Below are 507,500 nucleotides of genomic sequence, written 5' to 3' on the forward strand. Positions count from 1 at the left end.
CTTCAAGACTCTTTCAGTTCACAAAACAGCCACAGCCCTCCAGACCCGAAGCTCTCGCTGTAAGTCTCTCATGATAAAACTTGCATAACTTTGTCATATCTACTGTGAGAACTGTGTTGATGGCAAGTTCCCTATATGAATCTCTCTCTCTCTCTCGCTTAAACACTTGTGCCCTTAGTAGATTTGCCTCACAAACAAGGCTTTACATTGGCAAAATGATCCAAAAGAGATCCACAATATTATGAGTTGATTAAGATATTTAATTAAATACATGTTTTTTACTATATATGGGTTAATAGTACATACAACATCAGTTTGCACTTATAACAACAATTGTGTTGTATAACAACATATTGCCAGGAACATGCACTGACCACCATTACGAACTGTTTTGGATCAAATTTAGCAAAACAATATATAAAATTGCATAAATATAAGAATGTTGCAAATGTTCCATAAAATGCAACTGCATGCAGTAGTGGTCAAGAATTTTTGATGTAATTTGCTCAGAGGAGTCTTCAATAAATCAGATAAATTTTCCAAATTATATTTGTACAAGCATGTTTTCTTATATACTGAAACTTTATCTTTTTTTCCTCTAAATGTTTCTTTTTTTTCTACTTTTATAACCAGTGGTTTCTTAGTATAATATATTCTCAACAATATATATGTTTTTATTATCAATAATTGGATCTCTGAGGGTTAAACATACATTTATACAAATATTAAAGGGTATTTATGCATTCATTCGACTTATTGGCTATGTCTAGTTTGCTGGGTTAAAACCAGCTACTTTAAACACAGATCACAAAGGTCACAAATCACTGTATTGTATATTTCTACATGCCATTTCATTCCAGATCCATCCTGTGCTGCTGACAGGAGAGTAAATCCTGAAGTCCGCATTACACAGTGAAACAGGATTTGTGGGGAATTTGAATTACTTCCAGATCAATATACATTCTCAGCAGTCCCGTCTGCCTTCAGGAATAAATATACCCGGTACACATCATGCCCTCAGAGACCCAACTATAACGTGCAAGTACTGCAAGTAGAAAATCACCTTTGCCAACTGCAAGGCAAGGCATGGCAAGGCATTTTGTGTGTCACCAGCTGCATTAAGCACTACAGTGCATCTCATCTTTGTGAACTGCAGCAGATTAGCCAGTTCTTGCTTGGACTTATTCTCTGAAGTTAATATCAGAAAATGGACAGATTTCCACCTCCTTATCTGTAAAAGACTAGGGCTGCATTTCCCGAAAGCATCATAAGCCTAAGAAGATCGTAGAACCATTGCCACCAGTGGTCTCTATGATCAAACGCAGCACCAGAGATTTTTCTCTTAGACGTAGTTGCTAGTTCTTTGACGTTAATGTGTTAGCTATTTATATTATTTTGCTCACAAAAGTCTCATAAAGTAACATGCTCCTCTCTCAAAGCCAAATAAAAGCCATTTTTAGTTAACCCTCTGATGTATTCTCAGGCCTTACAACAAGCAGTGTTTCATTTAATCAGTCTCTGTGCCTCTACCGTTCTGTCGTTAAATTTATTAGATACAGCTAAAACCGCAACAGAGCCAGATGCATTAAAATTATCTATTACAATGTCTGATTGTTTTCAGAGAAAATCCTCCAGGTGGTTCAGCAGCTTAGAAATGCTTTCGAATCATTACTCCATCAATTTTTGATTGAATGAACGGTGTGTTTGAGAGGTGCTCCCCCTGAGATAAACTGCATCTGATAATGCCAGATGACACATCTGGGGTTTATGTGCAGAGCTGGTATCATTTGCAGTCATTCACAGGCTGAAAACAAATCAAACTTCAAATGAAAGAAATACATGTAAAATAAAATTAGAACATATAAGCTTAAAATATAAAGGACGTTTAGTGCTGGTAAAATGTTTGTTGAAGGCATGGCTTAATATCTCAGCCCTGAGCCCCACAGCCATAATTGACAGCTTTTTATGAGAAATGGCATGGACACATCTGGCTTATAGACACTCACATTAATGATCCATTTCCTCTCTAAGAGAAAAGCCTGTACACATTCCTACAGAGAGGCTTGGCTAGTGAGTGAAGGCATTCATCACTCATATTTCAATATTCCACCAAACAGTAATAACAAGAACACCTGCAAGTTACAAAGTACTTATTATGGAAGTATTTGTACACTGTGTTTGTACATGTAATCCTAATTCAGCATTTGGAAGCTTCTGATCAAATCCGTGGAACATTTTGCCTTTATGGTAATTGCAAAGGTCTTGCAAAGTAGCAAATCTGTAATTATCTGACTCCCACATTTTGTGCATTAACAGAGCCTGTAGGTTGCACTCACTGGTTTCATTAATACAAATTATGCTGTGTTATGATTCTCTTTTTTGCATTTAATAATTATTTTGTATAAAAACTCGAAACCACTCTCGTCCTCCCAGAGATCACTTTTCTCTGATTAAATTATTCATTATTGAAAGAGCCCAGAAAAGTTTAGGTTATATTGGCCTCCATACATCGGTGTTATTTTAGTCATATTTATATACTATTATTGTTTTTATTAATATTTTGAATTGGCTTTCATTTGTATTATATTTTTATTTGTTTCATTTTAGTTGTGCTTTTCTCCTTCATATTACTTTATTTTATTACATGTTTCTAAATAGTTTTATTTCAGTTAGTAATTCACCTTTCAGTTAATTGCCAAGGGAATATTTGTTGTTTTTCATCTAATACAATTTTTTCCACCTTTTTTTTAAACTTTAAAACTACTAAAATTAGTTTTTAATAGTTGTAATGGTTACGATAAAGATAACAATACTGTCTTACACTACTTGATCATCAGTGCAACAAAGCTGCAATCTACTAATTTGCAGTCAGCACTTTCTCCCTCAATAAAGACTTGCTGAGCTGCTTATCACAAAGATTTTTTCCATATGATTTATTCATGTTGTTCTCCAAAGTCTCCAAATAGAAACAAGTCTTTCGTAGACAGACCTTCAGACTGATGGCAGAAGGTCCGGACTCTATCGCATCTTTCGTTGGCCAAGGACCGCCCCAGAGGACGTCTGAATGACATATAAAGGACAGTTCGTTTTCTTCCGCATCATGTTTAGGGGCTTGAAAATGTAATGTCGACATGCCTACGATAACATAACGGCATGCATCTAATAAATTATTCATTCAAGAAGGTTGTGCAAGTTTACTGCCACAACGAAGACGCAAACTTCACATACTTTTGAAAATCCAGCATTTAGTTGATCCTGATAAGTGCTCATTTACACTGTTGTTAACACAATGGCTTTCTTTTTCCATAAGGGGGTTTGGCATCATGACGGATTTGTTTCCAGGGCAGGAGGACTGTTAAAGAAAGCGACACACGTCTCCCGGAAATCCTGGAGAATTCAACCAATCAGATGACAACTTTGAAACTCTCTAAGTGTTTCACATTTTGTGTGCCTTGTTCAACAGCCAGCGGTCCGTGGGCGTGACGTCTGAGACTAAATAGAAACAAACCAACTTCATTGATCTTCTATGTTGAATAACCACATTAAATAATTACTGGGCCTCATTATATCTGCAAATGAATGACACAGAGAAGCATCTGCGTGGAGAACGGCTCATCATTTTTTAAGAACTTCAAAAGGATGAGGATACCTTCTGGCTCGACGGGAAACTTTGATGTCTCCACGTCCCATCAGTGATGTGTTTCTTTCATGTTACAGAGGCAGTTTATTGATTTTAGATAAACTAAATGAGACCATTAATGAAATCAGGGCCGCATACTCTCTGTCATCTACCAGGGGTTGCATCATTGAATATCACCAGCACCCTGGCACTGTTATTCCTCTAATAATGAATAGGCTTTCTAAGTGAATATGACATGCTATGATGCACCAGACTGCATATTTTTGAGGTGAATTATGCATAAAACCTTGATCGAAAACCCAACAATAAAGCACATACACATACTTGTCATTTGCAGTGGTCCTATTTGTTCGAATGCGAAGCAGCTATTAACATTAGTAAGAGGGTTTGGATTATTTTTCCATAAGAACCGGCCAGAAGAGGCAATGTAGCACTCTAAACCAGATGCAAATGATCTCAATTTGTTGAATGACATTGTGCATGCAGTTAACTTTCAGAAAAAGTGAAGCAATCAAGTGACAAACTTTCAGTGATGTTAGACCACTGTGGTCTGTCTTGCAGTTGGCACAAAACGAATAGGTCCTTACTTAAATAGCACTGAAGTTTCATGTTCTTGCTCCTGTCTAAGGAATGTTCTGCCAAATGCATTTCTTAGTGGCTTCTCTCCAATGACACACAGCAGCAAATGTATTTTCTATAGTGGGTGTAATCTATAAGCTCTTAAAACCAAAGTGAAGACCTGATTTGGACAGCTTTAATGCTCATCATAAGGCTAGAAACTAATTTCTTCTAATAACTTCTATAGAAGTATATTTAACAGAATTAAATTTATATCATTCAGAATTGTCAGTTTCACTTGACTACAATTTCCCCCACATCCTCAGCATGGATAAACTCTTTGTTGATATCTGAAATGGGTTTTAATCTTGATGGGTTTAGAATTATTTTTTGAATTATTATTTTTAGCCAATTACCTGTGCTGTAAATGCCATGTGACTAATTACTCTGGACTGCAATGCAATATTTGACTGGCTAATAACTGAGCGAAGCTTTATGGTGAAGTTATGGCGTTTACCAGCTTGACTCATTGGCTCCACCAACAGATGCATTTCATGAGTTCACACTTAAATAGAATCAGATATAGCATAAAATTTGGCATGCTGTCTGAGCAGAGGGCTCCGAGCTCGGAATTTGGCCTGAACATACTTGGCTGGGACAGGAATAATCGAGAGTGAGGATTTGAGGTAGAGGAAGGATGCTGGAAACCTATTGTGGAACAGAGGTAAATCGGCTATATATATAAGCCTCCACTCATGCTGATTTTGAATATAATCTGAATGTACTCCTTCCGAACTTTTTAAAAAAAATAAAATATCATTTATAAATAAACAATTAAAGGTAAAATATTTATTTTATCTTTTAGCACTTCTTACTGGACATTTCACTTTGAAAGTATAGTACAAGAAGCAATGGGCACTTTTTTTTCCTAATGGGACTAAGATAGATAAAGAATGGAAAAAATGAATGAAATGAGAAATAAATGCTAAATGTTATATATTATGTACCAGAAGCATTTTACCCAAGAAACTAGTGGTAAGATAATTATGCTGACAGTCCCTCTGGAGCAACCTGAGAGAAATTGGGTCTCAATAACCCTAAAGTTTATGGGTTGCCCTTCCTGTCAAAACTTTAACCTTTGACTTTAACCATTAGACTAATAATACTCACAATGGCTGGTGGTTTTTGCATTCAATAGATTTGTCCATTACTAATATTAAAAGCAATGCTGTTGGACATCTTTGGTTTGCATTTAATGAGGATGTTTTCAATTTGTTCACTGTATTATAGCAATCTGTGAAAAGTAAATGAACTGTAAAAGTCTCTAATTTTCCTTGTATTAATTCAAATGCATTTCAGTTTTTGTATTAATGTAGACCTGAGCCACATGGGTCGTTGTCCTCCGCCTCCACACCTGCTGGGTCTGTTTTAGTCTGTGCCTCTCCACAAACGTCAAAACTCTCCACAGGCCTTAGGAGAATTCCATATGATGGATCGCCTCCGCTCTGCTTGAGTCAGCGGCCACCCTTGTGCCACCATGTTTTTCTAGTAATAACAGAGCGTCATAATCATCTACATGTTGAATTTTACTAAGGTACCCTGTAGTCTTAATTCATGATTTCATGTGGTCTGTATGAATCCCATTTTGGAGCAAAATCCAAATTTTGGATTTTTTAACTGTCAAATCTCAACCCCAGATGCCATGTCTTCTATTCTCCTCTTACCTCTCCATTCTATCAAGTCTTTATTGTATCAGTATTCTCTCTGTGACATCTTCACATTCACTAATCTTGCAACAGCTGTCTTTGGAGACTGTAACCCACTTGAGTGGCTGAATACCAGGCGTCAGATTTTATCAAAGCTGATATATCGTCATTTTGATCTGATTTCTCTATAATTCCCTCAACAGGATTCAAAGTGTATGCATCAAATTGCTGTAAGGTCGTGTCTGTTGCCAATATGATAGTGTTAGTTTGCCATTGTTATATGAGCAAGAGTGCTCTTGCACTGAATATCATTGGATTTGGCTGTAGCAATTACAAACAGTGGAGTGACACAAACACTGAAAAGCTGAATGCTGTTATAAGAAATCTATCATAATAAAAAATCATAAAAATACCAAACCATAACTAACTGCTGTATAAAACACTGCAATTCATGAACCTTTCTTTTTGTGTGATACTAACATTAATTTTAGCCCCTTTACATCACAGATGACATACAACCATTATGAGATCCTTTTGCCGCCAAAAGCATCATAAGCCAAAGAAGATTGTAGCTTGACATTAATTTTTTTGCTTACCAGTCACTGTGGCTAGTGGTTTTCCAAAGTTACTAGCCACTCAGCATTTTCACTGGCCACAATTTCGACATCGATACCAAGGGGAAAAACTGCCATATAGATAATATTATCTGATTATTTGTCAGCAGGTATATTAGGCTGCTGTCACTTTAAGACCTAACGCACAGACCCATTATACTGTTACACATGCGTTTTCTTTTTCAATTGTTTACTTTCACTTAAAACATAACTGACTGTGTTTACGCAAATAGTAAAGCATTTTGACATTATTTTTTGTGTATTTGAGAATAAAGTCATTAAATTACGAGAAAAAAGTCGTTAAATTACGAGAACAAATTTGTTAAATTATGAGAAAAATGTCGTTAAATTTTGAGAAAAAGTCGAGATAAAATCCACACGTAATTTAACGAATTTGTTCTCGTAATTTAACAACTTTTTTCTCATAATTTAATGACTTTATTCTCAACATTTTATCTTGACTTTTTTCTCGAAATTTAACAAAATTTTTCTCATAATTTAACAAATTTGTTAACGACTTTTTTCTCGTAATTTAATGACTTTATTCTCAACATTTTATCTCGACTTTTTTCTCAAAATTTAACGAGTTTTTTCTCGAAATTTAACAACTTTAATCTCGAGATGGTTTTATTTTTTTTTATTATTGCTTGGCCCTAATCCTCTTCCGTAGTATGGTATCCTGAAACTGTTCTGTGGAAAATGAGTATTGGAAGTGTTTCAGATATTTCAGTATCGGTATTGAAAAATCACTATTTTTGACCACTACATTGCACTTAGTTTATTATTTCAGATGCCTTTTTAAAAGCCTGCAATTGAAAAATGTATATATTATATATAAAATTTAACCCGCCAAAGTGGCTAGTAGGAGTGACTGGGTTACACGCCACTGCTAAAATCCACCCGCATTTGCTGTGTTGGCGGGTGTTAATGCCCTTGTTTTTATCTAACAAAACAAACTTTGAATGTTGGCTTGACAAAGTCTAGATTTGTCTGTAAGTTTATTCGGTTGTTAAGTCTGACGTCACGCGGCAGCGCTTCCGGTTCCAAACACTCTATCTCATACCACAAGAAAACAACAAATGGTGCTAATATACACACGTAATACTACAAAAAATATATAATTATAACCATTATCTCCATACCAGTATTCCAGATGGCCAGACAATGATTCATCTTTTATAAATCGTTAACATATTAATAACGGTGACACTGTGAGCACGGAGACTGTTGTGTAGACTGTAAGTATTTACAATGTTTAACTTTTTAAAATGATTGATGTTTAATATGAATAAATAGCACTCATAAACGGCCGTCGATGGCATTTGCCAGTGAAACGAGTCGAGGCTAGGACCCGGAAACGGCGTTAGGCGTTAGGATAGGATCCGCTTGTGTGGTATCCTTAGATACCACACGTTTGCATTTAATTAATATATTTCATTGTATTTAGTAAAATAACTTATTCCCATTATTCCTGTGAGTTTTGGCCAATTAACTTGTGAATTGAAACAGAGCCAATTCTGAATTTTGCATAACCCTGCTTGCTGCAATTTCCATATTACTCTTCAGTCCTTATTAACGTCTTTGTTTCTCAATCCAAGGCTTTAGCATTTCTTTTCAAAACGACTGTCAAATTTGGCAGCACTGTCCTTTTTCTCCCTGCCTGGGTGTGTATTCTGCTTCATTGTGCTATAAAAAAGACGTCAATTTGTGGCTGGCTGATCAGTGAGGTCTGGATAACCCCTTGATTCATTCCCACAGCTCTGATTCTGATTATAATAGACTAAATCCCCTCTTCATTCCTGCCATGACAAACCTTTGCACTTGCCAGGCTCCTCACTTGCACTGTAAGCTCTCAGCAGGAATTTTTCACAAGTGGAATCAGTCATAAAAGCTTTGTGATTTGCAGTGACCCAGCGGCGTTTGATGCGATTGCATGAGGATGCTTTGGATGTTTACATGTACTGATGTTCAAATGATGCGCAAGAACTTTTTGTCTAGCTACTAGCAGAATGGAAGCGATTTACAGAGTGATTCTTTGGTATACAGGCGCTGTTCTTTATTTTCTGCCATGTGATACTGAATTTATTAGCATGGTGTTAGTAGTTTGCATTTTGCTTTAACACCCAGTAACATCCACTTGTATTTTATGAATTTTAAAGACAAGTAGGACGATGAAATAACAGCAGCACATTTTGACAGGATGCAATGCATCAAAGAAAGTGATTTCAGTGTCTCTCTTTAATGCAATGTAAAACTGCAGGAGGTGTAATAGAGTTATATGAGCATTTTGATTTCACACAAAACAAATCCATAAATTATTCATGAAATTTTGAAAACACCTCCATGAAAGTTAATACATGAATTTAAATATAGTTTTGGTGCATAAAACGAAACATTTTTAGAAGAAAGATGGTCTCAAAACTACCATTTTATTTCTGTCAGGCTTTCCATCAAATAATAGCACACCACAGAGCTAATTTTTCACTTTTCTGTTCTCGTCTGTTTCATTTGACACTTTTATTCTCAGTAGGTGGGTCACGAAATGCTTTAGAATTGGGTGGTTTCACAACAAGTTTTCACTTTGTATTTTAACAGGTTGGTGACCGTCCCTCATGCCTATAGCTATTCTTATTGATGCCTGCAGTGGGAGAAAATCTTTAACCATGGCGCTGACTTCAACAAATGTGCAAATGAAAAACAACACCCCGATGCAGCTGAAAGAGTGGAAAATCTGCTAACTGCCTTGTAACATTCTGACTTCTTCACATCGTCTATCACTCTGCTGTTGGGCAGGAGGAAGAGGTAGGCAAACAACTTTAAGGGACAAACTGTCATGGGACACTATATTAGACCACAATAGTGTTAGTGCTTTAAGAACCATATGCCACATTTAATTTTGAAGAAACTGAGAGAGCCCACATCCTAGAGAAAAAGATTCATTGCTTCTGTTTGTCCCCAGATACAGTACCTGTCCTGTATGATGAAAAAAGATCATCGCCAAAATCAGATGTGAAATTACTGTGGCAGGGTCAATATTATTGTAGGCTACTGGGGTTGGTTGTGTAGGGGGATTACAGTTAGACCACATAAAGAGACTGATAAGCTCAATGAAGACACCTGCTGGGGCCAGTTGCATAAACTTAGTCACTATATTAAGACTGTGTCTTAAGAACTAGTTTGACCACCTTGCAGTTAACCAAGGGGTAATCAATGTTATTTTTCCATTTCAAATTACACCAATCTACCTTTTTATGTAGCAGACTTTAAAAAATTAGGACCACTCTTCAAGAAAAACATTAGTGTCTTAACTTTTAAGACTAGTCTAAGTGGTTTATGCAACCGGCCCCAGGAGTCAAAATTAAACTTAAGTCAGTTGACAGAGTTTACTGAAGACAAATTTCTCCACACTGTCCTAGGCCGTAGAAAATGAGTAAGAGGATCCAGCCGCGAACTAACTTAGGATACAGGAACACTAGTACTTATAGTCACATGGATAATCATTTGATATCATTTCTACAAGATCTGATAGGTTAACAGTACAGATAATTCTAGCAGCATCCGAACATGGTATTCTGTTCTTTGTGCAAGTGAGACATTATCTTTGACACACTTTGTTCTATATTTGTAAGGATCACAGGTGTGTCATAAATTCAGGAAGGACTCTTCTCATCTGGGACACTGCTGAATTCTACTGGAGACTATTCCTTTGGCATGGTCACATGGGTCAGACTCTCAGTCACTTCTCAGATACCAAAGCATTGCCTGTATCATAAATTGGCCTATCAGAATAGATACACTTGTTTTAAGAAAACTATGATTTCCAATTCATTATAATACAAGATGAGGGATTGTAAATCCACCCCCATCAGTTGGCACAATTTTCTTTCTTTGTTATATCTCTGTCTGTTTTATAGCCTACCCAATGACCTAAACGGTCGTTTGCACCAAATTGAGTTTTGGGTAAAAAACTGACACTTTAAATGTCTCATAGTATTGTCTAAATTGCGTTATGTCTAAAGTTTTGATACATCTATGGTAAAAGTAGTCTATGCACAGTGAAACATTAAAGGGTTAGTTCACCCAAAAATGAAATTTCTGTCATTAATTACTCACCCTCATGTCGTTCCACACTCGTAAGACCTTCGTTCATCTTCGGAACACAAATTAAAATATTTTTTATAAAATCTACTGGCTCAGTGAGGCCTGCATAGACAGCAAGATCATTAACACTTTCAAATGCCCAGAAAGCTACTAAAGACATATTTAAAACAGTTCATGTGACTACAGTGGTTCAACCTTAATGTTATGAAGCGCTGAAAATACTTTTTGTGCACCAAAAAAACTAAATAATTACTTTATTCAACAATATCTAGTGATGGGCGATTTCAAAACACTGCTTCATGAAGCTCCGAAGCTTTACGAATCTTTTGTTTCGAATCAGTGGTTCGGAGCGTGTATCAACTGCCAAAGTTAAGTAATTTCAGTAAACGAAGCTTCGTTACATCATAAACGTTTCGAAATTTCAATGGTTCACGTGACTTTGACAGTCGCTTCATAACATTAAGGTGAACCATTGTAGTCACATGAACTGTTTTAAATAACATTTATTTAAAAATAAATCAATATGTCTTTAGTAACTTTCTGGGCGTTTGAAAGTGTTAATTATCTTGCTGTTAATGCAGGCATCACCGAGACATCGGATTTTATCAAAAATATCTTAATTTGTGTTCCGAAGATGAACGAAGGTCTTACGGGTGTGGAACGAATTTTCATTTTTTGGGTGAACTAACCCTTTAATCATTTTCAAAAACCTATCTGATATAGGCCCTACTTATTTTATGATTAATTTATGATATATGATTAATTTTAAGATATTTTATAATGTTTTAACACTTTTTAAATCTTTTAAATTAAGTTGACAAAAACAGATAAGGTTAGAGGATCTTTGTTTCACAGATTTCGCAAACGCAAATTCGACCCTTTGACCAATAGAAAGCTGCTTTGTTTGAAATCGACCTGTCTGTGACATCGCTATTGACAGACAAAGCTTCTTCTTGTTCTTTCTTTCTTTCTTTTTTTTTTGCCCGCAAAATTTCGCTAATGTGACCGGACCTTTTATATTTACTACATTTCACGGGCCTAATACGAATTAGTCTTGTTGACGTGTGTGTATTCTTGTGATCATCATTTTTTAAAACGGACCCCCCTGAAAGCCATTGTATGTCACACTTGGGCTATTTAAAAAATAATAAATGATAGAAATAACAAAAGGTGGAATGCGTGAATCTCGAAGACTTTCATATCTACTTGCTGACTTGCTGATGTCATTTTCTATCATTGCTCTATCTGAGTTCGGTCAGAGCGAGAAGGCACAATTTGCGCACACTCAAAAGAGCACACACCACAGCAAAGCTCGCGGAGCAGTGGGGAAAACACGAGATAGGTTGGTGGTGATGAACACAGACCGACGCTGGCTGAGCTCTATTGTATCTCAATAGCGTCACATCACCTCGAGCGCTGCGCGTGGACTGTCCTCGCTGCAGTAATCGCTGCGCCTCTCCTTTCACCCCAAAGAAACCTCACCGCAGCTGTCAGCAGATTAGTGAGCACTTCCATCGCGTTTACCTTTTACAGTCGCCCGAAGCAGGAAACGTCAGACCTCCTTTTGGCTCTCCTATTCGGTAAGCCCATCTATTACTCTGTGTTTTGGCTGGAATAAGAAACCTTTAGAAAGTCGTTATGGATTAACGTGACGATGGTTGAGCTGGCTCATCTAGGCTACCTGCAAGCATTGCAATGCATTGATTCCTCACAGAGGATGTAATGTGCATGGTTATGATATTTCAGAATACTTTCTCATAACTCCTCACCCTGTAAACCACTTTCTTATATGTTATATATTATAAGATTATTATATTATAACATTTATATGCATCATTGTCTGTTGATTTTACAAATGCCATGAGGTACAACAACCAAAGGAGGACCAGAGGACACAGTAGTAAAGTTGAGGTCAAAAATGTGAGCTTGCTATGTCAAATAAATGGTCATTGGTTGACATTGGCCCCAGGTGTACACGTCTGAAACAGCTGTGTGTCATAGCTTTCTAGGGCTTGGTGTGAAATGTATTTGTCCGCACAGGGTGGTGCATATAATTTGTTTTGCATGCATTTTGACAGATTAGGTAGTCAAAAATCTCAAAAGAATGTGAACTGGATTCATTTCGGAATTATTTTCTAAGTTTGAACCAACCTCAAAGGATTCTAAAAGGATGAAATAAGAACAAAATGCAATCCATTTCTTATTCTTATGTTAGTTGTGTCATCTTTATCAGAACTCTGCTTGTATTGTATAGCGTTTTTCTTCTGGACTGTTAGAGAAAACCCAAAGCCAATTCTGAAAATTCATTTTAAATTAATTTTTTTATGTCCTGCAGGGCAGTTTATCCTTTTGGTAATCATAATTGTCCTATAGGCTACTATTTGTTCTAAAATATCAAGTTTTTGTTTTGTGTTGTGATGGATTCCCATTGACGTGACTTAGGCTAGATTTGATTCCAAATTCCAACAAGATTACTTTAGGATTTTTGGACTGGGGGGATGTCATATTGTTGTGTTGTTGTTGCTATTTTTATAGTTCAGTTTTAAAAAACGACTTTCCTCATTACTAATACAGCTACTTATACACTGCAGGATCAATGCAGCTATAATGTACAAGAGCAGAAATAAGAGCATAGTGAAATTCTAAGCATGTATTTTCTATAATCAACCACCCATAATTTTACAGTCTCAAGGTCATGCTGTAAAATAATGAATTAATCTAAATGTTTGTTATATAATGTGACTTTCCGAAAAAGCTGGATGTGCTAAATCACTTGGCTAGCTAAATTCACATGTGACATAATCTGTCAGGCTTGTGTGGATGTGAACACATTTGTGATGAGTCGACTCAGGGTTTAAAAACGCCTTTTGATCTCTGGACAGGGCTCAGTTTGCATAGTCATCATAACGCCTGCTAGTCAGTTCTTAGGTGACACGAGTGCTTGTACAACATAACAGCATCGTTGTGTTGATCATTCATAACACAGCGTTTTCTGTGGTACAAACATAAGATGAGCTCAACATATACACAGCACTATTTTAAATCAGATCAGAATATGGCTTGTGTTCTACCTCGTTGCTACTACTTTGAATGCACCGCTGCTATAGCCTTTGTGTTTAATCTATCTGCATTACAGCAGTGTCGCGTGAAAAGGCAAAATCATTTTAAAAGATCGATTCAACCTGCGCGTTATAGTCACAGAGGACAGAGTATTCTCTCTGGTCTCCTGTTGCAGCAGAAATAGCACTGATGCAGCCTAAATTGAAAATGGACTGGACTATTGCTTTTTAGGTAGACAGGCTCTTCGGTTCCTTTTATAGCCTGCAGTGACCAATTCTTTTGAACAGCATCAGTAGATCAGAGCTTCATGTACAGATGGACCTTACTGTTCAGAATTCACCTATAATGATGCAACAAGTAGCAATATCTCATTTTTGCATCTTCTTATTTACACTGGGCAAATTAAATGCTAAAAGTTGAAATTGGTCTTTAAAGCTTTTGAAACTGACGTGAGTCTAGTTTTGACAATTTTTACAACCCTGAGACAAAAGATTCTCATGCCTGCTCATAAAAGTAGTCGCTAGAGTGCTCTTAAAAAGATTTAACAGTAGGATTTGGAAATTATGACTGTATTTGCAGTTTCTGTAGATATTTGTACAGAATCGTTGTGCCACATGGAAACAACCCTCTGGAGAGTTTATGGAAAGTAACTGCAAATTTAAACTGCTTAGACTGGTGGGTGTCTAAATTTAAAGGGATAGTTCACCCATGAATGAATATTCTTTCATCATTTACTCACCTTCATGTTGTTCTATCACTTTCTTTATTCGGAGAAACATAAAAAGAAGATATTTTAAAAAATGTTAGTAATCAAACAATGTATGACCCCCCCCCCTCCCCACACACACAAAATATCTTTTTTTTTGTTGCTCAGAAAAAAGACAAAATTATACAGGTTTGGAATAACAAGAGAGTGAGTAAAAGATCGAATTTGCAATTTTGGGTGAACCATCTCTTTAGACAAACCATCCAACCAATAATGAACGTTCTGTCATCATTTGCCCATGTCATTTCAAAACCATATGACTTTTTCTTTCATGAAGCTGCTCTTTTCTATACAGCGAAAATGGATGGTGACCAGGGGCTGTAAAACTTCAAAAAGGACAAACCCATATGATAGATTTGTGTGCGACTGAAATTTCAGAAGAAAGTCATATGATGTTCACAATCACATGACATCAGGGTGAGTAAATGATGATTGAATTTTCATTTGCAAGTAAACTATTCCATACTTAAATGGCAGAAATATTGTAAATCTTTGAAATTAGGAGAACAAAAGATTTTCACCATTCCTACCGACCAATTATTGTATCATTGGCTTGACAGAAATCATATAAATCTTTAACAATGAAGGGATCAGCTGGAGGAGGATTCAATTAGGAATGATGCTGATCATCTAATTAGTTTGAAATCATAAATCACTCTCACAAAGAGGGAACGAGCTATACGACGATGCATTATCGCTGATTCATAGTCAGTTTCGGGGGCAGCTGTTTTTAGCACTCTGAATTTGCTGTGCTGTGGTTTTACTCATGGGTGGATCCCTCATAAAGAATGGTATTCCCCAAGGAAACAGGGTCTCCAGTGCACTCTGCAGATCAGGGAGGGTTACGCTCCTGCCATTAAAAGCTCACGGCTCTCAATCTGATGCAAGGGTTAGTGGCCTCATTTTCACCATGTATAAAATGTAGTTTTCTACATCCATGTCTTTAGAGAACAGTCAAGATGTATGTCCTTAACTCAGCCACTTGCTTGACAAAAAAATGCTGTTGTGTGGGAAACTAAATTAGCGCTCATTATCGTCAGCATCGTTGCTCGTTTGTCAGTCCCAGACTGAAAATTAATTGTAATGAACTTTGAAGTGCAATGTTCTCATCTAGTATTTACGTGAGCCTCGATGAGAGTGATGAAAGCTCATCTCTGTGATTTAGTATTGGTGTACAAATTAAAAAGCAGCAGAATTACTCAGCATTTCATCCGCAGCACTGCTACCCTGCTTTCTGTCTCTCTCTGTATGTCCCTCTGTGCTTTCATCGTATCCAATATTAATGTAACAGAAGGATCGGCTTTTTCGATTTGCAGAAAAAAACCCTGTAAATGTCACATTGAAGCTTATAGGATGTGATGACCTTTTGGTAATTATGTGAATGATGCTTTGTTTAATTATCCCATTTCCCTGACAGTAACGCACACACTGTGTGTGACAGTCATCTAGGGGAAAAGGCTGCGGGATAAATCATACGGCCTGGTTTCACAGATTGGGTTTAGGTTAAGCCAGGATTAGGCCTTAGTTCAGTTAGGACATTTAAGTAACTTTTTAAAATGTGCCTTAGAAAAAACATTACTGGTGTGCATTTTGAGAAAAAAACAATGGCACCGAGATATGTCAGTACAGGTTGAAAAAGCTCAAACATGCATTTTAGTCGGGGACTAGATTTAGGCCTTGTCTGTGAAACCGGACATACACGTCCTCCAAAGGCACAGGCAAATTTGTAATAATAATTATAAGCTGAAATAAGGGATTTCTTATGAAGATGCTCTCATCCTTAGTGAGATATTATGTACACAGACAATACTGTTCTGGAACTTTCTTTTTCTTATTTTCTCTGTGCTAAGAGTATGAACACCTTCAAATTATAGAACATCACATTTTACAGGATATTTCAAGGAAAAAAATCTGCATATAAGCAAAGGTGCAGCACTAACTCTTACAGAGCTCAAACTTTATTAATTAAAAAAAAAACCAAACAAACAAAAAAAAAAACCAAGCAACAGAAGCATTTTCACTGATGGTCTCAGACGTTTGGTCAGAGTGTGTTTGTCCCAATGATTTAAGCCTTCTTTAAATGTATTCAGCCAGCATGAAATGATATAATCCACAATGACTCACTCAAGCCATCATATTTATTCAACTGCACGGCTTGCATAGTCTTATTTTAGCCATGATAATAATTATGAAATGAGTATTTCCACCCTTGTACACTTTGGTATATTAGTGTGTGCGCTTAGCAAAATGACTTAAAATCCCATTTTCTCAAATTCAATTTGTATAGTACTATATATATATATATATATATATATATATATATATATATATATATATATATATATATACAGTACAGTCCAAAAGTTTGGAACCACTAAGATTTTTAATGTTTTTAAAAGAAGTTTCGTCTGCTCACCAAGGCTACATTTATTTAATTAAAAATACAGTAAAAAACAGTAATATTGTGAAATATTATTACAATTTAAAATAACTGTTTTCTATTTGAATATATTTCACATAGTAATTTATTCCTGTGATGGCAAAGCTGAATTTTCAGCATCATTACTCCAGTCTTCAGTGTCACATGATCCTTCAGAAATCATTCTAATATGCTGATCTGCTGCTCAAGAAACATTTAATGTGTACAATTGTACAAAATATTTGTGTACAATATTTTTTTTCAGGATTATTTGATGAATAGAAAGTTCAAAAGAACAGTGTTTATCTGAAATCTAATCTTTTGTAACATTATAAATGTTTTTACTGCCACTTTTGATTGATTTAATGCATCCTTGCTGAATAAAAGTATTAATTTCTTTAATTTCTTTTAAAAAAAATAAAAATAAAAATTCTTACTGACCCCAAACTTTTGAACGGTAGTGTATAATGATACAGAAGCTTTGTATTTCAGATAAATGCTGTTCTTTCTGAACTTTCTATTCATCAAGGAATCCTGAAAAAAAAGTACACAACTGTTTTCAACATTGAAAATAATCATAAATGTTTATTGAGCAGCAAATCAGCATATTAGAATGATTTCTGAAGGATCATGTGACACTGAAGACTGGAGTAACGATGCTGAAAATTCAGCTTTGCATCACAGGAATAAATTACTTTGTCAAATATATTTAAATAGTACACAGTTATTTTAAATTGTAATAATATTTCACAATATTACTGTTTTTTTAATTAAATAAATGTAGCCTTGGTGAGCAGACGAAACTTCTTTTAAAAACATTAAAAATCTTAGTGGTTCCAAACTTTTGGACTGTACTGTATATATATATATATATATATATATATTCTAAAGCAGTTATACAAAGAATTGTGCCCCAGTGAGCAAGCCAAAGGCAACAATGGCAAGGAAAGTCTTCATAGGATGTTTAAAATGAAGAAAAGCTTGAAAAGGCCACCTCCTTGATCTAGCACTTATTTAAACAAATTTATGGTCCATTCTATGAAACGTGCCTTTTAAGTTTGATTTTAAAGGTTATTATGAAGATGATTTTCTCTGAATTTTGTATGGTTTTAAACATTCGCAAGTAATGTGAAGCGTTTATAGTTACAAAATCTGTGTTTCAAATAAATGCTTTTCTTTTGCAATTTCTATTCATCAAGAAAACCTGAAAAAAGTATCACACAAAAATATTAAGCAGCACAACTGTTTTCAACATTGATAATATGACATGTTTATTGAGCACCAAATCAGCATATTAGAATGAGTTCTGAAGGATCATGTGACACTAAAGACTAGAAAATTCATCTTACATTACATACTATCTCAGAGTAATACTGTATTTGAACAAATAAATGCAGCCTTGGTGAGCATAAGAGACTTCTTTCATCTTACCAAATCTTACTAACCCCTAAAAGTTTGAATTCTGGACATAAATGGCCTTTTTGTAGAACAAAGTTTATACAGTTTCTGCAGTTAAACTGGATTACAGCTCCAGGCAAAGTGAGATCATTGCCATTTTATATTTGTGTTCCTTGCAGACACCATGGGGAAACAGAACAGCAAGCTGACCCCTGAGGTAATGGAGGACCTGGTGAAGAACACAGAATTTAACGAACACGAACTCAAACAGTGGTACAAAGGCTTCCTGAAGGATTGCCCAAGTGGCCGACTCAACCTGGATGAGTTCCAGCAGCTGTATGTTAAGGTAGAGACCCTAGTCGCTCTGTGATACATTTCTCTACATGTGCTGGCTTTTTGTTGGTCTTGCTCCAGACTGAAGAGGTCATTGAGGAGTGCATCAGAGGCACCATGTGATTTACAAGCGACTGGAAGAGCCCTCTGAGTCATTTAGTTGGATAGTCTGATGTATAACTGGCACCAAACTCAATTCAGATCTCCAGGGCTACGCTATTCATATGACTGGATTCTTTATGGAATGTCAAGCACAAATAGTTGTTGATGTGGCATGTTTTACTCTCTTTAGTAGTTTAGTCATTTAGATTTATGAGGTATTTCAGTTTTGACTTCTTGGCAAGGAAACATTTTGCTGCACATAACACAGGAGTGTATCTATTGTACAACCTTGCAGCTCCAATTATAACATGTCACAACCTGCTGCTTAATATGAATATGAATTATGTAAAGACATTATGCAAGATCGTTTACATCATCTACTATCAGCCAGAGTAAATAACCTCACTTCTTCTCAGAAACCACAATGCTTTGAATTGGCTCGAAATGAAAAGAAAGAATGGAAACCTGCTGTAGGCCAAGCCATTTAGTGATCAGGGTTAGCGGTTTTCAGCAAAATGATATCAGTGAGAGAGTTTTATTAAAATCCAAGTGAGAGGAAATGGATGACCTCGCATTAGCAGGGTGCTGAGTTCCTGTGGACTGAATGATTGTTTGCATGTGAGTGTGTGTGGTTCAGCACAGGTATACCCTATGTTTTGGGGTCAAAATGTCCCTACAAAGATGGCAATATCCAAAATCCTTTCTTTGTGGGGACATTTTTTGGTCCCCATAAGGAAAACAGCTTATAAATCATACAAATTGCTGTTTTTTTGAAAATCTAAAAATGCTGAAAGTTTTCTGTGATGGGTATCATCATCAGCTTGCTTAAAGGATTAGTCCACTTTTAAATACACTTTTCCTGATAAATTTACTCACCCCCATGTCTTCCAAGATGTTGATGTCTTTCTTTCGTCAGTCGAAAAGAAATGAAGGTTTTTGAGGATTATTCTCCTTACAGTGGATTTCAATGGCTACCAACAGGTTGAAGGTCAAAATTACAGTTTCAATGCAGCTTCAAGGGCTTTAAACGATACCAGAGGAGTAATAAGGGTCTTATCTAGCGAATCGATCGGTCATTTTCGAAAAAAATACTACCGTTTATGCTTTATAAACAAAATATCGCCTTGAACGTACTTTCCACTTCCGCATTCTTCATAACGCTTACGCTGAATGTTCTACGCCTTCCCTATTCAAGTTATGGAAAAAAACGAAACTGGCGCCGCGTTCGTTCCGTAAGTAGAATAGGGAAGGCGTAGGACATTTAGCGTAAGCGTTATGAAGAATGCGGAAGTGGAAAGTATGATATTTTGTTTATAAAGCATAAACGGTTGTATTTTTTTCGAAAATGACCGATCGATTCGCTAGATAAGACCCTTATTACTCATCTGGTATCGTTTAAAGCCCTTGAATCTGCACTGAAACTGTAATTTTGACCTTCAATCTGTTGGTAGCCATTGAAATCCACTGTAAGGAGAAAAATCCTGGAATGTTTTCCTCAAAAACCTTCATTTCTTTTCGACTGACGAAAGAAAGACATGAACATCTTGGATGACATGGGGGTGAGTAAATTTATCAGGAAAAGTGTATTTAAAAGTGGACTAATCCTTTAATTCAGTGGTGAATCATCTTAATTACTTTTTGAACCACGGTACAAAACAAATGCTTCTCGGATTAATTGTAAAGTTTGACAATCATACAATGAAAGTTTATAATTTGAACGTGCTTTAGGTACTGTTAGTTTAAACATGCAAGCGATTTTAAACCATTTGAGCGCACAAAGACGCAAAAGAGAACTCAATTCTGAACGCGCACACACACAAGATTATCAAAATGCACATAAAACATTGACTAAACAAAATTGTTTATGGCTTAGGTTAACTAAACAATTGAGAAAGAAAACCGGATGTGTAACAATATTTTGGATCTGCTCATTCAGCTTTAAAGTGACAGCAGCATAATATTCCTGCTGCTTTCTGTGTCATGAATGATAATCAAACTAAAAAGACAAAGAGAAGAATCACTTTTGCATTTAACACAGATGCAGAAATAAGATTATGCAGTGTTATTTTACATTTGATTATTCAATTTCTGTACCTGAATACTGTTAGACTTACCTGAAAAATATAAAACACTATATTTCATTTGTATCTTTGTTCTATTATATTATCTATGCTTGTAATTTGTTCATTATTTTCTATGCGTATTCACTCACCTACAAAATCACCCCAATCATCATAGAATGATTTTTTTTTTCAAATAGAATTATTCAAGTCATCCTGTGACTTGATATCACAGAAAAACAAAATATCACAATGTCAGTTTTTTCCAATAACGTTCAGCCCTTATTTAAAGTATCTCGGTACCAATATAATTTTTCTATAGATGTAGAGGCAATAATTTAAGCTCCTCTATATGGTACAGAGGCAATAATATGTGCCCAGAAATTAGCATGCTGTGTATGGACCAAGCTTCCAGGTTTTTGTGGAAGCCATATGGTTGCTAAATTTAGCATCTTTTTTTTTTTTTTCAATGATTCATTCTTCTTCAATAATAGGTTGCCAGACTAGACTGGGGATGAGATCAGTCCTATGGACAAATGAATCATTCTCTGAACTCTGTTATCTACAGACATTTGATACAGTTTGTAATCGTCTTTGGGGTTAGATGGTGTGGATTGCATAAATCCGTCGATTGCTAAGTAGTGCAGCCTAAACAATAGACATACAGGAGAAGTTATGAACTGGAATAAAATTATGTGGTCATATCTGTTGCTACGGGTTAAAGTATAGAAAACCACCAGCCAGTTTGCAGGTAAAACAAGCATCAAAGGGTGTCCCGATATGGGAGTGACCTGATATATGAACATTTAATAATTGTGCCTTTTGTGTTTATAAAACTCTTTTGAATACTTAATTCTGATTGGACAATAGTTGTATTGAGTGGTCAGAAGGAAAAGGATCCAGTATGAGACACAAAGAGCTGGATGAGAGGAAGCTGAATTGCAAATAATAATAATAAAAAAAAAAAATAAAAAAAAATTTGGACTGTACTATATATATATAGTACAGTCCAAAAGTTTGGAACCACTAAGATTTTTAATGTTTTTAAAAGAAGTTTCGTCTGCTCACAAGGCTACATTTATTTAATTAAAAATACAGTAAAAAACAGTAATATTGTGAAATATTATTACAATTTAAAATAACTGTGTACTATTTAAATATATTTGACAAAGTAATTTATTCCTGTGATGCAAAGCTGAATTTTCAGCATCGTTACTCCAGTCTTCAGTGTCACATGATCCTTCAGAAATCATTCTAATATGCTGATTTGCTGCTCAATAAACATTTATGATTATTTTCAATGTTGAAAACAGTTGTGTACTTTTTTTTTTTTCAGGATTCCTTGATGAATAGAAAGTTCAGAAAGAACAGCATTTATCTGAAATACAAAGCTTCTGTAGCATTATACACTACCGTTCAAAAGTTTGGGGTCAGTAAGAATTTTTATTTTTATTTTTTTGAAAAGAAATTAAAGAAATTAATACTTTTATTCAGCAAGGATGCATTAAATCAATCAAAAGTGGCAGTAAAGACATTTATAATGTTACAAAAGATTAGATTTCAGATAAACACTGTTCTTTTGAACTTTCTATTCATCAAATAATCCTGAAAAAAAATATTGTACACAAATATTTTGTACAATTGTACACATTAAATGTTTCTTGAGCAGCAGATCAGCATATTAGAATGATTTCTGAAGGATCATGTGACAATGAAGACTGGTGTAATGATGCTGAAAATTCAGCTTTGCCATCACAGGAATAAATTACTTTGTGATATATATATTATATATATAATATATTCAAATAGAAAACAGTTATTTTAAATTGTAATAATATTTCACAATATTACTGTTGTTTACTGTATTTTTAATTAAATAAATGTAGCCTTGGTGAGCAGACGAAACTTCTTTTAAAAACATTAAAAATCTTAGTGGTTCCAATATATATATATATATATATATATATATATATATATATATATATATATATATATATATTCTTATATATAGTCTTCATTGTCACATGATCCTTCAGAAATCAATCTAATAGACTGATTTGCTGCTCAAGAAACATTTCTTATTGTTATTATCAATGCTGAAAACAGATGTTCTGGACAGGTTTGCTGGGTTTGAACAGCTGACTGTACTTCATTCCTTATGTTTAACAATCTAAACAATGGAATAGAACATGGTGTCATGAAAATGGCTGGCTATTTAAAGAGACAATATGTGGCAAAGTTCCCATTTCTATTTATAGCATTTACTCAATACCTCAGTGCATATCGTTTCATACTCTAACAGTGCCACACTAACTGTACATGGGAAATTATTAACCCTGCAGCTGAACGCTGTGAAACGCCTCTTTGATTAATCTGCCAATAGTATCCAAAGGTGATGGCTGTACATGGTGTCAGTAAAGTGATCCCTGTGTCTCCTGGGGTTTGATTGTTTGCTGCGGTTTCAGATGTTAATACTATGAATACAGTGATGAGGTGCTGTGTAATGGACTTTAGGTTGGTGCTGAATGAAGCACTTGAATGGCGCATGTTCAGATCTAATTTGCAGTTGAAAAGATGACATACACAGTGATGTGGTGGTTGGTTGGACACAAAAATTTGACAGTAAATGTTTTGAGTAGAAGTGGGATGGGGGTATGCAAGGGACATTAGCTTTACCAGAGGATTCCAACGTGCTCCTGTTTGACAGCAGTTTGTTACATCACCCTCAGCTCAGACCTTGATCGTGTGGCCAAACGGAGGGCTGTGGTGGATCGAACATCAGCCCAGATCTGATCTCACAGCACATGAATGTGGATTGACAGGGTGATGTGTGGTTTGCGGCCCTGGTGTGGCATAGACAGTGATGTGGCTGGACATCTTAACGTTAAATACTGGGCAAATATGAAGATTTCTTTCTTTCATTTGATGGATGAAAATGTGAAGGTTTCTTTATCACTTGAATGTGTTAATCTTTTTTATAAACTTTTAATCCCAGTCTACTATCTTATATGCTATAATATCTTACCTATATGCTAGTGTAAAGATAAGGTTCCATTTGTTAACATGAACTAACAATGAAAAATGCTTCTAAAGCATTTATTAATCTTAGTTAATGTACATTTCAACATTTACTAATAAATTTTTTTTAAATCAAAATTTTGTCTTTTAGTATTATTTAAAGGGATAGTTCACCCAAAAATGAAAATTTGATGTTTATCTGCTTACCCCAGAGCATCCAAGATGTAGGTGTCTTTGTTTCTTCAGTAGAACACAAATGATGATTTTTAACTGCAACCGCTGCCGTCTGTCAGTGGTATAATGCAAGTCAGCGGGAACTTGGACTATAAGAGTAAATAAAACACGACAGACAATTCCAAATTAAACCCTGCGGCTCGTGACGACACATTGATGTCTTAAGACACGAAACGATCGGTTTGTGTGAGAAACAGAACAGTATTTATATCATTTTTTACCTCTAATACACCACTATGTCCAACGGCATTCATCACTCGATTCGTGAGGTCTGATCGCGCTCTGACAGCAGCAGTGATGTCTCGCTCTCATTGAAGTATATGCGCGAGACATCACTGCCGTTGTCAGAGCGCGCAGGGTTTAATTTGGATTTGTCTGTCGTGTTTTATTTACTCTTATAGTCCAAGTTCCCGCTGACTTGCATTATACCACTGACAGACGGCAGCGGTTGCAGTTAAAAATCATCATTTGTGTTCTACTGAAGAAACAAAGACACCTACATCTTGGATGCGCTGGGGGTAAGCAGATAAACATCAAATTTTCATTTTTGGGTGAACTATCCCTTTAATAGACCATGAACTAACAATGAACGTTTGTATTTCTCTTAACTAACATTAGCAAAGATTATTGTTAGTTAATGGTAATTAAAGGGTTAGTTCACCCAAGACATTTAATGGAGATTTTAAGTTATTTTATGGTTGTCTTTGCCCCTTTCCATCGATCAAACACAGTCAAACACACACACATGAAAACACACACTGCCTTATGCAAACTGGCGCAATATTGAAGTTGACTCCAATTGTAGTCACTACCAGCAGATTTTCTAAAATTAGCAAATGATCTTATGCACTTTCATTTCCCATGCTGAGCATGAAAAACATGGATAGGCTTTTTGAACCTGTTTTCCTTTGCACTTGTTTTATATGTACAGAGAGATCAGAAAAATCAAAGCAGGCTTCTGGAGTTTCTATTGCTTAATTTATAACACAATGAAGACATCACTTTAAATAGGATGTTACTTTAACTGTGTCATGGGAATTTTTCATTCCTCCTTGTGATTAATTAGATTATCTGTCCAATGTAGACTCGGATACTGAGTTCAGAAAATTCATTCATGAGGTCATGGCTACATACCAGAACAAGAGGAAATTTGGCTTTTTATTATGGCATCACCAGTGCTTTTCTGTGATAGATGTTTGAAGAATGTGGGCTGACTCATGGTTTTTGCTGCAAAATCAGATTACATGCAGTAACAAAGTGAAATCATCCAAAAGGATCCTATGTCAATTGAGATGTAGCAGGTGAGGCTGAACAACAGTTCATGTGTGTTTAAGTACAGTAGCAGACGGGTGGAATCGTCCCTTGTGTCGGGATGCAGTAATGAATGACCTACGTACTCTGGATTTATTGAAGTATCCATTTTGCTTAATGATAGCTTTGTGGAGAAGATGGAGGATCTTAGTGTCACACAAGGTTGTCTTTTTGAAGGAGACAAATTGCCTCCCTGCGATCAATAGGACGCCATCTTATTCCCCATCCACAGATCTTGTAAGACGACCTATCAGGGGTAACAAGCCTTATAATATAAAGTTCCATTTTTAATATTTCTTGAATCATTCTCACAAAGCCTTGTTTTTGATAAGACATTTCATTTAGTCTATCAGTTCATTTGCATTTATACACACTGATGTATTTAATAATGACAATAATCATAATAAAAAAAATAAAAAAAAACTTTTTTAAAGAATATTTGTTAGAGCAATCATAAGCTTTAATAATAGTGGATTAGTTTAGCTTCATTTTAGATAATGACAGTGTACTTAATTTTGCAGAATGAACATAATAGTGATGCTCTTGAGTCATTGGATTGTCCGAAAACTTAGGCAGTTGACTTGTGCCTCGCTACCTTATCAGGCAGTGACTTTGTAGGCAGTGTTTGCTCATGAAGGTACTTCACAAAAGCTTTGGCAAATATTTCATTCTTACAATAATATTTTCTCATTAGAAATGCCATCAGAAGTCGAAAACTTCTGAAACCTTTACACACAAACTGACCACCAGCCACAACTTTCAGACACTATCTTTGTTTTTTAGCTCAACTGTCACAGAATGGAACGCACAAGATTGTGGGATATCAAAGGCAGCGAAGGATACAATATGCTGCCTGCAGAAATTGATCAGATGAAGGTATCTCAGGAGACAGGAAGTGAAGCTAACACTGGTTTCGGATGTGCCTACCTTGGAATGCATCCTTCGAAGGCAGCATTTTTAAGCTTTCAGATGCAGCCATTGGGCATACTGCAGTTAATTAGTGCAAATCTGACTAATTATATTTACTTTTACAGTATTTTTAGGGTAAAATATGTATTTTTGTTGCTAGCATCACCAAATTGAATTGCAAAAATAATGCATCAAACAGGTTTTCTGAACCTTGTCTTCCCCCTGTATTCCATTTATCAGTCAAACAGATATTACCACCTCAAATTCACGCCATTGGTTGAGCCAGTGTTGCTATATCAGGCCAGTCAGGATGCTAAAACCAACAGAACAATATTTTGATGGCGCCACAGTATAAACAGCTTCATTTGGGAGTGCTGTAGTTTGGTTGTGTTGTTGTCCCTCGAGTTCAGTGTGCAGATTGAGGTGTACTATGCAAAAAATCTAATTTTACATTTATGACCTATAATGGGTTTTATTATTTTGTTTTATTTACTACTCATTTTGCTGATCAGATTGGCATGTTCTGATTTGTGGAATGAAGAATGCTGGGGCTTAGGGAATGGGGGCTGGGACAAACAAACACACTGCATTGCATCTATTGGAGGAGCTCTTCTTTGCCATCACTGGAAGGCTAACATATATGCCTTGCCTCATGTGACTTCCTGTGACGTGCGAGGGCTGGGTGGAAAATGATGATGGTTCTCTTGATTAGCCATGGGTCACTACAGCATCCCGGTGTTTCTCCTCCCAATGTCACCTCAAGGTCTCCCGCCAACAGAGTACTGTGCTTGCCTGTGATCTATGGTCAGTCGGGACGGGCATCATGCATCATTCAGAGGAGGGCTTTTGATTAGCCAGACACATGAAAGAGTGCTTGTACCATCCTATTACTCTGGATAATTCCTATTTTATTTTATCTGACATATTCACCTGGGGTTAGATGCCTTGTTCAGGGGCACAATGGCTCTCTGTCAAAGGTCACTCCCATTGGGCTCAGAAAGCAGCCCGTAACCTTAACCACTCCACTGTAACCATTCTGTTACAGGGCAGATGAAATAGTAGAGTTTAATAAATATAGGAGTGCAACAGTATATTGTGTCACAATATATCACAATACGAAAATGCAACAAAATGTATCGTGGATGTATCATGTATAGTTCACTCAAAATGAAAGTTTAAAGTTTAAATTGTAGTGGCATGTCAAATATGGTAAACTCTGAAGGTAAATAGTCAACACAATGTAAGGAGGCAACAACTCATATAGTATTAGCACGAATTTGCTTGATTGTTTTCCTGATTTTATGTATCAATGTTCACTGAAGCAGAACTGTTATGTGGGCCATTGATTGAATTCTCATTACAAATGCCGAACTTATCGAGTCCTCAGTTGTAAATTAAGCTTGATTGCACTGAAAAGAAAAGCAGTTCTAAGAAATGTCAGCAAATCTGTCATTTCCAGAAAATTAAGGAAATTGCATTGCAGCGGCACTGCATCTGTATTAGCCTTTAAATCAACCCTGACCGCTCATGACAATAAATAAGCGGTTTGTTTTTTCATCCCATTCAGAATCGGATCCGAAGTGAACGGTTTGGAATAAAAAATGTTTACATAATGCTATTGGGGGCTGTTGTAGTAATGGAAGGGCTGTGCCAGCCAAGTTCAATTATCCCTTGGGCACATTGCCCATATAATTCAATCAGTAGTGCAGAGGGGAGGGTGATTATCCATGACCTGTGTTAGTGAAGTCAGCTCTGTTTGTGGCGCTAAACCCGCCTTCTTAGGACATTACGTTAACTTAGTCCTGCTCCTTTGAGACCTTATTATCTGCTTGTTGAAATGCATTGCACTTAGAAGCCTAAGGGCTATCTGTAGCCGCTTTGATACACCGTATCATACAAATGGAAAGAATGTATTAGACTGAAAGGCTAGTTTGGACTGGCTACAGCATGCAGCAATATATAATCAAATATTTAGATGTATGTTGTAGCTTGCAAAACTCAATGATAATGATGGAGTTTGTAGTGCTTTTTGAATCTTTTGCATCTGAAAGTCAAGCAAAACCGCTGAGATGAAAGGCAAGCTAAGAATGCAATTTTTTTTCTACAACCATTAATCATTTGGTGCATTTTCTTTCTGTATTCTTAATTCTATTAAAAAAAGTGAGGGGAAAAGCAGTGCAATTATTCAGCAAGGACAACATAAATTGATCAAGAGTGACAGTAAAGACATTTAAAATGTTACAGAATTTTTATTTCAAATAAAAATGTTGTTCTTTTGACCTTTTATTTATCAAAGAATCCTAAAAAAAAGGTATCAAAAGCAGCACAGCTGTTTTAAAGGTGATTATAATAAGAGTTTCTTGAGCAGCAAATCAACACATTGGAATGAATCATTGCACTCTGTCTAACTGACAGCCTAATTATTCAGCGCTTCCTTAAAGGGGTTAGTTCACCCAAAAATGAAAATTCTGTCATTAATTACTCACCCTCATGTCGTTCCAAACCCGTAAGACATTTGTTCATCTTCAGAACACAAATGAAGATCTTTTTTTTGTGAAATCCAAGAGCTTTCTGTCCCTCCATTGACAGCCTACACAACTACCACTTTCAAGCCCCAGAAAGGCAGTAAAGGCATCATAAAAGTATTACATGTGACTACAGTGGATTAACCTCAATTTTATGAAGTGACACAAAATATTCATCTCCAACGCACGTTCATGTGAGCAGATGTTGTTGTGTGAATGCATGTCAGAGATTAATATTTTGTAAATGAAGTGGTAAATTGTTTTTTTGTGCAAACAAAGCACTTGTGTCGCTTCATAAAATTAAGGTTTATCCATTACATTTATTATGTTTTACTACCTTTCTGGGGCTTAAAGGTGCCATCGAACGTTTTTTTACAAGATGTAATATAAGTCTAAGGTATCCCCTGAATGTGTCTGTGAAGTTTCAGCTCAAAATACCCCGTAGATTTTTTTTTATTAATTTTTTTAACTGCCTATTTTGGGGCATCATAAACTATGCACTGATTCAGGGGCTGCTGGCCCTTTAAATCTCGTGCTCCCTGCCCATCGAGCTCGCGACTCTATAATACAGTGCATTTACAAAGTTCACACAGCTAATATAACCCTCAAATGGATCTTTACAAGATGTTCGTCATGTATGCTGCATGCATGCTTCGGGTCATGCGAGTATAGTATTTATTTGGGTGTTTATATTTGATTCTGAACGAGTTTGATAGTGCTCCGCGGCTAAAGCTAACATTACACACTGTTGGAGAGATTTTTAAAGAATGAAGTTGTGTTTATGAATTATACAGACTGCAAGTGTTTAAAAATGAAAATAGCGACGGCTCTCTTGTCTCCGTGAATACAGTAATAAATGATGGTAACTTTAACCAACAGTAGCCTACATTAGCAACATGCTAACGAAACATTTAGAAAGACAATTTACAAATATCACTAAAAATATCATGATATCATGGATCATGTCAGATATTATCGCTCCATCTGCCATTTTTCGCTGTTGTTATTGCTTGCTAACCTAGTCTGATGATTCAGCTGTGCACAGATCTAGACGTTACTGGCTGCCCTTGTCTAATGCCTTTCATAATGTTGGAAACGTGGGCTGGCATATGCAAATATTGGGGGCGTACACCCCGACTGTAACGTAACAGTCAGTATTATGTTGAGATTCGCCTGTTCTACTGAGGTCTTTTAAACAAACGAGATTTATATAAGAAGGAGGAAACAATGGAGTGTGAGACTCACTGTATGTCATTTCCATGTACTGAACTCTTGTTATTTAACTATGCCAAGATAGATTCAATTTTTAATTCTAGGGCACCTTTAATGACAGAATTTTTTTTTTTTGGGTGAACTAACCCTTCAAGGCTAAATAGTCCACTAGTCATTCAGGCAACCCAATGACTATTATGTCACTTTGGAGTTGACCGTGGATCTTTTGGCCGTTGACAATGCAGTTCTCATAGTTGCACCACTTGCACACATCAAGCACACTAATCACATCAAGCATTACAGTGCAGCTACAACAAACTGAGGAAATCCAGATCAAACCACTGGGTTAATCTGTATCATGACTCGCATGACATGACATTGCAATTGCCATGCCAATACGAACCACCCGAGGCAATTCAAACGTGGCTTTGAGAGCCAAGCCGAAAAACTTTATAGACCGCAAAGAAAAAAAGTTAAGTCATCTTAGGAGAAATGCAAACTGTTTATTTGATCATTTGCATGAAATATCCCTATGTGAATTATGCGCATTATGTCCTGGAAATGGCTAATTAGGCATTTATTGCCAAAGCATGTCATTACTACTCAATCTTTCCTAAGCTAATTAGACAGTGATTAGCAATTCAATAGGAATACAGCTGATTTGAAGAGCTTGAATTTGATTTTTTAGCTCCAAATCGAGTGTAAAAGCAGCGCAAACCCAGAACAGCATGCCACCATCAGTTTACATAATCCATATCTGAGCTTAGTGATGCTCGTTATCATGCTAATTTAAACGTAGTACAGATGGCGCACTGTCTTTTGCTGAATCGGAGAGTTTTTTAACTTCACTCATTTTCTCTGCAGGAGGATGACATCATATCGTTGTGGCATTCACCTTCTGAACGCTTTCCTTGGCCTGTCGTGAAGTAACTTGTGTATGTTGGGAGGAAAGGCAAGGTTGCATAAATTATAGGACATTGTTTATTCATGATTCATGCGCTTGAAGAGAAGCACTTTGCTGTAAAGGAAGAAAAAGGCTTTTAAAATGTTCTTGTATGGAGGAGTGGATGAGATCCAGTGATGTGTAATTCATTTTCTTGTGTTGTGAAGTATAATGTTCTGTGACAAAGTGGATAATTTTTAATCTTTAAAAGAGAAGTGTTTATTTTTCTGTTAAAAAGGTTTGTTTTTAAGTCTTAGCTTTAATATTTTCAATGAAGATACTTGAAAAAGGATAAATTCTCAGTGCTGACAGCAGCTGTAAAGGCTAGGTCATACTAACAACACAAAACCAGCAAACCTGTGTTAATATTGTTCACTAAAACTATTAATAAATGTTTTAATTGATTGAAATAAAGCTGAAAATTAGCGAAAATATGAATATTAGATGAAAAACCTAAACATGAAAAGCTTAAAATGAAAACTAACTGTAATAAAATAAAATTAAAATGAAAACTGAAAATAAAAAATGAAAGCTAATTCTAAATATTAATAATAAAATATAAATAATACTAAAATGAGACTAAAACAAACATTGCATTTTAATTGTTGTTGTCTTTTTTAATATGGTCATATTAACCCTTTTAGTGTTTGTTGCGTTTAAAGGGTTAATGTTTGGCTGGTTAGCATGGCACCGTTACCCCCTGCTGGTTGATGCCATAATTACACCACTTGGAATAATTGCGTTTCAAAATTAGAATCCCATTCTGATTAAATACATTTTTTTAAGAAACATATCATCGCTATTTCATTATAATATAGTAAATGTTTTATCAGTTATACCTGACTTATAGTGACCAACTCAGGATAGTCGCTAGTAAAGGGCTTCCTCACATTGCAGGTATCTATAAAAGCTATTCTGATGAACAATTAATCAGCTCAAATAAATAGACAGAACTCATTGATTATGATACACAAAAGGAGTGCTGCCACAATCTCGTAGCTGTTTCTTATAGTAGGTGTCTGATTATGTTTGCCAGTATGCAGTGTTTAGGTACTGTATGTACTGTATGTGTGTTCTGTTGAGAGATATGGCAGTTTTCCAGCACAGGCATTACCATCCACCCAGTTAGTATTATCACCAGTGAGGTCAGACCTGCTGTAGAAGCCGGTTCATCTGAACTGCACACAACAGCTGTCTCTCCATTGCTCACTGTGGAGGTTTATATGTGTGATGACAGTGATGACAGCTGGCATGGTGACTTAGATGTTGTAGGAATGTGCTTTTGGTACATGTCTTGATGGCAAGCAGAGGAATCTGAATCTGTTTTTCTAGCCGAGCACATGCACTTCTACCCTGTAGTGCTGTTCCTGTAACTCAGATAGTAGAGTGTAGCGCTAGCAATGCCACATTCATAGGAAACACACATGCTGATAAATTCAAGATAATAGTTGTCAATTAGTGAGGTTGATTAGTCAAAGATATTAAAATTCTGGCCAATTCCGATAAGTCGCTAATTGTTTCCTTGTCATGACCGATAATTAATAAATGGATAATAAGATAGATACAAATTTGTATAAAAATAAAAAATCTAAAGAAGAAATATATATAACGTTAGAAAATAAAAATTAGAAATAAAATTATATATATAATTAAAAAGTATATATATAATAGTGTTTTTAAAAATAAAAAAACCCAATATACAGTACAGTCAGTTTCGTCTGCTCACCAAGGCTACATTTATTTAATAAAAAATACAGTAAAAAACAGTAATATTGTGAAATATTATTACAATTTAAAATAACTGTTTTCTATTTGAATATATTTCACAAAGTAATTTATTCCTGTGATGGCAAAGCTGAATTTTCAGCATCATTACTCCAGTCTTCAGTGTCACATGATCCTTCAGAAATCATTCTAATATGCTGATCTGCTGCTCAAGAAACATTTAATGTGTACAATTGTACAAAATTTTTGTGTACAATATTTTTTTTCAGGATTATTTGATGAATAGAAAGTTCAAAAGAACAGTGTTTATCTGAAATCTAATCTTTTGTAACATTATAAATGTCTTTAAAGTATTCATTTCTTTAATTTCTTTTCAAAAAAATAAAAATAAAAATTCTTACTGACCCCAAACTTTTGAACGGTAGTGTATAATGCTACAGAAGCTTTGTATTTCAGATAAATGCTGTTCTTTTGAACTTTCTATTCATCAAGGAATCCTGAAAAAAAAAAAGTACACAACTGTTTTCAACATTGAAAATAATCATAAATGTTTATTGAGCAGCAAATCAGCATATTAGAATGATTTCTGAAGGATCATGTGACACTGAAGACTGGAGTAACGATGCTGAAAATTCAGCTTTGCATCACAGGAATAAATTACTTTGCCAAATATATTTAAATAGTACACAGTTATTTTAAATTGTAATAATATTTCACAATATTACTGTTTTTTACTGTATTTTTAATTGAATAAATGTAGCCTTGGTGAGCAGACGAAACTTCTTTTAAAAACATTAAAAATCTTAGTGGTTCCAAACTTTTGGACTGTACTGTATATAATTTCATATGCTGTAAAAAAATCACTAATAATTCAGTTGTTAAATATAATCTTTATCGGATTTCTTCAGATTAGTCAATTAGTTTCAAACAGATTTTGATTGTATTTAACAATATTGAATCTCCTGAATGTTTTATAAAAGCATATGTCAAATTTCAGTTTTATTAGACAAAAGAAACATGGTGAATGATGCTTCATTCATTCATGTCACGCATTATATTTCACTGTGCACATTTAATAGGTTCAGGTACTCTGATATCCTAGCCTGCACCTGGAGGAAAAATCCATGACTTTTGCACTATTAAATGGCCTGCATTAAGAGCAGTGTGACAGGGATGGTGTAGACTGTCTCAGATATGGCTAAGGCTGGCATCAGGATTACACAGGCTTTTAGCAGCTGGACTCTGCAGGGTGTTTCTGTGGTCGTGCAGTTTGCCTCACACCCTACATCAGTTTAATTCAACAGCTGTGTAAGGGTCTCTCACCCTTGTATTCTCACCGGGAGTCTTTCTCACCTTCTATCTCCCTCTTCTCACTCATTTACATTTATTTAGTTAGCAGATCCATTTATCCAAAGTGACTTACACGATTTCTTTTCTATAGAGACAGTCAACCTGGAGCAGTTTGGGGCTAATTGTCTTACTCATAGGCACGTTGGTGTTAGCTAATGAATCAGAGTTCAAACCCACAATGTATCAGTTAGCAGCCCAGATCTTTAACCACTAAGGCACACCCTTCTCCTCTAGAGCAGTTTATTCTCCTGGAAGAAATGGTCTCGCAGTTACTGTCCTTCAGAGTTTTAAATTATGTATATGTATCTATACATTAAAGGGATAGTTCTCCCAAATATCAAGATTTTTTCATCAATTACTCCTTATGTCATTCTAACCCTATAATTATTATTTTTCATCTGTGAAACAGGAGATGCTGGGAATTTTCTGAGCTGCTCTGTTCTGTAGAATTCGTACACCAAAAGTAGATGAAGATTTATACTGTCAAGCTCAAGCTACTCTCTGCTCTCTCAGATGACGACATGTCGGCCATACGGCCACCGTAGCTTCTCCGAAAGGGAGGGGTGTGCGCCATTAGTTGCAGTTCGTAACCTCACCACTAGATGCTGCTAAAATTTACACACTGCACCTTTAATATTACCGAAATTTATATTGTATATTGTATATTGTAATATTGTCGAAATTTTTTGTGGAAACTGTGGTACATTTTTTTTAGGATTCTTTGATGAATAGAAAGTTCAAAATAACAGCATTTATTTGAAATAAACTTTTGTAACATTATAAGCTTCTTTACTGTCACTTTTTATCTATTTAACGTGCCCTTGCTGAATAAAAGTATTCTTTTATTCAAAAAAAGTCATGCTGTCCTCAAACTTTTTAACCGTAGTGTATAATACACACAAATTGTATGATTCTATACTTTTATGGTGCTTTTTGGAACTTGGCAACTAGTATAAATGACCATCCACTTTCTTTATATGGAAAAAAGCAGATCGGAAAGCCTATCGAACATCTCCTTTTGTGTTTTACAGAAGAAAGAAAATAATACAGGGATGGAAGGACATGATTGAGTGAGTAAATGATGGCAGAATTGAAATTTTAGTTTTGTTTAACACAACCAATCTACTGTAAAATGAGATTTTGCATTGTCTTGAATATGGAAAATTACATTTTTTTCTCCTTTATGAACTCATCAGAGAATAACAGACACTTGGATCTTGATCAGGTGGCATTCCCATGTGATAACACATCCCCTGACAGATCTTATATACATGTGAAGAGATCTATTTCTGCATTCGAATCGTGCTTGGATCCAAAACAAAGTGAAAAGTAGAATATTAATGTAATGTGAAATTCTCAAATTTCACATAGTCTTGCCCTAGATAGTTATAAAAAAAAATCCCTCTCTTTTACATAACAAAACATTTCATAACCTGCCAGATTCGCACGGAAGAACTTACGGAGGGGGTCGAGCAGCCCAGCGGCAGTTCTCCAGTTCTTCATGACTTGCACTTTGTTTGTTTTCTTTTGCTCTCCTCTACTTTGGTGAAGGGCAAGGCCATATGGAGCAGAAGGGCCAACCCCATGAGAGAATCATTTTGCATGTGTGCAGGGTACATCACAGTGTGCATTACTTCCTGTCTCAGCTCTCTCTTCTCCACCCAGTGCCAGTCTGGCAGGGGCTTATGACCAGACCTGAGCTTTCCCAGAGGGCTTCTGCTTTTTGGAGGAGTTTGACAGTGTGTCAGCTCTTTGATATATGTGAGCGCGCTGTATCTTCACAGGGTGGCGCTGTGTTCGATCATATGATTTTTGTTTTATTTTGGGCTGCCTGGGTTCTGATGAAATCAGAGACCACTGCGGTTTGTGGGTTGGTGTCTTTTGTTCAAGTATATGTGCAGTGCAAAGTGTATCGGATACATTGTATCTCATGCTAGAATGTTAGTCAGGTTTGCACTTCAAAAAATTGTTTACTTAACTATTTTTGTCAGGACTTAAATATTTTAATATTTAGGTCAGTATTTTTGACTTGCTTTCCAGTACAAATGTAAAAAAAATCCTTAAAACCAGATAAATTTACTAGAGAAGAAAAACTAGGTTTATATATATATATATATATATATATATATATATATATATATATATATAGTACAGTCCAAAAGTTTGGAACCACTAAGATTTTTAATGTTTTTAAAAGAAGTTTCGTCTGCTCACCAAGGCTACATTTATTTAATTAAAAATACAGTAAAAAACAGTAATATTGTGAAATATTATTACAATTTAAAATAATTGTGTACTATTTAAATATATTTGACAAAGTAATTTATTCCTGTGATGCAAAGCTGAATTTTCAGCATCGTTACTCCAGTCTTCAGTGTCACATGATCCTTCAGAAATCATTCTAATATGCTGATTTGCTGCTCAATAAACATTTATGATTATTTTCAATGTTGAAAACAGTTGTGTACTTTTTTTTTCAGGATTCCTTGATGAATAGAAAGTTCAAAAGAACAGCATTTATCTGAAATACAAAGCTTCTGTAGCATTATACACTACCGTTCAAAAGTTTGGGGTCAGTAAGAATTTTAATTTTTATTTTTTTGAAAAGAAATTAAAGAAATGAATACTTTTATTCAGCAAGGATGCATTAAATCAATCAAAGTGGCAGTAAAGACATTTATAATGTTACAAAAGATTAGATTTCAGATAAACACTGTTCTTTTGAACTTTCTATTCATCAAATAATCCTGAAAAAAAATATTGTACACAAATATTTTGTACAATTGTACACATTAAATGTTTCTTGAGCAGCAGATCAGCATATTAGAATGATTTCTGAAGGATCATGTGACACTGAAGACTGGAGTAAAGATGCTGAAAATTCAGCTTTGCCATCACAGGAATAAATTACTTTGAAATATATTCAAATAGAAAACAGTTATTTTAAATTGTAATAATATTTCACAATATTACTGATTTTTACTGTATTTTTAATTAAATAAATGTAGCCTTGGTGAGCAGACGAAACTTCTTTTAAAAACATTAAAAATCTTAGTGGTTCCAAACTTTTGGACTGTATATATATATATATATATATATATATATATATATATATATATATATATATATATATATAACATGAATAAATATAAAAAATAAATTAAATCATGGTATATTATATGAAAACAAGTCTTATTATTTTATGCAATTTGCTTCTCAAGTACATTTATTTTGTTTTAAAAATATGTACATATTATGGAAAGAAAGTAAAAAATGATTTTTTTTTTTTTGCTGTGCTGTGTGTGAGGGGTTTTTATTAGTTTTCAATCAGCTTTTTAAATCAGCTAAGTTTTTTAGCATTCAGTGCTCAATAATACATTGTTTTAAATGATCTTTTGGCATTTGTATATTTTATTTCTTTTTTCCCACATAACCAAATAAACATAAATGTATCTTACAAGAACATGTTTACCATAAACATGATATGTGATGATATTTGGATCCTCTTGTCCTCTAAGAGATGAAGAAGAGTGTAAAGTCAGAAGAAGAACATATTTTCTCAATGGTGCATTCTGGGAAAGCTGCCTCCTCCTGCACAACATCTCAGCTGCTTCTATAGAATAATATAAGATATTCAACTCCATCATAATCCATCTTGAACCTGCCTGACATGCATTTCTTTACTATCATGATGGGGAATTTCCATTGACTTCCATTTTTTATCCCGAACTAATGACATTTTCTATAACATATCCTAATCCCCAAACACGAACAATTTCTGCATATTTATATTGATATAAAGACATTATTAAGCCATTTTCTCATGAGGGCCATTGGCGGCTCCCCTCAATGTTGGTAATTTCAAGATTTGCTGTTGCGGGCACATTTGGTACACAATCACACACTCTTTTCTCTCATTTGGTGCAAACTATGAGAATCTAATTTCCCAGTCTTTGAGCATGGCATCTGTTCCTAAGTGCTCAGAATTTATTATTAGCTTAGTTCAGCCCTGCTGTCACACTCCAGTGATTCCATCGTTTAATATTTAGCAGGCAGATAACTCAAATGTGAGGTTAGGTAACGTTTAAAAACATTTACACTGGCTTCTCAAATATCTAGTGATAAAATTGCAATTCTCAGCTATTGCTTTTGCAAAGACCTTCATGTATACTTGCATTTCCCTTTTTGGGTTAGAAAACATCATATATTATATCTGTTGTCAGTGGTGCCTATAAATCTTCATTTGAGTCTCTGGATCTTGGCACCAGCTTGAAAACCCTTTATCTCCCCCTGTTGCTCATTAGATTGGAAATCAGTGGTGTTTTGGGCACAATACAGTAGGTGACAAATCATGCTTTGGCTGGGACTGTATTGGGAACTGGTGAATGTAATTTTTGCCCTCAGTCACTGAGAGGGTAACAATATTAGAAGGGGAATGATGCCCCGCTTCAAAGAGAAGCTGTGTGCTGCTCTTGTAGTGGCACAGACCGTCTACACAGCTCACGTCCGCATTGCAGCCCTCTTCTGCAAAGAGGCAGGCACTGCGCTGGGTGTTGATGGCCTTAGTTAACACGCACACACACACATACACTCACTCACTCACCCACCAACCACTAAGATCTCCTGCATTCATAGTGGTATCTGTAAAGTTCTTGTTGTTTCAGCTTGATGCAACAAAATTACAGTTGAAAAGCCCTGCAGCACTAAAATGAAGCAGTTTTTTTTTTTTTTTTTTTTATGTGAGAAAATATAAAGATGAGCATTTCTCACCAACAGAAATAACAGTATTGAGGTCACTGCTGTGATTCAGAACCTTTTTTTTTTTTTTTTTTTAAACATGGTTTTAAAAATTTACTTGTGTAATTAAAGGACATATGCTAACTTTCAATAATTTGGGGTTGGCAACCTTTTTTATGTTTTTTGAAATAAATCTCTTATGCTCACTAAGGCTGCATTTATTTGGTCGAAAATACAGAAAAAATATTGTGAAATATTATTACAATTTAAAATAACTGTGATCTATTTGCATATATTTTAAAATGTGATTTATTTCAGATATCATTCTAATATGCTTATTTGGTGCTCAAGAAACATTTCTTATTATTAACAATGTTGAAAACAGTTGTGCTGCTTAATATGTTTGTGGAAACCATGATACATGTTTTTTTTTTTTCAGGATTCTTTGATTAATAAAAAAAAAAAAACATTTATTTTTGGAGCATTATAAATGTCTTTACTGTCACTTTTGATCAATCAAATCAAATCAAATCAAATGAGACTTTCAGGAATATGCTTTGGTCAAGCTCAGGGACTTTAGAATTGAGAGTTAGCTTGAAATTAATTTTGATTTTAATCTTTTGTCATTAACGACGATGCTTTCGTTTTTTTAAAGGCATTGTTCAAAAGACTATCAAGATTGAAAGTGAATGTTAGGACAGAAAAAAACATATACTTAGATTAACAATTAAAACAATATTGATTATACTTTGATTCATTGCATTGTTTTTCCTCTTTTTCAGTTTTTCCCTTATGGAGATGCCTCAAAGTTTGCTCAGCACGCTTTCAGAACCTTCGACAAGAATGGAGACGGCACCATCGACTTCAGAGAGTTCATCTGTGCCCTGTCCATCACATCACGAGGCAGCTTCGAACAGAAACTCAACTGGGCCTTTAACATGTACGACCTGGATGGAGACGGCAAAATCACACGAGTTGAGATGCTTGAGATCATTGAGGTACTCAATTCAGTCTGTTCTTGCATAAAGCAATGAAGGATGATCAAACTAAGTTAAGATTTATTTTATATCAGTAGTTGTCAACCCCAAGGCCACCACTCATTATAATATTCATTATAAAAATGTGTTAAAACATTTTATTAATTTACATCATTTTTACATCATCAACCATGAGAATGGATTACACTTTTAAAATTAGGCTACCTCATATATCAAGGTTTTTCAAGACTTTGGGAATCTTGGTTATTCAAAGAATAAAAAAAAAAATGTTGAGGAGATGATTCTGATTTTTAATTGTTTTGGTATATTTTCATGCTCGTTCTGTCTTATTTTAAGTCATTTTAAAGGGTTAGTTCACCCAAAAATGAAAATTCTGTCATTAATTACTCACCATACACTTCCAAACCTGTAAGACTTTCTTTTATCTTTGGAACACAAATGAAGATCTTTTTGATGAAATCTGAGAGTTTTCTGTCCCTCAGTAGACAGCTATACAGCTACCACTTTGACGCTTCAAAAAGTTCATAAAGAAATTGTAACACCAATCCATATGAATCGAGTGGTTTGTCCAGACTTTCTGAAGAGACTTGATCGCTTTATATGATGAACAGTTTGAATTTAGGCTTTTATTCACATATAAACATTCATCAGTGAACATAAACCAAAGCTCAACCCCAATATTTGCATATGCCAGCCCATGTTCCCAACATTATGAAAGGCATTAGACAAGGGCAGCCAGTATTAACGTCTGGATGTGCAGAGCCGAATCATCAGACTAGGTAAGCAAGCAAGGACAACAGCGAAAAATGGCAGATGGAGCAATAATAACTGACATGATCCATGATATCATGATATTTTTAGTGATATTTGTAAATTGTCTTTCTAAATGTTTCGTTAGCATGTTGCTGTATATCTGTATAATTCATAAACACATCTTCATTCTTTATAAATCTCTCCAACAGTGTAGCATTAGCCGTTAGCCACGGAGCACAGCCTCAAACTCATTCAGAATCAAATGTAAACAATATAACAGTATACAATACTCACATAATCTGACGCATGCATGCCGCATGCATGACGAACACTTTGTAAAGATCCATTTGAGGGTTATATTAGCCGTGTAAACTTTGTTTAGGCACTGTTTAAGGCAAGCGCAAGTTCCGTGGGCGGAGAGCACGAGATTTAAAGGGGCCGCACAGCATAAATCGGCTCATATTTAATGATGCCCCAAAATAGGCAGTTAAAAAAATTAATTAAAAAAAATCTATGGGGTATTTTGAGCTGAAACTTCACAGACACATTCAGGGGACACCTTAGACTTATATTACATCTTGTAAAAAAAAAAAACGTTCGATGGCACCTTTAATGCGTGAGAACAAACCTCTTCTGGAAGCTCAAACGTACTGAGTAACACACAAGAATGAACCTCATTGGTTCTCCCATATATGCTTGAGCTTCTGTTTACCACAACTGATGTGTGAGTTGATGAATATTTATATGTGAATAAAAGCCCAAATTCAAATAGTTCATCATATAAAGCGATCGTGTCTGTTCATTCATATGGATTCATTTTATGATAATCTTTATGAACTTTTTGAAGCGTCAAAGTGGTAGTCACGTAGCTGTCTATGGAGGGACAGAAAGCTCTCAGAGAATCATAAACAACTGGAAAAGACACGAGTCCTTCAAATATTGTTGTGGACAATGGGGAGCCTAGGAATCTGTGAGAAGTTTGCGAGCCACTGTTCTATGTGGAGTGAGTCACCCCCTCATGGCCAGAGAGAGAGAGCGGACAGGAAGTGCAGTGGGATTGACTCATGTTGCCACAGTTCAACGTGTCTCTGACTCTTAGATTATAATCTAAATTGTTTTGTCTTCCTCATTCCAAGGCAATCTACAAGATGGTGGGGACTGTTATCATGATGAAGATGAACGAGGACGGCCTGACGCCCGAGCAGCGGGTCGACAAAATCTTCAGTAAGATGGATAAGAATAACGACGACCAGATCTCATTGGAAGAGTTCAAAGAAGCAGCAAAGAGTGACCCGTCCATTGTATTACTGCTGCAGTGTGACCTGCAAAAATGAGCGAGGGGGAAAAAAGAGCCAGGGACTGCATAAATGATTAATGTTCCATTCAGTTTGCAGCTATTTCCACTGATAAAAAAAGTTGCTTGGACTACCTTTCAATGAATCCGCTTCCTGTGTTTGAAACACTTGTGTGCATGAGAATGTTCTTTGCTAATGAATTTCACATACGCACCCACACAAACACATACATTGCAAATGCATACACACATACAGACCATGCCACGCACAAATAGAATTATATGAATATTAATATACATACATATTGAGTTGTCGAAATTAACTGCCAAAATGTGAAGAGTGTGCAAAGTACCTTCTGAATCCACTGGAGCTTGCGCATCATTGATGTGCTGTATTAAATCGAGCTAATATTTATTGTACTGATGCTAGCTATGTGTTCCATATACTGCGTAATGTCAACCGAACCGATTCTTATGGTAATCGTAACTGTTCCGGATTTACCCACTCGTCTGGATGGACAAAAAGATAAACTCGTGTTCATCGAACTTTTCCCTTCAAATGTGCTTGTACTGTCGGTGAATATAAATGTAGTTTATTTGCATGCCATTAGGTTTGCCTTAAGAGTACTTCCCTCATTTGCATCCTGCATAAAGAATGATAATAAGCCTTATTTAAAAGAAAAACAGCTACTGAAATGTAAGGTGGGCAATAGAATCAGATGGATAATTCATTGGTTTTGCGAAGATCTTCAAACGTGGCACACTAGATGTGCATTTGTGATGCATTGATGGGAAAAGGCTAGTTTACTACACCTTCTATGTCTAGCATGTACATCACATGTGAGGGGGGGGGTTTGAATGTGGCCGAATGTAATCGCTGAGAATAATTCCACCCCTGAAACCATACATTCATTCTCTTGGTCAAAATATTATGCCATTAAAAATATCCCTATATTAAACCTACAAGCTGTGCATTTTCACAATGCACCTTAGAATGAGATAAATTGCATATCAGTGTGCAGATTTATGTGGGGCCTGAGCATGGAATGAATTTATGAAGATCATTTTTGAGTTGTGTCATTAGGTTTAAAGAAGATTTCGCCTCAAACATATATCTGTTTGAACTCCCAACTTGTTCTTGACAGCTGAATTGTCCGAGACTGTATTTATTCATACTTTTTACACGCTGCTCTTAAAGGAGAAATCCAACTGATGGTTTTAAAGGTTAACCCTAAAGTTATTACTTTTTAAATCAAGACAACTGCATATTTTGAGCACTGACTCGATTTCTAAATAAGCACATTTCTGTGCTCCATTTGAAAGTACATTCTGCCAGCGTCAAGAGCTTTACACAAGCATAACCTTTGTCATTGTAATGTTTACCTATGTAGGCACCGCACCAAATTCATGCAATGGCAAACTTTTCCAATTTAAAAGTTATTTTGTACATGTAGCATGTATTGTGCCCCTGATGCCATGGCTGCACTACTCCTTGTGTTGTGGTTTAAACTAATAAAAGAGTATATGGGATGTTTTCTCAATGTCAGCGTTTAATTTGAAAGGAGTTTGGTCATTAATATCTGGATACTGAAATGTATTACCTGCACTGATGATATAATTTGTTAATCAGCACAGATCTGGACTGATTCGAGAAACTTTTATGCAGTTTGGAGACTTTTAAAATAAATATACTTGTGAAAAATGTTTATGAAACTATAATTTTAATAAGAAAAAGTGAAAAATCAAGAAACACCTGGGATGCTTCTTAACAAATTGTCAGTGTTTGATAGAAGTGCCTGTGGATAGCACCACTCGAAGTAGTAAAATTATTATTTTGATATTATGATATAAGAAACAATACATATTTTTAAAAGTTTTTTATTTCACCCAATACATGAGGGGGGCATGGCTGCATAACAGAAATGACACGTATCATTCTGGACTGCAAATCCAATAAACTGTGATAACAGAAGACGTCCGTCAGATGGCAGCAGAGTGTTGAATTCGAAGGACACTAAAGGAGCTAAATATTCAGGCGGATCTTTTGTGGTTTATTACATAGTTTATTGGCTGCTCAACTGGATGCATTGTTCCGTGCTGTTTATTAAAATGAAAAATTGCTCAGTATTACATATATATTTTATATTAAGATATATTATTATATAAGATAAAAAAAATATATCTTACCTCTCGACAAAATATAGGCTACTCATTCTTTAACAAAATAAACTGGTTTACTGTCTTTAGAACTCTTTTTTTGTGAAAATTATAGCTTGAATATATTGCTCGATATCTTTTTTTTTAAATCTTTTTCAAAGACAATAAAGAGTATTTTTATGACTGAGTTTACTGCGATGAATGTGATTTAGCAAGGAGCAATAAGATAATGGAGTAATAGTAAAGTTATAAAAACCAAACAACACAACTGAAATAGACCAAAATATGTGTAATAGACCAATAATCAATCTAGAATAACCGCGTATTCGATGTTTTTATTTTATTTTATTAAAAAATAAATTTGCATACAAAATAGACATTAAACAAACAATATTACAATTTACAATTCTCAAAGGGCAGACATGGTTGCAAATTACAATATGTAACAGCGATGAAGTCTTAAATCAAATATAAAATCATGAAAGGCAAGGGAGGGAAAAAAGGTACTCCTACTGAAATAATATTTAAGTAGGCCTTAATAATAGAAAGAACAACAATAATAGAAAAATAAGTTCTTGCAAGAGGTATTAAGGAGCTAAATGACACTTAGCTCGTTGAAGAATGTGGCTACTCTAATAGCTTTTTCATTTGAAAGGATTCAAAGAGAACAGAATATGATCATAAAGTTCCATGAGCAGAATCGAAGCTTGACGTCACCTCAAAGGAACCTGGCCGCAGCCTTCCCGGAAGAACGTCATCACACTGCGCGATCAAACACTGCAAAGTGCGCAGCTACGTAGCTTGTGCTAGCTGCTCCAGATTATAGATTAATAGTGTTCTCAAAGTTTAAGTTTTGGTTTCCTTCAAAAAGATTCAACCATGGCGATGCAAGCAGCTAAACGAGCGAATGTAAGTCCAGCTTTGATTCAAACGTTCAAATAATCGTCATATTTATAGTTTGGACCTCAAGTGGCTAATCGGCACATTCAAGGTGGATGTTTATTGTTTTTTTCCCTGGTATAAACGTGATCATTTATTTCTAAGATAAACAAGTAAGCGCTATTGATAGTGGTATCATTTATATATATATATTCCCTGGTTTTGTTTTTATACGATTGAACATTTGATTGAACATGAACAAGCTTGAACGCTTTCTTTTAATACAGAAAAGTGGCTAAGATATTTACCATGTTAATAACGTCCATGTGGAAATTCATAAATTCTGTTTGATACGTACTTAAAGCACTTGTGGATGTACAAATTTTTAAAATATTGCCGTGATTTCTGTTAATGATATGAAACGTATATGTCTATCTGAATGTTCCTATTTGCTGTCATGTTTCAGATTCGTTTACCTCCAGAGGTGAACAGGATATTGTATATACGTAACCTTCCATATAAGATCACTGCAGAGGAGATGTATGACATCTTTGGAAAGTATGGCCCAATTCGTCAAATCAGAGTGTGAGTATCAATTTATTTCTTACATTAACATTCCAATATCCTTAAAGGGATAGTTCACCAAAAAATGAAAATTCTGTCATTAATTATTCATCCTCGTGTCATTCCAAACCCCTAAGACTTTTGTTTATCTTCGAAACACAAATGAAGATCTTTTTAATAAAATCTGAGAGCTTTCTGTCCCTCCATAGACAGCTACGCAACTCACACTTTGACACTTTAAAACGTTCGTGAAGAGATCATAAAACTAATCCATATGAATTGAGTGGTTAATCCAAATTTTCTGAAGAGACACTTTAAGAGGCACATCGCTTTATACGATGAACAGATTGAATGTAGGCTTTTATTCACATATAAACGTTCAACTGACTCACACGTTAGTTGTGGTAAACAGAAGCTCAATCATGTTTGCTTGATGCGTGCGAGAACCAATGAGGTTCATTCTCGTGTATTAAGCAGCACGTTTGAGCTTCTACAAGAGGTTTGTTCTCATGTGAAGCCAGAGCAGTTGAGCTTTTGTTCATGTTCGCTTATCAATGTTTATATGTGAATAAAGCCTAAATTAAATCTGTTCATCATATAAAGAGATAGAGTCTCTTCAGAAAATTTGAACTAAAGCACTGGATTAATTTTACGATTCTCTTTTTAAAGCTTCAAAGTAGTAGATGCGTAGCCGTCTATAGAGGGACAGAAAGCTCACAGATTTCATCAAAAAGATCCTCATTTGTGAACGAAAGTCTTACTGGGATGGAATGACATGAGGGTGAGTAAATAATAACAGAATATTTTCATTTTTGTGTGAACTATCCCTTTAACAGACACTTTCACATAAAATAAGTACTTATTGTGTGTCATTAATCATATTTATATTTGTAAGTGGAGAAACTGATTGTTCTGTGGTTCTTTTAGTGGGAACACACCAGAGACGAGAGGAACAGCCTATGTTGTATATGAAGATATCTTTGATGCCAAAAATGCCTGTGATCACCTTTCTGGATTCAACGTCTGCAACAGATACTTGGTTGTATTGTACTATAATGCAAACAGGGTGAGTTTAACTGTTTTTGCCTTTGATTCAATCACAGTGCTGGGTAGATTACTTACAAATTGTAGTCTATTACAGAACACAACTTAAATGAGAAAATTTGTAGTTACATTTCACATTTAGGTAATATAGTCTGAGTGGTTTTTGATTACTTTTAGATTACTTTTGACCTATACATGTTTATACTGATTTGAATAGTATAATCTTGTAGCCTATTGATAAAAATTTCAAAGACACTGCATTACACATTGCATTACGACAGGGTTTCTCTAACTAGGGTTTGGGAAGGAACTGCAGGGATTTCATACATTTATAAAAAATAATAAAAAATAAGAATTATTAGAAACAAAGTCAATAAAAAAATACACTAAAAAAAACATCCAAAAAAATCATTTATTTGTTTATGCTGTGCGGCTTCTCAATTTTCCAATTGTCTGTGTGTGCAATTCCACAAAACTTTTTTAATTACTAACTTGATGTGTGAATTTCAAAATGTTTTCATGTTTCAATGATTGTTAAATTCATAGTTTACCCATGAGGATACATAAATGAATTAGGTCATTTATATATGCTCATTTCTGTTTCAAACACTGTTTTTCACTGATATTTTTCTTTTGGGAACACAAAGATGGATATTGTGCAGAATGTCCAAACTGTTCCTTTCCATAAAATTGACTATTGTCTAACTATTAATTTTTGGATGAACTATTCTATTATTAACATGCTAATAGCAATGAGAATGTGATACAAGTGTAAAAAACCTGTTTTTCTTTTCCCAAGGCTTTCCAAAAAATGGACACAAAGAAAAAGGAGGAGCAGCTGAAGCTTCTCAAAGAGAAGTACGGGATAAACACAGACCCACCGAAATAATCATCATACTTTTTTTTTTTTTTTTTTTTAAATTCTCTTGTGGTTTTTCCCACCTTGCACCCATCTTTTCACTTTACCCTTTAAGTGTAAGGATTTTTTTTTTAAATTTCTGTTCAACAGTGTTCAATAGTTTTCCTTGTTATATATTGACTTAATTTCTTTTTCTGTGAGTTCTGTTAATATTGAATAAAATGGCATTTGTTCCTCAGCATTTGTTTTATTAAATCAGTGATTTCCTTTTTAATATAACTGCCTGGTGTCTTATTTGCACATTTTTATTAAACTAGTTTCACAGTTCCAGAGTTTAAAATCTAATCAGCTAGTGTTTACAAATTAAAACGAATATAATGATGTTATGCCAAACACTTCTATTCACATTTCAATGGTTATCAATAAAATATTGCATGTAACAACATAATGTATATTACTTTATTTGAAGATAATGCTAGTCATTGATTATTTTGTCTCTAATTGCAAAAAATAATGCAATTATGCAATAACATTAAAGTTGCTTCATGAGATTGAGTGAAAATAAAATTGTCTTAATGCAGCCCCCTATTTTTCATCTGAAAAAAAAAAATTTTTTTTAATATAATATCGTAATGTATTTGAAGTAAACCAATCTATATCTTTTTAGTAATCCAGTATTATTTAATATATTGCGTTGGGTTATTCGGAATTAAACCTCATTAAATATGGTTGCCTCCGTTTTTAATGCACTTCCGTCTGACCATAAATGAGCCAATCAGCTGAACGCGCGAGAACGAGGCGCGAAAGCCATACTGGTATCTGTATCTCTTAATTTCTCCGTTTGAACATCGTTTGTAGAAATAGAATGCTTCCCCTGATTTTTGTATAACTTAATCTTAGTTGTTCGCTATAACTAATTTAAGTATCACGGGGTGAAAATCCATTTTTCGGTTCGCGTGCGTTTAATCCAACTCGACAGTTGACAAGAAGACAAGATGTCGTCGGTCAACAGTGAAATAAAAGCGGAATCTACTCTGAAGTGGTGAGTGTTTTTGTTGGTTATATCTTTTAAATGTGTGCTAATCAAAACGACAGACATTTGTCGAGATTATTTTGTCGTGTTTTAGTCATTCGCACAACGTTAAAGGAAAGTCACGACTATGGATGGTTTATTATTCTAATTTAACGTAACGTTACTTGTTGAGGGAGAATTTTTAAGTCATACATTTGATTGTAAAAGTCGCTTATCCAGTTAACTTGTTTGCCAGTTTTTTTAATCCACGCTGTCTTTTGCTAACGTTACACCCTGTCAGACGCTTTGTTGACGCAACCGTATCAATAGCGATGTAAAATGCTGATTATCAATTAATTAATGATCCTATATGGAATGCCACTTCATTTTACTTTACTTGTTTATTTCTTGTGTTGGTAATCAGAGGCTGCACCTGTTACCTGTAATCTCACAGATCTCACCTGTGAGAAGTCAACTGAAAGACTCCTTCCAAAAGCACATTTTCTCATTTCATTTTATGTCATTTTTAACGTTATACTGTTCATGTGAAATTGCTGTAGCTGGTGCCTTGAGGTAAACTGAGGGGTTAAAGTTATGTATTGTGTCATGTGAAGGTTTGTGGTCCATAAAAATATAGTATGAAGTGTTCCTAGATAAAACGTAAGCTAAATGCTTCTTCCAACTTGTAATTCAATCGTGCACTGTCCTGTCCCCCCACACAACTGTCTTTAACATAACCTTGAGAATCAGCTACCAGAATCCTTTAAAGAAGATCTTGTAATGTTGAATGAATAGTGTGATAAGAAGCTGGCAAACACTTTACTCAATTTAACCTAGTTAACTGCTTGGCCTATTCTGTGAACAGCATGAAAATAAACATCCAATTTGAATTACTGTGGTGCTGCCAAATACATGGGTAAATGTATTTTGTTTATTGAAATTGTTGAATATGACTGCCCAAAGAACAAGTAGTTTTATGAGACATAACATGCATAATCATATATAAAATTGTAACAGCCAATTGTCAGTAACACCAATGTGACTTTATTTACTATATTTACTAAATCATTGTAAAAAGTAATTCTTTTTTATTATTAGTTAATTTTGTAATTATATTATATTAAATCCTTAAAGGTGCTAAAGAGGATGTTTTGTTTTATACATTTTGCAATATTACTTGAAACTGTCTTTACTAACTGATAAAAGACTATTTATTAGGTGCATTGAAAGGAATAATATTAATATACATCATCTGTGCACGAGGTAGGGCCTTAAAAACATCAGCCAATTGCGTAAACGATTGGCCCTCTGGCTTGTCAATCACTGCCATGACGTTCCTTGTGCGAGACGAGCGCGGCTGCGCGCTCCAGTAACTTTCCACACTCTACAGGCGCCGCATACGATGTTTTTGTCCGGAGACAGGAGTAACAACTGCAGATTATGAGTTACCTGCGGTGAGTCCGACATAATGAATCCACTAACACGATACAGCGAATGCCGATGGTAAACACCCGTGTTCCAATACTCGTGCACGAATTTTGGGAGGCGTTCCCTCGAAAAGAAGGGGGGTTGTTCTTACACATGCGCTCATTTCAAAAACTCAGTAACAGTCTTTGGTTTCTCAGTCGACGAAAAGATCCTCTTTATCACCTTTAAATGAAGTTTGTACGTCCTCATATCAATTAAATGTAATTTGTTTTTCTTAATTCAGTAGTCACAGTGTAAGACTATTGGGCTGTAAAGTAACTTTAAAAGGTGATTTTTAAAAATGGTGAAATGGCCAGACATTCTTAATTCAGTAGTCACAGTGTAAGACTATTGGGCTGTAAAATAACTTTAAAAGGTGATTTTTTTTTTTTTTTTTTTTTTTTTTTTTTTTTTTAAATGGTGAAATGGCCAGACAATTTCCTTTTTGTATTTTACTCAAATTTTAATCTAAAATCTTGGCATTTGTTTGGAAAATTTGTCCATTTAGTCCAACTATATACAAAAGTACAGAGTGATGTTAGACTATCATTTCTTCTGGACTTCACCTCTGATTGGAATTTTTTTCTTATAAATATAAGCCTTGAATATGGACTAGTATTAACACGTATTTCACTTTACCCCTTTCTTTCTAGATACACCTAAACACGAGAGTGAGTGAGTCACGGAGGGAATCACAATGTGTTCTATACCGGGGCTCCCATCAACAGGTTCAGATGTACCTGTACTTATTACCAGAGTTAATCTGAACCCATCATGTGTTCTGGTAGAGTTTTGGGGAAATTTTGACCAAGACCGGAAGTTTGCTTATCAGCAGCTGAAAAAGGAGATTCAATACCCCAGAGAAGGTTTCTGTGAATCAGATGGAAACCCCGGTGACTTGTGCCTCGTACGAGTGTATGAAACATGGTACAGAGCCCGTATAGTTTCAAGAGACACTGAAGATTACAGCGTGTTTTTAATTGATGAAGGCAGAACACTGCGTGCCACCGTTAACACGCTTGCATGGGGGAAAAGTGACTTTTTCTATCTTCCCCCTGAAGTTGAATTCTGTGTTCTTGCCAATGTGTTACCACTGTCTCCTGAAAACAAATGGTCAGCAATGGCCTTAGAGTTCATGAAGACTTTCTGTGGTCGAAGAGTCAATGCTTCAGTTCAAGATGTTCTTGTGCCTCATCGAACATTCCTTCTTGACATTCCTTGTCTGTCCAGACAGATGTTTGAAATGGGCTTCGCAAAAAAATTGTACAGTGATCGTTTCAAGGAGTTTGTTGCAAGATCTTTGCAGGCCAACAATGGAACTGGAGAACCTCAGAGAATTTCTTCCATTAGGCACAAACCAGTTGAGATCATTGAGCAAATGGAGAAGCAGCAGGCCTACATGTACCCAGAGCTGCAAACTGATACTGTTGAGACTGTCATGGTCACAGAAGTAACAAGTCCATTTAGGATATTCTGCCAGCTTAAGGTTTTCTCTCAGGAGCTGAAGAAGTTAACCGAACAGATAACTCAGCATTACGAGGGAAGAGTTGGAGGTAAATTTGCAAGAAATGAGAATTTGGGCAGCCCGTGTGCATCCAGAGGAAGTGACGGCAAGTGGTATCGTTCAGTGCTGCAGCAGGTCATGTCTGCCAACAATGTGGTTGAGGTTTTGCAGGTGGATTATGGGAAGAAACAATTTGTACAAGTTGAGAATGTCAGGCCTCTTGCCTCTGAATTTTTCAGGATGCCCGTCGTAACGTATGTGTGCTCCCTTCATGGAATAGTCGACAGAGGTGTTGGTTGGACAGCTTCACAGATTGATTACCTGAAATCTCTCCTGCTCAACCGCACAGTGATTGCCAAGTTTCAGTATCAAAGCCTTTCTGAAGGTGTTCACTATGTCACGCTTTATGGAGAGGAGAACACAAACATCAACAAATTGTTTGAACTGAAACAGAAATGTTCACTGGACTCTGATATGACCCTTGCAGATTTCACTCTTCAGAAGAGCCCATCATCTCAAAAGAGCAAGATTTTGGAGACCACTGAGACCACACACATTGACAAAACCTACTCTGACCTTAAAGGGAACAAACCAGTCTTTTTCACAGAAAATCTCTCGCCTAACACTTCACATGTGGCTGTTGTGCAGCACGTTGACAGCCCTGGAAAATTTTGGATTCAAACTCAGCGTTACGCCGATGAATTCAGTCAGCTAATGAATGACCTTGGAGATCTGTACATTGATCCATCAAACACTGAAGGATTGATAAGAAAGCCTGTTGTTGGTCTTCTCTGTGCAGCTAAAGCCCAAGATGATGTGTTCTATAGAGCGGCTGTCTATAAGGTCATTGACAAGAAAGCAGAAGTTTACTTCCTTGACTACGGCAACACAGAACTTGTTGATTGTTTAAATCTCCGACAGTTGCCTCTGAGATTCCAGCAGCTGCCAGCTGTGGCGATAAAGTGCTCTCTCCATGGCATTAAATCCAGACTGAAACACTGGGATGAGAGGGCTACTTTGTTCTTTTCGAAACTTGTTGAAGACAAAGTACTTGATTTGCACGTACAAGACAAGCATCAAGACACTCACATGGTTCAGTTGGTGGACCCGAGTTTAGATGGAGAGAATGATGTGAGCAAGTTATTGTGCAATGCAAATTTTGCAGAAAGTGAAAATAGTGTTGTGGATAATTCTGCGGTAAGATCTTGTGATTTAAAAACCATACACACCTCTGGCATGTTCTTGACAAGCACTCGACCTGAGACACCTTCCAGTTCTTCTGCTGTGGCAGAAAGTGCATCTGTTTTCAAGGAATACTTGTTTCCAATTGGAAGTTCACTGGAGGTAACCGTATCCTACATTGAGAGTCCAAATGACTTCTGGTGTCAAAAAGCCAGAAATGCTGCATGCTTAGAAGTGCTAATGCAAGATATTCAGCGTTTCTATGCTCACAGTGAATTTCAGACACCTTTGGAAGCAGCTTGTGTTGCTCGTCATCCTGAAACTGGGATATGGTACAGAGCCTTGGTCATTCAAAAGCACCAAACGCCTCATGTTAATGTCTTGTTTGTTGACTATGGGCAGACAAAGAAGGTTGCCATTGAAGATCTTCGAAAGATCAGTCCAGCATTTTTGAAGATGAAAGGACAAGCCTTTCGATGCAGTTTATATAACCTGATCCACCCGGTTTCCCACTCAGCTTTAGACTGGAGCCCTGAAGCCACATTGCAGTTTCAAGAGTTTGTTGATACAGCTGCGTCCAAGAACGTGCCTTTGAAATGCACCATTTTTGCTGTAATGTATGATTCCCAGAAAGTTGTGTTCAATGTGGTGGATTTGGAGACCCCATTCCAAAGCATTTGCAATCTCCTTGTTCAGAGACGCCTAGCTGATCGTGCACCCTCTAAGAGAGCTCCTCTTCCACCCTTTCGCCTGGACACCTACTATTATTCCACACATGGAGTCAAGACTGGATGTGAAGAGGAAGTGAGTGTCACCTGTGTGAAAAGTGTCAATCAGTTCTTTTGCCATCTTGCCAGGAAATCAGATGAGATTGAGAACCTTGTAGACAAGGTCAACTCCCTGTGCCGTCAGCTAGAGGTAATCAAGTGTCCTCAGACCTTTGGAACTGTTTGCTTTGCAAAATACACAGATGGACTTTGGTACAGAGGCCAGATAAAGTCTTCAAAACCGTCAATGGTTATCAATTTTGTGGATTATGGCGACACATTGGAAGTTGATAAATCGGACTTGTTGCCAGTTCCAATTGAAGCAGGAGAGATTATGTCTGTTCCAGTGCAGGCAATTGAATGTGGGCTGTCAGATATGCCCGAAAATGTGCCATGTGAAGTGGAAAATTGGTTTCAGAATTTTGCAGACAGTCATTGTTTCACTGCTTTGATCGTGGCAAAAGAACCTAGAGGAAAGCTCATGGTAGAACTTTATGAGGGAAAAACTCAAGTGAATGCACTGATCAGACAGAAGTTTCACAATGAAATCCATAGAAATGAACCAAGCCCATTCAAAGGATATGGTTCAAAAAACCGAAGTGCACAAGCTCCGGCAGCACTTGCAAAGGAAAGTTTCAGTGGTCTAAAGAGAGATCCCACAGATCAAGTTCCACAATCCTGGGAAAGTCATGCTGCACAACGAGGAAATGTTGTTGAATCAAAACAGCCAGGAAGCAAGTGGGGATTCCATAAAGATGGTAGACCAGAGCCAACAAGAGACTTTGGGACATTCAGTAATTCCCAGAAGCAACATGAACCACAAAGAAAGTCCAATGATAGAGCTGTTGTACGTCGCCCTTGTCCATCTGACAAAACTGATGGTGTTAAACCAAAGTTCCAGGCTCTTCTCAGAGAATCTTCACTCCCAGTGAAATTAATAGAACCAGGTCTAGAAGCTGAGGTATTCATCTCTCATTGTAATAGCCCTTGTAGCTTCTTTGTTCAGTTAGCAGCAGATGAGGATGACATTTACTCACTTGTAGAGAAGTTGAATGCTGACCAGTCAAGGTGTGCAAACATTGATTCTAGTGACATTCGTGAGGGAGACTTGGTCTGCGCAATGTTTCCTGATGATAACTCTTGGTATCGTGCAGCAGTACGAAAAAACATTGATGACAAAATTGACGTTGAATTTGTCGACTTTGGAAACACGGCTGTGATTTCTGCCTCAAAAATATGTCGTCTTGATCAATCATTTTCTTCGTTTCCTAGGTACAGCATCCACTGCTCTGTACATAAACTAAATGTTGACAGTGCAGACCAAGAACTTGCACCCAACTTCAAACAAGTAATTGATCAAAACATTGAAAAGGTCATGTGCACATTCGTTAAAATGTCAGGGACAGTGTGGGAAGTGAAACTTGATGTTAATGGTGTAGTGCTGGGATCTACCAGCAGGCATGAAGTTACACCAGCAGCTGAGCTTTCGACTACAGGTGTCAAGCATCAGACGTCTGATGTCAAGGTCTGTACCCGTTACAAGAACCCTGATGTATCAGCTGGTCAAATGATCACTGGATACACCTCATTTATCAAGGGCCCTCAGCTATTCTGGTGCCAATATGCGGCAATGAACAAACTTCAAGGAATTTCAGATGCTTTACAGAATGCTGGAAATGCATCAGAAAAAACTTTGAGTGAGGACTCTGTGCCAGTTGGAAGTGCTTGCATTGCTCTCTTTACTGAAGACAATTTGTGGTATCGAGCTAAAGTAACATCTAGGGACCTTGATACACTCTCCATTACCTTTGTAGACTATGGAAATGAATCAAAAGTCAATATGGGTGACGTCAAAGCACTTCCGCCCGAGTTATCAGATGTGCCCCCTCAGGCATTTAACTGTCAGCTTGAAGGTTTTGATCTTTCCAAGGGTTTCTGGGATGAAAAGGCAGATGATGCTTTCTTTGACCTTGTTAATGACAATCTTTTAAATATCACTGTTGAGAAAATGGGGAACTCTGAAACGCCACACTTCGTCAAGCTGAGTTGTAATGATGTTGTCATCAATGATGCCATGAGAAGCTATTGGAGAAGTCAAAGTCCTGAAAATCCATCAGTTGAACTCTTAAGTGGAGCAGGACAGTTGTCTGCCAATGACTCTGTGGCTGCTGAAGTTGATATTGACTCTGAAGTTACCCTTGATGCAGACACTGACCATGTTGACAATGAAACGTGCACCTCGGTTCTCGAAATGCAACTTTCTGAACAAGAGCAGCTTGATTTAATGACAAATACAGAAGCTGGAAATAAAGCACAGGATGGCCCACTTGAGATGACTACTGAAAATGTTTCCTCACCCATTACTTTGAGTATAGTGCCTTCTGAACCCCAAGATGACCTGGATACCACATGCATCACAGATGATCAACCTGTTTCAGGTTCTGCAAGTTCGTCCGACACAACAAACCAGCATGCCTTCGCTGAAGAGACAGATGTTGACCCAACACCTTTTCCTGTAGTTTTGCCACAGCACTCTGAGGGAGCAACATCTAGTATTTCCGCAGAGAATATAGATAGCTTCTTGATGAATAACACTGATTCTCAATTATGCATTGTTGAGGAACCAGATTCACCATCATATGAGATCATTCAGTCAGGTAAGTCTGCATGTGACACATTTTGTGGCACCTTTTTTTTTTTTTTTTTTTTTTTTTTTTAATGTGTGTATATAATGTGTATTTTTATTTTTTATTTATTTTTTTTAAAAAGACTTGGGATATTTGAGGCGATCGACGGAGAAGAAGCCTGTTGGGTCAGAATGTGTGATCTGGTCTCATGTAAGAAGGAATTGGTGCACAGCACGAATTTTAAAAGTTTCTGAAGATGCTGCATTGGTGAGTATATCTTTCTCTTCGAATTCACAAATGTTTGTTTTAAAGGGTTAGTTTACCCAAAAATGAAAATCCACCCAAAAATGCAAAAAAACCCTAAATTAAATCTGTTCATCATATAAAGCGATCGAGTCTCTTTAGAAAGTTTGGACTAAACCATGGAATTCATATGGAGTAGTTTTACAATCTCTTTATGAAATTTTTGAAGAGTCAAAGTTTCAGTTGTTTAGGCTGTCTATGGAAGGACAGAAATCTCTCAGATTTCATCAAAAAGATCTTCATTTGAGGGTGAGTAATTAATGACAATTTTAATTTTTGGGTGAGCTATCCCTTTAAGAGCTTCCCTTGTTGCTTTTCTGGTAAATGAATCTGTCTTTTTGTATTGTCTAACTTCAAATTCATCTTCAGACTAGTTTTATTTTTGTCTGTATTTTTCAGGTTTTGCTTGTGGAACATGATTCTGAGGTGGTAGTAGATCCACTCAACATCTTTGAAATTCTGCCAGAGAAGCCATTGCAGGTGTGAAACGCTGGAATCTACTTCTTTTATGTTTGTTAGTAGAATTATTTACTCATCCAGTGTTTTAATTGCAGACTTCAAGCATTGAAGCTGCAGTTCCAAGTGGTATGTATTATATTTTATCTATTTTATATATCTTAAGGCGAGACACCCCAGGTGAATGGGGTAAAAAAATAACTAATAGATATCGCCATACTAGCCAAGGTGACTGATTACATTGAAATTTGCAAATATTTTTTGTATTACAAGTTTTCTAAAATGTAATGTTTAAATATGCAAATGAGATGTTATCTAATTAAATATGTGCTAATTTGCATAAATTTCTAGAACAAAAATCTGAATGTTGGATGACGTCAGGTTCAAAGTTCTCGTTTAATTTTTTGGACATATTAAATTCAAAGGTTTTTACAAATGGAATTTTCGATATCTCTTTTTATCACTCCATAAATCAGAAAATACTATCAACAGCCAGAAAAAAAAATATTTTCACCATTTTTTTGGGGGGGGGAATAAAATGTTGTATAAAATCAGGCAAATTGTATATCAACAAATCTCTCTGTAAAAACCTTCAGAATATAGATAGGAATAAAACTGTAAAGTCTGGTGTATATAAGTTCTGCTGAAGTGGAGATTTCTGACTCAGAGCAGGAGAAAAAACTCATTTTGAGAAAACGGCCTGTAAAGATATTTACTGTAATTGAAATCTATTGACGCAAATTGACAAAGTGCTATAAAATATACACTTAAGTGTATTTTGGATGTTTTCTTTCCACCAGTCTGAAAAAACACTATGAAAAGCCAAAAAGTGCAAAATCTCAAAATTGACAGGTGTCTGAAAAAAGTGTTTTTGCCTGTAGTGTCTCCCCTTAAGGGGAAAAAAAATAGAGGGCACAATACTTTGTCATTGTACTATACCTGTTCCCATTTTTTTTTTTTTTTTTTTTTTTTTTTTCTGAACATTTTCCACTGAAATTGTAACTTTTCAAGATCTAACCAAGGGAACATGTCCCTCATTGAAGAACAGTGCTTCAAAGGTAAATTTATGTTTAATTGTGATTAGTAGAATGTTTACAGCAGTTGGGAACAGAACATGTAGAAATCAATATCTCTGTTTACATCAGGTGGAAGATGCAGAATATGGAACTACAGTCGCTTTGGAGTCTGAGGAAACAAATGGTAATGGTTTAATATATATATATATATATATATATATAATACATACATACAGAATTATTGCATTAAATACCACTATGTAAGAGAAGAAAAAGCTATTTACTTGCATTACTATTTATACTATGGTGTAAATGATTTAATTCCAAATTTATTGCAAAATTTTGTTCAAAATAGCATTTTTAATATGTCAAGGTGAAGAGGAAACTCTCATTGACCAGATGGATCCAGGTGATGAACTTTCAGACCAGGTACAGTGTGATGCTGTTTTACCTATCAAAAACAACTGACTGACAGTAATCAGTTAGCTTTCAGTGTCTCAAGTGTTTATGTAAATATGCAGCCTCAAGACAAGGGGTGCGAGTCCTGCTCAGTTGTTTTGGTGGAAGATTCTGAGGGTAAGTAAGCTTGTTTGATATACCCATTTATTAAAAAGTATTGGAACCTTAGTTATTATGAAGTGCATAGTACACTTATTCTATGAATGTTTTATGGTTTGTATAATGTCTTTTTGCATAAAATAATTCTTAAATCTATTAAATCTGCACTTTATTAAAAATTATTATCTTTATTTGGTAAGACGGAATGAAATATTAAGTCCATGTGAAAAGTTTTGATTTGTTTCTTAGATCTGAATGCATTTCAAGACTTTCTTTTTTTTTTGTTTAGTTGAAGATGTGTTGGGAGAATGTGCACTTGTTCAGGTACTGAATGTAAGTACACATATTAAGATATAAGGCTGATGAGATGAGATTGACAACTACTTAATCTTATTAACACCCATTCATCTTAAAGGGATAGTTCACACAGAAATGAAAATTTGCTGTTAATTTATTCACCCTTAGGCCATCCAAGACATAGGTGACTTTTTTTTTTTTTTTTTTTTTTTCTTCAGTAGAACAGTTAACTGAAAAACGTGGTCCTTGGTGATTCATATAATGCAAGTCAAAGGTTACTGTCACAAGTCAATGGTTAATGACACAAAAACAAAACATACTGGCAAAACAAAATTAATACCCGTGGCTCCTGATGATACATTGAGGTCTTATGAAGCAAAACAATCGGTCTGTGCAAGAAACAGAACATTATTACCTGTAATCTACAGCCACGGCAAACAGTCCTGAGCGTGTTCACAAAAGTTGCAAGCTTCCTGACGCATAATGACGTATGCACGGGAGCTCAAATGTTGCAAATCTGTGAAAAGTCAATCTTCCTGACTTGAGATTACGCAAACTTTTTTCCCTTCAAAAAGGTTGCTGCATCAAGGATAAGCACAAGCACCATTTTGATGAACAATACAACATATGCGTCCTCTCTGTTATAAACACAGCATCCGCTTATGTGTGAGTTTGCTCCTGCACATACACAATTATGTGACCGGAAGCTGGCGACTGTTGTTAACATGCTTAGTACTGTTTGCCAAGGCTGTGTATTGCAGGTAATGTTGTAAATAATGTTCAGTTTCTTGCACAGACCAATTGTTCCAATTCATAAGACTACTGTGTATCAGGAGCCACAGACATTAATTTTCTTTTGCTTGTATTGGTTTTTTTGACTATCAAAGTGACCCTAGAATCACCCAGGACCATGGTTTTAGATAAAAATCTTCTTTACTGTTCTACTGAAGGAAAAAAAAAGTCACCTACATCTTTATGGCCTGAGGGTGAAACTGACAGCAACTTTTCAATTTGGGGTGAACTATTCCTTTTAAATATATTTGTACTCCTGTCTGAACAGGATGACTCCCAAGATGACTTGAATACTTCAGCTGGAGAGCAGGAGAGAGGTTACCATTCATATTTGTTAATATTTTTTTTGTGTGTGCGTGTTTTTATCTGTATGGAAGAGTAGTTGACTGTTCTGTTTTTATTGTAATTTTTAAAATGTGTCTGTTTAGAAGATGGTGCCAAGATGAGTACCGGAGTGGATTTACTGATGGATTTCCTTGATGTTGCTCCCCATAATAAGGTGTTTTGTCTTTTCTCTTTTATATTTTTAAAGACCTACTTCAGCCACTGGGTGGAGTAGGTCTTTAAAAATATAAACGAAAGTATATTCCTCTCACATCATGTTTTTGCAGGTACAGGATGAATGTGAGACTGAGCCTGAAACGGATGCCTTACTGGAGGAGTTTAATAGTATGTTATGTTTGAATTCCATATTCAATTAAAAAGTTTAATGTAAAGTGTTTCTATTTTAACAAATAGAATGATTGTTTAGCATTCTAACAGAAACAATGGACTTTATTTTAAGTAGGTGTTACTGAAGATCTTATTGTTCTGACCAGTGATGATGGAGCAGAGTCTGACACAGCATCTGATGGCACGGTATTATAAGTTTACTGTTAATTCTTGAACCAACTTTTTTTTTTTTTTTTTTCTTTTATATAAATATTTCCTCCTTTTGAATACTTCAGCTTCAGGGAGATGTGATGGTCACAGAAATCCATCCTGATGCTGAAGCATCTTCATGTAAGTAATTTAAGTATGCATTTAAATGGAAGTGTCATGAAGAGTCCTAATGTTTTTCTTTGAAGTAATAAGACAATTTCTGGTTGAACTGTGAACTGATGGCAGTTTGCTTCACAGGCTTACAAGAAAAGTCAAACGCATCTGATTGCACCCACTTGGAGGATTCACAAGTCACTCATCTGACCTTGAAAGTTGAGGATACATCTGACGACGATGTCATTTTTGTTGGTGTTTTGCGAGAATCCCAGGCAGAAGTATGTGAGCCAGAGAGTGAAAAACAGAAGCATGACTAATGTAAACTTTGTACCTTAAAAGAGTTGCTTTTGTATGTGTATGTGTTTTTGTTAATCGCATTTAAATTTGTTTTTTTTGTTTTTTTTTTCCTCTACTTGATACCATAAACAGTATAGTAGCTGCAGTAAGCACTGATGCTTGTTCATAGAGTAGAGCTGTAGTTTTCACCTTCCATTACTGTTCACTGATTTCTCGTTGCAGATATGAAGGCTGTTTTTTTTGTTTTGTTTTTCCTTCCCATTTATTACACAGCCTTTCATTGGGTTCCTTATTGGATTTCTAAAACTGTTTCCAAATTGTACTTTGTCCAAGGATTTTGTTATTTGTTCAGATGCTCTTAAAAGTTTACATTTGTGGTGAAAAAGCAGTTTGCTGCATTGTGGTAACTGGTTTAATTTTTCTTTAATAAATATGCACCCTTTTTGTGCAGCACTTACATGAACATTTCTTAATGTTATTATTCAGACTTTTTGTATAAGTGAAAATAAAAACAAATACCAAAGGTAAAATATTCTGTTTAATAAACAAATACATAAGAAAAAAACTTGTGCATTTTTGTGGCTATACTGGAATCAAGAGATAATGAAATCCTACAGAATAGCATTTTTTTAAAAAACCCCAGAGATTAGTAGTGTAAAAATTGATTTCAATGACATACAAATCAGGAAATCACAGGTTTTAGTTACAGATCCAGAGATGATCTTGTTAAAATTGTTCTCAATATAGGGCAACACAAATGGGCAATGAGGAATACATTTCACAGTATGGTACTTATATTTATATATACCATATATAAATATTGGTTGTCTGCTAACTGCCTCCTTGTAACGTCGGTCACAGAATTCATTGAAAGCATTGCATTGATATAAAAACCTCTGCTTTACATAACTAAAAATTAAGGCACATAACAGGACGGTGAAGTGTTAATTTTTTTGTATGTAGCTGGTACCTTCCATAAGTCATCCTGTAGAGTTTGTAGTTTTGCCCCGTTTGAAAAAATTTAATTTACATAAGAAAACCATCTAATCAATAGTGCAAAGTCAATCGTACTCTTACACAGCAGTCAATATTTAGTTTCCTTTATGAAATTTCAAAAATAGATTGGCGTTTCCTCATGTAATCTTCTGACTCTATTTGTTACATGTGCATTTGCAACATTACAAAATCACTGAACTGATACACATTTCATGTTATTCGATTAAATAGATGATTGTGGTATAACAATATTGGTTCCTTGAATCAAGTTGTCATCTTTTCCATCAATTAAAGGATCCCACTTATTGAAGTCTCTGTCCAGAGCTGGAAAATAAAGTTAAATATTAAATTTTACAAACAAGTTTACAGTATTACGCACACTACCTTATAGAAGTATAGGGTCAGTTTGATTTTTTTTTTTTTTAAATGCTTAAAAAGGCTGCATTGATTTTATCAAAATACAGTATTATGAAATACTATTAATTTTTAAAATACTGTTTTCTGTTTTCATATAATTTACATTTTATTCATTCCTATGTAATGTCTTTTTTAATGACAATTTAATGCATCCTTGCATGTTTTCTTTTTTTCTAAAATCCTACTGACCCTCAAGGGAATAGAAAGAGCTGAAACACACTGAACCATTCATACTGAAAAATGTAAATAACTCACACAAGTGGCGTTGAAGAAAAGCCAAAGTTGCTTTGTTGGAAAGATCCAAGGCTATATGTGGATCAATCTCTCCTTTGAGCTTCATGAGCCTTCCAATCCAGTTCCCGGTAAGAAATGTGAAATCTGGGAAGCTCTGATGGACTGTCCCCCTGCCAAAACATTGTAAATCACAATTAAATGAAGCATATTTTTCCAACTGAATTACAAGTAAACATGAAAAAAAAAAAAAACGAATTACTGACTTGATTGTTATCATTTTTCTGGGAATGATGGCAGAGTCCAGCTTCTTCATTCGGATGATATTCCCAATCCACTGGAATTTTTCAGAGTTAATAAAAAAGATTGGCTGCTTCACTCCTGGGAAGATCTCTTCGTCCAGGGGAAACATCCAGGTGTCCAGTGCCACGCCACACCTAAGAAGAAACATTGATGCGAGGATGATTATTTTGCTTTTCAATCTCTCTTTACAAGCTACATGGCACTAATAACGTTACTATAATTAGTTGTTCAGCAAGTAATTGTGTCTTCATGACTAATGAGAGGAAGTAATTTGAATTTAATGCTAATGTTTTTATTAACTTCTTTTATTTCTTTAAATTATTCTCTCTATAAGGCTATTTAAAGTGCATCACAAGATTTAAAGTTGTGTAGAAGTATGTCTGAAAAGGCTTCTAAAAAACAGGAAACTTGCAGAGGTTTTCACAGACACCAGTGTGAAGGATAAAATAAAGGCCAACCGCATTGACTGAAAGCAACGTTTCTCAAACAGCCTGCTAAATATGCTATTTATCTACCCACAAGATCTTGTAACATGTCGTGACAAGTATTGGACATGCTAGTCAGCACAAAACGTACTTGAATTTGACATCCTTGCACAAACATTCGATCACCGTCGCGCCTCCGAAAGAATGTCCCATAACCGCTATTCTACACAGGTCCATGGAATTCTAAAATGCAGAAAGGCCCATTATCACCAGCTCTCCATCACTTATTTACAATACTATACTAAAAAAGTACTGTGGTATAAGATCGAGCAGTTTATTTTTTCTTTGTTCTCAGGAGTAACTCATTGTAATATTCACCTCCATTGTTGACAGATCAAAGTTGGACTGCAAGACGTTCTCCACAGACTTTCCTGAATTAATGTCAAAGAGAATATCCAAGGCTCTGATGCATTCATCTGCTCTTTGCTTTACCTGGAACATAAAGGACATTTGATTCACCTACATGATGGAACACAGACAGTTTCATCAATTGTGCACTAGCCAGGACCACAATGTATTTCAGTAATTATGAATAAACGAGCACAGTTGTTACTAATACTAATTACATAAATGCATAATAATTATTGGTGGGTTTTCAATGCAAAAATAATCAAACATCACTGCAATTTAAAAAAAAAAAGCTGCTGCAAATTCGGTAATTTTGATCTGTTAATATCCTACTAGGGGCCTCATTTATAAAATGTTGCAGAAACCGTCCTAAATTTGATCTTAAGATCATTTCTCTGATGAACGTACACACAGAAAACAAGCGTACGCCTCTCTTTCAGATGTGAAATCTATATATCACAAATGATCTTGAATTTGCATGAAGCTAAATGGTTTCAGTTCTCTGCGTTTTAAACAACACCTAATAAATGTCATTTACATATAAAAGATCACCATTCATTGTCCAAATCCTTGGCAAGCTGCAAGAATAGCTTATATTTCCAAAATCCTGCAGTAATCTGACCAGGAAAAGTGTGTACGTCTGCTCAGACCCTGACGTGGTTCTAAGCACTTTTCAACATCAAAGACCGTTTTTATAAATAAGAGCGTTGGCGTGGATTTAAGCGTACACACACTCTAAGATCAAATCTGTGCGTACGCACGCTTTATAAATGAGGCCCTCGGACTGACTAACATAGAAAGACATAGAAAGGGATTTTCTCACTTGCTTGTTTCTTAGAGGAAACTCATTCTCGCCTGTTTTCAGCAACCTGTAGTACATCCAAACCTCCTCCAGATTATCAGACACAGGCTTGGCGATGTCACATGATGGATGCCTTTTTGTTCCTGGCTCATTGTGTTCTCTGAAGTAAAATGTTGCTGAGGCAGATTCATCCCTGTAATTAAAAAGATATTTTAGTGAAAGAACAGCAGGCCAAAGACAACATGGTAAAAGGCCCGTCACTAGCTGATTTTCAGTCTTCCTTTAATAAAATATTAATTTCAAAGCCGTAAGTGATCTTGAGATTTTTTACACAAGAGTGAGTGTTTTAAAGAAGCAAAATAAAATTTCAAGTTAAATAATAAGACTCAATACACATCATCAATCTAACGTACTGTTAGTTTCCTAAAATTGCAATCCTACACAGTATTGTGTAGTAACCAGAAAGGCAGTGTGTCACCGTCCCTGCTGTTAGTCCTGTGTTGTGTGTCAGTTCACCGGTAAACACTGTTAAGAATGTGATGACCTAGTTCATACTATTGTTTGCACACTCCTCACACACTTTGACTATTACAACATACAAAACCTTTCAGTGACACAGCGCAAGGAGAGTTTCCGAATTGTCATTATAATCATGCCAGTTTGTGGTTAGTGGATATCTCTTATCTCATCATACTGGTCCGTTGGAAAGCAAAAAAGCTTTTACAGTTAATAATAATAGCAACTGAAAGCAAGCACCTGTGCTCCACGGCAGCAACAATGAAGCCCTGCGACGCCAGTTCAACACATATGGCTGAATACAATGACCTGAACATACAACACACAAAAACACAGTGGGAATGTAAAATACTGAATCAGGGATTGAGATCATGTTTGAACCTAAATATTCAAATCAACCACACCTGAAAGCTCCCAGTCCATGAGAGAAGATAATTACAGGATATTTCTCGTCCGGTTTAAATGATGCATTCCATGCGGCTGGGATTTTACAAGACCCTAATGTGAACAAACATACATAAATGGCCATAGCATGACAATAGTGGCAACCGATGTGTTAACCACATCTCAAAGTGTCAGGAAGTGGTATGGTGAGCTGCCTATGTGACACAACAAAATTGACATTTTCAAAAGGCTCAGTACTGAAAAACCTATACAAAAAAACATTTACCAAAGAGGTAGTTGAAAATTCTTTCACTCAGTGCTCTGTTTATCTTCATAAAGTCTGCAAGGCCGTTGAAATACTCTCTGCACGGGACCCAGTCTGGCAGCTGAGGATTCTCGGATGCTTGGCAGGGATAGTAGAGTCTCAAGAATGTACCCTTAAAGAAATATATATTTTTAAATGCGACAATGACACACATACAATTCATGTACACACAATTTAAGTGCACACTTACATGTACTGTGTGGCCCACCATCAGGTCTGAGCATCCCACTTTGTGGGGTCCTTTTCCTGGCGGGATAGTCATAGTATTGTGCCCACTTGAATTACCCATTGCGAAAACACCCAACCAGTTCCACTTTGGCGTAAATTTTAAACCTGAAAAACAAGAACCACACTATCACAAGTTTTCATGTCAGAGCATGAAATGTCATGACATTTTCAAAACAAGCCTGCTGACTCGCTCAGTTGACGCTATTCTTGGTCTTTTAAGTTAACTCAATTCTTGTGAAAAAACACGTTTTGGTTTATTAGTCATCTGGATACTGTCTCTTAGAGAAGTACTCTTGGCTCATGTGAGTTCATTGTGCTTGTCAGTGTAATAGCTACTTCCCACACTGTTGCGGTTTACTTAACTAAAATGAAAAGCTGTTAAAGCGCTGGTCTTACACAGAAAAATATGAAAAGATTTTATTAAAGTCAGTGACGTAATAGGAAGTATCTGTCAAAACAGCGAAACCAGTGACACAACAAGCTTGTTTACAGTTAGCATACTAGCCATTGCTATTTCAAAGTACCGAACCACATATAAATCTAATTTGTAATGACTTACCCGACGTTGATTTTGACCACTCATATATCTTCTTAACCAGAGTCAGCTGAACGAGTCTGCCGACAGAATACATCGACGTTAGAAGGGCTACATTGAGCGTCAGCTGAAGTGCCCGCTGAGCAGGCGGAGCCTCATCCTGACCGCGACTCGACACATGTGTGAAATGAGTCACAGATCATGCTGATTTTGAATCAGTTTGCGAGAGTTTTTGAGCAAATCTGTCAAGAGAATGATTCGTCGAAAGAACGATTCGCATTGAAAATTAAATGCCTACTTTCCTGCCTTCGAAGACGGACTATAGCGTAAGCCAATAGCATTCGACTACGGGTAGTGAGGCAGCATTTCATTGGTTGGACTTATTAAACGAACACGCCCCCTTCACTGAACAAATCTGTTCAGTTCATCTTTTTTTTCAGAGTCTGAACAAGATTCGGACCATCGAAACAGCTAGTTTGTGAAAAAACGCGATAAACTAAGGATTCTAGCCAATGAACAAATGAGTCACTATTTTGTGAATATTCCTAAGGAGCTTCTCAGTCAGCTCCCTAGGTCGTGAATCAGTATATCATGTAAATGAATGTGGCCGATTCCCTGATCTGTGCCCTACTGAACTAGAGAGCTGATGGAGACACACGCTCAGTTTCATTTTAATAAAAGACGGTGTTTTAGAATGCGGATCTGACGAACTTGACAGTCTTAAAGGGATAGTTCGCCCAAAAATGAAAATTTTGTCATCACTTTCTCACCCTCAAGTTTTCCCTGTTGAGAAAACCAGCATATGCTGGTTAGGTATGTCTTGAATCATGCAGCTGGTTTGAAGTGGTTTAAAGGAGCTACAGAGGATGTTTTGTTTTATACATTTTTGCAATATTACTTGAAACTGTCTTTACTAACTGATAAAAGACTATTTATTAGGTGCACTGAAAGGAATAATATTAATATACATCATCTGTGCACGAGGTAGGGCCTTAAAAACATCAGCTAATCGTTTACGCGATCATCGCGTAAACGATTGGCCCTCTGGCTTGTCAATCACTGCCATGACGTTCTTTGTGAGAGACGAGCGCGGATTGGCCCTCTGGCTTGTCAATCACTGCCATGACGTTCCTTGTGAGAGACAAGCGCGGCTGCGCGCTCCAGTAACTTTCCACACTCCACAGGAGCCGCATGCAATGTTTTTGTCAGGAGACAGGAGTAACAACTGCAGATTATGAGTTACCTGCAGTAAGTCTGACATAATGAATCCACTAACACGACACAGCGAATGCCGGTGGTAAACAAACACTCATGTTCCAATACTCGTGCACGAGTTTTGGGAGGCGTTCCCTCGAAATGAGCTGTGAAGGAGGTGGGTTGTTCTTACGCATGCGCCTATTTCAAAAACTCACTAACAGTCTTTGGTTTCTCAGTCGACGAAAAGATCCTATTTAGCACCTTTAAGCTGGTGAAGTGCTAGTCCTAAACTGGCCCTAAGCAACTACTACACTAGAAATTTTACGTTCCCAGAACATTCTCAGAACATCCCCACTGGTGTTAAGGACGTTGTCTAGTAACGTCCCCAGTACGTTCAGAGACGGTCACGATGTGGAGTTCTTTTAAGGTTTGGGGGACGTTATTTGCCTGACCTTCACAGAACATTCAAGACGTTCTCTGAACGTTTAGGGAACCATATTTTATTTGGAAATGTTCTCAGAACGTCCCTGCTGCCCTTGAAAATTAGAGCTAAATTCTCTACAAAAGTGGCAGTTCAAACAAAAACCATTTTTTCTTATATGTCTAACCAAACAAAAAGCTCTTTACAGGTAATTATTCCTGGATTAATATTATGAAACCTTTTCTTTAAAATGCAAATCTCTTTCATTAAGTCATTAGCTGACAACAGCACATGCATGAGCTAACATAACTGTATCACTGCATCAGCAACTACACAGTTACAGGGCTCTCAAGTGTCACGCATTGAGCGTGACAGTCACTCATTTCGGTCTTTTGTCACGCACTCCCGCCACACATTGTATTTCTCACGCAGAAAAACTAATTATCATATATTTAATATGCCGCAGCGCCCAAAATGTATCTGGCCGCGCCGCTCTCTCTATGGAACCGGGCAGGAATCAAGCGCGTTTCGAACCTGCCACTTATCAGCCAATCAAAAAAAAAAAGAAAGAGGCTACACAATAGCCAATCAGAAAATAGCATTATTGTATCTGGGTAAGATTTAACGCAACAACCAATGAAAAAAAAGCATATCCTGGAATTGTTCACCATCATCCTCGTTCACCCACAGAGGAAACCACTGGAGCTCTGAGCATCACTTTGAGCACAGAATAAGTCATGATCTCCTGTTTTAATGTTACAACAAATTCACAACTTGTTTGACACAAACAATGACAATTTGACTGCTGTTAGATAATCAGCTTCAGTTTTTCATGAGTGTGAACTTAGACAACAGTTTTACAGCCTGTTCATTGACACCTGCTCAGAACGAGTTACTGTGTAATAACATGCAGCAGAACATCAGTTTTTTGGATCATCACTGACTAAAGCACAGGTGCTACTCTCCAGCACAATGGTAACCTCACAAATCTCAGATAACAGAAACAGATCATTAAACACTAACATATCTCTGCATCTTCACTTATTACAAACCACTCTGACATTATTTCTTTCATACAAATCTTCTTAATGAGGTGGTTTTATCAAAATTTATAAATGTCACCGTTATACAGAGGTAAGCGCTTGCTTTAGTTGGGCTCCTGACCCTTGACGTTTTGACTTTACTTTTTCTCCAATTGTTGTAGGCTGTGTTTCTTTTTTGCAAAAAAAAAAAAAAAAAAAAAAAAAAAAAAGTTGTGAGAAAAAAATATGATCAAATGGATTTGGTTGCTCATTGTTGATGATTTTATCATCATACAGTGGCATTATTCACTGATCTCTGAATATTGTATTTTTTTTCATGTTGTTCTATGATAACGCATAAAATCCTGCCCTGCTTTGGTATGTTTAAAGTTTTTGTCATTGTGCAGAAATTATTCAGACCGGATCATGTAGACTCACACAGACATCAAGATTCAGCGTATGATCCTCAACAATGCTGACAAAATTTTCAGATAAACATATTAACATTACAAAACAAGCTACTAAAGTCACAAAAAGATTTTTGTTTATTGTCACTGTAAGTTCCACCCACTAGCCCAACGACGGCATCTAGTGGTCTGGTTAAAGGTATTTCGCCTGTTCGTCCTCTGGCACTTCTGTAAAAATCAACTTAATATAATTTAAACAGAGGTGGGGTCAAAATGTAAAAGTCCTGCCATATTTTTATTCCACCCACTGAAGCATTAATGAGATAAATAAGTGATTAATTGAGTGATGATTGACCATTATTGAAGACACCTGATGATAACAAGCAGAATCACCAAATGAGAAAATCACAATTTTTAAGTTACCATCATCGAGGTCAGGGTTTGTTTTAGTTGAGCTCTTTACCCTTGACTTTTTAATATTAGATTTTATTTGGGCAGTTTTAACTGCATTAAAACCAACCAGACAAGCAAAGTTAAAAGATGATCAGGTGGTGTTGGCTATGTTTTCACATAATTATTATTTGATGTGAACTCCTTTAGAGCCCAAACTCTGAGTTAGATTGACATTATTGATTACAGCAGCACAAGATCAACTTTATCAATACAAAAATTTTTCTTAAAAGTTGTCCTTATAACAAAAATAAGTTATTTTAGGCACACACAGACATCAAGAATCAGCGTATGAATCTCAACAACGGTGACAAGCAACATATTCTGATAAACAGATCAACTCTGAACATTAGAAAGCAAGCTACTAAAAAGTCACAGAAAAACAGCAAAATTTAAATAGTGAGAATAAAGAAAATTACTAAGACAATTCAGCTCATAATTTATTCATGCGCAATGCATGATGGGAGGCATGGATGAATTTTGATTGGTGGCACCCAGAATGCACTGCAACATGTTTTATTATTCACACCATTGTTGACTGATTCTTGACGTCTGTGTTTAAATATATATGTTTTTTTTTTTTTTTTTTTAAATCAGAACAACTTTTTTTAAAAAAAGTTTGTATTGATAAAGTGCTGTAGAATCACAGTGCTGCTGTAATCACTAATGTCAGTATAACTCAGAGTTTGGGCTCTAAATGAGTTCAGTGATTCAGATCAAATAATGATTATGTGAAAACATAACCAACACCACCTGATCATATTTTAACTTTGCTTGTCTGGATGATTTTAATGCCGTTAAAACTGCCCAAACAAAATCTAATATTAAAAAGTCAAGGGTCAAAAGCTCAACTAAAACAAACCCTGACCTCGATGATGGAAACTTAAAAATTGTGATTTTCTCCTTTGGTGATTCTGCTTGTTATCATCAGGTGTCTTCAATAATGGTCAATCATCACTCAATTAATCACTTATTTATCTCATTAATGCTTCAGTGGGTGGAATAAAAATATGGCAGGACTTTTACTTTCTGACCCCTGGACTAGCCACCTGTGAATTTAAACACTGGATGCAGGGCAAATATCTACCTTTAAGTCGTTCGCGCTCTGCTTACTCGTAACAAAAAGCATAGTTTTGATATATTTACGAAAACTGCAACTTATTTAAAGCAGCGATAGTCAGAAATTTAAATGGACTTAATTGATGTGCTCTATGCTCCAACTATAACCTTCCGTATCAATCCTGAACACAGATTTGCGGTAAACATCAATTAAAAGAATTAAAGAGACCACATCAGACAACTGATCAGCATAAAATACAAAGTACAATTCAAAACATGATATTAAAAAGAGTGTCAAAGAGTCAGCATACCTGGCAAATAGAGAGATACACACAGCAATTGTGTGGGAAGTGGTTTGCCAAATCCCTATAAATACCCCAAGTCTAAGAAAAGGACTGTAAACACTTAGCACCCAAATATTTATGCAGCTTTTGTTGGACCTTTTCTCATGCCCCAAAGGGTCACACGCCTGGTTTTGGGGATCAAAACAAATGGTTAATAAGGATCTTTATTGGGGCATCTCCCACACCGGGAGAACAGGTTTTGTTTTCTTTATATCTTATCCGTCCTATTGATGTGGGAGCGAAACCATCTTACCTGTCGCACCAGAAGTATTTACATTGATGTCACTTAAAACAGCTAGATTTGCGAGACTTGCATGGCCTGAGGGGAAGGACAGGATGTGAGGAGTCAGGAACTCAGCAATGGGGGGAGCCAGGTGTTGGAATCTTGAATTCAGTCTTGGTAAAATCCTTCCTTACATCACCATTGTTGAGGTTCATGATTCATGATGTCTGTGTGAGTCTAAAAGACACTGATCAAAACTCTGTCTGTATAATTAATAATAATAAAAAAAAAACGTCAAAAAAGAAAAAAAACAAAACTAACCATTACGTAACACAAAACTAACAGTTAAAATGGCCCTTTAAACCAGATTAACAGAAATCTGCTTTCTCTGTCATGGTTTAAAATAGTCCTAGATTTAGTATAGTCAAGAGTTTAATAAGCTGATTTCCTGGAGGAAGACTAGAGCTACTCCAGGACTAAACTGAGGCTTAAATTAAACCTACCAGGAGGCAGGTTTAACTTCAGATTAACATTATGTTTCAAAGAAGACACATGTATTACTTGGATATACAGTATATCGATATATATATATATATATATATATATATATATATATATATATATATATATAGGTGCTGTTCACTTTTGTTTTAACATCGTTTCTGGTTCAAATGTGATTTCTTCATGTTAAATTGACTTGAAATGGTTACTAGAACTCACTTAATGTTTTCATTTTGAATTAATATGTTTCAGTCAAGTAACCCAATCAAACAGGACTTTCACTTTCCATCATGCTTTGCACCGGGCTGAATTGTGAGAGTAAATGTTGAAATAGTGTTATTTTATGCGTTTTTTAGAAAGATAGAAGAATATGGAGAGACTTTTTACTGTTTAATGTTCTATTATGTCTATTATGTAAAAGTTTTTGTTATGTGTTTTTTTTTGGAGATTACCGTGTGGTGAAGTGTATAGCTTGTGCTTGGGTTGAGGACCTGCTAACAAGAACAATAACTTTTTTTTTTTTTAAATATGTATATAATAAAGTAACCATTATGATAGTGCTTTGGATCAAACCAGTATCAATTCTGCCAACACCAATTATCACATGTGAAAGTTATGTTCAGTTTGTTGCTATGTAAAGGACAATACAAAAGCATTAATAATCATATGATTATTATATAGAATTAATCTATTTAAAAATAATTCATTATAAACTGTTTTCCTGGCATTTCTTTTTTCTTCTTCTTCTTCTTTTTTTTTTTTTTACAGCTGATATATTTTGCTTGCTTTAAAATAAATGTCTCTTGTCTAGTTAAGTGTTTATATTGGAGTCTTTTTTGCTGCCATTGAATTTGCAAAATTTGTCTCAGACGACCAAATCGTGGCCAAAATCGCACATGTGTGTGAACCAGCCTTTATATATTTGAATTAAGAAACTGCCTATTTTACAACATGAGATAAACGCTGGACATTACAAAAAGCTACTAAACGACAGAACAAAAAACAAAGCAAAAATGAAAGCAAATAATTAGAATTAAAGAAAATAATAGGACAATTCATTATTTATTCATGCTGAGAGTTTTGTCCTATTGTTCCCAGCATGCATTGTGGGTCCGTGTATCTTTTGGTCATTCGTTTTTTGATTTAATAATGAAATCGGAAAAATTAAAAACGGCACCTTTCTTGAATATTTGATCTCAACCTGATCTCAACATGTGTTTCAAATCTATTTCATGTATCCCCTGTATGCTGTTTAATAAAAAAAATAAAATAAAAAAAAAGATCTCAACATCTGGGCGGGAATGAAACGCCCCTTTCCCCCTTTTGACTTTTATTCAGTCAACACATGTATAATGCCATTATCTAATGTTTCAGTGATTGACTTTAATTAGTGAAATATGAATTTTACATAACTATTTTACGGTGAACTTGGTTGAATTATATGAATAAAACCCTGAAATAAGACACAGAGTTGAAAGGTTTTCATATTTAATGCCATCTACCAGTGTCAGAAATTAACTTAAATGGGACAAATGATTTTCAGGGATATTTTTTTTACCTTTATATATAATTTCTTTCCTAATCTTATTAAATATTTATGCTATCTATAATGTTAAATTCTTAAATGTAGTCAAATAAATTAGAATAAAATGACACTAGGCTGTTACCAATTAAATCAGTATCAGTCAACTGCATGATGCTTTCAGATGTACTGAAGTAGCTACTTACAGTAAATACATTTACACATTAATTACAACTGTATAATATAATGAGATTAATATTTTAAACAACATTTTTATTCAGAAATATGAAATGACAAGATGAAATAATACTTGAATTATGAAAGTAATATCGCCACTAGGTGGCGGTAAGTCATTGTGTTAAAGAAGGAGTCATTTATTATTTGTCGATTCGTTCAAAGCGCTGGTTCATTCAGGAATAAAATCAAGTGGCTGTCTATATTAATTGGTTACTGAATCATCGTCTATTAATGGGTTGTTCAAAGACTCTTATTCATTCAGGAACGAAACAACTCTGTGTGCCTACTGGGAGTCAGTCGCACAGCGGTTCTGTTACTTTATTTGCTATGGAGGTTTAGTTGGCAGAGAAAATAACCGTTCTGTATGCCATCCGTTAGCCGGCCAATACTTAATATTAATTAAATAATCTCAGCGTATTGCCTGTTTTTTTTTTTTTTTTTTTTTTTTTTTAAATTGTTAAAAACCACAGTAGAGCTATACTATTTTTGGCGGCTGTTACAGAAACATTTTTACAAAAAAATTCTGATTAAACCTTGAGATTTTAAGCATTAGATAGCTTAGATAGATATTTGCACCACTACAATGACAATAATTCTTAATTTCTGATAGAAATGCAAAATCAATCGGTAGTTATTAATAGAATAACGAGACACAAACCTTTACATTCAATCGCGTTTGGTCCCATTTATTTTTGATCACAGTGCATACTGCATACACATACAAACTTGCAATTCTTGAGTGCGCGCCGCTATCTCTGTGCTGTCGCGTGAGTCGCGCAGCGTTGCCACACAGATTTTGATAGGTGGTCAGCAATAATAAAACAGACAGTGTGTCAAAGGTATTGGCTATTAGGTAGTTGTGAGTGCAGGTGCGAAGTAAATTGTTATTTCTGAGGTATAATGATTATAATAGCCTATTTCTGAGCTAAACACGCGTTTTTATGGACACACAGAAGAAAGCCTTGTCTATAGGCTCTGCCTCGATTTGTGTCTCAAATCATTCGTTAGTCTGGCTGTTTGAGAGATAGAGATTAAGATTAAGATTAAATGTAAATTTAAAAGTGATTATAGTTGCAATAAACGCGTTAAATCCATCGCAGCGAAGGACTATTATTCTGCTGCTCTGAACTGCGGAAGAACTGATGACGGCACAGTTTAATGTTTGGTTGACCAATCAGCGGAAAGGGGCGTTTCATTCCCGCCCACATGTTGAGATCAAATATTCAAGTTGTTATTTTCTACCCCTGAACGAAAAACGAAAAATCAAGCCGAATTCTTGTTTTTCGTTTTTGTTTGAAAAAAATGAAAAACGAAAAAGGTGCCGTTTTTCATTTTTCCGATTTCATTATTAAATCAAAAATGACCAAAAGATACACGGACCACTGTGGCATGACACTTTTTATTGTCACCTTTGTTGAGATTCATGTGCTGCTGATTTATGTTTTTGTGTGTCATCTTAAAAAAAAAAAAAGTGCGTTTTTTCTTCTAATCTTCTGATCAGTTTTGTTTTACTATAAGATTTCAGCGATGGTCAGTTTTGTCCCTTTACAAGATTTCAATGATGCTTGTTTTCTTTTTTCGTTTACAAGATTTCAGAGACGGTCAGTTTTATTCGGTTACAAGATCTCAATGACAGACTTGTTTTGTTCCTTTACAAGATTTCAATGACTGTCAGTTTTCATTGTCAGTCAGTTTTGATCAGTACGAGATCTCAATATGGTTTATTTGGTTAATTAAGGTTTATTTGGTTATGAGATTTCAATAACGTTTGGTTTTGTTTTGTTATGAGACTTCAAAGACGGTCGGTTTTGTTCCTTTGTTCTTTTACAAGATTTCAAAGACAGTCACTAGACTGTTACTAGACTTTTCTTGGGTTTCACTAAACCTCCTTTCTGAAACGGGCCCCTGGTGATTATTATTATTATTATAATTTTTTTTGGTAAAAGGTGTTTTCATGCATGTTTGGCCTGAGTTTTTGTTGCATTTACACTGTTCTGACCAGCAGGGGTCACCAGCGTGTGGTGTTTCAAATGCTTTGAAATAGTGAATAATTTTGCAAAGCAATTGGTCCTGCCATGCCAACGACCAGGGTTTTAGTCCCACTTGGAGCGGTTCAGACTGCACAGGTTACAGACATAAATTGAAAATTTGAAATTTGAAAATTGATAATAATGATTATGTGAAAACATAACCAACACCACCTGATAATCTTTTAACTTTGCTTGTCTGGTTGGTTTTGATGCAGTTAAAACTGCCCAAACAAAATCTAATATTAAAAAGTCAAGGGTCAAGAGCTCAACTAAAACAAACCCTGACCTCGATGATGGTAACTTAAAAATAGTGATTTTCTCCTTTGGTGATTCTGCTTGTTATCATCAGGTGTCTTCAATAATGGTCAATCATCACTCAATTAATCACTTATTTATCTCATTAATGCCTCAGTGGGTGGAATAAAAATATGGCAGGACTTTTACTTTCTGACCCCTGGACTACCCACCTCTGCTGCTCAGTTTTGTTCCAACCCTAATCAAACACACCTGATACAGCTAATCAAGGTCTTCAGGATTACTAGAAACGTCCAAGCAGGTGTGAGTTGTAGCTGGTTGGAGCTAAACTCTGGAGGGCTATGGGCCTCCAGCAACTGAGTTTGGGACCACTGGCTTATATGTTCAATAAATTTATAAATATGCAGTACCAAGTCTTATTACATGTATTAAATCTTTAAAGGTCTCAAAAGAGGAGGATTAAACAACTCCACAAACATCATTACCAGCTTCACTTTTGAGTAAACAGATTGACTTAATTTCAGTTACCATTATGGTGGTCAGTATTGGCTTTAATGCAGTTTGACACTTGACTTGTTAATGTTAGCTGCACTTTGATGTTCTTCTGTTATTTCTATATAGTGGCTAATAAATCGGAAGTCTTGCACATTCACGGAAAACACTTTATTTCTGCGTTGAAAAATAAGGTGGATAGACTAAACGCGTAATACGCATGTGTATGCTTTCACAGATTCATGTTTTTGCAGTTTACAATTACCAGCTTGACTTATTAACTACTGACTTTATTTCTGTTAGAAAACTACAGAAGGTCTTATTGAGAATGAACAGGGGTTTAAGTAAAACATTTTTTAGTTGAAGTCGCCATAATGGCAATCAGTGTTTCCTTTAGTTGGGCTCTTAACTCTTATAATGTTTGTCAGTAGCACATTTGCAGTAGCAAAGAAAGACAAAATGTGATCAGATGATGATAGTTAGCTATTGATTGTTTTATAATCAACATGAAATAGCCTGAGTAACTGACATCATTTGTATCTAATAACTGTTGTGAAATGAATACATTTACATTACAAACCTTGTGTTACTGCAACATGAAAACATGTTATATTGCACAAATCAGTTAGAAGATTTAAAAAACAACAATTATTATAAGATGACACACAAAAAAGACATAAAGAATCAGCACATGAATCTCAACAAAGGTGACAATCAAAAGTGTCATGCCGCAGTGCATGCGGGGAACAATAGGGCAAAACTCCCAGCATGAATAAATTATGCAGCTGAATTGTCCTATTATTTTCTTTATTTCTAACTATTTTCTTTTATTTTTTGCTGTGGTTTTTGTTCTGTCTTTTAGTATCGTTTTGTGATGTCCAGAGTTGATCTGATTGTCTCAATATTTTCTTGTCACCATTGTTCAGATTCATACGTTAATGTTAATATCTGTTTGTAATGTTAATATCTGTTTGTTATTGTAGTTTATTGACTTCTGCTCTTGGTTTTTATCTTCAATCTTCTAACTGATGTGTGCAATACAGCGCTATCTCATGATGCAGTAAAACAGGGTTTGTAATTTGAATGTATTTATGGCCTAACACAATTATTACTTTCAAACAGCATCATTGATTGAGATTATTTCACAATGATCGTAAAACCATCAAAGCTAAAAATCTTCATCTGACCTCATTTCAGCATTCTTTGCTACTGCATATGTGTTTGACAAACACACCGTCACAGCAGCCAGAGAAAACAAACATATTATAAGAGTTAAGAGCCCAACTAACGGAAACATCAATCACCATCATGGTGACTTCAAATGAAACAAACATGATCGTTAAACTTCTGTTAATTCTCAATAAGAACTTCTGTAGATGAATGACAGAAGTAAAGTCAATCTGTTTAATAACATGCAAAGCTTTAGTGCTGTTTTTTTGGATATGTTTAATCCTCCTCTGCTGAGTCCTGGAGAGATGTAATGTCTTCTTTTATCTTCAGTTGATTTCATCTAAGGCTGTGGCTGAAGTCAGATGTAGCTCTCGTGTTTCTGTTTTTCTCTTCCTTCCTTCAGTGATTCTGCTTGTTAACAGGGTTTTTAATACTAAGATGATTCTATAAATAATATATAAAGATTTTGTGGCTCCGATAAGGTCCAGTTCTGGTTTATTTCTTTGCTCTTGGCTGACATGTGGCATTGCTATGGCCTGCTTGTGGCTCAAAAACTGGAGTGCCATCATTCCACGCCACATGTGGCCCAGATCATCATACCATGCGTGGCAGATGTGGGCCCGATCTGGGCTGGCACAAAGTTGCTATCTGGGATAATAGGCCTGTAGGACCTTGGATTTCTGCACTTTTTAAATAGCCTAGTTGTTTTTGGTTTTCATTTAGTACATATTAATTAGAAACATTTACCAGATTAAAGATTGTTGATTGAGCTGTTATTAAACATGTTGGGCTGCATTAGGTTGCATAAGGTCTGTAAACTTCATTATGTTTATTATTACAAGTGTACTTTGGATTATCAAAAATACTGTCGGTAATGAAAAAACTTCAAATTCATTGTTCCAATAAACATGGTCAAAGGTTAAAGTTCTCTTTATATAGTGATGGTAATATCTTGTACCTCACATGCTGTCAGTATGCTTTTACCGAAGCTGATCATCTTTACAGTGCTGGCTGTAGCACTTCATGCTGTGAGTGATTTTCATTATTTATAATTTAACCTTTATAATATTATAGGCTACATTAACAGGCTTTGGTATCTATATGCACTTATCTGGAAGTCTGCAGTGATTTCTATCTCTAAATGCATTGGGATTAACCCTATTCCTGCCATGACTTTCAGATTCCAGTTTCAACTCGTATTCATGGTAAGAAGAATGATTTTAATGAATTACTGTAAGTTATACATTTTTATTTGATTCATCTAAACAAATGTATAACTCTATATGTATTCTACAGAGGTTGAAGATGATCCAAATTTCAACCCTTTCATCAATCTTGGTAACCTGAAGCAACTTTTATACATTATATTACAATACAATGAGGCAACAAAGTTAATTTTAATGCTACTGTATATTCAAAGTACTAATCTGAGTTTGATTAATTTGCAAAATATTGAACAAATTCATTATTTTTTTACTAAACAATTTCTTTTAACTTGTTTGTCAGGAGCAAAAACCCGGCTGATTGAGGGAGACATAGCTCTACCTGTAAGTGCACAATCAATGTTATAACTCAGTTTTGTTGCACATGCTGAAATCTTCTTAATAATATCTATCAGTATCTATTGTTGATTAAAAAAAAACGTCTATTAAAACCTACATCCCTTTACAGCCTGGTCGAGTTGGTCTTATTGACAAAGCATACAGATGGAAGTTCCCTATTCCATACATTCTATCTGACAGCCTGGGTAGGTGATATTTAGTTGTTTTCAAAATCGTACAAAAACAAAAACTGACTAATTTGTGTTTGTACAATACTGATTTTATAAATTATAAATTTGTATAAATTATCCCCCTTTTACACAGACCTTAATGCAAAAGGTGCTATCCATCAGGCATTTGAAATGTACCGTCTAAAATCATGTGTTGATTTCAAACCCTATGAGGGAGAGAAGACATACATCAAATTTGAGAAAAGAGATGGGTATGTGTGCAGCCAAACATTGCAAATGAATATTTCTGTTATAACATCAACATATTTATGAGCATGAGCAGGTCCGCACAAAATTTTGCCAGAAAATTAGTTAATCTGGACCTGGTAAGGTGTGTATATGATAATGGTAACACTTTACAATAAGGTTCATTAGTTAAACATTAGTTAATGTATTAACTAACATGAACTAACCATGAGCAATACATTTGTTACTGTATTTACTAATCTTCCTTAACTTTAGTTAATACGGTTCATTGTTTGTTCATGTTAGTTCACAGTGCGTTAACTAATGTTAACAAGATTTTAATAATGTATTAGTAAATGTTGAAATTAACATTAACAAAGATTAATGAATGCTGTATAAGTGCAGTTCATTATTAGTTCATGTTAACTAATGAACCTTATTGTAAAATGTTACCATGATAATAATAAGCTTTTTAGCGTTTAGCCTATAAATGAGAGTCAGCCATCAGACAACACTTATGGTATATTATAAAACAAAGGAAATCACACTAACAGGACTTGTAATTGCGCTAGGTGCTGGTCTTATGTTGGAGATCTACAGAACGGGCAGGTGCTTTCTCTGGGGTCAGGCTGTGACCACAAGGCTGTGATTGAGCATGAACTGCTGCACGCCCTGGGCTTTTACCATACGCAGTCTCGCCAGGATCGAGATGACTATGTGAAGATCTGGCTAGATCAGGTCACTGAAGGTTAGTTCATTTGTTTTGCATTCTTTTCTGTGTATTTTAATGTTCATCACTCACTCTTATGTGACTTTTATTTATAACATAATGTTTTCGTTTCTAGGCATGGAGCATAACTTCAACAAATATGATGACAGTTTTGTCACAGATCTAAATACGCCATATGACTACGAGTCTGTCATGCATTATCGTCCATTTGCTTTCAACAAAGACCCCAGTATTCCTACCATCACGACCAACATCCCAGAGTTCTTCAACATCATAGGGCAGTACCTGGACTTTAGTGAGATGGATGTTGTCAGACTGAATCGAATGTACAACTGCTGTAGGTTAATAATATTAATATTAACTCATATGATATATATATACAGTATATTGTTATTTATTATTTATTTTCTTCAGCCTCTTCTCTTACCCTGCTGGACCAGTGTGCTTTTGAAAACATAAACATTTGTGGGATGGTGCAGAGTTTGACTGACGATGTTGATTGGGTCCATCTTAAGAGCTCTCCTGGCTCCGAGGATCATACTCTCGGTGGACAATGCAGAGGTTACAAATCTCCATTGCCTGAAATAGATATTTTTCCATTGTGGCTGCAGTTTGGCCAATTAAAATAACTTTTTTTTTTTTTTTGCCTTGTGATTTTTAGATTCAGGATATACTATGCACATTGACACCTCCACTGGAAATGCAGAACAATCCGCTCTCCTTGAATCCCGCATCCTATATCCTAAGAGGAAGCTGCAATGCCTCCAGTTTTTCTACAAAATGACAGGGAGTGTAAAGGACAGGCTAGTGATTTGGGCCAAGATGGATGATGGAACAGGAACCGTGCGAAAATTAAAGAAACTGCATACAATCTGGGGTAAATGTTTTCCTTTTTGAATGACTAGTATCTCTTAAAACCTTTCCATTCCACAAAAAGGTGGATTTTGAAATGTTCTTCACACTAAGAAAAAATGGTTCTTTTAAGAACTGTTCACTGAAAGAATGGTTCTTCTATGGCATTGCTGCAAAAGTAAGTGTAAACTGCAGGAAAGCTTTAAGATATTGTACATGTAAGATTGTAAAATAATTTTAAATCAACATTTTAGGTACACATATTCATATATTCATTTAATGAGTAACTGTATATTAATCATAATAAAGTATGTAATCATTTATTATCCCTTAAATGATCCTTTACGTAATCCTTTATCATAAAATGAATGTGGTGATAACAAAAGGCTTTTCTTACCCAGCTGATGAAGACAAAACATGGAAGATTGCGCATGTGTCAATGCAAATGGGGGCAAAATTCCGCTATGCCTTCCAGGCGGTGAAAGGAGACCCCGCCAACTCTAAAGGAGGCATATTCATCGATGACATCAGCCTGACAGAGACGCACTGCCCAGCCGCTGTCTGGCGCATTCAGAACTTCTCGAGCATCCTGGAAACAGCCGACTACAACACCGTGTTGACCAGCCCTCGTTTCTACAGTCCTGAGGGTTACGGTTATGGTATTCAAGTACGGCCACTGTCTGGCTACTCTGATTACACTGGCAACTACACTGGTCTGTATTTCCATCTGGCCAGTGGTGACAATGACATTGTGATGCAGTGGCCTGCTGTGAACCGCCAGGCCACCATAGTGGTGATGGACCAGGATCCAGACATTAAGCTGAGGATGTCCTCTGCTCGTAGCCTCACCACTGACCTGACCGCAGGTATGCCCTGACTGTTAGAATGGCTTCTATAGTGGTTTTGTATATATATATATATATATATATATATATATATATATATATATATATATATATATGCATATATGCGCGCGTGCGTGGGTGCGTGTGTGGGTGTGTGGGTGTGTGGGTGTGTGTGTGTGTGTGTGTGTGTGTGTGGGTAAAACATGTTTTTTGTTTTCCTGTTCTTTAGTCAATGGAGACCAACTAATATGGGACAATCCAAGAAAGTATGGGACCTTTGACCCAAGCTGCCAGTGTTATCGAGGACAGTCATTGGGATGGAGGACTTTCATAAAACACTATGACTTACGCAGACGGAATTACCTGAAAAATGATGACCTCATCATCTTTGTTGACTTTGAGGGTACGTTCACACTGAGTAGCACATTCTGTCTTAAACATTAATAATGTTATTGTCTAACAGTTTTGTTTTATGTGTGTCTTTACAGACTTAACAAGCCTGATAAACAGCGAAGTTCCGGTTGCACCAAAGGTTTCAGGCCATTAAGTCTGTAAGTGAGCTCAGTTACCATAAATACAGCAGAATAAGTTGACATGTACTTGCAAAGTTACTTATAGTCAGTAGAATGTCTGCTGGGGCAGCAACAAAAAAAGTGTTAGCAGATATTAAGCAGACGATCTACTAATACTCTAATAATGACTAGTTTACATGCAGTTGCAATGCTACTTATAGTTAGTAAAATATCTAAAGTGGACTATATCGAAATAAAGTGTTACCAAGCTTTTTGGTTTAACTACATCTCCTTTTGATCCACCAATAACTAATTAAGAAATAATCAGTTGTTTAAATGACATACAGTATGATACATTTATGAAATTGTATGAGAGAATTGACTTTTTTTTATCTCTCGAAACAGGTGTCTTTAAAGTCTGAAGAGTGAAAGCTGTGTGCATTGTGGAGAATGCCATCTAAAAAAAATTAAAAATGGAATTATGATATTAATTCTGTGCTACAAAAGTGTGTTTGATATACTCACTCTGTACTCTTACTTTTTAAACATTCCCAATAAAGTCTCAAGTTAAACTCTTTTGCCAAACGTCATTTTAATACGGTGAATAATGGTGGATATCTTGTTGCACATTGCACTAGCATCTGAAGTGATACGCCTGCATGCAGTTGAAACCGTGTTGGTTTTCTGCGTGCCCTTTAATGTTAAAATGTGATAATCTTAATCTTATCTTAAATCTCCCTGATATGACTGTATTCACTTATGTTGCAGTGCTATGGTTAAACTCATTGCCATATCTTGACCTGCAGTAAACTTGTAACTCTGTTCCTCTTATCTTTTATTTTGAGTTTGCAAATCAGATATCAAAAAGTCCATTTACACATAAGCATTTGTCTTTTAAAGTCACTATGAAATCAAAATAATCAATTCTTGTTTCTTTGTTTTGGAATATTGCAGTATTTTTTTTTTTTTTATAAATGATTTAGTTGTGCATCATTATTATTCTTTTTTTTTTTTTTTTTTTTTAAATTAATGTGCAATTGTTATCTTTAATCAAAATAACTTCCCCTCCTACTTGCAAAGACATCTCATCTCTGATGACTTTTACTGGCATGAGGGCGGAACAACCTGTCAATCACATGAGATCAACAGCAATAACATGAAATCAAGCCACACCCTACATTTTTTTTTCAAGAAGCTGCTTCACTCAGATATATATGTCACAGAAGAGAAGAAAAGACTATTGCAACTATTGCAGACTTTAAACAAAAAATGGGTCACCAAATAAATTCTACTATAATAATTTCAGTACAGGAACATATGGCTTTTTTTTTCAACATTTCAAGCTTAATCAGTGTGTGTTTTTCTAAGATTTCAGTTTTTAATCTTGCCCAGTAAATACCAATAAAAATAGTCTAATAATAGTTTAAATAAGTCTGAATCACATCAGATGTTATGAGCGACTCTCTTTAGTCACAATATAAATATATCCATTCTGATGAATTTAACTCCTGATACTGTTGTCATAAAGAATGATAAAGATAAATAAGATAAAGAAGCAAGAGATAAAGATAGAAGGCAGATACAGTATAGAAGTGCTGATGCATGCATACACTTCACAATACACATGACAGGCCACTAACTAACTGGTCCATCCCCGTGTGTTACTTCACCTGGTAATTGTCTGTGCTTCTCAGATCAAAGTTCTACTCCAACTCTAACTTTATTGGTATGTTTGTATAAGTGCGCTAAACCCTGTTGTCATCTCCTGGAGTTAACATGGACTCTGTGTGGAGAATCATTCTCTTCATAGTACTTCTTACGCTAAAGGTATTTCAAACTTCATTATTTTTAAAAAATTTTTAAATGTAAAAACTTTTCGACATTTTGAGCTATGGTTAAATGTATGAAAATGTATTAATCTTATCTATAATCAGTCTACCTTGCAGGTGCATGCCCTACCAACACAATATGGTACAACATTTTAGACATTTTAATGATCATGTTCAATTTTAATTTTATCTTATAGTATCCATAGAGCTTCTTACAGGTTTTTATGCTTTATTTAAATATTAGGCAAGGATGCAGATGCAGGCGAATTACGGGAGGACATTCTTGAAATCAATTTAGGTCAGTAAAAATAAATGTGTAGAAAAGCAAACAGTTTGTCATGTAAGCATATATGCAATACAATTGTATTATAATATTTGTCAGTTCAATAAGAAAAAATAATTTATCTGTTTAACTTAAACATTTCAGATTCCCAGAGAGATTTGTTTGAAGGCGATATTGCTGGAGATGTAAGTCTTTCTTTTCAAAACAAAAGTCCATTGTACAAATCTATACTGCCTTTTGTTTTTATTTCATTGTATTTCTTGTTCAGTATGTTAATTACTAAAATGAACTCTTATCTTAGCCACGAAGAAATGCAATATTGGATGAAAAAGCAAGATGGGAGTTTCCCATTCCATACATACTCACAGATAGTTTGGGTGAGATCATTTATTATTTTCTAATGCAAAATCAACAACATGATTCCAGGATGAGAATATTCATATAGCTTCACTTGTTTAGATCTTAATGCAAAAGGAGTGATCCTTCAAGCATTTGAAATGTATCGTCTCAAGTCTTGTGTGGACTTTAAGCCCTATGAAGGAGAGAGCACCTATATTTCTTTCACAAAGCTGGATGGGTAAGTAAAATTCAACATGGGCTGCTTTTCCCAAAAGCATCGTAAGCCTAAGATCGTATCACCAATCGCTATGCTTTTGGGAAACGCAGCCCTGTTTAATATGTCGGGAAAATCAGAATATTTATAAAGTCACATTTTCAATATTACATATCTCTTTGTTTTGCCATTGGTACAGATGTTGGTCATTTGTGGGAGATTTAAAGACGGGCCAGAATGTCTCCATAGGAGACAGATGTGACACCAAGGCCATTGTAGAACATGAACTTCTCCATGCGCTGGGTTTCTACCATGAGCAGTCTCGCTCAGATAGAGATGACTACGTTCAAATCTGGTGGGATCAAATCATTCCAGGTTATTTGCATTTAAAAATGCAACATAAATATCCCTTTTCATAGTTTGGTTGCTCGTAGCTCATGCAAATTTGCACATTGCATTGCAAAAATGGCAAAGGCCTGGGAAAATGTAATGCCTTTTTCCTTTTGTCATCCACATTTGTGCAGGAAAGGAGCATAATTTCAATAAGTATGAGGATGATTTTATAACTGATTTGAACACGCCCTATGATTATGAGTCCATCATGCACTACAGGCCTCTGTCTTTCAACAAGGACCCTGATATTCCCACCATAACCACCACCATCCCTGCCTTCAATAACGTAATAGGACAGCGCTTAGACTTCAGTGCTCTTGATCTGGAAAGACTGAATCGCATGTATGAATGCAGTAAGTTATGATGTTCAACTCCCTTTTACAAACATTACAAATAATACTTGACATATTTTGTGCATGAAAAACAAATAAAAAAGTAAACATTCCATACTTGCAGTATTGCCATATCAACTTGGTTTCTTTCAGCTGCAACCCACACTCTCCTGGATCAATGTGCCTTTGAGCAGATCAACATTTGTGGAATGATTCAGAACGATGAAGATGATGCTGACTGGGTCCACACTTTGAGCTCTACAGATGTAAAGGATCACACACTTGGAGGACATTGCAGAGGTAAGTTGAACACATTTTGTTTATAGAATAAAGTATTGTCAGGATTCAAGTTACTCTTGCAATTTCAATAGATTCTCGTCTGTATTAGTAAACTAGTTCTCATTTCCTCATTTGACAACAATATTCAATATATTAAAAATCCAAATGTATTTTGTAAAAGCCATTAAATGCCATTTTCATAAACAATGTTTTAATGTTAATAGATGCAGGCTATTTTATGAAGTTTGACGCCACTAACAAGTCTGTGGGACACAGTGCTTTGTTGGAGTCACGGATTCTTTACCCCAAGAGAAAGCAACAGTGCCTTGAGTTCTTCTACAGAATGAGTCGAGGCCCTGGTGACCAGCTCGTTATTTGGGTCAGAAGGGATGATGGATCTGGCACTGTTCGCAAAGTCGGGAAAGTTCACACAATCACAGGTCAGTTATGGCCGTACCTTCCTGTATGTACACTCACATATAGCGATATATTATATAGCATATCTCGACTGTATTGTTTTTTTTTTTTCCATTTAGATGCAATATATTACTATATTAATGCCCAGCTCTAATCTAAGCTGTTTTTCTATAAAGCCGCTTTTAAAACAATGTGTAAACTATTGATTTGACTTGACAAAAAGACAATTGGCTCAAAATATCTCTTCTGATATCACAGACACGTTATAGATACTATGATTATGTATTAGATATTGAATACTGTGCACCTCTTTGATTTCTTCAGGGGATGGGGATGAGTCATGGAAGATTGCACACGTCACTCTAAATGTTGAGGAAAAGTTCCGGTACTTCTTCCAGGGTATTGTGGGCTCCAGCAATACATCAGGAGGGATCTTTATAGATGACATTTCTCTGACCGAGACAGCATGCCCAAATGCTGTCTGGAGGATTCAGAACTTCACTAACCTTCTCAATACTACCCCACATGGCCATAGAGTTCAGAGTCTTCGTTTTTACAACTCTGATGGTTACGCTTATGGAATTAATGTTTATCCAAATGGCAGGATAAACTCCTCTGAAGAGTTTGTTGGGATCACCTTTCACCTTTTCTCTGGTGAAAATGATGCAGTATTAGAATGGCCTGCAGTGAATCGGCAAGTCACAGTTACAGCTATGGATCAAAATCCAGACAAAACTCTTCAAATGTCTAACAGCAGAAGCTTCACCACTGGTGCGTGTGTCAATGAATCAATCAATCAATCTTATCTATCTATCTATCTTTCATTTTATTCATTGTTTCATCCATCCATCCATCCATCCATCTCACTTTGATTTTACTTTCCAGTATCAAGGAATTGTGAATGATTTAATGAAACCCATTAAATCGCTTACTTAGATGCTGACATGCGGTGGAGTAAACCATCTACGGTTGGAGAATGGGACGAAAGCTGCTTTTGCTACCGAGGTCCAGAGTTTGGCTGGGGCACTTTCATCTCACACGATCAGCTCCATAGGCGGGACTTCCTCAAGAACGATGACCTGATCGTCACTGTCAATTTCGATGGTAATTTTGATCATGCAGAACTGTTCCACCCATCAGTATAATTATGTACAGCTATTGGGATAAATATATTTATGTTAATTGTTAAAAGTGTGTTTTTCTTTAACAACCAGATTTGGCAAATCTTGTAAAATCTGAAGTTCCAACCAAGCTCGAACTCTCAAGTAACCCCCAGCCTGCAGAAGAACACTCTGAGAGCCCAAAAGTCCGGGTGCCACGAGCGATCAGCGACCCATGTCAGCCAAACCCCTGCCGTAATGGAGGAGCATGTGTCATACATCAGGGGAGAGCAGCATGCAGGTTAGAGCACATAGATCTAACCATTATCTCAGCTTGTTTATATATAAATCGAGTTTGTTGTTTAAGAATAATAAAAAATTTTTGCTTGTGTTTGTTTGGCTTATATGGTGACAGTTCTATATCATTTGCAGGTGTGTCTCTGGACAGGCCATTGTCTACACAGGAGACACTTGTGAGAAACAGCACATTGATGGAGGAATTCTGGGAGTTTTGGTCGGTGGTGCTGCAGGAACCATAGCTCTTACTGTTGCCATTATAGCTGTGATCTACAGGCAGAACTAAACCTATTTCATCATATTTGACATCTGAATAACCACTCTATGATAAGCAAAGTATTTTATTGATGAATCATCTTACAATAGTATGCTCAAGATTTTTTATTAATAATAAAATGTTTTATTAACAGTCTCATCTCTCTTTTTTCCATATCCCTTTACAAGAAAAAAGGAAATAGGTCTAACAATTTTTCTTGTCAAGCTCAAGAAGAGTGCTTAGATGTGTAAAATTATCTTTCCTTCATCAGACATTTTGTCAGAATTACTAAATAGCACATAGAAATTGATGTCATAGTTCCATATGTTTTGCAAATTAGAAGCAGAGCTAAAACTAATCAGATTACAGCCAAGGTAAGTGACCACATTTTACAGTGCATTTAGAGAGATAGACATCTTCATTAAATTAAAGACAACAACAATCAGGGTAGAAAACAATAGATAATCGCTACATATATACAGCAGCACTTATATTGTTCTTTTAAAAACACAAACATCTATTATATTTTTTGTTTCTCTTGGTTTGTTCCTATATTTATGCAGTAAGTAAAAAGGGACGACCACAGCCTATACTTTGTTTCAAAGATGATAAGTCTTTACAAAAAGTACTTTTAGGTCTTCACCAAAAAGTTGTGCTCCCTCTCCTCTTTGGTTTCTGCTGTGGGTTCAGAGATGGATCAATGTTCAATAATGTTTTACATGCTCCTTCTGCAATACAAATCGAAAACAAGACATTTTATTAAGAATTTTTGTCTTCAAGTCATTGAGCTGCCTTTGAAGTCGTTTCATAATTGATGAACTTTGCAACATTGACACTGTTATTGAACTGAACTGAATCAAAATTTGATCTAAACTCAGCTGAAGTTAAAATTGAAGTTGTTTCACAACTGATGAATTTTGCAACATTAACATTGTTATTTTCCTATTTATTACTATGAAGCTGCTTTAAAGGATTAGTCCACTTTTAAATACACTTTTCCTGATAAATTTTCATCCATGTCATCCAAGATGTTCATGTCTTTCTTTCGTCAGTCGAAAAGAAATGAAGGTTTTTGAGGAAAACATTCCAGGATTATTCTCCTTACAGTGGATTTCAATGGCTACCAACAGATTGAAGGTCAAAATTACAGTTTCAGTGCAGCTTCAAGGGCTTTAAACGATACCAGATGAGTAATAAGGGTCTTATCTAGCGAATCGATCGGTCATTTTCGAAAAAAAATACAACCGTTTATGCTTTATAAACAAAATATCGCCTTGAACGTACTTTCCGCTTCCGCATTCTTCATAACGCTTAATGTTCTACGCCTTCCCTATTCTACTTATGGAAAGAACGCGGCGCCAGTTTCGTTTTTTTCCGTAAGTAGAATAGGGAAGGCGTAGGACATTCAGCGTAAGCGTTATGAAGAATGCGGAAGCGGAAAGTACGTTCAAGGCAATATTTTGTTTATAAAGCATAAACGGTTGTATTTTTTTCGAAAATGACAGATCGATTCGCTAGATAAGACCCTTATTACTCATCTGGTATCATTTAAAGCCCTTGAAGCTGCATTGAAACTGTAATTTTGACCTTCAACCTGTTGGTAGCCATTGAAATCCATTGTAAGGAGAATAATCCTGGAATGTTTTCCTCAAAAACCTTCATTTCTTTTCGACTGACGAAAGAAAGACATGAACATCTTGGATGACATGGGGGTGAGTAAATTCATCAGGAAAAGTGTATTTAAAAGTGGACTAATCCTTTAAAACAATCTTGCATTGCATAAAAAGCTATATAAATAAAAGCGCATTTGACTTGTGAATCAAATTAAGCTGTATCCAAAACATACCTTGTGTGCATTTACTTGTATGGATGTTTTATTTTGCAACGGATGTTGTTGTTCCTTGATCTTTTCCTGATTTCTGGAATCATAATGTTATATGTCAGAGTTATTTTAAATATATTTATTTTAACATTGAAAATTATTTGAATTGTATTAATTGTATTATAATTTTTCAGTCAAAATGATTTCCCCCTAATTTTGCTGTGACATGGCATTAAAAAAAAAAAAAAACTGTTCCCCAGAACTTACCCCCAGAACTATTTTCAATATTTCATCTCGGACCTGAAGAAAAAAAAAAAAGAAACATGTCAGTGTCCGTGGTCCCAACTATACTAAACATCTTTAATGCCAATAACAATGCATACCCTTTTTTCTGCAAAACATCCTGTCAACAAGATGAAGAAGCCCTAGAAAGTATAAATGATACAGAGGCATAAGATGTAAATGATTCAATATATTTGTTGTACTATTCAAAGTGTTATAATTTTCATGGAGAGATGAGAATACCTGTAGGGAGTTGACTATGGTGAACGCGTAATGCACTACGTATGTAATAAACTGTGTAAAGTCGTCTATCAGAAACACAAAAAGCCCCAGAACCCAAGTCCCACCAAAAACAGGTGTGAGGAACATGATCACTTTGATTATGCTTTTTGCTGCATCTTTGTCCCCCTTTTTGTTGGTCTCTGCTCCAGACGGCTTCAAAACTGTTGCAATGACCACTATCATGGAAGCCAAGTTCACCAGCACGATGGTCCCAACTGGAAAGAGAAATGCGTGGATGGATCCTTGCATGGCTGACTGATAGGTAAGCCAGCATGTTTTCGAGCTGTAATACTGGTTGTTAGATGTTTGGTTGTAGTACACGTATGTAACCGCCACAGTCACTGTTGGACAAACATAGCCAATGGTGAATCCGAGGATCATGTACATCTTTTTCCCAATGTGGCTGAAGACGAAAATGAGCTGGTGGACCAACATGATGCTCAGACACAGCATCCAAAAGAACATCGCCAGGTAGAAGTAATGCTTTGCCACCACCAAAACAAGGCACAAGGTTTCGTTTAGGATTGATGGGAAAGAGGAAGCCAAGAAGCTGCAGTCAGCCAAAAGCAGACACAGAGAGATGTTGAGGAGAGCAGTGTGTCGGAAGTGGGAAAGGCTGGATTTAACTACGGCGCTCCAGACCAAACACTCGATGATGATGTAGACGATGAGAGAGCATATGGAGACTCCCAGTCCGACGTACGTGAGCTGATCTAGAAAAGGCATGCTTACTGCATGCTTGGACATGAGCATGGAGAAGGAGGTGAGATGGTTGCATTCACAGTAGGCGATGTTCCCGGGACCTTGAACATATTCGCAACCCTCTTCTGACCATCTCTTCTCTGAGACGTTCCAAAACACGCATTGCATCTTGGCACTGCTGCCCACCTCATTTTGAAAAGCCAGTCTGATGTTCACCGAAGGCTGAGTGTTGTTCTCGACTGTGCTGGATACGACTAAGCTACGAAACTCTGAACTCTCATAACCCAATTTTGGCATGCGTTCAGCCAAGCCTTGTAATCCAACTGTTTTCACCATATCTGCTGTTGCGTTCAGCTCAACTTCCACGTTGAAAACGGTTTTGTTGCAAATGGTGCCGGATCGGCAGATCTGAAGCTGAATGTTTGAGGAGTTGTAGCCCTCACTGGCGTTTATTCTGATGCTTTTTACAAGGCCTTCTACGGATGACAGATACTGTGAGGCCAGTGTACCGCTCTCTTCCTCATCTCCACCTTTCCAGGTTACGTTCAACATGCTGCTGGCTGATTCGATGAAATCCTTCAAAGAGAACAGATTTTGTACTGTAACGACAAATATCTCAAAGTATACCATTTTGATTATGTAAGAGTCTGAGTTGCATTTCAGACTTTAACATTTTAGAACCTGAAGATGTTGGTATCAAAATGGGTACCTCAAATTTTCAAAATGATCTCATTTCCCATTTTCTTCATTATATAATATACTTATTTAATAAGTGAGATGTCAAAAGTGAGTGAAATGGTTGAAATACTTACTGCAAGAAGGTTCTCGCCTAGAGGCATGTTTACTGATGCATTTTTCATAGTTTCAAAAACATTAACTGCCGTTTTGACATCACCAAAACTGTTTTCGCCCCCCTCATCGGATGTGTTATTTTTCAAACTCTGGAAGATTAACTGAGCGCCCTCTTGTGTAGCTCCAAGTCCCTTTTCAAAATCCTGGAGTGAGATAAAAATGAGACATTTTCACATGCCATGTCTTTAAGTTTTCAGGTCACTCAGCATCAGTCAGGTCTTCTAGATTTGCATACCTTTGCTTGCAAAGCGACATTATTCAGGATCGCTTTAACACACAGAGAGACTTCTTCACCCCACGTTTTTCCATTGCATTTGCGTTTCATTGTGCCCTGTCTCCCTGATGCAGTACAATCTATAACGGCTGTTTCATTATTCTTTGTTTTTGGCCATGTTCTCTCTTCAATTACTTCCTCTGCACAAAACAGGTCACTGGCTAAAAAAAACAAAACATCCAAACATTAGTTGTTTTTTTTTACATTACCAGTCTCCAAGGGGTTTTGTAGAATGGCATACATTGGCATTAGTGGAATATGACTTTACGGTAAAGTACTTACGGTAAATGATTGGTACTTTTAATGAGTGATTTCGCAGCTGATTCAAAGTGTTCTCTAAAGTGCAACTGGCCTCAAGTGAACTTGGTTTGCCTTCTGCCTTACAATCAACAGTGAAGTCTGCTGTATACTTGATTATACCAATGCGCACTGTAAAACATGGATAACATTTTTATCGGTGCTGGCAGGTTAAAGATAAATGCAATATAAACAAATGTATGTGGACACACTCGAAAATTGGAGTGTAGATAGATTTCATTAAATAAGATGAATGTAAATGTAGTTTATCAAATTTGAATGTTCAACTTTGACAACCATAGTGTCCAAATAATACCTTTTTGAACAGTATAGCGGCATAGCCCTATATTTTTATATTATATCATTGAAATCCTATGTCTTTTTGTTGTTTTGCTAAAAAATGTGTTTGTGCTGTCATTTTTTAAATAATAAATGTAAATATCCCTTAGTTTAATATTTTATAAAGACATTCATTTATTTAAAAGCATTACATATGCCTAAATACATTTTAACTATTCTTGACTTGGAACATGATTACAATTGTGCTACTTGGTAAACTGCTTGATTATTGTATATTTTTATAGTATAAGTATAGACTTTTTGTCATTTGAAGGTTCAGTTGATTGTTTTCCTCTATGAAAGATAAAAGTCAGCTTTGTGTGCTATCAAATGAGAGATTTATATATAATTATAGATAATATAATATAATTACAGCCTTACCTTCTTTAATCGGTGCAGTATTTTCCATACTTCCTAGTTTTAGCCGGACTATGTAGGTTTCAGTACTGTTCTCGATGGAACATGAGATGGTAACTTTGGCGGTTGATGCTTCAGAGCAATCTGTAGTTTGTGGATTGCTTGTCACATTAATGACTTCTGGCAGCAATGCAATTTCAACAGGTGCCATGGCCATGTGAGCTAAGTTGCCGCTGACAAAAAGGCAGCTGTATGTTCCTAGAATATCAAAAAATGAAAAAAGTCACAATAATGTAACCCTGGAACCCTGTTTCACTCATGATTGCATTGAACAACACACCTGACCAGTATCCATTTGTCTTCCGTAGTGTGACATTTGATAATTCTGTACAAGTATCTGACAGCGCTACTTCACTCCCTGGTCCCAGAACCAACGGCACTTCTTCGTCTCTGGACATCTGCCACACGCACTTGCTCATCGCCTCTCTACTGATACAATACAGCTGTTGTACTGAATTATAACACACTTTTCCTGTAGGTGCCTCCATGTATACCATTCCTGTAAATGATAATAAAATACTGTGATGGTGAAAAGATTGGTAGGAATGGATAGATAGAACAAGTGATGAACATATTGGTGTGGTTGCAGTTTTACCTAGAGACTTAACATTGAGAGTGTAAATGGTTGGATCCGCCAACAACGTAGAAATTATGCTTTGAACTTTGGGGGTGGAAAACACAGCACTGAGAGACACTGTGAAATTGTGAGCGTATGTAAATGCCCCTGTTAATCTGTGTGACAAAAGAGGGGAAACATGAGCTTCTTGGTTACAAAAATGATTGTAGATGTTCAAAAGTTATCAAATGAAGAAATTAAAATAATAGAGTATTTCGAGCGTTTATTATTACTTGATTTACTTTCAAATAATAAAATAAAGATGTAAAATTATTTGAAAATGATAAGAAAAATATATCTCACTGGGTGCCTTGCATAGTGAATGAGTTGAAGGCATTTAGCACATTAAAAGCTTTCAGCAGCTGAAAAGAAAATGGGTTAGAATGATGAGTAAGAGATTTGTCATAATTGAATAAACAGCTGCTTTGAATTTCTAGGGTTACATAATCTTGCTTTATTATAAGGCTCTCTGAAATACTTGATTCTGTCAAGTTCATAGCGCCATCCAGCGGTAGATTTAAGTGTACGAATCACTCGAAACAACAAAGGCTGGCGGCACCTGCTGGTCAAAACTGTGTAGGCCTAAATGTAACGAAAACGAAAACCCAAATATGTAATGGCACCTTTTACAAATGAACTGCAAATATTTTCATGAACGAGTATCTAGCTATGAAATGTAATCTACAAATAGTTATGTTGCATTCACGCCATGCCGTAATTACTGTAAATTAAGCTTCGTAGGCGTTCGAATCACTCTCACAACTTTGATATCAACTGATCGGTTGGCACAAGTCTGTCTGTCCTGAAAAGAAACCTAAAATCATATTTAATGGCTCTGCTGAAAAGTAAAGCCAAAGCGTCTCGATTGCCCCCAGGTGGCCGGGTGCAGTATAGGTCATAAACCCCGCCCTCTCCATGTATTCCAGTGGGACGTGAGACAAACTAAACAATTAAATTATGACTTATAAATTATTACAACTGTCATATTAGATAGTTTTTTATCACGCTGGTGTTCGTTCAAGTGTTCGTTCTTTAAATAAGTTTGATTAATTATTTTATTCATTTATTTATTTATTTTTAATGAAAATAGAACTTACAAACAGAGCATAGCATAAGGCAGTGCAATCCAAAGTGTGACATTAATTAATAACAGGGGATCTGAAAATAATGTAATATTTTAAACATGTTAATGACTTTTTGTTTTTTAACAATTTCAGATAAGAAGTTTTATCATAAGGCAGGAACACACCAAGCCGACGGTCGGCCGACTAAGTTTTCTCAGTGTGGTTGGTCCTCGTCGGCTTTTTTTCAGCTGATTCGAAATGTTGAATCGGCGTCAGAGCTCGTCTGTCCGTCGGGCGATCTGATCATTCTGATTGGCTGTTCAGCTACTGCCACCTGCTGGTTCGGAAAGGCATTTCATCTCACGCAGGCACAGAACGGACGTGCTACTTGGCCGTTGGCTGTTTAGCGTCGGTTTGGTGTCTCAGGCCAACTTTGGACACAGACGCTGCCGACGTGAGCCAACCTCACAGTCTGCTTTCATCGCCACTAGTTCATCGGCGTCGGCTTGGTGTGTTCTGGCCTTTAGACATATACAGAGATTGTGCCATATAGACACAATGGTGGCTTTAGTTACTACAATGGAAGAGAGTGTAGGTGCGTCACACGTCTTTTTTTTACTATGTAGGCTACTATAATTCCAATAGCACGTGAAAGGCAGCATAAAACCATAACTAATGGCGAACCATCCAAATTTTTGAAACCATCGTTCGAACAGTAGCTATGACATAATGAAGAATCATAACTAAAATCATGTGACTTCGACACAAGCTCCGAACCAAAGAAAAGAGTTAGTGTTTCGAAAGCGCCTATCACTAATAATACTGACGTAATGGTTATTTTGTTGCGAGGCCGATTTTTTTGTATGTTGTAGTGGACTATTTTATTCATAGAGGAAGCTTTAAGATGGCATACAGGTAGAATTATAGCCTGAAAACTAATTAAACAAAATTTAATCTCAAAACAACATTTAGGAGAATTCATGTTCATGTGAACATTCATGTATTCATTAATTTCTGCAGCTGCTTACATACCCAGACAGCAACATAATGTCGGCCCAGATCCGGCCCATATCTGGTACATTACTAGCGGATCAGATGTGGGCCGGACCTGGGCCGACATTATGTTGCTGTCAGGGTATACATTTCAGAAAGAGTAATCATTTCTCAAATGTGGAAATGCACACGTACCATTGCATCGACTGTTGGAGAGCTACCAGTGAGCGTGCCAATGAGTGAAACTATAAGGATCACAGCAGTGAAACAATCATGAATAGTGTCTGGAGGTGCACTCGTGAAAATATTAAACTGACTTTAACTTAAATTTGTGCTATTTTTGAGAACTTACCGTTCACTTTGGGCAGACACAGAGGCGTGAAGTATGATACATTTGCCACACATTTATCCACGTTGCAGCATATATTTACAGAGTCACACACAAAGTTGCTCCAGACATAGTCTTGTCCACACCAGCATGTTGTATTTTGGCCAATTATCTCACACTCTATAAAAACACAATATCATAATGACTTTACAGCATATTTATTCTGTTTTGAAATGATACTGAACATTTCACATACAAAATAGACTATTAAAACTGAATAAAATCTACATCAGAAAGATCTCTTACCTGCTGCAATTTCAGCATTTGTGATATTTACCCCTGCTGTATCTAGAACGGTTCCTATAAGTCCAGGCAGATGGACTGCAACATTTAAGGTTTTATTCCCCTCAATCATGATCTCTGCCCAATGGGTCACATCTGTGGACCCTGAAAACATAAAATGTAAACTTATAAGCTTTATATGCTGCATGCTTTATTTATGTGTTGTGTAACTCTGTTTCTGGATTTTAATTATTTTTGTGTGTGTGTGTGTGTGTGTGTGTGTGTGTGTGTGTGTGTGGAAAGGACTCTGGTGAAATGACAACTTACCCACATGTGAAGTCTGTTGGGTAACAAAAAAAGATAGTCAGTACTTTTGTTCTGCTTCTGCTTTTTTAGTAAACAAATAATCATGATGCATAACAACAAGAATGGGATTCTTATGTGTTAAAAATATACAGCATAGACAATATATTAATTGAATTAGCAGCTTGTAGATGATGACTATGGTTTTTAAAACTTAATTCAATGCCATGATCATCTGTCAGATCAGTGGAAATATTCATTTTGAGGGTGGTTATACAATATGTGGCAGTCAGGTGATTACTATTTGTTTTACTTAGGATAAAATCTATTATCTTGTATATTGCCTTTATGAATTTACCTGGCTAAAAATGAATAGTGCAGCAAAAAGGAGCATTCCTGCACCAGACAGTGTCTTGATCCTATTAGGGAGATTACATTGAATTTTTTAAAAGACAGTCAAAACGTATGCTCTAAAATAAACTTAAAAGTGAAACCTTTCTCTGAAATTGTTTAGACAAATATCTATTATTCAAATTCTAACTATATAGTATATTACTATAAACTGTCCCCTGGGGTCACATCATCTCTCACTTAATAAACTGCACCAAACCATAAAAAACAACTTCATCAAAAGCTACTGCCCTTCAAAACACCAGCTACATACATTCACAAGCGACTTTCTTTCAATTATTGTCACTGAAACTGAAAAAAGATCTATAGTGCCAACAAAAATTATACATTTGTTTAAAGATTAAAAAAGAACACAATGCACTGTATAATCACAACATTTTGTCAAATTAATGTGTTCAGATAACAAAATATATTGAGTTTCTGTTGATTAAACCAATCACCTTCATTGAATTAACTAACATTTTTAATTTCAGTGAGTTCATAATTTTAAGGCAACCAGGTAACTTTTTCAAGTTAAACCAACAATTCTTTTTTACAGTGTAACGATTAAAATGATTTGGTAAATAGACTATTCTATGAACACCGAAATTATATATATTGCAAGATGAGAGTAATATGAGACTTTTTTTAAACAGCATACCCTTAATAATCTTTTTTAATAATAAAATAGTTTAATAATAGACAAAAGAATATATGGACATATGAACAAAAAAAAAATTAATAAATAAATAAAATAAAATACTGACCTTACAATCTGCATTTTAAAAGAGAGGATCAGCAAGTTTTAAGCAATGCTATCTGTCATAACAACATGTTCCCTGTGAAGAACCAGTTTCTTGAGTGAGAGGGGGTGTTGAATGAAAATTTGGGAAAGTTGACGAATGCAGTGGGAGTGGCAAAGGCAAATTTACAAAGCTCTCTTTAACATTTGCATTTTACATTCTCCAAGTCCATAGACCACCTGGATAAGTTAGCACACAATAGTCATAGCTTCAGACTTTCCATTGAGATTTGGCTAGCAAATGTAGCTCAGAGCTGCATGCCTGCCTTGTCCAACTATGTTTGGTTAGATTGTTATTTGTGGCTGATTTAGATAAATCATTTTCATGTTTAAACCTGCAGTACTTTCAGAAATAAGACTTTTGGAAAGAAGTTATGCTGTTTCTGAATGTCAAATACCAGGTGGCAGATATTTGTGCAATTGTTCCAATTCAAGCTTTCAACTTTTTGGTTACTGAAAATATACTAAAAAAGTGGCCATTTCTGCACACTGGAGAAGTAAAACACTGATTATATATGCACTCAGTTCAAGGTGAAATAGTATATTCTCATATGTTAACAGTAATATAAAATACACAGTATATTGTCTTTCATTTGTTGTTTGAAACCCCTGGTGATGTGGTTATGTTTCCCCGTTATTCTGACCACTACCCCATCTGGCTCATCTAACCCACACATGACTATGGTAATATGTGGTAACACACACTGACCATGTTTATTCAGCATGAGGTGGGATCACTGAGCCTCATCATTTGGCTTTTGTGAAAAACATGAATCTTGACAGTTGCATAATGTTATTAAAAGACAGATTAAAAGTGTATAATGATTATAAGTTAATTAAAAGCATAATATTAAAAGTACCTCTATTAATTTGTATATATGTTTTCATCAGAATTTCAACATAATTATATAAATTTAGTTTAATAAATGTCAAGGTTTTAAAAAGATTAATTGTTAGGGAACACACTTGCAAATTAGTGTCTTGTTTTCTTTATAAGTATTTGTTTGTTAAATAAGCATCCATGGAAATGGATCTGTTTTGCATGCTCATTCAAAATGAGGAAACATGCCCATGAAGGTTAATAATTCCATTGACGAAAGCAGGCAAAATCATTCATATATTTTCTATTGTTATTTTATTTCTATTCTGTTCTATTCCTGCTCTATTTATAATATTGAAAGACAAAGTAGCATTCTATTAAAAGCTGCAACACTCTGAGGTGAGAAAGATAAATGACAATATCTGCTTTCCTATGAACACTTCATTTACTCATTTTAATATGAGTCTCTTTTCTGTTTTTACTCTCAGCTTTTACTATAGCAATAGCTTGTACATTAAAGAATAAGAAGAGAGCTTGTACAGAAGTCAACTTTAGCACTCAGATTATGAGGGGGAGTGTTTTGAAAAGAAGTTCCTTTGGAAATGGTTTCATTAGGTGCATCACAGACACAATAAATGAACCTGAAGCACCACATTTTACATCCTTACCAGTGTATTTTGACCACATGCTGAAACCCACATTGACGTCAAACCAGCAATGATTATCTTCTAAACGTGTAAACACATACATGAACGGCACACAGCAAACATATGCAAAATTCACATTTTGTGGTCATATTCAAATTAAAATCTGCTGTGGAGTGGTGTTTGTTACAACAGAGACTGTCAAGGAAGTAATTAACCAATAGTAAATTCAAATTCTTTAATTAAAATAATTATATAAGCACTTAAAGGGTTAGTTCACCCAAAAATGAAAATTCTGTCATTTATTACTCACCCTCATGCCGTTCCACACCCGTAAAACCTTCATTAATCTTCGGAACACAAATTAAGATATTTTAGTTGAAATCCGATGGCTCCGTGAGGCCTGCATAGGGAGCAATGACATTTCCTCTCTCAAGATGCATTAATGTACTAAAAACATATTTAAATCATTTCATGTGAGTACAGTGGTTCAATATTAAAGCGACGAGAATATTTTTGGTGCTCCAAAAAAAACAACAACAAAATAACGGCTTATTTAGTGATGGCAGATTTCAAAACACTGCTTCAGGAAGATTCGGAGCATAATGAATCAGCGTGTCGAATCTGCTGTTCGGAGCACCAAAGTCACGTGATTTCAGCAGTTTGGCGGTTTGACACGCGATCTGAATCATGATTCGATACACTGATTCATTATGCTCCGATGCTTCATGAAGCAGTGTTTTGAAATCGGCCATCACTATATAAGTCGTTATTTTTTTGGCGCTCCAAAAATATTCTCATCGCTTTATAATATTAATATTGAACCACTGTACTTACATGAACTGATTTAAATATATTTTTAGCACATTAATGCATCTTGAGAGAGGAAATGTCATTGTTCTCTATGAAGGCCTCACGGAGCCATCGGATTTCAACTAAAATATCTTAATTTGTGTTCCGAAGATTAACGAAAGTCTTACGGGTGTGGAACGGCATGAGGGTGAGTAATAAATGACAGAATTTTCATTTTTGAGTGAACTAACCCTTTAACAGAAATATTCACAATTCTGTATTCTAAATTTTGACAATTTCATGGAATTCTTTACTCTAAGAAAAGTCTGTATTGAATTTTCACAGGTGCTTTACCAGAGTCTTTTTTTACATTTTATTTTTCTCACAGCGTTTGACCTTCTGGGCTATGATCCACAGGTACAGTTTAAAAAATGATATAATTTTGCATTGATGCAGAAGAGTATAATCTATTATTATAGTCTGAGCTACTATAATTCTTACACCCTGTCTACACTGAGTCTGTCTACAACTGCTTGAGGCTGTCTAGTTTACTTTAAGAGAGTTTCACATTTTGTTCTACAACATAAATTGAGCACAGATGATGCATTGTAGTCCTAATATATTTGTCTGTACTTCCATGCATTGTGTAACTGTTCTTAAACTAATGAGGTTGATCTTTAGCAGTGGAAAGAGGTTGTGCAGGCCCAAATGTTAAGCTCAAATAATTTTTGAAAAAAAAAAAAAAGCATCCATCCATAAAGTAATCCATACAGCTTCAGTGGGTTAATAAATCATTAAAGTTGCCCAAGTCGTCATGCACAGTATGCGTACGGTCGTCCACCGGAAGCTAGTTATTTGAATTTATAAAGTTTTAAATATGGATATTTTTCTTTCAAAAACCCATCACTTTGCTTCTAAAGGCCTTTGTTAACCCAATGGAGACGTATGCATTACTTTGATTACTTTGATTTCTAAATGCAGCCCCCCCATTCACAACCATTATAAACCTTGAAGGACTAAGGATATTTTTAAAAATATCACTGATTGTGTTAATCTGAAAGAAGGTAGTCATATACACCTAGGATGGCTTGAGGGTGAGTAAATCATGGGATAATTTTAATTTTTGGGTGAACTAACCCTTTAAAGACAGTTTTATTGATATCCATTGATTGACATCTTTCCTCCATTCTTCTCATATATAGTACCTGCCTGCTTTTGAAAGACACCTCAGCCCATGATAGGAAAAGGACAATGGCTTGGCCAACATAGCCAACTCTGCGTTAAATAAAGAGACATTTCATTATTGGTGAAGCAGTAAAATATAATATTTTATTTTTTAAAAATAAATAAATAAATAAGACCACCATAATAAATGTAATGACACCAACTGGACAGCAAATCTCTAGAGGCTAGAACCATCCAATTACACCATTAGTATAATATAATTGTTTCCTTAATTAAATATAAAATCTGTACATTTCATCAATGCAGTTTACATATACTTGCAGTCTAGGAAATGCTTTTGGAAAAGCTGTTTCATTGTTAATAAAGACTATAGTTAATAGTTGATTATGCATTCATGAATGTATCTGAGCCACTGGAGCAGTCTGAAGATGCAGTTGAGAAAAAGCTGGCTCTAGATAAGTTGTTCACATCTGCAAATAATTATTTGTATGTTACATAAAATATATATGCACACATTTAAAGGGTTATATTAGAGGGTTAGTTCACCCAAAAATGAAATTTCTGTCATTAAGTACTCACCCTCATGTCGTTCCACACCTGTAAGACCTTTGTTTATCTTCGGAACACAAATTAAGATATTTTGATGAAATCTGAGAGGGTTTTTTTTTCCTCCATTGAAAGCAACAAAATTACCAAATTCAATGTCCAGAAAAGTAAAAACATTGTTAAAATAGTCAACGTGACTACAGTGGTTCAACCTTAACGTTATGAAGTGACAAGAATACTCTTTGTATCCAAAAGCATCTTCATGTGAGCAGCACGAGGCATGAGTGATGCTGACGCAGGAAATTAAAAATTGTTGAACAAGTCGTTATTTTTGTTTTGTTTTTGCACACAAAAAGTATTTATGTCGCTTCATAACATTAAGTTTGAACAACGATGTCTTTAAAATTTTTCTGTACAATGTGGTAATTTCATTGCTTTCAATGAAGGATAAAAAAACCTCTTGGATTTCAACAAAATATCTTAACTTGTGTTCTGAAGATGATCAAAGGTCTTACGGTGTGGAACGATATAAGGGTGAGTAATTAATGACAGAAATTTCATTTTTGGGTGAACTAACCCTTTAAGACTTGCTTAATAGTAACAGTTCATAATTTATCAATCTATCAACTTACTTCTCCTATGCATCCTTTGATGAAAGAAACCCAGTCCGCTTGAAGATGATGGTCCTGCACTAGTACTCTGTAATTCAGAGATTTAACATATCAGGTGTTAACTGAGTACAGCTATCATTAGGAAAAACTCATGGATCAGATGCATTTTGTTGGCATTTACCCTGGTATGGATAGAGCTGGTAAGGTTCCTTAGTGACAGCCTTCCTCCCAGTGCCTCACGGATCTGCAACCATATGTGAGAAAATGGGTTAACGCACTACAGTAGAACTGAATGACTCTAAGATCATTTTAAGAATGATTGACACAATTTTACACATCAAATTGCACAATGATGAAAATCAGTTCATACCTTGCTGTCTAAAAGCGTTCCAAACACCAAAATAAAAAATCCCTGTAGAAGTGTTACAAATATATGATGAAAATGTTACTAATGTTTAAATAATACTTGCAATGCAATTTCATATTCATAACAACATTAGAAATAACAAATATCTTTGTGAGGCTTTAAAATTGATTGTTGAAATTGCAGATTATAATTGTTGCATTATTTGTGTTATAATTAATGCTTTATAGTTTGCATTTTTAAAAAAAGCTAAATATAACCTATAAAGTTAAAACAGAAAGACAGAAAGTGATACCTGCAGTGAATTGAGGATCGTAAACACCATATGAACACCCAAGTCACGTGAAAACATGGCTCCAATTCCAAATCCCCATGTTAGACCAAAGATAGGAGTCAATATGGCCACACATCGGGCAGTGACCACCAGGGCATGTTTCTTATCTGGTTGAGTTGCGGCACCAACTCCTCTCCTCAACATCTTACACAGAACCACAATCAAAACCACAAGGTTTATGGCTACAATAGTGAGAGCTGGAATCACAAATGCCAGCAGGGCCTTAGATTCCAACCAGTTCAGCCAGCATGCATCTTGTTTCGTGACATAATTCTGAGATCCAGCTGTCGATGCAACTGTAATGACCGCTATGAGCAAAGGTGCACCATAACCGACTATGAAAGCAATGGCCATCATTTTGGCCCTTGACATTTGGGACAAGACCATGACTGTATGGTAAAAGAGAAACAGCGCTGAAATTAACATCCAGAAGAAAAGTGCCAGGTAAAAGAAGTGCATGAAGAAAACCACTGGACTGCAGCGACCCACTGAGGTTGGCTGCTCTTGTTCTGTGATTGCGGCTCCAATGATGAAACAGATGTTTGCAATCAGCAGGGACACGGCAATGTTGACTATGGACACGTGTCGCATGTAGGATGTGTCATTTCTTGTCATGGACTTCCACACGATAATCTCAATAATGAGGCACAAAATCAAGCTGGCCATTGAAATAGCTACACCAATGTAAGTTATATAGGCCAAGGCTTTGTGATAAAGGGAAAACGGTGACATTAGGATTGAAAAAGAGGTTGTGTGGTCGCATTCACATGTAATCTTGCCAGTTTCGTTCCCTTTTCTGATATAGGGTTTTACTTCACATCCAGTGGAATCCCATGCATCAAGTTTGAAGTTCCAAAAGACACACTGAGGATTTCCCAAAGACTGATTAGTAATGTCAAATGCAAAAGAAATGCTGTTAATTTTTTGGTTCACCTTAACAACAACCACATCTCCATTGATCCGCACATCTGTATTATTGTCATTTTTATTACTAGTATCACGAGTAGGTAGAACATTGTCAAGAGTTGTGAAGACTATGATGGTTATGGGTGTGGGTTTAGAAATCTGTGGTATCAGGATCTCAGTGGATGAGTTTGGCAGGTTTGATATTCCACTATATCTGTCTGCTACAGTTCTATTCAACTCAATAGATTTTTCATTAATCGTAAAATTGCCATCTGTGAGACGGTCACTTATACTCTCAATAGCGGTCAGAAGTGCAGTGCTGGTGTCATCTGTCCTGCTGTTATTGTTCAAATTGTTCCATGAGTTAATAGCTAAGTCCGAAACAAGGATATCCACAGTTTGAAGGAAAGACTGGAAATGAAACAGAAAATCATGTTTAGTACAAACAATTTTTAATTAAAAGGATAATAAAGGGGATAATGAAGATTACTGTATGTACAAAATTAATATTTTAGCATGATAAAAAGTTTTGATAAGCCACAATTGACTGATGTCAATTTCACGCATACATAATGTACAAACCTTCATCACAGACTCATCGATGATAATGGTTTGTGCTGTACCAGCGATTTTTACAAGTATCTCAACAATTGTTTGGACAGTCACGGAAGACTGTGTTATCTCCTGATTATTCTGCACTGTAGCAGTACTGAGCTGAGCCACAACCTTTGGGATGTCCTGTGGAGCCAAGACCTAAATAACACAGAAAAGAAGAAACGTAAATATCAGAAATATTTTAAATGCACATTACTTTTTTTTTTCACCAATACATAGAAAATGAATATTACCTCAACTTGCTTTTCAATGTCTTTGATAACTTGAAGTATACAGTCCCTGTTAATTTCCCTCCATGAACCTAATGTACACTGATAGGTAATGGTGCCTTCCTTGCCTTTTTCACAGGGTCCTGTCAAAACTTCACCTTCTTTCCCATCTCCAAGCGTGTCATTTTTACAGGTCATTACTAGAATAAATATTTTGAGTTTCAAAAACAAAAAACAGAAAAACATTTATTTCTTTCAGACAGCTGAAACAGAAGAACATTCTGCTGCATCAAAGGATGAAAAACTGAAGGTTTACCTTGATTGACTTTATTAATAATGACTGTCCTCTGGGCATAAGACAAGCGCTGCAGTTCTGAGATCTTGAGTTGGCATGTAAAGGTTTTACTACTACAATCTGCACTCCTGATGTTATGCTTTAGTGTGATGCATCCCTTGACTGATTCCATAAAAAGGTAAATAGAATTATTGAAAAAAACAAAACAAAACTAAAACATGGTGAATTCAACAAAACTTGTCACTAAGAATATATTGTCTGTCTGTAAGTACAACCTGGAAGTGTCGGTTCATCACCAGGAGGACTCCACTCAACATCATATTTTGTTTCACAGCATGTCAGTTCCACCGTCTGATCCATACACTGAAACTGTCTTTCGTTTTTACCCACTATGATATTGGGAAGTGGTTCAATATCTATATCTTGCCATTGAATGTAAGGTATGGCCCTTGCTTTTTTACATGCATATCTACCTGCAAGTAAAAAAAAAACTTTTTTTTTTTTAAATTATATATATATATATATATATATATATATATATATATATATATATATATTGTGATGGAATTTTTTAATTAATCATAACTAACATTTCATTTTCCTTGCAGGAATAACATTTACAGTGGTGTGAATAAGTGTTTGCCCCCTTCCTGATTTTTTACTTTTTGATAAACCAGAGTTAAGTTATTTTAACACAGGGCCATGTGGGTTTGGATTTTATTTTCCCTTCATAATAAAAACCTTCATTTAAAAACTGCATGTTGTGTTTACTTGTGTTATCTGTTGTTAGCTTGACCTAGGAACAGTTAACATGTAAGATATTATTAATAGAGCAAAGATACATGTGACTCACCTTTGTCTTTCTCAGTGACGCTTTTCACAGTGAGAATTGTACCACCTTCTGAAAAGGAGTATTTTCTGTTCTGTACTATAACTTGGTCATTCACTGTCCAACTCATTTCACCAACAACAGAATCTGGGATTTTACATTTGAGTGTCATATCTTGCAGAGGATACCATTTTGTTGCAGTGGAAAGAGTTGCTTGTTCTGAAAGTAAAATCCATAAACCGTTTTTTTATTTTTCCCATTTTCATTGAAGGTTTATGGGCCTTTTCAACATTTCTACAAGGAATAATCATGCTTATACAAAATATAAAAATGATAGAAAAAAAAGTTAAGATTAGATGCAGACCCTTACCACTTTCAGCAAAAGCATTCCCAGCTACAGGAAATCCCATGGACGTGAGAGTGTTGGCAACCTTATTGTTTGCCTCTACAAATTCAGAGTTGCTGGGGCTGTTGGTTGTTGTCTTAATTTCATAGTCTGCTATAATGCTACCAGGCCTTTGGAGCAACACACAATCCACAACAATAAGAAGACACTGTATATTACAGTATATTACAACAAGCAGTAAAAACCAAAATAGACCTTTTGAGTGAAAGTATAGATTTTGGACCTTACCTGAAGCCAGTTACTTTTACTGAACCTTTTTTGAAGGTTGACACAGTTTGGTATTTGTCTTCAACCTGTAAAGTAAGAGTAACCACTGTACATTAGGAAGTGCACCTGGTACTGTACCTCTAATAAAAAAATTAATTAAATAAGAGTATGTGTCTTTAAGATGAAATTTCTCTGTGGCAAGGACCAGAGATATATAGACTAAACCTGAGCATACAGAAAATGATCATTTTTTGGGCTGCTCTCCTGTCATTAAACAGATATCTTTATGTCATATGGACAGTTGATTAAGTACCTAATGTGATTAAGCATGACAATTATTGAAGTATAATCAGAAAAAAATCTCTGTTTCAATACTCTCACTAATTAAACCATGATTTACATTTGTAGTAACATGAAATGGAAGAAATGTTAAATGAATTAACATATTTGCCTAAAAAGTACTCAAAAGTACTCTATATTACTCTATTATAAACCTTGCATTAATCATCATGCCCTCTAGAGGCCAAAAGTTCAAACTGAACTGGAATTCTTCACAGTATTTTTGGAATGATTTTATATTAAATTTTATTCAACTGTAATTAAGCATGAACAATCAATATATTTTATACACAATATATGAAACACTCACCGCTGACTGAATTTCTTTAGCATAGCGTTGGTACTTCTCATTAGTGGGGTCGTTCAGACTGGTATCAAAATCTTCTTCTATTCTCATTGACATTTTAACTGTGAACAAAACTAAACAAGACAAAAAAAGTTCATTTATTCATATGTTTAAGTCACTTTTACCATTTACTCACCATAATTATGCAGCAGGACAAACTAATGGTGGTGGATTCAAAAACACATGAGCAGAGAACCAAGAATCTCTGTAAACCTGCAGCCTAGTAATTAAAAAATTCAGATGAGACACTTTGGATTATAAGAATGAGACTGTTTATCCTCGGCTAAAATCAGATTGCCAAACACACTAGAAACAATTTCACTTTCAACATAGCAGAAAGACCTTGGGCTTAACGGTATCTGATTTTCCATCTGATTCAGATTTTTTATGTCAAGGAACATCTATGGATTCAGGAAGCCAACATCCAATTAATTTATGACACAGAGAAGGAAAAAACGGGGCAAGTGTGGTGGAGGTTTGAGATCAATATTATACCCGCAAGAGAAGTCAGATGAGGACTTGATCTTTAAGTTGATTGATAAAGTTTTGAAAAAAGAAGAAGAACCTATTTTGAAAAAGGGACCCTCGTTTGTTCCTAGTTGTGTATCGTTAGTCCAAGGTATTCGTCAGGCAAAAAAACAAAAAAAACAAAACAAAACATGGCCATTCGCCCTGAAGAAGTTGATGAGGCCCAATCAAGCCCTGGAAGTGACAGTGGAAACGTGACTGGTATGCACTAGCATGCTCGCTTTTTTGGCCCGACAGTGGAAACACAGTTAATATAGCCACACATCAGACCATTGACCACCACAGCATGTTTCTCATCTGACTGAGTTGTGGCACCAACTCTTCTCCTCAACATCTTATACAGAACCACAATCAAAACCACAAGGTTTGCTACAATACAGAGAGCTGGAATCACAAATGCCAGTGGGACCTTAAAATCAGACAGCTCAGTCAGCATGCATAATGTTTCATGATTGTTACAGCAGCTCCTATTTGCATGCTTTACGCACACCAATGTCCAGTCACCAATGAACATAATGGTGACTTCACACCAATGAACATAATGCAAAACACTTCTTTATTTACTTTGTTGGTGATGATGGACATCCAACTTGTGGCTTTGAGTGTGTATGTGGCTAAAAACATGCATTCCCTCCATCAAGCCTTCTAACTCTACATGTAAGAAACACCTGTTTAAAATCCCTCTGTGCACATACTGCCCCCACCTGGTGACAGTCCGAAATACATTTACATTAACACTGGCTCCTACACACCAGCCCCATACTTGTTGGTGTGTAACTACAATTATCTCAAATGATTAATTATTCAAAAAAGCCAAAAGCAAGTAGAAGCCAGTCCTTTGTATCTTCAAACAACAGGCAGATTTTGGAAACATGTCTATCCAGTAATCCTCTTTTTGTCTTCAACCGCACAGACTGAACAAATCCCCTTTTGTCCGGATATGTTAGTGATCACGAGTGATTTTGCTAATGACCAGGAACCACGTGGATCAGCTGGATCCATGATGACCACTATATCAACAACAGCAAATTTTCTATGTGACAATCCTGAAGCAATGAAAGATACTCCCTTATCCAGCTTTTCCAAAAGAGATCAGACAGATATTGGACTTCTATGTCTGACATACAAATCGCTTTTTTGAAAAAGTCCTGGTTGAAAAAGTGATTTTTTGATTTTAACTGCTAAATATGAAAGGGTGTGAGAGCTTCCAAGTCGTTTGAATCATCATAAAGCTTTGTTATAGGGTGGTCATTAAGAATAGCTTCAGCTTCACAAAGAATAGTCTGAAAACTCTCATCATCCAAGCATTGTTGTCAAAGAGTGGAGTACATCACTTTCTTTACAAGATGAATGAGCCTTTCCCACCCACCTTTATTTGATCCAGAAGGGGGATTAAAGGACCAATTTAATTCCATCTGGTAGGTGTCACGGATCCCTTGTTCCCCTGGACTCCATTTCCCAAGATCCTCCTGTTCTCCACACCTGCACTCACTTCCCTCGTCAGCTCCTCATCATCACTCATCACCTGCACCTGGACTCTATTGTCAGCACTCCCCTTATATTGCACTCACTCCCTTCACTCCTCGTCCGTTCTCTGTTGTGTTAAGTGTTAGTTTGGTGTTCTTTGCTCATGTTTATTAAAAGTACTTCTTATATTGTGGAAATCCGTATCTGCCTCGTCTCTGCACCATCTACACGTAACAGTAGGAAGGTATGCTGGATTTTATCATGATCCAATGTCTTCAAAGCATTCTTAAGCTCCTTTCTGCTCCAATAAAATTTGTGCCTTTATCATATCTTAAATGCAATACTTGCCCACAACAACACATGAAATGGTGAATGCAATTTATGCAGGAATTTGTATCCAAAGAGTAGGCTACTTTAAGGTGTATTGCACAACTGATCATGCAGGTAAACATAACTCCATATATTTTCACATCACTCTGACATTTCATATCAATAGGTCCAAAGTAGTCCACACTGGTATTGGTAAAAGGAGGCAAATCTGGCATGATTCTTTGCTTTGGTAAGCCATTTTTTGTTCTCCAATATTGCCTTAAAACATTGACAACACATTCAGAGATTACCTTTCTACAAGCAGTATTTGCATTAATAATCCAATTATGTTTTTTGTAATGTTGACAACATGTGGTTTCGTTTCTTCCACCCATTCTAAGGCTGGCCACACACTTGAAGATTTTAAGGCAGCTTTTGAGCCTGATTTGCACCACCCAACGATCTGGGATGTGGGGCTCTACTCCTTTTTACGCCACTTTGCAAGGAAGAAATTTCCTGTTTGAATGCTTCATGTTGAGATATTCCAATAATTGTATCCATCTGTTGGGAAGTTTGTAATGGGCATGCCTCTAAAGGCATCATCAACAGGATTTAATTCTGTTCCAATATGTCTCCATTGTACAATGTCTGTTGCATCCCTGATGACTGACACTTTGTTTGCCACAAATGTATGAAACCTCTTGGTATCATTGGCAGTGTATTTCAATAAAGTTTGGCTGTCTGTCCAAAACAATGACTTGTCCAAACCCAGTTTCTTCTTGAGCATCTTGTCAATTCTGACTGCTAAAACAGCAGCTTCAAGTTCACGTATTGGTTTGGTTTTTTGTTTTAAAGGAGCAACTCTAACATTTTCAAGCATGAAGGAAAGTCTCACCTTTTTGTTTTCATTTTCCAGACATAAGAAAAGTCCACTTCAATTTCACACCGCACAGACATACGCAAACAAACAGGTTTGTTGGCTTTTGTTAGATCAGTGTGTTGCCCCTGTCAGCATCTTGCATTAGTCTTCAAAAATTCAGTCTTTTGTCTGTGAGTCATTTTCTGAATCAGAGGACATTATTCCAAAACAGGATTTTCTTTGAGATGAAGATGAAAAACTGTGCTGTGCTGTGATGGATGGACTTTGAAGGCTGAAAACCTTCAACAGTATTGACTATAGCCACTGTAGCTGAACTTTTCCCTCTACTACTGTAAGGTACAGAATTGACTTTGATTCAATGGGATATGGGTGGTTGTGTATCTTTAATATCTCCAAAGAGAGGATCCATGAAAATCTTAACCTGAAGCTCGATCAAGTCCATCATGTCTGTAAACTTGACGCTACAACTATTCCATCTTGTATCTCACAAGCTGTGGTTTTTCATTTTTCCCTGAGTTGGTAAGAGTTTCACCGTGATGTTCTTAAGGTTCGATGAAACATTAATCTCATCCATAAAGTTTACCATCACATTGCAGTTACCTCTCAGAAACAAAGCATATGCTTACAAACCACTGATGTCATCAGGTTTTATTGCAGGCCAATTCAAAGCCTTTTTCATGTAGGCTGCTGTAATTTTCAACTGATGACCAAAGTGTTCCTTCAACAAATTCTTGGCTTTTCTGAATCCTTGTTCTGGCAGCTTTTAACCAGTTCTCTTGGTTGTCCTCTAGTGTACTTTTCTATAAGCAATCCTGTGCAATTGTGTTCTTTCTTTAAAGGTTTGAATAGAAGCTGCAAACTGTAATAGATCCCCATCCAAGTTGGAAATACTTGAGGAGGTAAAAAAAAGCATTGCCCCACCGATAAACAAGCTGAGCCGTTATATTTGTCTGTTGCTAGATGATTTTGTAGAAAATAACTTGTCCAGTATCAGTTGAATGAACTTGTGATTGAGAGAATGAGAGACTGGTTTATTTTGAACAGCAGTATGCCGTCCTGCATGACTGCAGTTTGTTGCAGCGCATTGCAATTTGAGTAGATTCAGTGGGTGTGATTTTTTTTTTTTTTTACATTTTGAATCATCGGACAGTGTTTTTTTTTTTACTAACACCACTAGTTTGTCTCCTCTCCATAGCAGCAGCATATTGTAATATAGGAAATTAATGTGATTTTAATAATCATGCCAGCAGAAGGTCTGTACTCTTCAATTAAAAAAAAAAAAACAAGGCAAAATCATAGACAGACAAAATCACAAATATTAAGTTAATGTACCTTGATTTTTCTATAAATAACATTAAACAATTATTATGGCAGTGTGTATAAGCAGAAGACAAAACCGTGAATCAGACCTGCACTTCTTCGTATTCTATGATGCAGTTGCCCATCTATGTAGCTAAGCTGGAAAAATAAAATAACAGAAATACATTCATTTATTTTTTATCATGTTAGTTGGTTATGTGATCAGGGTGCCATACTATACTTTATTATACTATAATACTATACTATACTTGTCTGGTTATCACCACACCAAGCTCAATTTAAAATTGAACATTGGTCTGGGGAGTTTGCTATACTTTTCTACTGCACAAGAGGCGTGATCAACGAGCATTATTCACGCAATCAACGATCCTGGTGATGTACTTTGCAGAGCGACGTGACAGCTCCAGACAGGTTTAGTTTATATTTAGTTTGTATTGGTTTGTAGCATTGATCAGCGGTTTGCAGAAGCAGCAATGGCATCGAGCGATTTTTGCAGGTTGTGCAAAAAAAAAAAAAAAAAAAAAACATGAAAATGAGTGGTATTTACACCCACTCGAGCGATTTGTTTGCTAAACTAAAGAAGTCATTCAGCATCGTCGAGATGTTAAAAGGAATTGCCATCGGGTTATACCAGCCAATAGCGAGCAAGGTGGATGAGCCAGTCTGTGATTGGTTCCCGCAAAAAGTGTAACAGACACAGTAGAAATGAATGTACGGGTTTCCAGACTGAGTTGCCGGGCGAAATCAAATCGCCGGCAGATCAGGCTGGGTTTACCCAGTCTAATACTATACTTTACTATAGACCTATTCTATACCATGTTAAACATTTTAAATGTGCTATTTAATTCTAAATGAAAATGAATATTTCTTCTTTTATCTAGGAATAAAAGAAATCTGTTGTTTTTCATATTTTATAATTTGTGTTTATGTTCCTGCAGTATAAATAAACATTCCCCTACCTCTGTATCTATACTTGTTTCTGGAAAATCAAATGTTTCCACAGCACATTCATGGGTCAGCAGGAAAGCCATAATGATTCCTGTGGAGAACTTTAATATATGTCCAGTATCTGAGAAATTGAGAAATTATACATATAAACACATGAACATTCATGGACAAATAAATTGAGACACCTGGGGCCTGATGTATAAACATTGCGTTAAAAAAAGGTATTTAAATGTGTGTAATTTTTCACGCACATATCAGGATATGCAAATGCAAATGGTTTATTGAATTGCCCTTTTTAATGGATGATTAGAACCTATATTTGTAATTAAATTTCCGAATCCAATTAATTATCATTGGGCTTCTGTCTGTCTGCACACGAGGTCTGCGTGCAGCAGAGGTTTTATAGTACTGTGTCTTTGATCTAATTCAAACCGGCCAATGCACTGTTTGATCACTTTCAGGTGTTGTTTCGAGCCACTTTTGAGCCACATGGCTCAAAACCAATGTTTGAAAACAATGTTTGGCACTGGCTCAACCATGAATATTGACCTTGTGGAGCTCCCGACAAACACAGTGATCCAAAATTAATTTGTGGTCAATTGTACCTTGTCCAGCCATGTTTTTCACTGATGTATGTCAGTCAAATCACATCAACGTATTTCTTCAGAACAATTATTCAGGTACGGCTCATCCAGGCACCTTCCATCTGTAAATCAGAAAACTGTCAGGGAACTTCCTCTCGTGCTGATTGGATAGATCAGATCAACACTTTGTTAATAAAACATCATATAATCAATAGAAAATGACCAATTCACAAAAAGAGCTTTCACTCTTTTTGCATAAAGGCTATCAAGAACAGGCAAAAAGTGTATTTCCAGAGGCATTTTTGAGGATGGAGGAAGTCATAATCTTATTTGTATATTGGAATGTTTTTGATCACTCAAACGTCACTTCAAAGCATCATCATCTGGGTTCAAGGGATTTGGAGAATTTATACATGCATCAGGTTTTTTGACAATAAACAATTCTGTATAGGATACACCTGCACATCATTGCTCATAGTTCCTCTGGAAGCTTCCTCACTCCTCACGGTGCAATTAGAGAATCGAGATGTCCTGAGTTTGATTGGTTTTCAGGTCATGGGCTGGAGGAGGGTGGAACGAGGGAACGAAAAAAGTTTTGAGAAGCATGCACTGTCTGCATTAATGGGTCACTGAATCACTGACTGAAACAATTAGTTCAAAAACACGGATTCATTCAGTAATAAAACACTGTTGTGTAATTTTCGAAAACACAACTATTCTGTTTGGAACAGTCTAAAACAAGTCAAAATGGACAATAGTGTGTCTAAAAAATTGTCACTGATATTCTTGTTTACTGAACTGCTGTGTAACATAATTATCATATTTGCAGTCATGCTGATAATCAGAAAAAAACTACTCTTGCTTATGTGATATTGCTTAGCTATATTATGTTATAAAATATAAAAAGAGAACTCATGCAGGGAAAATTCATCTATTTTTTTTATAATTAATTTTAGTGGAATTTCTGACTGTGCTTGATGATATGCCAACACCAAACAAGCTTGCTTGTTGTTAAGCATTATGGAGGCCAAAGGCTAGTTTTACTTTAATTTAATAGCAGTCAAAAACAACATCTGATGCTTAAGGCAAACACTATCATTACTTGGTTGTCACCAATGAAGGGCACTCGATTTGCATGTGATACTGTGGCCCTGTCCTAAATGGAGCCCTAAGCCCTTGTGATCTTTCTCTGAGTCCACACTTTTATGACGTAATGCTGCTTTGACTGTTGGGAAGAGCTCACTTCAGGGCCTGTCTAAATACCCACACTTGCAGTCTTGGCCACTTGAGAGCATGTGCATGCAACAGAAAGCAAGTGTACAAGACTGTCCCAGGTCTGAAAAATGCAAAAGTGCAGTACACTTAATGTCTAACCGGTCCTATGCAAGACTGCAAAGGTCAGGCCGAGCATTGTTAAAGGTGCCATAGAATTGAAAATTGAATTTATCTTGGCATAGTTGAATAACAAGAGTTCAGTACATGGAAATGACATACAGTGAGTCTCAAACACCATTGTTTCCTCCTTCTTGTGTAAATCTCATTTGTTTAAAAGACCTCTGAAGAACAGGCGAATCTCAACATAACACCGACTGTGACGCAACAGTCGGGATCATTAGTATGTACGCCCCTAATATTTGCATATGCCAGCTCATGTTCAAGGCAGTGAACAAGGGCAGGCGGTATTAACGTCTGGATCTGTGCACAGCTGAATCATCAGACGTTATGCAGGTAAGCAAGCAAGAACAATAGCGAAAAATGGCAAATGGAGCAATAATAACTGACATGATCCATGATATCATGATATTTTTAGTGATATTTGTAAATTGTCTTTCTAAATGTTTCGTTAGCATGTTGCTAATGTACTGTTAAATGTGGTTAAAGTTACCATTGTTTCTTACTGTATTCACGGAGACCAAAGAAATGTCGTTATTTTCATTATTAAACACTTGCAGTCTGTATAATTCGTAAACACAACTTCATTCTTTATAAATCTCTCCAACAGTGTGTAATGTTCGCTTTAGCCCATTAGCCATGGAGCATAGCCTCAAACTCATTCAGAATCAAATGTAAACATCCAAATAAATACTATACTTACATGATCTGCTGCATGCATACAGCATGCATGACGAACATTTTGTTAAGATCCATTTTGAGGGTTATATTAGCTGTGTGAACTTTGTTTTTGCAATGTATTATGGAGTCGCGAGCTCGGGGGCAGGGAGCGTGAGGATTTAAAGGGGACACGCGCTGAATCGGCTCATTTATAATGATGCCCCAAAATAGGCAGTTAAAAAAATTAATAAAAAAAAATCTATGGGGTATTTTGAGCTGAAACTTCACAGACACATTCAGGGGACACCTTAGACTTATATTACATCTTGTAAAAAAGCATTCTATGGCACCTTTAAATGGGACGGTTTAGCCTAGACTGTTCTTGTCTCCTAGGAACTGTAACAGCTGCTGTTGATGAGTGTTATTATTAACATGTCTTTTTGCATGTCACCACAACAATGTGACTGCATGTGGGTCACCTGCTAGACAAGTTTAATTTTCTCTATTATTTCCTTGTTTTGTTAACAGAGGCGAGAGCAGCACTTTAACAAAAACATTGTAAGGCCTTGTGGGCTTCATTATGAGGAGTAAATCACATATTTCACATATCTCTCTCTCACACACCCACAATTTTTTTTCCTTAATATAGAACAGGATTATGTCGTAATAAATTACAGTGACACAAACTGCAAGCACAAATAAGCACTGGTTGCAGAACAGTCAACTACAAACTGCAATTTTACTTAACTGAATTTAGGTAAAATTTCAAATTGCAAATGCTTTTACATTAATAACAAACTCACAGCAAACCTTCAGAAGTACAACATAGAATAGTACAATTCAAAGTCAAGGTCAGCATTTCTTTCTATGAATGTATTTTAAAAAGGCAGTTTAATTCTTAGGAGAATAAACACGCTGATTTTTTAGTCCTACCTGAAAACGACCATAAGGAGTTGGTGAACTTGTTTCTCAGGGTCTGAGATTTAGTTTCCTTGTCAAATGATCCGCCTACAAAATCTGGCTGGTGCAGGTCACGACAGTATTGTACTTTTTTTTTCTTCTAACCAGCAGATGGCAGAATTCAGAAGTTTTTTTTTTCTTTTTTTCATAAATATGTCATATTTTCACCAAAAAAATAAAATAAATAAATAAATAAATATTACATGTGACAAAAAACAAATAATGTGTGACTTTTAACAATATTTTTATTTATTGAAATTCATTTTGATACAGATTACACTGTGTTTTGGGGATATGAAGTATTTTTTATCTATTTACCACAAAATTTCAACTACACCATTAGCATGCATATGAAATATTATTATTATTATTTTTTTGTACATTTTTAATCACTGTTATAATATCAAAGGTGAAAACTGGCAGAACGGTAAGTTATTAAACCTAATATTCATTTTTATGTAGGTGCAATCCCAGGGGCATAAAATAATGTGTCAGTAGATAAAATTAAGTGAAAACATAATTCAATCAGGTAAAGCTTTAACGGTAAAAGGCTCGAAGCTACATGACTTTACAAATATTTGATATATTAAAATAACTAAATATCATTCAGTGTCTATTTCAGTGTTCAGCAGCTTTTTCCACATAGGTCTAATGCTGTTTTCACACAATTAAATGTTCTCTAGTCCAACCTCTTACATTTCTTAATTAGGGTAATGAAATGAACATTTGCCCTCAGCCAACAGAAAGAAGGCAGAAGCTCGCAAAATTAGGGGGAGGACCTGCACCACCACCTCTGACATAACAAGTGCCGATTTATGTTTCTGCCGGTGGGTGTCGACCCCTGCAGGGTGGATCGGGGCTTTCTCTGGGTCTTGTATTTGTAGGCCAGGGTGTTGCTCCCTTCAAGTTATGGCAATATTATGGAGAACAACACATGCCACAATAATGGCAGGCCCTCTCAGGGGTTACCCGGCAGGTTATGTAGGCACTGGAAACATCCTTTCAACAGGTATATGGTTATCTACACCCACAGTGTGTGACATTGAAGACTGGTTCAATACTGTGGATGGACCTCCTACTGACATGCAGTAATCAGCTTCATTTTCGGAAGGTGGAATATGCAGTCCATCAATGGATCCAACCACATTGGGAAATCCTAAAGGAAATTATTAGGTTGGGGTCGCAGCTGGGGTTCAGTTATTAATTTAATGTCTTTTATCAGATTTGCCTCATTTAAACCGATTTCTATAATACTGACCTGCATTCCAGAGAAACACCTCTTTGATGGCACTCATGATGGTTTGTGCCCAGGAAACAACACAAAAATTTCTCAGAAAGCATGTGAGAGCGAGGCACACTTGCACACGGTCTCTGCATTGTGAAAATATGCGCAATGAGTAAATGTACTGCACTGCAAGAAATGCTTTTCTTACCAGTGTATTTAGACCACATGCTGAAACCTACATTGACGTCAAACCAGAGGCTAATCAAGCAACGATCATCTTCTAAACGTGTAAACACATACATGAAGCAGACATATGTAAAATTCACACTGTGTGGTCATACTCAAATTAAAATCTGCTGTGGAATGGTGTTTATTACAACAGAGACTGTTAATGAAGCAATATCTGCAATAGCAATTAAAAAAATTATTCTCAATTCTGTATTCTAAATTTTGATAATTTCATGGAATTCTTCAATCTAAGAAAAATCTGTATTGAATTTTCACAGGTGCTTTACCACTACATTTTCAGTTTTTTATGCATGTTTTTCTTATAATGTTTGAACTTCTGGACTATGATCCACAGCTTCATACTTTTGCATTGATGCAGAAGAGTATGATCTATTATTATAGTGTGAGCTGCTATAAATCTTACACCCAGTCTACAATGTTCTTGTCCACCACCGCTTGAGGCTGTCTAGTTTACATTACTTTAAGAGAGTTTCACATTTTGTTCTACAACATAAATTGTACAGTTTAATTGCAGTCCATTGTAATCCTAATATATTTGTCTGTACTTCCATGATTGTGAAACTGTTTTATTACGCTAATGAGGTTGATATTTAGCGTGGAAAGACCAAACGTTAAGTTCAAATGAATAGTGACTTATACCATGAGGATGCAAAATAAAATACATTTAAAAATAGAATTCTGCAGCTATAAAAATGAATAAATGTGAAAAGTCATTTCATTATTGGTGAAACAGTAACATTTTATTTTGTTTATTTGTTTTTTAAATGCAAACTTCAAGTTTTCAGAGTTTCTACATCATAGACTGAAATGTATATGATGGAGAACTTGTGTGTTGGATCACTAGCTGCATGTGCATGGATGTGAAGCGAACAAGAAATAGAAGCCCTGGAGTGGATCTGGAGTGATTAAAGAAATTTTTATTAATATCCATTGACTGACACTCTTACAAATGCTGGGTTGTTTATATGGACTAACCGAACAGTTGGTTTAAATTTTTTATTTACATATTTAAACCCAACAGTTGGGTTTGTCCATATTTGATCCAAACATTTATTATCCTTCCTACATTCTGCTCATATATAGTACCCTGTCTGCTTTTGAGGGGCACCTCAGTCCATGAGGGGGCAGTGGCTTGGCCAATGTTCTTGCTGCCATGCAGAAAACAACTACAAAGTAAATGTTAAATAAAGAAGATGCATTTCATTATTTGTGAAGCAGTAAAATTGTATTGTTATTTTAAAACAAAGAGGCTAGAGCCATCCAATCACACCATTATTATAATAAAAATTGTCCTCAACTAAATATAAAATCTGTGGAATAACAATTCTATTACATATGTATCTTTACTCTTCTTCAATTAAAATGCTCAAAAAAAAAAACAAACAAAAAAAAAAAACTAAGCATAATCCTTTTCTTAGGAATACCATCTCTGTATGGTATGAAGGTCACAATTTTTTAGATGAAGCAATTACATTGTCAGGTTTGTCAAAATCTGGGGTAATACAAATTTTGTGCCTGGGAGAAGTGATAAAAAAGTGATTTAAAAATTGGATTTATATGGGAATAAGCCAAGTAAAAGATTTATACGAGGAAGGTATAATGTTGTTGTCATTCCAAGAACTGATGAGAAAATATGATATTCCTTAATTTTTACAAATAAGGAGTTTTATTCATTCTGAAATGAAAACATTTTCAGAACCCCCTTTGTCAATTATAGAAAAACACACTTTAAAATGTTTAAGGGATAAAGGCAATCTGTCATTCTTTTATAATATACTCTTAGAGGGATCAAAAGAGAGTTCATTATCTTATTTAACAGCTTGGAAGAATGATCTTCAGGAAGCTATTTCTTTCTTTCTTTTAAAAAAAAATATTTTTATTGCTTTTTTAGATTACAAAACAAAGACATGTTATAACAACACAAACTTTTGACATAAATCCACATATTCACATACAATTAATCAACATAAAGGAAAACAACATATACACATATTTACACTCACAAATACATACACAAATACATATTCTCTTCTCCTCAAATTAAGATTACTATTTAATATAAATATTTTTGGTTCAAGAGAAAGTGTGCCATTGGTTAATTTTTCTATCATAATCTGCACTCCCTTCCAGAATTTTAAGATCTCTTCACACTCCCATACACAATGAAAGAAATTGCCTTTACATGAATTGCATTTAGGATAGATGTCTGTAATATTTTCATTGAATTTATTTAATAATACTGGAGTTACAAGTACTTGCATTAGCCAATTATACTGTAACAATTATAATCTTATATTAACAGTTTGCATCTGAGCATCTCTACAGACCTCTTTCCAGTCAGTCATTAATATTTCCTCATTGAGGTCCTTCCTCCATGCTTCTAATCGAGAGTTTGCAGACTCATGCGACCCTTCAACAAACATATTATATAAAAGTGTAATCTGACCCAAACTATAACAATTTTTGGTGACTTCCTTTTCCAAGATGGATAAAGGTGGTACAGTATATTTATAAAACACTTCTGAAATGACAAAATAAAACTTTGAAGCCTACATCTGTCCAGAATGAATTTTGCATTTCCCCATATAGGGCAGTGACGAGATACTGAATTTGTACACAAGATATTCAAATATCTCTGTGTTTCATGCCACACCCTTACCATGTTTAGAACTATTGGATTTGTAACATTTTCCTTCATTTTCTTTAACACTTTACAGTCTGGGTCATATAAATACGTTTTCAGAAACAAATCTGAGGAAGATATTTCTAAAGAAGAATAGATGGAATCTTGTTTACAGTGTCAATACTAGGTGTAAATTGCTGCAATATAAATGGCTTCTTCGCACCTACATTACATCAGTCAAATTACATCAATTTAATCCCAATATTCCAGACAGTTGTTTAAAATGCAAACAAGAAATTGGTACCCTTTATTACCGTATATGGGAGTGTAATGAGATTCAAGGATTCTGGAAGGAGGTTGTTCTTATGATTGGTAAATTGACTGAAGAAAATGTCCCTCTTGCTCCCAAATTTTGTCTATTTCATATATCCAGTAAATTTGGAGGTGAATGCAAGGAAGCGCAAATTAGTTGATTTTAGTTTGCTTCAGGCCAAGCGTGTTCTTGCTTTAAAATGGAAGGAGACCCAAGGACCCTCCCCTAATCAATGGTTTAAAGAAATGACTAACAACCTTGCCTTGGAAAAAGTGACATATAGTTAAAGGGAAACTAAAAGACTTATAAAATTTGGACTCCTTTTCTACACTACTGCAACCAAGTGGATCAGATAACCTGTGGTAATTCAACTACCCACCTATTTTCTCTTTTGTAATGGACATGTCCAATATATAATGCAGTTCTTGTATTCCAGCAAAACAACCAATAACTGGTAAAATAGCAAAGTTAAACTACATAATGAAAGGCAGTGGAATGTGATGTATATAAATGTATTTACTTTTTTATTTTATGTTTTAATTTTGTTCTAGGTTTCCTGTGTGTGTGTTTTTATTTTTATTTTATTTATTTATTTTTTATTGTTTTAATGTTCAAACAAATGCCAATAAATATTTTTTTTTTTAGAAAAAAAATGACATTTCTTTTCATTTACATTTCTTCAGTGCAGTTTACATATACTTGCAGTTTAGGAAGCTCTTTTGGAAAAGCTGTTTCATGGTTAATAAAGTAGGCTAGATAATAGCCGATTATGCATTCATAAAAGTATCTGAGCCACTGGAGCTGTTTGAAGATGTAGTTGAGAAAACACTGGCTCTAGATAAGTTGTAAACATCTGCAAATAATTATTTATATATGTTACTTAAAATATATACACATTTATTAAGACCTGTTTAATAGTAATAGTTTATATATTATATATGTATATATTATATATATACAATAATTTACCAATTTATCAACTTACTTCTCCTATGCATCCTTTGAAAGAAACCTGGTCCACTTGAAGATGATGGTCCTGCACTTGTACTCTGTAATGTAGAGATTTAAGATATCAGCTGTAAACTGAGTACATCTATCATCAGGAAAAACTCGTGGATCAGATGCATTGTTTTGTTGGCATTTACCCTGGTATGGATAGAGCTGGTTAGGTTCCTTAGTGACAGCCTTCCTCCCAGTGCCTCACGGATCTGCAACCATATGTGAGAAAATGGGTTAAAGCACTATAGAACTGAATGACTGTAAAATGGTTTGTCAAATTGTAAAATCAATAAAATTCAATATATACCTTGCTGTCTAAAAGCGTTCCAAACACCAAAATAAAAAATCCCTGCAGAAGTGTTAAAATATATGAAGAAAATATTTGGGGTAAATAATACTTGTTTTAATGCTGTTTAATTTAATGTTCATAACAACACTGGAAATAACTTATTTTGCATCTTTGTGAGACTTTAAAATGGATTCTTGTAATTACAGAATATTATTATTATATCATTATTTGCACTACAATTATTGCTTTGTTTGCATTTAAAAAAGCTAAATATCACATTAAAGTCAAAATACAAAGCCAGAAAGTGATACCTGCAGTGAATTGAGGAGTGCAAACACCACATGAATGCCTAAGTCCCTGGACACCATGGTTCCAATTCCAAATCCCCATGTTAGACCAAAGATAGGAGTCAATATGGCCACACATCGGGCAATGACCACCAGGGCATGTTTCTCATCTGGTTGAGTTGCAGCACCAACTCCTCTCGTCAACATCTTATACAGAACCACAATCAAAACCACAAGGTTTATGGCTACAATAGTGAGAGCTGGAATCACAAATGCCAGCAGGGCCTTAGATTCATCCCAGTTCAGCCAGCACGCTTGTTTGGAAACATAATTTTGAGGTCCAGCTGTCGACGCAACAGTAATGACCGCTATGAGCAAAGGTGCACCATAACCAACTATGAAGGCAATGGCCATCATTCTGAACCTTGACATTTGGGACAAGACCATGACTGTCCGGTAAAAGAGCAACAGTGCTGAAATTAAGATCCAGAAGAAAAGAGCCAGGTAAAAAAAGTGCATGAAGAAAACCACTGGACTGCAGCGACCCACTGAGGTTGGCTGCTCTTGATCTGTGATTGTGGCTCCAATGATAAAACAGATGTTTGCGATCAGCAGGGACACGGCAATGTTGACCATGGAGACATGTCCCATGTGGGATGTGTAATTTCTTGTCACTGACTTCCACACAATAGTCTCAATAATGAGGCACAAAATCAAGCTGGCCATTGAAATAGCTACACCAATGTAAGTTATATAGGCTAAAGCTATGTGATCAATGGAAAACGGTGACATTAGGATTGAAAAAGAGGTTGTGTGGTTGCATTCACATGTAATCTTGCCTGTTTCATTCACTGAGGGCTTTACTTCACATCCAGTGGAATCCCATGCATCAAGACTGAAGTTCCAAAAGACACACTGAGGATTTCCCAAAGACTGATTAGTAATGTCAAACACAAAAGAAATGTTGTGAAGCGTTTCATTAACCTTAACAATAACCACATCTCCATTGATGCGCACATCTGATTTTCTACTATTATTAATAGTATCACGACTAGGTAAGACTTTGTCAAGATTTGTGAAGACAATAATGGTTAAGGAGGTTGTTTTAAGAACCTGTGGTATCAGAATCTCAGTAGCTGAGTTTGGCAGGGTTGATTTCCTGATATATGAGTTTTTTATTACAGCTCTATTCAACTCAATGGATGTTTTAGTAATTGTAAAATTGCCATTTGAGAGATGGGCTGTTATATTATCAATAGCGCTTAGAAGTGAAATGCTTGTGTTTTCTTTCGCCAAACTTTGCCATGATGCAGCGGCAATATATGTAACAAGGATATCCACTGTTTTAAGGAAACTCTGGAAATGAAATAGAAATAGAACCATGTTTAGTAAAAACATTTCATAGGATGGGAGAATGAAGATAATGTACATATGCACAAAGACTTTCTTGAATGTAAAACTGAAAAGAATGGCACTATGTGAAGAAATAAAAACTGCTCATGTTATAGGCTACAGTATAAGTATTAAATTCAGTCACTATAACAAACATAAGCTTTGTAGAACACACATTCAATATGTACAGTACCTTAAATATACATACCTCTATTACAGGCTTATTGATAATAATGTTCTGTGAGATACTAGCAATGTTTACAAGTATCCCAACAATTGTTTGGACAGTCAGAGGAGAATGTGTTATCTCCTGATTATTCTGCACTGTAGCATCACTGAGCTGAGCCAAAAACTCTGGTATCTGCTCCACAATCAATACCTAAATTACAAATAAATATATATATCTATAAACAAACCCGATTCCAAAAAAGTTGGGATACTGTACAAATTGTGAATAAAAAACAGAATGCAATGATGTGGAAGTTTCAAATTTCAATATTTTATTCAGAATACAACATAGATGACATATCAAATGTTTAAACTGAGAAAATGTATAATTTTAAGGGAAAAATAAGTTGATTTTAAATTTCATGGCATCAACACAACTCAAAAAAGTTGGGACATAGCCACTGACTGGCATCCCCTCTTCTTTTTATAACAGTCTGCAAATGTCTGGGGACTGAGGAGACAAGTTGCTCAAGTTTAGGAATAGGAATGTTGTCCCATTCTTTTCTAATACAGGCTTCTAGTTGCTCAACTGTCTTAGGTCTTCTTTGTCGCATCTTCCTCTTTGTTATGCACCACATGTTTTCTATGGGTGAAAGATCTGGACTGCAGGCTGGCCATTTCAGTACCCAGATCCTTCTTTTACGCAGCCATGATGTTGTAATTGATGCAGTATGTGGTCTGGCATTGTCATGTTGGAAAATGCAAGGTCTTCCCTGAAAGAGACGACGTCTGGATGGGAGCATATGTTGTTCTAGAACTTGGATATACCTTTCAGCATTGATGGTGCCTTTCCAGATGTGTAAGCTGCCCATGCCACACGCACTCATGCAACCCCATCCCATCAGAGATGCAGGCTTCTGAACTGAGCGCTGATAACAACTTGGGTTGTCCTTGTCCTCTTTAGTCCGGATGACATGGCGTCCCAGTTTTCCAAAAAGAACTACAAATTTTGATTCGTCTGACCACAGAACAGTTTTCCACTTTGCCATAGTCCATTTTAAATGAGCCTTGGCCTCGAGAAAATGCCTGCGCTTCTGGATCATGTTTACATATGGCTTCTTTTTTGACCTATAGAGTTTTAGCCAGCAAATGGCACGGTGGATTGTGTTCACCGACAATGTTTTCTGGAAATATTCCTGAGCCCATGTTGTGATTTCCATTACAGTAGCATTCCTGTATATGATGCAGTGCCGTCTAAGGGCCCGAAGATCACGAGCATCCAGTATCACGGGCATCCAGTAATCTCTGTCCTTACGCACAGAGATTGTTCCAGATTCTCTGAATCTTTGGATGATATTATACACTGTAGATGATGATAACTTCAAACTCTTTCCAATTTTTCTCTGAAAAACTCCTTTCTGATATTGCTCCACTATCGCCGCAGCATTGGGGGGAATTGGTGATCCTCTGCCCATCTTGACTTCTGAGAGACACTGCCACTCTGAGAGGCTCTTTTTATACCCAATCATGTTGCCAATTGACCTAATAAGTTACAAATTGGTCCTCCAGCTGTTCCTATGTACATTTAACTTTTCCGGCCTCTTATTGCTACCTGTCCCAGCTTTTTTGGAATGTGTAGCTCTCATGAAATCCAAAATGAGCCAATATTTGGCATGACATTTCAAAATGTCTCACTTTCAACATTTGATATATTATCTATATTCTATTGTGAATAAAATGTAAAAAGTTCATGAGATTTGTAAATTATTGCATTCCTTTTTTATTCACAATTTGTACAGTGTCCCAACTTTTTTGGAATAGGGCTTGTATATATATATATATATATATATATATATATAAAGAAATATTTTTTGAGCAGCTTATTATTTTGTAGGTATTCACTGCATAGATGATTAATAGCTTACCTCAACCTTCCTTTTAAGGTTGCTAATAACTTGAAGTATACAGTTCCTCCTGAACTCTGTCCATTTACCTGAAGTACATTGATAAATTATACTGCCATCCCAGTTTTTCTCACAGGGTCCCGTCACAAACTGATTTTCATTTTCATCTCCGAGTGTGTCATTTTTACAGCTAAATTCTGCAGTTAGAAAATATTTGAATTTCAGAAAAAGAGAAAATCAGTTGTTATTTCCACAACTGAAATGGATAAAGGATGTTGCTGCACCATTAAAAAGATGAAAAACTAAAGGTTCACCTCCTTTCACTGTGACTCTGTTCCAGCCATAACCAAAATCTTTAAGTACCGGATCCTTGAGTTGGCATGTAAAGGTTTCATTCTCACAATTTCCTTTCATGATTTTATGTTTTAGTGTGATGCATCCATCCCCTTATTGCATAAAACAAGTAAATAAAACCATTTAAAAACAAAATTCTACTGCAACTGATAACTGCACTCAGTAAATTTCTATAAACATATATTATATGTATGTACAACCTTGAGATGTCACTTCATCACCAGATAGAATTGGGATCCATTCAACATCATATTTTGCACAGCATGTCAATGGTACAGGCTTGTCCTCACACTGAAACTTTATTTCATTTTTACCCAATATAATATTGGGACGTTCTTCAAGAATTACATTTTGCCACTGAATGTAATCAATTGTGGACCTTTCTATTATACACAAGTATCTACCTATAAGAGAAAGAGAGAGAAAAAAAAAAAAAAAAAAAAAAATATATATATATATATATATATATATAGAGAGAGAGAGAGAGAGAGAGTAAAAAGTTGTTTTCTTTACCAAGAAAGTGGCAAGATGAAAACTACTATTTTCTGTTTCAAACTTTCACATAGCATCTTTAGGTTATAGCTTTAAAAATTCAAATCCAGATTTTGATTTTCAAAGATTTATAGGAACTTTCATTAATAAGCCTTTATCTGACCAAGTTCTACTGTGCTCTAAATCACTCACAATCTACATTCAGTTTCACACAATATTAGTTGTTTTCATGCCTTTTGCACAACATTGCACTATTTCATGATTTTCATCTTCAGAAAGATCTTTCTTCCTCCCCATATTGCATGAGAACTGTGACTTGCTTAATAATGAGGAACAATCTAGGGTTTCCATAGACCTGGCAAATTATTTTGTCTGAGATTGATAGCATTTATCTAAAAAGACATGGATAAATAAACAAACAAACAAACATTTTCTTAGAAAAACTAAAATCTTAATATTTATTGTACTGAAATCTTACTGATTTGTCACTGGTATAATAATTTGTAATGCAGTGTACAGGCACTGGACTAAAAATACAATTCAGCCATCGCTCCCAAAAATAATTTAAGGGGTCATCTTGTTAATGCTATAAATGAATTATGTCTCAGTTTGTCATTACAGATTAAAGAGTATCTGGCACCACTGCACGGTTAAACAACACATTTGCAGATTACATTGGAATTGACTGAAATTACCCAGGGGTGTCGCTATATGATAATATCAAGCGCTTCCCTATGAGTCTAGTGGCATTTTCTTGAACATTAGTAGCCACTAGACAATATGATTTTGTGCACTTCTGAATTCATTCTGCTGCCACCATCATATTGTCACGAAACAAAAGGCAGCAGACAGTTGGATATACAACAGGATCTACGCAGCAATGAGAGAAAAGCACTTGCATGATTTGGATGAATATGTGAGATTTGTAGCCATTAGACCATGTGTCCACCAAAGGGTTTTTAGCCAGCTGAAAACGCTAGACGCTCTGCTGAAAATGCCTATCTGTGAGCGCTTGAGTGCGCTTCAGACATCTGAATGCACTAAGAACATACAACAGGTGCCATGAAATTTACTGATGACTTAATTTTAAAAATGTTCTATTCCGCTTCTGATTTGGTTGTGAAATTCGCTGATTTTGGGTGTGTAAGATGTGAAGGATTCTATGGTCCAGTTTGCATTTTCACCCCATAATGGCAGCCACGCTACCGGAGCGCAATCTGGTGGCTGTTGCCCAAAAACGATAAGAGTTTCACATCTTGGGTTCTATACTCTTTGGTCAAGGTGACAGGAAGTCTTTCATTTTCCAAGTGAGCGCGCGTCTTGGACGGTTCTCCTTCAGGGAACGAGGGTTACCTTTGTAACCGAGACGTTCCCATTCAGTCGGTCATATTCGACGTACGTCGGACAGACCGACGAATAGGAATCCCTACCAAAGCACCACAGGAGCTGCCCTCCTCCAGCGCTCTGTTGTAAGCCACCTGAACCCCCTTGCCTGCGGACGGTGGGACAGGGCTAACACACAGAGAGGGTCAATCACTGCTGTTCCCAAACCCATTCAGTGAGATTGTTGGATAACGCTGGGAAAGCGTAACCTTCGTTAGAAGGAACGCTGCGGAAGCCACATCCTTCCCCGAAGGAGTTATGTGGAGAAGAACATATGGACTAACCCTGCAGGGCTGTGCAACATATGGAAGAACTGGGGTGACTCCAACTCGGTTAGAGATGGGTTCTCCCAGAGGGAAAGACACGGGCTTCGTTTAGGAGCAACCGTGGAGAAAACCATATGGGATCTCCGTAGGGTCACACATATGGAACCCAGCCTAAATCCGGTTCTCAGGGATGCAACGGAGTATAGGCCTGGCGCCGGATGCTCCGCCACGTCGGCTGCCGAAGGGTAACCGGAGGACTCAACAGGGTCTGCCCATAGGGACTCTCTGGAGCAAAGAAGCGCATGCAGCGCAGCAAGCCGACACTAAGCTGGGGCCTCTCCGTGCCTCTGACCTGAGGCGAGAACACGGGAGGAGACCGGCTCGACACGAAGGCTATAGTATCTAGCGAACGTGTTAGGTGTCACCCAGCCCGCAGCTCTACAAATGTCTGTCAGCGAGGCGCCACGAGCCAGCGCCCAGGAGGATGCTACATCTCTCGTGGAGTGAGCATGCAACCTGAGCGGGCAGGGCACGCGCTGAGCTTGGTAAGCCAGGGCGATGGCACCCACTATCCAGTGGGCCATCCTCTGCTTGGAGACAGCCTTTCCCTTCTGCTGGCCTCCGTAACAGACAAAGAGCTGGTCTGAGGTCCTGAAGCTTCGAGTTCTGTCTATGTACAGTCGCAAGGCGTGGACTGGACAGAGCAAAGCCAGGGCTGGGTCTGCCTCCTCCGAGGGCAGCGCTTGCAGGCTGACCACCTGGTCCCTGAAGGGAGTGGTAGGAACCTTGGGGGCCGGGGTCTCAGTACCACGTGGCTGTCACCCGGCCCGAACTCCAGGCACGATTCGTCGACCGAAAATGACTGCAGGTCCCCTACCCTCTTGATGGAGGCCAATGCAACCAGCAGCAAAGTCTTCATAGACAGAATCTTAAAGTCTGCCGATTGCAAAGGCTCAAAGGGAGCAATCTGAAGTGCTCTTAGCACCAGAGCGAGGTCCCAAGAGGGTATGGAGGGGGGACGAGGAGGATTTAATCGCCTCGCCCCCCTAAGGAACCTGACGACCAGGTCGTGCTGACCAACAGATTTGCCATCTATGTGGTCGTGGTAAGCGGAGATAGCAGCAGTATGGACTTTAAGGGTGGAGGGGGACAGCCTACGCTCCAACCCTTGCTGCAAGAAGGAAAGCACGACTCTGATCGAGCATCTTCGGGGGTCTTCTCGGCGAGAAGAGCACCACTCGACGAACAGGTTCCACTTTGAGGCGTAAGCACGTCTTGTAGACGGTGCATGAGCCGAAGTGATGGTGTTAAGTACCTCAGGGGGTAAGTCACCTAGAACCTCCGCGTCCCGTCCAGGGACCAGACATGGAGTTTCCAGAGGTCTGGACGCGGGTGCCAAAGAGTGCCCCGTCTCTGAGAAAGAAGGTCCTTCCTCAGAGGAATGGGCCAGGGAGGGGCTGTCACGAGGAGTGAGAGTTCTGGGAACCAGGTCCGGTTGGGCCAGTAAGGCGCAACTAGCAGGACCTGCTCCTCGTCCTCCCTGACTTTGCACAGAGTCTGTGCAAGTAGGCTCACTGGGGGAAACGCATATTTGCGCAGGCCCCGGGGCCAGCTGTGTGCCAGTGCGTCTGTCCCGAGTGTACCCTCGGTCAGAGAGTAAAACAACTGGCAGTGGGAGGTTTCTGGTGAGGCAAACAGGCCTACCTGAGCCTCTCCGCACTCTCTCCAGATCAGCTGGACCACCTGGGGGTGGAGTTGCCACTCTCCTGGCAGCGCAGCTCATGAAAGCTCGTCGGCCACACGGTTGAGCACACCGGGAATATGAATGGCGCGAAGCGACCTCAGATGCTTCCGACTCCACAGGAGGAGATGGCGGGCGAGTTGCGACATGCGACGGGAGCGTAGACCACCTTGACGGTTGATGTACGCAACGGTCGCAGTGTTGTCCGTACGGACTAGTACATGCTTGCCCCGTAGCGGCCCTTTGAGGCGGCTCAGAGCAAGACGTACTGCCAGCAACTCGAGGCAATTGATGTGCCAATGCAGATGGGGTCTCGTCCAAACCCCTGACACTGCATGCCCGTTGTACGTGGCACCCCAGCCGGTGGCAGAAGCATCTGTGAAAACCACAGCATGCCGGGACACTTGTTCTAGGGGCACTCCTGCCTGGAGAAACAAAGGGTCCGACCACGGACTGAAGGCTTGGCAGCACTCCTGAGTGATTGGCACCCGGAACGTGCCGCGTTGCCACGCCCATCTCGGGACTCGGCCGTGAAGCCAGTGTTAAAGCGGTCTCATATGAAGCAGACCGAGCGGGGTTACTGCCACCGTGGCCGCCATATGCCCCAGGAGCCTCTGAAAATATTTCAGTGGGACCGCTGTCCTGCCATTGAACGTATTCAGGCAGTTCAACACCGACTGAGCACGTTCCTCTGTGAGGCATGCTATCTGCTCGACCGAATCCAACTCCATACCGAGAAAAGAGATCCTCTGCACTGGGGCGAGTTTGCTCTTTTCCCAGTTGACCTGAAGCCCCAACTGGCTGAGGTGTCTGAGCACCAAATCCCTGTGTTCGCACAACTGATCCCGAGACTGTGCTAGAATGAGCCAGTCGACGAGATAGTTGAGAATGCGAACACCCTGTTCTCTCATGGGAACAAGGGCTCCCTCCACGACCTTCGTAAAGACGTGGGGAGACAGGGCCAGCCCGAAGGGTAGGACTCTGTACTGATATGCTCGTCCTTCGAACGCGAACCGCAGGAATGGCCTGTGTCGCGGAAGGATCGAGACATGAAAGTACGCGTCCTTCAGGTCGATCGCTGCAAACCAATCCTGGGGACGGATGCATTCGAAAATGCGTTTCTGCGTGAGCATCTTGAACGGTAGCTTGTGAAGGCTCCGATTCAAGACTCGCAGGTCCAGGATAGGTCGTAACCCGCCGCTTTTCTTGGGTACAATGAAGTAGGGACTGTAGAACCCCGACCTCATATCGGCTGGAGGGACCGGCTCTATCGCGTCCTTCGCCAGTAGGACTGCGATCTCCGCACGCAAAACAGGGGCATTGACAACTTTCACTACAGTGAAGAGGACGCCCCTGAACCTGGGGGGACGCCGGGCAAACTGAATCGCGTAGCCGAGCCTGATGGTCCGAATGAGCCAGCGGGACGGACTGGTGAGCGCTAACCAGGCTCCCAGAGACCGCACCAGCGGGACCACAGGCGTACCCACAGCGGGGCAGCGAGGTGGAACGCAGGGACGCGGCCCGGGAGGCTCTCTCTGCGAGGCGGCCTGAAGCGGCGTCACAGTGCACTGTGCAACACTTACCTGCTTCCACGGGTGGACAGAGGGAGCAGTCGAGGCTTTGACTGCCTGCTGCTCGCTGCTGTCCGCTGGCGACAGAAGAGGGGGATGAGAGTGGTGAGGTTCTTGCCCTCCCACTGCTCTCCGAGCCCTCTTCGGACCCGGAGATAGAGGAAACTGCTCTTTTATTGAAAATTTGGGTACCGCTGGCTGTTGAGCCAGTGGCGGAACAAAAACAGAAGGAAACAGAAGATTCTCCACCCGGCCCTCCTCCGGGGGAAGGAGCGGTGCGGTCACCACCTCCTGTAGAGCAGTCCCATCCATCTCCGGGTCGCCCGTCCTAGGGCCGCTTGGACTTGGCCTTGCCACCCTTCTTCTTGGGGGGTGGCTGGACGGGCTGGGCACCCCGACAGAGCGACGGGCAGTCTGAGGTGCTGCGGGCGGTGGTGGAGCAGCAGCTGACCACCTCGGCAGGATGTGGCTGATGGCCTCAGACTGCTTCTGTACAGCCGAGAACTGTTTGGCAAAGTTCTCGACCGCGTTGCCGAAGAGGCCGGTCTGGGACACGGGGGAATTAAGAAACCTGACCTTGTCGGTATCCCTCATGTCCGCAAGACACAGCCAGAGATGGCGCTCTTGGACCACAAGCGTGGACATCGCACAACCCACTGACCGTGCCGTGACCTTCGTCGCACGAAGCGCGAGGTCCGTCACGGCACGAAGTTCCTGGAGAACTTGTGGGTCATGGCCACCCTCGTGCAGGTCCTTCAGTGCCTTGGCCTGATGGACCTGCAACAACGCCATAGCGTGTAGGGCAGAAGCGGCTTCCCCACAGGCCTGATAAGCCTTGCCGGCAAGATCCGACGAGTACTTACAGGCCCGGGAAGGGAGAGACGGCTCCCCCCGCCAGGTGGAGTTAGGGCACAGTTGCATAGCAACGGCCCGTTCCACAGGGGGTATGCGCATATAACCCTTAGCCGATCCGCCATCAAGGGTAGTGAGGGAGGAGGACCCACCGACACGGTTTCGGGCAGTAAAAGGTGCCGTCCATGTGCCAGTGAACTCTTCATGCACCTCCGGGAAGAATGGCACTGGGGTGGGGGGCTGAGAACCAGCCCTTGCCACCCCGAGATACCAATCATCCAACCTCGAGGGTTCGGGACACGGTGGAGGATTCCACACGAGCCCGACCCTGTTGGCGGCCCGGGAAAGCATAGCTATCATTTCCGGGTCCGAATCGGGCACAGTTGTCACTCCCGAAGGAGGCAGCTGCGCCGAATCGTCATCCCCAGAAGCGTCAGGCTCACCCTCCGGGAGGGATGAGGGTTCCTAGGGGGTTGGTTCCCCGAAGGAAACGCACTCACCGTAATCCTCAGGTCACCAGTGCCGCCGCCCGACGCAACCCTCTGGGGAGGATTGGACCGAGGCAGCGGCACCGGGACTCCGCCCCTTTGCAGGAACTGGAGTCTAGACCGCAACTCCGCGACGGTCATCTTCCCACAATGAGTACATGACTCGTCCACAAACGCTGTCTCAGCGTGCCTTAAGCCCAAGCACGCGATACAGCGTTGGTGACCATCCCGAGGCGCCAGGCAACGATCGCATCCAGCAGCACACAAGTAGAACGACATCTTTAAAAAGACGCGAACTACTCATGTAAGCTCTTTCAGGGACTAACCCTCTCAGGTGCCGAAGCACGCAGGGGAAAGCCGCTGCAACACAGACAGGGAATGTGCAGCCTGTCGTGTGCACTCTCTTTGCAGACGCTGCCTCTTACCAGCTGTCACAACAGCTTTTTTAGCGCTCCAAAGCACACCGTCACCAGCCGTCAAAACGGCCTTCACAGCTGAGAAACAGCTTTTGCTCAAAATAAAAGGCAAAAAAGAAAAGCAAAGAAGAGGAGAAACGAAATCGGCCCCGCTGCTGTGCTGTCCTCCTGCACCGGACGAGAAGAGCAGTCAGAGAGAGAGCTGGTTCGTTGAAGTCCGTCTTCAAACACTCGCTTTGTAGAAACCACCGTGTTTGCAGTAGTTCGGCTCCGAAGCGAAAAGCTGAAGATGCAACGCACCTGCTGCTCATTATATACCCGCGCTGCGAGGCGAGCAGCTGATGCATATGATTGCATGCCAATGTGCATTGGCTCGTTTTAGTTACACTCGAAGTAGATTGGCCCCTCTGGCGAGATTCCTATTCGTCGGTCTGTCCGACGTACGTCGAACGTGACCGACTGAATGGGAACAAACTTTATTGAGTATTTCCATTTTATGCAACTTTACACATTTATTAATAGTAAATTAATAATTAATAAATTTAAGATCATCATATTTGCAGCAAACAATATATTTCAGACCTAGTGGAGTAATAGCAATAATAGTATTACTCCACTAGGTCTGAATTGAAATAGGCTACATTATAATACATCTTATAATACATGATATATTGCTGTGTTCGTTATCGCATAGTTCCCTCTTTTGGATACTTTTGCTTTAACATACAACACTGCAAAATCAAGCTGTTATTTTATATTTATTGTCCAACATTCCCAATTTTTCTGATGCATGTCCTTAATTCAATTTCATATGTTGGTATTAATTCAGTGTTTATAATGCTAATATTAGATCTTTTTAAAAATTTTAACCCAAACTGACTGGGTTTCTAGAGAGCAAAAAGGTTTTGTGAAAAAAGTGGAAGACTTAAACACAAAGTCTGTAAAATAAACTGTTAAAAGGATTTGGTGATCACTAGTGATTGTATTTTATTCTGTGTTGTCTTCATTCAGGTTGGATTTTTAGCTTTAATGTACGTTTTATTTTTTAACAAAGCAGCTGATATTGCCATAGAAACCAGTGGACTGCCGAGTTGCTTTCACCACAAAATGGAGGAAACGCGCAGGGCTGCTTCTGGTTGCCGGTGTTGCAATGGAATGTTCTACTGAGTGTTGCTTCTTGTTAGTGAATATTCTTTAGGTGAGACCCAATTTGCATATACACCATTCTATGACGTTTTTAAGTACAAATAGTGCGAGTAGTGTGTTCACACAAAAAATTCTAAAACGAAAAAGTGCACTTTAAATACCCAGATGATGCACTAAATTAACGGAAAAAAACGAAGTGTGGAATGTTGGACACTTCATGCACTCAACTGTCACAGCTTTAATTACGTAGTGGAGGGGGAGAGGGTATCAGACTCCGATGTTAAATGACAAAATAACCTTATACAATTCACGCACTACATGGATGAGTACATAGTGCACAAGTACATAGTGTATAAGTGCATAGTGTATAGTGCGTCATTTGGGACACAACTTTTGGCTATATGCATGAAGGGTTCTTTAGGACTTCCGCAATAATATAAGCTCGAAACCTTCCGGTGAGATGTCATTTGCTGGTGTATTGATCATCAGTAGTGTAATACTTAGTTTATAATCAGAATATAGTCACTTAAATAGTCAGACATAGCATTAATTTAGTTAATCAAACGTAAGACAGGATTAAATAAATAAATAAAGACGTACCTCATTGTTCCTCCTCGGCTAAATACAATTTGACCATCAATTTTCACACTTTTATGTGAAAAAAAGCTTCAATTTAAATAGGCTATTTATTGTGCACTTTAGTTAGATTAATTGAATAAAATGCAGGGCTCTCAAGTTCTGGAGACAGGCAAGAGTGAAATCTCCCCCCCACCCCCCATAAAAAAAAAAAAAAAAAAAAAAAAACTTTCGCCACCTTCTCTGGGCTAGCATCCTGTAACCTGGCCTCAGGGTGAATGAGATGCTTATTAGTTGCCTTTTACCTGACACCTTTGAAAGATAGATGCAATGATTAATGCATCCACAGTGTTTCCCACAGGATTTTGTGAGACTGTAGTGGGTGGACATCGGTCCCTGTAGGGGGGTCCGGGGGCATGCCCCCCTGGAGGAAAATTTTGTACATTTTAAATTTAAATGCATGAATCTAGTGCATTCTAAGAGCAAAATTAAGTGACTAGATCAATAAAGAAATTTGTTCTCTTGTAAACAATTTTGTGCTCTAAAAGTAATTTATTTATTGCTGATGGTTGGGCACATTAGTCATGTACACAACATATAGTAGGCTAAATGAGAGTTCATAAGTGGTCAAACATGTAGAGTACACATTTAAACCATTAAAAATATATAGCAAAAGAGGTTACCTTTGTTGAATTAATTTATTAGTGGGAGCCTGTGACTGTATTTGTGGAACTAATGGTCACTCTTTGATTTGTTAACCAATCCAGAATGCACTAAACACACCACTTCATTATAGATAAAAATAAAAAAATGAATAAAAATATATAATCATAAGCTGACCAATAAATAAATAAGTAAACTAGGTGAGTATATAATTCAGCAGCAAAAAGTATTCTAGCCTAATTCTTGGAAGAAAAAAAAAAAGCTATGGAATGGCTTCAGATGACTTTGAATATAGTGCACGAAAACTTAATTGGTGCTAGTCTACTTATTTTGCTCTATGACTCCCACTTTTGCCATATAAAGGAGCGCAATTATCAGACGGTAATTTAAATATCGCGTCATATCCTTATTCATATTTTGAGACTGTGGCAGGACCAATTAGAATGTGGCGGGCCGCCACAGTCTAGTCAATGTATGGGAAACACTGATCCATGGCCAGGATATAAAATGTGACATGATTTTAAAAGTGACCTATAACATCGACGATGCGATACACTTTAATTTATTTAGTGCTAATAAAATTATTAAAACTATTTGGAGAGAGAGATGTTTAATGTAACAAAATGTCAGTCATCTTGTGATAGCAAAATATAACTAGGGCTAGACTACTTGTTCTGAGCAAGTTTCAATGAACAGGCTGTAAAACTGTTGTCTAAGTTCACACTCATGAAAAACTGAAGCTGATTATCTGATTATCTAACAGCAGTCAAGTTGTCATTGTTTGTGTCAAACAAGTTGTGAATTTGTTGTAACAATAAAACAGGAGATCATGACTTACTCTGTGCTCAAAGTCATGCTCCAGTGGTTTCCTCTGTGGGTGAACGAGGATGATGGTGAACAATTCCAGGATATGCTTTTTTTTCATTGGTTGTTGCGTTAAATCTTACCCAGATACAATAGTGCTATTTTCTGATTGGCTATTGTGTAGCCTCTGTCTTTTTTTTGATTGGCTGATAAGTGGCAGGTTCGAGACTCCCGATTCCTGCCCGGTTCCATAGAGAGAGCGGCGCGGCCAGATACATTTTGGGCGCTGCGGCATATTAAATATATGATAAATAGTTTTTCTGCATGAGAAATACAATGTGTGGCGGGAGTGCGTGACAAAAGAGCGAAATGAGTGACTGTCACGCTCAATGCGTGACACTTGAGAGCCCTGTAAAATGTGTGTTTTTACAAGTGTGCCGAAATCATTGATCTTGCACTGCACTGGCAGACAGCTGTGATTAGAAAAGGGAAAGTGCGGTACTTGATTTCTGTGTCATTTATTCACAAGAAAAGTTATTGTTTTTCTTAAAATATATTAAACTCAATGTATTTTTAAACCTAGTTATTTTATAATGTTTAATCTTTAGTCAAAAATGAAGTGAAAATCGATTAAAGGTGCCCTCGAATCAAAAATTGAATTTTCCTTAGCATAGTTGAATAACAAGAGTTCAGTACATGGAAAAGACATGCACTGAGTTTCAAACCCCATTGTTTCCTCCTTCTTATATAAACCTCATTTGTTTAAAATACATCCGGAGAACAGGCGAATCTCAACATAACACCGACTGTTACGTAACAGTCGGGGACTCCGCCCCCAATATTTGCATATGCTCATGATCCAGGCCAGGCGGAACCGCCCAGCGGAATCATCGGAAGTTCTGCAAGCAGAGTGAAGAAACAAGCCAAGCGAGGATAACAGCGAAAATGGCAGATCATGGAAATAAATGTTATGTTCCAGGCTGTGAAGGGGATGTGAAAACTTTTCATAGTCTTCCTCCAGAAAAAAACTGTCAAAAGGCATGGCTGATGTTTATCTATAACCGGATACCGGAACAATTTAACTCAAAGTTGTTAGTTTGCTCTGCCCATTTCACCACGGACAGCTTTTCTAACCTGGGACAATATCAAGCAGGCTTCGCTCAGCGTTTGACACTGAAGAAAGGGGTAATTCCAACTATATTCCCGCAAGCAGTAAGTAGTGCTTTTATCCACATCTTGGCTGTAGAAACTATTTCTGATTAAATGTAAAGTTTCTTAGTGAGCTAACAACATTAACGACCATGTACCCAGTGTTGTCTAGATCTAATGCAAGATGCTAGTACAGTAACAAATAGCAAAGTTTACGTAACTACTATTAACGGTGAGGTTAAAATTTATTACTGTCTTTGTTATATAAATCTATAACATAACCGTAGATACATATGCCAATTCTCTTTTGTCGGATATAATTATAATTTGACCTATATTTAACCAACAACACATTACACCGAAGCTAACTATGTTAGTTTATTTGCTTACAGATAGCTACAGATACTCGATCCTTCTAGCTAACTTTCTACACCGTTCAAACTGAAACGATAGTCATTTGACAAGACATTTAGTCACTTTTTTTCAAATATTTTTATTTTTGAGAACTTGTATGACTTGTATGCGTACACCTGTGGAAAAAGATATTTATAGACGATGTAAGTTTTTGTTACTAATAGCTAAATCGTAATCACACTACGGCAGCTGAGTAGTAAACATGACACTGCTTTTTTGGAATGTCTTCTATGCTTTACTTTGGTTGGCTAAATAAATCAAATTTAAAATCATATCGGTAATGTCAATATATTAGAAACAAATTTTCGTTCGTTGTTTAGAGTTGTTATTGCAAAGTGAAGAAGCTATCATTGTAAAACCATACAGCGACACATTATTACAATTATTTTTTTTTACAATGCTAAAAACAAAGTTGCAAATACTGACGTTATGAGTTATAGTGTAAAGTTAACGCTATATGCTAGTTCCATTGACGTAACAGTTACGTTTTGCAGGTGCATACTGAAAATAAAGACTAACTTACCACTCAGAAACGTCTATGGCCAATCGCAACAAAATTGGTTGTTCCTCTACATCTGCATCTTCGTCAGAAACAGGCTCAAACATATAAGGTTGAATACCAAAACTCTCCATCGTTCACGCCGTAAAGTACAGATTTGTTTGCTATCAGTGTGAACTACTGGAAGGAGCCGAACAGTGAAACAGCCAATCAGAGCGGAGCACCATATTACTATTCATGAGCCTTCCAAATAAGGCAAAAACAGACCTTTTCATTCTAGGGGCTATTTGTGGGGTTATAAATGGAGCTGTAAAACCATATCTGGACAATTTTCGGCCATAAAAAAGCCACATACCCTCTATGTAGATATCAGGGAACAATTTAAAATGTTTTTTCAAATCACTCAAGGGCACCTTTAAGGGAAATGGCTGATATATGCGCAAATATCCCACTATGAGCTTTCCTTAGGACGTGCCATTTCTGGGTCTGTAGCTTTAAATGCTAATGAGGAGGAGAGAGGCGGGGCAAGGTGGAGGGTGGGTGTGGTCTTAACCAGCTCGCGGCCACTGTACCACCATGCGCTAATGTTGACAGTGGATGTATTGCAATGGCTTGTAGACACGCAGTCGTTCAAGATTTTCAGTTTGACCCAGAATCTGATCCGGATGGAGAAGCACCGGATGCAGAAGTTGCAACTCAGCAGCTACAACAGGACATCTCCGAATGGTTAGTTTAAAATATTTTGTCTGGATACAGTACTTTAGTCGGTTTATGTATGCTGTTATAGTTATTATCATGTAGCTAACGCTAGCCTATGTTGTTGGCTTTTCATGTTGCTCTGATTTGCTATCATGTATGTATATATAATTATCAGCTATAGACACTAATCGGCGCCTCTATTAGTCAGACCTCTGCCATTATTACAAATACCTTTTTGGATAGGTGCCTGTTGTTGAAAATGTGCTACCATGCCAACATCATTTATTTGTTTACATATTTTATATTTCAGAATATCTTTAACATTTCATATTGTGACGAGCACTCCCAGAGGAATCAGCGCCGCCCTGGCAACCAACGGAAAACACCTGCACGTCCTCGTCACCGGCTGATTGGTCACAGCTGCTCCCCATCAGCCAGCACACTCTTAAGGAGCACACGCTGCACTCAAACGACGGTCTCGAACCGAATGCAACGCTGGTCTAATCCCTGTCTCATCTCTTTACAGAAAGCAGTGAGTGACTGACAGCCCAGCCACTTTGGAGCACGTCTGGACACCCACTTTCACCTCAACTGGCTCAGAAGAGCACGAAGAGCACATGGGAAGCACCGGCCACCAGAAAGCGGAGCAACACATTTCACCAGGCACCCCACAGTTCTCAATAAATCCACCCTCCGGGGTTTTTGATTTCACGTACCCCTTGTCGAGTGATTCTTCACCCCGTGACAATATATTTCAATATATTATATTTCATCTTAAAAGTTTTTACAATCAAGCTAAATGTGTATATCGTGTGCGCCACAACACCAACAGCAGAACGGTTATCCAAACAACAAAGAAATGTACAACACTCGCGTTACAGTGTGTGTATTCACACACATACTTGATGCTATCTACCTTTACATTAGCGACAGTAACTGGGCTGTATTGGCCCACGTTGAGGGAACAGTTGTTGGTGAAATGTTTGGCGCAGATATACAAAATTTTGGGAAGTTGTATCGGTGCATTACCAGAGAAAATAAAATTAACTCACTGTTTCTTCATTGGCTCTAAAACTAAAAATACTTTGGTCTTCATTTGTACATCCAGACACTGAGCAACTGCCATGCTTCACTCGTTTACAAGCCATGATTGTCTATTGAGGAAAAAAAAATATTGCGCTCGCCTCGCACTGTAGTAGCTCATTTTCTCATGGGTGGGCAAAGCAGAGAAAGGGAAGGTAACCTTATGACGACATATGGGGAAGATTCCAGATTGGGCCTTCTGAGCTTTCATTTTCTCAAAGGCGAAGCAAAACACCCAGTGCTCGGTTTACACCCATCGCCTTTTCTAGCCACTGGGGGACCAAATGCAAGCTAGGCGAACTCATATTAATGTTAAAAAAATTCATAAAGTGACATTTTCATGCCATGGGACCTTTAAAGTGTTTCCTATCAAATGTTAAATTTCCTAAATTTTTAAACGTTTAAAACGGGGACAATCTCAGAAGGAACAAATAATGTTTGCGGTCATCACATTAAAAATAACATTTGAAATGCTGTAGAAAAAATGTGTGTGCGTGTCTAATTACAGACACAGCATTTTTAAATGGTCCCAATAGCTTCGTCTTTATTGCATTCAATAAAACTGGTTTATTGGCAAATTAGGTAAATGTGACAACTGCATTAAAATATGAATTCAACATTAAAAAGTCATAGATGGTTTTGTGTTGATGTACAGCAAGTACAGAATTAACAGTTACAGTTCACTGGAAATGCCCGAGCTGGCTTAACGACAACCAGGAAGTAACCGTGCATATAGCCTATTTGTGTTTACATCGCTCAAATAGAGTGCTTAGCCAGCTACAGAGAAACTGGTATCCAGGCAACAGACAACTAACCAATCCTGTGTGCTAGCATCAGTTCACGCATTCTGCACGTCAGCGCAACAGCACGATTCGGCATGATTTTATAAGAATTATACGTTTGTTTATAAGTTTGTAATTGTGCTGTGCCGTGCCGTACCAGGCTCCAGTGGAAACACAACTGGAACCGTTCCTTAACATTCTAAGAACCGATCGGCACGACGATGGAAAATCGGCTAATGTTCAATTGTAACTTTTTTCAATAAAAGAATTTTTAAAATCATTTTCATTACTTTCTGGACACACCTCGTACACTTGTGAATGCTGATGTAAAGGAATTACAGGAATAACTAGTTCTTCTAATGTTTCATCATCGTGCTTGGATTGATATGGTAAAATCGATGCCAACGTTACCGTGTTTACAGTGTGTACAATCGCTGAGCTTTAGGAAGCCTCCGGAGCTGAAGTTCGGCTATGGCAGAGATTGTATATTATAGGGCGATGAGAGGGTCTGTATCTCTTACCATTGGAGAAAGCGTAATGACTAACTTAATCACATGCTCACCTCTCAGCCTTTCGTGTAATGGCAGTGACACCAGTCGCAACATTCCCTAGTCTGCCTTCTCTTAAAAAAATACATTTTTTCAAGCTTAAATCTACATATAGTTCCCAACAAAAGTATTGTTTAGTGTAAAGCATGCTGAAGATTAGCAATGTCAATGCTGTCGATTAATTAAATGACTTACCATTGTCTCTCTCTGTAGCATTGTGCACAATGAGAGTGCTAAGGTCATTGCCAGTGTATATAATGGTGTATCTTTTGGTGTCTTGTGTAGGATCTTGTTCATTGACTGTCCATTTTATTTTACCCTTTACAGATGCTGGGCGTGTACATCTCAGCATCATCTTTTGAAAGGGATACCATTTTTCTGTGGTGGACAAGTTCTTTTCTTCTGAAAGTAAAATTAATATAGCTCAATATAACTTTCTTTATTTACTGTGTATGTTTGTATATCAACAACAACAAAAAATGTTTTAGAATGTTTTAAAAGTAGATACTGTCTACCCTTACCACTTTCAGAAAAAAGCATTCAGAGCTACAGGGATTCCTGCCTTCCAGAGAGTTCTTAAAACCTGTGTGTTTGCTAATCCAAAATCATCGCTGTTTGCGCTGTTGAGGCTGCTGAGGCTGTTTGTTGTTAGACTAATTTCATAGTCTGCTATAATGCTACCAGGCCTATGGAGCAGCACACACAAACCACAACAATGAGAAGACACTGTTTTAACACAAGAGATATTCATTTTATACCTTTTAGTTATATGTTTATGTTTAAGTTATAAGTTCAGACTGTAGACTTTACCTGAATTTTCTGACTTTTACAGAATTTTTAATGTAGATAGACAGAGATATGTAACTGTCTTCAATCTGCAAAAAAAGTTAAAGTAACCAATGAACATAAGCAAATAATAAGCATTTTAGGCTGCTTTACTGTCATTAAACAGAATATATGTGTATGACATTTAGAAAGTTAAAATTCCGGTCCCACTTTATATTAAGTGGCCTTAACTACTATGTACTTACATTTAAATTAATCATTCGATACAATGCACTTATTGTGTACATACATATTTTTACATTGTACTTATATTTTAAAAACACCTGCACGTAATTACATCTGTAATTAATTTCTGTAATTACATTTATAATTACACTGTTGACCCATCCCATACACCTTACCCCTACCCTTAAACCTACCCATACCACCAAAGCTTTCCCTAACCTTACCCTTATCCCACCTCAATAGCAGCAAAAGTGTTTTGCAATTGAGTATGAACCCAATAAGTACATTGTACTTATTTTTTGATGTAAGTACATAGTAGTTAAGGCCACTTAATATAAAGTGGGACCAAAATTCCTTCAGGGAATGGGGGTTACATAAGTAACCGAGACATTCCCATTCAGTCAGTCACGTTCAGCGTTACGTCGATACGAGTGCCGGAGATCCAGATGCTGGCAAGCTGTTGCGTGCCATTTTGCAACTGTGTGCTAGTCGTAACCTACCCAGTGCCCCATGTAAGCCCAAAGAAAACAGTCCTCCATACCAGTGGGATGGAAGGGACAGGGCTAACTCTGGGGATGGTCATAGCTGCTGTTCCTCTATTGTGACATTTCACAGTAAAGAGTACTTCGGATCTCAATTCCCATATTTTTCAGCCATGACCAGTGATGTTAATGCTGGGGAAGCATGCCTAGTCCAATGGAGAGGAACGCTATGGAGATCACATCCTGCTGAGAGGGAGGTAACGTGGTAGAAACAGATATGTACTGACTCGTTGGGCAGTACTACATATGGAAGATCTCTGCGATAGGTCCTACCTAGCCAGGGAGGAGTTACTACTGAGACCGGGCAGAGCAGAACTGACCAGGAAAAGACACGGGTTTACCGTCAGGGAAACCGTATTGTGGACAATACACATATGGGATTACCGAGGGGGAATCACAGCATATGGACATGAAGCCCAGTACAAGAGCTGGAAGTGAAGAAATACGGGAAGAATCTGGCTCCACTTGGAGATTGTAGAATCTTGTGGATGTATTAGGTGTCGCCCAGCCTACAGATGTCTGCCAGAGAAGCTCCATGTGATAAACCACATAATGCAAAGAGCCATGATAAACCATGAAAGGGCCATGATGATCCATTAAATGTGATGTGTAATGTGACAAAGCCACATGTAACCACACCAGCCCAGGACCTCCACATCCAGCATCTTCACCTCCAAGATTGTCTGAGACCAGCTACCTGGACAGCTGCTGCAACAATCGGTTTGCATAACCAAAGAATTTCTGCACAAACTGTCAGAAGAGCAGCCGGTGATTGCCTAGATCTCACAACTCTGAAAACATCAGATCAAATTTTCAAATAGGCGCTATCTTTATCAATAAACGACATATTTTAGATTTAAACCAGTAGATTTTCACCTGAAAAACTCTTAATACTGCATTTCATTACAAAATAACGTAAGTATTTTTAAATTGCATGGGTTTTCTCTTCCGCTAATGACACATGCTGGTTAGTGCAAGATGCATTCTGGGATACCTGGCAATCTCAAGTCGCACAAGTCACCTCTCAATGCATCCTTGATAAAAGGGGCGGATCAAAAACACATCCAGGGATTTGAACTGTACTTGGCAAGATGTGAACTTTGATTACAGTACTTGGGCAGTGACTGATGACGTTTCACAAATTCACGTGCACAGCAGGTTGGATGTGAATAACCGCTGGATGCCCCCTCACTCCAGCAGACAGATTTCCAATGAAAAGCTGCTTCAAAGCAATTAAAATAGCTGTTTTCAGAAATAATCTCTTTTTTATTAGCAATTAAAATTGCTGTTTGCTCTTTTCAAGAAATTTACTCTCAAGATGGATGATTGGAATGAGCGATCTCTGTACAACCGCTCAGCTCTTAAAGCATTAGTTCACTTCCAAATTAAAATTTCCTGATAATTTACTCACCCCCATGTCATCCAAGATGTTTATGTCTTTCTTTCTTCAGTCGAAAAGAAATTAAGGTTTTTGATGAAAACATTCCAGGATTATTCAACTTATAGGCTAGTGGACTTTAACGGACCCCAAGCGGTCAGGTCAAAATTACAGTTTCAGTGCAGCTTCAAAGGGCTTTAAATGATACCAAACGAGGAATAAGGGAGCAAAACGATCTGGCATTTTCTAAAAAAAAAAAAAAAAAAAAAAAATTTATATGCTTTATAAACACAAACGCTTACCTTTCAAGTGCTTACGCCTTCCGTATTCTTCAAAAAGCTTATGCTGTATGTCCTACATCTTCCCTATTCAACTTACGGAACTAACGCGCAACCTGTTCCAGTTTTCTGTAATTTGAATACGGAATGCGGTCTGGCGGAAGCTAGATATTTGACTTCATTACTTGTTTAAATATGGATATTTTTTATACAAACGCATCGCTTCACTTCAGAAGCTTTTATTAACCCCCTTGGAGCCATGTGGAGTACATGTTTATGATGGATGGATGTGGATGGAAGCTTTTTCTTCGGCTCATACTCGTGGGTGCCATTCACTGCCATTAAAAAGCTCAGATGCGTCAGGATATTTATTAAAATTTCTTCACTTATGTTCATCAGAAAGGAGAAAGTCATATACACCGAGGATGGCTTGAGGGTGAGTAAAGCTTAGGCTTATTTTCATTTGAAAGTGAACTAATCCTTTAAGCATAGTATGAATGAAGTGAGTAATACCTGTCATATTTATACCTCTGTGTCCGGGCAGGTGTGACTTGGCATGAAAATCTCACAGGCCAATATCCATTGGCTCATTTAGTTACCACGAAGAGATGATTGGGCTCCCAGGCGAGACCCCATTATGGCAGTATCGACAATGTTGAACGTGAATGGGAACAATATATTTCATGGATGAAATATGAAATACTTACTGCTGACTTAATAGTGTTTACATATGTTTGGAACATCTCTTCTTCAGGGTTGTTGAGACTGGTATCAAAATTCTGATTTACTCTCATTGACATTTTAAGAACTGAAAAAACAAACAAACAAACAAACATGCACTGTAACAAAAGCTTTATGAAAAAAACATCAATCATATTACAATATTTGTTTTTGGGCTATGTCTCATGTTCCCTTTCATGGGAACTCGAGCTGCGTCGAAACACTGTGAGAACGCCTCTGCATGATTGCGTTGTGAAGCACATATGAAATCAGTCCAATGGAGTGATGTCATAGGCGGGTGATGTCACTGACCAGGAAACTATAAAGCCTACCCGTGAACAAACACATTCACCTTCTGTGCCTTCAGCAAGCACTATGTGTGAAATTGTCTTTGTCTATTTATTGTTGTTTGTCACAAGCATATATATTTCAGAGAGTATTATAATGGTGAGCAAATAGCCTTTTGAATTGTGTGTCCCTCCCTGCCCTCGCTACATTATGAGCGGTGATTCATGCGATTAAAGTGCTGTTTGTTTGGGAGCGGGACATGCTCTTGTGTTGTTTGACATTAAATGTCTGGATGTGTAAGAATGCACTATCGGGCGTTTCATAGCCTCGCTCCTGTTAATTTCCTCTCGAGGGAAGAAAGTCTTAGATCAAATCTTACATTTGCCGAGGCAGCACGTAGATTATGGGTCTGCAATAAAGAATAGTGGCTCAGATCTTGCGTTTGCCAAGGCAGCGCATAGATTATGGGTCTGCAATAAGGCTCAGATCTCGCATTTGCCGAGGCAGCGCATAGATTATGGGTCTGCAATAAAGAATCTATGGCTCGGATCTCGGATCCCGGATGCGGGGCATTCACATTCTAAAATACGTCAACCACTAGTTGATTTTAGCTCATTTAGAGCAGATGGCGGTTCAACATTAAGATGTTGTTCTCGCACATATGAGGAAGTTAGGGTTGAGGCTGAACGCAAAGAAAAGTGTTCTTTCTCCAGCACAGAGAACCATTTATCTGGGCGTAGTATGGGATTCGATAGCGATGCAGGCTCGTCTGTCATCTGCCTGTGTAACATCGATTCTTTCAGCCGTGACAAAGATAAAGCTAGGCAAGTCACTCACTGTCAAACAATTTCAGAGGCTTTTGGGTCTGAGTGTGGAGTGTCCAACGTGATACCTTTTGGCCTGCTGAACATGAGATCATTACAGTGGTGGCTCAAAACCGAGGGGTTATCTCCGAGGGGAAATCCGCTTCGTATGATCAAGGTCACGAGGCGATGCCTTCGTGCCGTAGTCATATGGAAAAAACTTGGTTTCTTTCCCACGGACCTGTGTTTGGAGCTCTTGGTCGTTGTGTCACACTAACAACGGATGCATCCCTCATGGGCTGGGGAGCGATCCTGTGGGCCCAAGGGAAACTGCGTTCCATCAGGGTGGTTTACATCCCAGGGTACCTAAACCAGGAAGCAGACATCCTGTCGAGACAGTGGCCGAGGCCCGGGAGACTTCACTCCTCTATAGTGGTGGAGCTCCTATGGGAGTACTTCGGTCAAGTCAAAGTGGACCTGTTTGCGTCTCGAGAGATGGCTCAGTGTCCACTATGGTTCTCAATGTCAAACCCAGCGCTGCTTGGGCTGGACGCCATGGCGCAGGCGTGGCTGAGGCTGTATGCATTTACCCTGATTGCTGTGCTCCCAGGAGATCTGGAGAGAGTTCACCAGGATGGGGTCCATCTTTTTAGTAGCCCTGTTTTGGCCGGTCCGAGTATGGTTCTCGGACCTAATATCCCTTCTTGATGGCTCTCTCCGATGGAGATTCCGATCAGGAGGGACCTTCTCTCTCAGGCAAAGGGGTCGAACTGTGGGCCTGGCCTCTGAGGAGGCCCAGCTCATAAGTTTAGGTCTCTCAACTGAGGTTGTTGAGACCATCCTCCACTCCAGAGCTCCTTAAACAAGGAAACTTTATGCCCTGAAGTGGAGATTATTCAATTCATGGTGCAGAGATCACTGGTGGGACCCAGTTAACTGTCTGGTGGGTACAGTGCTGGACTTCCTGCAAGAAAGATTTTCTGCAGGGTTATCCCCCTCCACAAAAAAAGGTGTACGTAGCGGCCTTACCTGCTTACCACGCTCCTTTGGGTTGTGTATCTTTGGGGAGACACCCTCTTATTACTTATTTCCTTAGTGGCACTTTGAGACTTAGACCTGCAGTTCGCACGAGGGTGCCAGCCTGGGATTTGGTCATTGTCTTGCAAGGCCTTTCTATGGCTCCCTTCATGCCTATTGAAGAAGTTTCTAAGAAGTTTCTCATTTTTAAGACCATCTTTCTGCTTGATATTTCGTCTCTCAAGAGAATTGGAGACATTCAAGCCCTCTCAGTATCCCCCTCCTGCCTGGAATTTGCGCCTGGTATGGTAAAGGCCTTTCGTTCACCCTAGGCCAGGTTAGGTTCCAAAGGTTCCTACTAATACTTTAAGACCCATCATACTGCAGGCCTTCTATCCTCCTCCCTTCCGGACATCAGACCAGGAGAAACTGAATCTGCTCTGCCCTGTGAGGGCGATAGATGCGTATGTTCACAAAGCTGCCCTGTGGAGAAAGTCAGAACAGCTGTTTATTTGTTCCGGGTCACCTAGGAAAGGTTACCCTGCATCTAAGCAGAGGATGAGCAAGTGGGTGGTCGAGGCCATTTCACTTTCTTATGACTCGGCTGGTCAGGCTTCACCTTTAGTTTGTACGAGTTCACTCGAATAGGAGTATGGCCGCTTCTAAAGCATTATTGTCGGGAGTTTCTCTCCAAGGTGTATGTGATATGGCAGGCTGGTCCTCGCCGCATACATTTGTGAGGTTCTATTAACTTGACCTTGCTTCACGACACAACCACGCAGAGGAGTTCCCACAGCATTTCGACACAGCGTCTCGATCCCTACTCAGGGAACTAAGGTTACATATGTAACTGAGATGATTTTCTGCATCCAAAGAAAAAAGGTTCCTTTTGGAATAGTAGTGTGTTAATACAGCAGAAAAAGCAGCATCTTAGATGTGTCTATACAGTATTTTTTGGCATTCTAATAACTGTAAAAAGGATTTATTATGTGTGTGTTGTCATCAAATAGTTTTCGTGGTATCAGTTTTGTATTTTATTATACAAACCTTTTGTTGCAGCAGTTGTAGTTGCTACGGTAGTAGCAGTAGTAGTAGAAGTAGTAGTAGTAGGAGGAAGAATAGTAGCAGCAGTAGTAGTAGCAGCAGCAGTGGTAGTAGTAGCAGTAGTATTAGCAGTGGCAGTAGTAGCAGTAGTAGTAGAAGTAGTAGAAGGAGGAGGAAGAGTAGAAGCAGTATTAGTAGTAGCAGTGGTAGTAGTAGCAGCAGTAGTAGCATCAGTGATAGTAGTTACAGTAGAAGCAGTAGCAGTAGTTGGTGATGGTACTGGTGGCACTGAAAAAAAAAATAGAAATAATATTAAAAAAACCCATCTAATAAACATTTTAAAAATGTATTTAGAAATGTAAATGTAAGATAAAACACATTTCTTCAAAAGTTTATTTTATAAGATGTAAAAATGGGCAATTTACTGCCCTTGTAAGCAACAGCAGACTTTATTTAAATAAACAAACAAACAAAAGAAGGTAAGGTAAGAAGTGGCAAGGTGTGGCAAGCCAATTAATCAATGAGTTGCTATGACAACAAATGAAACTTAACATAACACTGGTCGAGGCGAAGCCAGGGTGCCGTAGGACTGAGGCAGAGCTAGTGGGACTGAGGACCAAGGCGGAGTGGTGGAGGGAAGAGGCACAGCTGAAGGCCTGTAAGTCTGTGGCATATAGAAAGAGTGACAACTGACCCGGTGGTCCCAAGTGGAGCTGAGGGGGCAAGGAGCAAAAGAGGAGCCGACCAGTTGACCGGCAGGCTTCCTTCTCCACAGTTAGGGGTGAACCAGTCACCCACAGTGCATATTTGATGTAGTGGAGTAACAAGCAACTGCTGTTCCCCACTGGCATTATCTGAAGGTGAGATAATGCCAAGCCTGCTCAAAAGCACGTTTTCAATGTGCTCTCATTCCAACTCACTGGGTGACAGATCTAAAAAGTCCTCAACCAAATCATCCAGTGGCCATCCTCCCTGGTACAGAGAGGGGGGCTAGTCCTTGAGGTGGATGGCATCTGCTGCATAATCCATGTATTTTGGGTCTGGTATTCTGTCATTTTTCAGCCAAGAAGAGAGTTGATGGATCTTTAAAGAGCAGACTTTATTTAAATAAACAAAAGAAAGAAGGTAATCCATCCAGAAGCAAACATAACAGCTTTGTAAAACAAAAACAATACCAGACAAAGGACCAAGGAAACTCACGGCAATATATATACAAACTAATGAGCAAAAAGGAAAGAGGTGTGGCAAGTCAATTAATCAATGGTTTGCTCTAACAAAAGAGAAGCCTTGCCAGTTCAGGTATTTTGTGTATTCTTGCTCAAGCTAGTGCTTGACACAACACTTGAAATTAAGCTGTTTCTTTCTTTCATTTAGTTGATCATTTTAAAAGTAGATCATCAGGCAAAAAAGTGTGGGCACCCCTGATTTAAAGGTTATCTGAGAAAAGAGAGACTAGTTGGCAGATCGGAAATTACACCCGTAAATATTACAAATAGTAAAGATTGAATTGTCTTGCTGAAGCGATAAAATAATCAATCTGCCTTCATTGGAAGACTTAACTTCTTGTATGTACCATTTAAACTTGTGCAAGAACATCGAAACTCCAGCAGAATGACTAGAGTCATGGCTACAGTAAATTGTATTTCCCCATTGATTTTTCCAAAATTTTACATCCATTTCACATGAGTGTGTTTCCTGAAGAAGAATTATATCCGACTCACTGCTTTTACAAAATAACTTTCCTTACTGCGTCACATAAACCCCTTACATTTAAGGATACAACAGAAAAAGAATTAAACTTAAAATCCGTCAAACACAGAAAACAAATCTAGTACCTCTGAACAAACACTATGGATGGAGTTGATGGATCTTTAAAAAGCAGAGTTTATTTAAATAAACAAAAGAAAGAAGGTAATCCATCCAGAAGCAAACATAACAGCTTTGTAAAACAAAAACAATACCAGACAAAGGACCAAGGAAACTCACGGCAATATATATACACAAACTAATGAGCAAAAAGGAAAGAGGTGTGGCAAGTCAATTAATCAATGGTTTGCTCTGACAACAAAAGAGATGCCTTGCCAGTTCAGGTATTTTGTGTATTCTTGCTCAAGCTAGTGCTTGACACAACACTTGTTTTGCAGATTTGTGCTGTTGTGAGAGATTCTATTCAAGTGGTTAAAGTCCCCCTGTAGTCAATTATTTTATACCTTAAAACTCATCTTTGATCACCAAAATTACATATTTAAACATTTTTTTCAAGTGAACTCTACTCTACTCCCTTGCCTCATTTAATATACACGGATGAATGAATATACAAATTAGCCCCACCTTTATTTGCTCACACCAGCTCAGAAAGTCTACTGTTGCATAGTGATGAGCAATTTTTTGTGTGTGTTGTGGATATTTAAGAAAAAAACTTGCTTTGCTTCATATACTCAGTTTAACAGCTGTGTAACTGAATAGCTCACATATTTTTGAATGCTTCCTTAAATTGTGTTCTAAATTATAAACTGGTAAAACGTCTTTGCAAAACGGTCTGAATCCACTCACATTCGTTTGGACTGCTCTCAATGGATGTCTGACAAATTCATTGCTGTTTGAGTTTTCAGATTTAAAAATGATTTAAACATCCAGAAATAGAGCTACACTCATTCTGTGGTACAGCTGATCAGTACAGAAAATATATCCTAAAACAAGTTCTTAATACCATCAATGAAGGAAGCATCTTTTAGGAGAGAATTATAAAATTTCCAATAACCGCGTAACTTTGGAGTTTTATCAGTGTTGCTACACAATTTTAGACTTATTTGTTTATGATCTGAGAGGGGTGCAAAATAATGAAAAAAATGCCATGTATCTGTAAGAGAAAATTCTGTGCATAATGATAAAATGTTAATATTTAAATGCAGACTATTGTTGCTTCTGGGAGGAAATCTGTAAAAGGTATCATCCACACATTCATTAAAATCCCCACCCAAAATCACAAAAGAGTCTGGGTACTTAGTAAGTACTTCTTTCAATTTAGAGCAGGGGTGCCTAATAGGTTGATCGTGATCTACCAGTCGATCGCAAAGACAATGCTGGTAGATCGCACACAATTATAATAAATGCTTTTGTTAAATTTTAATAAAAAGAAATATAACGATGCCCTTTCTTATCCTTTTAGTTTCTGTCATTTGACTAATACATTTTTACCAGGCAAGATTTTTGTTTATTTAGTTGCCATGACAACTAGCCGGAGAACAGAGCACGAAGTTGGCTTCCTCCAAATACGCACGAAACAAACAGCCGTCTCTGAAGTGAGCGTGCATGTATTGAGAAGACAATTTTCATGAACACATCCACAATCTCTTTCATGTTCTGCATTTTCGCACTTAGAGCTTGTTAGTGTATAATACAGTGATAATTAAGGAAGTTGGGAAAAGCATCCTCCTACTTGTAGCTACTTAATAATGAATCCGTTTGAACAGCCGACCATCGCATGTGCTCCGTCAGTGTTGATTGACACCAGTTTAGACCTTGGTAGCTGTGTTTTGTCGACAAAGATTATGTAAAACTGTCTGATTCTATTCAGTGCAAGTCATCGGAATAAGGTAAATGCCCTGGCTAATATAATCTGTTGTGCTGTAAGTATTTTGAGTTTAGTGTTAAAATTGAATATTGTTAAAACTGAATATCAACAATGAACATTTATTTTTATTTTCCTGAATTCCATGTAGAGATTCATGCAGTAGTAGCAACAAGCATTTGAAATTAAGCTATTTCTTTTTTTCATTTAGTTGATCATTTTAAAAGTAGATCATCAGGCAAAAAAGTGTGGGCACCCCTGATTTAAAGGTTATCTGAGAAAAGAGAGACTAGTTGGCAGATCAGAAATTACACCCGTACATATTACAAATAGTAAAGATTGAATTGTCTTGCTGAAGCGATAAAATAATCCATCTGCCTTCATTGGAAGACTTCACTTCTTGTATGTACCCTTTAAACTTGTGCAAGAAAATCGAAACTCCAGCAGAATGACAAGAGCCATGGCTACAGTAAATTGTATTTCCCCATTTTTTTCCAAAATTTTACATCCATTTCACATGAGTGTGTTTCCTGAAGAAGAATTATATCCGACTCACGGCTTTTACAAAATAAAAAAAACAACTTTCCTCTTTACTGCGTCACATAAACCCCTTACATTTAAGGATACAACAGAAAAAGAATTAAACTTAAAATCCGTTAAACACAGAAAACAAATCTAGTACCTCTGAACAAACACTAACAAATTCTATTTTTGAAATAGGAACAATATATAACCAAACTTGCTTGTCATTAAGCATTTTTAGGTAACCAAAAAGGAAGAAGTGTGATTATATAGCAAACTGTAGTTTTATTACAAAATCATCATTACATTACAAAATTAGTGGTTCAATGAGAGGAGGAACAAAAAGAATTAGATAACTTCGAGCGTAGGTGAGTCACATAAACGTAAAACAAAGAAGAAAAAACAGCATAGTACCTTGTATATTCCCTTAAAGGAGCATGGGCCTACCGCAAACTGTTAATGCCAGATCTCATGCTATATATTTACAAACTGACTATTTTACATCAGAGTAGTTGAATCTTTTCCCGTCGATTAAGGCAAACGAACCGCGAAAGGAGGCTTTCTTTCCCTCATTTCTGGCTTTCTTAACAAGGGGCCAAATTCTTTCTCTGGCAGCCCTATCTTCTGGTGAAAGGGCTTTCGAGAGTCGCAACTTGTTCTCGAGGAGAAATTTGAAGCCTCTGGCAGCTTGCCAAACGATTTAACGAAAGCGACGCAGAGCAAAAAGTATGATGATGGATCTGTGGGAACCATCCTTTCTTCTCTGGCCAAGGCGATGTGCAATGTCAACTGCATCCTCAAGGTTGTCGCTGATACCGGGAACTACATTGCTAAGGACCTTGACTGCATCTTTCCGGACATCCTCGCCATCCTTCTCTCTAACACCACGTAGCTTTAATGTCCATCTCTAAGTGTAGCGCTTTCATTCATCCATCTCTTCCTTCAGGGTTTTAGTCACCTTTTCTAGCACCTGAATCTCTGTCACCACAACTCTCAGAGACTCCTTGTGCGATGCTACCTCGGTAACAAGTTGAGTAACAGTTGACGACAAAGTCTCTATCTGCTTAGCTGTAGATCCAGTTGTTACATCAATTGCAGAAATTTTCTGAAACATCTTGTCATATTTGCCAGAAAGCTCATGAATGGCCTCCAGAATTTCCGCTGAAGAGTCGTTACTTTCCATATGTTCCCGTTTTGTTTTCTTTGATAAGGGTTTTAAGGGAGTTACAGGCAGGGGAGTAGCAAAGAGATCACTCAAATCTGGGCGTGAATCGAACCAGAATGTTCCTCAGTATTTTCCGAAATCAATTCCATGGAGGAAAATGTGTTATCGTTTCCATAAGCATTTTGAACAGGCTCCAATGTTGACATAGGCGCATGTGTTGTCATGTTGGAAGTTTGTCTATTTTTCCTTCTACCCATAGATAAATTGGCACAAGGAGGGTAATGTGAAGAGCACAATCACTTACACATTCATAAATAGCAATAACTATATTATAATGGCTATGTAATCGTTCAATTTCAAAATTTCCTGACGAGACGTTAAGAACGCGTCCACCTATCACAGTGCCATCTTGGCCCCCACGCCCTCCTTAGAAATAACATTTCACGAGTTTACATGTACATGAAATCAAAATAAAGAAATTTGCATAGTAATTATGCGTATTTGGTGTGCTGTCCAGGGGAGGGCTCCGAGCTCGGAATTTAGCCCGAACCCAGAGTACTCCTTAACTGGGATTGAAGCCAGCCAAGAGTGAGGTGATGGGGTGGTGGAGGGATGCTGTGAAACTTGTCACAGGATAGAGGTGAGAGATGGCTTTATATACCGGCTTCCTCTTGCACTGATTGGTTGATTTACCTGAACGTGCACCTCCCGAATTTAGTTAAATAAAACTTCATATATAATTCGGGAGTTGTGACGTCACTCTCCACCCCATGCCGTCCAAATGGCTCCAAACCGGCATCGTTCATTTGTGCTCGATTTGTGCCGTTAAAAGAATCCCTGTAAGTGATTACCTTTTTTAAAAAATTATGAAAAAAAACAGTCTCCACCCCATGTAATCTAAATCGCTTCAAAACTGGCATATTCATTTGTGCTCAATTTGTGCAGGTTTGTGCCGTTAAAAGAATCCCTAAATTATGAATTTTAGACTTAAAGAGTATAAAAAAATAAAAACCAAACCATTTCCACCCCGTCTTCTTCGTTCCTAAATGGTGCTGTTTGTTTGTGCTCAATTTGTGCCGTTTAAAAAAAAAATCAACAAAGACATAATCTTAAATATGTAGAGTAGGCCTAACGAAAAATGTTTTTACATTCACACTGCTTAAAACCGGTGCCCTTTTGTGCCTGATTTAGAAACAGTTACATCAGTCCTCTATGGTCTAAATAAATCGTTACCGGCGCTGTTCGATTTGTGACAGGTTTGTGGCCTTGAAATTGCAGTAATCTGGTTCCTAGCTTATGGAACCTAGATTGGGTAATTGATTCCCTTAGAAGATTTATTCATTCAGATCTATTCATTCTTATGATTTAGGTGCCAAAATAAAATTAAATGCATGTATGTATGATGTTGTTTAATTGTTGCTTAGCGTACAGATGTTAAATGTGATTTAATGGCAAATTAATAAATAAAATTTAAAAGGAAAAAACATGCTAGAATATTAACATAAATTCTAGAATTTACCTCTACATGGGTTGTTGATGCTGATGGGGAGACTTGAGTTTGTTGCAGTGAATCCATCCAAACATGAGCAACTGTAACTTCCTATTTCATTTGCACAGTTGGCATTTGGACCACATACAGATGGACTGACCAAACATTCATCTATAGCTATGGAAAAAAATATATATATATCAATATATATGTATTTTTAACAGACAAATTTAATTTAGACAAACAACTAAAATCATTAAAGTGGTCTGGTATCTAAAGAAATTCATCCACATTGTACTTTCAAAATGTACTGATTGTAATTGCTCTGGTATCTAAAGAAATTCATCCACATTGTACTTTCAAAAATGTAGTATTCACACAAACAGAGAAGACATAACAGCTTTATAATATCAAATTTTTGAGATAAAAACAGAAAACAGAATCAGTCTTTCTCCCAAATTCAGGTGCACAGGGATGTACATTGCTCTCAGAGAGAAACAGCAGTTTCCCCTGGGACCATAGGAGAATCTGATGCGCCAGTCTACACAGAGGGTGCGACCTCAGACCTCCCTGATGATTAATGTACAAGACTACTGATGTATTGTCCGTTCGAACCAGAACACAGTGGCCTCTGATGTCTGGGAGAAAATGCCTCAGGGCCAGCAATACCGCTAACATCTCTAGGCAATTTATGTGCCAAGAGATATGATGTTCTCTCCACAGTCCTTTGGTTGAGTGGCCTTCCATGACCGCATGAGATGCATCTGTCGATATTATCTTGTTATGGCAAGATGCTCCAAACACAGGGCCTTGGGACAGGAAGCAAGGTTTCTTCCACATGACCAAGGAATGAAGGCACCTGCATGTAACCTTGATCATGTGGAACTGGTTGCCCCTCTGGGAAAACCCCCTGGTCCTGAACCACCACTGCAAGGGTCTCATGTACAGTAGGCCAAAAGGTATCATGTTGGATGCAGCTGCAATGAGGCCCAAAAGTTTCTGAAACTGTTTGACAGTGATGAGCTGGCCTAGCTTGATTCTGGTCACCATAGCCAGTTGTGCCTGCATTGCAACCGAGTCCCATACAACTCACAAATATATCATCTTCTGGATGGGAGTGAGCATGCTCTTCTTTGCGTTGAGCCTCAACCCCAAGCACTTCATGTGTTCAGTTCTTTTATTTATAAAGAACTCATATGACCTGAAATCTGAATTTTTCTTGGCCAAACGGAAGAACACGATATTGGTATGCTTTACCCCCGAAAGCGAACCCCAGGAACTTCCTGTGTTCCAGGAGGATAGAGATATGAAAGTAGGTGGATCGAACTTGACAAACTTGATTTGACTCACAATAAGGAGTAACATTAGCATTCTGAACCTGAATCTCCTCAGAGAACAGTTGAGTTGATGAAGGTCTATGATGGGACATAACCCACCATCCTTTTTCGGAAGTATAAAATAACGGCTGTAGAACCCGGTGTTTCTCTCTGGGGGAGGAATAATGTCTATGTCCTCCTTTGCCAGAAGGGACTGAACTTCCTGCTACATGACCAGTGCCTGCTCAGGACCCACCACTGCATTTAGAATTCTATTAAACTTGGGTAGACGAGAACCGAACTGGAGTCTGTACCCTTTGCGAATTATACCACCCACTAAGATATGTTGTGTAATGCTTCCCAGGCATGCAGGTAATTTGTTAGAGGGACCAGCCTCCCAAGGCTGACCACTGACACATTTAAAGGAGCAGACTCGGTGCCCTGAAGCGAATTCACGGCAGGGTTTAACCAAAACAATGTTTCTGTGTTCTACAGGACAGCGAACCCCACATGGCCGTGTTGTTTATTGACGAATGATGAGGTTTGGGTTCATTGGAAACTGTTGTGCCCCAAAGTGTGATGGCGGCGGGGTTAAGAAATCGATTTCCTGAGCGCTCTGTGAGGGAGGAGGTCTGGTTTGCCCCTTGGCAGCAACCTAGATTGACGAGGGATAAACCTCTTGTTTCTTTGCCTCTTGGAATCTCTCGGCGACCGTCACAACACCATCACTGAAGACATCAGGAGGCTACAGCGTGGGCATCAAGGAGGTCTGCCTGATAGACCTGTAAGATGGCCATCTTATGAAGACAGGCGCTGGCCTGATCTGCTGCCATATACGCCTTGCACACCAGCTATGATAACGCGGCACAGCTTGGCCAAATATACATACCATTTATTCTGACTTATTTGTAAGTGTGAACTTGTGAAAGATATAATGGCCTACAGGACAAGCAAACAAAAAATAGGATGCAAACTCATAAAGCGCTTGCAGAAAATCACAAAGCTGAAACAGCTGTGTTGCCAGCTCCCTTTTTAGATTCCCTTTATAGCACATGTGACGGGATGATGTTGCACCAATCAGAATTGGACTAATTTGCACACATGCTTCAGCTTATGCTGAGAGGATTCCCTAAAGTGTCATAATCGAAAGGGAACTGCTATGGAGTCTAGACCTTCTGTCATCAGTAGTTCTGGCTATGTTAGAATAAAAAGGTTACATTATGAAAATGTGTGTTGTCATCAAACACTTTTTGTGGTAAATAATTTTTTTTGTTGTTTTATAATTTTTATTGAAACAGTAGCAAGTGTTATTAGCAGCGCTGAAAGAACTAAAAACAATTAAACCATCTTATTACCATCCAGCTTATTTAGAAAATATATTATTTTTTTATACATTTTAATGCAAAATCTGTCCTTGGGAATCATAAACTGCTAGTGGTTAGTGCCTGCACTCCCCCTTACTTTACTGAAGCTACAGCAAGTAAGCAAGAGAGAGAGCATCATAAATCAGCTGATTGCAAAGGCTCAAACAGGGGTCCCGTGAGACCTTTTTGCCCTAATGCCAGATCTCAAGTTGGCAGAGTGAAGAACATGGGGGATTCAATATCTTTTTGCCTATCAGATATTTTATGACAAGGTAATTTCTGGTCAGTTTATTTCTGGTGTTTGTGTATGCTTCCACTGCTATGTTGTCTGTGCGAATGAGAACATGTTTGTGTTGTACTTCCAAACAAAATCACTTGAGCAATACATGAACTGCTTGTAGTTCATTTATATGCAACACTTTCTCTGCCTCCGATCCGATGCTGAAATTGACTGTATTCTTCAGAAGCCTGTCCATCACCTCCTGAACCCATCCTCTCTCCAGCCATCATCGCCAGCCCCATCCAATGGTCCCTGAAGAATTAGATAGCCAAGGCCAGTCGCATGGAACCAGCTCCACCGGGAGGTCCTGAGGGAAGACTATATGTTCTTCACTGGGCTCTGGACACCCAGGCAGCCAACAGACCCTCTCACTCCACCGTAACCATTATTGGTGGCTCAGTATGACTCAGGATGTCGCTCAGTTTGTGAGAGGCAACGCTAACTGTTCCATCACAAAGACCCCCCACCTACCTCAAGGTAAATTGTTCACTCTACCATTTCCCAAACGACCATGGTCCCACATCGGTATCGACTTTATGACGGACCTCCCCTCATCGGATGGTTATACTTGCATACTCATCGTCTAATTCCTCTCAAGGGTCTTCCATCCACCATGGAAATAGCAGAAGCCCTGTTTCACCATTCCTGAAAAAGTTGTATTTGATCGGGACCACAATTCATTTCTCAGGTTTGCAGTTCTTTCTTCCATCTCCTGGGGGTATCAGTCAGCCTCTCTTTTGGATACCACCCACAAACTAATGGCTAACTTAATGCAAAATCCAAGAAATCAGCCGTTACCTGAGGTCATACTGTCATAACCATCAACGCAGCTGGAAATGATTTCTGCCATGGGCCGAGTATGCACATAACTCCCTTCACCAGTCCACCACAGGTTTAACACCATTTCAATGCGTACTTGGCTTCCAACTGCCCCTGTTTCCTTGGTTAGGAGAGCCATCAGATGTTCCAGCTGTGACCACAGCTGGAACATCCCCGTCATCTGCCTTGGTCGTTGGGAGCTGCCCATGGAGGAGGGGGTACTGTCACAAAGCCAATAACATCATCAGCACCAGATCTCATCACTCCACACAGTCGATCTCAGTCACTAGAATTATGACTCATCTCACCTGTTGCATCTAATCAAGACTGTCCATAAACACCAACACAAACCATTCACCCACTGTCTGGTCTCATCAATGACTAACATGCTTTGCCAACCCAACTACTGCCCCATGGATCTTCTGTTTTCTGCCAAATTGCTACTACTTCATGGACCACTCTTCTTTACATCTGCTGTACAAGAACTGCTACTGAACGAAGTCTATTTAACTGCTTGCTTGTTGAGTATAATTTTTATGACAAAACTCCATTTAATAGGCCATGTGTCTGACACAGAGTTATTTGCAAACAAAAATCAAGCACATAACCATTTTGTCTCAGTAGCAAAATGCAGTAAATGAGAACAGGAAATACAGAACAAATTCATTAAAGGGAGAAAACTGATGCTGTTGTAGAATGATGTCAGTGTCTCACCTTGACAGAACTGTCCATCGACTGGAAAGCCATTGATACATGTACATGAACCATCAGTGATGACATCACAGGCCTCGTATGAGTGACACGTGTCATTCGGCCAAACAAACAGACCCTCACATTTACACTGATACTGCGTTTGAACACTCAATGAACACACTGAAATGCAGAAGAACAGTTCAAATATCAAATAATTTATAGCAACATTGATGATGTATAAAGTTTAATCTTAGCTATTTAACATTACAAAGCAGAGGCAGAGCTCATACCAGTAGTTATGTTGATTTCTGTAATGTTAGTGCTGTCACTGATTATGTAGGGCAAATTAAAAGACATCAGAAGGGTCCTCAGCTGATCAGTGATGCTACTATCCACACTATTGATCTGAATTTCAATCAGATATTCAGTCAAAGGTAGAGTCACTGTAGAAAAAGAGAGGGGAAAAAATACAGAAATTATGACTGATGCCCTGCAAAACCTTTTGACGAAATTCAGTTATGACTGGAATCAGTTCTCTAAGACCAAGATTCATCATGTGACAGACAGGTTTGGGTCAACTGTCCTTGGATTACCATTGCATGGGTTACTGATGCTGACTGGTTGATTCATATTTGTTACAGTAAACCCACTCAAGCAGGAACAGTTGTAACTCCCAATTAAGTTGGTGCAACAAGAGTTTGGACCACAGAACTCTGATGTGTTTAGACATTCATGCACATCTATATTACAGGAAGAGAGGAAAAAATGTATTGTTGCAATTAGGAACTTTCATGCTAATATAAAGATCAACCAAATTAAATCTTTTTTTTTTTTTTCTGTATGGGTACCAAACTTTAAAATTAGAGGGTGAGTAAAATTATGCATGCCACAGTTAGAAATATTAATTGTCAATTAGGTGTGCCTATAAAAGTTACTTTTCAAATATATTAAACAATAAACTGTGTTAAATATGATTTGAAAAGAATGACATGGCCGAAAAAAAAACACACTGCTAGTTTCAAAAACGATATGCACACCAAGATCCATGATTTACCTCCACATGTATTATTGATGCTGATGGGGAGACTTGGGTTTGTTGCAGTGAATCCATCCAAACATGAGCAGTTGTAACTTCCTATTTCATTTGTGCAGTTGGAATTTGGACCACATACAGATGGACTGAACAGACATTCATCTATATCTATGACAAAAACAAATGAAAAATAATATAGGCATAGCTCACGCTAGTATTCACACAAATTGTAAAAACATAGCAGCTCTGTGCACTCAATTATATGAGAATAAAACAAAAAACAGAATCAGTTTATAATTCTTACCCTGACATGAGTTGTTGCGGCTCACAGGACTGTCTTTATTGGAGGTATTAAATCCACTCCAGCATGAACACATGTGACTCCCAATGATGTTAATACAATCTGAGTATTGCCCACAAACTGACACTGCATCTTCACATTCATTGATGTCTGGGAAATAAAAGTTTCCAAAAAACTACAATTACTACTCCAATTACAATCAGTACATTTGTGATCTAATGTGATTTTTTTTTTTACCTCTCTGGCAAAGCGGACCCTCTGAAGGGAGAGCTTGAATACATCCACAAGTGCCTCCCACAATGCCATCACACACCTGATAGGCCCTGCAGGTGTCATTGGGCCAAACATGATGCTCCTCGCATTTGCACTCATATACCATTTCATTTAATCCACACACTGTAACAATGATCCAGTCTTTTTACAATCATGCATTGTTAACATAAACAAGAATTACATGAGTAACTTTTATTTTGTTAAAACAAGTTGTGTAAAAAAAAAAAAAAAAAAAAATGTGTCTACACAAGCATATTTTGTAAATACATTTGTGTATTTGTGCATATTTATATCCAAAGACAGTGGTACACTTCTTTGGTACAATAGGAAATGTATAGTGTCTCATCACCAAGATCCCAAATGTGATAATTTTATGGAATCAACCTTAGAACTTAAAACATGAGCAATATATATTGAAACATGTTGATATTACTTCTTTTGTGCAGTATCTGATATAAAAAATATTCTGCTCTCCTCTCACCAGTAGTCATGTCGATATCTGTGACATTCATGCTGTTGCTCAGAGTCAAAGGCAGGCTGATATTTCTGATGATATTCCGTAAGTAGTTCACCACGAACAAGTCAAAGAATCTCACGTCAATGTCAATCACGTAGTTAGAAGGTAGTACTGCAAGAACAAACAGAAGCAGGTTGAGCAGAACAAAAGTAAAACTATGTACCCTCACTGTCAACAACAGGTTTTTCTTAAAGCTTTCTTTTCTTCTTCTGGAATGTTGCTTTTATTCTGCAATAGAGGTCAACCGACAACAATTCACATTATTTATATACTCAAGTGTTCAATTACTGATGTGCAAAACCAATTTGTAATTGACCCTTTTCACATTTCTGGGTTTCTCAAAAGCAGAAGTCATCATAGTTGGGTAAACTTCTGTAGCAGTAAATAAGACACTACATTAAATAAATAAGAGACTACATTTTTTGTGTTCCCATTTGCTCCCAATAGCAAAAGAAAACAGTGTTTTCACAATTTTTAAAAAGAGGGGGAAAAATTGAGAGAGATTGATAACAGCAGTCAGAAGAGAGAAAGATGTCAACTTTACCATCGCTCCCATAGCCTCTGTATAAGAAACACCTCCACAGCAGCGTTAACTAGTTTTTTGTAATTTAATGCAAAGGTAATATAATACACAGTATAGTATTATACATATACATACATTTTTTTAAATGAAAATATAAAAAACTTAACAGGATTTACAATGCTAATGACCAATAAAATGCATCATCACAGTCTGTGAAAAGGGTCTGTTATGCTACTTCTTTTTGACATAGTAACTGACAATCATTAGCTCATTAGACTACAATAAACATCCATTATGACAGTTTATTAATAATAATTATAGTTATTTATGACATTATATATATGCAATCTAAATGGTCTGAAATGTATTTTCATCTTTGTTCCTAATTGTTCAGTACACATTTCTCACTTGAGAATTAATGGTTGTTATGTAAAAAGTTTGAGCAATTATCCAAACAAATCTTTAAATAAGTTAGTCTACCTGGGAATACTGTGGAAACCTTTCTTTACAAGCAAAAATGAAACCATGAAAGCTAAAAACCTGAATGTGCATGATATTTAGTTTCATGATAAATTAAGATTTTAAAAAAAAATGGGTGAATTTTTTGTTGTTTTTGGGGGTTTTTTGTTAGATTTGTGAATGTAACTGCTCACCTTCTTTTAACTGGCAGAACTGTCTATCGACTGGAAGGCCATTGATACATGTACATGAACCATCAGTGATGACATCACAGGCCTTGTATGAGTGACACGTGTCATTCGGCCAAACGAACAGACCCTCACATTTACACTGATACTGCGTTTCATTCAAAGAACACACTGGAAAGCAGAATCCACAAATTCATCAGGCATTTATGACAGTATTTATAATGTATAAAGAACAACATTACAAAGCAGAGGCAGAGCTCATACCAGTAGTTATGTTGATTTCTGTGATGTTAGAGCTGTCACTGATTATGTAGGGAAAATTGAAAGCCATCAAATAGATCATCAGCTGATAAATGATGGGAGTATTCTCTGCATCTATCTGAATTTCAGTTAGATATTCAGCCGGAACTGGAGTCACTGTAGAAAAGATAAAAAGAGTCACTCATCTTTTAATACAGATGAAAATGCTGCAGTTATCTGGACTTCAGGATTTAAGTTAAATGTTTTTATGTACCTGTTGGTGGTTGCGCACATGATGTGTTATCTTCTGGTAAGAGGATGAAAATAGATTAGAACAGCCAACGTCGGTCGGTACTGGAGTGCCGCTGTCCTGCAGAGTTTAGCTCCAACCCAAATCTAACACACCTGAACAAGCTAATCAATGTCTTCAGGATACTACAGGCAGGTGGGCTTTTTTTTTTTCAGTGTTGGAGCTAAACTCTGCAGGACAGTGACACTTCAGGACCGACATTGACTATCCCTGGATTAGAAATAATTTATATAAAGTTCATGTAACAATAACTGACCCACAGGTCTTTTCTGTGATCACAAACAGAAATGTATAAAACTATTTTACTTGTTATCTCGTTGACTGGTTGACAGAACTGTCTATCACTTGGAATATCATTGATGCAGCTGCATGTGTTGTTAGTGATGTTGTCAAAAACAGGCTTTGATCACCTGTTGTAATGTCCGCAGCAGTAATTTCAGTACTGTTGTCCACTTGTAGAGGAAACGTAATGGAGGCCAATGATGCTCTGATCTGTTCATTCATTACACCTTGGGAGACTTTCACTTCCACAACCACAGTAAACTCCAATAGCTCTACACATATTGGAAAAAGAATGTGACTTTAACAGTCATGCAGGCAGAAGGACGCCTAAACTCTTTAAGGTAAAGCCAAAATCATAGACAGAAAAAACAACGACAAAGCTAATGTATCTTCATTTCTATATAAATAACATCAAGCTGTTATTAGGACAGTGTGAGTAGACGACAAAATGTGAAAAAGTGTATCAGACCTGCACTTCTTGGTATTCTATGATGCAGTTGTCCATCTATGTAGCTAAACTGGAATAATAAAATAACACAATCATGTGATCATGTGATCATGGCTCTATACTATTTGTGTTTGCTTTGTTAAATATTTTAAATGTGCTTTTAATTAGTACAAAACTCTTCGATGCATAATGAAAATTAATATATTATTGGAAGTTAATCTAAAAATGATAGAAATCGTCTTGGGTTACGAGTGTAACCCTTGTTCCCTGAGTAAGGGAACGAGACGCTACGTCAGTGACGTGATGGGAATCCTCTGCATTTTTGTGTTCGTGAAGCACTATTGTATCCAACCAATGAGAGAACGTGACGTCAGAGGCGGGCGACGTCGCGGACCGGAACCTATAAAGCATGCCCAGAAACAAAGAACGCTAGCTTCTGTGATATGTCTGAAGTAAGCGCTCCAGGCATGCTGGAGGTACGGCAACGTGACGTAGCGTCTCGTTCCCTTACTCAGGGAACAAGGGTTACACTCGTAACCCAAGACGTTCCCTTTCGTGGGAACTATCGACGCTACGTCAGTGACGTGATGGGAACGCTGTCCCCACTACGCCGTGCCTCCGAGTGCCTGGCTGCTATCTTGTAACACCAAAGCACCCGGAGTACTACTCACATTAAGATTATAAAATCTGATGAAGGTGTGCTGGGATGACCATCCAGCAGCGCCACAAATATCCGCCAAGGAAACTCCTGACATGTGAGCTCTTGAAGCAGCCATACCTCTTGTTGAGTGTGCCCTAACATCCAAGGGGCACGGACGCCCCAGGGCTTTATACGTCAATGAGATGGCCTCAACCACCCATTTACTCATCCTCTGCTTAGACGCTGGGCCCCTCGACTCGGGGACCCATAACATACAAATAGTTGGTCTGATTTTCTCCACAGGGCAGCTCTGTGAACATAAGCGTCCAATGCCCTCACAGGACACAGCAGATTAAGTTTTTCCTGATCCGGATTAGTGAACGGAGGGGGATAAAAAGCCTCCAAAACGATAGGACCTGGGACCCTAGTGAGGACCTTAGGAATGTAACCAGGCCTTGTATGTAGAAAGGCCTTAACCATGCCTGGTGCAAACTCTAAACATGATGGTGAAACCGAAAGAGCTTGAAGGTCACCTATCCTTTTCAAGGATGAGATGGCCAGTAAAAACACAGTCTTCAATGTGAGCATTTTATCTGACACATCTTCCAAAGGTTCAAAGGGCGCCTCAGCCAACCCTTGTAACACAATGGCTAAGTCCCAGGTCAGAGATTTTGGGCGTACTGAAGGCCTCAGCCTCAGTGCGCCACGAAGGAAGCGAACAACTAAGGGGTCTCGACCTACCGAGACACCACCCATAGGAACATGATAGGCTGAAATAGCAGCCACATACACTTTTAATGTGGAGTGAGTTAAGCCTCCTAAAAGCTTTTCTTGAAGGAATTGAAGCACATAGCTGACAGATGAGTGGACCGGGTCCACCCTATGATGACTACACCATGTAGCGAAAACCTTCCACTTATACATATAAAGCTTCCTTGTAGATGGAGCTCTGGACTGAAGGATGGTCTCCACAACCTCGGTTGGAAGACCAGATTCTATGAGCCTTGCCCCCTCAGAGGCCAGGCCCACAGTTTCCACATTTCTGGACGGGGATGTAAAATCATGCCGCCCGCTTGGGACAGGAGATCCTGTCTGACTGGAAGCTCCAGAGGAGAGCCGTGAAGAAGTGATACTAGGTCCGCAAACCATATTCTTGTTGGCCAGAAAGGAGCCACCAATATCAGGTCTACCCCTTCCTGACGGACTTTGTCCAGAACTCCCGGGAGCAGAGAGACTGGGGGAAAAGCATACAGACGTCGCCTCGGCCACGTCTGTATCATGGCATCCAACCCCAGAGGAGCTGGGTGCCTCAGAGAGTACCACAGAGGGCATTGAGTTGACTCCTCTGTGGCAAAGAGATCGACTTCCGCTCGACCGAATGTTTTCCATATGAGCTCCACTACCTCTGAGTGAAGCTTCCATTCCCCCGGACTCGCGCTCTGCCTCAACAGAGCGTCCGCCCCCATATTCAAATACCCCGGAATATACGCCGCCTTTAGCGAGAGTAATTTCCCTTGGGTCCACAGGAGGATGTGACTGACCAGTTTGCATAGTGGACGAGATCGCAGTCCCCCTTGGTGATTTATGTAGGAGACCACCGTAGTGTTGTCTGTCTGAACCAACACATGGTGGCCCCTCAGGTCGGGGAGGAAGTGCTTCAGAGCCTGAAACACTGCCAGCATCTCCAGCCGATTTATGTGCCAGGAGAGCTGGTGTACCTCCCAGTGACCTTGAGCTGAGCGACCACTCATGATCGCTCCCCAGCCCGTGAGGGACGCATCTGTCGTAAGCATTACGCGACGACATGAAGTTCCCAACACGGGTCCCTGGGACAGGAACCAAGGCTTTTTCCACATGACCAGAGCACGAAGGCACCGCCGCGTGACTTTGATCATGCGAAAAGGATTTCCCCTCGGAGAAAACCCCTTGGTCCTGAGCCACCACTGTAAGGGTCTCATGTGCAGAAGGCCAAAAGTAACAACGTTGGACGCAGCTGCCATCAGACCCAACAGTCTCTGAAACTGTTTTACAGTGAGTGACCGGCCTAACTTCACCCCATTCATGGCCCCGAGAATGGAAGTCACACGAGCGGGAGTCAATTGCGCCCGCATTGTGATGGAATCCCAGATTACCCCAAGATAGTTGGCAACCTGACTCGGAACCAGCACACTTTTCTTGGCGTTGAGCCTCAGCCCAAGCTTCTTCATGTGCGACAACACAACATCTCGATGTTGAGCTGCCAGACGTTCTGTTTGAGCTAAAATCAACCAATCGTCGATATAGTTCAGCACGCGGATGCCCTGGAGTCTCAGCGGAGCCAAGGCTGCATCCACGCACTTCGTGAACGTGCGGGGTGATACTGATAGGCCGAAGGGAAGAACCTTGTATTGGTATGCTTCGCCCCCGAAAGCAAACCTGAGGAACTTCCTGTGAGAAGGATGGATGGAAATGTGAAAATATGCATCCTTCAGATCTATCGCCACAAACCAGTCCTCGGATCTGATCTGTGGAATAATCTGTTTGAGTGTAAGCATCTTGAACTTCAACTTCTTTACAGATCGATTTAGTATACGAAGATCTATGATCGGACGCAACCCCCCCATCCTTCTTTGGAACAATGAAGTAGCGGCTGTAAAAGCCCGACATTTTGCTGGGAGAGGGAACCCGTTCTATAGCCCCTTTTTGCAAAAGCGTCGTAACCTCTTGTTCCATTACCAGAGACTGCTCTGGAGCTACCACTGTGTGAATCACTCCACTGAACCTGGGCGGACGAGAACCAAACTGAATTCTGTAGCCCTGTTCTACCATGAGCAGCACCCATTTCGAAATATTTGGAAGACATTTCCATTCCTCCAAAAATTCTACTAAGGGAACCATCCTCTCGAGACTGGTCTCTGGTGTTTTTTGAGCACTTGGCTCGTTTATCTGACGCGGCGCACCGGCAGATAAGCGAATCACGTGCTGGCCGACCCTCCTCGGAGGATCGACAGGGACTGCTGCGCCCTGTCGCACACTGGGTGGCAGGGTTGGCAGAACAGTCCCTTGAGGGCACCGATGGGGAACGATAGAAATTAATCGTCGAACCCCTTCGGAGGGGGCTGCCCTCAGAAACCCTGGCCCATGAGCGTCAGGATTTCTTCTGGGAAGGCTTTGGCTGTGCAGCACGCTCCGGTCCCCAAGCTTTCCGCGGGGGAGCACGGGCGGCCACACTAGCCTTTTGCTGGGACCTGTGTCCCGAGGAGCCAGCTGTCGGCTGAGGATGCCCCCGCCCAGCAGCCTCAGGGGGATAAGATTTTCGGGGGAGGAACCTCTGGAACGCCGCTTTCTGCTTTTTCGCCTCCTCGAACCTGTCGACGACAGTATTAACTGCGTCGCCGAACAGGCCCTCGGAGGAAAGCGGCGCATCCATAAGGATGTGTTTATCCTTCTCCTTAATATCAGCTAGGTTGAGCCACAGATGTCTCTCCGTGGCCACCAGGGCTGCCATAGAGCGGCCTACTGACTTGGCCGTCTCCTTGGTGGCACGGAGAGCTAAATCTGTGGCCTTCCTCAACTCCTGAATGGTTTCGAAGGTTACCTCCCCACTTTCGTCAATCTCCCCCAGCAGATCAGCTTGGTATGCCTGCAGTATTGACATAGTGTGCAGACATGCCGCAGCCTGACCCGCTGCCGAATAAGCCTTGCCCACCAGATTCGATGTTTGCTTTAAAGGTCTGGTGGGCAACGTCGGGGATTTCAGGGACGATGCAGACTCGGGCGAGAGATAGCTCGCAAGCGTCTCTTCAACCCGAGGCATCGCCCCATAACCGTGTTGCTTCAGCCCAGTAATATTGCTGTACATAGATGTCTGTGGGCTGAAGACACGGTACTGCACAGGTCTATTCCACGACCTCGACACCTCGGTGTGGAGGTCGGGAAAGAACGGCAGTCCCCGACGCTGGGGTAGTGACCTACCTGGGAGGAAGCGTTCATCCAACTTGCTTTTAACTTTAGGAACGCTTTCCTCCGCGGGCCAGCTTATATTTAGTTTCTCTACTGCCCGGGTCACTACCTCCATAAGCTCCTCATGGGCTGGAGATGAGGATGACGGTCCCTCATCACCACCCTCGACACCTTCAACATCAACCTCCTCGGAGGAAGATATATTCAGTGCCGGTGCCTCCCTTTGAGGGAAAGAAACCGCAGCGCGTGCTTCCACCACCAAAGGAGAGACACTAGATCTAGCAGGTAAGGGGAGCGATAAGGCAAAGCCCGTCTCTCCCCCCTCTGCTAGATCCATTTGTGAACCCCACGAGTGCAGCCTTTGCTGTGCCTAGGCAGCAGCGGGACCAGACCCGCGGGGAACACTCGCCGCGGCGCCCTCCTCAAAGAGCGCCCGGCGTGAGCGCAGCGCCCTGAGAGCGAGCCGCTCACAGTGCACACAGACAGCCCCCTCAAGAGCTGCCTGTGCGTGCTCAACTCCCAGGCATTTCACACACATCTCGTGTGTATCTCCCTCCACGATGAATCGCGGGCAAGGAGGTGCACAATTAGTGAAACGCTGGCTTTTCTCCGTCATTTTCTTTATATATATATGTCTTTTATGTGTCTTATTTCACTTGTTAGAAACTCTTGTCCTCAGACGAAGAGATCACTTTCTGGCGAGATGGTAGACAGACAACAGTAAATAAGACAGACAAGATACAAATAGCGCTTACTGAAGACAACAGAAGCTAGCGTTCTTTGTTTCTGGGCATGCTTTATAGGTTCCGGTCAGCGACGTCGCCCGCCTCTGACGTCACGTTCTCTCATTGGTTGGATACAATAGTGCTTCACGAACACAAAAATGCAGAGGATTCCCATCACGTCACTGACGTAGCGTCGATAGTTCCCACGAAAGGGAACTGTTGTTTTCACTCTATGATTTGTTTTTGTTCCTACAGTATAAATGAACTTTCCCCTACCTGTACATCAAGTGTTTCCACAAAACATTCATAGGTCAGCAGGAGCACCATAATGATTTCTGTGAAGTACTTTAATATTTGTCCTGTATCTGAGAAATTGAGAAATTAAACATATAAACATGTATCATAAATAGATAGAAGGGAATTCAAAGTAAATATCTAAACGGACAGTTTTGACAGCGAGGGCAAGAGTACCACACGCAATCCATTTCAGTGAGAAATCGCAAACTTTGCCAGAAATTATTTGTGATTACAGCAGAATTAAAACCTTTTCAATGCTTAAATGGTTTAAGATAAATAAGTGCAAATTTTTGCATTATAGCATTTTTGTGACAAAAGTTGTTACAGTGAACAAAAAAGTATTTGTTTTACCTTGACCAGCCATGTTTCTTACTGATGGATGTCAGTCAAAATCACTTTGACATATTTCTTTAGAACAAATGGCAATTATATGGCTCTTCCTGGTACGTTAAATCTGTAAAATAGTAAATTCTGTCATATATGTCAGAACAATGATAAAACTGAACAATGGCTGAATCAATCACATTCCCTTATCAAAGATATGAAGGATACAACTATTAATTTTTAACCCTGTAAAACTTGACATACTAAGATGGCAACCCATATTAATAAACATGTGGCCTCTCTAATTCACCCAGATAAAACTGACTTTGTCCTTGGGAGATTTCCATTCTTTAATCTGAAAATATTTTGTATAGTAATCATAGTAACGGCTCAAAGGCTGCTGTTCTTTAGAGTTACATGTTTTATGTGTTGGATTAATTTGGCTTTATGAGAAGTTTAAACTACTGATAAAAATGGTTTCTTCATCTCATAAGTTTGCAACACTTATTAATTCATATAGGTCTGCCTTTTCCCCTCTTCAGCAGGGTACACAGCAGGGCTGTTGTTTAAGACCATTTGATTTAGCTTTAGAAAACCTTAGATTAGATTTGGCTTTAGAACGCCAATGTAAAAATTTTGTAGCGCTCTATTGGAATTTTAAACTCTATTTAAAATTCAAATGAAAATTTGGAAAAATGGAATTTTAAACTCTATTTGAATTAAAATTCCAACTCTATTGGAATTTTAATTCAAATGAGGACTGCTTTGTGTATTATGCATCTTTCAGCTTGTTTGTGACAAGCATAACTTTCTTCCTTGTCAGTCGGATAAAGAATTTTTACGGTGAAGTTGCAAAGGACTGGCTACAGTTAAGGATTTGTATGTAGATATCAAATATGCCACTTTTGACCACTTGTATAAGACCCTTGATCTTTTGCAATCTCAATTTTTCAGATATTTGCATGTGTGCCATTACATAAAACATTATTTTTCTAAGTTTTAGGATTTACCACTGTATATATAACCTGCTATTGTTGAATGTTCACCAGTTCCTGCCTTCTTCTTCCCTGTGACTTTAACTTTGCTACATTGGTGCCGAAACCCAGGAGGAAGGAGGGACACGCTGTCGGAGAGCCCTCGCTGCTAAGGGGGATTGCGGTGCTGAGGAGGTCAGGCAGCATGAAGGAGCGGTGACTGCCAGTAGCTGCCTGAGGCGGTGGTACTGCACCGATTGATCAACAGGTAGGGCGGAGACCAGGAAGAATGAGGGAACAGGGAGCTTGTTGCCGGGCATCGGTAAGCGGAGGAGCCAAAAAGACCTTTTATTATTTTCAGGTTTTTTGTTTATCCAGATTTAAACACCTTTTATTCTCAACCTCATAACTGTCAGGGTTATACCTGTTTTGAGATTGTTTTTGATCTGTTTCTCTGTTCTGTTCATGTATGAATTTGTTTTTCTTAAGTCACATGTTCTCCTTTGCTCTCAGTTTCCCGCCACTTGTTTGTATCCTTGGTTACTCATTTGATTAGTGTCTTCAGTTCAGCTGTGTCTTATTAATTAGTCTCGTTAGTTCTTCTGTTCACTGTGTATTTTTAAGCCCTGTGTTTGTTCTGTTCAGTTGTTTTCCCTGCCTGGTTGGATTTTGTAATTAAACTTTGAGTATTTCGTTTTAATCGTCTGTCTTCATCATCCTGCCTGAACACAACTGTGACAATAATGGACAAAATGGAATTGGTTTAAAAAGGATTTCACGGGATTTTACAGAGCGAGATTTCTGAGATCGAGTTTTTGGCTCTGCTCTAATATTCATTTATTTTGCATTTTTCCCTCTAAATCTTTTGTTTTAATTAACTCTACAGACTTTCAATTATGTCTGATTCAACTTTGGACAAAGAATTTCCGATTTTTGGACCAACACACTCGCAGAAATCCAAAGAAAAAGACAAAAAGAAGACCACTCATCCTAGAAGCTAATGCCAATGCAAAAGAGGCCCAATCAGACATGGCGCTGATCATTTCTGAGAAAAAAGCCAACGGTTCTCGTCTTGAAGGAATAACTAATCAGCTGGAGGGAATAGCTGGATCCGTCTCCTCTCTACAAAATTCGTTCGTGGCTCTCACTGAAAGGATTGAGGGCATTGAGACCCGTCTAACGGAGGCTGAAGGGAGAATCTCATCCGCAGAAGACTCGGCAGCAGTGTCCGAAGGCCAGCTTGATAATTTACTGACTAAAGTGGAAGAACTTCAGAAAACAAAAGTGGACGACTTGGAGAACAGAGGTCGATGGAAAAATTTGAGAATAGTTGGCCTAGTTGGCAATAGTTGGCATCGTTTTTCCATTCCGAAATGGCTAGACCTCCCCGCAGACTCTCTCACCCTGGATATCGAACTGGCCCACAGATCTCCTTATTTTGCACCTAGCAATACGAATTCACCCCCGAGGAGTGTTCTGGTTCGCTTTTTGCGGTTTACAGAAAAAGTAACTGTTCTGAGGGCAGCGTTGAAGAAGACAATTACCCACAAAGGCGCGGAGCTTCGGTTTTACTCAAACTTATCCTCCAGTGTCCTGCAGAAATGTCGCGAGTTCACCTCAATTGTCAAGATTATGGTCTCTTGTGGCTTGTATTGCGGATTCGCCTACCCTGCCAGGCTCAGATGCTTACACCTGGGGAAGATTCGCTTGTTCGATAATCCGAACTCGGCTAAAGCTTTTTTGGATTCACTGGACGGATAACTTTTTTTTTTCCTCATCTTTATCTACTTTTTTAAAAAAAAAATTTTTTATTTATCATCATCTTTATTTACTCTCTATTTCTCTGAGGATTACTTTCTTTTTTGAGCCCAACAGACTTGTAATTTATTAAGTGTAGCCTTTTTTTCTCCTTTTTCTTTTCTATTTTTTTTTATTATTTTTTTTAAATGTATTTTATTTAGACCATTACTGTAAATTGTTGCTTTTGATATTCGTTATCCAGGATAATTCTTCTTTTTTGGAAGGGGATTTGGGACCCGGTTTAAAAAAATAGCGGATCCGTGTGGACGAAACGCCTATCCGATAAAAAATTTGTGCGGTTTCACAGAATCGCGTCTCCGTGTGGACGGGGCCTCAGATTCTATGTAATCCAGACTGAAAGGGATGTTCTTGTGAATTAAAGTTGCTACCCCTCTACTATTTGACGTAAAAGAAGAGTAATGTATCTGGCCCACCCAGTCTCTTACAATGTTCATTATCCGAAAAGTGGGTTTGCTGCAACAGAGCAATAGATACACATTTTTTTCTGACAAATGTCAAAGTTTATAACATGGCCAATGCCCTTCACATTCCAAGTTACTAACTATAACAGCATGCAAACAAAAACAAAATGTTAAGATGCTGATGAGCTGACAAACGTAAATCTTGCACAAAGAAGACACTGAATTTGAACAGAACCACATATTGAACACTGAATTACCCCAGAAAAGTCTGCCCTCCAGGCCCCATCCCCAAACGATAGGGCACAAAGAACATCAAAAAGTCACAGAATGAAATGAATGAAAATAAACATGTCATCATACTAATGCCACTGAGAAAAATAGCCCCCTCAAGAGTCTCTCCTATATAAACTATAAAACAGAATACGTAATTAAAATGACTGAGCCCAATGAGGGAAAAAAAAAAAAAAAGTGAAAGTATAGCAACCATATGACCCTACATAATCTCTGGCTATATTTTTGGTGTGCATCTCACTATTGGAAATGTATATGCCCCAAATATTGACTGTCCCAGTTTTATATCTCAGACAGTTTTGCAGTTTAACTGGTTTTGCGGAAACCTGGGGTTCTTGGGTGGTGATTTTAATTGTATAATTGATGATAATTTGGATAAAACCACGACAGGCCACAAATCCTCCCGTACTTTACGTAACGTCTGTAAAGATTTGGGCCTAGCAGATATTTGGAGGGAGCTACACCCGATAGTGAATTACTCTCAGGACAACCAGAGCTCTCCTGTCTCTTTGGCGACAAAGTGGGATGCTGCTAAAGCGCTCTTACGGGGCCACATTATCTCCTATGCCTCTTTAGTAAGTAAACTCAAGACCAAAAAAAGGAGAGAATTAGAGACTGAAGTGATTCACCTAGAAAACCAACACAAACAAATACCAAATCAGATCAACTGGACAGAAGTCATTGGGCAACACATGCTCAGCCAGAGTCCGCTCCAGCCCGTGAATCCGCTCCAGAGCCCACTCCAGCCTGTGAGTTCGCTCCAGAGTCCACCGAGGAGGTGGGCACAGGTTCACCGCCTAACTCACGTAAAAGGAGGAAGAGGAGGAGAAAGGCTTCAGTCATTTCTCAAGGCCTGGAGGCCTTCCCGGAGTCCGCTCCAGCCAGTGAGTCCGCTCCAGCCAGTGAGTCCGCTCCAGCCAGTGAGTCCGCTCCAGCCAGTGAGTCCACTACAGAGCCCGCTTCAGCCAGTGAGTCCACTCCAGAGCCCGCTCCAGTCAGTGAGTCCGCTCCAGCCAGTGAGTCCACTCCAGAGCCCGCTCCAGCCAGTGAGTCCACTCCAGAGCCCGCTCCAGCCAGTGAGTCCACTCCAGAGCCCGCTCCAGTCAGTGAGTCCACTCCAGCCAGTGAGTCCACTCCAGAGCCCGCTCCAGCCAGTGAGTCCACTCCAGAGCCCGCTCCAGGCGCCCTGCCGGCGCCAACTAAGCGTCTTGCCCTGCCGGCGCCGACAGAGCAGCCCGAGCCCGCTGCCGTCCCAGAGCAGCCCGAGCCCGCTGCCATCACCAAGCTGCCCGCTCTCCCTGATACGGCCACGGAGGCCGTCACCGAGCTGCACGCTCTCCCTGATACGGCCACGGAGGCCGTCACCGAGCTGCCCGCTCTCCCTGATACGGCCACGGAGGCCGTCACCGAGCTGCCCGCTCTCCCTGATACAGTGTGATCGGCCGATACATATTTTTTGCTGATTCCGATTTTCTTTCTAAGAACTATAAATGACAACATATACAAACAAAAATCTACTTTTCTTCAATGCAGAGTTTTATTTTCATTAAAAAAGTAAAAGTCAGCAATAAAATATAAACAGCTCAAATAAATGCAATAGAATAAAGAGAGCTATGAAACTAAGTTTTTTGGGTTAACTGGGTTTTCATTCAGGTAAGAAATACTACAGAAATTAAAGTAATCAAATGTAAAATAACACATTGTGTTATTTTGCATTGGTTACCTTCATTTCTGTAGTCTTTATTGCAAATGATTCTTACCATTAAAGTTATAAAACGTATTCAGTAAAGAGCAGAAAGTGATTTTCTTTGTCTTTTGTTCTTTGATTAACATAACAGACAGCAGCAGGAATATCGGACTGCTGTCCCTTTAAGAGTTTATGAACGGTGTTCAACGGACCCAATAATGTTACATACACGACATGGGTTCTTAGCTATTTAACTATTCAAAACTGACTGTGTTTATCTGTATACTCGCCAAGATTGCCTGTGCCGTTGGTTTTGACATACTTTTGTATGTATTTGACAGTTTAAGCGCAGGAAGGCGCTTATTTTGGTACTTGTGACTGTTTGATTTCTGTCTCTGTTTGAGACTGAGTGTGGCTTGTTCGCTCCACTAATATAGATCAGTAGTGCGCACGCTTTCGGTGTGAGCGCGAGACCTACGGGAATGACTAAAATGTATGCGCAATACAAGCACTACTTAACCGGAGTGAATGAGACGAGTGAGAGAGAGGAGGCGCCCGCGCGGGTGTGTGTCACTTCACCGTGACAGAGAAGAGAGCAGGAACGCGCAGCTGACGTTATTGCCTGATTCTCTGACCCAGTTTGTTTGCTGGTTTCCATGGCTGCAATACGCGGTGTTTTCCGCGAACTGGCAACCTGTGATGTCGAAATACTATTGGATAAACTGGCAGCACGAGGTTTCGCACAAAAACAGACATTCCAACACGGAACGCACATTTTTAAAGTAGAATATCTGGCTGTAACATTGTTTTTCTGATAAACAAGTATGTGAGCTTAGCATGTTTCCTAAATATATGCAAACATATTAGGGTATTATTATGCTTTATTAAAGTAAAAATCTTACATAGAGCCCCTTTAATTCTAATTTAGTAAATATGTAAATTAAATATTTTCTATTGCAGCAATTATGATTATTTCAGTGTCACATGATCCTTCAGAAATCAGTCCAATTTTGTTTATTTGATACTTATTTGTTATTATCATTGTTGGAAACAGTTGTGTTATCATGTTAGAATGATTTATGAAGTATCATGTGACACTGAAGACTGGAGAAATGATGCTGAAAATTCAGCTTTGCATCACAGAAATAAATTATATTTTTATGTATATCAAAATAGAAAACCATTATTTTAAATTGTAGTTATGTTTCACAACATTACTGTTTTTTTCTGTATTTTTGATCAAATGTGCATGTTATGGACTGGGGGAATGCACAGTGCATGCAGGGGTGTGGCCTCAATAAATTTAAGCATTAAATATGGTTGTTTTAACCAAAATTATCCTGCAAGATGTTTTTTTCAACTACATTTAAGTACCTTGTTATAGGCTAACCTGTAATTCCCGTTAATTTCCATGTATTCCTGTTAATTCATATTCCCATTAATTCCCATGGAAAGTTTCCAGCTTTGAAAATTCCCGGAATTTTGCAACCCTATCCACTCCTCAGGTTCCTTCTGTCAATATGTGGTTGAATCAAATTGCTACTTCCCTACCTTTAGAAAAATTAACCTGTGACTTACACCGGAGGTCTAATGATTTTTGGCGTGTTTGGTCCCCTCTTTGGAATTTCCTTGAGAATGTAGGTTGATTGTCTATATTTCTTGATTCTTGTTTAGTTTGGTGCTATTACCCTCCACTCGACTATTGAACTACCATTGTATGATGAATGACTGTATATACTGCCATAAGACACCTGTACCACAGTTTTGTTATTGTAAAACTGTAAAAAATAATAATAATAAAAAAGGATTTTACACAAAATGTACTATAAAACATACAAACATACTTCTCATGTGTCCCCCATAACAATTTATTAACTATAAATGTAACATTTATTATAATTTTCACATTTTTATGGGACTGAAGTTAAAAATAAATTGTGTGTTTCCGGTCTCTTTATTTTTGTAAAAAATGTTTTCAATTTAGATGTTTAACTAAAACCACAATTTTATCATGTCAGTCCTTGGCTACTTGAGCCCTCAGGATCGGCGCTTATGGTTTTATAAACAAGGCCCAGTTCGACGCTGGATTTACAGATCATTTGAAACTGAAAGATGGAACGGTCACAGCGGTAAAAGATCCTGGTCATGAGTCAGAAATGCAGGTGGTAAGTAAAAATGCATCAAATGTCTGTTTTGTTGTGCATATAATGTAAACAACACAAACAATGAATCAAAAGTTATCCAGGGATAATGCGATGGGATATTGTGTGTGTGTTTAAATACATTTGTTTAGCTGACCATTGATAGCTTCACCACGCAAAAGCTGCACATGCTCGTCACTCTTTAGCTTCATCCACAGCACGCCTCCAGGAGCTCGGCTGTTTTCGGAATGACTCGGTACAGCATATCTTTCTTTTATAAATCTGATAAAACTAAAGACTTTTTGGAGATATGAAGGATGCTATACTACTCTATAGGTACTCAAGATTAACATGGGATTGGCCAAAACTGTGTGTGTTATGTACCCTTTAAAGGGAGACATTGCCTTATTTTTTGCTAAAATTTTTTAATTTTGTTCCTCTTTCATATTGTGCCCTTCTTTCTGGGTCAACAGATCTGAATGCAAAACATACTTCTGCTGCTGATATAGCTGGCATTTCTGACATAGGATGCTTGTCAATGTTTAAGAGCATACATTGTCAAATATGCTATTTTTAACAAAATTATGATTTTAGTAAGTATATCTTTACTGAAATCATGACAATTTTTTATTATTCATAAATGAAGTGGAAAAACTCAACCCTGCCACAAATTTTCATCACCGAAACAATGAGAACTTGGCCGGCATTACTGAGAACGCCCACAAAACCATCATATCTGTTTATAACCATTCAAATTAATGAGGGAAGACCTTATTGTTAGGAACTTGATTTTCACTCTTCGTAATAATAACAATTGATTGTTGCTTGGTACAATGCCTAAAAGTTGCTGTGTGGCGTTCTGCACCTCTAAGAAGTTAAAAAACAGGATCTTAATTTTATATGCTGCCAAATAAACCGAAGCCGGTGTTCTGAACATCGCTCTCAGCACGTTCTTTGTGCTCTCAGGTGTGCTTTCCGTCTCAGTAACAAAATAAAAACAACAAAAAATTATATTTGACAGGGTTGAGTGTTGAGTGTGATGGGGTTGAGGTTTTTAGCTCAAAATGGTCACTCTACTCTTGCAGTGTAGGAGAGTAACCATATATGGCAGCAATTAAATAAGTACATTGTACATACAGTACTTATGGATTAAAATTGGAGGACTTATTTTAAAATGATTTCCATCTTAATTTTATGTGATGGGGTTTAGTTGTTAAGCATGACAGTACCCTCCCAGATTATAATATGCCTCAAAAATATGAATAAAAAGTAGAGATGCACCGATCGATGGACCAGCAATCGGAATCTGCCGACTTTCCTCATGATCAGCATGGGTCGGTGACCGGTGGGTCAGTCTCACGTCTTACCGATTCCAAGCCATACACGAGCCGAACATACGAGTCTCCATAAACTCCTGCCACTAAGGACGCAGAGGTGTAATTTTATTTATGAAGCAGGGAATGTGTCCAGATAAATTCATTTACCAGTATTTTTGCAAAGTCATTTTACACCAGACTACATTGCACACAAGGGTCAAAACACAGGATTTGCACAAAAGTTGATTCTTAAAGATGGATACCATGTTCTTTATCCAATTTCATATTTCATGATGTTTGCAAATTGTCTTTCTGAATGTGTTTCATTAGCACGTTGCTAATATACTGTTGCTAATGTAAATGTGGCTAAAGTTATTGTTTTTTATTGTATTCACAGAGACCAGAGCTATGTCATTATTTTTTTATTTTTAACCCGAAAACGCCTGCAGTCTTGCAGCTCATTTGCATTTAAAGGTCTCCCACCCAAAAATAGGCAGTTAAAACATGGTATAATAAAAAATCCATGGGGTATTTTGAGCTGAAACTTCACAGACACATTCAGGGGACATCTAAGACATACTACATCTTGTAAAAAGGGGCATCATAGGTCACCTTTAAATCAAGATGCATTTACTAGATAAATTAAATGATATAAGATGTTACATGACATAAGATAGTCTGAAAAAAAAAATGGGTTTGTTTTTAATAAAATAAGGCACCAATTGATTGATCAAACGTATCTCAGGACAGAATAACTTAAATAGTAATCAATAAAAGTGCAAAAAAGACCAAACCATGACCAACAGGGGTCCATGTGCATGTCACATGGTTCCATATGTTCTCCAATGAAAAGTGCTTTTTTCACTTGTTTGTATCCATTTAATCACCCACAAAAAATATGAGTCACCTTCACTGGTGACTAAGTATTTTTAAGAACTTTACATTATATATCATCAAATGTTTTAGAGAAAATAACAAAAATCTGTGTTTCCTCAAGACAACATTGTACCATAATGGAATCGCATAAGGCCATACAGGAATAATAGGTTTCAATGCAAATGTATTATATTTGTAAGGAAAAGAGTTAGAATTATCTAAATATATTTGCATTTTCACATGATTTTGTATTGCACTTATAAGAATACTAGTTCACATACTATATCTGCATATATTATGATCTGCACATTTTCTATAACACTTCAAAAAGCTATAAAACACAGGTTTCACTGGCAGCTGATGAGGTTGATGATGAAGAGGTCATACTGTGATGAGGAAGATAAAATCATAGTGACAATCCATCAGGGAGAGAGTGAGGGTGAGAGAGAAGATGGAGATGAGGATGAATATGGATATGATAACTTAATATAATAACAAAATAATATGATGGTTTGGTAATACTTGTGTTCCACTATGGTACAATGTTGCCTGAGGACAACAGCACTTCGGTAAAGTTGGTTTTATATTCGCACATTCGGACGTCCGTATTCAATAGCCTTGTTAATCACACTACATTGGCCATTCACAAGTAAATATGCCATTAAAACAATACTTGCCTATTTTGATCGACTGTGAAAAATGTTGTAAGTTGACAATCGTTGGTTTTCAATATCATGTCGCTGCTTAAAATTCGCAAACATTAATTTATTGCACATTTATTGGAAAGTCTGAATTTATCAGAATCCGAATGTGCGAATATAAAACCAACTTTACCGAAGTGGCAACAGCTGGATATAAAATGTTACTTTTTATTAAATATAAAACTTTTAATACATTAAAAACTGGATCAATTTGTTTGTTCAAGTGTCTAGTTAAAGAAATTGATGTTTTCAATAAATATATGTATTTTTTCTAGCCTACATGAAAATGCCAAATATTTCAATTTTTCAATTGTGGTACAATGTTGCCTTGAGGCAAAAAAAACTTTATGAAAATGTTTATTGATATAGTTAAAGTGTCCAATTTTAAGCAGAAAAAACAACACAAATATTTTTTTCCTCATTGATATCATATTGCGTATGTAACCCTTTTCACCATATGCTCGTGATGAGGCATGTACGTTATACAGCAACGTATAAAGTATGGAACCCTCTTAACCCTAATGCTTGGTAAAATGGTGAAAGAGACATTCCATTGTATAATAACCCTGTCTAAGAATACTATAATTTTCACTATATCTTTGCTCATCAATGGGTACCTGAAAGAATATTACTGGTTTTAAAATATAGAATATTACCACAGAAAACACTGAGCTACACAAATACAATGGCTGGTGAAAGAATAAACAACAAGATCGCCATAGCTCAATTTCCTCCTTTTGTATTATACAAAACTCACATAACAGTTGAACAGCAAAAAGCAAATATGAAAATAAAATCCAAATTAGAAAAAAACCCCAAAGTCATAAGTCTGTGATAACCTGAGTGCACTCTTATTTTTCAGTTCTTTTAGCAGGCCTGCATTAAGTTAGTTTGTTGGCGCGCTTAATGTTGGAGCTCATAAAATGAAGAAAGCAACAATACCTCCTGGTGTAGAGTGAAGAAAAAAAACACGGATCCTACCGCGATTGTAACTCTCTCTCTCTCCTCAGGCGAACTCCGTTTGCAAGCGGCACAGCAAGGGTTAATCAGCGTCGTCCGTCCAGCATCGACAGCCAACCGGTCCCCAATGAAGAAAACATCTGCGTCAGCCAGCGAATCTCGTCCCGATATTGTCTTCCCTCGTCCAGCATGCAAACGATGTGTATGCGGTCACTCCCGCGACCGTCTGAAAAAAATGTTACTGCAAAACCACGAGCTAATTTAGTCAGAGAGGCTAACAGGCATAAGCTCGCATCACAGTCCAAAACCACACAACTCCGGTGGCATTTCACTTTCCCTCAGTCACAAACTCCCACGCAGAAAGCGCGGTTTCTGACAAAACAATTATAGTCCAACTTAAAGCGTTAAACCCACATTAATAGCAGACTAGCCCTCGTGCTCACTCTCGTGCGTTCTCGTCGTTCTTTTTTTTTTCCTTTTTTTTTTTCCCGTTTTCGTTCTCGCCTCTCGCAGGATTTCACATAGTTCAACAAGATACTTCATTAAATCCCTAAATCTCTAACATTAACAGACTGATTAATGAGCTTCTCTTATGTAATGAACCATCCTTAAACATTTTTAAAGAGAACACAAAACGTAACTGTTAAATTACCAGGCACATCTGAACAGCACAAAAATAATTAAATGATAAATCTTCTTGCATATGCATTAAACACTTTATCAAACAAAATACAATAACCCATATATTTCAGAAATAAACAAAATAACAAAAAGACTGATATTGATCAGGTCATTACACTCTCCCCCCACCAATATAAGACATGCCCTCATGACTTAGTGCTTCAGCAATGTAGACACAACCTATTAGTGAGTGTAATCTTAAGTGACTTACACCTAAAAGATCACTGGGCACTTATCCACTTATAAAGGCAAGAGACATATGTAGTAATAGGAGCTTTTATGACACTTGGATTTCCTAGTGTGTCATATGTTAATATGGATGGAGCTCTTCTGACTCTCTGAGTTCTGCTAGTCAGAGTCTCAGGCTTTGTACCATCTGGTAACATTTGAGTTTCCTCATTAACAACTTCATTTCTTGGAGACTTTTCCCTCATTTCACCTGTTTCATGTGTCCCTGTTTCTCGACTTATCATCTCAGCAGACTCTGGTTGAGACCCTCCTTTGTCTGTTACTGTTTCCTCTGTAACCTCTTGGATTGCTTCTGGCTGTGTCACCTCTTGACGTTCAGTCACCTCATCCCACGCCATATCCAGGTCCAAGCTAAATGGTTCTGACTTTCCTTCTACTCCAGTCCTGTTAGCTTGGGCAGATAAGTCATAGCACATCTCACTTCCTTCATCCTCAGAATCTGTGTACTCTTTCCCATGACAATTATCTGGTTTTTCTTCTTTGTCTTTGTTCTCTGATGTCTCAGATGAAACCTTGCTTCTCTCTGACACACAGTTTCGAAGTTTATGAAGTCTCTTTCGTTTCTTTCGAAAGACTCTCACACCAGGTACAGGGTCAACCGCAGGTGTTGGATCCAAGCATGCATTTTGTCCAAGAGGCAGGATATGATTCCGGTGGAGAATTTTGATAGGTCCATTCCCATCTTCTGGTTTCAACCGAAACACTGGTAAGTCTGACATCTGACTGTCCACCACATAAGGATTTGAAGCCCAGCGGTCTGCTAATTTATGCTTCCCCTGCAACCCTAGGTTCCTTATCAAGACTCTGTCTCCAGGCAACAGCAGTGAACACCGAATCTTCTGGTCATACCTCCGTTTATTTCCTTCGTTCTGCTTGGCAGCAATGGACTCAGCAAGTTCATAGGCAGCTTTTAACTCCTTTCTCATCTCCGTTACGTACTTTAGGTAAGTTTCCTGCTGTGTGTCATCGCTGGATGTCCCAAAACACAGATCCACTGGGAGCCTTGCCTCACGCCCGAACATAAGGTAATAGGGCGAAAACCCAGTAGCCTCATTTGAAGTGCAGTTGTAGGCATGGACAAGGTGTCCAATGTGCTGACTCCATTTCCTCTTACTGCTTGGCTCCAGAGTCCCGAGCATGTTTAACAAAGTCCTATTAAACCTCTCAGGCTGGGGGTCTCCTTGAGGATGGTAGGGCGTAGTTCTTGATTTTTCAATTCCAAGTGTGCTAAGTACCTCATGTACAAGCCGACTCTCAAAATCTCTCCCTTGATCACTGTGCATCCTCTTTGGCAATCCATAATGGACAAAGTACTTCTCTATCAACACCTTCGCCACCGTGGAGGCTTTCTGGTCTCTCGTCGGAAAAGCTTGGGCATAGCGGGTGTAATGATCAGTAATAACCAGTACATTTTCTGTATTGCTTGAATCAGGTTCAATGGACAAAAAGTCCATACAGACAAGGTCCAGTGGTCCATTGCTTTGCAAATGAGACAGCGGAGCAGCTTTCTTGGGTAGCGTCTTTCTCTTTATACAACGGATACAGGACTTGCAGTAGTCTTCCACATCTGACTTCATCCGTGGCCAGTAGAATCTATTTTTTAATTAGGCCGTAGGTTTTGTCAAGGCCTAAATGACCACAGTCATCATGCAGAGATGTTGTTACCATCTTCCTATACTTTTCTGGCAAAACTAGCTGAGAGCGAGGGGGTTTTCCAGGAGGACTTGTGACTCGATACATGACTCCTTTCCGTATCTTTAAACGATCCCATTCTCTCAACAACAGAGAGCAGGTTGGATGCTTTGTCTTGTCAACTCGTGTCAAGTCTCCTTTGTTGAGAGCTGACCATATCTCGCCAATGCCAGGACATTCTTGCTGAGCATTTGACAGCTCAGTTGAACTCAGAATAGGCATCTCCTTTACACTCAAGGTAGACATATTACAGTAGGCCTGCGGGATAGCATGTGAAGAGGGTCCCAATTGGTCAATTGCTCTACTAGGACATGGATTTCTACATTTATTCACCTCAGCCATCTGACACATGGCTCTCACACTGGCTGCAGATATGTCTTTCCGTTCCGATACTTGAGTGAGCGTAGGATGTGGCCGACGAGACAGTGCGTCTGCATCAATGTTTTGAACTCCTGACCTGTACTTGAGACTGAAGTCAAACGTGGACAATGCCGCAAGCCAACGGTGACCTGTGGCATCCAGCTTGGCCGACGTCAGCACATAGGTCAACGGGTTGTTGTCTGTTCTCACCTCAAACTTCGTCCCATACAGGTAATCATGCAGTTTGTCCACTACCGCCCACTTCAAAGCCAGAAACTCTAATTTATGAGCAGGGTAATGTCGCTCAGATGGGGTTAGGCTTCTACTGACGAAAGCAACGGGTCTTAACCCTTCACCTTGATCCTGGTATAACACGCCACCTAGCCCTTCTTGGCTGGCGTCCACATGTAACACATAGGGAAGCTGAGGGTTTGCAAAAGCTAACACCGGGGCTTGAGTAAGTCTCTGCTTCAACTCTACAAAGGCTGCCTCACACTTGTCATCCCACCTACTACCAAAAGGCTCTGATGGGTTCAGGTAGAGGTTATCCTTTTTTCCCTTGGATTTCTTGGCAACTGGTGGGTAACCGGACAACAGTTGGTTCAACGGATAGGCAACTTTGGAGTAATCTTTCACAAAGCGCCTATAGTATCCACAGAAGCCAAGAAATGATCGCAAAGCAGTCACAGTGTTTGGTCGGGGCCATGTGGTTACTGCTTCAGTTTTTTCTGGATCGGTAGACACTCCGTCTTGAGATATAATATGCCCCACGTAAGTCACTGATGGTTGACAAAACTGGCACTTATCCAGCGACAACTTAAGACCCTCATCCTTCAAGCGGTCCAGCACCTTTAACAACCTGTCCTCATGCTCTTGGAGTGTTGCTCCAAACACGATGAGATCATCCAGATATACCAAGACTTCAAGCAAGTTCATATCTCCAACAGTTTGTTCCATGATCCGTTGAAAGGTTGCTGGAGCCCCTGACACTCCTTGTGGCATCCTTTCAAATTGGTAGAAACCCGCTGGGCAGATGAAGGCTGTCTTCTCTTTATCGGAGTCACTCATTGGCACCTGATAATACCCACTCCTCAGGTCTAACACACTAAACCACTTGCTTCCGTTGAGACAGACCAGTGCATCTTCGATCCTCGGTACTGTGTATTGATCTGGAACAGTGCGTCGATTTAGGGTCCTGAAGTCCACACACATCCTTATTTTACCTGTCTTTTTCCTCACCACCACTATAGGTGAGGCATACGGACTTCTTGATTCCGTGATGATCCCAGCATCTTTAAGCTGTGACAGATGTTGCCTCAATGCCTCTAGATCAGCAGGCGCCAGTCGGCGAGATCTCTCTCGAAAAGGTTTGTCCTCTGTGGTTTTGATAGCGTGATGTGCACTTTTACAGCAACCAACATCAAACTCGTGGGTAGAGAAAACCTCATGTCGTTCCATCATTTTGCCCACCAATCTCTCCTTCCACTCCTCAGGGACTGGTGAATCTCCGAAATTAAAGGAAGATGGGGTCAATTTTCCTGCTGACTCAGTGTTAGGCTTTTGGCTTACAGAAGACGAGGACACCACATCTACAGGAAACAGGTGAGCAATAGGCATTCCTCTGGTCAATGTAACTTCTTTTTTCGATACATTCCTGACCAGCACAGTGATTTTCTTTGCCATTACAACAGTGGGTACCTGCAACTCTGGTCTGACCAAAAGCTCTCCTAAAAACCTTGCATCGTCGCCGGGTTCTTCAGGTGAGTCCACCAGAATGGCTTGAGCACGTGGAATCCATTGAAACTTTGGCACACCTGTCACTCGAGCTACCCCTCCAGGGCGCACAGTAATAGGTTTACTTTGTGTGAACCACACAGTTCCTCTCTTGTGGTTGTCATCATCATCAGGTAGGCATTCTAACAGCTGTTCAAAAGCCCTTTTGAAAGCAGGATGAATGTGCATGCTACTGACGAAATTCTCTCCTATTCTCTCTTTACAGCTCTTTAGTAGTCGTCTCACTGTCGGTGTGTTTGTGCCAACGAGTATGAACGCTTCACCTCTAACAACTGGGTCAGGACACACCAACACAAGGGCATCAATAATCTCAGTCACTCCAACGTCAGCTTCCAAAAACTCCAGCTTAAGTGACAAATAGCCATCATATGGGTAATCAGCAGGACTGAGGCCCCAAATCTGCAAGGCACTGATAGGTGTCAATGGCAGGTGTGTCAAGTATCTGTTGTAGAAGGATCTGTACAGCAAAGTCACTTGAGAACCAGTATCGAGTATGGCTTTAGCATAGATGCCTTCAATCTGTACTGGTACAGCAGAACTTGGCCCCACTAAGCCCTCAGGTATAGTCTCCTCCACTTTCTCGTCTGGTTTAATGCACTTGGTGGAACGTGTTTTCACCACAGGGAAGCCAGGCCGTTCCTTCACTGGTTCCCGCGGTAGTTTCCCAACTTCTTTGTCAGTTTGATGAGGCGCTTGTTAACCCTCTTGAGATTTTCTTCACCATCACATTCCCTTTTGAAATGTCCATCCTCCCCACATCTATAGCAAAATATCCCTGGTCTATCTTCCTCAGTGCCAGCTCTTTGCAGGGTTTCACTCCTCCTGTGTCTAACCTTGGCAGGGATTTCAAATTGTGGACCTTGGGTATTTGGCGGGGATGTTACTGTAGCAGCTTTAAGGCTAATCATTTCTGCTTTCATGACAGTAATGTCTCTTCTGAGTTTTTCCACTTCAGGATCAACTTTAGTTTCAGGAGTGGTCCTGGGGACAGGAGTAACAGTCAGTGACGCCACTGGGCTTTTGACATCATTCCTGCTCTGAAGCATGTCCTCTTCCTCTCGGACCTCTTTCAATAAGTCACTGAAGGTAGGTGGTTCACGCAGCTTATGTGTCATGCGAATGCGAAGGGCAATCATGTCTTGTGGCAAGGCACCTCTCACAATCTGCTCAATGCGAAGTCGATTCATTTCCAACAGCTGCACCCCTCCTTTCCTGAACACACAGTGTAACAGTTTATCTAGCCTCATCAAATAGGCGGACAGCTTCTCACCTTCACATTGAAGTGTGTGTCGGAATCTAATAAGAAGATCAGATGGACTTTCAGTTGTTCCAAATGCTGTCTCGAGAGCTTGCATGTAGTCATATGAAGTAGCAGAAGGGTTCTGTGCTCGTAGAAACCTCACTATGTCAGCAGCTGGACCTTTAAGACTTTCCACTACCCTCTGTTTTTTCACATTGTCACTGCATTGCCATTCCTCCAATAAATGCATAGTTTGCTCTGCCCAAGCGTCATACTCTTCTTCCCCACTGGGGGTGGGCCTCACTCCAGAAAACATGCGGAGCTTCCTGTAGCTTTGAGTATCAGCAGGTGCAGTATTGCATTTGTCCACCAGGGAACTTATGGCATTTATCAGAGCAGTGTTCATGTCAAGAGGAGAAGGGTTAAGCAAGTCTTTAACATCAGTAATAGTCTTTCCTTCATGCTTCAAAAAGGACAACAGCTTGGCTTCAAAACCTTCACCTTCCGCGAGAACAGGGAGCACATGAACAGGCCAAGGACCAGCTTTTCCAGGGAGCCCAACACAATCAGGTATAGTCTGCTTAGTAAGATCAGTGGATGTCTGAATCAGCACAAACTGGGTTTTGGAAGCTACATCTAGACAGCGATCCACTATTTTAGCAATTCCAAAAGCTTTAACAAGACTCAAAGCTTGAAGCAGAATATCATCTGTGACATTGGCATCAAAACCACTTAACACTACTGCATTCTCACGAGCTATTTGCTTCCTTTTACACCAAGCTTCAATTTCATCAACATCCATTTTGTGTGCTTAGACTAGATAAGTGAGAACTGAGGGATATTACAAATCTATTAGTATCCCGGACGAGCCCCCAAAAATGTAACCCTTTTCACCATATGCTCGTGATGAGGCATGTACGTTATACAGCAACGTATAAAGTATGGAACCCTCTTAACCCTAATGCTTGGTAAAATGGTGAAAGAGACATTCCATTGTATAATAACCCTGTCTAAGAATACTATAATTTTCACTATATCTTTGCTCATCAATGGGTACCTGAAAGAATATTACTTGGTTTTAAAATATAGAATATTACCACAGAAAACACTGAGCTACACAAATACAATGGCTGGTGAAAGAATAAACAACAAGATCGCCATAGCTCAATTTCCTCCTTTTGTATTATACAAAACTCACATAACAGTTGAACAGCAAAAAGCAAATATGAAAATAAAATCCAAATTAGAAAAAAACCCCAAAGTCATAAGTCTGTGATAACCTGAGTGCACTCTTATTTTTCAGTTCTTTTAGCAGGCCTGCATTAAGTTAGTTTGTTGGCGCGCTTAATGTTGGAGCTCATAAAATGAAGAAAGCAACAATACCTCCTGGTGTAGAGTGAAGAAAAAAAACACGGATCCTACCGCGATTGTAACTCTCTCTCTCTCCTCAGGCGAACTCCGTTTGCAAGCGGCACAGCAAGGGTTAATCAGCGTCGTCCGTCCAGCATCGACAGCCAACCGGTCCCCAATGAAGAAAACATCTGCGTCAGCCAGCGAATCTCGTCCCGATATTGTCTTCCCTCGTCCAGCATGCAAACGATGTGTATGCGGTCACTCCCGCGACCGTCTGAAAAAAATGTTACTGCAAAACCACGAGCTAATTTAGTCAGAGAGGCTAACAGGCATAAGCTCGCATCACAGTCCAAAACCACACAACTCCGGTGGCATTTCACTTTCCCTCAGTCACAAACTCCCACGCAGAAAGCGCGGTTTCTGACAAAACAATTATAGTCCAACTTAAAGCGTTAAACCCACATTAATAGCAGACTAGCCCTCGTGCTCACTCTCGTGCGTTCTCGTCGTTCTTTTTTTTTTCCTTTTTTTTTTTCCCGTTTTCGTTCTCGCCTCTCGCAGGATTTCACATAGTTCAACAAGATACTTCATTAAATCCCTAAATCTCTAACATTAACAGACTGATTAATGAGCTTCTCTTATGTAATGAACCATCCTTAAACATTTTTAAAGAGAACACAAAACGTAACTGTTAAATTACCAGGCACATCTGAACAGCACAAAAATAATTAAATGATAAATCTTCTTGCATATGCATTAAACACTTTATCAAACAAAATACAATAACCCATATATTTCAGAAATAAACAAAATAACAAAAAGACTGATATTGATCAGGTCATTACACGTACCACAGAGTTATTCTGTAATTCTAGTAATAGTAATTCTGTTTGAATTAAGTAGGCTAAATGATCTTAATAATCATCTTGATTTAAGAATTTTTAGATATTTGGACTGGAAAAAAGACAAAAATACTAAGAAAGAAAGTATTTTTTGCAGTGTAACAATGTACTTCAGAAAGACAGTTTACAATATAAAAGAAACAAACTGATTTGTCATTTTTTACCTTATCTCTGGAAAGAACCATGAAGAGATCGTGAACTCGTTTTTCAGGGTCTGAGATTGTTTCCTTGTTAAATGATCCACCAACAAAATCTTAATATAGGTCACATGCAAAACAAGTTTTATTGTCTCTAAATATTTCCTTGTTCCCTTTCAGTCGGTCACGTTCGACGTACGTCAGTAGTGACCGACGAATTCGGATCTCTAGCGATATCCCCAATTCGTCGGTATACTGACGTACGTCTCCGTTCCCTCCTTCAGGGAACGAGGATTACATACGTAACCGAGACGTGTTCTAGTGTGAAGTGAACAGAAGAGGGCAGCATTTCAACAGAAACAGGGTAAAGTCTTGTATCCCTTAGGGAAAAAAAAAAATCATATTTTATATAAATAAAAAATCTTGTATTATGGATGCAGAGTATTTTCAGGTCTTGTGTCTGAAATTCAATGAGAGCAAACAGCAAAACAGTGCCATATTTGAACTGCTAAGAAATAATATATTTAATATAAATCAACTTTCTTTTATAAATTTGTATACAACATAGAATGGACCATTTTTATGGATAGAGTATAAAATCTATTATCATCACTGCATAATTGTATACATTTAACAATATGTCTTATGTCCCACTAGGGACAAAAAGGAGTCTGCTAAACAATATCTGTAAAAAGGAGCATTTTGAGAGTGGTGTCAGATTCATAAAATTCCCTTTCGCTCAGTGAACAACATAATATCTTTATATGCTGGAACTGGCAATGAGACACACATAAACATAGACCTATAATCATAAAATTTTAAAGGCACAATATGTAATTTTCTGCTGCTAGAGGTCGCTTATTCAAAACAAAGGCACACAAAAAGTATTCTTGTCGCTTTATAATATTAAGGTAGAACCACCAAACTCACATGAACTGTTTTGCTTAGTACCTTTATGGATCTTGAGAGAGGAAGTACCATTGCTGTGAATGCAGGCCTCACTGAGCCATCAGATTTAATCAAAATATCTTAATTTGTGTTCCGAAGATGAACGAAGGTCTTATGGGGGTAGAACGACATGAGGGTGAGTAATAAATTACATTATTTTCATTTTTGGGTGAACTAACCCTTTAATGTCAGGACAATGTTGTGAAACGTTAATTTTACTTTGCTTGGTAAAAAGCAATTTTTACGCTGATCATGCAATGCAACTAAGGTTAGCCTACTCAGTAAACTCTATTAAATTATTTTACCATCACTTTCTTCTTCCTTCTAACTCTGTCTGCACCTCTTGTAGAAGTAGAAGAGTTAGCATGACAAGGTGTTGACTGCTTTAATTATCAGACTCCAAAAGTCATGCAATAGAATTGTGGTTCCCCAGTAGAATGCTCTTTGACTGAAGAACTTGTAGCCCAGCTTCAAACCGTTAGTCAGCCAATCTCACAACTATGGAAGTGACATAGTTTTGATTGTCATGATCTTCATATGTAACAGGAACATTACAATTAATCATGGCCATGTCATTTTATGTAGATTTTATTCCCAAAGGATTCAGAAAAAAACAACTTTAAATTAAAGCTGCAAGCAGCGTTGAGAGGGCCCTCGCACCCGGGCTCACCGCCACCCGTTGGCCTCAGGAAAACAGTGAACAGTGGGCGTCATGCATTTAAGTGAGTGAATACAGGAGAATTATGCCAAAGTCATTTCGAAATGCCACACTTCCTGCGGCCAACAGGTGGCGCTTTTACCTTGTTTACCTGAATTTTGCCATGTTGATGTCTTCAGGCCAGGACTATCATTGAACACGTGAAGTTTGAAGCAGATCGGACATTGTATGCCTGAGTTACAATAACTTCCTGTTTCGTGGCGTTAATTGCATACATTAGCACTCAGCCATGTGTTGCATGATTTAACGTGTCTCTAGCATGTTTGGTACTTCGTGGCATAATAATATGTGAATCTGGTAGTGAATTAAATCGTGAAGCATGCCATTTCCTGTTGTCAGCAGGTGGCGCTATGACTAACTGAATATTGTGATATAGACGTCTTTAGGCTAGGACTCTTATCACACATGTGAAGTTTGGAGCAGATCGGACATAGTATGCCTGAGTTACAACAGTTTCCTCTTTCATGGCGAAACATCAGACTTTGTCAGGCCGCCACAGACACGCCCTTCAGCGAAAACTCAAGATCTTTGATATTTATTATCGCTAAGGTCTTAAGATTAGACTGACAACATATGATGTTGATCTGGTTAAATCTCCATGAGGAGTTAATCACAGTGTAAAACATGTAATTTCCTGTTGCCCCCAGGTGGCGCTATGACTGTAACTGAATATTGTTATGAAGATGTCTTCAGGTCAGGACTCTAATAAAGCATGTGAAGTTTGGGGCAGATCCGACATTGTTTGTCTGAGTTACAACAACTTCCTTTTTCATGGCGAAAACATCAAACTTTGTCAGGCTGCCACGGACACGCCCTTCAGCGAAAACTCTAGATCTTCGCAATTTAACGTCACAAAGGCCTTTAGATTAGACTGACCAAAATGATATTGATCTGATTAAATCTCTAGGAGGAGTTCGTTAAAGTACAACGTCTGGAAAATGCAAAAAACGGTGAATTAATTCAAAATATCTGACTTCCTGTTTGGTTTCGGATTTCGCTCCAAGAGAATTTTTTGTAGGTACTGGGCTGATAAATGTGTGTACCGAATTTCAAACCCCTAGTGTTATGTAGCGAGCGGGGCTGTACGTTAGATGGCGCTATAGAGCCATTTTGCCACGCCCAATTCCGAAACCCATAACAGACGTAAATTTTCACCACTTCTGACGCGTGTGCAAAGTTTCGTGAGTTTTCGAGCACGTTTAGGCCCTCTAAAATGCGATTCACTTTGGAGAAGAATAATAATAATAATAATAATAATAATAATAATAAACGGAGCAATTCCAATAGGGTCCTCACACCATCGGTGCTCGGGCCCTAATTAATAAAACTTATACAGCAACTGTAACAGATGTCTTTGAATCTTTTAATTCTGACAAAAAAAACAACAAGAAGATTTAATAATACAGGGCTTAATTGTGCATGGACAACAGGATACAAATGAATACCATGCTGGATGATTGTTTTGAAAGAATTACAGTTCTAAATGAAATTTCACGAGTCATATCGCCTCGACATTGTAGGGATGGTAAGATTGGTACAGGTTGTCTCTGCAACTTCATCGTATTGGCCTCAAAAATCCGAAACAAATCTACATTTATATGCAGCTTAAAAACAAAACATAAATGAAACATAAGGTCTCTAATGTATGCATGTCATACATACATTATTAATATTGTCGAGATTAAATTTGTTCCATACATAGATGCGCTCTTTTGCTCCAGTTTCAGAAAAGATTATTTTTTCACAAGACAGAGTCATAAATAAATGCCAAAGCTATGCTTTCTCACTTAGCTTTAAAACTAAACAAAAAAAACAAAAAACAAAAAACAAACATGAAACTCTGATACTCTCATCACTACTACTAACGCACTGCAGCCTCTTCATGTGGTTTCGCTTCTCTGCATTGGTCATTGAGTAAGTTCTTCTTCGCAGAGTTTAAAAGGTTATGGCACAATAAATCACTCTTTTCATCACTACCGCCACAGGAAAAACTGCACATTGCACCCAGTTTCAGAAAATTGTTTGGTGCAGTATGATTTCAAATTTAGCTTGTTGACACAGGGATTTTATTTCATACTGACTGATGTCTGAAGTCCACTGTAGAAAACTCTTTGCAGCATTTTTGTGACCATGTTCATGAAGAAATTAGGAGATATTTTTGTTTAATAGCATTATGATTTTTTTTAAAGTAATGTGCATGTGCATACAAAAACAGACTGTTTGCATATCATCATCAGAGATGTTGTGCAGTGGACTATGCACATGCTTGGGACATTTATGAACTGTTAGCTTGATAACACCAAAGACTAAAGGCAAAGTCTTCACATCCAGAAAACTTGTTAATTCTTGGATCATTTTGCTTTAATCAAAATATATTCAAATATTCTATGCTTATTGTTATTGTATAAAGATCTAATCCCAAAGTAGGTCATGCAAATATACATGCATTTTTTAAAGGTTCATAAACTTTCTAGCACAACTGTAAAAAAATTCTGTTCTATAAAAATGTAACCTTATAGCTTTTAGCCTAACAAAGCTTTTAGGCTAACTTGTTTTAGTGGTTAAACATTAAGGTTTATGTATGCAACAGACTAGAGAGAGTTTTGGTTTAGGGAAACACATACATTACAGAAAATGAAAGAGATGCAAAGTCCTCACTAATACTTATAATATGTAATATGTGTTCAGGTGCGGTTGACCAAGCTCAAAGAACTGTGAAAATTAATAAGAAACTGTAGCTTAACCTTCATACTGAGATGGCTTAAAATAAATCAGGTATTTGGAAACTTTATTTATTTCATCATTACTGTCAAATGCAATGAAAATTTATAAAATACAAGACAACAATGCCATGATTAGCAACTACAAAATAAATGTAAAATAAAGAGGCATTTCATTTCTGGTGTAGCTGTAACAATATAAATTGTATTATTATTATTATTTTTAATAATCCAGACAGTGTAGAACAGCATGATATATGTATTGACAGTATGACACCAACTGGACAACAAAGTTGATGATTTAAAATGGCAAATTATACATTGATACATCAAAAATACACCAGAAAACGCAAATAAAGCTATTAGATCTATATTATTGATATACATTTTCTGTTATAAATGAAAGTGCATCCAATCATGCAAATCACAGCATTATAATAAAATGTATCCTTAATTAGACATTAGATCTGTAGATTGTAAGCCATTTTTATTAATACTTCAGAACATAGAAACACCAGAAATCAGTAGCAAATAGTGCAGTTTACATCATTTTTAAAAAGGCTGTTTAATATTTAGTAAAGTAGACTAATACTTAATGAAGTAGCTGATTATGGATTCACATAAGTATCAGAGCCACTGGACATATTTGAAGATGTTGCTGCTGACATAGCACTGGCTTCAGATACGTTGTACACATCTGCAAATAATTATTTGTATGTTACTTAAAGTATTCTTGTCATGTCATATATATATTAAAATGTATCAATTTTAATAGCAAGACTTACTTCTCCTACGCATCCTTTGAAAGAAACCCAGTCCACTTGAAGATGATGGTCCTGCACTTGTACTCTGTAATGTAGAGATTTAAGATATCAGTTGTAAACTGAGTACATCTATCCTCAGGAAAAACTCATGGATCAGATGCATTGTTTTGTTGGCATTTACCCTGGTACGGTTAGAGCTGGTAAGGTTCCTTAGTGACAGCCTTCCTCCCAGTGCCTCACGGATCTGCAACCATATGTGAGAAAATGGGTTAAAGCACTATAGAACTGAATGACTCTAAGATCATTTTAACAATGGCTGACACAATGTCAAATTGCACAATGATGAAAATCAGTTCATACCTTGCTGTCTAAAAGCGTTCCAAACACCAAAATAAAGAATCCCTGCAGAAGTGTTACAAATATATGATAAAAATGTTATGAGTAAATAATACTTGTAATGCTGTTCAAATTCATATTCATAACAACATTGGAAATAAATTATTTTGCATCTTTGTGAAGCTTTAAAATAGATTGCTGTAATTACAGAATATTATAATTGTTGCATTACAATTAATGCTTTAAAGTTAGCATTTAAAAAAAGCTAAATATAACCTAGAAAGTAAAAACAAAAAAGTGATACCTGCAGTGAATTAAGGAGTGCAAACACCACATGAATGCCTAAGTCACGTGACACCATGGTTCCAATTCCAAATCCCCATGTTAGACCAAAGATAGGAGTCAATATGGCCACACATCGGGCAATGACCACCAGGGCATGTTTCTCGTCTGGTTGAGTTGCGGCACCAACTCCTCTCCTCAACATCTTATACAGAACCACAATCAAAACCACAAGGTTTATGGCTACAATAGTGAGAGCTGGAATCACAAATGCCAGCAGGGCCTTAGATTCCAACCAGTTCAGCCAGCATGCATCTTGTTTCGTGACATAATTTTTTGGTCCAGCTGTCGACGCAACAGTAATGACCGCTATGAGCAAAGGTGCACCATAACCGACTATGAAGGCAATGGCCATCATTTTGGCCCTTGACATTTGGGACAAGACCATGACTGTACGGTAAAAGAGCAACAGCGCTGAAATTAACATCCAGAAGAAAAGAGCCAGGTAAAAAAAGTGCATGAAGAAAACCACTGGACTGCAGCGACCCACTGAGGTTGGCTGCTCTGGTTCTGCAATTGCGGCTCCAATGATGAAACAGATGTTTGCGATCAGCAGGGACACGGCAATGTTGACTATGGACACGTGTCGCATGTAGGATGTGTCATTTCTTGTCATGGACTTCCACACGATAATCTCAATAATGAGGCACAAAATCAAGCTGGCCATTGAAATAGCTACACCAATGTAAGTTATATAGGCCAAGGCTTTGTGATCAAGGGAAAATGGTGACATTAGGATTGAAAAAGAGGTTGTGTGGTTGCATTCACATGTAATCTTGCCAGTTTCGTTCCCTTTACTGATATAGGGTTTTACTTCACATCCAGTGGAATCCCATGCGTCAAGTTTGAAGTTCCAAAAGACACACTGAGGATTTCCCAAAGACTGATCAGAAATGTCAAACGCAAAAGAAATGTTGTTAATTGTTTGGTTCACCTTAACAACAACCACATCTCCATTGATGCGTACAACTGAATTATTAGTGTCATTTTTATTACTAGTATTACGAGTAGGTAGAACATTGTCAAGAGTTGTGAAGACTATGATGGTTATGGGTGTGGGTTGAGAAATCTGTGGTATCAGGATCTCAGTGGATGAGTTTGTCAGGTTTGATATTCCACTATATCTGTCTGCTACAGTTCTATTCAACTCAATAGATTTTTCATTAATTGTAAAATTGCCATCTGTGAGACGGTCACTTATACTCTCAATAGCGGTCAGAAGTGCAGTGCTGGTGTTATCTGTCCTGCTGTTATTGTTCAAGTTGTCCCATGAGTTAATAGCTAAGTCCGAAACAAGGATATCCACAGTTTGAAGAAAAGACTGGAAATGAAACAGAAAATCATGTTTAGTACAAACAATTTTTCATCAGAGGGGATAATGAAGATTACCATATGTACAAATATTTTAGCATGATAAAGTTTTGATTAGCCACAATTGACTGATGTCTTTCGCGCATACATAATGTACATACCTTCATCACAGGCTTATCGATGATAATTTTTTGTGCTGTACCAGCGATTTTTACAAGTATGTCAACAATTGTTTGGACAGTCACGGAAGACTGTGTTATCTCCTGATTATTCTGCACTGTAGCAGTACTGAGCTGAGCCACAACCTTTGGGATGTCCTGTGGAGCCAAGACCTAAATAACACAGAAAAGAAGAAACGTAAATATCAGAAATATTTGAAATGGACATTATTTTTTTTTTTTTCACCAATACATAGAAAATGAATATTACCTCAACTTGCTTTTCAATGTCTTTGATAACTTGAAGTATACAGTCCCTGTTAATTTCCCTCCATGAACCTAATGTACACTGATAGGTAATGGTGCCTTCCTTGCCTTTTTCACAGGGTCCTGTCAAAACTTCACCTTCTTTCCCATCTCCAAGCGTGTCATTTTTACAGGGCAATGCTAGAATAAATATTTTGAGTTTCAAAAACAAAAAACAGAAAAACATTTATTTCTTTCAGACAGCTGAAACAGATAGAAGAACATTCTGCTGCATCAAAGGATGAAAAACTGAAGGTTTACCTTGATTGACTTTATTAATAATGACTGTCCTCTGGGCATAAGACAAGCGCTGCAGTTCTGAGATCTTGAGTTGGCATGTAAAGGTTTTACTACTACAATCTGCACTCCTGATGTTATGCTTTAGTGTGATGCATCCCTTGACTGATTCCATAAAAAGGTAAATAGAATTATTGAAAAAAACAAAACAAAACTGAAACATGGTGAATTCAACAAAACTTGTCACTAAGAATATATTGTCTGTCTGTAAGTACAACCTGGAAGTGTCGGTTCATCACCAGGAGGACTCCACTCAATATCATATTTTGTTTCACAGCATGTCAGTTCCACCGTCTGATCCATACACTGAAACTGTCTTACATTTGTACCCACTATGATATTAGGAAGTGGTTCAATATCTATATCTTGCCATTGAATGTAAGGTATGGCCCTTGCTTTTTTACATGCGTATCTACCTGCAAGTAAAAATAAATAAATATAGTATATATTGTTAGGTTAATTAAAGTTGATTTATGTATTAAGAATCTATTGGTTTACACAATTATGTTAATTCAATAATTTTTCATAAATATTCTAAAGCTAAAAAAAAAATGTATACTGCAAAACTTTTAAAATACGAACAGATTTTAAAACACTAGACATCACCTACTGGACATGGATAAACAACTGAGAATCACACACACTACTAGATTTTTTTTTGAGTCAGGAACACAACAAATTAACTCAGAAACATGCGCCTCGTTGCTAGAAGACGCACAACCAATGAAAATAATGTGTTCTTAAATCAGCTCAAAATATCAAACAGGTTCGATATCTTCTGATTGGATGGAATCAAAGTCTGAAGCCAAAAAAGAGACAGTCTGTCCCCATCATACACTACATGATTTTCTGTGAATTCGGTCAACTCTGTCCAAAATCTGCAGACTAGCTCTGAATTTTGGCAACTCATCAACCCCTCCAGACCTTGAATCAGGCAGAATATCATGTAAAATATGCTAAATAATGTACTGATCACTTTTTTTCATACAATGAAAGTAAAAGAGTTTCCAAAATGACAAAAAAAGCACCATGAGTTTCATAAAAGTAGTTCATAAGACTTGTTTGTTATATTCTAATAATCTTCTTCTCCACTGATTTCATTCAGCCCATTCATTTTAGTATCAATTCAGTGTTTATAATGCTAATACTTGAACTTCAAAGAATTATTATTATTTTTTTTTAAACAAAGCAGCTGATATTGCCATAGAAACCACTACTGGCTTTCAACTCAAAATGGCAGGAACGCAGGGCTGCTGCTGGGCGCCGGTGTTGCAATGGAAGTGTCGCTTCTTGTTAGTGTATATTCTTTGCTGCAGTGCAATCTCCGGGAGGGCTAGCTCTAACGCGCTTTCATCATCATACGTAACATTAACTTGTGCAGCGATTGGTAGGAACACACATAGGCCTACCTCTATTAATAATCTTTAGGCTGAAGTGACATCCAATAATTTCCTCAGTGCATAACTTACATTTCACAGACATATTCTCCATCTGTAAATGTTAGGACGTCAAGAAAATATTTCCATTTTGCTGTCAGGAGCGGAGCGTGCGCATGTGGGCCAAAACAGACGGAGCGCAATAATTCTAACTAAAATATACATATATATATTTCCGAACATAAATGTGCCATATGTAGAATTTCTAACCTACAACTAATTGTATTTTTATGATGGCAGTAACTGTAAAGTGACTGTTGTAGGGTAATCAAAATAGCCTAATAATTAGTCTGTGCTTTTGTTTTTATTTATTATTCATTTTTAGTAGATTACATGGTTACATTCATGTTTGTTTTCATAGCCTTCAATATGAACATTATAGGAAACTATTGGGCAGGATGTGAAATAACTTTTTTAATTAAATACAGATTTTTTTTTTTTTTTTTTTTATAGTTCAAATAGAAAAATGTACAAAATACTGAGATTATACATCGCCATTCAGCCCAAAAATAGAGATATAATTTTTTTGTCCATATGCTTTAAATACATAATTTTTCATGTTTTAGATAAGCAGTAATGATACATTATTATATAACTTGTTAAATGGTTATGGTTATAGCTTTGACTAGCATTCAAGTAGAGTGGAAGAAGATCTAATAAACAAAGGAAGACATAGTTTTGGGCCAGATAACATGTACGCACAATTGACACATAGCTTTAATCTAGACCAAGGAACAGTTAACATGTAATTATTATTATTAATAGAGCAAAGATACATGTGACTCACCTTTGTCTATCTCAGTAACGCTTTTCACAGTGAGAATTGTAACACCTTCTGAAAAGGAGTATTTTCCGTTCTGTACTATAACTTGGTCATTCACTGTCCAACTCATTTCACCAACAACAGAATCTGGGATTTTACATTTGAGTGTCATATCTTGTAGAGGATACCATTTTGTTGCAGTGGAAAGAGTCACGTTTTCTGAAAGTAAAATCCATAAATCTTTTTTTTTAACTTTCTCATTTTTATTAAAGGTCTATGGGCCTTTTTTAAACACTTTTACAAGCAATAATAATGCTTATAAAAATAATAGAATTTAAAACGATTAGATTTAGATTTAAGATTAGATGCAGACCCTTACCACTTTCAGCAAAAGCATTCCCAGATACAGTAAATCCTATGGACGTGAGAGTGTTGGCAACCTTATTGTTTGCCGCTACAAATTCAGGGTTGTTGGGGCTGTCACTTGTTGTCTTAATTTCATAGTCTGCTATAATGCTACCAGGCCTTTGGAGCAACACACAATCCACAACAATGAGATGACACTGTATATTACAGTATATTACAACAAGCAGTAAAAACCAAAATAGACCTTTTGAGTGCAAGTTTAGATTTTGGACCTTACCTGAAGCCAGTGATTTTTACTGAACCTTTTTTGAAGTTAGGCACAGTTTTGTAACTGTCTTCAATCTGTACAAAGTAAGAGTAACCACTGTACATTAGGAAGGGTACCTATGTACCTCTGATAAAACTGAAATAAAAGTATGAAGTCTTTAAGATGAAATTACTCTGCGGCAAGAGCCAGAGATAAATAGACTAAACCTGAGCATACAGAAAATGATCATTCTTTGGGCTGCTCTCCTGTCATTAAACAGATATCTTTATGTCATATGGACAGTTAATTATGTATTTAATGTGATTTAGTATGACAATTAGTCATACGTCATCAGAAAATAAAGGCTCTATTCCAATACTCTGACTAGTTAAACCATAATGTACATTTTTATTAAGATGAGAAGGAAGAAATGTTAAATGAATAAACATATTTGCCCAAAAAGTACTCTATATTACTGTTTTATAAACCTTGCATTAATCATTTGCATGCCCTCTAGAGGTCAAACGGAACTGGAATATTTTGTTCTTCAAAGTTTTTTTTTTAATGTTTTTATATTAAATTTTATTCAACTTTAAATAAGCATAAACAATCAATACAAATTATAAACAAAATATGAAATACTCACCGCTGACTGAAATTGTTGAGCATAGCGTTGGTACTTCTCATTAGTGGGGTCGTTCAGACTGGTATCAAAATCTTCTTCTATTTTCATCGACATTTTAACTGTGAACAAGACTAAACAAGACAAAAAAGTGCATTTACTCATCTGTTTCAGTCATTTTTTTTTGGTCACCCACCATATTTATGACCATCAGCAGGACAAATGGTGGTGGATTCAAAAATGCTTGTTTTTAAATCTCTTAATGGTTCAGCGCCAAGTTATTTATCGGATTTGATTAATCTGTATGCTCCGTCAAGAGCATCAAGGTCTGCTGACCATTTGCTTTTAGCTGTTCCAAGGGTAAAACTGAAGAGCAGGGGTGACTGAGCATTTGCAGGGGCGGCCCCGAAGCTCTGGAACAGTCTGCCTCTCTACACCAGACAGACTCAAACACTTGAGGTCTTTTAAATTCTGGCCTAAAAACTTATTTTTACAGTCTGGCGTTCGATGCTATGTGAGAGCTGCTTTCTTTTACTGTTTTATTGTGTCTTAAGTGCTTTTCCTTTATGGTGCTGACTGTTTGTATTATTGATTATGTTTTCTTTTTGTATGTACAGCACTTTGATAAACACTTGTTGTTTTAAAAAAGTGCTTTATAAATTAATTTTGACTTTGATATTGACTTCATAAAGTGAGAAACACACACTGGTTCACTATCCGTAATTACTAACGTAATGGTTTTTATACTGAACAAACTGTATATTCTACCCCCTACACTAACCCTACCCTTAAATCTACACATCACAGAAAGCTTTCTGCATTTTTACATTTTCAAAAAAAACAACAACAAAAAAAAAACAACAAAAAAATAATTTAGTATGTTTATTAATCTATTTCCCCCATGGGGACTGCTGGCTGGTCCCCACAATGTAGGTGATTTCAGGTTTTACTATCCATGTGGAGACCATTTGGACCCAACAATGTAATATAAACCTGTACACACACAGTCTTGGTTGTGTCTATAATTTGTTTTCCTAAACAGGTACAATATATAATATTTATATATATATATATATATATATATATATATTTTTTTTTTTTTGTACATACCTTCTGGTGCTGTCGTCACTTTAGAATATTTCAGCAAACAAACAAACAAAAAGAAAGAAAAATTATAAACCTCATTACATATTTTCTATGATTTTCTGCATTCACAATCAAAGCAAAAAAGAAATTATCCAATAAACCATTTATGAATGTTGTTTTGATTTAAAAATGCAAATGTAAAATGAATGAATTTCTTAAAAATGTGAGACTAAGAATCAAATTTAATATTATGATTTGCAACATAAGTAAATGATCTTTGGATTATATCAGAGTTTAAGGGAATGAGATTTGGTTTTGTTGCAGTGAATGCACTCAAATATGAGCAAAGTTAATTTCCCATTTCCTGAACATGATAAATCAATTTCAGAAATGTTTGCATTTGTGTAATTTCTTGAAATGCACGGAGCCAACTATCAAATTTACATTTAAAAACAAAAACAACATATTGTTTTACCTTGATGGGACTCGTATCAAAATGTGAGGCTACTGTTAATAACTTCAAACTTTTAATAACTTTAAAAGATTGAACAATTATTTCAATAGAGATAATAATAAACAGCAAATACAGGATTAAAGCCTGCATGCTGCCCCTACTAGCTGTCGAGTAGTGTTTACGTAATATGGTAATATGCAACATAAATTAATAACGCATTATTCATTTCTCTGGCTGACATATCACCACCTTGGAATTATAAGGTTTTATCTGCATTATGATTAGTTTTGAGATATTGAGCTTCAACATTTTTGCATTCAATACTCTTTTTTGGATAGACCCTTTGTTTTCCAAAAAAAACCCAAAATGTACACAACTTAAAAACAAACAAACAAAACAGAATAAGAATATGTGAATAACTCAATATTGACAAAAATGTCAGATAGAACCTTAACATTCCAAGTTGTCGATATGTGGTTTGAAAATCTTGCACAGCTCTTCTGTGATAAAAACATGCTCTGGTATGGAAAACAATTAATATTAATAAATAATTCAATTGGCATTCTAATAACTGTAAAAAGGTGATATTATTGTATACGCCTGTTGTCATCAAAATTATTTTGTGGTATATCAGTTTTTTTTCTACAGTACATACCTAGGTATTTATAAAAGTGATATCAAAGATAAATCACATGGATAAACTCTAGCTAATAGGTTGTAATTCAAGGTTAGCGTAAACACAAATCTAAATATAAAATGTACCTCTACATGGGTTACTGATGCTGATGATGAGATCTGAGTTTGTTGCAGTGAATCCATTCAAACATGAGCAACTGTAACTTCCTATTTCATTTGTGCAGTTGGAATTTGGACCACATACAGATGGACTGATCAGACATTCATCTATATCTATGGAGGGAAAACAATTTAAATTTTCCTTTAATACATACAAGTATGACATAGATAAAACATAAAAAAGACAAATGGTATCTCACAAAATAATACACAAACCTAAGATTGAGAAAGTGTATTAACTTTTTTTTTTTTTAAACAAACGATCACAAAATTAATATTTTGTAAAGCACCACATGCAACAGAAACAAACTAACAAAAATTAATTATACACCTCTCAATACTTATTTTAAGCTTTAAGCTTTTGCTGTCAATCATACCTTTGCATGGGTTACTGCTGTTTATAGGGAGGTTTGGATCTGTTACAACATATCCACTCTTGCAAGAGCAATTGTGACTCCCAACAGTGTTGTTGCAGATTGAGTTTGGACCACAGATGTCTGATATCTCAACACATTCATCCACATCTTTATTAAAAGGAAGTTCAGAGGAAAATAACAGTTTATGTCACTCATTCATATGTGAAGGTTAACACATTCTTTGGCATCTTTACAACAGAATGCTTCATTTACAAAAATGATATCAAAGTTAAAATCACATGGATAAACTCTAGCTAATAGTTTGTAATTCAAAGTTAGCGGAAACACAAATCTAAATATAAAATGTACCTCTACATATGTTATTGAGATTTGAGTTTGTTGCAGTGAATCCATCCAAACATGAGCAACTGTAACTTCCTATTTGATTTTTGCAGTTGGAATTTGGACCACATACAGATGGACTGAACTGACATTCATTTATATCTAGAGGGGAAAAATAATGTAAATTTGCTTTAATACACACAAGTGTAAACAGGTAAAACATGTAAGACAAAAGGTATCTCACAACATAATACAGAAACAAACTAATAAAAATTAATTATAGACCTCTCAATAATTATTTTTTTTTGTCATGAATTTGTAACAATCTTTTGCTGTCAATCATACCTTTGCATGGGTTACTGCTGTTTATAGGGAGGTTTGAGTCTGTTACATCATATCCACTCATGCAAGAGCAATTGTGACTCCCAACAGTGTTGTTGCAGATTGAGTTTGGACCACAGACGTCTGATATCTCAACACATTCATCCACATCTTTATTAAAAGGAAGTTCAGAGGAAAATAACAGTTTATGTCACTCATTCATATGTGAAAGCCAACACATTCTTTGGCATCTTTACAACACAATGCTTCATTTACAAAAATGATATCAAAGTTAAAATCACATGGATAAACTCTAGCCAATAGGTTGTAATTCAAGGTTAGCGTAAACACAAATCTAAATATAAAATGTACCTCTACATGGGTTACTGATGCTGATGATGAGATCTGAGTTTGTTGCAGTGAATCCATTCAAACATGAGCAACTGTAACTTCCTATTTCATTTGTGCAGTTGGAATTTGGACCACATACAGATGGACTGATCAGACATTCATCTATATCTATGGAGGGAAAACAATTTAAATTTTCCTTTAATACATACAAGTATGACATAGATAAAACATAAAAAAGACAAATGGTATCTCACAAAATAATACACAAACCTAAGATTGAGAAAGTGTATTAACTTTTTTTTTTTTTAAACAAACGATCACAAAATTAATATTTTGTAAAGCACCACATGCAACAGAAACAAACTAACAAAAATTAATTATACACCTCTCAATACTTATTTTAAGCTTTAAGCTTTTGCTGTCAATCATACCTTTGCATGGGTTACTGCTGTTTATAGGGAGGTTTGGATCTGTTACAACATATCCACTCTTGCAAGAGCAATTGTGACTCCCAACAGTGTTGTCGCAGATTGAGTTTGGACCACAGACGTCTGATATCTCAACACATTCATCCACATCTTTATTAAAAGGAAGTTCAGAGGAAAATAACAGTTTATGTCACTCATTCATATGTGAAGGTTAACACATTCTTTGGCATCTTTACAACAGAATGCTTCATTTACAAAAATGATATCAAAGTTAAAATCACATGGATAAACTCTAGCTAATAGTTTGTAATTCAAAGTTAGCGGAAACACAAATCTAAATATAAAATGTACCTCTACATATGTTATTGAGATTTGAGTTTGTTGCAGTGAATCCATCCAAACATGAGCAACTGTAACTTCCTATTTGATTTTTGCAGTTGGAATTTGGACCACATACAGATGGACTGAACTGACATTCATTTATATCTAGAGGGGAAAAATAATGTAAATTTGCTTTAATACACACAAGTGTAAACAGGTAAAACATGTAAGACAAAAGGTATCTCACAACATAATACAGAAACAAACTAATAAAAATTAATTATAGACCTCTCAATAATTATTTTTTTTTGTCATGAATTTGTAACAATCTTTTGCTGTCAATCATACCTTTGCATGGGTTACTGCTGTTTATAGGGAGGTTTGAGTCTGTTACATCATATCCACTCATGCAAGAGCAATTGTGACTCCCAACAGTGTTGTTGCAGATTGAGTTTGGACCACAGACGTCTGATATCTCAACACATTCATCCACATCTTTATTAAAAGGAAGTTCAGAGGAAAATAACAGTTTATGTCACTCATTCATATGTGAAAGCCAACACATTCTTTGGCATCTTTACAACACAATGCTTCATTTACAAAAATGATATCAAAGTTAAAATCACATGGATAAACTCTAGCCAATAGGTTGTAATTCAAGGTTAGCGTAAACACAAATCTAAATATAAAATGTACCTCTACATGTGTTACTGATGCTGATGGTGAGATATGAGTTTGTTACAGTGAATCCATTCAAACATGAGCAACTGTAACTTCCTATTTCATTTGTGCAGTTGGAATTTGGACCACATACAGATGGACTGACCAGACATTCATCTATATCTATGGAGGGAAAACAATTTAAATTTTCCTTTAATACATACAAGTATGAACAGATAAAACATAAAAAAGACAAATGGTATCTCACAAAATAATACACAAACGTAAGATTGAGAAAGTGTATTAACTTTTTTTTTTAAAACAAACGATCACAAAATTAATATTTTGTAAAGCACCACATGCAACAGAAACAAACTAACAAAAATTAATTATACACCTCTCAATACTTATTTTCTTTGTCATGAATTTGAAACAAGCTTTTGCTGTCAATCATACCTCTGCATGTGTTACTGCTGTTTATAGGGAGGTTTGGATCTGTTACAACATATCCACTCTTGCAAAAGCAATTGTAACTCCCAACAGTGTTGTTGCAGATTGAGTTTGTACCACAGACGTCTGATATCTCAACACATTCATCCACATCTTTATTAAAAGGAAGTTCAGAGGAAAATAACAGTTTATCTCACTCATTCATATGTGAAGGTCAACACATTCTTTGGCATCTTTACAACAGAATGCTTCATTTACAAAAATGATATCAAAGTTAAAATCACATGGATAAACTCTAGCTAATAGTTTGTAATTCAAAGTTAGCGTAAACACAAATCTAAATATAAAATGTACCTCTACATATGTTATTGAGATTTGAGTTTGTTGCAGTGAATCCATCCGAACATGAGCAACTGTAACTTCCTATTTGATTTTTGCAGTTGGAATTTGGACCACATGGACTGAACTGACATTCATTTATATCTAGAGGGGAAAAATAATGTAAATTTGCTTTAATACACACAAGTGTAAACAGGTAAAACATGTAAGACAAAAGGTATCTCACAACATAATACAGAAACAAACTAATAAAAATTAATTATACACCTCTCAATAATTATTTTTTTTGTCATGAATTTGTAACAATCTTTTGCTGTCAATCATACCTTTGCATGGGTTATTGCTGTTTATAGGGAGGTTTGGATCTGTTACATTATATCCACTCATGCAAGAGCAATTGTGACTCCCAACAGTGTTGTTGCAGATTGAGTTTGGACCACAGACGTCTGATATCTCAACACATTCATCCACATCTTTATTAAAAGGAAGTTCAGAGGAAAATAACAGTTTATGTCAAAAATGATATCAAAGTTAAAATCACATGGATAAACTCTAGCCAATAGGTTGTAATTCAAGGTTAGCGTAAACACAAATCTAAATATAAAATGTACCTCTACATGTGTTATTGATGCTGATGGTGAGATTTGAGTTTGTTGCAGTGAATCCATCCAAACATGAGCAATTATAACTTCCTATTTCATTTGTGCAGTTGGAATTTGGACCACATACAGATGGACTGATCAGACATTCATCTATATCTATGAAAAAAGGAAATTTAAAAAGTGATTTAAAACAGTTAGATGTATAAAAAGACATCTATACAAGCAGTATACAAATTAAGTAGCAATGTTAACATTTTCCAAAAATAAATAAATAAATAAATGAATAAATTGTAAATAAAAAAGTATGGATCCTGAACCTATTCTAAAACTATCTTTAAAAAAAAAACATTTTTAAAATATGCAATGACCTAATGTTTAAAAATGTAAAAAATACTTGTGAATTGCAATTCAGAATATCAAATAAACAAAAAACTTACCGATGCATGGGTTGTTTTTATTAATAGCTTGATTACCATGTGTGACATTATATCCATTCCAACAAAAGCATGAGAAGCTTCCATTGTAATTGTAACAGTAAGAGTTCGGCCCACATACTGATGGAGGGTCAAGACATTCATAAATATCTGAAACAAAGTAATTGATAAAGTAAACAGTTGGCAGAAGATTAAGGCAGTAAAAACTGTAACAATATGTTCAGAGCTTCAGCTGTCAATCATACCTCTGCATGGGTTATTGCTGTTTATAGGGAGGTTTGGATCTGTTACATTATATCCACTCATGCAAGAGCAATTGTAACTCCCAACAGCGTTGTGGCAGATTGAGTTTGGACCACAGACGTCTGATATCTCAAAGCATTCATCCACATCTTTGGTAAAAGAAAATTACAGATATAAAAATGGCCCTTTCCTCTTTAGGTGACTCAAACAGAATGTGGAGGTCAGCTCGCCTAACATTACAATCTAATATTACATTTAGAAAATTTTATCCAAAGTAGAAAACACTGAAACATCAATGTTATCATTAAAACATTTGTATTTATTTTAATAAAATGTATTGGACTAATAGTGTACAAAAGCATCTAGTTCATTATTCAATGTTAGAGAACACAGAGATCTGAATATAGAATGTACCTCTACATGTGTTATTGATGCTGATGGTGAGACTGGAGTTTGTTACAGTGAATCCATCCAAACATGAGCAATTGTAACTTCCTATTTCATTTGTGCAGTTGGAATCAGGGCCACATATAGATGGACTGAGCAGACATTCATTTATATCTATGGAAAAATGTAATTAAAAATTAAAGTAATCACTTTAATTAATTAAAAACTGATTTAATTATCACAAACACCTGAAGACATGAAATACATTTATCTCATGGCATTCATATGTCTATATAAAGGAGAATATAAATCAAGAAGGTAGAAGCTGAGCACAACAGGCCAGAACAAATGTAAACTTATCTCCTAAAGAAAAAGAGCTGGATAAAAATAGTATTTCAGCCCTAAACTTACAAATCCAAACTGCATGTGCTAGCTAAATAAATAAATATAAACAATAAATTAAAAAAAATGAAATAAACAAACAATGATTGCATATTTGATAAAGACATATCTGAAATTATTCAACAATCATAACAGAGAATATTACAAAGTGCAAACTTACCGATGCATGGGTTACTTTTGGCAATCTTCTTATTTCCATCTGAGACGTTATATCCTTCCCAACAAGAGCACGAGAAGCTTCCATTGTAATTGTAACAGTGAGAGTTTGGCCCACATACTGATACTGAGTCAAGACATTCATAAATATCTGAAATGAAATTTTTGATAAAGAGAAAGGTTACGTTTGATTTGACAAAAGATTTTAGACAGTACAAATACAAACTGCTCAGTGCTTCAGCTGTCAATCATACCTTTGCATGGGTTACTGCTGTTTATAGGGAGATTTGAGTCTGTTACATTATATCCACTCATGCAAGAGCAATTGTAACTCCCAACAGTGTTGTTGCAGATTGAGTTTGGACCACAGACGTCTGATCTCTCAACACATTCATCCACATCTTAATTAAAAGAAAATTACAGACACAAAAAGAACAGTTTCCTCTTTAGGTCACTCATTCAGAATGTGAATGAAAACTTATAAACTGCCTAACATTACAATCTAATATTACATTTAGAATATTTTATCCATAGTATGAAATGCTGAAACTTCATAATTTTAGCATTAAAAAAAATTTGCTATTTATTTTAATAAAATCGTTTGGACTCTTGGTGTACAAAAAATGTCTCAGTTACAAAGGTAACCCTCATTCCCTGAAGGAGGGAACGGAGACTTACGTCGGATAGACCGATGAATAGGAATCTCGCTAGAGAGGCCAATCTACTTTGAGTGTGACTAAAATGAGCCAATGCACATTGGCATGCAATCATATGCAGCAGCTGCTTGCCTCGCAGCGCGGGTATATAATGAGCAGCAGGTGTGTTGCATCTTCAGGTTTTCTCTGAGGAGCCGAACCGGATAGGCGGCAGCATCAGCGGGGTACAGCGACTGTGGCAACGGGACGTACGTCTCCGTTCCCTCCTTCAGGGAATGAAGGTTACCTTTGTAACCGAGACATTCCCATTCAGTCGGTCACGTTTGACGTACGTCAGACAGACCGACGAATAGGAATCCCTACCAAAGCGCCACAGGAGCTGCCCCCTTCCAGCGCTCTGTTGTAAGCCACCTGAACCCCCTTGCCTAAGGACGGTGGGACAGGGCTAACACAGAGAGTGTCGATCACTGCTGTTCCCCAAAAACCCACTCAGTGAGACTATTGGATAACACTGGGAAAGCGTAGCCTTTCGCTGGGAAAGGAACGCTGCGGAAGCCACATCCTTCCCTGAAGGAGTTATGTGGAGAAGACATATGGGATCCCTGTAGGGTCACACATATGATACCCAGCCTAAACCCAGTTCTCGAGGATACAACGGAAAATAGGCCTGGCGCAGACGCTCCGCCACGTCAGCTGCCGAAGGGAGATCAGAGGACTCAACAGGGTCTGCCTTGTAGGGACTCTCTGGAGTAAAAAGTGCATGTAAGCGCAGCAAGCCGACACTAAGCCGGGGCCTCTCGGTGCCTCTGACCTGAGGTGAGAACATGGGAGGTGACCGGCTCAACACGAAGGCTATAGAATCTAGCCAACGTGTAGGTGTCGCCCAGCCCGTAGCTCTACAAATGTCTGTCAGCGAGGCGCCACGAGCCAGCGCCCAGGAGGATGCGACACCTCTCGTGGAGTGAGCATGCAACCTGAGCGGGCAGGGCACGCCTTGAGCTTGGTAAGCCAAGGTGATGGCGTCCACTATCCAGTGGGCCATCCGTAACAGACAAAGAGCTGGTCTGAGGTCCTGAAGCTTTGGGTTCTGTCTATGTACAGTCGCAAAGTGAGGACTGGACAGAGCAAAGCCAGGGCTGGGTCTGCCTCCTCCGGGGGCAGCACTTGCGGGCTCACTACCTGGTCCCTGAAGGGAGTGGTAGGAACCTTGGGCACATAGCCAGGCCGGGGTCTCAGTACCACATGGCTGTCACCCGGCCCGAATTCTAGGCACGATTCGTTGACCGAAAATGCCTGCAGGTCCCCTACCCTCTTGACGGAGGCCAATGCAACCAGCAGAAAAGTCTTCATAGACAGAATCTTAAAGTCTGCTGACTGCAAGGGCTCAAAGGGAGCATTCTGGAGTGCTTTCAGCACCAGAGCAAGGTCCCAAGAGGGTATTGAGGGGGGTCGAGGAGGATTTAACCGTCTCGCCCCCCTAAGGAACCTGACGACCAGGGGTGAATTTCCGAAAGCATCGTTAACCAACTATGGTCGTAAGTCCCATTGAACTCTATTGGTAACCACAGAACTTGCGACCATAGTTCACTTTGGGAAACGCACCCCTGGTTGTGCTTACCAACAGACTTGCCATCGATGTGGTCGTGGTATGCGGAAATAGCAGCAGCATGAACTTTGAGGGTGGAGGGTGACAGCCTACGCTCCAACCCTTGCTGCAAGAATGAAAGCATGACTCTGATCGAACATCTTCGGGGGTCTTCTCGGCGAGAAGAGCACCACTCGACGAACAGGTTCCACTTCAGGGCGTAAGCACGTCTCATAGATGGTGCACGTGCCGAAGTGATGGTGTTAAGTACCTAGGGGGGTAAGTCACCTAGAACCTCTGCGTCCCGTTCAGGGACCAGACATGGAGTTTCCAGAGGTCTGGACGCGGGTGCCAAAGTTGACCTGAAGGCCCAACTGGCTGAGTTGACTGAGCACCAGGTCCCTGTGTTCGCACAACTGATCCTGTGACTGAGCTAGAATGAGCCAGTCGTTGAGATAGTTAACCCTCAGGGGTCTGAGGATTTTTGGGGCCCTGGAGAAGTTTTGACATGCCATGACATTTGTGCTTTGTTCAGTTGTTCATAAACATATTAATGACAAAAGTGTCATTACACTGTATTCAGCACAAACTAGGCTACAATAATATGTGAGGAACATGTATGTACATGTTTGTGTTTTTGAAGGAATAACGTTTATGCGTGGTTATTGAAAAAACAAAAAACTTAAGTCACTGAAATAAGGCCAAATAAAATATATTAAAACTGTGTTCACAAGGATTCTGGGTATTGGAGGTTGTAGACTAGAGTTTTTGCTTCAGAATGAAGTAAAAATTATCCTTCCTACTCCTTCATATAAAACAATAGAGAGATTTAAATTTTCTAAGACACTTTTGGTCAAGAAACACAGTATGCATGGAGGCGTGAATCCTCATGTATAATGGGTGATTCTCACCTGAGAATACAAAAGAATTGAATAATAATGACCTGAAATTACTTGCATATTAATGAGGCCTTTCAGTCAGGTAGGCTGTGAAAAAACCCTCTGTGATCATGCTGATAACAGGATTAAAGTCCACTCAGGACAACAAAAAAACAAGATTTTTGTGATCTCATGCATGCACGTATTATTGCACATGATATGAAGAAAATTTTGTATAGGCCTATGTTAAATTACACTACCAGTCAAAAGATTGAACACATTGCCATTATAATGTTTTTAAAAGAAGTCTCAAGTCTCTAACCAAATAATGGTTTTCTATTTTAATATACTTTAAAATATAATGTATTTCTGTGATGCAAAGCGTCTGAACATTCCTACCTCTAGGGCATTTCATATAGGCTACTATATTTGTTATATTATAGAGCCTAAATGTTGATGAGCAGTTGACAAACTATACATCATTAAAAAGATCTAAGACTCAAGCTTCACATTTTGACTCTTAAAATCTTATATTGACCATAATTTCTTAATATGCTTAAAAGCATACACATTTGGAGAAATATTGATGGATTCTCATATGTTTATATCAATTTTCTATACAGAGGAGTAATATTTATTATTCTATATTTATTGTCATCATTATGAGCGCTGGATGCTGTGTTTCTAATTCATACTTGCAGCCGGAGGGCGCTCTGCCCATTTTGTCCACAAATGCCTCAGTAAAAGAAGAGGCATATCATGTGACAATCAAGGAACTAACAGAGGCAAGAGATCGCTAAATATGGCTATTCAAAACACTTTTGAAGACAATAAATACACGATTGAGATGATGTATGCATGTATTGACTGAATTTGCGTCTGAATAGCGCTGGCTCCGTGGGCGTGGCCGCATTAGCGGATAATGAGCTGAATCACAGACTTCTGACATGGCTCTCTTTTCATACAGATTACATAAACACAGAAGGTTTGTTTTCGATTTGACTTATATGTTTTAAAACCTGACATCTTAACGTTTTTTTAGACATAAGTGTATTTTTTTTGTCTTTAGTATTCACTAAGTTACAGTTCATTTTCTAAGAACTATCAGATTGGACTTCGTTCAGAGGGAGACGAGAGATCATGCATCATGTTAGTTTTCTTTATTTTACAAAAAGCACAACATTTTGTTTTTACTCTGAGTGTATACAAATGAAAGAAGATATTCCACAGATTAAAATGGTGTATAACTCTTAATTGTATGTGCAACATTGACGGAGTATTTTGAGTCTCTTTCACACTGATAAGAAAAAAACCACGGTGGTATCGCCAGCGATACCCTCAGACCTCAGAGTGTTAAGGATGCGAACACTCTGTTCTCTCATGGGAACAAGGGCTCCCTCCATGACTTTCGTGAAGACACGGGGAGACAGGGCCAGCCCGAAGGGTAGGACCTTGTACTGATATTCTCGACCCTCGAACGCAAAGCGCAGGAACGGCCTGTGTCGAGGTAGAATCGAAACATGAAAGTACGTGTCCTTCAGGTCAATCGCGGCAAATCAATCTTGGGGACGGATGCACTAGAAAATGCATTTCTGCGTGAGCATTTTGAATGGTAGCTTGTGGAGGCTCCCATTCAAAACTCGCAGGTCCAAGATCGGTCATAACCCACCGCTTTTCTTGGGTACAATGAAGTAGGGACTGTAGAACCCTGACCTCATATCAGCTGGAGGGACCGGCTCTATCGCGTCCTTCACCAGTAGGACCGCGATCTCCGCACGCAAGACATGGGCATTGACAGCTTTCACTGCAGTGAGGTGGACGCCCCTGAACTTGGGGGGACGCCGGGCGAACTGAATCGCATAGCCGAGCCTGATGGTCCGAATAAGCCAGCGAGACAGACTGGGGAGTGTTAACCAGGCTCGCAGAGACCGTACAAGCGGGACCAAAGGGACTACAGGCGTACCCGCAGCAGGGCAGCGAGGTGGAACACAGGGACATGGCTCGGGAGGCTCTCTCTGCGAGGCGGCCCGAAGCGGGGTCAGAGTGTGCTGTGCAACACTTACCTGGTTCCACGGTCGGGCAGGGGGCGCAGGAGAGCCTTTGTTGCCTTCTCGACTGCACGCTGCTGCCCTCTGGTGAAAGAAAAGGGGGATAAGAGTGGTGAGGTTTTTCTCCTCCCACTGCTCTCCGAGCCCTCTTCAGACCCAGAGATGGAGGACTGCTCTTTTTTTTTGGAAATTTGGGTGCTGCCGGCTGTTGGGCCAGCGGCGGAACAGAAACAAACCCAACAAACAGGATTTACCACCCGGCCCTCCTCCGGGGGAGGAAGAGCAGCCCCACCCATCTCTGGGTCACCCGTCTTAGGGGTGATTTTTCACTAACCACTTAAACAGCAGCAGAGACGGGAGGCGTCATCTTCCTGCAGCAGACACAGTAGAGCAGGCTGGGCCGGAGTTTTCTGCAGGGGACGACACCCTTGGCAACGAGCAGACTGAGGGCCCACGAGGAACTCAATGGTTTGTTGGGGGAAGTTCCCTGGTCTGCTACTAACTGAGGAGAACTGCTGGGTTCAGTCCCCGACAGTGTCACCGAAAAGGCCACCTTGTGAAAGCGTTTTAGCTTGACGACCTCTCGCACCTCAGCAAGGTAAGCCAGGGGGCACTTCTGGACAACTGAGGTGGACATTGTCTGGCCGAGGGCCTGCGCCGTGACTTTGATCATGGTTAGTCAACTAGCGCAGCTCAACCCCGGCTCAGAACTACCCTCATGCATAAAGAGTGCCTTGGCCTCACATGCAGGGTGGGTGTGGTCTGTAAACGGCCACCCAACCCAAGAGGGTAGTGAGAGAGTAAAAACTTTATGCAGATTTTGGCACTTTTGGCATTCCATATTTATGGCACCAATATAACTCCATACTGCCAAGTTTTCCATGCACATCCGGAACACCCGGGAAAGCATGGCTGTAAACTCTGAATCTGAGTCAGCATAAGCACACACCATTACAGTGGGCAGCGTCACCCTCATTTCCAGAGCATAACAGCCCTCTCTCCGATGCTGCAATCAACATCTGACCCTCAGCTGGACCTTGAATGAAATGCTAGGTTCCCCTATGAGAAGGACCAGCAATCCAATCCAGAAGCTGCACAGCATGCAATGCGCTAGAGAGGGAGGGGCCCTAGGGGGTTGGTTCCCCGAAGGAACCCCTCAACCTCAAGTCACCCAAGCCATTTCACCAAAGTAGACCTCTTCTGGTGCACCAGAGAGGGCGCTACAATGGAGATTAGGCAAGGAGACCACGCATCTAGAGCGCCGAGCGAGTGACAACCCGCGCTGCAGCCCGACAGCTCGACGGCACACGACATGCAGAGGAGCGAGAGGTTTGCTCTCGCTGATCTCCATGGTCTCCCAGAGTGTTGGGCAGACCCACGGCTGTGCTTTTATACACAAGCGGCAGCTGGCCAACAACAGAAGGGACTCAAGCTTACCGGAGAAAGAAGAGTCATGACCGGCGTGTCGACGTAATCATGTTCTCATACGAAAACATGAACCACCCACGAACATCGTTTCAGCACGCGCCCAGACATGTGAAACAGTGATCGTGGCCGTCAGTGAGGACAGGAAACAACCGTATCCAGAAACACACAAATAGAATGTCATCTTTAAAAAGACGCAAGCTCTACTTGTGTAAGCTATTTTAGGGACTTTACTCTTTTAAAGTGCTGAAGCACGCAGGGGAACGGCCGTCGCAACACAGACAGGAATGGTGTGCAGCCTGTCGTGTACTCTCTCTCTTTGAAGGCGCTCACTCTTACCAGCCGTAAAAACGGCTTTCAGCACTCGAAGCCCACCGTACCAACCGTGAGAACAGCCTTCTGATGCAAAAAAAAAACTAAACAAAAAAAAAAACAGAAAATAAAGAGAGGATTTCGACCCCTCTGCTGTGCTGTTTGCCTGCACTCGAAAAAAAGAGAAGTTCAACCAAAAAGCTTGACTCGTCTTCTAGCAGACACTTGCTTGCAGAGAACAGGAACAAATACCGATCGGCTCCGAGGCGAAAAGCTGAAGAGGCAACGCACCTGCTGCTCATTATATACCCGTGCTGCGAGGTGAGCAGCTGCTGCATATGATTGCATGCCAATGTGCATTGGCTCGTTTTAGTTACACTCGAAGTAGATTGGCCTCTCTAGCGAGATTCCTATTCGTCGGTCTGTCCGACGTACGTCGAACGTGACCGACTGAATGGGAACATCTAGGTCATTATTCAATGTTAGAGAACACAGAGATCTGAATATAGAATGTACCTCTGCATGTGTTATTGATGCTGATGGTGAGACTGGAGTTTGTTACAATGAATCCATCCAAACATGAGCAATTGTAACTTCCTATTTCATTTGTGCAGTTGGAATTTGGACCACATACAGATGGACTGAACAGACATTCATCTATATCTATGGGGGGAAATAATTAAAATTTGCCTTAATTCATACAAGTATAGACAGATAAAACATGAAAGACAAATGGTATCTCACAACATAATAGACAAACTTAAGAAAAATACGGATTGAGAAAGTGTATTAACATTTTTTTATAAACAAACGAACACATAATTAATATTTTGTAAAGCAGCACCTGCAACAGAAACAAACTAACAAAAATTAATTATACACCTCTCAATACTTATTTTCTTTGTCATGAATTTGTAACAAGCTCTTGCTGTCAATCATACCTCTGCATGGGTTATTGCTGTTTATAGGGAGGTTTGGATCTGTTACATTATATCCACTCATGCAAGAGCAATTGTGACTCCCAACAGTGTTGTTGCAGATTGAGTTTGGACCACAGACATCTGATATCTCAACACATTCATTCACATCTTTATTAAAAGGAAGTTCAGAGGAAAAGAACAGTTTATGTCACTCATTCATATGTGAAACAACAGAATGCTTAATTTACAAAAATTATATCAAAGTTAAAATCACATGGATAAACTCTAGCTAATAGGTTGTAATTCAAGGTTAGCGTAAACACAAATCTAAATATAAAATGTACCTCTACATGTGTTATTGATGCTGATGGTGAGATTTGAGTTTGTTGCAGTGAATCCATCCAAACATGAGCAATTGTAACTTCCTATTTCATTTGTGCAGTTGGAATCAGGACCACATACAGATGGACTGAACTGACATTCATTTATATCTAGAGGGGAAAAATAATGTAAATATGCTTGAATACATACAAGTATAAACAGGTAAAACATGTAAGACAAATGGTATCTCACAACATAATACAGAAACAAACTAACAAAAATTTATTACACGCCTCCCAATACTCATTTTCTTTGTCATGAATTTGAAACAAGATTTTGCTGTCAATCATACCTTTGCATGTGTTACTGCTGTTTATAGGGAGGTTTGAGTCTGTTACATTATATCCACTCATGCAAGAGCAATTGTGTCTCCCAACAGTGTTGTTGCAGATTGAGTTTGGACCACAGACATCTGATATCTCAACACATTCATTCACATCTTCATTAAAAGGAAGTTTAGAGGAAAATAACAGTTTGGGTCACTTAAACAGTATATGAAGGTCAACTCAATCTTTACAACAGAATGCTTAATTTATGCAAATGATATCCAGGGTTAAAATCACATGGATAAACTCTAGCCAACAGGTTGTAATTCAAGATTAGAGTAAACATAAATCTAAATATAAAATGTACCTCTACATGTGTTATTGATGCTGATGGTGAGATTTGAGTTTGTTGCAGTGAATCCATCCAAACATGAGCAATTGTAACTTCCTATTTGATTTGTGCAGTTGGAATTTGGACCACATACAGATGGACTGAACTGACATTCATTTATATCTAGAGGGGGAAATAATTTAAATTTGCTTTATACAAGTGTAAACAGTTAAAACATGAAAGACAAATAGTTTCTCACAACATAATACACAAAATATACAAGAAAATATGGATTGAGAAAGCATATCAAAATTTTTTAAACAACCACAAAATTTAAGATTTTGTAAAGCAGCATGTGCAACAGAAACAAACTAACAAAAGTTAATTATATGCCTCCCAGTACTCATTTTCTTTGTCATGAATTTGTACAATGAGCTTTTGCTGTCAATCATACCTTTGCATGTGTTACTGCTGTTTATAGGGAGGTTTGAGTCTGTTACATTATATCCACTCATGCAAGAGCAATTGTGACTCCCAAAAGTGTTGTTGCAGATTGAGTTTGGACCACAGACGTCTGATATCTCAACACATTCATCCACATCTTTATTAAAAGGAAGATCAGAGGAAAAGAACAGTTTATGTCACTCATTCATATGTGAAGGTCAACACATTCTTTGGCATCTTTACAACATAATGCTTCATTTACAAAGACATGGAAAGTAAAAATCATAAGGATTATTCATGAATATAGCATCAATAGAAATCTGAATATAGAATGTACCTCTACATGTGTTATTGATGCTGACGCTGAGATTTGAGTTTGTTGCAGTGAATCCATCCAAACATGAGCAATTGTAACTTCCGATTTCATTTGAGCAGTTGGAATTTGGACCACATACAGATGGACTGATCAGACATTCATTTATATCTAGAGGGGAAAAATAATGTAAATATGCTTTAATACATACAAGTATAAACAGGTAAAACATGTAAGACAAATGGTATCTCACAACATAATACAGAAACAAACAAAAATTAATTATACACCTCCCAATACTCATTTTCTTTGTCAGGAATTTGAAACAAGCTTTTGCTGTCAATCATACCTTTGCATGGGTTACTGCTGTTTATAGGGAGGTTTGAGTCTGTTACATTATATCCACTCATGCAAGAGCAATTGTGACTCCCAACAGTGTTGTTGCAGATTGAGTTTGGACCACAGACGTCTGATATCTCAACACATTCATCCACATCTTCATTAAAAGGAAGTTGAGAGGAAAATATCAGTTTATGTCACTCATTCATATGTGAAGGTCAACACATTCTTTGGCATCTTTACAACACAATGCTTCATTTACAAAAAAAGACATGGAAAGTAAAAATCATATGGGTTATTCATGAATATAGCATCAATACAAATCTTAACATAAAATGTACCTCTACATGTGTTATTGATGCTGACGGTGAGATTTGAGTTTGTTGCAGTGAATCCATCCAAACATGAGCAATTGTAACTTCCTATTTCATTTGTGCAGTTGGAATTTGGACCACATGGACTGAACTGACATTCATTTATATCTAGAGGGGAAAAATAATGTAAATATGCTTTAATACATACAAGTATAAACAAATTAAACATGAAAGACAAATGGTATCTCACAACATAATAGACAAACTTAAGAAAAATTAGGATTGAGAAAGTGAATTAACATTTTTTTTTTAAACAAACAATCACAAAATTAATATTTTGTAAAGCACCACATGCAACAGAAACAAACTAACAAAAATTAATTTTACACCTCTAAATACTTATTTTCTTTGTCATGAATTTGTAACAAGCTTTTGCTGTCAATCATACCTTTGCATGTGTTACTGCTGTTTATAGGGAGGTTTGGATCTGTTACATTATATCCACTCATGCAAGAGCAATTGTGACTCCCAACAGTGTTGTTGCAGATTGAGTTTGGACCACAGACGTCTGATCTCTCAACACATTCATCCACATCTTTATTAAAAGGAAGTTTAGAGGAAAATAACAGTTTGGGTCACTTAAACAGTATATGAAGGTCAACTCAATCTTTACAACAGAATGCTTCATTTACGCAAATGATATCCAGGGTTAAAATCACATGGATAAACTCTAGCCAACAGGTTGTAATTCAAGATTAGAGTAAACATAAATCTAAATATAAAATGTACCTCTACATGTGTTATTGATGCTGATGGTGAGATTTGAGTTTGTTGCAGTGAATCCATCCAAACATGAGCAATTGTAACTTCCTATTTGATTTGTGCAGTTGGAATTTGGACCACATACAGATGGACTGATCAGACATTCATCTATATCTATGGGGGGGGGGAATAATGTAAATATGCTTTAATACATACAAGTATAAACAGGTAAAACATGTGAGACGAATGGTATTATTGGGTACAAATATTGTACCCAAGTACTTGTACTCCTCGACAATCTCTATAGGATTTTCGTGAATAACAGTAGTAACTGCCATCTGCTTATGGCAGTTACTACTGTTATTCACAAAAATCCTATAGAGATTGTTGAGGAGTACAAGTACTTGGGTACAATATTTGATAACCTGTTGAAATTTACTTCCAACACAGAGGTGATACTTCGGAAATGTCAGCAGCGGCAGTATCTTTTAAGGAAGCTCAATTCTTTTGGGGTCAATAAGAATATTCTCTCTTTGTTCTATTACTCTTACATTGAAAGTGTCATTTCATTCTCTATTGTTTGCTGGTTTCATTCTATCAGCCTTCAGAACAGAAATCATCTGGAGCATACAGTTAAAGTTTGTTCGAAAATTATTGGACTTCCTATTAGGACTCTTTCCACTATAAGTGAACAGCAAATGCTGAAGTTGGCTGGTAGGATTTTACATGACCCATCACACGTCTTGTTTTCTGAATTTGAGTGGCTCCCTTCAGGGCGACGACTTCGCTGTCCAGGTTGTAGGACACAAAGGAGGAATTCAACCTTCATTCCTAAAGTGTTTCAGCTTCTAAATTCTCAATCATTTCTGACCCCCAGGCTTACCATGTTGTGATTACATATTTTTAAAAAGCTTTAATGTTTTAAACGTTGATGTTTATTTGTCATATCTTAGAATACATACATGTTGTGTATATTGTGTTATTTATTTACTGTGTTGTGTTTTTGACGTATATTGTTTGTTACTCTGCGTGACCTTGTGAATTGCCCTTCGGGGATAAATAAATCTCACAACATAATACAGAAACAAACTAACAAAAATTAATTATACGCCTCCCAGTACTCATTTTCTTTGTCATGAATTTGAAACAAGCTTTTGCTGTCAATCATACCTTTGCATGTGTTATTGCTGTTTATAGGGAGGTTTGAGTCTGTTACATTATATCCACTCATGCAAGAGCAATTGTGACTCCCAACAGTGTTGTTGCAGATTGAGTTTGGGCCACAGACGTCTGATATCTCAACACATTCATTCACATCTTTATTAAAAGGAAGTTCAGAGGAAAAGAACAGTTTATGTCACTCATTCATATGTGAAGGTCAACACATTCTTTGGCATCTTTACAACACAATGCTTCATTTACAAAAAAAGACATGGAAAGTAAAAATCATATGGATTATTCATGAATATAGCATCAATAGAAATCTTAATATAAAATGTACCTCTACATGTGTTATTGATGCTGACGGTGAGATTTGAGTTTGTTGCAGTGAATCCATCCAAACATGAGCAATTGTAACTTCCTATTTCATTTGAGCAGTTGGAATTTGGACCACATACAGATGGACTGATCAGACATTCATCTATATCTATGGGGGGGAAATAATTAAAATTTGCCTTAATTCATACAAGTATAAACAGAAAAAACATGAAAGACAAATGGTATCTCACAACATAATAGACAAACTTAAGAAAAATTAGTATTGAGAAAGTGTATTAACATTTTTTTTAAACAAACAACCACAAAATTGATATTTAGTAAAGCACCACATGCAACAGAAACAAACTAACAAAAATTAATTATACGCCTCCCAGTACTCATTTTCTTTGTCATGAATTTGAAACAAGCTTTTGCTGTCAATCATACCTCTGCATGGGTTACTGCTGTTTATAGGGAGGTTTGAGTCTGTTACATTATATCCACTCATGCAAGAGCAATTGTGACTCCCAACAGTGTTGTTGCAGATTGAGTTTGGACCACAGACGTCTGATATCTCAACACATTCATCCACATCTTTATTAAAAGGAAGTTCAGAGGAAAATAACAGTTTATGTCACTCATTCATATGTGAAGGTCAACACATTCTTTGGCATCTTTACAACACAATGCTTCATTTACAAAAAAAGACATGGAAAGTAAAAATCATATGGATTATTCATGAATATAGCATCAATAGAAATCTTAATATAAAATGTACCTCTACATGTGTTATTGATGCTGATGCTGAGATTTGAGTTTGTTGCAGTGAATCCATTCAAACATGAGCAATTGTAACTTCCTATTTCATTTGTGCAGTTGGAATTTGGACCACATACAGATGGACTGATCAGACATTCATCTATGTCTATGAAAAAAGGAAATTTAAAAAGTGATTTAAAAAAAGTTAGATGTATAAAAAGACATCTATACAAGCAGTATACAAATTAAGTAGCAATGTTAACATTTTCCAAAAATAAATAAATAGTAAATAAAAATAGTTAATACAAAAAAAGTCTAGATCCTGAACCTATTCTAAAACTATCTCTTTTTTTTAAATACATTTTTAAATTATGCAATGACCAAAAGTTTAAAAATAATGTTTTTTACATAATTTTTTAAACTTTTGGTCATTGCATAATTTAAAAATGTATTTACTTGTAAATTGCAATTCAGAATATCAAATAAACAAAAACTTACCGATGCATGGGTTGTTTTTATTAATAGCTTGATTACCATCTGTGACATTATATCCATTCCAACAAAAGCATGAGAAGCTTCCATTGTAATTGTAACAGTAAGAGTTCGGCCCACATACTGATGGAGGGTCAAGACATTCATAAATATCTGAAACAAAGTAATTGATAAAGTAAACAGTTGGCAGAAGATTAAGGCAGTAAAAACTGTAACAATATGTTCAGAGCTTCAGCTGTCAATCATACCTTTGCATGGGTTAATGTTGTTTATAGGGAGGTTTGGATCTGTTACATTATATCCACTCATGCAAGAGCAATTGTAACTCCCAACAGTGTTGTTGCAGATTGAGTTTGGACCACAGACGTCTGATATCTCAACACATTCATCCACATCTTTGGTAAAAGAAAATTACAGACATAAAAATGACCCTTTCCTCTTTAGGTCACTCAAACAGAGTGTGGAGGTCAGCTCGCCTAACATTACAATCTAATATTACATTTAGAAAATTTTATCCAAAGTAGAAAACACTGAAACGTCAATGTTATCATTAAAACATTTGTATTTATTTAAATAAAATGTATTGGACTAATAGTTTACAAAAACATCTAGTTCATTATCCAATGTTAGAGAACACAGAGATCTGAATATAGAATGTACCTCTACATGTGTTATTGATGCTGATGGTGAGACTGGAGTTTGTTACAGTGAATCCATCCAAACATGAGCAATTGTAACTTCCTATTTCATTTGTGCAGTTGGAATCAGGGCCACATATAAATGGACTGAGCAGACATTCATTTATATCTATGGGAAAATTAAATTAAAAATTAAAGTAATCATTTTAATTAATTATAAACTGATTTAATTATCACAAACACCTAAAGACATGAAATACATTTATCTCATGGCATTCATATGTCTATATAAAGGAGAATATAAATCAAGAAGATAGAAGCTGAGCACAACAGGCCAGAACAAATGTAAACTTATCTCCTAAAGAAAAAGAGCTGGATAAAAATAGTATTTCGGCCCTAAACTTACAAATCCAAAACTGCATGTGCTAGCTAAATAAATAAATATAAACAATAAAAAAATAAATAAAATAAACAAACAATGATTATCTGCATATTTGATAAAGACATATCTGAAATTATTCAACAATCATAACAGAGAATATTACAAAGTGCAAACTTACCGATGCATGGGTTACTTTTGGCAATCTCCTTATTTCCATCTGAGACGTTATATCCTTCCCAACAAGAGCAGGAGAAGCTTCCATTGTAATTGTAACAGTGAGAGTTTGGCCCACATACTGATACCGAGTCAAAACATTCATAAATATCTGAAATGAAATTTTTGATAAAGAGAAAGGTTACATTTGATTTGACAAAAGATTTTAGACAGTACAAATACAAACTGCTCAGTGCTTCAGCTGTCAATCATACCTTTGCATGGGTTACTGCTGTTTATAGGGAGATTTGAGTCTGTTACATTATATCCACTCATGCAAGAGCAATTGTAACTCCCAACAGTGTTGTTGCAGATTGAGTTTGGACCACAGACGTCTGATCTCTCAACACATTCATCCACATCTTTATTAAAAGAAAATTACAGACATAAAAAGAACAGTTTCCTCTTTAGGTCACTCATTCAGAATGTGAATGAAAACTTATAAACTGCCTAACATTACAATCTAATATTACATTTAGAATATTTTATCCAAAATAGGAAACGCTGAAACATCATAATGTTAGCATAAAAAAAAAATATTTGCCATTTATTTTAATAAAATCATTTGGACTAATGGTGTACAAAAAAACATCTAGTTCATTATTCAATGTTAGAGAACACAGAGATCTGAATATAAAATGTACCTCTACATGTGTTATTGATGCTGATGGTGAGACTGGAGTTTGTTACAATGAATCCATCCAAACATGAGCAATTGTAACTTCCTATTTCATTTGTGCAGTTGGAATTTGGACCACATACAGATGGACTGATCAGACATTCATCTATATCTATGGGGGGGAAATAATTAAAATTTGCCTTAATTCATACAAGTATAAACAGATAAAACATGAAAGGCAAATGGTATCTCACAACATAATAGACAAACTTAAGAAAAATACGGATTGAGAAAGTGTATTAACATTTTTTTTAAACAAACGACCACAAAATTCATATTTTTTAAAGCAGCAGAAACAAACTAACAAAAATAACAAAAATTAATTATACACCTCTCAATACTTATTTTCTTTGTCATGAATTTGTAACAAGCTCTTGCTGTCAATCATACCTTTGCATGTGTTACTGCTGTTTATAGGGAGGTTTGGATCTGTTATATTATATCCACTCATGCAAGAGCAATGGTAACTCCCAACAGTGTTTTTGCAGATTGACTTTGGACCACAGACGTCTGATATCTCAACACATTCATTCACATCTTTATTAAAAGGAAGTTCAGAGGAAAAAACAGTTTATGTCACTCATTCATATGTGAAACAAAAGAATGCTTAATTTACAAAAATTATATAAACTCTAGCCAATAGGTCTAATAGGTTGTAATTCAAGGTTAGAGTAAACATAAATCTAAATATAAAATGTACCTCTACATGTGTTATTGATGCTGATGGTGAGATTTGAGTTTGTTGCAGTGAATCCATCCAAACATGAGCAATTGTAACTTCCTATTTGATTTGTGCAGTTGGAATTTGACCCACATACAGATGGACTGATCAGACATTCATCTATATCTAGAAGGGGAAATAAGTTAAATTTGCTTTAATACATACAAGTGTAAACAGTTAAAACATGAAAGACAAATAGTTTCTCACAACATAATACAGAAAATATACAAGAAAATACAGATTGAGAAAGCATATCAACATTTTTTAAACAACCACAAAATTTAAGATTTTGTAAAGCAGCATGTGCAACAGAAACAAACTAACAAAAGTTAATTATATGCCTCCCAGTACTCATTTTCTTTGTCATGAGTTTGTACAATGAGCTTTTGCTGTCAATCATACCTTTGCATGGGTTATTGCTGTTTATAGGGAGGTTTGGATCTGTTACATTATATCCACTCATGCAAGAGCAATTGTGACTCCCAACAGTGTTGTTGCAGATTGAGTTTGGACCACAGATGTCTGATCTCTTAACACATTCATTCACATCTTTATTAAAAGGAAGTTCAGAGGAAAATAACAGTTTATGTCACTCATTCATATGTGAAGGTCAACACATTCTTTGGCATCTTTACAACACAATGCTTCATTTACAAAAAAAAGACATGGAAAGTAAAAATCATATGGATTATTCATGAATATAGCATCAATAGAAATCTTAATATAAAATGTACCTCTACATGTGTTATTGATGCTGACGGTGAGATTTGAGGTTGTTGCAGTGAATCCATCCAAACATGAGCAATTGTAACTTCCTATTTCATTTGTGCAGTTGGAATTTGGACCACATACAGATGGACTGATCAGACATTCATCTATATCTATGGGGGGGGAAATAATTAAAATTTGCCTTAATTCATACAAGTATAAACAGATAAAAAATGAAAGACAAATGGTATCTCACAACATAATAGACAAACTTAAGAAAAATTAGGATTGAGAAAGTGTATTAACATTTTTTTTTAAACAAACAACCACAAAATTAATATTTTGTAAAGCAGCACCTGCAACAGAAACAAACTAACAAAAATTAATTATACACCCCTAAATACTTATTTTCTTTATCATGAATATTTAACAAGCTTTTGCTGTCAATAATACCTTTGCATGGGTTACTGCTGTTTATAGGGAGGTTTGGATCTGTTACATTATATCCACTCATGCAAGAGCAATTGTAACTCCCAACAGTGTTGTTGCAGATTGAGTTTGGACCACAGACGTCTGATCTCTCAAAGCATTCATTCACATCTTTATTAAAAGGAAGTTCAGAGGAAAAGAACAGTTTATGTCACTCATTCATATGTGAAAGTCAACTCAATCTTTGGCATCTTTATAACAGAATGCTTAATTTACAAAAATGATATCAAAGTTAAAATCACATGGATAATATCTAGCTAATAGGTTGTAATTCAAGGTTAGCGTAAACACAAATCTAAATATAGAATGTACCTCTACATGTGTTACTGATGCTGATGCTGAGATTTGAGTTTGTTGCAGTGAATCCATCCAAACATGAGCAATTATAACTTCCTATTTCATTTGTGCAGTTGGAATCAGGACCACATACAGATGGACTGAACACACATTCATTTATATCTAGAGGGGTAAAATAATGTAAATATGCTTTAATACATACAAGTATAAACAGGTAAAACATGTAAGACAAATGGTATCTCACAACATAATACAGAAACAAACTAACAAAAATTAATTATACGCCTGCCAATACTCATTTTCTTTGTCATGAATTTGAAACAAGCTTTTGCTGTCAATCATACCTCTGCATGTGTTATTGCTGTTTATAGGGAGGTTTGGATCTGTTACATTATATCCACTCATGCAAGAGCAATTGTAACTCCCAAAAGTGTTGTTGCAGATTGAGTTTGGACCACAGACGTCTGATATCTCAACACATTCATCCACATCTTTATTAAAAGAAAATTACAGACATAAAAAGAACAGCTTCCTCTTTAGGTCACTCATTCAGAATGTGGATGTAAACTTATAAATTGCCTAACATTACAATCTAATATTACATTTAGAATATTTTATCCAAAATAGGAAATGCTGAAACTTCATAATGTTAGCATTAAAACATATTTGATATTTATTTTAATAAAATTGATTGAATTAATGGTGTACAAAAAACATCTAGTTCATTATTCAATGTTAGAGAACACAGAGATCTGAATATAGAATGTACCTCTACATGTGTTATTGATGCTGATGGTGAGATTTGAGTTTGTTACAGTGAATCCATCCAAACATGAGCAATTGTAACTTCCTATTTCATTTGTGCAGTTGGAATTTGGACCACATACAGATGGACTGATCAGACATTCATCTATATCTATGGGGGGGAAATAATTAAAATTTGCCTTAATTCATACAAGTATAAACAGATAAAACATGAAAGACATGTGGTATCTCACAACATAATAGACAAACTTAAGAAAAATACGGATTGAGAAAGTGTATTAACATTTTTTTAAACAAACAACCACATAATTAATATTTTGTAAAGCAGCACCTGCAACAGAAACAAACTAACAAAAATTAATTATACACCTCTCAATACTTATTTTCTTTGTCATGAATTTGAAACAAGCTTTTGCTGTCAATCATACCTCTGCATGTGTTACTGCTGTTTATAGGGAGGTTTGGATCTGTTACATTATATCCACTCATGCAAGAGCAATTGTAACTCCCAACAGTGTTGTTGCAGATTGAGTTTGGACCACAGACGTCTGATCTCTCAACACATTCATCCACATCTTTATTAAAAGGAAGTTCAGAGGAAAAGAACAGTTTATGTCACTCATTCATATGTGAAACAACAGAATGCTTAATTTACAAAAATTATATCAAAGTTAAAATCACATGGATAAACTCTAGCCAATAGGTCTAATAGGTTGTAATTCAAGGTTAGCGTAAACACAAATCTAAATATAAAATGTACCTCTACATGTGTTATTGATGCTGATGGTGAGATTTGAGTTTGTTACAATGAATCCATCCAAACATGAGCAATTGTAACTTCCTATTTCATTTGTGCAGTTGGAATCAGGACCACATACAGATGGACTGAACAGACATTCATCTATATCTATTGGGGGGGATTCAATATTATAAAAATAAGCAATTATTTAAATGATTTTCCTGCAATTTCAGTCAAATACAGGCTATTTTCACTGTGTATAAATTTAAAATATATACGCTTGAAATGATTATTCATATATGCAAATATGCACTACTTTAACAACAAAACAAAGTAAAGTAGCTGTTGGGGAAAAAACTAATAAAGAATACCAGTCATAGCAGCAATAGTTCTCCCCTCCACCATGTTTAAAGTTTATGGCATGCTCAACTTGAGAACTTGGATATCAAAATTATCCCAGAGCTTCCCACTGGTAAATATGACCTGAGAGGGAGCTCATGTCTAATTTTTAATTAGGAAACTCGTATTTATGATAATTCCGATAGCATGTGAAGGCAGCATTACAGTTCTACCCACACAATGATGGTGAGTCAAAACATTCATGTATATTGACTTAAAATAATTGATAAGTAAACGGTTAACAGAAGGTTCAGGCAGTACAAGAGGTAACAAAATGTTCAGAGCTTCAGCTGTCAATCATACCTTTGCATGTGTTATTGCTGTTTATAGGGAGGTTTGGATCTGTTACATTATATCCACTCATGCAAAAGCAATTGTAACTCCCAACAGTGTTGTTGCAGATTGAGTTTGGACCACAGACGTCTGATATCTCAACACATTCATCCACATCTTTATTAAAAGAAAATTACAGACACAAAAAGAGCAGTTTCCTCTTTAGGTCACTCATTCAGAATATGGAAGTCAATTCATTAATTGCCTATTATAACAATCTAATATTACATTTAGAATATTTTATCCAAAGTAGGAAACGCTGAAACTTCATAATGTTAGCATTAAAAAAATATTTGCCATTTATTTTAATAAAATCGTTTGAACTAATGGTGTACAAAAAACTTCTAGTTCATTATTCAATGTTAGAGAACACAGAGATCTGAATATAGAATGTACCTCTGCATGTGTTATTGATGCTGATGGTGAGATTTGAGTTTGTTGCAGTGAATCCATCCAAACATGAGCAATTGTAACTTCCTATTTCATTTGTGCAGTTGGAATTTGGACCACATACAGATGGACTGATCAGACATTCATTTATATCTATGGGGGAAAAACACAATACTATAAAACAAACAATTATTTAACCCTTGTGCATACCTTATGGAATTTTTTTTTTTTTCTTGGTCATTTTGAATATTTTTACTATTTTTTTGCAAAATGGTGCCATTTTTCTTATGCTTGGCTATAAAGCAAATACTTCCTTTATTCTTGTTTTCTGCTTCTGTGTATTATAGAGCCAACTGAATAAAATATGCAGCTATAATCGTGTGGGTATGTTGGTATGGATGTCAGTGTGTGGTTTGTATGTGTGTGTGTGTGTGTGTGTGTAATATTTGAGAGAGAAAAACTTTACTGTAAATCACAAATGCAACCACTGTATGTACCAGTGGTGTTTTGCTGGCATCTAATGGAGAAAACTTGGTACTGCGGCCAAACAAAATCTTAGTGAAAGCTCATTTTGTGAAATATCAACCCTTAAATTTGTAACGCAGCTCATTTAGATTTATGGCTTTGATTTTCTAGCAGATGTAGAGTTCAACAAGTTTCATAAAATATATATTTTATATAAAATTATTCGTAAATCATTTTCATAAATTTACACCTCTATACCCCCCCCACAGGTTCTATGCATGTTTATGACAACTGTCATTAAATGTCATTCGCTCAATTATGTCATTTTTAATGCAAAGATGACATTGTTTGAGATGTTTTTGTTATGACAACTTGACATAAACCAATTCATCATAACCTGTCAGTGTCTTTGTCATGACAACTTGACATTACCAAGACAACATAACCTGTCATAAACATGACATAGCAGATTAATCAACAAACTTAAGAAACTTTGCTTTTTAACATTAACATTAACATTACAATACATTATTTTGGTAACACTTCAGTATAGGGAACAGATATATAAACAATTAACTATGACTTTTCCCTCAATAAAGTACTAATTTACTGCTTATAAATATAGTTAATTGTTAAGTTTAGGTATTGGGTAGGATTAAGAATGTAGAATAAGGTCATGCAGAATAAGGCATTAATATGTGCTTAATAATTACTAATAAATAGTCAATATTCCAGTCATATGCATGCTAATAGTAATAAGCAATATTAATATTGTAAATTTATACATAATATTGTCACTTAATGACATTTTAATGACAGTTCAATTTGTACCACTGAAAAAAAGTGGTCAGAAAAATATTCATGACTCTATTATATTGGCCTCATGACAGCCAGGTGTCATGTCAGTCTTATGCACACCCCTTCAAGTAAAGTGTTACCCAAAAAATTAATAATGAATATCTGACATAAAATAATTGATCAGCTGTCAATCATACCTCTGCATGTGTTATTGCTGTTTATAGGGAGGTTTGGATCTGTTACATCATATCCACTCATGCAAGAGCAATTGTGACTCCCAACAGTGTTGTTGCAGATTGAGTTTGGACCACAGACGTCTGATATCTCAACACATTCATCCACATCTTTATTAAAAGGAAGTTAGGAAGGAGAAGAACAGTTTGGGTCACTCATACATATGTAAATAAATAATTCAGAATAAAAAAACAAAACAAAAAAACAAAAAACAAAAACAAAGACATGGACAAGCTCTAGTTAATTATTCATGGTTAGAGTAAATGCAAATCTAAATATCGAATGTACCTCTACATGTGTTATTGATGCTGATGGTGAGATTTGAGTTTGTTGCAGTGAATCCATCCAAACATGAGCAATTGTAACTTCCTATTTCATTTGTGCAGTTGGAATTTGGACCACATACAGATGGACTGATCAGACATTCATCTATATCTATGAAAAAAGGAAATTTTAAAAGTGATTTAAAACAGTTAGATGTATAAAAAGACTTCTATACAAGCAGTATACAAATTAAGTAGCAATGTTAACATTTTCCAAAAATAAATATATAGTAAATAAAAACAGTTAATAAAAAAAAGTCTGGATCCTGAACCTATTCTAAAACTATCTTTTTTTTTTTTTTAAATACATTTTTAAATTATGCAATGACCAAAAGTTTAAAAATAATGTAAAAATTACTTGTAAATTGCAATTCAGAATATCAAATAAACAAAAACTTACCGATGCATGGGTTGTTTTTATTAATAGCGTGATTACCATCTGTGACATTATATCCATTCCAACAAAAGCATGAGAAGCTTCCATTGTAATTGTAACAGTAAGAGTTCGGCCCACATACTGATGGAGGGTCAAGACATTCATAAATATCTGAAACAAAGTAATTGATAAAGTAAACAGTTGGCAGAAGATTAAGGCAGTAAAAACTGTAACAATATGTTCAGAGCTTCAGCTGTCAATCATACCTCTGCATGGGTTATTGCTGTTTATAGGGAGGTTTGGATCTGTTACATTATATCCACTCATGCAAGAGCAATTGTAACTCCCAACAGTGTTGTTGCAGATTGAGTTTGGACCACAGACGTCTGATATCTCAAAGCATTCATCCACATCTTTGGTAAAAGAAAATTACAGACATAAAAATGGCCCTTTCCTCTTTAGGTCACTCAAACAGAGTGTGGAGGTCAGCTCGCCTAACATTACAATCTAATATTTCATTTAGAAAATTTGATCCAAAGTAGAAAACACTGAAACGTCAATGTTATCATTAAAACATTTGTATTTATTTTAATAAAATGTATTGGACTAATAGTGTACAAAAACATCTAGTTCATTATTCAATGTTAGAGAACACAGAGATCTGAATATAGAATGTACCTCTACATGTGTTATTGATGCTGATGGTGAGACTGGAGTTTGTTGCAGTGAATCCATCCAAACATGAGCAATTGTAACTTCCTATTTCATTTGTGCAGTTGGAATCAGGGCCACATATAAATGGACTGAGCAGACATTCATTTATATCTATGGAAAAATTAAATTAAAAATTCAAGTAATCACTTTAATTAAGTAAAAACTGATTTAATTATCACAAACACCTAAAGACATGAAATACATTTATCTCATGGCATTCATATGTCTATATAAAGGAGAATATAAATCAAGAAGGTAGAAGCTGAGCACAACAGGCCAGAACAAATGTAAACTTATCTCCTAAAGAAAAAGAGCTGGATAAAAATAGTATTTCAGCCCTAAACTTACAAATCCAAACTGCATGTGCTAGCTAAATAAATAAATATAAACAAACAAAAAAACAAACAAACAAAAAAACAAAACAATGATTGCATATTTGATAAAGACATATCTGAAATTATTCAACAATCATAACAGAGAATATTACAAAGTGCAAACTTACCGATGCATGGGTTACTTTTGGCAATCTCCTTATTTCCATCTGAGACGTTATATCCTTCCCAACAAGAGCAGGAGAAGCTTCCATTGTAATTGTAACAGTTAGAGTTTGGCCCACATACTGATACTGCGTCAAGACATTCATAAATATCTGAAATAAATTTTTTGATAAAGAGAAAGGTTACATTTGATTTGACAAAAGATTTAGACAGTACAAATACAAACTGCTCAGTGCTTCAGCTGTCAATCATACCTTTGCATGGGTTACTGCTGTTTATAGGGAGATTTGGGTCGGTTACATTATATCCACTTATGCAAGAGCAATTGTGACTCCCAACAGTGTTGTTGCAGATTGAGTTTGGACCACAGACGTCTGATATCTCAACACATTCATCCACATCTTTATTAAAGTTATGGGGAAAAAACAGTTTTGGTCACTCATACTGTACATATGTAAATAAATAATGAGAAGAATAAGAAGGCTTAGCTTACAAAAATTGCATAAAAAACATGCATAAACTCTTATTCAAAGTTAGAGTAAACAAAATTTGAATATAGAATGTACCTCTACATGTGTTATTGATGCTGATGGTGAGACTTGAATTTGTTACAATGAATCCATCCAAACATGAGCAATTGAAACTTCCTATTTCATTTGTGCAGTTGGAATTTGACCCACATTGAGGTGGATTGACCAGACATTCATCTATATCTATGGAGGAAAAACACAGTGTTATTAAAACAAGCAGATATTTAAAAAGTCTCATTTCCTGCAATTATAACTACAACAGTAAGAGCTCAGCTCAAACACTGATGGCGAGTCAGAACATTCTTGAATGTCTGGCATAAAATAATTGATAAATTGTAAGATTACAGTTAACAGAAGATTCAGGCAGTTCAAACAGTAATGCTTCAGCTGTCAATCATACCTTTGCATGTGTTACTGCTGTTTATAGGGAGGTTTGGATCTGTTACATCATATCCACTCATGCAAGAGCAATTGTAACTCCCAACAGTGTTGTTGCAGATTGAGTTTGGACCACAGATGTCTGATCTCTTAACACATTCATCCACATCTTTATTAAAAGAAAATTACAGACATAAAAAGAACAGTTTCCTCTTTAGGTCACTCATTCAGAATGTGGATGTGAACTTATAAATTGCCTAACATTACAATCTAATATTCCATTTAGAATATTTTATCCAAAGTAGGAAACGCTGAAACTTCATAATGTTAGCATTAAAAAAATATTTGCCATTTATTTTAATAAAATCGTTTGGACTAATGGTGTACAAAAACATCTAGTTTATTATCCAATGTTAGAGAACACAGAGATCTGAATATAGAATGTACCTCTGCATGTGTTATTGATGCTGATGGTGAGATTTGAGTTTGTTACAGTGAATCCATCCAAACATGAGCAATTGTAACTTCCTATTTCATTTGTGCAGTTGGAATCAGGACCACATATAGATGGACTGAACAGACATTCATTTATATCTATGGGAGGAAAACACAATACTATAAAACAAGCAGTTATTTAACCCTTGTGCATCCTTATGGACATTTTTTTTTTGGTCATTTTGACTGTTAATGCCAAATGCACAAATTTTGAAACAAAAATGTCCCTATTTAAACCCATTAAAACAGCTATTTTTAATTCTAGGGTTATTTAACTGTAAAATGATGCAGTCTTTGTTAATAGGCTTTCATTGTGTTGGAAAGGCTTCAAAATAAATATTTTTACTATTTTTTGCAAAATGGTGCCATTTTCTCAGGCTTGGCTATAAAGCAAATACTTGCTTTATTCCTGTTTTCTGCTTCTGTGTTTTATAGAGCCAGTTGGATAAGATATGCAGCTATAATTGTGTGGGTGTGTTGGTATGGATGTCAGTGTGTGGTTTGTATGTGTGTGTATGTAATATTTGAGAGAGAAAAACTTTACTGTAAATCACAAATCCAATCACTGTGTGTACCAGTGGTATTTTGCTGGCATCTAATGGGGAAAATTTGGTACTGCGCCCAAACAAAATCTTACTGAAAGCTCATTTTGTGAAACATCAACCCTTAAATTTGTAACGCAGCTCATTTAGATTTATAGCTTTGATTTTCTAGCAGATTTAGAGTTCAACAAGTTTCATAAAATATATGTTATATAAAATCATTAAAAAAAATTAAAATCGTAAATCATTTTCATAAATTTACACCTCTATAACCTTTTTGTTTTGTTTAACTTTTTAAACTGATTTTACTTCACCAATAATCTGTGAGGAGTCTTCTTTAACATGAGACTTAACTTAAGTCGGTGCTCCCAAATTTTTATGACAGTTTTTGGACATGGACATTTTGTCCTCTATGGACCTATGTGTAACTTTATTTAGTTGACACACAAGGGTTAAAAACTGTTTTATTTCATTCAATTAAAATTTCAATAGTAAGAGTTTAGTCCAAACACTGATGGTGACTCAAATGAATAATGAATATCTGACATAAAATAGTTGATCATCTGTCAATCATACCTCTGCATGTGTTACTGCTGTTTATAGGGAGGTTTGAGTCTGTTACATTATATCCACTCATGCAAGAGCAATTGTGACTCCCAACAGTGTTGTTGCAGATTGAGTTTGGACCACAGATGTCTGATATCTCAACACATTCATCCACATCTTTATTAAAAGGAAGATCAGAGGAAAAGAACAGTTTGGGTCACTCATACATATGTAAATAAATAATGAGAATAAATAAATCAATAAAATAGATAAAAAAACATAATAAAATAAAAAACAGATAAACTCTAATTACTGAAGATTAGAGTAAATGCAAATCTGAATATAGAATGTACCTCTACATGCGTTATTGATGCTGATGGTGAGATTTGAGTTTGTTGCAGTGAATCCATCCAAACATGAGCAATTGTAACTTCCTATTTCATTTGTGCAGTTGGAATCAGGGCCACACACAGATGGATTGAATAGACATTCATCTATATCTATGGGGATGGAGACACAATATTATTAAAACAAGCAATTATTTAAAAAAAGGTTTAATTTCATGCAATTACAATTACAACGGTAATGCTGCCTTTACATGCTATTGTAAATCTGAAACTTTCAACTTCTGAAGGTTGTGTTTACGAGCTTGTCGCATTCAAGTGCTTTGATATCAGAAAGAACAGGAATCATGGAGGACACAAGGTTTATTCTTGCCTATTTATTAAGAAAATCGTATTAATGCCAAAATGATATTTAGCGTCGTATTTTTTGTCAAAAATATAAACATTCACCCCGCTATCTAAATAGCCAACTTGCTGACAATTCTGGGATTTTGGTCAAACACAGGCTATTTTCTCTGTGTATAAAACATTCAATATGCTTTAAATTATTATTCATAAACGTAAATATGCACTACTTCAATCATACCTCTGCATGTGTTATTGCTGTTTATAGGGAGGTTTGGATCTGTTACATTATATCCACTCAAGCATGAACAATTGTAACTCCCAACAGTGTTGTTGCAGATTGAGTTTGGACCACAGACGTCTGATATCTCAACACATTCATCCACATCTTTATTAAAAGGAAGTTAGGAAAGAAAAGAACAGTTTGGGTCACTCATACATATGTAAATAAATAATGAAAAACAACAACAGACAAACAAACAAAAAAACATTGATAAACTCGATAATTATTCAAGGTTAGAGTAAATGCAAATCTAAATATAAAATGTACCTCTACATGTGTTATTGATGCTGATGGTGAGATTTGAGTTTGTTACAATGAATCCATCCAAACATGAGCAATTGTAACTTCCTATTTCATTTGTGCAGTTGGAATTTGGACCACATACAGATGGACTGATCAGACATTCATCTATATCTATTGGGGGGAATACAATATTATTAAAATAAGCAATTATTTAAAAAAGTTTAATTTCCTGCAATTTCAGTCAAATACAGGCTATTTTCACAGTGTATAAAACATTCAATATGCTTCAAATGATTATTCATACAGTATATGTAAATATGCACTACTTTAACAACAAAACAAATTAATGTAGCTGTTGGGGAAAAAAACTAATAAAGAATACCAGTCATAGCAGCAATAGTTCAATAGCAATAGTGTTTAAAGTTTATGGCATGCTCAACTTGGGAACTTGGATATCAAAATTATCCCAGAGCTTCCCAGTGGTAAATATGACCTGAGAGGGAGCTCATGTCTAATTTTTAATTAGGAAACTTGTATTTATGATAATTCCGATAGCATGTGAAGGCAGCATTACAGTTCTACCCACACAATGATGGTGAGTCAAAACATTCATGTACATTCATGACTTAAAATAATTGATAAGTAAACGGTTAACAGAAGGTTCAGGCAGTACAAGAGGTAACAAAATGTTCAGAGCTTCAGCTGTCAATCATACCTTTGCATGTGTTATTGCTGTTTATAGGGAGGTTTGGGTCTGTTACATTATATCCACTCATGCAAGAGCAATTGTAACTCCCAACAGTGTTGTTGCAGATTGAGTTTGGACCACAGACGTCTGATATCTCAACACATTCATCCACATCTTTATTAAAAGAAAATTACGGACACAAAAAGAACAGTTTCCTCTTTAGGTCACTCATTCAGAATATGGAGGTCAATTCATTAATTGCCTATTATAAAAATCTATTACATTTAGAATATTTTATCCAAAGAAGGAAATGCTGAAACTTCATAATGTTAGCATTAAAAAAATATTTGCCATTTATTTTAATAAAATCGTTTGGACTAATGGTGTACAAAAAACTATCTAAATCTAGTTCATTATTCAATGTTAGAGAACACAGAGATCTGAATATAGAATGTACCTCTACATGTGTTATTGATGCTGATGGTGAGATTTGAGTTTGTTACAGTGAATCCATCCAAACATGAGCAATTGTAACTTCCTATTTCATTTGTGCAGTTGGAATCAGGACCACATACAGATGGACTGAACAGACATTCATCTATATCTATGGGGGAAAAACACAATACTATAAAACAAGCAATTATTTAACCCTTGTGCATCCTTATGGACATTTTTTTTTTTTTTTGGTCATTTTGACTGTTAATGCCAAATGCACAAATTTGGCACAAATGTGTATTTTTATCTTAATTTTACTATTTCACCCCCATTTCCTTTAATAAATCTATTTTACACTAGTAACACAAAATAGTTACACTCAGGGCCTCAAGGTCAAAAATGTCCACATTTAAACCCATTAAAACGGCAGTTATTAATTCTAGGATTATTTAACTGTAAAATGACGCAGTCTTTGTAAATAGGCTTTCATTGTGTTGGAAAGGCTTCAAAATGAATATTTGTACAATTTTTTTTGCAAAATGGTGCCATTTTCTCAGGCTTGGCTATAAAGCAAATACTTGCTTTATTCTTGTTTTCTGCTTCTGTGTTTTATAGAGGCAATTGGATAAGATATGCAGCTATAATTGTCTGGGTGTGTTGGTATGGATGTCAGTGTGTGGTTTGTATGTGTGTGTGTAATATTTGAGAGAGAAAAACTTTACTGTAACTCACAAATGCAACCACTGTATGTACCAGTGGTGTTTTGCTGGCATCTAATGGGGACAATTCGGTACTGCGCCCAAACAAAATCTTACTGAAAGCTCATTTTGTGAAATAAGCAACCCTTAAAGGGAACCCCTGGTGTTAAAGGAATACTCCACTTTTTTTGAAAATAGGCTCATTTTCCAACTCTCCTAGAGTTAAACAGTTGAGTTTTACCATTTTTGAATCCATTCAGCCAATCTCCGGGTCTGGCGGTACCACTTTTAGCATAGCTTAGCATAGTTCATTGAATCTGATTGGTCATTTTTGAGCGAGATGCTATTGGTCTAAAGAGTTTTAATATTTTTGCCTATTTAAAACTTGACTCTTCTGTAGCTACATCGTGTACTAAGACTGACGGAAAATGAAAAGTTGCAATTTTCTAGGCCGATATGGCTAGGAACTATACACTCATTCTGGCGTAATAATCAAGGTACTTTGCTGCCATACCATGGGTGCAGCAGGCGCAATGATATTAAGCAGTGGCTGTGACCCCCTGTTTGCACAGGGAGCATGCCTTGCAACCATAGAGACATTTGTGAGAGACGCTGCGTAATATCATTGCGCCTGTTGCACCCAAGGTATGGCAGCAAAGTACCTTGATTATTACGCCAGAATGAGAGTACAGTTCCTAATGGTCTACTCAGATTCAATGAACTATGCTAAAAGTGGTACCGCCAGACCCGGAGGTCGGCTGAATGGATTCGAAAACGGTAAAACTCAACTGTTTAACTATAGGAGAGTTGGAAAATGAGCCAATTTTCAAAAAAAGTGGAGTGTTCCTTTAAGACTTGTATGGCTTAAAATAACATAAATGATGTCTCTTACTGAAATATGTAGTAGAAAACCCATGAAAGATTTATGTTATATAAAAAAAAATTCATGACATATTTGGACAAAGGTGCGGCGCCATTTTGTTTGCGTTCTATGTCGGTGACGTCAAATAGTTGCAATCACTGAGTTACTAAAACTGTCCTTTTGCTATTTTTAACGCAACACAAATCGGAATATAATATATGATGCCACACTGTGCAGCTTTTGGGTGTAATTTTCAGTCGATAAGCCACAAGAAAAGCGATGTAAGTCTTTACTGCTTTCCTAGCGATAGGAGAAAAGAATGGGAATCCACGTTTTTGTTCTCTTCACAAGCCCTGGTGCCTTTGAGGCTTTTAGAAGACCACAGCTGAAAAGGCTTACAGTTGCCGATGGATATAAGTGTATGCTTTAACCAAATGCCATGCCTGTCGTGGAGACTGAGGAAGGTAAGACTATAACACATCTCGACTGAGACAGACTGCCTCAAAACTTGCGTGCGCTGTGATGCACGAGATATCTGTGATCGCATAAAACAGTAGCATCTTCTCAGCACATTTAACTGTGTGTAATGCATTCAGGTGATCAGACGATTTTAACACATCAAACATACAACAGTAGTTCGAATAGCCACAGAGACATTGCACGTCTTCAATGTTTTCATCCTCACTAATTTTAAAAGGAACCCCGTGGATATTAAGACCTGTATGCGTTACTAGATTACCATTGCACCAAAACATACAGATAAAAAAAACACCTCAGTCATCACGGCTAAAGTGAAGAGAACAAAGACACAGTTAAGAAGTTTTATTCGTCCATATTCTTCACAACTTCCTATTCTTTTCTTCTCTTATCACTAGTAAAGCAGTAAAGACTTACATCGCTTCTCTTGTGACTCATCGAACAAAAAAAAAGTTTCTACTACATATTTCAGTAAGAGACATAAATTACATTATATTAAGCCATATAAGTCTTAACACCAGTGGTTCCCTTTAATTTGGAACACAGCTCAATTAGATTTATGGCTTTGATTTTCTAGCAGTTTCAGAGTTCAACATGATCAATAAAAAATATATTTTATCATAGGCGTAATTTGCGGGTGGGACGGGTGGGACATGTCCCCACCACTTTTTGAAAGGGTCGATATTGTCCCCACCACTTTTTTAAACATCTCGCGGATATCTAATACAAAAGAAACACCTCTAGTTGATTATCAATTTGAGTTAATAATAGGCGATCTGGCGCTGGGATTTGTTGTTTTTGAAATCATGTTGAGTGCTCGTTGTCGTTGTTATCAGAGGCGCAACAGTGTTCTCTTGGCGCTCGTGCACACTGCGCAGTGTTCACACGGACGAGCGCTTCAATCCATCGCTTAACTGTTGCAGAGACTCTCTATTCGTTACGTCGAATCACAAAACAAAATACACATAAACGTGTCCCTGCTCTTGATATACAATCACTGACGAACATCTTTGGTTTTAATGAGAGAAAAAAAAAAAATCATACATGGTTGGATTCGAACCCAGAATCTCTTGCATGCTAAACGAAAATATTGCCTCCAGTCCATCAGGACAATCAATTTTCAACAGCGGATCCACGTATTTATTGACTAATATACATACTCTCGAGACATATTACATTATAGCAGATGCAAGGAAGAAACTATCATATTAATTTTAATATCATATAAAATACAATAAATAAAATAAAAACAATAAAATAAAATAAAATAAAAAAACAGATAAACTCTTATTATTGAAGGTTAGAGTAAATGCAAATCTAAATATAAAATGTACCTCTACATGTGTTATTGATGCTGATGGTGAGACTGGAGTTTGTTACAATGAATCCATCCAAACATGAGCAATTGTAACTTCCTATTTCATTTGTGCAGTTGGAATCAGGACCACATACAGATGGACTGAGCAGACATTCATCTATATCTATGGGGGGGAAACAAAATATTATCAAAACAAGCAATTATTTCCTTTCATTTCCTGCAACTATAACTACATCCTGAAGCTTGTGATTACGAGCTTGTCACATTCAAGTGCTTTGATGTCAGAAAGAACAGGAATCATGGAGGACACAAGGTTAATTCTTGCCTATTTATTAGGAAAATCATATTAAAGCCAAAATGATATTTAGCGTCTTATTTTTTGACAAACATATCAACATTCACGTTTCATCAAACATTCACAGAGCTTCCCAGTGGCTATTTACAATAATTCCGATAGCATGTGAGGGCAGCATTGGAGTTCGACCCACAAATTGATGGTGTCAAAACATTGAATACTGACAAAATAATTGATAACTGAACGGTTAACAGAAGGTTCAGGCAGTACAAACAGCAAAAAAAAATTCAAAGCTTCAGCTGTCAATCATACCTCTGCATGTGTTACTGCTGTTTATAGGGAGGTTTGAGTCTGTTACATCATATCCACTCATGCAAGAGCAATTGTAACTCCCAACAGTGTTGTTGCAGATTGAGTTTGGACCACAGACGTCTGATATCTCAACACATTCATCCACATCTTTATTAAAAGGAAGTTCAGAGGAGAAGAACAGTTTGGGTCACTCATACGTATGTAAATAAATAATTCAGAATAAAAAAACAAAACAAAAAACAAAGACATGGACAAGCTCTAGTTAATTATTCATGGTTAGAGTAAATGCAAATCTAAATATAAAATGTACCTCTACATGTGTTATTGATGTTGATGGTGAGATTTGAGTTTGTTACAGTGAATCCATCCAAACATGAGCAATTGTAACTTCCTATTTCATTTGTACAGTTGGAATCAGGACCACATACAGATGGACTGATCACACATTCATCTATATCTGGGGGAGGGACAAACGTAATGTGTAACATACAAATATAAACACTTAAAAACATGAAAGAGATCTGGGGCCGTATTCACAAAACATTTTATTTTACTACTAAGAGTTCTCCTAAAAATTCTCTTAGCTAAAAGTTTTTAGCTAAGAGTTTTCTCTTAAAAACTTTTCACAAAGCTGCTGAGACAAACTTTTAATAAGGAATAGAGAGAAGTCTTAAGCTAAGAGTAAGGGCGGTGTTGACCTTGTTGCTATGGAGTATACACACAGTGATTGGCTGATGGGGGAGCAGTCTCTGTCAGCGATATTATCATAGAAATACAATTGTTGCAATATTCAAATAAAGATGTTAAAATAAAAATGTTGCCATATTCAAATAAAGGTTTCAAAATGTAGGCTAAGTGTCATTAATGAATTAAACTAGTATATGTTCAGCTAATTAATTAAACTAGTATATGTTCAGCTAATTTTCAGCCTCTTACATGTCTGCATCTCGAGAGAATGCAGAATTCAAGCGACGAATGATGTTTTATAAACAAAGTTTGGGAGGAGTGCATTCAAACGGTCTATCTAATCAGCTCGAGTGGAGGTATACTGTATATACAGAGATGAGAGCCGACTCACCTATAGTTTCCTCGACAGTTTTCTGCATCCCTCCACTACCCCGTTACTCACTCTCGGCTGGGGATATGTGAAGAACTCTGGATTTGGGCTAAATTCCAAGCTCTTGAGCCCTCGATCCTCTTGGACAGCAAGCCAAATACGCTTATTATATATTTTTTATTCTATTCGATCGTTTGTTGTAAGTGTGATCTAGAGAAAACAACTGCCACAGGTAATCGGACATTCTTTATTTATTTATTAAATATTTATTTTTGCCATTTTATGATAGATTCAAATCTATAAATCAAAATATGTATTGCATTTATGAAGAAGGTTCAGCACCAAAGGCTCTATCGCTATTGCCTCAATAGTGTAGAGTGTCTTTGGGTGGATTTCTGAGGCGGATTGGCAGCAACGGCCATTAGGATTGTTTGTGATTTGGTCTTAGTGTCTTAGGAGTCCTCTTGACTACTCCTAATGCTTCACAGATTTAGGAGCTAGTTTTAGCACTAAAATGCTTTGTGAAATACTCTTAGAGCAAAAATGTAGGAGTCCTAAAATTAGAACTGACATGCCCATTATTTTTAATTGTTTCTCCTAAATTGGCAAGTTAGGAGCTACTTTTAGCCTTAAGATGTTTTGTGAAAACGGCCCCTGGTGTCTAACAACATAATCTACATCTATACTATAAGAATAAAAACTGATAAAGGACAATATCAACATTTTTAAACACACAAGACCGGAAAACTAAGATTTTGGAATGTGTGTGTATATATATATATATATATATATATATATATATATGCTTTTGCTGTCAATCATACCTTTGCATGTGTTATTGCTGTTAATAGGGAAGTTTGGATCTGTTACATTATATCCACTCATGCAAGAGCAATTGTGACTCCCAACAGTGTTGTTGCAGATTGAGTTTGGACCACAGATGTCTGATATCTCAACACATTCATCCACATCTTTATTAAAAGGAAGTTTAGAGGAAAATAACAGTTTATGTCACTCATTCATATGTGAAGGTCAACACATTCTTTGGCATGTTTACAACAGAATGCTTCATTTACAAAAAGAGACATGCAAAGTAAAAATCATATGGATTATTCAAGAATATAGCGTCAATAGAAATCTTAAAATAAAATGTACCTCTACATGTGTTATTGATGCTGATGCTGAGATTTGAGTTTGTTGCAGTGAATCCATCCAAACATGAGCAATTGTAACTTCCTATTTCATTTGTGCAGTTGGAATTTGGACCACATACAGATGGACTGATCAGACATTCATCTACATCTAAAAAAAAAAAAAAAAAAAGGAAATTAAAAAGTGATTTAAAACAGTTAGTTGTATAAAAAGACATATATACAAGGAGAATAAAAATTAATTAGCAATGTTAACATTTTCCAAAAATAAATAAATTAATTGTAAATAAAGTATGGATCCTGAACCTTTTTTAAAAAAGTTTAAAAATGTAAAAATTACTTGTAAATTGCAATTCAGAATATCAAATAAACAAAAACTTACCGATGCATGGGTTGTTTTTATTAATAGCGTGATTACCATCTGTGACATTATATCCATTCCAACAAAAGCATGAGAAGCTTCCATTGTAATTGTAACAGTAAGAGTTCGGCCCACATACTGATGGAGGGTCAAGACATTCATAAATATCTGAAACAAAGTAATTGATAAAGTAAACAGTTGGCAGAAGATTAAGGCAGTAAAAACTGTAACAATATGTTCAGAGCTTCAGCTGTCAATCATACCTTTGCATGGGTTAATGTTGTTTATAGGGAGGTTTGGATCTGTTACATTATATCCACTCATGCAAGAGCAATTGTAACTCCCAACAGTGTTGTTGCAGATTGAGTTTGGACCACAGACGTCTGATATCTCAACACATTCATCCACATCTTTGGTAAAAGAAAATTACAGACATAAAAATGACCCTTTCCTCTTTAGGTCACTCAAACAGAGTGTGGAGGTCAGCTCGCCTAACATTACAATCTAATATTACATTCAGAAAATTTTATCCAAAGTAGAAAGCACTGAAACGTCAATGTTATCATTAAAACATTTGTATTTATTTTAATAAAATGTATTGGACTAATAGTGTACAAAAAACATCTAGTTCATTATTCAATGTTAGAGAACACAGAGATCTGAATATAGAATGTACCTCTACATGTGTTATTGATGCTGACGGTGAGATTTGAGTTTGTTGCAGTGAATCCATCCAAACATGAGCAATTGTAACTTCCTATTTCATTTGTGCAGTTGGAATCAGGGCCACATATAGATGGACTGAGCAGACATTCATTTATATCTATGGAAAAATTAAATTAAAAATTAAATTAATTACTTTAATTAAGTAAAAACTGATTTAATTATCACAAACACCTAAAGACATGAAATACATTTATCTCATGGCATTCATATGTCTATATAAAGGAGAATATAAATCAAGAAGGTAGAAGCTGAGCACAACAGGCCAGAACAAATGTAAACTTATCTCCTAAAGAAAAAGAGCTGGATAAAAATAGTATTTCAGCCCTAAACTTACAAATCCAAACTGCATGTGCTAGCTAAATAAATAAATATAAACAATAAATAAAAAAAGATATAAACAAACAATGATTATCTGCATATTTGATAAAGACATATCTGAAATTATTCAACAATCATAACAGAGAATATTACAAAGTGCAAACTTACCGATGCATGGGTTACTTTTGGCAATCTCCTTATTTCCATCTGAGACGTTATATCCTTCCCAACAAGAGCACGAGAAGCTTCCATTGTAATTGTAACAGTGAGAGTTTGGCCCACATACTGATACTGCGTCAAGACATTCATAAATATCTGAAATAAAATTTTTGATAAAGAGAAAGGTTACATTTGATTTGACAAAAGATTTAGACAGTACAAATACAAACTGCTCAGTGCTTCAGCTGTCAATCATACCTTTGCATGGGTTACTGCTGTTTATAGGGAGATTTGGGTCGGTTACATTATATCCACTCATGCAAGAGCAATTGTAACTCCCAACAGTGTTGTTGCAGATTGAGTTTGGACCACAGACGTCTGATATCTCAACACATTCATCCACATCTTTAGTAAATGGGAGTTATGGGGGAAAAAAAACAGTTTTGGTCACTCATACTGTGCGTATGTAAATAAATAATAAGAATGAGAAGGCTTAGCTTACAAAAATTGTAATATGCATAAACTCATTCAAGGTTAGAGTAAACAAAATCTGAATATAGAATGTACCTCTACATGTGTTATTGATACTGATGGTGAGACTTGAATTTGTTACAATGAATCCATCCAAACATGAGCAATTGTAACTTCCTATTTCATTTGTGCAGTTGGAATTTGACCCACATTGAGGTGGATTGACCAGACATTCATCTATATCTATGGAGGAAAAACACAGTGTTATTAAAACAAGCAGATATTTAAAAAGTCTCATTTCCTGCAATTATAACTACAACAGTAAGAGTTCAGCCCAAACACTGATGGCGAGTCAGAACATTATTGAATGTCTGGCATAAAATAATTAATAAATTGTAAGGTTACAGTTAACAGAAGATTCAGGTAGTTCAAACAGTAACGCTTCAGCTGTCAATCATACCTTTGCATGTGTTATTGCTGCTTATAGGGAGGTTTGGATCTGTTACATTATATCCACTCATGCAAGAGCAATTGTAACTCCCAACAGTGTTGTTGCAGATTGAGTTTGGACCACAGACGTCTGATCTCTCAACACATTCATCCACATCTTCATTAAAAGAAAATTACAGACATAAAAATAACAGCTTCATGTTTAGGTCACTCATTCAGAATGTGGATGTAAACTTATTAATTGCCTAACACAGGGGTCTTCAACGTTTTTCAGGGCGTGGACCCCTTGGGCAAAAGAGACATGGAGCGAGGACCCCCGATATAAAATGTGTCAAAGAGAGCTACATATTAAGAATATAGCATCTGATGTTAGTAGAAACTAACAATATTATGATTAGAATAAGTTAGATCAGAACTATGCGCATTATTGTTGCTGCACAGGCATCACTGCATGTATACTTAAACATGCATTTAAATTGCGCGCATCAATTTTGACATGCCATATTTTTGTCCTGTGCTAGTTTGAACTAGGCCTGTGCAATTGACTACATGCACGGTTACTTCCTGGTTGTCGTTAAGCCAGCCTGGGCATTTTCGATGAACTGTTAGCTGTTAATTCTGTACTCACTGTACATGGAATTAGACACGCACATGCATTTTTTCACCAGCACTTAAAATGTTATTTTTAATGTGATGACCACAAACATTATATGTTCTTCCCTCTGAGATTGTCTCCATTGTAAAACCAAACATTTAAAAATGTAGGCAATTCAACATTTGATGAACACTTATAAAAATAAAAAAGACAATAATTACCACTTTAACCAGCAGGTGGCGGCAAAGTAGCATTTATTTGCGCATATATCAACCATTTCCTCTAACCGTTTTTCACTTCGTTTTTGACTAAATATTAAACATTCTAAAATAACTAGGTTTAAAAATACATTTTGTCAATGTGAAGTATGAAGTACTCACAAAATCTTAAGAAAAACAATAACTTTTATTGTGAATGAATTACACAGAAAGCGAGCAGCTGTCAGTCAGTGCAGTGCAAGATCAATGATTTCAGCACACTTGTGAAAACACACATTTTATTCAATTAATCTAACTAAAGTGCACAATAAATATTTAATTTTTGAAGCTTTTTTCACATAAAAGTGTGAAAACTGATGGTCGAATTTAATTAAGCCGAGGAGAAACAGTGAGGTACGTCTTTATTGATTTTTTGTCTTACGTTTGAATAACTAAATTAATGCTATGCCTGACTATTTAAGTGATTATATTCTGATTCTAAACTAAGTATTACACTACTGATGCTCAACACACCAGCAAATGACATTTCATCGGAAGTTTTTGAGCTGGCTTATATTATTGCGTTTTTATTATACATTTTGATAGTGAATCACGCATTTATATGTACTTTGCAGTGTCTGCCATCACAGAAAGCGCCAAAGACCGCCCCTCTCTTACAATTACTAGAAAACTGTCACTCATCATCATTTGTGATCTCACAACGTTACCTTTATATCAATAAAGTTATCTACACTGCATAATGAATATCTTACTAACTTTGTGTCTTTGTTAATGAGAGGATTCAGTGAGCAGAACTAAGCAAACTCCAGCGTTTTGAGCATTGCGTTCAAAGCATCAAAAAACTTGTCTGTGATTGGCTACATTTCTGTGCTGCAAAAATATGCTGTAAATCGGACCAGTTCACGTTCTCGAGAGCGCAAACTCAAAATGCAATGGAGGGTTTGCCAAATCTGTTTCGCCAATCATATTATATAATTACAGTATCAGCTGAGGGTGTTCTTGCTTATTTCAGGGTGCTTATATCGAAATTAGACTTTGTGATTTTTTTTAACCCATGTTTTATTTATTTATTTAGTTTTTTTTTTTACAAAAAAATTATTTTTGATCAAACATTAATTGACGGACCCCCTGCAGTACCGCTACGGTTTGCTGGCATCTAATGGAGAAAATTTGGTACTGCGCCCAAACAAAATCTTACTGAAAGCTCATTTTGTGAAATATCAACCCTTAAATTTGTAACGCAGCTCATTTAGATTTATGGCTTTGATTTTCTAGCAGATTTAGAGTTCAACAAGTTTCATAAAATATATATTTTATATAAAATAAAGCTCATAAATCATTTTCATAAATTCAGACCTCTATAACCTTTTTGTTCTGTTTAACTTTTTTAACTGCTTTTACTTCACCAATAATCTGCCAAGGGTCTTCTTTAACATGAGACTTAACTTAAGTCGGTCCTCCCAAGTTTAAATTTTTTATGACAGTTTTTGGACATGGACATTTTGTCCTCTATGGACCTATGTGTAACTTTATTTAGTTGACACACAAGGGTTAAAACAGTTTTATTTCATTCAATTAAAATGACAACAGTAAGAGTTTAGGCCAAACACTGATGGTGAGTCAAAAAAGGAATAATGAATAATAATAATTAGGGCTGCACGATTTGGGGAAAATGTCATATTGCGATTATTGAGGTCAATATTGCGATTGCGATTTGCGATAGCGATATCATAAACAAATAGTATCATGAGTCATCTTGCTTGGTTCTCAATGAAAATACACTCACAGATTACTGATAATGCTGAAATGTGTATTTCTCAACTCAAACTAGCAACAACAACAAACAAATGCACAGCGTTTTCAAATTAAAATGAAATGAAATAACATCTTTGTATTACTGCAAACTTGTTATAATCCCATTTAAGATATTTGTTTCTTTACTAATCTGTAGTGGTTCAACGGATCACAAAACACACGGTTCGGATCACATCACGGTTATGACGTCACGGATCAGATCATTTTTCAGATCAGCACAAAAAAAAAAAATAATTGGATAGGGGTAACTTAACTTTGCATTTATTACTTAGCCCACTTAAACTATTCTGATACCACAGCATAAACTACTAGCCTAAATAATACATTATTAAAGGCAAGTGAACAGACTGTAAAAAGAACAAATACTGTACACCAATTACAACAAGCATAGATAAATACAACATAAAGTTACAAATAAAGTATAAGGTCTAACTGTAGTATTAATTTTCATGCACAGAAATGTAATAATTAAATGTAAAATGACACTGTTCATTGTATAAATTCAATATATATTAATCTTTGTTAAAGCTGTGTTTTGTTGTTTGATTTACATGACAGACAACAGCAGGTATTTATAGGTTGCTGTCACTTTAAGAGTAAGACCCCATGCACGCACACATCAGATAGACACACGTCCGAATTCTCACCTCGTTCAATTAAGACATAATTGAATGTGTTCACATGAATACTTGCTGAGAGGGGTATTTTGACTGACATAATGCGTGTATGTGATGTGACCATCCAAGTGCATTGAGGACGCGAAAGAGAAATCAATTTGGAGTTCGCGAGCTATAACGCGCCTCTCTCTCTCTCTCTGTGCGCGCGAGCCTTGTAAGTATGTGCGCACCGATAACAGCGCTGCGTGCGATACCGAATTAAATCCTCTTTTGCCTCTTCTAGCGCTGGAATGGTTTTATATCTATTTAATGTGTAAACTATCAAGACAAAACATGTTCAAATGATATCCTTTCACTCTATTGCGGTTAAACTTTCAATTGATCCGCGAATCACATGCGTCCCGAAACGTGGGCCCTGGTCCGTACGGATCAACCATTACTAATCTGGGTTTATAATCTTATAGCCAAAATATCGCCATATAACAGAGGTAGCGTTTTTTCTTGCCACCAGTTCAGTGACAGTTTGCTCCGCATCCATCTTTACCCGTTCTCTGCGCTGCACACTGGAAAAAGTCATGACATGACCGTGCGCGCCACACATGCCACTGCCTAAACTGAAACTGACTGGTCTTCTTTTTATTAGCGGTGTATAAAATGGACAAACAGCTCTCAGATAATGGGTTGTTGTGTCCACACATGTATTTATTTAATTTATTTATTAACTTATTATTATTTTATTTCATAAAATCGCATCATTTTGCGTCATATAATCGCACAAGCTTGACATCGCGATTGCGATATGATTAATCGTGCAGCTCTAATAATAATAAAAATAAATTAAAAAAACAGATAAACTCTAATTACTGAAGATTAGAGTAAATGCAAATCTAAATATAAAATGTACCTCTACATGTGTTATTGATGCTGATGGTGAGATTTGAGTTTGTTGCAGTGAATCCATCCAAACATGAGCAATTGTAACTTCCTATTTCATTTGTGCAGTTGGAATTTGGACCACATACAGATGGACTGATCAGACATTCATCTATATCTATGGGGGGGAAAACAAAATATTTTCAAAACAATCAATTATTTAAAAACAGTTTCATTTCCTGCAATTATAACTACAACAGTAAGAAATCAGCCCAAACACTGATGGTGAATCAAAAGCTTGTGATTATGAGTTTGTAGCATTCAAGTGCTTTGATGTCAGAAAGAACAGGAATCATGGAGGACACAAGGTTTATTCTTGCCTATTTATTAGGAAAATCGTATTAAATTCAAAATGATATTTAGCGTCTTATTTACTGACAAACATCTAAACATTCACCCCGCTATCTAGATAGCCAGCTTGCTGACGATTCTGGAATTTCTGTCAAATACAAGCTGATTTCTCTGTGTATAAAACATTCAATATGCTTTAAATGATTATTCATAAACGTAAATATGCACTACTTCAATCATACCTGTGCATGTGTTACTGCTGTTTATAGGGAGGTTTGGATCTGTTACATTATATCCACTCAAGCATGAACAATTGTAACTCCCAACAGTGTTGTTGCAGATTGAGTTTGGACCACAGATGTCTGATATCTCAACACATTCATCCACATCTTTATTAAAAGGAAGTTAGGAAGGAAAAGAACAGTTTGGGTCACTCATACATATGTAAATAAATAATTCAGAATAAAAAAAAATAAAAAAATAAAAAAACCAAACACATGGACAAGCTCTAGTTAATAATTCATGGTTAGAGTAAATGCAAATCTAAATATAGAATGTACCTCTACATGTGTTATTGATGTTGATGGTGAGATTTGAGTTTGTTACAGTGAATCCATCCAAACATGAGCAACTGTAACTTCCTATTTCATTTGTGCAGTTGGAATTTGGACCACATACAGATGGACTGACCAGACATTCATCTATATCTATGGGGAGGAAAGCACAATATTATTAAAACAAGCAATTTTTAAAAAACGGTTTCATTTCCTGCAATTATAACTACAACAGGAAGAGTTCAGGCCAAACACTGATGGTGAGTCAAAACATTCTTGAATATCTGATATAAAATAATTGATAAAGTAAAAGCTTAACAGAAGGGTCAGGCAGTACAAACAGTAACAAAATGTTCAGAGCTTCAGCTGTCAATCATACCTCTGCATGTGTTATTGCTGTTTATAGGGAGGTTTGGATCTGTTACATTATATCCACTCATGCAAGAGCAATTGTGACTCCCAACAGTGTTGTTGCAGATTGAGTTTGGACCACAGACGTCTGATATCTCAACACATTCATCCACATCTTTATTAAAAGAAAATTACAGACATAAAAAGAACAGTTTCCTCTTTAGGTCACTCATTCAGAATGTGGATGTAAACTCATCAACTGCCTAACATTACAATCTAATATTAAATTTAGAATATTTTATCCAAAGTAAGAATTACTGAATCTTCATAATGTTAGCATTAAACATATTTGATATTTATTTTAATAAAATTTATTGAATTAATGGTGTACAAAACAACATCTAGTTCATTATTCAATGTTAGAGAACACAGAGATCTGAATATAGAATGTACCTCTACATGTGTTATTGATGCTGATGGTGAGATTTGAGTTTGTTGCAGTGAATCCATCCAAACATGAGCAATTGTAACTTCCTATTTCATTTGTGCAGTTGGAATTTGGACCACATACAGATGGACTGATCAGACATTCATCTATATCTATGGGGAGGAAAGCACAATAAAACAAGCAATTTTTTAAAAACAGTTTCATTTCCTGCAATTATAACTACAACAGTAAGAGTTCAGGCCAAACACTGATGGTGAGACAAAACATTCTTGAATATCTGATATAAAATAATTGATAAAGTAAAAGCTTAACAGAAGGGTCAGGCAGTACAAACAGTAACAAAATGTTAAGAGCTTCAGCTGTCAATCATACCTTTGCATGTGTTATTGCTGTTTATAGGGAGGTTTGGATCTGTTACATCATATCCACTCATGCAAGAGCAATTGTAACTCCCAACAGTGTTGTTGCAGATTGAGTTTGGACCACAGACGTCTGATATCTCAACACATTCATCCACATCTTTGGTAAAAGAAAATTACAGACATGAAAAGAACAGTTTCCTCTTTAGGTCACCCATTCAGAATGTGGATGTAAACTCATCAACTGCCTAACATTACAATCTAATATTAAATTTAGAATATTTTATCCAAACTAAGAATTACTGAATCTTCATTATGTTAGCATTAAACATATTTGATATTTACTTTAATAAAATTGATTGAATTAATGGTGTACAAAACAACATCTAGTTCATTATTCAATGTTAGAGAACACAGAGATCTGAATATAAAATGTACCTCTACATGTGTTATTGATGCTGATGGTGAGATTTGAGTTTGTTGCAGTGAATCCATCCAAACATGAGCAATTGTAACTTCCTATTTCATTTGTGCAGTTGGAATTTGGACCACATACAGATGGACTGATCAGACATTCATCTATATCTATGGGGAGGAAAGCACAATATTATTAAAACAAGCGATTTTTTAAAAACAGTTTCATTTCCTGCAATTATAACTACAACAGTAAGAGTTCAGGCCAAACATTGATGGTGAGACAAAACATTCTTGAATATCTGATATAAAATAATTGATAAAGTAAAAGCTTAACAGAAGGAACAGGCAGTACAAACAGTAACAAAATGTTCAGAGCTTCAGCTGTCAATCATACCTTTGCATGTGTTATTGCTGTTTATAGGGAGGTTTGAGTCTGTTACATTATATCCACTCATGCAAGAGCAATTGTGACTCCCAACAGTGTTGTTGCAGATTGAGTTTGGACCACAGACGTCTGATATCTCAACACATTCATCCACATCTTTATTAAAGAAAATAACAGACAAAAAATAAGAACAGTTTCCTCTTTAGGTCACTCATTCAGAATGTGGATGTAAACTCATCAATTGCCTAACATTACAATCTAATATACATTTAGAAAATTTTATCCAAATTAAGAATTACTGAAATGTCATAATGTTAGCATTAAACATATTTGCTATTTATTTTAATAAAATAACTAATGGTGTACAAAAAAAAAAAAACATCTAGCTCATTATTCAATGTTAGAGAACACAGAGATCTGAATATAGAATGTACCTCTACATGTGTTATTGATGCTGATAGTGAGACTGGAGTTTGTTACAGTGAATCCATCCAAACATGAGCAATTGTAACTTCCTATTTCATTTGTGCAGTTGGAATCAGGACCACATATAGATGGACTGAACAGACATTCATTTATATCTATGGGGGAAAAACAAAATATTATCAAAACAAGCAATTGTTAAAAAACAGTTTAATTTCCTGCAATAATAAATACAAAAGTAAGAGATCAGGCCAAACACTGATGGTGAGTCAAAACATTCTTGAATGTCTGACTTAAAATATATGAACGGCTAACAGGCAGGAAGGTTCAGGCAGTACAAATTGTAACAAAAAGTTCAGAGCTTCAGCTGTCAATCATACCTTTGCATGTGTTATTGCCGTTTATAGGGAGGTTTGGATCTGTTACATCATATCCACTCATGCAAGAGCAATTGTGACTCCCAACAGTGTTGTTGCAGATTGAGTTTGGACCACAGACGTCTGATATCTCAACACATTCATCCACATCTTTATTAAAAGGAAGTTCAGTTGAAAAGAACAGTTTGGGTTATTCATACATGTGTAAAAAAAAAAAAAAAAAATACAAATACAAATACAAAAAACATGGATAAATTCTAGCTAGTTATTCAAGGTTAGAGTAAATGCAAATCTAAATATAAAATGTACCTCTACATGTGTTATTGATGCTGATGGTGAGATTTGAGTTTGTTACAATGAATCCATCCAAACATGAGCAATTGTAACTTCCCATTTTATTTGTGCAGTTGGAATCAGGACCGCATACAGTTGGACTGATCAGACATTCATCTATATCTATGTTGGGGGACACAATATTATTAAAATAAGCAATTCTAAAAAAAAAATATTTCCTGCAATTACAATTACAACAGTAATGCTGCCTTTACGTACTATTGGAAATGTCCTACTTCCAGCTTCTGAAGTTGTGATTATGAGCCTGTCGTATTCAAGTGCTTTGTTGTCAAAAAGAACTGAAATCATGGAGGACATCAGCTGATATATTAGGGATCTCACCTGCTTTCAGATGCTACCGTGTGTATCTGTGTAAGCGTTCGGTGAACAACATGTTTCTGAAGCGTTGATCATTGTAGCCAATCACAGACAGATTTTGTTGAGCATGTGAACACAATGGCCAATCAAAGATGTTTAAGTATCTCCTCAACAGCACTCAAAATGCTGGGGGTAAATGCTGGTATTGTCACATTTTTAAAATTTCAGTACCGACTTGGTATCGGAGTCGGTACTTTTGACAACCCTATTTATTAGGAAAATCTTATTAAAGCCAAAAATATATTTAGTGTCCTATTCATTGCCAATCATATGAACTTCACCTCGCTATCTAGATAGCCAGCTTGCTGACGATTCTGGAATTTCAGTCAAATACAGGCTATTTTGTAAATATGCAATACTTTAACAACAAAACAAAGTAATGTAGCTGTTGGGGAAAAAACTAATAAAGAATACCAGTCAGAGCAGCAATAGTTCTCCCCTCCGCCATTTTTAAAGTTCATGGCATGCTCAACTTGGGAACTTGGATATCAAAATTATCCCAGAGCTTCCCATTGGTAAATATGACCTGAGAGGGAGCTCATGTCCAATTTTTAACAAGGAAACTTGTATTTATGATAATTCCAATAGCATGTGAAGGCAGCATTACAGTTCTACCCACACAATGATGGTGAGTCAAAACATTCATGTATATTGACAAAATAATTGATAAAGAGAAATGGTTAACAGAAGGCAGTTCAAACAGTAACAAAATGTTCAGAGCTTCAGCTGTCAATCATACCTTTGCATGTGTTATTGCTGTTTATAGGGAGGTTTGGATCTGTTACATTATATCCACTCATGCAAGAGCAATTGTGACTCCCAACAGTGTTGTTGCAGATTGAGTTTGGACCACAGACGTCTGATCTCTCAACGCATTCATCCACATCTTTATTACAAGAAGACAAATGACAAAACAGACAAAAAAAAGAACCTCTGAGTTTCTGAGAACCTCTGAGAACCTGAGTTTCCTCTTTAGGTCACTCATACAGAATTTGGAGGTCAATTCATTAATTGCCTAACATTACAATCTAATATTACATTTAGAATATTTTATCCAAAATAGGAAAGACTGAAAATTCATAATGCTAACATTAAAAAATGTATTGTAATAAAACTGATTGGACTAATGGTGTATAAAAAACATCTAGTTCATTATTCAATGTTAGAGAACACAGAGATCTGAAAATAGAATGTACCTCTACATGTGTTATTGATGCTGATGGTGAGACTGGAGTTTGTTGCAGTGAATCCATCCAAACATGAGCAATTGTAACTTCCTATTTCATTTGTGCAGTTGGAATCAGGACCACATATAGATGGACTGAACAGACATTCATCTATATCTATGGGGGGAAAACACAATGTTATTAAAACAAGCAATTATTTTATTCAAGTTTTATTTCATATTAAAAAGTTTTATATTAAATATTAAAAAACATGAAATTATTAAAAAAGTTTTATTTCATGCAATTAAAATTACAACAGTAAGAGTTCAGCCCAAACACTGATGGGAGTCAAAACATTATGAATATCTGACTTCTGACATAAATTGATCAGCTGTCAATCATACCTTTGCATGTGTTACTGCTGTTTATAGGGAGGTTTGGATCTGTTACATTATATCCACTCATGCAAGAGCAATTGTGACTCCCAACAGTGTTGTTGCAGATTGAGTTTGGACCACAGATGTCTGATCTCTCAACACATTCATCCACATCTTTATTAAAAACATGAAAAATGATATGATTAATTGTGAGCAGTGTGTATTAGAGAAAAACATTTCTCTCATAATGAGATTTTCCCCCCATTTAAAATTATTATTCTCCAATGAAAGGTTTTTGTAAATTTTTTAAATAAAAGATCAAAAGTCTTAACGATGCAATTTATTTTCACAGCCTTCTTTGGTCATATTTACCAAGGGTATGAATCATTTTGAGCACAACTGTGTATATATATATATATATATATATATATATATATATATATATATATATATAGTTTTGTCACTCATTCTTATGTAAAGGTCAAAAGTTATTTGCCTGGAAAATCCAGCCTCACCACTGTACCAGCGGATGAGTCTGGTCGGCCATTGAATCAATTCGATTTCTAGGGCGGAGCAAATCCGAGCGAACAGGAAGCGGAGTAAACCAATCAGAGAAGGGCGGATATGACGTTAGCAAAGCGACAAGAGAGTCAACAGCGAAAAGTAAATAATTAATGTGTTTTTGGTCATTTAAAACTGAATTCACAGCAGAATAGAACAAACTCTTGGGTCTCCCGTGCACAATCTTTGTTGATATTGAAGGGACTTTCGCCGCACTAGAGTGACGCTGTTTGCGTCACTGAAATAAACTAATCTGATTGCACGGTACGGTTTGAAGTTGACTCGAATCGCGACGGAGGGCGGACTGACCAGACTGATATATCTTGTAGAAGATTGTTCCTAGATTCCAACTAGGAATTACGATGCTGTGTAAGTTTACAATTCAAGACAAAATATACAAATTAAAAAGTACACGCATATAATGCAAAACTGTTTCCAAGGTAATGACTAACTTTCTGTACATTGTAAAAAATTTTTTAAGGTTTACAGAAAAAAAAAAACTCTAAATATACTACATTAAAAGTTACCTTACTATATATGGTGCAAACTGTAAATGGTTTAACATCACATTATATGTATTTTTATTGTAAAAAAATGTCAAATTGATTGTTTTTGCAAGTAAGTATCTTATATAATATCTTATAATCTTATATTTGTTATCAGTAATGTACAATAGTGTGTTTTGTGTTTCATTTTATATTATTTAGTTAACGTTTATTGCATTATTTTTTGTGTCATATGTGTTACCCTGATGGTGTTTTGTCTTTGTGTGTATGACCCTGCGCACTGTCTATATACTGTTTGAGTATTGACCATGTTTAATGAATAGGCTGCTTATGATGAACTCTGATTCATCATGTGGCTTTCTATTGTGCCAGATTTTGGTAGTTAATGAAGGTATATTAACATTATATCACTTTATAAAAATTTGATTATAAGTTGTAAAATATACAGTTTTGTAAAACTGGAAACATTGTCACAGTATGTTTTACAGCAAATTTCTGTCAGCTGTAAATTAATGGGATTATTTATTTATTTATTTATTTTTTTTTTCAGTGTATGGTGTCTTTACAAGCAAATTTGCTTTACAAGCAATTTTTTTCAGTGTATGGTGTCTTTACAAGCAAAAAAATAACAAAAATATTAGATTTTACAGTTTTAAATTAGGCAAAAAAGCCAAAGACATGAAATACCTTTGGTATCTAAAGACATTCATACACATAATTCCAAGAAGATGGAAAAGAGAAAAATAAATGATTTGTTTAATGATGTTACACCTCAAACAGGAACAGCTAAAACTCGCATTAGATTTCACACAAACTGTAAAGATACAGCAGCTCTGTACTCTCAATTTTAAGAGATAAAAACAGAAAACAAAATCAGTTTGTTTGATCAAAATCAAACAAAATTCTTACCCTGACATGAGTTGTTGTGGCTCACAGGACTGTCTTTATTGGAGGTATTAAATCCACTCCAGCATGAACACATGTGACTCCCAATGATATTAATACAATCTGAGTATTGACCACAAACTGACACTGCACCTTCACATTCATTGATGTCTGGGAAAAAAGAGCGGCATTACATAAATGTTAAAATCCAAAGTTTCCAAACAACCAAAGGTGTCAAGTGTCACTGAGTAAACTCATACTGGTCATGTTGCAAACAATTACAATCAGTACATTTATGATGTAATGTGATTTCTCACCTCTCTGGCAAAGTGGACCCTCTGAAGGGAGAGCTTGAATACATCCACAAGTGCCTCCCACAATGCCATCACACACCTGATAGGCCCTGCAGGTGTCATTGGGCCAAACATGATGCTCCTCGCACTTGCACTCATATTCTGTCCCATTTAACCCACACACTGTAATAGAATAGGATTTATTCATCTGTGTTCAAACTGTCAATTTGTCCAAATACTGAACTCATCTTAGTGCGTGACATGATGAAACATTCTGCTCTCACCAGTAGTCATGTCGATATCTGTGACATTTATGCTGTTGCTCAGAGTCAAAGGCAGGCTGATATTTCTGATGATATTTCGTAAGTAGTTCACCACGAACAAGTCAAAGAATCTCACGTCAATGTCAATTATGTACTTAGAAGGTAGTACTGCAAGAACAAACAGAAGCAGGTTAAGCACAACAATTAGTACAAATAAATATTTAAAATAAAAATAAAAAACCTGAGTTTTTTTTAAATTAGCTTTGTTGTAGCCTAAGCTGTATAATTAAAAAAAAAATACTGTGTTGTTAATTTTTTTTTTTTTTTTTTTACAAAACTCCATGCAATAGACCATGTGTCTTACACAGTTAATTACAAACAAAAACAAGCACATGATCAGTCTGTCAATTCCAGTAGCAAAATGCAGTAAAATCAAAGCAGAAAAACAGAACAATTTAATTAAAGGGAGAAAACTGATGTTGTCGTAGAATGATGTCAGTGTCTCACCTTGACAGAACTGTCCATCGTCTGGAAGGCCATTGATACATGTACATGAACCATTAGTGATGACATCACAGGCCTCGTATGAGTGACACGTGTCATTCGGCCAAACAAACAGACCCTCACATTTACACTGATACTGCGTTTGGTTCAATGAACACACTGAAATGCAGAAGAACAGTTCAAATATCAAATAATTTATAGCAACATTCATGATGTATAAAGTTTAATCTTAGCTATTTAACATTACAAAGCAGAGGCAGAGCTCATACCAGTAGTTATGTTGATTTCTGTAATGTTAGTGCTGTCACTGATTATGTAGGGCAAATTAAAAGACATCAGAAGGGTCCTCAGCTGATCAGTGATGCTACTATCCACACTATTGATCTGAATTTCAATCAGATATTCAGTCAAAGGTAGAGTCACTGTAGAAAAAGAGAGGAAAAAAAAAACATCCAGAAATTATGACTGATGCCCTGCAAAACCTTTTGACGAAATTCAGTTATGACTGGAATCAGTTCTCTAAGACCAAGATTCATCACGTGACAGACAGGTTTGGTTCAACTGTCCTCGGATTTGGAGAAAACAGAAGTATGAAAACTGATATCAAATCAATCAAACTTAAAAAAAAAAATCCTTACCATTGCATGGGTTACTGATGCTGACTGGTTGATTCATATTTGTTACAGTAAACCCACTCAAGCAGGAACAGTTGTAACTCCCAAATAAGTTGGTGCAACGAGAGTTTGGACCACAGAACTCTGATGTGTTTAGACATTCATGCACATCTATATTACAGGAAGAGAGGAAAAAAGGGTATTGTTGCTATTAGGAACACTCAAATATAAATGTCACTTTAATTCAAATCTATTTTTTCTTATGTTTTGGTAACTTCATAAATACAGGATGAAAAATTTTTTATATGCAACAGTTGAAAAAATAAACTGCTGTTCTACTGTTAAACAAAATTTTCCAAAATTAGACTCTATAAATGTGATTATACGATTTACCTGTACATGTGTTATTGATGCTGATGGTGAGACTTGAGTTTGTTGGAGTGAATCCATTCAAACATGAGCAATTGTAACTTCCTATTTCATTTGTGCAGTTGGAATTCGGACCACATACAGATGGACTGAACAGACATTCATTTATATCTATGGGAATAAAAAAATTAAATAATAATAATAAAAAAAACTCTCATTTTCACAGTATTAAATTAGGCAAAAAAAGGCTAAAGACATGAAAGACCTCTGGTATATAAACAAAAGTATTCACATAATAATTCCAAGATGGGAAAACGAAAAAAATAATTATTTGTTTGGTGATGGTACACCTCAAACAGGAACAGCTAAAGCTCACAGCAGTTTTCACACAAACTGTAAAGATACAGAAGCTCTGTACTCTCAATTTCATAAAATAAAAACAGAAAACAAAATCAGTTGATAATTCTTACCCTGACATGAGTTGTTGCGGCTCACAGGACTGTCTTTATTGGAGGTATTAAATCCACTCCAGCATGAACACATGTGACTCCCAATGATGTTAATACAATCTGAGTATTGACCACAAACTGACACTGCATCTTCACATTCATTGATGTCTGGGGAAAAAAGAGTGGCATTACATAAACGTTAAAATCAAAAGTTCCCTTTTGTGGGAACTATCGACACTACGTCAATGACGTGATGGGAACCCTCTGTATGATGTGTTCGTGAAGCACCTCTGTATCCAACCAATGAGGAAACGAGACGTCAGTGGCGGGTGACGTCACGGACCAGGAAACTATAAAACATACCCAGAACAAAGAACGCTAGCTTCTGTTGTCTTCAGCAAGCGCTCTCTGTATCTTGTTTGTCTTATTTGGTGTTGTTTGTCCTGCTATATATTGCCCAGCCTTATCGCTCCCCTTACCTGCAAGACCCAGTGTCTCTCCTTTGGTGGTGGAAGCTCGCACTGTGGTTTCTTCCCCCCGGAGGGAGACACCGACGCTCAACATATCTTCCTCTGAGGAGGATGATGTGGTGGGTGTCGAAGGTGGAGATGAGGACCCGCCATCCTCGTCTCCAGCCTATGAGAAGCTGCTGGAGGTAGTGACCAGGGCAGTCGATAAACTAAAAATAGACTGGCCCGCAGAGAAAAGTGAAACGAAACCTAAAAGTAAGCTCGACGAGCGCTTTCTCCCCGCACGGTCACTACCCCAGCGTCGGGGTCTGCCGTTCTTTCCCGACTTCCACACCGAGGTGTCGAGGTCGTGGAACAGACCAGTTCAATATCGTGTTTTCAGCCCCCAAACATCTCTATATAGTCTCAATATTACTCTATAAACATCTCAATATTATGGGGCTGAAACACCACGGCTATGGGGCAATGCCTCGGGTAGAAGAGACGCTTGCGAGCTATCTCTCACCTGAGTCTGCATCGTCCCCTTAAGACCCCAACACTGCCCACTAAGCCATTAAAGACAACATCAGGCTTGGTGGACAAGGCTTATTCGGCGGCAGGTCAGGCTGCAGCATGCCTACACACAATGTCCATACTACAGGCATATCAGGCTGATCTGCTGGGGGAAATTGATGAGAGCGGGGAAGCAACATTTGAGTCCATTCAAGAACTAAGGAACGCCACAGATCTAGCTCTCCAGGCCACCAAGGAGATGGCCAAGTCAATCGGCTGCTCGATGGCAGCCTTGGTGGCTACGGAGAGGCATCTGTGGCTCAACCTATCAGATATAAAAGAAAGGGACAAGAATGTTTTAATGGATGCGCCGCTGTCTCCTGCGGGCCTGTTCGGCGACGCAGTCTCCACTGTCGTCGGCAGGTTCCAGGAGACACGCAAACAATCTGCGGCCTTCCAAAAGTTTCTTCCCTGCCGTATTCATCCCCCCGATAGCCGGCTCCTCAGCGCACAGAGCGCAACAGAAAGCCAGTGTGGCCACCCGTGCTCCCCCGCAGAAAGTTTGGGGACCGGGGCGGCCGACACAGGCGAAGCCTTCCGGGGGTAGGGCGGATCTGAGGACCGTCATTATCTCCTGGAAGCCTACAAAGAAGAAGTCCTGACGCCAGTTGTCCGGGTATTAAAAAATACTTCGGTGCCCTCAGGAGGCCGTTCTGCCAACCCTGCCACCCAGTGTGCGTCAGGGCGCAGCGGTCTCCACCGATCCTCCGAGGAGGGTCAGTTGGCGCTTGATTCGTCTGTCTGCCAGTGCGCCGCGTCAGATAGACGAGCCAAGTGCTCAAAAAACACCAGAGACCAGTCTTGAGAGACTGGTTCCCTTAGTAGAATATGTGGAAGAATGGAAACGTCTCCCGAACATTTCGAAATGGGTGCTGCTCATGGTAGAACAGGGTTACAGAATACAGTTCAGTTCTCGACCGCCCAGGTTCAATGGGGTTCTTCCCACAGTGGTGACCCCAGAGCAGTCTCTGGATATGGAACAAGAAGTTACGACGCTTTTGCAAAAAGGAGCTATAGAAAGGGTTCCTCCTCCCAGCAAAATGTTGGGCTTTTACAGCCGCTACTTCATTGTTCCAAAGAAGGATGGAGGGTTGCGTCCGATCATAGATTTACGTGTGTTAATTCGATCTGTAAGAAAGTTGAAGTTCAAAATGCTTACACTCAAACAGATTATCCCACAGATCAGGTCCGACGACTGTTTGATACTAGCTCAAACAGAACAATTGGCAGTTCAACATCGAGATGTTGTTCTGTCGCACATGAAAAAGCTTGGGCTGAGGCTCAATGCCAAAAAAAGTGTGCTGGTTCCGAGTCAGATTGCCAACTATCTAGGAGTAGTCTGGGATTCTACTACGATGCAGGCACGTCTGTCTCCTGCTCATGTGGATTCCATTCTCTTCCAATGGAGTGAAGTTAGGCCAGTCACTCACTGTAAAACAATTTCAGAGACTGTTGGGTCTGATGGCAGCTGCGTCCAACGTGATTACTATTGGCCTTCTGCACATGAGACCCTTACAGTGGTAGCTCAGGACCAAGGGGTTTTCTCCAAGGGGAAATCCTTTTTGCATGATCAAAGTCACGCGGCGATGCCTTCGTGCTCTGGTCATGTGGAAAAAGCCTTGTTTCCTGTCCCAGGGACCCGTGTTGGGGACTCCTTGTCGTCGTGTAATGCTTACGACAGATGCTTACCTCACGGGCTGGGGGGCGATCATGAGTGGTCGCTCGGCTCAGGGTCTATGGGAGGACCATAAGCTCTCCTGGCACATAAATTGGCTGGAGATGATGGCGGTGTTTCTTGCACTGAAACACTTTCTCCCAGACCTGAGGGGCCATCACGTGTTGGTCCGTACAGACAACACGACTGTGGTCTCTTACATCAACCATCAGGGGGGCTTGCGGTCTCACCAACTCTGCAAACTGGCCAGTCGCATCCTCCTGTGGGCCCAGGGAAAGCTCCTTTCAATAAAAGCAGCATTTATTCTGGGGTATCTGAATGTGGGGGCAGACGCTCTGTCGAGGCAGGGCGCGAGGCCTGGGGAATGGAAACTCCACACCGAGGTGGTGGAGCTTGTTTGGAAAACCTTCGGTTGAGCTCAAGTCGACTTATTTGCCACAGAGGAGTCAACCCAGTGCCCTCTGTGGTACTCTCTGAAGCACCCAGCACCTCTAGAGCTGGATGCTATGCTACAGACGTGGCCGAGGCTGCGTCTGTATGCATTTCCCCCGGTCTCACTGCTCCCCCGGTCTCACTGCTCCCGGGAGTTCTGGAAAAAGTCCGCCAGGAAGGGGTCAATCTGACACTGGTGGCCCTGTACTGGCCGACCAGAATATGGTTTGCGGACCTAGTGTCTCTACTTCACGGCTCTCCCATGGAGCTTCCTCTCAGACAGGATCTCCTGTCACAAGCAAGCGGCACGACTCTGCATCCCCACCCAGAACTGTGGAAACTGTGGGCCTGGCCTCTGAGGGGGCAAGGCTCATAGATTCCGGTCTCCCAACTGAGGTTGTGGAGACCATTCTTCAATCCAGAGCTCCCTCCACGAGGAAGTTGTATATGTACAAATGGAAACTGTTTTCTACATGGTGTAGTCAACAGAATATGGACCCTGTCCAGTCACCTATCAGCTTTGAAAACTTCAACACTGAAGGTTTATATTGCAGCCATTTCGGCTTATCATGTTCCTGTGGGTGGTTCCTTGGTGGGTCGAGACCCCCTAGTCATACGCTTCCTCCGTGGTACACTGAGGCTGAGGCCTGCTGTACGCACAAAAATTCCAACCTGGGACTTGGCTATAGTGTTGCAAGGGTTAGCTAAGGCTCCCTTTGAACGACTAGAAGAAGTGTCAGAGAAGTTTCTTACTTTGAAAACAATATTTCTTCTGGCGATATCATCTTTGAAAAGAATAGGAGATCTACAAGCACTTTCGGTTGCTCCCTCATGTTTGGAATTTGCGCCTGGTATGGTCAAGGCTTTCCTGCATACTAGACCTGGCTATGTGCCAAAGGTCCCCACAAGTGTCCCGGGTCCTATCGTACTCCAGGCTTTTTGTCCTCCTCCTTTTGAAAATGCGGATCAGGAGAAATGTAATCTGCTTTGCCCTGTGAGGGCTTTGGATGCTTATGTCCACAGAGCTGCCCTGTGGCGAAAAACAGACCAGCTGTTTGTATGTTATGGGTCCCCTAAGAAGGCCCAGCATCTAAGCAGAGGATGAGCAAGTGGGTGGTCGAGGCCATCTCACTTGCCTATCAAGCATCTGGACAGCCATGTCCCCTAGCTGTCCGTGCTCATTCTACTAGAGGTATGGCTGCTTCTAAAGCATTGCTGTCAGGAGTTTCATTAAACGATATATGTGATGCAGCTGGATGGTCATCCCAGCACACATTCATTAGGGTTTACAACCTAGATATAAGTTCTACTCCAGGTTCCTCGGTTCTACAAGATAGCAGGTACTTGGAGTACAAGATAGCAGGTACTTGGAGATATGGCGTAGTTGGGATAGCGTTCCCATCACGTCATTGACGTAGCGTCGATAGTTCGCATGAAAGGGAACGTCTCGGGTTACAGATGTAACCTCTGTTCCCTGAGTAAGGGAACGAGACGCTACGTCGCGTTGCCGTACCTCCAGCATAACTGTGAGCACCTTGCTTCAGACATATTCCAGAAGCTAGCGTTCTTTGTTCTGGGTATGCTTTATAGTTTCCTGGTCCGTGACGTCACCCACCTCTGACGTCTCGTGTCGCGGGGGGGGGGGTTCAGCAAAGTCTGCAGCAGGAGAGAGCGTCAGGAGATGCGTGGTGAGTGAGTGGGTTAAATGCAAATCACGAACACCTGTTTCTTATTCCAGTAATTGGCGTGGAGACAGGATAAAACGTCAGGAGAAACAGGAGTGTGGGAGAGAGAGAGGGACTGCTGACTGAGAGACACTGGGACTGAGCTGGAGAGCACTACTGGAGTGAAGCCCGTCTGTGGATGTGGATTGTTTATTGTGCGTTTCACAGACTTTTGTTTGGACATCTTGTTATTGAAATAAAAACTCAGTCAGCAGTCAAAGCCGACCCTGTCCTCTTTCTTCACTATGAACTTGAACTTATTACATCTCGTTTCCTCATTGGTTGGATACAGAGGTGCTTCAAGAACACATCATACAGAGGGTTCCCATCACGTCATTGAAGTAGCGTCTCGTTCCCTTACTCAGGGAACAGGGATTACATCTGTAACCCGAGACGTTTTCAAACAACCAAAGGTGTCAAGTGTCACTGAGTAAACTAATACTGGTCATGTTACAACAATTACAATCAGTACATTTGTGATGTAATGTGATTTCTCACCTCTCTGGCAAAGCGGACCCTCTGAAGGGAGAGCTTGAATACATCCACAAGTGCCTCCCACAATGCCATCACACACCTGATAGGCCCTGCAGGTGTCACTGGGCCAAACATGATGCTCCTCGCATTTGCACTCATATTCTGTTCCATTTAACCCACACACTGTAATAGAATAGGATTTATTCATCTGTGTTCAAACTGTCAATTTGTCCAAATACTGAACTCATCTTAGTGCGTGACATGATGAAACATTCTGCTCTCACCAGTAGTCATGTCGATATCTGTGACATTTATGCTGTTGCTCAGAGTCAAAGGCAGGCTGATATTTCTGATGATATTTCGTAAATAGTTCACCACGAACAAGTCAAAGAATCTCACGTCAATGTCAATTATGTACTTAGAAGGTAGTACTGCAAAAAAAAAGGTTTTTTTTTTTATTAGCTTCTTTGTAGCCTAAGCTGTATAATATAATAAAACATTACTGTGTTGTTAATATTTTCATTTCAAAACTCCATGCAATATACCATGTGTCTCACACAGAGTTATTTGCAAATAAAATACAAGCACATAAATAGTCTGTCAATTCAAGTAGCAAAATGCAGTAAAATCAAAGCAGAAGAACAGAACAATTTAATTAAAGGGAGAAAACTGATGTTGTTGTAGAATGATGTCAGTGTCTCACCTTGACAGAACTGTCCATCGTCTGGAAGGCCATTGATACATGTACATGAACCATTAGTGATGACATCACAGGCCTCGTATGAGTGACACGTGTCATTCGGCCAAACAAACAGACCCTCACATTTACACTGATACTGCGTTTGGTTCAATGAACACACTGAAATGCAGAAGAACAGTTCAAATATCAAATAATTTATAGCAACATTGATGATGTATAAAGTTTAATCTTAGCTATTTAACATTACAAAGCAGAGGCAGAGCTCATACCAGTAGTTATGTTTATTTCTGTAATGTTAGTGCTGTCACTGATTATGTAGGGCAAATTAAAAGACATCAGAAGGGTCCTCAGCTGATCAGTGATGCTACTATCCACACTATTGATCTGAATTTCAATCAGATATTCAGTCAAAGGTAGAGTCACTGTAGAAAGAGAGAGGAAAAAAAACATCCAGAAATGATGACTATGCCTTTTACCTACAAATACGTTCACAAAAGGAAACTATTAACAGATACTGATTTTTCAAGCAAAAAGGATTAGGATTTCATGCAAGTTTTTTTTTTCTTCTATTTTTTATAATTAATTCCAGTATGTATTTGAGCAGCTTTCATCATGGCTGAAAATATAAGTAGCAGAATCACACACCAAACCATATAATAGACTGAATTGATATTTCTGTCAAATTTACTTACAAAATCAAACAAATACATCATAAACTATATTTTCTACATGCTCACCATTGCATGGGTTACTGGTGCTGACAGGTTGATTCATATTTGTTACAGTAAACCCACTCAAGCAGGAACAGTTGTAACTCCCAAATAAGTTGGTGCAACGAGAGTTTGGACCACAGAACTCTGATGTGTTTAGACATTCATGCACATCTATATTACAGGAAGAGAGGAAAAAAGGGTATTGTTGCTATTAGGAACACTCAAATATGAATGTCACTTTAATTCAAAAATATTTTTTCTTATGTTTTGGTATCTTCATAAATACAGGATGAATAAAATGTTATATGCAAAAGTTGAGAAAATAAACTGCTGTTCTACTGTTAAACAACATTTCTAAAATTAGACTCTATATAAAGGTGATTATACGATTTACCTGTACATGTGTTATTGATGCTGATGGTGAGACTTGAGTTTGTTGGAGTGAATCCATCCAAACATGAGCAATTGTAACTTCCTATTTTATTTGTGCAGTTGGAATTTGGACCACATACAGATGGACTGAACAGACATTCATTTATATCTATGGGAAAAAAGAAATTAAATAAGTGAAAAAAAAAAAAAAACTAAACTCTTATTTTCACAGTATTAAATTAGGCAAAAAAAGGCTAAAGACATGAAAGACCTCTGGTATATAAACAAAAGTATTCACATAATAATTCCAAGATGGGAAAAAGAAAAAATGAATTATTTGTTTGGTGATGGTACACCTCAAACAGGAACAGCTAAAGCTCACAGCAGTTTTCACACAAACTGTAAAGATACAGCAGCTCTGTACTCTCAATTTCATAAAATAAAAACAGAAAACAAAATCAGTTGATAATTCTTACCCTGACATGAGTTGTTGCGGCTCACAGGACTGTCTTTATTGGAGGTATTAAATCCACTCCAGCATGAACACATGTGACTCCCAATGATGTTAATACAATCTGAGTATTGCCCACAAACTGACACTGCATCTTCACATTCATTGATGTCTGAAAAAAAAGAGCGGCATTACATAAATGTTAAAATCCAAAGTTTCCAAACAACCACACATGTCAAGTGTCACTGAGTAAACTCATACTGGTCATGTTACAACAATTACAATCAGTATGTTTGTGATGTAATGTGATTTCTCACCTCTCTGGCAAAGCGGACCCTCTGAAGGGAGAGCTTGAATACATCCACAAGTGCCTCCCACAATGCCATCACACACCTGATAGGCCCTGCAGGTGTCATTGGGCCAAACATGATGCTCCTCGCATTTGCACTCATATTCTGTCCCATTTAACCCACACACTGTAATAGAATAGGATTTATTCATCTGTGTTCAAACTGTCAATTTGTCCAAATACTGAACTCATCTTAGTATGTGACATGATGAAACATTCTGCTCTCACCAGTAGTCATGTCAATATCTGTGACATTTATGCTGTTGCTCAGAGTCAAAGGCAGGCTGATATTTCTGATGACATTCCGTAAGTAGTTCACCAGGAACAAGTCAAAGAATCTCACATCAATGTCAATCATGTACTTAGAAGGTAGTACTGCAAGAACAAACAGAAGCAGGTTGAGCACAACAATTAATACAGTTAATTAAATATTTAAAATAAAAATAAAAAACATGAGTTTTTTTTTTTAAATTAGCTTTGTTGTAGCCTAAGCTGTATATATATAAAAAAAAAAACTGTGTTGTTAATTTTTTTTTTTTTTTACAAAAATCCATGCAATAGACCATGTGTCTTACACAGTTAATTACAAACAAAAACAAGCACATGATCAGTCTGTCAATCCCAGTAGCAAAATGCAGTAAAATCAAAGCAGAAAAACAGAACAATTTAATTAAAGTGAGAAAACTGATGTTGTCGTAGAATGATGTCAGTGTCTCACCTTGACAGAACTGTCCATCATCTGGAAGGCCATTGATACATGTACATGAACCATTAGTGATGACATCACAGGCCTCGTACAAGTGACACGTCTCATTCGGCCAAACAAACAGACCCTCACATTTACACTGATACTGCGTTTGGTTCAATGAACACACTGAAAGGCAGAAGAACAGTTCAAAAATCAAATAATTTATAGCAACATTCATGATGTATAAAGTTTAATCTTAGCTATTTAACATTACAAAGCAGAGGCAGAGCTCATACCAGTAGTTATGTTGATTTCTGTAATGTTAGTGCTGTCACTGATTATGTAGGGCAAATTAAAAGACATCAGAAGGGTCCTCAGCTGATCAGTGATGCTACTATCCACACTATTGATCTGAATTTCAATCAGATATTCAGTCAAAGGTAGAGTCACTGTAGAAAAAGAGAGGAAAAAAAACATCCAGAAATTATGACTGATGCCCTGCAAAACCTTTTGACGAAATTCAGTTATGACTGGAATCAGTTCTCTAAGACCAAGATTCATCACGTCACAGACAGGTTTGGTTCAACTGTCCTCGGATTTGGAGAAAACAGAAGTGTGAAAACTGATATCAAATCAATCAAACTTAAAAAGAAAAATTCTTACCATTGCATGGGTTACTGATGCTGACTGGTTGATTCATATTTGTTACAGTAAACCCACTCAAGCAGGAACAGTTGTAACTCCCAAATAAGTTGGTGCAACGAGAGTTTGGACCACAGAACTCTGATGTGTTTAGACATTCATGCACATCTATATTACAGGAAGAGAGGAAAAAAGGGTAATTGTTGCTATTAGGAACACTCAAATATGAATGTCACTTTAATTCAAATCTATTTTTTCTTATGTTTTGGTATCTTCATAAATACAGGATGAATAAAATTTTATATGCAACAGTTGAAAAAATAAAACTGCTGTTCTACTGTTAAACAACATTTCTAAAATTACACTCTATATAAATGTGATTATACGATTTACCTGTACATGTGTTATTGATGCTGATGGTGAGACTTGAGTTTGTTGGAGTGAATCCATTCAAACATGAGCAATTGTAACTTCCTATTTCATTTGTGCAGTTGGAATTTGGACCACATACAGATGGACTGAACAGACATTCATTTATATCTATGGGAAAAAAGAAATTAAATAAATGAAAAAAAATAACTAAACTCTTATTTTCACAGTATTAAATTAGGCAAAAAAAGGCTAAAGACATGAAAGACCTCTGGTATATAAACAAAAGTATTCACATAATAATTCCAAGATGGGAAAAAGAAAAAATGAATTATTTGTTTGGTGATGGTACACCTCAAACAGGAACAGCTAAAGCTCACAGCAGTTTTCACACAAACTGTAAAGATACAGCAGCTCTGTACTCTCAATATCATAAAATAAAAACAGAAAACAAAATCAGTTGATAATTCTTACCCTGACATGAGTTGTTGCGGCTCACAGGACTGTCTTTATTGGAGGTATTAAATCCACTCCAGCATGAACACATGTGACTCCCAATGATGTTAATACAATCTGAGTATTGCCCACAAACTGACACTGCATCTTCACATTCATTGATGTCTGGAAAAAAAGAGTGGCATTACATAAATGTTGAAATCCAAAGTTTCCAAACAACCACACATGTCAAGTGTCACTGAGTAAACTAATACTGGTCATGTTACAACAATTACAATCAGTACATTTGTGATGTAATGTGATTTCTCACCTCTCTGGCAAAGCGGACCCTCTGAAGGGAGAGCTTGAATACATCCACAAGTGCCTCCCACAATGCCATCACACACCTGATAGGCCCTGCAGGTGTCATTGGGCCAAACATGATGCTCCTCACACTTGCACTCATATTCTGTCCCATTTAACCCACACACTGTAATAGAATAGGATTTATTCATCTGTGTTCAAACTGTCAATTTGTGCCAAATACTGAACTCATCTTAGTGCGTGACATGATGAAACATTCTGCTCTCACCAGTAGTCATGTCGATATCTGTGACATTTATGCTGTTGCTCAGAGTCAAAGGCAGGCTGATATTTCTGATGATATTCCGTAAGTAGTTCACCATGAACAAGTCAAAGAATCTCACGTCAATGTCAATCACGTACTTAGAAGGTAGTACTGCAAGAACAAACAGAAGCAGGTTGAGTTGTACTGTGTAAATATTTTATTACAAATCTCATGTTTTTTTTTAATAGATCATGTTAATATAGGTATTTATAAAAAAAAAAACTGATAAAAAATAATAGACCATGATAATTAGACCAATTAATTAATTATAAAAAGAAGCACATGATCAGTCTTGTCAATTCCAGTAGCAAAATGCAGTAAAATCAAAGCAGAAAAACAGAACAATTTAATTAAAGGGAGAAAACTGATGTTGTTGTAGAATGATGTCAGTGTCTCACCTTGACAGAACTGTCCATCGTCTGGAAGGCCATTGATACATGTACATGAACCATCAGTGATGACATCACAGGCCTCGTATGAGTGACACGTGTCATTCGGCCAAACAAACAGACCCTCACATTTACACTGATACTGCGTTTGGTTCAATGAACACACTGAAATGCAGAAGAACAGTTCAAATATCAAATAATTTATAGCAACATTGATGATGTATAAAGTTTAATCTTAGCTATTTAACATTACAAAGCAGAGGCAGAGCTCATACCAGTAGTTATGTTGATTTCTGTAATGTTAGTGCTGTCACTGATTATGTAGGGCAAATTAAAAGACATCAGAAGGGTCCTCAGCTGATCAGTGATGCTACTATCCACACTATTGATCTGAATTTCAATCAGATATTCAGTCAAAGGTAGAGTCACTGTAGAAAAAGAGAGGGAAAAAAACATCCAGAAATGATGAATGTGCCTTTTACCTACAAATACGATAATCAACGTTCACAAAAGGAAACTATTAACAGATACTGATTTTTCAAGCAAAAAGGGTTAGGATTTCATGCAAGTTTTTTTATTTCTATTTTTTATAGATTAATTCCAGTATGTCATTTAAGCAGCTTTCATCAACTGGCCTGAAAATATAAGTAACAGAATCACACACCAAACCATATGAATAGACTGAACTGACATTTTTGTCAAATTTACTTACAAAATCAAACAAATACATCATGAACTATATTTTCTACATGCTCACCATTGCATGGGTTACTGATGCTGACTGGTTGATTCATATTTGTTACAGTAAACCCACTCAAGCAGGAACAGTTGTAACTCCCAAATAAGTTGGTGCAATGAGAGTTTGGACCACAGAACTCTGAAGTGTTTAGACATTCATGCACATCTATATTACAGGAAGAGATGAAAAAAGGGTATTGTTGTAATTAGGAACTTTCTCATGCTAATATAAAGATCAACCAAATTTAATTAAATTTTATTTTTTCTTACTATGGGTACCAAACTTTAAAATCTAGAGGGTGAGTAGAATTATGCATGGATTTAGAAATATTAAATTGTCAATTATATGTGCTTATAAAAGTTGACTTTTCAAAAATAAACCATAAACTGCTGTTCTACTGATTTGAAAAGAATAACATGGCATAAAAAAACATTAGACTCTATTTTCATAAATGATAAGCATCCAAGATCCATGATTTACCTCCACACGTGTTACTGACGCTGATGGGGAGACTTGGGTTTGTTGCAGTGAATCCTTCCAAACATGAGCAGTTGTAACTTCCAAATTGATTTTCACAGATGGAATTTGGACCACATACAGATGGACTGAATACACATTCATTTATATCTATGGGAAAAAAGAAATTAAATAAATGAAAAAAAAAATACCTAAACTCTTCTTTTCACAGTATTAAATTAGGCAAGAAAAGGGTAAAGACATGAAAGACCTCTGGTATATAAACAAAAGTATTCACATAATAATTCCAAGATGGGAAATAGAGAAAATGAATTATTTGTTTGGTGATGTTACACCTCAAACAGGAACAGCTAAAGCTCACAGCAGTTTTCACACAAACTTGTAAAGATACATAGCAGCTCTGTACTCTCAATTATCATAAGATTAAAACAGAAAACAAAATCAGTTGATAATTCTTACCCTGACATGAGTTGTTGCGGCTCACAGGACTGTCTTTATTGGAGGTATTATATCCACTCCAGCATGAACACATGTGACTCCCAATGATGTTAATACAATCTGAGTATTGACCACAAACTGACACTGCATCTTCACATTCATTGATGTCTGGAAAAAAAGAGCGACATTACATAAATGTTAAAATCCAAAGTTTTCAAACAACCAATGGTGTCAAGTGTCACTGAGTAAACTAATACTGGTCATGTTACTACAATTACAATCAGTACATTTGTGATGTAATGTGATTTCTCACCTCTCTGGCAAAGCAGACCCTCTGAAGGGAGAGCTTGAATACATCCACAAGTGCCTCCCACAATGCCATCACACACCTGATAGGCCCTGCAGGTGTCATTGGGCCAAACATGATGCTCCTCACACTTGCACTCATATTCTGTCCCATTTAATCCACACACTGTAATAGAATAGGATTTATTCATCTGTGTTCAAACTGTCAATTTGTGCAAATACTGAACTCATCTTAGTGCGTGACATGATGAAACATTCTGCTCTCACCAGTAGTCATGTCGATATCTGTGACATTTATGCTGTTGCTCAGAGTCAAAGGCAGGCTGATATTTCTGATGATATTCCGTAAGTAGTTCACCAGGATCAAGTCAAAGAATCTCACGTCAATGTCAATCACGTAGTTAGAAGGTAGTACTGCAAGAACAAACACAAGCAGGTTGAGTTAATACAGTTGTAAATATTTAAAATAAAAATAAAAAACATGTTTTTTTTTTTAATGTGATGTTAAAAAAAAAATATTTTTATGACAAATATTTTTTTTACAAAAATCCATGTAATAGACCATGTGTCTCATATGGGTATAAAAAAAAAAAAAAAAAAAAAAAAAAAACAAAAAAAAAAAAAAAAAAAAAAAAAAAAAGAATTATAAAAAGAAGCACATGATCAGTCTGTCAATTCCAGTAGCAAAATGCAGTAAAATCAAAGAAGAAAAATAGAACAATTTAATTAAAGGGAGAAAACTGATGTTGTCATAGAATGATGTCAGTGTCTCACCTTGACAGAACTGTCCATCGTCTGGAAGGCCATTGATACATGTACATGAACCATTAGTGATGACATCACAGGCCTCGTATGAGTGACACGTGTCATTCGGCCAAACAAACAGACCCTCGCATTTACACTGATACTGCGTTTGGTTCAATGAACACACTGAAATGCAGAAGAACAGTTCAAATATCAAATAATTTATAGCAGCATTCATGATGTATAAAGTTTAATCTTAGCTATTTAACATTACAAAGCAGAGGCAGAGCTCATACCAGTAGTTATGTTGATTTCTGTAATGTTAGTGCTGTCACTGATTATGTAGGGCAAATTAAAAGACATCAGAAGGGTCCTCAGCTGATCAGTGATGCTACTATCCACACTATTGATCTGAATTTCAATCAGATATTCAGTTAAAGGTAGAGTCACTGTAGAAAAAAAAAAACATCCAGAAATTATGACTATGCCTTTTTTATCTATAAATATGATAATCAAAGTTCATGAAAGGAAATTATTAATAGATATTTTCTGGGCAAGCAGAATTTAATACAATTGTTTTGTTAATAACTCCAGCATGAATTTAACAAGTTTTTATCATAGCTGAAAAATAGTATCTCTGAAACACACACCAATTCATATAACAGATGATTATAGTAACTTTATCTTTGTTAAATTTGTTGACAACATAAATAAAATATATCATGATGAACTATATTTTCTAAATGCTCACCATTGCATGGGTTACTGATTCTGACAGGTTGATTCATATTTGTTACAGTAAACCCACTCAAGCAGGAACAGTTGTAACTCCCAAATAAGTTGGTGCAACGAGAGTTTGGGCCACAGAACTCTGATGTGTTTAGACATTCATGCACATCTTTATTAAAAGAACAGTAGAAAAAATGTTTTGCAATTAGGAATTTTCATGCTAATTTGAAAAAGTTAACATAAATTTAAAAGGGTCATGAACTGCATTTTTTAACATTATTATTTTATGTTTCCTGAGGTGCACTTATAATGTGAATAAGATTTTTACATCAAAAATGTGTCATAATTTAGAAATAAATGGCCATTGTCTACCCTGATTTTAGCCCTCTGATTTGAACACTCAGTTTGAAGGGGCGTGTCTGCTGTGAGACTACAATGTACGGGCCCACAGTTATGATTGGCTAACAATTTACATATGAAATAAGTATTACATGTGGAACACTCTAGAATACTTTTACTATGTATTTACTATTACAGCTGTCAAGATTAACAAATCATGAAAAGTGTTGATTATTGCATTATATGTAGATCTATTCCCATCCCATCACATTAAAGGTTGCAACAATGAACATTGTAGCCGATGCGTGAACGCAGTGATATCGTCATTGCAATGCAATTTCTGCCATCTCATGAATGCTTTCACCATAACTAACAATGAATGTAAATACAGCAAGTGGTTCATTGTGCAGTGTAACAATGCCACTGATTATAATGCATTAGCATTAGGCAGTGATGTTTAGAGATGTTTCTTCTGCGGAGGCAGTACATAGCCACACTATTACGTAAAGTGGCACATTACACAACCTGTTGTTTTGGCAGATTGGCTTCAATATAAGCTGTTTTAGGCTAATAAGAAAGTTTTGAGTTCTGAAACTTACAGGATGTTTTTATAGTACAATGACCACTTATATGTCAAAACATACCCCCTAAATCTTTTTTTTTTTTTTCTTCGTATGGGTGCCAAATTTTTAAATTAGAGAATGTGTAAAATTATGCATGCCACAGTTAGAAATATTAATTGTCAATTATGTATGGCTATAAAAGTTACTTTTCAAATATATTAAACAATAAACTGTGTTAAAAAAAAAGAAATGACAGAAAAAATATGCTTTTATGCTTTTAAAAAAAATTATATGCACACTAACACTAAATTCCATGATTTACCGCTACACGTATTATTGATGCTGATGGGGAGACTTGAGTTTGTTGCAGTGAATCCAATCAAACATGAGCAATTGTAACTTCCATATTGATTTGCACAGATGGAATTTGGACCACATACAGATGGACTGAACACTGAACATTCATTTATATCTATGACAAAAACAAAAATAACATAGTTATAGCTCAGACTAGAATTCATTACAATTCATACAAACTGTAAAAACATTGCAGCTCTATACACTCAATTTTATAATATAAAAACAAAATCAGTTGATAATTCTTACCCTGACATGAGTTGTTGCGGCTCACAGGACTGTCTTTATTGGAGGTATTATATCCACTCCAGCATGAACACATGTGACTCCCAATGATGTTAATACAATCTGAGTATTGACCACAAACTGACACTGCATCTTCACATTCATTGATGTCTGAAAAAAAGAGCGACATTACATAAATGTTAAAATCCAAAGTTTCCAAACAACCAATGGTGTCAAGTGTCACTGTGTAAACTCATACTGGTCATGTTACTACAATTACAATCAGTACATTTGTGATGTAATGTGATTTCTCACCTCTCTGGCAAAGCGGACCCTCTGAAGGGAGAGCTTGAATACATCCACAAGTGCCTCCCACAATGCCATCACACACCTGATAGGCCCTGCAGGTGTCATTGGGCCAAACATGATGCTCCTCACACTTGCACTCATATTCTGTCCCATTTAATCCACACACTGTAATAGAATAGGATTTATTCATCTGTGTTCAAACTGTCAATTTGTCCAAATACTGAACTCATCTTAGTGCGTGACATGATGAAACATTCTGCTCTCACCAGTAGTCATGTCGATATCTGTGACATTTATGCTGTTGCTCAGAGTCAAAGGCAGGCTGATATTTCTGATGATATTTCGTAAGTAGTTCACCAGGATCAAGTCAAAGAATCTCACGTCAATGTCAATCACGTACTTAGAAGGTAGTACTGCAAGAACAAACACAAGCAGGTTGAGTTGTTGTGTAATGTGATGTTAATATTTTTATGATATAATAGACCATGATAATTAGACCAATAATAATTATAAAAAGAAGCACATGATCAGTCTGTCAATTCCAGTAGCAAAATGCAGTAAAATCAAAGCAGAAAAACAGAACAATTTAATTAAAGGGAGAAAACTGATGTTGTTGTAGAATGATGTCAGTGTCTCACCTTGACAGAACTGTCCATCATCTGGAAGGCCATTGATACATGTACATGAACCATCAGTGATGACATCACAGGCCTCGTATGAGTGACACGTGTCATTCGGCCAAACAAACAGACCCTCACATTTACACTGATACTGCGTTTGGTTCAATGAACACACTGAAATGCAGAAGAACAGTTCAAATATCAAATAATTTATAGCAACATTGATGATGTATAAAGTTTAATCTTAGCTATTTAACATTACAAAGCAGAGGCAGAGCTCATACCAGTAGTTATGTTGATTTCTGTGATGTTAGTGCTGTCACTGATTATGTAGGGCAAATTAAAAGACATCAGAAGGGTCCTCAGCTGATCAGTGATGCTACTATCCACACTATTGATCTGAATTTCAATCAGATATTCAGTCAAAGGTAGAGTCACTGTAGAAAAAGAGAGGGGAAAAATCCAGAAATTATGACTGATGCCCTGCAAAACCTTTTGACGAAATTCAGTTATGGCTGGAATCAGTTCTCTAAGACCGAGATTCGTCATGTCACAGACAGGTTTGGGTCAACTGTCCTTAGATTTGGAGAAAACAGAAGTGTGAAAACTGATATCAAATCAATCAAACTTAAAAAAAAAAAATCCTTACCATTGCATGGGTTACTGGTGCTGACTGGTTGATTCATATTTGTTACAGTAAACCCACTCAAGCAGGAACAGTTGTAACTCCCAAATAAGTTGGTGCAACGAGAGTTTGGACCACAGAACTCTGAAGTGTTTAGACATTCATGCACATCTATATTACAGGAAGAGATGAAAAAATTTATTGTTGTAATTAGGAACTTTCATGCTAATATAAAGATCAACCAAATTATTATTATTTTTATTTTTTTTACTATGGGTACCAAACTTTAAAATTAGAGGGTGAGTAGAATTATGCATGCCACAGTTAGAAATATTAATTGTCAATTATATGTGCTTATAAAAGTTACTTTTCAAAATATTAAACCATAAACTGTGTTAAATATGATTTGAAAAGAATGACATGGCATAAAAAGACATGCTGCTATTTTCAAAAATGATAAGCACTCCAAGATCCATGATTTACCTCCACACGTGTTACTGATGCTGATGGGGAGACTTGGGTTTGTTGCAGTGAATCCTTCCAAACATGAGCAGTTGTAACTTCCAAATTGATTTTCACAGATGGAATTTGGACCACATACAGATGGACTGAATACACATTCATTTATATCTATGACAAAAACAAATGAAAAATAATATAGGCATAGCTCATGCTAGTATTCACACAAATTGTAAAAACATAGCAGCTCTGTACACTCAATTATATGAGATTAAAACAGAAAACAAAATCAGTTGATAATTCTTACCCTGACATGAGTTGTTGCGGCTCACAGGACTGTCTTTATTGGAGGTATTATATCCACTCCAGCATGAACACATGTGACTCCCAATGATGTTAATACAATCTGAGTATTGACCACAAACTGACACTGCATCTTCACATTCATTGATGTCTGAAAAAAAAGAGCGACATTACATAAATGTTAAAATCCAAAGTTTTCAAACAACCAATGGTGTCAAGTGTCACTGAGTAAACTAATACTGGTCATGTTACTACAATTACAATCAGTACATTTGTGATGTAATGTGATTTCTCACCTCTCTGGCAAAGCAGACCCTCTGAAGGGAGAGCTTGAATACATCCACAAGTGCCTCCCACAATGCCATCACACACCAGATAGGCCCTGCAGGTGTCATTGGGCCAAACATGATGCTCCTCGCATTTGCACTCATATTCTGTCCCATTTAATCCACACACTGTAATAGAATAGGATTTATTCATCTGTGTTCAAACTGTCAATTTGTCCAAATACTGAACTCATCTTAGTGCGTGACATGATGAAACATTCTGCTCTCACCAGTAGTCATGTCGATATCTGTGACATTTATGCTGTTGCTCAGAGTCAAAGGCAGGCTGATATTTCTGATGATATTTCGTAAGTAGTTCACCAGGATCAAGTCAAAGAATCTCACGTCAATGTCAATCACGTAGTTAGAAGGTAGTACTGCAAGAACAAACACAAGCAGGTTGAGTTGTTGTGTAATGTGATGTTAATATTTTTTATGATATAATAGACCATGATAATTAGACCAATAATAATTATAAAAAGAAGCACATGATCAGTCTGTCAATTCCAGTAGCAAAATGCAGTAAAATCAAAGCAGAAAAACAGAACAATTTAATTAAAGGGAGAAAACTGATGTTGTCATAGAATGATGTCAGTGTCTCACCTTGACAGAACTGTCCATCGTCTGGAAGGCCATTGATACATGTACATGAACCATCAGTGATGACATCACAGGCCTCGTATGAGTGACACGTGTCATTCGGCCAAACAAACAGACCCTCACATTTACACTGATACTGCGTTTGGTTCAATGAACACACTGAAATGCAGAAGAACAGTTCAAATATCAAATAATTTATAGCAACATTGATGATGTATAAAGTTTAATCTTAGCTATTTAACATTACAAAGCAGAGGCAGAGCTCATACCAGTAGTTATGTTGATTTCTGTGATGTTAGTGCTGTCACTGATTATGTAGGGCAAATTAAAAGACATCAGAAGGGTCCTCAGCTGATCAGTGATGCTACTATCCACACTATTGATCTGAATTTCAATCAGATATTCAGTCAAAGGTAGAGTCACTGTAGAAAAAGAGAGGGGAAAAATCCAGAAATTATGACTGATGCCCTGCAAAACCTTTTGACGAAATTCAGTTATGGCTTGAATCAGTTCTCTAAGACCGAGATTCGTCATGTCACAGACAGGTTTGGGTCAACTGTCCTTAGATTTGGAGAAAACAGAAGTGTGAAAACTGATATCAAATCAATCAAACTTAAAAAAAAAAAATCCTTACCAATGCATGGGTTACTGGTGCTGACTGGTTGATTCATATTTGTTACAGCAAACCCACTCAAGCAGGAACAGTTGTAACTCCCAAATAAGTTGGTGCAACGAGAGTTTGGACCACAGAACTCTGATGTGTTTAGACATTCATGCACATCTATATTACAGGAAGAGATGAAAAAATGTATTGTTGTAATTAGGAACTTTCATGCTAATATAAAGATCAACCAAATTATTATTATTTTTATTTTTTTTTACTATGGGTACCAAACTTTAAAATTAGAGGGTGAGTAGAATTATGCATGCCACAGTTAGAAATATTAATCAGGGTTCCCACTCTTTCATGAACACCAGATTCAAGGACTTTCAAGGACTTTTTCAAGCACCGTTTATTTTATATCAAGCACCTATCAAATTCACATTACATATGGAGCGTCATGAAAGACCTCTACAGTAGCCTACTTAACATTTTAATCATCCTATTGCATTTGCATCCATTTTAACCCGGAAGAGGAACAGAATCATTTGTACATTAATTTTGGAAATATATTAAAACTGTTTGCAGCTTTCTTATCCCTAATCTTAACAATTATTCCATACTAGTTTTGGTTTTCATTTTTTAATTATCATTACTTCAGTAAAAACATTATAACATAGAGAGAATATTATAAAAATAAATTTTGCAATTGAGTGAAAAAAAAAAAAGGATTATATGGATCGTAATTGTGGCTTAAAGTCAGAATATATACAATATATTATAGTTGACATATCCATATAATTAAATACAGTAAAGTTATGCGTATTTGGCGTGCTGTCCGGGGAGAGGGCTCCAAGCTCGAAATTTTGGCCCAAACCCAGAGTACTCCCCCCCGGTGTGGTAAAAGTAGATAGAACTATAAGTGAGGAGATGGAGTGGAGGAGGGATGCCGATAAACTCTCAGATGAACAGAAGTCAGTCTGCTGAATTTATACCTCTTGACAATGGTTGAGTTGATTAACTGAATGCTCTCCACCTGTGCTAATTATGTTAATTATATGAACTTGCTCCTCCCGAACTTTGTTAATAAAACATCATATATAAGCTTGCAATTCTGAGAAAAAAAAAATCAGAATTGTAATTTATATATCACAATTCTTATGTGTTTCTTGTTAAACCTACTGTAATTGAAATAGAAAAAAAAATTGAAATTGAAAAAAAAAAAAAAAAAAAAAAAAAAAAAGGAAATTCTGTCATTATTTACTCACCGTAAGAGTTGTTTAAAACCCAAATACATTTCTTCTGTTGAACATACAAGTTTTTTTTTTTGAAGAAAGTGGGTAACCAAACAGCTGTTCCCCACTGAGTTCCGTAGTAGGAAAGAAAATACTATGGATGTCAGTGGGTACTAGCAAATGTTTGGTTACCCATGTTCTTCAAAATATGCTCTTTTGTGTTCAGCACAAGACAAATTAATACAGTATTGGATCAACTTTAGAGTGACAGAATTTCATTTTTGATTGGACTATCCCTTTAAGGACAAGTCGCAGCATTTGTTGTCTGTCCCTTTAAGGCTCTTGCGCGCATTTAATATATTGACACAGATTCGATTTTCTCTCAACTGTTCAACTTTACACTTAACCGATGGTGTAAACCTTGTGTGTACTGACAGTATTAGCAGAATAAGATGCGAATGATAACTCTGTCCAGCAAATGCAGTGTCTGACAAGGTTTTAGAGTGTGCGCGCTTCGGCTCAGAAAAACCTGTTAGACGAGCACGCAGATAAAGTGTTTAACCGGCAAGGCTTTAAAACGCATGAAAATAATAAACTTTTGTGATTGTGAATAACTGCAGTGTTCCGTGAGTATAACTCTACTGCTGTGTTAACATGTGATGTGAATGTATGTCGCTTTGTACTACACAGTATGTTGAGACAGAGGCGCCAGGACTGCAACTGACAGAAAGCGATATAGCACGATACAACAATATTTCTTCAAAAGCAGATCGTGGAGACCTTTTAATCGTCCACGATCAAAATCGCACATCCCTATAAGAATGTTCATTTCAGACACAGCAAGTGTCACAGCTCAAATGTCAAAACCCCGCCGAATAACAAGCAAGGGGAAATACCGCAATGGAAAACACTCGGAAACTGATTGTAAAATAATATTCCAAAACAAATATACTAGGACTAAGAGGGGCATCTTATAATAAATTTTCACAAAATTTATTTCAAATTTAATTCAAGCACTTTCAAGGACCAATATTGTTGTTCAAGTACTTTCCAGGCCTTGAATTCATGTGTACTGAAATCCAAGGCCTTGAATTCATGTGTCTGAAATCCAAGTACTTTCAAGAAGCGTTTCAAGAAGCGTGGGAACCCTGATTAATTGTCAATTATATGTGCTTATAAAAGTTACTTTTCAAAATATTAAACCATAAACTGTGTTAAATATGATTTGAAAAGAATGACATGGCATAAAAAAACATGCTGCTATTTTCAAAAATGATAAGCACACCAAGATCCATGATTTACCTCCACACGTGTTACTGACGCTGATGGGGAGACTTGGGTTTGTTGCAGTGAATCCTTCCAAACATGAGCAGTTGTAACTTCCAAATTGATTTTCACAGATGGAATTTGGACCACATACAGATGGACTGAATACACATTCATTTATATCTATGACAAAAACAAATGAAAAATAATATAGGCATAGCTCATGCTAGTATTCACACAAATTGTAAAAACATAGCAGCTCTGTACACTCAATTATATGAGATTAAAACAGAAAACAAAATCAGTTGATAATTCTTACCCTGACATGAGTTGTTGCGGCTCACAGGACTGTCTTTATTGGAGGTATTATATCCACTCCAGCATGAACACATGTGACTCCCAATGATGTTAATACAATCTGAGTATTGACCACAAACTGACACTGCATCTTCACATTCATTGATGTCTGGAAAAAAAGAGCGACATTACATAAATGTTAAAATCCAAAGTTTTCAAACAACCAATGGTGTCAAGTGTCACTGAGTAAACTAATACTGGTCATGTTACTACAATTACAATCAGTACATTTGTGATGTAATGTGATTTCTCACCTCTCTGGCAAAGCAGACCCTCTGAAGGGAGAGCTTGAATACATCCACAAGTGCCTCCCACAATGCCATCACACACCTGATAGGCCCTGCAGGTGTCATTGGGCCAAACATGATGCTCCTCACACTTGCACTCATATTCTGTCCCATTTAATCCACACACTGTAATAGAATAGGATTTATTCACCTGTGTTCAAACTGTCAATTTGTCCAAATACTGAACTCATCTTAGTGCGTGACATGATGAAACATTCTGCTCTCACCAGTAGTCATGTCGATATCTGTGACATTTATGCTGTTGCTCAGAGTCAAAGGCAGGCTGATATTTCTGATGATATTCCGTAAGTAGTTCACCAGGATCAAGTCAAAGAATCTCACGTCAATGTCAATCACGTAGTTAGAAGGTAGTACTGCAAGAACAAACACAAGCAGGTTGAGTTGTTGTGTAATGTGATGTTAATATTTTTATGACAAACCTCCATGTAATAGACCATGTGTCTCATATGGGTATTTGCAAAAAAAAAAAAAAAAAAAAAAAAAAAAAAAAAAAAGAATTATAAAAAGAAGCACATGATCAGTCTGTCAATTCCAGTAGCAAAATGCAGTAAAATCAAAGAAGAAAAATAGAACAATTTAATTAAAGGGAGAAAACTGATGTTGTCATAGAATGATGTCAGTGTCTCACCTTGACAGAACTGTCCATCGTCTGGAAGGCCATTGATACATGTACATGAACCATTAGTGATGACATCACAGGCCTCGTATGAGTGACACGTGTCATTCGGCCAAACAAACAGACCCTTGCATTTACACTGATACTGCGTTTGGTTCAATGAACACACTGAAATGCAGAAGAACAGTTCAAATATCAAATAATTTATAGCAGCATTCATGATGTATAAAGTTTAATCTTAGCTATTTAACATTACAAAGCAGAGGCAGAGCTCATACCAGTAGTTATGTTGATTTCTGTAATGTTAGTGCTGTCACTGATTATGTAGGGCAAATTAAAAGACATCAGAAGGGTCCTCAGCTGATCAGTGATGCTACTATCCACACTATTGATCTGAATTTCAATCAGATATTCAGTTAAAGGTAGAGTCACTGTAGAAAAAAAAAAACATCCAGAAATTATGACTATGCCTTTTATCTATAAATATGATAATCAAAGTTCATGAAAGGAAATTATTAATAGATATTTTCTGGGCAAGCAGAATTTAATACAATTGTTTTGTTAATAACTCCAGCATGAATTTAACAAGTTTTTATCATAGCTGAAAAATAGTATCTGAAACACACACCAATTCATATAACAGATGATTATAGTAACTTTATCTTTGTTAAATTTGTTGACAACATAAATAAAATATATCATGATGAACTATATTTTCTAAATGCTCACCATTGCATGGGTTACTGATTCTGACAGGTTGATTCATATTTGTTACAGTAAACCCACTCAAGCAGGAACAGTTGTAACTCCCAAATAAGTTGGTGCAACGAGAGTTTGGGCCACAGAACTCTGATGTGTTTAGACATTCATGCACATCTTTATTAAAAGAACAGTAGAAAAAATGTTTTGCAATTAGGAATTTTCATGCTAATTTGAAAAAGTTAACATAAATTTAAAAGGGTCATGAACTGCATTTTTTAACATTATTATTTTATGTTTCCTGAGGTGCACTTATAATGTGAATAAGATTTTTACATCAAAAATGTGTCATAATTTAGAAATAAATGGCCATTGTCTACCCTGATTTTAGCCCTCTGATTTGAACACTCAGTTTGAAGGGGCGTGTCTGCTGTGAGACTACAATGTACGGCCCACAGTTATGATTGGCTAACAATTTACATATGAAATAAGTATTACATGTGGAACACTCTAGAATACTTTTACTATGTATTTACTATTACAGCTGTCAAGATTAACAAATCATGAAAAGTGTTGATTATTGCATTATATGTAGATCTATTCCCATCCCATCACATTAAAGGTTGCAACAATGAACATTGTAGCCGATGCGTGAACGCAGTGATATCGTCATTGCAATGCAATTTCTGCCATCTCATGAATGCTTTCACCATAACTAACAATGAATGTAAATACAGCAAGTGGTTCATTGTGCAGTGTAACAATGCCACTGATTATAATGCATTAGCATTAGGCAGTGATGTTTAGAGATGTTTCTTCTGCGGAGGCAGTACATAGCCACACTATTACGTAAAGTGGCACATTACACAACCTGTTGTTTTGGCAGATTGGCTTCAATATAAGCTGTTTTAGGCTAATAAGAAAGTTTTGAGTTCTGAAACTTACAGGATGTTTTTATAGTACAATGACCACTTATATGTCAAAACATACCCCCTAAATCTTTTTTTTTTTTTTCTTCGTATGGGTGCCAAATTTTTAAATTAGAGAATGTGTAAAATTATGCATGCCACAGTTAGAAATATTAATTGTCAATTATGTATGGCTATAAAAGTTACTTTTCAAATATATTAAACAATAAACTGTGTTAAAAAAAAAGAAATGACAGAAAAAACATGCTTTTAGTTTAAAAAATTATATGCACACTAAATTCCATGATTTACCGCTACACGTATTATTGATGCTGATGGGGAGACTTGAGTTTGTTGCAGTGAATCCAATCAAACATGAGCAATTGTAACTTCCATATTGATTTGCACAGATGGAATTTGGACCACATACAGATGGACTGAACACTGAACATTCATTTATATCTATGACAAAAACAAAAATAACATAGTTATAGCTCAGACTAGAATTCATTACAATTCATACAAACTGTAAAAACATTGCAGCTCTATACACTCAATTTTATAATATAAAAACAAAATCAGTTGATAATTCTTACCCTGACATGAGTTGTTGCTGCTCACAGGACTGTCTTTATTGGAGGTATTATATCCACTCCAGCATGAACACATGTGACTCCCAATGATGTTAATACAATCTGAGTATTGACCACAAACTGACACTGCATCTTCACATTCATTGATGTCTGAAAAAAAGAGCGACATTACATAAATGTTAAAATCCAAAGTTTCCAAACAACCAATGGTGTCAAGTGTCACTGTGTAAACTCATACTGGTCATGTTACTACAATTACAATCAGTACATTTGTGATGTAATGTGATTTCTCACCTCTCTGGCAAAGCGGACCCTCTGAAGGGAGAGCTTGAATACATCCACAAGTGCCTCCCACAATGCCATCACACACCTGATAGGCCCTGCAGGTGTCATTGGGCCAAACATGATGCTCCTCACACTTGCACTCATATTCTGTCCCATTTAATCCACACACTGTAATAGAATAGGATTTATTCATCTGTGTTCAAACTGTCAATTTGTCCAAATACTGAACTCATCTTAGTGCGTGACATGATGAAACATTCTGCTCTCACCAGTAGTCATGTCGATATCTGTGACATTTATGCTGTTGCTCAGAGTCAAAGGCAGGCTGATATTTCTGATGATATTTCGTAAGTAGTTCACCAGGATCAAGTCAAAGAATCTCACGTCAATGTCAATCACGTAGTTAGAAGGTAGTACTGCAAGAACAAACACAAGCAGGTTGAGTTGTTGTGTAATGTGATGTTAATATTTTTTATGATATAATAGACCATGATAATTAGACCAATAATAATTATAAAAAGAAGCACATGATCAGTCTGTCAATTCCAGTAGCAAAATGCAGTAAAATCAAAGCAGAAAAACAGAACAATTTAATTAAAGGGAGAAAACTGATGTTGTTGTAGAATGATGTCAGTGTCTCACCTTGACAGAACTGTCCATCATCTGGAAGGCCATTGATACATGTACATGAACCATCAGTGATGACATCACAGGCCTCGTACGAGTGACACGTGTCATTCGGCCAAACAAACAGACCCTCACATTTACACTGATACTGCGTTTGGTTCAATGAACACACTGAAATGCAGAAGAACAGTTCAAATATCAAATAATTTATAGCAACACTGATGATGTATAAAGTTTAATCTTAGCTATTTAACATTACAAAGCAGAGGCAGAGCTCATACCAGTAGTTATGTTGATTTCTGTAATGTTAGTGCTGTCACTGATTATGTAGGGCAAATTAAAAGACATCAGAAGGGTCCTCAGCTGATCAGTGATGCTACTATCCACACTATTGATCTGAATTTCAATCAGATATTCAGTCAAAGGTAGAGTCACTGTAGAAAAAGAGAGGGGAAAAATCCAGAAATTATGACTGATGCCCTGCAAAACCTTTTGACGAAATTCAGTTATGGCTGGAATCAGTTCTCTAAGACCGAGATTCGTCATGTCACAGACAGGTTTGGGTCAACTGTCCTTAGATTTGGAGAAAACAGAAGTGTGAAAACTGATATCAAATCAATCAAACTTAAAAAAAAAAAATCCTTACCATTGCATGGGTTACTGGTGCTGACTGGTTGATTCATATTTGTTACAGTAAACCCACTCAAGCAGGAACAGTTGTAACTCCCAAATAAGTTGGTGCAACGAGAGTTTGGACCACAGAACTCTGAAGTGTTTAGACATTCATGCACATCTATATTACAGGAAGAGATGAAAAAATGTATTGTTGTAATTAGGAACTTTCATGCTAATATAAAGATCAACCAAATTATTATTATTTTTATTTTTTTTTACTATGGGTACCAAACTTTAAAATTAGAGGGTGAGTAGAATTATGCATGCCACAGTTAGAAATATTAATTGTCAATTATATGTGCTTATAAAAGTTACTTTTCAAAATATTAAACCATAAACTGTGTTAAATATGATTTGAAAAGAATGACATGGCATAAAAAAACATGCTGCTATTTTCAAAAATGATAAGCACTCCAAGATCCATGATTTACCTCCACACGTGTTACTGACGCTGATGGGGAGACTTGGGTTTGTTGCAGTGAATCCTTCCAAACATGAGCAGTTGTAACTTCCAAATTGATTTTCACAGATGGAATTTGGACCACATACAGATGGACTGAATACACATTCATTTATATCTATGACAAAAACAAATGAAAAATAATATAGGCATAGCTCATGCTAGTATTCACACAAATTGTAAAAACATAGCAGCTCTGTACACTCAATTATATGAGATTAAAACAGAAAACAAAATCAGTTGATAATTCTTACCCTGACATGAGTTGTTGCGGCTCACAGGACTGTCTTTATTGGAGGTATTATATCCACTCCAGCATGAACACATGTGACTCCCAATGATGTTAATACAATCTGAGTATTGACCACAAACTGACACTGCATCTTCACATTCATTGATGTCTGGAAAAAAAGAGCGACATTACATAAATGTTAAAATCCAAAGTTTTCAAACAACCAATGGTGTCAAGTGTCACTGAGTAAACTAATACTGGTCATGTTACTACAATTACAATCAGTACATTTGTGATGTAATGTGATTTCTCACCTCTCTGGCAAAGCAGACCCTCTGAAGGGAGAGCTTGAATACATCCACAAGTGCCTCCCACAATGCCATCACACACCTGATAGGCCCTGCAGGTGTCATTGGGCCAAACATGATGCTCCTCACACTTGCACTCATATTCTGTCCCATTTAATCCACACACTGTAATAGAATAGGATTTATTCATCTGTGTTCAAACTGTCAATTTGTCCAAATACTGAACTCATCTTAGTGCGTGACATGATGAAACATTCTGCTCTCACCAGTAGTCATGTCGATATCTGTGACATTTATGCTGTTGCTCAGAGTCAAAGGCAGGCTGATATTTCTGATGATATTCCGTAAGTAGTTCACCAGGATCAAGTCAAAGAATCTCACGTCAATGTCAATCACGTAGTTAGAAGGTAGTACTGCAAGAACAAACACAAGCAGGTTGAGTTGTTGTGTAATGTGATGTTAATATTTTTATGACAAACCTCCATGTAATAGACCATGTGTCTCATATGGGTATTTGCAAAAAAAAAAAAAAAAAAAAAAAAAAAAAGAATTATAAAAAGAAGCACATGATCAGTCTGTCAATTCCAGTAGCAAAATGCAGTAAAATCAAAGAAGAAAAATAGAACAATTTAATTAAAGGGAGAAAACTGATGTTGTCATAGAATGATGTCAGTGTCTCACCTTGACAGAACTGTCCATCGTCTGGAAGGCCATTGATACATGTACATGAACCATTAGTGATGACATCACAGGCCTCGTATGAGTGACACGTGTCATTCGGCCAAACAAACAGACCCTCGCATTTACACTGATACTGCGTTTGGTTCAATGAACACACTGAAATGCAGAAGAACAGTTCAAATATCAAATAATTTATAGCAGCATTCATGATGTATAAAGTTTAATCTTAGCTATTTAACATTACAAAGCAGAGGCAGAGCTCATACCAGTAGTTATGTTGATTTCTGTAATGTTAGTGCTGTCACTGATTATGTAGGGCAAATTAAAAGACATCAGAAGGGTCCTCAGCTGATCAGTGATGCTACTATCCACACTATTGATCTGAATTTCAATCAGATATTCAGTTAAAGGTAGAGTCACTGTAGAAAAAAAAAAACATCCAGAAATTATGACTATGCCTTTTATCTATAAATATGATAATCAAAGTTCATGAAAGGAAATTATTAATAGATATTTTCTGGGCAAGCAGAATTTAATACAATTGTTTTGTTAATAACTCCAGCATGAATTTAACAAGTTTTTATCATAGCTGAAAAATAGTATCTGAAACACACACCAATTCATATAACAGATGATTATAGTAACTTTATCTTTGTTAAATTTGTTGACAACATAAATAAAATATATCATGATGAACTATATTTTCTAAATGCTCACCATTGCATGGGTTACTGATTCTGACAGGTTGATTCATATTTGTTACAGTAAACCCACTCAAGCAGGAACAGTTGTAACTCCCAAATAAGTTGGTGCAACGAGAGTTTGGGCCACAGAACTCTGATGTGTTTAGACATTCATGCACATCTTTATTAAAAGAACAGTAGAAAAAATGTTTTGCAATTAGGAATTTTCATGCTAATTTGAAAAAGTTAACATAAATTTAAAAGGGTCATGAACTGCATTTTTTAACATTATTATTTTATGTTTCCTGAGGTGCACTTATAATGTGAATAAGATTTTTACATCAAAAATGTGTCATAATTTAGAAATAAATGGCCATTGTCTACCCTGATTTTAGCCCTCTGATTTGAACACTCAGTTTGAAGGGGCGTGTCTGCTGTGAGACTACAATGTACGGGCCCACAGTTATGATTGGCTAACAATTTACATATGAAATAAGTATTACATGTGGAACACTCTAGAATACTTTTACTATGTATTTACTATTACAGCTGTCAAGATTAACAAATCATGAAAAGTGTTGATTATTGCATTATATGTAGATCTATTCCCATCCCATCACATTAAAGGTTGCAACAATGAACATTGTAGCCGATGCGTGAACGCAGTGATATCGTCATTGCAATGCAATTTCTGCCATCTCATGAATGCTTTCACCATAACTAACAATGAATGTAAATACAGCAAGTGGTTCATTGTGCAGTGTAACAATGCCACTGATTATAATGCATTAGCATTAGGCAGTGATGTTTAGAGATGTTTCTTCTGCGGAGGCAGTACATAGCCACACTATTACGTAAAGTGGCACATTACACAACCTGTTGTTTTGGCAGATTGGCTTCAATATAAGCTGTTTTAGGCTAATAAGAAAGTTTTGAGTTCTGAAACTTACAGGATGTTTTTATAGTACAATGACCACTTATATGTCAAAACATACCCCCTAAATCTTTTTTTTTTTTTTCTTCGTATGGGTGCCAAATTTTTAAATTAGAGAATGTGTAAAATTATGCATGCCACAGTTAGAAATATTAATTGTCAATTATGTATGGCTATAAAAGTTACTTTTCAAATATATTAAACAATAAACTGTGTTAAAAAAAAAGAAATGACAGAAAAAATATGCTTTTAGTTTAAAAAATTATATGCACACTAAATTCCATGATTTACCGCTACACGTATTATTGATGCTGATGGGGAGACTTGAGTTTGTTGCAGTGAATCCAATCAAACATGAGCAATTGTAACTTCCATATTGATTTGCACAGATGGAATTTGGACCACATACAGATGGACTGAACACTGAACATTCATTTATATCTATGACAAAAACAAAAATAACATAGTTATAGCTCAGACTAGAATTCATTACAATTCATACAAACTGTAAAAACATTGCAGCTCTATACACTCAATTTTATAATATAAAAACAAAATCAGTTGATAATTCTTACCCTGACATGAGTTGTTGCGGCTCACAGGACTGTCTTTATTGGAGGTATTATATCCACTCCAGCATGAACACATGTGACTCCCAATGATGTTAATACAATCTGAGTATTGACCACAAACTGACACTGCATCTTCACATTCATTGATGTCTGAAAAAAAGAGCGACATTACATAAATGTTAAAATCCAAAGTTTCCAAACAACCAATGGTGTCAAGTGTCACTGTGTAAACTCATACTGGTCATGTTACTACAATTACAATCAGTACATTTGTGATGTAATGTGATTTCTCACCTCTCTGGCAAAGCGGACCCTCTGAAGGGAGAGCTTGAATACATCCACAAGTGCCTCCCACAATGCCATCACACACCTGATAGGCCCTGCAGGTGTCATTGGGCCAAACATGATGCTCCTCACACTTGCACTCATATTCTGTCCCATTTAATCCACACACTGTAATAGAATAGGATTTATTCATCTGTGTTCAAACTGTCAATTTGTCCAAATACTGAACTCATCTTAGTGCGTGACATGATGAAACATTCTGCTCTCACCAGTAGTCATGTCGATATCTGTGACATTTATGCTGTTGCTCAGAGTCAAAGGCAGGCTGATATTTCTGATGATATTTCGTAAGTAGTTCACCAGGATCAAGTCAAAGAATCTCACGTCAATGTCAATCACGTACTTAGAAGGTAGTACTGCAAGAACAAACACAAGCAGGTTGAGTTGTTGTGTAATGTGATGTTAATATTTTTATGATATAATAGACCATGATAATTAGACCAATAATAATTATAAAAAGAAGCACATGATCAGTCTGTCAATTCCAGTAGCAAAATGCAGTAAAATCAAAGCAGAAAAACAGAACAATTTAATTAAAGGGAGAAAACTGATGTTGTTGTAGAATGATGTCAGTGTCTCACCTTGACAGAACTGTCCATCATCTGGAAGGCCATTGATACATGTACATGAACCATCAGTGATGACATCACAGGCCTCGTATGAGTGACACGTGTCATTCGGCCAAACAAACAGACCCTCACATTTACACTGATACTGCGTTTGGTTCAATGAACACACTGAAATGCAGAAGAACAGTTCAAATATCAAATAATTTATAGCAACATTGATGATGTATAAAGTTTAATCTTAGCTATTTAACATTACAAAGCAGAGGCAGAGCTCATACCAGTAGTTATGTTGATTTCTGTGATGTTAGTGCTGTCACTGATTATGTAGGGCAAATTAAAAGACATCAGAAGGGTCCTCAGCTGATCAGTGATGCTACTATCCACACTATTGATCTGAATTTCAATCAGATATTCAGTCAAAGGTAGAGTCACTGTAGAAAAAGAGAGGGGAAAAATCCAGAAATTATGACTGATGCCCTGCAAAACCTTTTGACGAAATTCAGTTATGGCTGGAATCAGTTCTCTAAGACCGAGATTCGTCATGTCACAGACAGGTTTGGGTCAACTGTCCTTAGATTTGGAGAAAACAGAAGTGTGAAAACTGATATCAAATCAATCAAACTTAAAAAAAAAAAATCCTTACCATTGCATGGGTTACTGGTGCTGACTGGTTGATTCATATTTGTTACAGTAAACCCACTCAAGCAGGAACAGTTGTAACTCCCAAATAAGTTGGTGCAACGAGAGTTTGGACCACAGAACTCTGAAGTGTTTAGACATTCATGCACATCTATATTACAGGAAGAGATGAAAAAATTTATTGTTGTAATTAGGAACTTTCATGCTAATATAAAGATCAACCAAATTATTATTATTTTTATTTTTTTTTACTATGGGTACCAAACTTTAAAATTAGAGGGTGAGTAGAATTATGCATGCCACAGTTAGAAATATTAATTGTCAATTATATGTGCTTATAAAAGTTACTTTTCAAAATATTAAACCATAAACTGTGTTAAATATGATTTGAAAAGAATGACATGGCATAAAAAGACATGCTGCTATTTTCAAAAATGATAAGCACTCCAAGATCCATGATTTACCTCCACACGTGTTACTGATGCTGATGGGGAGACTTGGGTTTGTTGCAGTGAATCCTTCCAAACATGAGCAGTTGTAACTTCCAAATTGATTTTCACAGATGGAATTTGGACCACATACAGATGGACTGAATACACATTCATTTATATCTATGACAAAAACAAATGAAAAATAATATAGGCATAGCTCATGCTAGTATTCACACAAATTGTAAAAACATAGCAGCTCTGTACACTCAATTATATGAGATTAAAACAGAAAACAAAATCAGTTGATAATTCTTACCCTGACATGAGTTGTTGCGGCTCACAGGACTGTCTTTATTGGAGGTATTATATCCACTCCAGCATGAACACATGTGACTCCCAATGATGTTAATACAATCTGAGTATTGACCACAAACTGACACTGCATCTTCACATTCATTGATGTCTGGAAAAAAAGAGCGACATTACATAAATGTTAAAATCCAAAGTTTTCAAACAACCAATGGTGTCAAGTGTCACTGAGTAAACTAATACTGGTCATGTTACTACAATTACAATCAGTACATTTGTGATGTAATGTGATTTCTCACCTCTCTGGCAAAGCAGACCCTCTGAAGGGAGAGCTTGAATACATCCACAAGTGCCTCCCACAATGCCATCACACACCAGATAGGCCCTGCAGGTGTCATTGGGCCAAACATGATGCTCCTCGCATTTGCACTCATATTCTGTCCCATTTAATCCACACACTGTAATAGAATAGGATTTATTCATCTGTGTTCAAACTGTCAATTTGTCCAAATACTGAACTCATCTTAGTGCGTGACATGATGAAACATTCTGCTCTCACCAGTAGTCATGTCGATATCTGTGACATTTATGCTGTTGCTCAGAGTCAAAGGCAGGCTGATATTTCTGATGATATTTCGTAAGTAGTTCACCAGGATCAAGTCAAAGAATCTCACATCAATGTCAATCACGTAGTTAGAAGGTAGTACTGCAAGAACAAACACAAGCAGGTTGAGTTGTTGTGTAATGTGATGTTAATATTTTTTATGATATAATAGACCATGATAATTAGACCAATAATAATTATAAAAAGAAGCACATGATCAGTCTGTCAATTCCAGTAGCAAAATGCAGTAAAATCAAAGCAGAAAAACAGAACAATTTAATTAAAGGGAGAAAACTGATGTTGTCATAGAATGATGTCAGTGTCTCACCTTGACAGAACTGTCCATCGTCTGGAAGGCCATTGATACATGTACATGAACCATCAGTGATGACATCACAGGCCTCGTATGAGTGACACGTGTCATTCGGCCAAACAAACAGACCCTCACATTTACACTGATACTGCGTTTGGTTCAAAGAACACACTGAAATCAGAAGAACAGTTCAAATATCAAATAATTTATAGCAACATTGATGATGTATAAAGTTTAATCTTAGCTATTTAACATTACAAAGCAGAGGCAGAGCTCATACCAGTAGTTATGTTGATTTCTGTGATGTTAGTGCTGTCACTGATTATGTAGGGCAAATTAAAAGACATCAGAAGGGTCCTCAGCTGATCAGTGATGCTACTATCCACACTATTGATCTGAATTTCAATCAGATATTCAGTCAAAGGTAGAGTCACTGTAGAAAAAGAGAGGGGAAAAATCCAGAAATTATGACTGATGCCCTGCAAAACCTTTTGACGAAATTCAGTTATGGCTTGAATCAGTTCTCTAAGACCGAGATTCGTCATGTCACAGACAGGTTTGGGTCAACTGTCCTTAGATTTGGAGAAAACAGAAGTGTGAAAACTGATATCAAATCAATCAAACTTAAAAAAAAAAAATCCTTACCAATGCATGGGTTACTGGTGCTGACTGGTTGATTCATATTTGTTACAGCAAACCCACTCAAGCAGGAACAGTTGTAACTCCCAAATAAGTTGGTGCAACGAGAGTTTGGACCACAGAACTCTGATGTGTTTAGACATTCATGCACATCTATATTACAGGAAGAGATGAAAAAATGTATTGTTGTAATTAGGAACTTTCATGCTAATATAAAGATCAACCAAATTATTATTATTTTTATTTTTTTTTACTATGGGTACCAAACTTTAAAATTAGAGGGTGAGTAGAATTATGCATGCCACAGTTAGAAATATTAATCAGGGTTCCCACTCTTTCATGAACACCAGATTCAAGGACTTTCAAGGACTTTTTCAAGCACCGTTTATTTTATATCAAGCACCTATCAAATTCACATTACATATGGAGCGTCATGAAAGACCTCTACAGTAGCCTACTTAACATTTTAATCATCCTATTGCATTTGCATCCATTTTAACCCGGAAGAGGAACAGAATCATTTGTACATTAATTTTGGAAATATATTAAAACTGTTTGCAGCTTTCTTATCCCTAATCTTAACAATTATTCCATACTAGTTTTGGTTTTCATTTTTTAATTATCATTACTTCAGTAAAAACATTATAACATAGAGAGAATATTATAAAAATAAATTTTGCAATTGAGTGAAAAAAAAAAAAGGATTATATGGATCGTAATTGTGGCTTAAAGTCAGAATATATACAATATATTATAGTTGACATATCCATATAATTAAATACAGTAAAGTTATGCGTATTTGGCGTGCTGTCCGGGGAGAGGGCTCCAAGCTCGAAATTTTGGCCCAAACCCAGAGTACTCCCCCCCGGTGTGGTAAAAGTAGATAGAACTATAAGTGAGGAGATGGAGTGGAGGAGGGATGCCGATAAACTCTCAGATGAACAGAAGTCAGTCTGCTGAATTTATACCTCTTGACAATGGTTGAGTTGATTAACTGAATGCTCTCCACCTGTGCTAATTATGTTAATTATATGAACTTGCTCCTCCCGAACTTTGTTAATAAAACATCATATATAAGCTTGCAATTCTGAGAAAAAAAAAATCAGAATTGTAATTTATATATCACAATTCTTATGTGTTTCTTGTTAAACCTACTGTAATTGAAATAGAAAAAAAAATTGAAATTGAAAAAAAAAAAAAAAAAAAAAAAAAAAAAGGAAATTCTGTCATTATTTACTCACCGTAAGAGTTGTTTAAAACCCAAATACATTTCTTCTGTTGAACATACAAGTTTTTTTTTTTGAAGAAAGTGGGTAACCAAACAGCTGTTCCCCACTGAGTTCCGTAGTAGGAAAGAAAATACTATGGATGTCAGTGGGTACTAGCAAATGTTTGGTTACCCATGTTCTTCAAAATATGCTCTTTTGTGTTCAGCACAAGACAAATTAATACAGTATTGGATCAACTTTAGAGTGACAGAATTTCATTTTTGATTGGACTATCCCTTTAAGGACAAGTCGCAGCATTTGTTGTCTGTCCCTTTAAGGCTCTTGCGCGCATTTAATATATTGACACAGATTCGATTTTCTCTCAACTGTTCAACTTTACACTTAACCGATGGTGTAAACCTTGTGTGTACTGACAGTATTAGCAGAATAAGATGCGAATGATAACTCTGTCCAGCAAATGCAGTGTCTGACAAGGTTTTAGAGTGTGCGCGCTTCGGCTCAGAAAAACCTGTTAGACGAGCACGCAGATAAAGTGTTTAACCGGCAAGGCTTTAAAACGCATGAAAATAATAAACTTTTGTGATTGTGAATAACTGCAGTGTTCCGTGAGTATAACTCTACTGCTGTGTTAACATGTGATGTGAATGTATGTCGCTTTGTACTACACAGTATGTTGAGACAGAGGCGCCAGGACTGCAACTGACAGAAAGCGATATAGCACGATACAACAATATTTCTTCAAAAGCAGATCGTGGAGACCTTTTAATCGTCCACGATCAAAATCGCACATCCCTATAAGAATGTTCATTTCAGACACAGCAAGTGTCACAGCTCAAATGTCAAAACCCCGCCGAATAACAAGCAAGGGGAAATACCGCAATGGAAAACACTCGGAAACTGATTGTAAAATAATATTCCAAAACAAATATACTAGGACTAAGAGGGGCATCTTATAATAAATTTTCACAAAATTTATTTCAAATTTAATTCAAGCACTTTCAAGGACCAATATTGTTTTCAAGTACTTTCCAGGCCTTGAATTCATGTGTCTGAAATCCAAGTACTTTCAAGTACTTTCAAGAAGCGTGGGAACCCTGATTAATTGTCAATTATATGTGCTTATAAAAGTTACTTTTCAAAATATTAAACCATAAACTGTGTTAAATATGATTTGAAAAGAATGACATGGCATAAAAAAACATGCTGCTATTTTCAAAAATGATAAGCACACCAAGATCCATGATTTACCTCCACACGTGTTACTGACGCTGATGGGGAGACTTGGGTTTGTTGCAGTGAATCCTTCCAAACATGAGCAGTTGTAACTTCCAAATTGATTTTCACAGATGGAATTTGGACCACATACAGATGGACTGAATACACATTCATTTATATCTATGACAAAAACAAATGAAAAATAATATAGGCATAGCTCATGCTAGTATTCACACAAATTGTAAAAACATAGCAGCTCTGTACACTCAATTATATGAGATTAAAACAGAAAACAAAATCAGTTGATAATTCTTACCCTGACATGAGTTGTTGCGGCTCACAGGACTGTCTTTATTGGAGGTATTATATCCACTCCAGCATGAACACATGTGACTCCCAATGATGTTAATACAATCTGAGTATTGACCACAAACTGACACTGCATCTTCACATTCATTGATGTCTGGAAAAAAAGAGCGACATTACATAAATGTTAAAATCCAAAGTTTTCAAACAACCAATGGTGTCAAGTGTCACTGAGTAAACTAATACTGGTCATGTTACTACAATTACAATCAGTACATTTGTGATGTAATGTGATTTCTCACCTCTCTGGCAAAGCAGACCCTCTGAAGGGAGAGCTTGAATACATCCACAAGTGCCTCCCACAATGCCATCACACACCTGATAGGCCCTGCAGGTGTCATTGGGCCAAACATGATGCTCCTCACACTTGCACTCATATTCTGTCCCATTTAATCCACACACTGTAATAGAATAGGATTTATTCACCTGTGTTCAAACTGTCAATTTGTCCAAATACTGAACTCATCTTAGTGCGTGACATGATGAAACATTCTGCTCTCACCAGTAGTCATGTCGATATCTGTGACATTTATGCTGTTGCTCAGAGTCAAAGGCAGGCTGATATTTCTGATGATATTCCGTAAGTAGTTCACCAGGATCAAGTCAAAGAATCTCACGTCAATGTCAATCACGTAGTTAGAAGGTAGTACTGCAAGAACAAACACAAGCAGGTTGAGTTGTTGTGTAATGTGATGTTAATATTTTTATGACAAACCTCCATGTAATAGACCATGTGTCTCATATGGGTATTTGCAAAAAAAAAAAAAAAAAAAAAAAAAAAAAAAAAAAGAATTATAAAAAGAAGCACATGATCAGTCTGTCAATTCCAGTAGCAAAATGCAGTAAAATCAAAGAAGAAAAATAGAACAATTTAATTAAAGGGAGAAAACTGATGTTGTCATAGAATGATGTCAGTGTCTCACCTTGACAGAACTGTCCATCGTCTGGAAGGCCATTGATACATGTACATGAACCATTAGTGATGACATCACAGGCCTCGTATGAGTGACACGTGTCATTCGGCCAAACAAACAGACCCTTGCATTTACACTGATACTGCGTTTGGTTCAATGAACACACTGAAATGCAGAAGAACAGTTCAAATATCAAATAATTTATAGCAGCATTCATGATGTATAAAGTTTAATCTTAGCTATTTAACATTACAAAGCAGAGGCAGAGCTCATACCAGTAGTTATGTTGATTTCTGTAATGTTAGTGCTGTCACTGATTATGTAGGGCAAATTAAAAGACATCAGAAGGGTCCTCAGCTGATCAGTGATGCTACTATCCACACTATTGATCTGAATTTCAATCAGATATTCAGTTAAAGGTAGAGTCACTGTAGAAAAAAAAAAACATCCAGAAATTATGACTATGCCTTTTATCTATAAATATGATAATCAAAGTTCATGAAAGGAAATTATTAATAGATATTTTCTGGGCAAGCAGAATTTAATACAATTGTTTTGTTAATAACTCCAGCATGAATTTAACAAGTTTTTATCATAGCTGAAAAATAGTATCTGAAACACACACCAATTCATATAACAGATGATTATAGTAACTTTATCTTTGTTAAATTTGTTGACAACATAAATAAAATATATCATGATGAACTATATTTTCTAAATGCTCACCATTGCATGGGTTACTGATTCTGACAGGTTGATTCATATTTGTTACAGTAAACCCACTCAAGCAGGAACAGTTGTAACTCCCAAATAAGTTGGTGCAACGAGAGTTTGGGCCACAGAACTCTGATGTGTTTAGACATTCATGCACATCTTTATTAAAAGAACAGTAGAAAAAATGTTTTGCAATTAGGAATTTTCATGCTAATTTGAAAAAGTTAACATAAATTTAAAAGGGTCATGAACTGCATTTTTTAACATTATTATTTTATGTTTCCTGAGGTGCACTTATAATGTGAATAAGATTTTTACATCAAAAATGTGTCATAATTTAGAAATAAATGGCCATTGTCTACCCTGATTTTAGCCCTCTGATTTGAACACTCAGTTTGAAGGGGCGTGTCTGCTGTGAGACTACAATGTACGGGCCCACAGTTATGATTGGCTAACAATTTACATATGAAATAAGTATTACATGTGGAACACTCTAGAATACTTTTACTATGTATTTACTATTACAGCTGTCAAGATTAACAAATCATGAAAAGTGTTGATTATTGCATTATATGTAGATCTATTCCCATCCCATCACATTAAAGGTTGCAACAATGAACATTGTAGCCGATGCGTGAACGCAGTGATATCGTCATTGCAATGCAATTTCTGCCATCTCATGAATGCTTTCACCATAACTAACAATGAATGTAAATACAGCAAGTGGTTCATTGTGCAGTGTAACAATGCCACTGATTATAATGCATTAGCATTAGGCAGTGATGTTTAGAGATGTTTCTTCTGCGGAGGCAGTACATAGCCACACTATTACGTAAAGTGGCACATTACACAACCTGTTGTTTTGGCAGATTGGCTTCAATATAAGCTGTTTTAGGCTAATAAGAAAGTTTTGAGTTCTGAAACTTACAGGATGTTTTTATAGTACAATGACCACTTATATGTCAAAACATACCCCCTAAATCTTTTTTTTTTTTTTCTTCGTATGGGTGCCAAATTTTTAAATTAGAGAATGTGTAAAATTATGCATGCCACAGTTAGAAATATTAATTGTCAATTATGTATGGCTATAAAAGTTACTTTTCAAATATATTAAACAATAAACTGTGTTAAAAAAAAAGAAATGACAGAAAAAACATGCTTTTAGTTTAAAAAATTATATGCACACTAAATTCCATGATTTACCGCTACACGTATTATTGATGCTGATGGGGAGACTTGAGTTTGTTGCAGTGAATCCAATCAAACATGAGCAATTGTAACTTCCATATTGATTTGCACAGATGGAATTTGGACCACATACAGATGGACTGAACACTGAACATTCATTTATATCTATGACAAAAACAAAAATAACATAGTTATAGCTCAGACTAGAATTCATTACAATTCATACAAACTGTAAAAACATTGCAGCTCTATACACTCAATTTTATAATATAAAAACAAAATCAGTTGATAATTCTTACCCTGACATGAGTTGTTGCTGGCTCACAGGACTGTCTTTATTGGAGGTATTATATCCACTCCAGCATGAACACATGTGACTCCCAATGATGTTAATACAATCTGAGTATTGACCACAAACTGACACTGCATCTTCACATTCATTGATGTCTGAAAAAAAGAGCGACATTACATAAATGTTAAAATCCAAAGTTTCCAAACAACCAATGGTGTCAAGTGTCACTGTGTAAACTCATACTGGTCATGTTACTACAATTACAATCAGTACATTTGTGATGTAATGTGATTTCTCACCTCTCTGGCAAAGCGGACCCTCTGAAGGGAGAGCTTGAATACATCCACAAGTGCCTCCCACAATGCCATCACACACCTGATAGGCCCTGCAGGTGTCATTGGGCCAAACATGATGCTCCTCACACTTGCACTCATATTCTGTCCCATTTAATCCACACACTGTAATAGAATAGGATTTATTCATCTGTGTTCAAACTGTCAATTTGTCCAAATACTGAACTCATCTTAGTGCGTGACATGATGAAACATTCTGCTCTCACCAGTAGTCATGTCGATATCTGTGACATTTATGCTGTTGCTCAGAGTCAAAGGCAGGCTGATATTTCTGATGATATTTCGTAAGTAGTTCACCAGGATCAAGTCAAAGAATCTCACGTCAATGTCAATCACGTAGTTAGAAGGTAGTACTGCAAGAACAAACACAAGCAGGTTGAGTTGTTGTGTAATGTGATGTTAATATTTTTTATGATATAATAGACCATGATAATTAGACCAATAATAATTATAAAAAGAAGCACATGATCAGTCTGTCAATTCCAGTAGCAAAATGCAGTAAAATCAAAGCAGAAAAACAGAACAATTTAATTAAAGGGAGAAAACTGATGTTGTTGTAGAATGATGTCAGTGTCTCACCTTGACAGAACTGTCCATCATCTGGAAGGCCATTGATACATGTACATGAACCATCAGTGATGACATCACAGGCCTCGTACGAGTGACACGTGTCATTCGGCCAAACAAACAGACCCTCACATTTACACTGATACTGCGTTTGGTTCAATGAACACACTGAAATGCAGAAGAACAGTTCAAATATCAAATAATTTATAGCAACACTGATGATGTATAAAGTTTAATCTTAGCTATTTAACATTACAAAGCAGAGGCAGAGCTCATACCAGTAGTTATGTTGATTTCTGTAATGTTAGTGCTGTCACTGATTATGTAGGGCAAATTAAAAGACATCAGAAGGGTCCTCAGCTGATCAGTGATGCTACTATCCACACTATTGATCTGAATTTCAATCAGATATTCAGTCAAAGGTAGAGTCACTGTAGAAAAAGAGAGGGGAAAAATCCAGAAATTATGACTGATGCCCTGCAAAACCTTTTGACGAAATTCAGTTATGGCTGGAATCAGTTCTCTAAGACCGAGATTCGTCATGTCACAGACAGGTTTGGGTCAACTGTCCTTAGATTTGGAGAAAACAGAAGTGTGAAAACTGATATCAAATCAATCAAACTTAAAAAAAAAAAATCCTTACCATTGCATGGGTTACTGGTGCTGACTGGTTGATTCATATTTGTTACAGTAAACCCACTCAAGCAGGAACAGTTGTAACTCCCAAATAAGTTGGTGCAACGAGAGTTTGGACCACAGAACTCTGAAGTGTTTAGACATTCATGCACATCTATATTACAGGAAGAGATGAAAAAATTTATTGTTGTAATTAGGAACTTTCATGCTAATATAAAGATCAACCAAATTATTATTATTTTATTTTTTTTTACTATGGGTACCAAACTTTAAAATTAGAGGGTGAGTAGAATTATGCATGCCACAGTTAGAAATATTAATTGTCAATTATATGTGCTTATAAAAGTTACTTTTCAAAATATTAAACCATAAACTGTGTTAAATATGATTTGAAAAGAATGACATGGCATAAAAAGACATGCTGCTATTTTCAAAAATGATAAGCACTCCAAGATCCATGATTTACCTCCACACGTGTTACTGATGCTGATGGGGAGACTTGGGTTTGTTGCAGTGAATCCTTCCAAACATGAGCAGTTGTAACTTCCAAATTGATTTTCACAGATGGAATTTGGACCACATACAGATGGACTGAATACACATTCATTTATATCTATGACAAAAACAAATGAAAAATAATATAGGCATAGCTCATGCTAGTATTCACACAAATTGTAAAAACATAGCAGCTCTGTACACTCAATTATATGAGATTAAAACAGAAAACAAAATCAGTTGATAATTCTTACCCTGACATGAGTTGTTGCGGCTCACAGGACTGTCTTTATTGGAGGTATTATATCCACTCCAGCATGAACACATGTGACTCCCAATGATGTTAATACAATCTGAGTATTGACCACAAACTGACACTGCATCTTCACATTCATTGATGTCTGAAAAAAAAGAGCGACATTACATAAATGTTAAAATCCAAAGTTTTCAAACAACCAATGGTGTCAAGTGTCACTGAGTAAACTAATACTGGTCATGTTACTACAATTACAATCAGTACATTTGTGATGTAATGTGATTTCTCACCTCTCTGGCAAAGCAGACCCTCTGAAGGGAGAGCTTGAATACATCCACAAGTGCCTCCCACAATGCCATCACACACCTGATAGGCCCTGCAGGTGTCATTGGGCCAAACATGATGCTCCTCGCATTTGCACTCATATTCTGTCCCATTTAATCCACACACTGTAATAGAATAGGATTTATTCATCTGTGTTCAAACTGTCAATTTGTCCAAATACTGAACTCATCTTAGTGCGTGACATGATGAAACATTCTGCTCTCACCAGTAGTCATGTCGATATCTGTGACATTTATGCTGTTGCTCAGAGTCAAAGGCAGGCTGATATTTCTGATGATATTTCGTAAGTAGTTCACCAGGATCAAGTCAAAGAATCTCACGTCAATGTCAATCACGTAGTTAGAAGGTAGTACTGCAAGAACAAACACAAGCAGGTTGAGTTGTTGTGTAATGTGATGTTAATATTTTTTATGATATAATAGACCATGATAATTAGACCAATAATAATTATAAAAAGAAGCACATGATCAGTCTGTCAATTCCAGTAGCAAAATGCAGTAAAATCAAAGCAGAAAAACAGAACAATTTAATTAAAGGGAGAAAACTGATGTTGTCATAGAATGATGTCAGCGTCTCACCTTGACAGAACTGTCCATCGTCTGGAAGGCCATTGATACATGTACATGAACCATCAGTGATGACATCACAGGCCTCGTATGAGTGACACGTGTCATTCGGCCAAACAAACAGACCCTCACATTTACACTGATACTGCGTTTGGTTCAATGAACACACTGAAATGCAGAAGAACAGTTCAAATATCAAATAATTTATAGCAACATTGATGATGTATAAAGTTTAATCTTAGCTATTTAACATTACAAAGCAGAGGCAGAGCTCATACCAGTAGTTATGTTGATTTCTGTGATGTTAGTGCTGTCACTGATTATGTAGGGCAAATTAAAAGACATCAGAAGGGTCCTCAGCTGATCAGTGATGCTACTATCCACACTATTGATCTGAATTTCAATCAGATATTCAGTCAAAGGTAGAGTCACTGTAGAAAAAGAGAGGGGAAAAATCCAGAAATTATGACTGATGCCCTGCAAAACCTTTTGACGAAATTCAGTTATGGCTGGAATCAGTTCTCTAAGACCGAGATTCGTCATGTCACAGACAGGTTTGGGTCAACTGTCCTTAGATTTGGAGAAAACAGAAGTGTGAAAACTGATATCAAATCAATCAAACTTAAAAAAAAAAAATCCTTACCAATGCATGGGTTACTGGTGCTGACTGGTTGATTCATATTTGTTACAGCAAACCCACTCAAGCAGGAACAGTTGTAACTCCCAAATAAGTTGGTGCAACGAGAGTTTGGACCACAGAACTCTGATGTGTTTAGACATTCATGCACATCTATATTACAGGAAGAGATGAAAAAATGTATTGTTGTAATTAGGAACTTTCATGCTAATATAAAGATCAACCAAATTATTATTATTTTTATTTTTTTTTACTATGGGTACCAAACTTTAAAATTAGAGGGTGAGTAGAATTATGCATGCCACAGTTAGAAATATTAATTGTCAATTATATGTGCTTATAAAAGTTACTTTTCAAAATATTAAACCATAAACTGTGTTAAATATGATTTGAAAAGAATGACATGGCATAAAAAAACATGCTGCTATTTTCAAAAATGATAAGCACACCAAGATCCATGATTTACCTCCACACGTGTTACTGACGCTGATGGGGAGACTTGGGTTTGTTGCAGTGAATCCAATCAAACATGAGCAATTGTAACTTCCATATTGATTTGCACAGATGGAATTTGGACCACATACAGATGGACTGAACACTGAACATTCATTTATATCTATGACAAAAACAAAAATAACATAGTTATAGCTCAGACTAGAATTCACACAAACTGTAAAAACATTGCAGCTCTATACACTCAATTTTATAATATAAAAACAAAATCAGTTGATAATTCTTACCCTGACATGAGTTGTTGCTGCTCACAGGACTGTCTTTATTGGAGGTATTATATCCACTCCAGCATGAACACATGTGACTCCCAATGATGTTAATACAATCTGAGTATTGACCACAAACTGACACTGCATCTTCGCATTCATTGATGTCTGAAAAGGAGGGAGATGGTTTTGCATAAATGCTAAAATCAAAGGTTTTCAAGCAACCAATAGTAGGTTTATTCACATTATTAGGCCTTAGCGGATTTGGTTACTTAATTGCTCGTAGCCTATATTGATTAAAATCCAAATCTTAGATACTGTACAACTTCCAGTTGAAACAATATTTGGTCAAAGTGATTCTGTTAGACTTCCAGACAGTTGCAATTTTGGGGGAGTTTTTCTGACTTTTCTAACCACTGTTGCTTTTTTTGTTGTCTTTTTGTTTGTTCTTTGGCTTTTTGCCCTCTCCTTTTTGTAACTTTGTTACGCTGCTTGAGTTTTTGTAGTAACATCTGACTAACCTGTTTGATTCTGTTCAATGGACACATCATTCTGTAAATGATTTTTTATGGAACGAAAATATCCACTTTACCTGACATTTATCAGAGAATTGTAGAAATATCACACACACATACATGAATGTTGAAAAGAGCTCTGCCAAATCAGAAATGAGTCCAAAACTACATTGTAATATTTAAAACTACATGTTATAAAAAAAAATATTTAGGCTTGTTTAATCAGAAGAATATGTAGTTCTGTTTTGCAGGCAATCAGTCCAGCACTTTTACAATGATTAGCCAATGGTGTCATAAATCCTGACTACTTTTTGACAGCCTTTCATTAGCATGTTGCGCAAATAAAACAAAACAGGGGTGTTTCCTCCGAGAAGTCAAGGGAGGCAGTGCCTCCTCAAAAAATTGGATAAAATAATCCATATTACTAAAATTAAATATGTGATTTGTTATGACTATGATTGGTTTGAGTGAAAAATCCTGCCTCGTGTTGTGCGTGTTAGCGAATTGGTCTAATGGGAGAACTAATTAAAAAGTAAGTAAACAACTCAGCCACTTAGTTATCATCACTTTATGTCACGTCAAAATCAAACTTGAAATGGCCTGAAAACATGATGACTGTGGAGGTTTTTAGTGAGCAATCAGCTTGGTGAAATTAAAGGTACATCTTAGTGCTTAGTGTGTGTCCAGTGTTTACCGAGGTTGACAACTGATGAAAATAAGTTGACTATTAAAAAGAACTACTGCCTTTAGTTATTATTTTGAAATAAATGTAACAATGCGTAACTTGATGAGATGTATACTTGGCTTTAATAAACAGAACACTAATTACCTAGTTAATGTTTAAATACAAAACAGAATTGTTTCTGGTTTCTTTTTTATTTAATGTTTATTTAACCAGGAAAATGTGACAACATTCCCAAGTTAACTGGGACATTAATTTACATTTGATTTAAATAAAAAAATAAAAAATAATAAAAAATAAAAAAACAACTGCGAGGACTTTGTCATCTCATTTCAGAACACCACTGTACGGCACTTATACGGAACTACATATATAGAAATAGATGATAAACTAAAAAAATGGTAATGTAGAATTAAAAAACCCCGTTCAACTCTAATTTCTCCAACCATGTTTTTACAATTGTATTATTTAGTGTATTGTTGACCGAATTTATTTAGTTAAATCACTTTTGTATCTAATCTCAAAATTGAATAAAAATGACAGAAATTATCAGAAATTAAATGACAGTTTATATGGATGGAAATAAATTTGTTGTTATAACATAATAATGATAGCAAACACAGTGAATCAGATACATAAACATGACTTAATTCAATAATGATTTTATTTATTTATTTGCTTGCTAGCTTTGTTTTAACAATTACTCACCTCTCTGGCAAAGCGGACCCTCTGAAGGGAGAGCTTGAATACATCCACAAGTGCCTCCCACAATGCCATCACACACCTGAAAGGCCCTGCAGGTGTCACTGGGCCAAACATGATGCTCCTCACACTTGCACTCATATTCTGTCCCATTTAACCCACACACTGTAAAAAAAGATGATGTAGACTTTTAGGCTATATTCATACAATCAAAAGAACTTTTGAAAATTATTCATGTTCAGTTTAAAACCAAGAAAGCTTTTCTGGATCTTTGCATCTGTAAGTAAAATATATATTATGGGAGTAACTTTGTGTTTATGCGCATGTTAATATCCAAATACAGTCTACACTTGTGTGGTATATAGTCTCACCTCAAAATACCCCAAATTTGATGATTTTATGGAGTCTAACTAACATGATAAGCAATATATAATTAATCATATTAAAATTACTTCTTTTTGTGCAAACACAGATGTAACAAAGCTTTATGCTCTCACCGGTGGTCACATCAACATCTGTGATATTTATGTTGTTGCTGAGGGTGAAAGGCAGGCTGATGTTCATGATTAGATTTCGTAAGTAGTTCACCAGGACCAAGTCAAAGGAACTCACATCAATGTCAATCTCATAGTTAGTAGGTGGTGCTGCGGAAAAAAACAAATCATGAGCAGAGCAAAAGTGAAACTATGTACTCTCACTGCGAAAAACAGGTTTTTCTTGATGCCACTGCCTTCTTCTGGAATGTTGTTGTGTTGCTGTATTTTTATGAAAGTTCTTACTCTGCAATAGAGATCAGCCGATACTGATTCAGATTATTTTTATACACCAGTGTCGAATTACTGATATGCTGAATCAATTTTTATGCAATTTCTACTTTTTTACACAATATCTGGATGATCAATTGACTACCAATATAAAAAAAATGATATCCATTACAAATGTTTTATTAATAATTTTATTATGATTCTACAAAAAAGCAAGAAATTACTCAAGGTGAAATGGAGATGAAATGTGAAGTCCATGGTACTTAATAATAAGTAGTTATTTATGCTATTATATTTATACAAAATTCTGCAATCTAAATGGTCTGAAATTCATTTTCAGCTTTGTTTTGGGTTATATCTAATTTCTCCTAAACAAAAAAAACATGGTTGTCTTATCCAAACAATTCATTAAATAAGTTACTGTGAATACCGTTGCTGGAAATGTTTCTTTAGAGACTCAATAAATGGTTTCAATTATCAGTAGACCAGATATTAAGACAAAATTAACCAAGTTTAAGATTTGGTGCTATAAAATCAAATGTCAAATATAAAGAGTTTATTAGAGAATGCTGTTGTTTTCAGATTTATGAATGTAATGTCTCACCTTCTTTTAACTGACAGAACTGTCCGTTGGTTGGAAGGGCATTGATACATGTACATGAACCATCAATGATGTCATCACAGGCCTCGTATGAGTGACACGTTTCATTTGGCCAAACAAACAGACCCTCACATTTACACTGATACTGTGTTTCATTCAAAGAACACACTGGAAAGCAGAATACACAAGTTCATCATTCATTTATAGCAGTATATAATGTATAAAGTACAAGTCAAAACAGAGACAAAGCTCATACCAGTAGTTATGTTGATTTCTGTGATGTTAGTGCTGTCACTGATTTTCGAGGGCAAACTGAAAGCCATCAAATAGTTCATCAGCTGATCAATGACGGAAGTATCCTCGGCATCTATCTGAATTTCTGTTAGATATTCAGCTGGAACTAGAGTGAGTGTGGGGGGAAAAAAAGAGTTAGGAATATTCACTCTTCTCTTCTAATATGCATGAGAATGCTGCAGTTAAATGGACTTTGGGGTTTAAGTCAGATGTTTATGTACCTGTTGATGGTTGCGCACATGCTGTGTTATTTTACGGGAAAAGGATGAGAATGGATTAGAAATAATTTGTAACAGTAACTGAGGTCTTCTGTGTGATTAAAAACAGAAATGTATAAAACTATTTTACTTGTTATCTCGTTGACTGGTTGACAGAACTGTCTATCACTTGGAATATCATTGATGCAGTTGCATGTGTTGTTAGTGATGTTGTCACAGCTCCCATATTCTGTGCACTTTTCACACGACCACAAATACTGATCCTCACATACACACTTGTATCCACTGTCATTGACATTGCACACTAAGAAAGGATAAACATAAATGTAAGCTCATTTTTAACAGATCATGACTGCTGCATTTGTGTTTGGAAGGTCATGAAGGTCAATGATATACTTCACCTGTCGTGATGTCCACATCTAATACTTCAACCAGCTCATCTAAATGAAGTGGAAAGGTGAAGTTCTGCAGAAATCTCCTCATCTCATCGATCACGGAGATGCTTGATGATTCCATCTCAATTTCAAACAATAAGTCTGTGAAGGGTAGTTCTGTGACAGAGACAACAAGCTTATCATTGTGCTTTGTATTTGTTGTAACAATATACATATTTATGTAATTAATTATATTATCAATAGCAATGTTTACATAAAAAAATAAGCAGTAAAAATTCAAAAGTATTTGTCAGTTTCGACAGATGTTAATACACTGTAGCAAAAATGTGAAATTTACAGCACAAAACTGGCAGCTGTGCAATTTCACTGTAAAGATTTCAAGGCATCACAAGAGGCATTTTGGTGTCCATATGTTTACAGTACATATTTGTACATTTTGTTAAATACCTAGTTCTGTCATGAAACTCTAGATGGCACAGGCTGATAGGTCCTTAACTCAATTTGGTAGCAATCACATCGTTATCTACATAGCGCAGTTGACTGGTTGTTATTGCATTAGCGGCTCAACATTCAAATACTCGTAGTGTTTGCTGTTTGCTGTTAGGAGTCTACAGTGGGCTTTCAGAAAGCATCTGAATTCAACATCTAAGAAAAGTGAAGACTCTTTTACTCCATATTTCTGTGCATATTGCATGGTTTGCTTATTAATTTCTAAATGAGCAATCATACAGTTTAAACTAAGCATCCTGTTTAATGGCTAATGGAGTGATTTACTAAGTATATATAAGCTGCAGCATTCGAGAAAAGGTTAAAGCAAAGACTATAGAACAACACAAGACACATCACTTGTATTGTTTTGAATGAGAGAAAGTGAAAGTGAATGTGCAATATGGTGTAATAAGTCCCGCCTTCTAAATAAGAACCAGTCGGCGATTGGTAAAGTCATCGCGTAACTGCAAAGCTATTAGAAGCTCCGGTTCCTATAGGAACAGTCAGACGTGTGCCTAAACAGTAAAATACCCAGAGTTAAATCAACTCTGCTCAGAGAACATTTGGTCCCTCTCTGAATAGTGTTAAAATAACACTTAAGCAGAGTTAAAGTTAATGAGATAATTAAGCTATTAATTAAGTGATGATTGAACATTAATGATGAACACCTGCTGTTAACAAGCAGAATCACTGAAGAAAAGAGAAACACAAGAACTGCAACTGACTTCAACCAAAACTTACAGTATACCTATTATTATTTATTTATTTATTTATTTTACTGTAGCATTTTTAACATAAACATTAATACAGCTTTTTGAGTGCATTTGCAGTTGGCTTGTTTGATCATGATTCTTACCGCTCTCCAGCACACACATCTCTCCATCACTCGGAATGCCACTGATACATCCACATGAGCCCAAACTGATGACATCACAGGCATCATATGTCCTGCAGTTGTTGTATGTCCATGCATAACCATCTTCACATACGCACTGGTATTCGGTCACATTTGGCTGGCACACTAATGTTAATATAATAAAACTGGTTAACAACAGAATGTTTACACAACATTAAAGAAAATGAAGCAGTGTGAATGACGTAAATTGCTTTTGATCACCGGTTTAACAGGCTCACCTGTTGTGATGTTCGCAGCAGTAAGTTCAGTATTGTTGTCCAGTTGAAGAGGAAACGTAATGGAGGCCAATGATGCTCTGATCTGTTCAATCACCACAGCTTGGGATGCATTCACTTCCACAACCACAATGAACTCCAATAGCTCTATACATAAGAGAAAATGAATGCGATTTTAATAATAATGCGGTCATAAGGAGGCCTGTACTCTTGAAATAAAGGACGAGACAAAACCATTGACAGTCAAAAAATAAAGCATATTAAGTTAATGTGTCTGGATTTTTATATCAATAATATCAAACAATTATTATAACAGTGTGTGAGTAGGGGACAAAACTGTGAATCAGACCTGCGCTTCTTGGTAATCTATGATGCAGTTGCCCATCTATGTAGCTAAACTGGAAAAATAAAATAACACAAAAATACATATTTATTTTTTTTATTTATAATCATTTATCATGTGAGTTAATCATGTGACCATGGCAGGGTTATTATCATTAACTAAAACGATTAAATACATTTCTGTTAATAGAAATAAAGCTGAAATAAAATATAATATAAATTAGTTTAAAAACTTAAAATATTAAATTTAGAAAATTAGAAATGTTGCATTTGCAATAAACTGGTTGAAATTATTAAAATTAATTAATATATATATATCTAATATAATACTAAAATTATTAACTGGAAATAAATAAAAACTAAATCTGAACTAAAAATAAATTAAACCTAAATAGCACAATAATAAATAATAATAATAATAATAATAATAATAACAACATGACAAAAGTGCATAACAAAATTACTAAAATTCTAAAAATAAAAGCAAATTCAAAATATGAATATACCTATAATAAAACTAAAATAACACTGGACCATAGATCCATACAATAAATTAGCGTTTTTTTGCTATAAATTTCATCTTAAACATTTTAAAAATGTAATGGTTACAAAATATTTAATTCTTAATGAAAATTATATTATTGTAAGTTAATCTAAGTAAAGACAGGAATCTGTTGTTTTCCAAGCATGATTTGTGTTTATATACAAATGAACCTTCCCCTACCTCTAAATCTATACTTGTTTCTGGGAAATCAAGTGTTTCCACAACACATTCATGGGTCAGCAGAACCGTCATTATGATTCCTATGAAGTACTTTAATATTTGTCCTGTATCTGAGAAATTGAGAAATGAAATATACACACGCACATTTTATATATATATATATATATATATATATATATATATATATATATATATATATATATATTTAGCATATAAACAGATATCAGAAAAACATGTACACAGTCTTGAAAAAGATAATGAAATACTGCGTGAATTCTGAACTTATAGTTTCGACAGTGAGGCCATGAGCACCAAATGCGATCCATTTCAGTGAGATATTGTAAACAAAGCCAGAGAATATTTGGCATTATATCAGATCTAAAACCTAAAGGCTCAACTGGTTTAGGATAATTGAGTACAATGTTTTGCATTACAACATTTTTGTGACAACAGCAGTTACAGTGTACCAAAGATAATTTAGTTGATTTTACCTTGACCGGCCATGTTCCTCACTGATGTATGTTAGTCAGAATCACAACATATTTCTTCAGTACAAAAGGCAATTATATGGCTCATCCAGATACCTTAAATCTGTAAAATAGGAAATTCTGTCACAGATAATCATTGATTACAATGATAAGACTACATTTTGATTAAAGATGTTTAAGGTCTTTTGTAATGTCTCAAACCAATCATATTTTTGTGCTATTTGTCACAAGTCAGCAGAAATTGTCATGATAAAATGACTTTCAGGGATTTAGAAAATGTAATTCCTTAAAAATCAGAGGAACTATTTGATTGTTCTATCTATTAATTGTTACAACAAATATTTACATTATAGGCTACATTAGGATCAAATATTTCATAGAAGCACCCTGCAATTAATAGATTAAAATAAAATAAACAAAAGGATTATTTCTTTATAAATTACAATGACACAACCTGCAAGCACAAATACGTATTGGTTGCGTACCAGTCAACTGCAATCACTCATCTGAATTTAGGTCAAATTTCTGCTCTTTTATATTAATAACAGACTCCAGAAATGACAACTTTCAAAAGTACAGCACTAAACAATACATTTTAAAGTCAAGGTAAGCTTTTCTTTCAATTAATGTACATCAAAAAGTAAATTACATTCAAAAGATTAAACAAGCTGATTTGTCACTCCTAGCTTACCTCTGGAAACAACCATGAAGAGATGCCAAACCTGTTTCTCAGGGTCTGAGATTTTGTTTCCTCGTCAAATGATCCACCTACAAAATCTTCCTGGAATTAACATGTCTTTGTTCAGGTCACCACTACAATGTGACTGCGTGTGGGTCACCTGCTAGACGAGTTTGATTCTCTCTATTATTTCCTTGTTCTCTTGTGTAACAGAACAGAAGTGGGCTGAGATTTAAAAGAAACAGTGTAAGGTCTTATGGGCTACATTATCAGGAGTAAATCACATATTATATATACTCAGACATCCTTAGACAAAAAATCCATTATTGGCATATTATGAAAATTTAAGAGAGTAGGCTATTATAAATATAGTTACATACTTTATCAGGCCTAGCCTCTGACATTCGATCAACAAAGCAAAACGATATCATATTTGAACTGCTGATAATAAATTGATTTTAATATCTCTTTAATCAACTCAATGTTTTACATTTGTATAAATATAAGAAAATGCATTTTCATGGGAGGAGTATAAGATATAGTATCGTCATTGCATAATTATATGTACACTCCTATCATTATCTGTGAAACAGAGCATTTGAGAGTTGTTATGCAAGATTCATCAGATTCCTTTACGCTCAATGAACATTAGTTATACTGTTCCACTAAAGGATGGGGCCAACACATTAGTAATCCTGAAGACATTTATAACTTTATTAACTTGTTCAGGTGTGATTAATCAGGGCTGGAGCTAAACTTTGGGCCTGATTGATGTGTGTGTGTGTGTGTGTGTGTGTGTGTGTGTGTGTGTGTGTGTGTGTGTGTGTGTATATATATATATATATATATATATATATATATATATATATATATATATATATATATATATATATATATATATATATAGCCATAAAATAAGTAAATTAGCCAATTTTGGAATTAAGGATTGCAGAACTGAATACACCCTAGATTTAATTCAACAAATGTATAATATTCTAGCACTTAGTATGCCCTCCATAATTTTGAATATACTGCTCTGACCCTTCTTGGCACGGAGTGTACAAGTTCATGACAAATTGTCACATCTGTCCTGTTTAACTCCTGGATGATGAGCTCCTTAAATGCCCTGATCTGTAATGGGGAGTGTTGCTCAACTCGTCTCTACAGAATCCCCCACAGGCGCTCAAGAGTGTTAAGACTGCGTGCAATACGTGTCCACAGAAGGTTTTTCACCTTGAGATAATGCATCCTCACTGTCATGTTGAAAAAAATGCCCAACCATGCAGGGAATGAGGAAAGGGTAACAACTTCTGTTTCAAGTTTGTGTATTAAATTACACAGTGGTGTGGGAATTCATGGCAGCATTGATAAAGCACAACTCCCTCACACCTTCAGCACTCATACATCCCTATATAAGAGCTTTACTACAACTGAACTTTTCTGTGGGAACCAGGCACTTCTCACTGTATCCTCCTCTAGCAACACCATAACATTTTGGATGCTGTTAGATCCAAAATGATTGATTAGGTCTCATGAGACCAGAGTATTGATTCCCAAAATCTATATTTTACATATATGGACTTTGGAAATGGCTAACTGACTTTATTGTGCTTTGGCTACAGTAGGTAGTTCCAGTGAGAACAACAACCACAGTTTTATTTAGTAACTTTTAGGAGGGTGTACTCATTTTTGCTACACAATATTTTACCACCTTGATAACAAAATCTTATTTTCCAGAATAATTTTGATATGCTTATTTGGTAATTGATTAAGCAGACTTGCTGGAACATTGTATCTCTAAAGAACCCTAACATGTCTTCTAACTCGTAATCTGTAAACATGATTTTGCTCAAAATGAAAGTATGAAAAGGACAGCATAACAACATAAAGCCCTTTGCTTTTATTTATCTTGCGCAGCAAGCCAAAAATCTTGACTGACAGCATTCTTATTTCCAAACCGTAATCATTTTTCATATGTAACAGGGCCATCTGGGTTATAATGTTGCTCTGAAAACAAACAAATCTGACAAAGCTGCCAAAGAAAAACAGCAGCTTTTTATGTTTATTATTTTTGTTCTAAACTGGCCACTCCCTGCGCATACATGCAGCCTAGCATGGATAAGAGCAGGGAGAGCAGCAATAACCCCCCTAGGGTAAACAGAACCAACATATGCAGATATAATTAATATCAATAATTTAACATGTACTCATATTTCAAGAATAAGTCTGATTCAGGGGAATCATAAGGCAAATCCTGACTGAAGAGAGGAGGAGCTGGGGATGGAGGAGGGTAATTAGCTCCTGAGAAATGCAATAGCTGCTGATAATACTGAGGAGCTTATATACGAATGCCGTGATAGGTGTCGTAGGTAGACGTAAGTCACCTGGGAGTCAGCTGATGCGAGCTTGACTGACGTGATCTTCCAACGTGACCTTCCCCTGGCAAAAGGCGCCTTTGATTTTATTTTCCTCTACACCACTAGATGGCACAAAAACTTGCCGCAGCACTTTCCTAAATATCCGCTTTTCAAGATGCACATGCAAATTTGAAGCGATCGCGGGCAGCAACGCAGTTGATTCTGAGGTAGTTTGATCTAATATTTGATGTTTTTGATGCATTTGAAGCAAATGAGAATCTATTAAATTAATATTTGTATTTTCAGACAAAGGACTTCTTAATGATTTTGAGTTTTGTTCATGGTAATTCAAGCAACAGTTTTTCAATAACAGAAGAATATGTAAAAGTATGGTATTTGGGGTAAAAGGTACAGTAATTAACATGATAATGAATAGCTGACTGACTTTTCCATTTGTTGACATGACATGGTTAGATTCAGATGGCAAATATCATATATCAAATTGGCTATCTATCTTAGAGATAATACCCATATTTAATGAAACAAACATATTTATATATCATATAATATCATATCATAATAAAATATAATTTATTGTTACTACTGTAAATCTATATGAAATATTATGGGATCTCCTTCAATGCTTTCAGAATCTTTACTTTTTTAGAGTAATTTTGTTTCTGTATTTTTAAAATATATTTTTATATTAACATACGCCTATTTTAATGACAGTATATTTATTGAACAAAAATTAATTATTTTATTTATCAAAATAAACAGAAAATAGTACTAACTTTGCTAAAGTGATTCTTTTGAACAAGTATTAACTTACACATTATTAAAAACATTATTTTAGCTAAAGTATTTGTATGAATACTGTGTGCCTTTTACCCCATGCTGAGGAGCCTTTTACCCCATGTGTGGGGTAAAAGGCCCCCCTTACCACCTCATACATTTATAATATTTTATAAAAAATTAACCACTTGTATGATTTATTTTCACACAAAATATGTTGCTCCATCAATGTTCAATACAAATATATATTTTTTCCTGCAATCATACACTTTGAGAGTAGTGAAAAGTACATTTTTTCCTAAGGTGTGCCTTTAGCCCCCTTGTACCCTATTCTCATCGCTTCATAATATTAAGGTTGAACCACTGTTGTCGCGTCAACGGTTTTAACGATGTATTTAGTACCTCTCTGGACCTCAAAAGGTGCAATGTCGTTGCTGCCTATGTGTGGATCAGATACCACTGGATTTCATGAAAAATATCTTAATTTGTGTTCCTTACGTGTATGGGACGACATAGTGTTATTACTTAATGACAGAAATTTCATTTTTGGGTGAACTAACCCTTTAGGAATCATGCAGTAGAAACCTGGGAGACACCTGCTACAATCGACCAACAATAGCCTACAGCAAATGTGTGTTAACTTAAAAACCATCTCTGTGAAAACTTGCAACATAATAGACATTCAAATAACACTGAAAAGGAACATGATCTGTCTTATCTCTAGCGTCACCTCTGAAAATGCCTCCTGTGAACTTGAGCCGAACCCGTTTTTGTTCAGCAGTTTAACTGCTTTTTCACCGCAGGCAAAACTAAGAATGGTTGCTTTGTAAATGAACAACAGCAAAAATATTTGAAGAGTATAAGCTACATGCCAGTTATCAGCATTAGCTTTACAAAGCTCCGTTGCTGATGTATTGCATTGAGCCCACATTCATAGAAATTACTTCTGTAATTTGTATAACAAAATTTAAATCCTTTAAGGAGAGTGTCGCTGCCCCCTGCTGTCTGCCCAGAGTTACAGAAACTGTAATTGCCTGTTATTTAAAGGGTTAGTTCACCCAAAAATGAAAATAATGTCATTTATTACTCACCCTCATGTCGTTCCACACCAATAAGACCTTCGTTCATCTTCGGAACACAAATTAAGATATTTTAGTTGAAATCCAATGACTCAGTGAGGCCTGCAAAGGGAGCAATGACATTTCCTCTCTCAAGATCCATAAAGGTACTAAAAACATATTTAAATCGGTTCATGTGAATACAGTGGTTCAATATTAATATTATAAAGCGATGAGAATATTTTTGGAGCGCCAAAAAAAACAAATAGGCTAACGACTTATTTAGTGATGGCCGATTTCAAAACAATTGGCCATCACTAAATAAGTCGTTATTTTGTTTGTTTTTTTGGCGCTCCAAAAATATTCTCATCGCTTTATAATATTAATATTGAACCACTGTACTCACATGAACCGATTTAAACATGAAATGTCATTGCTCCCTATGAAGGCCTCACTGAGCCATTGGATTTCAACTGAAATATCTTAATTTGTGTTCTGAAGATGAACGAAGGTCTTACGAGTGTGGAACGACATGAGGGTGAGTAATAAATAGGGGTGTGACGAGATCTCGTGTCACGAGATCTCGCGAGACTAAACTGTGACGAGATTTCTCGTCGAGGCGAAAAGTAGTCTCGTGATATTGCCATGACAGAGTGTTAGGATGATTAGAAAGAATATGCCACTGCTACGTTTACATTACGCCTCCACTGTCGTTTTGCTTTGTATTTAAATAAAAAAACATTTAATTCAGTTGGAAAATGGTCGCCGCCGCTCCATATTCACAGAGTTACGCGCGATCGCTGAAAGTGAAAGTAAACACAAGCGTGCATTCAAACGCGATTTCAATACCCCGCATTTTGAAAGCGGCTCCCTGATGAATGCAAATATGAAGCTATATTAGGCTGGGCATTGTAGTTGTAACCATCTCTCAGCTCTGTATCAAAGAAAAATTTGGTCTTATTTGCACTTTGAATATTAATGTTAATAAATGAGACCTTATTGTAAAGTGTTACCATTTTTATTTATACTGTTTTTATTTCTATGGTCAGTTTGTGGAGAGGAGTTCAGTTAGGAGGTCAAAAGTTGTAGAAGCTCATAAATCATGTACAGTAAGGTCTGAAGAGACTGAAATCATACAGAAGAGAAGTCAGTCAGTTGAGTTTGTGGCAAAACCTTTTACAGTACTTGAGTATTGTTGTCTTTTACTGCATATGATAATTCATACACAGAAAGTAGAACTGAAATTACATTCATTACAAGATGATTAGTTAAAACATTTCAAATACACCTGCAGAATATTTTTTCTAGTCATGTATTTCACCATTGAGGATTTCTTAAAAAGTGTGTAAAAATCTTGTCTCGTCTCGTCTCGTGAACTCAATCTTGAGTCTCGTCTCGTCTCGTGAGATACCTGTCTCGTCACACCCCTAGTAATAAATGACAGAATTTTTGGTTGAACTAACCCTTTAAATGATATTCCCCAGCCTGACCCAGATTAAAACAATATGCTAATTCACAATACTGCAATTGTACATTCTTTACAACATTTTTTTTTTTTTTTCTGTTACTCGGTTGAACATTTGGTAAATATTCTAAAACTGTATAGTTCTTCACTTCTGAATGAGGTATTAGGGCCTACAATTCTATTTAACTCGGTTTACTACAGTACATTCAGTAAATGTTTGACCTATAGGCTATTTTGTTAGTTAATATGCATATTTTATATAAAAATTCCATATTCATAAATTGCATATACTAATAATTGCATACTACTAATAAAAATATATAAAATTTGATAATTTATATAGATTTTTGTAAAATTAATTTAAAAAGTTGGTCTGAAAATCAATTGTTGGAGTAAGAGTTAATGACCAAATGCATCTCATAAGTGTTGGTGCTCAGTGGTGTAGTCTAGTTTTTTGTAGTGAGTATACTGTGATTTTTCCTTCCCAACCTCATACTCACTTGTCCTAGAGCGAAACCCCATAAGCACTGCCACACTCATTAATGCATATAGTATGCATCTGATCTAGGCTACATGTAATTGAGAGCATTCTGAAAGACTTAAATCTGGGCAAAACAAGACTTTAACAGCCAATGACATTCACAGCTGAAGAGACTGGATGATTTTCTACTGTTTAGTGTCAATCACCATCTAACTCAGCCAGTTAATATAACCTTAGAAATTATATGAATATGGTCCCTGGATCATAAGTTTTATCAGCTGGCAAGTTTCAATGCACATTTAAGAGTGCAAGTTGCAACTATTATTACAAAATGCTGGGTTAAAAACAACCCAAGTTGGGTTGAAAATGGACAAACCCCGCAATTGTGTTGTTTTAACCCAACTATTGTGTAAAAACTGCTGTATTGCTTGCTTAAAATAAACGCCAAATAGGTTGGAAATGAACATTTATTAATATTAAATATAATAATTAAACAATAACCATTAAAATTGTTTATTAATAAATTATCACCTTTTGATTATTATTGTTGCCTCTAGTAATTATGTATCAGATTTTTAATTTCCAATCTATTTGGGGTTCATTTTAAGCCAGCCATATAGTAATTTTTAAACAATAGTTGAGTTAAATAAAACTACCCAGCAGGTAGGGCAATTTAATCCAACCATTGGGTTAAAACAACCCAATCCATTTTCAACCCAACTTGGGTTGTTTTTAACCCAGAATTTTTAGAGTGTAACAATAATGGAAAGATGAAGCTTATCAGTATGTCACTATTTCACCCCGTTTGGATTTTATTTTCTGGTTTTCTGTAGTTTTCCTGCCAATTGTTCATCATAGTTATGCATTTCAATTCACTAACTTGAAATTCGATTCAATATCAGTTATTTTGGATATACTGTATATCAATACATGGCAAATTTTCTCAAGAAAAAAACCCCCAACTAATGCAAATGGAAATCATTCTGTACGACATTAATATTGAAGGTTAAAATGAACTGATTTGTATACAAATTTAAACTACAATTAAGGATTTTTTTTGTAAAAAATAAATTAGGCCTACTAACTTTGAAATTATCCAATACGTTTTTTGAAATATAAATGGTGGCTGTCAACTTGATGGATTTATTCAAACATTCATTAGGCTATTGAAGAATATTAAAAATTATAATTAGGCCTAATATGCAATGTGCATATATTTAGCTAAATTCTCCTCTCTAGAGTACACTTTTCTAGCTGACTAATGAGTTTATGGTCACTGAATATGTTTTTCTGAGGTAAATGTGACATTACATGACATTGTTTACAAGCTGTTATAACGTCTTTCCGCGATTAAAACACTGATTACGCAAATACACGAGACATGATACGGATTTAGTTAAGTTGTACTGTATATTTTAACGTACCTTCGAAAGTTCATTCATGTTTATTTCGCGCTGTAACTGGTATTAAAGCAGAGGAGTTCACGTGCGCTTCACGTTGCCGCCGCTTCTCTTGAACTGATGAGGCGTTACAGCGGTCACGAACCATTAAAGAGCGCCAAATCGGTATTTGTGGGGGTTTTTTGTAGTAAAATGGCCAGAATTTGAAATATGAGACTACGTTTCATGTCAAAAACAACAAACGACAAATCTTATTGTGATTTACTGGATGGTAATGTATCCTCGCGCTTTTTTAAGTGGAATGACGCATTTTTGTAGGCAAAACCCGGAAGCGAGTTAGCATTTTAGGACTTCCGGTTCCAACGAAACCGCTCCCTATCGACTATGGCCCTGTCCCAAATGGCACACTCCGGCCTTGTGGACTTCCTCAGAGTCCACACCTACAGTCTATGGTCCACACTTTGGTGACGTCATGTAGTGCAGACCTATAGGGCCCTTGGCGCGAGTCCACGAGGGCGCATTGAGAGGTATTTTTGGGACAGACTCGATCGTCACGCCGGAAATAACGGTATGGTTGTTTTTTGACAGGAGCTGCAGGTTCGGGAATGCTGCCTATTGTTGTTGTTGTATAGGCTATCACAAATATCTTATACAAATAATTAGGCTATTATAATATTTAGCATCGAGAACAGGTTTCTTTTCTTTTGCAAAATATTATCTCCATGTCAGCTACACAGCCTGCTTTTGCTTATGCCACCTGGGCATTAGACAATATATACATGCAAATAATGTATACAGTTGTAATAATACATAATGTTCCATTTGAACTAAGATTACAATTTTAACACATAATAAACATGTGCGTGAGTTTCAGATGAATTTACAGGTTTAAATATAAATACTAGGTTTACATATGACTCAGTAAAGCCCTGACATTCGGTTCTATTTATTTAATGAATAACATAATGCGAACATAATGCGATATTATTCAACGAGCTATTATTATGTTTGAGATATCAACCACTGGTCGATGACAATAATGTTTGTATAAACTGTAGGTAACAACTGGTAAAATGTACACCTAGGTCATAAAAACCGTAATGATACCTACACTTTAATATTTTCTTCTCAGCCATGCCATCAATTGCTCTTGAGCGAAATCTCCTCCCATCCGTTGTCTGATTGGCATTTCGCAAGGATTCCTGGGTAGTTAAAGTGTGCGGAGCCTGCATCTATGCGGGCTTCGCGGAAGACCGCTTCAAGGGTACAAAGGAGGCGCTGCTGAGCACACTTCATCAGAGCGTTAAAATCAAAATGCTGAATGGGACGGCCTACGGACTCGTAGACTCGGCGAGCACGCACAATTTAAGTCCACGAGACCGAAAGTCCACATGAAGTGCGCCATTTGGGACAGGGCCTCTATAGTCCACTATATCGGGTGTCAGCCATTTTGTTGTGGTGTCCGAATTCTGAGTGAACGACTTCATTCCCTACATTCGTTCACTACTTTATACCCACAATTCTCTCTGATTTCGAGTGTACATTCGATGTACACTTGCTGAAGCACTATTTCCCAAAATCCAATTTTTTTTTTTTTTTTTTTTTTAAATCACTACTTGAATAAAACCTTCTAAAATGTAGGGGGACATTATTATATAGATTTTGTAGGAATTGTAAAAAGTCACTAAAGAGAGTACCTATTAAAAGCCATTTGAACCAATGGGATCGCGTGGGTTCCTAATGGAGACCTGGGGCACGTTCAAGCCTATGGTTCAAGCTCAAACCGGTGTGCAACGTTTTGCTACGGTTTCCAGGTTGAACGACATGTTTCCTGGAAACGGTGTGCAACAGGTTTGAGATAAGTTTTCTCTTGTTTGGTGGGTGTGTCAAAAATGTCAACCCAATCAGCATCAACATATATATAAACCACGCGGTATTAAAGAGACAGCTCGTAAATGTCATTAACAACAAAATAAATTCATAAGAGCATATTATTAGAGCAAATTTATATTGTTTGCACATGTGTATTTACATTAATGGCAAAATAACTTAAACAATAAGAGCACAAGTATAGATCTGGAACTGTCTAAATATAGATCTGTCTAAATATCATTTATTTGCAATGTCTTCTGGTCCATATCCGAATGTGTGCTATAATGTAACATAAAAATACTATACTATTTTGCTATTGTATTGTGGAGTGATACTTTCATAAACAAAGGCAAATGTTGTATCACAATAAGTAGAAGTTTCCACAAATCTTCACTCGATTGGGATGTCCTCTTTTATTTTGGACGGCAAGGGCAATTACTGTCACATCGAGTGTATTTTGCAGTATTAAACACATATTTATACCGATTTCATCAGGCTCTGAAAATTCTTCAGAAAGAACACAAAGTATGGCCTTCTCAGCTGCCATAGTTGCATCTCTTGCGTCATCACAACGGGGTGTTCAATGCACCACCGTTTCCGTTTAAAAAACGTTTTGCAACGTTTTGTCGGGGCTGAACGCAGCCCTGATTTCGGGGGGACCCAATTTGTCACCACACCAGGAAGCATGCAAGCTACTACAGCAAAAGGAAGGCCTAGATAGACAAGAGATTGTGCGAAGAGGTGTATAACTCTCATTTGTATAACTCCAGCATGAAATAATGCAAAGATGTTTACATGGTTTGTAACTTGTGACAAGATTACTCAAAATTGTGCATGCGTCAAATGCCTGTGTATGCATATGAGTCAAAATTAAGTATACTTTGCAAGGCTCTTCTTTCAACTGCACGTGTAAAAAAATCTAAGTATACTTACTGCGTAAGTAAGTAAGTATACAACAGCTTTCTTACCTGTGCACAAAGGCATTTTACTTCGGAGTTGGGTGGAACTGACAGAGCAGCCGTTTCTTTAAGTTTTTTTCCCCTTTGTTTGGCCTGTGTTCATCCAGTTTGAAATGTCTACAAACATGGAGGTTTTTCAGATTTTTTTAATCGCCGTTCTCTCCGTATTTACAATTCTTTACAGTCTTTAGCCACTGCCTATAACGAGCTGGATCCTTCTCTAGAACCAAAAGTAACTCACTCCCGCTGAACGTTATTCTTTGAGTTCTAGGACCCGGGAACAGTACAAGTCGACACAATTATGACTAAAAGTTTGCCGAGAAGTATTTCCTACTAAAGCAAGCCAAGGCAGTCAAGCGTATGGCAGACTGGGAGTGGCCTTGTACAGCAGCATGCCCAGTGCATTATGGGTGTTGAAGTTTTCCTATTTGGCAAAGGGGAAGACAACAGCCTTTTTTCTCAAGTAATCTTCAAGCAATTCTGCATGAAGATGCATTTTTATTGGTGATGCAGTAACATTTAGACATCTTGGGAACATTTGGAATTTATTAAAATCTGAACAATGTTTTAATTTAAAATTTTTGATGTAAAAAAAAAGTTATCTCAAAACAAAGGAAACTCTAGAGACCCCATTTTTCAAGTAGAGATAAAAGTACCCTTAACCACTGTACAATATACAATACAGTATGAAGGCATCTTGTAAATTTTTATCATATCAGAACATAGAAACATTTCTTCTACCAAACACTATCAGACATTGCAGTGAAAGAAACACTTTTAGAGTGTCTTTTAATTGCTTATAATGGCATATGAGCCGTTGGAGCTGTCTGAAGTTGTAACTGCCGGGGAAAGGTTGGCTTCAGACACGTTGTACACATCTGCAAATAGTTAAATGTTTGTTACTCACATCTATTGTTTTTGCATTAATTCATTAAGCAGACTTTTATCTAGATGATGAATATAACTCATGAATAATAACTACATTCTCATTATTAAAATATATATTAATCTTTTTTTTTTTTTCAGATGTATGTCATCTACTTACTCCTTCGCCGGATCCATGGCAGGAAATTGAGTCCAGGTATGGATGATGGTCCTGCACTGGTGTTCTGTAACATGATATCAATCAATATATGAGTCAATGTAAAAATTAATATTTAAGCATTGGTTATAAGTTTAACATTAGTTAAAGTCCTATAGAGCTCATATAAGGATGTGCTTTTATAGAATGGCATTTACATTGGTACGGCCTGAACTGAGATTCTGTAGTGACAGCTTTCCTCGTAGTGACTCACGAACCTGCAAACAAAGATCTCTGGTTAACATCCAGAAATTAGTTGAAAGTTTCTTAAATGTCTGCTTATTACACAGAATGCTTGTTTTTATCACACCAGATATTTTCCGATATTGGTCATCGATTGCAACTCTCAATTTTTAGTATTCATATACTATTATCCACTTCTGCTCTTCAGACCAAACAGTGAAGGCAACAGTACATCTGAGCATAACAAAGCTGTCTCTGAACATGTCACCATGAAATCAAAATTGACTAATATGCTTATTTTTTTAATTAATGATTTATCCATGCGCATCTTTTTAAAAAATAAATAAATAAATACATTCACATGTTCTCGTAACCTTTAATCAAAATAGCTCCCTCTTACAGCGACATTTCTTCTCTGAAGACGTGTTTTTCAGCGTGAGTGCATGACAACCTTTCACTCACATTCCTTTTGGACAAACTCAATGTCCGCCCTACATTTTTTGTTTGTTTGTTTGTTTTGTTTTTGAGAAGCTGTTTCACTCAGATGTCACAATAGGGAAGACAAGGGCCTATTTACACTTGTCACTTAAAGGTAGGATAGGCAATGTTTTTCACAAACACCTTTTGTTATACTGGTTGAAACTCTCTTAAAGGGTTAGTTCACCCAAAAATGAAAATTCTGTCATTAATTACTCACCCTCATGTCGTTCCACACCCGCAAGACCTTCGTTCATCTTTGGAATACAAACTAAGATATTTTTGATGAAATCCGAGAGGTATATGACTCGTCAGAAGACAGCAATATAACATTTTCAAGGTCCAGAAAGGTACTAAAGACACTGTTAAAACAGTCAATGTGACTACAATTCAACCTTAATTTTATGAAGTGACAAGAATACTTTTTGTGTGCAAAAACAAAACGAAAATAATGACTTTATTAAACAGTATCTTCTCTTCCCTGTCATTATCCATGTCCATACAAGCACATTGAAGGCTTCCATGTTTACGTCCGAATGCCGGCTTAGTACTGGCCAAAGCTGAGCAGCACGATGCATGCATATGATGTTGACGCAGGAGCCGGCCAATAATGAGTCGGCATTCTGATGTAGAATCTGGGAGCAGGTAAACAATGCAAACAATGTATGAGAGTGACACAGAAGGGAAGATATTGTTGAATAAAGTCGTTATTTTTGTTTTGCGCACAAAAAGTATTCTCGTCGCTTCATAAAATTAAGGTTGAACCACTCCAGTCACGTCGACTGTTTTAACGGTGTCTTTAGTAGCTGTCTGGACCTTGAAAGTGTTGATTATATTGATGTCTATGGACGAGTCATATACCTCTCGGATTTCATCAAAAATATCTTAATTTGTGTTCTGAAGATGAACGAAGGTCTTATGGGTGACATGAGGGTGAGTAATTAATGACAGAAATTTCACTTTTGAGTGAACTAACCCTTTAATATTAGCCTACTTTTTATATCGTTGCAGTGTTAAGATTACTGCACAGTCAATTGCTTTGTATGTCATAGTGAACTTATATAGATAAAATATATATAGATCAAATTTTGAATCAATATTTAATGTTCAAATATTTGGTGGGCAGCTCTGTAATAAAGCAGGATAAAAACAGTAAATAAATCTAGACAACATGATTAATGATGCTGTCAAATGTGTAATATGGTTTAAGGAATAAATTATGTCTGTAATAGATCTTTAGATTAAATCCAATGTTACATAATTAAGTGGCTTTACTTAATCTCTTTACAAAGCAACAGAAGTAAACTCATACTGTACCTTGCTGTCTAGAAGCGTTCCAAACACCAAAATAAAGAATCCCTATTAAAGGAAGTGTTACAAATGAAAATACAAATTAAATTCATAAAAACATGGACATTTAGAATAAACAAATGTACAGCATTACAGCAAAATGATAATGTTATATTATATATATATATATATATATATATATATATATATATATTAAATTGAAAAAATTTCAATAAAATTTAAGAGACAAAAAGTGATACCTGCAGTGAATTGAGGAGTGCAAACACCACATGAACACCCAAGTCACGTGACACCATGGTTCCAATTCCAAATCCCCATGTTAGACCAAAGATAGGAGTCAATATGGCCACACATCGGCCAATGACCACCAGGGCATGTTTATCTTCTGGTTGAGTTGCAGCACCAACTCCTCTCCTCAACATCTTACACAGAACCACAATCAAAACCACAAGGTTTATGGCTACAATAGTGAGAGCTGGAATCACAAATGCCAGCAGGGCCTTAGATTCATCCCAGTTCAGCCAGCACGCTCTTTGGGAAATATATTTTTGAGATCCAGCTGTCGACGCAACAGTAATGACCGCTATGAGAAAAGGTGAACCATAACCGACTATGAAGGCTATGGCCATCATTCTGAACCTTGACATTTGGGACAAGACCATGACTGTACGGTAAAAGAGCAACAGCGCTGAAATCAACATCCAGAAGAAAAGAGCCAGGTAAAAAAAGTGCATGAAGAAAACCGCTGGACTGCAGCGACCCACTGAGGGTGGCTGCTCTTGATCTGTGATTGCGGCTCCAATGAAAAAACAGATGTTTGCGATCAGCAGGGACACGGCAATGTTGACTATGGAAACATGTCGCATATAGGATGTGTCATTTCTTATTACCGACTTCCATACAATAGTCTCAATAACGAGGCACAAAATCAAGCTGGCCATTGAAATAGCTGCACCAATGTAAGTTATATAGGCCAAGGCTTTGTTTTTATTGTCATATGGTGACATTAGGATTGAAAAAGAAGTTGTGTGGTCGCATTCACATGTAATCTTGTCCTTTTCATTCACTGAGGGCTTTACTTTACATCCAGTGGAATCCCATGCGTCAAGACTGAAGTTCCAAAAGACACACTGAGGATTTCCCAAAGACTGATCAGTTTTGTCAAACGCAAAAGAAATGCTGTTAACTGTTGGTTTAACCTTAACGACAACCACATCTCCATTGATGCGCACATTTGACTTATTAGTGTCATTTTTACTACTAGTATTACGAGTAGGTAGGACATTGTCGAGTGTTGTGAAGATTATGATGGTTATGTTAGTCTCATTAGGAACCTGTGGTATTACAATCTCTGTAGTTGAGTTAAACAGTGTTGATGTTATACTGAATGAGTTATTAGTTGTAGTTCTGTTCAGCTGAATGGATTTTCCACTAATCGTAAAATCATCCGTGAGACGGTCACTTATATTCTCAATAGCTTCCAGAAGTTTAACGCTGGTGTTGTTGTCATTGTTCAATATGGTCCATTGAGAACTGACATTACCTGATACAATAATGTCCACTGTATGTAGGAAATCCTGGAAATTGAATATAAAATTTTTTTAATATGATAAAATGTATCCCATAAAATGTGGATTATAATGTAATGAACAGGTTTAATTCATGATAATAGAGAAAATGGCTGTTGCATAACACAATTGACCCTTCGCTAAGCCACGCCCGAAAACCGCCACAGGCCAATCGTGGTTTAGCAACCGTTACTAGGCGCGGGAGGTCTGTCAAGCTTTCGAGCGAGGGAACATGCTGAAGCGTTGTTCTTATGGATTGTGTTAATCTGATACCCGGTATCCTAAAAGTTTGGACGAGGTGGTTGAATTTTTTTTCCCTTCCCGAAACCTAAAACCCAAGGGGAGAAATGCCAGTGTTCTGACAATTTGTGCTACCCTGTCAGATTTTGCTACCTCCCATTGAAACAGTGGGTAACGTTAGCAAAATCTGACAAAATCCGAAAAATGCTAACGTTACCTATCAGATTGTGCTTCCAGCGTGATGGTTTATGGCTTTATTAACATATACACCTACCCCAACATTAAACCTACCCTTACAATAATGCAAATACAGTAATTTTGTGTTATTTATCATGACAACAATGATGTAATATTGATGTATGCATATGCAGTAAGTCCGGGTAGGTTAGCTAGCTAGCTAACTCAGCACATCATTGCTTGGAAAGAATGACGGTTCTTTGTTCATAATTCATATATTTGGACGTGAAATAAAATGATTAAAGGCAAGACTGAGTTACGTTAGCCTGGCCTGCTAAAAATATAAGCGGGAGAATGTTATCATTGCAAAGTGGCCAGGCTAATGTCTTGTGTTTATTCCACAAGACTTATGGTTATTATTAGGTTATTTTCACAAATTTCACTTAACCTGCTGTAGATGAACAAAGCTTTTCCTAAATAAATTGTGTGTTTCCCATTTGAAATGTCAGCGTATGAGGCAGCTGCTGCTCACGCTGGGAGCTTTAGCTTCAGTTTTGATCAAATAATTTTTTTGATCAATATTATGTCGTGGATATATCCCTCGAATGCATACTGCAGTCCCTTTTGTCTTGCTCTCTCAGATATTTCACCTGTTCGCCAAAAATGACTAATTATCTCCTTGAAAATGTCTGACACCGGTGCATACATACTGTAAATGACTTGCCAAGCTCGAAAGCTTGACAGGCGTAGCAACAGTAACTAAGGAGGGTGGGGCTTAGCGAAGGGTCCATTACACTGCATGAACACTCTAGGCGTAGCTTCACTTTTGGGGGGGGGGCAGTGCATGTTTGTCTCTCATGGTGTAATGATGTATGAAGCACAGGTCACACAGAAGTCCCTTTCAAACTGAATAGCTTTGGTCAACACTTGAAACTGTAGCCCAGTTTGCATGGGGAAATGTTTCACCATCATGCAGATTTCCTATTGAAATTACTAGATTTAACTTCAATTCACTGAACAGAATGTCACCACACGGCATTATCATTCTGCGCTGTATAGCTTAAGTAGTTTTGTACCAGATTCTTACTCTGTGTGAAATTCTGACTCAGTGGGGAGGCTGCTACCTGAGTGGTCCATATCTCTAAAGCACACCCCCACACCTAATCCTAATCCTTATAGGAAGATCCAAGGGAGTCATCCTCTCACAGGGAGATTTTGACACCACAGCTGTGTTACATCGAATTCTGTGACTATCAAATTATGTGACCGTAGTAGGCATTGCTAACCCTGCTCTGGAGCTATCAGAGTTTAAAAAAAACAATAACATGATGTGTGAAAATACAAAGAAACATACCACAACATTTTGTTTTTGAGAATGAAAATGCAGTGTCCTACCTAGTTAAGAGTTATGAGCCTTATCTTTGGACTTGTGAAGACTTGTGGACTTATTATTATTTTATCTGTAGTCATTTCTTTCAGTCGCTACGGGGGTCAGGCCTCCCTGGAAGCTACGCCTATCAGCCCATGTCAACACTAATTTATCTTAATCATTAGATATTATCTTATTAAATTCAATTCAATACAAGCATACAATGTCTACAGATCAAAATTTACACAAAAGTTTGAATGTGAATATACATACCGTCATCACTGGCTCACTGATGGCAATTGATTGTGACAAATCAGCAACTATAACGAGTATATCCACAATGGCTTGGACAGTAGCAGCAGACTCTGTTATAGTAACATTATTCTGTGCTGTGACACTGCTGAGGTTATCCATAAAGTCTGTTATGTTTTCCTTAACCAAGGTCTAAAGTGCAAAGTACAAAAATACAAATATTAGAATCATTTAAGAATGGACAGATAATTGTTCAATAGTCATAACCAATAGATTACCTTAGCTTTGCTTTTAATGTCGTCGATCAAATCAAGTACACAGTTCCTCTGTACTGGTGTCCAATCAAGTGATTTACTGTCACATCTGTAAGTTATGGTGCCTTTAAAGCCACTTTGACAGATTCCGTTCTTCTCTTCATTTGCTTCTCCAAGTCCAAGTTCTTTATTTTGACAGTTGTTAACTGGAGTGGACAAGTATTTGATTGAAAGGCAGACAAAAAATAAGATTCAATTCAACCCTTTATCTCAGAATATAATACAATATAATACAACAATTAAAAATTTATATCACTTTTTCAAAATGCATTGTTCCAAAAAGTTTTTTTTTTTTTTTTTTTACTGTTTATTGAACACACACTAATTAGATTGCTAAAATAAGCATTCTGATGCTGAATAAATTGAGAAAATGAAGGCTTACATTTTTCCTTTATCCTAACTGTTACACTTCTCCTGCTATAATCGTAATCCTGTAGTTGTGGCAGACCCTTGAGACGGCAAGTAAAGGTTTCCTCCTTACAATTTTCTTTTTGAGTTTTATGATCTAATGTGATATTGTCAGATCCTGATTGGATTAAAAAACAAACCTTAATAAGATGGTGGATTTAACTGACTGAAAGTTTAAATGATGTCAATTAATTTTGTATATATTAAAAATATACCAACAATTTGTATGTACAACCTGAAGTTTGTACTGCACCATTCAGGACCCACTCAAGATTGTAGCCAATCTCAACAGAACATCTTAGTTGGACAGTGCTGCCATCACATGGGAAAACACGGTTTTCATCACCCACAATGATAGTTGGGCGTTGTTTAATAATAATATTTTGCCACTGAATGTACGGTACTGTACTGCTTTGGATGAGGCATGAGTATCGACCTGCATGTGGGGGGAAAAAAAACAGTGAAAAGAATACATGTTTATTAAAGTAAACCCAATACTTTAATTTTTATGGAAGATTTTTAGAAAAAAAAAAAAATTCTTGTATATTTATTTGCTACCAAAACAATACTTTGTAAATGTTCATGACATTGACATACTGTAAATGTAGCTTCATTTTCATTGGCTGATTGATTTCATAATTAAACTTAAAGCATAATCTATGCCAAATATGGTATCATGTAAAATAATCATATTAATAACCTTATATGCTGTAGAATATGTGCTAATATACTTCAGTGGTAAAGTTTCACAGCAGTCTGCGTTTTTAAAAAATAAATCAACCACTTTGCCATAAGATAGAGAGGACAAAGATAAATCCCACTCACCAGTGTCACTTTCACGAGTGTTTTCCACAGTGAGAGTGCTATTGTTGTTTGAGAGGGTGTATCTTGCATTTTCTGGTGCAGGATCTTTGTTAATCACCATCCATTTTATTGGTCCCTTTGCAAAGTCTGGCTGTATGCAGTTCAACTCCAGCTTTTGCAGAGGATATAATTCTTTTTTAACTTTTTCTTCTGATAATAAAAACCATACAGCTCATATCACCCAACAATGAACAAGAACAAACAACAACGTAATAAATATGATGGATATAAGAAATGTGAAGGGTTTTAGATTAGGCGCTGACTACCCTTACCACTTTGAGCAAAAGCATCTGCAGCTAAATATATTTGTTTGTTCTTTAGAGACTCAGAGAGTGCTGTGTTTGCTGAGGTAAAATCAAGGTTGTTGGATGTTGCACTTATTGTGTAGTCTGCTAAAACACTACCAGCCCTGTGGAGCGAAACACAAACCACACCAATGTGAAAACACTGGATTTTTTTGAAAAAGTAGTGAATAAATTGGTATGTTGAGTAAAAAAAAGTCACAAATTTAAATGGAAGATCATACCTGAAGCCAGTAACTTTTGCAGAACGAGAAATGTAGCCATTTAGCTTACTAGAATAACTTTCTTCAATCTGTAAAAGGCAAAAATACCCAATGCATGCTTGAAAATTTTATAATAATAAAAATTAAATAAATTCGTACATAAATAATAATTATATATATATATATATAAAATTACAATAATAAAAAAATAGTAACATGTATGTTATGACTTTTTCAAAGGTAAATGTATATTCAAGCTGTAATTAAAGTTGTGCTTATAGTATTTAAACAAAAATCAACATATTACACAAACAATATATTCAAAATATGAAACATGTAGTACTCACTGCTGCCGTGATTTGTCCAGATAAATCCAGGTAATTCTTGTCAGTAGAATCAGAAAGACTGTCTTCAAAAATCCGAGTTAATGTCATCGACATTCCAATAACTGTAAAACAAGTGTACTTTTATGTGCATTTATCAACAGGGTTAACTAACAATCCTCGATACTAATGCTATGCTACCTAGTTGCTGAGTGAATGCAAGATTGGGGCCCCCTCAGACAAATAAATGAACAAAATCATTTTCTGCTATTATTGTTTGACATGCTTTGTATACCCATTATTTCCCCATTTTAAAAAAAGAGAGAGAGAGAAAATAAAACACATTTGAGACACCAATTATTTATGTGCAATATTTCAAATTCAGTTTCACAGTAGTTCTGTGGGAAACAATGGGTTTATGGATTTATAATTTGTTCTATACATGCAAAGCAATAAATTCATGTATTTATTTAAATGTATGTATTTATTCTTGAATCTATTTATTTCTAGATGTCAAAAATCTCAAATAAACATATAACTTATCAAAATACCAATGTATTGTATTTGACATAGCACCTTTAAAAAATGTTTAAGTCTGCACTGAATGAACAGGTTTCAGCAACAGTTCTCAATACTGATATAAATCTTCACTATCATAACATACAGTTGTGCTATATTTATTTTTTACTGGACATACCTCTTGTCAGTGGTGGTGGTGTTAATGGAATTGATGCTGTTGATGTTGGTGGTGTTGATGTTGTTGATGTTGTTGATGGTGTTGGTGATGTTGTTGATGTTGGTGATGGTGATGTTGTTGATGTTGTTGATGTTGGTGGTGTTGATGCTATTGATGGTGTTGATGTTGTTGATTCTGTTGATGCTGTTGATGGTGTTGATGTTGGTGATGTTGTTGATGGTGTTGGTGATGCTGTTGATGCTGTTGATGTTGGTGATGTTGTTGATGGTGTTGGTGATGCTGTTGATGATGGTATTGATGGTGATGACGGTGTTGATGGTGATGCTAAAGTTGATGATGGTGACTGTGTTGATGATGGTGTCGGTGATGGTGTTGTTACTGTTGGAACTGAAAAAAAAAATCGATATGACTTGGTTTAAAAATTCATCATAACTTCCTATGCCTATAAACTTTTTAATCCTGATGACCACAGATCGTCATTACCTGTACTGCATTAGTGAATATAAAGGGTTTTAATATAAAATATTTTGCAAATTATAATTTTAGAAGTATTTTGTGTTGAAACGTTTATGACATGGCCATGCACGCTTACTAGACTGCCTGATTCTAGTGGTTTAATGCTGAGGAGGACTCTAGCTTACAAGCCTCTGAAAGACTGGACTAGGAAGGACACAGCTTCACTAGGTTGCAGCCTTACATTTGAGGTTCAGTTTATGGGCTTACCTTCTTTTAACTGACAGAACTGTCCATCGTCTGGAAGGCCATTGATACATGTACATGCACCATCAATGATGTCATCACAGACCTCGTATGAGTGACACGTGTCATTCGGCCAAACAAACAGACCCTCACATTTACACTGATACTGCGTTTCATTCAAAGAACACACTGGAAAGCAGAATCCAAAAAATCATTATGCATTTAGGGCAACATTCATAATGTTTTAAGTACAACTTGTCTAAATAGAGACAAAGATCATACCAGTAGTTATGTTGATTTCTGTGATGTTAGTGCTGTCACTGATTATGTAGGGAAAATCAAAAGACATCCAATAGTTCATCTGCTGATCAATGATGGAAGTATTATCAGCATCTATCTGAATTTCAGTTAGATATTCAATCAGAACTGGAGTCATGGAAGGAAAGATAAAAAAAAGAGTTAGAATATTCACTCATCTTTTTATATGCATGAAATTGCTGAAGTGATCTGGATTTAAAGGGATAATTCACAAAAATTCACATTTTGAGAAATGTTTTTGGTCCATACAATGATGGTAACCAAGTTTGGTTTCCAACATTAATCAAAATATCTTTCTTTATGTCCCACAGAAGAAAGAAAGTCATACAAGTTTGGAGCTGATGACAGATTTTTCATATTTGGGTGAATTATACTTTATAGTCAGATTTTTATGTACCTGTTGATGGTTGCGCACATGCTGTGTTATCTTATGGGAAAAGGATGAGAATGGATTAGCAATAATTTTTGAACAGTAACTAAGATCACAAACAGATTTCAAACAGAAATGTATAAAACTATTTTACTTGTTATCTCATAGACTGGTTGACAGAACTGTCTATCACTTGGAATATCATTGATGCAGCTGCATGTGTTGTTAGTGATGTTGTCACAGCTCCCATATTCTGTGCACTTTTCACACGACCACAAATACTGATCCTCACATACACACTTGTATCCACTGTCATTGAAACTGCATACTAAGAAAGGATAAATATAAATAAAAAGCACATTTTTAAAAGATTAGGACTGCTGTGTTAGTGTTTAGAAGGTCATGAAGGTCACATGATATACTTCACCTGTCGTGATGTCCACATCTAATACTTCAACCAGCTCATCTAAATGAAGTGGAAAGGTGAAGTTCTGCAGAAATCTCCTCATCTCATCGATCACGGAGATGCTTGATGATTCCATTTCAACTTCAGACAAGAAGTCTGTGAAGGGTAGTTCTGTGACAGAGACAACAAGCTTATCATTGTAAAATGTAAAATGAGCTGTTAAATCTAATATATTTTTACTGCATATGTTAAGCAATTGATCCTTCGTCGGGAGTTTGATTGACAAGCGATCTAACCAATCATAACGCAGAATCCACCATTTTGTCCGACAAAGCAGTCAGGAGTTAGAAGATTAACCTCGGTGGACTTGAACTTGAAAAATGGTGTGTCTTTCAGCGTTTTAAACTACATTCCTTCTCATGTTCATTCATGTTTATTTGATGCTATGAATTAACTAGTAGGAAGAGATGATCGGCTCACGAGCCGCTTGAGCTGAGGCACTACAGCGATCTGTCACGACACATGAAAGAGCCACAAAACGGTTTTTATTGTTCGAATTTCTTTTAAAAAATTACACAGTTTTAAAACTGGGACCTTGTTTAATATCATATGTAACCTGCTCTGTCTTGTTTGTCGACGTGTTGTCAGTGTCCTCTTTGTTCCATTATGTATTTTTCACTCTGTGTGGCGTGACAGGGGCATGGCTTGTCGGATAAAGCAACAGTAACTAAAGGGGGGCGGATCTTTGCGAAGGGTCAGTTAAGAGTTTTTTTGTTTTTTTTTTATTGTATCATTTTAGCATTATTGTTCTTTTAACAGTAATAACTTTTTTTATAGCTTTTTTAGGTGCATTTGCAGTTGGCTTGTTTGATCATGATTCTTACCGCTCTCCAGCACACACATCTCTCCATCACTCGGAACGCCACTGATACATCCACATGAGCCCAAACTGATGGCATCACAGGCCTCATATGTCCTGCAGTTGTTGTATGTCCATGCATAACCATCTTCACATACGCACTGGTATTCGGTCACATTTGGCTGGCACACTAATGTAAATATAACAGAACTGGTTAACAACATTAAAGATGAAAATTAAGTAGTAAGAATTACGTAAATGGCTTTTGATCACCTGTTGTAATGTTCGCAGTAGTAATTTCAGTACTGTTGTCCAATTGAAGAGGAAACATGTTAAAGGCCATCGCTGCTCTGATCTGTTCAATCACCAAAGCGTGGGATGCATTCACTTCCACAACCACAATGTATTCCAGTTGCTCTGTACATATGAGAAAATGAATGAGATTTTAATAATCATGCGGTCATAAGGAGGCCTGTTGAAGTAAAGGTAAAGACAAAACCATTGAAAGACAAAATGACAAAGCATATTAAGTTAATGTATCTTCATTTTTATCTGAATAACATGTATGAGTAGAGGTCAAAACCATGAGTCAGACCTGTGTGTATATAATGGACTTGCCCTTCTGTGACATTGGAATAAATCTGGAATAAAAAACACAAAAATACATGTATTTTACATATAAAATTGTATCATTTAATCATGTGATCATGGCTCCACTACACAGTTTATAGCAATAAAACAAAAAAATTATGTTAAATATTTTAAATTTGGATTAAATGTGTACAAAACATTTTATTAATTATGCAAATGATTTAAAGTTCTGAAAGTGTTGGTTTTCATATATATGTTTCTGCGGTAAATAAACTTTCAACTACCTTGAAATTTATACTTGTATTTGAGAAATCAAGTGTTTCCACAACACATTCATGGGTCAGCAGGAAAGCTATGATTCCTGCAAAGTACTTTAGTATTTGTCCTGTATCTGAAGAAATGGGACATAAAGAGACACCATTAGTAGGAAAACAAAACACTTATGAGCCTTTAGTCCAGAAGCTAAATGTCTCGGAAAATAAATTAAACAGAATTGTACTTCTATCTTAGACTATGCAAATATTTAAACTTCCTTGTTTCTACAACCAACAACTTTCAATGATCTGGCCAGAGTGAGTCATGTCTGACTCATAATGAATCAAGAACTGGAAGATCCGCAGAACTTGTTTGTGTGTGACTGATGTTGCAAAAAGTTAGTGTGAGCTGTCTACGCCCAAAAACTTGAATATGGACATTTTTCACTGTAAACTCTAACGCTCAAAATACTTAATTGGTTTGAGTAGGACAAACTTAAATTAAACAAATTAGTTCAGTTAACTAGTTAAATTAACTGTATGGAAGCTCGTTTCCACCACTAAATAAAAAATTAAAAACAGTAATTGTGACTTTTTATCTCACAATTCTGACTTTTTTCTCACAATTCTGACTTTTTTCTCACAGTTGTGAGATATAAACTTGCAATTCTGTGAAACTTTTTTAGTTCATATCTCACAATTCTGACTTTATATCATGCAATTGCGAGTTTATATCTCAGAATTGTGAGGAAAAATTGTGAGGAAAAAAACTTTGAGAAAAAAAGTCAGAATTGCGAGATAAAAACTCAGAATTCTGAGACAAAAAGTTGCAATTACTGTTTTTATTTTTTTATTTAGTGTAGAAAATGGGCTTCCATTTATGAGTATTTAGAACTTTCTTTTTATTTTGAATTCACAGCATTTAAAGTAAACTGAACTGTTTCATTGTTTTGAGTTGTATGAACTTTTTTTTTTAATTTGTGCAAGATTAATGGTAAGGGAGATTTAGTAGTGATTAATGTTTTGTTATGTGGGTTCACCATCATGGTGATATATATATATATATATATATATATATATATATATATATATATATATATATATATATATATATATAACACTATTGTTAACATGTTAGCAAGTTAGCATTTTCTGAATTAGTTTGCTATAGCTAACAAAATATTTACGTTGAAATAACTTAGTAATATTAATTTAAATGTATGAAGTAGTGAACTCAAATATTTCAAGTTAGGAACAATAAAAATGTATGAGTATAAAATAAAAATCTTGCTTAAACTTTGAGTTTCTTAACTTTTTTGAGTTCTGACAACTTAGGGTTTACATTGAAGTAAATAACTCATTTGATTTCCAAGAACTCAAAAAAAAAAAAAAAAAAAAAAAAGTTAATTAACTACATCTTTTATGTTAATTAACATGCATGAGCTCTACAGAATCAAAACCTGATAGTTCTGCTTACTTAAAATAGAGAACATCATAACTAAAAAAAAGTTTATATATTTTTTGAGATAGCCCAACTTATTCATGTTTACCATGCACTGCCATTTTCAATTATATAAAACTATATGTTTGCATAGCATTCTTCTTAACACATTCTGCCCCATGTGATGTCTGTATATTGTATGCTTACTGTGTATTATGTAAGCACTCCGTTACACATTTTCTTAATTTTTAAAATAATACATAGACTTTGTTATTTCAACTTGTTTGCATATTTGAATGACCAGTAACTTAAATTAATATTTAAGTATATTGAAGTTTAATGTTTTTAAATAGTGTATGAAGTGTATATAAGTTTTGGTAATAAAATAAAATGTTTCGGTATAGTGCATGTACATTTTGGTAATAAAATTAAATGTTTAATTGTTTAAAGATTAATACATTTAAATGTCTGCTCAAATCTTTTTTTTTGTTTTTGTTTTTTTTTTTGCTTAGTGTGGTTTAGAATAATAAACATGGTTCACTGATCAGTACTTTTAATTTTACTACTTAAAATTAAAAATCAAGTAATGTTGTACATCTTACTCAATTAAAATTGAAAATGAGTACTTGTTTTTGTTTTTTTTTACCACCACTGGCATTCTGACAAATTGCAAATACTATACTTCTTTATAGTATTTAAGTAGGTATTATTTTGACAGTGAGCTATTTTTGACAGCAAGTGTATGACAGGTGATAAAAGGTGTAAACAAAGCCAGAAAATATTTGTCATTATACACTCTCAGGGACAAAAAAAAAAAAAAAAAAAAAAAAAAAAAAATTCGTATAGCTGTCACTGGGGCAGTACCCTTTCAAAATGTAGACCTTTTGAAAGAGTATTGCCTCTGGGAGAGCTGTTGTTCCATTTTTTTCATAGAATGTAGCAAAACTAAAACTTGTTATAGGCTCAAGCGGTTTAAGAGGCAAGATGTCTTGCAGTATAACATTTTTGTGACAAAAGTAGTTACAGTAATCAAAAATGAGTTATTTGTTGTTTATTCTACCTTGACCAGCCATGTTTCTCACTGATGTATGTCTGTCAAAATCACTTCAACATATTTCTTCAGAAAAAAAGGCAATTGTCTGTAAAATAGGAAATACTGGGATATATAATCAGATAATAATGATAAAACTGAACAATCAATGATACTTTCATGCTGTTTTTTGTCACAAATCACCAACAAAAACTACTACTGTCTTTGACTACTGAATGGTGTGGAATTTTTTCAATAAATTTAAATATAAATTTTAAAAATAAAAATTATAAAACATCTGAAGCACTATATGTTGTATCCATTAATGTTTACAACAGATATTTACAGCAAAGGTCAAATCTTGCGTGGAAGAACCTTGGCATCAGTCAGAAAATAAAATAAGATTATTGAATTATAAATTACAATGACACAAAGTCTACAGCATTTACACATTTAAAAGAATAAAAATGCCTATTTGTCACTCCTACCTTACCTCTGGAAACGACGGTGAAGGGATGCCGAGCTTGTTTCTAAGTGTCTGAGATTTTGTTTCCTTGTCAAATGATCCACCTAAAAAAATGATCCTGGAATTAATATGTCTTTGTGCAAGTCACCACAAGAATGTGACTGCGTGTGGATCACCTGCTAGACAAGTTTGATTCCCTCTATTATTTCCATGTTCTTTTTGGTGAACAGAGAGGAGTGACATCGTAACAGAAACATTGTGGGCTACATTATCAGGTGTAAATCACATATTATACCTTAACAAAATTCCCTTGATGAACTAGGGATAGAGAGTATTATAAATACTGTGACACACTTCACATAAAGTCTTCTTTCTGAAATTAAATCAACAAATCAAACAGTTACTGTCATTGCATAATTGTATGAACACACCTAACAGCTTTTGTCTAAAAGCGTGTATCTGTGAAAGGGAACGTTTAAGATTTATTATCTATGATTCATCAGATTCCTGTAAGCTCAGTGAACACTATTTATATCCTATATAATATATGGGTTTAGTCTAGGTTACAATGGAATGGCATTAATCTACTAAACCTTCAACCACTGAACATCAAAAGGAAAAAAGTGTGAAAGTATCTCACCGTTTTAATCATACACTAGATTTAATTATATCACATGGAATCAATCCAACCGAAATAGAAATTCTACCGCAAAGTGATGACGTCTCTGATCACTACCTTGTAACTGGCGTACTGCATACTGATGATATTTGTCAAATTGCGCCGCGATATCGACTAGGCAGAACAATTCTCCCGACAACTATAGATAAATTCACAAATAAACTGCCTGATCTGTCTCAGCTGCTCATCGTACCTAAACACACAAATGATCTAGAGAAAATGACTAGCAGCATGTGCACCATTTTCACTAGTACATTAGATACTGTTGCACCGATGAGATTAAAAAAGGTTAGAGAGAAAAATACTGTACCTTGGTACAACAGTATTACTCGCGCTATCAAAAGTGAAACTCGTAATCTAGAACGCAAATGGAGACAAACTCGTTTAGAGGTCTTCAGAATCGCGTGGAAAGACAGCTCGTCCCGTTATAGAAAGACTCTAAAAAGACTCCAGGGCTGAGCATCTCCGCAAACTCATAGAAAATAAACCAAAACAACCCACGGTTCTTGTTTAGTACAGTGGCTAGATTAACAAATAAACAGACATCACCAGAACAAAACATTTCATTACAGTTTAGTAGTGATGACTTTATGAATTTCTTTACTGAGAAAATCGAAAGTATCAGAAATACAATTGTAAATGTACAACCTTTAATAGAGTTTTATGATTCAACCTTAATTATCGCCCCTCAAGAACAGTTGCAGTGCTTTACAACTATAGGACAATTATAGTAAAAACTATATAAAAAATTATGTTTTATGTGTGTTGGATAATTCAAAGCGTTATTGGATAATTTATTTCTTCTTTATCTATCTATCTATCTATCTATCTATCTATCTATCTATCTAAACTTTATGGAATTTATCTATAACCATTCATCAAATTCTAACATAACGGAGTGATTCTAAAAAGAAAGAAATTATGTTAAATATTGAAACCGCCAGTAGGTGGCAGCGATTCGACGTTTTAATGAGTGAGCTACTTAAATCGTTCATTCAAGCCAATCCGTTCAAAAGTCAGATTAAGATTAAGTTTTGGAAGAAAACAAACCGATGTGAATACTTTTGTCATTGATAAGACACTATTGAAAAATGAAGTAACAAAACAGACGGCTGTTTTGGTAACTGGTTACAGTTACACTGATAGTTATGGCTAAATTGCAATGGATCAGCTAGCTAAAATATATGTGGAGTGTACCTATTACAATGTTTTCATACCTCCTTCTCAGTACATGCTTTATTCTTTTTAACATCCGTCTTTGAACAGAAGTTTAATATAGTAGGCTGGGCAACGGTTCTCTTCATTTTTTGGTGCTACCTGTGCTCTCCATTCAAACATTAGATCTCCACTCACGTTGTTTTGGTGAAAGTGCGACGCTCATTGGTTGGGCGTTACCAATCTGTTCAATGGAAGGGGGTACTTTTTTGACTAATTTATTATGATTACAAAATTATTGTTACAAAATAAATGAATTATACATATGTTAGTATAGATCTACTGTGATTTTCATGTTGAAATATTGGGGGGGTTGTAACTGATGGATTTGAATATTGGGGGGGTTACCTCCCCCCCATCCCCCCGCAAACTACGCCCCTGGATCCAATACCAACTAAACTCCTGAAAGAATTGTTACCTGTAGCAGAAGAGCCTCTTCTCAATATTATCAACTCGTCTTTATCTCTAGGTCACGTCCCAAGACCGTTCAAGCTAGCAGTTATTAAGCCTCTCATTAAAAAACCACAATTAGATCCAAACGTATTAGCAAATTACAGACCCATCTCAAATCTTCCATTTATGTCTAAAATACTAGAAAAAGTGGTGTCGGTCCAATTATGCTCCTTCTTGCAAAGAAACGCTATCTATGAAAAATTTCAGTCAGGATTCAGATCTCATCATAGCACAGAAACTGCGCTCGTTAAAATTACAAACGACTTACTTCTAGCTTCTGACCAAGGCTGTATCTCAATACTAGTGTTACTTGATCTCAGTGCTGCGTTCGACACTATAGATCATAGCTACTCCTAGATCGACTACAAAATTACAGTGGTATTCAGGGCCAGGCATTACGGTGGTTTAGGTCGTACCTATCAGACCGTCACAATTTTGTTTATATAAACGGGGAAAAATCTAAGATCACGATAGTAAACTATGGAGTGCCACAAGGATCAGTGTTAGGCCCCCGGCTATTTTCAATATACATGCTGCCACTCGGCAATATTATAAGAAAACATGGAGTTAGTTTTCACTGCTATGCTGTGTTATATATTTCAACACAACCAGACGAAATCTCTAAATTATCCAATCTGACAGAATGTATTAAAGAAGTAAAACATTGGATGACTAGTAATTTTCTTCTATTAAATTCAGATAAGACTTAAGTATTACTTATTGGGCCAAAAACCTGTACACAGAATCTCTCAGACTACAATTTGCATTTAGAAGGATGTACTGTTACTCCATCCTCGACAGTTAAAGACCTGGGTGTTATATTAGACAGCAACTTGTCCTTTGAATATCATATTTCATATGTTACAAAAACAGCCTTCTTCCACCTCAGAAACATTGCTAAGATATGGAATATGTTATCTATTTCTGATGCAGAAAAGTTAGTTCATGCTTTCATGACGTCTCGACTAGATTACTGTAATGCATTATTAGCTGGTTGTCCTGCTTCCTCAATAAACAAGCTACAATTAGTACAAAATGCAGCTGCTAGAGTTCTTACCAGGTCAAGAAAATATGATCATATAACACCAATTTTATCATCTCTACACTGGTTACCCATTAAGTTCCGTATCGATTATAAAGTATAATGACCTATAAGGCTCTAAATGGTTTAGCTCCTGTGTACTTAACCGATCTTCTGTCGCCCTACAATCCTTCACGCTCTTTAAGATCACGAAACTCTGGATTTCTGGTTGTACCTAGGATATCTAAGTCCACTAAAGGAGGGAGAGCGTTTTCACATTTGGCTCCGAAACTCTGGAATAGCCTTCCTGATAATGTTCGGGGCTCAGACTCGCTCACCCAGTTTAAATCTAGATTAAAGACGCATCTCTTTAGCCAAGCATTCACATAATGCATCTCATATCAGATCAATTGCACATGACTATCTTTGCTTAATGTTATGAACAGCAGCTACGCTAATTATTCTCCATTTGCTTTTCTGTTTTGCCTCGGGACACCCGTCCCGAGGTGACTAGAGAGGACATCAGCTTCAGTTTGGATCCAGCCTCTTAAGAAGACCTCAGATGACCAACACCTATGAAGAGACGGCGCCAACTCCTGCGAGGATTTCAGAAGACGCAATCGTCTGGATCAACATGCACATTGCACAATTTCTACATCCTAATTATTGTTAATATGTAATTCATGTAATTCATTTTTCCAGGAACTCATTGCTTCTACGTTCAGTTAAACTGCTAACAGTGATTGTAAATTAATTGCCTAAATTATTACATTATTTGCTAACTGCATTCTTTAAATTGTAACGTTGACATGCATTCTCTGTAAAGCTGCTTTGAAATGATATGTATCGTGAAATGCACTATACAAATAAATGTGAATTGAATATTAACAAATTACTATCAGCAAACTATGTAGAACCCTGAAAGCTTGAATGAGTCTTTCTCTATTAATAATTACTGTAGTAATATATGTAAGTCTATATTAAGTAATATAGTTATGTTCCCTCATTAAGTGGAACACTGATGGATTCAAAGTGCTTTCTGTCATTTTAACAGATGAAGAGCAGATCATAAGAACATAATTTCTGTTGTCTTTTTCATATTGTTATGGTGAAATACTAAAAAAAAAAAAAAAAGAAAAGAAAGAAAATAACCTGCAGGAACAGAACACAGAAGACTGAATAGAGCTCTCATCACAGAAATTCTTCTGACATCAATCTCACATTAAAATTCCAAGCGTTACATTATTTCCTGATGGATAAAAATAGAGCATGATGATAAATGTACAGCTCATTTAGTCAAACTGACAGATCAGGATTATTTGAAATGAATTGTTCTTTTGTGTGCCAGCTTTCTAAACCAGAAGTGCCACCCTTATTTTAATATACATAAGGCTTGTTTGGAAAAAGGTGGATATATTGTCAAATATAAGCTATAAGCTTAAATTGTATAATTGCATATGTAACAGGGCCACCAAGGTTATATAACAATGCTCATAAAATGTATAAAGCTGACAAATCTGACAAACAGCAGGCATTTATGATGTTTTTTGTTTGTCTTTGTTTTTTTAAATTGGCATAAATTTTGTGCGTTTGTGCCTAAAATTCATTGTCATGACCATGACCATCACCAGCCCAGTCCCCTTAGCACACTACATTTCCCAGCATCCCTCCTGTTCCTCACCTGCACTCACTCAGCCATCACCTGCACCTGTTATTTTTGTTAAAGTACAATGTCGTTTTGACCATAATAATGTACTAAATCTAACTCGTATAAATATTGCAGTAGTATAGAGAAATATTATACATACATTTATAGGTAAAATCAAACTCTGAGCCTCCTGTGCCCATTCTGTGATGACAAACAACTTCACTGTGCAAAGGATCATAGGGGCCCGAAGTGTCCATCAGTTGTACCCTTCGAAATCCTTCATTCTGACGGGCTCTATGAAGTGGCCAGTTTTGAGCACTTCGGAACTTTGGAACGACCCTTCAATATGGCGGCCATGATTGTTTTCACTTCGCAATGCCCTTCGGAGGGTATCTCTCGTTTGGAACACACGTAGATGTATCCTTTGCTGCCTTTGATATCCCACAATCCTGTGCTTTCCATTCTGTGACAGTTGAGCTAGAAAAATAGAGATGGCGTCCGAAAGTTGCGTTTGCTGGTCAGTTTGTGTGTAAATGTATGTTTTTGACCAACATTTTGCAATTTTGATGTAATTTCTAGCAAGAAAGTACTACTGTAGTAATTAAATATTTGTTTAGTTCTCACCAAAGCTCGAGCTATTTTACGGTAGATCATTAAACTGTTACACTGCCTCAGATGTGTGTCTGAAATCAGTTTTGTGAGGTACCTTCATGCACAAACGCTGCCTTACAAGTCATTGCTTTATAAGGCAGCGAGGCAGCGAGGCAGGGAGGCAGTAAGTCAGCCAGATGCAGCCAGTGTCTGGTCTATGACTTGAACTATGGATAACTTGCCTGTATTCCCTACCTGTGACTTAAATTGCATTTCTTTGACTGGCTGTTAGTGACTCCAAAAGGGAGTCAATCCCATAGACCCCCCCCCCCATGTTAAAATGCCCAACTTTACAGCAGAAAAAAAAAATATGTTTATAGCCTGGTACAAAAAGTGGTTTTGGTCTATATAGCTAATTTTGCCCTTCATGACAACTCTGAGGGGGGTGAATTGTTTTTATAATTCATCTGTTGAAATTATATTAAGCCTTGAAGTTCTGCATAACTAAGGGCGTGGTCACTTGAGTGACAGGTGGATTGCCACCTCACCTCAGCTAATTCCAGCTGCTGAACTTGGCATCTCTGCCGTGTTTGTGCTATTTTCAGGAATTTGGGAAATGTTTGACATTTTTTGTTAATTTCTATGCACATTTTATATGAAACTGCATTTTCAAAAATTGCATATAGATAAAATAAATTAATTCACATCACTGCATATTTAGAATAGAATTTTCTCTCTCATCCACTTTCTAGCTTTCTGCTTTTAAAGTGTACTCTCCAATTAAGACAAGGAACATTTTTATTAGTTTTGATTTTGACCCAACAATTTAAATTAGCAGTTTACAAGAAGTATAAAATTAAGAAAGCTACTCAGGTAAATACAATATGCAGAGGTGTAAAATTATTGGTTATTATCGGTCCAAAGTAACATTTGGAAATTTTGGAAACATTTGGAATTTATCATAACAAAGCATATATATATATATATATATACTTGTGAACTTCACAAACCACAGAAAACTAATTTGATTTGTAAAAAAAAACAAAAACAAAAAAACCCCCCAATTTTCCAAATCCATACCCCTAAACACTGCATTTACAGTACATTACCCAAAGAAGTCATAAAAAAAGTCATTGTAACATCATCATTAGACTAATGATCTCAGAACATGGCAGACATTCTACATTTAACAGACATTGCAGTAGAGGAAACACTTTTAGAGCATCTTTTAAGTGTTCATAATGGCATATGAGTCATTTGAAGATGTAACTGGTGAGGAAAGGTTGGCTGCAGACACGTTGTACACATCTGCAAAAAGTTAGATGTATCTTATTTGCATAACTATTGTCTTTACATTGATTAATTTATCAGCCACATTTATTCAAATTACAATAATAACAATACTAATGATTCATCTTAATGAAAATATATTTAAAAATATTTATTTTTAGATTTATGTCATCTACTCACTCCTCTGTCGTATCCTTTGAAATAAAGTCCCGAGTCCAGATGTGGATGATGGTCCTGCACTGGTGCTCTGTGAAGAGATATCAGTCAAATGATGTAAAAATATTTAAGCAATGGTTAGAAGTTGAACGTTACTTAAAGTCCTATAGAACTCATATAAGTGTGTACTGCTATAGAATGGCATTTACCTTGGTATTGCTGGAACTGAGTTTCTGTAGTGACAGCTTTCCTGGAAGTGACTCACGAACCTGCAACAAAAAGATCTCTACTTTACTCCCAGTCTCCTAAATGTCTGCTTATTACACGGCTCTGAAATGGCTGTTTCTGATTTGTCATTCGCGCCATCCAGCGATCACATATTTCCTAATATTCACTGTCCTAGAGCAACACTGTATATTATACCTCCTACCTGGAAACCGGTGCTATTTTCATGTCTTTCATATTCATACAAATGGATACAAATGCAGCTATCTCTGTTAGGGTCTCAGTTATCGATTATAATGAAAATCCCTATTAATATTACTGTAATGTTGTTCCAGTTTCAGTATTGCTGCTAAGTCGATTGTTTGTTGTAGTGGACTTTTTTTCTTAGATAAAATACAGGTGAATTTGTTAAATAATGTAAACTTAAATTTTTCATGTTCACGTATTTGGTGGACAGCCGTGTAATAAGCAGGATAATGTGCTTTCATTCAAATAACAATTTAAATAAACCCTTCCAGGGGGACATGCTGTTGTCAAAATTGTAATGTATGGTTTAATATAATGCATATAATGGCAGACCTTTAGATTAACTCCAGCATTAGAAATTTAAGTGGCTTTACTTAAGCTCTTATAAAGCAACAGAAGTAAGCTCATACCTTGTTGTCCAAAAGAGTTCCAAACACCAAAATAAAGAATCCCTAATAAAGAAAGTGTTACAAATACAGGTAGCAGTTACAATATGGTTCAATTTTAAATTAATTGAAGACAAAAAACAAACATGGAAATACACAATAAATCAAAGTGCAGCATTAGTGGGTTGCACAAACTGGAATACACAAAATGCAACATTAATATAAAATTGATAGAGACAGAAAATGATACCTGCAGTGAATTGAGGATTGTAAACACCACATGAACACCCAAGTCACGTGAAACCATGGTTCCAATTCCAAATCCCCATGTTAGACCAAAGATAGGAGTCAAAATGGCCACACATCGGAAAATGACCACAAGGGCATGTTTCTCATCTGGTTGAGTTGTGGCTCCAACTCCTCTCCTCAACATCTTATACAGAACCACAATCAAAACCACAAGGTTTATGGCTACAATAGTGAGAGCTGGAATCACAAATGCCAGCAGGGCCTTAGATTCATCCCAGTTCAGCCAGCACGCTCTTTGGGAAATATATTTTTGAGGTCCAGCTGTCGACGCAACAGTAATGACCGCTATGAGCAAAGGTGCACCATAACTGATTATGAAGGCTATGGCCATCATTCTGACCCTTGACATTTGGGACAAGACCATGACTGTACGGTAAAAGAGAAACAGCGCTGAAATTAACATCCAGAAGAAAAGAGCCAGGTAAAAAAAGTGCATGAAGAAAACCGCTGGACTGCAGCGACCCACTGAGGGTGGCTGCTCTTGATCTGTGATTGCGGCTCCAATGATGAAACAGATGTTTGCGATCAGCAGGGACACGGCAATGTTGACTATCGTCACATGTCGCATATAGGATGTGTCATTTCTTCTTACCGACTTCCATACAATAGTCTCAATAATGAGGCATATAACCAAGCTGGCCATTGAAATAGCTACACCAATGTAAGTTATATAGGCTAAGGCTTTGTTATCGATGGAAAACGGTGACATTAGGATTGAAAAAGAAGTTGTGTGGTCGCATTCACATGTAATCTTGCCAGTTTCGTTCACTGAGGGCTTTACTTCACATCCAGTGGAATCCCATCCGTCAAGACTGAAGTTCCAAAAGACACACTGAGGATTTCCCAAAGACTGATTAGTAATGTCAAACGCAAAAGAAATGTTGTTAATTGTTTGGTTCACCTTAACAACAACCACATCTCCATTTATAAGCGCATCTGATTTCCTACTGTCATTATTAGTATCACGAGTAGGTAGGACATTGTCAAGAGTTGTGAAGATTATGATGGTTACAGTAGTCACATTAGGAACCTGTGGTATTACAACCTCTGTAGTTGAGTTTGGCAGTGTTGATGTTATACTGAATGAGTTTTTAATTGTAGTTCTGTTCAGCTGAATTGATGTTTCATTAATCGAAAACTCATCTTTAAGACGGTCACTTATCTTCTCAATAGCATCCAGAAGTCGAATGCTGGTGTTTTCTGTGGTGTTTCCTTTGCTCAGTTGTTTCCACGTATCACTGACATTACCTGATACAATGATGTTCACTGTTTTTAGGAAACTCTGAAAATTGGATATAAAAACATTGTTTAATATGATAAAGTTTAGGACAAAAAGGTCAAGGTACGCACATCCAAAATGTCTTGGCTAGGTGCAAGATCAAAAAATACATCAAATAATACAAAAAAGGTCTGCACACTGTTGTTCTCCCTTTACTTAGAAAAAGTTAAAAGTGGCAACGTTTCAGTCAAAGACCTTCGACAGGCTCACACATACATACAAAGGCAACAGCTCAATAAGTAGGCTATTCAGAATCAACTGTTAGCAATCAAGGTCAATCATGTGAACAGCATACCATAATTAACACAAGACAACCACATTGAAGAAACATTTAAATACAAACACAATATCTAAACACTTTCAAAAATCCCCAAACAACCTTAACTCAACACCCAATCCGCCCCCCCCATCTTTTTTTATAATTTACAATTATTAGTCCTAGAAGCAATCAATACATACAAGTTTAGGTACAAAAAGGGCTGCATTAACGACATTCACATTTCAATACAAAACGACCCACTCACTTTCTATGTATTCCTTCAGGTAATTATAGTTTTGGTCGCTGTGCCCAGTGTAATTTTACTACAAAAACTAGTGTTTTTTTCCTCATCCTTCCTTTTAAAATCACGGGTGTCATCACTTGTACTACTAAAAATGTTATATGATAAAATGTCCATGTTGGTTAGCATATATAGGAAAAAACACAACGTGCTTTAAAAACTAGGGTTGCAGAACATCGAAGCAGTATATGCACAAATTATCAAAAAATAATAATAATAATAAAAAAATAATTGGTAGCAGTACTTTTCAACTTAAAAAGGTATAACCTTTCCACACTTGGGTATATTGGAATTGAACATGTTAAATTACCTGGTGATGGTAGGTGGTGATGTTAAAATTTTTATTAAAAAGAAAATCATATTATATTTACATGGACATAATACTCTTTTCCCCAAGGGTTAAATTTAGAACTTGAACTTAACTCATTTTTATAATTGGTATTTTTTGCAGCCCTATTTATACCTAAATGTGTGTGTTGTATAGCTTCTAGAACTAATAATTGTAAATTTATATAAAGATTGGGGACAGGTTGGGTGTTGTCTTAAGGTTGTTTGGAGATTTTTTGAAAGTTTTTGGATATTGTGTTTGTTTTTAAATGCAAAGTAAAACTACTAAAAACTAGTAAACTACTACTAAACTAGAAATTTACTGAGACTTGAGTAAAATTAGGTAAGTATACTTAAATACACTTCAAAGTGTACTTTCATTAACTAAAAAATGTGTTACAAGTATTTAACAAGAAAATGATCAGTATACAAGTAAACTAGTTGTGTACTCAGTTTACTACTGTTACATTGAAAAGTATATACACTAAAAAGTGGACCAATTTGGTCCTAAGTAGTACACTTACAAGTATTATTGATATTAGTATACTTTCTACATACAATGTCTACACATTAAATTCTACATAAAAGCTAGAATGTGAATATACAAACCTCCATCACTGGCTTATTGATGACGGTATCTTGTGACAAATTAGCAATTTTGAAGAGTATATCCACAATAGCTTGGACAGTAGCAGGAGACTGCGTAATATTAACATTATTCTGTGAGGTGGCACTACTGAGGTTAGCCATAAACTCTGGAATGTCATCCACGAGCAAGGTCTAAATTGCAAAAATACAAATATTAGAAATGCTTAAAATGGCTAGATGATTGTAGATGGAGATACATGATCAATAGATTACCTCAGCTGTGTTTTTAAGCTTAAAGATAACATCCACTATACAGTTGTCCTGTACTTTTGTCCAAACAGGTGGTTCACATCTGTAAGTTATGGTGCCTTTAAAGCCACTTCCACAGATTCCCTTCTTTTCATCATTTGTTTTTCCAAGTCCAAGTTCTTCATTTGAACATTCATAATCTGGAGAAGAATTTGATTGAAAGTCAGAAGGAAACAGATTGTATTCAAGAATTTCTTTCAGAATATAAAATCACATTTTGAGACTTGAAAGTATACCCTTGCAAGGTGCCCCACACTATTCAGAAACATCAAAAATAAGTGTCAAATACAGTAACTAAATAACAGGACCAAAAAAAGTCAACACCACAAGATCAGGTGTGATGTGATCCATAGAAAAGTCTGCTAGTTTGTTAAAATCATCCAATGTAATTGAATCACAGTAAAAATGTATATAATTTGATGCTGAAAAGAATGAGAAACTGAAGGCTCACTTTCTGTGCTTGTCTTTACTGTGACTCTGCTCCAGCTGTAACTGTACGCAAGTAATTGTGGCAGATCCTTGAGACGGCATGTAAAGGTTTCCTCCTTACAATCCCCACTTTTAGTAGGATGGTTTAATATGATGTCAGAGCCTGATGCAGGTACTAGAAAAAATATGAATAACATGGAGGATTTTATAGAATGTTTAAATGACAACTATTCAGTAACTTTTATAAAAAATATAAAAATACAACCAATTTTGTGTGTACAACCTGATGTTTGTACTGCACCATTCAGGACCCACTCAACGTTGTAGCCAGCATCAACAGAACATCTCAGTTGGACAGTGCTGTCTTTACATGGAGAAACATGGTATTCATCACCCACAAAGATAGTGGGGCGTTGATTAATAATAATGTTTTGCCATTTAATGTATGGTACTGTATCCGTTTGTATGATGCATGAGTATCGACCTGCATGGGGAATAATGAACCAAATAATTATTAATACAATTATAAACATAATACTTTGTAAATGAGAGGACATTCGTGACCATGTCCCAAAGTGTAGCTTAATTTTGATTGATCTATGTCATAATATGTTATCACATAGTATAATGTATGCTATAGGACAGTGTTTCTCAACCAGGGGTCCATGGACCCCTAGTGGTCCTTGACATAATGCCAGGGGGTCCTTATAAAATATCTGAATATTAATTTTTGTATATTTTGACATTGACATGTTCCCATAAAAGAGGAAGATAATATAGGTATAATGTACCTGACAATATGACTAAATATAGGTCAAGGGCCAAGGTCAAGTAAATATAAGTCAACAAACGTAGTAGTAGTAAATTATACCTGATTGCATTTGGTTGTCACAAAGACATTAATGATACCAATGCGCCATTTTTATTCTGGGGTCCTTGAGGATGATTCCAAATATGATGGGGGTCCATGACTCAAAAAAGGTTGAGATTCACTGCTATAGGATATCAGTTCTAATATAATTTAATATAACTATAGTAAAGTTTTACAGTAGTCGTTTTAAAACAGGACTAACAGCAGTCAGGCACTTAACTTTGCCATGTAAGATAAAGAGGACAAAGATAAATCCCACGTCACTCACCACTGTCACTTTCACTAGTGTTTTTCACAGTGAGAATGCTATTGTTGTTTGAAAGGGTGTATCTTGTGTTGTCCAGTGCAGGATCTTTGTTATTCACTATCCATTTTATTGGTCCCTTTGCAAAGTCTGTCTGTATACAGTTCAGGTCCAGCTTTTGCAGAGGATATAAATTACCTGTTGTGAAATCTGTTTGTTCTGAAAATAAAACCATACAGCTCATATAATTCAACAGTGAACAAAGACAAGCAATAACATACTAAATATGATGGATATAAGAAATGTGAAGGGTTTTATATTACGCATTGACTACCCTTACCACTTTGAGCAAAAGCATCTGCAGCTAAAATGATTCCTTGTGCTTTTAGAGACTCAGAGAGTGCTGTGTTTGCTGCTGTAAAATCAAGGTTGTTGGATGTTGCACTTATTGCGTAGTCTGCTATAACACTACCAGGCCTGTGGAACGAAACACAAACCACACCAATGTGAAAACACTGTATTAACACTGGATTTTTATTTTTTTTTGAAAAAGCAGTGAATAAACAGGAATACGGAAGAGGATTAGGGCCAAGCAATAATAAAAAAATAAAACCATCTCGAGATTAAAGTTGTTATATTTCGAGAAAAAGTCTAAATAAAATGTTGAGAATAAACTCGTTAAATTACGAGAAAAAAACTCATTAAACTTTGAGAAAAAAGTCGAGATAAAATGTTGAGAATAAACTCATTAAATTACGAGAAAAAACTCGTTAAATTTCAAGAAAAAAGTCGAGATAAAATGTTGAGAACAAACTCATTAAATTACGAGAAAAAAAGTCGTTAAATTACGAGAACAAATTCGTTAAATTATGAGAAAAAAAGTTGTTAAATTTCGAGAAAAAAGTCGAGATAAAATGTTGAGAATAAAGTCATTAAATTATGAGAAAAAAGTCGTTAAATTACGAGAACAAATTCGTTAAATTACGAATTTGTTCTCAGAATTTAATGACTTTTTTCTCGAAATTTAACAACTTTAATCTCGAGATGGCTTTATTTTTTTATTATTGCTTGGCCCTAATCCTCTTCCGTACAGGAATGTTGAGTCAAAAAATGTTAAAATTTAAAGATCACACCTGAAGCCACTGACTTCTGTAGATCCAGGAATGTAGCCATTTAGCTGCTTAGAATAACTTGTGTCAATCTGTAAAAAGCAAAAGTACCCAATGTATGCTTGTAAATATGTTACAATTATACAAATTAAATTAAGTTATTTTGTGTATTAATATGACATTACTATGTTATATGTATACAGTATGCGGATCAACCTCTCCTTTAAGACCTTGCAAAGGGGTTGTTATTGAAGGATACAATATATGTAGACTGTTTCTGACTGTTAAAGGGTTAGTTCTCCCAAAAATGAAAATTCTGTCATTAATTACTCACCCTTATGTCGTTCCACAACCATAAGACCTTTGTTCATCTTCGTAGCACAAATTAAAGGGCACCTATTATGCCCCTTTTTACAAGATTTAATATAAGTCTAAGATGTCCCAGAGTGTGTCTGTGAAGTTTCAGCTCAAAACACCCTACAGACCATTTATTATGTTAAAACTGCCAATTTTTGAGTGAGAGAAAAACAAGCTGTTTTTGTGTGTCTTTAAATGCACATGAACTGCTGCTCCCCACCCCAGAGGGCAGAGCCAATAGCTTGCGCATTCTTTACTAAAAACTAAAACATGATATCTGTTTGGTTTTAATGATCATGTCTATCGTGGACATGCTCATGTGACATTACATTTCTTCATCATCATGAAAGTTTATCATCTGCATGCGTTTTAAAGCCATATCAGTCTAAACTTCTGATATATGGTTTTCTGAGTGCACGCGACCAACGCCTGCGTTAATAGAGCTGGATGTCAGACGGGGCATTCCGTGAGTATTAAAGGACTAGTTCCCTTTCGATACTTCACTCATACTGTGTATGGGGAAAAAACTCCTTTGTCCTCGATACTGAAGCCTTTTTCAATAACACAGTGTAACTGCACAGCCATTGGTTCAAACTGGGAAAGTTTTTGAACCAATGACGGCACGGCGGAGCTGCGTGAGCCTATGGTGATGCAGCGTGCCAAAGCCCGCCAAAGCCCGCCAGAATGAGCGGGGTGTCTGGCTATATAAGCGAGCTTTTCGCCATGTGAGACATTTTGAAATGTCATGTCAAATATTGGCTCATTTTGGATTTCATGAGAGCTACACATTCCAAAAAAGTTGGGACAGGTAGCAATAAGAGGCCGGAAAAGTTAAATGTACATATAAGGAACAGCTGGAGGACCAATTTGCAACTCATTAGGTCAATTGGCAACATGATTGGGTATAAAAAGAGCCTCTCAGAGTGGCAGTGTCTCTCAGAAGTCAAGATGAGCAGAGGATCACCAATTCCCCCAATGCTGCGGCGAAAAATAGTGGAGCAATATCAGAAAGGAGTTTCTCAGAGAAAAATTGCAAAGAGTTTGAAGTTATCATCATCTACAGTGCATAATATCATCCAAAGATTCAGAGAATCTGGAACAATCTCTGTGCATAAGGGTCAAAGCCGGAAAACCATGCTGGATGCCCGTGATCTTCGGGCCCTTAAGATCACTGCATCACATACAGGAATGCTATTGTAATGGAAATCACAACATGGGCTCAGGAATACTTCCAGAAAACATTGTTGGTGAACACAATCCACCGTGCCATTCGCCGTTGTTCAGCTGATCTGGAGAGAGTTCGGAGAGGCTCAGGTAGACCTGTTTGCCTCACCAGAAACCTCCCACTGCCAGTTGTTTTACTCTCTGACCGGGGGAACACTCGGGACAGATGCACTGGCACACAGCTGGCCCCGGGGCCTGCGCAAATATGCGTTTCCCCCAGTGAGCCTACTTGCACAGACCCTGTGCAAAGTCAGGGAGGACGAGGAGCGGGTCTTGTTAGTTGCGCCCTACTGGCCCAACCGGACCTGGTTCCCAGAACTCTCACTCCTCGCGACAGCCCCTCCCTGGCCCATTCCTCTGAGGAAGGACCTTCTTTCTCAGAGACGGGGCACTCTTTGGCACCCGCGTCCAGACCTCTGGAAACTCCATGTCTGGTCCCTGGACGGGACGCGGAGGTTCTAGGTGACTTACCCCCCGAGGTACTTAACACCATCACTTCGGCTCGTGCATTGTCTACGAGACGTGCCTATGCCTCGAAGTGGAACCTGTTCGTCGAGTGGTGCTCTTCTCGCCGAGAAGACCCCCGAAGATGCTCGATCGGTGTCGTGCTTTCCTTCTTGCAGCAAGGGTTGGAGCGTAGGCTGTCCCCCTCCACCCTCAAAGTCCATTCTGCTGCTATCTCCGCTTACCACGACCACATAGATGGCAAATCTGTTGGTCAGCACGACCTGGTCGTCAGGTTCCTTAGGGGGGCGAGACGGTTAAATCCTCCTCGTCCCCCCTCCATACCCTCTTGGGACCTCGCTCTGGTGCTAAGAGCACTCCAGATTGCTCCCTTTGAGCCTTTGCAGTCGGCAGATTTAAAGATTCTGTCTATGAAGACTTTGCTGCTGGTTGCATTGGCCTCTATCAAGAGGGTAGGGGACCTGCAGTCATTTTCGGTCGACGAATCGTGCCTAGAGTTCGGGCCGGGTGACAGCCACGTGGTACTGAGACCCCGGCCTGGCTATGTGCCCAAGGTTCCTACCACTCCCTTCAGGGACCAGGTGGTGAGCCTGCAAGCGCTGCCCTCGGAGGAGGCAGACCCAGCCCTGGCTTTGCTCTGTCCAGTCCGCGCCTTGCGACTGTACATAGACAGAACTCGAAGCTTCAGGACCTCAGACCAGCTCTTTGTCTGTTACGGAGGCCAGCAGAAGGGAAAGGCTGTCTCCAAGCAGAGGATGGCCCACTGGATAGTGGATGCCATCGCCCTGGCTTACCAAGCTCAGGGCGTGCCCTGCCCGCTCAGGTTGCATGCTCACTCCACGAGAGGTGTAGCATCTTCCTGGGCGCTGGCTCGTGGCGCCTCGCTAACAGACATTTGTAGAGCTGCGGGCTGGGCGACACCTAACACGTTCGCTAGATACTATAGCCTTTGTGTCGAGCCGGTCTCCTCCCGTGTTCTCGCCTCAGGTCAGAGGCACGGAGAGGCCCCGGCTTAGTGTCGGCTTGCTGCGCTGCGTGCGCTTTTTTGCTCCAGAGAGTCCCTACGGGCAGACCCTGTTGAGTCCTCCGGTTACCCTTCGGCAGCCGACGTGGCGGAGCGTCCGGCGCCAGGCCTATACTCCGTTGAATCCTTGAGAACCGGATTTAGGCTGGGTTCCATATGTGTGACCCTACGGGGATCCCATATGGCTTCTCCACGGTTGCTCCTAAACGAAGCCCGTGTCTTTCCCTCTGGGAGAACCCATCTCTACCGAGTTGGAGTCACCCCAGTTCTTCCATATGTAGCACAGCCCTACAGGGTTAGTCCATATGTACTTCTCCACATAACTCCTTCGGGGAAGGATGTGGCTTCCGCAGCGTTCCTTTCAACGAAAGGTTACGCTTTCCCAGCGTTATCCAATAGTCTCACTGAATGGGTTTGGGAACAACAGTGATCGACCCTCTCTGTGTGTTAGCCCTGTCCCACCGTCCGCAGGCAAGGGGGTTCAGGTGGCTTACAACAGAGCGCTGGAGGAGGGCAGCTCCTGTGGCGCTTTGGTAGGGATTCCTATTCGTCGGTCTGTCCGACGTACGTCGAACGTGACCGACTGAATGGGAACGTCTCGGTTACAAAGGTAACCCTCGTTCCCTGAAGGAGGGAACGGAGACGTACGTCCCGTCGCCACAGTTGTTGTCCTGCTGTGCTGCCGCCTGCTTAGTTCGGCTCCTCAGCGAAAACCTGAAGATGCAACGCACCTGCTGCTCATTATATACCCGCGCTGCGAGGCGAGCAGCTGATGCAGATGATTGCATGCCAATGTGCATTGGCTCGTTTAGTTACACTCGAAGTAGATTGGCCTCTCTGGCGAGATTCCCATTCGTCGGTCTGTCCGACGTACGTCTCCGTTCCCTCCTTCAGGGAACGAGGGTTACCTTTGTAACCGAGACGTTACAAAAGACACTGTAACAGGACATTTTTTTTCATCAATTAATTTCTTAAATTATCCTTTGACTATGTTCTGGTGCGTCATCTAGTGGCAAATTTTTTTTTTGGCCTGATGCCAAACTTATTTGCTGCCCCCTGTCCTATGCCTTCCCTATTCAACTTACGGAAAAAATTTAATTGACGCGATGACAGTTTACACTTTCTTTGGAACTTGAATATGGAAGGCAGTCTGGCGGAAGTTACATATTTTACTTCATAACTTGTTGAATATGGATTTTTTTTTTTTTACACAAACGCATCGCTTCGCTTCAGAAGGCCTTTATTAACCCCCTGAAGCTGTGTAGAGTACAAGTTTATGATGGATGTGGATGGAAGCTATTTCAGCAGCTCATACTCGTAGGTCCCATTCACTGCCATTATAAAGCTTGGATGTGTCAGGATATTTATTAAAATATCTCAGAGAGTGTTTATCAGAAATAAGAAAGTCATATACAGCTTGGCTTGAGGGTGAGTAAAACTTGGGCTAATTTTCATTTGAAACTGAACTAATCCTTTAAACTAAGTTGTCTTTCATGTGTTATTGTGAATAAACTGTCAAATAAACACAAGATTATTTAAAAAACTCAATGAACAAAGTTTACATAAACACAGTTGGTTATATCTGTGAACATATATAGCAAGTAAAGAAATCTCATTTAAATCTGTGTATTAAACTGAAAGCAGCATAATATACAGTACCTACGGGTGCCGTTTATGTGAATCAAACAACAAAAGAAAAACAAATTCGCTCACTGTGCTTGATTTAATTATTTTTAGTAGCTTTAATAAGAACACATTTCTTATACTTGAATGCTGCTTGAATACTACAACTGCTCGAGCACAAAGAAAATGGTGGATTCATGGGTACCGAAGACATCACTTACGCTATACTCGCCGCCCTCTTTGTGTCTGACATGGCAATGAACACAGCAGCGCATTATTGTACATATGATCATCTTTAGCTTCAGCGCGAGTTCTCAAACAGCAACGTAAAACATTAATAACTATGATTGGGGCTGTCATATCCATCACATTATAATTTTATACACTATTGTAATTAAACGTTGTGAATTCTTTGGTCTTAGTTGCTGTGTACATATATATGTATATGTAATATGTATTGCATTTATGAAGAAAAGGCTCAGCACCCAAGGCTCTATCGCCTCAGTGGTGTACACTGTCTTTGAGTGGATTGCTAAGATGGATTGGCACCAACAATCATTTTAGGACTGTTTTTGATTTTGTCTTAGTGACTTAGGAGTCCTCTTGGCTACTCCTAGCGTTTCACATATTTAGGAGCTAGTTTTATTGCGAAAATGCTTTGTGAAATACTCTTAGAGAGTTATTTTTTAAGAGTTTCTCCTAAATCAGCAAGTTAGGAGCTACTTTCAGCCTTAAGATGTTTTGTGAATACGGCCCCTCAACAAAACACATCCTATATGAGATATTTCCTATAATCATATATTTATACTACATAAATTTAATATTACAACAAAATGATGCGAATGCATGCACAAGTGAAGCGTGAATTATGTGCTAATAAGAATGTTTAACTCGCTCTTCCCACAACAACGCGCTGAAACAACAACTAAACACATTGAATTCACAATATTTCATTACAATAGTGTTCTTATTATAATGTTATGTAAATGACAGTCCCAGTAGTTATTAATGTTTTGTGTTGCTGTTTGGCTGTCAGTGGTGTGGTCCCTTCTGATTGAAGCCAACCATTTATTCCGCCAATCTAACTCCTTTGGGATCGAATACAATTGTAGTTCGGGGGTTTTCTGACAAATGTTGTTACAACTAACAGCACAACATCCTAGGCATATTGTAACCTTGTGTGAACTTTCTGAGTGTTTTGTTTATCTTCCTCTGGTAGTTGTGGCCATAAAAATGGTGGCGATAAAGCACTGTGACGTCACATGGTCCTAATGAATAGCGTCCAACTGGCTGAAGGCGGAAACTATGGTAATACAGGAAGTCAGCGGCAGAGGACAGGGCTTGAGGAATGTGATGTCACATTCCTCAGAAAATGAAAATGGCATGTATGATGAGACTTTGCTTTGGTTTAATGGAGATTAAAAAGAAAGGAGTTGGTGGATTTTTATCAGGGTGATTGTGTTCACACACCGCCAATACACATTTTTGTCCAAAAACCATTTAAAAGTGGATTTTGCATAATAGGTGTCCTTTAAGGCTGTTTTTTTTTTTTTTTTGATGAAAACCAAGAGCTGTCTGACTCCTCCATAGACAGCAATTTAACTACTACTTTCAAAGTCCAGAAAGGTACTAAAGACATCATTAAAATAGTCCAAGTGACTGCAGTGGTTCAAACTTAATTTTATGAAGTAACGAGAATACTTTTTTTGTGCAAAAAAAAAACAAAACAAAAAAAGGGACTTTATTCAACAATATCTTCTTTTTTGTGTCATTCTCCTATGCTTTTTACTTTGCTGGCGTTCTGACATAGAACCTTGAAGCGCTGAACTTAAACAGCGAATGAGAATGACCCAAAAGAGAAGATATTGTTGAAAAAAATAAAGTTATTTTTGTTTTGTTTTTGCACACAAAAAAGTATTCTCGTCGCTTCGTAAAATGAAGGTTGAACCACTGCAGTCACGTCGACTATTTTAACAATGTCTTTAGTACCTTTCTGGACCTTGAAAGCGGTGGTTAAAATTGTGTTTCGAAGATGAACGAAGATCTTACGTGTTTGGAACGTCATGAGGGTGAGTAATTAATTACATAATTTTCATTTTTGGGTAAACAAACTTCTTAAGTGGTGGTTGGAGAAAAATAAATAATTAAATAAAAAGTAAAAACTAAAAATAATAAAATGTATGTTATGACTTCGTCAAAGTTGTATTTATAGTATTAAAGCATCAAAAATGAAATGCTCTTTTTTCATAAATTGCACAAACATTTAATTAAATATGAAACATGGAGTACTTACGGATTTTTTTATTTTTCCAGATAAATCTTTGTAATTGTCACTATTACTGTCAGTAAGACTGGTGTCAAAAGGCTGATTTATTGTCATTGACATTCTAACAGCTGTAAAACAAGTGTACATTAATGTGCATTGCATCAACAGGTTTAAGCCACAATCCTCAATCCTTAAAACAACACTAATACTAAAATATTAAAATTACCCAGTTACGGGTATGCAAGATGAACATTGGTGAAAATTATTTCCTGTTATTTTGACATGCATTACAACAAAAATATCATCTTAATTCAGACATAATTTATTTTTGTTCAAGATTTAAATTTATATTCACAGTACCTGCTGTACACTGCTGAATAAAAAAAAATTAGTACAACAAAAATATGAATATTTTATCTGCATGAAACAAAACAATTAAAAAGCAATGCGTTTATCAATCTATAATTTGTTTTCTTAAACATGAAAAACAATAAATGAATTTGATGTACTTGTGTCTTAATATTGCTAGAGGCCAAAAATGTGAAATAAACTGATATGACTTGGTTTTCAATATATATGTTGTCATTGACATAATATATGTCTAAAGAGACTACGTGTCAATTTAAACAGGTTTAAACAGATTTCAGCAACAGTTCTCAATACTAATACACATTTTCACCATTATCATGCAGTTGTGCTATATATCAGAATTTGTTGTGCTGGGCATACCTGCATTTGTCATTGTTTTTGTTGTTGCTGTTGATGATGGTGTTGTTGGTGTTGTTGATGATGGTGTTGTTGATGATGGTGTTAATGGTGTGGTTGATGATGGTGTAAATGGTGTTGTTGATGATGGTGTTAATGGTGTTGTTAATGATGGTGTTTGTGGTGTTGTTGATGATGGTGTTGGTGGTGTTGATGGTGTTGGTGTTAATGGTGTTGTTGATGATGGTGGTCGTGATGGTGTTGTAGGTGTTAATGGTGTTGTTGATGATGGTGTTGTTGGTGTTAATGGTGTTGCTGATGATGATGATGATGATGATGATGGTGTTGTTGTTGGTCGTGATGGTGTTGGTGGTGGAGCTGTTGATGGGGTTACTCTTGTAACTGAAAAAAAATCTGACATGAGCTGGTTTGAAAATTCAACATCCTATTGAGCCTATAAATTCTTTAAATCTTGTAAAATCTTATAACAACACTGACAAATTTGAACCACACACAAATGAACTAAGCAGACATTCATTTATATCTGGAAAGGGAATAACACATTTCAGAACAATATCTCAATATTTAAAATAATTAAAAAGGTTATTATTGAAGGTAAGAGTATACATGTGTGAGGCTAAAACCCACTTCTACATTTCAGTCAGGACCACTCTGTTTGATTAAGATTATTTGTAGAGGCTCTGAACAATAGATTTATTGGTGGCAGACTTCGCTCTGAAGGGTTCAGATTCTGAGCTGTCCACGAGCAAACCTTGCTGAGGTTTGAACCCCCCTGAAACCTAAGGCAATTAACCAGAATTTTTTATATCAGCAACAGTTAAATAATTACATGCGGTAGTAATAGTAAATACTGTAACGAGATTGGACAAGAATGAGCAACAATGAGCTGAATAGATAGATATCTCTCATGGACAAGCAACTACATGATCATGTGCCTGCATAAGGAGGAGTTGGGGATGGAGGATGGGTGACCGCATGTCCGTGCGACAGACTAAGGTAAGTAAGTGTATGGATGAGTTTATATGTCTTGATTAATTGGTTGTAGAAGGACTTACAGATCAGTTTAGCCTCAGCTTATGTCATGCCATGGTCTGTCTGCACTTAAGCTCTATTTAGTCGCTTAACTTACATTTGTTACTTTTCTACATGCTTACAATTGCACGGGTTACTAGAGCTGACGGGTTGATTCCTGTTTGTTACAGTAAAACCACTCAAGCAGGAACAGATGTAACAGACTTTTAATTGTGTTGGTTAAAAAATGTGATGGTCACTATCATAAAAAAACCTATTTATCCTAATGCTTATGTGCCTTAAAGGATTAGTCCACTTTTTAAAATAAAATTTTCCTGACAATTTACTCACCCCCATGTCATCCAAGAAAGAAATTAAGGTTTTTGATGAAAACATTCCAGGATTATTCTCCTTATAGCGGACTTCAATGGACTCCACTGTTCCCTATTCTACTTATGGAACGAACACGGCGCCAGTCTGTTTTTTTCGTAGCTTAAGCTTTTTGAAGAATATGGAAAACGGAATGGCGGAACCACTTGCAAGACGATCATTTGTGTTTATAAAGCATATACAGTTGTATTGTTTTTTAGAAAATGACCGATCGTTTCGCTAGATAAGACCCTTATTCCTCGTCTGGTATCGTTTAAAGCCCTTTTAAGCTGCACTGAAACTGTAATTTTGACCTTCAACCATTTGGAGTCCATTGAAGTCCATTATAAGGAGAATAATCCTGGAATGTTTTCATCAAAAACCTTAATTTCTTTTCGACTGAAGAAAGAAAGACATGAACATCTTGGATAACATGGGGGTGAGTAAATTATCAGGAAAATTTTATTTGAAATTGGACTAATCCTTTAATTTACAATAACTGACATGAAAAAAACGCTCAAGGTTATACAAATATCTGATTATAGACTATACCTGTACATGTGTTGTTGATGCTGATGGGAAGATTTGAGTTTGTTGCAGTGAATCCACCCGAACACGAGCAATTGTAGCTTCCTAATTCATTTGTACAGGTGGAATTTGGACCACATACAGATGGACTGAACAGACATTCATCTATGTCTGGAAAGGAAACACATTTCAGAAGAGCAGTTCAATATTTCAAAAGGTTTTATAGTATTTAGAAAAGACCTGAAAATATGAAACTATAACAACTACAACATCAACCATATCAAAAATGTGATAATGCAGATTCAGTGAATCACCTCTCTGACAAAGCGGACCCTCTGAAGGGAGAGCTTGAATACATCCACAAGTTCCTCCCACAATGCCATCACACACCTGATAGGCCCTGCAGGTGTCATTGGGCCAGAAATGATGCTCCTCACACTTGCACTCATATACCGTCTCATTTAACCCACACACTGTAACACAATGGTAAGGTATGACAGTTGCTATGGACAATAGTGGCTCAATGCTGCAATTAACCAATCAAATTAAATAATCCCAAGAGCCATTTAATTAAGTTTAATATATCATTGGCAAATGTTATATTTTCACCTGACATGAATTAATCATTCTGCTCTCACCAGTAGTCATGTCGATATCTTTGATATTTATGCTGTTGCCCAGAGTCAAAGGCAGGCTGATATTTCCGATGAGATTCCGTAAGTTGTTCACCAGAAACAAGTCCAGGAAACTCACATCAATTTCAGTCTCAAACTCAAACTTAAACTCAGAAAGTGGTGCTGCAAGAACAAACAGAAAAGGTCTGAGCAGAACAAGCGGTACAATTATATTCTTATGTTAAAAACATCTCCAAAAATATTTCTCCTTCAGGAACCATACAGTTTTCAGTTAAATAAAATGATTAACTCTATTAACTATTAACTCCATAGCAATAAATTAATTGTATGTATTTAAGTCTTGACTCTATTCACTACAAGAAGCCATAAATGTAAAATAAACTGAAATGACTTGGTGTCAAAATATAGATGTATGGTCACTGACTTAATATCTATAAAAAGGGCTTCAGTGAAGTTCAGTCTGCATTGAATGAACAGGTTTCAGCAACAGTTCTCATTACTAATACAAATCTTCACCATCATTACATACAGCTGTGCTATATATCAGAATTTGTTTTACTGGACATACTTGTTGTTGTCGTTGTTCTTGTTGATGGCGATGGTGTTGATGGCATTGTTGCTGATGGTGGTAAAGAATAAAATGAAGAAAACTTGCATGATTGTTTTGAAAATTCAGCATAATCTTTTCTGCCTATAAAATCTTGTAAAATCAGCAGTTGCATGTCTCCTGATGTTCCAAGCAACTGACACTTGTTGTAAAAGTTCTGAAGAGCAAATTTTATCTTCCACTGGGACAAGACATTTAAGCTATGTTAATTTTTTTAATATTAAGCGAAACTAAAATCACCGGCGTATGTGAAATGAGCTATACAAATAAACTTGATGCGCCTTACCAAGTCTAATAACAAGCACCAACTGTGTTAAATAGATTTTGATGTGTAAGCAAAAAGGTAGCCTATCTGTCCTACAGCGTTTTTTCTACTAACATGTTATTTCTTTTATAAACAAAGCTTTGTGCTTCTCTCGTGTCATAATATTCCCTTAAAATAGCATTCACATAAAAAAAGTCTTTTGACGTATCGTTGCCAGTGCTACTCAGCCACTGCGGTGGTGGGGTTGTCAAGTTTTCCAGCACAACCCCAGTTACTGGTGGTGATTGGTTGATTCATATTTGTTACAGTAAAAACACTCAAGCAGGAACAGTTGTAACTCCCAAATGAGTTTGTGCAACAAGAGCTTAAGACATTCATTCACATCTATATTACAGGACGATAAAAATGTGAAATAATGTGATGGCCAGTGTCATAAAAAATATCTAAATGGTTATCTGCCTTAATTTACAATAACTGGCATGAGCAAAACTCTCAAGGTTATACAAATATCTGATTATAGACTATACCTGTACATGTGTTGTTGATGCTGATGGGAAGATTTGAGTTTGTTGCAGTGAATCCACCCGAACACGAGCAATTGTAGCTTCCTAATTTATTTGTGCAGGTGGAATTTGGACCACATACAGATGGACTGAACACACATTCATCTATGTCTGGAAAGGAAACACATTTCAGAAAAGCAGTTCCATATTTCAAATGTTTTATAGTATTTAGTAAAGACCTAAATATTTGAAACTATTCTAACAATTACAATGTCAACCATATCAAAAATGTGATCATGCAAATTCAGTGAATCACCTCTCTGACAAAGCGGACCCTCTGAAGGGAGAGCTTGAATACATCCACAAGTGCCTCCCACAATGCCATCACACACCTGATAGGCCCTGCAGGTGTCATTGGGCCAGAAATGATGCTCCTCACACTTGCACTCATATACCGTCTCATTCAACCCACACACTGTAACACAATGGTATGGTATGACAGTAATGTTACAGTTATAAATTAATTTTTAAACTTAATATTTGACTTATTCAAAAATAATCAGGTTGAACAGGACCTTATATGACCCTGAAGGGGACTATTTTGTAATAACGACCAGCTAACAGTACATTTATTCCACACTAGAAGGTTGCTTTTCACATTTATAAATATCTGATAATGCTGATTTGAGATTAAAGTACTTTATTATCCAGCTTGTATTTTGTCTTTGTCAACCTAGAAAACCACAACAATAGGCTATTACACTATTAACGGATACATTATTATTACAATTTCATAGTCTTTACTGACTAGCTAACATTTTTAGCAACATGTGTCTTTCTATATTTAACATTCTTTCTTGCAATTTGTTTTTCTTGCCAGTTTGTTGTTCTTCCAAGCGACATGTGTTTTCTTCCTTTAATTGGGGACTTCTGACATTCCAGCAATTTATCGGAAGATTTGTGACAAAATCAGCAAGATGGCGCAATTTAGCGAGACCGCGGAGTGATACCAAGACGTAAAAGAAGACGTTGCTATGGACAACAACCGCTCACTGCTACGATTAACCAATCAAATTCAAGTACTCCAGATAGTAATTCCAGATGTAATTAATTTTAATATTTCTTTAGCAAATGTTTAATTATCACCTGACATGAATGACACATTCTGCTCTCACCAGTAGTCATGTCGATATCTGTGACATTTATGCTGTTGCTCAGAGTCAAAGGCAGGCTGACATTTCTGACGAGACTCCGCAAGTAGTTCACCACGAACAAGTCAAAGACACTTACATCAATTTCAGTCTCATACTCATACTTAGAAAGTGGTAAAGGTAGTACTGCAAGAACAAACAGAAGCAGGTTGAGCAGAACAATCGGTAAAATTATATTATTATAATGAACACACCATTCAGATTTCAGTTAAATAAAATACAAATTATCAATTAACTTCATTAGCATGTCACATCTTCAGTGTTCTTTGCAAACAGAAAACCAAGAATATAATTACTCTTAATAGCCAAGTACATAAGGCTGTTAAAAATAGGAAAATATTGTTTTTGCACAACTTTGCAAGTACTATACTTCACCTTGGCAGAACTGTCCATCAACTGGAAGGCCATTGATACATGTACATGAACCATCAGTGATGACATCACAGGCCTCGTATGAGTGACACGTGTCATTCGGCCAAACAAACAGATCCTCACATTTACACTGATACTGCGTTTGGTTCAATGAACACACTGAAAAGCATAGTAGTATAATACTTTAATTAAGATTAGATATCAGTCAGTATGTTCATTTTTATAACTTTAGTAGTATCACTAATTGTAGGTTAATTGTAACTATACTGACATCAGAAGGATTTTAGCTGATGAATGATGATGGTTTTAACAGGCTCACCTGTTGAAATGCTCAAAGCTGTAATTTTAGTACCGTTGTCCACTTGAACTGGAAGTGTAACAGTGGTCACAGAAGATCTGATTTTGTTGATCGCAACAGTTTCGGATACATTCATTTCCACAACCATAATATATTCAACTGGATCTATACATATGGAAACATAATGTGATTTTAAAAACAATGTGTGCAATAGGCCTTTACTCTTAAAGCAAAACAATGACAAGCAACTTTCTCAAAACAAATGGCCTATTTAATAAAATAATTTATCTTCATTTTACATCAAACTATTATTAGGACATTGTATTGAGGAGAGGACAAAACTGTGAATCAGACCTGCACTTCTTCGTCTTATATGATGCACTGGCTCATCTGTGTAGCTAAACTGGAATGATGTAAAAAGAAAAAAATGTTTTCATTGCAGACTTTCAATGAAGTTTTACATGTTTATTATTATTATTATTAGTTGTTTCTTATGCTTTAAACAATGTAATGACATGAAAAAATACTACATTAAAAAGAAAAACAATTTCCCCAAGGTCTTAGGAGGTTAAAAAGACTGTAAGGTTCATCATCCAACTTTATGATTTTCATTGCTGTGTGATAATATTTATTAAACAACCTTTCCCTACCTGTAAATCCATATTTATTTCTGAAAAACTGAGAGTTTCCACAACACACCCATGGTTCAGCAGGATAGCCATGATGACTCCTAATAGGTATTTTAATATTTTACCTGAAATTGAGAAATTATACATTTTCTTAATGTTGGCATGAAACGGAATTTGTGACTGTCTATACTTCCATATAGTAGCATTTATCAAAATGCAATGGCTTCTCAAACAAAACAAAAAAAAATGTAGGACGGGACTTGATTTTGTCCATCGAGACCGTAAAAAGTCTAAATTGAGGAGGGAGGAGGCCCTGGAGGACGATGAGGGAGGAGAAGAATATGGTGGGAGGAACCAAGGAGGAGATGATGGGAGAATCCAGAGCGGAGACGGGAGGAGCCAGAGGATGACCCAGAGAAGAAACATGAAGGCCCACGGTGGAGCCGATGGAGGAAGAAGCCATGTTAGAGCCTTGGTTGAGAGGCAGGGCTGCACCAGGGAGACCAGTAAACCAGGGATGCGGAGCCAGTGGAGGTGTAGAACCATGCAAAGTAGAAGAGCTGAAAACACAGGGTGACATCACTGGTCTGGAGAGCCACAGGTAGGCGTGACTGTGGTGGAGACGTGGGCTCGGCAGACCTAGGTGGACTCGTGGTTACTGAGGATGATGGTGGAACCGGAGGGAAGGAGGAGCCCAGCAGAGCCAGACGGGTGGAGGATCAAGGTGCAGCTGATAACTCGGTAGACGAGGCAGCCTGGCAGGGCCTGAGGGATGGCAGACTATGGTGGAGCCAAGGGAGCATCGAACCAAAGTGGAGCCAATGGGTCAGAGAGCTGACGTGGCGTCACAGGGCTTAAAGGCTTGATGTGGAGCTGAGGGATCCACAGACCAAGGTGGAGCTGATGACTGGGAAACCCAAGGCAGATCCACTGGAGGAGCTGAGAGGTTGAAGGGAGACAGCGGAGGCGAGGCTGAGGAACTGGATGGCTTAGGCAGCTTAGGAGGGAGAGAGAGGCTGGGGGGGTTACCATCTATGAATAAGGAGACTTGGAGCTGAGCAGAGCCAATGGCGATGAAGGAGCAATTCCCCTGCTCCAGCAAGAGAAGGCAAACGGCAGGGATATCCATAGTTTTAATCTGCCTTTTTAATCATGTCTAAGTCTGTCATGGGTGTCACATTCTGTCAAGGGTGAGCTGAAGATGATCCAACAAGAACAAGATGCGTGACACAGAATGAAATATATAATCACTAATAAACACTGAGAACAATCAGGTGCTACACACTCAAAACATAATGTTAAGATCATTAACAAAACAGAAAACTGGAAACAGGAAAGGATTAATCAGAAACCATGATAATGATGAACTAAAACACAAATAAACAGAACACGACAATGAAACTAAACATGCCATGACTGTGACAGTGATCAGAGAAAAGATGTCATTGCAAGAGGGCAGGGAAGTTATTTTGATTAAAGATTACGAGGACGTGTAACCTACTGTGTGTTGTAAGGAGTCACGACACAGGTTACCTTGAACAAATATATTTAATTTAGAGGGAAACGCAAAAAGAATGCAGAATGGCGCAGCATATCAGCCTATATACAACTCTGTGTGTATATTTTTTACAGTCTACTGTATAGTAGGGCTCTTGGGGGAAACCCCAAATATGGGTCTTAAAGGAACATAGCCCCAGACCATTACAGGTGCATAAATAAATTTAAAAAAAAGATAATTTATCATACTGCCATATTAGAAAAAAAATAATTTATTATTTTTTTTTTTTATCTTTACCTTATTTATCAATTAACTTAAATTTACCTGAACTGAAATGGCACAAAATGAACTGATATTTTAACTGGGCCTTCTATTGATCGTTACATTGGCAACTAAAATGTAATAAAACAGTATCAAATATCTTATTATATTGATTATGCTAAAATTATACAGCAGGATTTCAACAAAAGTACGTTTTAGTTTATTGTACCTTCACCTGCCATATTTCACACTCAATGTAATCGCTTCAGCGTATTTCTTCAAAATGTGGATTTTCTTTTATTCATCCAGACATCCTGTATTTTTCTGTAAAACAGAAAATTCTGTCATAAATTACATATCAGAATCATAAAACTATGAACATGAGTAACTGCTTTGAAAAATGTAGTACTTCATTCTGTAAAAAAGTATATATGTGAAAGCACCGATTTTACACTAAAGATACTAAAGTTTGTATGTACGTTTTGAACAAAAAGACATTCACTGCAAGAGAAATAAAATTTCTTCATTGTTGATTTCCTGGCTGAAATCAACATTGCTACTGAAGTCATTGTAAGTCATTACCATCCAAAACCTTACAAAAACCTCAAAAGTTTAGAATGACTTAAGTAGTTACTAGAGAGTTATCGTGTTTCTAACTTTAGAATACTGATCCAAATAATAAGTAATTCCTTCTGAAGGATTTGGTAATACTTCAGTCATTACAAGTGGGTTACTATGACCTTCACTTTAGAATTAATTATACATTATGCATTATACATGTTAATTATGAACCTGTATAGTAGTTCTTAGTAGTTCTCTGGAAGGTATGAAAAAAATAGTAGTTGTGGATTAGCTAATAGTTATCTACCACATTCAACTGAGCATTTATTCGTTAATCAGAGTTTCTTGTTAGTTAATACTAGAGTGTTAATAATGCATTACTCATTTGTTCCTGTGTAGATATTCATTAATGATGGAACAGTATTCTAAAGTGTTACCCTTATAGACACACAACTCGTTAAGTAAAAACATGATCATGATAAAGGTCAGAAGTGTATATATAAACTTTTAAATGTATGCCATACCTGAAATCAAAACAAGAATTTCTATTTTTTCATGAATGTACTCTTAAAACAAGAGAGCAGATATAGGCTATTTTGACATTTTAAAGAACAGATTTAGCATTCTTACCTTGCTTCTGGAAAATAACAACGTTGATATGATGCCCTAAACTGAAGTATCTGTCTTAAGATCTGCATTTTTGTTTCCTTTGTGAACTGACCCACCTACAGAACATTCCTGCTTAGTTTTTATCTAATAGTTTCCATGCATTTCTCAATAACGAGTGCATCTTTTCAAAACTCATCATGATAAAAAAGACTAGCTTAAGTTAGAGTGAGTTAAATGAGTTTAAATGAGCTTAGTGAATTAAGAGATCTTAAATCTTCAGACAGTCTTCATAAACAGTATAGACATGTAAATGTACATTAGTTTTCCGTAATGTAAATGTAAGATGAGAAAAAATAAAACAGAAAACAAACAAGTGATTCAGTTCCTGACTGATTGCATTCCTGTTTTTTGTTTTTTGTTTGTTTCTTTGTTTTTTACGAAACAGGATTCTCAAGTTTACAAGTGAAAGCTCAAAGAATGATTACATTTTTCCTGATTTATACATGAATATATCAAGGGTATGCTTCTTATGCAGAATATTATACAAAAAATAATATTTATACATTATGTGTAATTGTCGCGGTTCCAGTCATTCCTGGAATACACTTCCCATAATCCTCCCTGCCAATCACCTGCACTCACTCCACCAATCAGCTAACACTAATCACCACACCCAGCTGCCACGCATTATCTGGACTATTTAAGACTCTCACACACACCACCTCATTGTGAAGTCTTGTATTGCCATGGTATACATCTCCGAGCGTTATTATTCTGTCCGACTGTCTGCCTGTTACCGATCCTGTTTGCCACACGTTTATGATTCTCTGCCGCCTTTGGACTGTGTATTGTTTCCTGACTTGTGAGTGATATCTGCCTGCCCCGATCCATTGCCTGTTTCCTGACCACGATTCTGCCTGTCCCTTACCATTCCCGTTTGCCCTTGTTCGACTTTGCCTGTTGCTTGCAAATTGATCCCTGCCTGAGTGATGATTCATTACAGTAATAATATATAAACATAATTAGGATTATTCAAATAAAATAACTCATTACTTATTTATTTCTCTTTTTTATTTTGCCTTTATGCACTCTTGTGAATTTAAGTATAACCTGAGAAAAGCAGGTGGGAAATATGCAAAAAGCCTTTTCAGACCAAAATAAGCAAAGAATGAGGAGGAACACTTTTATATATATATCAGCAACAGGTTGCACCTGTCAGACAGGCATCATCATAACTTTAAGTATTTGGAACACCATTACACCAACTGGGACTGTAATGATATCACATTCTAAACTCATGGACATTAACATGGAATTGGTCCCCACTTTGCAGCAATAACTGAGGACCCATTTCAATCCACTAGCAATCCACTTATCATCCACTTTGCAGGGAAGTCTTTCCACAGGATTTTGGAGTGAGAATTCTGTGAGAATTTTTGCTTATCCAGTAGAGCATTTATGAGGTCAGGCATGTTGGATGAGAAGGCCTGGCTCGCAATCTGAGTTCCGGTGTAGACACCGTGTTAATCCGGCACCACACAGACTGATCAGTGCCTGACAAACTGTAATTTATTCTGGTTAGGAAGTTTGTCAGACTTTCAAAGTACAAGATGCAAGACTAGACCAATTGCCTGCGCGCTTATTATGCTTAAATGCTGAAATACTCACACAATTATGTCAAAAATGCCCATCGTGTGGAGTATTCACATAAACAGTCAGTTATGTCTTAAATGAAGGTAAACAAATGTGTGTCAGTATATTAGGCCAGTGCATTTGGTCTTAAAGTGACAGCAGCCTAATGTACCTAATGCCGTTGGTCAATTCATGTTAATCAAACAACAAAATACAAAGAGAAAATGACTCACTGCTACTGACTGAGTAACTTTGCTATCTTTAATAAGAATCAATTTATATTTAATTCATACAGAGAAGACTATGCAGTGTTTTATTTTTATATTTGATTATTAAATTTCTGTTGTATTTCTTATAGGTTTAATAAACTTGCCATACCTGACAGTTTATCGTATTTGTACCTTTGTTAAATTTTATGAATTATTTGCTTCTTTGTTCTTATTTTTAAAATAAAATAAAATAAATAGCTATATTGGATTATTGTTATCATGAAATAAGATATTAGACATATCGTGCACTCACTTGTCCTTAAAACTGCTTGAACTGGATCAAGTAGTATCTGGCATGCTTCTTTGACTCTTCACTCCGGCAATCTCAAACCCGCTTATTCTCTGCCAGTGACAGAAGAATGTGACAAGAGAATGGAGTGTTGCCATTAACAAAACAAATATTTTAGGACTTATTCATTATACTCTTTATGACCAATTACTAAAAGAAAAGTGCAAAATATTTACGAGGTGGTGTGATGAAAGCATAAAGTGTAACTTCACAGATTTTCAACTAAACTGATGGAACGGCAGTTTGTTTCATTTTTTACCTCTGCATTTGGCCTAAAACATTGTGTTCATTATCATCACGTTTGAAATGTTTACTTGACTACAAACCCTGAGTTTTTTTAGATTTTCCATCACTGTGTTCTCTCCATATTTATGATTCTTTGCAGCTTTTCTAATAACCACTGCTTGCGACATGATGCTTCTCTTTGGATCTGGCAGACACATGCGAGTTTGCATCTAATCATGATGAAATATTTTGCTTATGTGTACTTGTCAGGAGATTGCTATAGTTCACATGTTGGTTATTAAAATATGGTATTGTTGGCTTCCTTTTTCTTTCTTGGATCTTGAATAAATCTAAGAACCAAGAACTTTCTCAGCCTCATGCTTACCAGGAGTAAACATTACATAACTCACTGCCACTAATTGTTTCAACATGTCCTCCAAATAATATGCACATATGTCTTTGTTTTGTCACTTCCCTGGAATACGACCTATAGGAGCGTTTACTAAAGTTGAGCCCCTATCAACAACAGGACACTTTCATTTTAATGCATGAAATACGACCCATAGGAGCATTTGCTAAAGTTGTGCCCCTTTCTACAACAGGACACTTTCATTTTAATGAATTGTTTCCTTTTATCTGCATAATGTTTTGGGTTTCGGGTAGCTCAATTGGCAGAGCTTTGCAATGTGCAGTCATGTGATCATGCAATTGTGGGTTTGATCCCAGGGAATGCATGTTCTCATAAAGTGTATATGCATGCACCATAAATCACTGGTTTAGGGTTGGGGTAGGTGTAGCTGTTTATATATATATATATATATATATATATATATATATATATATATATATATATATATATATATATATATAGGGACCATGTAAAAAGTCCACACATTGCATTTAAATGAACACGCATTTTGATTGGTAACATACGCCAGCTAGGCGTATAACTTTAAACGTATAAATTTAAACGTAAATATAGGCTGCATCCGAAAACCTTGGTAGCTGTCTTGCTGCCTCGCTGCCTTATAAGAGAATGACTTATACGGCAGCGTTTGTGCATGAAGGCACCTCTAGAAACTGATTTCGGACAGACTTCTGAGGCAGCCTAACAGTTTAATGGTCTACAGCAAAATAGCTCAAGCTTTGGTGAGAACTAAACAAATAATTCATTACTACAGTAGTATTTTCTTGACAGAAATTATTTCAAAATTGAAATATGTTGGTCAAAATCATACATTTATACACAAACTGAGCAGCAAATGCAACTTTCGAGCGCCATCTTTATTTTTCTAGCTCAACTGTTACAGAATGGAAAGCGCAGGATTGTGGGATATCAAAGGCAGCTAAGGATATCTATGCTTCCTTCAAAAATCGATCAGATGAAGGTATCTCATGAGACAGGAAGTGAAGCTAACATTGGATTTGGACGTGCCTTAATGCCTTCCTACCTTGAAATGTGTCCTCAGAAGGCAGCATTTTCCAGTTTTCAGACGCAGCCATAGGTCATAAAAAGGTGCTTGAAAAAAACGACCTGTAGGATCATTTTTTTGGAGGAGGACAGTCTCAGTTGTTTAGTTTTTGAATTCTTGCAACCCAGAACAATACAAGTTTACACCATTAAGACTTAAAGTTTGCTAATAAGTATTTTCTACTAAAGCAAGGCGGTATTTTTTTTCTCTTTTTTCTGTAGTCAGGTAGTAACGATTTCATTTTTTCCCCATTTCTACTGCCAAGTTTTATTGAGAGCCCATTTTTGCAGTGGTGAGCTGGCTACCCCATTACATTTTTCCTGATTTATGTATATATTTAGGTTAACAAAAATTGTACTACTTGTTATACACAATATTATAACAGTTACATTATGAGTGATAATGTGTAGCTTAAGTTGCTTAATTAGGATTTTTCAAAAGAAATAACTTATTTGAAAAGCCGACTTACTGAGAAAAGCAGGTGGAATGTATTCTAAAAGAATTTTCACAACAAGAAAACTAAGAATGAGGAAAGACACTGTTGTTACGAGGGTAGCATGTCTTACGGTCATCATCATAATCTGATAGGCTTACCTAAAAATCAAGTCATGAGATGAATGGATAAAAATCCGCGTTGGGAATAGCTATCTACAGATAGCATCACTACTAGCTTAACTTCATTTTTTTTCAGTAGCTTGTCAGTAGCTCAGCTACTTTTAAAACAGTGTAGCTTTTCCAGTAGTAAACTACTTTTTCCGGCAAGTAGCGGTGTATCGCTACATTTTGTTTTGCGTTCTGATGAGTCACGAACCTCTAATGCTGTGAAGCAGCGTCTTCTTACTAGATCACAAACTATTTTTTTTTTATTATTATGCAAGACAAACAAACATTTAGATATACAAAACAACAACAACAACAACAAACAAACAATGGGGATTACTTTATATAAGAAAGGCATAAGTGGCTGACAATTGTTAATATTGAATTCATAGAATATAATAATTAACATTAGCCTAAAATCAGATTTTAACTGCTTTCAATAAGAATGGGAATTAACTTCAGCATAATGGAGTAGGGGAAATCTTGTGCTGTAATCAGATAACGATTCAACCAGATGTCAAAGAGAAACCATTTAAAGCAAGCAACATCAACACAAAAGGCCATCAGGAACAAAAATCGTCTATCATTTTAGTCTTAAATTGGTTTGAAAGTAAGTATACCAGTTGAAAATTAAGAGCTCTGTTAAGAAAGTAACTTGCCAGTATGCCACTATGATTTAAACATTTGTATGCAAAAGTAACCAGTATTAGGAATTTTTGCATATATAAAAAAGAGCTTTATATTCAACATCAATACGTTTAAGAAGAAAATAGGAAACATTAGAACAATGAAACACCAGATCATTGTAAAAAAAGAAAAGAAAAAAAAGTTATCGCACAACTTATCGCATTCAACTTTAACTCAACTAATCCACTCGTTACAATCAACTTAAATAATTTTGTTCATCTAATGAATACCAGGTAATCTTTTGAACTTGACTTAAAACTGACCTCGCATACTTCTGAAACTTTCTGTCTGATGTTTTCCTGGTTGCTCGGGCAGACCGTGGAGCCGCAGATCTCCTCTTGTATCGGCAGAGATCCTGAACTTTATTCTCCAAATCACTGATAGTTATGTTTTGCACTTGTTACCCTTTGTTCAACAGGCTCCACTTTTCCCTTGATATCTTTTATTTCCTCTGTCAGAAATTCTACTGACATCTTTACATTCTCGATGCTTTTGTCAAGAATGTCAGCTCTTTTGTTGATGACGGACTTGAGAGATGTTCTTTTGTGGCTAGACAAGACTGCAGGTTTTCATCAACATCATCATCACCATCATCATCATCAATTCTGCCTTTTTTATGCACTGGTTCCTTTATTGGAGTTTCGGGTAGCGGAACGATAGCAGATGAATCTGTGTCAAAGCACCGTGACATATGCTCCAAGATTTAAAGATGAATCCATCAGTTTAGATTTGCGCTTCTTATCTTTTTTTATAGTTCACAATCCCCGAGGATTTAATCACAGCACTATGAATGAAGTTTAAGCTTAGGACATAAAGTGGGTTTCGCTTACTAACACCTAGCTAAATAAAACAAAGTTCACGTGAAAAAACTTTACAAAAGTAGGAAAATAAGAGCAAACAAGCAAACAAACAAAAAAAAAAAACCCTAACTGGTCCGAGAGTGCTTCCGAGGGGAAAAATATAATATTGTACAATATGCACTCAAAATTGCAAGTTAAAAAACAAATGATCAAGGACTGATTCACCAACACAGTGAACCTCACATCGCCATTTTCCCCCCTCAACTAAATTTGTTCATTACCGCCATCTATCACGCATTTTGCATTGCGGCTTTACAGTCCGTCCATCGACAAGAGATCATCTGATTATGTAAAGGAAGTACATAAGTGGATGGTCACCGTGATTTTGCCAAGTAAGACATGGATCAACATATTTTGTTGATCCTGGAACAACATTCCAGTCTGAAAATGTAGTCCTAACCCTATTCCTACCCCTAAACCTACCCATAACTTATCCCTAAAATCAAAAGGGGAAAGATAGATGAATAACATTGATGTAGAAGCACCTAACCCTGGTTGCAAGCCTAAACGTGACATAAACTGTAAACTTGCCCCTCAAATCTGATTGGTTGATTGGAATGTTGTTCCAGAATCAACAAAGATGTTGATCCAGGATCATGTCTTACTTGGCAAAATCACGGTGACCCTTTTAGTCCAGCTAACTACTTTTTCAGAAGGGTAGCTTGAATGCAACTTAACTAAACTTACAAGTAGCTTGTAGCTTGTCAATCTGCAGTTTCAAAGTTGCTTCCTCAACACTGATAAAAATGACTTAGTCTGGGGGAGAATGTTTTCAACAAAATGTGCAAAAAAAAAAAAAAATTAAAAATAACTAGGCTATTCATAAGAACATCACATTATCAACCACAAATTTTATATATATATATATATATATATATATATATATATATATATATATATATATATATATATATATATATAAAAAACTTTAATCAGTTGATTTCTCAGGTTTCATGATAATTATTAAATCGTTACATGTATGCCTGTATTTCAAAACAGCCAGTAGAATACAGAATTCTGTATCACATATCATCTGCTGTATTTCAAATAAATGTAGGCCTATTTTAAATACAAAATGTTAATTTGTACTTTGTATTTTAAAGGCTTAGAGTTTAAAATACATTTAAGTCTGGTAACTTTCTACATTAAAAATACATAAAATACTTTGTGCCAGTCAACCTCTTTATTAGACTTTATTATATGATCTCCTGCTAGATCGACTCGAGCAACCCTAAATGTTTATGCGCATGAGCCGCAGATGCCAGAGAGAACGGCTCCATCTAGCGGAATTTATGCATCCCTGCAAGGAAATATTAAGTATGGCTGGCTGGGGCTCTCCAAAAAATGTCAATTCCACCCCAGGAAATCGAGTCAACAAGATAAGAGAAGTTTCTTTTCGAATTGTACATCGTGTATATCCTGTTAATACCTTCTCAAAGAAATTAAAAAAAGACAGTGACACAAATTGGTCGTTTTATAAACAGCACCCATAGACTAGTGTGCATTTATTTTGGCTTTGCCATTACTCTAAATTACTGTGGAAAGACTTTTCCCTATTTGTTATTGAGAACATTGGGAAAATGTTTTGTTTGGAATTGTTAATTGGAAAAAAGAGCATTTACTGAAAAACAAAATATACTTAATCTTTTTATTTAGCTAACAAAATTTGATTATACATAAATGTAAATTTTCAGGTCAGAAACCACTTTTGTTATATTTTGTTTGCTTAACTGCAGCATTACTTTGGCACTATCTTCATTAAAAGGTTAGTTTACCCAAAATGAAAAAAAAAAAAAAAGTTTTTTGTTACTCACCCTCATGTCGTTCTACACCCGTAAGACCTTCGACCCACCAGCGGAACCATTGAACATGAGTCTATGGGTTTTACCTGATTTCTGATAAGTCTTATACACTTGTAGACGTTTTTTTTTTTTTTTCAGTGTACAACCGAGACGTTCTCATTGTAAATAAGTGGTTCTAATCTCTGCTTTTGTTCATAGATTTCCTGTATGAGAGTTCTTTTGAGTTTATTTTATAAAAGTGACTGGTTGTGCAATGCAACAATACAACAGGAATGCAGTCAGTCAGGAACTAAATCATTGTCTGTTTTCTTTTTTCCCCTAATTTACATTTTTCTTAGGTATTTAATAACAGGTAATTAAAGAATACTTGCAAGTGTATTATTACACTATTACATTTAATGCCAAACTCTGCCATGTTTGGTATTAAAAATCAATATTCAGGAAGACTTTGTCTATCACACTGTGTTCCAAATTATTGACATATCAGTAGGATTCTCTTTGTAAGAGTTGGTTAGGGTGGCTGTAATGCAACTTTGTGCAGCTGCCAGGAGAAGTTCTTGAGACTCCAGAGACACCAGCCACTTCAAATACCTGTTTGCTGCTCAACAGTGGCTTTTTTAAATATCCTGCCCTGTTAATACAATTAATTTGGTTGACAGAAACTTTACTTAATAAGCCTTTATCTGTCTAAATTCTTCTGTGCTCTAAATCACTCACAAAACTTTGATACCATTATCTAAAAAGATAAGAGAAAAAACAAACATTTTCTTTTAAAAAATGAAAATCAGAATGTTTATTTTACTGACATCCTACTGATATGTCACTTACATAATAATTTGGAATACAGTGTAAAGAGTTAATCTCTGATTATTTTGATGATCTTTGAAAAGAGGCACTCATTGTTGAGAAGTGCATGGAAACCATTGGATAAAAACGGTAATGGGGAATGTTGTGTAGGTGGGTCATTTCACAAAGGAAACAAAAACTCAGATCTTCAGACAGATTACTTTAGTTTAGGGAATCACATCAGCGTTGTTGTTAGGTAAGAATGCTGTTTCTTCTTTAAAAAATACAATAAAAGTCTGCAGTTGTGATATATTCATAAAAAGAAAGATTTGTTTTGTATACATTTAAAAGTTTAAATGACCACTGCTATATACAATGACCTTTATCTTGATGATGCTTTTACTCAAGGTAATCAATGCATTCACTTTTTGATTTTTTAGATTTTTTTTTTTTACAGCAGTTACTAGGGATGTAACGATATCAAAATCTCACAATACGACAATATCTTGATGAAGTCCACGATACGATATTTATTGCGATATTTAAAAAGAAATAAAATTTAAAAAGATAAATGAAGACTTTGTCAGTTTGAAACAGGAACTTCCAATTCCTTTTTGTGTTTATTATTCTTGTAAAATGAGTTTAACAGACAGCTAATCTCAACAAATTCACTAACACTTTACAAATAGGTTCATTAACAGTTAACTACATTAACTAATAATGAACTGCATTTCTACACCATTCATTAATCTTTAACGTTAATTTCAACATTTACTAATACATCATTAAAATCAAGAGTTGTATTTGTTAACATTATTTAATGCACTGTAAACTAACATGAACAATATGAACAGCTGTATTTTTTATTAACTAACATTAACAAAGATTAACAAATACAGTAGGCTATGATGTATTTGATCGTGTAACCATGATGATATAGAAACAATTTTGCTATTGCGATATCATGATATCGATAATACCGTTACATCCCTAGCAGTTACTCATGATTACATCACTTGTTTTTTGTAAAATGACATTATTAGTCTCTGATGTCATAGACTATAGCCTATGACTTCTTTTTTTTTTTTTTTTTTTTCAGAAAGTCTGGATGAATAAAAGAAAATCCACAATCTGAACAAATGTTCTGGAGTGATTGTGATTTACCTTGAGTGTAAACATGGCCAGTGAAGGTAAAATAAACTACGCATACTTTTGTTAGAAATCCTGCAGTATATTTTAAGCATAGTCGATTTAATAAGATATTAATTTTATAATATTATTGATATTATGTTTTATTACATTTTTAGTTGGCAACAAATTACGAATTTAAGAAAATATATAATTTCTGTTTCAGGGAAAATGTTAAAATACCTATTAGGAATCAGCATTGCTATCCTGCTGAACCATTGGTGCATTGTGGAAACTCTTGATTTTTCAGAAATGAGTATGGATTTACAGGTAGGGAAAGGTTGTTTTATAAATTTTATCAGCAATAAAAATTAGGGATGCACCAATACCACTTTTTTTCCAGAACAAGTCTGACATCAATACTTTCAGTTTCTGCCAATTCCAGAGTAGCCTACCGACACCTGTATTTTCATTGCATGTTTAATTTTTAAATATAACTTAAATGTAACAATTATTATATATATATATATATATATATATATATATATATATATATATATATATATATATATATATATATATATTGGGTAGAGAAACCAGAAGAATGTGAATCTAGTTAGTTGTTTAGCAAATAGAGGTTTCCTTCAGCTATTTTCATTCTTAATTATGCCTGTTAAAATATGTACGAGCTTCTGTTACTGTTCTGTTCTGTTCACTATTCATTCTATTGCTATTATAATTCATCTAGGCCAGGGGTTCCTAACCACATTCCTGGTGGCCACCCAACACTGCATGTTTTCCATGTCTCCTTTAATCAAATACACCTGATTCAGATCAGCAGCTCATTGGTAGAGACTCCAAGACCTGAAATGGGTGTGTCAGACAAAGGAGAGATACAAAATTGTATAAAAATACAAAAATACATATAGTGTTGGGGGACCTCCAGGAACTTGGTTGGAAACCACCTGATCTAGGCTTTTAGAGCCGCTTCAGTGTAGAGGCACAGTAATCACCAGTGCAATTGTATTCTGATTACAAAATACATGATGCAAACTGTAGCTAGTAACGCAATCTAGATGACCCATTTGTATAATGTATTAGGCTATATACATTAATGATGAAATTATTTATCTCATATGGGGTAAATGACAGGTGCTTTTGTCTTCAAATTTAGAAGTATCACACATTTATTTACATGACATTTAACCTACATTGTCATTCAAGTAAACGTAGTCAAAGCTAAACAGTGACACAAGGATTAACAAGGAAAATTTAAATGAGTGAAATAAATTTCGAATAATTTACTGCCATTGTGTGAAAAATATGTTATAATGTAATCCAAAAAAGTAACTGTAATCTGATTTTGAGCATTTTAAAATGTAATAATCTAATTACAAGTCTAGGCCTACTAAATATTTTAAACTTATTAATCTATGTAATCAGTTTCTACCCAACACTGCATATTATAGGCTACATACAGGCAACAATTTAGTTTTAATCCAAGTTTTAGCCTACTGTATTTGCTATTGAGATATTTGACCGAACTACAAAATTCTCAGCGATGTCCCAGCCAGCACAGCATGGTGGGGTCTGTGAGAATACGATTTGCGCTCGACACGCTCGTGTGTCTATGACGCTGCGTGCTCAATCAATCTCTGTTTCTTCTGTTCCGTGTTTCTTTGTCTGGACACAAACACTGTATACTGTGTCGGTTTTTGGTATCGGAGCATTTTAAAGACTACGAGTACACAAGCGCAGTATCGGCCCGATGCATCCCTAATAAAAATCATAAAATATGAAACCAGATGATGAACATTCCTGTCTTTTAAAAATGATATCCAATCTGATATTTTTTTTAAAGAATTTTATTACAATAAGATATACAGTATGCAACACTGACCGTTAAACACAGTTGGTTGGTTAAATAAATTGTAAATAAATTGGAATTAGTGACATTCTTTCATTGAGAGAAAACACAAGAAACTTTGTTGAAAGTCTGCAGTGAAAACATTTTTCTTTTTACATCATTCCAGTTTAGCTACAGAGATGAGCCAGTGCATCATATAAAAAAAAGAAGTGCAGGTCTGATTCACAGTTTGTCCTCTACTCAAATACAGTGTCCTACACAGCAAAATCCCCAGAGTTAAATCAACTCTGCTCAGAGTACATATCGTCGCTGCCCGATGAAACTCACGTATGTCCAAAGCGGTTACTTTTCAGGAAGTGAAAAAAACACTGTATTTCAAAAGCAGTTGAATGTAGGGTTGTCATACTTGGTACGGCATCTTTACATGTAACCATATTCTTGCCAGTGTAATGATATAATCCACATTTGACCAAAATTGAGTTTAAATGGACATACGTGCATATTTTACAGTAACGTAATTCATTAATTAGAATGGCCAAGTCGCGTTTCATATTGACAAATGAATACGCTCAGTTTATTAAATAGCCTACGTCTTAGTTTATTAAATACGCTTAGTTTATTTAATATTAATTATAAATTTATTAAATGTCTCTTGCAAACTATGAAGGGACAATGAATCAATACACTGACATGGTAATGCTAGACAGATACTTTGTTTGCACAGTCCTACCGTAATTTTGTCACTCCTAGACGTACGTCTGGCGTCGGGGGGAAACGTTTACTTGAGAACAGTTGTCAAAAACAAACGTTTGCTGATACTTTACCTCACAGTGTTATTCGGCTATCCAGTGCTGAGCTTCGATGAAACTTCACGAGACCGGCGAGATGCTTCCACAGGGCGGGAGATACGCGGCGTGATTGACAGCTTTGACACCAAATGGATATACGTGAAAATCAGATGACATGATTTCACAACTTTTCATTGGCCATTTAGATATGTGAAGCATACTGTATACGGAAATGAACCTGGACATTCAATCCGTCGAAAAATCTCAAAATCGGCAAAATGGACATACGTGGTTTTCATCGGACAGCGACGATATGGTCCCTCTCTAAAAAGTGTTAAAATAACACTCAAGCAGAGTTAAATTTAGTTAGATAATTAAGCAATTAATTAAGTAATGATTGTACAGTAGTGATGAACACCTGCTGTTAACAAGCAGAATCACTGAAGAAATAAAAAACACAAGAACACAAGAAGTGACAAGTCACAGCCTTATTAATTTCTTAATTATCTCCTTAACTTTAACTCTGCTTCAGTGTTACTTTAACACTATTTAGAGAGGGACCAAATGTACTCTGAGCAGAGTTGATTTAACTCTGGGGATTTTGCTGTGTAATAACCATAATATTGAGATTTTAAAGGTGTTTTTCCATTTCCAGATATGAATGAATGTCTGGTCAGTCTATGTGGTCCAAACGCCTCCTGCACAAATGAAATAGGAAGTTACAATTGTTCATGTTTGGATGGATTCACTGCAACAAACTCAAATCTCCCCGTCAGCATCAATAACACATGTAGAGGTTCATTCTTTATTCAGATTTGTGTGTATTATTACCTTAGATAATAAGGTAAGATGAATAATATGATTTTTTGTGTATAACATTAAGGCCTAGTTTCACAGACAGGGCTTAGATGAAGGCCTTAGTTAAACGTGACACTGCAGCAACAACAGTACTGTATGACTGATGGATTGCTATTTTAATTTTTCCTTTTTTATTCAAAATATTCATGAAATATCTGATTTTCCAATTGTGTAAGTGAATGTGTTTTGTTGTTTAAACACCTTTATAATGATCACGTTAGTTGAGCATGTTTGTTTGTGCCGCAGATCAGAGACTCGGATCTGTTGGATTTACAGTACGTGAATTTCTCAACTTGTTTCGAAATACATCAATGTAAGTGTCCGGTGAACTTAACAGTTGCTTACATAATATCTGATATGAATATAATGTGTCGTATAATGGAACGGATTATTATGCAATAGACATAAAATTATATTTTGATTATTTCACTATTACACATTCAGTGTTTGCTGTTTTATGTTAAGAAATAATCATTTTCATTGGATTCAAATGAAATAAGTTGACAGTTATAACGCCATAAATACTAGTTTATTTTTTAATCTCATGTGTGTTACCATGATTGTGTTTAGTGTCTGAGTGACACTATGCACCTTCTATTAGTAGACACTTTCTCAGCTTGTGGAAAAGCTTTGAATCATCATGTGAATTTCTCATCACCATTTGTTTTTGGTGGTTGTCAGTGTATTAAAAAAAAAACAGATGTTACTCTTTATTAGGTTTGTAAATTAACATATCATATCAGTAAATGAAGTATGTGTTTTTTGCTGCAAATTTAAGTTAAATCTGTAAAGCTTAAAATGTTGCTTCTGTAAATTGTATGGTAAATTGTCTGGCAACAACAGCTGCCGTTTTTTTGTTGTTGTTGTTGTTGTTTACAGTGCATTTTAGAGGTGAATGACTGTATTCTAACATGATGTTGAAAGTAAAAGATTTTATAGGATTATAAGGGGATTTTGTGTAGAATTACAGTAAAAACTAATTATAGGATAAGAAATGACTGTATTTTTACAGTTTATCTGTTTTTTCTGACTGTATTTTGGTGCCCGTGAAAATTACTGTTTTTTTGTTTGTTTGTTTGTTTGTTTTTTTACAGTGTAGACCTGTTTCAAGACTTTCAATCAAATACTTCTTCAGATTATGTCTGTAAAAATGAAGAACTTGGTCTTGGAAAAACAAATGAAGAAAAGACAGGAATCTGTAGAAGTGGCTTTAAAGGCTCCATAACTTACAGATGTGAATCACGTGGGTGGACACCAGTACAGGACAACTGTGTACTTGAAGTTATTGACAGCCTTAAAAACAAAGTCGAGGTAATGTATTGATCATGTACCTCCATCTATAATTACCTTGCCATTTTTAAATGTTTCTAATATTTATATTTTTGTACTTCGCAATGTAGAATTTGCTTGTGGATGGCATTCCAGGGTTTATGGCTAACCTCAGTAGTGCCACAACACAGAATAATGTTGCTATAACACAGTCTCCTGCTACTGTCTGAACTATTGTGGATATACTCTTTAAAATTGCTGATTTGTCACAAGATACCATCATTAATAATACAGTGATGGTGGTATGTATATTCACATTTAAGCAAATTTAATGTGTAGACATTTTATTCTTGTAGCCTATAATTGAATTTAATGAGATAATGTAGTTAACATGAACTAATATTGATTCAGTGCACATATAACTGTGTTGTGCAATAGCCATTCTCTTCTCTATAATGAATTTAAGGTATAATAATATCGTATGTTGTGTCTTATTAGATTATCCAAATATCTTTTATATCAAATATTTCCACATTTTATGAGCTAAACTTCATCATATTAAATACAATTTTATATTCAATTTCTAGAATTACCTAAAAACAGTGAACATCATTGTATCAGGTAATGTCAGAGATACAAGGAACACATTGAACAAAGGAAACACCACAGAAAACACCAGCATTCGACTTCTGAGCTCTATTGAAAACATAAGCGACTGTCTCAAAGATGAGTTTGCAATTAATGAAACATCAATTCAGCTGAACAGAACTACAATTAAAAACTCATTCAGTATAACATCAACACTGCCAAACTCAGCCACGGAGATTGTAATACCACAGGTTCCTAACGAGACTACTGTAACCATCATAATCTTCACAACTCTTGACAATGTCCTACCAGCTCGTGATACTAATAATGACAGTAGGAATTCGGATTTAAACATCAATGGAGATGTGGTAGTTGTTAAGGTTAAACCAACACTTCACAACATTTCTTTTGCGTTTGACATTACTGATCAGTCTTTGGGAAATCCTCAGTGTGTCTTTTGGAACTTCAGTCTTGACGGATGGGATTCCACTGGATGTGAAGTAAAGCCCTCTGCGAACAACACTGGCATAATTACATGTGAATGCAACCACACAACCTCTTTTTCAATCCTAATGTCACCATTTTCCATTGATTACTTGGCCTATATAACTTACATTGGTGTAGCTATTTCAATGGCCAGCTTGATTTTGTACCTCATTATTGAGACTATTGTATGGAAGTCGGTGAAAAGAAATGACACATCCTATATGCGACATGTCTCCATGGTCAACATTGCCGTGTCCCTGCTGATCGCAAACATCTGTTTTATCACTGGAGCTGCAATCACAGATCAAGAGCCACCAATCCAGTGGTTTTCTTCATGCACTTTTTTTACCTGGCTCTTTTTTTCTGGATGTTAATTTCAGCGCTGTTTCTCTTTTACCGTACAGTCATGGTCTTTTCCCAAATGTCAAGGGCCAGAATGCTGGCCATTGCTTTCATAGTCGGCTATGGTTCACCTTTGCTCATAGCGGTCGTTACAATTGCGTCATCAGCTACACCTCAAAATTATGTTTCCAAACAAGCTTGCTGGCTGAACTGGGATGAATCTAAGGCCCTGTTGGCATTTGTGATTCCAGCTCTCACTATTGTAGCCATAAACCTTGTGGTTTTGATTGTGGTTCTGTATAAGATGTTGACAAGAGGAGCTGGTGCCACAACTCAACCAGATGAGAAACATGCCCTGGTGGTCATTGCCCAATGTGTGGCCATCTTGACTACGATCCTCAATTCACTGCAGGTATCACTTTATGTCTATATAATATCAATTTTATAGCAAGTTTACATTTTATGTATTACAATTTGTGCAGTCCAATAATGATTTTTCATTGTATTTAAAATTGAAATATATAACTGATAACGTAATGTATATGTAACATTTCTTTAAATAGGGATTCTTTATTTTGGTGTTTGGAACGCTTTTAGACAGCAAGATATGAATTTACTTCTGTTATTTTGTAAAGAGCTTAAGTAAAGCCATTTAACTTTGTTATCTTGGATTTAATTTAAAACAATCTGCCATTATATACATTATATTAAACCATACATTACATTTGGCAATAACATTGAGAGACTGCACCCTGCATCACCCTGCACTCTTAGAAGAAAAGGTTCTATATAGAACCTTAAAGTGTTCTGTCAGGTATTTCATATATAGAACTTTTTAGGGGTTCCCTTCATAGGATCATTAGATGGATATAATAGTTTTAATTAATTGTTTTAATTCTTTTTTTCATTTTGATTAAATTTTATAACTGAGTTTGTCCAGAACCCTAGGGTTCTATAAAGAACCCAGCCAGGGATCTATGAGAGATGACTCAAGCACAGAATGAGTAACACTAATTTATTAAGAAAAAACGAGACACAACACAATAAGGCAAAGGGAAAAGGTGAACATAGTCCAAACAATGGGCAGGGAATGATGAACAATAACAGGCAAGCTGGGAGATCGGCCACTTTGACTAGCTCAAGATGATGATAGGCTGGTGAGCAGAAATGGCAGGGCAGTGATGATTGTCCATGAGTGCAGATAGATGAATTTGGTGCATGTGCACTACCTAGTGGAGTTTGTTTTCATGCGCCCCCTTCTGGATTGGAATGTGGATTGCCTGTGACTGTATTCATTGTCTTACTGCATGAACTGAACTGTGTTGTCCGTACTGTATGGTTTGGAAAGAATACATATAACGTTACACCATACTGTTTATATAATGTGTGGTGCTTCCGTGACAGTCCAAAGCACATCAATATGAGGCACACTACTGGCTGTTGGTTACTAAGCATGTAGTAACATTCTAACACCGCATCATTTCACACACCACAAAAGCAGTGGTAACCCTTCTCTACAGCAGGGTTTCATAACCCTGGATAAAAAGAGATGCTAACCCTTTACCCGGGGTTAAAAGTGGTGTTAAGAATGACGATAACCTGGGGTTAAGCACAGTGTGAAAAGCTCTCATGTTTACATGTGTATCCTCATATTATATATTGGTGACTTTCCTATCAAGCTTATCCTGAACGGATTTTCCGGACTGTAAATTTAAGAATGAAACTCCTTTTCACCACATTTGTTGCATTTTCTGTCACCATTTGACATTTTCCCCTTCAAACGCTGAAATGTATACAATGTGCAGTGTTTCAGTGACTGTCCAGAACACGTGAATATAAGGCATATTATTGGTTGTCGGTTGCTAAGCATCTAGTCGTAACGTTAACGTCTAACACTGCATCTTTTCACATTATACAAATTTAGCACTGCAATGCAGGTTACAAACCTAACCCCACTTCTACTACAGGTATGAAACGTTCCTTTCCCCAAGGGTTAAAAGTGGGGTTTAGAATGACGATAACCTGGGCTTAAGCATGGTGTGAAAAGCCCTAAATGGTGACAGCAAACATGACAATTGGAGTGAAGAAGAGACCGTTTCATTTTTACCTTTATAGTCCAAAAAGTCCATTCAGAATTAACTTGATAGTACATTCAGCAATATACTGTATAATATGAGGATGTGGGAGCCTTTATGTAATTGTATACGTATACAGCGTTCATCCAATCTGTGACACTGACACTGCAAATAAGGACATTAAACCAGGGTTTAGGAATATACAGTGTGAAACGTCATCTTATGAATACCCAAGATTAATTATTAACCCTATAGGTAAAAGTATCAGCACTGTGAAATGTGAAGCAGGATAGACTCCCAGGGTTTTGAAAGTCCCAGGGTTAACTATTTCACATGTGAAAAGCCCTAATGTGAAACGTTCCTTTACCTTGTTAAAAGCAGGGTTTAGAACAATGATAACCCAGGGTTAAGCGCAGTGAGAAAAGACCAAGATTTGCCATTAACAACAGTGAATATTAGGAAATACCTTTATGTGAGCACTGGATTGTGTAACTGAAATCTGAATCAAGTATTTCAGAGATATAATAAACAGATGTTTAAGAGATGTCCAAATTTCTGGAAGCTAACTAGAGATCTTTGCAGGTTCGTGAGTCACTACAAGAAAAGCTGTCACTACAGAAACTCAGTTCCAGCCAAACCAAGGTAAATGCCATTCTATAACAGCACACACTTACATGAGCTCTATAGGGTAACTAATGTTAAACTTCTAACATTGCTTAAATATTTTTACATTATTTGACTGATCTCCTCACAGAGCACCAGTGCAGGATCATCATCCACATCTGGACTCACTTTCTTTCAAAGGATGCGATGGAAGTGTAAGTAGATGACATATATTTAAAACCTAATGGTTATCAATATAGTTTCAAGAAGATGAATGACTAATGTTGTAATATTTCTCATTTGAATAAATGTGACTGCTAAATGGGTTAAAGTAAAGACAATAGATGTGAATAACAAACATCTATTTGCAGATGTGTACAACGTGTCTGAAGACAACATTTCCTCAACAGTTACGGACAGCTCCAACGGCACATATAACATTATTAACGCTTAAAAGACACCCTAAAGTTTCCTCCACTGCAATTTTTGTTACTGTTTTGTGGAAGAAATGTTTCTATGTTCTGAGATTATTAGTCAAAAAATAAGGTTACAATATGACCTTATACTTTGTTGTGTAATATATGGTGCATGCAGTGATTGGTGTGTATAGACTTTTATTTATACTTGAAAAATGGGGGTCATTTTTCACAAATCAAGAGTAAGATACCTTTGTTTTGTGAAGTTCACTTTTTTATTTTATATTAGACATTTTTAAGTGTGAAGAATTATTTGTTTAATGACATGGTTTTCTGCTCTTTTCTGAAAAATTTCAAATGTTTCCAAAATATCCAAATGTTACTTATAATTAAATGCCTCTTCATATAGTATTTACTTGAATAGCTTTCTTAAGCAACTCATTTTATACTTCTTGTGAAATGCTAATTTAGATTGCTGGGTCAAAATCTAACACTAATAAAAATGTTTCTTGCCTTAATTGGAGAGAACATTTAAAAACAGACTGGAAAGTGGAGGAGAGAGAGAAAATGTTATACTAAATTGCAGTTCTGTGAATAACAACAACAAAAATAACATACCTCACAAGTAAGAAAGTAAGGCTTAGGGATTAGCATACAAAGACTTTAATCATATTTATAAAGTCAGAACCAAAACCTAATAGTTAGTTCCACTCCAAAAAGTCAAACGCTTTCATTGCATCTAAAGAAAATATTGCAGAGGTAGAGGTCTGTTCTGCTGAGTGAATTATATGAAGCAGTCTAAAAGACATACACTGTTAGACCTTGCTGTAGAAAAACAGCCAAATTCTGACAGTAACAAACCATTTTCCATTAAAACAGTAATATACTGTAGAAAACACTGCATTCTGGGTAATATTTGTCATCTTCGAGAAAATAGCCTACAGGATTATACTGTGTTAACAATGCTCAAAGTCAACACTCAGAGGCTGTGTTCTAAATCACACCCTATACCCTCATTCACTATTCCCTATATTAGTTCACTAATATAGTCCACTTGACAGAGTGAGTGAATGAAAAGAAGTGAGTGAATTCAGAAACTTTATGAACACCTGATAAGCAGAATCACTGAAGGACAGAGAAACAAGACCAGAAAAATGTCACGAGCAGAAACACAAGAACTACAACTGACTTCAGTGTCAAACCAGTTTGACTTTATTTTTTTCATACATGTACAGAAGTTCTTGTTGAGAATTAACAGATATGGATGTTGATGTTTTATTGAAAATAAAAATGTATTGAAGTTTGCAGTCACCATCGTGGTGACAAGTGTCTGCTTTAGTTGGGCTCTTGACTCTTATATTAGCTTTCTTTGGCAGCTGTAACTGAGTGTTTATAAAACACATTTGTTATGGCAGGAAAAGGCCAACATAAAGTTGATCAGGTGTTTGGCTGTTGTGATGATTCTGTAATTGTCTTGGACTTGTTTAATTTACTGATCTATTTCTGTGTCTAGTCTTTGATTTAATTGGTATTTTATCTTTATTGATTGTACTATATCGGTGATTCAACAGCGTAAGAACAAGCAACGTTTCAGTAATCAGTTATTTAGGCGATTATGTAAGTCCTTATAATCCATAAAATAGTTTTTATGCTGGATGCCAGCATAGTACAAAACTCCCAGCATGCACTGCTGAGATTGATGTGCTGATTTTTTTATATCTGTGTGTGTCTAAATAATGCTGCAGCTGTTTTAGTGCATGGCATTTAAAAATAAACTCTTTTTAGCTGTTGTTGGAATTCTTGCTGTAGTTTCACAGTGGCAATAATGAAAAATATTAGTCTGTTAATAATGTAACAATGGATAAAACAGTATGAATCCAGTGAATCAAGAACCTATGTAAAGGTTATGTCTTCACCAACACATAACTATCAGCACTCAACTATTTTTTTTCTCTATATTTGTTTCAGCCATAAATATATGAATAGTTTAAGCAGCCAGAGAAAAAAAAAAACTGATGTATTAAAAGGTCATGGGTAAAGAACTCAACTAAAGCAAATGCTGATGATCTCAATGGTAACACCAAACCAAACATTTTCACCAAAATATCAACATCTAAACTTCTGTTATTTCTCAATAAGATTTCTTTTGTAGAAATAAAGTTAATCTGGTCAGTAATAAGTGTAATAAGTGTAATAATGTGTAATGGCTGGAAGTTGTAGTTCTGCTCGTAGTTGTAGTTTCTGCTCGTATTTATTCCGTTCTTGTTCCTCTTTTCAGTGGTTCTGCTTGTTAACAGCGGGTGTTTATCATTAATGCTCAATCATCACTTAAATATAAACTTAATTATCTCACTGCAACACAGCGTCAATGTTACTTTTACTCTGTAGTGTGGACACTAGAGGATGTTGCTGTGGGGTTGAAAGGGTTAAAGGTGTAAGATAAAAAGACCAGAGGTGGGTAGTCCAGGGGTCAGAAAGTAAAAGTCCTGCCATATTTTTATTCCACCCACTGAAGCATTAATGAGATAAATAAGTGATTAATTGAGTGATGATTGACCATTATTGAAGACACCTGATGATAACAAGCAGAATCACCAAAGGAGAAAATCACAATTTTTAAGTTACCATCATCTGGTAACTTAAAATAACTCTGAGTTAGATTTACATTATTGATTGCAGCAGCACTGTGATTCTACAGCACAAGATCAACTTTATCAATACAAAAAAATTCTTAAAAGTTGCTTTTATCAATACAAAAAAATTCTTAAAAGTTGCTCTTATCACAAAAAAAAAAAAAAAAAAAAAAAAATATATATATATATATATATATATATATATATATATATATATATATATATATATATATATATATATATTTTAGGCACACACAGACATCAAGAATCAGCGTATGAATCTCAACAACGGTGACAAGCAACATATTCTGATAAACAAATCAACTCTGAACATTAGAAAGCAAGCTATTAAAAAGTCACAGAAAAACAACAAAATTTAAATAGTGAGAATGAAGAAAATTACTAAGACAATTCAGCTCATAATTTATTCATGCTGGTGCAGTGAAAATCTTTTTGTTTAAAATGTTTGCATTGAACTCTAAAGAAATAAGTTCATAGTAATGATATGTTCATATTATTAGCGTGTAATAAAAATTAGTTTGTAAATTTAAATGGCACTCTGACAATTTGAGGCAGTTGGTTTCTGCAAATGAAATGAGGCAATACAAGTTTTAATTTAGTGCATGGTATCTTTACAGTAACATACTGTAAATTACAGTAAATAACTGTACAATCAACAGTAAAATACTGGCAACAGTGTTGCCAGTATTTTACTGTAAAAAAGCCCGGCAAGGTCCAACAGTGTAGGCTATAAAAACATCTGTAATTAAAGTAAAAATGATTGATAAACACATCTTTCAAAAGGAAATAAATATGTATTTGGTTGTCTTGTTCATTATATTTATTTTCATATAAAAACAACAGAACTTAAATTACATCCAGTTTATCAGCAATACAGTGCATGAGTAATAATCCCGCAATATCCGGGATATATTTTTTTGATCTCTTAGGTGTCTGATCCACTACAAGAAGAGAGAACTGTCTGTTATGGCTGCACTTTTTTTTTACTCTTCCCCTCACTGCAGTCGCCTACTCTCATTTCAGGCGAGGCTCATCTCAAACGAGCCTGTTCTCAACACAAGCTTTGAAGACTCAGTATCAGGCCAAACATCACTAGAATCTACTGAACCAATTGCTTCACAAAATGATTCATTGTTTCGAAGTGTTGGAAACACCACACGCTGGTGACCCTTGCTGGTCAGAATAGTGTAAATGCAACAAAAACTCGGGCCAAACATGCATAAAAACACCTTTTACAAACTGCAAATGTTTTATTGAAAGTAAAATCTATCAAATGCAATTAACTAATTATCTAATAAGATTAAATATCAAGTGTCTGTGTAATATGTGCTCATTTACCAATTTTGAGGGCTAGTTTTGTTTGTTCCATGGATGGCTCAGCTAAACAGGCCAATAATTATCTATTATTCATTTAAATTATAATGTCTCATTAAAACATCTACAAATGTATAAAACTTGTCAGATAAAAACCCATAGACACGTGTTCAATGGTTCGCCGTTGGGGGGCGTTCTCAGAGAGTCCGCTTGATTCGTGGATTCAGAGATCATCATTCAGGGTCATCACAAAATCATCATTTTTTATTATTTTATTTTTTTTATTAAGAACATTTAGATAAAGAAAAAAGCAGTCACATTGTAGAACAAATAAACAAATAAGAAAATAAAAAAACTAAAAAGGTACAAGCCAGATAGCCTAACTAATCAGAATAGATAACATCAAAGGAAAAGATTAAAGACTGCCTTCTAATGCTGCAATTCAGCAAACAAAATATAACAAAAGTGGTTTCTGACCTGAAAATTTACAGTTATGTATATAAAATTTTGTTAACAAAATAAGATTTAAGTATATTTTGTTTTTCAGTAAATGCTCTTTTTTCTAATTAACAATTCCAAACAAAACATTTTCCCAAAGTAAAGAACAATCCTTATCAATGTTCTCAAAAACAAATAGGGAAAAGTCTTTCCACAGTAATTTAGAGTAGCCTAATAGCAAAGCCTAAATAAATGAACAATAGTCTCTGGATGCTGTTTATAAAACGAACAATTTGTATCAATATCTTTTTTGAATTTTTTTTAAGAAGGTATTAACAGGATATACACGATGGACAATTTGAAAGGAAACTTCTCTTATCTTATTAGTAATTAACAGAGGTGGGTAGTCCAGGGGTCAGAAAGTAAAAGTCCTGCCATATTTTTATTCCACCCACTGAAGCATTAATGAGATAAATAAGTGAATAATTGAGTGATGATTGACCATTATTGAAGACACCTGATGATAGCAAGCAGAATCACCAAAGGAGAAAATCACAATTTTTAAGTTACCATCATCGAGGTCAGGGTTTGTTTTAGTTGAGCTCTTGACCCTTGACTTTTTAATATTAGGTTTTGTTTGGGCAGTTTTAACTGCTTTAAAACCAACCAGACAAGCAGAATTAAAAGATTATCAGGTGGTGTTGGTTATGTTTTCACATAATCATTATTTGATCTGAATCACTGAACTCATTTAGAGCCCAAACTCTGAGTTAGTTTTACATTATTGATTGTAGCAGCACTGTGATTCTACAACACAAGATCAACTTTATCAATACAAAAAATTTTCTTAAAAGTTGTCCTTATCACAAAAAAAAAAAAATATTTCAGGCACACACAGACATCAAGAATCAGCGTATGAATCTCAACAACGGTGACAAGCAACATATTCGGATAAACAGATAAACACTGAACATTAGAAAGCAAGCTACTAAAAAGTCACAGAAAAACAGCAAAATTTAAATAGTGAGAATAAAGAAAATTACTAAGACAATTCAGCTCATAATTTATTCATGCAGCAATGCATGTTGGGAGGCATGGATAAATTTTGATTGGTGGCACCCAGAATGCACTGCAACATGCTTTATTATTCTCACCATTGTTGAGATTCACAGACTGATTCTTAATGTCTGTGTGTTTAAATACATTTGTTTTTCTTTTGTATTGATAAAGTTGATCTTGTGGTGTAAAATCACAGTGCTGCTGTAACTAATAATGTAAAACTAACTCAGAGATTGGGCTCTAAATGAGTTCAGATCAAATAATGATTATGTGAAAACATAACCAACACCACCTGATCATCTTTTAACTTTACTTGTCTGGTTGGTTTTAATGCAGTTAAAACTGCCCAAACAAAATCTAATATTAAAAAGTCAAGGGTCAAGAGCTCAACTAAAACAAACCCTGACCTCGATGATGGTAACTTAAAAATTGTGATTTTCTCCTTTGGTGATTCTGCTTGTTATCATCAGGTGTCTTCAATAATGATCAATCATCACTCAATTAATCACTTATTTATCTCATTAATGCTTCAGTGGGTGGAATAAAAATATGGCAGGACTTTTACTTTCTGACCCCTGGACTACCCACCTCTGGTAATTAAGTATCTGTTCAGAATCAGCCAAACTTTCCTCCTGTCACGGAGTCAGCAACACCAGACACAGCCATCAACACCAGATGCACCCACTCACTCACAATCGCCGAAATTCTAATCACTTGCTCCTGTTCACCATCATCTGATCACTTAACTACAAACTCACCCATACTCACCTGAATGCTTACCTGGCTATCTTGATCCTGGCCCTCATCTTCAGTCTCATTGTCTTCGTAATCCTGGTCCCTGGCTGTTCGTCTGTCTGTTTCACCACCATGCCACCTGCACCAGAAAGACTGTCCCCGCTAGAAATTTGACATTCCCAGAATGTCTCCACAAGGATGTTGCCTAGTAAAGTTCCCAGTACGTTCAGAGACGGTCACGATGTGGAGTTCTTTTAAGGTATGGGGGATGTTATTTGGTGGACCTTCACAGAACATTCAAGACGTTCTCTAAACGTTTAGGGAACCATATTTTATTTGGAAATTTTCTCAGAACGTCCCTGCTGCCCTTGTCAAAAAACTGAATTGAAAATTGGAGCTAAATTGACAAACAAAAGTGGCTCTTCAAACAAAAACTATTTTTTTCTTAAATGTCTTACAATAAACAAAAAAGCTCTTTATAGATAATTCCTGGATTAAATTTATGAAACCTTTTCTTTAGAATGCAAATCTCTTGCAATAAGTCATTAACCAACAACAACACACAAGCTAATATAACTGTATCAGTGCATCAGCAACTACACAGTGACTGCAGCCTTTAAATAAAGCAACATGCAGCAGAACATCAATGTTTCTCAGCTCATCATTAAGTGAAGCACAGGCGCTACTCTCCAGCACAATGGTGACCTCACAAAACTCAGATAACAGAAATAGAACATTAACACTAACCGATCTCTCTAGATCTCAGCATCTTCACTTATCACAAACCACTCTTACTTTGTTTCTTTCATAAAAATCTTCTTAATGAGGAGTTGTTTATCAAAATTTATAAATGTCACTGTTATATGGAGGTAAGCGCTTGCTTTAGTTGGGCTCCTGACTCTTGACGTTTTGACTTTACTTTTTTCCAATTGTTATAACTGTGTCTTTCTAAAACATTTCTAACAAAAAAAAATCTGATCAAATGGGTTTGGTTGTTTATTGTTAATGATTTTATCATCATACAGTGATCGCTGAATATTTCTTTCATACTGTTGTAGTTCTACTTTGATACTTTGAAAATTTTTATCATTATGCAGAAATTATTCAGACATCAAGATTCTGCATATGATCCTCAACAATGGTGACAACATTTTCAGATAACAGTTTAACTCTGAACATCACAAAACAAGCTATAAAGTGACAAAAATGATTTTTAAATGGCCGAAGTATACCCAGGGCTTACAAAGAGGACATTTGTGAAGTTAAGAACGTCCTATAGTCCCCTAAACATTCCCAGAATGTCCTGAATGTTCCCTGAAGGTCCACCAAATAACGTTCCCCAAACCCTTAAAAGAACTGCACATCGTGACCGTCTCTGAACATTCTGGGAATCGAGGTGCTCGATCCTGTCGAACCATTGTAGATGTCTTGCAGAATCCAGTGTTTCTTTGGCTCAGGATCAGTTCAGCTGTTCAATCTGTCTGGATCTACTGAAGGATCCAGTGACCATTCTCTGTGGACACAGTTACTGTATGAGCTGTCCCACATGGAAAGAACCTATATGTGGATATATGCGCATATATGAAACCTATATGCAGTGTATATGTACATATATGCTGCATATATGCACATATATGATAATATATATGCTGCATATATGCGCATATATACTGCATATATGCTATATATATGCTGCATATATGCGTATATATACTGCATATATGTGTATATATGCCACATATAGGCAAAATTGAGGTGCATATATGTGCATATACAGGAAATATAGGTCTCCTGTATTGCTTCTTCATATCCATATATATGCCCTATACATACAAGATATGTCTTCTATATAGCTAATGGCAGGATCTGGTCATTTTGTAGCTCATATCTCATTTTTGACTGTCATACATGATGCCTAGCTCATATTTTCTATTATCAAGGCAAAAACTAAGAATTAACGAAAACAATTATGCAAGAACTTATGTATGTGCGAATGTAGCAGTTATGTATTTAGACAATTATTTTGTGATTCCACTTGCCATGACCATATTTGGGGTTTCCTGCCGCCATGCTGACTTGGGGTGTTGCACTTTGCTGCTTCCCAGTCTGCATGAGACATCACAGCGGTAGGTCGCACAAAGTTTTTGCGGTGATTCAATTAAGGCCATGTTTCATGTAACAGCTGAATTCACATGATATATTTGTATGATTGTAATCCAAAACCCCTCTGTGATGTACATTCAGATGTTTCGTTGATTATTTTTCTTTACTTAAGTTACTTTTAATATCTCTCTTTCTCAGCATTGTGCGTTGCTGCCGCATGCTGTTTGTATGCTGCACAAGTCCTCATATATTGCCATTTGTGTTATACAGAATAAAGTGAGGACCTGATGGCAAGATTTTTCGCAGTCTGTCTTTGATTACGACACAACGCAGAAAACACACCGCTACACGAACACGTGAAATTGGTCCCACATGGAAAAAACCTATATAAACATATGTTTCAATATAGGTTTGATATAGGTTTTTAATATATGTGACATATATAAAATTGGCCGTTTTCCTATATTATGTGTACATATATGTACATATATGTGTATATATATATATATATATATATATATATATATATGTACATATATGTGTACATATATGTGTGCATATATGTGTACATATATGTGTGCATATATGTACATATAATATAGGAAAACGGCCAATTTTATATATGTCACATATATGTAAAACCTATATCAAAACCTATATTGAAACATATATGTTTATATAGGTTTTTTCCATGTGGGGTATTACAGGCTGCTGGGATCAGGATGATCAGAAGGAGTCTACACCCAGCTAACAGAATTTTTTTATAAGAACCTTCTCTAAATATTCAGTGTTGGTTCTGGGAATGTAAAAAACGTCCCGTTTTCTTGACGTTCCAGGAACGTTTTTATAAGGTATAATGTTTCTCAAACGTTTTTTCAACTTAATTTTGATGTAAAATTTAACATTGTAGGAATGTTGATTTGTAATATTCCAAGAACATAAATTGTCCAGTTTCCTTAATGTTAGTAGAGTGTTATTTAAAGGTTAGTATGATGTTCCTGAAACATTCTTTCAATCATTCAAACACCTGCTCTGAACAAGCGCTGAAAGAAATAAGAACACAAACTACAACTTTCTTCAGCCACAGCCTTAGATGAACTGAAGATAAATTATGTTTTATTTATGTAGTTTGGGAGGAAAAAGTCAAATAAGCTACCTAATCATTACGTCATCTCAACCAGCTGTCAACAATCTGTAATCAACATATCTACCCAATCGGCATGAGTTCAGGCATATATATAATCAGTCAAACTCACCCTAGGATCCTTGACAGTTTCCAGAATTTCTCCACCACCCCGTCTCCTCACACTCTCTGGGTTACTTCATATAACCTGAAGGGAGGGGGTGTACTCTGTGTTTGGGCCGATTACCGAGTTTGGAGCCCTCTCCCCGGACAGCACACCAAATAAGTTAACCAATTAATTTCTGACTTATTTATAAGTTTGAACTTGTGAAAAGACATTAAATCTCTGAAGATCTGATTAAACAACTCCACAAACGACATACCAGTGGGACGTTCTGAGAATGTAAAATAACCTCCCTGCTAGAAATTTTATGCTCCCAGAACATTCTCAGAACGTCTCCACTGGTGTTATTTGGCAGACCTTCACAGAACATTCAGGATGTTAAAGAACCATATTTTATTTGGAAATGTTCTCAGAATGTCCTTGGTGCCCTTGTCAAAAAATTGACTAATAAAAGTGGCTGTTCAAACAAAAACAATTTTTTTTTTCAAATGTCTTACAAAAGACAGAAAAAAAGCACATGCATGAGCTAACGTAACTGCTGTATCAATGCATCAGCATCTACACAGTTACTGCCTTTAAACAAAGCAACATGCAGCAGAACATCATTGTTTCTCAGCTCATCATTGACTAAAGCACAGACGCTACTCTCCAGCACAATGGTAACCTAACAAAACTCAGATAACAGAAACAACATTAACACTAACAGGGGCCTGTACCATGATGGTAGATGAACAAACTCAGGGTTATAGGATTAGTTTCGAGTTGACAAAACCAAATCACTCCAATCCGGCTTTGTTGGTACCATGATGCTGATCATCAACTTTCTCTGTCAACTCAGGCTTTGATCCTGAGTTTGTGAAGTGTGTGCACATGAATCTGTGACATCAGTGGTGAACAGCCAATCACATGCCTTGCAACAGAAATAAACTGTGATTCACTTCTCGCGAGAGAGCCAGCGAGATTCAAAACTCTTTCGCTGAAAATTAAGAATTTAAACGCATTTACACTAATGGAAAATACTTGTCTGTGAAAGAGGACAAATAAAAGAAATTATCTTTCTCTATCAGTCCAAGTGAAGTTAGTTTATATGGTTAATAATATATAGCGATAGAGACTCAAACATACAAGCTCACATGTAGTCATATTTGAATAATATATTTACACCTTATTTATATTAGCCTACATATGATCTATATATATTAATATTCATTGAAACTAAGTGCTTAATAACAACTGTTAAACTAAACTTGCATGTGTGTAATGGATTAATAAAAATATAGATCATATACAAATCATATATAAATTATATTATCATTAAAACCAGACAATTTCATCATTAAATATTTGCTTTTACTATATAATGACCTTTAATTTGGAGGAAGAGAAACTGGGGGAGTGACTTTATTGCGTTGGGTGTGTCAGTGTCACTTAGCTTACACCTGATTGGTCCAATTTCAGTTTGAGATCTCTAACCCTGAACATAACCTGCCCCGGAGCAGGTTAGCCGTGGAGCGTAAGTTACCATGGCGATGAACACCGCTAAAAGCCAAGTCACTTTCATGGTACCTAAAACCCAGGATTGGTGCAAACTAATCTGAAACTTACCTGGCTAGCCAGCTAATCCAGCTTCATGGTACAGGCCCCAGATCTCTCTAGATCTCTGCATCTTCACTTATTACAAACCACTCTGACTTTGTTTCTTTCATACAAATCTTTTTAATGGGGTGTTTATGTTTTATCAAAGTGTATAAATGTCACCGTTACAGAGGTAAGTGCTTGCTTTAGTTGGGCTCCTGACCCTTGACATTTTGACTTTGTTTCTCCAATTGTTGTAACTTTAAAATCTGATCAAAAGGATTTTGTTGATGATTTTATTCTCATACAGTGGTCTTATTCACTTTGAAATTGTGAAAGTTTTTATCATTGTGCAGAAATTATTCTGACAGCATCATGTAGATTCACACAGACATCAAGATTCTGCGTATGATCCTCAACAATGGTGACAAAATTTTCAGATAACAGTTTAACTCTGAGCATCACAAAACAAGCTACTATAGTCACAAAAAAGATTTTTGTTTAGTGTCACCATTGTTGAGGATCATACGCTGATTCATGATGTCTGCGTGAGTCTAAAAAACACTGATTAAACACTGGTCTGGATAATGAATAAAAAAAAAAAAAAAAAAACACATAACCATTGCTTAATGCAAAACTAACAGTTAACACACCCACAGTTTAGACTTTATTGATAACATTCCATGACGATTGAATCACCAACACTAAACAAACCAATTCATCTAATCAAAAATTCTCTTGCATTTTTTTCTGTAACTAATGTGTCTTGAAAACACAGCTTAAGCAGCCAAAGAAAATCTAAGGTAAAATGTCAAGAATCAAGCCCATCTAAAGCAGACGCTCACGTCAATAACGGTGAACACCATTTTGGTTATTCTTTCCCAGAACATTCAGAGAAGGTCACGATGTGGATTTCTTTTAAGGGTTGGGGGACGTTATTTGGTGGACCTTCAGGGAACTTCCCAAATGTCCTCTTTGTAATGTTCTTGCACGACCATAAAATATAGAAAATAGAATGTCCCCCATAAACTCATATCAGGAACGTTATAAAATAACCAACAGGGACCGTGTGGGAATGTTCTGTTAATGTAATGTGCAATAAGGCTGTAATGTGAAAACATAACCAACACCACCTGATCATATTTTAACTTTACTTGTCTGATAGGTTTTAATGCAGTTAAAACTGCCCAAACAAAATCTAATATTAAAAAGTCAAGGGTCAAGAGCTCAACTAAAACAAACCCTGACCTCGATGATGGTAACTTAAAAATAGTGATTTTCTCCTTTGGTGATTCTGCTTGTTATCATCAGGTGTCTTCAATAATGGTCAATCATCACTCAATTAATCACTTATTTATCTCATTAATGCTTCAGTGGGTGGAATAAAAATATGGCAGGACTTTTACTTTCTGACCCCTGGACTACCCACCTCTGCAGGGGACTAAATCTGTTTTATCATTATTGTCAAATTCTGAAGCTTTGAAAATGAATAAAATACAAATAAGTACCATGCTTAAAATTAAATGCAAAGGCATTTTATTATTGTTAAAGCAGTAACATTTAAAATTTTATTTAGTTCTTTTTTCCCCTCAGACAGCATAGAACAAGATATATTTAATGACACCAACTGTGCAGCAAATCTGATTCATTGAAAATGGCAAACAAAAAATACATTTCACAAAACAAAAACAAAGCTATTGCTTTAGACCCATTAAAAGCACATCTTATCATGCCACCAGCCATGTCATTAAAATGCACCCTTAATTACATATCAAATCTCAAAACTGTTAATTATAACCTGATTTTTTAAAAAGGACTTCAGAACAGTTCTTCCCAGAAACCAGTAACAGAAAAGGCAGTTTACAGATATTTGCAATGTACAAAGCACTTTTGAAAAAGCTGTTTAATTGGTAATGAAGTAGACTATAGTTAATGAAGTAGTTAATTATGTATTAGAGGCACTGGAGATGTTTGAAGATGTTGCTGCTGATATGTTGTACCCATCTGCAAATAATAATTATGATGTTACTTAAAGTATATACACAAATGTCTTGTATAGTTGTGTGTGTGAATATTATATATATATATATATATATATATATATATATATATATATATATATATACACACACACACACACACACACACACACACACATCCTGGCCATTGTGTTCACACGCTCAACATATTTGTCTGTGATTGGCTACAATGATCATTGCATGGGAGCATTTGAAAGCACACGGAAGTGTTTGAATTTAAAAGCGGGAACATTTGAAAGCAGGCGTCTATCACCAGACTGTAAATAGTATTACTTACTTCTTCGCAACAAATCCTGTCTGCTTGAAGATGATGGTCCTGCACTAGTACTCTGTAATTTAGAAATTTAAGACATCAGCTGTAAACTGAGTACATCTATCATGAAGAATTTATGAATCAGATGCAGTTTGTTGCCAAGTACCGTGGTATGGCTAGAGCTGATAAAGTTCCTTTCTGCCAGTGCCTTACGGACCTGCAACCATATATGAGAAAATGAGTTAAAGCACTACAGTAGAACTGAATGCCTCTAAGATAATTTTAACAAAATTCATACCCCTCTGTCTAAAAGCGTTCCAAACACCAAAATGAAGAATCCCTGCAGAATTGTACAAAATATGAGGAAAATGTTATGAGTAAATAAATAATACTAGTTGTAATGCTGTTCAATTTCATATTCATAACATTGTAAATAGCTTATTTTCCATTATAATATGTTGTTATGAGGCTTTATAATACATATATAAAAATATTGATTATAATAATTATTGCATTATTTGTATTTAAATCAAGCAGACAAAATATAACCTCAATATAAAGTCAAAATAGAAAGACAAAAAGTGGTACCTGCAGTGAATTGAGGAGTGCAAACACCACATGAACGCCATAGTCTGGTGACACCATGGTTCCAATTCCAAATCCCCATGTTAGACCAAAGATGGGAGTCAATATGGCCACACATCGGGCAATGACCATGAGGGCATGTTTATTTTCTGGTTGAGTTGCAGCACCAACTCCTCTCCTCAACATCTTATACAGAACCACAATCAAAACCACAAGGTTTATGGCTACAATAGTGAGAGCTGGAATCACAAATGCCAACAGGGCCTTAGATTCATCCCAGTTTAGCCAGCACGCTTTTTGGGAAATATACTTTTGAGGTCCAGCTGTCGATGCAACAGTAATGACCGCTATGAGCAAAGGTGCACCATAACCAACTATGAAGGCAATGGCCATCATTCTGAACCTTGACATTTGGGACAAGACCATGACTGTACGGTAAAAGAGAAACAGCGCTGAAATCAACATCCAGAAGAAAAGAGCCAGGTAAAAAAAGTGCATGAAGAAAACCGCTGGACTGCAGCGACCCACTGAGGTTTGCTGCTCTTTATCTGTGATTGCAGCTCCGATGATAAAACAGATGTTTGCTATAAGCAGGGACACGGCAATGTTGACCATGAAGACATGTCGCATGTAGGAAGTGTAGGAATTTCTGGTAAAATCGTCTTTTCTTGTCACTGACTTCCATACAATAGTCTCAATTATGAGGCACAAAATCAAGCTGGCCATTGAAATAGCTACACCAATGTAAGTTATATAGGCTAAGGTTTTGTTATCGATGGAAAACGGTGACATTAGGATTGAAAAAGAAGTTGTGTGGTCGCATTCACATGTAATCTTGCCAGTTTCGTTCACTGAGGGCTTTACTTCACATCCAGTGGAATCCCATCTGTCAAGACTGAAGTTCCAAAAGACACACTGAGGATTTCCCAAAGACTGATTAGTAATGTCAAACGCAAAAGAAATGTTGTTAATTGCTTGGTTCACCTTAACAACAACCACATCTCCATTGATGCGCACAGAATTATTAGTGTCATTTATATTACTAGTACGAGCTGGTAGGACATTGTCAAGAGTTGTGAAGATTATGATGGTTACAGTAGTCACATTAGGAACCTGTGGTATTACAATCTCCGTAGTCGAGTTTGGCAGTGTTGATGTTATACTGAATGAGTTTTGAATTGTAGTTCTGTTCAGCTGAATTGATGTTTCATTAATCTTAAACTCATCTTTGAGACGGTCACTTATCTTCTCAATAGAGCGCAGAAGTCGAATGCTGGGTTTTTCTGTGGTGTTTCCTTTGTTCAGTGTGTTCCATGTATCACTGACATTACCTGATACAATGATGTTCACTGTTTTTAGGTAATTCTGGAAATAGAATATAAAATTATATGTAATATGTTGAAGTTTAACCCATAAAATGTAAAAATATTTGATATATAAAATATTTGAATAATCTGATAATACACAGCATAAGATATTATTATAGCCTAATATAAAAATATGATTTGCCAAATTTTAATAAAGAATTTCTGGATATAATATAATATAATATAATATAATATAATATAATATAATATAATATAATATAATATAATATAATATAATAATGAACCAGTTTAATTCATGATAATAGAGAGAATGACTATTGCACAACAATTACATACACTGAAACAACACTAGTTTATCTTTAACGTCACACTCTCTTGTTAAATTCAATTCAATACATCAAGCATAAAATGTCTACACATTAAATTCTACATAAAAGCTAGAATGTGAATATACATACCTCCATCACTATGCTATTTATTGAAGTAGCTTGTGACAAATCAGCAATTTTGAAGAGTATATCCACAATAGTTTGGACAGTAGAAGGAGACTGTGTTATATTAACATTATTCTGTGAGGTGGCACTACTGAGGTTAGCCATAAACCCTGGAATCTCCACCACAAGCAAGGTCTAAATCGAAAAGAATATAAAATTCACAAAAATACAAATATTAAAAATATTTAAAATGGCTAGATGATTGTAGATGGAGATACATGATCAATAGATTACCTCAACTGTGTTTTTAAGGTTGAAGATAACTTCAAGTACACAGTTGTCCTGTACTGGTGTCCACCCACGTGATTCACATCTGTAAGTTATGGTGCCTTTAAAGCCAGTTCTACAGATTGCTGTCTTTTCATCATTTGTTTTTCCAAGTCCAATTTCTTCATCTCTACAGTCATAATCTGGAGAAGAATTTGATTGAAAGTCAGAAGGAACCATATTAAATTGAAAAGGTCCTTGAACACTATGCAGAAGCGTCAAAGATAAAAGTATACAATATTAATAGGACCAAAACAGTCAACATCACAAGTTCAGGTGTGATGTGATCCACAGAAAAGTCTGCTAGATCATTAAAATCATCCAATGCAAATGTACAACAGTAAAAAGCAATTTGATGCTGAAAAGAATGAGAAACTGAAGGCTCACTTTCTGTGCTTGTCTTTACTGTGACTCTGCTCCAGCTGTAACTGTACGCAAGTAGTTGCGGCAGATCCTTGAGACGGCATGTAAAGGTTTCCTCCTTACAATCCCCACTTTTAGTAGGATGGTTTAATATGATGTCAGAGCCTGATGCAGGTACTAGAAAAAAATAATAACATGGAGGTTTTAACTAAAGATTTAAATGACAACTACTCAATAACTTTTTATAAAAATGTATAACTGATTTGTATGTACAACCTGATGTTTGTACTGCACCATTCAGGACCCACTCAACATTGTAGCCAGCATCAACAGAACATCTCAGTTGGACAGTGCTGTCTTTACATGGAAAAACACGGTTTTCATCACCCACAATGATAGTGGGGCGTCGAATAATAATGTTTTGCCACTGAATGTACGGTATTGTATTCGTTTGTATGATGCATGAGTATCGACCTGCATGTAGGGAAAAAAAAAAAAAAATCAATAAACAAAAGTATGATTAATATCATATTTTGTAAACAAGAGGGCTACAAGTGTAGCATAATTTTGATTGGTTTCATTATTAAACTTATGTTGATATGGCAGCATCATCTATGCTATATATAGTATCATGTATAATCATATGCTATAGTACATCAATGTTAATATACTTAAATCAAACTATGGTAAAGTTTTACAGCAGTCTGAGTTTTAAAACAGGACTCTAAAAGCAATCAGCCACTTTGGCATGTAAGATAGAGAAGACAAAGATGAATCCCACGTCACTCACCACTGTCACTTTCACTAGTGTTTTTCACAGTGAGAATGCTATTGCTGTTTGAAAGGGTGTATCTTGTGTTGTCCAGTGCAGGATCTTTGTTATTCACTATCCATTTTATTGGTCCTTTTGCAAAGTCTGGTTGTATACAGTTCAGGTCCAGCTTTTGCAAAGGATATAAATGACCTGTTGTGAAATCTGTTTGTTCTGAAAATAAAACCATACAGCTCATATCTCCCAACAATGAACAAAAACAAACAATAACATAACAAATATGATGGAACTAAGAAATGTGAAGGGTTTTAGATTAGGCACTGACTACCCTTACCACTTCGAGAAAAAGCATTTTCAGCTAAAACAATTCCTTCCTTCTTTAGAGACTCAGGGAGTGCTGAGTGTGCTGCTGTAAAATCAAGGTTGTTGGATGTTGCACTTATTGTGTAGTCTGCTATAACACTACCAGGCCTGTGGAGCGAAACACAAACCACACCAATGTGAAAACACTGGATTAACACTGGATTTGAAAAAAAGTAGTGAATAAATGGAAATGTTGTTAAAATGTAAGTGGTAGATTATACCTGACACCAGTGGGTTTGGCAGAAAAAGGAATGTAGCCAACTAGCTTACTCGAATAAGTTGACTCGATCTGTAAAAAGCAAAAGTACCCAATGAATGCTTGAAAGTTTGTTAAAATAATAAAAATTAAATAAAGTTATTGTGTCTATTAATATGACATCTCTATGTCATTTGCATATGTGGATCAAGCCTCTCTACAAGGTTTTGCAAAGTGATTGTTATTGAAAAATAAATAAATTAAATAAAATTAATTAAAATGAATAAAATGTATGCCATAACTTCTTCAAAGTTATATACAAGCTATACTCAGAATTGTATTCATCAAATATCATCAAAAATTCATATTGTATTCATCAAATATCAACATGTTATTTTTCAAAAACATACACATTTCATTAAATATGAAACACAGAATACTCACTACTGGTGCAATTTTTCCATATAAATATTTGTAATTCTCACTAGTAGGGTCAGTAAGACTGATGTCAAAAGTCTGATCTATTGTCATTGACATTCCAATAACTGTAAAACAAATATATTTTTATGTGCATTGTATCAACAGGTTTACATAACAATCATCAATCATTATAACAATACTAATACTAATATACACATACTACCCAGTTAATGGGTGTATGCAAGATGAACAATGGTGCCCCCCAAGAAATAAATTAACAAAAATGATTCCATGTTATATTTTTGACATTCATAACATCTCTGTGCCCCTGCTAACACAAAATATCATCTTAATTCATACATCAAACATTTTTGTGCAATATTTAGATTCACAGTAGTTGTCTGCTCTGTTGCTGACACTGATGAATAAATATATTAGTACCACAAAAATATTAGCCAAACAGTTAATATATCTATAATTTGTTTTCCTAAACATTCAAAGCGATAAATTCAGTGTATGTATTTAAGTCTTGAATTTATTCACTCCAAGAAGCCATAAATGTAAAATAAACTGAAATGACTTGGTGTCAAAATATAGATGTATGCTCACTGACTTAATATCTATTTAAAAATCTTCAGTCTGCACTGAATGAACAGGTTTCAGCAACAGTTCTCATTACTAATACAAATCTTCACCATCATTACTGTGCTATATATCAGAATTTGTTTTACTGAACATACCTGTTGTTGATGGTGTTGATGGTGCTGATGGTGCTGTTATTGCTGATGGTGGTAAAGAATAAAATGAAGAAAACTTGCATGATTGTTTTGAAAATTCAGCATACTCTTTTCTCTATAAAATCTTGTAAATCACCAGTTAAACATTAAAAGTAGGGTAAAGCAATGTTTTTCATAAACACTTTTTGTTATACTGGTTGAAACATCCTGATAGCAAATCAATAATACAAGTGGGTTATCTTCTGTGGAAGTCTCAGGACCAAAAAATGTTTGTCCAATCATTGCATTTGGTCCGAATGCAATGATGAAAAAGTCCAACCTGCCTGTTAAACTATGTATTTCCATACCTCCACGCACCCTGCTCATGCAGACATCACACATCATCAGAACATTCTGTAAAGCTATGAAGAGTTGTAGACAGTCACTGAGCACCACAAACAAACAGCGGCCACCTTTTACAGTTCCTCCTGAACCTTCTGCATTCACGCCATTTCATAACCGTAATTACAAGATGTTACCGTGGCGTTCTACCCGGAGTTGTTCTATTGAGTACTGTCTATTGAAAAGAACATCCTCATTTTTTTTTGTTGGTAAGAGAAGACCTTAGTTTAGCCAACAATGTGCTTTGGTTAAGTCACATAACATGCTTTTTTTTCTGTGGCGTGATTTCTGTTGGAGTTTAAAAGCTTCAAGAAAGAAAGTGCAGTGGGTGAGACCACAAGTCTCTTTTCTGGGACACATTATCTCAGAAGGACAAAAATGTCTCCGGACAGAGCGGAGCTGGTAAAGATCCAGTCCAGTTTGGACTACAACGAGCTTCTTCCTAGCCTGGTAATACCAGACTCTGCTACTTCACTTTGCTTCGTAGACAGAGTCTGGAATGGCATAATAGAGAAGTGTTTTCTCTCTCGCTAGGGGACGCTTGTCTGAAGTTTAAAATCATTGGTTACCCGTAAGCCAATCAGATACGTTTAGTTATGACGTATGTTATCCGCCTGTACAGCCGCATCGAAGCACAGACATCATGCATCGAACTCAAATCTATGATTGAACTTTCACTGTAAACCTGTTGTAAACACATGATGATGTGAGCGAAATACCGGAGTGAACATGGCTGTAAACGACTTTTGCAGATTATGCGAAGTTAATGCATCCCGAAGTTTGCATCCCGTGTCTCGTTTCCCATTTCCGCGGTCGTTTCGGTTTTCGATTTCTCTAACCTACAATGTAAAACTCGGCGCTTAGCATCTACGTCACGGCTCTCAGCCCGCCCTCTGTTCGTTGATTGGCCCGGCTGTTTCCAGACCGGTGGCAAACACAAAGCTCTGACGCTGTATCAGACTGAGTACAGAAGCGAAATGAAATTGAGCGGAAGTAGGAAGTCTGACGTAGTCAGGCTAGCTTCTTCCCAGTTTGGTGACATAATAAACCTTGCAATTAACATAAACCCTGCCCACAGGAACACGCAACAACACGCACGGCATTGTGGAAGTCGAAGAGTTGTCTACATCGGACACGCGCGACGTGTCAAAAGATTTTATATGGCAATATAGATGCCATTATTTACATTTCCACTGAAGCACATGTAACGACTAATGGTAAGGGGCATGGCGTTTCTGGACGCTTCAGCGAACCACAATACACTGGGCCAGCTAACCAATCTGAGCACATTGTGTATTTCGGAGGGAGTGGTATCATAGAATCAGGAAGTCAAACCAGCCGTTCAAATGAAAATAGAGACAGCAGTGTAAAATAAAGGTAAAATATTCGAAAAATACAGCATTTTTTAAAAAACAAAGCACTAAGACATGTTAAACTGCGCCCCATAATCACAATCAAGCCTAGAAAAAAAACACCAGTCCTTTAATCTCATAATATTCGACAAATGGGTTTTAAATCTCGATGGCTTTCTCGCAAGAAGTGAATCACAGTTTCTCCATGATGCAAGACATGCAATTGGCTGTTCTCTACTGATGTCACACATTCATATGTACGCGCTCCACGAACTCAGGATCAAAGTACGAGTTGACAGAGAAAGTTATGCTATGCTATGCTATGCACTATGCTATCAGGTAATGAAGGAACCAGAAACCTTGGAATGGTTGACCGCCCGGTATTAAGACAGCATCCCATGAGCAACTGGGCTTCTGGGCTGTGATACAAATATCTGATTATAGAATATACCTGTACATGTGTTGTTGACACTGATAGGAAGACTTGAATTTGTTGCAGTGAATCCATTTGAACAAAAGCAACTGTAACTTCCCATCTGATTTGTGCAGGTGGAATTTGGACCACATACAGATGGACTGACCAGACATTCATCTATATCTGGAAAGGGAACACATTTCAGAAAAATAGTTCAATATTTCAAATGTTTCATAGTATTTAGAAAAGACAGAAATATATAAGACTATTCTAACAATTACATCGTCAACAACATCACAAAACCGTTATCAGTTTGCAGTTGTAAACGAAGAGATGTCACACCGATCACAAGTTCAGTGTGGAGTACTGCAAGGCTCAGTATTAGGACCGTTGCTTTTCGCTCTGTACATGCTACCCTTGGGAGATATCATTAGGAAGCATGCCGTTAGTTTTCACTGTTACGCTGATGATACTCAGCTCTATATTTCTTCGCATCCTGGCAAAACTTACCAATTCACAAAATTAACATAATGCATAGCTGATAACAGCTTTCATTTGCACTGATAAAGCAAGATATTTTCTTTTATTTGTCCTCTTTCATGCACAAGTATTTGCTTCTGTGTAAATGCATGTTTAATTCTTCATATTCTTTAAAGCGGTGGTTCATTGCGATTTCATTTTTTTAACTTTAGTTAGTGTGTAATGTTGTTGCTTGAACATAAACAGTATCTGCAAAGTTACAGCGCTGAAATGCAAACAGAGATATTGTCTTTTAAAGTTATGGCAGTTTAATGCCTACAAAAACGACCAGTTTGGACTACAACGAGCTTCTTCCCAGTTTGGTGACATCATAAACCTTGCAATTAACATAAACCCTGCCCACAGGAACACGCAACAACACGCACGGCATTGTGGAAGCAGAAGAGTTGTCTACATCGGACACGCGCGACGTGTCAAAAGATTTTATATGGCAATATAGATGCCATTATTTACATTTCCACTGAAGCACATGTAACGACTAATGGTAAGGGGCATGGCGTTTCTGGACGCTTCAGCGAACCACAATACACTGGGCCAGCTAACCAATCTGAGCACATTGTGTATTTCGGAGGGAGTGGTATCATAGAATCAGGAAGTCAAACCAGCCGTTCAAATGAAAATAGAGACAGCAGTGTAAAATAAAGGTAAAATATTCGAAAAATACAGCATTTTTTAAAAAACAAAGCACTAAGACATGTTAAACTGCGCCCCATAATCACAATCAAGCCTAGAAAAAAAACACCAGTCCTTTAATCTCATAATATTCGACAAATGGGTTTTAAATCTCGATGGCTTTCTCGCAAGAAGTGAATCACAGTTTCTCCATGATGCAAGACATGCAATTGGCTGTTCTCTACTGATGTCACACATTTATATGTACGCGCTCCACGAACTCAGGATCAAAGTACGAGTTGACAGAGAAAGTTATGCTATGCTATGCACTATGCTATCAGGTAATGAAGGAACCAGAAACCTTGGAATGGTTGACCGCCCAGTATTAAGACAGCATCCCAGGAGCAACTGGGTTTCTGGGCTGTGATACAAATATCTGATTATAGAATATACCTGTACATGTGTTGTTGATGCTGATATGAAGACTTGAATTTGTTGCAGTGAATCCATTTGAACACAAGCAACTGTAACTTCCCATCTGATTTGTGCAGGTGGAATTTGGACCACATACAGATGGACTGACCAGACATTCATCTATATCTGGAAAGGGAACACATTTCAGAAAAATAGTTCAGTATTTCAAATGTTTCATAGTATTTAGAAAAGACCGAAATATAAGACTATTCTATTAATTACATCGCCAAAAACATCACAAAACTGTTATCAGTTTGCAGTTGTAAACGAAGAGATGTCACACCGATCACAAGTTTAATGTGGAGTACCGCAAGGCTCAGTATTAGGACCGTTGCTTTTCGCTCTGTACAGGCTACCCTTGGGAGATATCATTAGGAAGCATGCCGTTAGTTTTCTCTGTTGCGCTGATGATACTCAGCTCTACGTTGTAGGTTAATGCCTTCAAAAACGACCGGTTTTAGTCTCCTAATATTCGACAAATGGGTTTTAAATCTCGATGGCTTTCTCGCAAGAAGTGCATCACAGTTTCTCTATGTTGCAAGACATGCAATTGGCTGTTCGCTACTGATGTCACACATTCGCTCCACGAACTCAGGATCAAAGCCGAAAGTTGACAGTGAAAGTTGATGATCAGCATCATGGTACCAACAAAGCCTGATTGGAGTGGTTTGGTTTTGTTAACTCGAAACTAATCCTGTAAACCTGAGTTTGTTCAGCTACTATCATGGTACAGGCCCCTGGTTTTAGTTAATGATCCTTTTGGACTTCCAGAGGATGTTTGAAGTGCCAGTGCAGCTTGTGTCTCTGTAATGTTCTTAGGCACCTGGGAACCAGCCTGGGTGTCACAACCACACTCCTTTACATCCATAGGAATGAGGAAATGATGGTTCCTACATGTGGTTCAATGATGCACATCCACTCAGTAAGAACAAGGTGTAGGATGTTCTTCCACCACGATTCCTGACACCTTTTGATCTGTGACCCACACCTGATTCCTAATTTGAGAGCTTGTTCAGGTCATGCATTCAATGACGTTTGTTGAAATAACTCTTATCTGCACTTTCTTCTCTCTCTCTTGCAAACACTATGCTATCAGGTAATGAAGGAACCAGAAACCTTGGAATGGTTGACCGCCCGGTATTAAGACAGCATCCCATGAGCAACTGGGCTTCTGGGCTGTGATACAAATATCTGATTATAGAATATACCTGTACATGTGTTGTTGACACTGATAGGAAGACTTGAATTTGTTGCAGTGAATCCATTTGAACAAAAGCAACTGTAACTTCCCATCTGATTTGTGCAGGTGGAATTTGGACCACATACAGATGGACTGACCAGACATTCATCTATATCTGGAAAGGGAACACATTTCAGAAAAATAGTTCAATATTTCAAATGTTTCATAGTATTTAGAAAAGACCGAAATATGTAAGACTATTCTAACAATTACATCGTCAACAACATCACAAAACCGTTATCAGTTTGCAGTTGTAAACGAAGAGATGTCACACCGATCACAAGTTCAGTGTGGAGTACTGCAAGGCTCAGTATTAGGACCGTTGCTTTTCGCTCTGTACATGCTACCCTTGGGAGATATCATTAGGAAGCATGCCGTTAGTTTTCACTGTTACGCTGATGATACTCAGCTCTATATTTCTTCGCATCCTGGCAAAACTTACCAATTCACAAAATTAACATAATGCATAGCTGATAACAGCTTTCATTTGCACTGATAAAGCAAGATATTTTCTTTTATTTGTCCTCTTTCATGCACAAGTATTTGCTTCTGTGTAAATGCATGTTTAATTCTTCATATTCTTTAAAGCGGTGGTTCATTGCGATTTCATTTTTTTAACTTTAGTTAGTGTGTAATGTTGTTGCTTGAACATAAACAGTATCTGCAAAGTTACAGCGCTGAAATGCAAACAGAGATATTGTCTTTTAAAGTTATGGCAGTTTAATGCCTACAAAAACGACCAGTTTGGACTACAACGAGCTTCTTCCCAGTTTGGTGACATCATAAACCTTGCAATTAACATAAACCCTGCCCACAGGAACACGCAACAACACGCACGGCATTGTGGAAGCAGAAGAGTTGTCTACATCGGACACGCGCGACGTGTCAAAAGATTTTATATGGCAATATAGATGCCATTATTTACATTTCCACTGAAGCACATGTAACGACTAATGGTAAGGGGCATGGCGTTTCTGGACGCTTCAGCGAACCACAATACACTGGGCCAGCTAACCAATCTGAGCACATTGTGTATTTCGGAGGGAGTGGTATCATAGAATCAGGAAGTCAAACCAGCCGTTCAAATGAAAATAGAGACAGCAGTGTAAAATAAAGGTAAAATATTCGAAAAATACAGCATTTTTTAAAAAACAAAGCACTAAGACATGTTAAACTGCGCCCCATAATCACAATCAAGCCTAGAAAAAAAACACCAGTCCTTTAATCTCATAATATTCGACAAATGGGTTTTAAATCTCGATGGCTTTCTCGCAAGAAGTGAATCACAGTTTCTCCATGATGCAAGACATGCAATTGGCTGTTCTCTACTGATGTCACACATTCATATGTACGCGCTCCACGAACTCAGGATCAAAGTACGAGTTGACAGAGAAAGTTATGCTATGCTATGCACTATGCTATCAGGTAATGAAGGAACCAGAAACCTTGGAATGGTTGACCGCCCGGTATTAAGACAGCATCCCAGGAGCAACTGGGCTTCTGGGCTGTGATACAAATATCTGATTATAGAATATACCTGTACATGTGTTGTTGATGCTGATATGAAGACTTGAATTTGTTGCAGTGAATCCATTTGAACACAAGCAACTGTAACTTCCCATCTGATTTGTGCAGGTGGAATTTGGACCACATACAGATGGACTGACCAGACATTCATCTATATCTGGAAAGGGAACACATTTCAGAAAAATAGTTCAATATTTCAAATGTTTCATAGTATTTAGAAAAGACCGAAATATAAGACTATTCTATTAATTACATCGCCAACAACATCACAAAACTGTTATCAGTTTGCAGTTGTAAACGAAGAGATGTCACACCGATCACAAGTTTAATGTGGAGTACCGCAAGGCTCAGTATTAGGACCGTTGCTTTTCGCTCTGTACAGGCTACCCTTGGGAGATATCATTAGGAAGCATGCCGTTAGTTTTCACTGTTACGCTGATGATACTCAGCTCTATGTTGTAGGTTAATGCCTACAAAAACGACCGGTTTTAGTCTCTTAATATTCGACAAATGGGTTTTAAATCTCGATGGCTTTCTCGCAAGAAGTGCATCACAGTTTCTCTATGTTGCAAGACATGCAATTGGCTGTTGCTACTGATGTCACACATTCGCTCCACGAACTCAGGATCAAAGCCGAAAGTTGACAGTGAAAGTTGATGATCAGCATCATGGTACCAACAAAGCCTGATTGGAGTGGTTTGGTTTTGTTAACTCGAAACTAATCCTGTAAACCTGAGTTTGTTCAGCTACTATCATGGTACAGGCCCCTGGTTTTAGTTAATGATCCTTTTGGACTTCCAGAGGATGTTTGAAGTGCCAGTGCAGCTTGTGTCTCTGTAATGTTCTTAGGCACCTGGGAACCAGCCTGGGTGTCACAACCACACTCCTTTACATCCATAGGAATGAGGAAATGATGGTTCCTACATGTGGTTCAATGATGCACATCCACTCAGTAAGAACAAGGTGTTGGATGTTCTTCCACCACGATTCCTGACACCTTTTGATCTGTGACCCACACCTGATTCCTAATTTGAGAGCTTGTTCAGGTCATGCATTCAATGACGTTTGTTGAAATAACTCTTATCTGCACTTTCTTCTCTCTCTCTTGCAAACACTATGCTATCAGGTAATGAAGGAACCAGAAACCTTGGAATGGTTGACCGCCCGGTATTAAGACAGCATCCCATGAGCAACTGGGCTTCTGGGCTGTGATACAAATATCTGATTATAGAATATACCTGTACATGTGTTGTTGACACTGATAGGAAGACTTGAATTTGTTGCAGTGAATCCATTTGAACAAAAGCAACTGTAACTTCCCATCTGATTTGTGCAGGTGGAATTTGGACCACATACAGATGGACTGACCAGACATTCATCTATATCTGGAAAGGGAACACATTTCAGAAAAATAGTTCAATATTTCAAATGTTTCATAGTATTTAGAAAAGACCGAAATATGTAAGACTATTCTAACAATTACATCGTCAACAACATCACAAAACCGTTATCAGTTTGCAGTTGTAAACGAAGAGATGTCACACCGATCACAAGTTCAGTGTGGAGTACTGCAAGGCTCAGTATTAGGACCGTTGCTTTTCGCTCTGTACATGCTACCCTTGGGAGATATCATTAGGAAGCATGCCGTTAGTTTTCACTGTTACGCTGATGATACTCAGCTCTATATTTCTTCGCATCCTGGCAAAACTTACCAATTCACAAAATTAACATAATGCATAGCTGATAACAGCTTTCATTTGCACTGATAAAGCAAGATATTTTCTTTTATTTGTCCTCTTTCATGCACAAGTATTTGCTTCTGTGTAAATGCATGTTTAATTCTTCATATTCTTTAAAGCGGTGGTTCATTGCGATTTCATTTTTTTAACTTTAGTTAGTGTGTAATGTTGTTGCTTGAACATAAACAGTATCTGCAAAGTTACAGCGCTGAAATGCAAACAGAGATATTGTCTTTTAAAGTTATGGCAGTTTAATGCCTACAAAAACGACCAGTTTGGACTACAACGAGCTTCTTCCCAGTTTGGTGACATCATAAACCTTGCAATTAACATAAACCCTGCCCACAGGAACACGCAACAACACGCACGGCATTGTGGAAGCAGAAGAGTTGTCTACATCGGACACGCGCGACGTGTCAAAAGATTTTATATGGCAATATAGATGCCATTATTTACATTTCCACTGAAGCACATGTAACGACTAATGGTAAGGGGCATGGCGTTTCTGGACGCTTCAGCGAACCACAATACACTGGGCCAGCTAACCAATCTGAGCACATTGTGTATTTCGGAGGGAGTGGTATCATAGAATCAGGAAGTCAAACCAGCCGTTCAAATGAAAATAGAGACAGCAGTGTAAAATAAAGGTAAAATATTCGAAAAATACAGCATTTTTTAAAAAACAAAGCACTAAGACATGTTAAACTGCGCCCCATAATCACAATCAAGCCTAGAAAAAAAACACCAGTCCTTTAATCTCATAATATTCGACAAATGGGTTTTAAATCTCGATGGCTTTCTCGCAAGAAGTGAATCACAGTTTCTCCATGATGCAAGACATGCAATTGGCTGTTCTCTACTGATGTCACACATTTATATGTACGCGCTCCACGAACTCAGAATCAAAGTACGAGTTGACAGAGAAAGTTATGCTATGCTATGCACTATGCTATCAGGTAATGAAGGAACCAGAAACCTTGGAATGGTTGACCGCCCGGTATTAAGACAGCATCCCATGAGCAACTGGGCTTCTGGGCTGTGATACAAATATCTGATTATAGAATATACCTGTACATGTGTTGTTGATGCTGATATGAAGACTTGAATTTGTTGCAGTGAATCCATTTGAACACAAGCAACTGTAACTTCCCATCTGATTTGTGCAGGTGGAATTTGGACCACATACAGATGGACTGACCAGACATTCATCTATATCTGGAAAGGGAACACATTTCAGAAAAATAGTTCAGTATTTCAAATGTTTCATAGTATTTAGAAAAGACCGAAATATAAGACTATTCTATTAATTACATCGCCAACAACATCACAAAACTGTTATCAGTTTGCAGTTGTAAACGAAGAGATGTCACACCGATCACAAGTTTAATGTGGAGTACCGCAAGGCTCAGTATTAGGACCGTTGCTTTTCGCTCTGTACAGGCTACCCTTGGGAGATATCATTAGGAAGCATGCCGTTAGTTTTCACTGTTACGCTGATGATACTCAGCTCTATGTTGTAGGTTAATGCCTACAAAAACGACCGGTTTTAGTCTCTTAATATTCGACAAATGGGTTTTAAATCTCGATGGCTTTCTCGCAAGAAGTGCATCACAGTTTCTCTATGTTGCAAGACATGCAATTGGCTGTTGCTACTGATGTCACACATTCGCTCCACGAACTCAGGATCAAAGCCGAAAGTTGACAGTGAAAGTTGATGATCAGCATCATGGTACCAACAAAGCCTGATTGGAGTGGTTTGGTTTTGTTAACTCGAAACTAATCCTGTAAACCTGAGTTTGTTCAGCTACTATCATGGTACAGGCCCCTGGTTTTAGTTAATGATCCTTTTGGACTTCCAGAGGATGTTTGAAGTGCCAGTGCAGCTTGTGTCTCTGTAATGTTCTTAGGCACCTGGGAACCAGCCTGGGTGTCACAACCACACTCCTTTACATCCATAGGAATGAGGAAATGATGGTTCCTACATGTGGTTCAATGATGCACATCCACTCAGTAAGAACAAGGTGTAGGATGTTCTTCCACCACGATTCCTGACACCTTTTGATCTGTGACCCACACCTGATTCCTAATTTGAGAGCTTGTTCAGGTCATGCATTCAATGACGTTTGTTGAAATAACTCTTATCTGCACTTTCTTCTCTCTCTCTTGCAAACACTATGCTATCAGGTAATGAAGGAACCAGAAACCTTGGAATGGTTGACCGCCCGGTATTAAGACAGCATCCCATGAGCAACTGGGCTTCTGGGCTGTGATACAAATATCTGATTATAGAATATACCTGTACATGTGTTGTTGACACTGATAGGAAGACTTGAATTTGTTGCAGTGAATCCATTTGAACAAAAGCAACTGTAACTTCCCATCTGATTTGTGCAGGTGGAATTTGGACCACATACAGATGGACTGACCAGACATTCATCTATATCTGGAAAGGGAACACATTTCAGAAAAATAGTTCAATATTTCAAATGTTTCATAGTATTTAGAAAAGACCGAAATATGTAAGACTATTCTAACAATTACATCGTCAACAACATCACAAAACCGTTATCAGTTTGCAGTTGTAAAACATTTCAGAAAAATAGTTCAGTATTTCAAATGTTTCATAGTATTTAGAAAAGACCGAAATATAAGACTATTCTATTAATTACATCGCCAAAACATCACAAAACTGTTATCAGTTTGCAGTTGTAAACGAAGAGATGTCACACCGATCACAAGTTTAATGTGGAGTACCGCAAGGCTCAGTATTAGGACCGTTGCTTTTCGCTCTGTACAGGCTACCCTTGGGAGATATCATTAGGAAGCATGCCGTTAGTTTTCTCTGTTGCGCTGATGATACTCAGCTCTACGTTGTAGGTTAATGCCTTCAAAAACGACCGGTTTTAGTCTCTTAATATTCGACAAATGGGTTTTAAATCTCGATGGCTTTCTCGCAAGAAGTGCATCACAGTTTCTCTATGTTGCAAGACATGCAATTGGCTGTTCGCTACTGATGTCACACATTCGCTCCACGAACTCAGGATCAAAGCCGAAAGTTGACAGTGAAAGTTGATGATCAGCATCATGGTACCAACAAAGCCTGATTGGAGTGGTTTGGTTTTGTTAACTCGAAACTAATCCTGTAAACCTGAGTTTGTTCAGCTACTATCATGGTACAGGCCCCTGGTTTTAGTTAATGATCCTTTTGGACTTCCAGAGGATGTTTGAAGTGCCAGTGCAGCTTGTGTCTCTGTAATGTTCTTAGGCACCTGGGAACCAGCCTGGGTGTCACAACCACACTCCTTTACATCCATAGGAATGAGGAAATGATGGTTCCTACATGTGGTTCAATGATGCACATCCACTCAGTAAGAACAAGGTGTAGGATGTTCTTCCACCACGATTCCTGACACCTTTTGATCTGTGACCCACACCTGATTCCTAATTTGAGAGCTTGTTCAGGTCATGCATTCAATGACGTTTGTTGAAATAACTCTTATCTGCACTTTCTTCTCTCTCTCTTGCAAACACTATGCTATCAGGTAATGAAGGAACCAGAAACCTTGGAATGGTTGACCGCCCGGTATTAAGACAGCATCCCATGAGCAACTGGGCTTCTGGGCTGTGATACAAATATCTGATTATAGAATATACCTGTACATGTGTTGTTGACACTGATAGGAAGACTTGAATTTGTTGCAGTGAATCCATTTGAACAAAAGCAACTGTAACTTCCCATCTGATTTGTGCAGGTGGAATTTGGACCACATACAGATGGACTGACCAGACATTCATCTATATCTGGAAAGGGAACACATTTCAGAAAAATAGTTCAATATTTCAAATGTTTCATAGTATTTAGAAAAGACCGAAATATGTAAGACTATTCTAACAATTACATCGTCAACAACATCACAAAACCGTTATCAGTTTGCAGTTGTAAACGAAGAGATGTCACACCGATCACAAGTTCAGTGTGGAGTACTGCAAGGCTCAGTATTAGGACCGTTGCTTTTCGCTCTGTACATGCTACCCTTGGGAGATATCATTAGGAAGCATGCCGTTAGTTTTCACTGTTACGCTGATGATACTCAGCTCTATATTTCTTCGCATCCTGGCAAAACTTACCAATTCACAAAATTAACATAATGCATAGCTGATAACAGCTTTCATTTGCACTGATAAAGCAAGATATTTTCTTTTATTTGTCCTCTTTCATGCACAAGTATTTGCTTCTGTGTAAATGCATGTTTAATTCTTCATATTCTTTAAAGCGGTGGTTCATTGCGATTTCATTTTTTTAACTTTAGTTAGTGTGTAATGTTGTTGCTTGAACATAAACAGTATCTGCAAAGTTACAGCGCTGAAATGCAAACAGAGATATTGTCTTTTAAAGTTATGGCAGTTTAATGCCTACAAAAACGACCAGTTTGGACTACAACGAGCTTCTTCCCAGTTTGGTGACATCATAAACCTTGCAATTAACATAAACCCTGCCCACAGGAACACGCAACAACACGCACGGCATTGTGGAAGCAGAAGAGTTGTCTACATCGGACACGCGCGACGTGTCAAAAGATTTTATATGGCAATATAGATGCCATTATTTACATTTCCACTGAAGCACATGTAACGACTAATGGTAAGGGGCATGGCGTTTCTGGACGCTTCAGCGAACCACAATACACTGGGCCAGCTAACCAATCTGAGCACATTGTGTATTTCGGAGGGAGTGGTATCATAGAATCAGGAAGTCAAACCAGCCGTTCAAATGAAAATAGAGACAGCAGTGTAAAATAAAGGTAAAATATTCGAAAAATACAGCATTTTTTAAAAAACAAAGCACTAAGACATGTTAAACTGCGCCCCATAATCACAATCAAGCCTAGAAAAAAAACACCAGTCCTTTAATCTCATAATATTCGACAAATGGGTTTTAAATCTCGATGGCTTTCTCGCAAGAAGTGAATCACAGTTTCTCCATGATGCAAGACATGCAATTGGCTGTTCTCTACTGATGTCACACATTCATATGTACGCGCTCCACGAACTCAGGATCAAAGTACGAGTTGACAGAGAAAGTTATGCTATGCTATGCACTATGCTATCAGGTAATGAAGGAACCAGAAACCTTGGAATGGTTGACCGCCCGGTATTAAGACAGCATCCCATGAGCAACTGGGCTTCTGGGCTGTGATACAAATATCTGATTATAGAATATACCTGTACATGTGTTGTTGATGCTGATATGAAGACTTGAATTTGTTGCAGTGAATCCATTTGAACACAAGCAACTGTAACTTCCCATCTGATTTGTGCAGGTGGAATTTGGACCACATACAGATGGACTGACCAGACATTCATCTATATCTGGAAAGGGAACACATTTCAGAAAAATAGTTCAATATTTCAAATGTTTCATAGTATTTAGAAAAGACCGAAATATAAGACTATTCTATTAATTACATCGCCAACAACATCACAAAACTGTTATCAGTTTGCAGTTGTAAACGAAGAGATGTCACACCGATCACAAGTTTAATGTGGAGTACCGCAAGGCTCAGTATTAGGACCGTTGCTTTTCGCTCTGTACAGGCTACCCTTGGGAGATATCATTAGGAAGCATGCCGTTAGTTTTCACTGTTACGCTGATGATACTCAGCTCTATGTTGTAGGTTAATGCCTACAAAAACGACCGGTTTTAGTCTCTTAATATTCGACAAATGGGTTTTAAATCTCGATGGCTTTCTCGCAAGAAGTGCATCACAGTTTCTCTATGTTGCAAGACATGCAATTGGCTGTTTGCTACTGATGTCACACATTCGCTCCACGAACTCAGGATCAAAGCCGAAAGTTGACAGTGAAAGTTGATGATCAGCATCATGGTACCAACAAAGCCTGATTGGAGTGGTTTGGTTTTGTTAACTCGAAACTAATCCTGTAAACCTGAGTTTGTTCAGCTACTATCATGGTACAGGCCCCTGGTTTTAGTTAATGATCCTTTTGGACTTCCAGAGGATGTTTGAAGTGCCAGTGCAGCTTGTGTCTCTGTAATGTTCTTAGGCACCTGGGAACCAGCCTGGGTGTCACAACCACACTCCTTTACATCCATAGGAATGAGGAAATGATGGTTCCTACATGTGGTTCAATGATGCACATCCACTCAGTAAGAACAAGGTGTTGGATGTTCTTCCACCACGATTCCTGACACCTTTTGATCTGTGACCCACACCTGATTCCTAATTTGAGAGCTTGTTCAGGTCATGCATTCAATGACGTTTGTTGAAATAACTCTTATCTGCACTTTCTTCTCTCTCTCTTGCAAACACTATGCTATCAGGTAATGAAGGAACCAGAAACCTTGGAATGGTTGACCGCCCGGTATTAAGACAGCATCCCATGAGCAACTGGGCTTCTGGGCTGTGATACAAATATCTGATTATAGAATATACCTGTACATGTGTTGTTGACACTGATAGGAAGACTTGAATTTGTTGCAGTGAATCCATTTGAACAAAAGCAACTGTAACTTCCCATCTGATTTGTGCAGGTGGAATTTGGACCACATACAGATGGACTGACCAGACATTCATCTATATCTGGAAAGGGAACACATTTCAGAAAAATAGTTCAATATTTCAAATGTTTCATAGTATTTAGAAAAGACCGAAATATATAAGACTATTCTAACAATTACATCGTCAACAACATCACAAAACCGTTATCAGTTTGCAGTTGTAAACGAAGAGATGTCACACCGATCACAAGTTCAGTGTGGAGTACTGCAAGGCTCAGTATTAGGACCGTTGCTTTTCGCTCTGTACATGCTACCCTTGGGAGATATCATTAGGAAGCATGGCCGTTAGTTTTCACTGTTACGCTGATGATACTCAGCTCTATATTTCTTCGCATCCTGGCAAAACTTACCAATTCACAAAATTAACATAATGCATAGCTGATAACAGCTTTCATTTGCACTGATAAAGCAAGATATTTTCTTTTATTTGTCCTCTTTCATGCACAAGTATTTGCTTCTGTGTAAATGCATGTTTAATTCTTCATATTATTTAAAGGGGTGTGTGGCGAGGGGGGCGTGGTTCAGTAAGGTCTGCAACCGGAGAGAATCGGGGAGACACTTGGTAAGTGAGTGGGTTGAATACAAACCACGAACACCTTGCTCATTCTAGATTGGCGCGGAGACGGGATCATTTGAGAGAGAGGGGAACTTTGAGGCACAGCGCGTTGCTTGGAACTTTAGTTAGTGTGAAGCCCTTTGTGGAATGTTGTTGCTTGAACTTTCTGTTGATAAACAGTATAGTTGTTCTGCACTTCCTTCCCAAGTTACAGGGTGGTTCATTGCGATTTCACTTTTTTAACTTTAGTTAGTGTGTAATGCAAACAGAGATATTGTCAAACAGAGATTTTAAAGTTATGGCAGTTTAATGCCTACAAAAACGACCAGTTTGGACTACAACGAGCTTCTTCCCAGTTTGGTGACATCATAAACCCTGCAATTAACATAAACCCTGCCCACAGGAACACGCAACAACATGCACGGCATTATGGAAGCGGAAGAGTTGTCTACACCGGACGCGCACAGTGCGACGTGTCAAAAGATATATTATAATCATTATAATCAGTGATACTGTCTACACTGGATGCGCTGCTGAAGACAGCTTCCAGAATCTACATGAGTTTAATGCTGGATTTGCACCAAGGCTATTACTGAAAGATGATGCGGTTCCCACTTTAAAAGCAGAAGCTGCTGTTTATGTGCCTCTAACTGTAAGTATATTTTATTGTTTGTACATGTGTTTAAAATGTATTATGTTGCTAATTTTTGGTTGCATCAAGGATGTAAACAAAGACTAACGTGTTTTTGCTTTGCTAGCCAGTTAGCTAAATTCTATTGCATACTTCTCCAACAAATGCCAACAAACACCAACAAACTTCTATGTTCATAGACAAACAGTGTTACATTCACTGTCTCGTCCTGCTGTCATTGACTGTCAAGTGATCTTTTGTGTTCTGTTCCTCACAGCTGTTAGTTATTAGTATTGTGTATTTAAGTTCCTCCCCGTCCTCAGTCTTGCGTTCAGAATTGCTGAATGTTACTTGTGTTGTATGTTACCTGCCTATTCTGTAAGATTAAACTACGTTATCTTCCTTGAACCTGTCTTTCTCGTCTTCCCTGGTGTACAACTGTAACAGAATACCGGACCTAAACCGTTCGTGCTCGAGCCACGAGTTTTGTTTGTTCATGAAAAAGTTCATCAGTGTTGCACTTGCCTGCCCCTACGACAGCGAAACCCTGAAGTCGCTGTTCTGGATCGGGGCCAACTACCATCGTCCCGTGGACCTCCCAGACACCTCCGGACTCAGCTGGATGGAGTATATCATCAGGTGTCTGGAGAGTGTTCGTCCCCGATCCAGAGCACAGTCAGACCCAGAGCCCGTATCTTCCCCATGGACCGCGGAGTTCTTGTGCGAGCCTCCCGCAGACGGAGAGTTACGGAGAGACGGAGAGGAAGTGGAACTTCACCAGACGTCTGACCAGGGGTGTGAGCCCACGACATCTGCAGACGAGAAAGAAACTACTACGGAGAGGGAGGACTGGCTGACTGACTTTAGCGATGAGTCAACTCCCACCCAAACCCACCCGTCATGTTCATCTTCATTACTTAACAGAGACATTACTATGGACTGTGTTTTATTTACAGATTCTCTACCGACACAGTCAACACCTTGCTCAGCCAGTCCTCCTACAACATCACTGCTGGATGTCATCTGCCCTGCACCGTCTCCGGGGAACCCCTGTGACGTCGAGCCGCAGGTCACACTCCCACCAGCAGCACTAAGGCCAGAGGCTCCGGTGGCTTCGCCTCCAGCCGCCGACCATCTCGGCCCATCGACCTGTCTGCTCCGTCCAGGCTCTGCCCATCTACGGTTCCGCCGGAGACCCTCCGACTGACGGCTCTTCCGGTCTCCCTCGTCCGGCCGGCTCCCCCTTGGTCAGTCGTCCCTCTTCCGCAACGGACTTACGAGACATCGTTTACACCGTCCCTCCACCCCTTCGGCTACAGAGGGCTTCTCCTTCCCCTCGGAGTCGCCTCTGTCCTCGGTCGAGCCGACATCACCACAGCCCTTGGGATCTCCAGCTCCGCCTCCGCCGGTCATCGCCTGTACATCGCCGCGGTCTCCTAGGCCAGCGACGTCGCGGGAGTTCATCAGCTCTCCGTCTGCGCCCCAGAATCCACCTGCTGAGTCTCCGCCGGTCGTCCCCCAGATGCCGTCAGTCCGCTCTACAGCATCTGGACTCCGCCCTTCATCTACTCAGCCGTGGACTGTTGGATCTGGGGAGCTCTGGGTCTGTGCCAGCGGTCATCCACCTACGCCGCCAGGGGATCGTCGCCCTCCCTTCATCACTCCGTCACCATCACTCCGTCCACCTCCTGAGCCCCCTCCGGCCACCCCTGTGATGTTCTTCCACGGCGCGAGGATGCGCCTTGCCGGAGGGGGAGCTAATGTTACATTCACCGTCTCGTCCTGTTGTCATTGTCACGTGATCCTTTGTGTTCTGTTCCCGCCACTCATCATTCACCATGGACACTGATTACTCACAGCTGTTAGTTATTAGTATTGTGTATTTAAGTTCCTCCCCGTCCTCAGTCTTGCGTTCAGAATTGCTGAATGTTACTTGTGTTGTATGTTACCTGCCTATTCCGTAAGATTAAACTACGTTATCTTCCTTGAACCTGTCTTGTCAGGGGGAAACAGGACCCAGAGGCGAGAGAGTGGAATGAACACAGGTTTAATAGTCCTTCCAAAAACAAGAACGCAGGCAGTCTGCCAAGTGCGGAACACACACACACACACTTGCAGCTGGTATTGAAAATAAACAGACAAAACGACAATCAAGGGGAGCCGCAGAGCCGTCACTGGCCAGGGTAACTTCAGGCTTGAGATAGGAAAACCCACGGCCGGCAGATGGAGAGACCAGGCAGAGGGAACCAGAAACAGGCGAAATCCAGAGACGGCATCTGTGACTGGGACTAAGACTGTGGCACACACAATATCACAGATCAGAAAAGTTTCGTTAAGGAAGCGAGGAGCAAACGCCAGCGTGGGAAAACAATAATCCGACACTGAAGCGCGGCTAGCAGCAGAGCAAAGAAGGGGAAACAATCAGAGAAGAAACGCAACAGGTGCGTGGACAATCAGCGCGAGCTCTGAGAAGAAAAGAGCTGCAGGTGAAATCAACTAAAGAAACGATAGGAAGAAAGGAGAAAATGAGGAGCAATTAAACCTGATTCATGACAGTACCCCTCCCCCGAGGAGCGCCCCCTGGCGCTCCAAAGGTAGAGGACTGGCGAGAGCGGAGGAAGTCCTCGATGAGCAAGCGGTCCAGGACGTCCCGGGCAGGGACCCAGCTTCTCTCCTCGGGGCCATAACCCTCCCAATCGACCAGGTACTGATGTTCGCGCCCACGGCGACGCATGTCCAGCAACCTCCTCACCCTATAAACGGGGAACCCCTCTACAAGGGCGGGACAACGGGAGGGCTGGGCGGGAGCGCGAATAACTGGTTTAATACATGACACATGAAAAACCGGGTGTACGCGTCGTAAGTTGGGGGGCAATTTGAGTCTAACAGCAACGGGACTAAGAATCTTGGAAATGCAAAAAGGACCAATGAAACGCGGAGCCAGTTTACGAGAGGTGTGTTGTAATGGCAAGTCGCGTGTGGAAAGCCACACCCTCTGCCCACAGACATACCTCGGAGCTTTGACGCGTCGGCAATTGGCAGAGCGGCGAGTAAGTTCTCTGTTACGACACAAAGCGGCTCTGACAGTCCTCCAAGTACGCTGACAGCGACGAACAAAAGCTTGGACCGAGGGTACCGAGGCCTCTGACTCCTGGGAAGAAAAGAGAGGCGGTTGGTACCCCAGGCAAGACTGAAAAGGGGAGAAACCTGTGGCCAAAGAAGGAAGGGAGTTGTGAGCGTATTCCACCCATGGCAATTGTTCACACCATGAAGCGGGATTACGGAAGGCCAGGGTACGGAGCATACGTCCTAAAATCTGATTGGTGCGCTCGGCCTGCCCATTAGTCTGGGGGTGAAAGCCAGATGACAAACTGGCCGTGGCACCAATCTGGCGACAGAACTCCTTCCAGAACATAGATGCAAATTGGGGACCCCTATCGGAAACAATATCAGTGGGGAGACCATGCAAATGAAAAACGTGTTCGATCATCAATTGGGCCGTCTCCTTCGCGGCGGGCAATTTAGAGAGCGGAACAAAGTGAGCGGCCTTAGAAAATCGGTCAACAATAGTCAAAATGACAGTATTCTCGGCCGATGAAGGAAGGCCCGTCACAAAATCAATTGCAATGTGAGACCAAGGTCGGGACGGAATAGGAAGTGGGCGGAGTAGCCCCGCGGGAGGAAAATTGCTAGACTTGGTCTGGGCGCAAATGGCACAAGCAGAAATAAATTTACGAAAGTCTCGAGAGAGAGCGGTCCACCAGAATCGCTGATTTATGGCTGCGAGCGTACCTCTAATCCCAGGATGAATCATTAACTTAGACGAGTGGCCCCACCGTAGCACTGCGGGACGAACGGAGACCGAGACGAAGAGAATGTTGCGGGGGCAATTGGGGGAAACAGTAACATTAGTCAACGCTGATTTGACCTGTCTCTCTATTCCCCAGACCGCACCTCCAACCACGCAACCATCAGGCAAAATGGTCTCGGGAGTGGCAGCACTGTCCGAGGTACCGAATTGGCGAGAGAGAGCGTCGGGCTTGGTATTCTTCTCGCCGGGGTGGAAGGAGAGAAAAATCAAAACGCCCAAAAAATAAAGCCCAACGAGCCTGACGCTCTTTAAGCCTCTTAGCCGTCCGAATGTACTCTAAATTCTTGTGGTCTGTCCAAACAACAAATGGAATTGAGGTACCCTCAAGCCAATGACGCCACTCCTCGAGAGCCAATCGAACCGCAAGGAGCTCACGATTTCCTATATCATAATTACGCTCTGCAGGCGAAAGCCGATGGGAGAAATATGCACAAGGATGAACCCTCTCGTCCTGCGGAGAATGCTGCGGCCACATCAGAGGCATCCACCTCGACGATAAATTGTCGTTCGGGGTTAGGGGTGACCAAAATAGGGGCCGTGGTAAAAAGCTTCTTTAATCTGTCAAACGCAGACTGCGTGGGCTCTGACCAAACAAAGTGAGTCTTGGACGACGTAAGGGCTGTTAACGGAGCAGCCACTCGACTGAAATTGGAAATAAAACGACGGTAAAAGTTTGCGAATCCGAGGAAACGCTGCAGCGCAATGCGAGAGTCAGGAACGGGCCACTCAACCACCGCACGTACCTTGGCTGGGTCCATGCTGATGCCTTCAGCAGACACCACCGAGCCAAGGAACGTTACGGAAGACACATGAAAAGCGCACTTCTCAGCCTTCACTAAGAGACGGTTCTCCAGAAGGCGCTGTAATACACGACGAACGTGCTGGACGTGCACCCGCAGGGAGGGCCAGAAAATCAAAATATCATCGAGGTAAATGAAGACGAAGACATTGAGCATGTCCCGTAGGACATCATTGACTAGAGCTTGGAACACAGCCGGAGCGTTGACAAGGCCGAACGGTAAAACCCGATACTCGAAGTGCCCAAGAGGGGTATTAAACGCGGTCTTCCACTCATCTCCTTCTTTAATCCGGACCAAGTGGTAGGCGTTACGGAGGTCAAGTTTAGTGAAGATCCTGGCCCCCTGCAAGATCTCAAAAGCCGACGACATAAGGGGCAAAGGATAACGGATCTTAACTGTTATGTTGTTAAGGCCTCGATAATCAATGCAAGGTCGTAGCGACCCGTCCTTTTTCTTGACAAAAAAACCCCCCGCACCGGCGGGCGAGGTAGAGGGAACGATAGTCCCGGCCGCGAGACTCTCAGTCAAATATTTCTCAAAAGCCTCGCGTTCGGGAGCTGAAAGCGAATACAAGCGTCCGCGAGGAGGGGTAGTACCGGGAAGGAGGTCGATGCTACAATCGTAGGGGCGGTGGGGAGGAAGAGAAGCAGCCCGGGAACGGCTGAACACAGCTCGCAAATCGAGATACTCCTCCGGCACTCCAGACAAATCAGCAGGTTCCTCCTGAAAAACAGAAACAGGAGAGAGAGAAGGAACAGCAGACACAAGACAATGGGTATGACAAGACAGTTTCCATGACATGATAATCCCCTCTGCCCAGTCAATCTGCGGGTTATGTTGGACTAGCCAGGGGTGACCCAAAACTATAGGGAACGAAAAATAAAAAATGAAATTGTCTCTTGGTGATTTCCTGAGATGGTGAGACTCACCGGAGCGGTGGCGAGATGGGTACATGGCAGCTGACTACCATCCAGAGCGAACAGAGGAGTAGGCTTGTCAAGATAGTGAAGAGGGATGTTATGCTCCAAAGCCCATGCTTCGTCCATGAAATTTCCTTCGCAGCCAGAATCGATAAAGGCTTGACACGAGAACATGACTCCAGACCAGTGTAGTGTGACCGGAAAAATGGTGCGTGTTCTTTCCGAAGGGGACCTCGCAGCTGCGCCCGTCAGTACTCCCCGTTCTACTGACGAGTGCATCCTTTTAACGGACAGACCGCTACCAGATGACCAAATCCTCCGCAGTACATGCACAGCCGATGCAGGATGCGGCGCTGACACTCAGCTGGAGAGATCCGTATCCCAGAAACCTGCATAGGCTCGGGAATCTGAGCAGCCTCAAATGACACAGGAGTGGGAGCAGGCGGTGAAAAGGGTGGCAAAGGGGTCGGCCCTCGGACACGGTGTCGCAGCTCAGCACGCTTCTCCAATCTGATGGCCAATTCCACCAACTGATCGAAATCAGCGGGGACTTCACACGCATATATCTCATCTCTAACTTCTGAGCACAACCCCTCCAGAAACCAGGCTGCCAGTGCAGGCTCGTTCCACTCACTGGTTGCGGAAAGAGTACGGAACTCAATGGAATAGTCGGAAACTGACCTTCTGCCCTGGCGAAGCACAGCAAGCTGACGAGACGCCTCGCGTCCACTGACAGAGCGATCGAAGACCTTCGTCATCTCCTCCTTGAACTGGGCAAAGAACTGGCAGCACTAAGCCTCCGCCTCCCAGACCGCCGTGGCCCAGTCCCGCGCTCTTCCCGTCAGTAAAGAAATCACGAAGGCGACCCTGGCGCGGTCAGAAGCGTATGTGGCGGGCTGGAGAGAGAAGACAACCTCGCACTGAGTAAGAAAAGCTTTACATTCAGTAGGCTCACCCGCGTATCTTGGGGGATTGTTCACTCTAGGCTCCGGAGCTGAGCTGGGAGATGGAGGATCAGACAGCTCGGAGCGGAGAAACTGAAAACGGTGATTAAGATCAGCAACCTGGCCAGCGAGGCTCTCTACAGCCTGTCTTGCAGCGGAAAGTTCTTCCTCATGTCTCCCGAGCATGACTCCCTGCATCTCCACTGCCGAACGAATCAGCCCTTCCCCCGCCGGGTCCATGGCTGGTCGGATTATTCTGTCAGGGGGAAACAGGACCCAGAGGCGAGAGAATGGAATGAACACAGCTTTAATAGTCCTTCCAAAAACAAGAACGCAGACAGTCTGCCAAGTGCGGAACACACACACACACTTGCAGCTGGTATTGAAAATAAACAGACAAAACGACAATCAAGGGGAGCTGCAGAGCCGTCACTGGCCAGGGTAACTTCAGGCTTGAGATAGGAAAACCCACGGCCGGCAGATGGAGAGACCAGGCAGAGGGAACCAGAAACAGGATGGCGAAATCCAGAGACGGCGTCTGTGACTGGGACTAAGACTGTGGCACACACAATATCACAGATCAGAAAAGTTTCGTTAAGGAAGCGAGGAGCAAACGCCAGCGTGGGAAAACAATAATCCGACACTGAAGCGCGGCTAGCAGCAGAGCAAAGAAGGGGAAACAATCAGAGAAGAAACGCAACAGGTGCGTGGACAATCAGCGCGAGCGCTGAGAAGAAAAGAGCTGCAGGTGAAATCAACTAAAGAAACGATAGGAAGAAAGGAGAAAATGAGGAGCAATTAAACCTGATTCATGACATGTCTTCCTCGTCTTCCCTGGTGTACAACTGTAACAAACAGTTGTTCATGCTATAAATTAAACAATAACTTTACAAAAATGCTACTACTCTGTCCTGTATTTGGCTACAGTAAAGCTTTAATCAGGATAAAACCGTATATTGAAAGCTAACAAACAGCAGTAACATTTACAAGTGACAGCATATCTAAACACGTTGACACACGTACTAAAGGAAATACTTATCATTCAAAAAACATCCTTTAAAAACCATGCTTGCAGAGGTTGTGCTTGACCCTCTTCATCATTACTGCTATCTGGGTCTGATTCAGGCTCAATTTTATATTGCAATATAGACACCATTATTTACATTTCCACTGAAACACATATAACAACTAATGGTAAGGGGTGTGGCGTTTCCAGACGCTTCAGCAAACCACAATACACTGGGCCAGCTAACCAATCTGAGCACATTGTGTAAAAACGCCTCAGGTTACGCATGTAACCATGGTTCCCTGAGAGGGGAACGAGACGCTGCGTCGCCATGGCAACGCTTTGGGGATCCGCCTCAGCGTAAGCACTCCTGAAGACGTGTACAACTAGTCCAATCTTGATTGGTGCAACGTCATCCCGTGACGTATGCTGCCGGAACTTGGAAGCTATAAAAGAGCTGTCAAACACAGCTGTTTCAGCTACTGATCTGAAGCAAGCGGTTGACAGGCATGCAGGAAGTATGGCAAGGGGACGCAGCATCTTGTTCCCCTGTCAGGGAACCATGGTTACATGCGTAACCTGAGACGTTCCCTTTCGAGGGAACTCGCGGTGTGTCGCCATGGCAACGCTTTGGGGAACGAATACCTGCGTCGCCATACTGACTAAATGCCTATCCTGATGTGAAGCAGAAATGGCACAAACTAGGACATAAGCAATTGAGAACCGGGCGTGACCGGTAGATCCAAACTATAGAATCTTATAAAGGTGTGTGGGGAAGACCAACCCGCCGCATCACAAATATCTTGGAGGGAGGCCCCCGACCATAATGCACAAGACGATGCCATACTTCGGGTAGAATGGGCCTTAAGAGGCAGAGGTGAAGGAAGCCTGCGCACCTCATAAGCCTTAGATATGGCCTCTACAATCCATCTACTGATGGTAAGTTTAGTACCCTTCTTTGGGGGGCCGAAGCATACTAACAACTGATCTGATTTCCTCCAGCTAGAAGTCTTCCTGACATAGCACTGGAGGGCTCTGACTGGACAGAGCAATTGCAGCCTCTCGCGTTCAGCCGACGTTGAAGGAGGATGAAAAGCCTGGAGGACTGTGGACCTGGCCACACTGGTTGGTACCTTAGGTACATACCCTGGTCTTGGGTACAGAATAGCCTTGACGCCACCAGGGGCAAACTCCAAGCATTATGGAGCCATAGAAAGAGCTTGTAAGTCCCCAACTCTTTTGAGGGATGTGATAGCCAACAAAAACGTCAGCTTCAAAGTGACCATCTTGTCAGATGCAGTGTCCAAAGGCTCAAAGGGTGCCAAAGATAACCCTTCTAAGACAATAGTCAGGTCCCAGTAGGGAATCCTGACCTGAGCCGTAGGCCTCATCCTCAAAGCTCCACGGAGGAAACAAGTTATTAGATGGTGTCTCCCTAGGGATGCACCATCTTAAGGTGTGTGGAAGACAGATATAGCCGCCACATACACCTTCAGAGTAGATGGTGTAAGACCAGCCGAAAAGCGGTCCTGGAGAAATTACAGCACTGAAGCCACCGGGCAGTTAACTGGGTCAATTTGACTTCTCCTACACCATATAGAAAACACTCTCCACTTGAGCGTGTAAAGTTTCCTCGTGGAGGGAGCTCTAGAGTTAAGTATGGTCTCTACCACCTCAGTGGAGAGACCTTCATTTATGAGCTGGTCCCCCTCAGGGGCCAGACCCAGAGTTTCAACATCTCCGGTCGGGGGTGAAATATTGAGCCCCCGGCCTGAGTCAGGAGATCCCTCCTGAGCGGAATCTCCCACGGGAGACCGTCAAGGAGGGCTATTATGTCCGAGAACCACACTCGGGCCAGCCAGCGTGGGGCTACCAAGAGCAATCTGACCCCATCCTGCCGAACTCTCTCTAGAACTCCCGGAAGCAGAGCGATCGGGGGAAATGCGTACAGCCGCGGCCTCGGCCACGGCTGTACCATAGCGTCCAGCCCCAGAGGGGCTGGATGAGCAAGGAAGAACCAGTCTGTAGCCCTTGCGAATAGTGCGAGTGACCCAGCTCGACACGTTGACTAAATTTTCCCATGCTGGAAGGAAATTCACTAAGGGTACCAGCCTCTCGGAGCTGGCCCCAGCCATACTCGATGGAGGAGGTTGGGTGCCCTGAAGCACGTCTGCGGCAGGGTTCAACCGTTTTAAATTCTCTACAGGCTTCTCTATTGAGAGCAAACCCCCAGCATCACAAGATTGTGCGAACACTGAGTTATGGGTTTGTTGGAAATCGTTGTGCCCCGAAGCGCAGAGGGTGGCGGGGTTAACAAATCGATTTCCTGAGGGCTCCACGGGGGAGCAGCTGTAAAAAGCTCCTGCCCTGGAGGGGGTGCCCTCAGAGGCCTGACAAAATCGTCAGGACCTCTTTCCCGAAGCCTGTCTGGAGAGAATGACGTTCCTCAGATCCGTCTTCTCTCTTTGGGGCTTCGGTTGAGAGTGTTGCTTCTGCGCCTTGGGTTTTGCAGGGGGCGCTCGAGAAGCAACACTCTCCTTCTGTGCCTGCCGGTATGAGGAGCTCGGCATACATGGGCGGGGCTGCTCTTTGGCTGCAGCCCCCTGGGATTTGGACTTGAGGTGGATGAACCTCTGAAACGCTGCCGCCTGTTTTTTCGACTCCTGAAATCTCTCGACGACCGTGGAAACGGCGTCGCCGAAGAGACCAGATGGCGACAGCAGGGCATCAAGGAGGAAAGTTCTATCCCTCTCTTTAATGCCGAGAGGTTCAACCAGAGGTGCCCCTCCATTACCACTGAAGCTGCCATGGAGCGGCCGATGGCACGAGCCGTCTCCTTTGTGGCACGGAGAGCCAAATCAGTGGCCCGACAGAGCTCTTTAATATCGTCGGGCCGCACCTCCTCCGCCTCATCCATTCCCCTCAGCAGGTCGGCCTGATAGGCTTGTAAAAGTGCCATTGTGTGTAAACAGGCACCGGCCTGACCTGCTGCCATATATGCCTTGCCCACCAAAGAAGATGTAGTTCGGCATGGTTTGGTGGGCAGTGTCGGGGCTTTGAGGGACGATGCAGCGTCAGGTGACAAATACGCAGCCAGGGTTTCCTCAACCCTGGGCATCGTCCCATAACCATTCTGTTTGAGCCCCACCAAGGATGAATAATGATGTACGGTGGGGCTCGAAAGCCTAGATGAATACGGCTTATTCCAGGATCTCGCCACCTCAGTGTGGAGATCCTGGAAGAACGGTAAAACCCCGACGTGGAGGTTGTTGTGCTGACTGGAGGAAGCGTTCATCAAGCTTGCTTTTACTACGCTCCTCCTGTCTCTCGGCCGGCCAGTCGATATTTAATTTCGCCACGGCACGAGAAACAACCCCCACAAGCTCCTCATACTGTGGTGATTGGGCTGGCGAGTCACCCAAATCACTCATATCACAGTCAAAACTGAGAACATTCACCTCCTCAGAGGCAGACGGACTCAGCATTAACGGCTCGCACGGGGTGGAAGAAGCCGCGGAGCGGGCTTCCGGATCCCGATATTGGGCACTGGGCCAAGCGGTTGAGGGCTGAGAAGGGGCCGCAGCCGTCTCAACCCCCGCCGCCAGGTCCATCTGCGAACCCCAGGACTGCAGACGCCGAGCTGCCTCAGCAGCCGCGGGACCTGAGCCATGGGGAACGCCAAACTGGCCACTATCAGCAAACAAGGCCAGCCGGGAGCGGAGCGTTCTCAAAGGGAATGCTTCACATGCTGGGCAATCAGCCTTCTCAAAGGCTGATCGTGCGTGCTCCGCTCCCATGCAGTACACACAAAATTCATGTGCATATCCCTCCGTAATGAAACGCTGGCAGGGAGGAATGCACGGTCTGAATTTTTGACTGCTTTCACTCGCCATTTCTAGATTCATATAACATAATATATATTGTTGACCTACGGGACAAACAACACCAAATAAGACGGACAGAGACACAGAATGCTTGCTGAAGATCAGAAAGCTGAAACAGCTGTGTTTGACAGCTCTTTTATAGCTTCCGCGTTCCGCTGGCATACGTCACGGGATGGCGTTGCACCAATCAAGATTGGACTAGTTGTACACGTCTTCAGGAGCACTTACGCTGAGGTGGATCCCCAAAGCGTTGCCATGGCGACGCAGCACGAGTTCCCTCGAAAGGGAACACCAGTCCTTTAATCTCGTAATATTCGACAAAAGCCATCTCGATGGCTTTCTCGCAAGAAGTGAATCACAGTTTCTCCATGATGCAAGACATGCAATTGGCTGTTCGCTACTGATGTCACACATTCATATGTATGTGCTCCACGAACTCAGTATCAAAATACGAGTTGAGAGAGAAAGTTATGCTATGCTATGCACTATGCTATCAGGTAATGAAGGAACCAGAAACCTTGGAATGGTTGCCCGCCCGGTATTAAGACAGCATCCCATGAGCAACTGGGCTTCTGGGCTGTGATACAAATATCTGATTATAGAATATACCTGTACATGTGTTGTTGATGCTGATATGAAGACTTGAATTTGTTGCAGTGAATCCATTTGAACACAAGCAACTGTAACTTCCCATCTGATTTGTGCAGGTGGAATTTGGACCACATACAGATGGACTGACCAGACATTCATCTATATCTGGAAAGGGAACACATTTCAGAAAAATAGTTCAATATTTCAAATGTTTCATAGTATTTAGAAAAGACCTGAATATAGGAAAAAGTTTGAGCAGAACAAGTGGTCCAATTATATTCTTTTGATGTTTAAAACATCTCCAAAAACATTTCTCCTGAACGCACCCTACAGTTAAATATAATGTAAATTATGTTAACTCAATAAGTTATGCAGTGTTCTTAGAAAACAGAAAACCAATAATATAATCAATCGGTAATGCTTTAGATTACAGCCCGGAAAGTAGGCTACTGCGTAATTACAAAGAATTTACAGCGTAACTTAATTGTAGTGTACCTATACAGTAAGTATGTGTAAGTATAGGTGAACAATATGTAAAGTATTGGGAATAAAGGGGTAACATCCAGGAAAATAACAAATGATTTATACTGTAAGTATTTTAGAACTAAGTGGTACTTACACTGTTATGATAGAAACCGGGGACATTTCCTATGTGAGTGGTCAAAATACCACCAAAATCTCATTTGTTATTATCTATTAACTAAAAAACGGGGACAGTACATTTTTGATTTTTTTTATTGCTGTGGGTTTCACATTTTACATTAATAAATATTATGATTTAATTTTATTATTAGAATTTTTGGTCTGGTTTTAATACAATTCACCAAAATAACTAGCCAGTAGGCCTAACTACAAAAAACTATTAAATTATTACACTATTTTAAAAAATCACATTACAAAATATAATGTGAGATAAATAACACAAATAATATTTGCAACATTTATTATTGAATTGAATATTTTAATTTTCACGAGCTGTTTATACTGTACAGAATTACCACTTTTGTCCAATGACATTTTAATTTTCTGTTAACAGCTTTACTGACATGAAAGGAGCTTTGTTGTAGTATTCTTGAGTAAAGTTCATAAAATGTAGGCTACATTATTATTTCCAACTGGAATTTGTAAAATGTTCTAAATATAAATATATATATATATTTTTTTGTTGTTGTTGTTGTTTTTTTGGTTAGGCTACTTTACACAACGTATAGGGAAATTAAAATACTATTTGTAGCCAATTTCTAAGATAAATCCTTGAGCTTCAGTTTTGATCACCGTGTCACCAGCTGGTCGTGTGAGCAAAGTGCGCACTTCTCTTTAAAACACGCAGCATAGACTGTATATATATACTTAATCACTGTATTTTGCTGCTGTATAAAGGCACAAAGCCATATCACGGTTTCGATTTTAGTTCGTTGGCAAAATACAACGTTAGAGACCATTATGTTTTAAATTTTCATTAGGCTATGTAACGGCAGCGGCGGCACAGGGTCATTAATGGGAAACACTGAATGAATGTTTAGCTGACACATGTGCTAAAGTTGTCATATCCGTTGTTATGTCATAACAAAAACCCTTCAACCGGCCCGAACGAGATCTCGAGGCCTGCCGCTGCGCTGAGTGAGTGACAGGAGGCGTGTCTGTGTGGTTCAACCGGGTTCAACTGGTTCAACTGCGGTGTGCGTGAACTCGCTGCCGGTTTATGGATACTTTAGAAAAGCGGTATTGAACTGTTTAACATATTTTAATAGAGAGATATGTTTAGAAATATACATGGGCGTCGGAACCATTGTATGTGGGTGGGACAAGACCCACCCACTTTTTAAGACCAATGATATTGGACCCACTCACTTTTACCGTCTCTAATTCAGCATTTGTCTAATCCCCCCGGTGATGCTACTCCGCAAACCACCAACAGATCATAAAAAATACCAAAAATAAAAATATTTTTTAAAACATCGCCAAGTAAAAAGCTGCGTTTATAAAGAAATGTCTCTTTACGACCACAACAAACGGGACACTTTTCAGACGCGCATTCCGACTTCGCCTCAGCGCCAGGCGCAAGTCAAACGAGCGCGGAAAAGGTCGCTTCAGCTGAACAACAGTGAACTGTGGTCAGATGAGATGTTGTCAGGCTATGCCAGTAAAACTCCAATCAGCCGTTAGGCTATAGTCTACTGTGCTCGAAGCGCGAACTCAAGAATTGCTCGCGCAAATGCGCCGGCGCGCGCTGCATATTACTTTATTATAGTTTAACTAAAGCGCTAAAGAAACTACGGGCATGCACCATCATTATTCTGAGGTAATAATGATGGTGAATGGAATTACCAAACATGCGATTAAATCTGCCTCAAAACTGTGCATGCATGTAGGCTATGTATTTGTTGACATGGTTAAAGCTATTGTTATCCAATTTGTTGGCCTTAAAACGTCTTAAAAATGCATATATGTACACCAAGGAAATCAAAATTTTCTCGGGGGAGCATGCCCCCGAACCCCCTAGCATAATACATTTTGTGACCTCGGTAAATATAAAACCCTGCGTACGGCCCAGCTTCTTTTCTATCTAGCGAAATCAAAGATAATCGTGTAACTCTCCAGTTGTGCGCACTTTGGGACTAAACTTTGTATGCACTGTGTGATCAATGTGTGAAAATAAATGGGATCAAAAAACGCGATTGAATGTAAAGGTTTGTGTCTCGTTGTTCTGTTGAAAAAAATCAATAACTACCGATTGATTGGCATTTTTATCTATCTATCTACCTATGTATGTATGTATGTGTGTGTATATATATATATATATATATATATATATATATATATATATATATATATATATATATATATAAATTGGAGGGAGGACCCACCCACATTTCTTTTGCTTCCGACGCCCATGGAAATATATATAGGCTATATATTAACAGCACTATTAAGAAACTTCTATGCTACTGGCCAGACTTTTTTGAAATGTATTTGCGGATTATTTTGAACGAGATATAAAACGGGGATATTTCCGGGGACAGCTCCAGTCGGGGACGGAGCACCAAAAACCGGGACTGTCCCCGGAAAACGAGGACATCTGGTCACCCTAAGTTACAGGGTAAGTATGACATTACGGGCCGTTGCGTTTTTTTTTTTTTTAATTACTTACATTACATGAAATAAGAGTTTAACGAGCTCCACTTTAATTTACGCCCCTAATGTCATATTTACCCTGTAACTACATGAAATAAGAGGGTAACAAGCTCCACTTTAATTTACGGCCCGCAATGTCATACTTACTCTGTAACTAGCCTACATGAAACAAAAGCATATTTCCCCATGTATTAAAAAAAGATTGCAATAGTTCTTTCTACTTGCCTTGAAACAACTTAATCAGTGCACTTTCTCGCTAAATTAATCCCAAATGTAAGATTGTTGTCTATCATAACAGTGTAAGTACCCCTTAGTTCTAAAATACTTAAAGTATAAATAATTTGATATTTTCCTGGTTGTTACCCCTTTATTCCCAATACTTTACATATTGTTCCCCTATACTTACACATACTTACTGTATAGTTACACTATAATTATTGAAAGTTACGCTGTAAATTCTTTGTGATTACGCAGTACTTAAAGCGTTACCCAATCAATCTTAATAGATTTAAAGTACATACAGCTATTAAAAATAGGAAAACACTATTTTTGCACAACTTCACAAGTACTTCACCTTCGCAGAACTGTCCATCAACTGGAAGGGCATTGATACATGTACATGAACCATCATTGATGTCATCACAGGCCTTGTATGAGTGACACGTGTCATTCGGCCAAACAAACAGATCCTCACATTTACACTGATACTGCGTTTCATTGAAAGAACACACTGAAAAGCATAGGAATACAATACTTTAATTAAGATTAGATATCAGTCAGCATGTTTATTTTTATAACTTTAGTAGTATCACTAATTGTAGGTTAATTGTAACTTTATTGACATCAGAAGGATTTTAGCTGATGAATGATGATGGTTTTAACAGGCTCACCTGTTGAAATGTTCAAAGCTGTAATTTCAGTACCATTGTCCACTTGAACTGGAAGTGTAACAGTGGTCACAGAAGATCTGATTTTGTTGATCGCAACAGTTTCGGATACATTCATTTCCACAACCATAATGTATTCAACTGGATCTATACATATGGAAACATAATGTGATTTTAAAGACAATGTGTGCAATAGGCCTTTACTCTTAAAGCAAAACAATGACAAGCAATTTTCTCAAAACAAATGGCCTATTTAAAAAAATAATTTATCTTCATTTTCACTGTAAACCCTAACGCTCAAAATACTTAATTCGTTTGAGTAGGACAAACTTAAATGAAACAAATTAGTTCAGTTAAATTAACTGTTATGAGTATTTAAAACTTTCTTTTACTTTTGAGTTCACAGCACTGACATATTAAACTAAACATAAGTAAACTAAACTGTTTTGCTCATGCTTTGCCCATGGCACTCGAAAGGAAAAGTAAATGCTAAAATCAAGTGTTATATAATGTTTTTTGTGCAAGATTAATGGTAAGGGAGATTTAGTAGTGATTAATGTTTTGTTATGCTAATGTAGAAGAGTTGGTCATGGTGATAAGTGCACTGTAAAACTGAACAGTGAAATTAATTAAATGAAATTAGTTTGTTTCACTCAAATAATAATAAAAGTTCATTGTACTTAACAGAAAAAAAGTTGTGTGAACTCAAAATTTCATTGTAGCAAGGTGAACTTAATATGATTGAGTTGAGTTGCAGCAGATTTCTAATTCCCAGCATGCTTTGCATCAGACTGAATAAATGTTGAAATTAAGTGTTATTTTGTGTGGTTTTGCATAAGATTAACAGGGAGACATAAGTTAGTGTTTAATGTTGTGTTATGTTGGGATTGACAGGGGGTTCTGTTATGTTAGTTTTGTAGGGTTACCATTCTGGTGAAGAGTAGACCATGTGGTTAGGTTGAGGATGGGCTGCAAAACTTTTAAGACCACATATACTGTATGTTGTTTGATTACATACATGCAAGTATATATTGATAGTCTCTTTGATAGTTATAATAGCATGTGCTAACAAACATTTAACCATGATCTGAATGTGATGTTTGTGGGGCGAGGCTGAGAACTGTGGGAGCGAAGGAATGCCAGTGATGTGATTGTTAGTGAGAGACACCTGTGCACCACACTGGCCTTGCTCCACTTCCATGGCTCTCGGCCCTGCCCCACTTGTCACAAAAAAATTAAGTTCTACTAACTTAAAAAAAATAAGTTAGTTAACTTAAATGTTTCGAGGTAATAAGTTTCCTCAAATGTTTTGAGTATTCTGAACTTATTGAGTTTTACAGTGTTACATCAAACTATTATTAGGACATTGTATTGAGTAGAATCAGACCTGCACTTCTTCGTCTTATATGATGCACTGGCTCATCTGTGTAGCTAAACTGGAATGATGCAAAAAGAAAAATGGCTACATATCATTTTAAAAGACATGAATAATTATCATCCTATTTCACATATTATGTTTTCTTTATCGTGTGATAAAATTTATAAAATAACATTTCCCTACCTGTAAATCCATACTTATTTCTGAAAAATTGAGAGTTTCCACATTCAGCAGGATAGCCATGATGACTCCTATATATTTTAATATTTTCCCTGTCACTGAGAAAGTAAGAAATTATACATTTTCTTAAATTGTACTCATTGTCAGTCAAACCAATCAGTCTAATTTAATTCATTTTTTTCATGTATTCCTCATTTTTACTCCTGATGATAATTGTAACATTTTAGTTGATGAAAATGTAAACTGTAATATGCCCAAAAATATAATTTTCAAAAAAGCTTTACCATTTACTATGTCGACATTTAAAATGTGTATCAAAATGAACAAAATGTCATCGTCAGATATCCTTGTTGTAAACTGTTAATCAAATGAGGTCGAGTTCCATCTCTGTGGACCAAATGGGTGTAGTAATGTTTAGTGATAGGGTTATGGGTAGGGTTAGGGTGTGGTTGGACCGTATAGCTCCACCTATGACATCAGGCAAGGGGAAACAACCCATTGGCTCTACAGTGAGCAGACCTTACAGTCTATGGAGCAGACTCTCAGAAAAAAACCCTCCAAACGGGCACAGACTATTGTACAGCCTGTAGGTGACAGACTTGAGCAGCCGTAATGACATGAGCCATAAATCCTAGCTTCAACCTGAACTGCCTAAAACTAGCCTTAAACTGATAACAGTATACTGAATTATGTAGTTTTTACAAGGTAATTGTTTATTAAACGTTACATGCCCAAAGCATATGATGTTAGTATTTATATTAATACTGTAGAATTTTGTCCAACTCACCACCCCATATATTTTATGATTCTTAAACAAAACAAACTACAAAATGTGTTGCTTCATCGATGTTCAGTAAAAAGATACCTATTTTTTCTGCAATCTATGGGAGTAGTTATAAAAAGCACATTTTCCTTAATTTGTGCTTTTAGCCCTGTTGTACCCTGAAAGTCATTAGTGCTGATCATGTTAATTGTGAAACACAGAGAAAATGATTTCTTTTTACAGGATCGTTATGATTCATATTTTCAATTTCATCATCATTGACAAAAAATAAAATGTTTTTGTATTTTGTTGGCGAAATGAATCAGAGTAAAACATTGGCTTCTTTTGATTGTTATAAACTGCCAACTAAAACTGTAATAAAAATAAAATATCAAATATCAATTATGCTTAAAATATACTGCAGGCTTTCTAACTAAAGTATGTTTTAGTTTACCTTTGGCCATGTTTCACACTCAAGGTAAATTACAATCACTCCAGCAAATTTCTTCAGAACGTGAATTTTCTTTTATTCATCCATACATCCTGGATTTTTCTATAAAACAGAAAATTCTGTCATGACATATCAAAGTATAATAAGTATCGTATGTACAAAACACAGGCATAATGAATACTGACGCGAAAGAAGTCATGTGATAAACATGAGTAAGTAAAAAATGTGCCTAGTGTTTTGTAAAACTGAACGCATTGATTTTTAAATCTAAAGACACTAATGTTAGCAGACATTCACTGCAAGAGATATAAAGAGAAAGTAGCCTTATGGGCTAAAATCATATTGTACTAGTTATGCAGATATATTTTGATATTTTAAAGAAGAAACATATTTAGTATTCTTACCTTGCCTTGCCTTGCTTTGCCTTGCCTCTCGGAAAAAATAAACAATGATAATGACACCTGAACCAAAGTTATCTGTCTGAAGATCTGAGTTTTGTTTCCTTGTCCTAAGCTATGATCCACCTAACTACATTCCCCTTACAGCTTTACCCAATCGTTTTCATGCATTTCTTAATAAGTAAACCTTTTCAAAACTCATCACAATAATGTAGACTAGTTTAAGTTACAGTGAGTAGAGCTTAAATCTGATAGACATTTGTATATTTTAGATTTTTAATGATAAAAAACATGCCTGAGTGGAATAATACACTTTAAAGTTATCTTGCTATTAAATGGATAGTTTTAGTTCATTTACTCACCCTCAAGTAGTCCCAAACCTGTATGAATTTCTTTGTTCCGCTGAACACATAGGAACATATTTGGACAAATGTCAGTAACCGAACAGATCTTGCCCCCCATTGAATACCATAGTATTTATTTTTTCCTATGGTATTAAATGGTGGGTGAGATCTGTTTGGTTACAGACATGTTATAAAAAGCTAGGGTGAATATCAGGTTGATTGGGCTACTTTTTGCCATTGAGACGAATCTCCCAATCTGAATTCACCCCTACTTAAATGTCCTAACTGAACTAAGGCCTAATCCTGGCTTAATCTTAACCCTGTCTGTGAAACCAGGCCAACATGAACTAACAATGAACAACACTTTACATTTATCAATATTAGATAATGCTAATCTCAACACTTATAAATGTATTAATATATTTTTAAAATTAAAAGTTGTATTTGTTAACATTTGTTAATATTGAACTAGCATTTTTCAAACATGAACAAAGATAAATAAATGCTGTAAAAAATATATTGCTCATTGTTATTTCATGTTAATATATTATCTATTGTCAAAAAATGAGACCTTATTGTAAAGTGGATGACTGCAGATGTAAAACAAGAAGAAAAACTAAAACAGTCAAGTGATTCACTTCCTGCACCACTGCATTCTTTTTCTTTCATTCTTTCTTTTTTTTTTTTTAATAGAAAGAGCCCCGAAGGCTATAAGAGAACATTCAGAGAATTTGATTTCTAGGTACTTTTAAGCTTACCTTTTTCCTGATTCCTCATTATACTTTAGAACGGAAGAATCCTGTTCTTAAAGGAGTAGTTCACTTTCAAATTAAAATTTCCTGATAATTTATTCACCCCCATGTCATCCAAGATATCCATGTCCTTCTTTCTTCAGTTGAAAAGAAATTTAGGTTTTTGATGAAAACATTCCAGGATTTTTCTCCATATAGTGGACTTCAATGGACCCCAAACAGATGATGGTCAAAATTACAGTTTCAGTGCAGCTTCAAAGCATTCTACGCGATCCCAGACAAGAAATAAGGGTCTTATCTAGAGAAACCATCACAATTTTTTTTTTAAAAATGTAAAATTATATACGTTTTAACCGGAAATGCTCATCTTGATCTAGCTCTCTTCTTCTTCTTCTCTATTAGAATTCCAGCAGTGTAGATGCTGCTAAGTGTATTACTGCCCTCCACAGGTCAAAGTTTGAACTAGTTGTTATATACTTGCATATTGTATATGACAATTTAGTTCAAACTTTAGTTCAAACTAGTTCAAAGCTAGTTCAAGATGAGCAATTATAGTTAAAACATAAAATTTTTCTTTTTTTTTTTTTTTTTTTTTTAGAAAATGAGTGATGGTTTCTAGATAAGACTCTTATTTCTCACCTGGGATCGCGTAGAATGCTTTGAAGCTGCACTGAAACTGTAATTTTGACCTTCAACCGTTTGGGGTCCATTGAAGTCCACTACATGGAGAAAAATCCTGGAATGTTTTCATCAAAAACTTTAATTTCTTTTCAACTGAAGAAAGAAGGACATGGACATCTTGGATGACATGGGGGTGAGTAAATTATGAGGAAAATTTTATTTGAAAGTGAACTAATCCTTTAATAGAGAAAATGGGAGGTGATGAAAAGGGGTGCTTTACATGTGCCTTAAGATCATGGAATTTTTTTTTCTCAGTTTATTCCCCTAATAAATATGATATAAAACTTTTTTCCCATCCCTTACCAAAATTCCTCCTTAGTATCGTTGACTACAATTTGATCGCTCGTTGGTATGGACGCTAATGCAGTTGTTAATCCTTTAATTGATAGATCTCTGTCTACCATACATGAGGATCAGGCTTCACAGTCATTATATGATCTTATCGAGGATAAAGACTTGTATGATATCTGGAGAATGAAGATTGAGAACTGTAGTTACTACACATTTTACTCTGCATGCCACAAGTCATTCTCTAGGTTAGATTATATTTTAGATTATATATTTTAGATTATATAATTTCTAAATACCTTATTTAATGTGTAAAACATATTGAAATCTTACCCATACTGATCTCAGATCACTCTGCTGTAGCTTGTAATATCTCCTACTATACCTCAAAGTTCAAAAAGATGGCATTTGAATAGAACCCTTTTGCAAAACGAAGACTTTGTTAAACAGCTACGTTCCAATTTGACAACTCTCATGGGAAACAACTAAATGCTTTTTGAGAGGAAACTTTTATTTTAATGGACAACGGCCCAGTAAATTAAGCGAAATTAAGCGCACAGCGAGGCTCTGTCCTCAATAGTGAAAATGGAAAAAAAGAGAAAGTGATATGTGACGGTCAAGTATGGAAACCCATCCTCGGAATTTGTCCTCTGCATTTTACCCATCCAAGTTACTGCATTAGGAGTAGTGAGTGAACACACTCACACACTGCAAACCATGGAAACACACACAACCGGAGCAACGGGTAGCCATTTTTGCTGTGGTAACCGGGGAGCAATTAGGGGTTAGGTGCCTTGCTCAACGGCACCTCAGTCATTTCCTGCCGGTATTGAGAATCAAACCCTCAACATTTGGATTAACAGTCTGAATCTCAAACCATTAGGCCACGACTGCCCCAATAACAGCCATTAAGGATAGTGCAGGTGATAGAGCAGGATAGAGCAGCCATTAAAGGGTTAGTTCACCCAAAAATGAAAATTCTGTCATTAATTACTCACCCTCATGTCGTTCCAAATCCGTAAGACCTTCGTCCATCTTCGGAACACAAATTAAGATATTTTTGATGAAATCCAAGAGCTTTCTGACCTCTGACTGTAACATTATTACCACTTTCAAGGCCCAGAAAAGTCACAAAGACACCGATAAAATAGTCCATGTGACTACAGCGGTTTAACCTTAATGTTATGAAGTGACAAGAATACTTTTTGTGTGCAAAAAAATCAAAACAAACCAAAATAACGACTTTATTCAACAATTTCTTCTCTTCCATGTCACACAGTAATTAGGCGGGTTTTGTTGTGAAAACCTGGCAACCCTGCTCCAGAGCTGTATTGGTGCTATAGGATTTAATTGGACCAATCCTTCTCAACTGTATACATTTTGTGATAGATACAGGTTATTTCCACAGAGATCAGAATACTGCCCTTATCTCTGGTTTTAAAAAAAGGGAAGAACACCTTTTGAAGAACACATTTAAATATTTAAGAATTTAGATTTTTCCCACTGCAGGCTATTGTCAAGCAAAAAAATGTATTCACTCCTGTGAACTTGAGCATAAACATGTAAAATGCCTTTTCAGACCAACTAAGAATGAGGAAAGACACTTTCATGTGTGTCATATATTAGCAACAAGCAACCCCACCTGTCAGTCAACATCATGAACCTGACGGATATCCTCATTCCAGTTGACATGGGATCCCTATACAAATTCCTGAAAATTGCTTTGTGGGAGAATGCTTAGGCTTACATCAAAGTTCACATCTCCACAAAGTTCAAGATTTTATCTTAATAGGTCATGAGCCACTAAATGAACGTGAACTGATATGTTGCCATTTTTATGTCACTCAAAACTGAGTGCACAAAGCAGAAATGAACTTATGAAATGAATTATTCATAAGAACAACATGAAAACAACCACAAAGTATGACAAAAACTTTAATCTGTTGATTTCTAGGTTACATGATAATTAACAATAATAATAAATGTCTTGGTTACATGTGTTACACTTTAAAACAGCCATCAGAATACATATTCCGCTCCATGATTTTGTCCTTGTTTGTTTCCAAACAGCTCATCCGACACTCTTCCTAAGATCCAGGAGATTAACTGCTATTTCGTCTTGATCTTTTTTCAGAGGTGTCAAATGACCATAAACACCCTGTTATTAGGATAAAAATCAACCTCTATCCCATAGTTTACATCTAGCACCAGAGTGACTTGATTTAACAGAGTTTAACAGAGACATTCTCTCTGTATTTCATCATCATCTGCAATATGGACACTGAAATGCTACATCTAAATGGTGTGAAACTGATTTTTTTGGTGGTACTCTAGCCTGCGTGAAATTACTTAGCAATCATACTTGTTTTTGTCCTCTTTTATTTGAAAAGCACATGGGAAGGGAGTTTATTTTAAGAGTTGTTTAGTGAATGCACATTATCCAAAGTCATGACTTGTATCATAACCAGTAGGAATGATTTTCAATGCCCTTGAAATCACATAAAACACAAATAAAATTACAACAAATTATCTAAACAAGCTACAGTGGTAATACTTTTGAACATTAAAACAAAAAACAAAAAAAGGAACAAAAATACATTGCTGATTAGGATGTGTTAATTAGAAAAGTAGCAATAAAACAAAACAAAACAAGGTCATAGGACTAAATGGTTGATTTAACAATTTACAAAACTGGTTTATAATTTACATCACATAGCTTTTTGAATTAGACATCATGCTGAGGTGTGTGCAAGAGTATGCTGCATGGTAGAGAGCTTATAGCATTGACACCAGCTGTATCCAGAGAACGCTTCATCCACGCTATATGAATGCTAGCGCAAGGAGCGGCTTTTGATGTGCAGATGAACTCCCGTCTAAGCATTCCAGAGGTTTTAAAATTGCGTGCACGTGACTGAAGGACACAATGGAACGGAGTGAGTGCACATTTGTGTGTTCGTCACTTTGCTTCTGTAGCTGACAATAGTAAGATGTTGTGAAAGTCTAAAGGAGGTCAGGCAGGTGACTATAGACTGAGTCAAGTAGCGTCTGGCTTGCTTCTTGACTCTTCACCCCGGCAATCTCGAACAAGCGGTCCAGCTTGTCCTCTGCCATCGGGATCTCCTCAATGACATGGAGCTCCTCGGGGTTGAGAATGTGCAGCATATCGTCAAAGATGGGCTGCAGGTCACAGGGGTCCAGACGCACCTGTCGCAGCACAGTGTCCTTTTTCTCTGAGGGACAGAAGAATGGAGAGTTGTCATTAACTGAACAAACACTTTAGGACTTATTAATTATATTCTTTATAATTGATTACTAAAAGAAAAGTGCAGAATATTTAATACAATATGTGGTTGAACATAAAGCATCCACAAGGGGGCAATATATACTGTAAGAAATTACTTACACTAATTTTTCTATATAAAATATCTATATAAATTTATAAAATCATTATCATAAGGAAATATCTAAAACAATAATAAATTGTTAATGTACATATTTATTATCGTATTTGTTTCAGATCTTTTTGATTATCTATATTATTTAAATAATATTCAATTAAATAATTTACGTATTATTATTTGAAAATATACTAATATAAAATGAAATTACAAAACATTTAATACATAATAGAAGTATCATAGCCTATCAATGAAAAAAAAAATTGTATAATTTAAATTGTTTGCATATTTGAAACATTTCTTGAAGATATGATGCAGGAACATAAAGCTTCTACGAGGAGACCATATATACACTGCCCAGCAAAAAAAAAAAAAAAGAAAAAGCTGTTATTTGGATTTAAAGAGGCAAATGCTTATAGTATATGATTGGATCATTATTGCAGTGATTAATAGCGACTTGTTTTTTTGTTTTTTTTGCCGGGCAGTGTACAAACTATAAGAAATTACTTTTCATCACAATAAAGATCATCAAACACTGAAGTATTTGAGAAAAAAATATTTACATCTTTGAGGAATTCTGGGCACTTAAATGATACAAACCCGATTCCAAAAACGTTGGGACACTGTACAAATTGTGAATAAAAACAGAATGCAATGATGTGGAAGTTTCAAATTTCAATATTATATTCAGAATACAACATAGATGACATATCAAATGTTTAAACTAAGAAAATGTATAATTTTTAGGGGAAAATAAGTTGATTTTAAATTTCATGGCATCAACACATCTCAAAAAAGTTGGGACAAGGCCATGTTTACCACTGTGTGGCATCCCCTCTTCTTTTTATAACAGTCTGCAAATGTCTGGGGACTGAGGAGACAAGTTGCTCAAGTTTAAGAATAGGAATGTTGTCCCATTCTTGTCTAATACAGGCTTCTAGTTGTTCAACTGTCTTAGGTCTTCTTTGTCGCATCTTCCTCTTTATGATGCGCCAAATGTTCTCTATGGGTGAAAGATCTGGACTGCAGGCTGGCCATTTCAGTACCCGGATCCTTCTTCTACGCAGCCATGATGAATGAATGAATGAATGAATGAATGAATGAATGAATGAATGAAATGAATGAGGCATTTATATAGCGCTTTCATATGTACTACTGTACACCCAAAGCGCTTTACAATCATATCAGGGGTCTCTCCTCATCCACCACCAGTGTGCAGCATCCACTTGGATGATGCGACGGCAGCCACAGTACAACGGCGCCAGTGCGCTCACCACACACCAGCTGTATGTGGAGAGGAGAGAGAGAGGTGAAGATGTTGTAATTGATGCAGTATGTGGTTTGGCATTATCGTGCTTGAAAATATAAGGTCTTCCCTGAAAGAGACGACATCTGGATGGGAGCATATGTTGTTCTAGAACTTGGATATACCTTTCAGCATTGATGGTGCCTTTCCAGATATGTAAGCTGCCCATGCCACACGCACTCATTCAACCCCATACCATCAGAGATGCAGGCTTCTGAACTGAGCGCAGATAACAACTTGGGTTGTCCTTGTCCTCTTTATTCTGGATGACATGGTGTCCCAGTTTTCCAAAAAGAACTTCACATTTTGATTCGTCTGACCACAGAACAGTTTTCCACTTTGCCACAGTCCATTTTAAATGAGCCTTGGCCCAGAGAAAATGCCTGCGCTTCTGGATCATGTTTAGATATGGCTTCTTTTTTGACCTATAAAGTTTTAGCCGGCAAAGGCGAATGGCACGAAGGATTGTGTTCACAGACAATGTTTTCTGGAAGTATTCCTGAGCCCATGTTGTGATTTCCATTACAGTAGCATTCCTGTATGTGATGCAGTGCCGTCTAAGGGCCCGAAGATCACGGGCATCCAGCATGGTTTTCCGGCCTTGACCCTTACGCACAGAGATTGTTCCAGATTCTCTGAATCTTTGAATGATATTATGCACTGTAGACGATGATAACTTAAAACTCTTTGCAATTTTTCTCTGAGAAACTCCTTTCTGATATTGCTCCACAATTTTTCGCCACAGCATTGGGTGAATTGGTGATCCTCTGCCCATCTTGACTTCTGAGAGACACTGCCACTCTGAGAGGCTCTTTTTATACCCAATCATGTTGCCAATTGACCTAATAAGTTGCAAATCGGTCCTCCAGCTGTTCCTTATATGTACATTTAACTTCTCCGGCCTCTTATTGCTACCTGTCCCAACTTTTTTGGAATGTGTAGCTCTCATGAAATCCAAAATGAGCCAATATTTGGCATGACATTTCAAAATGTCTCACTTTCAGCATTTGATATGTTATCTATATTCTATTGTTAATAAAATATAAGTTTATGAGATTTGTAAATTATTGCATTCCTTTTTTATTCACAATTTGTACAGTGTCCCAACTTTTTTGGAATCGGGTTTGTAAATTACATTTTATTTCAATTGTATTATATTTTAATTTAATTTGTTAAATTATAAAAAAAAAACTTAAATAATAATAATAATTCATATTATTATAGTTTTTTTTAAGAATTATTATAGATTTTATTACTATTATTAGTGTCAGGGTTCATACACATATAAATTTCCATGACTTTCCATGACTTTTAGGCAAATATTCATGACCCAGCGTTCCATGAAACATCTTTGTATACATGTAAAATAAGAATAAAAATCCATGTTCTGACCCTAGCAACAGATTAACATACATCAATGGGAGGCAATGATGTTAAAAAAGTGTACAGTAACACTGACTGTAATTTTACAAGGTTGCGGGGGCTAGAGACAAACTTTTGGAATACAAAATATGGTAACTAAAAAGATTTAAAAACAGCTCTGTCTCCTAGTCCTATTTACCATTAATCTAATTGGAAAACCATCAATCATCAAGATAACATCCCTAATTTAAAATAATTGAATTATTTTAATGCTTTTTACACATTAGAAAATGAAGACTTCTTTGATCTTACCAGCATGATAAATAAATTATATTAACTGGAATAAACAGTATACAGAGGGAGCAGAGAACGGGACCAATTGTGAAGCTGTTCATAACTTAGGTGTAGTGCGAGTTTAAGCGCTCTCACAAACACTGAACACCGAAGCTCTTACATACAATTAGCACTTTGTTGTTTATTATGGGAAAATTCACGAGTTTCAGTCAGAATTCAGACAGAGCGCGCACACTGAATGAAACCCTTTGTTTCAGCGATGACTAATCTGAACGCTTCTGACTGGCCATCACGCTTAACAGAAACGCGTGTGATTGGTTATATATGTGGCAGTCGGGTGGATCGAATAAACAAAGTATGTTTACGAAGTTTCAAAGTTTTTTAACCAATATTATCACTTAAACATATATTCTATTACATAAATATTTTGCATTTCCATGACTTTTCCAAAAAATTTTCTGGTTTATTTATTTTTCCAAACTTTTCCAGGCCTGGAAATCGCTTTTTTTCAAATTCCATGACTTTTCCAGGTTTTTAATGACCGTACGAACCCTGAAGTGTGTTTTTCTAGCTGTGTTCCTGTTTATCCATGTGCGCTTACCTTTGGTTATAAAAGAGCCCGTCCGGCTGAGGGCAGAGTCCTTGCTGGAAGTGGAGTCACAGCGCAGCAGTGGCTCTGATTCGTCAGTAAAGAACCCCTTGGTGCGCTCCATGGGGGACTGCTCCACCACCACACCGGGCGACTCTAAAGGCTTATGGCTGGGGCTCAGACAATGGCTTACATTCACAGCCGTCATTAGCTTGTTCAGGTCAACCTACGGCAAAAGAGGTGTCAAAGTACATGTTAATGACAGTGATGAGAAAATCATTCTGGCACAGACATATTTGTTTAGAGATTCTTTTTCATGCTGTACCCACAAGTGTATCCTGTCAGGACAAACAAAAGATTTCTTGGAACAACTATTATGTGAGTAATGGATTTAGAAGAATGAGGGTTTTTTGCTGATAGACAGCGATGACTGTATTAATGTGTGGGCACTACAAGTGTATCACTATGTGCCCATGGCCGGGTCAGCACAAAGGGTTCGGCCTTTGCAGCCCTGGACCACCCACATGAGTCCTGTCCCTGCTGCCCTTTGCGTCAGGGAAGGGCAGATGAAAAAGATGTAGTACAGACAGAAATTCACTGCCCACAGAGCACATGGCCTGTGTTACATTCACAAAACCTCCTGTACACAAATCATACTTGTTATGCCAATGTGTTGGAACATTAATGGTGCATTTCCTAGAATGAGTTCACAGAGAGTCGGTGCAATCCGGATTTTATTACCACAGTCTAGTATTGTTCTTTAGTCTGTATCGGATACTAAAGACCAATGTGGGCAACATTTTAGCAAACTATGAATATTGAGCTTATCACAAAAATGCTCAGTACAGTCCATATGCAGGACTAATTTCATCCCCATATTCTTTCTTTCTTTCTTTCTTTCTTTCTTTCTTTCTATTTACATCAAAGGCTATATTCATGGTAAAAAAAAATAAAAAATAATAGCACAATAATACAATATCTTTCTGTTTAATATTTGATCCTAAATCTTTAATTTAAAAGGGTTTATCTATAAAATCATTTGATTGTATTGTAGCAGCTGAAATCAAATAGACATGGTGACCCCTAAGAAAGCTGTGGTGCTTTCCAGGTTGGGAAATCCTGACAAGCTATTCGGGGAAGCATATAATAGACTGGGCAGGTATTCAAACTTCAGAAGTAGCAGATCCAAATTATAGGACAGATGGAAACCACTCCATTTCCGGGAAAGTTTCCCTTGGAATCAGCAGTGAATAATCAATGGCACGTAGAAAAGCAGACCATTACTCTGAGTGGCACGCTGAGAGATTACATTTAGTCATTCATTAGTCACCCCACATAGAGAAAAAAACAGCTCTGAACTCAAAGACACCACCAATAAACCAGTACAATGGCAACACAATAGGTCAAGCAAGTTAATGTATGAGTAATGCAGCATTACAGACCACCGACATTTCCCTGTCTGATATTGTTCACGCTATTGCAAAAGTTAATTAAATAGTTGAGAGTTTTTGTGGTAAATCTTGTACTATAGCACATAAGTTGTATGTACCACTTTTTTTGTACTTTTATCTTCCACAGAAGAAAGAAAGTCATAATTTTGAAACAACATGAGGGTGAATAAATAATTACCTGATTTTTTTTAAAGTGGGTGAAATATTTCTTGAAACAGTAAGAACTAAGCTGACAGATAAGACTGCTCCACCCTGTCCCTGAAGTCATGTATTCACGCTGAAAGGAAGGAAGTAAGTGTGCCGCAGCACATGCAAGATACAAAAATAGCCACTTTTTACAAGGGAAAGCGGAATGACTATGGCAATTACAGATGAGTGTGTCTTATGTGCATTGCTGGCAAATGTTTACCCATCTATATCTAACTGCAAACCTTCATGCCCCCATAAAAGTTTAAAAAAAAAAAAAAACACTATAAAAGGGATAGTTCACCCAAAAATTATCCCATGATTTACTCACCCTCAAGCCATCCTTGCAGTGTATGATTATCTTCTTTCAGACAAACACAATCAGAGTTATATTTTAAAATATCCTGGCTCTTCCAATCTTTATAATGGTAGTGAATAGCGCTCATGAATTTAAAGCTCCCAAAAAAGTGCATCCATCAATCATAAAAATAATCCATATGGCTCCAGGGGGTAAATAAAGGCCTTCTGAAGTGAAGTGATGGGTTTTTTAAAGAAAAATATCCATATTTAAAACTTTATTAACTATTCGGTTGTTTAGTCTGACGTCAAGCTGCAGCGCTTCAGGGTCCAAACGCTCTATCTCATACCACAAGAAAACAACAAATGGTGCTAATATACATACACGATGTGGTGTAATACTACAAAAAATTTATAATCATAACCTTTATCTCCATACCAAAATTCCAGATGGCCAGACAATGATTCATCTTTTATAAATCGTTAAAATATTAATGTCTGTGACACTGTGAGCACGGAGACTGTTGTGTAGACTCTAAGTATTTAAAATTTTTACCTTTTAAAAATGATTGATGTTTAATATTAATAAATAGCGCTCATAAACGGCCGTCGATGGCATTCTCAAGTGAAATGAGTTGAGGCTTGGACCCGGAAACGGCGTTCCTTACGTCACGACTTAACAAGCGGATAATAACTAGCTTCCGGCAGATGACCATATGCATCGATTTGCAGCGGAAGAGTAACCTGACTTGACACATGACTCCACGAGGAATGCGTAAGCGCAGAGGATAGAGCAAAACAAAACATCGGTCATGAATTAGAAGTCTAAAACGAGAATTTTTTTTTTAAACGAGAATGTCGGAGGATTTCGATATAATAGAAGAGGCGCTTGAGTTTATTGCACAGCCCTATTTGTTTAAACCGTGAGAGGCGTCTAAGCTTACGCTACTCCTACATCCAGCGTCATACATCGCGTCAAGGATTACTTTTTGTGGCACAAGTCGACTTGCACAGTATGTGTATGGTCGTCTGCTGGAAGCTAGTTATTTTAGTTTATAAAGTTTTAAATATGGATATTTTTCTTACAAAAACCCATCGCTTCGCTTTAGAAGGCCTTTAGGCCTTTAGTCTCCCTGGAGCCGTATGGATTATTTTTATGATGGATGGATGCATATTTTGGGCTTCAAAATCAGAACCACCGTTCGCTACCATTATAAAGCTTGGAAGAGCCAGGACATTTGTAAATATAACTCTGTGTTTGTCTGAAAGAGGATAGTCATATACACCAAGGATGGCTTGAGGGTGAGTAAATCATGGAATAATTTTCATTTTTGGGTTAACTATACCCTTGAGATTTTTTTCAATGTGACATTATTTTCATGCCAATTAAACATTTCCCTACAAAATTCTCATTACTGTAATGGGAAAGTCAACAAGCGATGACGTATACTTTTAAAATGAATTAATTTTAAAATTAATTCAAAATTAATAAAAAAAAATTGTAAAATAATAAAACTATGTAAAATTGTGAGGGAAAAAATATCACAATAATGAGAATGAGATTTTTACAGTAGTCTAGTGTGCTTGAAACTATTGTCAAACGTTTGGGGTCAGAAAGACTATTTATGTTATTGAAAGAAGTCTCTTATTCTCACCAAAGCTGCATTTATTTGATTAGAAATAGAGTAAAAACAGTAATACTGTGAAATATTACAATTTTATTTTAAAATTTAATTGATTCCTGTCATGGCAAAGTGACTTAGTGCTCAAGAAACATGCATCGATGTTGAAAACATAACAGCTGCTTAATATTTCTGTGGAAACCCTGGATACTTTTTCAGGATTCTTTGATGAATAGAAAGTTCAAAAGAACAGAATTTATTTGAAATAGATTTTGTAATAATGTAAAAGTCATATTTGTCCCAAACTTTTAAACAATACACATATCAGCATTATATTATAGCAGAACCCATTTTGTTTGTATTAGAACTGAAACAAACCAGAAGCTGCTCAGTTTCCATATCTAAGGTCTAGTGTCAACGAAACCAACAAATGCATTATTCTAAGCACACACTCTACTGTTCAGACAAGTTGCATGTCGCAGGAAGAAGGATGGGCGTATACCCAAATACCTTCTCTATTCACATCGAGCAGAAAAGCGTGTGGCAAATGTCTGAAACCACAACATGGGAGCCACCAAGAATGCTGTGCCATCACCCACCAGGACACAAGCCACAGATGTGGAAAGTGTGTCATTCCCACACTGATCTTATTAGCCGCAGTTAACACTGCTCCAGACTCAACAAGACCACCTACAGCACACAGCACATGGTCCACGTCCGGCTATAGAAAGCTTGGTAGTGGAACTTTTAACATTATACATTTAAAAAATCATTTCGAGATAAACAAAAGTTCTTTGTTCCTTCTTTATGGCTTGGAAAACCCGTCAAAATGCTGTATATAAATAGTAGCACAGGACAGACAGTGCTGGTGACGGCTTTCAGGCGGCGTCTAAAAGTTCTGAGGCTGTTTGGCTGGAGTCCATGACAAGTGGAGCACTGGGTGTGTTTATCCTCTGAGGCCCCTTATCTGAGGTTTACTTGCATGTTGAGTCCAAGTGGTATGACTTTTTATCCTTTGTAACTCATAAAAATGCATGTCTCTCAATTTCTGGGCAGTAAAAGAACTATTAACAAAAGAATCCCAGAGAAAATCAAAATGAATATGAATTTAAAAAGTACAAGAGACTAAAAATTTGGCATATTCCTTCCTTACTTTCCATACATTTCTGTCATCAAAGATGAACATACCTCAATCCAAACTTCCTCAACACACTTAATCTGATACTAACGTCTGCCTCTTTCTTACCATGTGCAATTCATTCACCTGACGGGAGGTTATGCATGCTGTGGCACTGGAGTATGGGACACAAGTGATTTGATCTGGAAACATGTGGCTCTGATTAATGCAGCTCTTTCCAATAATGAAGTTATACCCCCATTGCTTTACCATTTTCATTCAGCATCGCTAATTCAATATCAGATCTTGTAAGCATCATGTTTTTTCTCAGAGAAACAGAAAATGCCCTCACCAGGCCCATGTAATTCTCACGTTGGGGGAAGTTGTGGCCTAATGGTTAGAGAGTCGGACTTGTAACCTGAAGATTGCAGGTTAGAGTCTCAGTACCTCTATTCCACTCTCATCAACTGAGGAGCCCTTGAGCAAGGCACCTAACCCCCCAATCACTCCCTGGGCGCCACAGCAAAAAATGGCTGCCCACTGCTCCGGGTGTGTGTTCAATACTCACTGCTGTGTGCGTGTACACTTGGATGGGTGAAATGCAGAGCACAAATTCCGAGTATGAGACAGACGCCACGTTACTTTCACTTTTTTTCTTTCATGTTCCGTAGTTCACATCTCTTAAAGAAATAGTTCACCCCAAAAATAAAAACCCTTTCAAATTTCAAATTTGTATGATCTGTTTGAAACATAAAAGAAGATATTTTGAAGAATGTTGGTAACCAAACTGTTTTGGTTACCATTGACTTCCATTGTATGAACAACAATAATAACAAAAAAATACTTGAGATATTTCTCAAATTATTCCTCAAAATATAAATTTTCATAGTTTTATTATATTAAATGATTCAAAGATCATTTTAAATTCTAATTTAAGAGTGAACTGCTCCTTTAAACTCATTGGAAAAAAACATGAGGATGAGTGGCGTGAACGAAAACTGCTTTAAAACAGGACGTGCTCTGCAGAGAGATGATTTTGCTCTACCTTTACAGACGTAAGTTCAGTGAAAGTCAACACCCGCACTGGCAATTAGGTGATTATGAGGTGGCGTTGACAGGCGTTGAGAGTTTTATCTCAGTTTATCCTGGTTATATCAGTGGCATCAAAATATGTCCAAAAGCCTTAACTTCACCATCTACAGTGACCTTGAGACAAGGACAGAGTAAATAAAGTGGCTTTTATCAAATCTGCACACAGGAAAGGCTTGAAACTCTAAAATGAAAGTTGATGACTGATCCTCCATCTCCGGTAGCCTGTCAGGCCTTTGTCATTAGTAATGCAGCTCAATTGGATGCAGCCAGGAGTCATGGGGCACTCGTGGTTTGTTTACCCTTCTGCACACGTATTATCCAAATAGAGTGTTATGTAAGACTATATACACATGACAACTTGATCCATTATTGTGGCCAGACAAATACAGCAGCTATATTACTACTAAATGTAAACCATTTAATAATATATATTTTATATAAAAATATTCAATAAAACAATACAAACATTAATCAAATAATGAATCTCATCTTAGATTAAAAAAATGAGTCTATCAGTAGCCTAATAAAAGCCGTTTTATTCTACGTGAAGCATGTTGCTTCATGGGTGCCGCCAAGTTGAGCTGAAAATGGCTCACTTCATCCTGTTATAATGGCTGACTGCAAAAAGTTCATGTCTACAATGATATCTGTAACTGAAAAATCACCCTTCATTGTCAACAGAAAACCTAGAGTTGCTCACCTGAGGATTGTCTTCCATGACACTGCGTATCTTGTCCACCACGTCAATGCGGCGTTGGCGGTGAAGGGCATTGATCAGCTTAGCCAGGTTGGCGTCGCTGTCACGTATGGTCCAGTGCTGCAGAGCAGCGTATGCCCGCTCGTGATCTGCCGTGTAGCCGTTGGAAAAGGCGGCCACCTCTCGCTCGGTGGCACTGGCCAGAGACTTGTACAGGTCAATCCACTGACTGCCAATCTGTGCTGCCACCAGCTTCAAGATGTCAACACCTAAAGAATGAGAGGAAAGGTCAATCCTATGTTTATCTACTGTAAACTGTAGTTTGAACCTCATAGACCAGTACAGTACAATATTACCAAGATATTACCTTTGACAACCTGTACTGATATATTACAGTGCAGCATGCCATATATTGATATACAGTACAGTTCAAAAGTATTGGGGCAGTATGTATGCCTGAAGAAAATGATACTTTTGTTCAGCAAGGTAGCATTAAATTGATAAAAGAAAATGACAGTAAAGACATTTTGCAATGTTACAAAAGATTTCTGTTTTAAATAAATTCATTTTTTTAAAACTTTCTATTTATCAACGAATCCTGAAAAAAAAAAAATATATCATGGTCAGTGTTGCCAAGTCTGTGGTTTTTAGTGGAACTGGGCTACTTTAAAGGTGCCCTAGAATTAAAAATTGAATTTATCTTGGCATAGTTAAATAACAAGAGTTCAGTACATGGAAATGACATACAGTGAATTTCAAACTCCATTGTTTCCTCCTTCTTATATAAATCTAATTTGTTTAAAAGACCTCCGAAGAACAGGCGAATCTCAACATAACACTGACTGTTACGTAACAGTCGGGGTGTACGCCCCCAATATTTGCATATGCCAGCCCATGTTCCCAACATTATGAAAGGCATTAGACAAGGGCGGAACGTCTGGATGTGCACAGCTGAATCAACAGACTAGGTAAGCAAGCAAGAACAATAGCGAAAAATGGCAGATGGAACAATAATAACTGACATGATCCATGATTACATGATATTTTTAGTGATATTTTATATTTGTAAATTGTCTTTCTAAATGTTTCATTAGCATGTTGCTAATGCACTGTTAAATGTGGTTAAAGTTACCATTGTTTCTTACTGTATTCACGGAGACAAGAGCAGTCGTTATTTTCATTTTTAAACCCTTGCAGTCTGTATAATTCATAAACACAACTTCATTCTTTACAAATCTCTCCAACAGTGTAGCATTAGCCGTTAGCCACGGAGCACAGCCTCAAATTCATTCAGAATCAAATGTAAACACCCAATTAAATACAATACTCACATAATCCGACGCATGCATGCCACATGCATGACGAACACTTTGTAAAGATCCATTTGAGGGTTATATTAGCTGTGTAAACTTTGTTTATGCACTGTTTAAGGCAAGCACGCGCTCCGTGGGCGGAGAGCACGAGAATTAAAGGGGCCGCGCAGCATAAATCGCCTCATATTTAATGATGCCCCAAAATAGGCAGTTAAAAAAATTTATTTAAAAAAATCTATGGGGTATTTTGAGCTGAAACTTCACAGACACATTCAGGGGACACCTTAGACTTATATTACATCTTGTAAAAAAACGTTCATGTCCGCGGGTTGAAGCGACCCCAAATAACATGATATTTAGCCCTGGAATGCAAATTTTACCAGGGGAACGCCTCCAAAAACACGGATTTTACCCCCCAGAACACGATTTTTACCAGGGCAATTGGGCGGGTTTTGTTGTGAAAACCTGGGAACCCTGATCATGGTTTCCACAAAAATCAGCACAACTGTTTTCAACAATGATAAAAATGCAGCAAATCAGCATATTAGAATGATTTCTGAAGGATCGTGTGATACTGAAGACTGGAGTAATGATGGTGAAAATTCAGCTTTGCATCACAGGAATAAACTGCTTTTTAAAATAAAATTAAAAAAAAAAAAATTAAATAGAAAAGAGTTTAGTGTAATAATAATTCACAATATTACTGTATTTTTATCCAAAAAAGCCTTGGTTAACAATAAGAGACATTTGTTCAAAAACCAACTCCAAACTTTTGAACAGTAGCGTATGCACTAAATTTTGTATCAGCTGTATCTAAAATCATTCACGTGTCTTGGAAATGTAATGCAGTTAGCATGATGTGCCGTTGGCACAGTAGACAGACACAGAGACAGACACAGTGAGCGAATGGCATCATACAGTGCAGAAGGGCAGCACTCTAGAGTTACAGGCTTCTGTGGGACATGCTGTCCCATGGATAAGGTCATAGAAATAACCTAGATTGATGCCTGCGTTTATATACTTGGTGTAGTGTGACAAACAGTAGCCTCCTAGGGGATCCTTCTAAAAGTGAACCCCAGAGAACTGTGAGCGCAATCGAAATGTTTTAACTTACACTCTATGCATGTGTGTGGCATATTTTCACTTGACACTTATTAGTGGTGTTTGCTATTGCTTATATTTAGGGTTAGGAATCTGAATGTTCTTTGAAGTATTAACTATTGTGCTATAGACATGAATCATGAATATATTTAAGTAATAAAATATTTGATATGTCAAAAAAAAAAAACTCCCTCAAATTTTGTGGGAAAATCCCATTGATTCACAATGAAGAAGGAACATGAGCCGTATCAATGATATTAAACTAACACTGCTACGGATCAGAATACAATGCGTTCCAAGCTAAGGAGATTTTCATGTCAAACACCACTCCGGTTTTCTTCAGAAGTCTAACACTTCAGAAATCTAGTTGTATTACATTGTATATCCCTGCTTGATAATTATTATGTAAAATCAATGAAAAAAGTGAAAAGAAAAACACCCAAAAGCCAATAAATTATATTAGTTGTAAACAGCAAAACAACTGTAAAAACAAAAAATATAAAGTATTAAAACTGCCAAATAAAACAAAATAATAACACCAATATATATCAATTAATCATAAATATATCAATGACTGTATTCTACATTTTCTGAAAAACTCTATTGTCAAAGAGCAAATTATAAATCATGTAAACTTCCATGAAGAGAACCCAACATAAGACAACACAGATCAATGTAATCAATGTTGAATTTGTCTCTACTGAACGTGACTGAGTTCAGCGTAACAGGATGACTGTGGGGGACAACTGCTGCTGGAAGGTATTAACGCATCTATCTGTAAGCCAGATCTGTCTTATTTGGGATCCATCTGTAGCAAATTCACTGGAGCTCTCTGGGGGTTAGCGTGCCACAGACTGTACTGCAGATCTAAAAATGCCAAGGCCTGCGGGCTGCCCATCCTCTCGCCTGTCGTTTCCAGAGGTCGCTACGGCATGACAGAGCGCTAAAGGACGGGCGGGCTCTGTCTGAGTCTAGGCCAAAGTCGATAGGTTGCGTGATGCTTTCCCATGTCTGTATGACTGTACTGCGTGATGGACTTGGTTGCCCTAGTCCCGCAGGCAACTTTTATGGAATGCTGGGAAAACATGTGCCGGCACATGTTTGAATGTACAGTGCGTTTACAAATGTTTCAAGGCTTATATATGTGCTTCAGTCAGCAGCTGTAAACTGTAAAAAAAAAAAGATTTTTCTAAGTAAATAAAACAAAACTAATATTTCGGTCGTTCTCCTTCAGAATTTCACATTTAATTCAGTGTTACTTGTCTATCTGCATGCAATGATATTTGAAAAAAACTACATGCAGTAACACTGACAGTGAGTGATGCATGTAGTCACAAAATCACCCTTTTGTGTTTACAGGAGATGTATTTGAGACGTGTCACTACCAGGTGTAAATGGCTGACCACTTGTTATCGTCCACCCTTTGTGCATCATAATAACAGCTGTAAATACAAAAGGCATTGTGTGAAAGTGTGGAAACACATTATGGATCATTTGCATGTGCATAGACAATAGCTTATCAGCCATTTACAACAGAACAAAGCCTTAATGTCTACATATAAGAAATCAAATGAGGTGGCAAACCAGCTGCAACAGGTCTAGGTTGGCTGGGAAACAAAAGAATCCTCAAAGGGAGTCAGGACTTCCCCCTTTTAGTGAGTCGCCGTGGTGGCTTTGTAGGAGTGTGTCACAGCAACGCAGCCGTCCCATAAATCCCTGACACCTCATACACAATACCAGCCACAGTAATTACCACTTCCCCATCAAAACAATGATGAAGACCAGGGGAGGCTCACTTGCAAGGGGATCCTAGCTTCCCCCGAGTTTCCCTGACTCTTACACAAAATGCTGGCAGAGTTGAGCTCACCCATGAAGTTCCTAATCGTCTCTTATAAAACCCCCAGCCCACCCTGATTCTGGGCAGTGGGCTTTTATAGATAACACCTATTGCAGAGGTTGTTATATGGGGCGTACACGCGGGTGGTTCTACGTCTTTGATCTCCGCTATGTGTGCTTTGTTATACCTCCAATGAAAGAATTCATTATTTGTAAGATCGCTCCTTCATCTTTATATATGTTTCCCATGCGGCCCTTTATGGCCATTATTTCACTAATGTAGTAAACGGACACACATGCACTTCAGGCTGCCCAATTACACACCTTGAATGCATTAGGGAAATGTTTTGTGTTGTGTTTGTAGAGGCAACCGGCTGTGTAAAGGTTACCTGCGCTTTCTAGCATGATTCGAGGAGGTTCTACTATCTCGGTTTAACTCAGTTCAGCGTGTAATAAATTCTTTGCCTTGCAGAAGTCAATAAACAATGAAATTGTTCACGTTTAGGAGTGCAAGGGAGAAAAACACCACAGTAAAAATAGCGCAAATGTTTTGTTTTATTTTTTGTACCTGGTGGAAGTGTTTAACTTTTTTTTATTTTTTTTATGTTTTTGTTTCTTGATATCCACCATTTTCAAGGCTAATTAACTTTTTGAATATCATAGAAGTATTATTAATCCACAGAAACAAAAATAATGTTGTATTTTCCTTATATCACAATAAATAATAAATTACAGTAATGTGTAAATAAAAGTAATTGTTTAGAATCCAGAAGAAATTTTCAGTGTTTGGTTGTTAGGGTGTGGACCATAGACTGTAAAAAAATATGGACGTAGTGTCCGTGACGTCACCCGTAGATTTCTGAACAGCAGTTTTGAGGCGAAAATGAGGCCGCTGCCATCTTAGCTGAGCGTCACCGCACGTCACTCCCGGATAACTGAAAGTGGGCAAAGAGGCGGGACGTAGTTGAACTGAGGTGCCATGGTTACTGAAACCACGCCGCCTAGCTCGACTTGACCATGTTAGCAGGCAAAAGCAGATACTATCTAAAATATTAATATTCTAATGATATAACTTATCTTTATTAGTTAATAAAGATAAGTTATATCATTAGAAAGTTCTAAAGGTTTACTGTCAATCTACGGCGTCTTTTTTATGATATGCTCCAGCACCAGTAATTGAAATTTGTGTCAGGTTTGCAAATGACAACACGAAAAATCAAACGGGACTTCATACCTTTAAAATGAAATAGTGATTGCGAAATGAATCCAATCCATTGCACTTGGGTAAAATGTCAATGAGTGTCCATTGAAAAACAAACAAAAAAAACAGTACTTTTTGTCCACAAAAGCGTTAAATCCATGAAATATTAATATATTATCCATTGTTTGCATCACATTTCTTCTGAATGATCTCCTCTCCATCATTGTTCTTCAAGAAATTATGCAACCTGAGCAACGTTTATGTTGTAAAACTGTATATGATCATATATCTCACAAAAAAAATGAGCCCGCATCCAAAATGCAGCAGTTTTAGTTATAATATCCAAGCAGTGCTAAAGTATAGTAAATCTCACGAACAAAACTTTTAGCCAATGCCACGACGATCCCCGAATGCGTGCACATCTACACAGACGCATATCTGTATCGACCATTAACGCAGCAAACCATATTATTTTATAATTGTATAAAATATTCCCGAAAAAAGCACAAACAGGTCAGAGATGCCAAATTCAGCAGCTGGAATTAGCTGAGGTGACGGCTCACAGTAGCGCGATCCACCTGTCACTCAAGTGACCACGCCCTTAATTATGCAGAACTTTAAGGCTTGATATAATTTAAACAGATGAGTTATAAAAAAAAAAATCACCCCCCTCAGAGTTGTCATGAAGGGCAACATTAGCAGTATAGACCAAAACCACAATTTGTACCTGTAAACATGTTTTTTTCTGCTGTAAAATTGACCATTTTAACATGGGACTCAATGAGATTCTGCTCTCTTTTTAGCGGCCAGTTGATGAATTGCAGTATTCCTATTGAAATACAGACATTTCAATAGGAATACACATGATTAGGAATTTCGCATGAGGGCAAAAGATTTCCCCATTCACATTTTGCATCAGGTTTAGTAGGTGAGGTGAATTTGTTTTGACCAACAAAAAGTTGCTTGGTTTGAAAGTGATTTCTGTGTGAGCTGTGCTTTATACATCACTACACTATTGACAATAGACAACGGGCATTTATTGCTATGAATCATTGCTATATGGTTTCTCTTACTGGCCTAAATTTAAAAGCTAAAAGTCGCTATATGATATTCCATTCCCTAGAATTTTCAATGTGAGTCTAAAATATATATTTTACACATTGTATTGTTCATTTTATCATAAGTGTGAATGCTTTAAAAAGTAACAGCACAACTCTTCTCAGCAAAACACACAATTTAAAGGGACAGTTCACCCAAAAACTAAGATTTTGTCAAATTTTGTCAACAGCCTCATGTTGTTCCAAACCTGTATGAGTTTTTTTCTTCTGTTGAACAAAAAGGATGATATTTTAAAGAATGTTTATAACCAGACAGTTGACTGCAGCCATTGCTTTTAACAGCTTTTTTCCCACTTTGGAAGAAAATGGCTACTGTCAACTGTCTGATCACCAACATTCTGTAAAATATCTTTTTTTGTGTGTGTTCAACAGAAGAAAGAAACATATACAGTTTTGGAACAACTTGAGGCTGAGTAAGTGATGACAACATTTCCATTTTAGGGTGAACTATCCCTTTAAGTTACCAGTCATGTCTGTAGCATGTGTGGAACGAGTTACGTACAGTATGAGTTACATACCCAGTACTTATGGTTAGGGGTTTGCTCAACCATGAGTTCCCAGCAGAATATACCCTGAATTCAGACACCTCTCATGACACATAAGTTAGTTCCTCTTCTCATCTCCCACAAGGGCAAGACCACTGATAAACTCATCTAGCATTAAACCACAAAGAACTGGAATAATCTGGTTCCAACTGCTTGCAGATGAAGAACAGTCATACACGCACAGAGACAGATATCTGAGGCCAATATAAACCGGTGCCCATCACCACAGTCCCGACTAACCTAGTAACAACCAGGTTGTGGGGCACAGAGTGTGAAATTAATAATAAAAGAGAAACCCCAGAGAAGTAAAGCAGAGGCTATCCAAGGAGCAGAAGGAGAAACAGAAGAAGTTCAGGCTCTATATGATCATGTGACTGACAGAAAATGAGAGAGGCGATCTTGACATTGTGTTTTCTAGAGCAGAATAAATGGGATTAACAGCACTGGTGTGTTGATAGATCCACAGATGCTCTAGTGTATTGGAATTTCATTGTGCCATTTTTCATATTACGAAGAGTGAGTGTCTGGCATCTGCCAAAGCATATAGCCATTAACACTATTTCAGAAATCTATAAATGGCATTCAACAATGAAGTTTTCGTTAAAGATGAAGTGTGTAAAGCCTGCACAAGTTTAAGGACACTCCCTCTGCCTGCCATTGGTCAGCCAAACAGGCATCAACGCCTCAAAATCATGCCATTGATTGAATCTTTGTTGCTATGCTGGTCGGGATTCTCAAACAACCAGAGCAATGTTTGGAAACCACCACAGTGTTTACACTTTTCTGGGACAATCAACCTATGAATGATTTACTTATAGATTACCTGGGACAGGAGAAAGTATTTTAACATAGAAAAAAACACACATTTCACCTTTAATTACGTTTTTTGTTTAAATAACTATAGTTTAAAGTTGAAGTGCTATTCACACTATGTGGATATTTTCAGATTTTAATACAAAATCTCTACGAACTTCTTCACAACTAGTCTGAAATTAAAAATTAAGTTGAAGTTGATTTTTTAAAGGTGCCCTAGAATGTTTTTTTCACAAGATGTAATATAAGTCTAAGGTGTCCCCTGAATATGTCTGTGAAGTTTCAGCTCAAAATACCTCATAGATTTTTTTAAATTATTTTTTTAACTGCCTATTTTGGGGCATCATTAAATATGCACCGATTCAGGCTGCGGCCCTTTTAAATCCTATAATACAGTGCATAAACAAAGTTCACACAGCTAATATAACCCTCAAATGGATCTTTACAAAATGTTCGTCATGCATGCTGCATGCATGCGTCGGATCATGTGAGTATAGTATTTATTTGGATGTTTACATTTGATTCTGAATGAGTTTGAGGCTGTGCTTCGTGGCTAAAGCTAACATTACACACTGTTGGAGAGATTTATAAAAAATGAAGATGTGTTTATGCATTATACAGACTGCAAGTGTTTAAAAATGAAAATAGAGACGGCTCCGTGAATACAGTAATAAACGATAGTAACTTTAACCACATTTAACAGTACATTAGCAACATGCTAACAAAACATTTACAAATATCACTAAAAATATCATGTAATCATGGATCATGTCAGTTATCATCACTCCATCTGCCATTTTTCGCTGTTGTCCTTGCTTGCTTACCTAGTCTGATGATTCAGCTGTGCACAGATCCAGACGTTAATACTGGCTGCCCTTGTGTAATGCCTTGAACATGGGCTGGCATATGCAAATATTGGGGGCGTGCATATTAATGATCCCGACTGTTACGTAACAGTTGGTGTTATTTTGAGATTCGCCTGTTCTTCGGAGATTTACATAAAAAGGAGGAAACAATGGTGTTTGAGACTCACTGTATGTCATTTCCAACTCTTGTTATTCAACTATGCCGAGATAAATTCAATTTTCAATTCTAGGACACCTTTAATTGTTTGGTCTGGCCAATTTAAATCAGGTATTTTTGATGACATTTTTAATTATAACCAAAATAGTGATAGATGATAAAAATGGTGAAAAATTAAATAAAAATAATCAAAATTACAACAACAAAAAAAGTAAAAAAAAAAATGATATATTAAAAAAAAAGGATATCAGACTTATCAGACAGAACCCCTAAAAGGACATGGTGATGGAAAAAAAATGAGATGGGAGGAAAAACTATTTTCGCTCTAGCAAAATATTTGCATTCGTCCATTAAAGCACTGAAATATAATTTTTCCTCCCACCTCATATTATTTCCATCACAAAGGTTTAGCGAATGAATGCAAAAGTTTTACAAGAAACATAAAAGTATAATATAAATATAATTTTTCCATGTCCCTTTAAGGACTCTGTAATTTTATGCTTTTGTGTTGTTTAGTCACACCAGACTTTATTGTGAACAGACCTTTGCACTGTGTGCTTTTAACTCACCCTGTCCATTTGAGTAGTAGATCCACCTCTCCTTGGTCTGCGCTGGAGACCTAGGCTTCTTGTGGATGGCTTTCTCCATAATGCTGCTGGGATCCTGTCTTGGACCCTTCTTCAGCACCCGTGAACTGCGCTTTACGCTGCATACCACGATCACTATCAGCACCAGCAGAAGCAGCAGGACTATCATCCAAGGCAGGTGCTCATTGATGTCAAAGTGCTTGTGCGTGCTAGGCCTCGGCGCACCCCTGCGGATAGGCCGATAACCCAAACCTTGGGCCTTGCCCTCAGACAGAGTCTCCACAGCCTGTTGGTTGGCAAGCTGGGGGTCTCGTGATAAGGAGATCTTGTGTTGCGATTTAGGAAGGTCCTGAGTTGCAGCGATTAAGAGTCCTCCATCCTCATCACTAGTCTTGGAGGAAGCTATGGTTGTGGGAATGTCTTCAGAGCCAAGGGCCGCATCTGTGCTACTGAGGACCGGCTCGGCTACATCCTGAATCTCCGCAGCTGGTAAAACTGGAGTACTTGCTGTGCGCAGAGTGGGTCATTTAATAGCAGAAAAAAACAGAGAGAGAGAATTAAATACAGATGTAAAGATGAGCTTAACCTAGACAACAAAGCAGAAGGGAGGGAATCTAAAGCTCTAATCCAGCATCAAGCTGGCATGTGTAAACAGCAAAGTGGAGCTGTGCTGCTCAGCCAACATAATCTCACATGGATTTCTCATCTTAACTGCTCAGATCTGACCCTAAAAACTAAAGTCAACGCAAACTGAGAAATCAGAAAATTAGGGGGGTCAATACTACTGTTTCAGTGGTGTATATATATCCATACAGGTCTAAAAAGAGTCATCTAAAGAAACCCAGTGCTGAGGTGGACACCTTATATTCACATCGCATACAACCACTGTTGTATTTAAACACCAATTTAGGGAGGTTGATGAAAGGGTTGAGCAATCATGTTGAACAGAGGAAGCTGTTAGTAACAACAGAACCAGTGGATGAAAGCACTTGTACAACAAACCACTATCTATCTATCTATGTATCTATCTATCTATTAGGGCTGGGCAAAAAAAAAGATTTTTTGATTAATACGATATCGATTTTCAAAAGCCACGTATCAATTTTTTCTGTATTTATTTCCGCAAACACTGAACATAATATCTGATTGACGTTAAACGTATGCTGCGTTCACGCCAGCTCGTATTTACCGGAATCTTGAGATGATAACACGTGACATTGTATTCGGAGCAGCTCACGTTTTGAACTTGGAATTATGCGTGTCTATGGCACCACTATCAACGCCTAAATGAATCTACAGTGGCCAGGTGGTACAGCAGTCACATGGTACACCTGAGAGCTTTCAGAAAACACCCAGTTTACAAGCTGTAATTATGAGCTCTACGAGGACGTGAATGCTTTTTACAAGCTAGAATCTCGTAACTACAGGAATTACAAGGTGGCGTGAACGCACCTTTATTACTAGTCTTCTCCACTAGATGTCATCCTCTTATATACCTTGCATGATTTTACAGCCGGGCCGGTGTCATTCATTTAGTGCTGAACATGGCGGATGCAGCTGTGCCTTTCTGTTTAACTTTCGGTTACGGTGTCATTATTGTATGTATCAGTGCATTAGTTTTAAAGTGACAGCCACCTAAAATTCCACAAGCTGTCTGTGTTTTAATGTTAATCAATCTAAAGAGAAAATCACTCCGATCTTGTGTTTTTGTAAGTTTTAATGAATAATGTTTATATTAGTAGTTTTAGCTGTGGTCTCAAATGGAATCAAGAATTGTTCAATTTCACTGGTATCTAAAATATTGGGTGTCATAACCTTATTTATTACAATATAGGCAGGCTATTCATGGTTCAAAAACAATAACTATTTTATTCATTTATTATTTCTTTGTGGTCGGGCCAGTGAAAAATTATTGAATTTATTGAAAAAAAAAATAAAAAAATTGAGAATCGAATCTGAAAATTGAATCGAGAATCGAAATTGAATCGAATGGAGACCTTGAAAATCAAAATCGAATCGGGACTTCTGAATCAATACCCAGCCCTACTATCTATCTATCTAGCTAAACACACTCTAATCAGTAAGAAATAGCTCTACATTGAGCTTTTTCACTCTCACCTCTATATGCTGACTCAGTGCTGGAAACCGTGGAAACGGAAGCATCTCCAAGTAGGACATAGGCTGAACTCACTGGAGTTGGGCCACACACACTATCTTTCTCCTTGGTGCCTTTAATTAGCAGCATTAAGCCCAAAGACAGGCAATCTGTATGTGCTTTGCACCTCAGAGCATCTGATGCCACGTCTGAGAAGGTGCCATGCGGACATTGCTTGCAGCGCACATCCTCTGTTTCACTTCCTCGCTTTCGGACACCCCACCCCGCTTGACATAATGAGTGGCGCTGACACTTTCCACCCTGGGAGAAGCTACCTGGCGGACACATGCACAACCGATCGGTGGTGGACGTGCAGGGAGTTTTCTCGACAAAAGGGGCTTGGCAGCGTCTCTGACAGCGGTGACATTGCTGAACACCGTTCTCACCCCGGGTGAAGGTGCCGTCCGGACAGGGGCTGCATTCCCGTACGCTGGCCTCTGTGCAGTGGGAGGACACGTAGGTGCCCGCCGGACACTTGTCGCACACCAGCTTGTTACCAGTGGCGGGGTCGATGTGGTGGTAGTGTCGAGAAGACAAAGGCTTCTCTGTGGTTGGGCTGGGGGTCAGTGTGTGGGTTAAGACGTCACCGACCAGCAGAAGCTAACAACAATGAAAGAACAAGAAAAAGACTGTTATGCAATGACAATACAAACAATCATAACACACAATAATGTCTAATTAGCATGAATGACCACTGTGTCATCGGTTTGTACTATAAAAAGAGTCAACAATACAGTATAATGATAAATAATTTGTGTTCCGAAGATGAAAGTCTTACGGGGTGTGGAATGACATGAGGATGAGTAATTAATGACAGAATTTTCATTTTTGGGTGAACTAACCCTTTAAGAAAATGTACCAACAGTCGTTTAAAGTTGTGATGAAACAGAAGCTAGCGAAGTCTGAGTGAAACGGATTATTGTAAAAAATGTAGAATGGGAACTTGGTTCTGTCCATCAGTTGTTGATTGGATGGACGCAGATCTGATTGCGTAGTTTGGTAGTATCAATAAAAGTAAAGAGTGTGCAAATCGTTTTCTTTGAAATTACACAAAGAAAACAATATTTAAAATTGTTAATCATCTCCACTGTACTTCATATGGTCTTAATGAAATAAGGCACTAAGTAAATATGTAAGTAAATAGATAAATAAATAAATTAGACACTATATTTGGCTACACCCGGGGGTTAAATTGGGCCGGGGCCGTCCGGGGCTGAGCCCCGGCACATAGGCTTATCAGGGCTAGACATTAACGCTTAATTTTTTGAAGGGGCAAGAGAAAGGGTGCACACTGCCAGCATCTAGAATGATTTTGATCTGCTTTTTAGTGTTCATAGCAGAGGGCTCTGTCAACTTATTTTTACAGTTTGTCAATTGTTAAGATTTTGTAGGCTTTGCATATACATGTGCACTCCTCGAAAGCCTGAAAACACAGAGCCCCCCCGACATAACAAATCCCAATTTAACCCCTGGCTACACCATTTGTAAAGACCCATTTAATTCATGCAATGGGCGAAGTATACTTTGGGCTTCATGCATTTTTCTTTGGACCAATGATAAGCTCCTTTCAATTCACTTGTGATATGGGAAAATTTTCAAAATGCCGTACGCATACTGCGCAAGTCGACAGGACAGGGCAACAAACTGAAGCTCCTCTTCTCTTATATCGACATCCTCCAACATTTCTCTTTAAAATTTCTCATTTTAGAATTCTAATTCATGACCGGTGTTTTGTTTCTCTCTATTCTCTGCGCTTCTGTGTTCATCATGCGTTGAGTTCACTCATCATACTCAGAGTTCACTCTTCCGCCGCAAATCTATGTGTACGGCCGTCTGCCGGAAGCTACTTATTTCACTTTATAAAGTTTTATATATGGATATTTTTCTTACAAAAACCCATCGCTTCGTTTCAGAAGGCCTTTATTAAAGGTGCTAAAGAGGATGTTTTGCTTTATACATTTTTGCAATATTACTTGAAACTGTCTTTACTAACTGATAAAAGACTATTTATTAGGTGCACTGAAAGTAATAATATTAATATACATAATCTGTGCACGAGGTAGGGCCTTAAAAACATCAGCCAATCGTTTACGCGATTGGCCCTCTGGCTTGTCAATCACTGCCGTGACGTTCCTTGTGAGAGACGAGCGCGGCTGCGCTCTCCAGTAACTTTCCACATTCCACAGGTGCCGCACGCAATGTTTTTATCAGGAGACAGGAGTAACAACTGCAGATTATGAGTTACCTGCGGTGAGTCCGACATAATGAATCCAAAAAACACGACACAGCGAATGCCGGTGGTAAACACTCGTGTTCCAATACTCGTGCATGAGTTTTGGGAGGCGTTCCTTTGAAATGAGTTGTGAAGGAGGGGGGCTGTTCTTACGCATGCGCTCATTTCAAAAACTCAGTAACAGTCTTTGGATTCTCAGTCGATGAAAAAATCCTCTCTATCACCTTTAACCCCCTGGAGCCGTATGAATTATTTTTTGTGATGGATGGATGCATTTATTTATGGGCTTCAAAAAATGTCTCTCCGTTCATTACTGTTATAAATCTTCGGAGAGCCAAGATATATTTAAATATTTCTCAGATTGTGTTCGTCAGAATTTAGAAGTGAATGCAGTGAAAAACACTAATGTGCACTGTCCCGAATGGGTGGGGAGTTTTGCTTTTGTTGAGTTTGTCTTTCTTTTCTTTTTTTTCCAACTGAAGTTTGTAAAAGAAATAATTATTACAATTGTCTTAATGTGTGTATTTACTGTTAAAAGTTAATTGATAAAACAACAGTATGCAAAAAACAATTGTCCATTGGGCTTATATTGGGCTTATAAGAAAGACATTATTGACTGATTGTATCAAAAAAGGGAAAAATCACCATAACAATTAACTATACCTTTTAGGTAATGAGCATTTCGAAAAATCTTTATTGATGATATTGACGAACTTTATATTGTGACATCAAAATGCAGTGGCACTGGATCAACGTTCATGTTATCCTCAGTCTGTTATGTGAGCAGAAATGTAAGCAAGTCATATTTCCTCTCTAAAACACTGACATTGTAAAGTCTGCATAACATTTACACAGTCTGCAACAAATCACTCATGCAAAAACACTTTAACAACATTGAACCCTGGAATGTGTTGACAGCACTCTCACAGCCCGGTGACCTTCAAAATAACTTTTAATGACAAGAAGCCTGTAAACACAGCCGCTCTTAAGTTACTTCAGCTTGAGCGTGCCCCATTGAAAGACAAATTCCGATCATAACGGTCCCCCTCTTTCATCCGGCACATCCAGCAAAGCTGACTGCACAGCATGTGAACCGCACCTAATATTCTTTATGATGCTAGCCCACGTTTTAATTTCGCACCTAAATAGGGCTTTGGCCACGACAGGCATCTTGGGCTCAGTACAAAAGTCGTCACCAAAAAATATGATGCTGGAAAGCGTGAATATCCAGCACACAAGGGCCTCGCTGCATCATCAGTTTCTAAACACAAAGTTCTATTAACTGCTGATCATGAATCCCCTGGAGTTTTATTACAGTTCCTCAACAACAGACCGCACAGAAGAAGTATAAAAGTGCAGAAGACTAATTTCCTTGCTAATACGGGGAGGGCTGAATCAAAACAAACATGACATTAATATTCTCCAGCCAACACATACTGACATCGCTGGGAACTGCAGGACGATGCCAGACCGCTTGGGTTCGGATACACGTGTTGCTCTTCGTGAGGTGATGGGGATTGTTTCAGGAGGACAGACTGAACATGAATAGCGATTAGACAAAGCTGTGCTTTCCCAGCGGCCTTAGCTCTAGAAGAGGGCCAGCAGTGAGCTAACAGACAAGGGTCTGAAGTAGGCCAGCGAGGGGGACAACTTCACTGCTGACAGGACAATGTCTGTTCGCTGAGTGTGCTACTAAGACAAAGAATGAGTACACTGTTGCCACACAAGTTCACAAGTTCTTTTAATGGGCTCTGGAAAGAGGAACATTCAACATAAGATAAGAGGAACACTTTTTCACGCACTCTTGCTTTCGATAACCACAAGACATGATGTACAAAACAGAAAGACATGTTACAACTCCACCTTTTCATCCCAGCCAAAAACTGAGTCTGGGTTAAAAGGGCACTTGTATGAAACCTAATATACATTCTTGGGCATTTTATGAAAGCTTATATATAGACAGACGACTAATGATTTATTACGTGAGAGCGTATTCACATTCTCGGTCCATGTCTGTGTAATGTCTCGACTTTGGAAAAATATGGAGTACTGGCACCAATTCAAAACTAATCCTTTTAGAGCTGTGACTGTCAAAGTGTCACTTTAAAAGACACCAGAATATCTCTTATATGAATATGAGGCACTCATATACAAAAGAATAAGTGCTAAAGCATTCATATTATTGCCCATAAAGGCTTCTTAAACTCACTTGAGAGTAAGACTTACTCTTCTCTTTTGCTTATCAGAAAACTGATATTAACCATAAGGCCTACTGTATCATATTTGATATGTGAAATTCTAAGGCCTGTGAAGACTATTATTAAAAACCTGTTGTAATATACACAATCTAATACATGCCTCCTGCCTTTTGATTAAAAGTTTGGGTATTTTTTTTTTAAGTAAAAGGCCTTTTATGATAATTGTCATAATAATACATGTCTTTTTAATATTTCGTGATTTTTCCATTATATATTTTGCCCCCACAATAAATTTGAGCTCTAAGCATTTAAATATCATATATATGATATCTTAAAATGACATATTATTGGGAGATATAGAATGACAACTGATATTTTGTTATGTTAGTAGTCTGTTATACAGTTATAACAAAAACCTCATTGATTTACATTAGTGATCAGAATTTCATCTCACTTTTGATCATATAAATATAAGAAACTGCAGCAAATTACATAATTTTGCTCAGTTTGGACCTCTGAATAATACTGAGGTGTTTTTTTCTCTTCAGGTGTGACTCCGTATTTTCATTATATCATACTATATGAGGCATAAAAGCCTGAAATCTTAAATATGATACAAAATATAAATTAAATACATTAATTTTTTTTTATTTTGTCTAAAAGTTCAATAAATTCCAAAAAAAAAAAAAAAAAGATTTTTCTGATTATAATTTTATATGTCCAGATTTACAAGCTTAAAAACAGTAGTTTACAGCTTGCAATGCTTGATTGTTGACTCTATGAGCTATCTATGATGATTCTGAATGAATAACCTCTGAGTAAATAGTCTTGGCGTTTCACTGATTTCATGAGCTTGCAATCTGTGTGTATAGACCTTACATAACTTAACAATTATTTATAATTACTGAGTAATCAATGATGAACTAAATACTAAAGATACGTGAGGAGAGTAAATGTAAAAGTGTAATCTGTGATCACCATGTGGATCAGTGAATTTGGCTATGGATGGACTTCAGGGATAGAGTTTGTGACAAGATAACATAGGGTGTAAATCTACAAGAACAGACACAGGGACAGATGTGATATCATAGGGACTCCATGTGCCAGAGGGCACCTGTTACACCTCCGACACATCTTAACTGAAGACTGCAGAACAAAAACAAACACTCCCTGTCTGGAGGCATGAATGAGCGAGGAATATTCCTGCAAATGTCAGGACACCTGCCAAACACATTGCATCATGTGCGTCAATGCCAATAAACAAATTTTCAAGGGCGCGTGGATGATTCAAACTGACAGAGAAAACTGCTAATCCTTCCAGCGTTGTGAGGCTAATAATTTATATCGGCCCGCATTGGTATCAAACAACTAAATCCAATTTTTGAAAACTGAGCTGCATTAAGGGATTTAATGGTCTCCTGATAAAGACTTGCTAATGGATGAGCCATTCTGATGTGATATACCAAATTAACCTCAACTGACTCCATACTGCATGGGGATATTAAGTCATGTAAATGTTTACAATACATTAGGCATATTAAGTCATGTCAGGGTATCTTCAAAACAATAAAGCTATTGTCTATGAAACAATGACATAAGTCAAGAAAATGTGTTTAAAATCATAACTGGTATACATAAAATATACAATATCAGATAAACGACATCAAAATCATGACTTATAGGGATGTTAAGTCATGTAGATCTCTTTAAATAATAAATAATATTAAGCCAATATCAACAAAACAAAGGGATATTAAATGACTGTATTTGAAATGATAACTAGGTAGGGATATTAAGTAATGCAAATGTCTGTAAAATTATATATATAGGAATATTAAGTCATAAAAACAAATCTAAATGCTCTTAAAATGATGTATACTCAAGCACAAAATGCATACTTGCCATTTTAATATCTCCTAAAATAGGTCAAGCAGTGTCCCTAATTTAACCTTTAAAATTCCACATTTGTTAGAATTGTTTAAGCTTTTTTTTTTTTTTTTTTTTTTTTTTAAATATTGAGTAATGTAGGGAAAAAACATGAAAACTGTCCCTCAAACAATAGGCTACAATGACAATCTTTGCCATCCATCTATTTATCTATCTTAAACTGTGTCTTAAACCTAGGTGCGCCACAGAAACAATTAACATTTCTAAAAGGAAAATAACTGATTTATTATTCTGTTTTCATCTTTTGTTTTAGGCTCCATCCTCACTAGTATACACTAAGTGCGACACCGAGTACATCTACTGTCCCTTTAAATCGAACAAAAGCCAGAATATTCGAGAGGACAAGAGAAGCATAATGCGAAAACAAATGTATCCCTGACTTACCATCAGCGACCAAGTCATAGACATTTTCCCAGGCATTGTCCCAATGGAATCACTCTTGTTTAAATATGCCCAGGTCCACATCTGTTACTTTTCGGCTTCATAGGTGGAGCATCAGCATCTCCGCATCAACAGGACACCCACATTGTTGTGAGGTATTGTCCCTTTGCTGGGTTATTCCCTCAGTGCACAAATTTCGTCCACTGACGCCTTTTTATAGTCTGTTGCCCGGAGTGTACGGGTTTCAAGTAGTAGGGGATAAGCGCTTCGTTTTGGAAGAAGAACGCTATAATTCCCATAGCGATGATGGATGGATCTGTGGACTGAAGTCTGGCTGCTGTTTGTCCAGGTTACGGATTCGCCTGTGCCGCAAAGACGGGCTGCGGATGATGGGCGGGTACTGGCGACACACGTCACAACCGAAACTAGCCACTGGCTGCTTGGCAGAGGCGCACGCCGTATCACAGGGCTGATCCGAGACGGTTTCCGGGAAGATACTGGGGGTGTTGTAGTGTAAAGTGTACAGTAGTGTACCCTACAGGGCATTAGCCTAAAAAATATTATGACTAAAGGTGTTACACAGGTGTACACAAAGATGGCTAATTATTATCGTTTTGACACACATTACATTGTGGCAAATCATTACAGTAAACTGGACAAAGTGACTTTATAAGTTAACCTATATCCTATCGGTCAACAGTTTGGAATATTTTTTTTGTAATGTTTTGTAAGAAGTACCTTATGCTCACCTTTTAAGCTATATGTATTTGATCAAAAATACAGTAAAAATAGTTATATTGTGAAATATTATTACAGTTTAAAATAAATGTTTTTTTCATTTGAATATATTTTAAAATGTATTTTACTCATGTGATGCAAATCTGAATTTTTTTGCAGCCATTACTTTCTTACTTTATGCTGATTTGGTGCTCAGTTATTAATAATAAGTCCTCCTTATTATTATTATGTGTTTTGAAAAATATTAATGAAACAGCTTATAATATTTTGTGGAAACTGTGAAACAAATTTTTAAGATTCTTTGATTAATAAAAAGTTCAAGAGAACAGCATTTATTTGAAATATAAATTTTTTGTAACATTATAAATGTATCGACTGTCACTTTTAATCAGTTTATAAGGTCCTTGCTAAATAAAAATATTAATTTATTTTTTAAAAAAAATGTTTTTTTAAATGGTGGTGTATCATGGTTTCCACAAAAAAATATTAAAGGTCCCGTTTTTCGTGGTTTTTTGTAGCTTTGATTGTGTTTATAGTGTGCAATATAACATGTGTTCATGTTTCGCGTGTAAAAAAACACAGTATTTTTCACATAATTTACTTATCTGTATACCGCTGTTTCCACTGTCATAAAAACGGGCTGATGACTTCCTTGTTCTATGAAGTCCCTCCTTCAGAAATACGTAACGAGTTCTGATTGTGCCAGCGGTTCCTGTGTTGTGATTCGACAGCAGCTTAGCGCATCTTGCCCGGAAAGGTCACGCCTCTTACCATAACGTGGAGATGCACGCGCTCAGTGTTATTGTAAACATGTCTTTAATTTTAGCCTATCAATTTGAGCCGGAATCAGACCCGGTGATTGGACTGCGGGATGAAAATAACAGCGTTTCGACGACATGGCGACAAACACACTCTACAAACGCAACTCTTGTGTATTCCTGTGGGCGGAGGTTAGTCAAAAAACTGTTTTAGTGACGTCATTAAAGAAGGAAGTAGAGGGATGTAGTCCAAACTGGCCGTTAGATGTAGGCGACTTCTGTTAAATAAAATATCTCGCTTGGCATTGAACTTTGAGCTTTAAAATTTTACAGATTTTATTTATACTCTAACAACAACATTACACACTAACTAAAGTTTGAAACATGGGATCACGAAGAACGGGACCTTTAAGCAGCACAACTGTTTTCAATATTGATAACAATAAGAAATGTTTCTTGAGCAGCAAATCAGCATATTAGAATGATTTCTGAAGGATCATGTGACACTGAAGACTGGAGCAATAATGAAAATTCAACTTTAAATCACAGGAATAAATATATATATATATACACTGCCCGGCCAAAAAAAAAACAAAAAAAAAAAAGTCGCTGTTTGGATTTTAATAGGCAAATACTTAAGAGTCTATGGATGGATCATTATTACAGTGACACACTCCATCTTTAAAGGTTAAAAGAACCGTTGCCCAACATATAACATTGCTAGAAATATAATAATCGCTGTAATAATGATCCATTCATAGATTCTTAAGTATTTGCCTATTAAAGCGTATAACATATAACATATAACACAATTACACACATATACAAACAATTTAAAAACACATCTAGAATTATTATTAATAATAATTTTTAAAAAAATCAATAAAATAATCATAATAAATTACAAGTTAAAATATAACTATAAACTATACATACATATGAATGGATGTACTATGGATGTTTCTGTGTATGCCCGTGGCTACACTGTCCAGTCTCATTTGCATTACTGTTTGAAAGAAAGCACCACATCCAAACAGTCATTGTCAGGCCTCAGATATATGCAACAGAATGCTCTTCTGTGTCACTGGCACAAAAACAGGAGATCATCATTTCCAATGTGTCTCAGACAGGCAGAGCTCAGAGGCCACTGGCAGATGAAGAGCACACCATCTGGCACAGGCCTACACGTGCATCTGAGAGCTAAAAGGATGAAATGGGGAAATGCTCTCACGTGCCACACAGTTTCTGCCTCAGGAAATCACTCTAAGTGGGTTGACTCAGATGATAGGGTAAGAGAAAAGCCTCGGTCTGCCTAACATTTGTGCATCCATGCTGAAATGTGCAACAATATGGCTATTTGTGCAACACACCACCTAGTACTTTAAACAAACAATATTCCACCAGCACTGTGGACTTAAAGCTCTTCAGTTTTATAAACACATAGAATTATTTATGTGTGCTGATGTGAGATTGTTTGTTACTCAGCATACTGTATGCTGCAGAATGTAAAGGGATGTAAAGAGAGCATCTGTAGTTCAAGAATTCACAGATATGTCTAAAATGTTTGCATGTCAGTAATTAATAATTAGAACTGCTATACTCAAAATGGCTTTAATATTATATGTAAATACTTTATTAATTATTATATTATATTATAAAACAAACCCCAATTTTATTGTTTATATCAGAATACAAAAATGTGATTAAGTTGAATATATATTGTTGCATAAAAAGGGTCTGATGTACCTTCATGTTTTCCACTCATATGCAAATGTATAAACTTTTTAGCATAAAAAAATCTTATGTATTCAATTTGAGGCTTTGTGGTGCAAAAGCATCATGAAAATAACATTATAATAATTATGACCTGCCTGGTGTACGAATAATTTTTGTACTCTGATCTGCATGTACATTCAACAATCAATGAAGATCAATAAAGAGTTTGCTTTATATTCTGACACATACCACCATTTGATTTCATGTGGCAAAAAATTAATTTAAAGTCATACGGAGAACAGTAAATAAATTAAAGAAAAGTAAAAGAAAATAGTGTCATTCCACCTTGTCTTACTTTTGTAGATTGTTCATATTCTGCCCTCTGCTGGCAAAGAAAATATAAAAAAAATGCAGTTTTGAGGACATGAACTTTATTTGATCTCACATAAAAAGCAATTTCTATAAATGATGATGAATTTAAGGGAGGTCTAAAACTATGACTAGGTTTCCTCAGTTGGTACTAAGGCAGTTTAAAGTGAATGTTTAGTTAGTATATAGATTATAGATGGTATAAAAGGAGGCAACGTCTGTTTGTGCAAGTCTACGCAATTGCTTGAAGTGCCCAGCAGGGAGAGACAAAAACCGCAATAATATATTCAAATAAATGCTACCTATACTTCACATGTCTATATTAAGGTAAAATAACAAAATACAGAAACCATTTGGTTATTTATTAAGGACCATTTGCACTTGGAATGCTGATAGTAGTTCTGAACTGTGTTTACGAGGGGATAAAAGAGACACTTATAAATCTACAATTTTTGCTTCGGAACGACCCATAAAGTTTCAATGATGTTTATGTCTAGGGATTAGGGAAGACGCATGGAAAGCATGACTTCATTCTGGAGCTCCATTTCTAGTGGAAACCATTGGACCTTATGACCCCATAGATGGATGTTTATTTTGTAGATGGATGCAAATTGTGGGTTGACGCCATCTTTTGGCTTTTTCTGAACACAGATGTTTTTAAGTGCAAGATATTTTTCCATAACTCTTATATTATTTATAGTATTTTAATTCTCTTTATAACCATCATAACTGTTTTTCTTATAATTAACCAAGATTTGGTGTGAAGCAATCGTATACAGTTCACAGAAATTCATAATTTTCTGAAATGTCATAAACCAGTTCTTGATGACAGAGAGCTTCTAAAAGCCCAACACAAAATTATGTTGTTGTTTTTTTCTTCTTAATTTTTTTGTTAGTTTTCCCATAAATATCCAATCCGAACATGACAGCATAATCTGACCATTTTGCTTTATTGTTGTTTTTTCTTTCATTATTTTATTTTATTATTCCATATGTTTTTACTATAACAACAATAAATTTAGTGCTAACAGTTCCACAGCACAATGTGGTCCATATTAAAATGGATCTTTCCCTTCAATAGAGATTTAGTCTTATTGTGATGCAACTGATCTTTCACAGTAAATTGAATTGTTGTGGTTGTTTTGTAATCATGGACACAAGCAGAGAAGATATCCTTTCAAACCAGCCATAAAAACATAGGGAAGTACATGCTTATGGAAATTGGCTTTGATTGGGGCAATTTCAGTTTACAGTTAGCAGCTTAATAACCAAATTTAATGCAAATAATTCAGCCACAGAGAGACATTCAGCTGAGCGAAGACGAGATTTCCTTTCACCGCCTACGTACTCTGTTGACAAAAATATCACAAGAAAGTGCCTGCAAATGATTGATATTCCCCACCCCCAATGTATTTCCTCATATTTATTTTTGTATTAAAATATTTAAAACATAATAAACTAAAAATATTATTCATATACAATAAAATAGCCTACTATTTTCCACAATGTTTGCTCAACATGATCACGAGTAACCTATATAGGCCTATTCATAATACAATAATAAAGAAGTTATAGTTGTTAAATTTGTATATAGTTAAATCACTGCAAGATTTGCGTGTATTTGAACATTTGTGCTTGAATACTCAATTTACATTAAAATGTCACACTTCAGCCTCTTGTATTCCAGCGAGGAACTCTGACTTCTCGCGGGATCCTCCCGATGAAATATCGCGCAGGCAAATCTAAGAAAGGTGGAGACTTCGGGATAACTTCCTGCACAGTACTCTTAAGAATCATACCTCATAGTTTAACAACAGGCCGACATTTAAACCAAGTCGAATGGATTAATATCGCAAATAAACTCGCTAACAAGCACTTCACCAGCACGATTCCACGCACAAGTAGGATTTACTGCTAGCATTCATCCTGCTAGCTAACATCAGCTACCAGGACGGCAGATTGTACACATCAGATCAAGACGGTCTCGTATCGAAGGACAGTATGGGTGAGTTCAACTCGGTTCTTGTGGATCAGTTACAGTGTCACTCCGCGTTTCAGCTTCAAATGGAACAGCGCGAGCGAGTCACTTAAGCGTCATTTTAAAAGAAGAAACTGTATCCACGTTGAATAAAGGGGGAAAAAAAAACTTGTGATCAGATGAGTATTTGAGGCGCCAGTGTCGCAAACTGGCTAAGCTTGTCCAAACCAGTAAATTCCTTTCGTTTTGCGTCAAGATTAATGACTCCCTGCCCTTCCACTACATTATTATTGTTTACCTTTCGGATGTAAGTGGCATTTACGTTGTTTGATTAGTTTTAAAGCAGTTTGTACTAGTTGCTGTGGCTTAGTTCCAAAGAAGCCCCCTTAAAGGTGTACTTTAATTTTTTTATTAATGAAATTTTTTTATATTCAAATAAGTAAACTGCACTTTTGACAGATCAATTTCAAAGACATACACTTACGTAATATATAAAAAAAAAAAAAAAAAAAATCAAGACCATATCAGTTTTTGAGAAAAATCTCTTTTATTTAATACGAAGCGGGTCGCCCCCTTAAGGGCGCCGTCATGTTTACATCACATGACCTTCTGTGCCATAAATCGAGGTACTACTATTATTAATAACAACAACAACAATAACCAATGTCATTGTGAAGTCCAAAACCACTTGTACAACTAATAAGAATCAGCTATATGCTAACTTAATGATTCCAGTTATTTATGTTGACTGCGGCTTTAATAAGAAGCATCCCCTAGAAGTTAGGTAGGAATTAGGTAAACAAATGTTATAGTGGAAAACGTTAGGTTTGTACCTGTTCTTCACCGTCATGCTCTTTTGCACGACTCTGCTGGTTTGAATAAAGTGCAAATGTTATGAGCTGTCTACAAATCCTCTTTTGAGTGAGGTTCATTTCCATATTTACTCCTCTCTATTTCAGGTTGTTGACACTAATTGAACTCACTGTATTCTCATTAGCAGTTACTTTTATTGTACTATTTAGTGAGGCAGTCAGTGGTGTGTTTGTTTTATTGGCTATGTTCTCTGTCAAAGTAACCAAGCCTTTGGCTTATGCTTGTATTGTTAGTAGCCAAGCGACCTGCACATTCAAAAGTACATTTGTATGACTGGTAAATATGGCTGTTGGTCAAAACTATCTTAGATCTTTCTTTGTCATCCATTTTATAGTCTGAATGATGGGTTTTATGTGAAGTCAGCTCCTGGTATTACACTCTAGGGCAGAGTTTTTGATCTCGAACACAACCTGTTTAGTGTGTACAGAAGCACTGATGTGTACAGGAAGAAGTTCTGAGGAAAATGTTGGGGGTTTTAGATGTTACATTGGGCATAATGGTCATTTGTTTTCCCAGCTGTATGTTAGAGTAAATGTGTGGCTTGGGCTGCCGGGTTCATCTGGCTGGCAGGCAGGTTGCTTTCGTGGCCTTGAGTGCTCCCCCCCCCACCCCCGCCAGTAATTCATCATGTTGTCACAAAGTTATGTAAGCGCAGGATTGGAAACTAAGCTCGTCAGGAAGTATGGAAGTGTGTTAGAGTAATAAGTGTACTTTACACAGGTGTAAGTGGACATCGCTTGGTCATGTCAGGTCTTGACTGCAGACAGTGCAGGCGAAATGAAAATAGGTGGATGTTTCTTACTGATATCTGGTTTCAGATGGGTTCTTTAACACTGATCTGTTCTTCCTCTCGTGGGAATATTGTTCTACAGGTCTTGTGATTTCGTTTTAACAGCTAAAAAACATTTTTAATGTTTTAGAAAAAAAGTATTTTTTGATCACCAAGTTTTCATTTATTTGATAAAAAAATACAGTAAAACAGTTATTGCAAAATATTGTTACAATTTTAACTATCTATTTTGTCTACAACTAACCTAAAATCGATTGTGTGTATTTGTAAGATTTATTTTTTCTTTCAATAAAGAGTTAAAAAGAACAGCATTTGTTTGAAATAGATTTTTTTTGTAACAATGTAGAAGTGTTTACTGTTACTTTTGATCATTTTAATAGGTTACACTTTATTTTAAGGTGATGTAGTTACATTGTACTTACTCAAATAAGTTCTGAGTAATATTAAAGGTGCCCTAGAATTAAATATTGAATTTACCTTGGCATAGTTGAATAACAAGAGTTCAGTACATGGAAAAGACATACACTGAGTTTCAAACTCCATTGTTTCCTCCTCCTTATATAAATCTCATTTGTTTAAAAGACAAATCTCAACATAACACCGACTGTTACGTAACCGTCAGGATCATTAATATGTACGCCCCCCATATTTGCATATGCCAGCTCATGTTCAAGCCATTAGACAAGGGCAGAACGTCTGGATGTGCACAGCAGAATCATCAGACTAGGTAAGCAAGCAAGAACAATAGCAAAAAATGGCAGATGGAGCAATAGTAACTGACATGATCCATGATAACATGATATTTTTAGTGAAATTTGTAAATTGTCTTTCTAAATGTTTCGTTAGCATGTTGCTAATGTACTGTTAAATGTGGTTAAAGTTACCATCGTTTCTTACTGTATTCACGGAGACAAGAGCCGTCGCTATTTTCATTATTAAACACTTGCAGTCTGTATAATTCATAAACACAACTTCATTATCATAAATCATCATAAAACATAAATCTCTCCAACAGTGTGTAATGTTAGCTTTAGCCACAGAGCCTACTATCAAACTCATTCAGAATCAAATGTAAACATCCAAATAAATACAATACTTACATGATTAGACATGCTGCATGATGAACACTTTGTAAATATCCATTTTGAGGGTTATATTAGCTGTGTGAACTGTGTTTATGCTGTTCAAGGCAAGCGCGAGCTCCGGGGGAGGGGGAGCACGAGAATTAAAGGGGCCGCAACCTATATATCGGTGCATAGTTAATGATGCCCCAAAATAGGCAGTTAAAATATGAATAAAAAAAATCTATGGGGTATTTTGAGCTGAAACTTCACAGACACATTCAGGAGACACCTTAGACTTATATTACATCTTTTAAAAAGATGTTCTAGGGCACCTTTAAATAAACTATTTGTATTTACTACAGAGTTACGGATAGTGTTAGGGTTTGGTTTAGGGTCAGTTACTTGTAATTATGCATAATTAACTGTTATTACTATAGAAAGTACATGTTGTAATGTGTAACTACATCACCTTAAAATAAAGTGTTACCTTTTAATGCTTCCTAGCTGAATAGAAGTATTAATTTCTTAAAGTCCCCCTGTAGTCAATAATTTTATCCCTTAAAACTCTTCTTTGATCATGACCAAAATGACATATTTAAATGTTTATTTCCTGTGGAAAAAAAAAATCTTCATGCCTTAAAATAGCTTGAATGTAACTCTACACCCTTGCCTCATTTAATATACACGAATCAATGCAAATTAGCCTCGCCCCCACTTGCTCACGCCAGCTCAGAGATCCACTCAGTCAACTTACTGAGGTAAATGCTGCACAGTGGTATCGCTCTTTACAACATCGGACACATAACGTAATTAATATGATTAGCCTTTTGTTTGACTATGATATCAAACAGCTAATAATGTGTTGCTTATGTTACACAAACCATGTTCCCGTTCTCCATGTCAGAGTCAGATATCCTTAGAAACGCTTTGAATGACTCAAAAGTATACCGGGATAACCTGGCTTCTTTCAAGACTCCCCTGCTAGTTTGCTGTTAATGATATGCTAAAGCCCGCCGGCATGTTGACGTGATTGGTTACAAGGTAGTTTGTGACATCACATATGTGACATATCTTTTTTTCACTGCAGGTTTAAGGAGAAATTACTCAGCAATGGTGTTGACATGAATTTGCACATGGTTTGTCTTAAAATATATTAAATACACCACATAGACATATAAACAATAAAAACCTGATTTTCATTAGGGCTGGGCGATAATATCGCATGCGGTTGTCACGCGCATTTCGTCAGTAAAGCCGGTTTCCTGATTACCGCTAAATCGCCATCACCTGCTTTCAAATGGACACAGCCGTAGTTCACTGACAAGCTACGCAATATTGCGTTCATTATCGAAGGCGATTCATCTACGATAATGAACGTGATATTGCGTAGCTTGTCAGTGATCTACGGCTCTGTCTATTAAATGCCGCTCCATTTGAAAGCAGGTGATGGCGATTTAGCGGTAATCAGGGAACCGGCTTTACTGACGAAAATGCGCGTGACAATCGCATGCGATATATTGCCCAGCCCTAATTTTCATCACAGGGGGACTTTAACAAAAATCTTACTGTTGCAGTTCAGTGAAGAACCGTTATGATCAATTCAGTGAGTGAGTGAATGATTAGTCTGATTTGAACTGATAACATCACATTTAGTTCTACAAGCACTAATTTCTTTTGCCGTGCCACTGTATATTCAGCAGTGGCAATGGAAACACTATCAGAGTCCTTCAGTATGATGTTTTTCCACATTAGTGGAAGAAAGCAGATGGTGAAGAATTGTTAATAATAACCAATGCATTAAAATAATTTTGTTTCAGTATTTTTAGAAAACGAAGTAGAACCAGTTCTAATTAAATTCTCTCCTTGCCTGAGAACCACTGCTCATGACATCATGCAAAAGCCTAAAGCTGAAAATATGTGAAGAATCTCCCGAGCCTCTCCCTACATGCTGACTACTGCACTACTAGTTATTGTGCCAAGTGATTTTATAGAAAGGACTCTGGTTGACATCTGAAGAATGTATAATAATCTTAGATATTACTGTGTTTGACTGACATGTCTTGAGAATCTCATATGTGGTCTCAGACTTTGACTCCCTTGTGTTTTCTTTGTGAACCAAACAAAATTTTTTTGTTTGGAGAAATCAAAAAGTTAGCAGCTTCATGTATGACTTTGAGGAGTAGCAGGCTAGCTTGCAAATGGAGTCAAGATAATTGTCCTTTCAAAAAATAAATAAATGGCTAAATAAAATAACTTGTTTAAGGTCTTGATGGTTGTTGTTGTCATATTCCACACTAGTCAAAAGACCTTATAACTTAACCTTTCAAACGTTTTCATATTTGCGCGTTGGGGAAAAGAACCCTCTTTCTTGAAGTGTTGCTGGAAATTCCCTTCTGGTTGGTCTAAATTCTGCTTTCCATGTAAATTTTCATATCTTTAAATGAGAACTAGTTTATTCACTGTGTGTGTGTGTGTGTGTGTGTGTTTGTTTGTGTCAGCCAGGGTCTTGATTAGGCCAATCCAGTGCTTAAGGGCACTATGAGGTTGAATTGAAATGAAATGTCCCATATTAGGTGCTCCATTTCTTCCAAGCTCCAGTCACATATTGATTGTGTGTGTTTTTGTTTAGTGTAGTAATTTTATTTTATTAAACCACTGACCCATTTAACTTCTGACCTCTTCATGCACACATGACTCGTCTGGCTTACACTTCTACAGTGAACATATGCTCTGAATATTTTGTCTGTGGATGTTTGAGGTTGTCAGCACGTTTTTTTTTTTGTTTTGTTTTGTTTTTTTAAAGAACCACTTTATGCACATTTCATTTATGTTCAGTATCAAGGACATTTTCAGCAGGAATTTACATTTAGAGTTATGAAGTCATTGTTTTATCACTAATTAGTCTTGCATAATCAGACTTTTGACTATAGGCGGAAAATCTGGGCCAAGAGCTGCCTATTTGTACTGACATGAATGTTAAGTAACCAACCCTAGTTTGGTTTTATTTATTTAATTAATTAATTATTTTACATAGGTCAGGTAAGAGGTTGTACATTGAAACATTTGTTAAAAATCTTGCAAATGTCAAACTCAAACACAGCATTACACTCCAGCCTAAGGCAGGGACTGACTTTTAAGTGTTGTAGTCAACATTTTCCATTGTATAGATAAGTAATGAAGTTACTAGGGTGGATTGATATTGGAAAAAACTGACATTGCGATATTTGGTTTTCTGGAACATATTGCTATATGAAAAAAAAAAATCACCAGATGACTGGAATAGCTCAATCTAGAATGATTGGGGTGATTTTGTAGGGGAGTGAATCTGCATAGAGAATAGGCTGATAAACAAATTATACATGGATAAATACAATAGAACAAAGACACAAATGAAAAAAGCAGTGTAAGCAGGTAAGTCTAACAGTATTCAGGTACAGAAATTGAACAGTCAAATGTAAAATAACACTGCATAGCCTTCACTGTAAAAATTAAATATAATTAATCTTTGTTACAGCTACAAAAGTGATTTTTTTTCTTTGTATTTTGTTGTTTGATTAACATAAAGTGACAACAGCCTAATATTTCTGCTTCTGTCTGTGTCATTTAAGACTGCACAGATATATAGAGAATGCACAGATCCAATATAATGATACACATCCGTTTTCTTTCTCAATTGTTTACGTTCACGTAAGCCATAAGTGACTGTGTTTTAGGGCTGTCCCAGACTAAAGGTTTATCTAGTCGACTATTAGTCGTTCATTTAAGCCATTAGTTAACTGATCGCATGTTTATATTAATTTATTTACTTAAATATATACTGGGGGAAATACTAAACCATAATGAGCCTTTAATAAATAAATAAATAAATAAATATATAGGCCTAATTAGGGCATATATCATGACTACGGTATCAAATGTCTATCGTTAGAGATTTTACTGTATAGTTTATTTTGCGGTGTATATATCCACGTAGCACAGTACTACTTAAAGTTATATACACATAGGAGGGATAAATAAATGTATGAATGAGAAAATAAAGATTGGGATGTGCTTGACATTGAGCGCAATAAGCTGTGAAAAAGAGCTCCTTGTGGTTGGTGCTGCTCACATGACTGACACACAGCTGAAGCGCACCAGAAAGCCACCTCTCTTAGACAGCATGCAAGTGCGAATTCAGTTCTCTTTCACATCTTATTGTGCTTGAATGGTCAGATAGACACACAATAATGTCAAAATGCCTGTCGTGTGGAGTATTCATGTAAACATAGCTGGTTGTCTTAAATTAATGTAAACAGCTGGGTGAAAACCCAGTAAATTGGATCCGTGCATTCAGTTTTAAAGGGACAGCAGTATAATAAACTGCTGTCTGTCTCATTAATGTCAATCAAACAACAAAAGACAAAGAGAACATCACACACTGCTTTTGACTAAGTCACTTTTGTACCTTTAATAGGAATCAGTTCATATCTGATTCATACAGTGAAGACTGTTTTAGTTATACACTTAATTATTCAATTTCTATAGTATTTCTTACATGTTAAACCTACTGCAGCTTAAAAATGTAAAGGTTAATTTGTGTCTTTGCTCTAGTGTATTTGTCCTACTGTTTGTAATTTGTTTCTTTGTTCTTATTTATAAAAACAAAAATAAAATAAAAATAGCTGTAGGCTAGATATATATTGTTATCATAAAATAAAATTTGTCATTATACATGAAATAAACTTTTGGTCATATCGCCTACCCTTATGCCCCCTATATAGCCTATTCCACGCTCAAGTGCACGCATAAAGCTTGCTGCAAAGCACAGGCAAAAGTAATGATTATGAACGTGTCAAAAAATAGCAAGGCGTCATTTTAATTATTAATAAACTAGTGTTTTCTGAGTCACTGTTAGCTGCAAAGATGAAGTTGATAATGCTGCCTCATCATCTCCGGAGTATAGTGAGCATGCCTTTCATACGGATTACATACGGAGTATTTCTTTCGATTTGGATTGGTTCATTGCTTTCTATAGACATATTTCTCATGTCTTTGAGGCAAGTAGCCTATGCTCTGAGTTAGGGCTGGGCGATATATCGCATGCGATTCTCACGCGCATTTCGTCAGTAAAGCCGGTTCCCTGATTACCGCTAAATCGCCATCACCTGCTTTCAAATGGAGCGCCTTTTAATAGACAAAGCCGTAGTTCACGGACAAGCCACGCAAAATCGCGTTCAGTATCGAAGATGAATCGACTTCGATAATGAACCCGATTTTGCGTGGCTTATCAGTGATCACTGATATGTTGATTTGATGCTTAGGAAACATTTCTTCTTATTATTATCAATGTTGAAAACAGTTGTTGTGCTTAAAACATTTTTTGTCACATACAGCAAACATCTCCTCACTATCCGCTAGCTGCCTGTCCCCTGAACACACTGTAAAAAAACGCGGTCTCTATAGTCGCCACAAGCTCCAAAAACGGCAATAAAAACAAACTGGTGCAGCCTGGACCATGAAACATAATAAACATGCTCCAGCCAATAACCGACAAGAATGATTTTAAATGCGTGTTCATGACTGTTTCAGGAAGCACGGAGGGGAAGGGGAGGATGAGGATGAGGGAGGGTCTAGCTAGCCTCTGTTTTGTTTGACAACACTTCGAACGTCAACAGGAAGTTACTCCACCCAGGATCACTTAGAGCACCTTTAATATATTTGTGGAAACCATGATAATTTTTTTTGCAATTCTTTGTTGAATAGAAAGTTAAAAAGGACAGCATTTATTTGAAATGGATTTATTGTAACAAGTCTTTACTGTCACTTTTAATCAGTTTAATGCATCCTTGCTGAATAAAAATAATCACTTAATTATTGACCAAAAACTTTAAAATGTAGTGTACCTTCAAACATGCTCCTTTCCTATAGATGTTTTTAATGGCAAAGTCATCATAATTTGCTTTCTTTACACATCTGACTGTAATTTAAAGGAAAAGTTCAACCAGAAATAAAAATTTGGTCATTATTTTCTGCCATTCCAAACCTCTATGCATGCAGTTGTTTTTCATGGAACTCAAATACTTGAAGATTCTTTAGATGATACTAATGACATAATTTCCATTAATAGGTGAACTTTTACTTTAAGATGGCAAGAACTGTACAGTGAAAGCATTATAGTCCTTGTGTTTTTTTCCCCGCTCTTTAACCCATCTACTGTATGATTCTGTAACTGTTCCCAAAGATTAGACTAAACAAGGTACCACTTAGTTTGAGAGATCATTTCAAAGATTGTATTGCTTGTTGGATCAAACTTAAGTAGTAATTATTAAAGCCTCCATTAAGTTATTTTCTACTTTCTTTTTTTTTAGTCTTTTGTATAATTTCACTGACCCGGCTTATTCATGCAGTTATTCACAAACTGGCAACTGTGAATAGCGTTTTGAGTAAAGCTTTAAAACATTTTGGCAATACGAAAGCAGAGAAGTAAATTACCTAATCTGTTTTCCTTTCTGAATGGCTGCAGAGGGAATAAGAGCGAATGAAAGCAGAGTCGTGTATTCTGGATTTGCGCCTCACTCCTGACGCTCGTGCCAAGTCGGCCAACCTTGTCATTATGACAATTTCTGCAAAGCTCTGCTCTAGATCAGGATGCTTCTGCATGCAAAAACAGAGAGTCTAAGTCAGCAAACTGTCCTCACAACATAGGATACATGAGCTACTACACAAAGCAACCATGCTGTTTTTCTAGACACTTTCAGTTGACCTCAGGTAGCATCTGCAGTTCCGTTGTATTTGCACTGACCTGTGTTCTTTGCGATAAAAGTGCAGCATACAAAATAAAGGATGCATTTTCTGTGTGCCTAGTGACACACTAATGAAGCCTTTAGACTGAGTTAATTTGGAAGTTCTTCTTTTTTTTCTTTTTTTGGTTTGGAAACAGGCTCAAGACTAAATTAGAAGCAGAACCACCTAACCACAATTTATGGTGGTTTGACATTATATGTAAGTTTGTCTTCTTAAAAATACAAAAAACAAGAAGAGGAAGAGACAATGACTGTGAGGCAGCCGGCCTTCACAAAGTGCTAAAAACAGATAGTGGTCACATATATCCATTCAAGAGGAGAGATGGCAGTACATGGTTTGGCGTTTGCTCAAAAAGGCTTGGCTTGTGTGCTTGGTTATCTATTGTTTAAACTTCATTTGTAAGATGCTTGACCTTGTGTGTCCTGTCTCTTATGAGATGGTCTATTCAAGTGTGGATGTGTAAAATGCAGGTGAAGTTAAAGGTGGGGTATGTATTTTTCCAACAACACTGTTTGGAAGTTAGTCGGGCGGACACCAACAACAAACATCTAACCATTCAGCATTGGGGGGCGTATAACGGTCGTGGAGACAGAACGAGCAATCGGGAGATTTGAAAAGAAAAAAAATGCAGAAAGAGAGATGATGAGACACTATACAAAACAGCTCAAAAGAATATCACTGGAATGAAGGGTTATGACTGGGCAAGATATTTAGGACCAGCGTTAAAGGTGCTTTAGCCACGGAGCACTATCAGACTCATTCAGAATCAAATGTAAACATCCAAATAAATACTATACTCACATGATCCGGAGCATGCATGCAGCATGCATGACGAACATCTTGTAAAGATCCATTTGAGGGTTATATTAGCTGTGTGAACTTTGTTTATGCACTGTTTTATAGTCGAGAGCTCGGGGGGGCGGGGAGCACGAGATTTAAAGGGGCCGCAGCCTGAATTGGTGCATAGTTAATGATGCCTCAAAATAGGCAGTTAAAAAAATTAATAAAAAAAAATCTATGGTGTATTTTGAGCTGAAACTTCACAGACACATTCAGGGGACACCTTAGACTTATATTACATCTTGTGAAAGAACGTTCTAGGGCGCCTATAATATTAGAAAAGCTTTCCAGCGTTGGAGAGAGCTAAGCGGGAAGGCCTGAAAAGAGATGCGGAGGCTGCTTTTATTCCGCTTCACATGTGAGTAAAACTGGGTTTGAGTGTCATTGATTGTCTGGAGCTGCTGTGCTGTTGGCGACAAACAACGAAAAACCCAAAACAAGAGTAAATACAAAACTTGTTCGTTTTTTTGTGCTTCCTTGTCATTCGGTCATCATCTGCACTTTATTTTTTGTGAAGCATTTTAGTATTGAAGTTAGTACTTTTGACAACACTAGTAAAATATACCCCCTTTCCACCAGCACGAACCAGGTGCTAGTTCAGAGCTAGTGCCAGTTCGGAGTTGGTTCAACTGACTAGCCTTCTAAGAACCCGTTTGCCTTTCCACAGGGTAGAGAGCCACCACAGAGCCAGGTCTTGCGTCACTGTATACGTCTCATATTTCACAGCAAAGCTAGCGCCGCAGCGCCAAACACAAATACACCAGGCTCGTTTGAGATGCATCGGCTTCTCGCATAGCGATCGGCGCATGACATCAAAGCTCGTATGCTCTACAAACGCTCCCGCGGATCCGCGGCACTCACCGAATCGGCCCGCGCTGCTCCGATGTATCTCGAACAAGCCTTCTATCAACAATTGTGGATGTTTCACTACTGTTGATGCTCATGGCTTTGCGAACCTACATCGGCATCCAAACACGGCTCGCCGTAATTTGTATATAGACGGAGATTACGATCGAGCTGCTATTAGCTCGATTAGCTGCTATTTCAAAAATGGCGGTCACAAGTTTCTTGTTGGTCACGGTAACCCCGCCCCCAGCCCCTGACGCAAGCGGTTCTTACTTCTAGCCCAGCAACGTTTTGGTGCTACTTACGAACCACTTTTTCTGGGGTAATAGTAATTTAGCTGGATTTACATAAACACCTACCTAAACCATGGGGACTCAACGGTGGAAAAACTATGTATATATAGAAAATGATGAGTGTATGTAGGAGTGTCACAGTACACAGGTATTGACAATATCATATATAATCCAGCGCCAGTAACTGGTTGGCACTTCAACAGCAGATGGCTGTATTGCTCCATAACGCTGGTCACCACCTAGCATAAAATGAAAATGGAGAAAACACAAAATAAACAAATGTAAAGATTAAATTGACTAGTAGCAATGTTTGTTATTATTTTTAAATTTCTAGACATCATGATAATATCTTTATTGTGAATTCTTCTGGTCAAAGTAATGGTGTAGTGATACATTATTCACTGTTGCAATCTGTATAGCTGCCATGTTTTAGCAGCAAGAAAACCGCTTCCTTGTTTTTACTCAAATAAAAACAAGATCTTATTAATACACATCCAGCAGCTACTAGTGACCAACTTTACTCCGATAAAATCAGTATGATGGGGCATATTTCAGATTCTTCCTCATCATGTTGGCCTGAACCGGTTTATTTTGCCTCTCTCAACAGATGTTCCCAAAAGAATTCCTCAGAATGTGTGGGATGTACAGGGAATTTCATTTGATGATTATAACCGTAACAAGCCTGTTTGTAGAAATACTGTGCACAGACATAACCAGCTGAGGTAGGGATGAGATCCTGTGCGACACGCTGACCTCTTCCCTGTGTTTTCCATGAGAAGTCTCTGCTATCTCTGGCATCGCTGTGTAAATAACCTTTGTCAACAGAGGTACTGTGTGTGTGTATGCTGCTGATCACATTCTTCTTTGACTCATGCAGCTCTCACAGTCAGATTTAGCAATTTTCCTAACTCTGCCCGCTTTCCAAAGACTCTGGAAATGGCTGGGAGATGTTTGTGTCTGGTGTCCGTGGTAATGATTAGGGAGTGGAGAAAAGCATATGGCTCTGACATTGTCATTTTGTTTGTCCCGAAACTTGATGGACACCACACCAGTTTGCTTGGAAACGGTCATTCCAAAGATCTTGAGAAAGAGTTGAAACTGCTCTCCTTGCTGTTAAATTGTTGTTCCATTGTCCCCATGAACATACCTAGTATATTTGAGTAAAACATTGTTTATATGATGTGCTCTGCTGGCCCTTGGCCCAGTCGTTTTGAAGTTTTTGCTCAAAAAGAGGTCAAACAATGGTGGCTGTTAGGGGCAAGGTCTAGATTTCCACAGGGTTCTTTGCTGGTCTTGGTGCGGAATGTGTTTATTCACTCTTTAAAGGTCAGAACCAACTATATTAGGAAACTCTTTGAATATTGGGCTAGTCAAGTTCATATATTGAACTTTAGATAGCGCTTTAACCCATGTGTTAGGTTAAAAAAATCTTGGTACGATTTTTATGGTGGGGCAGAAAAGTTACCTTAATTGGATTCAATACAATTAACCAGAATTCACACTATGAAAAACAAACAAAAAATCTTTAACATTAATATTTCACGCACACATTACAAAAATAACTTGAACATAATATTTATAAACTGAATATTTAAATATAACTAACAATGAAATACATAAAAAAAAAAAAAAAATCATTTTGGATCTGTGCCACCTGAAATTTAAGTTAACCAGCAAACATTATAGTCATAATAGAAATGTTGTACACACATTTCGCAGTGTCGACACTTTGCAAGCATATTCTTGACCCTAAATGTAAAAAAATAAAATATAATAAAATAATTTTTAAAAAAATCACAAAATATCAAGAAAAACATCATAGGTTAAAGGGTTAGTTCCCCCAAAAATGAAAATTCTGTCATTTATTACTTACCCTCATGCCGTTCCACACTCGTAAAACCTTTGTTAATCTTCGGAACACAAATTAAGATATTTTAGTTGAAATCCGATGGCTCCGTGAGGCCTGCATAGGGAGCAATGACACTTCCTCTCTCAAGATCCATAAAGGTACTAAAACACATCTAAATCATTTCATGTGAGTACAGTGGTTCAATATTAATATTATAAAGCAACGAGAATATTTTTGGTGCGCCAAAAAAAACAAAATAACGACTTATTTAGTGATGGCCGATTTCAAAACACTGCTTCAGGAAGATTCGGAGCATAAATGAATCAGTGTATCGAATCTGCTGTTCGGAGCGCCAAAGTCACGTGATTCAGCCGTTTGCCACGCAGTTTGACATGATTCGATACACTGATTCATTTGTGCTCCGAATCTTCCTGAAGCAGTGTTTTGAAATCGGCCATCACTAAATAAGTCGTTATTTTGTTTTTTTTGGCACACCAAAAATATTCTTGTTGCTTTATAATATTAATATTGAACCACTGTACTCACATGAACCAATTTAAATATGTTTTTAGTACATTAATGGATCTTGAGAGAGGAAGTGTCATTGCTCCCTATGAAGGCCTCATGGAGCCATCGGATTTCAACTAAAATATCTTAATTTGCGTTCTGAAGATTAACGAAGGTTTTACAGGTGTGGAACGGCATGAGGGTAAGTAATAAATGACAGAATTTTCATTTTTGGGTGAACTAACCTTTTAACTCAGTGGTTCCCAAACTTTTTCTGCCAGGCCCACCTTTTGTAAAGAAAAATATTTTCAAATGCAAATAGACCATTTGTTGGTCGGATAAACCATTATCATCTTCATTTGTTGTGTTTTATCAGTTTGTATTTGGTGTGAAAAGGCCTTTGTTGTGTTGTTCTGTATGGTTGTTAAGTACATTTATGTATCTGTGCTTTTCCGCCAGCATGTCGCAGATGCTTGATCACAGCATTAGTTTCACTCTGACTGAAGTGTGTTCCTTTCTTTGCAGTTGAGGTGGTGGTGGAGTATGAGTATGAAGCCCTCCACGAAGATGAGTTGACCCTCAGGCTTGGAGACGTGATCAAAAATGTGCGACGAATCGATGAGGATGGATGGATGGAAGGAGACCTCAATGGGAAACGAGGCCTTTTCCCAGATAACTTTGTAAAGGTAATTTTTAAAAAGCTTTTTTTTAATGTAATGTATAGTATATTGGTTTTAAGTGAGGTGATGTAAAGAAATAATGGGTGGGGGTTAGTGGTTAGCACAAGGCCAAAAATAAGTTAATAGGAAGGAAATGTTTATCTTTAGGTATGACATTACAAGTTTCGAATTCCGTTTGAAATCTAACCATGTGTCATTGCATTTTCAATCTCAACTTCAATTTGTGTACCTCTTAATTAGTGTTTTGAGTTGTTGAGGCTGCTTGAGGAAACCCACATTAAAGTCGGATGTAATGGCAAATCTTGTCAAAGGCAGGAAATTATTGCTTTTGTTTCCTTGCGGAGATCCTTTAGGAGGGTGTGAGGTAATCTTTCACTCCCTTAACTGAACTTTGATCCCGGAAAGATTTGATAGTCGACACTCAGGTGGTTTTAGGAGAGGACCATGGAAAGCGAGCAGGTAGGAGCTCATTTTAGTTTCTGTCAGATCGTATCTAAATAAGATCTTGTTGTGTCTGGAAGACGTGTTACTGGTAATGTTTTGTCTTAAGGTGGTTTTCAGTTCATTCAGTTTCTCATAACGTGGCACTTGATTTGATTGCTCGTTTTGCTGAATCACCAGACAGATCACAGATAGCGCAGGATTTAAAGGGCACTTAAAGGAAAAACATAACCTGAAGACAATTAAATAAAGTTTTTTACACGAACAGCACTATTTCATTGTGTTCTAAAAGTTATTTTGCTGGTATTTTGCTTTTAAAACATTTGTATTTTGAGTAAAGATTTTATTTTCTATTTATTTTTTTATTCTTCTGGGATTACTTTTCAAAGCAAGTTCTTAACTTAGGACATCTGTAATTCATGTGCTGATCCAGACATGATTGACATAGCTTGTAACGATCTAAGATAGGAGTGTCTTGTCTTTATGTGGGTGTTAGAGTAGATTATGTGCTCTAGATGCATGCATTGTAGGCCACGTTCACACTGTCAGTTTTTGGGATTGACAACCGCATTTACTTACAGGTGTGAGTCTCGAAATGTTCCGTTCACACAGCAACTTACAGTAGCGTATTCTTACAACTTACTAACAATCGTATTCTGCTGCTGTGTGAATGTTGCCATAAATTCCATTGAAATAAACCTATGCCACGATCACACAGCAGCAGAATATGGTTGTCAGTCCTGTATTTGAGTCCTTAATACGGTTACGTTCACACACAATGCGGTTATTTACGGGAGTGACAACCGTATTATATAACTGAACTCGCACCCGTAAATTTTAGGGACTCACAACCGCATTCTCGGAATATTTACGCTGTGTGAACGGAACCGCACTGGACAGCTATTTGTCTGTCACTGCTAGGGTGTTTTGTGTGTGGTTTTGCTTTTGGTAACTTACTGCGACAGAGATATGAGCTGTGTGTCATCTGAAGGTGTTAGATCCAGTCACTGTTATCCACCGGAGCCGGGGCGGCTCCCGTCAGTTTTGTGTTTCTTTCCCAAATTCAAATGCCGTGTCATGCGTTAAAGACTCCAGCTAGCGCAGTGTTTACATGCTTCTGTTGGATAATTAATTTTTGATGGATGGACTCGCGGTTCAATTGGTCTCTTGTCATGTCAAAAGTGATAATACTTTTCAGTTTCACTGTCGTTATGGTTACTAAGAGAATACAGGCATGACTCTCAGTGCACGTTCATACAGACAGTGTTCCAGACGCTACTGTAAGTTGCTGTGTGAACGAGACATTTCAAGACTCACACCTGTAAGTAAATGCGGTTGTCAATCCCAAAAACTGACAGTGCGAACATGGACATCAGTAAAATAATCTCTGTTGTAGTACTTTATTATTTTATTTATTTAGTAAAATATTTAATAATTTTTTATTATTAGAAAATCAAGATCTTTAAAAAGGTTGGGAAAGCTGACCTCAAATTAGTTATTGAGGAGAGGGAGTGAGAAAAAGGAATTTCTTTGTCAGCATCTCAGACAGGAAGTTTGGAGCGGATGCAGCCTGTGGCATTCTTCATTCTGCACCGGAGCCTCCAGGAAACAAAGAGCACTGCTCCACATGCCTGTCTCTCAAACCCAAACGGTGTCCATCTGAACCCAGCTAAAAAGGCCGCTGGAGAGTTTCAGTGATACTACTGTGAATGTATTATGATAATGCTTTGGTACTTTGAGATATTACATAGTACCTACTACCTAATAATTACCGTAGTATTAAATAGTACTTCAAAGAATGTCATTTTATCACTCATAGTACAAACAACATGGTATCATATCTCAAAAAACATGGTACTTCTATGTTAAGTGAGTTATTTGAAGACTTAAAAACAGGTACGAAATAATCTGAGATTTACATTTCAGATAACTTTAACTCAATTTTAAAGGAACACTCCACTTTTTTTGAAAATAACCTCATTTTCCAACTCCCCTAGAGTTAAACAGTTGAGTTTTACTGTTATCGAATCCATTCAGCCGATCTCCGGGTCTGGCGGTACCACTTTTAGCATAGCTTAGCATAGTTCATTGAATCTGATTAGACCATTAGCATCTCGCTCAAAAATGACCAAAGAGTTTCAATATTTTTCCTATTTAAAACTTGACTCTTCTGTAGTTACATCGTGTACTAAGACCGACGGAAAATCAAAAGTTGCGATTTTCTAGGCCGATATGGCTAGGAACTATACACTCATTCCGGCGTAATAATCAAGGAACTTTGCTGCTGTACCATGCAGCAGGCGCAATGATATTACGCAGCGCCTGTGGCCCCCTGTTTGCACAGGGAGCGTGGCTTCCAACCATGGAGACATTTGTGAGAGACGCTGTGTAATATCATTGCGTAATACAAATGCACTGTATTTTCCTCCCCTCTTTTGATTGACAGGATATATCAGCCCTGACTATCGGCTGTTTTTAAACTAATGCCCGATAGTGTGGAAATTTGCTTTTATCGTCCAATACCGATTATTGGCCGATAAATCATTGCATGTCTTGCATATATATATATATATATATATATATATATATATATGAGAGAGAGAGTATATCTTATTGAAATTACTCCATAGTGATAGATGCCCTTTTTTTGTTACATTTGAGCTCCTGCCCCTGACAAACTCTCTGCATATCACTAATTGATTGAATTTAGTAACTTTGGTAACACGTAACAATAAGATTCATTAGTTAACATTATTTAACTACATTAGTTAACATGAACTAATAATGAACTGCATTTCTACAGCATTTATTAATCTTTGTTAATGTTAATTTCAACATTTACTACTACATTATTAAAATCTTGTTAATGTGAACTAACATGAACAAACAATGAACAACTGCATTTTCACTAACTAACATTAACAAAGAAATAAAAGTAAGTAAATACACTAACCAATGTATTCTTCATGGTTAGTTCATGTTAGTTAGTTCATGTTAATTAACTAATGTTTAACTAATGAACCTTATTTTAAAGCGTTACCGTAACTTTAAAGAAGTTGAAGTGTGCGCAAACTACTAGGAAAATACAAGTATCGGATTGGGACTTGGTATTGGTAGATACTCAATATTCAATGACTCTGATAAGATTGGGGGCACAAAAACTTGATCAGGATATCCCTAATTTTAATTCTATTTTATTAAATTTTAATTACTACCTTAATTAAAATTCAAGAATTAAATTTAAAAGTCATTGTCAATTCAATTCAAATTGCTGAGGTGTTTTGAAATTGAAGTAACACAGGTCAGGCATTTTTGTTCTTGTTCATAGAATTAAGTGTTCTACTTTAGATCCCTTTTATATCCATAAATGTTTTAGAACGATCTTGCAGAAATAGCATTCTTTGAGAAAAACAGAGCAAGTTTCAACTAGAGGGTGAGAACACGTCTGTCTGTAATCGCTGGAGATCTTATCACTCCTTTGTTTCTCTTCTGTCTCTCTCCCCACCTTTTTATGAATGTGTGAGGAAGGCTTTGCTTTTGGTGAATTTACATGTGTTTGAAAAAATGCATGTGTATACAGGTGCTAGTTTGTGGTTTCTGTCATGTTCTACATGACATGGGTGTGACGTAAAGTATTGTTAAAGTAGTGAATTTTAACCTTACAAAGAATTCAGGCATTCATGGAAAAATTAACAGAACCTTCAGGTGCTGCTTTTCTTGTTGTTTAGATTCATTCATTCAAATGGATTTTGCTAAACCATTTATACCATGGTAGGTATATTTGCACTGCTATGACTGGCAAATATGTGTAAAATACAGAGACAAATTAATGGGCCTGTTTAGACTTGGTCTCTTAATGCATTTTCTCTGATTGGATGGGTGGCTATACTTTTGTGAAAAGACCAGGTGTAAATGCCCTCCAAAATGCTTTTGAGACAGATTTAAATGTGATCACACAAACCACTTCAGGAGGTGATCTGAGAATCATTCCAAACGAAACTGGACAAGTGTAAATGCATCTGGTTGTTGAAATCCCTTATGTAAATTTTACTCCTCTCAAAATGTTAAAAATTAAATGTGTGAGGCAGTGTTATAGGCTATATAAGATGTTATAGCCAGATATATGACAGTGCTACTGAAACACTCATTGCCACAGATGATAAAGTGATAAAGTATCTCTTACAGCAAGCCAACGCACAAACTTTTGCAAATGACACTGAAAGTAAGTCGCAGATGCTGAACTAACATTCATCTTCATTAAAAGTAGTGATACTAAATGATCTTATAAAAAAGATATATGACCGCACACTCAACTTGCAAATAGTTTATTAGCCAACGTTTCGGCAAAAGCCTTTGTCAAGGTAAATGATCTTATCAGCCCTGATGCCGCTCTCTCTTTATTAGCTGATGATAAATCAAATATAGTGCATATCTGTTGCTTTCATTGACTTGTCTTGAACTCTGTTAAATTTGCATATAGCGCAGGAATTGAAGATCGGATTTATATTTGCTTTGCGGAGACACATATACGTGGCCAAGTGTAACTAGAACTGTTTTAACAATTGAAATCAAATGAGAGATATTATATGTAATTCTTTTTTTTTTTTTTTTTTTTTTTTTTTTTATCAAGGAGGTGAAAAAAGATGAGCCAAAGTCCAAAGAGGAGCCAAGGGAGGTTAAAGAAGCGAAGGAGGTAAAGGACGAGACTCCGTTACAGCGGCGAGCATCAAAGAATGTAGCAAGCCTGGCGCAGAGGATCAGTACCTATGGCATCCCTACCGGAGGACTCGGATTACAACCCCATTCTCAACCCCGTGCCTCAAAAAAGAGTGTGTTTCCGTTTTTATTTCAAATTTCACATCTTTTTTAACTTAAAGGTGCTGTAAACTATTTTGTTTAGGAATACCACACATAAAATGAATACTACCTGTCTCTGTGGCCGCTCTAGACTATGTAAACGGAAAAAAAGTGGCCCACGCTTTTTAGCCATTCATAAAATGTAGCCTAACAGAAACGCTCTCTACCTGTTAATCATTTTGCACGTGTTTGAGTTTTCTGACATCGAGTTGACTGACATGTCTATGGAGGAAGGCCACACATGGTCAATGTATTGGGGTGGTCTAATTCAGTCTAGCAGAAATTAGCGTCATGGCTTACAGCATTTTTAATGTTAATTAGTTATTGGTGTGTCATTGTTTAGCTTTTTTTATCATTAAATTGTCACAGTGGGCTGATACGATTTTAGTTTACAGTAGTATAGCATATGGTGAATTCTGTCATTACTATATGTTTAGCTGTGTTTGTTTAGCTGGAATCAGTTTAGCACAAAAATGGTTTAGCAGATGACAGCTTTGGCCAGTAGTGGGCAGCAGTAGCTTTCCTGTTGGCTCATGTAGCCTGTTTTCATTTCCTCTGTCTGAGTCTTGAGTGTATGACTGTCTCAGATTTTAGAGGAAGTCCACTTGATCCTCTCCAGCTGCATAGGAACATTATCACAGAACACAGCGATTGTGATGCCAACCTACATTCAAGGTCTCTGCTGAACAAATCTTCTAAAACAGTGATAACTGTGGAATGTAGTTGCGTTTACTCTCCCTCTGTGCAGGTTATACCCTTGAGGAATTATTGGATATTTAGTTTAGTTTCTGCCCAATGCAGCTTTCATTTCAAGCTAACCATAGAGATAGTGTTTACATGGGCCCTCTTTTTATTCAGCAAGAATGCATTAAATTGATCAAAAGTGACTGAAGACATTTTATAATGCAAAAAAATATATTTCAAATAACTTTCTATTTATCAAATGTATCACTTTCTTAAAGGTCCCGTTCTTCGTGATCCCATGTTTCAAACTTTAGTTAGTGTGTAATGTTGTTGTTAGAGTATAAATAAAATCTGTAAAATTTTAAAGCTCAAAGTTCAATGCCAAGCGAGATATTTTATTTAACAGAAGTCGCCTACATCGAACGGCCAGTTTGGACTACATCCCTCTACTTCCTTCTTTAATGACGTCACTAAAACAGTTTTTTGACTAACCTCCGCCCACAGGAATACACAAGAGTTGCGTTTGTAGAGTGTGTTTGTCGCCATGTCGTCGAAACAATGTTATTTTCATCCCGCAGTCCAATCACCGGGTCTGATTCCGGCTCAAATTGATAGGGTAAAATTAAAGACATGTTTACAATAACACTGAGCGCGTGCATCTCCACGTTATGGTAAGAGGCGTGACCTTTCTGGGCAAGATGCGCTAAACTGCTGTCGAATCACAACACAGGAACCGCTGGCACAATCAGAACTCGTTACGTATTTCTGAAGGAGGGACTTCATAGAACAAGATAAGTAAATTATGTGAAAAATACTGTGTTTTTTTACACGCGAAACATGAACACATGTTATACTGCACACTATAAACACAATCAAAGCTTCAAAAAACCACGAAAAACGGGACCTTTAAGACTAATTTGGCAAACTGTCATTCAGACATCCCAGGAACTGGTTTCTTAAAAATATGTAGTTTTACTCATCCATAATAGTTAGCAACATATACATTGCTGTTCAAAAGTTTGGGGTCGATAGGATATATATACACTGTGTGCAGAATTATTAGGCAAGTTGATTTTCTGATCATATTTTTTTTCCAAGCACATTTTACCAATTCCAATCCACATCAATCTTAATAACTACTATTAATATTGTTTTCAATCATTTATAAGTGATATATATAATTGTTCATGAAGGCTGGAAATGAAAAATGCCTTATATTCAGATGTGCAGAATTATTAGGCAGGTTTTCTTTTACAGGCAAAATGAGCCAAAAAAGAGATTTAACTCAGACTAAAAAGTCAAAAATTATTAAATACTCATGAGAATGACGCAATACTAATGCAATACTAGAAACTGCAAAGTTAAAGCACGACCAAGGGACAGCAAAATGCTCATTGGGTCAGCGGGGTCATACAAAAACAGGTGGAAAAGAA

General features: G+C 37.2%; 16 protein-coding genes and 1 pseudogene across 83 annotated transcripts in view; 7 read left to right on the forward strand and 10 right to left on the reverse strand.

Moving 5' to 3' along the window:
- Positions 1-9,301: 9,301 nt before the first annotated feature.
- vsnl1a (visinin-like 1a) lies at positions 9,302-43,296 on the forward strand. 3 transcript variants are annotated; one of them, XM_048207207.1, is made up of 5 exons: positions 11,861-12,199; positions 14,741-14,862; positions 18,442-18,608; positions 39,504-39,719; positions 41,609-43,296. In XM_048207207.1, exons 3-5 carry the CDS (start codon positions 18,447-18,449, stop codon positions 41,804-41,806), a joined length of 576 nt encoding a protein of 191 aa, XP_048063164.1. In that variant the 5' UTR covers positions 11,861-12,199; positions 14,741-14,862; positions 18,442-18,446; the 3' UTR covers positions 41,807-43,296. The 3 variants fall into 3 exon arrangements, with proteins under 3 accessions (XP_048063165.1, XP_048063164.1, XP_048063163.1); XM_048207208.1 differs by lacking the exons at positions 11,861-12,199; positions 14,741-14,862 and adding an exon at positions 9,302-9,320; XM_048207206.1 differs by lacking the exon at positions 14,741-14,862 and having other exon boundaries at positions 11,863-12,199.
- Positions 43,297-44,618: 1,322 nt separating this feature from the next.
- sf3b6 (splicing factor 3b, subunit 6) lies at positions 44,619-47,543 on the forward strand. Its single transcript, XM_048207209.1, has 4 exons — positions 44,619-44,832; positions 45,269-45,387; positions 46,294-46,432; positions 47,210-47,543. Exons 1-4 carry the CDS (start codon positions 44,803-44,805, stop codon positions 47,297-47,299), a joined length of 378 nt encoding a protein of 125 aa, XP_048063166.1. The 5' UTR covers positions 44,619-44,802; the 3' UTR covers positions 47,300-47,543.
- A 488-nt stretch (positions 47,544-48,031) lies between these two features.
- On the forward strand, positions 48,032-60,988 carry tdrd6 (tudor domain containing 6). Of its 9 annotated transcripts, none has more exons than XM_048207197.1 (16): positions 48,032-48,311; positions 50,402-55,858; positions 55,971-56,095; positions 56,531-56,611; positions 56,686-56,716; positions 57,599-57,645; positions 57,733-57,787; positions 57,959-58,032; positions 58,125-58,179; positions 58,451-58,494; positions 59,510-59,567; positions 59,679-59,749; positions 59,862-59,919; positions 60,038-60,108; positions 60,198-60,252; positions 60,370-60,988. In XM_048207197.1, exons 2-16 carry the CDS (start codon positions 50,446-50,448, stop codon positions 60,543-60,545), a joined length of 6,414 nt encoding a protein of 2,137 aa, XP_048063154.1. In that variant the 5' UTR covers positions 48,032-48,311; positions 50,402-50,445; the 3' UTR covers positions 60,546-60,988. The 9 variants fall into 9 exon arrangements, with proteins under 9 accessions (XP_048063154.1, XP_048063155.1, XP_048063158.1 ...); XM_048207198.1 differs by having other exon boundaries at positions 59,682-59,749; XM_048207201.1 differs by having other exon boundaries at positions 59,519-59,567.
- Positions 60,764-66,416, reverse strand: pla2g7 (phospholipase A2, group VII (platelet-activating factor acetylhydrolase, plasma)). The gene is made up of 11 exons (XM_048207205.1): positions 66,120-66,416; positions 65,523-65,665; positions 65,294-65,444; positions 65,028-65,121; positions 64,864-64,932; positions 64,129-64,300; positions 63,276-63,389; positions 63,049-63,140; positions 62,436-62,606; positions 62,194-62,342; positions 60,764-61,845 (listed from the first exon to the last, which is right to left on the reverse strand). Exons 1-11 carry the CDS (start codon positions 66,190-66,192, stop codon positions 61,745-61,747), a joined length of 1,329 nt encoding a protein of 442 aa, XP_048063162.1. The 5' UTR covers positions 66,193-66,416; the 3' UTR covers positions 60,764-61,744.
- An 11,957-nt stretch (positions 66,417-78,373) lies between these two features.
- mep1a.1 (meprin A, alpha (PABA peptide hydrolase), tandem duplicate 1) lies at positions 78,374-83,120 on the forward strand. The gene is made up of 14 exons (XM_048207210.1): positions 78,374-78,453; positions 78,606-78,630; positions 78,722-78,763; positions 78,932-78,972; positions 79,097-79,172; positions 79,291-79,408; positions 79,955-80,130; positions 80,228-80,449; positions 80,527-80,673; positions 80,774-80,989; positions 81,366-81,830; positions 82,039-82,212; positions 82,298-82,360; positions 82,727-83,120. The coding sequence occupies exons 1-13, from the start codon at positions 78,400-78,402 to the stop codon at positions 82,354-82,356; spliced, it is 1,815 nt and encodes a 604-aa protein (XP_048063167.1). The 5' UTR covers positions 78,374-78,399; the 3' UTR covers positions 82,357-82,360; positions 82,727-83,120.
- A 618-nt stretch (positions 83,121-83,738) lies between these two features.
- Positions 83,739-88,213, forward strand: mep1a.2 (meprin A, alpha (PABA peptide hydrolase), tandem duplicate 2). The gene is made up of 14 exons (XM_048207212.1): positions 83,739-84,148; positions 84,256-84,292; positions 84,395-84,448; positions 84,578-84,618; positions 84,735-84,810; positions 84,893-85,010; positions 85,186-85,361; positions 85,511-85,732; positions 85,865-86,011; positions 86,215-86,430; positions 86,732-87,178; positions 87,344-87,511; positions 87,622-87,808; positions 87,940-88,213. The coding sequence occupies exons 1-14, from the start codon at positions 84,098-84,100 to the stop codon at positions 88,088-88,090; spliced, it is 2,091 nt and encodes a 696-aa protein (XP_048063169.1). The 5' UTR covers positions 83,739-84,097; the 3' UTR covers positions 88,091-88,213.
- adgrf3b (adhesion G protein-coupled receptor F3b) lies at positions 88,177-98,334 on the reverse strand. Its single transcript, XM_048207211.1, has 18 exons — positions 98,071-98,334; positions 97,272-97,332; positions 96,938-96,950; positions 96,635-96,775; positions 96,353-96,508; positions 96,196-96,245; positions 94,247-94,305; positions 93,923-94,059; positions 93,608-93,826; positions 93,292-93,525; positions 92,557-92,703; positions 92,236-92,435; positions 91,961-92,143; positions 90,408-91,724; positions 90,266-90,307; positions 90,150-90,182; positions 89,907-89,979; positions 88,177-88,788 (listed from the first exon to the last, which is right to left on the reverse strand). The coding sequence occupies exons 1-17, from the start codon at positions 98,082-98,084 to the stop codon at positions 89,935-89,937; spliced, it is 3,051 nt and encodes a 1,016-aa protein (XP_048063168.1). The 5' UTR covers positions 98,085-98,334; the 3' UTR covers positions 88,177-88,788; positions 89,907-89,934.
- Positions 98,335-101,664: 3,330 nt separating this feature from the next.
- On the reverse strand, positions 101,665-116,657 carry LOC125278254 (adhesion G protein-coupled receptor F5-like). 6 transcript variants are annotated; one of them, XM_048207267.1, is made up of 17 exons: positions 116,575-116,657; positions 113,611-113,711; positions 113,017-113,126; positions 112,147-112,195; positions 107,518-107,627; positions 106,890-106,954; positions 106,626-106,771; positions 106,280-106,474; positions 105,702-105,917; positions 105,448-105,588; positions 105,156-105,331; positions 104,890-105,060; positions 103,363-104,718; positions 103,074-103,115; positions 102,885-102,947; positions 102,725-102,791; positions 101,665-102,016 (listed from the first exon to the last, which is right to left on the reverse strand). In XM_048207267.1, the coding sequence occupies exons 2-17, from the start codon at positions 113,621-113,623 to the stop codon at positions 101,931-101,933; spliced, it is 3,006 nt and encodes a 1,001-aa protein (XP_048063224.1). In that variant the 5' UTR covers positions 113,624-113,711; positions 116,575-116,657; the 3' UTR covers positions 101,665-101,930. The 6 variants fall into 6 exon arrangements, with proteins under 6 accessions (XP_048063224.1, XP_048063225.1, XP_048063226.1 ...); XM_048207268.1 differs by lacking the exon at positions 116,575-116,657 and adding an exon at positions 114,048-114,139; XM_048207269.1 differs by lacking the exon at positions 116,575-116,657 and having other exon boundaries at positions 105,702-105,899; positions 113,611-114,152.
- A 3,280-nt stretch (positions 116,658-119,937) lies between these two features.
- On the reverse strand, positions 119,938-124,458 carry LOC125278260 (adhesion G-protein coupled receptor F1-like). Its single transcript, XM_048207279.1, has 5 exons — positions 122,611-124,458; positions 122,318-122,359; positions 122,157-122,219; positions 121,997-122,060; positions 119,938-121,864 (listed from the first exon to the last, which is right to left on the reverse strand). The coding sequence occupies exons 1-5, from the start codon at positions 124,015-124,017 to the stop codon at positions 121,779-121,781; spliced, it is 1,662 nt and encodes a 553-aa protein (XP_048063236.1). The 5' UTR covers positions 124,018-124,458; the 3' UTR covers positions 119,938-121,778.
- Positions 124,459-126,013: 1,555 nt separating this feature from the next.
- Positions 126,014-171,420, reverse strand: LOC125278259 (latent-transforming growth factor beta-binding protein 1). 2 transcript variants are annotated; one of them, XM_048207278.1, is made up of 22 exons: positions 170,806-171,420; positions 170,434-170,522; positions 164,872-164,920; positions 164,531-164,674; positions 164,085-164,114; positions 163,835-163,987; positions 163,577-163,741; positions 162,365-162,511; positions 161,848-162,006; positions 161,614-161,760; positions 161,331-161,477; positions 160,870-161,016; positions 160,567-160,719; positions 160,298-160,456; positions 155,835-155,981; positions 145,893-145,993; positions 142,787-142,851; positions 142,498-142,662; positions 142,172-142,378; positions 126,605-126,808; positions 126,365-126,496; positions 126,014-126,247 (listed from the first exon to the last, which is right to left on the reverse strand). In XM_048207278.1, the coding sequence occupies exons 1-18, from the start codon at positions 170,816-170,818 to the stop codon at positions 142,503-142,505; spliced, it is 2,175 nt and encodes a 724-aa protein (XP_048063235.1). In that variant the 5' UTR covers positions 170,819-171,420; the 3' UTR covers positions 126,014-126,247; positions 126,365-126,496; positions 126,605-126,808; positions 142,172-142,378; positions 142,498-142,502. The 2 variants fall into 2 exon arrangements, with proteins under 2 accessions (XP_048063235.1, XP_048063234.1); XM_048207277.1 differs by having other exon boundaries at positions 164,085-164,117; positions 170,806-171,419.
- Positions 171,421-194,796: 23,376 nt separating this feature from the next.
- Positions 194,797-344,286, reverse strand: adgrf6 (adhesion G protein-coupled receptor F6). 50 transcript variants are annotated; one of them, XM_048207215.1, is made up of 219 exons: positions 341,889-344,286; positions 341,426-341,504; positions 338,955-339,061; positions 338,675-338,720; positions 338,353-338,496; positions 312,764-312,928; positions 311,425-311,574; positions 311,154-311,327; positions 311,027-311,047; positions 310,768-310,911; positions 310,515-310,679; positions 309,644-309,790; positions 309,153-309,311; positions 307,269-307,415; positions 306,995-307,144; positions 306,535-306,681; positions 306,170-306,322; positions 305,904-306,059; positions 305,531-305,677; positions 305,271-305,429; positions 304,979-305,125; positions 302,397-302,546; positions 301,206-301,352; positions 300,755-300,907; positions 300,489-300,644; positions 300,068-300,214; positions 299,808-299,966; positions 299,516-299,662; positions 299,233-299,379; positions 296,762-296,908; positions 296,397-296,549; positions 296,132-296,287; positions 295,759-295,905; positions 295,499-295,657; positions 295,207-295,353; positions 294,924-295,070; positions 294,464-294,610; positions 294,099-294,251; positions 293,833-293,988; positions 293,461-293,607; positions 293,201-293,359; positions 292,910-293,056; positions 292,626-292,775; positions 291,435-291,581; positions 290,984-291,136; positions 290,718-290,873; positions 290,303-290,449; positions 290,043-290,201; positions 289,751-289,897; positions 289,468-289,614; positions 289,008-289,154; positions 288,643-288,795; positions 288,377-288,532; positions 288,004-288,150; positions 287,744-287,902; positions 287,453-287,599; positions 287,169-287,318; positions 285,979-286,125; positions 285,528-285,680; positions 285,262-285,417; positions 284,840-284,986; positions 284,580-284,738; positions 284,288-284,434; positions 284,005-284,151; positions 281,501-281,647; positions 281,136-281,288; positions 280,870-281,025; positions 280,497-280,643; positions 280,237-280,395; positions 279,945-280,091; positions 279,662-279,808; positions 279,203-279,349; positions 278,838-278,990; positions 278,572-278,727; positions 278,200-278,346; positions 277,940-278,098; positions 277,649-277,795; positions 277,365-277,514; positions 276,163-276,309; positions 275,708-275,860; positions 275,442-275,597; positions 274,935-275,081; positions 274,675-274,833; positions 274,383-274,529; positions 273,927-274,073; positions 273,465-273,611; positions 272,983-273,135; positions 272,717-272,872; positions 272,283-272,429; positions 272,022-272,180; positions 271,730-271,876; positions 271,280-271,426; positions 270,908-271,054; positions 270,541-270,693; positions 270,275-270,430; positions 269,785-269,931; positions 269,525-269,683; positions 269,233-269,379; positions 268,779-268,925; positions 268,409-268,555; positions 267,941-268,093; positions 267,675-267,830; positions 267,256-267,402; positions 266,996-267,154; positions 261,666-261,812; positions 261,220-261,366; positions 260,851-260,997; positions 260,482-260,634; positions 260,216-260,371; positions 259,730-259,876; positions 259,470-259,628; positions 259,177-259,323; positions 257,228-257,374; positions 256,854-257,000; positions 256,397-256,543; positions 255,256-255,402; positions 254,950-255,096; positions 254,581-254,727; positions 254,156-254,302; positions 253,783-253,929; positions 253,358-253,504; positions 252,991-253,137; positions 252,566-252,712; positions 252,193-252,339; positions 251,875-252,021; positions 251,313-251,459; positions 247,174-247,320; positions 246,810-246,956; positions 246,501-246,647; positions 246,252-246,398; positions 245,716-245,862; positions 245,303-245,449; positions 245,061-245,207; positions 244,683-244,829; positions 244,352-244,498; positions 242,781-242,927; positions 242,471-242,617; positions 241,880-242,026; positions 238,531-238,677; positions 238,101-238,247; positions 237,410-237,556; positions 237,101-237,247; positions 236,524-236,670; positions 236,201-236,347; positions 235,035-235,181; positions 234,610-234,756; positions 234,246-234,392; positions 233,934-234,080; positions 233,685-233,831; positions 233,147-233,293; positions 232,735-232,881; positions 232,493-232,639; positions 232,058-232,204; positions 231,733-231,879; positions 230,279-230,425; positions 229,853-229,999; positions 229,172-229,318; positions 228,840-228,986; positions 228,416-228,562; positions 227,991-228,137; positions 227,662-227,808; positions 227,314-227,460; positions 226,887-227,033; positions 226,555-226,701; positions 226,132-226,278; positions 225,822-225,968; positions 225,397-225,543; positions 224,968-225,114; positions 224,718-224,864; positions 224,180-224,326; positions 223,768-223,914; positions 223,526-223,672; positions 223,047-223,193; positions 222,716-222,862; positions 222,291-222,437; positions 221,960-222,106; positions 220,817-220,963; positions 220,476-220,622; positions 220,055-220,195; positions 219,724-219,870; positions 219,399-219,545; positions 219,072-219,218; positions 218,654-218,800; positions 218,313-218,459; positions 217,984-218,130; positions 217,661-217,807; positions 217,236-217,382; positions 210,070-210,216; positions 209,820-209,966; positions 209,285-209,431; positions 208,873-209,019; positions 208,631-208,777; positions 208,203-208,349; positions 207,918-208,064; positions 207,607-207,735; positions 207,259-207,405; positions 206,839-206,985; positions 206,491-206,637; positions 206,173-206,307; positions 205,825-205,971; positions 205,415-205,561; positions 205,067-205,213; positions 204,749-204,883; positions 204,401-204,547; positions 203,991-204,137; positions 202,799-202,816; positions 201,713-201,822; positions 201,097-201,161; positions 200,833-200,978; positions 200,478-200,672; positions 198,473-198,670; positions 198,219-198,359; positions 197,923-198,098; positions 197,655-197,825; positions 196,145-197,503; positions 195,865-195,906; positions 195,686-195,748; positions 195,526-195,589; positions 194,797-195,437 (listed from the first exon to the last, which is right to left on the reverse strand). In XM_048207215.1, exons 2-219 carry the CDS (start codon positions 341,436-341,438, stop codon positions 195,349-195,351), a joined length of 32,841 nt encoding a protein of 10,946 aa, XP_048063172.1. In that variant the 5' UTR covers positions 341,439-341,504; positions 341,889-344,286; the 3' UTR covers positions 194,797-195,348. The 50 variants fall into 50 exon arrangements, with proteins under 50 accessions (XP_048063172.1, XP_048063171.1, XP_048063170.1 ...); XM_048207214.1 differs by having other exon boundaries at positions 341,884-344,286; XM_048207213.1 differs by lacking the exons at positions 338,353-338,496; positions 338,675-338,720; positions 338,955-339,061; positions 341,426-341,504; positions 341,889-344,286 and adding exons at positions 313,042-313,185; positions 313,388-313,436; positions 314,105-314,214; positions 314,596-314,710.
- On the reverse strand, positions 325,694-335,420 carry LOC125278257 (adhesion G-protein coupled receptor F1-like). The gene is made up of 13 exons (XM_048207276.1): positions 334,755-335,420; positions 334,429-334,496; positions 334,175-334,311; positions 333,864-334,052; positions 333,274-333,474; positions 333,013-333,156; positions 332,595-332,776; positions 332,338-332,508; positions 328,950-330,287; positions 328,717-328,758; positions 326,898-326,957; positions 326,704-326,767; positions 325,694-326,536 (listed from the first exon to the last, which is right to left on the reverse strand). Exons 1-13 carry the CDS (start codon positions 334,845-334,847, stop codon positions 326,448-326,450), a joined length of 2,778 nt encoding a protein of 925 aa, XP_048063233.1. The 5' UTR covers positions 334,848-335,420; the 3' UTR covers positions 325,694-326,447.
- Positions 344,287-348,231: 3,945 nt separating the features above from the next.
- LOC125278256 (adhesion G protein-coupled receptor F4-like) lies at positions 348,232-363,607 on the reverse strand. 2 transcript variants are annotated; one of them, XM_048207275.1, is made up of 14 exons: positions 363,485-363,540; positions 362,783-362,883; positions 355,821-355,888; positions 355,028-355,164; positions 354,712-354,906; positions 353,856-354,056; positions 353,595-353,747; positions 353,108-353,283; positions 352,856-353,026; positions 350,022-351,362; positions 349,796-349,837; positions 349,124-349,183; positions 348,939-349,005; positions 348,232-348,776 (listed from the first exon to the last, which is right to left on the reverse strand). In XM_048207275.1, the coding sequence occupies exons 1-14, from the start codon at positions 363,495-363,497 to the stop codon at positions 348,697-348,699; spliced, it is 2,805 nt and encodes a 934-aa protein (XP_048063232.1). In that variant the 5' UTR covers positions 363,498-363,540; the 3' UTR covers positions 348,232-348,696. The 2 variants fall into 2 exon arrangements, with proteins under 2 accessions (XP_048063232.1, XP_048063231.1); XM_048207274.1 differs by having other exon boundaries at positions 362,783-363,607.
- Positions 363,608-381,660: 18,053 nt separating this feature from the next.
- LOC125278258 lies at positions 381,661-392,495 on the forward strand (annotated as a pseudogene).
- Positions 392,496-404,518: 12,023 nt separating this feature from the next.
- Positions 404,519-446,148, reverse strand: LOC125278253 (adhesion G protein-coupled receptor F5-like). The gene is made up of 31 exons (XM_048207266.1): positions 446,081-446,148; positions 445,680-445,778; positions 444,466-444,560; positions 444,292-444,340; positions 442,908-443,051; positions 442,592-442,747; positions 438,901-439,047; positions 425,555-425,701; positions 424,326-424,472; positions 422,757-422,903; positions 421,399-421,545; positions 420,171-420,317; positions 418,602-418,748; positions 417,374-417,520; positions 415,805-415,951; positions 414,576-414,722; positions 413,007-413,153; positions 410,826-410,867; positions 410,110-410,210; positions 409,691-409,758; positions 409,441-409,577; positions 409,125-409,319; positions 408,611-408,808; positions 408,359-408,511; positions 407,939-408,114; positions 407,669-407,839; positions 405,886-407,247; positions 405,596-405,637; positions 405,464-405,514; positions 405,322-405,373; positions 404,519-405,009 (listed from the first exon to the last, which is right to left on the reverse strand). The coding sequence occupies exons 2-31, from the start codon at positions 445,687-445,689 to the stop codon at positions 404,951-404,953; spliced, it is 4,878 nt and encodes a 1,625-aa protein (XP_048063223.1). The 5' UTR covers positions 445,690-445,778; positions 446,081-446,148; the 3' UTR covers positions 404,519-404,950.
- Positions 446,149-450,058: 3,910 nt separating this feature from the next.
- Positions 450,059-480,634, reverse strand: tnfrsf21 (tumor necrosis factor receptor superfamily, member 21). Its single transcript, XM_048207280.1, has 6 exons — positions 480,005-480,634; positions 473,206-473,842; positions 471,070-471,594; positions 461,554-461,819; positions 455,101-455,314; positions 450,059-451,369 (listed from the first exon to the last, which is right to left on the reverse strand). The coding sequence occupies exons 1-6, from the start codon at positions 480,083-480,085 to the stop codon at positions 451,140-451,142; spliced, it is 1,953 nt and encodes a 650-aa protein (XP_048063237.1). The 5' UTR covers positions 480,086-480,634; the 3' UTR covers positions 450,059-451,139.
- Positions 480,635-485,309: 4,675 nt separating this feature from the next.
- Positions 485,310-507,500, forward strand: part of LOC125278262 (CD2-associated protein) — a 59,629-nt gene continuing 37,438 nt past the window's right edge. For both annotated transcript variants that reach the window (XM_048207281.1, XM_048207282.1), the window contains exons 1-3: positions 485,310-485,587; positions 499,931-500,091; positions 505,157-505,355. In XM_048207281.1, coding sequence (XP_048063238.1) covers positions 485,584-485,587; positions 499,931-500,091; positions 505,157-505,355 — 364 coding nt within the window. In that variant the 5' untranslated portion in view covers positions 485,310-485,583. The remainder of the gene's footprint in view (positions 485,588-499,930; positions 500,092-505,156; positions 505,356-507,500) is intronic.

Source organism: Megalobrama amblycephala, linkage group LG11, assembly GCF_018812025.1.
Source record: "Megalobrama amblycephala isolate DHTTF-2021 linkage group LG11, ASM1881202v1, whole genome shotgun sequence".
NCBI classification, from domain to species: domain Eukaryota; kingdom Metazoa; phylum Chordata; class Actinopteri; order Cypriniformes; family Xenocyprididae; genus Megalobrama; species Megalobrama amblycephala.

Excerpts from the sequence above, each read along its gene's own strand:
- tdrd6 (XM_048207195.1), top strand. The coding sequence starts at position 50,446 with ATGTGTTCTATACCGGGGCTCCCATCAACAGGTTCAGATGTACCTGTA. Across the intron at positions 56,096-56,530 it reads TTTCTGAAGATGCTGCATTG|GTTTTGCTTGTGGAACATGA; the intron begins GTGAGTATATCT and ends TGTATTTTTCAG. Across the intron at positions 58,495-59,509 it reads CACTTGTTCAGGTACTGAAT|TCTGAACAGGATGACTCCCA; the intron begins GTAAGTACACAT and ends TTTGTACTCCTG.
- LOC125278260 (XM_048207279.1), bottom strand. The coding sequence starts at position 124,017 with ATGTACATTATCTTCATTCTCCCATCCTATGAAATGTTTTTACTAAAC. Across the intron at positions 122,360-122,610 it reads CACTCCTCAATTCACTGCAG|GGATTTTTTATTTTGGTGTT; the intron begins GTATCACTTTCT and ends ACACTTCTGCAG. Across the intron at positions 122,220-122,317 it reads GAACGCTTTTAGACAGCAAG|ATCCGTGAGGCACTGGGAGG; the intron begins GTATATATTGAA and ends ATATGGTTGCAG.
- pla2g7 (XM_048207205.1), bottom strand. The coding sequence starts at position 66,192 with ATGTATTCTGTCGGCAGACTCGTTCAGCTGACTCTGGTTAAGAAGATA. Across the intron at positions 65,666-66,119 it reads GTGGTCAAAATCAACGTCGG|GTTTAAAATTTACGCCAAAG; the intron begins GTAAGTCATTAC and ends CTTGTTTTTCAG. Across the intron at positions 64,933-65,027 it reads CATGGACTGGGAGCTTTCAG|GTCATTGTATTCAGCCATAT; the intron begins GTGTGGTTGATT and ends TTGTATGTTCAG.
- mep1a.1 (XM_048207210.1), top strand. The coding sequence starts at position 78,400 with ATGCTTTTACCGAAGCTGATCATCTTTACAGTGCTGGCTGTAGCACTT. Across the intron at positions 78,454-78,605 it reads TGGCTGTAGCACTTCATGCT|ATTCCAGTTTCAACTCGTAT; the intron begins GTGAGTGATTTT and ends CATGACTTTCAG. Across the intron at positions 81,831-82,038 it reads CACCACTGACCTGACCGCAG|TCAATGGAGACCAACTAATA; the intron begins GTATGCCCTGAC and ends CCTGTTCTTTAG.
- LOC125278259 (XM_048207277.1), bottom strand. Across the intron at positions 161,478-161,613 it reads CCGCAACAACTCATGTCAGG|ATATAGATGAATGTCTGTTC; the intron begins GTAAGAATTATA and ends TTTTTGTCATAG. Across the intron at positions 142,852-145,892 it reads TAAACACTATTAAGTCAGCA|ATTGAAGACAGTTACATATC; the intron begins GTAAGTATTTCA and ends CTTTTTTTGCAG.
- LOC125278253 (XM_048207266.1), bottom strand. Across the intron at positions 444,341-444,465 it reads AAATAAGTATGGATTTACAG|TTTAGCTACACAGATGAGCC; the intron begins GTAGGGAAATGT and ends GCATCATTCCAG. Across the intron at positions 408,512-408,610 it reads TGGTGCAGTACAAACATCAG|TACCTGCATCAGGCTCTGAC; the intron begins GTTGTACATACA and ends ATTTTTTTCTAG.
- adgrf3b (XM_048207211.1), bottom strand. Across the intron at positions 94,306-96,195 it reads CTCCAACAGTCGATGCAATG|CTGCTGAAAGCTTTTAATGT; the intron begins GTACGTGTGCAT and ends TTTTCTTTTCAG. Across the intron at positions 92,704-93,291 it reads TACTGCACCGATTAAAGAAG|TGCGCATTGGTATAATCAAG; the intron begins GTAAGGCTGTAA and ends CATGTTTTACAG.
- tnfrsf21 (XM_048207280.1), bottom strand. The coding sequence starts at position 480,085 with ATGTGGACCTGGGCATATTTAAACAAGAGTGATTCCATTGGGACAATG. Across the intron at positions 471,595-473,205 it reads CACTGAGTCAGCATATAGAG|CAAGTACTCCAGTTTTACCA; the intron begins GTGAGAGTGAAA and ends CTCTGCGCACAG. Across the intron at positions 461,820-471,069 it reads CTACTACTCAAATGGACAGG|GTGTTGACATCTTGAAGCTG; the intron begins GTGAGTTAAAAG and ends CTCATTCTTTAG.
- LOC125278254 (XM_048207267.1), bottom strand. Across the intron at positions 106,955-107,517 it reads CTAAAGAAATTCAGTCAGCG|GTTGAAGACAAATACCAAAC; the intron begins GTGAGTGTTTCA and ends CTTACTTTACAG. Across the intron at positions 105,061-105,155 it reads ACATTGAAAAGCAAGTTGAG|GTCTTGGCTCCACAGGACAT; the intron begins GTAATATTCATT and ends TGTGTTATTTAG.
- mep1a.2 (XM_048207212.1), top strand. The coding sequence starts at position 84,098 with ATGGACTCTGTGTGGAGAATCATTCTCTTCATAGTACTTCTTACGCTA. Across the intron at positions 85,011-85,185 it reads TCTTTCACAAAGCTGGATGG|ATGTTGGTCATTTGTGGGAG; the intron begins GTAAGTAAAATT and ends CCATTGGTACAG. Across the intron at positions 86,431-86,731 it reads GAAAGTTCACACAATCACAG|GGGATGGGGATGAGTCATGG; the intron begins GTCAGTTATGGC and ends TGATTTCTTCAG.
- vsnl1a (XM_048207208.1), top strand. The coding sequence starts at position 18,447 with ATGGGGAAACAGAACAGCAAGCTGACCCCTGAGGTAATGGAGGACCTG. Across the intron at positions 18,609-39,503 it reads TCCAGCAGCTGTATGTTAAG|TTTTTCCCTTATGGAGATGC; the intron begins GTAGAGACCCTA and ends CCTCTTTTTCAG. Across the intron at positions 39,720-41,608 it reads AGATGCTTGAGATCATTGAG|GCAATCTACAAGATGGTGGG; the intron begins GTACTCAATTCA and ends CCTCATTCCAAG.
- adgrf6 (XM_048207213.1), bottom strand. Across the intron at positions 238,678-241,879 it reads CATCAATAACACATGTAGAG|ATATAGATGAATGTCTGTTC; the intron begins GTACATTTTATA and ends TTTCCCCCATAG. Across the intron at positions 195,749-195,864 it reads GAACGCTTTTAGACAGCAAG|ATCCGTGAGGCACTGGGAGG; the intron begins GTATGAACTGAT and ends ATATGGTTGCAG.
- LOC125278256 (XM_048207274.1), bottom strand. The coding sequence starts at position 362,917 with ATGCAATGCACATTAATGTACACTTGTTTTACAGCTGTTAGAATGTCA. Across the intron at positions 353,284-353,594 it reads AGTAAAGACAAGCACAGAAA|ATTATGAATGTTCAAATGAA; the intron begins GTGAGCCTTCAG and ends ATTCTTCTCCAG. Across the intron at positions 349,838-350,021 it reads CAATCCTCAATTCACTGCAG|GGATTCTTTATTTTGGTGTT; the intron begins GTATCATTTTCT and ends TTTCTTTATTAG.
- sf3b6 (XM_048207209.1), top strand. The coding sequence starts at position 44,803 with ATGGCGATGCAAGCAGCTAAACGAGCGAAT. Across the intron at positions 45,388-46,293 it reads CCAATTCGTCAAATCAGAGT|TGGGAACACACCAGAGACGA; the intron begins GTGAGTATCAAT and ends TGGTTCTTTTAG. Across the intron at positions 46,433-47,209 it reads TGTACTATAATGCAAACAGG|GCTTTCCAAAAAATGGACAC; the intron begins GTGAGTTTAACT and ends TCTTTTCCCAAG.
- LOC125278257 (XM_048207276.1), bottom strand. The coding sequence starts at position 334,847 with ATGTCGATGACATTAACTCGGATTTTTGAAGACAGTCTTTCTGATTCT. Across the intron at positions 334,312-334,428 it reads GCAAAAGTTACTGGCTTCAG|GGCTGGTAGTGTTTTAGCAG; the intron begins GTATGATCTTCC and ends TTCGCTCCACAG. Across the intron at positions 332,509-332,594 it reads ACATTAAAAGCAAAGCTAAG|ACCTTGGTTAAGGAAAACAT; the intron begins GTAATCTATTGG and ends TTTGCACTTTAG.